A 576716-nucleotide genomic window follows, 5' to 3' on the forward strand; every position below is an offset into this window, starting at 1 on the left:
TACGGGTCTGCAGAGCAGAGCGATTTCTCAGAGTGAATTAGAAAGTTGGCTTTTTGTAATAATTCTATCGTGGATGAGTCTGGGGGAACAGTAGCTCTCTTTTCCAAGACTAGTTAACCCCCTGGATAAGCAGAACATTGAGGCTCTCAACTTCTTATGGGGCGAGTCGTGGTGCTGATGAAAGGTCATGGCACTTGGAGTCAGACAGTCCTGACTTGAGGTCTGGTTCCACCACTAACTAGATTCAGGATCTTGAACACATTGTGTACTCTATCTGCAAAAAGATTTTTATGGAAATTAAAAGTGAGAAAGGTATAAAAAGCCTAATCTAAAAGCCCCTGTGTTATCACAGATAATAGAGAATCATTTCCTTCCTGTCTCAACCAAACAAGGAAACACTATTCTAGAAAATCTTATAGGGAGTACAGAAGCAGATTTTTTCTGAAAAGGGTCAGATGGTAAATATTTTAGGCTTTGTGGGCAATACATTCTCTGTCACAAGTACCCAGCTCTGCTATTGTCCTGCAAAAGTAGCTGTGGACAAGACATAATCGAAAAAGCTTGACTCAGAAACCTTTACTTAGAAAAACTGGCAGCTGGCCAGATTTGCAAGCAATGTTTCTGAAACTTGAATGAATGGGCCTCTGAACTCCTAAGGATCCTGTGAAAATGCAGAGTCTGATTCTGTAGGTCTCCACGGGTACCTGAGACTGTATCCCGAACAGTCTTCCGGGGGCACGGCTGATGCTGCTGTTAATTGGACTCAAGGCAGCACAGGTGAGGACAACCTAGGAAACTTTTCTGATCCTTAAACTATCAGTCAGTTCAGTCGCTCAGTGGTGTCTGACTCTTAGCGACCCCATGAACCACAGCACGCCAGGCCTCCCTGTCCATCACCAACTCCCACAGTTCACTCAAACTCATGTCCACAGAGTCGGTGATGCCATCCAGCCACCTGATTCTCTGTCGTCCCCGTCTCCTCCCACCCCCCAATCCCTCCCAGCATCAGAGTCTTTTCCAGTGAGTCAACTCGTCGCATGAGGTGGCCAAAGTATTGCAGTTTCAGCTTTAGCATAAGTCCTTCCAATGAACACCCAGGATTGATTTCCTCTAGAATGGACTGGTGGGATCTCCTTGCAGTCCAAGGGACTCTCAAGAGTCTTCTGCAATACCACAGTTCAAAAGCATCAATTCTTCGGCGATCAGCTTTCTTCACAGTCCAACTCTCACATCCATACATGACCACGGGAAAAACCATAGCCTTGACTAGACAGACCTTGGTTGGCAAAGTAATGTCTCTGCTTTTTAATATGCTATCTAGGCTGGTCATAACTTTCCTTCCAAGGAGTAAGCATCTTTTAATTTCATGGCTGCAATCAGCATCTGCAGTGATTTCGGAGCCCCAAAAAATAAAGTCTGACACTGTTTCCACTGTTTCCCCATCTATTTTCCATGAAGTGATGGGACCAGATGCCATGATCTTTGTTTTCTGAATGTTGAGCTTCTAGCCAACCTTTTCACTCTCCTCTTTCACTTTCATCAAGAGGCTTTTGAGTTCCTCTTCACTTTCTGCCATAAGGGTGGTGTCATCTTCATATCTGAGGTTATTGATATTTCTCCCGGCAATCTTGATTCCAGCTTGTGCTTCTTCCAGCCCAACGTTCCTCATGATGTACTCTGCATATAAGTTAAATAAGCAGGGTGACAATATACAACCTTGACGTACTCCTTTTCCTATTTGGAACCAGTCTGTTGTTCCATGTCCAGTTCTGACTGTTGCTTCCTGACCTGCATACAGGTTTCTCAAGAGGAAGGTCAGGTGGTCTGGTATTCCCATCTCTTTCAGAATTTTCCACAGTTTACTGTGATCCACACAGTCAAAGGCCTTGGCATAGTCAATGAAGCAGAAATAGGTTTTTCTGAAACTCTCTTGCTTTCTCCATGATCCAGCGGATGTTGGCAATTTGATCTCTGGTGCCTCTGCCTTTTCTAAAACCTGCTTGAACATCTGGGAGTTCACGGTTTACATACTGCTGAAGCCTGGCTTGGAGAATTTTGAGCATGACTTTACTAGCGTGTGAGATGAATGCAATTGTGCGGTAGTTTGAGCATTCTTTGGCATTGCCTTTCTTTGGGATTGGAATGAAGACTGACCTTTCCCAGTCCTGTGGCCACTGCTGAGTTTTCCAAATTTGCTGGCATATTGAGTGCAGCACTTTCACAGCATCATCATTCAGGATTTGAAATAGCTCAATTGGAATTCCATCACCTCCACTAGCTTTGTTCTTAGTGATGCTCTCTAAGGCCCACTTGACTTCACATTCCAAGATGTCTGGTTCCAGGTGAGTGATCACACCATCGTGATTATCTTCTTCGTGAAGATCTTTTTTGTACAGTTCTTCTGTGTATTCTTACCACCTCTTCTTAATATCTTCTGCTTCTGTTAGGTCCATACCATTTCTGTCCTTTATCGAGCCCATCTTTGCATGAAATGTTCCCTTGATATCTCTAATTTTCTTGAAAAGATCTCTTGTTTTTCCTGTTCTGTTGTTTTCCTCTATTTCTTTGCATTGATCGCTGAGGAAGGCTTTCTTATCTCTCCTTGCTATTCTTTGGAACTCTGCATTCAGATGCTTATATTTTTCCTTTCCTCCTTTGCTTTTTGCTTCTCTTCTTTTAACAGCTATTTGTAAGGCCTCCTCAGACAGCCATTTTGCTTTTTTGCATTTCTTTTCCATGGGGATGGTCTTGGTCCCTGTCTCCTGTACAATGTCATGAACCTCCGTCCAGAGTTCATCAGGCACTCTATCTATCAGATCTAGTCCCTTAAATCTATTTCTTACTTCCACTGTGTAATCATAAGGGATTTGATTTAGGTCATATCTGAATGGTCTAGTGGTTTTCCCTACTTTCTTCAATTTAAGTCTGAATTTGGCAATAAAGAGTTCATGATAGTGTTTATTTTATTCGACTGGTTAAGTGGTGTGCTGTTTAAGTCCTTCCAGGAAGCTCTAACAGACATAACATACACTGGTGGCTTAAACAACAAATATTCATTTCTCACGATTCTAGAGATTGAAAAGTCCAAGATCAAGGCACTGGCAAATTGTGTCTGCTGAGAGCTTTCTTCCTGGTTCATAGATGGCTGTCTTCCTGCTGTGTCTTCACATGGTGGAAACGGTGAGGGAGTTTTCTGGGGACTCTTTTATAAAGGCACTAATCCCATTCATGAGGGCTCCACCCTGATGGCCTAACCACCTCTCCAAAGACCCTATCTCCAAATACCATCATGTTGAGGAATAGGTTTCAACATATGAATTGAGGTGGGGAGGAGGGCAGTAAGGGACACAAACATTCAGTCTGTAGCAGCTGACAACTTCTCAAAATTAGTCAACTAGCTCATATTAAGAATATATTTATCAGAATTCCCTGGTGGCCCAGTGGTTAAGAATCCACCTGCCAACACAGGGGACATGGGTGTAATTCCTGATCCAGGAAGATTCAACATGCTGCAGGGCAACCAAGTCTAAGAGCCACAACTACTGAGCTCATGTACCACAATTACTGAAGCCCAGGCACCTAGAGCTGGTGCTCTGCAGCAAAAGAGAAGCCACGGCAGTGAGAAACCTATGCACTGCAGCTAGAGCGTAGCCCCCACTCACGGCAACTGGAAAAAGCCTACAAGCAGCAATGAAGACCCAGCGCAGCTATAAATAAATTCATTTTTTAAAAAAAAGAAAAAGTAAAGGGATCACTTCTCAATACACTAATAAAAGGATTTATTTACCATTTCTTACTCCATGCATCTTTGATGATTTGTGTTTGATCTGGAACTAAAATCTTAGTGAATTTAATGTTAATTTTGCTTAGGCCCAAAGCGGTTCTGCCCCGGTTAGGTTCTGTGTCATTGTCTCTCTCTCGCTTTCATAATAGATGAGATCTTAACTTAATGGGATCATTCTAGAATTATACAAACTGTGAATTGGCCATTGCCTCCCACTTTCCAGGATGAAGTTTAGTAGATACACTGTCCTAGCCTACTCCTGGAGTAATGATTTCCTATAACGGCCTCCTACACCCCCTAAAGATGCTACTCTATAAAACCAGTGAAGGGGGTACCAGTCAACTGGAAGGTGATGGCATGTAGTGGATGTTAATTGGTCTCCCCCAAAGTGGAATTAGGGCTTCCTGGTGACTCAGATGGTAAAAAAAATCTGCCCAAAATGTGGTAGACCTGGGTTTGATCCCTGGGTGGGGAAGATCTCCTGGAGAAGGGTATGGCTACCCATTCCAGTACTCTTGCCTGGGAAATCCCATGGACAGAGGAGCCTGGTGGGCTACAGACCATGGGGTTGCCAAGAGTTGGTCATGACTGAACAACTCACACACACACACACACACACACACACAATGTGGAATCAAACTTACCTGCTCACCCAGGTACTGATTGCCTTATTCTTTGAGTGGAGAATTTCCTTCTCCGAGGGTATGGCAATCATGGCTTTCAAATTCATTTTGGCTTCCTTGGAACAGAAACCCGATCCTTCCCAAAACATACCTGTAATGTTTTAGCATTTCTTATCCCAAATAACTTCAATACAACACTCCACAATTAATCCACCTTCACCCTCAGCTGAAACTGAAGCGGGAAGCACTGTAAATGTGTTCTGTTTATTGAAACATTCTATTCTGCTTTTGCAGCCTGATCTGCTGAGTTTATTTTGGATGTGGTTTAGCTTCTGAGCCTAGGAGAACAACAAGAATAACAACAAACCCAACATCTTCATAAGCTGAGATCTAAACTTGAACTCTCCAGAAAATTAAAGGAATTCATTTTCTGATATTTTTCCCCTAGACCAGGAGATTCCAAAAACCTTGCTAACTTTTTAAGTTTTTCACGTTCTTCTTAGTTAGCAAATTGTCCTTAAATTCTTTTTGCTGCAAAACAAACTCATCTCCCTTTTTCCTCTTATTTTAAACAGCTGCTAAACACTACTTATCCAGCAGCAATTAGCCTGAACTAATCTTGACAGTCTCCTGAGGGACACTCATTTTCCAGAGATTTGGGTGGGGATATTAGGCAGAGTGGAAGGGCCAGAAGGGAGTGTGGCTTGAAAAAAATGCCATTTGTCTTTATTGATGTAAAGATAGAGGGAACTATCACTTAACTGTAAGAAAGACATTTTGAAAAGTCTTTGTTTTGAGAGCAGTCTTTAAAAGCTTACTGTACTACTGTGTTGCTTAACAAAAATAAATTAATGAATAAATGAATCAGGTGGTCCTTTAGAGCTAGATTATCTTGGTCCATCTCGCCTTAGTTTATAGATGAAGGCAACTAGGCAGAGACCGAGGTCAAACGATGAATAGTAAAGGATTTACTTGGGATTGGCCACACTGTGCACACCCCAAGGAAAGTTCTGGGTCTTTTCAGACTCCTGGGAGGTAACCCATAAGCCCTTGGATTATTGTGCCCAGTGAGACTGCCCTCGTGTACCTGGGGACGCTGGGCCATGGCAGATGTGCTATATGCTAACATAGCATCACTAAGCAAACAATTTGATTTATGTTGGTGATCTTGGGCCCTGTGGTATCTGATTGACCTCTGGAGAGGCTGGAGGTCAGCCACATCTATGAAACTGAACCTTAGGAAAGACCCTGGACACCAAGGCTCAAGGGAGCTTCCCTGGTGGTCAATGTGTACTGCCACGTATCGTTACTGGGAAAAATAAGTGCTATCCCTGTGACTCCACTGGGAAAGGACAACTGGAAGCTTGTTCCTGGTGTCATGTGGATACTGATCTATGATCATTTAGGGACAATTTCAAACCAGGGCAGGGGATGTGTCTGTATTTAGAGATAGGAATGTGAAGAGTTGGATGGATTCACCAGCATGTTATAAATACACGTATAATGTATTTAAGTTACACACACATATTTGTATAGAAGCTATCATCTATACTGGTGATAAAGATGTGAACTTTGTCAAATGGTTGGAGGTGCTAGTAGACGGTAATGTTCCCAAGCAGTCATTCAGGTACAAGCATCAGAAAGAACCCTTCACAGATGAAAGAACACTATCCCAAGTATACGAGTTGCGTTGACGTATGTATTCTGCCAGTTATCATTTCATGACATTTCAACTCCCACTTCCTCGCCCAACCTGTAAGCTGTCTGCCTTTGTCAGCTGTCTGATGGGATGTTAGGTGTTGTCAGAAGAGGGTCGTAGGGAGGAAGGGCCTTCCTTCCTGGCTTCATAGGCAGGTTCCTAGAGCGGGGGCTGCTCCTCCAACTTGGGTGACTTCTCCAGCACTGGTTCCTGTGGCCCTCCAGCCTCAGGCTCCCACAGCACATGCAACTTCTTCAGTGCCAGACTCCTATGGTACATGTGGGCTTGTGCCGTGCCCAGTCGTGTCTGACTCTTTATGAACCCAGGGACTGTAGACCACCAGGCTCTTCTGTCCATGGAATTTTCCAGGCAAGAATTCTGCAGTGGGTAGCCACTCCCTCTTCCAGGGAAACTTCCAGACCCAGGGATCAAGCCCACGTCTCTTGTGTCTCCTGGATTGGCAGGCAGATTCTTTACCACTGGCACCACCTGGGAAGCCCCCTGTGCTATGAAGTGAAATGACAGTCGCTCAGTAATGTTTGACTCTTTGTGACTCCATGGAATGTAGCCTGCTAGGCCCCTCTATCCATGGGATTCTCCAGGCGAGAATACTGGAGTGGGTAGCCACTCCCTTCTCCAGGGGAATCTTCCTGACCCAGGATCCCTGACCCAGGTGTCTGACCCAGTGGGTCTCCTGCATTGCGGGAAGGTTCTTTACTGTTTGAGCCGCCTGGAAAGCCCCCTATGGTATAGGTGGCATCTTCAGCATCTGATTCCTGAAGGATGGGCAGTTTGGCCTCAGCAGTATGGGCAGCTTTCTGAGCACCCAGCTGTTGCACCACAATCTTTCCCATGTCTGACCCTTGCAGTGTGTGGCAGCCAGCAGCACTGACAGGAACCGTCACACCCACGGCAGTTTTGCAGTCAGAGCAGCTCCAGAGAGCCACCTCCTGTGAAGAGCTTTCCCCAGCACCCTATAGGGTAGACTTACAGCAACATTCTGCTGGTTCAGAATGCTGAGCCAGAGTCAAGTCCTCCAAAAGCCCCAGCAGGCAGTCTCTCCTCCTTAGATTTAGATTATTAACCATGGGGCTAGTGGCTGCTTTTTTGTCTGTTATTCCTATGTTCTTTAGAGTTCTTTGTACTTCTTTCTGGGCTTCCCAGGTGGCTCAGTGGTAAAGAATCTGCCTTCCAATGCATGAGTCGCAGGAGACACGGGTTTGATCCCTGGCTCAGGAAGATCCCCTGGAGGAGGAAATGGCAACTCACTCCAGTATTCTTGCCTAGAGAATCCCACGGTCAGTGGAATCTGGTGGGGTACAGTCCAGGGGGTTGCAAAGAGTCAGACGTAACTGAGCAACTGAGCACACACACACATGCAAATACTGCTGACTAGCCCACCCTTGGCACTCCAATCTTACATTCAGTTCAGTTTAGTTCAGTTACTCAGTCGTGTCCGACTCTCCGCGACCCCCATGAATCACAGCACGCCAGGCCTCCCTGTCCATCATCAACTCCCAGAGTTCACTCAAACTCATGTCCACAGTCGGTGATGCCATCCAGCCATCTCATTCTCTGTCGTCCCCTTCTCCTCCTGCCCCCAACCTTTCCCAGCATCAGAATCTTACATTATGGTTTCTATTTTTCTATGTTAAACTCACATTCCAATAGCTACATGGTTTTGTATCCTGATTAGACCTTGACTAATACCTTCTGGTGTCTACGAGTCATTGCAAAGTAACTTATATCAGAGGGATTAGGGATTGCATAATTGTTTTTATTTTTCCTGTGAAATAAAGTAGCCATGTAATCTGTAAATTTTGTTTCCCTAGACAAGCCTGCTATTAAAAATGCTCCTCTCAATGATAGGTCAGATTTATTGATGCTTTACCACAGAGCTCTATTCAGAAAGCTCCTTCAAATCCATGGCTTTCACTAAGCATAGCACCAAAGCCAAAATGACTTCACTGTACAAGCCTCTTTGGAGAGCATTATATCAGAGAGCATGTAAAGCTTTGGGAAAGTGATCTCATTCAATCTCCTTTCTCCTTTTAATCACTCTCAGCTTACCAAAGTCTAAAAGAACTTTAAATGCCCTTTTCCATCTTCTGCCTCTGTGGGGCTGTCATCCTGGGCCTTTTTGAGCAAAGACAGGGTGAAAAAAAGGTGTCTAAATTCAACCTCTCAAAACATGACAGGGAGATTAGACATTTGAAAAATCTTCAGATTTCCTTGACAACTGTAATAAAGGTTTGAAGAAGAAGAAACAGCAGGAATGATGTGGTCACATCCCCCAAAGCATCCTAAATATTAGTGAGTTTACAAGACCTCGTACCTTAGAGACTCATAGGGACTGAAAGGTAGTTACATCCCACAGAGGCAGAAACAGACGACCTCTTCTAGACTTTGGGTTATTTGGAAATCTCCTTAAATGGGTTTAAATATTGTTTACTTATAAACTGCTATGTGAATAGACAGCCTGTTTGATCAGATGCTTTAAGTGATCTAAAGCCTTTTTGGAAGATTTATTTAATGAGGAAAAATGAATGCCAGGTTTAGGACATATTCCATAATTTACTACTGTGAATGATTTTGAAGGGAATATGTTTATTGTTAGAGATCCCAGGGTGATAGCTAGTTTTCTCTCTTTCAGTTACCTGCACTGTTGCTAGCTTAGGCTGATAGCTTTAGTCCGCACGCTTTATTATTGGGCTGCATCATAATACTCCATGGGCTTCTCAGGTGGCTCAGTGGTAAAGAATCTGCCGACCAAGGCAGGAGACACAGGAGATACAGGTTCAATCCTTGGGTTAGGAAGATCCCCTGGAGAAGGGAATGGCAACCCACTCCAGTATTCTTGCCTACAGAATCCTGTGGACAGAGGAACTTGGCAGTCCATGGGGTCACAGAGGGTCAGACACAACTTAGCAAATGAACAAAAACACGGAATAACAGTGGTACGTTTGTCAACTTCATGCCTTTGAAGTCATCCGCCCACTCATTCATTCTTGAATGCATTCATTCGGTGATTCGTTTTTTAAAATAGATATATTTTTAAATACTTTATATATTTACATAATGGAGTCCTGTCATGGTCCACTGCTTTCAAATGTTCTCTTAAGGGGATGTGAAAAAAAAAAAAAGTAACTGAGCTTGAGTTACCAAAAATGGTATTTAAATAATGGCTTGACTTGGAATGACTTGGATGAAACCAGCCTGTAGCTTTGGATATTTCCATTCTGCTCTGGGTTGGTTTTACAGTTTGTACCATGGGGACAACATATATTTTTTTCCTAATTCTTGTAGTGAAACACCTCTCTAAGCTCCTTGTCACACTAAGCATATCATTAGATTTACTTTTTAAAGTGAATTTTGGATAATGAAACACCAGTGAACTTAAGAGAAGTTTGAGTCTGCTCCAATTTTTCTGTACCCAAGTAAAAAAATATTCCTGAGACTTAATATGTCATATATGAGTTCTGCTGGATTTATCTGCTGGCAGTTTTAGATGTCTGAGGATAAATGCAAAACCACAATCAAGCAATGGTCATTGGGCCAACCACTTGAGAATATATTCCTGATTCAGTTTTGTGACTCAAAGAATATGGGATATAAATCTGCTCCTTATTTTCAGAATGAACTCACTGCTTCAGTCCTTCCACATTGTTGCCTTTAATTAGAGTTTCTAATCAATCATCTCTGTGTATTGTTCCACGTCCAGAAGTCCATATTAATAACACGTCTGCTTACTTTATAAGAATTTGGTGAGAAGTTTAATTTCAGGATGTGACTCCATCTGGCCTTGCCAACTGTAGAACTAAAGAGGGATGAGTTGGTAGTAAAGGGAACACCATCTGTTTCTGAGAATTTAGTTGATCGCTGGCATGATGAACAGGAACTCAACTGCAAGACTGAAGAGCCAAGATGGAAAACAGAAAAGTGAAGAGTTTATTGGGTCTTCTGTGTTATTAGGAGCACAATTTTCACAAGATGGATCAATATCATAACCAATGAGCAAAAAGTTTACATTATTCAGCAAGTCACTTGGAAGAAATCACATTCCATATATTAGTATTTTTCTTTTCTGTCCTCTTCTTTGCTAACACCCTGTTGTTAAAAGGAACTATATACTTTATATACACACACACATATGTATTTCTTTAAAGTAATAACCTGTTGATCCATTAGCACTGAATCAATCAGGCACGTACAATGCAACTTGAATCAAATGTTTAGCTAGTTATCTCAGTCTATCATGGTGCTATGTTAATAATTCCAAAGTCCTAAACTTTACTTTTTACAATCAAGTAACGTTACATAGGAAGGGATTTCATTTCATAACCAGAACTCCATTCTTATCCTTAACTAAGGAGCTCAGAGATACCATGAAACAGAGATGATGCAACCATCACATTTAGTCAAGAGGACTTCTAAGTTCATGTCCTAATTATGACGACCTAGCTGAATTATGGACTTCCCTGGTAACTCAACTGGTAAAGAATCTGCCTGCAATGCAGGAGACCTGGGTTCGATCACTGGGTTGGGAAGATCTCCTGGAGGAGGGCACGGCAACCCACTCCAGTATTCTTGCCTGGAGAATCCCCATGGACAGAGAAGTCTGGCGGGCGTCAGTCCACGGAATCAAAGAGTCGGACACAACTGAACAACTAAGCACAGCACAGCACAGCTGAATTACAACCATGAACAGAAACAAACTACAAAAATCGGTGAGAATGGTTTGGTTACTGGATGAAACTGGAAGCAATTGAAAGCATCAGTGATAAAGAAAATCAATTCAAATAAGCTTTTTCTCTCTAACCATCTGACATCATCTTCGTGGATAGTGTTTGAAGGTGATGATAAATGCCTCTTTGAACTCTCTTTTCCTCAGACCTCTGTAACAGTCTACATTATTCCACTTTTTTTCCTTTACATTCTCTTCTATGCTCTATTCCTAGGCTTTCTTTTTAACTACTTTGGTGAACTAATTCCCTGGCAGTAATTCAGACTTAATCTATATCTTGATTGATGCCTAAATCTATACTTTTGGTCCTGACTTTCCACCAGAACCACCACTTCATGACTTCACATTCTATAAGACATTTTCACTGAAATATCATATACTCACTTCAAAGTAAATTTATGACAGACTTAATCATCTTCCCGCCTAAACCAGGCCCTTTAGCAGGATTTACATGGTACCAACATTCTTTGAGTCAACAGGACTCTTTATCAAGAGTGCTTACCCATTTTGCCACCAAGGCCTTCTTTCAGGCCAACTATCTCCCTGGAGTATTTTTTTTTTTTTCCACTGGAAGATTTACTTAGGTAATAGTTCTTCCTTTCTTATCAAGCAAAGGCATTTGGGCCATCGTTCTAAGTAAACAGACTCTTGTTATAGTGATTTCTAGCCATAAGCAGAGATGCTTGATGTTTATTTGCTCTGTGCCACCAGCAAGCACATATGGAATATATAGACCAAGTGGGGAGAAATTGAGCACTTTGTTATTGTTTGAAGGCAACCTGACTATTTAAAAAATAAAATAAAACCTAACAAGTTTAACACTGATTTATCACAGACAGGCCCTCTATTTTCACACCCTAACTTATTCTCAGAAACTTATACCCAGAGAAAGAGCCACAAACTTGTATTAATAATTATCCATCCATAAATTGCAAAGGCTTCCTGGTACTGACAGATGGAGAAATATGTACTCTGGGTGGCCTCTCTGAAGTTTGGCAGTAGATGAGCATGATCTCATGCAACAAAGAGAGAACATTCTCCAGTTCTCTTGGCAGAAGGTGACGATGAGTGTAAAAAGAGATTAAGCTTCTAAGCAATATTTTCTTCTAAAAACCTTCTTTTGGTATTTCATAAAGAAATAGCTCTCCTAAATGAAACCTGCTGTGAAAAGAAAGCATATACAGCTGTCAAGGGAGGATATTCTGGATTGTGGGTGTTTGACACAAGCTGGGAAATATATGAACTTGAATAAAAATGAATAGAAACTAATTAATCCTTTCTTAAACTAAGCCAAACAAAAGTTCTGACATAATGTTTACAGACGCCACTCAGTCATTCACTTTTACTGCCTTGTTCTCTTAATAATCTAGCACCGAGATTCTTGCCAAATGTGGGTATTTTGCTTCCAATGATCAGCTCAGAAACAGTTATTTTTAATGGAATCTGCAGCATCAAGGGCACGGTCGACGTCCTATGTAATTCCTTAATTTAATTCGAAGGAAACACTGACATCAACCTTGGACCAGTACCCAAACTAGAGCATGTTCAAATTATTAAAGAGCTTTAGTCCAGTCTCCACCTTCATCTTCACTGAATTTAATCATATTGAAACCAAAATCCCAACAATAACAAATAGGGTTAAATTCATGGTTCAATTCACATTCCAAAGGCTTCCCAGGTCATTCAGTGGTAAAGATTCTGCCTGCCAATGCAGGAGACACGGGTTCAATCCTTGGAGGGGGAAATGGCAACCCACTCCAGTATTCTCGCTGGGATAACCCCATGGACAGAGGAACCTGGAACCTCCTCAGTCCATGGGGTCGCAAAGAGCTGGGCACAGCTGAAGCGACTTAGCACAGAGCACACATCACATTCCAATTCAAATGGAATAGTGGCTGTGTGGGGAACCCCGTGGAGAAGGATGCTGAGCTCTGGTCAGTAGAAATGAAGATTGTGATTAGCAATGTCTGCCATGAAGAGGGAACAGTAGAGACACATTGAGGATGAAGTTCTGGAACCTAAGGATATTTAAGGAGAAAAGAAATCTCAGGTGGGTCATGGTATCTTTCCCAAATGCCTGAAGGACAGTATATGAACAAGAAACTCAATTCATTCTAAAGCACTGAATTAGTACCAATACATGAAGTCTTATACTTAAGATAACAAAGAAATCTTACATAATTTAAAAAGCCCCGAATGGAACATACTCTCCGGAGAAGGAGAGTTATTCTCAAGATTTTGGAATACTCAAGCAGGGATAGGTATATCTTAGAAACAATCCCAGCAGGTGTGAGAAGTTAGAATCAATAATTTTTTAGGAAATTTACCACAGGCCATCAAACCTCAAGCAATGAAAAAAATTACCTTCAAGAGCAGGGTTACTTGTATTGAGCTAAAAATAAAGAAAAACATCTAACAATTTCAGGTAAATATGTTTAGTTCTTCCACTGAAATTTCACTCCAATTTAAGGCAATGTCTGCACCCTGTCATAGTATTTTAAAATATCTTTTTTTAATTTAAAAAAATACATTGAAACTGGACATCTTTTAAAATCTCAGAATTCAAGATTCTGGTACTTCCCTCACGGTCCAGTGGTTACGACTTCACCTTCCAATGCAGGGGTTGTGGGTTCAATCTCTGGTCAAGGAGCTAAGATGCCACATGCCTCAAAGCCAAAACAACAACAACAAAACAGAATATAAAACAGAAGCAATATTGTAACAAATTCAATAAAGACTTTTAAAATGGTCCACATTAAAAAAAATCTTTAAAAAAAGATTCTAATGTGTAAATGTGGATATACCTGAATTAACAGTCCTTGCCAAAATGCAACTTATCAAAGGCCTTGGTACCATAGATTTGAAACCAACTGGTTGCCCTGGAAGGTTAACTATATGATCAGTTAATGTCCCATCAGCAATCAGGGTCTTTGCCGCAGAGTGAGGGAGATGGGGAGAACATCACACAAGACAGAGATGAAAGCTGTGTAGTCGGAAGAAAAAAGCCTTCTTGATTATGCTGTGGACTTTCTGAAGTCTTTAATTCTCCCTCTAGCCCATCTTCAAACTGGCATGTGGGACGTACTGTAGATGGATGGTGATGCTCATCAGGAGAAGCACACACATATATCTTGTGGGTTGATTTTTTTATTTGCCAGCTCAAGAGGAGCAGGGAGATTTATTTGGAAGGATGGTAATGAAGGTGGGGAGGCACTAGTTAGACTGCAGTTTCTGTTCCCAATATGTTATTCTCACTATTTTTTCTCTTCTTGGTACTGAGTTGGTCTCTTTATTTCTGCTTATTTTTCTTTAAAGGGAGGATATTCTGGTATAATAAGCCAGCGACTTGACAAAGAATGGCAGTAAAGTTGTGGGACCATAGAATTCCCATGTGTAATTTTTGTCAAGATACTTCAAGTGTTTTAATTGCATTCTACATTTTTATTCTACATACATGTACTTATACATAATTATGGACTGTTTGAAATGATTGTTTTCTTTATTCCCAAAATGAGATTTCACGTTCCTTTTCTTGCTGTCTTGCTTTTGCCCTGCCTTATAAAAGGAAGTCACTCGCTGCAATGAAAAAACAAAACAAAACACACCACTTTCTTCCTTCATAACAGCAGTACAAGGAAATGGGCTGGTTTTGCTGAACCTTAAAAAGTACAGCAAAAGAGATCACCATCACCACCTTGATCTGCGCCAAAGAGTGGAATTGTTCACTAAAAGGAAGGAGAAGATTGATATATGCTCTCAGTTCCAGGATGCCATTTCCTGCGAAAGAAACGAAGGCATGGTCTCTGGAGGACTATTAGCAACCACCACTGGGGGTGCTGTTCCAAAATAACAGCTAAGAGTCTGAGCTGATGACTTGTACTAGGCCTGAGTCCAATCCCAATTTTGCTATTTTCTGTATGACATTTGTTTAGTTACTTGTTCTGGCTTAATGTCATCTGAATATGGGGATAACAAATCCGACCCTTATGGCTTTGGAAATATTAACTAGAATAATTTGAACATTTGAACTACACCGTGCAAATGATGCTTAATTATTGAACATCACTTATTTTCAATGTAAATATTGAGTCAAACAGCCAGATAGATAAGTACATCCAAACACATCTTGAATACCTGAAATCATCTGTAGATGGTTGAAATTTAATAAAATAAATTTTTTATTATATAGGTGATCATTATTTACTTTCTCATTTACCCTTAAGGTTTACATCTCTCTGTCAAGGCTTGTCTCCTATTTTTCTTATTTTTGCAGTTGAATATTAACAAAATACAGGATCAGGGGTTTTTGAATATAAAATGCTCTGTTTCTCATGTGTGTTTGTAGCTTGAGTAATGAAAGCTAAAATGAAAACGCAATTACATATGGGTTTTCAGTTTACGAGATTACCTTGTACATTTTGTACATGTATGAAATTTAAGTCTTAATAATATGGCATGTCCTTGATCTTGTGAATGCACCTATCTCTGAAAATAACTACATTATTTATTGTGGTAAGGTGTCCAGGGCTAGTCCAAAAAATCCAATCCAACACACATCCCAATTTCTCTAAAACGGGAACAAAATTTTAGAAACAAAGGACCAAGTTTCACAGTGTTTCTATGAGGAAAAATAAATGAGATTGGAGACTCAAAGTTGTGTAACAGAAATAGAAATTGATCTTCCAGCTGTTCTACTCCCATTTTCATTCTAAGCGACTGGTGGTGACTTCTGAGCCTTTTGCAGGGTGATAGCAGGAGAAGATTTAAGATGGGAAGTCAGTTAGAGGGAGAGGAGAAAGATAGGGATGACAGGAAAATATGGGCTTTCCATAAAGCAGTAGCTGTATGTCCTTGTTTCAAGCTGTCACCCTTTTTTCTTTTCAGTTATCCTCAGGGAGTACTCTGGCAACAAAAATAATAATAACAATGATCATTTATTGAGACACTTGCTGAATTAGAGGCATAGTCTTAAGTGATTTTAACATGTAATCAGTCCTCTTAATAACCCTGAGAGGAAAGTGTTATTATTCTAGTTCTCATAGATGAGAAAACTGAGGTTTAGGGAGGTTAAGAAACGATGACAAGATCATGTAGAGCTGAGTGACAGAGCCAACTACAACAGCCATTAGAGTTGCCCAAACTGCCAACAAAGGGAAGAACCCAGGTCTGGTTGCACTTTGTACGATTTTCACAGTGTTTTGATGACTGAAATCTTTGTCAACACCTAAAGTAGAGAATTTTCTTGAAAATATGTCCAGCTTCTCTTGTATTGGGTCTGCCTTCTCATAGGTGGGGCAAGGGAGTAGCTGCCATCTTTGGAGAGGATGGTACTCTCCAGGGTTTTGGTTTGTTTGCCTCCCATTCCTTTCCACTCTTAGAGGGGTTCCCTTGTATGGAACAAATTATTTTTCTCTTGCTGCTTTAAAGATTCTCTGTTTTTAACGTCTGATTGTAAATGTGTCTTGGTGTAGATCTCTTTGGGCTCATCTTATTTGAACTCCCTGGGCTTCCTGGATCTTCTTCCAGAAAGGTCAGGGAAGTTTTCAGCCATTATTTACTCAAATAAGTTTTCTGCCTCTTTCTGTCTCTCTCCTCCTTCCGAGACCCCTATAACGTGAAAGTTGTTCCACTTCATGTTGTCTCATAGGTCCCTTAGGTTATCTTCACTTTTAAAATTATTTTTATCTTTTTTCTACTTTGTCTGTTTAGTTCCATTGCATTGACTTCCAGGTCACTGATTCTTTTTCCGCTTCCTCTGAGCTGCTGTTGAATTCCTCTAGTATTTTTCAATTCAGCTATTATATTCTTTAGTTTTGTGACTTTCATTTGATATTTATTATCCTTTCTATCCCTTTGTTGAAGTTCCCTCCAAGTTCATTCACTCTTTCCCTGAGATTGGTTAGCATCTTTACAACCAGAATTTTGGACTCTTTTATCACGTAGATAACATCTCCATTTCATTAAGGCTTTTCCCCCTCCTAGGTTTTATCTTGTTCATTTGTTTTTTATTGCATATATTCATTGCTAATGAAACATGTAGTGACTCAAGATGTTCTTTAAAAAAAGATTTACTTTGGCTTCTGGACAACGGTTAATAGAAGTGCCAATCACCTTAGCCTATCATGTGATAAAGTTGAAGATAGGTTTCCATCTTTGGGATGATGTTATGGACTGAATGTGACTTCCACCCCCTCCAATTCATATGTTGAAGCCCTATCCTTAATGTGAATGCATTTAAAGAAAGAAACTTTAAGGAGGTAATTAAGTTTAAATGAGGTCTTAAAGATGCAGCCCCAAACCAATAGGACTGGTGTTCTTATTAGGAGAGGAAGAGATTTGGAGTGTGCATGTACAGACAGGAAAGGCCATTCAAGGATACAGCAAGAAAGCAGTCTGCAAGCCAGGAAGAGATGCCTACCGCAAATAACCCATGCTGACACTTTTATCTTGAACTTCCTGCCTCCAGTACCATGAGAAGTTAAATTTCTGTTGAAGACATGCAGTCTGTGCTATACTGTTATGGCTACCTGAGCAAACTAATACAGATGATGATGTATTTTTTGTCTGCTCTCACACTAGGATAGAACTTCATCCCATTCTGAATGCTCTCAAGGTATGTGCCTTTGAAGATCCACAGTGCTCTTGATGTTTTAGTGGTCAATATTCATACAAAGTTAATTTTGGTGAATAAGAAGGGTGGTGGAGTCACCAGTTTTTCATCAAACACTAGGTCTTGTTAATTTCCTTGAGTAGCTCGTATAGGGAATGTAGGAAAGAAAGTATATATAAGTTGATGAATTGAGAGTTAAGTAGTTTTTCAGAAGAAACAGACTGCTTCCCCCAGTTATAGTCTCTAATAAGATGCCAGGTCTCATTCTTCTTTCTCTTCAATGCGAAGTCATATTTGGTTCATCTGGATACTTCTGTAGTTATCAGAATTGTATGTATGGGTAGGCAGGGGTGTGGGATGGTGAAAAACAAATATATTACATAGACTGGCTACAGAGCACTTGAATCATTCAAGAGTTTGGGTATCAGTGAGACAGATAAAACTGGCAATCTGAATCATGAAATACTTTGCAGTTCTCAAGAATATATCAACAGCAGGAATTCTTTTTCTTGGGTGTAGTTTATTGCCTAGAAAATCCCATGGATGGAGGAGCCTGGTAGGCTGCAGTCAGTGGGGTCGCTAAGGGTCAGATGGGTGGTGGAGTCACACTTTTCACTTTCACACATTGGAGAAGGAAATGGCAACCCACTCCAGTGTTCTTGCCTGGAGAATCCCAGGGATGGGGGAGCCTAGTGGGCTTCCGTCTATGGGGTCACACAGAGTCGGACACGACTGAAGTGATGCAGCAGCAGCAGTGTTATAACATGAGAGAGAGAGAGAAAGAGAGAGAGAAGGACAGAGAGGAAGGTAGAAACTTGCAGACTGGAGCAGGCAATTCACAATTTTGTATTACCCACAATTTTGCTTTTGAATTTCCAGGACAGGTAACTTTGGAACACTGCTGCTGCTGCTGTTGCTTCAGTCGTGTCCGACTCTGTGAGACCCCATAGACGGCAGCCCACCAGGCTCCCCCGTCCCTGGGTTTCTCCAGGCAAGAACACTGGAGTGGGTTGCTATTTCCTTCACTTTGGAGCACTAAGGCTATGCAATAGCTCATAATCTAATGCTGAAAGTTAGTTTAAAAGAATAGATTCCCTGAATATTGTGAGTGCGAGTAGCACAATTATAATAAGATTCCAGTCCCCTAAGATTATTATTAGAAAAGAACAGGAATTATTGATTCCATTACAATAAAGTAATACATTCTATTAAAAAAAAGAAGAAAAAATCGGGATAGAGTGAAACTAGGCTTAGTAAAGTTAGAAACCATGACAGCAAGAGGTCAAGTAATATACTCCCCACTCACCAATAACATCCTTTTTTTTTTCTTTCATCAGTCGCTTCTAGAGTAAATGAAATTTGATAGTTGAATCATCTATTTTGTCATCTGGCATAAACTCAATGCAGTCTTCCCAGGCAGCGCTAGTGGTAAAGAACCTCCCTGGCACTGCAGGAGACATAAGAGACGTGACCCTGGGTCAGGAAGCTCCCCTGGAGGAGGGCATGGCAACCCACTCCAGTATTCTTGCCTAGAGAATCCCATGGACAGAGGAGCCTGACAGGCTACAGTCAATAGAGCCCCGAACAGTCAGACACGATGAAGCGACTTAGCATACATGCACGCACAGACTCAATGCATAAAGTGTCAAAGGACTCTGATCTGTTCTGAATCTAGCTACCTCACTCAACTTCTCACACTTCACAGCATGCTGCTGCTGCTAAGTCACTTCAGTCGTGTCTGACTCTGTCTGACCCCACTGACGGCAGCCCACCAGGCTCCCCTGTCCCTGGGATTCTCCAGGCAAGAACATTGGAGTGGGTTGCCATTTCCTTCTCCAATGTGTGAAAGTGAAGTCGCTCAGTCGTGTCCGACCCTTAGCGACGCCACGGACTGCAGCCTACCAGGCTCCTCCATCCATGGGATTTTCTAGGCAAGAGTACTGGAGTGGCTTGCCATTGCCTTCTCCGCTTCACAGCATAAAATAATTCATAACACCCAATAACATATTTTTCTATCCTACTTCTATTTCCTTATCCCCAAATGTAGCAAATCCCTCCTTGCAATAAATGTCTCATTTTTAAAAGTTTGCTATTATTACTTATTTGAGTTCTCTACAAAACTGCACTTATTATAATTCCCAACATATTTACCAAATTTGGCTGTAAATGAATGGTAACTGTTTTTTTAAAAGAAAAGGATTGACAATGTTTTTTTAAAATGAATCTTTTTCAGATGTTGCTGTTGTTTGGTTGCTAAGTCATGTCTGACTCTTTGCAGCCCTATAGACTGCAGCACGCCAGGCTTCCCTGTCCTTCATTATCTCCCAGAATTGTTCAGATTCGTGTCCATTGAGTCACTGATGCTACCTAACCATCTCATCCTCTGCCACTTCCTTCTCCTTTTGCCTTCAATCTTTCCTAGCATCAGGTCATTCCCAATGAGTCAGTTCTTCACACCAGGTGGCCAAAGTACTAGAGCTTCAGCTTCAGCATCAGTCCTTCCAATGAATATTCAGGACTGATCTCCTTTAGGATGGACTGGTTTGCTCTTCTTGCTGTCCAAGTGACTCTCAAGAGTCTTCTCCAGCACAATTTGAAAGCATCAGTTCCTTGGCACTCAGCCTGCTTTACATCCAACTCTCACATCCATACACAACTACTGGAAAAACCATAGCTTTGACTATATGGACCTTTGTTGGAAAGTGATGTCTTTGCTTCTTAATCCTCTTCATATAAAACTTCACAAATTATAAGCTCTTACATAATACCTCATAAAACCAAACAGTTTAAAAAATTCTAGCTGAGACTATCATAATGAGAAGGGCAACGTTATAGACTGAATCATAAGACTTGTCATGTAACTTTGAAGTAGGCAATGTTCAAACATTTTCTAATTCTAGCAATTGTCTTACAAGTTCATGCTAAGGTCAGAATTAACAAATATTGGCCCAGGATCTACAAAATGCCTAGCAGATTGTTAATTGTTATTATAGATTCAAAGGGCTAGGAGGAATACTCTAAAATTTCATAATCTAATGAGTCAGATACTTGTTTTTCAATCAGAAGTCACTTACTAAGTGAAGACAATGAGGCTGGATAGACACAAGCAGATGCTCTCTGTTGAGCAAAGAACTGCAAATGTCTTTTGTATCTGAGGGCGTCTACATATCTGCTCCATGCTCACTGGTCTGTGTCTACGTGTCTCAAGTTCAACGTCCCAGGAGGGTTCTAACTGGTCTGACAAATCACTGTTTCCCTCAGAGCACAGCATTGATACCAATCTACTTTAAACCACTCATTCTTCAAACCATTTATCACTCACTCTTCATTGTAGCTGCCCTTTTTTGGGGGCTCCCAACACTGCCTCCCCACTTGTGACTAGGGCAATGGTGTCAGACCATTTCAGTGGAACCATTTATGGTACTTTTGGTCACCAGGGGTTATGGTTGTGACAGACACTCTCAGAGGTAAAAGACTCACTACACTATATATATATATATTTTTTTTTTTTTTCCCCTCACTGGAATTAATTCATGAGTAGTCAGCTGTAAAATATTACATTTATTGAATCATAATAATTATGGTTTAAGTGTATTTTCTGTAGGATCCTCATGTGTATTTTTCTTTTAGACTTGGAGAGTTTTGAATGAACCAGAGATGGTTCCAATTTCTTCTTTGGACAGATATGGGGAGGAGGAGGGGAGAGAACAGAGAGAGACAGGAGAGAGATAGAGAATGGGAAATACTTCAGAGGCTGATAGGTGTGGGTCAAGGTTATTCAGGCACCATCAAAGTAGAATCCAGGATTCCATGCAGTGGGGTCTTCTATTCAACACACTTCACACCATAATCTCATTTTTGCCTTTTGTCTTGTTGTCTAAAATCGAAACAGCAAAACTGAAAGAAGAAAAGTAACAGGCGTTCTCAAATTCTCTATTTAAATATTCCTCACTTAAGAGTTAAGCTCAGTTAAGGGTCTGAGCTTAACTGATCTGACTCGTTTCTAACCCTGCTAGAATCACCCTTTTCTCTGGTCGCTGTCTACACCTCTGTAGGTCCTGGTCAACAGCATGGATGGTGTACGCCATTAGTCTCAGGGAGCATCCAGCCAGCCTGCCTCAGTCATAAAGGAGCTACAGCAGACTGTCTTCCTAGAGGTAAGTGGTTTGTTACATCATCTTTAGTCAAAGGATAAAAACACTACAGATATTTTGATTTTTGTTTTTTTGCTTATTGCCAGTTCACTATGACTAAACTGAAAAGGCTTATGAATTCACATAGTGCCAACCTGAATGACCAGGTGCAGTAACTTTTCTTGTTGAAATAAAAGTTTAACCCCAACAGGCACATATGCAGCTTCTATACCTGATTCTTACTTTCCCCTCGTGTATCATCCTTTTTCCCTTACACAGCTGCTGAGACCTTATTTCCTTTGGGAAAAAAAAAAAAAAATAGGATTTCACCCTTTTCCCAATTCAGGTACTAAACTTATTTTTCTCAGTGATTTGAGTCAAGTCTATGCCAAATTCTTATGAAAAGAGGAACCAAGTACACTGCTTTCACACATAACAAATAATTCCACTAAAATTCGTCTCATATGGCCTCACAATTGCACTTTTTAGCAGAATGATAGCCTGGGCCAAAGCCATCGCAAAAAAAGACACGAGAAAAGTGAAAAGCTTTTCATGCCAGAAAACTCATACTGATGTTGGACTAATCAATGAGTTCATCTGATGGTGCTAATTTTTTTCCACTCTAACCTTTAAACAGATGCTTCCACCTAGAAAGATGAATCGAGCTTAAAAAACAGCAGAGTGAGCTGATGGGATACAGCACCTTCTGATTTAGACAAAGGTGCCTTTTGGAAACTATCAAAGGTTCCAGAAGTGAGTGGCTACACAGAAAAATTAAAGAAATTAAAAGGAATCATCTTCATCAGGGAGTAGATTTTAAAATATACATGTGATATATGTGTGTTTAAAATCTAACTCAGTCTGAGCAATTTCAGAGGCTGAAGTCTTACTGCATTAATCATAAAAGTTAGGTGTTGGCTCTGCTTATCCTAAACTCAGACATGCTAAAAGGAAAGGAGATTAATCTGATAAAGGCATCAGTACTTTTAATCGGACTGATGGGAAAGTGTAATATGGGTGTGTGAGATGAGACAGTGTTGGGTGAATTATAGCAAAGTGATGAACTACCTTAAAGCTGAAGCAATCAAATAGATAGCTCTCAGAATTACCAAGCCATCTTTATTCAACACTTCGGGACAAGTATTCCCAACTCAGCCTTCTTTACAAAGAGCAGAGGCACTTTGCTGTATTTGGTGAAATGAAATCTTAATAGAAGAGCATCGGCTAAGACTGCTACCCATCACTTAGCAAAATTAAATGCTAGATATTAATTTCTTTTCTAAGAGGAGAAGATGACATTTTGATATTATTTTCAATTCACAAAATAGTTAAAAATCCAAGAGAAGAGTGAATGAACAGTTTTTAAAAAATGTCTCTCACATACTTGTGCATTGTGCACTTTTTTTAATTAAAAGGAATGTGAAATATTTGTTGCTAATCCTTGTCTTATAAATAATTTAGCAAGCCATTATTTTGACCTCAGGAAAAAAAAGATAATTGTCTCTAAATTATTATGATTGAGTAGAATAAAGGCAAGATTTCTTTGTAATTGATAGGGAAGAGCAAGTAGTTCCTACTGGAGTGTTTTGTTTTACAATTTGCTCCTGTCTGATTAGATAAAAATTTCAAAAAATGAGACCATAAAGAAATATCCCCCTAAAAGCTACCCCTAATCTCACTATCGAGAGATAACTACCATTAACATTTTTGCCTTACACAAATACATACATACATATGTAATATATAAATAAGCACATGCAAATATGTTTTATATATATATATACATATGTGTATATGTGTACACATACATGCATGCACATATATATATATATTTAACGAAATCAGACTACACAGTTATCCTTGAATTCAGCTTTCTTAGAAATATATTGTAGGCATTTTTTCAAAATAATGGGGAAATATCTATGTTAACATATTTAACATTGTCACAGTATTACATTTTATGTGTCTATCATTTAACTTAACATATACTAGTAAATGCCTCCCTGGTGGCTCAGATGGTAAAGAATTTGCCTGTAGTGCAGGAGACTTGGGTTCGATCCCTGGGTTGGGAAGATCCCCTAGAGAAGGGAATGGCTACCCACTCCAGTATTCTGGCCTGGAGAATTCCATGGACAGAGGAGAATCCATGGGGTCGCAAAGAGTCGGACATGACTGAGCAACTTCACTCACATACTAGTGATTATTCAAGTTGTTTTCAACCTTGCCACTATGAACAGGATACATCTTTGATTTAAAACCTGAAGTCATACAAATATGAAAATTTTTATTTAGGCTACTTCATGCTGTGAAACATGAATACTAGATAAATACTCCAATGGGTAATGATACTTTATAAACCTTGAAACTGTAATTCCACTTGGCATTATATGTATGTTTTTCTATTAGCTCAGAATATTTCTTATTTCCCCTTGTGTATTCCTTTGGAGGAGTTACAGAGTGGTTATTGCTCTCTGCATTTAACTAGACTTCCAGTTGAAGCATCCAGTTATAAATGGGAGAGAGGCAACGCTAACTAAATCTGAGGAACATAGTTGCTTGTATCTATTTTGCGTTCTTCCCAACAGACCACAACCTTCCCCAGCTGTTATTGGTGTGGGAGGACCCTGGGGAATTAACTAGCCTGATTTCACATTCCTGTCTCTGTGCCTTCAACTGTAATGCTCTATTCTGTCTTCATCCAATATCTCCTTTAACTTTGGCTGAAAATGTCAGTATACCTCTGATTAGGCTTCCTTTGATTGTAATCACTTCTCTAAAACGCCTTAGTAATTAGATGCAGTATTCATTGACAGTTTCTTCTGTGATCCTGAATTTTATGTGGCGATCTCTGTTCTCTAGTCTGCAAACTTTGCTCATCAGAGACCCAAGATGCTATTTACTTGAAATTCCTTAAAGGTACCTCGCAATTTAAATAACACATATTGAATACAGTATTTTAAACAATACTGTACCATACAGTAATGAGAAATATTTTAGGTTGTGGATACCATCAATACTTTTCTCATTATATTATGTAAAACTATTTATCTACTGTTTTAATTAATTTAAAGAGGAAGGTACTTCAGGTGTTAGTTCTACTTTGAGTTTACTTTGAAGAGATCTGAAATACAAAATCCATGATTTTCAAATGTTGAAAACCATTAGACTAGAATGAAAGAAATATATGGAGCTGTATTTCATAAATTATAGTGGCATGGTTTTTTAAACGCTTCATAGTTAAGTCAATCTCATTTGATTTTTTATATTATTTACTATAGTAGTTTTTGAAGTACCTTTTAGCAAAAATGCATACCTTTATACAATTTGTCCAGCTTTTGAATACATTTTTCCATACTTTGAGAAGAGATCAAATGATGGCAATACAGTTTGGAAATCCTAGGAGGAAAAAGATCTACAGTTACCAAACAGGTCTTAACTGATTTACAGTATTTTGTTATCATTTATATTATATTAAATTGCTAGATAGATATCATCTAACTGCACAGCAAACTTCCCATCACATCCTCAAAAAAAAAAATTAGTAGTTAATTTTTATTAGTTGAAAGCCAGATACATGAAGCTTTCTTAAGCACATAGTTTTAAGTTTTTAAGACTGCGTGGATCACAACAAACTGGAAAATTCTTAACAAGATGGGAATACCAGACCACCTTACCTGTCTTCTGAGAAACCTGTGTGCAGGTCAAGAAGCAACAGTTAGAACTGAACACTGAACAAGTGACTGGTAAAAAACTGGGAAAGAAGTATTAGAAGGCAGGATATTGTCACCCTATTTAACTTATATGCAGAGTACATCAGATGAAATGCCGGGCTGGGAGTATCACAAGTTGGAATCAAGATTTCCAGGAGAAACATCAACAACCTCAGATATGCAGATGATACCATTATAATGGAAGGAAGCAAAGAGGAACTAAAGGGCCTCTTGATGAAGGTGAAAGAGGAGAGTGAAAAAGCTGGTTTAAAGCTCAACAGTTATAAAACTAAGAACATGGCATCCAGTGCCATCACCTCATGGCAAACAGAAGGAGAAAAAGTGGAAACAGGGACAGATTTTATTTTCTTGGGCTCCAAAATCACTGTAGATGGTGACTGCACCCATGAAATTAAAAGATGCTAGCTCCTTGGAAGGAAAGCTATGACAAGCCTAGAGAGAGCATTAAAAAGCAGAGATATCACTTTGCCAACAAAGGTCCATATAGTCAAAGCTATGGTTTTTCTAGTAGTCATGTACAGATATGAGAAAAAAAGTGAAAATATTAGTCACTCAATTGTGTCTGACTCTTTGTGACTCCATGAGCTATAGCCCGCCAGGCTTCTCTGTCCATGGAATTCTCCAGGCAAGAATGGAGTGGGTAGCCATTCCCTACTTCAGAGGATCTTTCCAACCCAGGGATCAAACCCCGTCTTCTGCGTTGCAGGCAGATTCTTTACCATCTGAGCCACCAGGGAAGACCATGGATGTGAGCTGGACCATAAAGAAGACTGAGCACTGAAGAATTGATGCTTTCTAACTGTGGTGCTGCAGAAGACTCTTGAGAGCCCCTTGGACAGCAAGGAGATTAAACCAGTCAATCCTAAAGGAAATCAACCTGGAATATTCACTGGAAGGATTGATGCTGAAGCTCCAATACTTTGGCTAGCTGATGTAAAGAGCTGACTTATTGGAAAAGATCCTAATGCTGGGAGAGATTGAGGGCAGAAGGAGAAGGGAGTGACAGGATGAGATGGTTGGACAGCACTACTGACTCAATGGACATAAGTTTGAGTATACTCAGGGAGATAGTGAAGGACAGGGAAGCCTGGCGTGCTGCAGTCCACGGGGTCACAAAGAGCTGGACATGATTTAGAGACTAAACAACAACAGCCAAATAACAATGCTGTGGTGTTGGAAAAGACTCTTGAGAGTCCCTTGTACTCCAAGGAGATCCAACCAGTCCATTCTAAAGGAGATCAGTACTGGGTGTTCATTGGAAGGACTGATGCTAAAGCTGAAACTCCAATACTTTGGCCACCTCATGCGAAGAGTTGACTCACTGGAAAAGACTCTGATGCTGGGAGGGATTGGGGACAGGAGGAAACACGGATGACAGAGAATGAGATGGCTGGATGGCATCACCGACTCGATGGACATGAGTTTGAGTGAACTCTGGGAGTTGGTGATGGACAGGGAGGCCTGGTGTGCTGTGATTCATGGGGTCGCGGAGAGTCGGACACGACTGAGCGACTGAACTGAACTGAACTGAACTGATAGTTTCACAGGCACAGCAAAGTGACTCAGCCATACATATACATGTATCCATTCTCCACCAAATTTCCCTCCCCTTCAGGCTGCCACATGACACTGAGCAGAGTTCCCTGTGCTATACAGTAGGATCGTGTTCATTATCCATTTTAATATAGCAGTGTGTACATGTCGATACCAAACTCCTTAACCATCCCTTCCAGTAACCATAAGTTCATTCTCTAAGCCTGTGAGTCGAATACATAGTTTTTAAGAGTTATAGATGACAACCTGGAGAAGTTCTGAGCAATACAATGGCATGGACCCCTGTCTGCCTAGAGCTCACAGTCTACATGTTTAACCTTGACCTTGACAGTGGTGGATTTAGTTCCTTTGGTGACACAATTTTTCTTCTGCATTTCCCCTCAATGAATTGTCTCTAGCAAAACCTTTGTTTACTGAACATGTTACTTCTCAGTCTTTATACTTAGAGATGCCTCCACCTCAACGGCTTTATCTCTGCATCCCCATGATTCATTCCTCACCTTCATCACATACCTGTTCAAAGAGAACTTTCGTGACTACCTGCACATAAAATGATACCCCTGAAACTTTCTATCATTTTAAATGGTTCTATTTTCTTCATAGCTATTACTGCTCTTTGATATGTGCTTATTTTGTGTCCTGCAGATTATAAGCTTCACGCGGGTAAGTGCCTTGTTTTGTGCAAAAGAGTATTTGCTGACTGAATGAATGAAAAGGGAAAGGTGTTACATCCAAATACTTAAAACAGAGGGACACCTGTGGTAAGTGTCACAGAACTGACTCACACAAATGCTGAAGAAGTGAGGAAGAAAGAGAGGACAAATCATTTTTTGTTGAGTAAGCAGAGAAGCAGCATTTGACTGAGAACAGAAACAAATACTTTTCAAGTATGTTAAACGGGCAGTCATTAGAGAAGTAAAACACTAAATCGACAGTGGATTTTGTAAGTGGTCAGACCATATAAAAGCGTATGTTTCTCCTTTGCAAAGGATGTTTATCCTCAATGGAAATGATTTGGGATAATTTTATTTAAGAAAACCTCCGAAGGAAGGACCTCTGCCCAGGGTCGACCCCTTTAGAGGGTTCCTGCATTACAAACACACAGAAAATAAATGTATTGAAGAATATGCAGGAACCTTTGTCACTAGTGATCTGGCTCTCCCCTCTGGTACAATAGAGCCCCAGCTCTAAGTATCGACTTCTATGAATAACACTATTCAGGCCCCAGGGAAAAGCCCCACATCTGTTGCTTTGTGTTTATGGAACAAAAGCGACTAAGCCCAAGTGACATGAAGGACAAGAGGTTGTAACAGACACTGCTTTAGAGTATGAAAAAAATCTGTGTGACAAAAATGCTTAAGTAAAAGACAAATTCATTAATTTAAGCAAAATCCTTCGTTTGGATAGCAGGAATGCAACAGAACTTTATATAATGAAGTATTATTTTCTTGGGGTGTTGAAATGCATATTCTGGCTTTCTTTTTATTTGATACTGTGATTCTAGGGGCACTTAATCAATGTAGCATTTGCAAGAGTTGCACATGACAGAGAGGGTATATTTTGAGATAGTAATTCATGATACTTTTAAACTTGAATGTTTGAAGGCAGGCACATGTGTGAAGCATTACTGTGATTTTTACTGTTGGCAATGATGAACCCTGAAGACAAGGACAATGAATAGGTTGTTTTATAAATATATATGTGCAACAATAATCTAGGTTTCAAGATAGTAAATGAATATTTAGTCTTGTGCAAATGATCTTAAACTTTTGATAATTTTAGCTAAGTTTTTAATATATATTTTTATAACTGTATTTATATATTTAGCTTTGGCTGTGCTGGGTCTTCATTTGCTGCACAGGCTTTTCTCTGGTTTCGGAGAGTGGGGGCTACTCTCGAGTTGCAGTGATTGGGCTTCACATTGCGGTAGCTTCTGTTGTTGTGGAGCGCAGGCTCTAGGGCGTGTGGGCTTCAGTAGCTGTAGCACATGGGCTCAGTAGCTGCAGTTCCAGGGCACTAGAGCTCAGGCTCCAGAGAAGGCAATGGCAACCCACTCCAGTACTCTTGCCTGGAAAATCCCATGGGAGGAGGAGCCTGGTAGGCTATGGGATCGCTGAGGGTCGGACACGACTGAGTGACTTCACTTTCACTTTTCACTTTCATGCATTGGAGAAGGAAATGGCAACCCATTCCAGTGTTCTTGCCTGGAGAATCCCAGGGATGCGGGAGCCTGGTGGGCTGCTGTCTATGGGGTTGCAAAGAGTCAGACACAACTGAAGCGACTTAGCAGCAGCAGCAGCAGAGCTCAGGCTCAATAACTGTGGTTCACGGGTTTAGTTGCTCTGCGGCATGTGGGATCTTCCAGGACCAGGGATCGAACCCATGTTGCCTTCATTGGCAGGTGGATTCTTTATCACTGAGCCACCAGGGAAGCCACAACTATGTTTTTTTATTTTATTATAATAAACAATTTTTGATATTTAAAATAGTTATTTCTAATTTTCTCCTCTTTTAAAAAAATGAAATATAATTGATTTACAATACTCTATCAGTGTTAGGTGTACAGCATAGTGATTCAGTATTTATACAGATCATACTCCATTAAAAGTTATTATAAGATACTGACTATAATTCCCTGTGCTATACAATATATCCTGTTGCTTATCTGTTTTATAATAGTATTTAGTATCTCTTAGTTCTGTACCCCTAATTTTTCCCCTCTCCTTCCCTCTCCCCTTTGGCAACCAGTAGTTGTTTCCTATATCTGTAAGTCTGCTTTTGTCTTGCATATACTTTTTTTGTATTATTTTTAGTTATGCATATAAATGATACCATATAGTATTTGTCTGATATCCATTAGAAATGTATTTCTCCATGAAATGAGGAACACTAGAGAATAAATAAATGAAGGGAAAGAATTAATCTTACAAATAACAGTCTTGTTCAAAATAATAACAGCAATGTAATCAGTGATTACAGCTTATGGATAAGATAAGTAAATGACAACAGTATTATAAGGAATGGCAGGGAGGAGCTGGGAATAATCTGTTATAAGGTAGTTGAACTGTCCGTGAAATAATATAGTGCTATTTGAAAGTGGACTTGGATTAGTCATAAATTTATACTCCAAACTCTAGAGTAACCACTAAAAGTATTTTTTTAAAGATGTAGAATTGATGTGCTAAGAGGAGAAAAAAATGAGATCATATAAATGCTAAATTAAAACTAGCAAAGCCAGAAAGAGTGGAAGGCAAAACCAAAACAAAAAACCAACAAAGAACAAGGTAATGAATGGAAAACAGATATAAGCATGTAGATATTAATCCAATTATATTAATATCACTTTAAGTGTGATTTTAAATATACTAATAAATAGTATATTTAAATAAACTAATAAAAGGCAGAGACTGTGAATACAAAACAAGACCCAACTATATAGTGGGTACATGAAACCTGTGTGCTGTACTTAGTCACTCAATCATGTCTGACTCTTTGTGACCCTTTGACTGCAGCCCACCAGGCTCTTCTGTCCATGGATTTTTCAGGCAAGAATACTGGAGTGGGTTGCCATTTCCATCTGAGCCATCAGGGAAGCCCATATGAAACCTACTTTAAATTAAAAAAAAAAAAAAAACAAACAGGTTAAAAGTGAAGGGATAGAGAAAGATATACCATTTAACATTAATTAAAAGAAAGTTGAAGTAGACACATTAATTTCAGACAAAACAGACTTCACGATAAGGAGAATTATCTGGAATAAAGACAGACATTACATGATAAAGGGGTCAATTCTGGAAGAAGACATAACTGTCCTTAATGTGTATGTACCTAACAACAGAGCATCAAAATATATGAAGTAAAAACTAATCAAACTGCAAGAAAAGATAAGACAAATTCACTACTGTAATTGGAATCTCCAATACTCCTTTATAAATAACTGACAGATCCCAGCAGGCAGAATGTCAGTAAGGATACAACAAACTGAACAGCACTGTCACTCAACTGGATGTAATTGGCTTTTATAGACTTCTTCATCCAACAGTAACCACGCACTCTTCTCAAGCTCTCATGGAATACTCACCGAGATAGACCACATTCTGAGCCATAAATCATATCTCAACAATTTCAAAACAGTAGACATCATACGAAGTATGCTTTTAGACCATAATGAAATTAAACTGAAAATTAATAACAAAAAGACAGTGTAAAATTTCTGAGTATATTTGGAGATTAAATAACACACTACTAAATAGTGTTGCCAGGAGAAATATCAATAACCTCAGATATGCAGATGACACCACCCTTATGGCAGAAAGTGAAGAGGAACTCAAAAGCTTCTTGATGAAAGTGAAAGAGGAGAGTGAAAAGGTTGGCTTGAAGCTCAACATTCAGAAAACAAAGATCATGGCATATGGTCCCATCACTTCATGGGAAATAGATGGGGAAACAGTGGAAACAGTGTCAGACTTTATTTTTCTGGGCTCCAAAATCACTGCAGATGCTGATTGCAGCTATGAAATTAAAAGACGCTTACTCCTTGGAAGGAAAGTTATGACCAACCTAGACAGCATATTAAAAAGCAGAGACATTACTTTGCCAACCAAGGTCCGTCTAGTCAAGGCTATGGTTTTTCCCGTGGTCATGTATGGATGTGAGAGTTGGACTGTGAAGAAAGCTGATCACTGAAGAATTGATGCTTTTGAACTGTGGTGCTGGAGAAGACTCTTGAGAGTCCCTTGTACTGCAAGGAGATCCAACCAGTCCATTCTAGAGGAGATCAATCCTGGGTGTTCATTGGAAGGATTGATGCTAAAGCTGAAACTCCAATACTGTGGCCACCTCATGTGAAGAGTTGACTCACTGGAAAAGAGTCTGATGCTGGGAGGGATTGGGGGTGGGAGGAGATGGGGACAACAGAGAATGAGATGGCTGGATGGCATCACCGACTCGATGGACATGAGTTTGAGTGAACTCTGGGTGTTGGTGATGGACAGGGAGTCCTGGCGTGCTGTGATTCATGGGGTCGCAAAGAGTCCGACACGACTGAGCGACTGAACTGAACTGAACTGAAATAGTATACAGTCAAAGAAAAAATATGTCAAGAAAAAAATATTTTGAGTTAAAACTAAAAATCAGTTCAGTTCAGTTCAGTTGCTCAGTCGTGTCCGACTCTCCGCGACCCCATGAATCACAGCACGCCAGGCCTCCCTGTCCATCACCAATTCCCGGAGTTCACTCAAACTCATGTCCACAGAGTTGGTGATGCCATCCAGACATCTCATTCTCTGTCGTCCCCTTCTCCTCCCGCCCCCAATCTCTCCCAGCATCAGAGTCTTTTCCAGTGAGTCAACTCGTCGCATGAGGTGGCCAAAGTATTGGAGTTTCAGCTTTAGCATCAGTCCTTCCAATGAACACCCAGGATTGATCACCTTTAGAATGGACTGGTTGGATCTCCTTGCAGTACAAGGGAGTCTCAAGAGTCTTCTCCAACACCACAGTTCAAAAGCATCAATTCTTCGGCGATCAGCTTTCTTCACAGTCCAACTCTCACATCCATACATGACCACGGGAAAAACCATAGCCTTGACTAGACAGACCTTGTTTGGCAAAGTAATGTCTTTGCTTTTTAATATACTCTCAAGGTTGGTCATAACTTTCCTTCCAAGGAGTAAGCGTCTTTTAATTTCATGGCTGCAATCAGCATCTGCAGTGACTTTGGAGCCCAGAAAAATAAAGTCTGACACTGTTTCCACTGTTTCTCCATCTATTTCCCATGAAATGATGGGACCAGATGCCATGATCTTCGTTTTCTGAATGTTGAGCTTCAAGCCAACCTTTTCACTCTCCTCTTTCACTTTCATCAAGAAGCTTTTGAGTTCCTCTTCACTTTCTGCCATAAGGGTGGTGTCATCTGCATATCTGAGGTTATTGATATTTTTCCCGGCAATCTTGATTCCAGCTTGTGCTTCTTCCAGCCCAGCGTTCCTCATGATGTACTCTGCATAGAAGTTAAATACAGCCTTGATGTACTCCTTTTCCTATTTGGAATCAGTCTGTTGTTCCATGTACAGCTCTGACTGTTGCTTCCTGACATGCATACAGGTTTCTCAAGAGGCAGGTCAGGTGGTCTGGGATTCCCATCTCTTTCAGAATTTTCCACAGTTTATTGTGATCCACACAGTCAAAGGCTTTGGCATAGTCAATGAAGCAGAAATAGATATTTTTCTGGAACTCTCTTGCTTTCTCCATGATCCAGCGGATGTTGGCAATTTGATCTCTGGTGCCTCTGCCTTTTCTAAAAGCTTCTTGAACATCTGGGAGTTCACGGTTCACATATTGCTGAAGTCTGGCTTGGAAAATTTTGAGCATGACTTTACTAGTGTGTGAGATGAGTGCAATTGTTCGGTAGTTTGAGCATTCTTTGGCATTGCCTTTCTTTGGGATTGGAATGAAGACTGACCTTTTCCAGTCCTGTGGCCACTGCTGAGTTGTCCAAATTTGCTGGCACTTTCACAGCATCATCTTTCAGGATTTGGTACAGCACTTTCACAGCATCATCTTTCAGGATTTGAAATAGCTCAACTGGAATTCCTTCACCTCCACTAGCTTTGTTCGTAGTGATGCTTTCTAAGGCCCACCTAACTTCACATTCCAAGATGTCTGGCTCTAGGTCACTGATCACGTTATCATGACTATCTTGGTCATGAAGATCTTTTTTGTACAGTTCTTCTGTGTATTCTTGCCACCTCTTCTTAATATCTTCTGCTTCTGTTAGGTCCATACCATTTCTGTCCTTTATCGAGCCCATCTTTGCATGAAATATTCCCTTGGAATCTCTAATTTTCTTGAAGAGATCTCTTGTTTTTCCTAGTCTGTAAAACTAAAATACAACCTGTAAAAATTTGTGGGATGCAGCAAAAGCAGTGTCTAGAGGGAAATTTATAACAATGAAGTCATATAATAGAAAAGATGAAAGATCTAGAGTCATTAATGTAAGCTTCCACTTAGAAACTAGAAACTAGTTTCCAGGAAACAAGAAAAAGTGTACATTAAATCCAAAATAAGCCAAAGAAAATCAAATCAGAGTAGAATTTGAAAACAGGAAGTCAATAGAAAAAAATCAGCAAAACAAAAACTAGTTCTTTCAACAACTGACAAATACCTAGTCAGGTTAAGAAAAAAGAAAGAAGACAGGACTTACAAATATTAGAAATGAAAGCCGAACCATCACTACTGATCCCACAACATTAAAAGGATAAGAAAGGAATTTTATGAACAACTCTGTTCATAAATTTGATAACTTAGGTGAAATGGACCAGTCAAGGAAGTCACAGTCTACCAAAACTCAAACAAGGAGAAATAATCTGAAAAGGTTTATATCTATTTTTAAAAAATGAATAAATAATTAAAAACTTTCTAAAACAAGCCCAGATGATTTCGCTGGTGAATGATACCAAACAAAGAAGAAACTATACCAACTCTTTATAATTCCTTTCAGAATACAGAAGCACGGGAAGCACTTTCTAATTCATTCTGTTTCATCATCTGTAAAATGGAGATATCTTGCAGGATTGGTATGAGGATTAAACAGGATAAAACACCTGGCACTTACCATTAGTTTCTTCCTCTGCCTTTCATTCAAGGGTAAAAATCTATTCATATTCTATCCACCATGTGCTTTTAAAAGTTAAATAAACTCCATTTACACATATGAGAGACTGATTATTGTACAGTAATGTAGTGAAACAGGACTGAAAGGATTCTGATCATATCTTCCATCAGTAAAAATATTTTAAGCATCCTCAATATATTCTGGTTATCTGTTTGAAATGATATATGAATAAATATAATATGAAATAGACATACAAATGTTAAAAATAAATAGAAGTTGTAATATTTTCTTTCCTCATTCCTTTGGATATTTTGTGTACTTAGTTCTGGGTCCCTCTAATATAATGAATGAGGCAATAATGAATTCTGTGTTATACTTTAACCGGTATGTTGCACTAACATTTGAACATCTACAGTGTGTCAGCACCCTTCTACATAGCTTCCAACTAATGGTAAACCGAAGGGCTTCCCTGGTGGCTCAGCAGTAAAGAATCTGCCTGCAATGTAGGAGACCTGGGTTCAATCCCTGAGTCTGGAAGATCCCCTGGCGAAGGAAATGGCAACCCACTCCAGTATTCTCGCCTGGGAAATCCCATGGACAGAGGAGCCTGGCAGGCTAAAGTCCATGGGGTTGCAAAGAGTCGGACATGACTTTGCAACTAAACAATAACAATGGTAACCAAAACTTAGTTGTGTCTCGCCAGGATCCCTCACAGGGAAGTGGGAGAGTCAGACAATAGGCACTGAGAGTTGTATAGATAAACAAGGACTGACTCTTCAAGTACCTGTACTCTACATCCCATACCAGAAAATCTTTCACAAATTCTTTATCATTCTTATTTTATTTGAAATCCTACTTTCTTGTGAAAGTGAAAGCCCTGAGCAGTCCTGTCTGACTCTTTGCGACCCCATGGACTATAGAGTCCATGGAACTCTCCAGGTCAGAATACTGGAGTGGGTAGCCTTTCCCTTCTCCAGGGGATCTTCCCAACCCAGGGATCAAACCCAGGTCTCCGGCATTGCAGGCAGATTCTTTACCAGCTGAGCCACAAGGGAAGCCCACTTTCTTACCTGGCCCTATTGAACCAATGACTGTTACCTCTGATATAGAAAGAGCTGGATTCGCCGTTAAGACAGTTTTGTTCAGTTGCTAAGTCATGTTCAACTCTTTGCGACCCCATGGACTGCAGTATGCCAGGTTTCCCAGTCCTTCACTGTCTCCCGGAGTTTACTCAAACTCATGTCCATTGAGTTGCTGATGCCATCCAACCAGCTTTGGTTCCAGAAAAAAATCAAGTGCTGGTCCTCATTTGTTTATAATATGCCTCAAATATATAAAACAGACCACCCTGCCCTGGGAAACTATTTATTAGTTCAAGAAACCACCAGCACAACACTTGTGCATTGTCACTTCTGAAATGGGGGGTGAGGGACAGCTTTTCTGAAAAATAACCTCATCAAGGAAAAACACTGGGGATGTAATTCTAAATCCTGCCACAGCCCTTGCTTGCCAGAGCAGACAGCTTTTGCCATTAGGATGCCCAGCCAAACACAAATAATCCACTGCCAAAATGAGCTCCTTGGGACAATTTAGGACTCTTTGGAAGTGAACGGCTCTTTGAGCTGGAATGCAGCCCAGGTCCATTTTCAAACCCAAGTCAAAATGACAAAGAGCAAATTTCCTGGGCCACTCACCCTCAAAGTATAAGATTACTTTAGGTTGGCAGCTGTGCTGTTTATCTAGTTATTTAAGGCTTTTCATCAGATACTCACTACCAGCTTCAATGTTGGTAAGCAGGGCAGAGCTGATACACTAAAGTAGAAAAAACCTCCAATGTTAAAAGGGAGGGATGGAAACCAAAGGTTATGCACACATTGGTCAGCTTAAAATATTCTTTTTATATATTCGTATTGCAAAGATTTTCCTTAGAGCTAAACACACAGAAAAAAGGAGAATGGCAAGAACATTCAGCTGACTAGTCAATACAGGAAAATATTTCCTGAAAGAGACTACAGTTAAGTCTGGGTAGTACTTGGGATTTTCCATAGTCTGTAAACAAGAGTTCATTGGCAGATTGAAAGATCACCCAGAATTATTCCTGCATGATCAAACCTTGCTCTCATGACACACAGAGAATTCTGTGATGGCCTGAATATCTCCACTGTTTTGACAAAGAACATACGTACAATGGCTAAGGGTTGTAAGAGTTATTATTTTATTTCTGTTCACTGTGAGTTTTCAGGAAGACATCCCAAAGTAGTCTCTATTATTGTGCTCTTTTCAGCTCCCTAGATTTAGGATTTTTAAGTATTTGTTCAATTAAATCATCTGTATATGTTTCCAAACAGCTTTTAGCTGAGTTGATGATGCAACATCAATCTGAACCTAGAAAGGAAACCAAGTTCATCTATCTGTTACATCATGCTCAGAGTCTCACTGAGGGTATTTGCAAGGGTTCTTTGAGAACTTTAGGAATTCTGTTCTGAGGCAGGGTCACTTTGCAGCCAAGCTGCCAGGGTGCTTGTTTCCTCGTTTGAAAGACAGAGATGAAATGATATAAAAATAATGACAGCTCACTCACAGGGTTGTTATGATTACAAGAGTGCATAGGTAGGTTTAAAGATCCCTCAGTCATATCTGACTCTTTGCGACCCCATAGAACTGTAGGCCGCTAGGTTCCTCTGTCCATGGAATTCTCCAGGCAAGAATACTGGAGTGGGTTGCCATTCTCTTGTTCACTAGGATTACATGAGTTCATATTTACAAAGCAATTAAAACAGTGTCTGGTATATCGAAAGTACTCAGTAGTAGCTATTTTCAGATAAGAAACTCTCAAAAACCCTTTAACTTTTATAAAAAGTAGTTGTGGAAAAATAGCCCTAAACAGTTGCTTATTCAAAGGTCATTTATCTTTGGTTTCAGTGTACATATTCTTATTTTTAAGTAGGTACATCTAAATTCTAAAGTTGTATATTTGAGTTACTTTTAACTCTTTTTCCATTTTTATATGTTTCTTTTCCTTAACAGTTTTATCTTGTTCTTATTTAGTTCACGCTCCTTTCCCACCTTTAGAGTCTGATTATAAGTGCAGAAATGGGAAATGGCAGGTCAATATGTAAACCGAAGGACCAATAATAGGATTTCTTGTTCAACTTTTCCATTGTGTATGGTGTATATGGATTACAGCCATAGTGAAAGAAATACAAGACATAAAGATATATAAGAAGTAATAGGCCTAGATGCAGAAATATGGATATACACATAAAATGTGGCCTTAACTGTTTAATTTCAACTATCAACAATAAGAACATCATCTAAATAAAAGTCACTGAAATGGAACACCCAACTGGAGACAATGTTGTAGTTAGAATCATCTGTAGCCTGTGAGTTGTTTTACTCACAGAGCTAATGAATGATATCAGGGTAGGAGGTTCTAGTAACATAACTTTCAAACACAAAGGTAGCCCATTTTAAATAGTGAAGTGCAAGTAGTGTCCCACTCTTTGCAACCACATGGACTATAGCTTGCCAGGCTCCTCTCTCCATGGAATTCTTGAGGCAAGAATACTAGAGTGGGTAGCCATTCCCTTCTCCAGGGGATCTGAAGTAGAAGGAACCTAAAGTAGAAGGAAGGCTTCCACTTTAAATAGAAGGAATGCTATATGGGACTGGCTCTAAAGGGAATGTTTAGGCTTGCGCCCAGTTAGTGTGCTGGAGAATATGCTGTAAAGACATTCCAAGACAATACCACAATGGCTTAAGGAGAACCCACTTAAGTGGGGAATACAACTGAAGCCAGAATTGTGACATGCCTAAATACTAAGAGCTTCTCTTGTGGCTCAGCTGGTAAAAAATCCGCCTGCAATGTGGGAGACCTGGGTTTGATCCCTGGGTTGGAAAGATCTCCTGGAGAAAGGAACAGGCTAGCCACTCCAGTATTCTGGCCTGGAGAATTCCATGGACTGTATAGTCCTTGGGACTGCAAAGAGTCAGACACGACTGAGGGACTTTCACTTTCTAAATACTACGGTATTTTGTAGGAAAGGAACTGAGTGCCTGTCTCTAAGTAGCTAGATATTCTAAGAAAATTCTCAACAGTGAAAATAATTTCTAAAAGACAGGACACACTGCATTCACAGTTCTACTCCAAAGTTTTGGGGGTTTTTTTGGTCACTAGGTCCTATTTGACCGTTTTGCAACCCAATGGACTGTAGCCTGCCAGGTTCCTCTGTCCTTTGGATCCTCCACGCAAGAATACTGGAGTGGGTTGCCATTCCCTCCTCCAGGGAATCTTCCCAACCCAGGGATCCAAACCAGATCTCCTGCATTGCAGGCAGATTCTTTACCACTAAGCTACCGTGGAAGCCACTCCAAGGGTTTAGCTGGTTCAAAATAGGGGCTTGAAAAATATTACTTGACTGAAGGAATGACTGAATGATGGATAAATAGACTTATCCCTGGGGAAATCAGGCACCATGGCCTGGTTGTATATGAACAGAGCTCTACTAATTCACTTCAGCAGACACTGTCACTTCTCAGTGCTGGAGTCACACAGCGTGAATGGACACCGCCCCGGCTCCCAAGGATCAGGCGTGCAAGAGTCAGCCAGTGAATGGGGCCTCACCCATAACTTCTCATTTCCACTCATGCATTTATACCCCTTGAGAAGCACTGTCCAAGAGACATGTGGAGAAATAAAGAAGACTATTAATAATGATTACCTATTTCTCTCATTGATTCCACAAATGGTGTCTCGTGTCAAAAAAGTAATTAGCTAGGAAATATTCACATAGAAATAATTCTTGATTCATTGTCTGGGAAAGTGGCAGCTGGAAAATTTTTTTAAGATAGCAATAACTAACTTTAGTCAAGGACCAGTGTTTGTTTGTTTGTTTTTCTTTAATTGTGGGATCCAGTGAGAAAACTGTGATCCTCTTCCAAGAGGAGTACTAAGAGAAAATATTTTTTCCTCCACTTTTCTTGAAATTGTTCACATCTAAATTTTTGTGATGGGATTTATTATTATTTCTTGGTTAGCTGGAGGGGGAGGACGTGTGTTGTTCATTTTCTAATTACCTCCTGAAAAAGCAAACATCCTGAAACAGTACAATGGGTAATTTAGAAGGCATAGCTAGCTAAAATGAAGGGTAATTTTCTATTTATTTTAATGACTTTGAAAATAAAAATTGTAGCCTTGAAATCAACTAGTAATCAGATCTTAAAATAAAAAAGTAATATTGCCTTGCCTTCACAAAAGCCAGTTTATCTCCTATATACCATTTTCATCAAACAGTGTTTTCTACTTGTTGGTTTATTCTTTTACTGTGAGAAAGTCTGTGATAATGTGGGGTAGAAAAATCAAGAAATTAGTCTCACAGCAGGCAGTCTGCTAACAACACCATTTTCATCTTATCCTTCAAGGAGTGGCAGAAAACATATTAATTGCAGTTTAATTTATGCAACAAATATTTCATTTTAATTATACTTAATTTTTGTCAAGCTATAAAAATGTCAAGAGTTCTGACACAGTTTTTTTCTTACAAGATTTTTTAAATGAAATAATTAAAACCAAATGCTGTTTCTGAAAGAAATTATGAAAGATTTCTAATTACTGCTTATGTTCTTGAAAAATTGCTAATCTACTAGCCCCAAAATAACATCAGGGAACATGTGAAGTTGACACTTTATTACTCAGTATTTGTAATTCTTAATAATAAACATGCATCATTAAATGGTGGAATTCTCACAGGAAGATTTTTTTTTTTTTGGTAATTATAGGATATATCACTAACTGTCATTGAATGGTGAATTTTCTTCATAGAAATGTTTTTGTGAATTCCTCTCAAGAAAACTAAGATGAGAATAAATGAAACTGATTGCTGCTGATACGCCACATTGAAGTAAAGGATATTTACCATTAACAGAAGTGGAAAGAAAAATGTCAAACCACCAAAGCGGAACAGTATTAATTATATTCAGAAAATATTTATTAAGCTCTTACTAGGTGCAAATCCTACCCAAACATTCAGCCTCATATAGAAATGCTACCTCCTCCTGGAAATCCTTGCCTCTTAAGATGCAAATTACACCTGCCAGGCACTGAATGCTTTCGGTGCATAAATGCATCTTTCTCACAACCCTCTTCCATTCTCTGTTTGTGACAGTAATTCTGCTCTACATTTCATCTACCTACTAGATGATAAGGTTCCTGGGTGTAGGACCCAGGCTGTCTGTGTTTATATCCTCCATGTATCACACCCAGAAACACTTGAAAATGAAAACCTACCAGTATGAATAAAATGTTCTGGGTCTTATGTTACTATTACTTCAAAAGCCTCTCTATAAAATTTGTGTAACCTGTATCATTTGAAATTATTCAGACGACTTCTAGTTTTAAAATGGCAGAGTACCGAATTTCTTGCCTTATTTTATATTTTCAGAAATGGTACCCCAAACACGGAGAATGATACAAATCTACAAAGCTACATCTTTCATGAAATCAGGAGACAACAAAGACCTCAAATTGTAACTTATGTTGAGAAACAGATAAAGGGTGGTGAAAGTGAAGGGTTAGTCAGTCAGTCGTGTCTGACTCTGCAGTTCCATGGACTGTAGCCCTCTGTCCATGGAATTCTCCAGGCAAGAATACTGGAGTGGGTAGCCATTCCCATCTCCAGGGGATCTTCCCAACCCAGGGACTGAACCAGAGTCTCCTGCCTTGCAGCCAGATTCTTTACCATCTGAGTCACCAGGGAAGACCCATGAAGGGTGGTATCAGACCTAAAAGGAATAGAGAACAGACACACTTTCTGTCTGGAGAGAGGGATAGCCTTGCAACGCCATCCTACTCTTCCTTCCTATACCTGGAACCTTCAGGCACTGAAATCATCGGACATCTCAGAAGGCAAAGGGGAAGCACAGGCTTGGCCGGAAGTCTCCATATAGAAGACTTAACTATTATTAAATTTTTTTTCAACAGATATTTATTTAATACTGTATTAATTATTTCTTGATGCATAAAAAATGACCACAAATTCAGATGCTAAAATCAACGCATGTATTATCTCTCCGTTTCTGTGGGCCAAGAATCTGGACATGGCTTAACTCAGTCTCTCTCCCCAAGTTCCCCCTAAGGAACCTCCCTTCCTTTCTCCCCCTGGGTTCAGATGGTTTTTTTTTCTCAGGGAAAACATTGAAAAACAAAAACTGAAGCATTCAGGCATAGTAGAGGACAAGGATTACAGACTGTATTGAGATGTACTGAATGGTGAGAACACCCTTCTACTCCCTAGCCTGTTCCTGGCTCCCAACTCTTGGCAGGGATTAAAGAACTGTTATTGGGAAAACTATATGGCCATAAGTATTGGCCCCTCCACAGATGGTCACCTCTACAGTGAAAGACAATTCAGTGCCTCATTTTAAAATATGAATGAACAGCCAAAGATCAAAAGATGTTTGAGAAAAGCCTCCAGCCTAAAAGACAGAAAGATCAACAACAAGTAAACAATTTAGATGACCTTCAGACCATGGAAGAAGGACCAAATATTGCTAAAATCTAAAACATACATTCTAAAAGACATTAATCAGAAAGGATATTGCATCCATTGAGCAAGTATAGGATGCTGGGTTTTTTTAATTAAAAAGACTAATGAATTAATCATGTGAAAGCAGAAAAAACAAATTGATAGAAAAAATTTTGAATTTAACACCAAGGAACTCTCCCAGAAAGTAAAACAAAAGGACAATAAAATAAAAATGGGAGATACAAGATTTTTTTTATTTTTAAAGTTGAGGGTAAAGGTAGAGCATTTGATCTCTGACTATAGGAGCTACAATAAAAAGAATCTGAGAAAACAAAGCGAAAAGAATTGGAAAAGAATGCAGGAAAAATTCCCCAAAGCAGAAAGACAGATGGCAATGGCTTAAAATAAAGACACCTTTCAACTTAAAAATTCCATATCTAATCAATTTCAATTATGTGTGAGATTAAATTTTCAGAAATAAAAGTTATACTGAGAGGCTGTTACAGGGTATGGGGTAATCTGACAAGAGGTGTGAAGAAAAGTGAAAGGGGAAAAAGACAATGGTTAACGCCAGGAAAAACAAGAGTTGTACAAGTAGGAAATATCTTAGAACACTTCTTAGTTTAATAGGAAACAATCTCTCCATAGTCAAAAAAGTAAAGTTTGATCATTTGCTGACTCAAAACTTATAATTACATTCCAAGAAAACATGGAGATGATAGCATGAAACAGCCAAATTCTCATCTTCTATAGTTGAAGATCAGTGACTATCATCTAAAACTGATAAATCAAGAGATAGTATATATTATTTAGCTAGAAGATTAAAGAATTGAAAGTGGTGATCTCTAGAAAGAAGGACTGACATAAAGAATGGGAGGAGTGGGTCAGGAGTATTCCAGACATTGCATAATAAATGTCTATTTTACTTAAACTATGTACATGTTTTACTTTGATATAAAGTTAAAATAATTAGTGCACCAAAGTGTTTACTCTTCTCTTAGAATTACATTTCCTTTCTACTTGGACATTTATCAATTACATTCTTCTCAGTCATTGCTGCCCCATTATGATCAAATATATACAATACCTAACTATATTTATCTTAAAAACCTAAAAGTATGATTTCTCATATGTTATTTTTTTTTGCCATATTGCCCTTTCTGAGCATTTTAACAATGCTTGCCATAAGCAAGTCTATATAAGAAAGCATACTAAAATGCAAATGAGGTAGTCAATGGAAATTAATGTATTTTATAATGCCAACTCCCTTTACAAGCTTTGGGAAAAATTATATACACATTTACTAGTTTATGTACAATACTTAATGTCTATATTTGAACTAAAATTATTAAAGATTATGATCTATTTAGTGTCCTTTTCCCCAACCTAATCAAATTAAGAAAGCAATGTGAATTTCCTCACAAGTTATTTCATACTCAGATGCCCTTGAACTTTACAGGGTTTGGACAAAAAAATTATGTGCAGGTAAAATACTTTGGTATTCAAAATACTAAGAAATGTTTATTTGCTTTTGCCATACAAAGTACAATTTATTACAGAACACTTACATATAACCCCTAATTTATTTAAAGTTTACAAGTTAAAGATTTTCATTTATAAAATTGACATATAAAACAATTTATTCTCAATATTTAACACATTATTTCATTATTTTTGAACAAGATAAAAATGAAAGACTGAGAAGACATAAAAAGAGAAAATTTTAAATAATTATAGCCTTTGATTATACTGTTGGCATAATCATGCAACAAAAGAAAGTCTTTTGAATAAAGCTAAATTCAACTGTGTATTATTGTTTTGACTTATAGAACCTCTGTTCTGCAAATAAGAATTTATCAGAAACAAAGTGAAATCAAGTATTTCTCACCACGGCCAATATATAATAACTTCTGATTAGTTGATATCTCTTTTGAAATTGTACTTTTAAAACTAAACCATTAATATGTTTTCTATTCACAGTACATAAATTATATAAAGTTGATACTTACAAACTCAGGCCTGTTATGTAGGTAACTATTCTTATGAAAGTGAAAGTCACTTAGCTGTGTCTGACTCTGTGACTCCTGGAATTCTTGAGGCCAGAATCCTGGAGTGGGTAGCCATTCCCTTCTCCAGGGGATCTTCCCAACCCAGGAATTGAACCAGGGTCTCCTGCATTGTAGGCGGGTTTTTTACCAGCTGAGCTACCAGGGCAGCCCACTATTCATATAATGTTGGTCAAATTATTATTCTATTTCACAAATTGTTTTTATAAGAAATATAAAATAGATTCAGCATAAAAAAGGATAAAACAAGTATAAAACTATTAAGCATTCACAACGTTAAGTTTGAAGTAATGCAGGTTTGGTTTTGAATGGAACAGGCTAAATAGTTTACTGGGATATTAAAATGTCTTGCATCCATTAGCAACTTGATGGTTAAAATGAATTATTAATAGAAAACATCTCTGAATTAAGCTTGATAGAGTAAAAGAGTTCCAAACAAATCAAAATCTTCCAGAGGTAATTCATACTGTCTTTTTAACAAATAATAGCCAGAATGCTCTTGACTTTATTCAACGTTATTAAGTAAAATTTTGACAAGTATATATTCACTTTTCTTAGGAAAACAAAGGCAAAGTAAGAATTGTTTTATATTGAAAAGTCACATAATAACTCCACTTTATCATAGATGTAATATTCACAATCTCAAAAATGACAGAATGATCTCTGTTCATTTCCAAGGCAAACAATTCAATATCACAGTAATCCAAGTCTATGCCCTTACCAGTAATGCTGAAGAAGCTGCAGTTGAATGGTTCTATGAAGACCTACAAGACCTTTTAGAACTAACACCCAAAAAAGATGTCCTTTTCATTATAGGGGACTGGAATGCAAAAGTAGGAAGTCAAGAAACACCTGGAGTAACAGGCAAATTTGGCCTTGGATTACAAAACGAAGCAGGTCAAAGGCTAACAGAGTTTTGCCAAGACAATGCACTGGTCATAGCAAACACCCTCTTCCAACAACACAAGAGAAGACTCCACACATGGACATCATGAGATGGTCAACACCAAAATCAGATTGATTATATTCTTTGCAGCCAAAGATGGAGAAGCTCTATAAAGTCAGCAAAAACAAGACTGGGAGCTGACTGTGGCTCAATCACAAACTGCTTATTGCCAAATTCAGACTTAAGTTGAATAAAGCAGGAAAAACCAATAGATCATTCAGGTGTGACCTAAATCAAATCCCTTACAATTATACAGTGGAAATGACAAATAGATTCAAGGGATTAGATCTGATAGAGTACCTGAAGAACTATGAATGGAGGTTCATGACATTGTATAGGAGACAGTGATCAAGACCATCCCCAAGATAAAGGAAATGCAAAAAGGCAAAATGGTGGTCTGAAGAGGCCTTACAAATACTTGAGAAAAGAAGAGAAGCTAAGCTAAAGGCAAAGGAGAAAAGGAAAGATATATTCATTTGAATACAGAGTTTGAAAGAATAGCAAGGAGAGATAAGAAAGTCTTCCTCAGTGATCAGTGCAAAGAAATAGAGGAAAGCAATACAATGGGAAAGACTAGAGCTCTCTTCAAGATAATTAGAGATACCAAGGGAACATCTCATGCAAAGATGGGCACAATAATGTACAGAAATGGTATGGATCTAACAGAAGCAGAAGATATTAAGAAGAGGTGGCAAGAATACACAGAGGAAGTGTACAAAAAAGATCTTCACGACCAAGATAACCATGACGGTGTGATCACTCACCTAGAGCCAGACATCCTGGAATGTGAAGTCAAGTGGGCCTTAGGAAGCATCACTATGAACAAAGCTAGTGGAGGTGATGGAATTCCAGTTCAGTTCAGTTTAGTTTAGTTCAGTTGCTCAGTAGTGTCCGACTCTTTGCGACCCCATGGACTGCAGCACACCAGGCCTCCCTGTGCATTGCCAACTCCTGGAGTTTACTCAAACTCATGGAATTTCAGTTGAGCTATTTCAAATCCTAAAAGATGATGCTGTGAAAGTACTGCACCCAATATGCCAGCAAATCTGGAAATTTCAGAAGTGGCCACAGGACTGGAAAAGGTCAGTTTTCATTCCAATCCCAAAGAAAGGCAAGGCCAAAGAATGCTCAAACTACCACACAATTGCACTCATCTCACACGCTAGTAAAATCATGCTCAAAATTCTCCAAGCCAGACTTCAGCTGTATGTGAACCATGAACTTCCAGATGTTCAAGTTGGATTCAGAAAAGGAAGAGAAACCAGAGATCAAATTGCCAACATCCGCTGGATCACTGAAAAAGCAAGAGAGTTCCAAAAAAAATCTAATTTTGCTTTATTGACTGTGCCAAAGCCTTTGACTGTGTGGATCACAATAAACTGTGGAAAATTCTGAAGGAGATGGGAATACCAGACCACCTAACATACCTCCTGAAAAATCTGTATGTAAGTTAAAAAGCAACAGTTAGAACTGGACATGGAACAACAGACTGGTTCCAAATCTGGAAATGAGTACATCAAAGCTGTATATTGTCACCCTGCTTATTTAACTTCTATGCAGAGTACATCAAGCGAAATGCTGGGCTGGAGGAAGCACAAGCTGGGATCAGTTTGCCGGGAGAAATATCAATAACCTCAGATACACAGATGATACCACCCTTATGGCAAAAAGCAAAGAAGAACAAAAGAGCCTCTTGATGAAAGTGAAAGAGGAGACTGAAAAAGTTGGCTTAAAGCTCAATATTCAGAAAACTAAGATCATGGTACCTGGTCCCATCACTTCATGGCAAATAGATGGAGAAACAGTGGAAACAGTGGCTGACTTTATCTTTTTGGGCTCCAAAATCACTGCAGATGGTGACTGAAGTCATGAAATTAAAAGATGCTTGCTCCTTGGAAGAAAAGCTATGACCAACCTAGACAGCATAATAAAAAGCAGAGACATTACTTTACCAACAAAGGTCCATCTAGTCAAAGCTATGGTTTTTCCAGTAGTCATGTATGGATGTAAGAGTTGGACTATAAAGAAAGCTGAGTGCTGAAGAATTGATGCTTTTGAACTGTGGTATTGGAGAAGACTCTTGAGAGTCCCTTGGACTACAAAGAGATCCAACCAGTCCATCCTAAAGGAGATCAGTCCTGAATACTCATTGGAAGGACTGATACTGAAGCAGAAACTCCAATAGTTTGGCCACCTGATTCAAAGAACAGACTCAATGAAAAAGACTCTGATGCTGGGAAAGATTGAAGGCGTGAGAAGAACAGAGGATGAGATGGTTGTATGGCATCAATGATGCGATGGACAGGAGTTTGAGTAGGCTCCAGGAATTGGTGATGGACAGGGAAGCTTGGAGTGCTGAAGTCCATGGGGTCGCAAAGAGCTGGACACGACTGAGTGACTGAATGGAACTGAATATTAATACGCTAGACTGAAATGATTATGAGTAGGAGCTATCTTTTATGCAAATACTGTTTATTTAGCAATTTAGCTTTGGATATAATGCATGATATTTTATACATTTCTTATACTGACATATGTTTAGCTAATATAGATTATGATATGAATGTTAGTCATCATTAATAATATTTCTAGAAACCTATTAGTTTTCAAGAGCTTGGAAGTTAATGTTTAAGTATTTTAATTCATTTTTTCTGCTTCCAACCATATGTTTAGGGCCTATTCAAATTTTCAAACTGTTATTATTATTTATTAGGTGTTAACCTCACAATGTTCCATTAAGTTCCTATCCATCATGGGGGCTAGTCAATTAGCCTAAAGAAAAAATTTCCACTTCCAAGAAATCTTATGGTTAGAGTCCTAAGAAAAATCCTTTTCATTTCTACCATCTATAGTACATGGAAGAATTGGTTAGTGGCGGGAAGAAAATTGCAGACAAAAACTATAGTACTAATGTCTACATTTGGGGTTGGAAGTGAAAGTCATCATGAAGGGATCTGAAGCTCAGACAGATAGACCAGCCATGTCTGTTGAAGATTTCAAATATCAGATAAAATTCTCAGTCCCAGTAAATTTCTCTAAAACTCCTCCTTACTTATTTTTGATTTTATCTCAAGAATTAAAGTTGGATTGCTTTTCAGATCTTTTTTTTTTTTTAAAAAATCAAAGGATATGTTTCTCTTTTCAAGAGATTTCAGGATAATGAATGGAGGACACAAAATTGCTGAGCTCCAAAAACCAAGGCTAGGCTTTATATGGGTTCTGCAAAGACTCACTGCAGTCAGGACCTCTAGGCTGTGTGCAGACAATGACTAAACCGTAACCTCAGTTACAAAAAAATTTGGAGACCAGAAAGGGGAGCTCTCAGATCCTGCAATTATAGCAGAGTCCAGCAGGATGAAAGAAGACCCTTCCTCTTTTCTGGCAAGGACTCAGTCAATGAAAAGGTATGGGCACTTTGTTTACTACAGCCCTGCCACCTTCCTTTCCCCTCTATAGAAGCATTCTTCTCCCAGGGCAATGGGAGGACTTGCATGTGGCTCACCATTTTTTGTAGACCCTGAATTGCAATTCTTTGCTGATCCCAAATAATCCCATCTTTGCTGGAAAATATCTGGCAGTCTGTTTGTTTCAGGTTAACACATGCAAAGAAGAGTTGTAAGAGGCAATACCAGGTTAGAACTGTAAGTTTTCTTCTCTTCCGTTATTAGTATTAGAGATCTAGGGAATGGGTTCAAGTGAATTGGGCTGTCTTCTAACTGAAACCTGGAATGAGGCCTTGATTCAAAGAGATAAAAGAACCAAATCCACCAGCTCCTTATGTTGATAAACAATGAATGTGTTTAGTGTTCTTCAAACAGGAAAAGGTTCATGTTGATGTTCAGTTGTTAAGTCATGTTTGACTCTTCTGCGATCCCATGAACTATGGACCACCAGGCTCCTCTGTCCATGGGATTTCCCAGACAAGAATACTAGACTGGGTTGCAATTTCCTCCTCCAGGGAATCTTCCCGACCCAGGTGTTGAACTCTCATCTCCTGCATTGCAGGCAGATTTCTTTCTTTTTTCTTTTTAACCATGGAGCCACCTGGGAAGCCCAGGAGAATGAAAAGAGGGGGAAAAAATGACACAAGACTATGGTAAGAAAAACAGAGTTGGATGAAAACCAGGTATCTGAAAGCCATCAATTACAACAACCTGAAGAAAATTTAAGTGTTGGAAAATATTTGCAAACTTCAACCAACTCCTAGAAAATACAGATTCTATAAAATAGAGCCAAAGACAAAAGGATAAAGAGGCTAAAATAACAGGACTAGATATCCATAAAAACAACTAAGTCAGAGATATTAGGTGACGAGAGTAAATAAAAATACACTATTGTCACCTTGCTTATTTAACTTATATGCAGAGTACATCATGAGGAACGCTGGGCTGGAAGAAGCACAAGCTGGAATCAAGATTGCTGGGAGAAATATCAATAACCTCAGATATGCAGATGACACTACCCTTATGGCAGAAAGTGAAGAGGAACTCAAAAGCCTCTTGATGAAAGTGAAAGAGGAGAGTGAAAAGGTTGGCTTGAAGCTCAACATTCAGAAAACAAAGATCATGGCATCTGGTCCCATCACTTCATGGGAAATAGATGGAAAAACAGTGGAAACAGTGTCAGACTTTGTTTTTTTGGGCTCCAAAATCACTGCAGATGCTGATTGCAGCCATGAAATTAAAAGACGCTTGCTCCTTGGAAGGAAAGTTATGACCAACCTTGATAGTATATTACAAAGCAGAGACATTACTTTGCCAACCAAGGTCCGTCTAGTCAAGGCAATGGTTTTTCCCGTGGTCATGTATGGATGTGAGAGTTGGACTGTGAAGAAAGCTGATCGCCGAAGAATCGATGCTTTTGAACTGTGGTGTTGGAGAAGACTCTTGAGAGTTCCTTATACTGCAAGGAGATCCAACCAGTCCATTCTAAAGGAGATCAATCCTGGATGTTCATTGGAGGGACTGATGCTAAAGCTGAAACTCCAATACTTTGGCCACCTCATGTGACGAGTTGACTCACTGGAAAAGACTCTGATGTTGGGAAAGGTTGGGGGCGGGAGGAGAAGGGGACGACAGAGAATGAGATGGCTGGATGGCATCACCGACTCTGTGGACATGAGTTTGAGTGTACTCCGGGAGTTGGTGATGGACAGGGAGGCCTGGCGTGCTGTGATTCATGGGGTCGCGGAGAGTCGGACACGACTGAGCGACTGAACTGAACTGAACTGAAGGTTACAACAGCAGAATTAAAATTCACTTTAGAGGTAATAACTGGCTATTCAATGTTGGAGTGGTAAAAGTTGAATCTTACAATAAAAAAAGAATCTGTTTTTAAAAAAGCACCCCCTCATGGGTGTATACACACACACACAGATAAAGAATCACTCTTGTCTCAGATACTTCTTTTGTAACAGTAATTGATAGAAGATCATAAACTAATATCTATAGAGTTAAGAGAAAAATGCTGTGAGCCCAGTATCTTATATATACACTGTCACTTTATAAATGGAAGAAATAGAAAAGCATTCTTAGATAGTGTGTTAATTAGTATTAGATTTAGCTGTAATTGTTAGAAAGCCCCCAATTAATGATGGCTTAAACAAGAGAGAGTTTTCTTTCTCATTTACACAAAAGTGTATGGTTGGTGTGATACTCCACAGTGAAAGGGTCCCAGCATTCTTTTATATGATGGCTCTATCTTTCATGGCCACATTGATCCAAGGATTACAATATGATTGAAGATGTCAATCAATCTCTAGTTACCAAACCCTCCAGAAGGAAGAAATGAAAAGAATGACACTTTTCTTTAAAAACACAAAGGGAGGCAGTCTACCATGGGACCTACAAATCTTGCCGAATGTGCTGAAATCACGAAGTCTGGATAATTCTTTTACGGTCACTTCTCAGTATTAGGAATATGCAGCTGTCTACCCTGAGAAATTATACCTCAGTACGTACGTGCAGTCCTGCAAAGCACCTGATCTCCCTCTAGATAGAGAAGTCTTGCTTATTGCTTCCCGTGAAAGTGGTGGATTTCACACACATGGGGTTTCCTCCTGTGGCACACTAGACAAGCACGTGCAGGCACCACGGGGCTCTCTTTATCACCTGTGTGACTTCAGGCTCGGAGAACTAGCACAATTATGCTGAACTCCTTCTCTGCGCTTGCTGTGAGGAGCAGTCTGTGACCTAGGAGGCTTGTGTCTTTTACATTTTATGGAGATCAAACCAGTCAATCCTAAAGGCAATCAACCCTAAATATTCACTGGAAGGACTGATGCTGAAGCTGAAGCTCCAATACTTTGGCCACCTGATACGAACAGCTGACTCACTGGAAAAGACCCTAATGCTGGGAAAGATTGAGGGCAGGAGGAAAGGGGACGACAGAGGACAAGATGGTTGGATGGCATCACTGACTCAATGGACATGAGTTTGAGCAAACTCTGGGAGATGGTGAAGGACAGGGGAGCCTGGGAGCTGCAGTCCACGTGGCTGCAAAGAGACAGACATGACTTAACCATTGAACAACAACAAATGGAATTTTATCAGACTAATTTATTAGCTTGCATAGATCTTCTTTGATGAGAGTTCTGCTTTTAGCTATCTTGCATACCATCAGACTTTTTCATGTAGGGAAAGTTCTGAAAAATAAGTCCTAGAGCAGAGCCCGCACTTCTTTCCATTTTCCAGTATCTAGTATCAGAACTATAATTAGCTTTAAGAGGTGACTGATAAATGCAGTTTTAATCTCATGCAATCATGTACCCAGCTATAAATCAGAGGTTCTGTTACTACCTAATAGGGGTCAGCAAACTACAGCCCGTTTTCTGATCCAAACCAGCCTACTTTCTAATTTTTAAATAAAGTTTTATTGGAACGCAGTCAAGCCCATTCTTTTATGTATTGTCTGTGGTTGTTTTGTGTATAACTGCAGACTAGAGCAGTGGTAACACAGACCATGTGACCTTCAAAACCTAAGATAGTTGTCATTTGGCTCTTAAAGTGATATTGATATCAGTAATAGCAATATGATATAGATATCATAAGGACATAGAAGATGACTTGAACAATCTTCAGGAGATTGGTAAATATGTACCACTGTGCCCAACAATTGCAGAAAGTATAGCTTTTTAACGTACATTTACCAAAATTGACCAAATCTTGGACCATAAAGCAACTCTCAATAAATTTCAGAAGATTAAATTCAGAGAATGGTCTTTGACCACAGGGAAGTTATTATATTATTCATATTTGCATAAAGATTATTTATATTTGTATACATAATTATATAATTATTAATTGCAAATTTAAAAAAAACTAGAAAATCTCTAAATGTTAAATAATTCAACTGTATGTAAATAAAGCATGAGTCAAAATAAAGAATATTGTAAAATTTGTGATGAAAACTTGTGAGTTGTCACAAAATCCGCATTTTGAAACTTAAGGCCTTATAGGACTATATTATATATATATATATTTCTTCATGTCATATCAAAGGACATAGCCTATGAACTTTAATGCCTCTGCTTTATTGAACTGTCTTAAATATTGAGGCAGTCTCTGAACATTGTGGGTGCTCAACAGATGCTTTGTTGAACTTTCAACATTAAAACAAGTCTTATTTAGAAATTATAGTCACGCCTGAGAAATAACTGATTCCCTTTTGTAGATAAGGTAAAAGACTTTATGCAAGGTTTTCTGAGTTGAACTGCAGATTTATGCAGAGTTATTTAACTGGGAATATAGATATCTTTGGTTTAATTCTTCAAAATGCTTGGCTCAGTGAAAAATGTAGACATCTTATAAAACAATGCTGGATGATAAACAGAGAATGATCCTCCCCTAGCAATAAACTAACATCTACGTATTAATTTCATAGAAACTCTTGGTGGAATTTTAGTCACATAACCACCAACTATGATTTTCCTACATTGTATTATACATACATTTGGGAAAATGATATACATAGGTATGCTTTATTACTACCTTTAGCAGGATTGGAACAGTATATCAACTTTTATTCTGGTGGTCCTTTTATTAGCTTCTTACCACTTGATCAGCTGATATCACTAATAATAAATTTTTTTTTTTACAAACTAGAGTTTGCAAGTCCTGTCCTGAGACTATAATATTTCAAAAAACAGTCTAAGCTTTAGGGAAAAAACCAATTACAGAAAAGGCATTAAAAATGCCAAGCACCGGGCAGAAGCAATTCTGGATCAGTTTAAAAAAGTGATTGATGAAACCCTAATCCAAGCTGAAGGAACAGTTTCACGACAAGCTGTGACCATTCCACACACTTCATTAGCTGCCATAATTAGCCTGGTGTTTCAATTTGTTAGAACTGGTGGGGACAATTTTCCTCAGAATGCAAACATCAAAAAACAGGGTCCCTCAGACTTCAGAAGAGGCTGATGAGAGGCTTTTCTAGTCTCTGTTAACTAAAAGATTAATTATTGCTGATGGGAGGCTGTGCTGTGATTGTCACTCTGTCTATGCGCATTACTTTTAGCATTAGAAGAAAGATATGGTTGACACCGCACCACTCAATCAAGTAGCTTCACATTAGAGCACAAAGTCGGTTTTAATATCCAGGGTATTTTTGATTGATTTTTCTTCCTGTTTTCTGGGTCCAAGACTCACACCTATTTATTTATACCAGAATTTGAAAATAGCCTCTAAAATATTGAAAATTTTGGTTAATGTACTTTGTCTCAAGCCATGCCTTCTTTTTCGAACCATAAATCAGCTCAAGAAGTGGCTTCATATAGTTCTACAATTGTATAGTGACAACTTTTAAGTGTGTTTATAAATTCTCTAAGACTGCACATGTTTTAACCAACGTATTTTGTTGTTGCTGTTGTTTAGTCACGAAGTCGTGTCGGACTCTTTTGTGTCCCCATCAACTGTAGCCCACTAGGCTTCTCTGTCCATGGGATTTCTTAGGCAAGAGTATTGAAGTGGGTTCCATTTCCTAAACAACTTATAAAGCGATGTTAATTTTACCAATCTTTATAAATATAGCACTATAATCTTATTCCTGGTTTAAAGAAATATACTGATTTCCCACAAAATAAATTCATGAAATCAAATTAAAAGAGTGGTAAGAACAGGACTACTACTTCATTTACGTAGAACAAAAGTGATTTCTTTTGCTTCTTTGGCCATGGGCAAAGCTGATCCAGAGTCAAGAGTCTATACCTGCACTGTCATTAAAAACTTCGCCAAAGCCTTAGTTTAATCCCTTGACTTTATTATTTAATTATTTGCAGTAAGATATATTGATGCTTTTGAACTGTGGTTTGGAGAAGACTCTTGAGAGTCCCTTGGACTGCAAGGAGATCCAACCAGTCCATCTTAAAGGAAATCAGTACTGAATATTCATTGGAAGGACTGATGTTGAAGCTGAAGCTCCAATACTTGGTCACCTGATGCGAAGAACTGAGTTAATTGGAAAAGACCCTGATGCTGGGAAAGACTGAAGGCACGAGGAAAAGGGGATGACAGAGGATGAGATGGTTGGATGGCATCACTTATTCAATGGACATGAGTTTGAGTAAACTCCGGGAGCTGGTGATGGACAGGGAGGCCTGGTGTGTTGCAGTCCATGGGGTTGCAAAGAGTCAGACACGACTGAGCGACTGAACTGAATTATATGTAAAACCCCCAAATTTCCACTTCATGTACCTTTTTTTTTAGATTCACTGCTGCTGCTGCTGCTTCTAAGTCGCTTCAGTCATGTCCGACTCTGTGCAACCCCATAGACGGCAGCCCACCAGGTTCCTCAATCCCTGGCATTCTCCAGGCAAGAATACTGGAGTGGGCTGCCATTTCCTTCTCCAATGCACGCATGCATGCTAAGTCGCTTCAGTCGTGTCCGACTACTTAGACCTAAAATGAGTGAACTGGGAGGAGTAGATTTAGTAGTTTAGTGGAGGGTGGAGGAAGCAACTAACGCCAAAGAACCTAGTGGTATTTGCAAATCCACTACATCGTAATGAAAAAGTTTGAAAGTGAAAAAGCACAACAACATCAGATAAAAATGCTTGCTTGAGTTTCCAGAACCAAATTCTCCACAGGCTCCATTAAAACGAAGTTCCTTGTTAGACTAAATATTTGCTAGCTATGTCATTTAGACCTGCACAGTCCAATAGAAATACAATATGGGCCATGTATGTCATTTTACTTTTCTAGTAGCCATATTAGAAATAATAACAAGATATAGGTTAAATTAATTATATGGCAATAAAAAACTTAAGCTAATATGTCTAAACAGTATACCTATGTCATTAATATAAAAATATGACTATTTTACTCTTTTTGTACTACATCTTTGAAATTCAGAGTCCTTTAGACTTACCTTACCACACATCTCAAATTAGAGAAGCTACATTTCAAATGCTTAACAGCTACACAGCGATCACACCGAACAATATAAATTTACAGCTTGTGGGGCTTACTTTCTCAGAGTAGTTCTGCTCTTTAGTGAACAGAGCAGTTCTGGAGTTCTATGGAATTACACACACAACACGTAGATCCATATGAACAGAAGCAATAGTAGCTGAATCAGTTCTTTACAGTGAAGAGTAAAAGTCCTTCTAACTTAACAAATGCACACTGCTGAAATGCGTATAGATTATAAGAATTCTAACAATCAGTGAAGATAATGTAAGACTTAAGAAATCAACAGGCCATGCACATGACAGAGATCCAGAATAGACACACACAAGGCCATAAAGATAATGCCCATCACTTGGGATGTATAATTATAATAAGATCCACACTGGAATGAGAGCTGAAATTCTGCCAGCATGCATCAGTATGGGTATACTTGTTATTAACACATTTTAGAAGTTCTTTCACTGTTTTCATATCTGTTAGTAAATGGTTACGAACCCAAGCACTACCTCAAACATCCTTCAAAATCCAGCAGTTAAATAGTTACTACATGCCCCAGCAGGAAGCCACAGGATTATTGTCCATTTTGATTGTTGAATGTCTGTGAAGTATAGCTGGGAAATAAATTCATTATTACTCATGCCTATAACACATACACAATTAGCTAAGCATATTGAACACAATTATTTATCCAGTAAATCTGTGGCTAATTTAGCCATATTGTTGTTTTTGATCTTCTCATCAAATTGCTTTAAAAAATTTTTTTAATTGGAGGGAAATTGCTTCTCTTTAAAACCTCAGAAAACATGCTTAGAAACAAAATATCTAAATTTAGTAGCTCTAAACAGTCACAAAAGCCATAAGGAAACTAATCTCAGTAGCGTCTGCCAAACCATTTGCTACTCAAAAGCTATTACAAAGATTATTCCTTTTTGGGTATTGCAGTGTGGAGAAGCTTTTACTTCCATAGTTCTAAATCTCTATTATTTACCCTTGATTTAATTTTTAAACAGTGGAGGATATACCCAAAATAACACCTGTAGTTATACATAATATTCAAAATTGTGTTGAAGCATTCATCTTAATATCGTACCATAAAGAGACAGAGTCTTGAGGTTTAGATTATAAAACAGCACCGTAAATCAACAACCTCTAGAGGAGTGAAGTTGTCACCATTAAAAACATGAAGTAAATACAGCTGAGCACTTCTGCCATTTGTGAAAGTACTTCAGAGAATGAGGCTCTTTGTCACAAAATTGGTTTGATTTGAGAAGTTAGAAATTAACCAAACTGTTATTGGCTCCATCCAAAGACTTTGCCTGGAATCATCTCCTAATGCACACATGAAGCCACATAGTACAGGGGAGAAATCATGTAGCATGAGAATAAGTGCTGTTGATTTATGACTTAGAACATAAAAGAAAAGAAATACTTCATCCTCTCCCAAATAGTTGATATTTTCTAACAAGTCACAGAGTAAACCACTGAGGCAACATTTCCTTTGCATGACCCAAGATGTTTCTGAGAGCAATCAACTGATGAATCTGATCTAATATGTTCCTACTGACATAACGACAGAAAAATTTCTATTCTGTGAGTCCTTTTCAGAAACCAGGCAGACTGTTTCCTGTCTTCAAGATGATTAACATTTCTTTTGTTGAGCATAACTTCAATTGGAAGGAAAATCTAAAGCTTCATGACTAGGTACTGTATCTGCAAGCTTTGGAAACATATCTGGTTTTACTGTTTGATGAAAAGAGTTCCATGTATCACCTCGATCACTTCCTACATGAGCATGAATTACTGCCAAAGATGCTACCTCCAAATCTGGAAATGGAGGCATCTATGCTCCTTTTCAGTAGTCAACTTCAGAGAATTTTCATGAGAAAATGCAAACAGGATAGAAAATAAAGTGTCCTGAAGATAAGGAATCAACTTTAAGTAGATGTTTCAAAATATCTGAGAGAAATAGGAAGCCCTGGTTAGAGCAATATGATAAGGAATACAGTATGTTTGTAACTACTTAGGTAATTGAATTATTATTATTATTCAACACACTACTGCCATAGTATGCATGGTGCTGGAAAGTCATGGCTTCTTTAGAACATGCCTTTTCTCTACAAAATAAGATTAAAGGAAGATAATTATGCCTACTCTCTAATTCCAGATGAAGTACTTTTGCATGCTGAAGTGGAAAATGACAATTTATTTCTGTATAGGGAGAAATCTCTGACTACCCATGAACAATACAAATTTCTGTTGAAGTTCACTTCTGCTTCATTGTCCCTAATGAAGGGATCCATGGCTTTCGGTCGTCGCAGAGTATGTCAATAAGGCAGACTCCAAAACACATAACCTCAATGGTTGAAGGACAAAGGAGTTGAAATGATATGAGTTCAATCTCTAGAATCTCTATAGATTCTTAGAAAGCTTTCATATTCTTTTACTTCAACCTTTGTTCTCTGACAGAGCAAATTATTAGCATTCTGATTCCATTTGATACATATACCTAGGTAAATTATTTTTAACATTTGTTGCCATTAGAACAAAAAGTTTAAATCAAATTAATTTCAAAGATAAAAGCATTGCCATACTAAAAGTCTACCCTAACATTTCAATGTTTTATAGTAGTGTTTTTACTGAAATTTACTTCTATAAAATTTCATTTCTTTACTTAAAAATTTTGTGTTCATTTCCACATTTTTATAAAGTACACATTTGAAAGCAATAGTTGTAAACAAAACTTTAGTTTCACTTATTCTGTGAAGGAAATTAGTTTTCAATGAAACAAAATGATGGCATGCAAGTGTTGTGTACACTGTATATTTGTACTTTCTTCTGGAGAGAATGTCCATAGCTTTAGTTAGATTCTCTGGAGTCAGAGATCAAAGAGGTTACCAATATTAGTTTGAAGCCTTAACATCATTTCTGAATAATGCAGGAGTCTCCAGAATTAAACTAAACGCCTACTTTGCTACTCTGTATTTTATTTATTTTTGATAGAAAGATAGTTGCTGTGCAGTATTAGGTTAGTTTCAGATGTACTACATAGCAATTTGACATTTGGATAAATTATTAAATAATCACCGTGAAAGTCTACTAACCACCTGTCCCCATACAGTTACTGCAACATTACTGAGCATATTCCTTATGATACATTATGTCTCTGTGGCTTATTTATTTTAAAACTGGAGGTTTTTATTTCTTAATCCCCTTCACCTGTTTTGCCCTGGATCAATATGGCAGTTTTATTTTTGATTTTTTGAATTAAAAACAAATTTCCCTAGTGACTGCACCAATTTACAAGCCCACCAAGGTTCTCTTTCCTCCAAGTTCTCGCCAACACTTGTTATCCTGTTGATGACAGTCATTCTGCCAGGTGTGAGGTGGTATCTCAGTGTGATTTTAGTTTTCAAGTGATTTCCCTGATGATCAGCGAGCATCTCATGTGTCTGTGGGCCATCTATACGTTCTCTTTGGAAAAATATCTATTCAGGTCCTTCCACCCATTTTTAAATCTGACTGTTTTTCTGATGTTGAGTTGTATGTGTTCTTTGTATATTTTGGATACTAATCCCTTACTGGATATATCATTTGCAAATATCTTCTTCTATTCAGTAGGCTGTCTTTTTGTTTGGTTGATAATTTCCTTCATTGTGCAAAAACTTTTTTAATTTGATGTAGTGCCATTTGCTTACCTTTTCATTTGTTTCCTTTGTTTGAGGAAACAGATCCAAAAAATATAGCTAAGACTGTACAAAAAGCATACATTAAAAGGATCATAGGCCATGCTCAGGTAGGATTTGTCCCAGGAATGCATGGATGATTCAATATTCACAATTCAATCAATGTGATACATCACATCAACAAATTGAAGAATAAAAATCATATGATCATATCAATAGAAGTGCTTTTATTCAACGTAAGCCATAGCAATCAGAGAAGAAAAAGAAATAAAGGAAACCCAAATTAGAAAGAAAGAAGTAAAACTTTCACTGTTTTCTGGTGACATGATACTACATACAGAAAATGCTACCGAAATATAATAGAACTAATAAATGAATTCAATTTTGTCATAACACAAAATTAACAAAAATCTTGCATATCTATACAGTAATAACAAACGCAGAGAAATTAAGAAAATAATTCCACTTACAATTACATGAAAAAGAATAAAATATTGAGAATAAATCTAACCAAAATGGTAAGAACCTTGCACTCTGAAAACTACAATACACTGATAAAAGATACCGAAGACAACACAAACAAGTGGAAAGATATACTGTGCTTATGGACTGGAAGAATTACTATTGTTCAAATGGTCATACTAACCAAAGGAACTGACAGATTAAATGCAATTCTCCATCAAAATACCAAAGGCATTTTTTCAAAGAACTAGAACAAATAATTTAAAAATTTGCGTGGAAACACAAAAGACCCCGAGTAGCCAAAGCAATCGAGAATGAACAAAACTGGAGGTATCACACTTCCTGACTTCTATACTGAAAGCTACAGTTATCAGAACACTGTGTTATTGTCACAAAAGGAGACATATAGATATAGAGAATAGAGAACTCACAAATAAGCCATGCTCATATGGTAAATTAATCTATGACAAAGAAAGAATATGCAATGGGAAAAAGATAGCTTCTTCAATTAATGGTGTTGGCAAAATTGGACAGCTACATGTGAAAGAATAACACTTGTATCTCACACCACATACAAAAATACAAAATGGATTAAAGAGTTAAATGTAAGACCAAAAACTATAAAATTCCACTCTATATTTTAAATCAAACTTCCCACATGAAATAAGTACAAGAAATGAGATCAGCAAAATTATTTCTTACAAATGAAAATAAAATCAAATGGTTCAGCGGGAAAAAGACGGTGACTTGACTTACCTTAGTCATCTTTGGAGTGTAGGTAATTGGGACTTGAGCACAAATGGCCAAGTCAACAATCATGTAACTTACACTTGTAATGGATTCTTTGCCTTGCATTATTCTTGTTAATTATATTTCCAGAGAGAAAACCATCATAGCATAGAACATCATTATATGTAAGTTTCAATACAAGAGAGCTGGTTCTTCATTTATTGCGCTTTCCCATCTCATCTAATGATGCCTTTCCTGAATGTGGGTACGAGTTCACAGTTGTGAAGAAAAGAACTAGTGAGCTCAACAGGGCAAAGACAAACCTTGAGTACATGCTGCAGACATACTTCAGTTAGTGTGTTCTTAAGGTAGCTGACTCTTTGACTATAACTTTAAAAATAAATAAGTAAATAAAGTAAAATAAAAACAAATATACTGTCATTCTCTATGGTTCATAATATATGATAATGATGAAAATAGTTATTTATCTACCAGAATTTAAACATGTATAAATTTTGTTTATACATATATAAAAGATAGGAGATATTTGAAAAAAAGAGCATCTTTCTCTGTTTTCTAATAATAGATTTTACAAGGGCAGTATTCTAAGCTATACTGCACCCTACAAATACAAAGAAGCTTCCTGGAAAGTGCACTTTATTTTTATGTTAGCATGTCATCAAAAATAAACCCTTCAGTCTACCACTGATTATTTTAATGCTACTTCATACATTTATATGAATATAGTAGTTACATTCTGAGATGATTTTCTTCATAGAACACCAATACTTAACATTTGATATCTGAAAATATTCCAATCTGACAAATTCATACAACTTCAGATCCTTTGTTATTTGGGGCATTTACATCTATTGTAGATCGGTAACATGAGAGTTACAAAGTTGAAGCATGGGAAATGTTATCAGTAATGTTTGGGGATAAAAAGCAAAAGTATATGTGTTAGCTACCAAGATATCTAATATATTTTCTCAACATCTGTTTCTGGGGTATTTTTAGAATTTTTATTTTGAAATTTAAGTAATACATGCCATGAATATGGAAACTTACTTTCAAAACTAAGTACACTAAAATTTTACATATAGCATTTTGAACACTTAATTATGCTATTAGTACTAGAAAGTATATTCATGCTTGCAGATTAGATTGCTTCCACCCTCACACACTATTTATTTGATATCGAAACATAAATGACAGATATTTCTGAATTCAATTAGAAAAACAATATGCAAGAATCAAAGCAAAGCTCAAGAATCAAAGCAAAGTTTCAAAGAAGTACAACTTCAATGCAAATACTTTTTTTAAAAAAATAGAATTCTGAAAAAAATACTTCAAATTTTTCATGGTTTATAGGCTTCCACAATATAAATGAGTTTCTATGGAGTATGCTGACAAAATGGAAGTCATTTTCTTAACATAGTATATACATGACATAAAGTGAAGGAAAAACATATACAGTTAATGCTAGTGCTCCTCATTATTTCTATAAGAAATGCCAACATGGCATTAGGTTAGTGAGCTACAAAGAGACTTGCACAGACATCCTTCCAATCCAGTCTTCTCATGACAAATAATTAGACAAATAACAAAAACACATTCAGAAAGAATATATAATAAAACAAATAAAACACTGACTACATGCACATAAATTGTATTTTATTTACCATAAGAAAACTTTGGACTAGGATGTAATTTTTATGTCATGGCTTAATTCTTAAAATACAAAACTTGCCAGTCATACATAACTTCACTTGCGAAAGGCAATGTCATTGGGGAAAATCTTTCCTAAGGAAGAGACAGAGAAAGCTAGGAATTCTCCCCATTATTTGGCAAAAGTTGAGTGACTGCCTGGGTGAAAGGAATTTAAAAGAAACCAGGTGTCAGGGAGAAGACGAAGAGTTCTGCACTAGCTATAATAAGTGTGAGTTCTCTTTGGATAAGCAGAGAAAACAACTGAAAGAGTAATATAGCAACATTTTTTTCCCTCTAATGCTGCTTACAGACAAGTTACATGATTAAATGAGGAAGGTAGAGAGAGCAAGCCATTTATAATACGACAAATGACAATGCATTGCTAGTTAGACAACATAATAAGTACCATCTAATTTTCTCTTTAAAATCCATTTATTCTTCAGAACCCTAGATCATCATCAAGGGACTACATTTTCCAATTGAGGAATTACAGAGGAGGAAAATTATATTTCATTAAATATCACAATTTTTGTGAGCAAAATCTTTGCAAATAGCTCTTGGAATAGATATAATAAAAAAGTTAAGGTCAACACTTTCATCTTTACAACCACCATGTGAAATATTTTCACTACTTTTGTACCTCAGAGTCTTTCATTGATATCCTTAAAGTCAGTTGCCGCCCAGATTATCAAGTTATCACTTTTCAGTCGATCTGAAATTTTGGTTGTTAATATGTTAACATGCTAACAGAGGTAAAATTTTCCGTAATAGTTTACAACCTTATCATAACCACCTAAAAAGTAACTCACAAATTAATCCAGAGTTAACGATGCAAATATCAATCTGGCACTTTTATAATAGAATTCACAAACTGTATCCTTCTCAAAAGCAGTCTGGGAAAATGGTTTCCAGCATCTTGTTAGGATAAATATGAATCTTTAAATAATTCCATGAAGAATGCTTTTAGGAGAAAATATATTGCATTTAGGTATAATTTGGAAAATATGCAGTTAAGTATGTTGAGAAATTAAATCCACAGCAATAATTTTCACAATGGAACAATTTCTTCAAATGAATTCTCAAGCAGGAAATCTGGTCTGTGAAATGCACGAGTAGAGTTCCATGCACTACTTGGCACACATTACATAAGTGATATGTAGTGATAAGGAAATGCACAATTAAGAGAAGTATTTGACTTCTCCTTTATTTTTATGGTATGTGTTGCTGTTGGTTCCCTTTGCCATTTTATAAGACTTAAAGACATTTTTTAAGCACCAACTTGGAAATTTACCAAACGTTTTTTCAAAATACTATTTTATAGTGATATAAAGTCACTGACTATGCCAAAGCCTTTGACTGTGTGGATCACAATAAACTGTGGAACATTCTGAAAGAGATGGGAATCCCAGACCACCTGACCTGCCTCTTGAGAAACCTGTATGCAGGTCAGGAAGCAACAGTTAGAACCGGTCATGGAACAACAGACTGGTTCCAAATAGGAAAAGGAGTGCGTCAAGGTTGTATATTGTCACCTTGCTTATTTAACTTATATGCAGAGTACATCATGAGGAACGCTGGGCTGGAAGAAGCACAAGCTGGAATCAAGATTGCTGGGAGAAATATCAATAACCTCAGATATGCAGATGACACCACCCTTATGGCAGAAAGTGAAGAGGAACTCAAAAGCCTCTTGATGAAAGTGAAAGAGGAGAGTGAAAAGGTTGGCTTGAAGCTCAACATTCAGAAAACAAAGATCATGGCATCTGGTCCCATCACTTCATGGGAAATGGATGGAAAAACAGTGGAAACAGTGTCAGACTTTGTTTTTTTGGGCTCCAAAATCACTGCAGATGCTGATTGCAGCCATGAAATTAAAAGACGCTTGCTCCTTGGAAGGAAAGTTATGACCAACCTTGATAGTATATTAAAAAGCAGAGACATTACTTTGCCGACCAAGGTCCGTCTAGTCAAGGCAATGGTTTTTCCCGTGGTCATGTATGGATGTGAGAGTTGGACTGTGAAGAAAGCTGATCGCCGAAGAATCGATGCTTTTGAACTGTGGTGTTGGAGAAGACTCTTGAGAGTCCCTTATACTGCAAGGAGATCCAACCAGTCCATTCTAAAGGAGATCAATCCTGGATGTTCATTGGAGGGACTGATGCTAAAGCTGAAACTCCAATACTTTGGCCACCTCATGAGACGAGTTGACTCACTGGAAAAGACTCTGATGCTGGGAAAGGTTGGGGGCGGGAGGAGAAGGGGACGACGGAGAATGAGATGGCTGGATGGCATCACCGACTCTGTGGACATGAGTTTGAGTGTACTCCGGGAGTTGGTGATGGACAGGGCGGCCTGGCGTGCTGTGATTCATGGGGTCGCGGAGAGTCAGACACGACTGAGCGACTGAACTGAACTGAACTGAAAGTCACTTCAAAGATACAAAAGAATATAAAATGTTATCTGTAAGTTTAAAATCATCTTGATGGCAAGCTTTCCCATATTTGTCTTAATGTAACACAAATTAGATGTTTGATATACTTAAACTTCAATATTTAATTTGTATAATATTAAAATGTAGTATCCGTTCCGTTCCGTTCAGTCGCTCAGTCGTGTCTGACTCTTTGCGACCCCATGGACTGTAGCCTACCAGGCTTCTCCGTCCATGGGATTCTCCAGGCAAGAATACTGGAGTGGGTTACCATTTCCTTCTCCAGGGGATCTTCCCGACCCAGGGATCGAACCTGGGTCTCCCGCATTGGAGGCAGATGCTTTAACCTCTGAGCCACCAGGGAAGCCCAAAATGTAGTATAGGAAATGAATTTAAATTAATAAAAACAAATTAATCTTTTAATTATCTAAGACTCAGTCAATTTATTAATGTTAATTTACTATTACTTTCTTCTCTTGGGATTCCCTGGTAGCTCATCTGGTAAAGAATCCACCTGCAATGTAGGAGATCCCGGCTTGATTCCTGGGTTGGGAAAACCCCCCAGAGAAGGAAACAGCTACCCACTCCAGTATTCTGGCCAGAAGGATTCCATGGACTGTATAGAGTCAGACACAAGTGAAGCAACTTTCACTTTCTTTTCTTAACTAATTTTTATTGGAGCATAGTTGCTTTACAATGTTGTGTTACTTTCTACTGTACAGCAAAGTGAATCAGCTATACATATATCCCTTCTTTTTTGGATTTCCTTCCCATTGCAGTCAGCACAGAACACTGAGTAGAGTTCCCTGAGCATTGATACTATACCTGAGCTGTTGGAAAGCATCTTACCCTCAGTAGCACTTCTTTCAAAATTGGAGATAATCCCTTCAAACCCTGCTACTGCTGCATCAACTAAGTTGATGTCACATTCTATTGATACATCCTTAGTCATTTCAATAATTCTACATACCACCTTCATCAGCATTAGTTTTCATCTCAAGAAATCACTTTCTTTACTCAGCCCTTAGAGGAACCTCCTTATTCATTCAAGTTTTATCATAAAATGGCAGCAATTTAGTCTTCAGGCTCCACTTCTTCAGGCTCCACTTCTAAGGCTAGTTCTCTTGCTACCTGAAGTGACTTCCTACACTGAAGTCTTGAACCCCTCAAAGGTATCCACAAGAGCTGGAATCAATTTTTGCCAAACTCCTGTCAATGTTGATATTTAAATTTCTTCCCATGAGTCACAAACGTTCTTAATGGATCCTAGAATGATGAATCCTTTCCAGAATGTTTTCAATTGACAATGCGCAGATCCATCAGAGGAATCACTATCTATGGCAGTGATAGCCATACAAAATATATTTCCTAAATAATAAAACTTGAAAGTCAAAATTACTCAGTTCGTGGGCTGCAGAATGAATGTTGTGTTAGCAGGCAAGAAAATGATATTAATCTCATTGTACATTTCTGTCAGGTCTTTTATATGACCAGGTACATTGTCAATGAGCAGTAATTCTTTTTTCAATATACTGTTAACATTTATTTCTCATCATCCCATGGAATAGAGTCACAACATGGAAACTTCTTGGGGGCTCCTCTGTGTTGACCATGTCATATTTCAGCCAAGAAAGGACCAAGTAGTTTGGTTTATGATCCCCCTGTATAACCACCCTCAACTCGCCACTGACAATTAAACCCCTTCCAACTACTGCAAAACAATAAGACCTTTTCAAAATAAAACCATTACTGATTTTCAAAAAAAAAATTCCACCATTGATATGAAAAGAACATTACCAGGATTTGATTTTCTTTATCGATGGATAAATTTAAGATCATATGAGGTAGGAAAAGCTACTTTTAATAAATCCTCTGGTTATTAGAGTTTGGGTGACACACAAAGTGATGAGTAAAGTATGTTTCTATGTTTCAACGAGTAGCAATATTTTGAAAGGAAATATTTTTTCTGAGCAGTAGGCCTCAAGAGTGAGCTTAAACTACTCAGTAAACCATGCTGTAAACAGATATGCTGTCATCCAGTCTTTGCTGTTCCATCTACAGAGCGTAGGCCGAGTAGACCTAGTGTAACTTTTAATGGTCCTAGGATTTTCAGACTGATAAACCAGCACTGGCTTCAGCTCGGTCACCAACTGCATTAGCCCCTAACCAGTCTACCTGACCTTTGAAACCCTGAAACAGGCACTGACTTCTCCTCTCGAGCTATGAAAGTCCTTGATGGCATTTTCTTCCACTGTAAGTCTGTCTTATTTACACTGAAATTTTGTTGCTTAGTGTAGCCATCTTTATTATTTTAGAGAGATCTTCTTGACAACTTGCTGGAGCTTCTGTTAATACATCAGCACTTGGTGGCTTCACCTTGCACTTTTATGTTAAGGACATGGCTTCTTTCTTTAGACTTCATGAACCAATCTCTGCTACCTACAAACTTTTCTTCTGCAGCTTTCTCACCTCTCTCAGCCTTCATAGAACTGAAGAGAGTTAGGAGATTGCTCTGGATTAGGTTTTGGCTTAAGGGAATGTTGTGACAGTTTGATCCTCTAGCCAGGTTAGTAAAACATTCTTCATATAGGCCATAAGGCTGCTTCTATATGAACTGGAGCAGCACTTTTAATTTCTTTCAAGAACTTTTCCTCTGCATTCACAACTTGGCTAACTGGTTCAAAAGGTCGAGGTTTCAGCCTATCTTGGCTTTAGACATGCTTTCCTCACTAAGCTTAATCATTTCTTGCTTTTGATTCAATGTGAGAAATGTATGATTCTTCCTTTAGAACATTTAGAGACCATTGTAAGGTTATTAATTGGCTTGATTTCAATATTTTTGCCTCTCAAGGAATAGGGACACCAGAGGAGAGGGAGAGAAATAGGGGAATGACCAGTCAGTGGAGCAGTCAGAACACACACAGCATTTATCAGTTAAGTTCACTGTCTTACATGAGCATGGTTTCTGGTGCCCCCAAACAATTAAAATAGTAACACTGAAGATCACTCATCATAGAATAACCATAAATATACGGTAATAGTAATAATAAAGTTTAAAATATGGTGATATTTACCAAAATGTGACACAGAAACATAAAGTGACCAAATGCTGCTGGAAAAATGGAGCTAATAAACTTGCTCAGCAAAGGGTTGCCACAAGCTTTCAATTTGTTTTTTAAAAAATGCAATATCCAAGAAGTGTAATGTGGCAAAGTACAATAAAATGAGCTATGCCTATAGCTTTTACTATAATGTTAATGTGTGAAAATAGGGCTAATAATTGTTAAATTTTAAATGATACAGAGTATTAGAGATTTAGAAGAGCATTATAACATAAGTGGTCAAAATACATGAATGAAATAGAAAATTTAAAAGATCATAAAATAACAGCTAAATGTACAGTATTTACTTTGTTAGGTATTCTTCTAAGTAATTAATATGACTTCCTAATTCAGTCATCATAACAGTGTAAGGAAGGTAACATAATTCCCCTTTACAAGAATGAGAAAACTCAGGTACAGCGAATTTAAATAAACTGCTCAAAATCAGGCACATAAGCAGTCATTTGAAACTAGAAAATCTGACTCCAGAATAATCTGATAGAGCTGGTGTCTTTATTAGAAGAGGGAGGGACACCAACCACAACACTCTCGCTCCCTGGATGCACACAGCAGATGCCATGAGGACGCCATGGGAGGAGAGCCAGCAAGCGAGGCCTCACCAGAAACCAACCTGAGAGCACTGTGACCTTGGACTTCCGGCCCCCTGGATTGTGAAAAACAAATGCAACCCACCCAGTCTGTGGTATTTTGTTATGGCAACCTGAGCAGACTAACATAGTAACAAAAGTACATATGAAGAACACAAAAGACTGTATGACAACAAGAGTGTGTTAGAAAATGAATGGAAAAAAGAGCTTTTCACAATCACAATAAAATATTAGTTTCTTAGGAATACATCTAATAATAAATGTGTAGCATCCATGTGAGAAAACTACAACTTCTATTGAGAAATGTGTGCTCTTGGAAAAGAAAGTTCAACTTCATTAAAATCAAGGAAATGCTAACTAAAACGTAACATCACATCTGTCCAATCGGCAAAAAATTTTAAGGTGGACAATAATAAATAATGGAAGGACTACTGTAATATCACGGTTGTAAACTAAATCTGAACAGTTCTTTGTAAAATATAATCTTATGGAACAAATTTGAAAATGTATTCAATACATATCCTATAATCAGTAATACCTTTCTCTCGTGGGAACCAGGAGATTTATAAAGGAATCAACAGAATAGTCACATCAACATGGTTGATTAGAGCAGCTGCAAATAATGCATATTTTTCTCCAATAAAATGGATAAATTGTGGCAAACTCGTGTGTGGAATACTTTACAACAGTGGAAAAAATTAAATGCAAGTAAAGGGCTTCCCTTGTGGCTCAGCTGGTAAAGAATCTGCGTGCAAGGAGGGAGACCTGGGTTTGATCCGTGGGTTGGGAAGATCCCCTGGAGAAGGGAAAGGCTACCCACTCCACTATTCTGGCCTGGAGAATTCCACAGACTGTATAGTCCATGGGGTTGCAAAGAGTCGGACACAACTGAGTGACTGTTACTTTCACTATACGTGGTAAGAGGGCTTACCAGGTGGTGCTAGTGGTAAAGAACCCATCTGCTAATGCAGGGGACATGAGACATGGGTTCGATCTATGGGTGGAGAAGATTCGCTGGAGGAGGGCATGGCCACCCACTCCAGTGGTATTCTTGCTTGGAGAATCCCATGGACAGGGAAGCCTTCTATAGTCCATAGGGTCACAAAGAATTGGACACGACTGAAGCGACTTAGCAAGCATGCATGCATGCACAGTAAGTGTGTGGTATAGAAAGCTGTTTGAAAAATACAAGTGATTTGATTTAGACATTTATACAAATACATTTATATAAATTTGCCTGTTAGGAGAACTGTACAAAAAATATCTTCACGACCAAGATAATCACGATGGTGTGATCACTCACCTGGAGCCAGACATCCTGAAATATGAAGTCAAGTGGGCCTTAGAAAGCATCACTACGAACAAAGCTAGTGGAGGTGATGGAATTCCAATTGAGCTATTTCAAATCCTGAAAGATGATGCTGTGAAAGTGCTGCAATAAATATGCCAGCAAATTTGGAAAACTCAGCAGTGGCCACAGGACTGGAAAAGGTCAGTCTTCATTCCAATCCCAAAGAAAGGCAATGCCAAAGAATGCTCAAACTACCGCACAATTGCACTCATTTCACATGATAGTAAAGTCATGCTCAAAATTCTCCAAGCCAGGCTTCAGCAATATGTGAACCGTGAACTTCCAGATGTTCAAGCAGGTTTTAGAAAAGGCAGAGGAACCAGAGATCGAATTGCCAACATCCGCTGGATCATGGAGAAAGCAAGAGAGTTCCAGAAAAACATCTATTTCTGCTTCATTGACTATGCCAAAGCCTTTGACTGTGTGGATCACAATAAACTGTGGAACATTCAGAGATGGGAATACCAGACCACCTGACCTTCCTCTTGAGAAACCTGTATGCAGGTCAGGAAGCACCAGTTAGAACTGGACATGGAACAACAGACTGGTTCCAAATAGGAAAAGGAGTATGTCAAGGTTGTATACTGTCACCCTGCTTATTTAACTTCTATGCAGAGTACATCATGAGGAACGCTGGGCTGGAAGAAGCACAAGCTGGAATCAAGATTGCCAGGAGAAATATCAATAACCTCAGATATGCAGCTGACACCACCCTTATGTCAGAAAGTGAAGAGGAACTCAAAAGTCCCTTGATGAAAGTGAAAGAGGATAATGAAAAGGTTGGCTTGAAGCTCAACATTCAGAAAACAAAGATCATTGCATCTGGTCCCATCATTTCATGGGAAATAGATGGGGAAACAGTGTCAGACTTTATTTTTTTGGGCTCCAAAATCACTGCAGATGCTGACTGCAGCCATGAAATTAAAAGACATTTACTCCTTGGAAGGAAAGTTATGACCAACCTAGATAGCATATTAAAAATCAGAGACATTACTTTACCAACCAAGGTCCGTCTAGTCAAGGCTATGGTTTTTCCCGTGGTCATGTATGGATGTGAGAGTTGGACTGTGAAGAAAGCTGATCGCTGAAGAATGGATGCTTTTGAACTGTGGTGCTGGAGAAGACTCTTGAGAGTCCCTTGGACTGCAAGGAGGTCCAACCAGTCCATTCTAAAGGAGATCAATCCTGGGTGTTCATTGGAAGGACTGATGCTAAAGTTGAAACTCCAATACTTTGGCCACCTCATGCGACGAGTTGACTCACTGGAAAAGACTCTGATGCTGGGAGGGATTGGGGGCGGGAGGAGACGGGGATGACAGAGAATGAGATGGCTGGATGGCATCACCGACTCAATGGACATGAGTTTGAGTGAATTCCAGGAGTTGGTGATGGACAGGGAGGCCTGGCGTGCTGTGATTCATGGGGTCGCAAAGAGTCGGCCACGACTGAGCGACTGAACTGAACAGAACTGATTTATATAAAATGCCTAAGCTATGCAAAACTAGCTATTGCTCGTGAATACAAATATGTAATAAAACATAAAAGCAAAGGAAGTATTTAAAATTCAGGATAGCAGATCTCTCTCATTGGAAACAGAAAAGATGGAATCATTGAGAATACCACACAAGACTTCTAAATAACAGGAATGTCCTCTCTCTAAGCCAGGTAAAGATTTCATTCATTTATTATTTTATAAATAATATTCTGGTATTCTGTATCATCTTGACACATAATCAAGATATTTTGAAAATATACAAACTATTATGTATAAAATAAGCTATAAAGTTATACTGTACAACACAGGAAAAATAGCCAATATTCTACAATAACCATAAAAAGAGCACAACCTTTAAAAATTGTGAGTCACTTATGCTGTACACTTGTAACTTATATAATACTGTACATCTACTATACTTCAACTTTTTAAAAAAGCCTTAAAAGCCAAAAATATTTCTATAGAATAAAACAGATATGTAACATACAAAAGTTTGGTGCATTAAAGAAGAGAGTTAATATAAAATTATAAAGATTCTGCAAAAATCTCACAGCAAATTAAAAGCTAACTAAAGAAGTGCATAATAATAGAACCAATCCTCTTTAAAATAATTACACAGAATTAACCATTTGTTATTATATCTAGCAAAAATAGTTCCAATATTTTAGATAAAGTATCAGTACTTTCAGCAAGTTAGAGGTTTCAAGAAGCCTATGACCTAAAAATTCTAGATGAAAGATGTTAAAATCTTTTTAATGCATAAATGACCTGGGGAAAGATTAAAGGGATTTTTTTGGAAGAAAAAATTGACAAGAAAGTGCATTCCAGTGAGGGTGATAGTCAGCTTATGTCATATGGTATACACAGAGTTCCAGAGTCTGGGTGTAATATGGCACATGGTCAAGAAATAGACATCTGGGCTTTGGGTACAGCAAGAGGCTAGATCAGAGAACATATAAAATCCAGCACTCCTGAAAAATAATACTTTCAGTAGGTGAAGTAGAAAAAGAAAAGGATCCTATTAGGGAGACTTTGAGCATATATAACCATCTCACCCTTGGATCTGAGTTGAGTGGAGTAAAGCAAATAATTAAGTTCAGGAATCACACTGAGATTAAAAACTTTCAGAAAGAAAATAAACAGACAAGCTGCAAAACCTCTGGCTGTCAAACAAAGATGGTGCCCTGCAGCACAGTGTACAGCTGCACATCTAGGGCAAGCATCTTACCTGGGTGATGTAAAGTTTACAGACCTCAGAAGGAAACATTTGCCATAGTCTCTCTTGGGCTGTACAGTTATTAATCTAATGGAGCGATCTCTCAATCTCGGACTTTATTGCAGTCACAAAATAAAGTTTTTTTAAAAAAGATAGTTTACCATAGTTCTTATAAAAATGTGTTACATTACATTTGCTCATCACTCAAAGGTAATATTTGAAACTCAAACACAAACTGAGTACTTAGGTGGATGTTGTTATTTAATCGCTAAGTCATGCTTGGCTCTTGCAATGCCATGGACTGTAGCCTGACAGGCTCCTCTATTCATGGAATTTTCCAGGCAAGACTACTAGAGTGGGTTGCCATGCCTTCCTCCAGAGGATCCTCCCAACCCAGGGACTGAATCCACATCTCCTTCATTGGCAGGCAGATTCTTTACGACTGAGTCACCAGGGAAGCCCACTTAGGTTAATAATTATAGACTAATATGGTCAATTCTAATCTACTGAAAATCTTGGAAACATCACTGCACATGTTAATATCATATTTATTCACGAGTTAAAATTAAAATCAGAAACTCCTGAACTCATTTTTAAAACTATAATTGAAAATTTCCACACAATATAACAAACCTATCTGAAAAAAAATATTGATGTAAAAGCTAAGGAAGTGTAAATTTATACATCTCAACACCACACATCGAAACTATTCTATAGGTTAAACTCTATTTTTCAATATAGTATAACGCAATAGTGGTTCTGTCCTAAAGGCATAATAAACTCAAGTATATGCATATTCAAATGCACAATACTTTATAATAAAAAACTGTATAAGCTTATATTTTCTCTGATGGTTGCTGACCTCTGGAATTCAGGTACAAGGATAATCAGAAGGAGAACGCTGAAGAACTTCAGTCCCAGATATATTATCAGAGAGACAGAAAAAGCACTTAAACTGAATATTTGATTATTGAAGACCATCCTCCTAAAGCAAAATATTTTCCCTCAATTACACTTAATTATTTAATTGTTTACATTCACTAATGAAATGAAACAACACAAAACAAACAACTGTCAGGGGCTGTTTTCAGCAGACACATAATCATCCATCAGCGTGTACAGAAAGATTCTTAAAATTATATGAAGCTGGTCTGTTTAAAGAGAAAGGCATATTTTATCCCAATCAATGCATAAGAGTAAAATTATCCATAACTGAGGCATGTTTCTCTGATGTACAGTTCAGCTTTAATGATCCCCACACACTGCTCTTGCACATCAATTATGATAATCATAATCACGGTCGTTGAGCTGGGTGTTCATTATTATCAGGATGCTGGTGACAGCAGATTCAATCACCGGGTGCCATGGGCAAGCAGTCACAGTCCCACCCAAGTTTCTGCAGACAGCGACGTGCCACATTAAATCTATGATGTGTTCCACATCCCACTCCATTCCAAACGCCATCGACGGTAAAGGTCAACTTTATGTTCTGTGCAATATGCTTAGGCTCTCTAAATTAATTCTTTGGAGTACTAGATATTTTTATGCTTTGTAACTTATAAAATTCTGTTTAGGACCAAAATGTATGTGAAAATAACACAAAAGGGCTGATCTACTGCTGTAATTCACCTATAATAAGGCATAGGAGGAGAAGCTCTGTCAACATGAACCATTTTAAAAGTCTCTTCTTGAATTTTGCAAATAAGGGAAAACATGAAGTGGTTCTATTATAGTCAGTTGTCCAAAATGCATATGAAACTCATTCTTATTCAGATAAAGGCCTGAGACTATCATTTCTGCTTCAGTAAATATGAACATGTTTGGATGTTTTGACAATCAAAAGAATGTTTTTAGTAGGTAATTTTTTCTTGGCCAACTCTTTTAGACCTAGTCAGATATATGAAATTAATGGTGACTGATAGATTCTCCTTATTTAATTTAATTTCTCTTTCAGATATTGAGATCAGCACAACAAAGAATTTATAAATACAAAGTCTTTAGGTAAACTTAAAAAAAGTTTGACCATTTAAGACACAGACCTAGAATCTAACAATTAACTTGGAGCATTTTACAGTTAGATAAAAGAAATATGAGTAAGTTATATGATATGTATACATTATTATTGATCTCCATAAATTCAAAAATGATATATATATTATTTTTCATTATTGATTTTCATACTATCAGGAAAAATTATATTATTATATTATAATAATATAATAATAATTATATTATTATATAATCGCTGACTTTGTGATGTCTTTATATACTGTTCATGCTAATAGCATTAAAATAAAACAAAAATATTAAACACTATTTATTAACTGATTTAATGTGAATATGATTAGAGAAAGAAAACATTTTACTTTTCTCTCAGTGTATACCCTTTATCATAGTTGTATAACAAATGGCCTGACAGTTACAACCTCCATGCTTAAAGAAAACAGAAGAGAAAAAAATTCTCCAGCCAGACAAACTTAAAACATGAAGCAAAGGGTGGAGAACAGAAACTAAATATATTTGTTTCTTAATTTCAGTAAATCTAATGCATTCAACTAAATCTTGTGTTTATTTAAATGTTTGTAAATAGTCCATCTTCCAATAGAGGCAGCATAAAACTACACCAGTCTTTTCCCTCTTCAACATTTTGAACTCAACAACTCACTAAAACTATCCTTCATCTACTAATAATGAGTAAGTTGTGGTCTCATGTCTCCAAAATCAATAAACAAAGTTTTATATAAAATAAAGAAAAATTAGTGGGCTTTTAATCATTTATTGGGCACAAGTTCACCCAGATCACTGAGCAGCAAGTCAAAACATAAAATATTTTCATAGAAACAATAGAATGGCTACCCTTGTACTTTGTAGAATCTATTGGCTACACAGGAATAATTTGTCAATCTAATAAGGTTATTTTAAGAGACCAGAGGAAGTGGAAAAGAAGGAAATGAGGAATAAAATTAAATTTGCATTTAATATATTTCTATGTGATTTTGTGCAAGTGGATTAATGATTTATTAAGACATAAGGAATCTCCACACTTTCTTAGCTTTCAGGATCTATAAGAACAATTATTTGTCATTAACTTTTCAAGTATGTGTACTTTCTAAAAGTATACAGAGGCAACAATGATTCCTTCAAAAGAACAAAATAAACTTTTTTTTTTAGTGAATATCCAAGAGTCTCTACAACTTGATTAATCTAATAAGACGAATGCATTGTCTTGGAATATGTCAAACATATGAATAAACCTATGGCATAAAACCCAAAAGAACCATAATATTTTAGGAAAGAAACAGTGGTGCAAGGATTTTTCTTATACTGAAGCAGCGCAGTGTCCTAAGGTAAGTCATTTACATTTTAAAGAAATGAAATGAGAATTTCCTTGAATTAAATAGAATGGTGACAGCTTAACAACAAAAAATAAAATTCACCTCAAATAGAAGAATGAGATGTAGATCACCTTACATACATTCAAAATACAAAATTAAAAGGTTTAAAAATCATAATTACCCTATATTCTGAATGGCTGCATATTAGGTAAAAAACAAATGCCTAGCATAGTCTTGCTATGGAATTTTTATGTAATAATATTGTTATCAACTTTCAGGTTTGTCAGTCAGTGGACCAGATTGAACTACTCATTGTACATATTCCTTATGCCATGGAATTACTATTTAGTGTTCTAGAAGACCATTTAAAAAAAACAAAACAAAAAAAAGACATAGTAGCTACAAAAGAAAAAGGGACTTCCCAAGGAATCCAAGCATGAGTTCCCTTTGACAATGCCACTATTTACAATGTCCTTATAAAAGAACTTTTCTTAGAATTTGGTAAAGAAAGATCTCATTTCCCTTAAAGGTCTAACAAGCTTCTTTCACTTGAATAGTGAGGATGCATTTGAAACTTCTGTTCTCTGCATCTTAGATACCAATGGGTTGTATTTCCTAAGTCTCTGACCACCATAGTCATGTGCATACATGCTCAGTTGCCCAATCATGTCAGACTCTCTGCAACTCCATGTACTGCAGCCCGCCTAGCTGCTTTGTCCTTGGGATTCTCCAGGCAAGTATACTGGAGTGGGTTGCCATGCCCTCTTCCCAGTCCCCCTTTATTTTGTGGGCACAGGTGCTCTTCTCATCTAAAATTGTTTCCCCTTTTTTAAATTTCTAGAATATGGCCTATGTTGTATTTGCCACTTGATAAGGTGCCTTCAGGGTCTTCCCTGGTGGCTCAGCAGTAAAGAATCCACCTGCAATACAGGATACATGGGTTTGATCCCTGGATTGGGAAGAATCCCTGAAGAAGGGCATGGCAACCCACTCCAGTATTCTTGCCTGGAGAATTCCATGGACAGAAGAGCCTGGTGGGCTATAGTCCATAGGGTCGCAGAGTCGGACATGACTGAAGCAACTTAGCACACATGCATGCAAGCAAGGTGTCTTAAATCCTTTTGGTAGGAGACTGTGTGTAAATGAATAAATCCTCATTGACAGACAACTAATAGAAACAATAGGCCTGGTAGTGTATGGAACTCAGTAGCTCTAAGCCCTTTCCAGAATATAATTTCCCGCTCCACTTTATCTGTATAATTTTGATATTAGTAAGTTTGAGTTTCTAACTCCTAGACAATAGGTTAAAAACCTAATAAGAACTTTCCTTGTTACCTCCTATTGTGTAAGAAACGTAGGTATGTGTTTTCCCATTTTAGAAATTTTTATTTAAGTGCTAGCAACTATAACTCTGGAATCCAAAAGTACATATTTATCTGCTTTTTCATTTTCTATGTCAAATATATTGATAGGATATCACATATATGTCACTTCCTTCCTTCCTTCCTCCCTCCTACCCTCCCCCTCCTTCCTTTTTCCCTTCTTCTTCCTTCTTTCCTACATACCTATCTACATATACACGGAGGTTGAAAGAAAGCAAGGAAGCACTAATCTCCATGCCTGAGAGTAAGCTTTACTCTATTCCACAGATCAGACTTGACCCTAATTGGCTTTGCCAAAGCTAATGATCCATGCCACTGACCACAGGGTGGCCGAACCATAAAACACAAGAACACAACCAAAAAAATCCACAAAAAAACTTAAACCTCTTACTGACACAGTAAGCTGTACTATCTTCCTATAAAATAGCTAAAAATAATTCTGTAACCATGAAGGTGTTAGTTGTAATGAGAGTATATTTGCTATAATCAGTGTCCATTTTTAGCCTTTTCAAAGAAACATTATTTTCTTTTTAATGTTGCATCGACTCACCTTGTTACAGATCCATCTCTTAGGATTTTCATCTCGGAAATGTTGAGTTCCATAAGCATCAGGACCATATTTGCTTGATAAATGCATTGTCGGGACGTATTTTTTGTTTTTATGGTAGGAAGAAAATGGCAAAAACCTGAAAGAACGTTCAGGTAATAGTCTTAATATGATTTGTAGAGACATTTGACTAAAAAAAAAAAAAGAATTTAAAGAAGTCATAAATTATAGGGAAAATAACACATGACTTGAATCAGAACACCAGGTCTTCACTTCAATCTTGGCCACTGACTATCTCTGTTACTAACTTCCATGAATCTTCATTTCTTATTCCACAAATGGAGACACTAACATTTTACAGAATTTTGTGGGTCTCAAATATTTGCTAAATATAGAAAATATTAATCAATTAATTAATTGTGCCAAGTAACTCAAAACTCATCACATAAGTAAAAATGCCCTTAATAAGATGGCATTCCCCAAATGTAAAGGATGGCTCCATTGGCAACTCTCATTGAAATGGGCTTTCTTCACATCTTAACTTACCCAAATAATAAAGGCATTCTTGGTACAGAGTATGGATAAAGAAGCTTTTGAGTCAGTCAGACCTATATTTGCATCGTCGCTTTGCCCCTGCTATCTGTGTTCCCTCATGCTATGGAGTAAACTGGAAGGAAAGCGTTAGTTGCTCAGTCACATCTGACTGTTTGAGAATCCATGAACTGTAGCCCACCAGGCTCTTCAATCTATGGGACTTTTTTCCAGCAAAGAATATGGAATGGGTCATCATGACCTAGGGATCAAACCCAGGTCTCCTGCATTGCAGGCAGATTCTTTACCATTTGAGCCGTGAATGAACAACTTAATATACACAAAACTTAACATGGTGCTGAAAACAGTAAGTATTCAATAAATAATGGTATTGCAAAGTAGAAGTAGCTTATTGTTATAGATCTCAGTATCATCACCACTACTATCATCATCACCATCATCATTATCATCATTACTTTTAATGTTATTTTGATCAACATAAAAATAAAAATTTTAAACTCTCACAGAACATCTAAGATTGTGATACATTTATAGTGTAACCTGATGAATTGTTTAATCCCTCATCAAAACCTTCTGAAATAAGAGTAAAGGGATTTTTTAAAAAGTTATAAGTTCATAGGAAAGAGGACAAAAGAGAAAAAACAGAAGAGGAAAATGCTAACAAATGTTTGGCAGGTGGAATGCAGATAGAAAAGCCGAGTTCCAAAAGAGGAAGAGGCCAAAGACAAATTTTGCCATTACTCCTGCAGAATCCTGGAAGATCCTGGAAGTTACTGCAATGGGTGAGAGTGAAGAATAAAGCTGAAAACAGGTGAGAAACCTATGCAAACCCCCAGGTTTCTCTCCCAGCTCATATATTCATAAAAGAGTGTATTCTCAGAAATATTATATCAGAAAGCTCTGGGCTCAGGCAGGCAGGCCAGAGTGAGGCACCAAATGGAATATATGAATTCTAATTCAAAGATTACTCACTGAACTCTTCCCTTGCTCATCGTGAAGTGACCTGGCAGCTTGACTAATAGATTTCAGAAGACTAATTGTTTCTTCTCAAAAGATACTGAGAGTTCCCAGTGCAACAACTTCAAATATCAACATTTGGAAATGTCTTAATTAAAAGGTCATATCCCAGTGTCTATCAGTCAAATAAGCCACTCTCACACAGAAATACACTTTTTAATCCAATGGTCAGAGTTTCCTTTTTAGTATGAATTTATGAATGGATTGTCATTTGGGGAAACTACCAAGATGGAGGGCTTTCCTAGTGGCTCAGATGGTAAAGAATCTGCCTGCAATGCAAGAGACTCGTGTTCAATCCCCAAGTTGGGAAGATCCCTTGGAGAAGGGAATGGCAACCCACTCCAGTGTTCTTGCCTGGAGAATTCCATGGTTTAACTAGGCACTGGCTCACACGGTAAAGAATCTGCCTGCCAGTGCAGGAGAGCTGGGTTTGATCTCTGAGTTGGGAAGATCCCCTGGAGAAGGGAATGGCAAACCAATCCAGTATTCTTGCCTGGAGAATCCCACGGACAGAGGATCCTAGTGTGCTACAGTCCATGGGGTCACAAAGAGTCAGACACGACTGAGTAACTAACACCAAGGTGGAAGAAAAACTCATATCTAAATGTGAGATAATCTAGAAGAAAAATACAATATAGGAAAGAGGAATAACATCAGAAAATTTTAATTAATATAATCAAAGGAGACATGGTATCAATAATATTAGAGCTACATCCTGTTTTAAATACAAGAAACTTTTAGAGGGAAAAAAGCAAGCTCTGAGAAGTAAGTATTTAATTGACAACTAAATTAAATATTCTGCCAAGAAAAATACTTTGAAATTCAGACACAGAAAAAATGAAACTGAGGTTAAACAAATTTTGGGGCAGATGCTGATATTTTCACACATATTATCTTATTTAATTAAGACAAGGAAAGGGCCTTTTTTGAAATCACAATTCAATTGAAATTTCTCCCATTATATTCATTAATTTGTTTAAAAATAATAAGCTTAGGAAATGTGTTATTTCATCAAGTTTCACACCTCTCTACAATTTCATTTTAATGTTTATTAAGAAATTCCATTTAAATATTTTTCCTAAGAAAATACACTCTACATCTATTTAAGATAAAAAATAAACAGAACACAGAGCTCTGAATATACAAAATTACACAAGCATGTATTATATATTCTCTTGGGAAAAGAGCTCTCATGTAAGACAGATTATGGTCCTTCTAGTGCTAATTTGCACATGGGATGGACAACACTCACACAAAAAATTAATGTGGCCCCAATGTCCCTTAGTATACAGAGGGGGTGCTGTGAGCCGGCTGCTGCACTTACACTTTTTATCACTTCTGAATTGCATTTTAATAGTACATTTTTCTTTTGTGTCTGGGCAAAATTTGCTTTCTCAAGAGACTGGATGGCTGAAAAGATAAGGCTGAAAGACTAGGTATTTCCCTGCACATGAATTAATTTTAATTCCATTGAGCCATAATGTTTTATTAGAGAAACATGTAGTGCATATTAAGTGCACATGTGTATGTGTATATCTATATATATAATGAAACTATTTAGATTCATTTTATAAATAATATTTAAAAATCTATCTTCAAATTCAGAAGAAATTATTTAAGTCTCAGATAGATTGCTCTATAAAAGTACAAACAGCTATGAAAACCCTAAAAATAAATTGAGCTTTCAATCAAAAATTTAGACAATGATCAATTTTATTTTTTAAATGGTATCTTTTAACAGTTTTAAATATATATTCAGATGTGCTTTATTCTTACAGAGAGTACTTTTCAATTAACTGAACATTATATTAAAGAAGAAGGTGTTATGGGTTTGCCTATTAATTTTTATAATTTCCTCAAAGACACAGATCTGGCAGAAATTCTTAAATTTAATGTGGAGATACAGTGGCATATACAAATAAGTCATTACTTGAGTGTCTGCAGAGTTAGAAAAGAATTGGTAGAGGCCTCAGGAAACAAAAATTAAAATTAATCAATATATACAAAATATTGGAGAAGGAAACAGCAACCCATTCCAGTACTCTTGCCTGGAGAATTCCATGGACAAAGGAGCCTGGTGGGCTACAGTCCATGGGGTTGCAAAGAGTCGGACACGATTGAGTGACTAACACACACACACATACAAAATACTACAAAATATATGGAAGTGAGTTAGAGAATGAAAACGGAAGCTGAAGAAACTGAAAGGGGCTCAGCATAACTAGAAAATTGAGTTCTTTATGAAGGAAGCAAAGGAGATCATGAATAGCTTTATAGCAGAGATGAGATGGCCCTAGGAGACTACGTATAGAAATATATTACAGATCTTTATAAATTGTGAAACATTTTTCTCCATATATACTGATTGCCCAAAAGAGTAGTTATCCAAGTCATGATGAACCCTGACTTAGGTAAATCATTTCAAACTGGGCATGGAGATAATGATTCATAGATAGCAAGACACATAGCTAAGGAACAAGTCTCAAATACCTGTTCAGGTTTCAAACATGTCCTAGAGAAGCCTTCTCTCTGTTAAAGGGCGACTAATGAAACATATGTATTAAGCTCAAAGCAGTATTAAGGGTACTTTATTACAAGTTAGGAATTTGACTCCAGATAACAATAAATTCTCCAATGAGTTAAGATCACAATAAATTCTCCACTGAGTTATGCAAAGCATGTGAATCAAGTCTTTTCGCCTGGGCTAGAGGCAGGAAAAAAGAGCCAACTAGACCAAGTTTGAATGCAGAGTTCCAAAGAATAGCAAGGAGAGATAAAAAAGCCTTTCTCAGAGATCAATGCAAAGAAACAGAGAAAAAGAATAGAATGGGAACGACTAGAGACCTCTTCAAGAAAATTAGATATATCAAGGGAACATTTCATACAAAGATGGGCACAATAAAGGACAGAAATAGTATGCACCTAACAGAAGCAGAAGATATTAAGAAAAGGAGGCAAGAATACATACAAAAAAGATCTCAATGACCTAGATAACCATGATGGTGTGATCACTAAACTAGAGCCAGACATCCTGGAATGTGAAGTCAAGTGGGCCTTAGGAAGCATCACTACGAACAAAGCTAGTGGAGGTGATAGAATTCCAGTTGAGCTATTTCAAATTCTGACAGATGATGCCGTGAAAGTGCTGCACTCAATATGCCAACAAATTTGGAAAACTCAGCAGTGGCCACAGGACTGGAAAAAGTCCGTTTTCATTCCAATCCCAAAGAAAGGCAATGCCAAAGAATGTTCAAACTACTTCACAATTGTATTCATCTCACACACTAGTAAAGTAATGCTCAAAATTCTCCAAGCCAGGCTTCAACAGTATGTGAACCAAGAACTTCCAGATATTCAAGCTGGATTTAGAAAAGGAAGAGAAACCAGAGATCAAATAGCCAACATCCGTTGGATCATGAAAAAAGCAAGAGAGTTCCAGAAAAACATCTACTTCTGCTTTCTTGACTATGCCAAAGCATTTCACTGTGTGGATCACAACAAACTGTGGAAAAATTCTTCAAGAGATGGGAATACCAGACCACCTGACCTGCCTCCTGAGAAATCTGTATGCAGGTCAAGAAGCAGCAGTTAGAACCAGACATGGAACAACAGACTGGTTCCAAAATGGGAAAGGAGTATGTCGAGGTTGTCACCCTGCTAATTTAACTTATATGCAGAGTATATCAAGCGAAATGCCGGAGTGGACGAAGCACAAGCTGAAATCAAGATTGCCAGGAGGAATATCAACAACCTCAGATACTCAGACGACACTGCTCTTATGGCAGAAAGCAAAGAAGAATGAAAGAGCCTCTTGATGGAAGTGAAAGAGGAGAATGAAAAAGTTGGTTTAAAACTCAACATTCAAGAAACTAAGATCACAGCATACGGTCCCACCACTTCATGGCAAATAGACAGGGAAACAATGGAAACAGTGACAGACTTTATTTGCTTGGTCAAAATCACTGCAGATATTGACTGCAGCCATGAAATTAAAAGATGCTTGCTCCTTGGGAGAAAAGCTATGACTAACCTAAACAGCATATTAAAAACGAGGGACATTACTTTGTTGACAAAGGTCCGTCTAGTCAAAGCTATGGTTTTTCCAGTAGTCATGTACAGATGTGAGAGATAGACCATAAAGAAAGCTGAGCACCAAAGAATTGATGCTTTTGAACTGTGGTGCTAGAGAAGACTCTTGAGAGTCCCTTAGATTGCAAGGAGATCCAACCAGTCCATCCTAAAGGGAATCGATCCTCAATACTCATTGGAAGGACTGACGCTGAAGCTGAAACTCCAAAATATTTTGGCTGATGGGAATAACTGACTCATCTGAAAAGACCCTGATGCTGGGAAAGATTGAAGGCAGGAGGAGAAGGGGACGACAGAGGATGAGATGGTTGATGGCATCATCAACTTGACGGACATGAGTTTGAGCAAGCTCCGTGCATTGGTAATTGACAGGGAAGCCTGGTGTGCTGCAGTCCGTGGGGTCGCAAATAGTCAGACATGACTGAGTGACTGAACTGAACTGAACTGAGAGCAAGTTTGTCCCCACATTTATAACAGCGTTTGTGTAATCTGACTAGTCCTGAGTCTCATCAGCCAGCAAAAGTCAGAGATGTGATGTGAGGTGTGATAAGAGATAGGGCAGATGTTCCCCTGGGGAGAAGAGCCTTTCTCTTTAACCACTTGTCAAAAGGGTAAAGGAAGGGATGGCCAAGGATTCTCCCCACTGAGAGCAACGTCAGGCCAGCACCTGAATAATGGGGTCCACTAATAGGTCAGGAGAAACTCTGGAGAGAGGTAGCCCTCATGAATGTGACCCTGGGTGGCACCCGTCTCCCCAAACAGCAGCATTCGCCCTCCCTGAGCTGAAGGGAATGGAGATGGGGGAGAAGGGGAGGCGAGGAAGCCAAAGAAAGATGTCCACTTTCCCTAGAGGCAGCTCCTTATGACACAGAAATGAATATTCAATTCTGGGTCTGTGTTATCAGATAAGCAAATAATCAATAGTAAATACTGGAGGACTTGATTCATAGTTAATTCAATCCACCATTGTGCCTTGTTCAGTCGTGTCCAACACTTTGTGACCCCATGGACTATAACCCACCCAGCTCCTCTGTCCATGGATCTCCCCAGCGAGAATCCTGGAGTGGGCTGCATTTCCTCCTCTGGGGATCTTCTCGACCCAGCGATTGAACTCATGTCTCCTGTGTCTCCTCCACTGGCAGGCAGAGTCTTTACCTGTTGAGCCATTGAGAAAAAACACCAGACATGTCTTAATCTGTTCAATAGTACTGTGCTTAGACACTGTGAGTATAAAAAGGTGAATAAGCAGAAGCCTCACCCTAAGACCCTTAAAATCTAATGAGGAAAAGAGCAAATAGCTGTATCAGTATACAAGGGGAGAAGTTTCATGATAAAGCAAAAACAAAAGAATATGGGAACAGAAAGCATTGGGGAAATATCTAATCTGTTCTCTAACAAATGGGTCAGAGTTCACTAGGCAGAAATGAAAATCGAAAAAGAGGATGCAAAAGTCATAGACTGGTATGAGTATAGGCGCAGAGGTAAAACTTGGAAGCCACATGTGGGGTCTTGGATGTATGTAGTTCGTTGGCCTTGAAAACAGAAATGATGCTCTTCATAGGGTGCTTATACTGGCTCCTCTCAGAAGAGGCAAAGCTTCTGCAGCCTTATTCATCTTCCTTAATATCCCTGTGGAATACTGTCCTCAGTTACTTTACCCTTTCCTCACAGATTCTATCACCAAACTCTGGAACCATCTCTAGGGCTCTGTGTGGCCCTCTCTATGACGGCAGACTTGCCCACAGCTCATTGAAGGTTGAGCCACACTGGGGACAGAGGAAGCGTGGCTCACTCCTCTCTCTCAAAATCATGCTGCTCATTAATACCAGTTTTCTAGAAGCTATCTTCAGGGAAGGAATGGAGATGCAGATATCGAGAATGGACTTGCGGACACAGTGGAGGAAGGAAAGAGTGGGACGAACAGAGGAAGAAGCATCGACATATACACATTGCCATGTGTAACCAGATAGCTGGAGAGAAGTTACTGTATAGCCAGGGAGCCCAGCTTGACGCCCTGTGATGAGCGAAAGGGTGAGATGGGGGGAGGGGGGAAGGTTCAAGAGGTGGGGACATAGGTATAATTATGAGTGACTCGTGTTGTTGCATGGCAGAAACAAATGCAACATTGCAAAGTAATTTTCCTCCAATTAAAAAATAAATTTATAAAACCCTATGTGGCTAAATTGGAAGCCTTGTGATCTTTTGATATCAAATGTCTGACATTTTCCTTCCTTTTATTGGAGGTTTCTTACTAACAAACTATAAGTTATCTGACAATGAAATCAGAAATGAACTGGCTATAACTCAGCCCTGAAAACATTAAATTTGCTATTTCCTATATTACAATAATGATTAAAATACTAGAGTCTAATAGAATATGTAATATTTGAGCAGGTGTACTTTTATGATAACATGGAAATTTTTGTTTGTTGATTAGTTTATTAGATTAAATTGACTTGCCTTGTTCATATTTTCTCTCCTAATTCTTTCATCAGCTCTTTGCAAACTTTTCTACCTAGGCATTCTTGCTTGTCAAATTAAGTTTTGTAGACCAGAGGGAATTGCCTCTGGAATTAAGGGAATTCCTTTCTGCTAATTAGCCTATAGTGGATTTTTTTTCCCTTTTATTCTCTTTTTTTATACCACACAATTAAATAACTGCTCTATTTTGAACATTACAAAACTCTTAATCCAGCTTCTCCTTTTGCAAGTATTTTAGATAGACGTTTCAGCATAGATCCTGGGGCAGGAGGAGAAGTGGACAACAGAGAATGAGATGGCTGGATGGCATCACTGACTCGATGGACATGAGTTTGAGTGAACTCCGGAAGTTGGTGATGGACAGGGAGGCCTGGCGTGCTGTGATTCATGGGGTCGCAAAGAGACATGACTGAGTGACTGAACTGAACTGAAGATATAAAAAAATGTATTTAAAAGCAGAACAATTTATATTCTATGATACAAAGGTGGGCTTCATTGGATGTTAGTTTCAGCAAGATTCTAAAATGGAGTATTTAAATAAGCTTAAATTCTACAAAAGTGGTGCCAATATATTTATCTATATGACACTAATACTATTTCATCTTAATGAAAATAAAGGAGATCAAACCAGTCAATCTTAAAGGAAATATTCATTAGAAGCACTGATGCTTAAACTGAAGCTCCAATACTTTGGCCACCTGATGTGAAGAGCCAAGTCATTGGAAAAGACCCTGATGCTGGGAAAGATTCAAGGCAGGAGGAGAAGGAGATGACAGAGGATGAGATGGCTGGATGGCAACACCGAGTCAATAGACATGAGTTTGAGCAAGCTCCGGGAGACAGTGAAGGACAGGGAGGCCTGGCGTGCTGCAGTCCATGGGGTCACAAAGAGTTGGATATGACTGAGCGAATGAGCAACAAAACTTCATTTAATATTATGTATTTTGATATTCTAAATTTTAAAATTAAATGTAAATTTAAAATATTTCATATACGTATGCTTGCATCTGACTCTGCAACCCCAACTCTGTAGCCCACCAGACTCCTCTGTCCGTGGAATTTTCCAGACAACAATACTGGGTTCCCATTTCCTCCTCCAGGGGATCTTCCCAATCCAGAGATCAAACTCATGTCTCATCCAGTCCTTGGAGTGAATTCTTTTTACGTTTAATTTGTAAAATATCTCCTGGAATTCTTCTTTGCTTTCACCCAGTTTTCTGACTGACTCATTTTCTGCCATACCTTGAATTAATGACTCTTGAATTCTTGCCTGGAGAATGGACGGAGGAGACTGGTAGGCTGCAGTCCATGGGGTCACTATGAGTCGGACATGACTGAGCAACTTCACTTTCATGCATTGGAGAAGGAAATGGCAACCCACTCCAGTGTTCTTGCCTGGAGAATCCCAGGGACGGAGGAGCCTGGTGGGCCTCCATCTATGGGGTCGCACAGAGTCGGACACGACTGAAGCGACGTAGCAGCAGCAGCAGCAGCAGCAGCAACCTTAACTAGAACTATGCATTAGAATCAGTTGGGCATACATTTCAAACCCATTTGCCTACTGAGTTAAAATATCTGTGACTGAGACTACGGAATGCATATGTATACAATTTTAAGCCTCAAGGTGAGACAGGTAAGCAACCTAATTAAGAATCACTGCCCTAACATTGAAGAAGGCAATGGCAAGCCACTCCAGTACTCTTGCCTAGAAAATCCCATGGACAGAGGAGCCTGGTGGGCTACAGTCCATGGGGTCACTACTAGTCAGACAAGACTGAGCGACTTCACTTTCACTTTTCACTTTCACACATTGGAGAAGGAAATGGCAACCCACTCCAGTGTTCTTGCATGGAGAATCCCAGGGATGGTGGAGCCTGGTGGGCTGCCATCTATGGGGTCGCACAGAGTCGGACACGACTGAAGTGACTTAGCAGCAGCAGCAGCAGCCCTAACATTAAAGCAATTCCCAGGAATCTGTACTAAATCTTTTCTCTCTGTAGTCTCTTCATCCCTAGAAGATGCTTCCCCTACCAAGATTTTAGCTATCACCTCTGATCATTTCTAAATTTTTATCTCTATAGACAGTATTTTTCTTTAACACAAGACCAGTATTTTCAAATGCTCACTAGGAATATCTACCTAGATATAGAATAGGCACCTCAAATAGATCTGCACACAAATTAATCTCATATCCCAAACCTCCACCCTATCAGGCCAACAGAGCTTCTTACATTTTTTTTTTCTTAAGTAAGGACATCACTATCTGACCAGTCACCTCACTCAGAAGCTATCAAGTAAAGGTACTAGAGGACCTCTTGCCTCTGCACTCCTCAACCTGAGAAAATCTTTGCTCATGGCTATACTTTCATAAGACACTGTATTTATACTGTGACACATGGTCCCCATCCACAGTTGTCATCCATTCATAAGTTAATTGAATATGTCCATTAACTTAACATGTATTTTTAAAGCATTAATTGTGTTTTAGGCCTACAACTGGTGTGGGACAGTTTGATGATATGAATTGAGCAGAACAGATTCTCTTTCAGGAAATTTGAACTGAAAAGCTGAATTAGCTGTGGATTCTAGAGCTGAAAGGTTATACTGAATCAGGCCTGGAGTGGCCATGAAAACTAAGGGCAAACTGAACATCTATGAAAACAAACTAAGGCCACAGATAAAGCCAGCCAGTAGAAAGAAGACAGCAAGCAGAAATACAGAGAAAAGTGGAGATGCCATCAGAGAGAGAAAATGATGCCCTTGCAGCCCTAAGGGGTCACCTTAGTCCAGTTTGTCTTTAGTTTCTATGAGACTCTTCAATGCATCTTTTAAACACATCCTTAACTTCTTGAATCATCTTGAATGGATCTTTATTCATTGCACTGAAGAAAGCCCTAAGATGCATCTATGCCCCTGACCACACCATCCACACCATATCATGTTGGCCCCCATTTCTGGTTTAGGGTTTATAGGATTCCACCTATAAATCAGTTTGCCAGCCTTTCTCTTCCCTCCACAATCACTATCCTTGTTCCTGGGCAAGTCTTCTTTATTTCAAAACTAGACTACTGCAGTGGTATCCTAAATGCTAGGACTCCCATTTCTTTACCATGGACATAGCTAGTAGTTATATCTCTTAGAAAACTGACCTTTTCACTCCATTGGTTAAAACAGTGTGATGCTTTTACACCATGTTTTATATAGTAAAGTCCAGATACTTTATCATGGTACATGTGAGCCTTTATACTCTGGCCTCACCTCTACCTTTCCTCTCATCTCTGTCACTTTGCATAAAGTACCAAAGCTCTGAGCTAAGCATCACTAGCTACCTCAGAAGGCAAACTGAAACCCACATGAGCTCTGCGCTTGTTGACAGAGAGATGGCTTTGTCCAGGCCACATCCTTCATGTCACCTTCCTTGCTCTGCCTGGCATACTTCTGTTGAGCCTTCAAGTCTCTTCTGACTCTCAACGCACTTTTGAACCCTAAATTGAACTAGGAAAGTCTGGGATGTATAAATGCCATTCCCATATAAGAATGTGAATATGTCACAGAATGACAGTCTTTCTTTTACAAAAGCAATTCCACATGCTTTGTAAACTGACCGAAAGCTAAAGTGGCAAAACTTTACTTAGTGTATGTTAGCTATTGCAGTAGGGGGAATTCTTACAAAATGATAAAATTTAACTAAAAAGACTAAAAGTGTGTTTTTATGATTTGCCTTATTGCATATATCAAAAGTATATGCAAGATTTTCACAATACCAGTAAAAGTATTCCAAGTTACCACCATTATGTCAATGCCATAAATATTAAAATTCTTAGACTTAGGTGTCTGTAAGAACAGAATTCTAGGATTCTGTGGTCAGTTATTGAAAAAGCCATCTTTATCAAGGAAACAGTGGACATAAAGAGAGCGTATTTCTCACTGTAGAGTTGAAGTAATAAAGGACTTTTTGTAGACAAATTCTAGAACTTCTTAATTATACACAGGCTTATTATCTGTATCCCCAGTGTTATAAAGTACCAGAACTTCATTAGAAAAATTAAGCTGGAAAAATGAAGGCAGCACTTTGTAAATTTCCACTGGAAATTAGCTGGGAGAGGCAGAGGAATACTGGATCAAAAGAGGGTAATCACGCTTAACCATGCCCTAGAGCACCCGCATGTATAATACGATTTGCACAGTAACTACCTCTCCTATTACTGCTTGTTTGGAGTATTCTGTGTTAATGGGGTTAGCTAATTTATTATTTTAACTTAAAAAGGCTCTACTGATTAATAAATGTTGCACACTGTGCTAGTAATTAAAATAAATGGAAGAGTTACAAATAAAAGTTGAATTGTTAAGAAAACATTATCTGAAAATGTATGATAATCCCTATTTATCATAATACAATAACAGTTCAGAAAGTATGCAAATTTTAAAGGTCTAAAGTGTTGCAAAATCACACAAGTCAAAAAAGTTTTGAGATGCGTTAAATTTCTTTATCATCAGTGTTAGTGATAAATAATATAACCAGATCTCATCTATGCATACACCACGGTTTTTAAATGTCCTTTAAAAAAAAAAGTTTAGTTCACTACTGTTTCAGTTCAGTTCAGTCGCTCAGTCGTGTCCGACTCTTTGAGACCCCATGAATCACAGCACGCCAGGCCTCCCTGTCCATCACCAACTCCCGGAGTTCACTCAAACTCATGTCCATTGAGTCGGTGATGCCATCCAGCCATCTCATTCTCTGTCGTCCCCTTCTCCTCCCACCCCCAATCCCTCCCAGCATCAGAGTCTTTTCCAGTGAGTCAACTCTTCACATGAGGTGGCCAAAGTATTGGAGTTTCAGCTTTAGCATCAGTCCCTCCAATGAACACCCAGGATTGATCTCCTTTAGAATGGACTGGTTGGACCTCCTTGCAGTCCAAGGGACTCTCAAGAGTCTTCTCCAGCACCACAATTCAAAAGCATCAATTCTTTGGCGATCAGCTTTCTTCACAGTCCAACTCTCACATCCATATACTACTGTTTACCTACTCTGAATAGTGAAGGTAGCAAAATATGCCACCCCAAAATAGGCCACTTTGGCCAAGGATTATTTTGAGCTAAAACCTCTTAAAAACAATTGGTACAAGAAAAGCAAACTTACTTTCTCTTTTTCCCCTAAAACCAGGAGGTTACACTTCCACATAAAAGATGCCTTTCCTAAACCAAGAGGAAAGAAACATTCCTATCACCAGACATGTGAGGTCACAGCGTAGAGAATTCTGTACAAACAGACCTTGTTAAATAACTCTTATCTTCCTTTGGACTCCCCATATATTTTTGCTATTTTTTACAATTGCTTCTCATTGCTTAACTCAATATGAAAGGACATAAGGTTTACCACTTCTTTGGGTGTTCATTTTCTTTATGAAGGCTATTGTAAAACTTCTATTAAATAAATCTGTATGTTTTTCTCCTTTTAATCTGTTTTACGTCAATTAAATTCTTAGGCCGAACTGAAGATCCTAAGTGGACAGAAGTAAAGTTTTGCCTCTTCTACAAACATTATCAGAAAATTGATACCTTTTATTTTTCATTGGATTGTCTGTACTCAGGCTCTAATGCAAGGCTACACAAGTTTAAAATATAATATTCTGGGAATTCCTTGGTGGTCCAGTGGTTACGACTCTGAGCTTTCACTGTCAAGGGCCTGAGTTCAATCCTAGTCAAGGAACTGAGATCTAACACAATGTGGCCAAAAATATAGATAGATAGATGAATAATTGAGTAGCCATTCCCTTCTCCAGAGGATCTTCCTGACCCAGGGATCAAACTCAGTTCTCCTGCAATGCAGGTAGATTCTTTATCATCTAAGCCATCAGGAAAGCCCAAAATATACATTATCGTTACAATATGATTAAATCTTGAACTTCTCTTCATAGGAAAACTCAAGCCACAGTCATATCTTTTTGTAATCCCTGGAAACAGTATCAAACTTCATTTTGGGGGGCTCCAGAATCACTGCAGATGCTGATTGCAGCCATGAAATTAAAAGACGCTTACTCCTTGGAAGGAAAGTTATGACCAACCTAGATAGCATATGAAAAAGCAGAGACATTACTTTGCTAACAAAGGGCCATCTAGTTAAGGCTATGGCTTTTCCAGTGTTCATGTATGGATGGGAGAGTTGGACTGTGAAGAAAGCTGAGCGCCGAAGAATTGATGCTTTTGAACTGTGGTGTTGGAGAAGACTCTTGAGAGTCCCTTGGACTGCAAGAGATCCAACCAGTCCATCCTAAAGGAGATCAGTCCTGGGTGTTCATTGGAAGGACTGATGCTAAAGCTGAAACTCCAATACTCTGGCCACCTCATGCGACAAGTTGACTCACTGGAAAAGACTCTGATGCTGGGAGGGATTGAGGGCAGGAGGAGAAGGGGACGACAGAGAATGAGATGGCTGGATGGCATCACCGACTCGACGGACGTTGAGTTTGAGTGAACTCCGGGAGTTGGTGATGGACAGGGAGGCCTGGCGTGCTGTGATTCATGGGGTCGCAAAGAGTCGGACACGACTGAGCGACTGAACTGAACTGAAGTGTCTAAAGAAGAACCTTGAATCCTTGGGGATCTAAGGATTTCCCTCAACTTTAGCTCAGGTTTGTAATTAATCTAAACACCAAAGTCTGATCTAGCAAGCTACCTCCTTGATTTGAAGGACACTTGTATCAGTTTTGTATTTCTGCTGTAAGAGTTGCCATCACAGACTGAGTGGCTCTAAGAGTACACATTTACCATCTGAAATCTCTGGAGGCCACAAGTCTGCGGTGGGTCTAACTAAAGCTGAAGTCAAGGCATGGGAGGGCTGCATCCTTTCTGGAGGCGCTAGGGGAGAGGCCGTGTCTCCGCCTTCCCCAGCGTTTAGAGGTCGCCAGCTTGTCTTGGTTGTGGTCTCTCCCTCCATCTTCAAAACTAGGAAAAATGAGTTATCCCTCTCAGATTGCCTCACTCTGATCTTTCTCGTAGTCAAATCTCTACTTTTGAGAACCCTTGTAATGACACTGGGCCCTCTGGATAATCCAGGATAATCTCTCCAACTTTAAATCCTGACTCACATCCACAGTCTCCTTTATCATATAAGGTAGCATATTCACAGGTTCCTGGGATTAGGATGTGGCCTCTTGTGTGGGGTCAATATTCTGTCTACCAGAGCAGAGACTGGCACCAACTTCCACTGCAATGTCTTCACTCCACTCCACGTTGGATATAGTTGTAGTCTGCATAATTACAGTCTCCTGTATTAAGCCAGGATATTTACAATTAATAGAAGGTATTAGCATATGGGACCTTAGCACCACTCATAAGTCTTCAGTGAAGTTGGTATCAGCCTACATCACCTGATTCATGATCACTCCATTCCACCTCTGCTATCTTAGTGGGTAAACTAAACACTGCTCTGGTGCTGTGGCCTTCCATTTCTTCCATCTCTTAATAATGACTTCTTTCCCTGCTTCATCTAGGCAACTTGCATGGTCCCACTTTACATCTGAAAATAATTCTTTAAATGCGCTGTGAAAAACCCTAAGTCAAATATGCATTGCTCTTCCCACTCTTTCTATTATTTTAAAAAATATTTATTTATGTATTATTTTTGGCTGCATTGGGTTTAGTTTAGTTGCAGCATGCAGGATCTTTGCTGTGGTATGTGGGATCTTTCACGAGGGCTCACTTTCTCGTGGCACATGGGCTCAGTAGTTTGATCCCTGACCAGGGATCGAACCCACGCCCCTTTCATTGGAAAGTGGATTCTTACCATTGGACCACAGGCAAGTCCCTGCACTTTTAAAAAAGTAAATAAACAATTCTTTATTATGCTTTTAAGTGGATTTGAACAGATTTAGTAAACCAAGGGAGGTAGGAAACCCCTTCACGGAAGCAGAAGAGGCATGGACATAAAGATGAATGGTAACAGCCCAGTAGCTCTGGACACAGAGTTTCTTAGAGAATGTGGTGGCAGATTAGCTAGAGAAATAAGCCCAGATCCGATCCTGAAGGGCTTTGAGTCTTGCAGTAAAGAATTAAGATTTATCCTGGAGTTGATTTTTTTTTTAAAGCCACAAAAAAGCATTTTGGGGAATAATAACTTGCTGAATTTTCCCTAGTGTGGTTGTGGTAGATGCACTGAATGGGCAGACCAGTTCAGTCTTCTATTAAGACTGAACTGAACTGAAGATGCTCATGTGTTCTTGGCATACTTGTTACCTCATTCAATCCTCATTACAATCCTATGTTTATTGCTAACTTCAATGGCATTTATAAAAAGAAATTACAAGGCCTAAACCAAATCAATAGTGGAAAGGAAAAGAGGGGCTGGATTTGAGAGACACATAAAAGGTAGAACAGACAGGGTTGGGAACCAATAGAATTCTGGAGAGGGATAACGAGGTAACTCACAAGTCTCTACTTGGGTAGAGAGGTGGGGCTGCAATACACTCTAAAGACAAGAAGAAGCAGGCCAACGTGGGGCCTACTGGGTTTGGGACACCTGGAGGAGAGGCAAACAAAGATGGCAGTTGAAAATATAAATCAGGAAGGTAGGAGAAAGATTTTTGAGACTTAAGAGTGGAAACCATGGTCACATGGTTATAGCTGAAGCCTCTCAAACGGAAGCAATCACTCATAGAGGTTATGTACAGAAAGGAGAAGGAGGGAAAGAGAAAGATGACTGCTGAATCCTGCCTTCACCTTAGTTCTACCTCTCACCAGGAGAACTGCAGTATTATCCTAGTGGGTTTCCTTCCCTCCAGCATATTTCTTCTCTGTCTCACAGTCAATAAATTCATATTATTTTCATAACATCCTCTCACTCAGAAGCCTTAAATAGTTCTCCATTATCTACTGATAAACCCTCAAATCCTTGGCCCTAAAGCCTCCTAAATTTTCCTTACTATGCCTCCCATAAAAATGAACTCACAGAAATGAGTTCCTGTCATGAATCAGCCATGGGTATACATGTTGATGTATGGCAAAAACCACTACAATATTGTAAAGTAACTATCCTTTGATTAAATTAATTTTTTAAAAATGAGTTTCTGTCAAATTGGTCTCATTTTTTCCCATACCATCAACCTACTTTTTATCTACTTTCTCACCTTTTCTCTGTCAAAATTTTAACTATCTCTTTACAAAGAACCCAGTCAGTTCCTTTTCTGTGAAGAACACCTTCCTAGATTATCAGAGAATGAGTAAATTCTACATTAAAAAAAAAAAATCATGGCACTTACTGTCTTTAACATATGCTTGACTATTTTCAAGTGCTTACTTCTTTAGAACTTCATTAGGTTTTTCAGTTCAGTTTAAAACTAGAAGCACAGAAGTTTCATGAGAGTAGAGACTTGGTTTATTTAGAGAGCCTAGAACTATTCCTGACATGCAAACATTTGTTGGATCAATAAACACTCCTTTACATGTCTTATGCTATCTGAGAGCTTCTCATGTAAAGGTTACTGAGCAATTATTTACTAATTGCTTATTTAATTTCTTGGCTTCATAAAAATAGATATGTGAATAAGTAAAATCATTTTCTTCTAGAAGGCATGAGAAAAATACAGTTTGTTTAGTAATAAGAACAAATAAGCTTTTTAAATGACTTCCAAAAAAAAAACCCCTCCATACTCTATATGTACAATATTATTATCCCACTTTCTAAGTTTATTTTAAAGAATATGTTAAAGAATGTGACCTTAATTGAAAATACAGTCTTTGTGGGCTTTATAAGATGAGGTCATACTGGAGTTGGGAGGGCCCTTAATTCAGTATGACTGGTGTCCTTACAAAAAGGGGAAATATGGACAGACACATACGTAGGAAGAATATCTATGTGAAGAAGGTGGGAGAGATTGGGGTGCTGTTCCTACTGATACAAGCCAAGGACCACCAAAGATTACCAGCCATCACCAAAAGCTAAGGGAGAGACTGGGACAGAAGAAATCACCTCTGCTGAGAACTGGATCCAGGACGTTAGCGTCCACAACTGTGATACAGTAAATTTTTGTTGTTTAAGCCATCTAGTTTATAGTAGTTCGTTATGGCAGCCCTAGCAAACTAGAAGCTTAATGAGAAATCTTCATGAGATCGATGAAGAACTCTGCTTGTGGTCCTCCTTAACTTCCAGTTCTTAGGGCAAGTAGATGAGATCCAACCTATCTATGCAATCTGTGATTTCCTATCCATATAGTTTGATGTCTTAGGCACAGAACAATTTGGCTTGAAGTAGACACCAAACATGATGATAATTATCTTCTATTAAGACTCTCATGTGTTCTTGGCATACTTGTTTTCTCATTCAAACCTCATTACAATGTTTAAGATCACATTTATCTCCCCATTTTACAAACAGGGAAATAGAGAATCAGACTGGCTAAGTTATTTACCCAAGATTATATACTGCTGTTGTGTAATGGAGTCAAGATTTGAGCTCATACAGATCTAGTTCCAAAGCCCATCTTTCTACTTTTACCACAGTGCAATTTTCACAATGATATGAAAATCAAACAGTTAAATGTATCAAGTCCTCTGATACAATGCTACTTTTTGAATCCCTAAGATTAGAAATGGAAAGTTCCATTTTCCCAGTTTGGATAGAGGGGTCCCAGTTAAGGTCCTTGGATGACAAAGGCATCACTCTTACAGATGAAATTGGTAATATGGAGAGGGGGATAAAAAAGGATTCTCTGCAATAAGAAAAACAAAACAAAAAACTATGCATCCCTGTGATAAAAGTAGACTTTTGGCCTAATTTCTATCACAGAATTATCTTCAAGACATAAAACCTAAATTTCTAACATTTCTTTTGCCTCATAAGATACAATTAAGTTATGCAGAATGTGGAAACCAAAATGGTTTCAAAAGAAGCTACAAAACAATAGTTTCAGTTCTCTGAAATTGAAGTTTGCATGCTCAGTCGTGTCCGACTCTCTGCAACCCCATGTACTGTAGCTCACTAGGCTCCTCCCTCCAGGTTCCTCTTGCTTAGAATTTTCTAAGCAAGAATACCGAAGTTCTCTGAAAAAGTGGATTATTCATAGGCTGGTTGTTAAAACCCATTACTAAAGCTTTTTGCTAAAAATATGATAGCCTCAAATCGATAAGTAATTTCTTTAATATTCCCAACTTAGTTTGTCCTTGATTGGTTGGTAATCCTAAAAGAGTTTTTCAATCTGGAAGTTTCAGAGTAAATGGTCGTTAGCAACCCATGGACAGAGAAGCCTGGTAGGCTGCAGTTCGTGGGGTTGCTAAGAGTCAGACACAACTGAGCGACTTCACTTTCACTTTTCACTTTCCTGCACTGGAGAAGGAAATGGCAACCCACTCCAGTGTTCTTGCCTGGAGAATCCCAGGAACAGGGGAGCCTGGTGGGCTGCCGTCTCTGGGGTCGCACAGAGTCGGACACGACTGAAGCGACTTAGCAGCAGCAGCAGCAACACTACAGAGGTTGAAATGTTTACAAGTATTCCACAGAAAGTACAAGCTGAGCACCTTTCTTTGGGGATGGTGTTGATATCTGCTCTTTCTAGGTTTATCAAGGAAAATACTGAGAAAGGACACTGCAATATGCTGATATACAATGATTTCTGTAGAAATATCAGTATGGTTGGATTTCCCATGTGGCTCAGTGGTAAAGAATCTGCCTACCAGTGCAGGAGATACAGGAGACATCGGTCTGATCTCTAGGTTTATAAGATCCCCCCCTGGAGAAGGAAATGCAACCCACTCCAGTATTCTTGCCTGGGAAATCCCATGGACAGAGGAGCCTGGCAGGCTACGGTTTATGGGGTCACAAAGAGCCAGACAGGACTTAGCAACTAAAACAACAATATGTGTGGTCAGTTATTTGTTTGAGAAGTTAATGTTATTTCATAAACCTCGGCATCACTGAAAATAGGAAATAATTCTGAATAATATAACTCTAGATATTCATCACTAAATTGCATATTTTGCTTGACTGAGTCTGAGCAGCATTAATCTTCTATAATCTCTTTACTAAAAGAAACCTACCACCCCAAAATAATTGGGGGAAAAGTGTTTATTATTTTTTTATTCATTATATGTTGGGTAATAATCAATTATTGAAAGAATCTGCTGAACGCTCTACAGCTAATATCTCGCTTCAAGTAATCACTATAAAATGAAAAACGTTATGAAAATTAGCTGAGATCCTTGCCAATTTTATCTTTCATATGAGTTTATTCAAAATTATTTAGCTTTCAAGAGTCTCTTCAGAAATGCATGATTAAAACAAAGCATATTATATATTCTTTCTGACTGATAAAACTATCCAAAATCCACTGTGCTGGATTAGAGGCAATTCTAGTTTCTTTATAAGCCAAAGCATACTTAGTAATATATTTTGGAATTATTATTATATAACATGTAATATGATTAGTATATATTATTTAAATAAGTAACTGCAGTATGTATTATGTAGTTAACTTATGTGATTATTTGTAATACATTATATTAAGTTATAATAATTAAAATAATTTAATTACAATAATATAATAATTGCCTTTTATTATTTATTATATATGATGGTAAATTATTATTATAAGATATTACAAAGATAATTTCAAGATACTTTAAAGAATAATAATAATAATTTTAAAAAGCTTTTCTAGATTTTAAATTGTCTTTTTATAAATTCCATATAACTATTGATGACAAATGCCTGAAATGAGAGGAAGTACTTTGGAGAAAGATGTATGAATTGAGACACAAATCAATGATGCTAATATAATAATTTAAAATTGCATATGCTTTTAGATCGCCCTTTATCTTTCTCAATCATCTTCCTCAATATAAGGAAACTAAACACTTACAATGCACCTGACTTATTAAAATGACAGTTTCATATCAATGTATCAAAATAAAATTTAGTTCACTTTAAGAAAAATGTTTTTGCTCTGTTGGATCTAACTTTAGAAGCATCAGAAATATGAATATTTTCACTGGATAATGAAGGAAATTATATTCACAGATATATGGAAAGTAATCACTCACCCCCTTAAAATGCCATTCAATCTTTTCTTTTTTCCTCTGAGTAATATATATGTATTTGTGTAATATGCATGTGTATAAAATTAACATCATCATCAATACCAACCTTAACTAAAACACTTGCATATTGAAAAACGGATGTCTCTGAATAGGTCGGGGTGGTTTTACCTTTTAACACAAAGAAAATGTTAGCAAATAGAAAAGATTTAAAAAAACTTAAGGGACCAAATATGGTACAGTTACTTTTTTTAATCTAAGAACTCACATATTGTCATTCACGAGCCGCGCACATTCCTGCTTCTGGAGCTGTGCTCTGGCCTCGGTCAGCCCATCGATGGGTTCTGCCACTCGCAGTGTCGGTTCCAGAGGCTTGTAGCGCTGTTCCAAAACTTCCGAGATGTCGCGGAATGGTCCCTGGCAAGACAGGAGGACATAAATAGTTTATGATTTATAATCAAGCCTACTGAATATCTACAAAGAAAAGCAAGTAGCATTTACTAAATAATGTTTAAACAAGAACTTACTCTTGTCTGAATTAGAAAACACATGAGGTAAGAGCATCGCATCCTCAAGAAACGTTCAAACAAGTTCAAGTGATTATATTAAAAATGTTTGAAATTAGGCAGAATTTCCCTTACTTACAAGTTTTCATACAAGAATTAGTTAACTTGCAGTTATAAAAGTTGCTCTGTTTTCTAATTTTAAAAAGCCCATTTCTTATAATTTAAAAATAATTTGCTCCCTTTTTGAATAAGCAAAAATATTCGGAAAGATTCTTGGCCACAGCTTTCAAACAGAAATATGTTGGCAAGTTTTTTTTTTTTAATTAAAGTTTTTAGGTGAATGTCAAATCTTACATTTGGTGGCCTCCCTCCAAATAGGAAAGGGCCATATTTTAACTAATTTTCAGTTCAGTTCATTTCAGTCGCTCAGTCGTGTCCGACTCTTTGGGACCCCATGAATCACAGCACGCCAGGCCTCCCTGTCCATCACCAACTCCCGGAGTTCACTCAAACTCATGTCCACAGAGTCGGTGATGCCATCCAGCCATCTCATTCTCTGTCGTCCCCTTCTCCTCCTGCCACCAATCCCTCTCAGCATCAGAGTCTTTTCCAGTGAGTCAACTCGTCGCATGAGGTGGCCAAAGTATTGGAATTTCAGCTTTAGCATCAGTCCTTCCAATGAACACCCAGGATTGATCTCCTTTAGAATGGACTGGTTGGATCTCCTGGCAGTCCAAGGGATTCTCAAGAGTCTTCTCCAGCACCACAGTTCAAAAGCATCCATTCTTTGGCGATCAGCTTTCTTCACAGTCCAACTCTCACATCCATACATGACCATGGGAAAAACCATAGCCTTGACTAGACGGACCTTGATTGGCAAAGTAATGTCTCTGCTTTTTAATATGCTATCAAGGTTGGTCATAACTTTCCTTCCAAGGAGTAAGCGTCTTTTAATTTCATGGCTGCAATCAGCATCTGCAGTAATTTTGGAGCCCCCAAAAATGAAGTTGAGTGCAGCACTTTCACGGCATCATCTTTCAAGATTTGAAATAGCTCCACTGGAATTCCATCACCTCCACTAGCTTTGTTCGTAGTGATGTTTTCAAGGTCCACTTGACTTCACATTCCAAGATGTCTGGCTCTAGGTCAGTGATCACACCACTGTGATTATCTTGGTTGTGAAGATCTTTTTTGTACAGTTCTTCTGTGTATTCTTGCCACCTCTTCTTAATATCTTCTGCTTCTGTTAGGTCCATACCATTTCTGTCCTTTATCGAGCCCATCTTTGCATGAAATGTTCCCTTGGAATCTCTAACTTTCTTGAAGAGATCTCTTGTTTTTCCTATTCTGTTGTTTTCCTCTATTTCTTTGCATTGATCGCTGAGGAAGGCTTCTTATCTCTCCTTGCTATTCTTTGGAACTCTGCATTCAGATGCTTGTATCTTTCCTTTTCTCCTTTGCTTTTCGCTTCTCTTCTTTTCACAGCAATTTGTAAGGCCTCTTCAGAGATGCCGCCGGTGGCGCAGACGTGAGAGACGCCAGCTCGGCTCTGGCGGCGCAGAGGTGAGAGACTCTTGCTCCGGTGGCGGTGGAACCGAGACGCAAAGAAGCGCGGCCGAGAGGAGCTACCCCACGTCCAAAGGCGGTGGCTGCATGGGCGCAGGAAGGCTGAGAGGAGTTACTCCACATTCAAGGTCAGGAGGGGCGGCCTTGAGGAGATACCCCTCATCCAAGGTAAGGTGCAGTGGCTGCGCTTTCTTGGAGCAGCTGTGAAGAGATATCCCACGCCCAAGGTAAGAGAAACCCAAATAAGATGGTAGGTATTGCGAGGGGGCATCAGGGGGCAGACACACTGAAATCATAATCACAGAAAACTAGTCGATCTGATCACATGGACCACAGCCGAATGTGGTCCACTGGAGAAGGGAATGGCAAACCACTTCAGTATACTTGCCTTGAGAACCCCATGAACAGTAAATGATAGAAGGGCAAAAGGGCAAAATGATAGAATACTGAATGAGGAATTCCCCAGGTCGGTAGGTGCCCAGTATGCTACTGGAGATCAGTGGAGAAATAACTCCAGAAGGAATGAAGGGATGGAGCCAAAGCAAAACCAATACCCAGTTGTAGATGTGACTGGTGATAGAAGCAAGGTCCGATACTATAAAGAGCAATATTGCATAGGAACCTGGAATGTTAGGTCCATGAATCAAGGCAAACTGGAAGTGGTCAAACAGGAGATGGCAAGAGTGAACATAGACATTCTAGGAATCAGTGAACTAAAATGGACTGGAATGGGTGAATTTAACTCAGATGACCATTATATCTACTACTGTGGGCAGGAATCCCTTAGAAGAAATGGAGTAGCCATCATGGTCAACAAAACAGTCCGAAATGCAGTACTTGGATGCAATCTTAAAAATGACAGAATGATCTCTGTTCATTTCCAAGGCAAACCATTCAATATTACAGTAATCCAGGCCTATGCCCCAACCAGTAATGCTGAAGAAGCCGAAGTTGAACGGTTCTATGAAGACCTACAAGACCTTTTAGTACTAACACCCAAAAAAGATGTCCTTTTCATTCTAGGGGACTGGAATGCAAAAGTAGGAAGTCAAGAAACACCTGGAGTAACAGGCAAATTTGGCCTTGGAGCACGGAATGAAGCAGGGCAAAGGCTAATAGAGTTTTGCCAAGAGAACGCACTGGTCATAGCAAACACCCTCTTCCAACAACACAAGAGAAGACTCTACACATGGACATCACCAGATGGTCAACACCGAAATCAGATTGATTATATTCTTTGCAGCCAAAGATGGAGAAGCTCTATACAGTTAGCAAAAACAAGACCGGGAGCTAACTGTGGCTCAGATCATGAACTCCTTATTGCCAAATTCAGACTTAAAGTGAAGAAAGTAGGGAAAACCACTAGACCATTCAGATATGACCTAAATCAAATCCCTTATGATTATACAGTGGAAGTGAGAAATAGATTTAAGGGACTAGATCTGATAGAGTGCCTGATGAACTCTGGATGGAGGTTCGTGACATTGTACAGGAGACAGGGACCAAGACCATCCTCATGGAAAAGTAAAGCATTTTAAGTGTTTTTATATAAAATTCTGAATTTTATTGCTTAATAATTGTTCTGTTGGATCTAATTTTAGAAGCATCAGAGATATGAATAATATCACTGGATAATGAAGAAAATTATCTTCACAGATGCATGGAAAGTGGTCATTTACCCCCTTAAAATAACCTTAAATAATTTTATTTATTCACAAATAAAATATTTGTGATTTATCATTTAATGGGACAAATATATAGCAAAGTCCTTAAGCTGCAATAGTATGAAGTGGTTTATAGCATATTGCACCTTTAAATTAGCAGTTACTTACAATAGTCACTAGAAACTACTGGTTGTCTAGTTAGTATCATATGAAACACACTACAAAACAGAAGCAGCTCAAGACTGTGCTGTGCAATCAATTACATTTTGTTTTCACTACCATTGTTGTGCGGAAGTGTAATAAAATGGACAAAGATTTCTAATCATATCCCTAATCCTTAAAGATCTCTTCTTTAAATAGGTTATCACTAACAAGACACAGCTGGAGTTACTGCAAGCCCTGAGTGAAGACTGTGGGGCTAATAAAAAGAAATGATTCACGCCTCATTTATGTTCACTTATGTTTTACATTAATAGAAACCAATAATAGGAACCAGTTACCATAAAAGTCATGGACCGTAAATAACACAAATGGCAAATAAGTATCATCTAGTACTTTTCACAGCTGGACAGGAGAATTGCTATATTTGAAAGTAGTTAATGGATTTTTATTGGAACTTTATAGTTTTTAAAGATACAGTAACATGATGACAAGTTCACAATTAAGAACTCAAATCAGGGTATTGTTTAGATTTTTAATCCTCCACTTGACAAATGTGTGATTTGAACAATATTTGGTTGTGCTGTGATTTGAACAATATTTGGTTGTGATTTGAACTGTGATTAGAACAATATTTGATTGTGCTCTCAGGGGCAAATTACTTCTCTAGGCCCTTTCTTTCCAAATGTTGAGATGGAATAATAACTATCTCACAGAATTGCTCTTGACAATATAAGTAACACTCAGCATTGTACTTAGAACATATTAATAATAAATATACTAAAATTGTAATCCTAGCTTAGTTATTATTATTTTACTATTCCTAGTTTTGAGAGAAGTTTGAAAAAGATTTTGAACAATGGTAGCATCTAACATATAAACAAAAAGCCAAGGCTATGACTTTGAAGGAACTGGTGTTCACAAGGGGTAAAGTCTTCTTGGTGGTCACATCCTGCCTTCTGACCTTTGTTGAAATATCAATGAAATACATACCCATTTGTAGGCCTATTCCACTACTTGTTCTGGAACATGCTCTTCCCAACAAGATTAGGAAATGAAAGAGGAGAAATTTTACTTAAGCAGCAAAATTTAGAATAAAAATAGACCCACTCTTCTTTTCTCATTCACTTGAATCTTCAGGACCACAGTCCTTAATAATGTCCATCTTTCTGTGTGTTTTGGTGCCTGGTCCATACATTTATATCTTAGACAATTAATACCTTGCCTTTGAGCTTAACAGAATACCTTCCTGGTTAGCAAACTTGACAGCTACTGTCAAGATTCTCTTGTGCCAAGGCTTCTACTGACTTGTGTTTTTGTTGACAGGCTCTTTTAGACCTCAAGGGATCACGTGTACGAATCATACCTGGAGTGAGATGGCATCCCAAATTTCAGACAAAACTTCAAACGTCAGCTCCTCTCATTGTACTCATTTTCAAATACTCATTCCTAGAATGTGTAGACCATTCAGGGTCAACCTGAAACTGCAAGTCATCTTGAACTCTTAGCTGTAACTCTCCAATATTTGGGAATGTGAGTCCAATTATAAGTCAAGTAAATTCTTCTATATTTTTAATAACCCACATTACTTTATAGTCATCTTATATTTATAAACTTTTCTCAAAGCTTAAATAATAGTGAAAAAAATTTAACTTGTTATTATTGTCTCACACATCTAAGAAATTCACCTCATAGGTACAGACAGACTGTCAGAGTGTAAATATTATTATTTGGATTGTAGCATATATAATCTCATATGTCCCCAGTCATGTGTGTACATTTTTATTATAGGTAAGTACAGGAAATTGGCTTCACATCCTGTGAAAACAGGACAGGAAAGAAGGAGGGTAGGGGGAAGCAAGAAAGGAAGGGAGTAAGAAGAAGTCAAAGATGATAAGAGAGAGGGTGGGAAGAAAGAAAGTGAAAGGAAAATAAGAGAAAGAAGGAAAAGAATGCATGATGGGGGTGGGGCGGAGAATCAGGAGTAAGAAGGAAGGAGATGAGGAAAGAAGGAAAGGGAAAGGAGATTACTAGCAGGGGTAATTATTTTATGTTCAGTTCAGTTCAGTTCATTTCAGTCACTCAGTCGTGGCCGACTCTTTGCGACCCCATGAATCACAGCACGCCAGGCCTCTCTGTCCATCACCAACTCCCGGAGCTCACTCAAACTCATGTCCACAGAGTCGGTGATGCCATCCAGCCATCTCATCCTCTGTCATCCCCTTCTCCTCCCGCCCCCAACCTTTCCCAGCATCAGAGTCTTTTCCAGTGAGTCAACTCGTCACATGAGGTGGCCAAAGTATTGCAGTTTCAGCTTTAGCATCAGTCCATCCAATGAGCACCCAGGACTGATCTCCTTTAGAATGGACTGGTTGGATCTCCTTGCAGTATAAGGGACTCTCAAGAGTCTTCTCCAGCACCACAGTTCAAAAGCATCCATTCTTCGGCGATCAGCTTTCTTCACAGTCCAGCTCTCACATCCATACATGACCACGGGAAAAACCATAGCCTTGACTAGATGGACCTTTGTTGGCAAAGTAATGTCTCTGCTTTGTAATATACTATCAAGGTTGGTCATAACTTTCCTTCCAAGGAGTAAGCGTCTTTTAATTTCATGGCTGCAATCAGCATCAGCAGTGATTTTGGAGCCCAAAAAAATAAAGTCTGACACTGTTTCCACTGTTTTTCCATCTATTTCCCATGAAGTGATGGGACCAGATGCCATGATCTTTGTTTTCTGAATGTTGAGCTTCAAGCCAACCTTTTCACTCTCCTCTTTCACTTTCATCAAGAGGCTTTTGAGTTCCTCTTCACTTTCTGCCATAAGGGTAGTGTCATTTGCATATCTGAGGTTATTGATATTTCTCCCGGCAATCTTGATTCCAGCTTGTGCTTCTTCCAGCCCAGTGTTCCTCATGATGTACTCTGCATATAAGTTAAACAAGCAAGGTGATAATATACAACCTTGACGTACTCCTTTTCCTATTTGGAACCAGTCTGTTGTTCCATGTCCAGTTCTGACTGTTGCTTCCTGACCTGTTGTATGTTAGATAAAAGTATTCTACGATTATGTGCACGTGTGTGTACACCTATATATGTATATGTGTATGTACATACACATATTTAAAATCAAATCTTCCACACAGATGTGTGGGAACACACACATATATATATGAATGTATATCTTTATGTAAATGTATACATATTTTCCATATATCTTCATATATATATACCACTGTGGTACAGTAAGAAATATTTGGTCTTTGTCCCTGGTTCCTGGCACAGAGCTTCTAAAATCTTTGCAATTTCCCAAAGACAGGAGTATCTTTTGTTGCTCATGGCAAGACTACACCTAAGTTTATGCTAAGAAGATGACTTAGGCTACAGCACCTAAGTCTCTGAGCCTCCGGATGAGACCGGTCACCAGAAAGACCGAGTGGCTAGAAGACTGGCACTTCCAGTGCACCCGTGGTTCCCAGGGAAGGGAGCACTGGACAGCCTGAATGAGCAGAGACAGAGACAGAAAAGCAGCCGCCACGTGAGTGGCCTCGGCAGAGGAGCTCCCGCCCTCCTCTCCTTCCACCCGCTGCCGAGCCTGGACGCAGAATTGCAGCCCCGGCTGACACCTTGACTGCAACTTCATGAGACGGCTTCCGTCAGACGCATTCACCTAAGCTGTGCCTGCAACGCTGACCCACAGAAACTGAGAAAAGAAGTGTGTGTTGGTTGATGCCATCAGACTTTGGGGTAACTTGTTATACAGCAAGAGATACACAGGGGCAAGTCTGTGAGCGAAGCTAGTTGGTAGCAGTTCTGGAAGCCTGGCTGCATGCACCAAAGTCAGTCCATTTCCCGGTGGATGCTTCCTGGAGGCAGTCGTCTAGTCCAGTTTAAATAGGGGTGGGGGCAGGGAACAGCAACAGAAGTGCTATTCTCTGGGATTTTCAGGACAGTGACAATCATCAAAACTCCCCACTCCACCCTTTAGCCCTAGAAGGTCATGGATTGATCCTGCTATATCCTAATCCATAGTGAAGATTTTTTTGTCTTTGCTTGAATTTTGCATTTTTGGGGCCCCCTTTTGATTCTCCAAGTTATACTTTTTCTGTGACCCCCATCCAAATTAGGTTGATAATTGTATATGATCCACCTAGAACGCAGAAGAAGCAGGAGACATGGATTCGATTCCTGGGTCAGGAACATCCCCTGGAGGAGGGCATGGCAACCCACTCCAGTGTTCTTGCCTGGAGAAACACATGGACAGAGGAGTTTGGCGGGTTCCAGTCCGTAGCGCCGGCCACAACTGAAGCAACTTGGTACCGGCACAGGTACAAGAACCACCAGATGAGATGCTGATAATATACAGGATTTTTCTAGCAACAACAGTTTATAACAAATGCCATTACCACAATATTGTTATATAAAAAAGATACATCCTAGCCCCAAATTCTATGTGTTATTTTCATAGTCAGAGCAATAAAATTCAGTACCAAGGAAACATTTGAATATTTATTTGGTATATATTTAAAATGCACTTCATTTTTATTATTTAAAATTAGAATTGGGGGAATTATCTGGCAGTCTGGTGGCTAGGACTCAGTGCTATCACTGCCGAGGGCCCAGGTTCAATCCCTGATCAGAGAATAAGATCCCACAAGCTGCACTTCATGGCCAAAAAAAATTAGATTCAGTAAAAAATAATTTTTCTTTCTATTCACAAAGACAAAACAAAAGACAATAACTAAAAAAACAAACAAACAAAAAGCAGAAAGAATACGATCACTGGGACAATTCTGATGTGAGATTAATGTGTACCTGACAGCGTTTCCTGTCAATAGGTGGCAGAATTCCGGACGGAGGAAAGGACCGGGCGCTGGTGCAAGCAAGCCAGTTGCTAAGAGAGACGGAGTGCTTCCGCTTCACTTTAGGGCATCGGTGTGTTAGAGGCTTCGCCTTCTGGAGCCTCAGCTCCCATGGATCAGGATCTTTTCTGAACGGTGAATTATATATTCCTGGAATCTAACGCAGAACAACATCATTTTGGTTTTATCTTTCATTTTCACCTAAAATAAAGGGAAGATAAAGTTGTCCCAGACAAATTTGACTATTTTAAACTATATAAGAGGCGGACTTCAGATTCATCTAAGTGAAAGAAAGAAGTGTTAGTCGCTCAGTAGCTCAGTTGCTCAGTGTTGGACTCGTTGCGACCCCACCACATTTCCCTGTCCACGGGATTCTCCAGGCAAGAATACTGGAGTGGATTGCCAGTCCATTTCCAGGGGATCTTCCTGATCTAGGGATCAAACCCAGGTCTCTTGCATTGCAGGCAGATTCTTTACCCTCTGAACCACAGGGAAGTCCAATTTGTCTAAGGAGATTACAAAAGACCCTTTGTTTCCAGGCCAACAGTTTCGGAACCATTCATGGTTGAAAACTAAATACACTAAGAACTGAGCTATGGTTTCTGCCACACAAGACATATTTGACATAATTGTACCTGAGAAAAAAATAACAGAAGGACCTTAAGGCATTCATGTGTTTTCTAACCATTAACTATGTATATGTATATTTAACCATCTCCAGAAGTCATACATTCACACACAAACTCAAATATATAATGTTTGAACCAGTTTCAGGTACAAAGTATGAACTTAATAAATATTTGACTATTTGAATGGTTATTCATTATACAACCCAACTAATGGTAGTCATTTTAAGTTCTTTAAAATAATAATCTAAATGGTATATGTATAAAAATACATGTGTATGTACATATATGTGTGTGTGTTTATTTATATAATCATTCAAAATAACATCCTATTTTTTTTTATCATTGGAATATAATTGCTTTACAATATTGTGTTAGTTTCTGCTGTACCACAAAGTGGATCAGCTATATGTATACATCCTTTATTTAATGAGTTGTATCCACATGGCTCTGTAATGTGACATTACCCTTGTTGTTTTATGACTGGCCTTGTTACACTCTGCATCAAAATAGTCAAGACTTATTTAATACAGTTCCTATTATGCAATAGTGGTTCCATAGATGTACATGGAATAAAGGTTAAATTCAAGTTTATAGTCCATTTTCTGAAAATTCAATGATGTTTGAATATACAAACCATATAGAACTACAGTGTTTACTCCTTTCATATATACAAATGTATATTCATGAAGAAAACCTATAGTTTAAAGGACAGAATGACTTGTTTGGTTGTTCTGTAGACATTCTATATAAAGAATGTATCCATTTACCCTGTTTTTCCTAAAAATGTGCTTTTCTCTTACACCACTATCAGATTCCTAAATATTTCTAGTTGTTATATTTACCTCTTCAGAATAAGTGAGTCTAAAGTATTGTGATTAACTACAGTAGTTGCCTTTGAAGAGCTATCATGGGGAATAGGATATTTTTATATTTCATAAGATAAAATATATTTTATTTTATATTTCCAGTCTAACTCCTCAGTAAGTATTAACCTCTGTGTGTGTGTGTTCAGTTGTGTCCACATGGACTATAGCCATGCCAGGAGAACCCATGGACTATGGAGTGAGTAGCCTTTCCCTTCTCCAGGGGATCTTCCCAACCCAGGGATCGAACCCAGGTCTCCCACATTGCAGGTGGATTCTTTACCAGCTGAGCCACAAGGGAAGCCCAAGAATACTAGAGTGGGTAGCCTATCCCTTTTCCAGGGGATCTTCCCAACCCAGGAACTGAACTGGGGTTTCCCGCATTGCAGGCAGATTCTTTACCAACTGAGCTATCAGGGAAGACCTATTTCATAAGATAAAATATATTTTATTTTATATTTCCAGGCTAACTCCTCAGTAAGTATTAACTTCTGTGTGTATGTGCTCAGTTTTGTCCACATGGACTATAACCATGCCAGGCGAACCCATGGACTATAGCCTGCCAGACTCCTCTGTCCATGGAGTTTTCCAGGCAAGAATACTGGAGTGGGTTGCCATTTTCTACTCCAGGGGATCTTCCTGATCCAGGGATCAAACCTGTATTTCCTGCATAAACATGAGGATGCTTTACCACCAGGATGCTAGCACCACCTGGAAAGCCCATATTAACCTCTATCTAATTTTGAACTGGAGTGTTGGAGAAGACTCTTGAGAGTCCCCTGGACTGCAAGGAGATCCATACAGTCAATCCTAAAGGAAATCAGTCCGGAATATTCACTGGAAGGACTGATGCTGAAGCTGAAGCTCCAATACTTTGGCCACCTGATGTGAAGAACTGACTCATTGGAAAAGACTCTGATGCTGGGAAAGACGGAAGGCAGGAGGAGAAGGGGACAACAGAGGATGAGATGGTTAGATGGCATCACCGACCCGATGGACATGAGTTTGAGCAAACTCCGGGAGTTGATGATGGACAGAAAAGCCTGGCGTGTTGCAGTCCATGGGGTCACAAAGAGTCGGACATGACTGAGCTGACTAACTAGTACCAAAGGAAGGGAATTATCAAGCCATGACAGGGTCACTTTTTCCACAGATTGACTTGTCAAGGTATCAGCTAGTGTATTCAGAAAAGGACAGAGAGAGCGCCAAGGAGTGGTACATGAATTTGGGCAATCTCTGGCAGATGGTGAAGGACAAGGAAGCCTGGCATGCTGCAGTCCACTGGGTTGCAAAGAGGTCAACATGACTTGGTGACGAACAACAACAACAATATCAACTCAGACTAGATTTCATGTCCTATCCTCAATGCTTCCTTAATTGCTTGGGGATAAGTGTATCATAGTGCCTATCACATTGTTTCATAATTATCTTTGTGTGTGTCGGTCTTTCCTAAGCAAGCAACTGGAGCACAGGGACTCTGTTTTAGGTATTTTTGCATCTCCAGGGCCTACCAAAGTGCTTGACACTCAAAACATGAACGCTAAATGCTTATAGAGAAAAACAATGCACTGTTCAGAAAGGCCCATCAAGTCTATGTTACTTTTACTTTCCCAAGCCACATAAATATCTTAGTAAAATTTGCGTTTATTTCAAAATCTTACTGACTTCTTTTAAAGTTTTAGATTATATCCTTTTTACCTTTCTTAACACTTCAGTTTCAGTTTGCTTTTGAATACACTGTGATCTAGAACCAAATTATTCTGGACCTATTGAGTCACCTCCAACTCAATTTTTCCTGCTGCTGCTGCTGCTGCCAAGTCACTCCAGTTATGCTAAGGAAAAAGTTAATGTAAGTATATTTACCTATTTTTAAAATGTTTTGAATTGACTATTCTTTGAGAATTTTTCCTATATAATTCATACAAGAAAGAAAGTATTGAAAACATTATAAGCATTGCATAAGCCATTTTTAATGCCATGTTAATATATTCTTACTATAATACTTAATACAGAACAAGGTGGACACATAAGCAGATATTTTTAATGATGCTAATATAAGAAAATCTATACACACATGTATTCAAAATAGCTTTCAGTGGATAGTAACTTTTAAGTGGATGGTAATTTTAATATGATTTTTTGGGTGATTTTCTAAGATGAGACTATATATCAATTGTAATGAGAAATAACAATAAATATTATGCTATTATATTTGATAAAATAGTATAAAAAGACTAAATAGACTAAAAAGACTAGACTGACATAAAGCAGAATTAAATCTTCATAGTCTATGAAAGACATACAAGAGAATAGAATTCTGTTTTGTGATGATCCAGCAGCAGTTAAGTGAAGTCTGTTAGCTTATCATTTCCATAATCTTACAGATTAAAATGGTAAAATGCATACAATGTAACTAGATTATAATTTATCATTTAAAAATATCTATCTACCTGAATAACAGCAACCCACTGTTAACTTTACCCCATTAGAAATCTTTGATCTCCTTCACATTTGCATGCACATGTATACATAGGCTAGATGGGAAATGCAAATAGATCGGTAGACATGATAGCTTTCTTAAATTATATTTTGCAACCTATATGGAGACCTCCTCATGTGTATTCTCTTTGCAATTTCAATCATATATAGATGAAAAATATATTTTAATTGAATGGAAAATGTATCATTTAAAATCTTCAACGTGTCAGTATTTTAGAAATTAATACATTTGCCTAACTTTTGTCAATGAAAATGGTCTAACCCCCCAATCCCTATAGCAAGCAGATACCTTATTTATATTAATACAGTATTCATTTAATTATTATTTTCTTTAAGTAAATAAAACAGCCTTAACTACTATCTCGATGGCTGTATTTCATTAATTTGCAAGCCACTTTGTGACTAAGGGTTTGTTGTGGATTTTTTAAAAAAATATTACTATGAGTCACAGTAATAAGTAAAAAGTTAATCCTCAGGGACCATGACATATTTTTCCGTTTTCACATTTTTCACAACTTAGAAGGGCTACTGCCAAGCTTGCTTTGGGGACTTCATTTTCAGCAATAATTTTCTAGAGTGACCAACACTATGGGGAAATCTGTGCTAACTGTTTAAAAAAAAAAGAAGCCTACAACTGAGTTATTTGCAGTACTGTCATGCTAACATTCAACTCAATAAGACCCAAGAAATCTCAGGAGAGTACGCTGCTAATAGCTTCTTACTGACCTCCCTGGATCAGGCCTGGCTGCTGACTGGTGGCCCAGTGGTGAATACAGCAAATGAGGTGTGAAAGCACTGATTTTTTTTTTTTTAAAGGCTATGATTCTGACTCGTCAAAAGGAAAGGAAAAAAAGGCAATGAGTTATATAATAGATATATATTTTTCTTGAATTTCCCCCTTCAGACCCTCCATCATGGGAACTTAAGCATGACCTGGAATATTAATTATGTCAGGTTGAACAACGAGCAAATGTACCATTTGTTACCCAGTCACCCTTAGCATTACATTAATATTTTGAACCATTCCATATTTTTAAAAATCTATCAGTGGGCTCTCCTCAGTTTCTATCCTCACACCAAAGTATTCTAAGGGAAAGTACTTTAAAAATGCAATTGATTTGAAAGCAAATGGATATAGTTGTTATATTTGGCACATCTACTGCTGTATTTCATGAAGAATGTTTTTATGGTCATTTTCCACTCATACACTGACCTTTATTTTGTAATTGCCTGGAGGAAGCCATAGTCTAATTTTTTTCTCTTCTCCTTTTTATTGAGGTTTACTTTTAAAACAAGTTTCTGAAAAATAAAAAGAATTTTAAACCAGGCCACATACACCTATAATTCCCACAGCACAGATACTAGTGCTTCAATTTCAGATTTTATCAGATGAGAAACAGTGATTTCTCATGATTTCAAAAGTGAGTGAAATCGCTCAGTCGTGTCCGACTCTTTGCAACCCCATGAACTATAGCCTGCCAGGCTCCTCCGTCCATGGAATTTTTCAGGCAAGAATACTGGAGTGGGTTGCCATTTCCCTCAAAGTAACTGCTTATTCCAGGAATGAAGTACTCTACAGGGTAGGTGGGCGTATTTAACTTTTACCTCTGCAAATGACAATTACACAGCAAACAGGAGCCACTGATTGCCATAAAAAGAAACAAAATTTAAAAGTATTTTTTCATATATACAATACTATATATAAAATAGGCAAATAATAAGGAGCTACCTTATAGCACAGTATACTCAATTTCTTTTTCTAAAAAAATTTTTTATTGAAGTATAGTTGATATACAATGCTGTGTTAGTTTCAAATATACAGTAAAGCGGTTCAGTTATGCATACATATATATATTCTTTTTCAGATTCTTTTCCCTTATTGGTTATTATAAAATACTGAACGTAGTTCTCCTCAATATCTTGTAATAACCTATAATGGAAAAGTATCTGAAAAAGAATACATATATATATATATGCATAACTGAATCACTTTGCTGTACATCTGATACTAACACAACATTGTAAATTTTATTAAGCTTCAATTTAAAAAAAGATCTTAAAAGAGTATTTTCTTGCCCCATTAGTTAGATTCTGTGAATACCATGAGAGATGAACTGTTCTATTTTTTTTTTTTTTTTCCTTGGTGCAACCTTTTAAATGTAAGTTTTATTCAGGTGCTCAAAGGGACTCAGAAAAGAAAAAAGAAAAAGTCTTCCCTCCAATCCACGCCTTTCATTTTTTTTTTTTTTTTGAACAGAGGAAAATTTATGCGTCGAACCTGGACTGGTCACTTATGATAATATACATGCTACAATTCCATTTTCCCCAATCATTCCACCTTCACCCTCTCCCACAGAGTCCCAAAGACTGTTCTAAATGCCTATGTCTCTTTTGCAGTCTCTTATACAGGGTTCAGGTTACCATTTTTCTAAATTCCATATATATGCGTTAATATACAGTATTGATGTTCTTCTTTCTGGCTTACTTCACTCTGTATAATTGGCTCCAATTTCATCCACCTCATTAAAACTGATTCAAATGCATTCTTTTTGATGGCTGAGAAATACTCCATTGTGTATATGTACCAAAGCTTTCTTATCCATTCGTCTGCAGATGGACATCTAGGTTGCTTCCATGTCCTGGCTATTATAAACAGTGCTGCAATGAACATTGGAGTACATGTGTCTCTTTCAATTCTGGTTTCCTCGGTGTGTATGCCCAGGAGTGCGATCGCTGGATCATATGGCAGTTCTATTTCCAGTTTTCTGAGGAATCTCCACACTGTTCTCCATAGTGGCTGTACTAGTTTGCATTCCCACCAACAGTGTAAGAGGGTTCCCTTCTCTCCACACCCTCTCCAGCATTTATTGCATGTAGACTTTTGGATAGCAGCCATTCTGACTGGTGTGAAATGGTATCTCATTGTGGTTTTGATTTGCATTTCTCTGATGATGAGGGATGTTGAGCATTTTTTCATGTGTTTGTTAGCCATCTTTATGTCTTCTTTGGAGAAATGTCTGTTTAGTTCTTTGGCCCATTTTTTGATTGGGTCACTTAGTTTTCTGGAATTAAGCTGCAGGAGCTGCTTGTATAATTTGGAGATTAATCCTTTATCAGTTGCTTCATTTGCTATTATTTTCTCCCATTCTGAAGGCTGTCTTTTCACCTTGCTTAGAGTTTCCTTTGCTGTGCAGAAGCGTTTGATTTTAATTAGGTGCCATTTGTTTATTTTTGCTTTTATTTCCAATATTCTGGGAGGTGGGTCTTGGAGGATCCTGCTGTGATTCATGTCGGAGAGTGTTTTGCCTACGTTCTCCTCTAGGAGCTTTATAGTTTCTGGTCTTACATTTAGATCTTTAATCCATTTTGAGTTTATTTTGGTGTATGGTGTTAGGAAGTGTTCTAGTTTCATTCTTTTACAAGTGGCTGACCAGTTTTCCCAGCACCACTTGTTAGAGAGACTGTCTTTTCTCCATTTTATATTCTTGCCTCCTTTGTCGAAGATAAGGTGTCCATAGGAGCGTGGGTTTATCTCTGGGCTTTCTATTTTGTTCCATTGATCTATATTTCTGTCTTTATGCCAGTACCATACTGTCTTGATGACTGTGGCTTTGTAATAGAGCCTGAAGTCCGGCAGGTTAATTCCCCCAGTTCCATTCTTCTTCCTCAAGATTGCTTTGGCTATTCGAGGTTTTTTGTATTTCCATACAAATTGTGAGATTATTTGTTCTAGTTCTGTGAAAAATATTGTTGGTAGCTTGATAGGGATTGCATTGAATGTATAAATTACTTTGGGTAGTATACTCATTTTTACAATATTTATTCTTCCAATCCACGAACACGGTATATTTCTCCATCTATTCGTGTCCTCTTTGATTACTTTCACTAGTGTTTTATAGTTTTCTATGTACAAGTCTTTTGTTTCCTTAGGTAGATATATTCCTAAGTATTTAATTGTTTTCGTTGCAACAGTGAATGGAATAGTTTCCTTAATTTCTCTTTCTATTTTCTCATTATTAGTGTATAGGAATGCAAGGGATTTCTGTGTGTTGATTTTATATCCTGCAACTTTACTGTAATCATTGATTAGCTCTAGTAGTTTTCTGGTAGAGTCTTTAGGGTTTTCTGTGTAGAGGATCATGTCATCAGCGAACAGTGAAAGCTTTACTTCTTCTTTTCCAATTTGTATTCCTTTTATGTCTTTTTCTGCTCTGATTGCTGTGGCCAAAACTTCCAGAACTATGTTGAATAGTAGTGGTGAGAGTGGGCACCCTTGTCTTGTTCCTGACTTTAGGGGAAATGCTTTCAGTTTTTCACCATTGAGGATAATGTTTGCTGTGGGTTTGTCATATATAGCATTTATTATGTTGAGGTATGTCCCTTCAATTCCCACTTTCTGGAGGGTTTTTATCAAAAATGGATGTTGAATTTTGTCGAAGGCTTTCTCTGCATCTATTGAGATAATCATATGATTTTTATTTTTCAGTTTGTTAATGTGGTGTATTACATTGATTGATTTGCGGATATTGAAGAATCCTTGCATTCCTGGGATAAAGCCCACTTGGTCATGATGTATGATCTTCTTAATGTGTTGTTGGATTCTGATTGCTAGAATTTTGTTAAGGATTTTTGCATCTATGTTCATCAGTGATATTGGCCTGTAGTTTTCTTTTTTTGTGGGGTCTTTACCAGGTTTTGGGATTAGGGTGATGGTGGCCTCATAGAATGAGTTTGGAAGTTTCCCTTCCTCAGCTATTTTCTGGAAGAGTTTGAGTAGAATAGGTGTTAGCTCTTCTCTAAATTTTTGGTAGAATTCAGCTGTGAAGCCGTCTGGACCTGGGCTTTTGTTTGCTGGGAGATTTTTTATTACAGTTTCAATTTCCGTGCTTGTGATGGGTTTGTTCAGATTTTCTATTTCTTCCTGGTTCAGTTTTGGAAAGTTGTACTTTTCTAGGAATTTGTCCATTTCTTCCAGGTTATTCATTTTATTGCCATATAATTGCTGATAGTATTCTCTAATAATCCTTTGTATTTCTGTGTTGTCGGTTGTGATCTCTCCATTTTCATTTCTAATTTTATTGATTTGGTTCTTCTCCCTTTGTTTCTTGATGAGTCTGGCTAGTGGTTTGTCAATTTTATTCACCTTCTCAAAGAACCAGCTTTTGGCTTTGTTGATTTTTGCTATGGTCTCTTTTGTTTCTTTTGCATTTATCTCTGCCCTAATTTTTATGATTTCTTTCCTTCTACTGACCCTGGGGTTCTTCATTTCTTCCTTTTCTAGTTGCTTTAGATGTAGAGTTAAAGCACTGACACATGCTTCCCTAACCAGGGAACCCGGACAAGTCACCTGTCCAACCCCACACACAGCAAAGAAACTACATAATAAAGAGAACTCCACAAACTGAAAGAAGAGGGAAAGGACACCCCAAGCAAAGCAATATAAGCAAGATGAAGAGGCAGAGAAATACCCAGCAAGTAAAGGAACAAGATAATTGCCCACTAACACAAACAAAAGAAGAAGATATAGGGAATCTACCTGATAAAGAATTTCGAATTTTGATGGTGAAAATGATTCAAAATCTTGAAAGTAAAATGGAGTTACAGATAAATAACCTGGAGAAAAGGATTGAGAAGATGGAAGAAAGATTTAATAAGGACTTAGAAGAAATAAAAAAGAGTCAATATACAATGAATAATGCAATAGATGAGATCAGAAACACTCTGGAGGGAACAAACAGTAGAATAACAGAGGCAGAAGACAGGATAAGCGAACTAGAAGATAGAATTGTAGAAATAAATGAAACAGAGAGGAAAAAAGAAAAACGAATTAAAAGAAATGAGGACAATATTAGAGACCTCTGGGACAATGTTAAACGCGCCAACATTCGAATCATAGGAGTCCCAGAAGAAGAAGACAAAAAGAAAGACCATGAAAGAATACTTGAGGAGATAATAGTTGAAAACTTCCCTAAAATAGGGAAAGAAATAATCACCCAAGTCCAAGAAATCCAGAGAGTCCCCAACAGGATAAACCCAAGGCGAAATACTCCAAGACACATATTAATCAAATTAACAAAGATCAAACACAAAGAACAAATATTAAAAGCAGCAAGGGAAAAGCAGCAAATAACACTCAAGGGGATTCCCATAAGGATAACAGCTGATCTTTCAACAGAAACTCTTCAGGCCAGAAGGGAGTGGCAAGATATACTTAAAGTGATGAAAGAAAATAACCTACAGCCCAGATTACTATACCCAGCAAGGATCTCATTCAAATATGAAGGAGAAATCAAAAGCTTTACAGACAAGCAAAAGCTGAGGGAATTCAGCATCACCAAACCAGCTCTCCAACGAATGCTAAAGGATCTTCTATAGACAGGAATCACAGAAAGAGTGTATAAACTTGAACCCAAAGCAATAAAGAAAATGGCTACGGGATCGTACTTTTCAATAATTACCTTAAACGTAAATGGGTTGAATGCCCCAACCAAAAGACAAAGGCTGGCTGAATGGATACAAAAACAAAACCCCCATATATGTTGTCTACAAGAGACCCACCTCAAAACGAGGGACGCATACAGACTGAAAGTGAAGGGCTGGAAAAAGATAGTCCATGCAAATAGAGACCAAAAGAAAGCAGGAGTAGCAATACTCATATCAGATAAAATAGACTTTAAAACAAAGGCTGTGAAACGAGACAAAGAAGGAAACTACATAATGATCAAAGGATCAATCCAAGAAGAAGATATAACAATTATAAATATTTATGCACCTAACATAGGAGCACCGCAATATGTAAGACAATTACTAACAAGTATGAAAGGGGAAATTAACAATAACACAATAATAGTGGGAGATTTTAACACCCCATTTACATCTATGGATAGATCAACTAAACAGAAAATTAACAAGGAAACACAATCTTTAAATGATATAATAGAACAGTTAGACCTAATAGATATCTATAGGACATTTCACCCCAAAACAATGAATTTCACCTTTTTCTCAAGCGCACACGGAACCTTTTCCAGGATAGATCACATCCTGGGACATAAATCTAGCCTAGGTAAATTCAAAAAAATTGAAATCATTCCAAGCATCTTTTCTGACCACAATGCAGTAAGATTAGATCTCAATTACAGGAGAATAACTATTAAAAGTGCCAACATATGGAGACTGAACAACACGCTGCTGAATAATGAACAAATCATAGAAGAAATCAAAAGAGACATCAAAATATGCATAGAAATGAATGAAAATGAAAACACAACAACCCAAAACCTCTGGGACACTGTAAAAGCAGTACTAAGGGGGAAGTTCATAGCAATACAGGCACACCTCAAGAAACAAGAAAAAAGTCAACTAAATAACCTAACTCTACATCTAAAGATGAACTGTTCTAAATGGAGAACTGTCTAAAATTTGTGTGGGTTCTAAGTTTCTGTAAAATATAATTTTAAAAAATAACACTGGGCAAGCACACAGAAGAGTAGTAAAGGTCTCTAATAACTGGAAAAGTGGAAGTGGGCCAGGGAACTGTGAATGAAATATCTGCCAGGGTGGGGACTACTGAATCAACACTGACCAATGCACTTCATCATAATTATCGGGACATACTAGTGCCAGGGGATTTATAAAACTCCCACTCAGCAAACAATTGCTCTGCCATTAAGAGATAGTCAAGAGTGTTAACACTGTCACAGGTCAGCATTTAGTAAGATATTCTACATTCAATTACTCTTGCTGAGAACGAAAAGGAAACATGGTCATTTCTCAGATACAGACAATAGTCATGTTAACCCTCAATACAGCACTGCAGAAGGAATAACAATTTCATGGAAACATTAGGGATTCACAGAGAATATATTTGGAATAGTTCTTACCTATCCAAGGCAATATTTTTTAAAAAAATTATTACTGACTACAAATGTTTTTTCTCGTCTTTCACTCTATTAAGAAATAAAATGTTTAAATGTCGTCAGTCAAAAGAAAGAGGGCTCATGTCATGTTAAATGCAGATCCCAGGTATAGCTGGCTTTTTTAGTTAACAAATGGTTTTTATGAATCATTAGGATATCCTAGTCATTATTATCACATGTTAAAATATTCTCATGAAATGTTGATTAAAATGAAGAAATTTTAATAAGAAAACATTCTCTATATATTAATTCAGTTCAATAAATATTGAGCGTCTACTAATTTGGAAACACTTTGTTGGATACTCAGGTGGGTACAGAGATGAATAAAAAGTGATCACTCCCATCAAGCTGTTCTTGGGCGGAGGAGGTGGGAGGGATTAGGAAAACAATTTTGTTACTGATAATAACATAACCAGCCTGTGGTAAGTATCCTCTAATAACTTGTATAAGAAGTATACACCAAAGGTTATGGTAAAGGTATGTATCCTTTAGAAAACCCTGTGGAAAGAGGATCTGAATTTGTTCTAAAGATGAGTAGAATTTTCACAATAATAAAAGGAAAAAGAGTAGTCCAGGCTTAGGGAATGGTAAAAATAAAGACATACGGAAAAAACATAGGACACATGTTCAATGAACGTTACTTTGGCCAATTTATGCATGAAGCCATAGTCAGAAATGAGCTCGTGAAGATAAATCAGGACCAAATTCTAGAAGGCTGCAAGACGGCACTTAATTCTACATAGAATGGGAATCTCTTGATTTTTGCATTCTCCTTCAGAAAGCAACCTCAGGGGGAAGTATGATGCAGGACCTACTGGCACACAAAGCCTACAGAAACAGACCCAGTGGGAACAGAGGCAAAAAAACACAGTTTAAAAAGGCAGAGCAAGCATCAAAACCAGGCTCTAACACGGCAAGGATATTGGAATTGTCAGACCAGGAATTTCAAACAATTGTGATTAATAAGTGAAGGCATTGAACACACAAAGTAGGCAGCATGCAGGAACAGATGGGCAATGCTGGCAGAGATAGGGAAATTCTAAGTAGGAATCAAAAGGAAATGCCAGTGATCAAAAACATTGTAACAGAGACAAAGAATACCCTGATGGATTTATTTGTAGACTAGGCAAGGCTGAGGAAAGATTTCTGACCTAGAGCATATTTCAGGAGAAACTTCCAAAGAGCAAAAGAAGAATAAAGGAAGGAAAGAAAGGAACAGAAGAATTATTTGAAGAAACAATGACTGAGGATTTCCCCATATTAATGTCAGACACCAAATCACACATCCAAGAAGCTCAGAGAACACCAAGCAGGATAAATGCCAAGCAAAACGAACAAAAAAACCCTCAAAACCCTACACCTAGGTGGGTGTATCATATTCACATTTCAATAAAATCAAAGATAAAAGACCTTATAAAAGGCAGAGCGGATAAACATCTCACTTAACAGAGGAGCAAAGATAAGAATTACATCCAATTTTTCCTCAGAAACCACACTAGCAAGATGAGAGTGGAGTAGAAGATGCAACAGAGGGTGAACCCTCTTTACGGAGTTTGGGTGGTAACGATGTGACACCACCCTTACGGCAGAAAGTGAAGAAGAACTAAAGAGCCTCTTGATGAAAGTGAAAGAGGAGACTGAAAAAGTTGGCTTAAAACTCAGCATTCAAAAAACTAAGATCAAGGCATCCGGTCCCATCACTTCATGGCAAATAGATGGGGAAACAAAGGAAACAGTGAGAGACTTTATTTTCTTGGGCTCCAAAATTACTGGAGGTGGTGACTCCAGCCATGATATTAAAAGATGCTTGCTCCTTGGAAGAAAAGCTATGATCAACCTAGACAGCATATTAAAAAGCAGAGACATTACTTTACCAACCAAGGTCCATTTAGTCAAAGCTATGGTTTTTCCAGTAGTCATGTATGGATGTGAGAGGTGGACTATAAACAAAGCTGAGCGCCAAAGAACTGATGCTTTTCAAGTGTGTTGTTGGAGAAGACTCTTGAGAGTCCCTTGGACTGCAAGGAGATCCAACCAGTCCATCCTAAAGGAAATCAGTCCTGAATATTTATTGGAAGGACTGATGCTGAAGCTAAAACTCCAATACTTTGGCCACCTGATGCAAAGAATTGACTCACTGGAAAAGATCCTGATGCTGGGAAAGATTGAAGGCGGGAGGAGAAGGGGATGACAGAGGATGAGATGGTTGGATGGCATCAGCAACTCAATGGACATGAGTCTGAGTAGGCTCCGGGGGTTGGTGATGGACAGGGAGGCCTGGAGTGCTGCAGTCCATGGGGTCGCAAAGAGTTGGACAGGACTGAGTGACTGAACTGAACTGATGTGGGAAGGGGTAGAGAGTACAGTCATCCCTTGGTGTCCTTAGAGGACTGGTTCCAAGATCTGCCTCCCCAATCCTGCAGATATCAAAGTCCAAGAATGCTCTAATCCGTTATATAAAATGGTGGAGTAATTGCATGTAAGTGGCACACATACACACTCATATGTCAAATCATCTTTACAGTACCTACTTTGGCCACCTCATGCGACGAGTTGACTCACTGGAAAAGACTCTGATGCCAGGAAGGACTGGGGGCGGGAGGAGAAGGGGATGACAGAGAATGAGATGGCTGGATGGCATCACCGACTCAATGGACACGAGTTTGGGTTAACTCCAGGAGTTGGTGATGGACAGGGAGGCCTGGCGTGCTGTGATTCATGGGGTCGCAAAGAGTCGGACACGACTGAGCGACTGAACTGAACTGAATACCAAGCAAATGCTATGTAAACAGTTGCCTGTGCACAAAATTCAAGTTTTGCTTTTTATGAACTTTCAGGAATTTTGAGTACGTGAATCCACGGTTGGTTGAATCTACAGATGCAGAATCTGAGGATTTGGAGGATTGATTTTATACGGCAACTTCTGGCTCAAATTTGCTATGAACCTAACATTGCTCAAAAAAAAAAGCTTATTTTTAAAAAGTTGAATACATGCTTCACATATAAGACAACAATCCCATTCTTGGGAATCCACACAAGGGATATGAAAATATATGTCCACACAAAACTTGCATGCAAACGTTTATAGTAGCATTATTCATAGATGCCAAAAACTGGATGTAATCCAAATGTTTATCAATAGGTTAATAAATTAACAAAATGTAGTTATCCATTCAATAATAAAAAAAATGAAATACTGATATATGCTGTCACATGGAAGAATCTCAAAAAGATTATGAAAAATAAAGGAAGTTAGATGCAATACCACATATTGTAAATGTGTTTATATAAAACACCCAGAAAAGGCAAAAGTAGATAAAGAAATGTGTAGAGCCATGAGGAACATGAAAATCCTTCTGCTCAATTTTGCTGCAAACCTAAAACTGCCCTAAAGCAAAGCCTATTAGAAAAAAAAAAAAAAAAAAGGTAAATGGCGTCATCAGCTCAATATCTTAAGCCAAAAACCTGAGAATCATCCTTGATGATGAGTGATCTTCCTTCATTGCTTATAGCCCACTCCACCAACAAATTCTATTAATTCTTCTTTCAAAATATATATCCAATCTGTAAACTTCTGTTAATAGCTGTGGCCACCAGCCTTATCCAACTTCAAACTTAAACTTAGTCTCCCTCCATCTGCTCTGTTTTGAACCCCTGTTACCCTCTACAGGGAAACCAGAGCAAAATTACAAATTTAGAAATTGTTTTTGTCTCTAAAATACTATACATGGCTTTTCAATGCACCTAAGAAAACCTAACAAATTCTTAACAAAGTCCTTTTTTTGGTTCCAACCTCATTTAAGCCACTCTTCCCATCCCTCACCACATGCCATCTACGCTGGCTTGCTTTTATTTCCTCAAAGCATGCCAGGCTCTTCCATGACTCAAATTCATCAAAAAAATGTTTTTCTTCTCATCTGCTTACTTGCCTGGTCAAACTATACTTATCCTTAAAATTCACATTAAATATTACTCCTTTGAAAAGATCTGTGGTTTCATACACATTGTCCTACTATATCCTTTCTCTCAAAGTTCCCTGTTCATTTTCTTCATGGCACTTATCACTTTTAATTTTCCACATAATAGAGTTTATAGTTCTCAACTCTGGCTAAATGTCAAATTCATTTGGGGAAGTTTGAAAAATACTAATGTCCAAGCCCCACCCTAGACCAATTCAACTGGAATCTTTGAAGCACATGTCCAGGCGTTCGTTTAATGTTGTTTTAAAAGAAGAGTTGAGAACCCTGACTCATTTCCTTTCTCAATACCTGGCTCAGAGCAGACCATCAAGCCATGTTAATCTGCATAAGTGATATAAGACCAGAAGTCTGTGAAGGAGGTGAAACTTGCTTACCCAGAGGGAAGAACAGAGGCTGGTGGCAACAGAAGAGCGAGATGGACGGAGAGCATTTTATGGAAACAGAGGCAAAAAACATGGATAACAGGTTAATCAAGAAGAATATAAGGGAGTGGAGAGTTGCGGAAAAATCTTGCCTTTAGAACCCGGGCGGAGAATTAGCAAGAAGAGCAGTTATGTGGGAATATTCACCTCTGTTTGGCAGACATTAGGACTGAGCTTCCCACAGAGCATTCAGGTTGAAAGGTCTAATGTGTTGTCATCAGAGTAGGTCTGGAACTTAAGAGAGAGATCAGTGCCAGCAACCAGAATGTTTCCTGAATAAAAAATGGCTGAAGGTGTGAAGATGGATGGAGTTACTGAGGGAGAGCAGAGAGACTGAGGGAATTTTTTCCAAAGAAGAAGTCTTAGTGTGTATTTATAAGAAGTAAAAGGGAGAAGAGCAGCTCATGAAGTGAAGGGCACTGGAAAGAGCGAACGGCGGGGGTTGGAGGGGTTGGGCATGACGTGAGGGAGAAGATGGCTTCGCGGAGGAGGTCACCAGGGTCAGATGCCAGAGAGGGTGGAACACCACACACCTGGAGTGGTAACTGGAAGGTGACAGCTGACCTCTGCAGAAGCAGATTCTGTTCTTGTGGCAGAAACATCGTGACGCATTGAATGTGAGGAGGAAAAAAGAAGTGGAGGCTGGTTTGAGGTTTCCAAAATACAGCATTATCATGATGACTCAGAAAATCTTGGGACTGAAAGAATATCTTCCCCCTCCCCAGTCAGGACTTTCCTTTAACCGTATTGCATTATCAAAGATTTTCTGAGAAAGATATCCTGGGAAATCTTGCCCGTTATACGATTCCTTTCTCGCTTTATCTCTAAATGTTACTGGTCCCTGCAAAAACTGATGAGAGTTCCTTGTTTTCTTCCTTAGGCATTTCTCTAGACCTGTTCCTTCCCCCAATCTGTAGCAAGCCGCACCCACCATCACCCCCACCACCCCTATGACCCCCAGTTTGGCTTCCTTAATGTTTCCTTCTGTCTACTACCTTGGCAGGTTCTCCAGATTTGGCTTTGATTCCTCTCTTTCAATTTGAGTCACAGCCTTGATAGTTTATAAAACAAATATAAAACACTGAAATCACTGTTAACATGGACAGAAGGCCATCCTGGAAAGAGACCGTCGTGGGGGGAGTCGGGGGTGGGAGGATGCCCAGGGTCGAGCAGGATCTTGAAAGAAAAGATGGGATCTGTTTGGTGTGTAAACTGGGGAGAAGTCATTCCCAGCAAACAACACGTACACAACATACAAAGGAAGAGAATCTTAAATAACTTTGATATTAAAAAACTATAAATAGTCCCATATAATAACAGAATAAACAAGATACACAGGAATTACTGAAAAAAAAAGTGAGAAGAAATGATCAAAGAGTGGGAGGAAAAGCTGACCGTATTGTCACCAAGGCCAGAGGAGGCCACAGATCACTGGAGTGATGGGCAGCGTGCAGACCTCTGAGAGGTCCTATGGATTTACAGCTCAGAGATTCCTGGGTGACTAGATCAAGAGTTATTCTCAGTAGAGCAGTGAAAGTGGACACCCCATTCACAGTGATTTGAAAACTGCCTACTGTGAATCCTCTGATACACAATTGCCACACATTCTGAACTGGCTTATTACACACACAAATGAAACCTGAATCCCCTATGGAAAATAGAGGAAACATAGCGAATGATGTTTTTAATCATCACCATCCCTCTAGAAACCTTTCATTATACACCTTTTTTACTCTTTTTGGAAACCCCATGTTTTCTCTTGCTTGGTTCTTCAACAGAGGATTTAGTTTGAAGATGTTTTCATAGTTTGGGGTTAAAAGGTGACTTCCAAAAAATTAGTAGCTAAAAGAAAATTGCTTGGCATTATAGAAACAGGCAAGTAAACAAAAATTTTCTTTTGTTAAAGAAAATGTACCAATGGAATGCAGCATTTGTCAAGCATCATTTCCAGTGGTCTATGGGACTCTGCAAAAAAACTGATATCCCATGAGTCATTGAAGAAGGATTATTTCTTAAGGAAACAAGAGAAGTTCATTTTAAACTTTATCAAAGTCTTATCAAAATTTTTAATTTTATCCATGTTTCTTGGCCATAGAATGCTATGTTGTCTTAATCTGGTTGGCTACAATCCTGTGTCCAGATCCTAAAGGCCACCTCATTTTCAGACCACTGTGTTCTCATGCAGTTTTGTTCTGAAGACCTGTGGCTTCTTGGATGGAAATTATTAACTAGTACCTACCAGATACAAGTTATACCTGCCACTTTGAGACAACTGAGATGGGTGATAATGATTTTTGTACTTTTCTGTAGGGTTCCAATAAATAAAAATTTTATTTTAGCTTTTTAAAGTTATCTTTTTGCTTTCCTATTTTTGCTCTGGTCTCCCCAATGGTAGGGAGCCTAGAAAATTCCATCCCATATGCTTCATGACCCTATTATCTTTTATTACTACTTAAACTATAAATCCCTCTGGTGGTAATATAATTTGATTACATAATTTTTTCAAATGAAGTTGGCCAATTAGTATTTTGATCAAGAAACTGATCTATTCTAAAACAAATAACAGTCTAGTCTCTGTTTTGGGTGATGTACTACTGGGTTGTTTTACAAGTTTGTATGCATTTTGGGGTTTTTTTCCTTCAAAATTCGAGGAAATAGTACTACCCTTGTACATTTTAATCCATAATTCACTTCCACTCTATAATATCACTGTACTAGCTGAAATAAAAAATAGGCACAGCAACTTAAATTTCTCCACAATAGGATATAGTCGGATCAAGCAATTATTTGTCTGTTTTTTGGTGAAACTGAGTTTGCCCAAAGAGTTTTCTGCTAAATTAATCACGACTCCTTTACATCTCTGGTATATCCATCCTCAACTATGTTGTTCCTCTTCCCAACACCCCTCATTCCCTTGCCTAGAATCTCTTCAACTTTGCCCTGTGGAACCCATCTCCTGTCTATGCTAACCCACTTGTCTATGCCCTCAAACTTTTCAATAAGTACATTTTCTACCTTTTTAAAAAATTATAACTGAAGCTGCCTTCTCGTCTAGAGCACCACTTCCCTTGCAGCCCTCCTGAGCAAAACATTCAGATCTAGGACTTCCCTGGATCGCAGTGACCAAGGATAGATTTGCATTATTTCAGTGCCCCAATGTCACTTTCAAAACATGCTGCATCTACCTTCTTGCAGTCTGAATATCTCTTCTTTTGTCCTTCCTTATGGTTATTATATACAGACTCGCTGGGCATTCCTCCATATTCATGAGAGCCTTTGGCATGTCATTCAGGCTTCCCTTCTACTTTGTGTTCTGGCAAAATTTTAAGTGATTTTCATGTATAGATAGGCAACCATTCCAATAGTTATTTTCACAGTTCTTCAACTCCTGCACCTTCACTGACCTTCACCCTGACACAATGTTAGCCATGCCCTACATATCCTCATCATCCAAATCTGCTCTGTGTTAATTATTCAATAAGCTTAGACACAAACATCTCATCCTCTTAACTTCCTAGTCTACTAGATCCCACATTCTTAAGTTAACCATAAGATTGATTCCCGAAAGATCTCAAGTGGAGTGATCTCTCAAGTTTTTCCTAATCTATTACCTCTTTTTGCCCTCACTTTTTTCCCTGGTAATATAAATCACATGGTTGGTTATTTCAATGACTCAGGCTCCTAACATCCACCATCCTGGCCATGCCCCAAACCATAATCCATTCAACTATGCAGTAGAACTTAGTGGTTAATTAATTAAATCTGAATTCCCAACTCTATCTTTTACTTCTTCTGTGATACTAGCCTGTATTACTTAAATTCACAGTAACATGGGTACTGTGCTAAGTCACTTCAGTCATGTCCAACTCTGTAGGACCTCATGAATTGTAGACCACCAGGCTCCTCTGTCCATGAGATTCTCCAGGCAAGAATACTGAAGTGGGCTGCCATTTCCTTCTCCAGGGGATCTTCCTGACCCAGGAATCAAACCCAGGTCTCCTTCACTGCAGGTAGACTCTTTACTGATTGAGCTATGAGAAAAGCCCCATTAGGTCATACGTAGGGAGGCCTGGAGTGCTGTGATTCATGGGGTCGCGGAGAGTCGGACACGACGGAACGACTGAACTGAACTGAAGTTTAAATACATTAATATAGCCAGAGCACTTTGAAAAGTGCCTAGGACATAGAACTTACTCAATGAATGCTAACCTTTTAAAAGACGCACTACCATGTACTCATCGTGAATGTGTGCCCTGGTCTAGACCATCACACACCAACACTGACCGTAGGTCCGGGATTTGTCTGTGCTTCATCAATGAACTGGGGATAACTGTCTACCTTATAGGGTGGTAATGAGAATTAAGAGAAGTAATTCATATAAAAAATTAGAATCCTTAGCTCACAGTAGGCCTCCAATGACTGGTAAGTGTTGTTACTGTTATTCTCCATGCTTATAAATAAGCTCAGGCTGCTGATAACTGCTGGAATAAGTCATATAACCAGGCAGACTGGAGACACTACCTATTCATGGACTTCAAATCTAGCTGGTCCCTCAGAGCCCCTATCTGTCTCTGATTCTTCTCAGGATGATTTTAGAAGATCAACTAGGATTTTTAAGTCCTCTCAAAATGCAAATTTACTTCAACTTTCAATCATCCCTACAAAAGTATCCATATATGATCCTACACTTGTTTATTCTTTCTGACTTACAGGGTAAAATTCTCCTTCTATCTATTTCAGCCTTCAACTTTATGCTTGTCAACACATCCTGTCCCACCTTTACTGGGTCCGTGGTTACTTAGTTATTTCATCTCTCCTTTAAACTTTCAATCCAGCTCTCACTGCTAATAAAACTAATACTATTGATTTCCATCTATTCTTTTCTCAGCTTGTTCTGAACTCAAGCAGGGATAAGTGGGTTTAAATATTGGGTTCTTTATCACCTTTCTTTCCCTTCTCTGCCAATTTTCTGTCCTGACCATTCCATAATGGCTCTTGGCAAATATTGTGCCTCACTTCTACCATTAACTATACTGTTTGTGACCCCATGGACTGTAGCCTGCCAAGTGCCTCTGGAATTCTCTAGGACAGAATACTGGAGTGTGTAGCCGTTCCCTTCTCCAGGGCATCTTCCCAACCCAGGTCTCCCACATTGCAGGTGGATTTTTTACCATATGAGTTACCAGGGAAGCCCAAGAATACTGGAGTGGGTAGCCTATCCCTTCTCCAGTGGATCACCTGAACCCAGCAATAGAACCAAGGTCTCCTGCATTGTAGGAGGATTCTTTACCAGCTTAGCTAAGAGGGAAGACCCTTACTGAACATATCAATAACTATAGCTTCAGTATTATCATTTGGGACATTGTTATGTCCCAGTTCTTTCACTGACATGAGCATTCATCATGAATGAAACATAATGAAAGAAACATAACTAGTCAGATCGACAGTGAGGTATCAAAGACAGTTGTGTTCTTAGAGTTATCTCTTGATCTCAAATAATATGATCACAAACAATGTGTAACTCCATGTAGAATAGGATTTCTGTTGCTTCAGAATTTCAGCTGATGCCTCAGAGATGAAAATACTTAATAGACAAGTGCCCAGACTGACTCTTCTCTTTCCCTAACAAAGCATACACATTGCCTAAAAGCTACCCAGAAGTGCCCCTTGCCTTCTTGTGAAAGGATCTTGCATCTTAGACTTATGCCTTCTACCTCCTGGTGTTTAAAGGAATTGATTAGCTAATTCACAGAGAGGTTAAAGGTAATGATGCTGAATATGTTGTCTACTGTTGTTGCTGTATTTAAGACCCCCATAGCCTGCCAGGATCCTCTGTCCATGGGATTTCCTAGGCAAGAATATCAGAATGGGTTGCATTTCCGTCTCCAGGAGATCTTTCCAACCCAGGGACTGAACCTGCATGTCTTGCATTGGCAGGCAGATTCTTTACCACTGAGCCACCAGGGAAGCCCATGTTGTCTACTGCTGCTGCTACTGCTAAGTCACTTCAGTCATGTCTGACTCTGTGTGACCCCATAGATGGAAGCCGACCAGGCTCCCCTGTCCCTGGGATTCTCCAGGCAAGAACACTGGAGTGGCTTGCCATTGCCTTCTCCGATGTTGTCTACTAGATACCCTCAAATAAATAGAACATCGAAGATATGATTTCAGCCATCATCCAGGAAAATGCTCTTGAAATAGGACCTTTCTCAGTTGCATTCAAACTATAACATAAGGCGTGGTTTTGAAGGCAGCCAGATATGAGTTTGAAATTCATCTCCATGCTATCTAGTTGTAAAATCTGGTTTGATTTGGGACATATGAAGCCTTTAAAATTGTTAGTTTACCCTATGCATTTGCATTGTATATAAAATTTCCCCTTTAAAATATATATATTTCAGCAATATAGAAATCAGTTACTAAAAATTATTACAGCTTTCAAAATAATTGTTTTTAATAGTCTTTTAATGCAAAGAAGAACTAGTGAATAACTGAGCTGGAGATAAAAGTTTCCTTTCTTATTTTAAATCTGAAATTATTATAAATCAGAATTAGGACATGCATATAAGACATTCATTTATTAGTCAATCGACATTACTTATTAACCTATTTTGGTACTGGGGATGTTAAAACAACACAATTGCTCTCTTTTATAAGTTCACCTACTTTAGGCCAAAGTAGATATAACCATAACACCAGTGGTAAATGTTATATTAAAACACAGAGAGGGGAAAAAGGAACAACTCTGCCTTGGAAGGTTAGGGAAAGCTCAACGATAATTCTGACATTATTTCAATAATAGTTGACAGAGAAGTTGATTTGGCTATATAATTAAGAATGCAGGCAAAATAAATTGAGTCATTTAAGTAATGTGAGTTCAAGAGTAATACAGATGATCATAAGGCAACTTATGAACATAAAGCATAAATACAAATAATTAATAGGAGTACAAAAAATTATATTATCTTAATGATCACAGGACTGGAAAAGGTCAGTTTTCATTTCAAGCCCAAAGAAAGGCAATGCCAAAGAATGCTCAAACTACCGCACAATTGCATTCAGTTCACACGCTAGTAAAGTAATACTCAAAATTCTCCAAGCCAGGCTTCAGCAATACGTGAACCGTGAACTTCCAGATGTTCAAGCTGTTTTTAGAAAAGGCAGAGGAACCAGAGATCAAATTGCCAACATCTGCTGGATCATCAAAAAAGCAAGAGAGTTCCAGAAAAACATCTATTTCTGATTTATTGACTATGTCAAAGCCTTTGACTGTGTGGATCACAACAAACTGTGGAAAATTCTGAAAGAGATGGGAATACCAGACCACCTGACCTGCCTCTTGATAAACCTGTATGTAGGTCAGGAAGCAACAGTTAGAACTGGACATGGAACAAAAGACTGGCTCCAAATAGGAAAAGGAGTACGTCAAGGCTGTATATTGTGACCTTGCTTATTTAACTTAAATGCAGAGTACATCATGAGAAACGCTGGGCTGGAGGAAGCACAAGCTGGAATCAAGATTGCCGGGAGAAATATCAATAACCTCAGATATGCAGATGACACCACCCTTATGGCAGAAAGTGAAGAGGAACTAAAGAGCCTCTTGTTGAAAGTGAAAGAGAAGAGTGAAAAAGTTGGCTTAAAGCTCAACATTCAGAAAACTAAGATCATGGCATGCAGTCCCATCACTGTGAAGGGAAACAGTGACTAACTTTATTTTTTTGGGCTCCAAAATCACTGCAGATGGTGATTGCAGCCATGAAATTAAAAGATGCTTACTCCTTGGAAGGAAATTTATGACCAACCTAGACAGCATATTAAAAAGCAGAGATATTACTTTGCCAACAAAGGTCCATCTAGTCAAAGCTATGGTTTTTCCAGTGGTCATGTATGGATGTGAGAGTTGGACTATGAAGAAAGCTGATCGCTGAAGAATTGATGCTTTTGAACTGTGGTGCTGGAGAAGACTCTTGAGAGTCCTTGGACTGCAAGGAGATCCAACCAGTCCATCCTAAAGGAAATCAGTCCTGGGTGTTCATTGGAAGGACTGATGTTGAAGCTGAAGCTCCAATATTTTGGCCACTTGATGCAAAGAGCTGAATCTTTTGAAAAGACCCTGATGTTGGGAAAGATTGAATGTAGGAGGAGAAGGGGATAACAGAGGATGAGATGGTTGGATAGCATCATCAACTCAATGGACATGAGTTTGGGTAGACTCCTGGAGTTAGTGATAGACAGGGAGGCCTGGTGTGCTGTGGTTCATGGGGTCGCAAAGAGTCAGACACGACTGAGTGACTGAACTGAATGGTTTATTTCAATGGGATATTAGAACTGAAATTTGCCTGCAATCCCTGGGACCGGGGTTCGACCCCTGGATTGGGAAGATCCCCTAGAGGAGGGCATGGCAACCCACTCCAGCATTCTTGCCTGGAGAATCCCCATGGACAGAGGAGCCTGGCGGGTTACAGTCCACGGGTTTGCAAACAGTGAGACACAACTGAGAGACTAAGCACAGCACATACATGGTTTAATTTAAAAATAAATGGAAAAATAAATCCAAATAAATTTAAGAAAAAAAAATTGAAATTCAACTCAGTAGTGAGACAAACTAATAAACATCTTGAAAACATAACTTTTTTCAAAACTAAGAAAGATTATATCATTTTGGCAAATCTTTCCGTATAAAAATAGCTAATTAAGACATGTAGTTTATTTATTTTAGGTCCAAAGTCTATTCACAGATTAAGATTTAAAGATAAATTCTTCCCCTTTCCTTCTTTCTCCACACCTTCCTTCCATTTTCTCATCCTTTATTTTACTGTCTTTTGTGATACTGTGTGGATAACATAACTCACTTTTTGACTGAAATACTTCCAACTGTCAAGACTTACAGTAGATAGAAACAGCAATTGACAAGACTCTTGGTTTCACAGGAAACTTGCCACTTTATCCTAAAATTCTTAAAATCAGAGTGAGAGTGAAGTAAGCCAGAAAGAAAAACACCAATACAGGATACTAACACATATATGTGGAATTGAGAAAGTTGCAAACGATAACCCTGTATGCGAGACAGGGTTGTCAATGAGACACCCTGTATAAGAGACACAGATGTGTAGAACAGTCTTTGGGACTCTGTGGGAGAGGGTGAGGGTGGGATGATCTGGGAGAATGGCACTGAAACGTGTATGTTGTCATATGTGAAACGAATCGCCAGTTCAGGGTCGATGCATGTTACAGGATGCTCGGGGCTGGCGTGCGGGGATGACCCAGAGGGAGGATAAGGGGAGGAGGGAGGTGGGAGGGGGGTTCGGGAGGGGGAACTCATGTACACCCGGGGTGGATTCATGTCGATGTATGGCAAAACCAACCAATATAATATTGTAGAATAATTAGCCTCCAATAAAAAAGAGAGAGGAAAAACAAAGTTAATGGAGGTGATGGAGCCCCAGCTGAGATATCTAAATACACAGGAGGGTCCTGCTATAGTGCTGGAGTCAGTATGTCTGCAAATTCGGAAAGCTCAGCAGTGGCCACAGGACCGGGAAAAAATAAAGAAATAAAAAGCCAAGTGATGTGAAATATTGCTTAGCTAAACATGGCTGTTTAATAAGACACGCAAATAAACACTTCTATTATCCCTTGACACACACATACAAATTGTATCTGTAAGTCTAATAAGATCTCCTTTGTTTTACCTAAAAAAAAAAAAACAAAATTCTTAAAATCATGCTCTATACATCAAAATGAAACATTTTATATACATTTTAAAATAAATGATTGCAACTCCTCTTTGTTTTTTGGGACTATAATAAAAACAAAATACTGAGAACACTTTCTGTGTCTTTTAAAATATTTATCTGATTTATTCTGCATAGAATCTTAAGGTCATAGATAATTTCTTGTGTTGGACTATGCATGCTGTGCTCAGTCACTTCAGCACTGTCCAACTGTTTGTGATTCCATGGACTGTAGCTCACCAAGCTCCTCTGTCCATGGGATTTCCCAGTCAAGAATACTGGAGTGGGTTGCCATTTCTTTCTCCAGGGGATCTTCCCAACCCAGGGTTTGAACCCCTATCTCCTGTGTCTCCCACACTGCAGGAGGATTATTTATCACTGAGCCACCAGGGAATATTGGACTATACCATAGCTTAAACTCAAAAGTTTATAAATACTCATGTTCTTAAAAGTGACCTTGACCAAATTAGCTACATTAGACAATGATCATTTTAATGTTCCCTGGAGTCAAAGAACTAAACAGACATTTCTCCAAAGAAGACATAGAGATGGCTAACAAACACATGAAAAAATGCTCAACATCCCTCATAATCAGAGAAATGCAAATCAAAACCACAATGAGATACCATTTCACACCAGTCAGAATGGCTGCTATCCAAAAGTCTACATGCAATAAACGCTGGAGAGGGTGTGGAGAGAAGGGAACCCTCTTACACTGTTGGTGGGAATGCAAACTAGTACAGCCACTATGGAGAACGGTGTGGAGATTCCTTAAAAAACTGGACATAGAACTGCCATATGATCCAGCAATCGCACTCCTTGGCATACACACTGAGGAAACCAGAATTGAAAGAGATACATGTACTCCAATGTTCATCGCAGCACTGTTTATAATAGCCAGGACATGGAAGCAACCTAGATGTCCATCTGCAGACGAATGGATAAGGAAGCTTTGGTACATATACACAATGGAGTATTACTCAGCCATTAAAAAGAATGCATTTGAATCAGTTCTAATGAGGTGGATGAAACTGGAGCCTATTATACAGAGTGAAGTAAGCCAGAAAGAAAAACACCAATACAGTAAACTAACGCATATATATGGAATTTGGAAAGATGGAAATGATAACCCTGTATACGAGACAGCAAAAGAGACACAGGTGTATAGAACAGTCTTTGGGACTCTGTGGGAGAGGGTGAGGGAGGGATGATTCAGGAGAATGGCATTGAAACATGTATATTATCATATGTGAAATGAATCACCAGTTCAGGTTTGACGCATGATACAGGATGCTCGGGGCTGGTGCACAGGGATGACCCAGAGGGAGGATAAGGGGAGGACGGGGGTGGGAGGGGGGTTCAGGAAGGGGAACTCATGTACACCCAGGGCGGATTCATATCAATGTATGGCAAAACCAACCAATATAATATTGTAAAATAAAAATAAATAAATAAAACACTGTGCACTGAAAAAAAAAAAGAGTTCATTTTAAGGAAACATTTGGAAAGTATAATTTCTCTCCCTATGTTCCTACTTTTAATACAAAGTCTGTTTGATTATTTGATAGAAAGGCTGGGGAAAGAGGTATGGAGGAAGAGTAAAGGAGAAAAGAGAAGGGAAGAAAGGAGATGAATTATACCAAAGCCTGAGATTTTAAAATTTGGCCACCAGATACTCAGTTGAAAGATTTCTGAAGTTTTCCAATCCAGAAGAGGGAATTAAATAGGGAGAGCAGGGCTTATCTATATATGGTTATTCTTCTGTTCTTGCAGAAGAGCTAGGATGAATCATGAGCTAACAAATTCCACTTCTTCATTGTGTATCAGTTATAACAGCATCTACCTTAGAACTGGTCTTAATCTAAAGTATCTATCAAAGTGAAGTGACAGTCTACCGCTAAGTCGCATCTGACTCTGTAATCCCATGGACTGCATTCCGCCAGACTCCCTCTATCCACGTGATTTCTCAGACAAGAATACTGGAATGGGTTGCTACTTCCTACTCTAGGGGATCTTCCCTACCCAGGGATCAAACTCATGTCTCCTGCTTGGCAGGCAGATTCTCTACCACTGAGCCACCAGGAAAGCCCATAAAGTATTTATGAAGTATATTAAAAACAGAAGAGTAATCAAAATAAGAGGAATAAATCTTCAAATCTACAATGTATTACAGACCCAATTATTTCATCAGATCCAATTAAAGCAATGGTATTAATTTCCTTGGATTTCTAGATTTTGGGTTTCATTATATTATTAATAAAATTAGTGAGAGCAAAAGGAATGACCCAAAACTCAGTCTTATCTAATCAATGAAGAAATGGATAGGAATGATAGAAATTAACTTACCAGCAACACTAACTTTATACAAAACCAATAGAAATAAGTACATAGTAGTTAGCTGTAAATTATTTTCCATAAAAGATTTATAAACAATGCAATTTAAGCTCTGGTGTGCTGGGGACAAGGATAAGTGGAGGAACATTTTACACTGAGGTAGGAAATGGGAATTAACTTTTGTGACACATTTTGTCCTAATTCTTTCCTGACTTGAATTTTCTATTAAAACTGTATCAGATACCATTTCTAAGTAAAAAACAGATACACATATATGTGCATGTTATATATAGTTATCTATAATATATATCTATCCATGCATATAAAATTACTGGAAGAACATAAACCAAATCTTTAACAGTGGTTATCTTTGGGATGGTGCAATATGAACAAATTTATTCTTCTGCTTTTATCCTTGTATTACCAGGTTTTGGTACTGAATATATTTTAAGATTGTGATTAGAGAATAGTCCCAATAAATATTAGCTAAATGTTATTTTTTAAAAAAACAGTATTGAAAATTTTATATGAGTCTGAATTTGTACGTTTGTATACATACATAGATGGAAAAACAGTGACAACAGTGTCAGACTTTATTTTTTTGGGCTCCAAAATCACTGCAGATGCTGATTGCAGCCATGAAATTAAAAGACGCTTACTCCTTAGAAGGAAAGTTATGACCAACCTTGATAGTATATTAAAAAGCAGAGACATCACTTTGCCAACAAAGGTCCGTCTAGTCAAGGCTATGGTTTTTCCCGTGGTCATGTATGGATGTGAGAGTTGGACTGTGAAGAAAGCTGATCGCCGAAGAATTGATGCTTTTGAACTGTGGTGTTGGAGAAGACTCTTGAGAGTCCCTTGGACTGCAAGGAGATCCAACCAGTCCATTCTAAAGGAGATCAATCCTGGGTGTTCATTGGAAGGACTGATGCTAAAGCTGAAACTCCAATACTTTGGCCACCTCATGCGACGAGTTGACTCACTGGAAAAGACTCTGATGCTGGGAAAGGTTGGGGGTGAGAGGAGAAGGGGACGACAGAGAATGAGATGGCTGGATGGCATCGCCGACTCTGTGGACGTGAGTTTGAGTGAACTCCGGGAGTTGGTGATGGACAGGGAGGCCTGGCGTGCTGTGTGATTCACGGGGTCGCGGAGAGTCGGACAGGACTGAGCGACTGAACTGATACATACATATTGGGCCTCCCAATATGTATGTATATAGCTCAGTTGGTAAATCATCTGCCTGCAATGCAGGAGACCTGGGTTCAATTCCTGGGTCAGGAAGATCCCCTGGTGAAGGAAATGGCAATCCACTCCAGTCTTCTTGCCTGGAGAATCCCATGGACGGAGGAGCCTGGCAGGCTACAGTCCATGGGATCACAGGAGTCAGACATGACTTAGCAACTAAACCACCAAACATATATATATACATATAAATACATAATATACACATGTATATAGTTTATTTTTTAATATCTAATGAGAACTGTCTCTGTTCCATAACCCAACACATTAAAAACTTACCAATGTGCTGGATGGAAGTAAATGGACCCTGAGTTTATAAAATAAAATGTAAAAAAAAAAGAGAGATCCAAAGAAAATCAGGTGCTTCAATTTTAAAGACAGGACTGAAATAATATAATTTATTTAAATGTCTGAATGCTAGATTGGCTATCTGATTAAGCAGATGATTATTTAAAGCACATTAAAATGAAAGTTAAATCTTATGTGAGCAAGATTAACCAGAGCAGCAGGGTTTGCACACAGTACAAAAATGAAGTCCAACCACAGGTGAAATTAGAGTGAAATTGATGAGCATAACCTTTGGGCCCCTTGTTTATGGTAGTCCCTCTCCAAGACAAAGGGAGGGACCCTGGCAGTGTGCTCACAGGGTTGTGTTTTTTGGTAAAATTTGAAAATAATACAACAATCAGTTAATTCCACTGATTCTCTATATTCTGCCTTATCCTTTTTCATGCCTGGGTTGGGTGGCACAAGAGCGGCTGTAGACATGTTCAGGATCAAGCTAGAAGGGAGGCAGTCATATATTTAAGTTCAGTTGGATATATTTGCATATATTGGAGAAGGAAACGGCAATCCACTCCAGTATCATTGCCTGGAGAAGTCCATGGACAGAGGAGACTGGCAGACTACATTCCAAGGGGTTGCAAAGAGTTGGACACGACTTACTGACTAACACTTTCACTTTCATATATTTGTTTAGTTGCATATATTTACATACATATTTGTGGATTATTTTTTTCTGGTACTTCCAAATATACTTAAAATTTGTTAGCAATCCCAATATACGAATAACTTTCAGGAGTGTTCCTGCAACTCACTTTGCAGACTCACCAGGCATCACAAATAAAGATGCAGATCTAGAGACTGCAATGCAACACAAACTTCCTAAGGTGTGTGGCCCTAGAAGTACGTGGGTAGTGGACAAGAAACGCGGTTTGAAAAGGGGTATAAACTGCCAGAAACTGGACCATGGAAAATCATTCTGAAATTCACATGTGTGATAAATGGAGACTTTGATTCTCATCATTTACCTTACAAATGGAAGTTCTCCCTTTTCAAAACTGAGCTCAATAATGCAGCATGAACAAATAGAAATACATCATTTAACTCTTTTTGTAGTAATAAGAAATTTAGGTCAACATTCCTAGAGAAAAAAGTGAATAAAATTTCCCTTCTCACTCTAGAAAATATAACAAAATTACTGTCAAAAGAAGCAATGAAAGAGTATGAGGCCAAAATACAGAGAACACATATTATAGAGCAGTCAGGCAGTTAATAAAACTACTGTTCTGTTTTGAGATTTTGAATTCTGGTATTGTACACAGTAACACCTGAAATGTGTATGAAATGATTTTTGCTCACTAAAAAAAGTATTCTTCTTCTTGTATTTGTAACTGTACACCATCTTTTTTTGCATCTGTAACTACTACTTTTAACTTACATATACTATTGGCCCTGAAGAAGTCTTCATACAAACCCAAGGATTTCCTTAAATGAAACACTTTGCACTCCCTGGTACTTCCCCTGCAGTTACAAACATCATTCACCTTCAGAGACACAACAAATCCATGTATCACAGAAAACACAGGAGAATAAGGCCCACCATCTAAAAACTTTCGTTGCTCCAGAGATGTGGTTGTCATCAACAAATAAATACCTCATGAAATTGTATGAAGTGAAATGAAAGTGTCATCACTTAGTTGTGTCCCACTATTGTGATCCCATGGACCATAGCCTGCCAGGCTCCTCTGTCCATGGAATTCTCCAGGCAAGAATACTGGAACGGGTAGACATTTCCTTCTCCAGGGGATCTTCCCAACCCAGGGATCGCATTCAGGTCTCCTGCATTGCAGGAAGATTCTTTACCATTTGAGCCATACTATCTTAAACGTGGATCCCCAAATTGTATTCAAGCCCCACAACACATAAATCTACCCCAGTTTACATGTACAGAAGAGATTTATAGGATATTTGCTAAAGAGAAAAAAATTAAAATATCTTTTAAAATACAATATTTTGAAAAGAAAAAAAATATAAATAATAAAAGTAGCTAGGCACTTTTCTACTTAAGAAGTCTTTCTTTTAATTTAATTTTATGTTTGCTTCTATCCATATCTTTGCCTCTGTTTCTTAGATGTGGGTGGTTTAATAATGGCAAGGAGACAAGAGTGGAAAAGGGACTCATTTTGGGGACACAACAAGATATTTTCTTTCACTACTTCATCTGTCTCTTCAAAGAGTTCTGATAATGGATAATTTTATCCCTTTCATATATTACAGGATAATAAAAACTATAATGTTAAAGAGGAAGGAAATAAAATGTAAAAGTTAATAGCTAATTCATTCTTCATGGTAGTTCAGTCCTTGGCCTTTTCTGAACAGAGACTGCCAATAGTAACAAATTATATGATGATTTTGTGATGTGGACAGTTCACTTGGGACCAAGAACAAATGACCAAACTTCAAGACTTGCCTCTCAAACTGCAAATCTAAAGATCATAGGTCAAATCTTCATTCACTACATAATCTTCCCAAAAGAATATATCTGCCAAGTGTCCAGGGAAAAATGAATACCAAACAATGGTATTTTGGTCACCAGTAAGATAACTGCTACTTTATAGAACATTGTGAGGATAAATAGAGTAAAAGTGCTTTGTGCTATTCACAGAAAGGCACCATAGAAACGTACACGATGTCTGGCTTGCTTTACCCTTTCATAGGCAGGACCTAGTTTTTCTCTATCTTTGTACGTGAACTCACTTAGAATCAGTTTCTTATAATACTGAGCCATTTCAGAGAGAGGGTAAAAAGAGAGTGCAATGAATTGTGGGTAACTCAAGGAGCAGTACATAATCAGAATCCTGGTGTTTTCAAGGATAACTGGATGGTCATAAACCTACAGAGAGGGGGAGAGAGACAGGATAGAGATCAACCTAGAAACTGGGAAGGAACGAAATTAATGTTTCGAAGTGAAAGAATTGGTTTTATAAGGATGAAGAGGTCTAAAATGAGCCCAAAAGAATTTCTTACAGGGGTATGTTTTAATATCACCCTTGAGTTTCCCAACCATTGCTGTGGTACACCTTTGTCTAAGGACAATGCCTTATGAGATGACTCCCCCAAAGCACTTTCCAAACATATTATGTATGTGAAGACACATCACACACACACACATACACACACAGAGGCAAGTGCACACTGAAACAGTGCAATTCATCTGTTATTTCATCACCTCAAATTAAAAGCAAGCAATCACATTAAAAAAAGGGGTGGGGAGTTGCTCAGTCATGTCTGACTCTTTGAGACCTCATGGACTATACAGTCCATGGAATTCTTCAGGTCAGAATACTGGAGCGGGTAACCATTTGCTTCTTCAGAGGATCTTCGCAACCCAGGGAGTGAACCCAGGTCTCCCGCCCTGCAGGCAGATTTTTTACCATCTGAGCAACCAGGGAAGCGGTCACATATTAAATATTTAATATATGTGAGGCATAGATCTTCTCACTTACGATACTGAAAACATAGAGTTGAAAGCAATAAATGATTTGGAAGCTTTACTATATTTCTTAATTTATGCATTCTTTCATCTTATAAGATTTGTCTTATAAAGATGTTGTACATATCAACAGACTACCACTCAATTTCTGGCATATCAAATTTAATATTTAAAATGAAGATATTTTCCTTCTGTATACAAATAAGATTTCATGCAATTTTAAAGGCAAAGTAGCTGAAACCATTTGTTTCTCTAAAAAATATAGCAATTAAAAGTAAAGTTTTGTCAATATTAATTAGAGTATGGAGTCTTTTTAAAGAATCATAAATAACTGAAAGTCATTATCTCAGCACTGATAAGATAATTTTAACTGCCCATGAAAGGAAAAACATTAAAAATCTACTATACTCCGATGACATGAAAGATATTTCCACAAAACATGTATTTAATTAAGTATCTAATTTTAATTAAGCATATATTTTTTCATTTTAGTTCTAATTTGAAAATGTATAAACTATTAAATTCCATAAATAAAATAAAATGTGGAAAAAGTGAGTGTCAGTGACTCAGTCATGTCTGACTCTTTGTGATGCCATGAAGTATAGCCCACCAGGCTCCTTTGTCCATTGGATTCTCCAGGCAAGAATAATGGAGTGGGTAGCCATTCTCTTCTCCAGGGCATCTTCCCAACCCAGGGATTGAACCCAGGTCTCCTGCGTTGCAGGCAGATTCTTTACTATCTGAGCCACCAGGGAAGCCCAAAATAAAATATTCCTAGTTTTAATATACCGAGTTGTAAATATATTTTGTATTTATTTATCCTTTTATTGGCATATTAAATTTTTTAAAAGGGTAATATTTTCAGGAAACTACTTCAGGAAAGTAATATAATCAGGAAACTATTAGTGTCTATAATTTTATATAATAACCTATATTTCTAAATACTAATTTTTCTGAATAGACCTTGAGTTTTACATTTGTATCTGTAACTTTGCTGACCTCCAGGAAGATACTTAAAAATCTGGCAACACTTCAGAGGCATTATCTTCTAATGACTCCAACAACAGTCCTTTGCATATATCTACCAGTAGGTGGAGCAGACAACATAATTTATTACCCAAGAACAAGGACAAGGGAATGGAAATCTGTTTATTTGGAATAAAACAAATTTGTAAATGAGATTTTCTTCAAAGGAAATATGTCCTATATGTGTTAGATTTAGTTTGACTGGTTACTGAATCAAAATAAATAACTTTATTAAATAATCAATCTTTGCAGAAAGATAAATTAAATTTACAAATGTAAGCAGTGCTTGCATTTTACTTACTCAAATCAACTAAAATTAGCTTTCTTTTCATAAAACTTTTACAGAGAAAGAGATTTTTTGATGTGTTCATTTAATAAGGGCACTAAATCCAATCCTGTGTTACAGGTGATGAGGTGCATAACAAACAGTATTTTCTGGGAAATATAATTGACTAATCCTATTATGTCTGCAGCAATAAATTAACCTTATTACTACTAGTAAATGGTGATTGATTATTTATGCAAATAAGTTACCATGTTCAGTTTTCTCATTGAAATAAACATATACAAAAGGTGCTTTAGTATGACTTGAACTTTTTAATTAATAAAACCCTGAGGGGTCTATTAATTCACTCATTGTAATATTAGTTATTTACCTGAGTAATTCCTATTAGTGTTAATACATTTGCTTGCATAAAGATGCGATAATTATTACCATTAAAAATTAGTAATAGATTTAGGAACTATTTTAAGATGTATATTAAATTTGTACTAGAAATATGCTTAAAATGGACTTTAAAACTATGCTGGCAGTATGAGTACATCAGTATATCAACATAATTATCTTAAAGTTAATATATTAAGTAACACATGACTTCATTTATTATCTATATATGAATTCACAAATACAATTTTAGTTTACAGAATTCTTCACATTTTCTGAAGCATGGTCTGAATGTTTTATTTCAACTCATCTAAATTAAGCTATAGAATTATGAAATTAATATGAAAACAAGTATTCTAGAAATTACATTAATATCATTCCTAAATTATTGAAATCACTAATAAAATATTGTCTTTTTCCTGGCTAAAAATACTATCAGAAGACCTCAACAAAACTTCTCTTATCCTCCTATACTTCTTATAAAATTATTTAGGTTTGAATATTTTTTCAGTAAATTTCAAATATCTGAACAAATTGAGAGTTAAAATTCACACAAGTCTTTCAAAATAATTTATATTTTGCTTTTATTTTGTACTTAAATGTGTATTTGATATAATTTGAAAACAAAACTCTGAAAATAGGCAATGCAATTAATCTATAAACATTTGACTTAGGAATATTTTTATTTCTGCAGCTTCACTTCTTCCCAATAGCCAAGTAATCTTGAAAAACATCATTAACAATACTTGAAAGTGAAATATTATGCCTTTCATTCTCTGAGTCTTGCTTAGGTTTGGAAAAGTATGTAAAGATTTTTATTAAAATAAAATAGTAAATGGAATCAACAAAATCCTAAACATAAGATGTTAATTTCAGTGAGACTACCTACATAAGCTGTATCAGAAAATTGGCAATTCCTTCTACCCCTTCCAAAGAGACTGAAATTGGAGGGAATTCTTGTAGTTAAGGAGTATATACTATACATTTATATGACCTGATCCTAGTCCTAGCATAGATCAGAATGATTGTCGGTATAGAAAAATACATTATTTGGAGTAACTGATGAATTTTAAAGTTAAAATTTATATTCACTTTATTTAGTAAATATCAGTGTTGCATATTTTTTGAAGGTGAAGCTGATTTATAATTGTACCTGTAATATCAATTTTACAATTTAACGTCTTAATTTCATGATGAAAAGCACCTATTTAAAGCTAAGGAAAGCAAATTTGGTGGATATAAGGAATAAAACATTTAAAATTTCCAGTACCACCCTGTTGAAAGTGAAAGGCACTCAGTCACGTCCAACTCTTTGCAACCCCATGGACTATACAGTCCATGGAATTCTCCAGGCCAGAATACTGGAGTGGGTAGCCTTCTCCAATTGGTACAACTGACCAAAGTAAACAGATGAGACCAGGATGATGTCACTATTCTATCAGGGAAGAAAGAAAAGGAAAGAAGGGAGAGAGAAAAGAGAAGGAAAGAAAGGAAGCCAGAAGTGTGCCTTGGGATCAAAAGTGCATTTAACAAAAGAGTGTCTATAGTTTCAAAGGCCTGTCCTTTTATTTTCAGTTACTTGTGATCAAATATTAAAGATCAGTATGACAAAATATATCAACTTGCAAGATTCAAATGAAAATTCCTGACATGTTTACAATATTCCTCTCTTAGGGAGGTGATTTAAAAACATCGTTTCCTTGCATTGCCCTCAGGTCAGTGAAGCCAGGTATGAAATGTAGAGGTAGGCAGTATCATTATGAAGATTTCTAACTAATTTTCTTTAATAATTAAAGGAAAGCAAAGAAGGGAAATGAGAAAATGAGAGTTTCCAAGAGCTAAAACAAATAGAAGAAAATCAAAGTGTAAAGTCTTAGTTTATCCTTGACAGCTTAAATTCTAATAATAAGATTGTTATCATTTACTGAATGCTCTCTAAGGGAATGGAAACATTTTAAACATATTAAATTTAATCCTCACAATGTTCTTTCAAGGTGCAGAGTGAAACAGAGGCTCAGACAATTCTAGGTAATCTCCCAGTGATTGTTCTTTGAGGCTATGGTACAGTAGAAAGAGTGTGGGCATTTATATTAGACAAAGCTGAGCTGGCAGCCAAGCTCTCACTTAGGGTAAGAATCATTTCATTGGATGCCAGGAAGTTCTGGGGACAAGTGATCACTAAACTGAAGTTTATATACACAGATATTACTAGCAGTCAGCATGGGATAAACAAGGAGAAAAATGGGATACAGCATTGTTGGCTTGTATTGTTAACACAAACACAATAGTAATTTGTTTGAAAATTCATAAAGGTCCATGAGTCAAGTTACCTGGTCGAGTTTGTGAAATGATTTGTTAAACCAGGCACTTAATTTAAAACTGAAAAGAAACCAAAACACTTTTAAAAATAATGTGTATAAAATACCTTACCATATTCTCTGACACATGGTAAGCACTCTATGGATATATGCTATTGCCTTATTTTTATTAGTAAAACAGCTAAGGCTTTAAGGTCTTTCTAATTTATTACATTATATACCCAATGACTAAACAACTCTGGATAAAACAGAATTAACAGATGCTTCAATTAAACCCCACTTCATCATTTTTAAAATTGCTCTCTCCATCACATGACTAGTCATAAGTATAAACCACACAGAACTCAGATTAAGAAAGTTTATAAGTATAAAGGGAGTTCAAATTTTTCAAAAGAAAAAAACTGTCACCAAGAATGAGTACTAGGTTTAAAGAATTACAGGATATACTTACAGCTGCCCTTAGTCTCAACAAAATTGAAATTATCATTAATAATTAACATTTGAAAAAAAAGTTTGCTAAAAAGATTTGAAACTGTGTATCTTTAAAATGTAGCCCACTAATCACACAACTAAAATGTTTACATTGCTATGGATTTTATAATAAAAATTGAAAATACTTTTACTTTTTAGTTTTCAAATTATCTTTAAATTAGTATATCTTTAAATTATTACCCTTAAATTAGTATATCTTTAAAATAAAGATACTTAAAAATATCTTTAAATTAGGCATTTAGGGTGGAAAGACCTCAGTTTGAACACCAGAGCTATTACTACTAATTTTGTGTCTATGGCCAATCACATAATTATCTGAATTTCAGTTTCCTTGCCTGTTAAATGAAGACAATTCAGTTCTCCAAATTAAAGTAAATATTAAGATAGTAATCATTACTGAAAGTATTGTTATATAGACTACCAAATAGAAGCCAGAGGTACAAGAGACCTGTGTTCCAAATGCACACAGCCAGCCCAGTATTTACTATGCTTTTGACTTTAGATACCTCTAAGGAAGACATTCAGTCTTAGATTCACTCTCTCCCACTGGGATTGGACTGGCTTTCCGTGTCTGAAGAGATCTGCATATGCAACTCAGCAAGAACCCTAAAATTGGGCTTGAAGTCTAGGAGAAAGAATACAACCCAAGAAATTGCTAGTTTCCAGCCTCAAGCTCCCATTGGGCTTCCCCTATGGCTCAGCAGTAAAGAATCCACCTACAGTGCCGGAGATGCAGGAGACTCGGATTCGATCCCTATCAGGAAGATGCCCAGAAGGAAATGGCAACCCACTCCATTATTCTTGCCTGAAAAATCCCATGGATAGAGGAACCTGGTAGGTTACAATCCATGGGGTTGCAAAAGAGTCAGACATGACTGAATGAGCACAGCTTCAAGCTCAAGTAACAAAACACTTTTCAATCCCTAAATTCATGCTTTTTTAAAAAAAAAAAAAAATCTTATTCTTTGTGAGCAAAATATTCTACATGCAGTGTATATTTTCTTAGTAACCATGAGATCTGAGGCACTGAAACCTACCCAGTATCAGAAAAGAAACATTTTAATATTCCAAATTCCACATGTACATCTCTATACGAAGATGCAACTGCTTATGCAGTTTGGTTAAAAGCTATACCTGAAAACTTGCCTCAGAATTTAGAAAGGATGGTTTTAATCTCAACAATCGCTCAGTTCACAGAGACAACATGAGAGCGACCTCAACTTAATAACTTCTTAGTTCTTGATCAATTCACAACACAACCACAAGCCACTCAGCCTGGGTTTGGAAACGGATGTTATGCCTTTGGTGGTGGACTTGGACCTTTCTACCAGCCTGGCCCAGCTGCCTCCACGAAACTGCTGTCACAGGGCAGCCGGGGTGCCTGCATGCACCTATATAGAGCAGCACAGAATTGAACTCGAAGTAGTGTCTTTGAGGTATCTTTTCAACAAGTCATGTCGCATTCAGCCTGCTAGTTTATCTCTGTCAGGCTGGGGGCCCCAGTGGCTTCCGTGAGCTGTCAGGGACAGGTAGACCAACCTGCTTTGTGCTGAGGAGGTAATGCATCTTTCGAGCCTGGTAATCTCTTTCTTTCTCCTTCCTTTCGAGGTCTGCCTTCTTCTCTTCCCTTTCTTTCATCTCTGCAAACTCCTCCAGGGCCTCCCTGCAGCAAGAGTTTGTGGTTATTTGTGATACGAAAGATACTCTAACCTTTTCATTCTTTCACTGATGAGAATCAAGTCAGTTTTTGAGGGGCAACCTTCCTCCACATTCATCAAAATCAGTGGAGTAATCGATCTTACCAGCACATTCTAGGTGAATCTTTGCAATCCTTGAAAAGCATTTAAGTGATCTTTCAGTGGTGAAATTTTGAAAATAAAATATCTACATATTACAATCAGTTCAGTAGCTAAGGGATGATATTAAATGCAAAGTAAGTTAATTACTGTGCTATCATTTTCCTTGGCTGAAGATTAACCATTTTAGACTTAAATATCCTAAGAAAACATCTAAACTACTGATTTCCTTTAAATTTGGTATTTACAAAGCTCTAGTTGTTTATTTTACATACGTATGGGCTAATTTTAAAAATATGATAGAGTTTTAAACATATACTTAATTTAGTCTTTGAACAGTTCAAATAATATCAACAATATTACATGTACTATCTTGTCTTTGAAAGGCTGACATTTTATTTAGTTATATCAATAATTAGAATAAAAGTCAAACTGTGTACACAAAAGTTCACAGCATTCTAAGTGTAACAAATCCCATTAAAATAATGAAACTTTTCATCATTTATATACGTATATCTAAGAAATTTAAACACAAAACTAGCTCTTAAAATATACTACATGAAAAATACCTACTAAATAGAATAATAATATCAAACTATGGGAGAATAATCCTTTATTTTCAAAGAACAAGTTTAACCACTCACATTAAAATAATGTTTTGAAATTTTACTTTATTTAAAAACAAATATGTAACATAGTGTCTAGTTCTATAAGTAAAATTTTAAGTAAATCTTCTAGGCACACGCCTTAAAGGTAGCAGGGAAAGTAGAGGAGAATTCCAAAAATTAAAAATATTTGACTAGAAATATTTTTGTTGCAATTTTCTGTTAAAGGCTACTAATACAATACTTCATACAAGGTTACTTATGAAACACATTGACGTTTAAAAAATCACCATGCCCTGCTATTGCAGCAGAGCTATTTTTTCCAACATAAGATTAAATTGCAAAATAAATGAATTACTTGGAGTGGCATGGCCCTCATTTTGCCACCCTTCTCTTGAAAATTGCTTATTAATATGAAAAAAGGAGTCAGAAAATAGCCTGTTTTACTTTATGCATAGTATTTTGGGGGCTTCTGTACCCACAGAGCGGGGCTGGCTGCACATTTAGATTGTGCTGGCAAGCTGGTACAATGACCTTTCTGACCTGCATCTCAAGGCTATTATTAATCGCTAAGTAACCTGGTAAAGCCAAACAAATTTGTTTCCATTGAAAGGATCTCTATCTGTGTCTGAGAATTTGTTCTGTACCAAACAAACCTCATTAACTGTGTCCATTTTTGACAAAGAACCAGGAGTTAGAGGGATTGGTGACCTTTCTTTGTCCTTAGGTACACATTTCAAGGCAGTTACATATGAATAAATGAGAATTTTTACCAGGAAAAATAACAATCAGGTGTTACATAAAAAAAGAGCACATCATTAATTTTCATCTTTACTTTTGATATTATGTAAAAAATAAATATCTCTTCTATAATTCCTCTTATAAGTCTCTAAAAGAATTTAAAATAGCCAATGAACTGCCACTCTTAGGATAATTACTCAAATATGCATGATCCAATTTTATGTTACCCCAAAGATAAGCACAGCAATATTGTGAATGATCACAAAAATTAAAAAACATATCTATAAAGAAGTTTGTGTTCTATAAGTAATTTAATGAATATGAAGAGATCTAACATAAGAAGAAAAAAAAAGGCCCAATAAAATTGAACACAAACAGCTAAGGTACAAAGAAGTAAATAGGACTTGGATACAAAATCAGCAGCGGAAATTATTTCAAGAAGTAAAAACAGTTCATCTTTAAGATATGGAAACATAAGATTAAAACAATCTGCGTGTACTCGAGCAGCTTGAAAAGGAGAGTTAAAACTGAGGACTGTAAGAGAATGTTAGTTTCCAGTATATAAACACAGAGTAAATCCAGAAGGAACTGGAAAACCCTACAAAAAAAACCCAAGAAATTTGAAAAACCCTAGAAAAAGTAATCGAGGGTAATCTCAAGTCACAAAATTAATTAATTTAATAAATTCATATAATTACTGAAAAAAATCAATCTTACGCTGATTTATTGCTCTACTTGAACATGTACAGTCGTATCGAACACCTCCATTATATTCACGTTAAATATTCTTTGTTAAATAACTAGTAGGAAGAGCTGAATAAATTATTTATCCTTGATATACAGGTTTTTTGTTATAGCAATAGAGATGAAGATATGGCTCAGTGTAAAGGATGCAGTAGAAGATTATGATCCCATTAAAGATTAAAAGCTGGAAACCACTGTAACTAGGGTTCCTACAAAAATATAAAATTCATCTATTTTTTCAATCCAGCAGTTTTTAAAATGCTTCTTAAACAATTACAAATTTTCCCAAATAGCTTCAGATGAATTATGTTACGAATATGTTTTTACGTTTCAGGTATATAGTCTAGTTTCTATCTGAAAAATAATCCTGTGATATATACAGGATAGGTATAACTAATTGCCCTGTTGCTCAAATATGGAAACACATAAAGAGATGAAATGAGCCAATCTGAATAACAAATCAGTTAATGGCAGAAATGGAATTAGAATGCCTAGATTTGCAGAGCCTCTAACCTTACATTCTACTGCAGTCATCCTAATATAAGAAATACTATACAGGAGATATTTTTATTGAATGAACCACACATATTTTCTTTCATCATATGATCTTGTTTACTACTGTATAGTTAATGAAACTTGGATAAGTCCCAAGACTTTCTGCACCAGTTTTCATATGTACAAACATTTTGAGATATTTGTAAAAATAAAGGCAAAAATTACTGAAACTATCTAAAGCTTTACATATTTGAATACATTTTGCTAATGATATCTATAATGATCATAAAATATTTACATAGTCTAACATGATAATAATAATAAAAATAGTAATAGCCACTTGGAGGCAATATAGTAGAGCAGTTAACCAACACAGACTCTGAAATGACACCTGGTTATAAAATTTCTGCCGGGCTACTTACTAGCTGTTTAATCTTTGAGCCTTAATATCCTCATCTGTAAAATGCAAATATATTATCAGTCTCAGGATCTTCTCCATCAAGCTATTGTGATGATGAAATTGATTAATCTCTGTTAAAGTGCCCAAAGTAACGACTAGCACACAGTAAGGTGTTACATTAGAGAATGTTTCATGTAATCGGGGTACTAGGCTACTTGCTTTATCTACTCCACTGAATAGGAATCTTTTATGCTTTTTCAAATCTCCTCAGTGAGCTCCTCCTTCCTCTCCACACTAGTGGGCACCTTGTGGATAAAATTCCGTGAGGCAGAGCACAGAGTCTGGCTTCCTACAAGGCAGGAAGCATGGGACAAACCTTGACCAGTGGGAAGCGAGCGACAGAGAAGATTCATGCAGATAAATTTCCCCCTTTTTTCTGCCTTACATGTACTGTTTTAAGAGGTCTCCTTGCAAATTGGGAGAAAACCTGTGTGGCTAAAAACAGCAGGCACACCTGCTGTGCTGGGTTGAGTCCCTCTGGGATGTGATGTGAAGCAGTGGTCTAGGACTGCAGGAATCATCCTGTGGTCTTCCCTTTGGTCCTCACTAAAGGACCAAAGCACCCAATACAGCTGCCCTGAGTGTTACTGGCTGACAGCTTGAGCTAAATACATTCCACCGGAGAAAAGCAGCTGTCCCATCCCAGGTTTTGCCACCCTCAACCCCAGCTTGCACCCAATAGCTGGTGACAGAAGGAATACAGAGGCCTCTGTGTCAATCTGGCACTACCCTCAAGGCCCATCTGAATCCCAGAACTTCCTGAGACTGATGGAGACTTCTGATGCCGGTCAGCTTCTCCCTCTGCTTTCCTCTTCCACTCCCTTCAAAATGTTGTTCCCCAAATGCCCCCCAACAACACTCATGAGCCAAATCACTGTCTCACAGTCTGTTTCTGAGACACTATACTCTTTCTAAGACACTTCACTCTCCCTTTTCCTCACCCTCACTGCCCTGGACTAGAATCACTCAAATAAAGGATTGGTAGTTTAATCCTTGACTTACATTTTGTTTCCAAGAGCTTCCTGGCTAAGACATCTGTGTGCTCATTCAGTTGTGTTCAATTATTTTTTTATCCCATGGACTGTACACCACCAGGCTCCTCTGTCCATGGAATTTTCCAGGAAAGCATCCTGGAGTGGGTTGCCATTTCCTCCTCCAGGGGATCTTCCTGACCCAAGAATCAAACCTGTGTCTCTTGCGTCTTCTGTAGTGACAGGTGGATTCTTTACCACCGAGCCACCTGGGAAGCCCTTTAAAACATCTACATAACTCATTTAATCCTTCCACAGTCCTGTGAGGCAGATATCACTGCTCCCATTTTATAGATTAGCAAAGGAGATTCACAGAGATGAGATCTCTGCCCAAATGCTCAAACTAGAAAGGGGCAGAATCAGAATTTGAATCTAGGTCTGAGCAAAATCCACATCTTTAAGCACAATACTATACACATATCATACATTTTGCCCAATCCAATATTTTATTTAGATATTGATAAACTTTTTTTCTGAGATGGTAACCTTGATGGTAGCAAAAAGTCCATATTAGTTTTCCAAAGTCCACAAAAGGGAAAAGCTGATCTGTTTTGGAAAAGTTAAATTAATTGCAACTCTTCATCATCAGATGATCGCATTAATAACTGGGGCGTTAACCCTGAATATTCACTGTAAGGACTGATGCTGAAGCTGACGTTTCAATACTTTGGTCACCTGATGGGAAGAGCTGACTAGTTGGAAAAGACCCTGATGCTGGGAAAGACTGAAGGCAGGAGGAGAAGGAGCAACAGAGGATGAGATGGTTGGATGGCATCACCGACTCAATGGATATGAGTTTGAGCAAGCTCCAGAAGATGGTGAAGGACAGGGAAGTCTGGCATGCTGTAGTCACGGAGTCACAGCTTTGGACACAACTTCGCAACTGAACAGCAACAAAGTGACCATGGAATACACACTTTTGCATTTGCAGCCACACACGTCCTCTCTTAACACACATTTTCCACTTGCTACTCTTTGAGTGTGTTCAGTTCAGTTCAGTTCAGTCACTCAGTCGTGTCCGACTCTCCGCAACCCCATGAATCACAGCACGCCAGGCCTCCCTGTCCATCACCAACTCCCGGAGTTCACTCAAACTCATGTCCACAGAGTCGGTGATGCCATCCAGCCATCTCATTCTCGGTAGTCCCCTTCTCCTCCCGCCCCCAACCTTTCCCATGCTAATGTACATCATTGTTGTTTAGCCGCTAATTTGTATCTGACCTTTTGGCGACCCTTCGACTATTGCCCACTGCCAAGGATACTGGAGTGGTTGCCATTTCCTTCTTCAGGGGATCTTCCCGACCCAGGGATCAAATTCGCATCTCATGCATTGGCAGGTGAATTCTTTACCGCTGAGCCACAAGGGAAGCCCAATGTACATCGTATCAGTGTATAAAAAAAGACTGAAACTGAAAATATGCTTGAGAGCTAATCAGCACAACACAACTAATAGACCAAAAATACCACAAGGCCTTTTGGGAACAGCCCTGCTTATCTCTCCATCTCACTTCATACCACATTCTCCTGTGGCTACTATGCCTTAGTCACCACGGCCTTATTTATTTCCCAGCAAACAATTTACCCAACGGCCCTATTTCATTTCCTAGCCAACAATTTACCTCAGGACTTTCACTTATGGTCTATTTTCTGCTTTGAACTCCTTCTACAGCAAGTCAAATTTTCTCCCATTGGTGTTCTTACGCATAATACCATAATTTAGTTTTTTCCTGTGTAGAACTTAACATTTTAAATTATGTTTTCATGGATAAATTTGCTTATTATCTTTGATCTGAAGAGAAGCCAGAGTATTTGCTAATTTAATGGACCTCACCCACTAGACTGCAGATTTTATAAAGACTATGTCTGTTTTGTCCATGTCTATCTGAATGAATAAATAAATAGATTTTACAAAGATAGTCTTAGACAGTAGAGCCATTATGCTGGATATAATTAATATTGTAAAGAATTTACTCTATTGTCTACATATAAGTATGGAAGTTGTCATCGTATGAATGATGACTTGAAACCTGAGAGAAGTGATTACAAAAACAAGTACATGAGCCGGCTCAATTCTGAGCCCAAATGGAAGCTTCCTGTCAAGTAATCATACATGTTTTCTTGCATTGCATATTCTCTTTCTCTTGTCACAATGACTTTTCCTCTCAAGTGTTTCTTGATTTTTCTCTAAGGTCTGAACCAAAGAAGAAGAAGAACACACTTACATAAACTATTGAAGAAAATAAAGCACTCTGCTCAAAATTGTTTTCAGAACCAAATAATATTTATATAGGATGAAAAATATCCAAACTCATAATTCTAATTATGGGTTCTAATTTGGGAATTGGCCCCTTCTATATACTACTGATTAAATTATTCAATATTTGTTCAGCAGACTCATGTAATACTTTTTTTACCCTAGTAAAAATGATTAAGATGGCCAACTATGCCATTCAGAAGACAGCAAGATATTTTGCTATTCTGCTTCATTGTCCTATTCATTTCAAAATATGTACTAAAAAATTTTGTGTTTACAATTTTTCTCCTCTCTTCTAGTCCAGAAAAACAACAATCCCCCCAAAAAGACCCCCAAAATCTACCCTTTCCTATAAAAGGTCTTCAAGATTCCCTTAATAAGCACTACTCTCTAGCTGCTCCTGATCCCATAATCCCCTGCCTTTCTTTTCAATGTCTACTATGTTCTACAGCATATTATACCTATAAACATGCTTCACTTCTGTATTCCCCCACCACATGCTAAGGTCTGAAGGTTAGGGTTAAGAAGTACTCATTGATGTGCCCCTCCAAAAATAGATGGCCTAATATCTCGTATAAATTAGGTGAGTCTCCTTTTTATTTATTTCTCAGCTGACTACTAGTACATTTCATCACCTCTGATGGTTTAATCAGAAGAAGGCAGAAACCACAATGACAAAGCCTCTCTTAGGGAGGGGAGGGGAGAACCTGGACTCTGGCTCTTTGCCAAAGACAGTGGGTGGTTCTCAGGATGTGATTCCCTAAACAGCAGCATTGACTTCACCAGGGGACTGCTAGCAATGCACCCTCTCAGGCTCCAGCCCAGACTGATTCAGTCAGAAATTCTGCAGGGTGGGACTGTGAGTCAATCTCTTGCCTGTTAAAGTCTGAGAAGCACGAGTGTACAGTGATGACAATGTAAGCTCTGTTAGAAAGTAAGATGATTCGATTCTACTCAGGAAGACATCACGAAGAGATACAATTATATTCAGTTAATGATCTTAATATGAGTATCGCCATATTAGCTAAAGCACTAAGAAGTACTACAAGGGAGACAGGATACATACATCACAGTACTTTCACAGAAATCATAATTTTGACAGAGGAATTTAAAAATTATATGGAGATTTTTTAAAAGCACAGATGTCCCCAATTCCATAATTTCTCAAATAAAAAACAAAAAGCTATCACCTGCACCATCTTTAAAAAGAACAATTATAAGAAAGTGAATTTAAACAAGTCTCTAGTATCCTTACTCTGTTTGATGGCAGACAAAGTCAGTGGTATCTTCTGTTGTATAAAGCCTTCAAAATAAAAATAGCTGAATAGCAGAGTTTCTGCTGTGGTATGTTATGTCATAGAAGCATTTTAGTTAAATGTATTGAATGTACTTATGTTGTATCTCTAAAGAGTGTCTGCTCTCAATCTGTACATATTCATGTAACCAAATAAGTAGGTAATAAAAGAAAAGAGAGAAGGCTAAGTCTAAAATATAAGTAAAATCACTAACCACAAATAAAGCAATTACAAGCTTGAAGTTGGTGTATGACATCCAAAATATTTTGAGACTGATAAAACCTTAGAACAGATGACTTGAAAGTCATTAAGATACCCCATATGTTTTCATTTGAAACAAAAGCTTCACTTTCAGGCAGTCACATCATTTAAATCACTTATGCTATCTACCTGGCTACCTGGGCCCTGGAATGTTGGACAGGTGTTGTAAATCTTATTAGGGTATTATTTCAAAAGGGGAAATACACTTTAAAAGTAAGCATTCCACAGTACATAGTCCTTGACACTCAAGCACTCAGGCTCCTACTGAACACTACATCTTACTCTGAAATCTAGAGTCGAGATTTTCACATTTTGAAAAGATTTAGAAAAGTGCTCTCATAAAACACTTTTCAGTTACTCCTGAAAATCCTTTGTTTGCAATACAGATCAACTTCTCTTCAAAACGTTTAAGCTACTTTAGGAGTTAGTATCATGAAGAGAATTAACACTCATTTGCTTATTCACTCATGCAGTCATAAGTATGTTTACAATAGTAAAAGAAATGAAGATGTAGTAAGTCCAGTCCCTGCCTTCAAGTAGCTTGCAAATAAAATAGCTGACAACTACCTAGCCTATAGACTAAGGCTAAGAAGAAATACATAAGCGATTCTTGAGTTCAGGGAGCTCGCCTCTGATTAGAGGGGTTGGAAAAGGCACTGTGGTTGGGAACTGAACAAGGAGTAGGCTTTCACTAAAAAGAATGAGCTGCGGTGGAGGGGAGTGGTAATGAAATGAGGCTGGATTATGCGCAAGAAACTTCAGCTTTCTTTGGTAGACTTGAGCCATCAACAGCAAGCAGGGGGTGGGATAAGGCACTTTAGAGCAGAAGAAAGGCTTCTTGACCAAGGGAGAATGGGCTCTTGAAGGGTAATGCTAGCAAATTTGTACTCTATAGACTAGATGGCCAAAGTATTGCAGTTTCAGCTTTAGCATCAGTCCTTCCAATGAACACCCAGGATTGATCTCCTTTAGAATGGACTGGTTGAATCTCCTTGCAGTACAAAGGACTCTCAAGAGTCTTCTCCAGCACCACAGTTCAAAAGCATCAATTCTTCGGCAATCAGCTTTCTTCACAGTCCAACTCTCACATCCATACATGACCACGGGAAAAACCATAGCCTTGACTAGACGGACCTTTGGCTCTGATGCTGGGAAAGGTTGGGGGAGGGAGGAGAAGGGGACGACGGAGAATGAGATGGCTGGATGGCATCACCGACTCTGTGGACATGAGTTTGAGTGAACTCCGGGAGTTGGTGATGGACAGGGGGGCCTGGCGTGCTGTGATTCATGGGTTCGCGGAGAGTCGGACACGACTGAGCGACTGAACTGAACTGAACTTATAGACTAGATATTTTGAGGATGAAAAAAACTAAAAGAGAAGATAATGGTCAACGTTATAAAATTACAATATCATGACTTCACTCTGATCATAAAAAAGGAGCATCCAATTGCTCCATTATTTCATTTGCCTACTTTGCATGATTTTAAAAAGCAGTAAGACTCCATTCAAAAATCATTCATGAAAATCAGTTTTTTCTTCTTCTGGCTCTTTTGAATAGACTTAGTTGAAATGACATTTTTGTATAGTATTCTTTCCAAATATGCACATATATCACTGTAAAATTATTTTCTTTTTACTATTCTGAATAACTTCTATAAAAGGAAGTAAATTTTTATGTTATATGATGGCCAATAATTGAGAGTAACATTGAGTTAAGTACAACAATAGGCATAATAATAAGTATATTGACTTAGTGCATCATTTTCAGGAGCTCCAAGTGCTTCACAGGCATTAATTCTTCACAACATCTCACTGAGGTTGGAAAAGGGGCAGGTATCATGAACAAGGTTCCTGCTCTTTGTGAAAGGAAACGACTTTACAGATGGTGTCTTTGAGACACAGCATGGGGACTTTCCTGCAAAAAGGCAGATCGAGGCACAATATATTCTCTGTCCTTTGAGAGTGTATCATCACAATGAATCAGTCAGCCGTGGAGAATGAGGACCAAGCTAGTGAAGTTTTGTTTTGGGTAGAGGTCAGAGTTGAGTAGCTAAAGTTCCCACTTCATATGAGAATACCTGCAAGATCTTATTTACTTTGTGATTACTCCAAAATCACACATTGTCTCTCAATGAAATGTGATAACTTCATTTTAAAGCAAAAATAATTGCAGCCACTTTTGCATGCAATCCACTCAACACAGATGAGGGATGTCTCTAAACTAATCTTGATGCTATCATAAAGCGGATGACGACAACTATTTCAAAGCAGTATATCACATGTAACTTCAGTAAATTATCTAATGAGTTTGAGAAAACTATTTATCGACCAATGAATTTATAACTGATCTTAGATATCACTTTCATATGAATGCTAAACAAAATCTTATCCTATGTACCATTAGGCAGGGTAAGAAAAGATTACAAAATAATAGAAAGAATGGAGATAGAAAGAAACTGGGTAATTTCTCACTCCACTCTCTTCAGTGTCACTCCTGAGAAAGGAAATAGATAGATTAAAAGGGGAACAAGAGGGGGAAAAGCTTAGAAACCTTACAAAGCAGGGACGAAGAAAGTATTTTTTAAAAAGTGATGATTTTTTGATTCACTGCTTTTCTAGTATGATACCAACTGCCTATATTTCTACTTTATCACAAAACTTCTATTCTATATATACACATGTATTATTTATACCTCTCTCTTTATACACACACACTCTTTAGGAATTCCTATTCTACAATAATATTTTAACTAAGATACATATTAACAATTTTTTCAAAGATTCAAGATTTTACGTATTATAACTTTCGGAATACAATGCATAATTTTTAAGCTAAGAATAGACTCTAAAATATAATCCTAGTGTTCATACTTGACATGTTTCTAGGACTTCTAAGTCACCTTTTCCTATGGAACCCTTAAAAGGAAGGTAACACAACAGATTACATTGATGAGATTTGTATTCTATCATTCAGGCAGCAGTGGGAATGAGGAATGAGAACGGAGGGCTTGAAAAATAAGTGAAAGAGCTTGGTCATCAATAGAATGGAGAAAATCATCTTGAGTATGAATCTCATATTTCTGGCTTGGGCACTGAGATGAAAAATGGTCCAATTCACCCTAAGAAGAAGAGATTTGGAAGGGGAATTATTACTTCACATATAAACATGCTTAATTTGAGATGTCTGTGGATCACCAAGTGTGGATGCAGTGTTGGCAGGCATTTGAGTAAATGTTTATGATAATCAGAACATTCTGGGCTGGAGAATATTCATATTTATAAGCATTCATCAGAATACAAGTGGTAACAGAAGTCACTAAAGTGGAGGAGACTGTCCAGAGAATAAAGAGTAAAAAGACAAGTACATCAAAGATAGAATACTGATATTCAAGATCAGGCAAATCAAGGTGGGTACATAAAAGAAGGGCTTTGCCACTCATTCAGTGGTAAAGGATTCACCTGCAGTGCAGGAGCCGCAGGTTCATTCCCTAGGGTGGGAAGATCCCCTGGAGAAGGAAATGGTGATCCACTTCAGTATTTTTACCTGAAAAATCCCATGAACAGAGAAGCCTGGAGGGCTACAGTCCACGGGGTCGCAAACAGTTGAACACAACAACCATACAAAAGAAATTAGACATGAAACAATCAGAAAGATAGCAATGAAGACAGGAGTGAGTGGCATCAAAGAACGCAAGTTATAAGAAGGCTTAGAAAAGAAAGTGATCAACAGTGTCACGTGCTTCAAAGACATCAAATAATGTGAAGGCCAAATAGCCCACTTGATGGTATTTTCAATAAGCTTTTAGCAATAGACCCATTTTCTCGATAGACTTTCACAATAACTTAAACATATCTTCAAGTATGAGTGAAAAAGCATATTAACAAGATATGAAGGACCCAAATCTGATTTTCACTACATAAAGTTACTCTCAGCCAGCAATATGAAAAGCAAAAAAGGAACTGTCCTGCACCTGCCTCCTGTCAAAGGATCAGCTAGGATAAATGAGAGAAAAGAACTGCTAATCCATTCATTCCTCAAAGTGGGACAACCAAGAAGCTAAGGCCATAAACCAGCATATTTGAGTCCCTTGCTTTCAAATGAGTACCGTTTATGGCTACATTCTGGCTTCTTTCCCCCCTTACCCCAACGCCCCCAAGATATCACCACAACAAAAAGACAGACTTGAAATTCAGAGAGCTTTTTTCTGTTTAAAAAAAAAAAAGTTTACAGAAGCCACTGTTCACTACATTACTCAGTGTCTCCTCTTGAAGATTCATATATGAAATTTCCAGAAACTTCTAGAAAAGCTGTTTCTTACATATACAGCATATTTTCTCCATTCTGACAATGGGACATACTTAACTAACTTTATCCTCAGATCAGTCGTACCATTAGAGTTGTCATTCTGTATTTTCCTTTACCATTGTTCTTATTTTTTTACTCATAAAAATCTTTTATACATTGCTTGAAATTCATTGTATAAAGAGTTAAATTTGAAAAATGTTTAAAAATATCTGTATATGTAGATATACACAGCAAAATTATACCCAATAAGCTTTTTCTTTTTATTAAGTCTATCTCAGGAATAAAGTTATTTTTTTCTTTTTATATACTTTGCTCTAAAAATGTTTTGAAATAGCAAATGGTTAAAGATAATGCCTTCTTGTTAACAATAAAAAGGCTGTGATCAAATAGTTGATATCATTTCGCATTTTAAGGTGATTATATGGATTATGTTTTTAATTGCTAATTATGGATAAGTAGTAGTTTTAAAAGGAAAGATTACACATGTATTTTAAGTTAGACACTCTAGTATGTTATCATCTAAATTCTACCAAATTAATTGCTATAATCATTGTATCTTCATATATAAAGTGATTTTACAGAAGAAAACGTCATGTGCATAGTTAACATTACAGACTAATTTTGTCCTTGAAAAGTAAAATGTTATTTTCTTTACATGTTAAGCTTCTGCTGCTGCTGCTGCTAAGTCGCTTCAGTCGTGTCCGACTCTGTGCGACCCCACAGATGACAGCCCACCAGGCTCCCCCGTCCCTGGGATTCTCCAGGCAAGAACATGTTAAGCTAGTCCTTACTAAAAGAACCTGTCATCTAGATACAATTCAATAAAGCCAAACTACTATCAGTTAGTTGGTTAAGATCAGAATATTATATTTTTAAATACAGTTTATTGAAACATTATCTTTTGGTAATTGTATTTATTCTCCTTATTTACACAATATCTATGGTGTGGCACTATGTCCTTGAAATCGGGAACAGGGACACCCTACTATGAAAAAGTGGCCTCACTGCTGGAGTTCATAAATTTTGTTCAGCTTTGGATGAGTTCAAAGGATTGCCATGTAAGAAAAGCCTTACAGAGGGAATTTATCTGATTATGGCAGTAATAATTACCCAGCTGTTTATTGCAGATAGAGAAATAATTCATGTAGGCAATAGGCCGTGGTGGCAATGACACTCTGCATTTAGTAAATATGCAAACTGTTCACTTCTAATTAACCAAGCTAGAGGATGCCCTTATTAAATGTATAAACTAAAAGTGCCTTCCTGACAAGTGATGAATTGTTACATTGCACAAACTCTTGCCACAGAATTATTGGAGTGAACTTGGGGCTTAACTTCATTAAGAGATCTTGTGGGATAGTTAAATGAGGATGGACAGCATAACAAGGCTCACCTGACAGCCAATGATATGTTAGAGTCGAATGGAACTGCACCTTTTCGTCTTACCTACTTAACTGCTCAGATTCATGAGAGATAAATTGTGAGACTGTGTAGTTCATTTGAGTTCAAATAATAAAAATAAATGCAATAACATGACAGCCCATTTGTGGAGGCTGCCTGACAGTTTACCTACCAAATGAATCTATGAGAGAGCCGCATTTGATGATTCAAATAGCTTGCGTTTATCAACAATGGAAAATTTACCACTCCTTTCAATAACTCAAAATAATTTCTTTAATAAAAATAAGTGGTTTTATTTACTATCTTTAATATAAAATATATTTCAAAAAGGAAATCAATTTGACTTAATAATTATGAGATAGTTGAGTGTCTATATTCCACTCTTAGCCTTAGTTTAAAGTAACTATTCATTCTTTAACAAATGTCTATACAAATATTTTCATCCCAATTAAGGATCTTATGAAAAATTATCCTTAGAGGAAAGCTGTAGCAAAACTAAGTTATCTCTAGCTGAAGTACAGAATAGGTGATAATATCTACCTCACTGGTTTATTGTGAAAATGGAAGGAGATAATGAGGATGAAAGGTTTAGCACAGTACTTGGTATACAATAAGTGCTCAATATATCTTGTGCCTGTGTGCATGCTAAGTCACTCAGTTGCGTCTGATTCTTTGTGACCCCATATTTGACGTATACTTGAATTGTGTGCTGTGTGCTCACTCAGTCATGTCCGACTCTTTGCAATCCCATGGACTGTAGCCCACCAGGCTCCTCTGTTCATGGGATTCTCCAGGCAAGAATACTGGAGAGGGTTGCCATTTCCTTCTCCGGGGGATCTTCCCCACCCAGGGATCGATCCCATGTCTCTGGCATCTCCTGTACCAGCAGGCAAATTTTTTACCACTGTGCCATAATGTGCTTGGGTTCATAGGGTTCAAAGAGTTGGAAATGACTGAGCGATTAACATAATGTGCTTGAGTGACAATACTTCTATTTGATTGAAAGATTAATCCCTAGTGTTTTCAACGAGAGGTTCATGCTGAGGTCTAAGACTCTACACTTGCTCTTTCATCTGCATCCCAGAGCCTCTGAGAATATAAAATGTGTGAATTGGCATTTCAGATGATATCAGAATATTATTGTAAATGCTTGCTTAATTATACATTTATTGTAAAACATGAAACAATATATGAAAGAATGAACCAACTTGCAAAGCAGAAATAGAGGCACAAACAGAGAACATGGACGTGGGGCGGGTGGGCGGTGTTGGTCAGGAGTTGGAATTGACATGTATACACTTTTATGTGTGAGATGAGTGGCTGGTGAGAGCCTACTGTATGGCATGGGGTGGGGGGAACGTACAGCCTGTTTGTAGGACATATATTAAGTTAACCTTTAAAATACATTCCAATATACAGTAGGTACAGACAAACACTGTTTGACTCCATTTATACTAGGTACCTGGAATGGCAAAATTCATAGAACTAGAAAGTACATTGGCAGATGACAGGGGCTAGGGGACAGGGAGAGGTAATGGGGACTCAGGGTTTAAGGGACACAGAGTCTCAGTTTAGGAAGGCGAAAAATTTGAGATATGGATAACGGTGAGAGTTAAACAACAATGTGGTGTACTTAGTACCATTGAACTGTACAGTTAAGCATGGTTAAAGTAGTATGTTTTATATTATGTGACTTTTACCACAATAAAAAAAAAGTTTTTAAAAAGAAGCATTATGGACGGTAACAATGACCCTATATGCGAGACAGCAAAAGAGACACAGATGTAAAGAACAGACTTTTGGACTCTGTGGGAGAAGGAAGGGGTGGGATGATTTGAGAGAATAGCACTGAAACATGTATATTACCATATGTGAAACAGATCACCAGTCCAGGTTTGATGCATGAGACAGGGCGCTCAGGGAGGGTGCACTGGGATGATCCTGAGGGATGGGCTAGGGAGGGAGGTAGGAGGGGGATTCAGGATGGGGGACACATGTCTGATTCATGTCAATGCATGGCAAAAACCACTACAATATTGTAAAGTAATTAACCCCCAACTAAAATAGATTAATTTTTAAAAAAATAAGTAAAAAGAAGCATTATGCATTTTAAGAGAATCAGACTTTGCCACTATTGAGAGTCTAATATGGATCCTCCAGACTTATAACACATAACAAATATTTATGTACTATAGTAGAATATATGATCCCATCTTCAAAATATTTATTCATTCACACATTTACTTATACACAGACATATTATTCAATGAATATGTTAAAAACTCCAGGAAATAGAAAAACGGTCAATATTACTATAAAGATAAAACTTTCATATCTTAACAGAGAATACTAGAATCAAGGGTTAAAATCAAACTGCTTTAATTAACAAAGAACCATGTATATGAATAATCAAAAAGGGGTTTATACATGCAAAACAATTAGGTTCCACACCTTGAAGAAAGAATATGATTGAAAAAAAGTAAAGAAATGACAATAAATGCGAGTAGTGAGTGCTTGTTAAAATAATTACATGTGGCTTTCTGGGCCTTCCAGGTGGCTCAGTGGTAAATAATCTGCCTGCCAATGCAGGAGATGTGGGTTCAATCCCTGGGTTGGAAAGATCCCCTAGAGAAGGAGATGGCAACCCACTCCAGTGTTTTGCCTAGAAGATTCCATGGACAGAGAAGCCTGGTCGGATTTAAGGGTTATAAAGAGTCGAACATAACTGAGTAACTGAGCACCCACAAGTACACACATGGCCTTCTAGGAAGACAGTAAATGTATGCTCCTTTGCCTTTCTGAAATCAGCCAAATGAACAAACAGAAACAAAAATATATGGGGGAAAAACAAGGAACAGTCAAATTCCCATTATAAACTCAAGAGAATAACTAGGAATTGAATAAACGGAGAATATCTGTCATATTCAATTGAATTTTAAAGTACAAACTCAGGGTATTTCCTTTAATCACAAAGCAGTATGTGGGAAATAAACGAACAGTGAAGAACCTAGCAACTTTCCCCAGCAAGAGGGATGAAGACAGGGGACTAATCAGTGGGATGCAGGACTGAGAGAGAGAATTTGAGGCCAGTAATTTCCCCTGATGCTGGGAAAGACTGAAGGCAAAAGGAGACGAGGGCGGCAGAGGGTGAGACGGTTAAACAGCATCACTGACTCAGTGGGCATGAATGTGAACAAACTTTTGGAGATAGTGAAGGACAGGGAAGGTGGTGTGCTGCAGTCCATGGGGTCACAAAGAGGTGGAAGAGTTGATAGGAAAGCTGGACTGGAGGAGAACAGGGAAAAGTAGCCCAAGAGCTGCTGAATAAAGTAAGCCGAAGAAAGAAAAGACAGCCCATGAGTGATGGAACTTCACCCTAATCTTGATTCATGACATCAATTTCCACAGGAGGTCAGAAGACTTGGGAGGACAGTGGCAAGAGCACTGCTGCCCAAAGCTCCAGCTCACTCTCCGCCCCTCATTAGATAGTGAGTGAATGAATAAGAAACAAACCATTAATATAACTTAAGTAACTTAAGAATTTGAGATCTAACTACAGTTATCAGTAAGGTATAAAATTACTAGGTCAAAATAAGTGGTTTTTAGTCACTAAGTCATGTCTGACTCTTTGCTACCCCATAGATTATAGCCCACCAGGCCCCTTTGCCCATTGGATTTCCCAAGCCAGAATACTGGAGTGGGTTGCCATTCCCATCTCCAGGGGATCTTCCTGACTCAGGGATACAATCCAGGTCTCCTGCAGTGCAGGCATATTCTTTACCAACTGAGCCAAATATATTGCTTTCCTATATGTAAAAAAGAAATTCTTAGAAAAAGAAAGAAAATATGTCATTTGCAAATAGAACAGAAAAATGTGAAATTCTTAGAAATAAAATTAGCAAAAAGTATGTAGCCTCTGTATAACAAAATTTTATTAATAGACGTTTTTTAAAAAATCCACACAAATGAAGAATGCCTCATTCTTTGGCAGGAAAACTCAAATTATAAAAATATTTTTCCTTACACTACTTAAAAAATATTTTCCCCTATACTACTTACATTTTCCCTATACTACTTAAACACATTTAAGATCCTAATTTGGTATTTTTGAAACATGCCAAAATGACTCAGTATTCAATTGGATAAAAATTCATCAAAAATAGCCACAACTGAAAAATAAAAGTTTATTTACAGCTACTTAAGCCATGTAATACTATACAGGATTATAAAGAGAGACAGAAATCAGATGGCATTGATAGTCAACAAAAATATGTGAGGACTTTTAATACGTGATAAGATGCACTTAAGAGTGAGAGATAAGTGAATTATTGAATAAATGCTACTGGAATAACTGGTTAGTCATTAAAAAAAATCTTAAGCTGGATTTCAAACTGCTTATATCAAGTAGATTCCATATGGATTCAACATTAAAAGGGAAAAAAGAAGCCCTAAAATATCAAAAGAAATATGAGTAACTACTTTTAAAGTCATGCAAACTAGAAATCAAAAACGAAATTATTGAAAAAAAGCAACCAGAAAGAATTAAAAGCCAGCATATTTCAAAATCTCCATAAATATGGAAAGAGCACAGCAAACAAGGTTAGATAATTGCATCACGAATGACAAAGTGTTTGTTTCCCTAGCATTCACAGGGATTTTTCACACCCATATGAATCACAACAATAATAAAATGAAATAGGCAAATGGAACAAATATAAACAGGCAAGTCATCAAAGAATTCGAATGGCCAACATATATTTGAATTCCTAAAAACAAAAAAGTCAAATAAAATTTAAATAGAATTGTTTACTTTATTAAATTGGCAGTGATTAATTTTAAAAAGTCAACCTCCAGTACTGGCAAAAGAAACAGAAACTTCTACGTACTGTTTTAGAAGTATAAACTGATGCTTTTTGCATGGAGAATTAGCTAATATGCATCAAACTATAAAATTTTTAAAATTCGTAAAGTCCCACTTACAGAACCATGTAGAAAAAAAAAGATAACAGTACAAATGCACCAAACACCTATATAGAGGAATGTTCTATTAAATGGCCACCAATAAGGAAATTTTCCTAAAAATATTGTGGTAAAATATCATATACATATACACACACTAAAGGCATTCAAAATTTTGACACAAATTTGTATCTATTGACATAGATGCTACTTGTTATAGTGAGGGGATATTTTCTTGTTTTCTTCACAGGAGAGATGTTTAATCTGATTAGAGGACAGCCCAGCCTACCAGAAGAGCAGGTCCCACCTTAGAATGAGGAAAAGATGAGCTGGGGGAAGACTGGAAGAAGGGCGAGTGACAAGTCTGTCCCTTCCAGCCCAATGGGCTGTGGACAGAAGGGCCTGTAGGAGAGGGGTCAGAACCGAGTGACCCGTGCCTGACCTCTGAACTCCAGGTCAAAGTCTTAGAGGCAGAGAAGAAGGTTTGGCAGATTAAGCAGGATGCCAAACACAAGTGTAGTTTTCCTGCCTCCTGTTTGGGATCCTGGAAGGATCTCAGTTGTGCAAGGCAGCCCAAGAAAATAAGGGGCAGCTCCAGGCCAGGAAAGGGGATCAAATAGTGTGGTCAGGTAGGAAGGGTTTGCTTAGCACTGGTGCTAGTCCTCCTCGGCTCTTATGTTGAGCGGTACCAAACCTTTTTGGCACTAGGGACTCATTTCATGGAAGACAATTTTTCCATGGACTGGGGGAGGGGAGGAATGGTTTAGAGATAATTCAATTGTATAACATTTATCATGCAATTTATTTCTACTATCACATCAGCTCCACCTCAGATCATCAAGCATTAGATCTCAGAGGCTGGGGACCTCTGCAAGGAGAAGGAAGTTCATATATATACTTTGAGGGACAAGAAAGATCTACATTGAGAGCCAGGGGTCAAGTCATAAGGACCACAATGGCAAAAGTACAAACAACCTTGAATCAGAGTCTGCAAGGTACCTAGCCTTGGCCAAGGTGTCATCTGAAGCCTGTGGAAGATCTCAGAGAGACTGAGAGAAACAGATGATGCAGGGTCAGGTCAGCTAAGCAAAACCACCAGAACTAAATCAAGCAGGTTTTAGTTGCACGTACCAGCAGAACAGGCTTCCCTGGTGGCTCAGACTGAAAAGAATCTGCCTTCAGTGCAGGAGACCCGGGTTCCATCCCTGGGTCAGGAGGATCCCCTGGAGAAGGGAATGGTCACCCACCTGAGTATTCTTGTCTGGAAAACCCCATGGACAGAGGAGCCTAGCAGACATGACTGAGAGACTAACACTCACTTTTCTTCACCAGCTAGAACACCGAGCATCAAGACAGATAACTACAGAGCTTCAGACACCCACCATTGCTACCTAAGGATAAGTCAGGTAGGGCCACAAGGTACTACAAGTCCTTTATACGCCGATAAAACACATTGGAGAGGATGAGGAGGAACTCAAGAAATTATGAAAAACTGACATCGTAAAAGATTCTTTACACTATTGGGCCAAATGTGACTTTCAGTTTCTTGCTCTCACCTACCCAAATGCTGGGGCATCCCCAATGACTAAAGGGTACAGAATCCACCTGCAATGCTGGAGATGCAGGTTAGGTCCCTGAGTCAGAAAGAGGCCCTGGAGAAGGAAATGGCCATCCATTCCAATAATCTTGCCTCAGAGAAGCCTCGCAGGCTACAGTCCATTGGGTTGCAAAGAGTCAGACACAACTGAAGCAGCTGAGCATGCACACAATCCAAATGCTAGAAGGATGGAATGGAGTTGAAAAATTCATAGACAATATTAAAGTTAAAGGAATAAAAACTTGTTATATATTATGATATAGTTGAGTATGATTTCATTTAAAATAAAAACAATGGCTAAATTTACAGTTCACAGCATATTATATAGATGAATTTTGTAAATCTAAACATATATCTTTTTAGTAACATTTACACACTTAGACTCAGTGAATATCACTAAGAATATTCTTTTATAACATACAATTTATAAATACATATATATTTAATTATGTTGAGGTATGATCATCATAGTCTTTTTCTATCACTGGTAAGATGGCTGTTGCTGCCTCAGTCATTCTGTGCACATTCCATAGAAAAGGTTAAAAAAAAAAAAATGGAAGGAGAATTAGCTTGTCTCATGGGAAGAACTAAGTCATCTTACCACTCTTAACCCAAAGTTTTAGAAAACCTAAATAATAACAGAAGTTGCCAGTGTTGGACTGCAAGGGTTAGAATGATCAAATCTATGGAATTTTCCATAGGTCACCTCATTGTAAAGTCGACATTTGTGTCCATTATCAGTTTTTTGCCTCTCAGCTTGAAATGTATCATTCTTTGCTTGATTTGTAAAATTGGCTCTTTGGATTCATAAACATTTTCTTTTTGCTGGCTAGCACACCATTAGCCTTAAAATAAAGGGTACTGGAGGGCTGTTTCAAGGCATAGCAGAGGCAGGAGTTTCTCTTCCTGGTTCCAATACACCTGCTTCATTGCCTCCCTGGCATGACTGCCAGCGCCATGCAGGGCATCCAGTGGTGCCCAACCTCTAGTGGGCTTTAGCTTACCTGTCCCTGTCCATGAGCAAAGCAATGGGCAGTGTTCTGTTCATCTGGGCCTGGCCCACCAATTACAAAACAGCTCTGGTTTGTGATATCTCAGTTCAGTTCAGTTCAGTTCAGGTGCTTAGTCATGTCCAACACTTCACAATGCCATGGACTGCAGTACACAAGGCTTCCCTGTCCATCAGCAACTCTCGGAGCTTACTCAAACTCATGTCCATTGAGTCAGTGATGCCATCCAAACATTTCATTCTCTGTCATCCCCTTCTCCTCTCACCTTCAATCATTCCCAGCATCAGGGTCTTTTCAAATGAGTCAGTTCTTTGCATCAGGTGACCAAAGTATTGGAGTTTCAGCATCAGTCCTTCCGACTGATTTCCTTTATACTGGCTGCTGAAAGATTCCTTTATATGGACTGGTTGGATATCCTTGTATTCCAACGGACTCTCAAGAGTCTTCTCCAACACCATAGTTTAAAAGCATCAATTCTTTGGTACTCAGCTTTCTTTATAGTCCAACTCTCACATCCATACATGACTACTGGAAAAACCAAAGCTTTGAGTAGACGGACCTTGGTTGGCAAAGTAATGTCTCTGCTTTTTAATATGCTGCCTAGATTGGTCATAACTTTTCTTCCAAAGAACAAGCATCTTTTAATTTCACAACTGCAGTCACCATCTGCAGTGATTTTGGAGCCCCCCAAAATAAAGTGTGACACTATTTCCATTGTTTCACCTTCTATTTGCCATGAAGTGCTGAGACCAGATACCGTGATCTTAGTTTTCTGAATGTTGAGCTTTAAGCCAACTTTTTCACGCTCCTCTTTTACTTTCCTCAAGAGGCTCTTTAGTTCTTCTTCACTTTCTGCCGTAAAGGTGGTATCTCTGTATATCTGAGGCTATTGATATTTCTCCTGGCAATCTTGATTCCAGCTTGTGCTTCTTCCAGTCCAGCATTTTTCATCATGTACTCTGCATATAAGTTAAATAAGCAGGGTGACAGCCTTGACATACTCCTTTTCCTATTTGGATCCAGTCTATCGTTCCACGTCCAATTCTAACTGTTGCTTCTTGACCTGCATACAGATTTCTCAGGAGGCAGGTCAGGTGGTCTGGTATTCCCATCTCTTGAAGAATTTTCCACAGTTTGTTGTGATCCACACAGCCAAAGGCTTTGGCATAGTCAATAAAGCAGAAGAAGATGTTTTTCTGGAACTCTCTCGCTTTTTTGATGACATCTCAGAAAACTCCACAGTTGAGTAGGCTGCTGCCTCATCTTCTCCAATGAAGTCTGAATCTCATCATTAATGGGGGAGGGTGGCTCTTCCAGAAACATTCCTTCTTACAATACCCTTGTTTAAGCCTAGAGATGGCAACTTCTCTCAATATTTACTATTTTTGTTGTCTTTAGAGTGCTCTTTTACCCGATTAATGTTACTCACCTTTTATCAGTTATTAAGTCTTAATATTAAAAGTATCCACTTACAATACACGCAGCACTCAACAGTGGAGGAGGAAAGGAATAAACCAAACAGAAAGGAAAAAAGGGGAAAAGATAGCAGTTACTGACCCATAGCAAATATCAAATATGCGACACAGCTTCGGTTTGAGGGGTGGATTCTTGAGGAGACAAACAGAGGTCCTGGTCCAGCATCTTCCATGATCACAAGTGAGATGGGCTTTGGACAGGATGACCATTCTACGTAAGTTGAGGCCTTATGATTGCCTGAGGGTAGCTATGCTGCAGCTGGCCAGGCTGAGATTTTTCTAGCAACAAATACTCTTGACAACAGAGTAGGCTTTGGGTTTTTTGCTTCCGGTCATTTCCATGCACAAGTAACCACAACCAAGGATCTTATCTATACATAGTTTTAAAGCCCAGGGACTTACAGTCTTAGATACCGGCTTCTATGGACACACAATCTTTCAGCAGCCAATGTGTTCATTCATCCAAAACAACAGATTTGGGCGGGAAGATGGCAGTTTGCTAATCTGCCAAATTTTTCTAACTTGGGTTTTATTCCTTAAAGGTTTGGTTTGGCTGGTTTAGTCTGATCCTGGCAATTTTGACACACTAATACTTTGTAATTCTGTTTCCTTTTTTCTATTTCTCTCTCATGGTGTCTTGTTTTTTCCTGGTACTTTCACTGTGCATGGCATTGTATTCAAAAAGTGGTTTGTAAGAATAATTTTAGGCCTAGAATTATGGCATCTTCTCTCCAAGAGGCTTTTCATGTGCTTCTGTCTTGGGTCACTATTAGTCTAGGAGCTCCTAAGTTCAAATATAAAACTTGAGGTTTCTTGAATCACTCAGGTAAATGGCAGTTTGACCTCAAATCTCTTATTTAGGCTAGTTTATTTCCATTGTTACTTACTTTAAGATTATGGCTTCTGGGGACTCTGGATGAAAGAACAGGGGGAACTTAATCCGAATTCCTACACTGGGTGGATCTGATTTAGAATTTGGTTTCCTCCTGATCCTGCAAGGCTGCCCAAATGTTGTTCTTTCAAACAGACAGGTGCTTTCAAGGCAAGAGCATCTCTGAGTGTAGACTTACATCTCATCTTCTCCTATTTTTGGCCACTCAGTTATTTTCTATGTTAATAGTTCTTTGATGCTTAGATGTCACCATGAGGATGGTTGGTCTGAATTATCAGCCATTATCAGACAAGATGACATCCTCAATCTGATCTTTGTCTTGAGCTCGCATACTTGCCAAGCCTTAGATTTGTCTCCAGCCATGCCCCTAAACTTCATGTTGCGCTCAGTCGCATATGACTCTTTTGCAGTCCCATGGACTGTAGCCTGCCGGGCTCCTCTGTCCATTGGATTCTCCAGGCAAAAATACTGGAGTTGATTGCTAGCTCCTCCTCCAGAGGATCGTCCTGACCCAGTGATCAAACAGGCATCTCCTGTGTCTCCTGAATTGGCAGGCGGGTTCTTTACCACTGAGCACTTGCAAAGCCCTTAAAATTCACAGTCACTGCCTATAAACACTTCAGTTTGAGATATGGAAGCAGCTGGATTTTTCAGTACCACAAAGTTCCAAATGATAAAACTCTCATTAAATAGACACTGTGCACAAAGAGCACTTCCCTTAGCAAAGCAGTATTACCTTCTATCTCCGCTTACAGGTTGCCTGCTGACTACAAGTCCAAGTTCACCTATTTTTTCTTTTTTCTTTTTTGCTTTTCATATGAATTTGCTGAAAGAGGCTAAGAGGAGGCAGCAGACACCAATATTCTGAAATGCACCTATTTCAGCTAATGTCAAAGACTCAATTGTTAATAATCTATAGCAGGGGTCCCCAATCCCCAGGCCATGGAATGGTACAGGTCCATGGCCTGTTGGCAACCAGGCTGCACAGCAGGGGGTGAGCAGCAGGCAAGTGAGAGAAGCTGCATCTGTATTTACAGTCGCTTCCCAACACTGGCATTACTGCCTGAGCTCTGCCTTCTGTCAAATCAGTGGCAGCATTAGATGCTCATGGAAGCACGACTGTGAACTGTACATGGGAGGGATCTAGGTGGCGTGTTCCTTGTGAGAATCTAATGCCTGATGATCTGACGTGGAGCTGAGGTGGTGCTGCTAGCACTGGGGGGTGGCTGACCCTGTCTCCCATTATCCCCAGATGGGACTGTCTAGTCACAAGAAAACAAGCTCAGGGCTCCCACTGATTCTGCATTATGTTGAGTTGTGTAATTATTTCATTGTATGTCACAATGTAATAATACTAATAGAAATAGAGTGCATAATAAATGTAATGCACTTGAATCATCCCCAAACCACCCTCACCTACCTGGTCCATGGAAAAACTGTTTTCAACGAAACCAGTCCCTGGTGCCAAAAGAGGTTGGGGACCACTGATCTATCGCACACAGTTGATTAGATGGGTTCTGAAAAAATACTTTACACTATATAATAATGGTTTCTAATCTTACACTCAATTACCTCCAATAGTCAAATTCCCATTTTAACTGGTTACTTTTAACACTTCACTTCATTGGTCATGACCAAGTCACATGGTACCTCCACTGCAAGGAAGTCTAAGAAAGTGAGTTCTAAGTCTTTTAGTCTCAAGAGGTGAGAAGGTGCTTTATAAGAAGTTTGGAATACATTTTAAGTGAGCCTAGTTCTGCTATATGGCACAGTTGAAATGTAACTGATATAACTTGTAATAATTCAAAAGAACAAAGAGGCAGTATGTTTTGACTAGGGATTTTGGGACTGACATGTACACACTGCTATATTTAAAATGGATAACCAACAAGGACTTACTATATAGCATAGGAAACTCTGTTCAATACTCTGTAATAACCTAAATAGGAAAAGAATTTGAAAAAGAACAGATTCATGTATATATATATGATTATATATACATATAACATATATAATAGAATCACTTTACTTTATACCTGAAACTAACACAACATTGTTAATCAATTGTACTCCAATAAAATTTCAAAATATTTTTTAAAAGAGTTAAAAAAAATAAGACTGAGTTCAAATTTACAGATCCACACTACTTAGGCATATGAACTTATCCAACCTACTGAACCCCTGAGTTTTAGTGTTCCACCTTTAAAATAGAGTAGCTTAGTTCAGTCACTCAGTCATGTCCAACTCTTTGTGGCCCCACAGACTACAGCACGCCAGGCTTCCCTGTCTATCACCAACTCCCGGAGTTCACTCAAACTCATGTCCATTGAGTTGGTGATGTCACCCAACCATCTCATCCTCTGTCGTCCCCTTCTCCTCCTGTCCTCAATCTTTCCCAGCATCAGGGTCTTTTCCAATGAGTCAGTTCTTCTCATTAGGTGGCCAAAGTATTGGAGGTTCAGCTTCAGTATCAGTCTTTCCAAAAAATATTCAGGAGTGATTTCCTTTAGGATGGACTGGTTGGAGCTCCTTGCTGTCCAAGGGACTCTCAAGAGTCTTCTCCAACAACACAGTTCAAAAGCATCAATTCTTCGGCGCTCAACTTTCTTTAGAGTCCAACTCTCACATCCATACATGAGTAATATACATCCCCAAAGGGGATCTGTGTGGACAAATCACATATAAGACACCACAGACATAACAGGTACTTAGTGGGTTTTCCTGATGGCTCAGTGATAAAGAATCCCCTGCCAAGCAGGAGACTTGGACAGGAAGATCCCTTGGAAAAGGAAACAGCAACCCACTCCAGTATTCTTGCCTGGGAAATCCCACGGACAGAGGAACCTGGTGGGCTACAGTCCACAGGGTCAAAAAAAGGTGGATACAACTGAGCAACAGACTTTCACTTTCAAACAAGATTTACTGTGATTGCAGTCTATTTACTAAGCTGGTTATTGTTTATAATGTCGAAATTTGTCCACATAAAATTTCAGGTTGTTACTTAATTATGACTTTTTTGATTACTACATGCTAGTTCAATTCAGTTCAGTACTCAGTCGTGTCCAACTCGTTGCGACCCCATGAACTGCAGCACGCCAGACCTCCCTATAAATCACCAACTCCCGGAGTCTGCCCAATCCCATGTCCATTGAATCGGTGATGCCATCCAACCATCTCATCCTCTGACATCCCCTTCTCCTCCTGCCCTCAATCTTTCACAGCATCAGGGTCTTTTCAAATGAGTCAGTTCTCCGCATCAGGCGGCCAAAGTACTGGAGTTTCAGCTTCAACATCAGTCCTTCCAATGAACACCCAGGACTGATCTCCTTTAGGATGGACTGGTTGGATCTCCTTGCAGTCCAAGGGACTCTCAAGAGTCTTCTCCAACACCACAGTTCAAAAGCATCAATTCTCTGGTGCTCAGCTTTCTTTATAGTCCAACTCTCACAACCATACATGACTACTGGAAAACCCATAACCTTGACCAGACAGACCTTTGTTGGCAAAGTAATGTCTCTGCTTTTTAATACGCTATCTAGGTTGGTCATAACTTCCCTTCCAAGGAGCAAGTGTCTTTTAATTTCATGGCTGCAATCACCATCTGCAGTGATTTTGGAGCCCAGAAAAATAGTCAGCCACTGTTTCCACTGTTTCCCCATCAATTTGTCATGAAGTGATGGGACCAGATGCCATGATCTTTGTTTTCTGAATGTTGAGCTTCAAGCCAACTTTTTCACTCTCCTCTTTCACTTTCATCAAGAGGCTTTTTAGTTCTTCTTCACTTTCTGCCATAAGGGTGGTGTCATCTGCATATCTGAGGTTATTGATATTTCTCCCAGCAAACTTGATCCCAGCTTGTGCTTCTTCCAGCCCCATTTCTCATGATGTACTCTGCATATAAGTGAAATAAGCAGGGTGACAATACACAGCCTTGACATACTCCTTTTCCTATAATCAGTCTATTGTTCCATGTCCAGTTCTAACTGTTGCTTCCTGACCTGCATATAGGTTTCTCAAGAGGCAGGTCAGGTGGTCTGGTATTCCCATCTCTTGAAGAATTTCCACAGTTTCTTGTGATCCACATAGTCAAATACTTTGGCATAGTCAATAAATCAGAAATAGATGTTTTTCTGGAACTCTCTTGCTTTTTTGATGATCCAGCAGATGTTGGCAATTTGATCTCTGGTTCCTCTGCCTTTTCTAAAACCAACTTGAACATCTGGAAGTTCACGGTTCACGTATTACTGAAGCCTGGCTTGGAGAATTTTGAGTATTACTTTACTAGCGTGTGAGATGAGTGCAATTGTGCGGTAGTTCGAGCATTCTTTGGCATCGCCTTTCTTTGGGATTGGAATGAAAACTGACTGTTTCCAGTCAATCTTATTGTTATTTACTAAATACACATAGATATGGTATACCAACAGCCAGAAATTTTTGATGAGTCTTATAAAGTATTTCTTTCATTTATGTTTGCAACATTTAACCAGCTACTTGGTTATAATGACTCGTCTGCACTGTACATGTCTTTAAAGAGGACGTTATTATTATCAAGCATGTATGGAATATTGATAGAGTAGACAGACTCCAGATTCTTAGTGTGTTCATTAGAATTTTCCCCACTTAATATTAATTCTGACTTTCTAATTAAGTTGATGAAAGTTCTGGAGAATCCATATGTGACAGCAAAAGGGGGGCAAATACTAACACTACCTTAATGGTATTTTCACTCTAGGAGTTCTGGTTTTGATTCTGGGGGCCTGCACTTGTTATTGGTCTGAAAGGACATGCTGATTTTCTTCATGTTTGTATTTCTTTAATAAAGCGCAATTGGAAATGTGCCGCCAGATTAGTTTTGAAAAGTCTTCAACTCCAAAGAAGTAGAAACCTAGTACTGTGCTTCCCTTATGCAGAATGTTAAGCAATCTCAATGTTCTTCATTTTTTTCATTAGCATAATGCATTTGTAGACTCTGTATGATTTCCTGTCAGAGTCAGATCACTTAAAGACAATCAGGATGGCCATACTGAGGTTTACAGATAACCATTATAAGGATGAGAAACTATGTCCAAATCTTTTGAATTCAGTTTCCTAAACACTAGATGCATATTTATAAAAATCACTCAAGGTTTTGTTTTTTGGCTTTATCCTTGAAAACAAATGCAAATCAGCAGATTACAAGGATAATATTTAACACAAATATTGATATAAATATTATGAAACTGCAAGCTGTTAATTCTGGATTGTGACTGTTGTCACTGGGAACAAACCCTGACAGTTTAACAGAAAATATAAAGAGAGAGACGAACTGTCAATTTTAAGATCTAAGAGAATTTCTTAGAGTTCAACAGGAAGTTGTTCACACAAAAAGAATAGCAAAGGACCAAGGACAGAAAGTCAGAGTGTAATAAACTCAGTTAAGCATATGACTGTATGGATTCCAGAATAACCCAGGGGACCGAGAAAACAGGCCAGTTAATGCCAATATGGAAGAGCTACCTAGGGACCTTGGAAGCACTGGAGAGTGTTCTCAACAATGTCTTGTTTCATTAGCCCCACCCAGATCAGAAAAAGCTGATAAGGCATTTAATAGCCTTGGACTTCTCCAATCCGGCATTTTAGTAAGTGTATCAATGAATACCGGACATGATCGAGTGACTGAACTGACTGACTGATCAATGAATATAAGAATCTTAAATATAATATTAAAATTGGATTAATGGTCATATTAATGATAAATATATTAGTCATTCTTCTCCAATACTAGTGATTTGTGGGGGTGTTTCCACTCTGAGACAACCTTTTCTATCTCTGGGAATATAAAACAACCTTTATGCTTCAAGAATATACAAGTTATTTAAAAAGTATCTTTTAGTATTATAAATATTTTTTAAAATTTCATGATAGTTATGTTCAGTTCAGTTCAGTCGCTCAGTCGTGTCCGACTCTTTGCGACCCCATGAATCACAGCACGCCAGGCCTCCCTGTCCATCACCAACTCCCGGAGTTCACTCAAACTCATGTCCATCGAGTCGGTGATGCCATCCAGCCATCTCATCCTCTGTCGTCCCTTTCTCCTCCTGCCCCCAATCCCTCCCAGCATCGGAGTCTTTTCCAGTGAGTCAACTTGTTGCATGAGGTGGCCAAAGTATTGGAATTTCAGCTTTAGCTTGTCATCAAATGCAGAGATTTTTTTCTACACAAATGTGTACCTGACACTTAAGATGAATCCTTCTGTTGGAATATTTTGTATCTAACAAGTCAGTAAGTCAGTCTATTATTGAGCAGTATCTAATTACTGGAAATATCTTTTCCATGTTGAATGCAAATCTACTCATTTTTATTTTTATATAATTTTTATTTATTTATTTATGGCTGCACTGGGTCTTCATTGTTGCACACGGGCTTTCTACCCATTTTTCTTAAATTTTTCCCTTTTGATAAATGTAGTACATGATCGTTCTTTAAAATTTGTAGGCTAACATTATGCCTTCCTTTAGACATAATGTTTTCCAGTCTTAGAACTCCAACTCTTGATGATTTCTAAATCCTTTAAATTCCTGGTTGTTTTCTGTTGGGTGCAGATTTTTGGGTCAACATTCAACATACATAGTGGCATCCAGAATTAAACACTGTGCATCAAACATAGTCCAACTGAGAAACTTTTCTAAGATTTTTCTAATTTTGTTCATTTTGTATATATTCAAATAGTATAACATACTGAAAAGAACACCATTTATGAGGCCCTAAGATCTAGAATCCCATCTCAGTTCTGCTACGATTTAGCAACTGAGACTTGGGGTACACAGCCACAATTGTCACACACTTTTGTGTGTTTTTTTTAACATATATGTGCAGAGAAAATCCCATGGATGGAGGCGCCTGGTAGGCTGCAGTCCATGGGGTCGCTAAGGGTCGGACACGACTGAGCGACTTCACTTTTTCACTTTCACACATTGGAGAAGGAAATGGCAACCCACTCCAGTGTTCTTGCCTGGAGAATCCCAGGGACGGGGGAGCCTGGTGGGCTTCCGTCTGTGGGGGTCAAACAGAGTCGGACACGACTTAAGTGACTTAGCAACAGCAACAACAGCAGAGAATGGTGGCATCCTGGTTTCAGTCACTGAGGTCAAGGGTCCCCACCTCCCAGGCCATGGACTGGTAATGGTGAAGCTTCATCTGTTGCTTCCCATCACTTGCTCCCCATTGCTTGCATTACCACCTGTACTACCCTCCCCTCATCCCTTGCACTTCCATCCCTGGAAAAATTGTCTTCCAAGAAACTGGTCCCTGGTGCCAGAAAGGCTAGACACTGCTCTCCTAGGCAAGGGATCACAAGTGTGCTCTCTGAAGAAATGAGAGAAAAGGCATAGGATTCAGAGTGGTCATTAGCAGGTGTGAAGTACAAGGTCATTCTTCTACAGTTCATTCAAATGCAGCTATAGCTTTGTCTCCCTTGATAGAGTATCAGAAATTTCTTCTTTGGGGAAAGTAACTAGCCTAAAATAAAGACCTCTACACACTGGCATTTGGGTATCACCCCCACCAACCCCACACCACAGTGAAATGGGACAGCTTCCTTGTCCAATCCCTTTAAAAGCAACTGAAGCCTGCCAATCAACAAGATCTGCACATGTATGTCCATAAACTGGCACTCCAGTTTCTCAGGAGCGTGTGTAAACTAATAGAGGAATATCGCCAATTGCATAAGGAAAGGCTCCAACATAGAAGAGAAGATGAAAATAACTAATTAAATGAAAACACCCTGGAGAAAATCAATAACACAGAGACTGAATAAAAGTGAACCTCTGAACTTGAATTATTCTCTGTGCTGATTATTTTTCACTGCTACACCTCCAATCCATTATACATACTTCTATGCCCTGCCCTGGGACCAAGTCCTGCAAACTGTATCACTTTGGCAGGTTTCCAGATGGGTTAAGTTGTTTATTTGTTTCTGGGGTTTTCTTTGGCTGTACCATGCAGCATGTGGAACTTCCCCAACCAAGGATTGAACCGTCACCCTCTGAACTGGAAGCACGGAGTCTTAACCACTGAACAAGCAAGGAAGTCCTTCCAGATGGGTTTAGGCTAACAAAACACTAGTGTTCAGGAGGAAGAAGTTAGTGGTATTTCTTCCTCATTTCTCTCTTTTGGTGAGGAGAGGCAATAGCTGAATTCCTGGAAATAACTGAATTTCTCTACAAGTAATAAAAAGGTCATGGCCAGGGGTAGGAGCTATAAACTTCTCCTTGGCTCTTACTATAACCATTAAAGCTACTCCTTCCTTTAATTCTTCCACCCTGGCAGTAGCAAAGTCTCACTGCGGTTGCACTCTTGAGTCTAAGACTTTTCTGAGCCTTCACCTTGTTCACATCTCTGCACTTTTTCTTCTTCTTTTTTTAGCAGTTTGAGAGATTTACTCTTGCTTTTTGGTTTAGTGGGGTATAGTTGCTTTACAATATTGTGTTAGTTTCTGCTGTACAATGAAGTGAACGAGCTATATTTTTAACACTATGTGAGGAATAAATCCTGAGGTGAATTTTGCCTCCTGCCAAGACCCAGTGTGCCCTATAAGAACTGAGAAATATGAGATATTTTATTACTTAAAACAGAATGCTACAAAAAAGAAATGATCATAATAGTAGAAATATTTCATGAAAGTTAAAAAACTATTGATAAAATATTCATCAAAATTTCATTAGAAGGGTAGGAAGGAAGTCTGTCACAAAAATAGAATCGGCGAGGTAGAGGCCCAGGGTGGAGGAGGGAACAGAGAAGTTTAAGAGACTCAGCACATAACTCTTGTAGGTTCAACATCCAGCCAATAAGAACCACATGAAGAAAGAATGAAAGAAAACAGAAACAAGGAAATGACCACAGAAAAAAGTTAAGAAAATCAACATGCTGAAAAACTAATTTCTTGTGATGTATCACAAACTTATATTTAAAACAGACCTATTGCTACGCACTATTAGCAACGAACAAGTACACTGAAGCATTAAAGTTGGGAAAATATATTATTTTTAGCTTGAATTTCAAAAAAGTCAGCTTCTGCACTTGAAGTTAATAATGTTTTATTAATGCTACCAATCTGTAACTCTGTTGCTAATTTTTAATTTCATTATATAATTTTCTCATTCATAACCTGGGGCAATTTTTGCATATACAGCTAGATATTATAAAGAAACGCGTCTACCAAATGCAAATTCAGCCTTAAATTAATCAATTCCATTTATCTTTGTGATAGGTCCACCTTGGTTATAAAACTATGTTCTTGTATATGTACAAATATATTTATTTTTTTATTATTAACTATAAAATAGTGAAACTTGGTGTTGGAGAAGACTCTTGAGAGTCCCTTGGACTGCAAGGAGATCCAACCAGTCCATTTTAAAGGAGATCAATCCTGGGTGTTCATTGGAAGGACTGATGCTAAAGCTGAAACTCCAATACTTTGGCCACCTCATGTGACGAGCTGACTCACTGGAAAAGACTCTGATGCTGGGAAAGGTTGGGGGCGGGAGGAGAAGGGGACGACGGAGAATGAGATGGCTGGATGGCATCGCCGACTCTGTGGACATGAGTTTGAGTGAACTCTGGGAGTTGGTGATGGACAGGAAGGCCTGGCATGCTGTGATTCATGGGGTCGCGGAGAGTCGGACACGACTGAGCGACTGAACTAAACTGAACTGAACTGAACTAATGAAAGAGCATATGCAGTTAAGCCCAGTGATGTCTGGTCTTGAATTGTGTAACACAATTCAAATGCAAAACATATTTTGATATAGACTATATTTTACTAATTTATTTTCTGTAAATGATTTTATCTTGCCCCAAAACAGAGGAATGCATTTGAAATCCAGAAACTACACATTTTAATGCTTGCTGGTATAAGTAATTGGGCTGTATCATAATTGCTTTGATGCAATAGCAAAGTCTGAAATACAATCTTGAAAACACATCACATAAAAATAAGTAAATTTAAAGTAACTTTTGTCCTAAGCAAATGCTGAAAATCAACATGCTGACTGAACAAATACCATACGTGAGTCACTGTACGTGGAAAGTGTCCTCTAAAGGGCATCCTACAATCCCCATTCTGGAATTCATCCCTTGTGCAGTCCTCCCCCTTGAGCGTGGGATGAACCTAGTCTCTTGGTTTAAATGAACAGGAACACAGCGAAAGTGATGAGATGTCTCTTCTGACATTAGGTTATCAAAAGAGCGTGGCTCTCATCTTGGCTATTTCTCCTGTTCTCTTGTTCACTCGCTCTGAGGGAAGCCAGTTTCCAAGTTATAAGCTGTCCTGTGGAGAGAGAGGTCCACAGAGCAAGAAACAGAGGGATGCCAGTGGCCAGCAGGCAGAGGAATTGAGGCCCATGTGAGTGAACTTAGAGGTGGATCATCCTCCAGTTGAACCTCCATATGAGACCCCAGCTCTGGCTGGGAATAAGAGGGTAACCTCATGAGAGCTGAGGCCTACAGCGAAGTCCCTCTCAGATTCCTGATGGTCAAAATGATGAGGTCATGAATGTGTACTGTTTTAAGTTGCTTTGGGTGGAATTTCTTGTGAAGGAAAGGGTAAAGTTCTGATTCCAATGATTTTCAATGAAAAATAGAATAAAGTTACAATCCCCCCCAAATGTTGCATATTCTTCCGTGAAAAAGAAGAAAACTTTCTCTCAAAAAATTAACATCCTGATTGGTGGTTTTAAAACTTACCAGGCTATTTAAATCTATTATGAACAATGCAATTGAAGTGCATGCCAAAACACAGTTATAATCATGCCACTGCTCTTCTTAAAAAGGAAGTCCATTCCAATCTTAAACGTGACCTAAAATGCCCCGGTGTGGTATGGTCCCTTCTATATTTATCCCTACCCAATTCTTCCATCATGCTCCATGCACTAACCTCAGTCAAATGTCATGTATTAATATCGTAATTTCTACACAAACTTAAGGGCTTAGGTTCATGGCCTCTGAGAAGCAATCTGAATCCCCAGCTTCTACTCCACTGGTGTAGTGACCTACACCAATCACTTCTGCTGTGGGTGTTCCTCTATTCTACGCAGTGCCACATTTTTACTGCATTTATAAAATTATTGATGTAACAGAAAGGAAAATATACTGTGATTTACAATAAAAAGTTAACTATATATTTTCAACTTTGAGATAGAGTAAAATTATCTCTACTCACTTCTCAAACTTCTGTAAAATAAGGAAGGCAATAAGAAATGCAAAATACGATTTTATCATCAATAAAATCAGGAAACACTTGTAATAATACATGTATATGAAGAAGTGCCACCAAGAATAGTGAAAATTCATCTAGGATTGGAAATATCATCGAGATAAGATACTTAAAGATGCAGACATCAGATAGATGTGCCAGGTGCAAAATTCTTAAGACTAGGTGGCATATCCTGATGAGAAAAATAGCACTGCACACCTTTCTCAAGAGAACAAGACGGTGAAGCAAAGTTTCAGTTCAGTTCAGTTCAGTCGCTCAGTCTTGTCCGACTCTGCGGCCCCATGAATCACAGCATGCCAGGCCTCCCAGTCCATCACCAACACCCAGAGTTCACTCAAACTCATGTCCACAGAGTCGGTGATGCCATCCAGCCATCTCATCCTCTGTCGTCCCCTTCTCCTCCCGCCCCCAATCTTTCCCAGCATCAGGGTCTTTTCCAGTGAGTCAACTCGTCGCATGAGGTAGCCAAAGTATTGCAGTTTCAGCTTTAGCATCAGTCCTTCCAATGAACACCCAGGACTGATCTCCTTTACAGTTGACTGGTTGGATCTCCTTGAAGTACAAGGGACTCTCAAGAGTCTTCTCCAACACCACAGTTCAAAAGCATCAATTCTTAGACGATCAGCTTTCTTCACAGCCCAACACTCACATCCATACATGACCACGGGAAAAACCATAGCCTTGACTAGACGGACCTTGGTTGGCAAAGTAATGTCTCTGCTTTTTAATATGCTATCTAGGTTGGTCATAACTTTCCTTCCAAGGAGTAAGCATCTTTTAATTTCATGGCTGCAATCAGCATCTGCAGTGATTTTGGAGCCCAAATAAATAAAGTCTGACACTGTTTCCATTGTTTCCCCATCTATTTTCCATGAAGTGATGGGACCAGATGCCATGATCTTTGTTTTCTGAATGTTGAGCTTCAAGCCAACCTTTTCACTCTCCTCTTTCACTTTCATCAAGAGGCTTTTTAGTTCCTCTTCACTCTCAAAGTTTGGCTATGGCTAATTCCATGAACTACACCAGAGACACGCAGAGGAGGTAGGACTAAGTGATGAGATGCACAGGAATGCCATCTATGCCACAGATCTCTAAGAAAGGAGAGTCTAAAAGCAATCAGCTGGAGAAGGAAATGGCAACCCACTCCAGTGTTCTTGCCTGGAGAATCCCAGGGACGGGGGACCCTGGTGGGTTTCCGTTTATGGGGTCTCACAGAGTCGGACATGACTGAAGTGACTTAGCAGCTGCAGCAGCAAAAGCAATCAGCAGTCCTATAACTCCCAATCACTGTCAGCTTAAAATGAGCAAAAAAGCTAAGCCGGTTTACAGACACAGAGACATACATATATTATCATGTAGGGCTGTACTGTGAGCCACAGGGACCTCTCACCCTTCCTAGAGCACGGCCGTGGCCCTTCCCCTACACTATCTTTTTACAATATCCATTTCCAGAAAAATATAACAATGATGACAGTAACAACAAAGAAACTATAAATATTCTTTCAATAAATACAAGAACAGAGAGGGGGTAAATGATTAGGAAACTGATCACTGATGGAAAATATACACCTGAAAACATGCGGCCTCTAAGGTAGAAATTGTGGGGACAAAGAGGTCTGGGGTGACGCAGTCCATGGGGTCCCAAAGAGTCGGACACGACCTGATAACTGGACAACAATAAGTAAGGGAGAAGTAAAAGAATAAGTCAGTATTATGATGCAGAGTGTGAGGCCAAACTAAATTGCCAGCAGGGATGCACCGGACTCTCTAGTGACGAGAGACACTCTCTGTAAAATGAGGAACGAAACAAGGATAAACGGAAACACCTACTGAACAGAAGAAACAGGCCTTTCTAAAACCACCTTCCACATATTTGTCTCTTTGAGGTTCTTCTCCCATTCAGGGGTAGGACTTCTGTGAAGCAAACAAGACTTGCTTCAAAAATACAACGAGAAGACTCTTGAGAGTCCCTTGGACTGCAAGGAGATCCAACCAGTCCATTCTAGAGGAGACCAATCCTGGATGTTCATTGGAGGGACTGATGCTAAAGCTGAAACTCCAAATCTTTGGCCACCTCATGCGACGAGCTGACTCACTGGAAAAGACTCTGATGCTGGGAAAGGTTGGGGGCGGGAGGAGAAGGGGACGACAGAGAATGAGATGGCTGGATGGCATCACCGACTCTGTGGACATGAGTTTGAGTGAACTCTGGGAGTTGGTGATGGACAGGGGGGCCTGGCGCGCTGTGATTCATGGGGTCGCGGAGAGTCGGACACGACTGAGCGACTGAACTGAACTGAACTGAAGGATACACTTCCAGGGTTGAGAAAGTACGAGGTTGGCACCTCATGACCTTGACAGTAAATGTCTCCTTAATCCTGGTGCCTTAAGAACCTCCCCTTGCCTCAATCAGGCCCAATCCTGCTCGAATTCTCCCTCTTGCATTTTCTACTAGCTCTTTCCTCCTGACAAGCTCAACTATGCCATTTACAGATAGCCAGCTCATCTCCAGAATCTGGATTTCTTAGATAGAAATTAAGGGGCTTCCCTGGTGGCTCAGGCAGTCAAGAATCCACCTGCAGTGTAGGAGACCTGGATTCACTTCCTGCATCGGGAAGATCCCTGGAGAAGGGAATGGCAACCCACTCCAGTATTCTTGTCTGGAGAATTCCATAGACAGAGGAGCCTGGCAGGCTACAGTCAATGGGGTCGCAAAGAGTTGGACATGACTGAGAGACTAACACACACAGGAAGAAATTAAATATCAGTCCCTGTGGCCCACATGTTTTGAGTCTTCCAACATCTTTCATTAACTAAACCCTATTCCAACCTCCCCATATCTTTATTACTGCTTCCAAAGAAATCAATTTTACAAATTCCCTATACTTAATCTTCAAAGACCAGACCCTTTTATATACACACATATGGAAGAAAGTTAAAATTTGGGAAGACAGTTTCCAGATTTTTCTTATGATATATATGATTGTAAGGTATCAGAAAACACCTTTGTCTTAACAACTTAATATTGACTGTTTTCTCTAGTTTAAAAAATATTAAGAGTAAAATGAGATAATGTATGTGAAAACTGAAAGTAAAACTATTACATAAATGCCAACTGTGATTCATCACTATTTCCTTTTTACCTAAATCTATTATAAACGTATGTCACTTCTAAATTACTAGAATGGGGCAATATTATAAGAAGAAAAGACTGGCTATTTTTGAAGAAATGTGAAAACTTACTACACAGAACTTTGGTAAAGCTGATTGAACAGTGTTACAATTATTTAAAATTTATAGAAGACATCGTCCTAAGGCCTAAATTCAGGTGTTTTCTATGTGCTTAAAGAAATGAAAACTGACAGTAAAACAGTCCATTTTAATGTGTTCCATGATATTTTCTTCTTTGAGAGGCAAGTTCTTGACACTGAACATGTTTTGAGGATTGTTGTACATAAGGCTTCATCTGTGTAATTATTTATGGATAAATCCATTTCAAAATGATATAGTTTTACTGAAACTAAGCTATTTTCATAGTGCAAGACAGGCCTGCTATACAATAGACAATGTAATTTACAGTCAAAAGTACAAGATATTTAAAAATACAACTGCCATAAGTGGATAAGGTAAAAAGAAAAAATATCTCTATCTTATCAATAAATTTCTGCCTAAAATATCACTTAGCTTTAAAGAAAGTACTCCTAAGTCTGATAATGATCCACACCCACAGAGTAACCTTTCTAAAACTGTCACTGGTGGACTGGTGATCATACTACTCACCTAATCGCATCATTGGTCTCAGAAACAGCTTTCAGGTACTCCTTCAAATAATAATAATTAAAGCAGTATTTCCGGATCTTATACCCCCGCCATCGCCTCTGAATCTATTGAAGTAAATAAAAAGATAAAATATGCCAGTGAAGATTTTTAGAAAAAAAAATTAATAGTTCTTCGAAATCAGATTAATGATGGATGATGATTAAATCCTATCAAATAAATTCTTAGGCTTTTCTACTATCGTAAAGAATCCACCTGCAATCTGGGAGACCCCGATTCAGATCCTGGGTTGGGAAGATCCCCTGGAGAAGAGATAGGCTCCTCACTCCAGTATTCTTGGGCTTTTTTGGTGGCTCAGACTGTAAAGAATCCGCCTGCAGTGCGGGAAACCTGGGTTCAATCCCTGGGTTGAGAAGATACTGTGGATGAATGCATGACAACCCACTCCAGTATTCTTGGGCTTCCCTGGTGACTCAGATCATAAAGAATCCACCTGCAGTATGGGGAGACCTGGGTTCAATCCCTGGGTTGGGAAGATACCCTGGAGAAGTGCATGACAATTCCCTCCAGTATTCTTGCCTGGAGAATCCCCATGGACAGAGGAGCCTGGCGAGCTGCAGTCATGGAGTCACTAAGAGTCGGACGTGACTGAGAAGCACACACACAAATGTAACAGTTTGTTGTGTAGTTGCTAGCTGTGTTTCTTTTTCGACCCCGTGGACTGTAGACCATCAGACTCCTCTGTCCATGGGATTTCCAGGCAAGAATAATGGAGTGGGTTGCCATTTCCTTTTCCAATAACAGTATATAGTTGCAAATATAGGTTTACTCATAGATTTATAATAAAATATTATAAAGACAAAAACACACTCTAGGTTACTATATTTTATAACATTTATAATGGTTTTAAAAATACTAAGTGTGAAATTAACTATTGAAAAATCAAAAATTTGCTTTACTGATTCCTACCACTTCCACTTCCTGACCAGATGGATTTTTTATTTTTTTAATAACCAACTGGCTGGAAGATTGTATTTGCCTCATTGAAATCAATGTTTTTAATGGACTTTTTAAATACAGTTGTATCAAAATCTTTAAACAAAATGTTTTCTTGTACCTTCATCATGACATTTTATTCTTTTTGAACTAAATCACTGCAGATGGTGAATGCAGTCATGACATTAAAAGATACTTGCTCCTTGGAAGAAAAGCTATGATCAACATAGACAGCATATTAAAAAGCAGAGACATTACTTTGCCAACAAAGATCTGTCTAATCAAAGCTATGGTTTTTCCAGCAGTCATGTATGGATGTGAGAGCTGGACTATTAAGAAAGCTGAGCACAGAAGAATTGATGTTTTTGAACTGTGGTGTTGGAAAAGACTCTTGAGAGTCCCTTGGACTGCCAGGAGATCCAACAGGTCCATCCTAAAGGAAATCAGTCCTGAATATTCATTGGAAGGACTGATGCTAAAGCTGAAACTCCAATACTTTGGCCACCTCATGTGAAGAGTTGACTCACTGGAAAAGACCCAGATGCTGGGGATGATTGAAGGCAGGAGGAGAAAGGGACGACAGAGGTTGAGATGGTTGGATGGCATCACCAACTCAATGGACATGAGTTTGTGTAAACTCTGGGAGTTGGCAATGGACAGGGAGGCCTGGTGTGCAGCAGTCCATTGGGTCGCAAAAAGTTGGACACGACTGAGCAACTGAACTGAACAATCACAATATTTAACATTTATTGGGTTATTATTAAATGTGGGGAACTATTCTAAGGATTTTGCTTGTATTTATGTATTTAATCTTTAGACCATTCCTATGAGATAAATAGAAGAAGGCAATGGCAAGCCACTCCAGTACTCTTGCCTAGAAAATCCCATGGATGGAGGAGCCTGGTAGGCTGCAGTCCATGGGGTCGCTAAGAGTCGGACATGACTGAGCGACTTCACTTTCACTTTCATGCATTAGAGAAGGAAATGGCAACCCACTCCAGTGTTCTTGCCTGGAGAATCCCAGGGACAGGGGAGCCTGGTGGGCTGCCGTCTATGGGGTCGCACAGAGTTGGACACGACTGAAGTGACTTAGCAGCAGCAGCATGAGATAAATAGAGAAGGAAATGGCAACCCACTCCAGTATTCTTGCCTGAAGAATCCCATGGGCAGAGGAGCCTGGCAGGCTACAGTCCATGAGGTTGAAAAGAGTCAGATATGACTGAGCAACTGAACAACAACAATGAGATAAATACTCTCTTCACCTTATTTACAGATGAGAAACTGCTAAAAGGAAAATATTCAGTTTTCCCACAATTATACAGCTATTAGTGATGGATTTAAGAATCAAATTAGAACTTCAGGGGGCCCATTCTCTAAACCATTGCAATACAGAACCGTGAACAAGGTGAACTCTAATTTTCAATGAACAAATATTTCTGTTTAAAGTATTTAGTTTTTTAGATAAGAGGAATGTTGGTGCCTAAAAGAACATACTTATTAAATGGGCTACTAAATGCCTTCAAAGCCCTGATAATCATAAGAAAAATCAATCACTTTAAGCTTTAATTTTTGCTAATATAATCTCTATTAGAAAAACTCAAAACAAAACTTTTAATATGTAGATCCTAATTTTGTGGAAAACTGAAAGTCTATAGTACAAAATACCTCATCTTCTTTAAAGGAGTAGAATAAGAAGAAATAGAAAATATGTTGACTTAGCCTTTCATAAAGACTCAACTTCATTCTTTAAAATTTTCAAGTAGTTTGCGTATATTTATAAATTATTCTCACACAATACTTTGGCTACCTGATACAAAGAGCCAACTAATTGAAAAAGACCCTGTTGCTGGGAAAGATTGAGGGCAGGAGGAGAAGGGGGTGACAGAGGATGAGATGGTTGGATGGCATCACCGACTCCATGGAGATGAGTTTCAGCAAACTCTGGAAGACAATGAAGGACAGGGAAGCCTGGCATGCTGCAGTCCATGGGGTCACAGAGTTGGACATGACTTAGTGACTGAACAACACATACGATGAACAATTTTCTTTTGGATATGAAGTCCTTCCAGTGTTTTGCACAGTTAGCTAGACTAGGAACACATATCTTCTTTAAACATCTTTATTTTTTCCATAAGAAAAAGTGACTAAAAAGAGACTGAACTTTAGTCCACTGAGTTTTATCTGAAAAGCCTAAGATTTTTAAACTAAATAGGTTGAGTTTAAAATCTTTATAACTTGAATGCTGGATCTATATGAATAAACAGGGGAAAAAATGTCTTACTTGAATTGTGATCCCTTAATTTTCTCTGTCTTAAAATATGGTCATTTAAAAGGTAATTTACAATCTGAAATATTAATGTGAAGACTTTGAAGAAATGTTTAGTCAACCGTCTAGTATAAGAATGACTAAAATAATTGAAGAGATGCTAAACCACTTATTGTTCATATTGTAAGAAAATTAAATAGAGAAATTAGTTCTGGAAAGTAAAACTAAGTAGAGTGACAAGCTAGTGTAACAATGCTAGCATAACAGTGCCTTTCTAAATATTTTTCAAATGATCTTATTTTAGAGCTTTATTCTCTAAATTAAGAAAAATTAATTTTTCTAGAGTTCTATTTTACTGTCTGAGCCACCAGGGAAGCCCAGTTTAGAAACTATCTTCCTCTAATTTGACAAACATCATATTATGGCTGGCAAGGAAATGGGAGGGATTGATACAAAAAACATTTTCCTAATGAAAAAGAATCATCTATTGGAATATATATACATATATAAATCATACATGCAAATAATGACTATTTTCCTGGCTTATTTAACTTAATCATTACAGTATCATTCTGAGGTGGAGATTATCATTAGCTTTCTTTGATAGAAGAGGAAATTGATGCTTAGAGAGCTTAAATAAATGCCTGAGGTTATACATTAATAGCTGGTTGGATGGCTTCACATGAATCTCAGCTTACTTTTATTGCATATACAGTAATAATTATATTAAACACAGGAATACTTGCAAACAAAAGCGCTGATAGACTATCCATCATCAGCAATAGAAATGACTCAGGAAGCATGGAAAAATATTAGGATATCAAACAGTGTTGGGGTGGACTACCTACTACATAGAAATACCATTAAATTCTAAATAAGATTAGATGTGTCAGAAAACATAAAAGATGCATGCTGAAGTCCTGAGAAGGAAAGATGGTGGTTTATGTTTAGGTCATGGCAGAGTAGTGGGGATGCCCACTTGGAGAGAAGCTGAAAGGGCAGAGGCTGTAGCTGGCTGAAAAATCTGTGTCAATAGCCAGAGAACTAAAAGAAGCCCATGGGATGGACTCCTTCCCACTCCACAGGGAGCAACCACTAGAAACAGCACCAACCACATCCACAGAGTCCACAAATGCACTTTCAGAGAGTCTCGTAATGCCCTAAGTCCCTAGACATCCACCCAAAATCACGCTACAATTCCTTTCCAGATATTATGCTAATTGCCTTAATTCTCATGGTATCCTTGTGAATAGGGCACGAACTCCATGTTAAAAATAAAGAAAGTGAAGTTAAGTAACTTGATCAAGGTCACAGCATAACCAGTAAAACAGTAAATGGCAGAATTGGGACACAAACTCTGCTCTGTCTTATTCCAGAGACCAGGATCTTTCCACAGAAACATCTGATGAATGCACTGTATAAAGAGAAAGAGTGTGTGCATGTTCTTTCATTTAAAATGCACCTTTTTTTTTTTTTTACATTATAGGGAGTCCAGTTTAACCAATATTTATTTAATGGACATGAATTTGAGCAAACTCCAGGAGATGGTAAAGACAGTGAAGCCTGGCATGCTGCAGTCCATGGGGTCAAAAAGAGTCAGACACAACTTACTGATTGAACAACAACTGATATAAGATCTAATATAGCTGGGGTTCCACTATACTTCTTGCTATAGGAACAAACATTATCGTAAATTTTGCCTAAATCTCCTGCTGATATCCCAGTACTAGTGAATAGACTTTTACTTTTTTAAAAAACAAAATATTTTCAAGAGGCAAGATGATTTTTGATAATGTTCTTCTTAATTTCAAGGTGAGTAGGTTACAGCTTCCCAAGAAAGGGCTAGTGTTCATGTCCTTCAAAGTAATTAGCAACTTTCAGAAGTGATAGGTATAAAACAATTATTGTCATTGATCAGCTCTGAATAGATAATTTTAAACAAAGTCCCTGCATGCTCAGCAGATTACAGCTTGTTAACGGGCAAGTTCTAAATGACCTCTTAAGCTAGTCAAATCAATGATGCATATCCCTCATTAAGTAACATCAAAATGTAAGTGGTCTTATAAATAATGTTTATTTTAAGCACTAAAATAAATGGCAAAACCTTGATATATCAAAAGCCATCTGTTCATAGAAAATATTTTCCCTCCATTGGGTTTATTATTATTCCTCAAAATTCACAGTAATCTTAATGTTGTCAAAAGAGAGAAAAAACATTTTCACACCTAAAATTAAAACCAAAATAGGGAAGACAAGTTCACTGATGATAATCTGCCTAGGACTAAAGCTCTAGTTGTACGTGAGAGCATATAAACAGGACTCTCATTCATAACATTACTTTTACTTATTAGAACGTTGAACATTCTGAAAAGACTATACAGTGAGCACAGAAAAGTGGGTTTACCATATTTTCAAAGATAGGGTGTTTAAAACTAGTAATGTCAAAGTTTCATTCTCAATGTCACCATATTATCATATCAATATGTAGAAAAATAGACACATTTTTAAACTAGAAATATATATATTTTTTAACTAGATGTTTTTAGCTATCTGGAGATTTTGGATAATTATTCCATACTCAGGTTCTTCTCTTTAATATTCTGTTTCCCTACTCTACTGGTCTTTGTACTTCTTTTCTCTACAAATTTCTTTAATCATTTCACAAAGACATTGATACCAGAAGTAGTAGGAGGGAGAAAGAAATAATCTTTTGCATGGGGATGGAACATTTAAATCTGCCTACCATCCAGCAAAAGCTCGGATCTATCTAGAGGATCCCTTCCCCTCTTATTCCTTAGGTTGACATTTTGGGATAGCATCTTCCACGTGAATAACACCGTGTCTTACTTGTTTTGTAGTCTTAGAACCCAACATATAATCTAGTAAGTAAGAAAATATCAGGGCTTCCCTGGTTGCTCAATAATAAAGAATCTTCCTACCAACGCAGGGGTCATAGGTTCTAACCCTAGTCCAGGAAGATATCATATGCTGAAGGACAGCTAAGCCCATGTGCCACAACTATTGAGCCAGTGCTCTAGAGTCTGTGAGTCACAGCAACTGAGCCCATGTACTGCAATCACTGAAGCCCATGTGCCTAGAGCCCATCCTCCACAGCAAGAGACACCATTGCAATGAAAAACTGGCACCCTGCAACTAGCAGTCTCCCCTCACCACAACTGGAAAAGGCCCGTGTGCAGCAACAAAGACCCACTGTAGCTATAAATAAAATAAATAAGTAATTTTTATTTTAAAGAGAGAATCAGTATTTTTTTCCTGAATTATTTTACCTATTTATCTCTATTTGATTTTGGAGTCATTATTCTAAACATAAATACTTCATAGTAGTATAAATATGAAAACAGGGTTATAAATAGTTTAGGAGATTGAGATGGATCCTTATAAATCTGATACATATTTAACCATTTTCTGATTAAAGCTACAGAATATAAACTTTCCTTATATTTTTCCTACTTTATAGACACAAAAAGGAAACAAAAGAAAAAGGTCAATTGATGATTTGAGTTAGATTTTTGTAAACAAAAATTTTTATTACATAAAAGAACCAATAAATTTATGGTTATTTTAAAAATTGATTGTTTTAAGTTATCTTTAAGTCTCGGTTCAGTTCAGTCGCTCAGTTATGTCCGACTCTTCGCGACCCCATGAATCGCAGCATGCCAGGCCTCCCTATCCATCACCAACTCCCAGAGTTCACTCAAACTCATGTCCATCGAGTCGGTGATGCCATCCAGCCATCTCATTCTCTGTCGTCCCCTTCTCCTCCCGCCCCCAATCCCCCCCAGCATCAGAGTCTTTTCCAGTGAGTCAACTCGTCACATGAGGTGGCCAAAGTATTGCAGTTTCAGCTTTAGCATTAGTCCTTCCAATGAACACCCAGGACTGATCTCCTTTAGAATGGACTGGTTGGCTCTCCTTGCAGTCCAAGGGACTCTCAAGAGTCTTCTCCAGCACCACAGTTCAAAAGCATCAATTCTTTGGCACTCAGCTTTCTTCATAGTCCAACTCTCACATCCATACATGACGTGGCCCTCTTATTATTACAACTCTTACTTTCCTTTCACTGAGGATCTCTATCTGAACTAAAATGTATTAGGGCACTAAATTCAAGTGAAACCATGTAAAACAACTGCAACAATAAAGGTTCAGTTCAGATGCCCATGAACATCATTAAGAAAGTATATTTGGCTGATTGAAGACAAGGACAAGATTTCTACAGTAAAGGAAATTCTACCTTAAACAATCAATTACATCTGTAGTTCTTTAAAACTTACTAAGTTTTAGATTATTACAATTTTTCATTCCTCACAGATCTTTGAAAATAAGAGGGAAAAGTCTAATGGAACATACTTTTGAAGAGAGAACTCCAAGATACTACACATTCAGTTCAGTTCAGTTCAGTCGCTCAGTCGTGTCCGACTCTCCACGACCCCACAAATCAAAGCACGCCAGGCCTCCCTGTCCATCACCAACTCCCGGAGTACACTCAAACTCATGTCCACAGAGTCGGTGATGCCATCCAGCCATCTCATTCTCCGTCGTCCCCTTCTCCTCCCGCCCCCAACCTTTCCCAGCATCAGAGTCTTTTCCAGTGAGTCAACTCGTCGCATGAGGTGGCCAAAGTATTGCAGTTTCAGCTTTAGCATCAGTCCCTCCAATGAACACCCAGGATTGATCTCCTTTAGAATGGCCTGGTTGGATCTCCTTGCAGTCCAAGGGACTCTCAAGAGTCTTCTCCAACACCACAGTTCAAAAGCATCAATTCTTCGGTGATCAGCTTTCTTCACAGTCCAACTCTCACATCCATACATGACCACGGGAAAAACCATAGCCTTGACTAGACTCACTTCTTAAAATCTGCGTGCATATGAGATTATTCTGGTTGTCCAAGGACAGACAGACAAAGAAGAACTCATGATGTATCAGACGACCCAAAGGAGACTTTTCAAAGGTATTGCAAGGAATCAATAATGCTCAGTTTGCTTTTGCTAACTTCCAAAGTCTGTGCCAGATTACGGCTCCTCATTAAGTTGAGTTTATTGAAGACCAGTATAGTCTAAGAGTTAATGGATAAGGAGAGAGAGCCGCAGTTGAAGAATAGCAGTCCCAATAACTATTTGGTGGGGCTTCTAAAGTTTTAACAAAGTTGAAATCATTTTTTCCATTAATTTTTCAGGGTCCAAAACAGACATGGTGGAGGTTCAAATACAAACAAATTACAATTTTTGGATCACAAAAATCTATGTGATCTGCATCTTGTAGTCCAAGTAGGAAAGAAAAGACAGATTCGTTTTTATTTTGCTACATCTTATATAGAAATTCATTTAAAATTGTATCAAGAATGGTATTTTATCTGCAGATATGATGGATGTCAAATTCTGTATTAACAATAGCAATATGTGAAGACTATAGCTAAAATATTCATTTATAAGGTAAGGTTTTTCATACTAAGCCATCCAATTCAGCCTACAAGGGGAAGCACGTGACACTGAACGGGGATGTCTCAACTTAGTTTTCTACAAATTATCACTAAATTTAGAATTCCCTGAATGGAATGTGCTACCAATAAAAACACTCATGAATTACCAGGGCAAGGGGTTCAGTTTACCAGAGTGAAAGTAATAAAATCTCCCTAAGAGCTTGATCTAGGGTTCATATAATAGCTCTAATCCAGATTTTTGAAGAAAGGGGAGGAAGACTGGAAGTAAAGGCAAGACTATAAGTGACTAGATATAACAGGAATGTGGGTGCCAAACCTACTGGGTTCAATTCCTAACACTGTCACTAGCTATGTGACATTGGGCAATTTCCGATTTTCCAAAGTAGAATTATAATGATATCCAGAGAGCTGATCAGAAAGTGAAGAGGAACTAAAGAGCATCTTGATGAAGCTGAAACAGGAGAGTGAAAAAGCTGGCTTAAAACTCAACATTAAAAAAAGAAGATCCTGGCATCTAGTTCCATTCAGTTGCTCAGTCACGTCTGACTCTTTGTGACCCAATGGACTGCAGCAGGCCAGGCCTCCCTGTCCATCATCCAATGCCAGAGTTTATTCAAACTCATGTCCATTGAGTTGGTGATGCCATCTAACCACCTCATCCCCTTCTCCTCCTGCCTTCAATCATCTCCAGCATCAGGGTCTTTTCAAATGAGTCAGCTCTTCACATCAGGTGGCCAAAGTACTGGAGTTTTGGCTTCAGCATCAGTCCTTCCAATGAATATTCAGGACTGATTTCCTTTAGGATGGACTGGTTGGATCTCCTTGCAGTCCAAGGGACTCTCAAGAGTCTTTTCCAACACCACAGTTCAAAAGCATCAATTCTTGGAGCTCAAATTTCTTTACAGTCCAACTCTCACATTCATACATGACTACTGGAAAAATCACAGCCTTGAATAGATGGACCTTGGTTGGCAAAGTATATTGTCTCTGCTTTTTAATATGCTGTCTAGGCTGTTCATAACTTTCCTACCAAGAAGTAAGCATCCTTTAATTTCATGGCTGCAGTCACCATCTTCAGTAATTTTGGAGGCCCAAAAAATAAAGTCTGCCACTGTTTCCACTGTTTCCCTATTTTTTTGCCATGAAGTGATGGGACCAGATGCCATGATCTTAGTTTTCTGAATGTTGAGTTTTAAGCCAATTTTTTCACTCTTCTCTTTTACTTTCATCAAGAGACTCTTTAGTTCTTTTTCACTTTCTGCCATAAGGGTGGGGCCATCTGCATATCTGAGGTTATTGATATTTCTCCCGGCAATCTTGATTCCAGCTTAGGCTACATCTACCCAGTGTTTCTCATGATGTACTCTGCATATAAGTTAAATTAGCAGGGTGACAATATACAGCTTCGATGTACTCCTTTTCCTACTTCGAAAGGAAGTTGTTCCATGTCCAGTTCTAACTGTTGCTTCCTGACCTGCATACAGATTTCTCAGGAGGTAGGTAAGATGGTCTGGTATTCTAATCTCTTGAAGAATTTCCCACAGTTTATTGTGATCCACACAGTCAAAGGCTTTGGCATAGTCAATAAAGCAGAAATAGATGTTTTTCTGAGACTCTCTTTCTTTTTCAATGATCTAACAGATATTGGCAATTTGACCTCTGGTTCCTCTGCCTTTTCTAAAACAGCTTGAACCTTTGGAAGTTCACGGTTCATGTATTGTTGAAGCCTGGCTTGGAGACTTTTAAGCATTACTTTACTAGTGTGTGAGATGAATACAATTGTGCAATATTTGAGCATTCTTTGCCATTGCCTTTCTTTGGGACTGGAATGAAAACTGACCTTTTCCAGTCCTGTGGCCACTGCTGAGTTTTCCAAATTTGCTGGCATATTGAGTGCAGCACTTTCATAGCATCATCTTTTAGGATTTGAAATAGCTCAACTGTAATTCCATCACCTCCACTAGCTTTGTTCATAGTGATGCTTCCTAAGGCCCACTTGACCTCACATTCCATAATGTTTGGCTCTAGGTGAGTGATCAAACCACTGTGATTATCTGGGTCATGAAGATCTTTTTTGTACAGTTCTTCTGTGTATTCTTGCCACCTTTTCTTAATATCTTCTGCTTCTGTTAGGTCCATACCATTTTATCCTTTATTGTGTCCATCTTTGCATGAAATGTCCCTGGTATCTCTAATTTTCTTGAAGAGATCTCTTGTCTTTCCCATTCTATTGTTTTCCTCTATTTCTTTGTACTGATCACTGAGGAAGGCTTTCTTATCTCTCCTTGCTATTCTTTCGAACTCTGCATTCAAATGGGTATATCTTTCCTTTTCTCCTTTGCTTTTCACTTCTCTTCTTTTCACAGCTATTTGTAAGGCCTCCTCAGATAGCCATTTTGCTTTTTTGAATTTCTTTTTCTTAGGGATTTTCTTGATCCCTGTCTTCTGTACAGTGTCAAGAACCTCCGTCCATAGTTCATTCAGCACTCTATCAGATGTAGCCCTTTAAATCTATTTCTCACTTCCACTGTATAGTCAGAAGGGATTTGATTTAGGTCATACCTGAATGGTCTAGTGGTTTTCCCTACTTTCTACAATTTACGTCTGAATTTGGCAATAAGGAGTTCATGATCTAAGCCACAGTCAGCTCCCAGTCTTGTTTTAGTTGACTGTATAGAGCTTCTCCATCTTTGGCTGCAAAGAATATAATCAATCTGATTTTGGTGTTGATCATCTGGTGATGTCCATGTGTAGAGTCTTCTCTTGTGTTGTTGGAAGAGGATGTTTGTTATGACCAGTGCGTTCTCTTGGCAAATCTTTATTAGCATTTGCCCTGCTTCATTCTGTACTCCAAGGCCAAATTTGCCTGTTACTCTGGGTAGCTCTTGACTTCCTACTTTTGCATTCCAGCCCCCTATAATGAAAAGGACATCTTTTTGGGGTATTAGTTCTAGAAGGTCTTGTAGGTCTTCATAGAACCGTTCAACTTCAGCTTCTTCAACATTACTGGTCGGGGCATAGACTTGGATTACCATGCTATTGAATGGTTTGCCTTGGAAATGAACAGAGATTATTCTGTCATTTTTGAAACTGCATGCAAGTACTGCATTTTGGACTCTTTTGTTGACTATGACGGCTACTCCACAATAGGGATTCTTGCCCACAATAGTAGATATAAAGGTCATCTGAGTTAAATTCACCCATTCCAGTCCATTTTAGTTCTCTGATTTCTAAAATGTCAATGTTCACTCTTGTCATCTCCTGTTTGACCACTTCCAATTTGCCTCGGTTCATGGACCTAACATTCCATGTTCCTATGCAATATTGCTCTTTACAGCATCGGACCTTGCTTCCCTCACCAGTCTCATCCACAGCTGGGTGTTGTTTTTGCTTTGGCTCCATCTCTTCATTCTTTCTGGAGTTATTTCTCCACTGATCTCCAGTAGCATATCGGGCACATACCAAGCTGGGGAGTTCATCTTTCAGCGTTTATCTACTTGCCTTTTCATACTGTTCATGGGGTTCTCAAGGCAAGAATACTGAAGTGGTTTGCCATTCCCTTCTCCAGCGGACCACATTTGTCAGTGGTCCCATTACTTCATGGCAAATAGATCAGGAAACAATGGAAGCAGTGACAGACTTGATTTTCCTGGGCTCCAAAATCACTGCAGATGGTGACTACAGCCATGATATTAAAAGACACTTGCTCCTTGGAAGAAAAGTTATTACAAACCTAGACAGAATATTAAAAAGTTGAGACATTACTTTGCCAACAAAGGTCCATCTAGTCAAAGTTATGGTTTTTCCAGTAGTCATGTACGGATATGACAGTTGGACCATAAAGAAGGCTAAACGCTGAAGAATTGATGCTTTTGGACTGTGGTATTGGAGAAGACTCTTGAGAGTCCCTTGGACTGCAGGAGATCAAACCAGTCAATCCTAAAGGAAATCAATACTGAATATTCATTGGAAGGACTAATGCTGAAGCTGAAGCTCCAATACACCTGATGTGATGAGGCAACTCATTAGAAAATAAGACCCTGATGCTGGGAAAGACTGAAGGCAGGAGGAGAAGGGGACAACAGAGGATCAGATGGTTGGATGGCATCACTGACTAAATGGACATGAGTTTGAGCAGGCTCCGGGAGTTGATGATGGACAGGGAAGCCTGGTATGCTGCCATGTCCGTGCAAAGAGTTGGACACAATCGAGCAACTGAACATAAGAAAAGAGAGTTGATCATTTCAGGAAATAGGGAAAAATATTTAAAATACTTAGGTGCCTGGAGAGCGCTAACTGCTAGGCAATTGCCAAGTTTTAATGTTGCACAGTGGTAAAGAATCCGCCTGTCAATGCAAAAGCCACAGGAGACATTGGTTCAACCCCTGGGTCAGGAAGATCCCCTGAAAGAGGAAATGGCAACCCATTCCAGTATTCTCGCCTAGAAAATTCCATGGACATGGAGCCCAGTGGGCTACAATCCATAGGTTCACAAAGAGTTGGACAGAACTAAGTGACTGAGCATACATGCACATCGTTATTATTTACCAATGGTTCTCATATACTAAGATTTGGGAATATGTGGTATTGCAATCTCTTTCCTCAGAGACATATAGCCCTCACTGGCAGTTGGTTTGACTAAAGTATACCCAAGTTATCTACCAGCTATATCCATTCATGCTTGGGTAGTAAGTATGAGAATCTGGAACCATTCTATTGCAGAAATGGGGCCTCAAAGACATAGTTGAGGCTGAATGGATGTATCCCTGGAAATGGAAGAATTAGCTCTATGTGCCATTCCATACAATAGGAATCCCTCTAGATAGTTCAGTGAGTAAACTAAAGCCACAGAGAAGCAAAAAATTCTGGATGTCACAAACTGTAAATCAAAGTACTGGAGAAAAGGAACAAGTAAAAGACCTTTAGGACGGATGAAACAATTCCACTAAATAGCAACTTTTTTTTTTTAATTACATGTGGGTATTTTTAAGTGGAGTTTCTACACATAAAGTAATACTGCTGTTCATCTTTATATTAGTTCTATTATTAGAACACTGATTCTCTGAGTCGCCTGTTTGGAGGGTCTGAGGTGACACCCTAATGCTTAAGTCAGTGCTCACTAGCATCTGAATTGGAGGGTCAGTTCTATAGTCTTTAAAAAGATACACTATCATACATCTAGATGAACCAGGGAGAGAAAGAAGTTGAGCAAATAAATCAATTCAGATATCTGCATAAGATACTAAAAACTGTTCAAAGAGCAAGAACTGAAAAAGAAAATATTGGAGGACAAATTTGAATGAGATCCACAATGGAGTAGACAAGATGCTGGAGGAAAAGCAGAACTCTAATCTGGAGTAAATTCAAAGACCAGAAAGGCAATAAAGTGGCGCATGGAGAAACATGAGGAATAGGGCCCTGGGAGCTAAGATAAAAATTTACTGAGCAAGTTATTGCTGTATTAATTGACTGTCACTGGCCGAGCTGCAAATCAGTAGCAGGGGTTTTGTACAGGCACAGTGTGGGTGCTAATAGCAGGTGATATCATAGCAGACCTCCTTCAAGCCTGTAAGTCTTATAACACTTTGGCAAAGGTCCCAACGCTCATGAGACCTTCCATTTATATGTGAATTACATTGACCAAATATTACCTTTCTATGTGCAGTTTACCTACACCACCTAGCCTAATCAAGCACTCAAGAAAGCCTTAAAGATCTCCCAGTAAGGGCTTAAATAATTTCCAACAAGGCCACCAGGGGACTTAGACATGATTTTTTGTCTTTTAAAGAGTACTTGAAGCCAACAGTTTTTGTTTTTACTCCTTGTTTAAAAAAACATGAGCCAATATCCATTGATTTATACAGGCCATTTATTTAAACACCTAGTATAAGCCAGGAACTGTAGATTCAAAGACTAAGAAGATAGGATCCGGGCCCCAAGGGACGTACACTGTGTGGGGAGTGGAAAAAGGCCTGCAAATTAGTAAGGATAATAAACTGTTACAGGTTCTATAACAGAAGTATGTTGATGGTAAAACAGGGACATAAAAAAAAAAAGAGAGTGATCAATTCTACATGGGTAGGGGGATCGTAAAGTCTTTAGAGAAAAGGTGACCCTTTAAAAACTAAATGCAGCAAATTGAGATATGAACAACTGTCATTAAACAAAGACATATATATAATTTATTCTTCATTATACAAAAGTGACATATATTTAAGAATGGATAAGCCACAAATGAAAATTTTGAATTCCTTCTCTTTTCAGAAATGCTCCACTGGCCTCTCACAGTTGAATATAATTTGTCATGCTTGGAGTCAATAGTCAAATACATAATTTGCAATTGACTCAGTATATGAAGCAGAGTAAGACAAAAGTTGTTTTTTTTTAATTTTCTACTATATGATTTAGGTACATATATAAAAATGTACCTGGTTGAATATTATTGGCCATATATATTTTCTGTAGTTATCGGTTACTCTTATAAATTCTTCCTCCTGTACACTTACTGTCATCCATATTTAAATTACTTAAAGGGTAACTCTTTTGAGCAAAATTATTTGGTAGCTTATAAATTGAAAAGGCAGAGTTGTAGAGATTAGAAGGAAAACTTCAGCTGCTGGTATCCAGTTAGGGTTGTAAGCTTCAGATGTGCACAATATAGAAGGTATGTGGACCATGCATTTGTCTCTGTAGCCTCTCACTCCCACAGAGAGCAAAATTTTCAGAGCACCGTCTTGCAAAGAAATCCACTTACAAATAGATGTGCCCATGTCCACTTACAAATAAGTTCAGTTCTGGCCATGTGATTGCCTCATGCTAAAAATTAATCTTTGTTAGGCGGTCACACCAGCCTCTATGCAAGTGAGCCTTATTCCTGATTCCTCATTACCAAGTTACCAAATTAACTCATCCAAATCTCTGAAGGAGGTCTTTGAACGCCTTTGCAGAGAAGTGTTTCTATTTCAAATTTCCCACAGTAGTTTTTAATATGCTATCTAGGTTGGTCATATTAGGAGAAGGCAATGGCAACCCACTCTAGTACTCTTGCTTGGAAAATCCCATGGACGGAGGAGCCTGGTAGGCGACAGTCCATGAGGTCACGGAGTCGGACACGAATGAGCGACTTCACTTTCACTTTTCACTTTCATGCATTGGAGAAGGAAATGGCAACCCACTCCAGTATTCTTGCCTGGTGAATCCCAGGGATGGGGAAGCCTGGTAGGCTGCCGTCTAACGGGTCGCACAGAGTCGGACAGGACTGAAGTGACTTAGCAGCAGCAGCAGTATTTACACAGAGAGTCGCGAGAATTCCACAGAGCCTCGCGAGAATTCCTGTGTCTTCAGTGGATCAGTTCAGTTCAGTTCAGTTCAGTCGCTCAGTCGTGTCCGACTCTCCGCGACCCCATGAATCTCAGCACGCCAGGCCTCCCTGTCCATCACCAACTCCCGGAGTTCACTCAAACTCATGTCCATCGAGTCGGTGATGCCATCCAGCCATCTCACCCTCGGTCGTCCCCTTCTCCTCCCGCCCCCAACCTTTCCCAGCATCAGAGTCTTTTCCATTTCAACCTCGAGGTAATGCTCACGTCTTCCTTCCTTTCACTTAATGACCACTGCATTCCCACCTTTACTCTTGTCTCCTGGAATGTGTCAAATTAAAAAAAAAAAATCTGGACATAGCCAGGAGAGACTTGACTTGAAAGAGTTACTGCAAGAAACTGGGGGTAAATGACTCCGGCAGGAGATGGAGGTGGACTATTGAGACACGGAGAATCTTTGGCCATAACAATTGCGAGCATGGTGGAAATCAGGCAAAAAGAGTTTTTCTTTTATAAGAAGGTGTGAACATGGCTGGGAAGAACCTGATATGGGCAAGTGGGAATGAAAGGGCAGCATAATCAGAGAGCAGATCAGAGAATGCTTTACCCCCAAAGACCATTCTCACGAGGAGGAACTAAGGAGACTCCATGTGCTGAACAAAGTCAGGGGACCTGGGAGAAGGAGAGAAGCTTACCCTCAGCTTGGTTAATGAAACTGTTTTTCTCCAGTTGATCAGTGGGGACAAACAGTTCAGCTAATCAGTTGTGAGGTGAAGGAGGAATTTGGGGGACCGTGTCTAGCTTTGTTATGGGTGAACAAGGGGCATCTGTACCTCTTATCTAAGTCATGTGGGAAAGGGTGGTTTTTTGTTTTTATTTTTGTTATTTTTTGCAGTAAGCTGTTTCTCAAACACAAGAGTTGGGGGGGGTGGAGGCGGGGTGCGTTCAAGTTTGCTGTTTTCTAAGATCACAGGACTAAGGCAGAGTTCAACATCTTCCACTGATATTAATCAAAGAAAAGGTGAGACTGGGCAATGCTATTAGGTGTAATTGAGCAGGATCCTATGGGGCATTCATGGAAAAGAACCCCACCCCACGTCCTCCAACTGCCTTTTATTTGTAGAAAACCTCTAGCTTCCGAGGCCTTCCCTGAATTTCCAAAGAGTATATTTAATCAGAGAAGTGAGAAAATGCAGAAAGAAAGGAAAACAGTCAAGCAAGCAAAATAATAATAATTGTTTAGACATTAAACAAAGTCAAAAAATTTAGCTCCTCCTCAAGGATTATAGCTAATATTCTGAGCCATGCCCTTTGACATGGCTGTTTTGCAGATACTAAAACCCCCACCAGGTGGAAAAAGTGAACTATATACGGCCCACAGCATGGAAACCCCAGACCCCCAGGCCTGCTGGACCTGGAAGGTTTTCTTGACTCCCAATTACCTCACCACTAAACAGAAGAATGTCCAGTCAGAAGAATGTCCATGAACTGACCACCCACCCCATAACTCCCCACCCTCACACTGTCCTTAAAAACCTTTCCCTGAAAGACTTCGGGAAGTTTGGGTCTTTTAAGCACTCGCTGCCTGGACTCCTTGCTTGGTTTCTGTACTAAACACTGCACCTTCCTTCACCCAACCTGGTATCAGTAGACTGGCTTCACTATCTGGGGGCAAGTGGAACCAAGTTTGGTTTGGTAACATTAGGAAATACAGATTTTAGTATGCTGTTGCTGCTGCTGCTAAGTCGCTTCAGCCGTGTCCAACTCCATGCGACCCCATAGACGGCAGCCGACCAGGCTCCCCCGTCCCTGGGATTCTCCAGGCAAGAACACTGGAGTGGGTTGCCATTTCCTTCTCCAATGTGTGAAAGTGAAAAGGGAAAGTGAAGTCGCTCAGTCGTGTGTGACTCATAGCGACCCCATTGACTGCAGCCCACCAGGCTCCTCCGTCCATGCGATTTTCTAGGCAAGAGTACGGGAGTGGCGTGCCATTGCCTTCTCCGAGTATGCTGTTAGAATAACTCAAAAACGCTGCCTTCTGAGTGGTCTGCATTGATGTGGATTTCTTAGACATGCCTGTTGTTATTGTTGTTGTTCAGCTGCTCACTTGTGTCCGACTCATTTGCGACCCCATGGACTGTAGCCCGCCAGACTCCTCTGTCCATGGGAGTTCCCAGGCAAGAGTACTGGAGTGGGTTGCCGTTTCCTTCTCCAGGGGATCTTCCTGACCCAGGGATCGAACCTGCGTCTCCTGAATTTCTGGTAGATTCTTTACCACTGTGCCACCTGGGAGGCCCTAGACATGCCTAGTCAAGGTAAAAGGAATCTTAACGATTCAAACCAGATCTGAATTCAATACAAAATTAGGGGCTAAAAAATAAACGCGATAATGTGTTTTTCTAGCCCTGACTCCTGTGCCTCTGTCTCCCCTGATGACCTCTGGGAACCTTGAACCTCCCATCATCATTTGCTTTAGATTCTCTGTTATCTATTGCTTTTTACTTTACAGGCATATCTAACAGAGGTGCGCAAAAAAGAAAAAAAAAAGTAACATTATTTTAAGCTCAGAAGTTAAGCCTTTAGCAGAACTGTACAGAGAATTAGACTCTCCTAAATTCCCAGACTCAAGCATTCCTGTTAAAAGAGGAAAACCACATTATTTTCTTATATTACTGTATTTCTAAGAGAGGGAAATATAGCCCAGTGCACCTGGAGTTTCTCCTCTGGCTCAGGAAAAGCAACAACAAAAAAATCTGCTTTTTCCTCTTCTTTTTTTCCCTCAAACTACGTATGGAAACACAGAGGTAGACAGATACTGGAGATTGCCCCTGGGCTGGGCTCCTATACAGTCACACTCGCATAAGAAAGCCCTTTCCCAAAACAGTATACGTCATCAAAATAATGCAAATTTAACTGCCTTAGTTAAACACAGGACTTTCAGAGAGTTTTTGCCTATCTTGCTTCACCCAAAATAAAATCCATTATGAGTAGAAACAAGAATTAATAGATCAATGAAAGAGAATATGAGAAGGTAAAATAAAATTAAAACATGGGTTTTAAGGACATTAATTGAATTCACCTAAGTCATTTCCCCATTTATAACAGCTTCACAATTAAACTATTATCATACTGTCTGACACAAAAGAAATAATACTTTTGCTGTGGCTCTTCCCCAAAGCTGTGCAGAAACCAAGGAAGCTTCATAATCACAAAATTCAGTTTCCTATTAGGCAAGTAACACATAAAAATGAACACAGAAATGACAGAAATAAAACGTCCAAGCTGGAAACTTACTGTGAAATCATATGAATAATTTCTAATTGATTTGTATTGGGCAGGAACCTTATACTACAGAACCATGCTCGTCTATTTATCACAATATTCTATATGACATATGGAAACTAATACATTGCTTCATTAATATTTACAGTCTTTCTCTAGTCATGGCTCAGAGATATTTAACATTCTAAAACATAAGCATTGATAATTACATGTTTTACATTTTACTCTAATTTTTAATACTGCCAAGACTATTTAGTATAACTAACTTTTTAACTATGTACTCTTTTCTCTCTTTACCATTAGCATATCAATCAAATTTGCATTATTCTGGTTTGCTCATTTTATTAAAAGTGAATTCAGGGCACAATTGACTTTTCATTTGTTTAACAAGTGAAGAAATATTTACCCTGACAGCCATTGCATTGTAGAGATTCATCTTCATAGTGTAATACGCTAACTGTGAATCAAGAAAAAAAAAGATGGCATATATTTTAGTTTTACACAAAGACAGTACAGCCTATTTTTACATATAAAACATAAGAATCTTTATACATAATACATAATAAGAGTCCTAGGCTTAGAAAAATGAAATCAAACTTTGTATTGAAGAGATAGGCTTCCTAATACATAATGCAGGCTTAACCAGAAAAATCTATGGTAGTCAAACTAGGAGCTAATGGAGATATATGATCATAAAATGCTCTCCGCTGAGTTTGATAATCAATGGTGCTCTACTGAGAATAGAATAACAAAGCAGAAATATTCACAAGTGCTGGTGACACGTAGTATTGTATGATTTATTCACTGGGGTTCTTTTAGCCAAAACTCACAGAAACATAAAAGGAATTCATATTTCAAGACGTCTGGTTTAATGAAAAATTCAAAGAAATGCTGTCTTCAGTCGAAATCGTTCAAGGATATGGATGCAGTGATGGAGCAAAATTGTGCCTTCCAACCATCTGTACAAAATGTTATGTACTTAGCTGCCTCCTGAGTAATCCTTGGGAATTTTCTTTCATTTAATATTCATTTTTAACACTATAAAATCATAAATACAATGATATCATGTTATAGCAAATCCCCTGATATAATGAAGACTTCCTAAAGTCTTGGTTTCTTTCTGGTACAGACACATTTATCTATTCATATACAAATCTCTGTGACAGTAAATATTTAGCAACAGGGCTTATCCAATGAAAATATTGCTTTAAATAAAACTTTCACATCTGTTCTTTCAATTAAAAAGATATAATTAACATAATTCATGACAGTACAATAAACATTGAAATACATATTTTTTCACACAAAATACAACTTTATCCATTTTTATTTAATCAAAACTGATCAGACTAATAGAACTTGAGCCTGGATAATAGTAGTGAGGTTTCAGCAAAAATCAGAGTTAAGTGTCTTAAGCTTTCATATAGGGGTTTTCTCCCCTGCAACAAACAGGAATTCATATAAAAGGGTTTCACTGTAATTAGTATTGTTTGAATTGCCTGATCTGATCCAAAGCAAATTGTCTGTGGAGAGCAGCAGGGCTGGATTATTTATCAACAGTCTGAGCAATTAGGAAACAGTTGGCTGCAATATGTTATTTACAAATGAACACAATGATGTTCATTTTAAATTCTCTTTCTTCCTTATAGCAAGCATGGCATAATTCCTGGTGTTTGAGGTGAATTTAAAATATTTACTTAAATATAGCATTTCCATGGGGCAAACATAACCATTAAATATTTTTATACAGAAGAAACACATTGGAAGCTTTATGTTTGAGAAAGTTGGGTTCAGAAATGATATTATTTATCTTTTTCATGCTCCTTTTCAGTTAGCAGCAGGGAGTTTTCAAGCCACAGCCCTGAGTTCAATTCCTAACCTTGCTCTTACCAGCTGGGTAGCTTGAATATGGTACTTGAAGTCGTCTTGACTTCTATCCTCATAAAATGATACATCACATACTTCACGAAGTTGTTGTGAAGAATAAAATGAGATAAAGTATTTAAGGTGCAAAGCTGATGGTCATTAGGAAAGGGATTGTCACTGTTATACATTTTGTGGCTCAAAGTATATAATTTAACTATAAGTAAAATTCCAAAGAGACTTCCCTGTAGCTCAGTCGGTAAAGAATCTGCCTGCAGTACAGGAGACTCCAGTTCAATCCCTGGGTTGGGAATATTTCCTGGAGAAGGAAATGGCAACCCACTCCAGTATCCTTGCCTGGAAAATCTCATGGACAGAGGAGCCTGGTGGGCTGCAGTCCATAGGGTCGCAAAGAGTCGGGCAGGACTGAGTGACTAACACGTACTTACTTAAAATTCTAAAAGGTATAAGAAGTTAAATTTTATTCTGAATGAAGAAGAGAGAAATATGTTTGAACCTAAACTTTAACTAATTTTATAGTTAAAAGGTAGAAAAGTACTTTGATTCTAAATTATCATTCTTATATGAAGCCCAGATTGATGTTACATTTATTCTCAATCTCTAGCCCAGATGCTTCTGAAAATACCAGCAAAACTTGGCAGAAAACACTGCATGATTCATTTATATGAGGTACCTGGAATAGTCAAATTCACAGAGACAGACAGCCCAATAGTGGTTACCAGGCGCTGGAGGAAGCACAGCAGATACTGTTTATTGGGTACAGAGTTTCCCTTTGAGATGATGGAAGAGTTTTGGAGCTGGGCAGTGGTGGCAGTTGTGTAACAATGTGACTGGACTTAATGTCACTGGATGGTACAGTTAAAAATATCAAAATGATCGATTTTACGCTACATATATTTTATCACAGCTTAAGAAAAAACACTAAAAAATAATTTTTGATTGTGACTTGTACATTTTCATAAGCTATCTATGAGACACTCTGAACACTTCCAAAGTTCTAAAAAATTCATCTTAGTCTCTATATTTCTATTCCGAGCCATGAAGTTTGTTATGCTAATATTTGCCCTTTTGGTTACATGAGTAGTTAAATGATAATTCATACCAAAGCCTATGTTCTTAATATTATTTTTCAGGTTTCTGTCTGTCCTAAAAGTTTTTTTCATTCATTCCATGGAGTTTGATAAGCAAAGCATATCCTAACTACTAAATATTAATAATATATCTAGGAACCACAGACTATAGTAATTCATTAGCAGATATTCTCAAAAGTTTCCTTACTAAAAATTAATCTTATATCTTATTGTTGAGGTACCAAGTCTATTTTTAAAGAATAAAACTAAAGATCTGGGGTGAAGTTCAAGCATAAAATATGATAATTTCAATGTCATGCAAACATTTAGACATTCCCAAAATATTTGTTGAATAAATGAAGAAAGGGAATGAGAGGGAGAGGGAGAAAGAAGAGAGAAAGACAAACAGAATTAATATGTTGCATTTACAACAGATAGAGTAGAAAGAATTCCTGGGATGAAACACAGCATCTGAACACTGAATTAACCACTTGTTCACTATATGGGCTTTGTTATGTCATCTAGCTCAATTTTTAGAAGGCTTTAAAATTATTTTTGGAAGTTGTTTTCCTTTAAAAGCAATTTTCTGAGTGCTTAATATCCATGTGGACCTTTCAGACAGGACTGCTGTTTGATGGGAATGGATCTGTGATATTGATGGGAGCATATTTCATATTTGAGTTTCTTTTTTTTCAATCAGGTGAATTACAGTGTGGAGCGAGGGTGGGGATAAATGAGAAACACTCTCTTACAGGTCAAGTGGTATTCAAAACTCACCATATCAGGTCCCAATTTTGTTCTCCAATTATCTCTCACCATTGTCATTTTTTAGTCGCTAAGTCGTGTCTGACTCTTTGCAACCCCATGGACCGTAGCCCTCCAGGCTCCTCTGTCCTTGGGATTCTCCAGGCAAGAATACTGGAGTGGGTTGCCATGCCCTCCTCCAGGGGATCTTCCTGACTCAGGGATGGTACCCAGGTCTCCTGCACTGGCAGGCAGATTCTTTACCGCTGAGCCACAGGGAAGCCCATCTCTCACCAGGCCACTCCTTTAAACCTCAATCTGATCAAATTATTATCTTTTCTCCACTTCCACACTCACACTATTCCCTTTGCCTGCAACGTCTTATCATTCTTTTCTAACTGATCCAATTCTCTCTCTGTTTTTCTTGCAAGCATTTACAGGAGAAGCTACCTTTTCTCCCCCACTCCAAGAAGCAGCTGGCATTCTCTCAGCTCCAGTGGATACCTGCAAACCAGTTCAGACAGGAGGAAGTACTCCCGGAAAAACCACAACCACAACAAAAACCCAAAGAACAAACAAACAACAACAAAAACCTCACTGTCAGTTCTCAAACTTACTACATTTGTCGCTCTCCCTCCATTTTCGGAGTTGTTAATCCTCCTCAGGTCCACTCTTCTTTCCTCCTTGTCGCCTCCCTGCCCTGCTCCAATAAACCAAGCAACAGATCTTACTCTTTACAACTCCAGCTGTTATCCTGAGACTTGTCAAATCCATGGATCCACAACACACTCAAATACTTGTTCTCACAACTCCCCCGTCTTTCTCAGTCCCAGTGCTGTCAACTTACTTTCATAGTCATGTTCCAGACCCTGGGAACTAGACATGCTCCGCCTCTAAAGTCTTAAACTCAGCAAATTCTCCTCCTTAAATCCCCGATGCCTTAATTTCTAATAAAGGTTTTTCCACCTAGTTTAGACAGACCTAGGACAGGTATTTCCTCTTCCTCAGTTTCAAGTTTCTTTTTCACATATTTTTATATACAACGGCTATATTGATATTTTGTTACATGAACTTATCATAAATTAACCAATCTTTTCTGTTACTGCTGAGCCTTTAGGTTGGAGGCCAAGAAAATCTGAGTTTCAAATGCTTGATCATTTTCAAAAACAGAAGTAATACATATTTATAATAAATTTAAGTGGTGTGTGTGTGTGTGTGTGCTCTGTTGTGCCGACTCTTTTGTGACCCCATGGGCTATAACCCACAAGGCTCCTCTGTCCATGGGATTTCCCAGCCAAAAATACTGGAGTGGGTTGCCTTTTCTTCCTCCAGGCGATTTTTCCGACTCAGGGATTGAACCCACGTCTCCTGTGTCTCCAGCACTGGCAGGCTGGTTCTTTACCTCTGAGTACCCAAGAAGCCTAAATTTGGATGATGCGTCTACATAAACCTGACCAGATCAACTGGCTTTATTTGCTAGGCCAGGCAATACAGAGGAACTATTTGCAGTAAAGTGATGACACTGGAAATTTTAGAAGCCATGCACATATGGATAACAGATCTGGGGAGCCTGTGCCTTTGTTATTTTCCACATCAGTGCCATCCTCATTTTATAATTTTGAGTATGATCATTAAAATGATTTATTATCAAATAATCATGAGTATTTTGTGCATATGCTTTCCCTTGTTCACTGGCCACTGATAGCAATATGGTCATTATCAACAGCTGATTGTTAAAATAACCTTCCTTTTTCCACCACACACAAAAAATTAAAAGCCAATTATATTGCTTCTCAAAGTTAATATATCTTTAAAAGCAAGTAAACTAAACTTATTTTCATATAATTATAATGAAAATGTTAGTAAAGTTTTAAATTAATATTAGGAAGTCAGAGTCTTAAGTTATCTGGTCTTTGATATTTAAAATGCCAGATCCTGAGGGGAAAAAATAGATTATGTTTCAGTTTTTTGCTCTAACATTAAAGAGAGATAAATGTTGCCTTAATGTATAACTGACTTGAAAGCCCTACAAACAGATTTGTAGAATGAGTTAGGCTATATATGGTACATTCATTCATCTAATGAAAAGAAATAAAAATATCTGTACAAGCAACCATGTCAATCTCACTAGTTTTAAAAATAATGACCAAAATTTTATGCATTTTTACAATATATTAAAAACAAACCTGCTGGTATTTATGACATCACATAATGAGAGTCGATAGTAGATGATATCCTTTGTTCCATTTAAAGCTAACAGAATTTTTCTATTTTTACTTTTCTGAATATTAATCAAATACAAAAACTTTGTAAGAAGAACAGTAAAATGATAAGAAGTATATACGTATTGTGAGCCCTTTTGGCAATAACATTATTTTTATAATTTGAAGGATAATCTATTTTTAAATGAGAGTTATTTTTATAAATTAAATGGTTCTATCATAGGCTAGTAATATTACTTTAACAAAAAGTTTTAATCAAATTCTGTTAATATGGTGGCCATATATGTTATTTACTGAATGAGCTCAATTTAAAAACAAACATTGAGCTGTTTAGATCTATAGTTTTATATATATATACATATATTTATCTCATGATAAAAGTATGTAGAATTAATCATGTATATTAGAGTAGCTGCTTTCAGAGTGTATACTTGATATTAAACACAATATAAACTATGTAATGGTTTATACAATATGGTTTATAAAATATGGACTTCCCAGGTGGCACTAGTGGTAAAGAACCCACCTGCCAATGCAGAAGACATGAGATGCGGGTTTGATCCCTGGGTCAGGAAGCTCCCCTGGAGGAGGACACGGCAACCTACTCCATTATTCTTGCCTAAGACTCCCGTGGACAGGGGAACCTGGAGGGCCATGGTCTACAGAGCCACAAACAGTTGGACACAACTGAAGCGACTTAGCATGAATGGTAAAAGGAAATTGAAAAGGATAACAAGATGTATACAGTTGTCCTGTAACACACAAAGTGCTAGTTTTCCAAAAGAGACAGATGATAGATTTCAGCATTATTCTGGTACTATCATCTACAGAAATGACTGTATTCACTTCACCATTTATGAAACAAAACAAGGAGTGGTAAGGACAAGCTACTTAGAACATTATACGGTTGAAAACAAGAAGGGGACCAAAACAGTAGGACCATTTGAGTAACCAAATTGAAGAGCAGGCTGCAGTGAAACCATCACAGGAATCCAGCAGGCCTGCAGTGCTCATGCGCTAAGCACACACCCCGGGTGACTAGAAACCCACTGCTAATGGAAAAGAAGAGTCAGAGCACATCCTCATTAACAGGGAAGATTTTCAAGGTTATGAATCGATACTCCTCAGTTCTTCAGATGGACAAATTTGGGTTATGTTGCCAGATACAGCATTATGAAAGTCAGCAGGAAGACCTGAAATGGAGGTTGAAAATTAAAATAAATAAAAATAGCTGTCATCCAGGAAAAAATAGAGGAATCAAATCACAGTGAGGGAATGCTAGTGGAGAATGCATAACACTTCAGGACTGGATAAGTCAGCTGGTGTTGCTTTGAAAATTATTTAAAAGCTGGATGGAAATATTTTGGTATAGCAGAATTTTAAGGGAGAATTTTAAGGTTCTGTCTAAAAATACAGAACCTATCTAAAATAGAGATCCTAGGACTTCCGACTTTCCACAATTTACTTTCCGTTTGACCTTTGCCACATGTGAGATTGTTGACAACTCAAGATTTCTAACAGTTTCCTCCTTTGGTTGCTGTGATATTGTGTCTCTGCTTTTCTGTTTATTATCTACCTATGATTCCCTTCCTCTCCCTAAATCCTACTAATGCATTCCACAAGCCTTAATTCTTGGCCCTCTGCTCTACTGTTCAGATACTTTTCCATCAGGTAGAAAATCTTACCATCTTAAACTGATGGCTCTAAAACCTTTATCTCCAGTTCTGACTCTTCAGCTCAAAGTTCTCTTTAATAAGCATTTGTTCGGTGCTAATTATAACGTGCCAGCCACTCTGCTGAGAGGTAGCAAAGTCGCCTTACAAGATATCACCACATGGAGGTGTCCTAACATCATCACAGACTCAAAATCTCAGACTCTCATTTCGTAAAAGCTTCACTGAATGTCCAACTCAGAATGTTTTCTTATCAACATCCATGCTTTTGCTGTCATTACAACCATTAATCAGCTTTGCTGAGGGAAAAAATAAAGAATGCAGCTATCTCAGTAGCTTATAAAACAAAATGTTTATTTCTCACTCACATTACCTGTGGGCTAAGCTTCCCTGTGGCTATGGTCCACAACACATGGCTTAGCCCAAAACCAAAGCGATGGGGAGGAATCATTCGTTTACACGGAAGTGGGTAGGGAAGAATTTTTGGCACACATGAATACTAACCACCTATGTTGGCCAAAATGAGGTCTCCAACTTATGTCCCTATGAGTAATTAATTTATCCAGTTAGCAAAAGATTCTGTAGGCTTTCTATGTAACATTTACTGTGATCATTTGAGATATAATAACTAGAACAGTCATTGACTCTCAGGAGGTCCCAGTCAAATAAGAGATGTCAGTAAACAAATGGATCACAGTGACACAAATACCTACAGGAGCAAAGCACGAGGAAGGCACACCTGATGTCTTCCATCTCCTACCATTCCACGCTCAACCTCAGGAGATCAGGGAAGGTCAATCTTTAAGTAAAGTCTTGAGGCATGAGTAGGCATTCAGACCAATGGGAAGCAGGTCAGAGAGAAGAAGGGCATCCAGGCAAAGTAAATAGCATTTGCAAGAAGCCTGTAGGGCACAGCATATCTTAGCAACGGCAAACAGCTTATTTACAATGCTGTGTTAGTTTTAGGTGGGCAGCAAGGTGCATCAGGTATGCATACCCATATATCCACTCTTTGTTTATAGACTGTTTCTCCCATAAATAGGTCATTACAGAGTATTGAGTAGAGTTCTCTGTGCTATACAGTAGGTTATTATTAGTTATCTCTTTTACATACAGTAGTGAATAAAGTATATCTATACAGGTGTAGCAAGAAGTAAGGGTAGATAAGAAGGGATCCTGAGACAATGAAAATCCACCATGTCACATCAAAGAGTGTGAATTTTACACTGTGTGCTATGGCGAGGACTGTAGGCATGGGAGTAAAATTACTCTTGATTCCTAGTTTAGGTTGGAATCAAGAGACTTTTCTGAGGGACAGTGCCAAGTGGTTGATGACTGAAAGGAGATAGAAGGTGGGGAAAAGAGTGTGGCGAGGAGTCGAGAATGAGTTTGGATTTCTGGCTGAATGGTTGTGCCATTTACTTGAATAAAGGTATACAGAAGGAGGAATAGCTTTGGGGTGCCTAAGGGACCTCCAGAAAGAGATTTTTAGAAGGTAGGTAGCACATGGATATACAGGGATCAGAAACTGGGAACCTTGGTTCCATCTTTTAAACTCCTTGAGTCTCCATGTCTTCATCTTTAAAAAAAAGATAGAACACCTGCATTTTCTACTTGACAGACTATGAGTGTAAAACATGTTTTTAAACAAGAAAGGCCCTTAAAGGGCAGGAAATTATTTTATAAAAGTCACATTCAGCTCCTTACCAATGTTCTGCTAGTCCTCCACCTCTCTCCAGCCACCTATATCAACATCCTCAACATTTCCTGTTACACCACGCACATTCCTAGTTTCAAACCTTCATTCACGTGGTTCCTAATTGAAATGTCCTTGCCTCTCCCCAAGCTATAGTCTCCTGATCCCCAGAGGTTCAGCACAAATCTCACCACTTTGACCTTCAGAGATAACATTAACTTCCTACCTGAGCGCTTATTATCTGCCTGTGTGTGTTTGGTGGGGGAGTACCTTTTAAATTGACTTGCCTTTTTAATTAATTTTCTGTATTTAATAGATAATATATTCACATTGTTTAAAATTCAAAACCTACCAAAGGGTTTACAGTAAAAAGTCTATTTCTTAAGCTTAGTCCTCAAGTACTCGGTTCTCTTCTCCTCCAGGCAATTAATATCATTTTCTTGTGATCCTTCCTCAGAAAAGCAAATCAAAATCAGTGGCTTTCAGATCATGCCCTGCTGGCTCAGATGACAACAGAGGCCGCAAGGAAAGAGACCAACCAGTTCTGTTTCCAGTTTCCAAAATAGCTGCACTGTTTGCACCTGTTTTTGGCATACAGGGATTAAAAAGTTTCCTAAATTTTAGTTAAGGGGGAGTTCTATTACAAAAGTTTTAAAATCACTAACTATACCATTCATTTTATAGCCTAATATATACTATATGGCATTATTATTATTGTATGCAGCTGTTAGGCAAAAAAAAATTATGCAGAATAAATTTGGAAATGGTGGTTTAAAGATAGCTACTATAGGACTGCCTGTGGAAAATTCTGAAAGAGATGGGAATACCAGACCACCTGACCTGCCTCTTGAGAAACCTGTATGCAGGTCAGGAAGCAACAGTCAGAACTGGACATGGAACAACAGACTGGTTCCAAACTGGAAAAGGAGTACGTCAAGGCTGTATATTGTCACCTGGCTTATTTAACTTATATGCAGAGTACATCATGAGGAACGCTGGGCTGGAAGAAGCTCAAGCTGAAATCAAGATTGCCAGGAGAAATATCAATAACCTCAGATATGCAGATGATACTACCCTTATTGCAGAAAGTGAAGAGGAACTCAAAAGCCTCTTGATGAAAGTGAAAGAGGAGAGTGAAAAGGTTGGCTTGAAGCTCAACATTCAGAAAACAAAGATCATGGCATCTGGTCCCATCACTTCATGGGAAATACATGGAAAAACAGTGGAAACAGTGTCAGACTTTATTTTTTTGGACTCCAAAATCACTGCAGATGCTGATTGCAGCCATGAAATTAAAAGACGTTTACTCCTTGGAAGGAAAGTTATGACCAGCCTTGATAGTATATTAAAAAGCAGAGAGATTACTTTGCCAACAAAGATCCGTCTAGTCAAGGCTATGGTTTTTCCCGTGGTCATGTATGGATGTGAGAGTTGGACTGTGAAGAAAGCTGATCGCCAAAGAATTGATGCTTTTGAACTGTGGTGTTGGCGAAGACTCTTGAGAGTCCCTTGGACTGCAAGGAGATCCAACCGGTCCATTCTAAAGGAGATCAATCCTGGGTGTTCATTGGAAGGACTGATGCTAAAGCTGAAACTCCAATACTTTGGCCACATCATGCGTCGAGTTGACTCACTGGAAAAGACTCTGATGCTCGGAAAGGTTAGGGGTGGGAGGAGAAGGGGACGACAGAGAATGCGATGGCTGGATGGCATCACCGACTCGATGGACATGAGTTTGAGTGAACTCCGGGAGTTGGTGATGGACAGGGAGGCCTGGCGTGCTGTGATTCACGGGGTCGCGGAGAGTCGGACACGACTGAGCGACGGAACTGAACTATAGGACTATATGTGTGACAATGTGTACTACTGTGCGTGAGAGGGTAATTAACAGAGTCAAACACTATCCTTCATTCATGCCCCACTCCCAGCTCAGGAGAGTAGCAGGTCCTTTTACACATTTTTGCTTCAGTCAGTTAATATGTGACTGTCCCCCCCCCAGCTTTGCTCCCCTAAAACCTGAGCTCTGAGAAATCATACGGAGGGGGTGGGGGACATCAGTGGGAGAAACATGGGCAGAAAAAGAGAAATAACGAAGAAAATATTCCACATGCCTGGGAAAGAGTGGGGCATTAGCTTTTTGTAATATTACAACATTTGGCATTCTTTTTGCTCCTGAAAAAGTGAAAGAAATTGTTAGTCGTTTGGTCATGTCTGACTCTGCGACCCCATGTAGCTTGCCAGGCTCCTCTGTCCATGGGATTATCCAGGCAAGAACTGTGGAGTGGGGTGCCATTCCCTTCTGCAGGAGATCTTCCTGATCCAGGGATCAATCCTGGGTCTCCAGCACGGCAGGCAGATTCTTTACCATCTGAGCCACCAGGGAAGTCTGGGATGTGGCTAAAACTCTAGGGATAAACTTGGCATCTGTGGAGGAAACGGGATTCTGAACACCAGGGAAGATACCAGCTCTGGCAAAAATTCCCCTTCCCTTTATGTGGCGGAATTGTCATGGAGTCCTTGAAGGATGAATCCTGAAGGATTGAATACATGAGCTTGGACAATAGATATCTTGTGAATGAAGACTGGACAAAAGTGAGGAATTCTGCTCTAGTGGCACTACTTAAGTCTCACAGGAACTCTGTATAAACCCGAGAACGGAAATCTCCAATAATGATTGAGACTGAACTGCCTACCTCTCCATGTAAGCGTTTTGGAATCAAATCCAATTGGGTTTGAACTTTTCTCCACTTATCACTAACAATGTATCCTTGGGGAAGTAACCCTCTCTGGGCCTAAAACTATAAAATGGTGATAATATTCACAGGACTGGCATAGACTTTAGTCGGTATTATTGTTGTTGTTTAATTGCTAAGTCATGTCTGACTCTTGGGACCCCATGGACTGTAGCGTGTCAGGTGCCTCGTCCATGGGATTTTGCAGGCAAGAATACCTGAGTGGCTTGCCATTTCCTTCTCCCGGGGTTCTTTCTGATCCAGGGATCGAACCCATGTCTCCTGCTTGGCAGGTGGATTCTTTACCACTGAGCAACCTCGGGAGCCCTTAGATGGTATACACGTTAAGTATATAAAATGCTTAGTACAATATTTTACTCTCACTAGTCAGCCAGTAAATGGCAGCTATTCTAATCTCATTCAGTAATTATATGCCAAGATCAGATTATGTTATTTACTGAGATCTTTGTTAGGGGATTCCCTGGTGGCTCAGAGGATAAAGCGTCTGCCTACAATGCGGGAGACCCTGGTTTGATCCCTGGGTCGGGAAGATCCCCTGGAGAAGGAAATGGCAACCCACTCCAGTACTCTCGCCTGGAAAATCTCATGGACTGAGAAGCCTGGTAGTCGCAAAGAGTCAGACACGACTGAACGACTTCACTTCACTTTATGTTAGGTACTTTGTACACAATGTGTACAGATAAATAAATAAATAAAACAGATGTGTTCAAAAACACCATACAGATGAACAGATTTAAAAACCATCAAGAACTGATTTAACTGAGGAAAATCTCCATTTTTTTTCAAGAACCCCAAGATAATTAGATCCAAATCTGGAAAGTAACTTGGTGATCATGCTGAGTGGCTTTCTTTGTGAGCCAGTTGAGACCCTAAAGTAACAAAACAAATTTTCTTGGGTGGCTCATTACTTGAACTTTTAAAGATATTTTTTTCAGCAACTCCAATATCATTGGAACAAATATAGATTCCAAAGTTGAATATTTTGACAATAGTCATTGAAATGTATACATTTTTCATATGCTTGATTAAAAGGAGGTGTCAATCATTCATAACCATCTGGTTGGTGACTTGTGAGTAGAAATAGCAGCATGAAAGTTAAGTCAGTAATGTTCATGGAATGCCATATGCATAAGTATACTCTACAGTCTTGTCTACACAAAGTCATAGATCTCATGATGAATAATAATAAATAATGTGGCTAAAGATGCTCATTATTCCATAGAAAACAACTTAATTTTTGATCATTCTGTTTACGTAATCTGACTCTATTAAAAATTGACTTGCAGGAGCTCTGACTCACCGAATCTGGGAAAATTTGAGCAGCAAACCAATCAGTGATAATTTATTATAATCCACTAAACAAAATAGAAACTCACGAGTTAAAACTGTTATAAATAAATGAATGGATAAAGAGGAAAAAGGCTCTTTCTTATACAAAAATGCTAACAAGAAAATGCAGAAGAAATGACAAGGTTAGGAAAACCACTATTTGACAAATATAATAATTCTTATCTAGTAAGAATCATAATGACATGGTAAATCTAAAAGAAAAAATTTTGGTGATGAAGGAGATATATACCCAGTTTTAAAACACTGCCTCATAAGATAAAAATAGCAAGTCTAAAAGTGTGAGAGATACCACCTTAGATTATCAAATTTAGCATCAACTGCCATGAGACAAACTGACATCATATGGTTCCTAATATGATGTGCTGACATCATATGGTTCCTAATATGATGTATTGTAATATAAAATGTATAACCTCAATACAGCAATGAATAAACATAAACCAAAACTGAGGAATAATATAAAAAATAATTATTCTATACTCTTCAAGAACAAAGGTCATGAAAAGCATAGACAGACCAAACACATTAAAGGTAACTATGGAGAAACAACAACTAAATACAATGTGAAACACTGGTTTATACCCTGGAGAAAACGTGTTTGCTATAAGTTAAATCACTGGGACAATCCGTGAAATATGATTAGAATCCAAAGAACAGACAATTGATTTGTATAGATGTCAGTTTCCTGATTCTGATCATTTTAATATGGTTATGCAGAAAATATCCACTGATGAATTGAGAGGTAATGGGCACTTCCTATAACTTTGTCTAAGTGATTCAAAATAGCAGTGGAAAAAACCCAAAAATACATATAGACAGGTAAAAGAAAATTATATAGTACATCTGTTCACTTGAATGCAAGAATATAGGAGAATTAAGAATAATTCTTAGGAGATATAGGAGAAATTAAGAATATAGGAGAATTCCTTGTCCTATTTTTGCAAAATTTCTATAAATTTGAAATTATTTCAAAATTTAAAAATCACTTTTTAAGTAGCCTTACAATGATGTAAGAGATTAGTGTTCTAGACAAGAAAACCCATGCTAACAATTCATGAAATTAATGAAATATCCTTTGTTGCAGACATGTAAGTGAGCTATTCAGCCAGGTAAATTAAAAGAATAAAATTTTCCTTGGTATTAGTGGATTTTTAAAATCTGAAGGGACATATATTAATTAACTGGGAACATATAGTATTAAATAGGAACTTAACTCAAGAGAATCATGATATTTAGAGAATCTATCACTAAAATAGGTTCCCCAGTAGGGACATCAGATCTACTCTATAAAAACATTACAGTAATTTTAAATCTAGCTGTGAGAGAGATCCAATACTTGTAAAAATCTGTGCCAGCATCTTTAAAAAAATACTTTATTTCATTAAATCTATTCGGCTCTTCCTCTAAACAGTCCCTTTATTTTATTAACATGTTTTACAATTTCCTCACCAAAGGTGGATACATTATTTTTTTAACTTTTAATTGGAGGATAATTGCTTTACAACGTTTTGTTAGTTTCTACTATACATCAACATGAATCAGCCATAGGTATACATATGCCTGGCATGTGCAGTTCATGGGGTCACAAAGAGATAGACGTGACTCAGTGACTGAACAATAATAATACATATGCTCCCTCCCTCTTATTATTTAGTTGTCTACTTATTTTTCCTTTTCTCCCTCTATATCTTTTAACTTAATTTAAATGCCTCTAATAAAGAATAAATTAAGAATAAATTAAAATTTTTATAGTAGAAAGCATAACAAATCAGAAAATTAGTGAAGTATGAGAATGATTAGAAACCTCCTGATTTTATATCAAAAAATTATTTTTTCCTAATTTCTAAAATCTCTTAACTAAGGTATAAATTGGCAAGTTATCTCATACTTCTGCAAGTCTATTGGTGGATATAGATGACTGTGTTATGCTACATTTATTAAGGTAAATCTTCAAAATCTCCCAAGAGTCAATCAAAGGGAATGATAAGTAGCAGAGAGAGAAACTGCCTTACATTTTTCCTTTGTAGAATTAATTTGGGGCACTTTAACCAATGTTTACTAACTGTTGGTGAGCCAGAGATTAGTCTAAATGTTGGTGGACCAAAAATGAACAAGCTACAATGCTTTCTCTGAAAAATCTCACCATCTAGAAAATGGAAAGAATTTTCAACAAATAAGTACATACAAATACATATGCTGTAAAGAGTACTTTAACAAAAATAAAATACCTGATATAGTTTGGGTACAAAGAAGTTAGTCATCACTTTTTCATGGAAAAATCAGGAAAATCTTCTCATAAGTCTCATTCTCAAAATTAAGCTCAATTTTGTTCTCATATAAATATTATCAATAACTCTAAAACTACTATAAATGTGACTGATGTGAATAAGTTACAATAAATTATATAGGCCAAATGCTAACATATATAAATTTCATAATATTTACCTTCACAATTACTTGATATTGTTGTCTGCCTAAGTAACCTCTCCATTGTTTCTGAATAATTGTTGCTGCTCTGTGTAAATACCTAGGTAGAAAATATGCTTATTAGTATGCTTTCATTGAAACAATGATATATTTTCAATTTTTGCCTAGAACGTTCCTTTCCACATATTCAAGAAATCAAATTCAAAGCCAAGTTTATGCGTACTTTTAAAGACAGTATGGAGGTTCCCCAAGAAACTAATAATATAACTACCATATGATCCAGCAATCCATTCCTGGGTATATATCTGAAGAAAACAACAAGATACATGCACTCTAATATTCATAGCAGTATTATTTACAATTACCAAGATATGGAAGCAATCTACATGTTCATCAAAAGATGAATGGATACAGAAGATACTATATATTTTACATACACACATGCATACACTAGAATATTGTTCAGCTATTAAAAAAGAATGAAATTTTGCCATTTTCAACAACATGGATGGAACTGGAGAGTATTATGCTTAGGGAAATTAGTGAGACAGTGAAAGCCAAATACTATATATTATCACTTATGTGTAGAATCTAAAAAATAAAACAAGCTAGTGAAAATTAAAAATAAAAGCAAAAAAAGAATTTCAGACATAGAGAATGAACTAATCAGTGGCCAGAGGGAAGAGAGGGAAATAGACAGGGGTTGCTCTTCCCATCCATGAAGCCTAATAAGAGAGTAGAAGTGGTCCAACTGAATGACGTGATGGACACTATGCTGGAGAGGGCTGGTGTGGAGAGTCGGGAATACACAGGGCCAACCAAGGTAACTGCAAACATCAATGAGCACTAGTGGTTAAGAGCATTTGCTCTGGAGGTAAAATGCCTGGACTGGAATCCTGACCCTGCCATTTATTAGCTGGTGACCTTGGGCAGGTCATTTAATGTATCTGTGCCTTGATTTCCTCATCTGTAAATGACAGATAATACTAGTTACCTCATAAGGTTGTTGTGGAGATTAAATGACATAACACATGTAAAGTGCTTAGGACAATGCTTGACATGTGGTAAACACTGTGTAATTTTTTATTATTGTTATTGTATTTAATCGAATATAAGGCACCATTGATTATAAAACCCTAATTTTATGTTCCACTAAAAAACACTGCCATTAAACCATGCTTTCTTACCACTTGTACTTTTAATTTTGCACCTAATGAAAGAGCTTTTTCAGTCTTACATAGATATAGATTTTTTTTTTTTTATGGGGCTATTTCTCTTTTGTGAAATTTTATTTTTATAGAATTTGAAATTTATAGACAAGTTCAGTATAAGGCACTCCTAAGGCAATGGCACCCCACTCCAGTACTCTTGCCTGGAGAATCCCATGGACGGAGGAGCCTGGTAGGCTGCAGTCCATGGGGTTGCTAAGAGTCTGACACAGCTGAGCGACTTCACTTTCACTTTTCACTTTCATGCATTGGAGAAGGAAATGGCAACCCACTCCAGTGTTCTTGCCTGGAGAATCCCAGGGACGCGGGAGCCTGGTGGGCTATCGTCTATGGGGTCACACAGAGTCGGACACAACTGAAGCGACTTAGCAGCAGCAGCAGCAGCAGCAGCAGCAGCAGGGAATTAAGAGGTAATACTATGTGAACTCCGGGAGTTGGTGATGGACAGGGAGGCCTGGTGTGCTGTGATTCATGGGGTCGCGGAGAGTCGGACACGACTGAGCGACTGAACTGAACTGAACTATGTATAAAATAAATAACCTACAGAGATATACTACAGCACAGGGAATATACTCAATGTTTTATAACTACGTGCTGTGCTTAGTTGCTCAGTTGTGTATGACTCTTTGCGAACCCATGGACTGAAGCCCACCAGGCTCCTTTGTCCATGGGGATTCTCCAGGCAAGAATACTGGAATGGGATGCCGTGTCCTCCTCCAGGGGATCTTCCCAACCCAGGGATCGAATGCAACTTTCCCGTATTGCAGGCAGATTCTTTACCTTCTGAGCCACCAGGATGATATATAATCTATAAAAATTTTGCATCACTATGAAACTAATTGGGTAAATTTCTTCAAAAAAATCAAAAGTAAATTAAGAAGAAGAATACAATGAAAGACTATAAAACAGGTCATAGTGACATGTTGAGAAATAAGCCAGGCAATATTGATGTGAATCACTACAAGTACTCTGAAATAATTCTTGAAGACAAGAAACACTTTCCTTTTTCATACTCATGTTACTCAGTCTATCCCAAGTAATGTCATTTTAGTCTGTTGAATTAAAAAATACTCTGCTGCCATGTTCCTATTTGGCATAGTGGCCAAAAGAGAAACATCATCTTCCTGCTTTTATTTCCATGTCTGGCTCCTACTAGTTAATATAAGAAAGACTACAGTATAACCCCTAGCTCACCAGCTGACTTATAATGGACTAGTCATATTCTTTGTCTACCTCATCAAGGGCAATATTTTTCAGAATTGATGAGAAAGTGAAGGAAATTTTAGCACTGAAGAAAAAATGGAAACAGTTAAGATAGGGATCAACTTTGGTCTCCCTGTAATCAGAATGGTATTATTTTGGCACCATTTGTCTTTATTTACCAACATATTGGAGAGGATTGGAATAGCTTCTGTTTTGTTTCATTTTGCTATGTTTTTCTTTCTTCAGTTCAGTTCAGTGAGTTCAGTCGCTCAGTCGTGTCCAACTCTTTGCAACCCCATGAATCAGAGCACGCCAGGCCTCCCTGTCCATCACCAACTCCCGGAGTTCACTCAAACTCATGTCCACAGAGTCGGTGATGCCATCCAGCCATCTCATTCTCTGTCGTCCCCTTCTCCTCCCGCCCCCAACCCCTCCCAGCATCAGACTCCTTTCCATTGAGTCAACTCTTCGCGTGAGGTGACCAAAGTATTGCAGTTTCAGCTTTAGCATCAGTCCTTCCAATGAACACCCAGGATTGATCTCCTTTAGAATGGACTGGTTGGATTTCCTTGCAGTCCAAGGGACTCTCAAGAGTCTTCTCCAGCACCACAGTTCAAAAGCATCAATTCTTTGGCGATCAGCTTTCTTCACAGTCCAACTCTCACATCCATACATGACCACAGGAAAAACCATAGCCTTGACTAGACGGACCTTCGTTGGCAAAGTAATATATCTGCTTTTTAATATGCTGTCTAGATTGGTCATAACTTTCCTTCCAAGGAGTAAGCGTCTTTTAATTTCATGGTTCCCATCAGCATCTGCAGTGATTTTGGAGCCCCAAAAAATAAAGTCTGACACTGTTTCCACTGTTTCGCCATCTATTTCCCATGAAGTGATGGGACCAGATGCCATGATCTTCGTTTTCTGAATGTTGAGCTTTAAGCCAAACTTTTCACTCTCCTCTTTCACTTTCATCAAGAGGCTTTTGAGTTCCTCTTCACTTTCTGCCATAAGGGTGGTGTCATCTGCATATCTGAGGTTATTGATATTTCTCCTGGCAATCTTGATTCCAGCCTGTGCTTCTTCCAGCCCAGCGTTCCTCATGATGTACTCTGCATATAAGTTAAATAAGCAGGGTGACAATATACAACCTTGACGTACTCCTTTTCCTGTTTGGAACCAGTCTGTTGTTCCATGTCCAGTTCTAACTGTTGCTTCCTGACCTGCATACAGGTTTCTCAAGAGGCACCAGTCAATAAATTCATTGCTATAAAAATACAGGTTCAGTCATAGATCGATCCTGGGTGTTCACTGGAAGGACTGATGCTAAAGCTGAAACTGCAATACTTTGGCCACCTCATGCGACGAGTTGACTCACTGGAAAAGACTCTGATGCTGGGAAGGGTTGGGGGCGGGAGGAGAAGGGGACGACCGAGAATGAGATGGCTGGATGGCATCACCGACTCTGTGGACATGAGTTTGAGTGAACTCCGGGAGTTGGTGATGGACAGGGAGGCCTGGCGTGCTGTGATTCATGGGGTCGCGGAGAGTCCGACAAGACTGAGCGACTGAACTGAACTGAACTGAACTCAATGGAACCTGCAGAAAATAACCTGATCAAGTATACTTATAACGTTGAGAATTTTCCAGAGATATGGTCAATATCATTTAGTATTGAAATGATACGAAACAAGGAGCAAAAAGAGCTATGTCTTTAAAGGTCATCATATAAGTTATTAACTTCATTACAAGTCAAAAAATATATTTGCAATGAGAACTACATGAATAAATTACATTTTCTAAGGAGTATATTTTTATGGTATATCTGAGGTTTCCATGGCAAAATCAATATACCTGATATATGCTCGAACTTGACATCCTCGAAACCAGCTCTGGATTTTAATTGCTGCATCATTCTCCTTTTTACGAAATATGTCCACAACACTAAAAACAAATTTTTTTAAAGCATTTCATTAGTAATTAATACAATTCTAAAGCAAATCAACATGTTAAACTTAATTTTTAATTTCTTCCAAAAGGATAATTCAAACGTTATTTTAAATGAAATTTAAATGCTAAATTGGAGAAGAAAATGGCAACCCATTCCAGTATTCTTGCCTGGAGAATCCCATGGACAGTGAAGCTTAGTGGCCTACAGTCCATGGAGTCCCAAAGAGTTGGACACAACTGAAGCTACTTAGTACAAAATGCTAAATAAAGAAAATATTTCAGAAACAATGAGCTATGCTTAAAAAATTAACCTTTCTCTGAGAGACCACATGCTGTCAATAGCTTTACTTTTTTAATATTTATAATCATCTCAGTTCAGTTCAGTCACTCAGTCGTGTCCGACTCTTTGCGACCCCATGAATCACAGCACGCCAGGCCTCCCTGTCCATCACCAACTCCTGGAGTTCACTCAAACTCATGTCCATCGAGTCGGTGATGCCATCCAGCCATCTCATCCTCTGTCGTCCCAATCTTCTCCCGCCCCAAATCCCTCCCAGCATCAGAGTCTATTTGCAACTAATTAATTTGCCAGTGGTGTTTATAAGGAAATTTAGAAAGCCATGTGCTATTTTGTCATTATTTTTAAAAATACGGGGACAACAGAGAATGAGATGGCTGGATGGCATCACTGACTCGATGGACATGAGTTTGAGTGAACTCCGGGAGTTGGTGATGGATAGGGAGGCCTGGCGTGCTGTGATTCATGGGGTCGCAAAGAGTCGGACACGACTGAGCGACTGAACTGAATTGAACTGAACACATATCATGCAAGATTAAAATCCTAACATATTTCACTCACTGCATCAGTTAAATGAATTGTCTCTAAAGTAAAATTAATCCATCTTTTTGCCTGTTCTGGATAGTTCTGAGAAGGTCTACTTCAATTAGGGAGCCAGGGGCAGGGTCATAGGCCTCATAAAGAGACAAAAAATTCAGTCTTTAGATTTTACTGACTTACAAGGAAGAAAAAGGTTTACTCAAGACAGATCTCCAACTTAATTTTTTCGGTCATTACAGTTCTCTCCCCATCCCCATTTGATAAAGTCCTATTGCTTATGGAAATTACTATGAAACACAGAGTAATTTCTCTCCTGTAACATCGGCTGGCAAAAAATTAGCAAAAAATTATTCTGTCTACTGAATAAATAAAGAATTGCTAGTCACTTACTTTTCACTTTTTAAAAACAATTCTCTCAAGATTATTTTTTACTTAGATTACTTATTATTACTAGATTAAATATATAGATTTCATTGAAAATGAAAGTGTTAATTGCTCAGTCGTGTATGACTCTTTGCAACTCCGTGGACTGTAGCTCACCAGGCTCCTCTGTCCATGGGATTCTCCAGGCAAGAATACTGGAGTGGGTAGCCATTCCCTTCTCCAGGGGATCTTCCCAACCCAGGGATAGAATATGGGTCTTCTGCATTGCAGGCTGATTCTTTACCATTTGAGCCACCAGAGAAGCCCAATAAATTTAGACAATTAGAACAAAACAGAATGGAAAAAAGAATACTTCAAACAATACTATGAAGTTGACTGAGAAAGAAAATGGCAATTAAACCATCAGTGACAAAGAGTTAAAGAAACAAGCAGAAGGATTATCTGTCTACTAGATAACCAGGAAATAAGAGTTATCTAGAAAGCTAATTGAAAAGGATTTATAAAAGCAGAGAGAGGAACAAAAACTATGCATAAAGTCAGTGACCCAGATGTTGAAAATACTAGTGAAAAATTACACAAATTGATATAAGGGTTAGTAGAAAGTAAAGCATAAACTGTAAAACCTACACAAGAGAATAGTCACTCTACCAGATCAAGAAAGGCACTGAGATAAGACTACTGTTGTTGTTGCTGCTGTAGCTGTTTAGTCACCAAGTCATGTCCAACTCTTTGTGACCCTCATGGACTGTAGCCCTCCAGGCTCCTTGGTCCAAGGGATTTCCCAGGCAAGAATACTAGAGTGGGTTGCCATTTTCTTTTTCAGGGGATCTTCCCAACCCAAGGTTAGAACCTCCATCTCCTTGCAATAAAATTTACTGGATATAATTGTGTGGTGACACACTAGACAATTAGGAGTAGAAGAAAAGAAAGTTTGGCTCCAGAGACATAATGGATATAATTTCCTTTTTTTTTTTTTGGCCACACAGTATGTGGGATCCTAGTTCCCCAACCAGCAATCAAACCTGTGCCCTCCACATCAGAAGCATGGAGTCTTAACCACTGAACCAACAGGGAAGTCCCAAAGAATGTCATTCCTAACACTCAACTTTTGTCTTCACAGAGCTGCTTCCTCTAGGGGACTGCATGCCACCTGCTGCATTCACTCTCTGTGAAGAATGCCACTTGAAAACTCCCTGACTATATCTTTCAGGGTATGGACATCTACCCCTACCCCATTTTAGGATGATGGAGCTGCTGAGGACTCAACAGGAGCCCACATGCTCTTAGAAACTTGAAGCCTGGGGTGATCATGGGTAAAAGACAGGCAGATGTCTCAACAACTCTGTTAAAAAAAAAATAAAGAGAATAATAATATACTGTGCATATCAAGGTTGTATATTGTCACCCTGCTTATTTAACTCATATGCAGTGTACATCATGAGGAACTCTGGGCTGGAAGAAGCACAAGCTGGAATCAAGATTGCTGGGAGAAATATGATAACCTCAGATATGCAGATGACACCACCCTTATGGCAGAAAGTTAAGAGGAACTCAAAAGCCTCTTGATGAAAGAGGAGAGTGAAAAAGTTGGCTTGAAGCTCAACATTCAAAAAACTAAGATCATGGCATCCCATCACTTCACGGGAAATAGATGGGGAAACAATGGAAACAGTGTCAGACTTTATTTTTTGGGGCTCCAAAATCACTGCCAATGCTGACTGCAGCCATGAAATTAAAAGATGCTTACTCCTTGGAAGGAAAGTTATGACCAACCTAGATAGTATATTAAAAAGCAGAGACATTACTTTGGCAACAAAGTAATAGTCAAGGCTATGGTTTTTCCTGTGGTCATGTATGGATGTGAGAGTTGGACTGTGAAGAAAGTTGATCGTCGAAGAATTTATGCTTTTGAACTGTGGTGCTGGAGAAGACTCTTGAGAGTCCCTTGGACTGCAAGGAGATCCAACCAGTCCATTCTAAAGGAGATCAATCCTGGGTGTTCATTGGAAGGACTGATGCTAAAGCTGAAACTGCAATACTTTGGTCACCTCACGCGAAGAGTTGACTCACTGGAAAAGACTCTGATGCTGGGAAGGATTGGGGGCAGGAGGAGAAGGGGATGACAGAGAATGAGATGGCTGGATGGCATCACCGACTCGATGGACATGAGTTTGAGTGAGCTCTGGGCTTTGGTGATGGACAGGGAGGCCTGGCGTGCTGTGATTCATGGGGTCGCAAAGAGTCGGACACGACTGAGCGACTGAACTGACTGACTGACTGACTGATGCTAAGTTGCTTCAGTTGTGTCTGACTCTTTGCAACCCTATGATCTACAGCCCTCCAGGCTCCTCTGTCCATGAGATTCTCCAGGCAAGAATACTGGAGCGGGATGCCATGTCCTCCTCCAAACAATCCTCCAGACCCAGGGATTGAACCTGCATCTTTTGTGTTTCCCACAATGGCAGGCGGGTTATTTACCATTAGCGCCACCTGGGAAGTCCAATAATATATTAATGCTTCATGCGCCAGCAGAATTCCAACCATTTTACATACCACTGAGTTAACGCATGCATAATTCCTTTCAGCACCTCAATGGAGTAAATAACCATGCCCATTTGACCCAGGAAGATACTGTGGCAGAGGTAAGTGCAATGATGTGCCCAAGGTCACATATTGGTTGGTGTCAGAGTCAAGAGTTGATTCTAGGTAATCTGGTTCTTGAGGCTGCATTTCTAACCACCACTTTCCCTAAAGGGGAAGAGGAATGACGAGAACAGGAGAAGGGAGGGAAGTAAAAAGGAATAAAAAGCAAGAAAGAAAAGGCAAGAGGCAAAAATGCATGTAAGCCTTTTCCAAATACAATATTGAAATTTCGTGGCATAAAATAGCACCAATCTCCTTAAAATTATAAAATAAACTAAAAGATGAAGATGTGGGAAAACCCCAACAAAAAACAAAAATTTCTCACTATACTACCATGAGAATGCAGTACAATAGCTTGTTCCTTGGAAGAAAAGCTATGACAAATCTAGACAGCATACTAAAAAGCAGAGACATTACTTTGCTGACAAAGGTCCATATAGTCAAAGCTATGGTTTTCTCAGTAGTCCTGTACAGATGTGAGAGGTGAACCATAAAGAAGTCTGGGCACTGAAGAAGTGATGCTTTCAAACCGTGGTGCTTGAGAGTCCCTTGGACTGCAAGGAGATCAAACCAGTCAAACCTAAAGGAAATCAACCCTAATATTCACTGGAAGGACTAATGCTGAAGCTCCAATACTTTGGTCACCTGATGAGAAGAGCTGACTCATTGGAAAAGACCGATGCTGGGAAAGAATGATGGCAAGAGGAGAAGGGGGTGACAGAGGATAAGATGGTTGAATGGCATCATTGACTCAGTAGACACGAGTCTGAGCAAACGTCGAGACAGAGAAGGACAGGGAAGTCTGGCATGCATGCTGTCCATGGGGTTGCAAAGTGTCAGACATGACTGAGCAACTGAACCACTCCGGTATGTGGCCAAAAAGAAACAATTTGGTCTTTAAACACATACAGAAAACTTTCACCTACACAAGTTCAAAGTCACAAAACTTCAGAAATGTTTGTTACAGCTACACACATATACACCTGCTAGTAAAATTATAATGGAATGATGAAAATACAAATCTCAGGACAGACATGGAGCAATTTCTAAGACCTGTCGTGTCTTCATATACTGGGAATTCCATAATGGGAAAACTAAAGACCTTGTGCTACTGCTACTTCATTTGAAAGAAAGAAAGAAAAAAAAAAAAAAAGAAGAAGAAGAAACTTTGAAAAAAATATCAATGCAATTGAAGAGCAACAAAAGATAGCCAATTTACAGAAAAGAAAAAAAATACAAGCAACTTTCACTTTTAGAAGCCCTTGACCTGGATTCTAGGTATATTTTCACTTTGAGACCTGTATATAACAAACCCATCTTGTAAATGCCAATGTATATTTCCAGAAAAATTATATTGAAACAAACACTTCCTTAGAGTTTTGGAAAATGTTCCTTTAGTCAAAAAGCTGAAGGTAGGCATTGATGGTTTCCAATGTTAAATTTTACTGTGAAATGTCATCACTTTTCCAAAAAACATAAGCACATGATATTTTATTCCGAACACTGAAGTGGTAATGTTACTTCCACAAAATATGTTAATTTTCTGCTCCTTTAAGGCAATGTGAAAGATGAAGTATTACCTTTATATACAAAATTATTTATAGAATTTTGGCACAACATACATAGAAAAGCACGTAAAACGTTGAAGTAACTAACAAATTTCATCGAAGTGTCTTTAATAAAGTGCATTTAGAAAACTGTTTTTTAAAAAGGCACAAGAAGACACTAAAGATGACTCAGGAAATTCATTTTTATGATTTATCATTGTACTATTGAAATTACAGAAACAACCAAAATAAGCAATAGATATAGTATAGTGCATCCATAAAATGGAACACTATTTTGTCCTTGAGCTTTCCAAGTGGCTCAGTGGTAAAGAATCCACCTGCCAATGTAGGAGATGCAAGAGATATGGGTTTGATCCCCTGGAGTAGGAAATGGCAACCCACACCAGTATTTTTGCTTGAAAAATTCCATGGAGTGAGGAGCATGGCAGGCTATAGTCCATGGGGTTGCAAAGAGTTGGAAGCAACTGAGCACACACACATTTTGTCCTGATAAAAATTAAGTGGATCAGTATGTCTTCACATAGACACAACATGTAATGTGAAAACAAAGGAAGATACAGCATAGTGTAATATGATCCCATACTTATAGAAAACAATTTAAACTATATTAATATGGGAATGTATACACAGAAAAAGTCTTACTTTGAACAAAGTTATTAAAAGTGATTGCCTTTAGGGACTAAAATTTGAAAGGAGAAATTTACTTTATTAATTTCTGAATTTAGCAAATAATTTTATGAGTTGTATAATATTTTCAAAATTTAAAAATTTTAATTTGTATTGAAATAAACATAATCCTTTAGAAAAATATAAATACATTTTCAATGTTAAGGAAAGTACTAGACATACCTAGGCATTAAAAGCTAAGGAACTTGATTATTTAATATAACATGAACCACCGTCTAACCTAGTTAAAATGTTAGGATATTTGCCAGCTCTTTAGCTTTGTACAAAGACCTTAGCTTAAACTGTGCCACTTACTGGCTGGGTTTACCTTAAGCAAGCTTTTTAATCCAAATTCAGTTTCTTCTGTAAAATTTCAATAATAGCAATCATGAGTGTGTTTGCAGGCATATCATAAAGAACTTGAAAGACTGATAAATAATGTGTTTTCAATAAGCAATAATGATAATCACTACATTATTACAGAATAGTGGGCATCTATGTAGATTGCAGTAAGAAAAAAATATACCAGTCTGTCAATATCTTATTCATTAATCAAAAAATATTTACTATATGTAAATTATGTGTAAGTTAGTATGGTATTAATTATTATTAAATAAATTTGATGGGTAACATTTTGCTAAGTTTAAGGTTTAAAGCTTATTACATAGATACATTCACATATTGTAATATGATTGATGATATAGCAGTATTTATCACATTACATGATTACAGTACAATATTAGTGTCTATATTTATTATATGCTTTTAACCTGGATGGCTTACTCACTACTCATTTCAAGTTTGTACCCTTAAACATCATCATTCTTAGCCACTGCCTTTTTCTGGTAACCACCGTTTTCACCTCTTTTTTATATATCTGATATTTTTAGATTCCATATATAAGTGATCTAATACAGTACTTGTCCTTCTGTCTGACTTATTTCAAGTAGCATAATGTGCTCAAGGCCCATCCATGTTGTCACAAATGGGAAGATATCTTTCTTTCTTATGACTGAACAACATCCCACTGTGTATAATACCAGATCTTTTTTACCCAATTCATTCATTTATGGATATTTGTATTGTTTCCCTATTTTGGCTACTATGAATAGTGCTGCATCAAGTGTGGAGTTCAAATATACTGTCAAAAATCCTGTAGTCGTTTCTTTCAGCTTACACCCAGAAGGGGAATAGCTGGATCATATGGTAGATCTATTTTTAATTTTTTGAGGAAACTTTACATTGTTTGCCATACTGGTTGGGCCAATTTACATTCCACCAACAACATATAAGGGTTCTCTTCTCACCACAGACTTGATAGCATCTGTTGTCTCTTGCCTTCTTGATGATAGCCATTTTTTTTTAGCAGATGGGAGATGAGAATATCTCATGGTGGTTTTTATTTGCATTTGCCTTATGATTAGCGATGTTAAACATCTTTTTATGTGTCTGTTGGCCACTTCGATGTCTTCTTTAGAGAAATGACTATTTAGTTCTTCTGCCCATTTGTTAATTGGACTGTTTGCTTTCCTGTTATAAGCCCCTGTTGAATACATGATTTGCAAAATTTGTCTCCCATTCTGTAGGTTCTTTCTAATTGTTTATGATGCTGTACAGAAGTTTTTGAATTTGATATAGTTGCATTTGTGGATTTTATTCTTTATTGTTTATGATTTTGGCGTTATGCTCAAAAAAATTATTGCCGAGACCAGTATCAATGAGCTTTATCTCTGTTTTCTTCTGGTTTTACAGTATCAGATCTTGTATTTAAATGTTTAATCCACCTTGAGTTAACTTTTGTGAGTGTTGTGAGATAGGGGTCCAATTTCACTGCTCTTCGCGTGTTTCTCCAGTTTTCCCACTACCATTTATTGAAAAGACTTCCCTTTCCCAACAAGTATTCTTGGCTCACTTTTCAAATATTAGATGACCATATACAATGGGATTTAATTTTAGGGATTCCATTCTGTCCTATTAGTCAATGTGTCTATTTTTGTGCCAGAACCATACTGCTTTTCTTACTATGAATTTCTATTATACTATGAAATCCAGAAGTGTGGTACCTCCAGCTTTGGTTCTTTTTGTCTCATGATTGCTCTGGCTATTCAGAGTCTTTGTGGTTCCTCATAAATTTTAGGATTGTTTCTACTATTTCTGAAAAGAATAGCTTTGGTGTTTGGGTGGGGATACCATTGAATCTGTAGATGGTTTGGCGGTTATATGGGTATTTTAACACATTTGAAAAAGCTCAACTGGAATTCCATCACCTCCACTAGCTTTGTTTGTAGTGATGCTTTCTAAGGCCCGCTTGACTTCACATCCCAAGACATCTGGCTCTAGGTCAGTGATCACATTATCGTGATTATCTTGGTCGTGAAGATCTTTTTTGTACAGTTCTTCTGTGTATTCTTGCCACCTCTTCTTAATATCTTCTGCTTCTGTTAGGTCCATACCATTTCTGTCCTTTATCGAGCCCATCTTTGCATGAAATGTTCCCTTGGAATCTCTAATTTTCTTGAAGACATCTCTTGTCTCTCCTATTCAGTTGTTTTCCTCTATTTCTTTGCATTGATCACTGAGGAAGGCTTTCTTATCTCTCCTTGCTATTCTTTGGAACTCTGCATTCAGATGCTTATATCTTTCCTTTTCCCCTTTGCTTTTCGCTTCTCTTCTTTTCACAGCTGTTTGTAAGTCCTCCTCAGACAGCCATTTTGCTTTTTTGCATTTCTTTTCCATGAGGATGGTCTTGGTCCCTGTCTCCTGTACAATGTCACGAACTTCCATCCAGAGTTCATCAGGCACTCTATCAGATCTAGTCCCTTAAATCTATTTCTCACTTCCACTGTATAGTCAAAAGGGATTTGATTGAGGTCATACTTGAATGGTCCAGTGGTTTTCCCTACTTTCTTCAATTTACGTCTGAATTTGGCAATAAGAAGTTCATGATCTGAGCCACAGTTAGCTCCTGGTTTTGTTTTTGCTAACTGTATACAGCTTCTCCATCTTTGGTTGCAAAGAATATAATCAACCTGATTTCGGTGTTGACCATCTGGTGATGTCCATGTGTAGAGTCTTCTCTTGTGTTGTTGAAAGAGGGTGTTTGCTATGACCAGTGCATTCTATTGGCAAAATTCTATGAGACTTTGCCCTGCTTCATTCCGTGCTCCAAGGTCACATTTGCCTGTTACTACAGGTGTTTCTTGACTTCCTACTTTTGCATTCCAGCCCCTATAATGAAAAGGACATCTTTTTCAGGGTGTTAACTCAAATAAGACAGTAGGTATTGAGAGGGCATCAGAGGGAAGACACAATGAAATCATAATCACAGAAAACTAGTCGATCTGATCACATGGACCACAGCCTTGTCTAACTCAATAAAACTAAGCCACGCCGTGTGGGGCCACCCAAGACAGATGGGTCATGGTGGAGAGGTCTCACAGAATGTGGTCCACTGGGGAACGGAATGGCAAACCACTTCAGTATACTTGCCTTGAGAACCCCATGAACAGTATCAAAAGGCAAAATGATAGGATACTGAATGAGGAATTCCCCAGGTCGGTAGGTGCCCAGTATGCTACTGGAGATCAGTCGAGAAATAACTCCAGAAAGAATGAAGGGATGGAGCCAAAGCAAAAACAATACCCAGTTGTGAATGTGACCGGTGATAGAAGTGAGTTCTGATGCTGTAAAGAGCAATATTGCATAGGAACCTGGACTGTTAGGTCCATGAATCAAGGCAAATTGGAAGTGGTCAAACAAGAGATGGCAAGAGTGAACGTAGACATTCTACGAATCAGTGAACTAAAATGGTCTGAAATGGGTGAATTTAACTCTGCTGCTGTGTCACTTCAGTCGTGTCCGACTCTGTGTGACCCCATAGACGGAAGCCCACCAAGCTCCCCCGCCCCTGGGATTCTCCAGGCAAGAACACTGGAGTGGGTTGCCATTTCCTTCTCCAATGTGTGAAAGTGAAAAGTGAAAGTGAAGTCGCTCAGTCGTGGCCAACCCCTAGCGACCCCACGGACTGCAGCCTACCAGGCTCCTCCATCCATGGGATTCTCCAGGCAAGAGTACTGGAGTGGCTTGCCATTGCCTTCTCCGTCATCTGAATTTAACTCAGATGACCATTATATCTACTACTGTGGGCAGGAATCCCTTAGAAGAAATGGAGTAGCCATCATGGTCTACAGAAGAGTCCAAAATGCAGTACTTGGATGCAATCTCAAAAACGACAGAATGATCTCTGTTCGTTTACAAGGCAAACCATTCAATATTACAGTAATCCAAGCCTATGCCCCAACCAGTAACGCTGAAGAAGCCGAAGTTGAACGGTTCTATGAAGACCTACAAGACCTTTTAGAACTAACACCCCCCCAAAAAAATATAATATACATGCTTCAATGCTATTCTCTCAAATCATCTCACCCTCACCTTCTCCCACAGAGTCCAAAAGTCTGTTCTTTACATCTCTGTCTCTTTTGCTATCTCGCATATAGGGTCATCATTACCATCTTTATAAATTCCATATATATGCATTAATATACTATATTGGTGTTTTTCTTTCTGACTTACTTTGCTCTGTATAATAGGCTCCAGTTTCATCTACCTCATTAGAACTGATTCAAATGCATTCTTTTTAATAGCTGAGTAATATTCCATTGTGTATATGTACCACAGATTTCTTATCCATTCATCTGCCGATGGACATCTAGGTTGCTTCTATGTCCTAGCTATTGTAAACAGTGCTGCAATGAACACTGGGGTACAAGAGTCTCTTTCAATTCTGGTTTCCTCAGTGTGTATGCACAGCAGTGGGATTGCTGTCTCCTGGCAATCTTGATCCAGCTTGTGCTTCATCGAGCCCAGCATTTTGCATGATGTACTCTGCATATAAGTTAAATAAGCAAGGTGACAATATACAGCCTTGACGTACTCCCTTCCTAATCTGGAACCAGTCGGTTGTTCCATATCTGGTTCTAACTATTGCTTTTTAACCTGCATACAGGTTTCATAGGAGTCAGGTAAGGTGACCTGGTAGTCCCATCTCTTTAAGAATTTTCCACAGTTTGTTGTGATCCACATAAAGACTTTAGCATAGTTAATGAAGAAAGTAGGGCAAACCACTAGACCATTCAGATATGACCTAAATCAAATCCTTTATGATTATACAGTGGAAGTGAGAAATAGATTTAAGGGACTAGATCTGATAGATAGAGTGCCTGATGAACTCTGGATGGAGGTTCGTGACATTGTACATGAGACAGGGACCAAGATCATCCCCATGGAAAAGAAATGCAAAAAAGCAAAATGGCTGTCTGAGGAGGCCTAACAAACAGCTGTGAAAAGAAGAGAAGCGAAAAGCAAAGGGGAAAAGGAAAGATATAAGCATCTGAATGCAGAGTTCCAAAGAATAGCAAGGAGAGATAAGAAAGCCTTCCTCAGTGATCAATGCAAAGAAATAGAGGAAAACAACAGAATAGGAAAAACAAGAGATCTTTTCAAGAAAATTAGAGTTTCCAAGGGAACATTTCATGCAAAGATGGGCTCGATAAAGGACAGAAATGGTATGGACCTAACAGAAGCGGAAGATATTAAGAAGAGGTGGAAAGAATACACAGAAGAACTGTACAAAAAAGGTCTTCACGACAAAGATAATGACAATGGCGTGATCACTCACCTGGAGCCAGACATCATGGAATGTGAAGTCAAGTGGGCCTTAGAGAGCATCACTACAAACAAAGCTAGTGGAGGTGATGGAATTGCAATTTAGCTATTTCAAATGCTGAAAGATGATGCTGTGAAAGTGCTGCACTCAATATGCCAGCAAGTTTGGAAAACTCAGCAGTGGCCACAGGACTGGAAAAGGTCAGTCTTCATTCCAATCCCAAAGAAAGGCAATGCCAAAGAATGCTCAAACTACCGCACAATTGCACTCATCTCACACGCTAGTAAAGTCATGCTCAAAATTTTCCAAGCCAGGCTTCAGCAATATGTGAACCGTGAACTTCCAGATGTTCAAGCAGGTTTTATAAAAGGCAGAGGAACCAGAGATCAAATTGCCAACATCCGCTGGATCATGGAGAAAGCAAGAGTGTTCCAGAAAAACATCTATTACTGCTTCATCGATTATGCCAAAGCCTTTGACTGTGTGGATCACAATAAACTGTGGAACATTCTGAAAGAGAAGGGAATACCAGACCACCTGACCTGCCTTTTGAGAAACCTGTATGCAGGTCAGGAAGCAACAGTTAGAACTGGACATGGAACAACAGACTGGTTCCAAATAGGAAAAGGAGTACGTCAAGGCTGTATATTGTCACCCTGCTTATTTAACTTCTATGCAGAGTACATCATGAGGAACGCTGAGCTGGAAGAAGCACAAGATGGAATCAAGATTGCCAGGAGAAATATCAATAACCTCAGATATGCAGATGACACCACCCTTATGGCAGAAAGTGAAGAAGAACTCAAAAGCCTCTTGATGAAAGTGAAAGAGGAGAGTGAAAAGGTTGGCTTGAAGCTCAACATTCAGAAAACAAAGATCATGGCATCTGGTCCCAACACTTCATGGGAAATAGATGGGGAAACAGTGGAAACAGTGTCAGACTTTATTTTAGGGGGCTCCAAAATCACTGCAGATTCTGAATGCAGCCATGAAATTAAAAGACGCTTACTCCTTGGAAGGAAAGTTATGACCAACCTAGATAGCATATTAAAAAGCAGAGACATTACTTTGCCAACAAAGGTCCGTCTAGTCAAGGCTATGGTTTTTTCCGTGGTCATGTATGGATATGAGAGTTGGGCTGTGAAGAAAGCTGATTGCCGAAGAATTGATGCTTTTGAACTGTGGTGCTGGAGAAGACTCTTGAGATTCCCTTGGACTGCAAGGAGATCCAACCAGTCCATTCTAAAGGAGATCAATCCTGGGTGTTCATTGGAAGGACTGATGCTGAAGCTAAAGCTCCAATACTTTGGCCACCTCATGCGACGAGTTGACTCACTGGAAAAGACTCTGATGTTGGGAGTGATTGGGGGTGGGAGGAGATGGGGACGACAGAGAATAAGATGGCTGGATGGCATCACCGACTCGATGGACATGAGTTTGAGTGAACTCCGGGAGTTGGTGATGGACAGGGAGGCCTGGTGTGCTGTGATTCATGGGGTGGCAAAGAGTCGGACACGACTGAGCGACTGAACTGACTGAACTGAACTGACTGAATGAAGCAGATATTTTTCTGGAATTCTCTTGCTCTTCCTATGATCCAGTTGATGTTGGCAGTTTGATCTCTGGTTCATCTCCCTTTTCTAAATTCAGCTTGAACATTTGGAAGTTCACAGTTTATATACTGCTGCACCCTAGCTGGAGAATTTTCAGCATTACTTTGTTAGCCTGTGAAATGAGTGCAGTTTTGTGGAAGTTTGTGCATTCTTTTGCATTGCCTTTCTTTGGGATTAGAATGAAAACTGATTTTTCCAGTGTTGTGGCCACTGCTGAGCATTCCAAGTTTCCTGGCATATTGAGTGCAGCACTTTCACAGCATCATCTTTTAGGATTTGGAATAGCTCAGCTGGAATTATATCACCTCCACTAGCTTTGTTCATCATGATGCTTCCTAGGGCCCACTTGACTTCCAGCATGTCTGGTTTTAGATGAATGATCAAACCATCATGGTTATGTGGGTCAGTAAGTTCATTTTGTATAGTTCTGTTTATTCTTGCACCTCTTCTTAATATCGTCTGCTTCTGTTAGGTCCATGCCATTTCTATCATCAGCAAATATTGACAGTTTTACTTCTTCCTTTACAATTTGGATGTCTTCATTTCTTTGTCTTGCCTAATTACTCCTGCTAGAACTTCCTGTAGTATACTGAGTAGGAGTGGTAAGATCATTTCCTTGATCTTGATCTTAGAGGAAATATTTTCAATTTCTCTACATTAAGAATAATGTTATCTGGGTATGTCATGCATGGCCTATATTCTTTTAATGTATATTCTTTCTATACTCAGGTTAAGGGTTTTTATCATCAAAAGATGCTGTATTCTTTCAAATGCGTTTTCTGAATCTATTGAGATAACCATATGATTTTTGTCTTTCATTTTATCGATGTGATGATATATTATATTTACTAATTTCCATATATCAAACAGTCCTTGTATCCAGTGATAAATCCCATTTGGTCATAGTGTCCAAAGTGTTCTTAAATTCAGTTAACTAATATTTTCTTGAGAACATTTTCATTCATGTTCATGAGGGTTAGTGGTCTATGGTTTTCTTTTCTTGTTGAATCCTTATCTAGTCTTGGTATCAAAATAATGCTTGCAGAATGAGTTTGGACATGTTCTTCAATATTTCGGAAAAATTTGAGAAGTATTGGTGTTCACACTTTCTTTAAATGTTAGGTACAATTCTGAAATGATGCCATCTGATCCTGGAGTTTTCTGTTAGAAGTTTTAAAATTACCAATTCAATCTCTTTACTCATTATTGTCCGTTCAGATTTGTTTTTTGTTGTTGTTCTAATTTAATCTTGGTAGGTTGTTTGCTTCTAGAAATGTATCCATTTCTTCTAGGTTATATAATTTTTGGTATAGATGTTCAATAGTAGTCTCCTTGGATTCTATGTATTTCTGTTGCATCAGTTGTAATATCTCTTCTTTCATTTCTAAATTTATTTGAGTTCCCTTATTGTCTTGGTTTGTCAATTTTGCTTATCTTTTTTGAAGAATCAGCTCGTAATTTTGTTGATCCTTTTTATTGCTCTTGTGGTCTCTAGTTCATTTATTTCCATTGTGATCCTTATTTCCTTCTTTTTGCTAACTGTGAACTTAATTTGTTCTTTTTCTAGCTCCTTGAGGAGTCAAGTTTGGTTACTCAATTAAGATGAAATTTCTTAATATATACATTTCTTGCTATAAACCTTCCTCTCAGAACTACTTTTGCTGAATCTCACAATATTTGATATGCTGTGTTTTAATTTTCATTTGTTTTGAGACAATTTTTTATTTCCCTTTTAATTTTTCTTTTGTCCTAATGGTTGTCTAGAAATATGTTGTTTAGTTTTCACATATTTGCAGATCATCTCACTTTTCTTCTATTTCTAGTTTCATACTATTGCGGTCACAGGAGATAGATATGATTTCAATCTTTTAAATTTGCTAAGATTTTTTTGTGTGGCCTATTATATGATCTATCCTGGAGAACAGTCCATGTGCCCTTGAGACGAATGTACATTCCACTGCTGTTGGATGGAATGTTCAATATATGTCTAATAAATTCATTCCTTATAAAGTGTTGTTCAATTCCAACATTGCTTTATTGATTTTCTCTCTGGACAATCTACCCATTGCTAATAGTGGGGATTTAAAATCTCTCACACTTTTAGTATTATTGTCTATTATATTGCCTTTCTGAATTTCTTGAAGCCAACTGAATTCCTTCATAACACTTCTTTTAAATTCTTATTATGTTTAATTTATAATATTCCGTGCCTTTGGATTTGAATGCTGGAAAACTGTCATTTAATTTTGTAATATCATGCTACCCTTACTATTTATGGTGGCTGATGAAAAGTATCTCTGCTGTTGTGTTTGAGGTAGAAGTGAAAAATAATTTAACAGTAAAGAAAATCCCGTGAAAAGTGAAATACCATATAGGAAAAGGGAAATACCATGTCAGAAGTAAAGATGTGGAAAATATAAGAGTAGAAAAGGGTTTTTTTTTAATGAAATAATCAGTAGGAAAAGATGGGAGTCAAAGGAAGCATTTCAGTAGGTTCTCAGAGGATGCACAGCAATCCTGATCTGTGTATCTAAGATATCTTAACGTCTGAGCTGTGATATTCCTCAGGTACTTTAAGTCAACAGATCTAAATAACTCCTCTCATCCTTCCTCCATACACAGCCACCCTCTGTTCTTCTCTTTTAGAACAGCTCTTTTTTTTTTTTTGCAAGCCATTTCTCATGAATGACAATATTATTCAACAAACTGCTCAGTCAGAAACTGTAAGACCAATTCTCTGCATTAGTTTGTGTCTTCACCTTTTAAAGACTAGTTTATTGCAAAACCACTGTTTCCTAGGCACTAGTCTTCTACTCTATTCCATCCTTCCAGCCACTGTTTGAATGGTCTTTCTACAAAGGTCCATCTAGGCAAGGCTATGGTTTTTCCAGTGGTCATGTATGGATGTGAGAGTTGGACTGTGAAGAAAGCTGAGTGCCGAAGAATTTATGCTTTTGTACTGTGGTGTTGGAGAAGACTCTTGAGAGTCCCTTGGACTGCAAGGAGATCCAACCAGTCCATTCTAAAGGAGATCAATCCTGGGTGTTCATTGGAAGCACTGATGCTAAAGCTGAAACTCCAATACTTTGGCCACCTCAGGAGAAGAGTTGACTCACTGGAAAAGACTCTGATGCTGGGAAGGATTGGGGGCGGGGGAAGGGGACGACAGAGAATGAGATGGCTGGATGGCATCACCGACTCGATGGACATGAGTTTGAGTGAGCTCCGGGAGTTGATGATGGATAGGGAGGCCTGGTGTGCTGTGCTTCATGGGGTCACAAAGAGTCAGACACAACTGAGCAACTGAACTGAGTGAACTGAGAAGTTAGTGGAAGAGCATCAGGAAAGGAGATGATGATTAAACACTGTCAAATGCCATGAATCAGTCATGAAAACAAGGCCACTATTTCATAGGGTTGCAGGGTTGGAAGGAATCTTTCATTTCTCTTTTAACATTTTTATCCTAGTCAATATTCTATTCTAGTACAGGAAATAAAAATGTCATTTAGGGCAAAAATAGAGAAGATAAAGTAACACAATGTCTAGTAGAGCAGGCAATTCAAAGAAGATAGAGGGTAAAGAAGATAAGGAAAGAAACATTTATTCAAAAAGGCTGATAGAAAGTCAAATCCATGATAAGAGATAAAATGGGTTTTCATGGTTATTTAACCCTTTTTACCATTAAAATTTTTTATTGGAAAGAACTGCTTTACATTGTTGTGTTCATTTCTGCTATATGACAACATGAATCAGCTATATGTATACATATATCCCCACCCTCTAGAGCTCCCCAATCCGAATTCTAAGTCATCACAGAGCACCAAGCTGAGCTCCCTATGCTATATCATGGCTACTCACTAGCTATTTATTTTATAGATGGTAATGTATATATGTCAATACTATTCTCTCAATTCACCCCACCCTCTCCTTCCCCTGTTTCCATGTCCCCAAGTCTCTTCTCTACATCTGTGTCTCTATTCCTGCTCTGCAAATAGGTTTATTAGTACCATTTTCCCTAGATTCCGTACCCTTAATATTTAAAATGCCTATAGTAGAACTGGTTGACCCTTGATAATGAGGCTGTTCTCAGTCAAAAATCCTATGCATAATCTTCAGTTCAGTTCAGTTCAGTTCAGTCGTTCAGTCGTGTCCGACTCTCCGCGACCCCATGAATCACAGCATGCCAGGCCTCCCTGTCCATCACCAACTCCCGGAGTTCACTCAAACTCATGTCCACTGAGTCGGTGATGCCATCCAGCCATCTCATTCTCTGTCGTCCCTTCTTCTCCTGCCCCCAATCCCTCCCAGCATCAGAGTCTTTTCCAGTGAGTCAACTCGTCGCATGAGGTGGCCAAAGTATTGCAGTTTCAGCTTTAGCATCAGTCCTTCCAATGAACACCCAGGATTGATCTCCCTTAGAATGGACTGGTTGGATCTCCTTGCGGTACAAGGGACTCTCAAGAGTCTTCTCCATCACCACAGTTCAAAAGCATAAATTCTTCGGCACTCAGCTTTCTTCACAGTCCAACTCTCATATCCATACATGACCACGGAAAAAACCATAGCCTTGACTAGAAGGACCTTTGTTGGCAAAGTAATGTCTCTGCTTTTCAATATATATCAAGGTTGGTCATAACTTTCCTTCCAAGGAGTAAGCATCTTTTAATTTCATGGCTGCAATCAGCATCTGCAGTGATTTTGGAGCCCAAAAAAATAAAGTCTGACACTGTTTCCACTGTTTTTCCATCTATTTCCCATGAAGTGATGGGACCAGATGCCATGATCTTTGTTTTCTGAATGTTGAGCTTCAAGCCAACCTTTTCACTCTCCTCTTTCACTTTCATCAATAGGCCTTTGAGTTCCTCTTCACTTTCTGCCATAAGAGTGGTGTCATCTGCATATCTGAAGGTATTGATATTTCTCCCAACAATCTTGATTCCAGCTTGTGCTTCTTCCAGCCCAGCGTTCCTCATGATGTACTCTGCATAGAAGTTAAATAAGCAGGGTGACAATATACAACCTTGAGATACTCCTTTTCCTATTTGGAACCAGTCTGTTATTCCATGTAAACACCCGCAGTTCTTTTTTTTTTTTAGATTTAATTTTATTTATTGGTGAAATCAGAAATCAGTTAGGAAAAACAAAGACAAAGTAAAAACCAAGGCTGATGATGCTTCAGGGAAACATACACATATTCCTCATGCCATTAAAATGGATGAACTATCAGTTCAGTTCAGTTCAGGTCAGTTGCTCGGTCGTGTCCACCTCTGTGACCCCATGGACTGCAGCAGGCCAAGCTTCTCTATCACCAACTCCCAGAACTTACTGAAACTCATGTCCATTGAGTTGGTGATGCCATCCAACCATCTCATCCTCTGTAGTCCCCTTCTCCTTCCACTTTCAATCATTCCCAGCATTCAAACAATTGGGGATTGTGCATTATTGTAGAACGTATTTGTTGAAAAAAATATCTGAATATAAGTGGGCTTGGGCAGTTCAAACCCATGATGTTCAAAGGTCAACTGTACTCTATTTAAATTAATGAAAACATTATTCTCTTCTTCACCAGCAATAAACAACTGACTACCTTTACAAAGGAGAGAGAAAAAGTATAGGGTATACAGATATGCCTAATACTTTTTTCAACTAATATATTAGTTTGAGCTTACCCCTTACGTGTAATTATCACACAAGATAAGCAATCACATTATCTGTCTTGAGTTTATCCTTTTTAAACTCTCCCAGTAATAATATTAACATATAATACTTAGTCAAAAGGAAGATTAAATAATTTCTTTTTGGAGTTATTAAAAATCTCCGGGTTTTTTAAACAGCCATTTAATTAAAAGTATACATATACTATGGAGAAGAAAATGGCAACCCACTCCAGTGTTCTTGCCCGGAGAATCCCAGGGATGGGGGAGCCTGGTGGGCTATCTATAGGGTCATACAGAGTTGGACACGACTGAAGTGACTTAGCAGCATACATATACTAATAACTACACATTAAATTAAACTAAAGGGATATGCTTTGAAATAAGTAGTAGTTAGTTTAGTGTTAAATTTTAAGTTATGGGCTGAAATTTGACTTCTACACACATTTTTCTGTTGCCATTTTTTAACTGCTTAAAAATGAAATTTACAGATACTTGGGTTACCACTGGGATGCTGCATACTCATACAATATGTCATGAACTGCTAGGCATTTTATGTTTAAAATGAAAAATGTGGGTAACACTTTATTTTAATGGTATAATAATTAGTTCCAAATTACAATGAAAATCCTATAGCTGTGAATAAAATATGACATCTACATGAATTTGAAATAAATTTATTATGATCAGTATTATCACAATGAATACTAAATGAATTAATAATGATGAAAGACCAAAAGTATTAACAGGAATCTAATAAAACACTGAGAAAAAGCTGGAAGTTTCCAGTCACTTCATCATCAACTAGAAATAAGTATTATAACCCTGTATAACACTATGTTCACATATATCATTAGTGGCCAGAAAATAACTGACAATAATTAAAAAATGAAAAAAATGTGTGATTAAATATTTTTCCTTAATATGCAAAAAATCTGCATTTTACACATCAAAATACTGTGCTTAGTCTGACCTTAGCTATTGAATAAATGCTAGACTAAAAACCCAATACCCTTTGCTTCTCACTGTCATTTAACTTGTAGCTATTTCAGACATTAGGAATAAAATTCCAGTATTAGCTGTCAACCCACTCCAGTATTCTTGCCTAGAAAATCCCACGGACAGAGGAGCCTGGTGGGCTACAGTCCATGGGGTCACAAAGAGTCTCACATGACTGAACATAGGCAAGACATGGCATGGTTATAAAACATATTGATGTGCAAAATGATTATTTTTTCCATATCACTTCACTATTAGGTCTTAAGGATTTCAAACTCCTTAAATGCAAGAATTATGCTTATTTTATACTTTGGATTCTGATTATTACCTGTTTCTATTAGAAGGTCAGTTACTACTGGATGATGAGAAATAGGACATTTTAGAAGGTACAAGTTCAATGGAATTATAGTTTGCAAACACATTAGCATTATTTTTTTTTTTTTTTCCGGCTGCATGGCATACAAGATCTTAGTTCCCCAACCAGGGAGGATAGAAATTGTCCCCCCTCCCCCGGCACCCCTCTCCCCTCACAGTGAAAACAGTGGAAACTCGGAGTCCTAACAACTGGACTGACAGGCAGTGTGTTTAACAGTTAGTCACTCAGTCATGTATGACTCTTTGTGATCCCATGGACTGTAGCCCATCAGGCTCCTCTGTCCATGGAATTCTCCAGGCAAGAATACTGGAGAGGGTAACCATTCCCTTCTCCAGAGGATCTTCTTGACTCAGGGATTAAACCTAGGTCTCCTGCATTGCAGTCAGGTTCTTCTCACTTTCATTAGTAGTTTTCATTATCGCTCTTGTTACTATTATTACCTCACAGTCCAATGAATCAGGGGTTTCTAATACATAAGCAATTTTTTTTTCCAGCTGCATGGCATTCAGGATCTTAGTTCCCCAAACAGGGGTCGAATTCGTGGCCCCCTGTAGTGAAAGCAGTGGGAGTTCTAATAACTGGACTGTCAGGAGTGTCCAGCATTAGATCATTGAGTGGGAATTATCATAGCTTGTCAGGTAGATTTATACTGTTAGTGTACTTTTAAAATATTTTATATTTACTTTTCTTCCTCCTCCTTCTCACTTCACTAAAGAAATCAGCAGTGGGCAAGAAAAGCAAAGATATTTGTGTGGTGGGGTGGGAGGTAGGGGAGGACCCCATGGTTCAGCATGGAGTATCAGAGCCTGTGTGGGGTACAGTGGGATCCACACGGAGGGGCAGCCTGGGGTATGATGTCCCATCTGAGTAAGGAGAGTGTTCCCATGGAGAAGAGGCGTGGCTTTAGGGTGTTGAGGAAAGGTGAAAACGGAGTACACACAGAAGGGCATCAGCACAGGAATCAGAGAGCAAGAGTGCTGAAAAGTTATCTGAGTTAGCTGGGAACTGGCAGTCCAGCAGAGAAAGGAAGCCCTCACACAGAGTTAAAGGTGGTATCCCTAAAAGAGGAAGTAGTTACGATGACAGGAGTTTGACTATACACAGAGGGATTGTTCAAATAAGTGAATGTGTTAAAAATAACGAGCCAGGTTTCTCAGTTAGAAAACGGAGGAAAATACTAGAACGAACTCTGTAGTGCTGGATTTGATACAGAATTGTTAACATAAACTCATGGATTTCAATAGCCTCATGGATGGATTAAATGGATAGATAGATCAACAGGTAGATATCTAGATAAAGTATAGATGTAAACTCTGTGCCAATGCACGCATACACATATTTTCTAGCTCTATCTACTTGACAAGGCCTGAGAACAGCAACACCCAACAATACAAGCATCTACTAAAAGAAAGAAGAGGTCTTTGAAGAAATGAGATAACCCCAAGGTTGGGAAGGGAAAAGTAAAGGCTTAGCCTGGATTTTTTTGTGTGTCAGAAAATAGGAGAATATTACCACGATCAGGACACAAAAGGAAGTGGCTCCCGTCAGACAAATCTGGGGTAATGCTAGCATAAAGATAGGTAAGGGTAATGGGGTCTAACCCATGGATTAAAATAGGAACACATGAGTCCATAATGATATAAATAAGAAAATAAGTAAATTGAAAGTTAGAAGAGGAACAGAATACATTTATAGCCTCAAATCAATTGCTTTTAAAAAATACCTATTACAAAAAAAAAAAAAAAAAGAAGAATGTCACAGTGGAGAAGCCTAGCAGACAAAATCTTAATGACATTATCCAAATGTACTCACTCCATCAGTAACTGGATATATCAAGATGATACAGTACCGGGCAGATGTACTAAGAAGGCTAGAGCATCACTTCTGTGATATTTCTGCCATAGGTACATACCCTGAATCTACTGGATGAAAAATTAGACAAACCTAAACTGAGGGAAATTCCACAAAATAACTGACCTGTGATCTTCACAGGTGGCAAGGTCATGAAACTGAAGAAAAACTGAGAAAATATTCTGTATTAAAGATAACTAAAGAGACAAAACAAGAATTATTGCTATAAAAACATTATTGGGAAAATTGGCAAAGCTTGGAGTCTGAAGATTGGACGGCAGAAGTGTACAAATGGTAATATCTTGATTTTGATGGTAGTACTGTGATGATATAGAAAATGTACTTATGTGGAAAAAGTATTTGGAAGGCAACAGGCCATCAGATTGCAACCTACCCCAATTTCAGTCAGTTCAGTTCAGTCACTCAGTCGTGTCTGACTCTTTGGGACCCCATGGACTCAGCATGCCAGGCTTTCCTGTCCATCGCCAGTTCCTGGAGTTTACGCAAACTCATGTCCATTGAGTCGGTGATGCCATCCAGCCATCTCATCCTCTGTCATCCCCTTCTCCTGACTTCAATCCTTCCGAGCATCAGGGTCTTTTCCAATGAGTCAGTACTTCGCATCAGGTGGCCAAAGTATTGGAGCTTCAGCTTCAGCATCAGTCCTTCCAACTAATACTCAGGACTTTAGGATGGACTGGTTGGATCTTCTTGCAGTCCTAGGTACTCTCAGCAGTCTTTCCCAACACCGCAGTTCAAAAGCATCAATTCTTTGGCGCTCAGCTTTCTTTATGGTCCAACTCTCACATCCATACAGGACTAGTGAAAAAATCATAGCTTTGACTAGACGGACCTTTGTTGGCAAAGTGATGTCTCTGCTTTTTAATATGCTATCTAGGTTGGTCATAACTTTTCTTCCAAGGAGCAAGCGTTTTTTAATTTCACGGCTGCAGTTACCATCTGCAGCGATTTTGGAGGCCCCAAAAATAAAGTCTGTCACTGTTTCCCCATCTATTTGCCATGAAGCGATGGGACCAGATGCCATGATCTTAGTTTTCTGAATGTTGAGTTTTAAGCCACCTTTTTCACTCTCCTCTTTCACTTTCATTAAGAGGCTCTTTAGTTCTTCTTCACTTTCTGCCATATTTAGTTTTTTTAAGCGGTCTCTCTGTACCATATTGTAACTTTAATGTAAGTTTGAGATTGTATACACACACACACATAAAAGAAAGGCATCTCAATAATATTGTAAATTCTTCAAATACTTTTCATAGTTTAAAATATATTTTTAATATTTAAAGTAGAATAAGAATAAGGAAAATTATCATGTATAAGGAGAACCATCTTATAATGATAAAAATGCTAATTTATCAAGCAGATTTGATATTTTAAAAGGCATATACAACTAATAATAAAACTTTAAAATACATGAAGTAAAACCTGACAAAACTAAAAGGGGAAATAGACAAATTTAGTTTTGAAATTATAGTGGGGAATTGCAACATGTCTCTCTGAATAATTGTTAAGACAGCTGTCAAAACATGAACATTTATCAGCCAACCTAATCTAATTGACATTTATAGAACACTTTACCCAGTAATATATATTTGGTATATCTTCAAATTCACTGATCTTTCATTTGAAACATTTTAGTCTGATATTGGAGAAGGCAATGGCAAGCCACGCCAGTACTCTTGCCTAGAAAATCCCATGGACGGAGGAGCCTGGTAGGCTGCAGTCTATGGGGTCACTATGAGTCAGACATGACTGAGCAACTTCACGTTCTCTTTTCACTTTCACACATTGGAGAAGGAAATGGCAACCCACTCCAGTGTTCTTGCCTGGAGAATCCCAGGGACGGGGGAGCCTGTTGGGCTACCGTCTATGGGGTCACACAGAGTTGGACACGACTAAAGTGACTTAGCAGCAGCAGTCTGATATTAAGTCTGTTTAGTTACTGCTGGTACCAAGACAAATTACTGATTTTTTAAAAATTTGCTTCCTAATCTGACACTTTACCAAATTCATCTTATTTACTAGACGGTTTTTTAGTAGATTATTTTACATCTTCTCAGTATTATAATTTCATGATCAGTAACCAACTTTTATTCCTTCCCTTTCAATACTTACTCACTTTTTTCTTTTATTATGGTATCGACTACTATTTCCAGAAAAAAAAGTTCCAAATAGTAGAATCAATATGCATTTCTCTCTTGCTTTTGAATGAAATCTATATTGTATTTCATCAACACACAGGATGTTGGCTATCGGTTTTAGAAACATATTCTTTATTACTAAGCACATTTCCTTTTATTTCTCATTTACAAACATTTTTTAAACACTTAAGAACTTTATTTGAGTGATGGTTATACACATATGTAAAGTTATACACATATGTTATACACAGATATACACATATGTAAAAGTTATTGAGCAAAACACTTATAGTTTATGTACTTCATTAAATGTATATATCAAAATGTTAAGAATCTTTATAAAGAAAGAACAAATACTTAGAAATAGATACTAAATTTATCAACTGCCTTTTTTATACCCAATGAATATATCCTTTGATCTACTCTGATCTTAGATCATATGATCCTTTGATCATATATCGTGAGTAGATCATTTTATCCTTTGTCCTCCTATTGTGACTGCCTATAATATTATGAATTTACTGGGTGTTAACTAATCTGCCAAACAATTATTTAGTCTTCTTAGCTGACATGTCAATAGGTATTATTGTCTCTTTCACAGATGAGAAAACTGGTATCGAAAGTGTTTAAGTAAGGTAACAGCATAAATTTAAGGGCTTAAGTTTAAGTCTAAAGTGGCACAGAATTAGGATTTTAACACTTCCTGCATTCTGGCATAAATCATTCTTGTATACTTGGCAGAAGCCTTGCTAAATGTCCCTGGTCAGAATAGAATATAACTGAACAGAAACAACCAGCAATTAATTAGAATCAGAGAAAGGAACTCATGTCGATCTGATTAAGCTATTATCCATTTAGGTTACTAGAACCAAGACAATTGTCCAAAGAAAAGGACACCAAGCCAAGTAATCAGACTAAGAAGGCAGTCAGGAACCTTTGACTATGTTACAGTTGCTGCTGCTGCTGCTAAGTCACTTCAGTCGTGTCCGACTCTGTGTGGACCCATAGACGGAAGCCCACCAGGCTCCCCCGTCCCTGGGATTCTCCAGGCAAGAACACTGGAGTGGGTTGCCATTTCCTTCTCCAATGTGTGAAAGTGAAGTCGCTCAGTCATGTCCGACGCTTAGCGACTCCATGGACTGCAGCCCACCAGGCTCCTCCATCCATGGGATTTTCTAGGCATGAGTACTGGAGTGGCTTGCCATTGAGTTAGGAACAAATTAATTTCATGGGAAGACTGGATTCCAGAATCAGGCCAACTTAAAGAACATTATACTTTACGTTGACACAAGGTAATGAAGTCCACTCTAATCACTGGTCTTGTACTGGTGAGATCAGGTGTTTTCCTTTCCTCAAACTGACCTTAGAAAAAGCAGGTTAGGCTTTATGTATTTGATGTACTTACTTCCATGCTGGGACTTGATTTAAAGTCCCCATACTGCAAGCAAGGCTTCCTTGATGGCTCAACAGTAAAGAATCTGCCTGCAATGCAGGAGACATGAGTTCAATTCCTGGGTTGGGAAGATCCCCTGGAGAAGAAAATGGCAATCCACTCTAGCGTTCTTGCCTGGGAAATTTCATGGACAGAGGAGCCTGGTGGGCTACAATCCATGGGGCCACAAAAGAGTTGGACACAACTGAGCGACTAAACAACAAGCAATCCAATTATAACTTTGGACTGAGGTAGATCAGACTTCATCTTTGTTCTTACTGAACAAGTAATTTACACTTTAAAGATTTCATTGTCGTCTATTGTAGAGTAGGAATAATCAAATCACTTCATATGATTATTGTGAAAATCAACATAATATTTGTGAAAGTATTTTACAGAGTTCTCAGCACATAGCATATATTCAATCCCATTTATTTCTCTTTTTAATCTCTCCTCTCTAGCCTCTTGCACTCCCCATGCCCCATTTAAGAGGGTCAGAGACCTGGAAACTTGACAGTTGATCACTTGGACACTACAATGTCTCTACCAAACTTCCGGCCCTCTTCCTGAGCACCTGCTTTCTCTATATCCCCCTACACACACTTTTCCCTATAGCTAAATTAATTAAAAGATATTTTGACATCTATTAGGTTAATTTCTGCTTATATATCCTTAGAAAACTATATACTGGAGTGGGTAGCCATTCCCTTCTCCAGGGGATCTTCCTGACTCAGAGATCAAATCCGGGTCTCCTGCATTGCAGGCAGATTCTTTCACTGTCTGAGCCACTAGGGAAGCCTACATACAGTTCCAAACTATTTCAAATGTTATTTTTTTTATATAAGGAAATTTGACTGAAATTTCCTAACAAGCAAAAGAGGTCACAAAGAGTTAAACTAATAAATGATGTAATTGTAGAAGGAAAGCAGAGGGGAAAAAAAAAAGAAAACAAATCAAAATGCTGTATCCAATTTAAAAATAAGTCCAAGTTTTCTTTATAGACAGAATCAGATCAAGTCACTCCTCTATCGAAAATCCCCAATGACCTGCTACCTTAATCAGGATAGAATCCAGTATCTTTCAGTTCAGTTCAGTTCAGTTCAGTCGCTCAGTCGTGTCCGACTATCCGCGACCCCATGAATCACAGCACGCCAGGCCTCCCTGTCCATCACCAACTCCCGGAGTTCACTCAAACTCATGTCCACAGAGTCGGTGATGCCATCCAGCCATCTCATTCTCCGTCGTCCCCTTCTCCTCCCGCCCTCAACCTTTCCCAGCATCAGAGTCTTTTCCAGTGAGTCAACTCGTCGCATGAGGTGGCCAAAGTATTGCAGTTTCAGCTTTAGCATCAGTCCCTCCAATGAACATCCAGGATTGATCTCCTCTAGAATGGACTGGTTGGATCTCCTTGCAGTATAAGGGACTCTCAAGAGTCTTCTCCAACACCACAGTTCAAAAGCATCGATTCTTCGGCGGTCAGCCTTCTTCACAGTCCAACTCTCACATCCATACATGACCACGGGAAAAACCATAGCCTTGACTAGACGGACCTTGGTTGGCAATGTCTCTGCTTTTTAATATACTATCAAGGTTGGTCCGCGAGAGACGCCGGCCCCGGCGGCGCAGACGCGACGCGAGAGACGCCGGCCCCGGCGGCGCAGACGCGACGCGAGTGACGCCGGCCCCGGCACAACGAAGCACGCAAAGAGGTGCGGCCGTGAGGAGCTACCCCACGCCTGAGGCCAGGGCCGGCGGCCGAGAGGAGCTACCCCACGTCCAACAGGCGGTGGCTGCGTGGGCGCAGGAGGGCCGAGAGGAGCTACTCCGCGTTCAAGGTCAGGAAGGGCGGCCTCGAGGAGATACCCCTTACCCAAGGTAAGGTACGGCGGCTGCACTTTGCTGGAGCGGCTGTGAAGAGATTTTCCATGACCAAGGTAAGAGAAACCCAAATAAGACGGTAGGTATTGCTAGGGGGCACCAGAGGGCGGACAGACTGAAATCATAATCACAGGAAACTAGCCAATCTGATCACATGGACCACAGCCGAATGTGGTCCACTGGAGAAGGGAATGGCAAACCACTTCAGTATACTTGCCTTGAGAACCCCATGAACAGTAACAAAGGGCAAAATGATAGGATACTGAATGAGGAATTCCCCAGGTCAGTAGGTGCCCAGTATGCTACTGGATTTCAGTGGAGAAATAACTCTAGAAGGAATAAAGGGATGGAGCAAAAGCAAAACCAATACCCAGTTGTGGATGTGACCAGTGATAGAAGCAAGGTCCGGTGCTGTAAAGAGCAGTATTGCATAGGAACCTGGAATGTTAGGTCCATGAATCAAGGCAAATTGGAAGTGGTCAAACAGGAGATGGCAAGAGTGAACGTTGACATTCTAGGAATCAGTGAATTAAAATGGACTGGAATGGGTGAATTTAACTCAGACGACCATTATATCTACTACTGTGGGCAGGAATCCCTTAGAAGAAATGGAGTAGCCATCATGGTCAACAAAAGAGTCCGAAATGCAGTACTTGGATGCAATCTTAAAAATGACAGGATGATTTCTGTTCGTTTCCAAGGGAAACCATTCAATATTACAGTAATCCAGGCCTATGCCCCAACGAGTAATGCTGAAGAAGCCGAAGTTAATCGGTTCTATGAAGACCTACAAGAGCTTTTAGAACTAACACCCAGTATCTTTACTGTGGCTTAAAAGCCCTCCAACGCTGTTGTGCAATACATATATGCAGGCTTCTGACAACAGGGGTATAGCACTCAATGTTACAGCTCCTGAAGACTGCAACATCTCTTAGATCTCTACCTAGTAGGCCTGCTCATCCACCTTTATTAGGACTCTATTCAAATATCTTCTGATCAGAGGAGCCTTATCAGCCCGCTCTATTTAAAACAGGATATTTAGTTCGCTCCTTGCCTACCCTGCTTTATTCTTTGCTGTTATCATCACCCTAAGATAAAATACTATACGTAAGCTTATTTATGTTCTGTTTACCTCATGACTTTTTTGTTCACTGCTATATCCTCAATGCATGGAACAGTCCTTAACACACAGTAGGTGCTGTGTCAGTATTTAATTAATCAGTGAATAGTTAATTCATAAACAGTACTGAGAATCTAAATAGAGTGAGTTAAGTCCTCATAAGAAATGTTCATGTTAAAAAATAAATTTCTTCTGAATAATGTTAAACTCTAAAATAAAATAAAACATAGCTTATACATGAAAACTCATGACAGAGAACAAGAATTACAAAGTAGCTTAACACAGGGTGATGGCTTTATATCAATATGTGTGTATATGGATAGCTGAATCACTTCGCTGTACACCTGAAACTTAACACAACATTGTAAATCAATGATACTCCAACATAAAATGAAAAATTAAATTTAAAAAAAGAAACTAACTTAACCCATCACAAATTTCCTGGATTCTAATTATTTAAAACCTTAAAATGTGCTGCTTATGAAGAGAAATACACAAAACAATATGATTAACTCGTATCCAATTAAGGAGGCTCAATATGATGTTACAAGTTGTATGTTACGGCATTAAATTTGCTTAAAGAAATAATAAAAATAATTTTTTAACAACTGCAAGTGGGATTCAAAGGTGTAACATTCTGCACATTCAAAAAAATAAATATATAGAGCCAATAATCAAGAGAGATGCACTAGAATACACATATAATCTAAATAATATAACATAAAAAGATACCACACAATGGAAATTCAGTGGAATTCAGTGGAAGAGGGACATTTGGAACTCATTTCTTTTAGTATTTGACACATTAAATAAGGATATGGGGGAAACGAACTATGATTAATGAACATATCCCGAACTCTTTTTTCCACAAATAGGACAGTGTAAATGATCAATAAGTCACAAAGAAATCTCAGTAGTTTGGAAGACTAGAAATGAAACTAGGAAGTAATAGTGAAAGTTGAAAAAAAAAAAAAAAAGGCCAATACTTAGACATATAACAACTGGGTATTATCTTCGTGCTGCCCAGTAACATCCTAGACAGGATATTCAGCCTCTTTGATGAGTTAGATCACCAAATATGAACACCCACAAAAATGTTCCTTGTGGAGCAACTTCTTAGAGGGCTTGGGTGGGTCTGATAATGCACAAATCTTTCCATACCCCTAGATTTCTCATTGTATCAGCTACTACCATACTTCTCCCAGGTGGCGCTAGTGGTAAAGAACCAGCCTACCAATGCAGGAAATATAAAAGACACAGTTTGATCCCTGTGTGGGGGAAGATCCCTGGAGGAGGGCATGGCAACCCACTCCAGTATTCTTCCCTGGAGAATCCCTTCGACAGAGGAGCCTGGTGAGCCACAGTCCATACGGTCGCACAGAGTCAGATATGACTGAAGCAACTTAGCATGCACCATACATCTCACTTCTTGGAGTTCCAAATCTTTCCCCTCTGTTAGGCAGAGAAGCTTGTCTCTTCCTCAGTGGACACCCAGGCCCTGGAGGATTTAGGCGGTAATCTAACCACTTAGTCATAGTTTATTTTTCCCAACAAAGTCGTGTTTCAACTTCAGAGGCAATCTGGTGCGAGCTGTTAAACACTTTTGCCACTGTCTTGTAACCAACAGAGAAGGAAGACATTAAAACAAGCCAAGAAGAATTAAAATGGTTTCCTCCCACTCTGTTGCCTATATGATAATAGATTTGGCCAACCATGTGCTTAGGCCGTTTAGACTTCTGGATCTTGGTGCTTCTTGCCCCTTAATTCATCAAAACCAGTGTGGTGCGAAGTAAATCTTGGCTAGGGTGGTAGTGAAGATCATAGGCCTTAGAGCTGGGCTTTTGGTTTTGAGACTTAGCTCTATGACCTCATACAAATTACTAATCTGTCTGATTCTCATTTTCCTTGCCTTGTATAAAGAAGGAATAAATATACAACTTGTACAGATGTTTATGAATTAAATGATAGGCTCATACACCATTCTTTTTTTTTTTTAACAATGTCTCCCTTCTTATGCAAAACGGGGCTTGACAGGAATCTATGGGAGAAATGCAGGCCTGCTGGCCAAAACTGAGACCCAGAGAATCAGAGTCTGCATTTTACCAAGACCCTCGGGCAATTCTGATGCACACAGAAGTTTGCGAAGAACTGCTCTGGTCAATAACATAGGGGAAAAGAAAACGATTTCTTAAGAAAATTACCTGTTGATTTTTTCATATGTTAACATTTTATGTGTTTTTCTTCTATGCTACTCAACACTTCGTTTTTTTTTTCTTTTAACTAGGCAAACTTGGGAATTTCAATTCCTTCTTTAAAGACTTTCATTCATATTGAAAATATTAATATTAATAATCAAGTAGAAGAAAAGCCAGCCTATTCTTATCACGGCCTTTGTACAGCCCTAGTGTTTTACCCAGGCAACCTCGAGTTTCAGGAAAATGTACATATTGTCAAAAGCCAGGAGATGGGGACAAAGACTGACACTGACATCTGTAGAAAAGTCATGTCTGCTCACAGCCTGTGACACTTCACCAGGCTTTTCTAGAACACTCTTCCCAAGCTCTAAAAATACTTATTAATACATTAACTTGTAAATCTGTGAAAACCAAATGATTATTACACAGAAAAGTTCCTAGTGCAATGCCCAGTGTATAAGCAGTGCTTAAAAAATGTTAGTCATTTCCCTTCCTGTTTATGCTTACTCTATTGTATTTATCTTTTAAATGTCTATATTCCACATTAGGTGGTGAATATCAGAGGGATGAAATTTATTCTTTTTAGATATGTATATCATACATACCTTTAACATACATACATACATATGTCATACATACCTTCAACATAATTTACCTATTACAGATAATACAAAATCTCTATGTTTAGCTCTTTTTAGTACATTTAGGTAAACCAGGACCAATGACTGAGTGAAAGATTTATTTATTATTAGACAAATAATTATTATGCAGCAATTAGGTGCCAGAAACTAAAATAGGCACTGGAGACAAAAACAATGATAAACAAAACCCCCACTTCTAGTTAAAAAAAGGGATGATATTTATATCCCTCATATATTATCAATGGGAATGTAAAATTAAGTAGTGGTAAGTGCTGTAAAAGAGGCACATGGTACTCTAAGAATGGACTGAAAGAAAGTGAAAGTCAGGTCCGACTCTGCGACCCCATGGACTATATAGTCCATGGAATTCTCCAGGCCAGAATACTGGAGTGTGTAGCCTTTCCCTTTGCCAAGGGATCTTTCCTACCCAGGGGTCGAACCCAGGTCTCCCGCATTACAGGTGGATTCTTTACCAGCTGAGCCACAAGGGAAGCCCAAGAATGTAGTAGGTGAGATAAATGTTAGAATAAGTACAGCTCAGCAAGATTGTCTTCTTGGCATATTTTCCATTGGGTTGGTCATCACTATATTCTACCAATGTCCTTTTCACCTTTTTGGAACTTCTCTTAGCTTAGAAAATGTCCTGAGGCATTGCTTCCAGAAGACCATTGTTCAAATGAACCTTTTGTAGGGTGTAGAGAGATGGATAGGGCCACCAGTGTCTTCAGCCCTCTTAACAAATTGGTATTGATTATCCCGTCAGAATAGTTTACATACTGCCACTCTGGGAAGACAACTGAGTCACAGAACAGTTGAGTTCAGCGACATTCGTGACATAATGGAGTAGATGGGGGACACTCCGAGCTCACCCAGCTAAGGAGACAGGGTGAGCCCAGTGAGGCCATCAAACTTTCCATAAGAGGACACAGGTTTCATCCCATTGTGGCGTGATGATCTCAAAGGAAAACACTTATCGTACAATTTTATTTCTACTGGAATTTTATTTAAAGTATCTCCGGATGATAACCATGGCCCCCTGCATCGGGAATCCCCCTGTATGCTAACACTACTTTCAAAAATTCGTGATTCTGTTTGCAGTCTACCAACGAGGAAGAGAAGTGAGGGGTACTCAGTGAGTTAGGCAATGAATTCACAGGACGTTCCTGCTGAGGAGTAACGGGCTGGGGATGAAGCCAGGCCTTTTCGCGCTCCCCTAATTGATGCCCTACCTGTTCCTGTAGTAATACTGCTGTGCTATACTCTTCGACCGGGCTTGCAGCCTGGCTAACGCGGCCATAGCCTCCGCTGGCCCGCTGCACCTCCGGAGTTACTCTCGGTCTCCTAGGCAACCGGGCGAAACCATTCCACCGATCCCGGGGATTCAACTTTCGTTGACTTCACATATTTTTCCTCCCATACTCTTTCAGTTTCCGGAACACCAGAAAGAAAAACTAAGAAACCTTGCTTAGTAAAGATTTCAAATTATTGACCCCTCTCCCTTCTATGAGGATAAAAGAGGAGATTTTCAGAGAAAGAAGCAGTGGAGGTGGGGAGGAGAACTAATGGTTGCTCCCAGCTTCCGGTTTCCGCCTGCTGTCGGCTTCCGGAAGCTCAGCTCAAAATGCTGAACTGCTCCTGGAAGTCTCTGGTGGTGCGCTAGTTGGAGTCTGTTCTCGGGCCTGAGCCTCGAGGCCAGGCTCTTGGGTGTCGTTAATGTTCGGGGCCGCCGGGCGCCAACCGATCGGAGCTCCAGCCGCCGGGAACAGCTGGTGAGGCTGGCCGCCCTGGGGATGGGCGATCCGGAAAGGGTGTGATGGCCGGGGGCCGCTGGACCTGGAATGGAAGGGGGAGGGAGTTGTGATGGATGATCTGAAGACCTTTAGGCCTTGCTCTCTTTTCGTTCCTGGGATGGACACAGTTTAAGGAAGGCGTGGAAGTGTGTGCTAAAGGTTTGCGAAGGAATACAGTCAATGCTTGCTGATTGCTTGTCTACTACGCCACTGTAACGTAAGAGGAAAGCTTTCTGTACGCCCGGAGCAATTCATTTCTTCGTTGACTGTTGACAAGACGAGGATTACAAAAAAATCTATCTTACTATAGGCATTATTTCCTCATTTTCCTTTTTAAATTTGCAAGAGTGTACCAGGTGTTTTCGAAGATCAATTCCCAGAAATCTAGACTTCTGGAAGTTTAGAAGTGGAGGAGACTTTGCCTTCCTACCCCATTTTTTTTGGAGCAGGCGTAACCTACCAGTTTGTCTCTTGAAAGTTCCATTCTAGTTCCAATGAGATGTGCATGGGGTGTCCCCTGAGAACTTAAAACGTCAGGGTTAAATTTAGGGTTTGACTGCAGTATTATACCGCTATTTTAGAATAATAAACTGCTTTGACTTGGCAAAGTTCTTTCACAAATTGCTACGTTTTGTCCTTATGAAGGCCCTGTGAGAGGAGATTATCCCAGATACAGAATGGTTAAGGGACTTGTTCAGTGTTGCCGTGCAGCCTTTAGCCCTAGAGCTGGAAGCTGGGTTTTGAATTTCTAGTTGAAAACTATTTCTACTCCTGTTTTTCTCACTAGAGGTTTTCCTCCAAGTATAAGACGAGCAGTGAAACAAACAAAATTTCCACTGAAGATCTCAAACCGTAAAGTTGAACAACAGGTGAAATGCAGCTGAAATGTGTCAGTCCATTCCTAGATTCCGCAGCAAATGAGAATCTGAGGGATTCTAGTAGTCACTGATGTCCAAGAATTTCTTTTGCATCGCCTATCATTGAATAAAGAATATCTTGCTTTTGAATGAGATCAGATCGTTCTGTAGTTCATTTTATAATGAATAGACTTGGTTATGCTGCTTTGAATTTTTTTTTTGGTTGGAATATAGTTAATTTACAATATTGCATTAGTTTTAGGTGTTCAGCACTGTGATTCAATATTTTTACAGATTGTACTCCATTTAACATTATTACAAAATAATGGAGATGGGGCAAATTAGGGATATGAGATTGAGATACAAGCTACTATGTACACAATAGATAACCTACAAGGATACCAGGTATAGCACAGGGAATTATAACCATTATCTTGGTTATGCTCCTTTTAAATACATTTTCCTGTAAGAAAAATAAGGAGCACTTTTTTTTTTAATGAGCATTTTATTTTAATGGTAAAGTAATTAGCATAAAATAAAACACATAGTTATTAAGTGTTTAGTATTTTTAGTTTTGGCAGTTGTATATACTGTGTAACCACAACACAAAGCAAGATATAGGACATTTCCATCATCCCAAGCACGAGTCCCTCTCCAGATGACCTTTCTTAATGTTTCACCATCCGGCATCTTTTTAAGAGGGGGAGACAAAATATGCCCTGTAGTTTGGTCTGCTCTTGCTGTAGTGATACTGATTTGTAGGACAGATGACAATTTAATGGAAAAATATGACTTTTTAAACTCCTCTTCCTCTTTCTATCCAAATCATGGTTAGGTACCTCTTTGTAAGGGAAGATCCTTTGGAATAGGAAATGGCAACCCACTCCAGTATTTTTGCTTGGAAAATTCCATGGACAGAGGAGCCTGGGGGGCTATAGTCCCAAGGTGTCACCAAGAGTCGGACGTGACTGCACACACACGCACACACAACATTTTTGTAATATAAAGAACCTTCTTTCAGTTCTCTATTTTACTTGAGATGGAATACATCCTTTCTTATGGCATCAGAGTATAATACAGTGCCTAGCATGTTATTAGTGTTTTTGAATAAAATTCTTGAATTATGCCTGATTTGACAGAATGAGTGTTCCAGAAATTTGGATCCGGTATTTTCTAGTTTATCTGTGCAACCATCTTGTTATGCAGACTTTCTTAATCGAATTTTCTTTTTTATTCATTCATCACATACTCACTGTACCATACATGTGTGTTTTATCCCAATGACACAATCTCAGTGCCAGTCAGGATGTTACTTAATTGGTGTAGTTAATTGGTGCCAGCTTTTGCATATATATGTCATCTCACGTCCTGGGTTGCCAAGAAGTTTGTTTGGGGGTTTTTCTACAGTGTTATGAAAAACCTGGACAAACTTTTTGGTCAATCCAATAAATCTTTTGAAATAGGTGCTGTTATTCTTTGCATTTTAGAGATGGCAAGACAGGAGCAGATATTGTTTAAATACCCAAGCATCATATTTGCAGTATGATTCTAGTATATCTGGGCTTCCCTTGTGGCTCAGCTGGTAAAGAATCCGCCTACAATGCCGGAGACCTGGGTTCGATCCCTGGGTTAGGAAGATCCCCTGGAGAAGGGACACTTCTAGTATATCTAAAAAAAAAATTTCTTAGTTATCCTAGGGTACTACTGCAATACTTTGGCCACCTCATACGACGAGTTGACTCACTGGAAAAGACTCTGATGCTGGGAAAGGTTGGGGGCGGAAGGAGAAGGGGACGACAGAGAATGAGATGGCTGGATGGCGTCACCGACTCTGTGGACATGAGTTTGAGTGTACTCCGGGAGTTGGTGATGGACAGGGAGGCCTGGCGTGCTGTGATTCATGGGGTCGCGGAGAGTCAGACACGACTGAGCGACTGAACTGAACTGAACTGAACTGCCTATGTGTCTGAATGAGATACCGTATCACAAGGAATGGGAAGTATATGCACAGGTTTGTTAACTAGGCCTGATGTAGTTAACTCCAACCTTGACTTCAACCTTTTCTCCAGTGTCTAGGTTAGTTTTTCAATTTTCAGGCACCACATGGGTAAGTGTAGAGGACTTCTCTCTTCCTTAATCTTTTGTTAAAAAGTAGAACTGATATTTTATAAGTTAAAAGCCTAAGGAAGAAAAGCTTTATACAGTTAAAAAAAATCCTATGATTATTGTGTGTGTCAGGAAATATGTTTTTTGTACAAGTTATTCTTGTAAGTCTTGATAGGTTCATATTTTCATAAAATCTTTATATCTGAAAGTGTCTGTTTCCCCTTCCTGCCACCTCATACACATTTTTGAAAGTAGGGTCGAGGAGTGAAGTAAGTCAGAAAGAGAAAGCCAAATGTTGTATATTAATGCACATATATGGAATCTAGAAAGATGGTACTGATGAACATATTTCAGGGCAGCAGTGGAGACGCAGACATAAAGAACAGACTTGTGGACACAGTGGGGGAAGGAGAGGGTGGGATGAATGGAGAGAATATCATGGAAACATATACATTACCATATATAAAATAGATAGCCAGGGGGAAGTTGCTGTGTGACACAGGGAGCTCAACCCAGTGCTCTGTGATAACCTAGAGGGGTGGAATGGAAAGGGAGATGGGAGGGTTTAGGAGGGAGGGGACAGATGTACACCTGTTGCTGATTCATCTTGTTTTATGGCTGAAATCACAATATTGTAAAGCAATTATCCTCCAATTAAAAAAAAAGAAAGAAAGAAAGTAGGGTCTAAAAAGTATCTCTTTCAGTACTTAAAATGTTAACTTGCCTTTTCAAAATTGATTTATTTAATGAACAAATCACATTTAGAATTTGACATGCTGTTACTACTTTTTACTTTATTAGTAATTTTTATTTAAAGTCATCTTTTGAGTTTTTTGGAACGATTTTAAAGTTTGAACTCAACAAATTTAATTATTGATAATGGAACTATCAAATCATTATTGATGTATCAAACTGTAGTATCTGTTTCACTTTATGTGTCTTTGCTTTAAAAATAGCTATTACAAATAAACTACAATGATTCTGGACCTTTTCTGCTATAATTTCATTTCTGTTTTGTATTTTGATTTTCTTTAGGTCTGGAAAACTGCGTAGTGAAAACTTTAGGTCTGGAAAACTACTTTTCAATAACTGCTTTTTTTTTTATCTGACCATTTGTTTTGGAGTCAGTTTCATACTCTTATGTTTGTCTGAATCAGTTTTCCATTTCAATTTGAAATCTGAATTGTCCACATTTTCAGTGAAGAAATATTTTTCCATTGTTATTTGTTCATTCATTTAGTCCTTGATTGATTTGTTCACCTAGTCGTTGTTTAATTGCTCAGTCTTGTCCGACTATTTGCAACCCCATGGACTGCAGCCTGCCAGACCCCTCTGTCCATGTGATTTCCTAGGCAAGAATTCTGGAGTAGGTTGCCATTTCCTCCTCCAGGGGATCTTCCCAACCCAGGGATCAAACCTAGGTCTCCTGCATAGGCAGGCAGATTCTTTACGTAGATTTTTTTAAAAACAATTGTCAAGCATTATTTTAGGTACTTGTAGTTAATATTCAATGGTCTTCATTCTCATTCCTATTCTAGGACTTCAGAATATGTTATATATTCAAAAGTATTGAGTAGTCACCATGTATAACCAATGCACGAGACTCATTTCCCAAATATTAGAAGGTTGCCTAGATGTGTTTATTATATGCTATGAATATTATTAATATATTATGAATTTTTTTTTAGACTTTGACTTTCTTTCACTTAGGCAGTTTTTTATTCAGTGGTTTACATCTCGAAAGTGAATACAGTGTAAGGAAAAAAGTTTGAATAACTCCTGAAGTCATTAAATGAAAAAGAATCAAAAGAATGGTCTTCAAATTTAAATAATGAAGGAGCGGTCTTATTAAATCACTGTTTGGAAAGTTGAGTTAGAAAATCACTATGTGAAAATAGAATTTGATTCTTCTTTTCTGAAGCCTTCCATGTATGATTGGGTTTTTGTCTTGTTGGCAGTAGGGTAAGGAGGAAGGCAGGGTTTCTGAGGGTTCCCCTGTGACAGAAATGACAAAATAGCAGCTGCCAGCAATGCCTCCAGTTGAGAGCAAGTCAGTAGAACTTTTGCTCCCATCATGGGAAATGAGTTTTTTCTGTTTGATGGCAAATCTTGTGACTCTTTATTTGGAAGGATGATATCCTTTCTTTTCTTTTCTTTTTTTTCCCTTGTATCTGTATATTATTAGGATAAGAATAGGTCAAACACACAGCATTACTTTTTTTTTTTACTAAGAGGTTTTTTTTTTTTTTTAATCAATAATCTTTAAGGAAGTGCGTGGATTTCTTGAAATTCCATTTAAGATTTTTTTCAAGTGTCTATTATCTTCCCTCTCTCCATCATTCAGAGAGGCTCAGGAACTCAGGTTGACAGTCAGCATTTATTGTGGTATACTCAGTGTTCATAGTATAGTTTGTACCTTAAAAGAACAATGATTTGATTTTTTCAGTAACAATTTCCTCTTGTGTGTAGAGGTTGTTAAAAGATGAAATAACTGCTCTCACACTTAAGTACTCATTCTTATCCTCTAAGAATCCTTACAAGGTACTCATTATACCCATTTTTATGGTGAAGAAACAGAATCAAAAGATAAGTAATTTGTCCAAGGTCCTATAACTGATGAATGTAGTATAATTTAGCTTCCAAATTCTTGCTTTGACTCTTAAAGCTCATATTGGTTACAGTTTTCTCCCAGCCTTTTTCTCCCTCTAGAGAATTCTATACCATGTTTATTGCCTACTGTCAATATAACATTATAATTAATTATTTACATGTTTCAGAATAAGGTAGATTCCTCCCACCCCCATGCTATTTTTTTAAAAGAGAGAAAAGGTTACTTATGATTAATGGTTTTATACAGATAGGTCATGGAGAAGGAAATGGCAACCCACTCCAGTGTTCTTGCATGGGAAATCCCATGGACAGAGGAGCCTAGTGGGCTATAGTCCATGGGTTTGCAAGTGTCGGAAACAACTTAGCAACTAAACTACCACCACCACCACATATAGGTCAAGGAATTTCTAAGTTAGCCCAAGTGTTTCCATTTAATGTTAGAATTACTTTTAATTTCTTATCCTAAAATACATGCTGCTAAGTCATTTCAGTCGTGTCCAACTCTGTGCGAACCCATAGACTGCAGCCCACCAGGCTTCCCCTTCCCTGAATTCTCCAGGCAAGAACGCTGGAGTGGGTTGCCGTTTCCTTCCCCAGTGAAAGTGAAAAGTGAAAGTGAAGTCGCTCACTCAAGTCCGACTTAGCGACCCCATGGACTGCAGCCCACCAGGCTCCTCTGTCCATGGGATTTTCCAAGCAAGAGCACTGGAGTGGGGTGCCATTGCCTTCTCCGTGTTAAGGCTTCGATAGGGTCAATTACATCCTCCAACCGCATTGAAGGCACACACACACACAGACACACAAGCTGCTAAGTGGTCATACATACAGATCTTTGACCCATTGGGATCATACCAATGGTAGATTGGTTAGGGTTACCTCTAATTTGTTAACATGCCTGACCTTAAATTCATGGGAATCCCAGGCTACACCTTCATATCCAACCCTGTAGATGTGGAGTCCATAGATTAGTGCCACAAATCCACTGAGTTACATACCAGTAACTCTCTCTAGGGGTAATAACAGACACAGTTCATAAAGCACCCAGCCTTGTCTCATAATTACCAGGTTATCATTTTTAGTATGCTTTAACTGTTCCCAACATAGAGGAGCCTTTAAACCTAAATTACCATAGCCTGGTGTTAACCATGTAGATCCTCTCCATAATTGTGGGAATTTTCCTTTTAATAGATGAAAAGTTAATTTTTTATTGAGACTTAGCTCATCCCTCCAATTGAGTTTAAATGACACTAAGAGAAAACTTAAATCTATGGCTGGCATCAGAGCAGGTATTATTAATTGGCCAGGTGAGAGGATCCCATCTAGTAATGTCATGAATAGATAGAACAGGACTGAACACTCATCTGAAATAAATTTCCTAGGAGGTATCCAATCAGAGCCCCAGAGAACAGAAATCCACCTAGAGAACAGGTAATCCAGAAGTACTAGGCACAGGTAATTGGCCACAACCCAACAATTGGTTTGACTTTTAAACTAGCATAGAATCATGTCCATGATAGAAAACATGTGACTAAAAGGCATAGGTCCAAGGAATCAAGAAAACATTATAAATGATCATAAAAGTCAGATCAGCATCTTGGGCATGCCAGAGAAAATGGAGATATATCTCTTAATAGGTTACTAGACTGAGATTAAGACTTATTTTAACAAATAATATTACCTTTAAGGAAGGAAATCTATAAATCCCTATGAGCAGCAGAAATCTTAGTCAAACTCTAGATAATTCTTAGGAATCATATTTTGTTAAATCAATCATAAAATTTAGCCCTTGATTTATGGACTTCCCAGGTGCCTCAATGTTAAAGAATCTGCCAAGCAGTAGACGTAAGTTCAATCCCTGGGTTGGGAAGATCCCCTGGAGAAAGGTATGCCCTCCCACTTCAGTCCAGTATTCTTGCCTGGAAAATCCAATCAACAGAGAAGCCTGACGGGATATAGTCCATGGGGTTGCACACAGTTGGACACGACTGAGTGACTAACACATTCACTTGTGTTTTTTTTCCGTGCTATATTTTTCTCTCAGGGAATAGTGGTTATTGCTTAATACAAGCTTCAAAAAAGTAATAGCCATTGACAAAATAGTTAGTTGTTGGTTATTGAGGGGCATTTGTTTTCTGGATTTTCTTGGTCTTCAACTCCTGCTATGCTTTCCTCTACATTATGACGCCCTTTGAGGCCCCTGGTTCATTTGTCAACTTGTCAGTTCTTCAAGGACATAGAGGTAATTTAGAACTAGGGCAGCTTCCTCACTTTTCTTCCTTGAACCAAAAACATTTGTAAAAACCCTTAAACTCAGTTGCAGGGTTTTCTACATTATCTGATCTTCCTCACTCCAGATTAGTGGTCCCCAAACTTTGTGGCACCAGAGACTGGTTTTGTGGAAGACAGGTTTTCCATGGACTTGGGGAGGGAGGCCTAGGGAAATTGTTTTGGAATGATTCAAGCACGTTACATTTATTATGTACGTTATTTCTAATTTAATGCTGCCACTGATCTGACTGGAGGTACCGGTCCATGACCAGAGGTTGAGGACCTTTGCTCTAGAACATACTTTATTAGGAAGGCCTTTTTCTGAGTTAATTTGAACTTGATGTTAAAGGAAACCATTGAGAGCAATTGACTCATTTTAGTGGAAGTTTAATGTTGCCTGGAGGTGGACACACAAATAAACAAATTTGACCTTTGGCCAGATATTCTTGTGTAAAATGGGCATATCAGATTCTGGATTGATTATACATTTTAGATTGCTCAGCATAATCTAATATGACCTGAAAAAACAAAATGCTTATCAAGTCATTTCCTCTGATAAAGTCCAACTTTATATAAATAATGGGGCTGTAATTTTATTCTTTTCATTCAGTTCAGTTCAGTCGCTCAGTCGTGTCCGACTCTTTGTGACCCCATGAATCACAGCACACCAGGCCTCCCTGTCCATCACCAAATCCCGGAGTTCACTCAAACTCATGTCTGTCAAGTCGGTGATGCCATCCAGCCATCTCATTCTCTGTCGTCCCCTTCTCCTCCTGCCCCCAATCTTTCCCAGCATCAGACTTTTCCAGTGAGTCATCTCGTCGCATGAGGTGGCCAAAGTATTGCAGTTTCAGCTTTAGCATCAGTCCTTCCAATGAACACCCAGGATTGATCTCCTTTAGAATGGACTGGTTGGATCTCCTTGCGGTACAAGGGACTCTCAAGGGTCTTCTCCAACACCACAGTTCAAAAGCATCAATTCTTCGGCGATGAGCTTTCTTCACAGTCCAACTCTCACATCCATACATGACCACTGGAAAAACCATAGCCTTGACTAGACGGACCTTTGTTGGCAAAGTAATGTCTCTGCTTTTTAATATGCTATCTAGGCTGGTCATAACTTTCCTTCCAAGGAGTAAGCGTCTTTCTTTTCATTAGGACTAGCTTAAGAAAATGGTTAGTGAGCTGTTCTCTTAGACATTACACTCAGTGCAAACTAAGCCCAAAGATTCAGATTTCATTTCCAGTGGGTCCCAAATGAAGAGGAATTGTTTTATAAATGTGATTATAAAACTTTCAAGTTAGCTAAGTGGTGATTCACTGGATTTTTACTATAATTTAACCTTTAAAACTATGGTTGCTTAATAAACAGATTTTTGTACTGGAAAGTTCCATATTTCCAGTGTTCACCTCCATTAGGAAAGGACTTATTTAAGAAAATATCTTTAGGATAGCATGTTTCAGGGTAGTTTTCTTTAATAACTGCCAAGGCAAAGGGAATAAAGGAGCTGCTGATCATGTGATGATTATAATGACTTTATTTCTGTGGATCTTGGTGATACCAGTTTTACCTGAGAGATGTGAGTGAAACAGTTTGTCAAACTGTAATAGTCCTGGCTCATTTACAGAATTTTGGTTGAGATTGACTTGCAAGACTGGTGAGTTGAAACTAAAGGGGAAAGGGTGATTTGAACTCTGAATGTCACTTAAATTTGTTTTTTCATACAAGTTTTTTTTTTTTTTCCTGAAAAGCTTTTTAAAGTAGTTTTTAGTTGATTTGTGTTTGAAAGTTTGCTTTAATTTTTAGTAATGCTGTTGGTTGTATTTTGTTAAATTACATTAGAACAGTGCTAATGAATTAATTTAAATGAAATTGGTTGAATAGTATCAGAGTTTCAGAGGATTAAATCTGATGCGCTCATCTTTCTCTAATGTTAGGACCATTACATTTTCTCTGCTGAAGTGAAGCACTAAATTATCGCTTCCAAAATAACCTGCAGTTTTAGTTGGTAGTTATAGTCATGCATCATGCGTTGAGTTAATTAATTTCATGTTACTGTTTAGAACCAGTCTTTCACCCATGATAAGAAACAATTTCTTTAAAAAGTAAATTCCTCCAGAATCAGGTGATACTGAGTCTTCTTTTAGACAAAGGATCTTTATTGTAGTATATGTTACACTGGCTTGTTCAATGTCAGTCGCTTAGTTTGCAACCCCATGGACTGCAGCACGCCAGGCTTCCCTGTCCTTTACCATCTCCCAGAGCTTGCTCAAACTCATGTTCATTGAGTCAGTGATGCCAATGGACCTCTCTTTAAGAATTTTCCACGGTTTGTTGTGATGCACACAGTCAAGGGCTTTAATGTAGTCAATGAAGAAGTAGATGTTTTTCTGGAATTCTCTTGCCAGCCAGATGTTCAAGCTGGATTTAGAAAAGGCAGAGGAACCAGAGATCAGATTGCCAGCATCCATTGGACCATAGAAAAAGCAAGAGAATTCCAGAAAAACATCTACACTGGCTTACAGTGCAGTATTGTTTTCAAAGATAATAATCCTCAGACAACATTTCCTCCAAAGAAGTAATGTTAAAGGAAAAGAACAAAATACTCTGCAATAAAGGGAAAACAAAAAAGCAGTTATTATAATAACATATAGGTATTAGAAAAAAGATCCTTTTAGCTTATCAGTGTAGTTGGAATTTTAGCCCTTGTATTGGCTTACTACACGTTTCTATGTGATGCATATTTCTCTTCATCAAGTTCAGTCTTCTGAAACCCCAGTACTGTACAGAACGTTTTTAAAGCAAAAAAAAAGGTCTTAGTAGCTTTGCAGAGTTCATTTAAATTGTTGTTGTTGTTCTGTCACTGAGTCATGTCTGACTCTTTGTGACCCAGTGAACTGAAGCACACCAGGCTTCCCTGTCATCCTCTACCTCCTGGAGTTTGCTCAGATTCATGTCCATTGAGTTGGTTATGCTACCTAACCATCTCATCCTTTGCCACCCCCTTCTCCTTTTGCCTTCAATCTTTCTCAGCATCAGGGTCTTTTCCAGTGAGTTGGCTCTTTGCATCAGGTGGCCAAACATTTATTTGAATCACCATGTTTTTGAAAAATGTGTCTCTGTAGACTTTTTGCTTACTCATTCAAAATGTCAAAGGAGATAGATATGGAAAATACAAACCCACATTAACAGGAAGACAATGTCCTGTTACTTAATTGCTCACTGAATACATTTTACTGAGGCATCATTGGTTCTTTGAATTCAACTCACTCTCCCCACCCCAATGCGCTGATTTAAGTTTGTCATCCCCTTTTTGTGTTCAGGAGAATATAATGCCTAACTGTGAGTCATCAGCTTTGTATAGATACATATTAAATCTGTCCCTGTAATAGTATCTTCTGCAACTAAATCAGTCATAAACAAAAATGTAAACTGGATACGAATTATGGAGGTGTTCTTGGGTGTAGTTAGGAGAGCATTCAGGCTCTGGAACCAGATTGTCATAGTTTGAACCCTGCTTTTCCCACTTTCTACATGTGTCACTTCGGGCCAGCTGCCTTAAATCTCTGTCTCTTGAGTATTTCAAGTCCCACCTTCTAGGGTTATTATGTGAAAATGAAATGAGGCCCAGTAAGTTGGCTACATATAAACAAGTTCATTTCTGAGAGTACGTTCATAAGTCCAACAGACTTAGCCTCAGTACCCAACTAACCCAATCGGCTGTATGGTACTGTGCTGTAATAGATTTCCAGTGCATTTCACACAAATAATACACAAAAAATGAAGAAAACATTTTAAAATCTTACAGTACAGTACCTTGAAAAGTGCAGTAGTACCAGCTACATCACTGCTGCTTTTACACTTGCTTCTGAACATCCTGTGCTTAAAACGAAGATACTATAAAATACCATTCAGTAGTGTACACAAAAGCACAACTACTTGTAAAGGATGCATGCACAAGACAGCCATGTGAACTAACTCATGTGATTAGCCAGCCGTGTGAACACACGTTTGCATCTTGGAAAGTTTGCAACTTGAAGGTTCATATGTAGGAGACATACTGTAATGCATATGAAACACTTAGAAATGGGTCTGGCACATAATAAGTACTCAAGTTTTGGAAACCTTATATGTACCTCATATTGTAAGTGTTAAATCCAGTTGAATCACCTGTATGTTCATTTTCAAGTTGTTATTAAAAGGAAAAGACCAAGTTGACAGTTGTTAAAGGGATCTTGTGAGGGCCTGAAATTATGGACTATAAAGACTATGTATAGACCATAGATCAACAAACTACCTGGCCATCACTTGGTTTTATAAATAAAATTTTACTAGAACACAGCTATACCCATTCATTTCTGTATTCCTGATGATTGTTTTGGGCTTACCATGGAAAAAGTTGAGTAGTTGTGACGGAGATCTAATGGCCTGCAGAGCTAAAATATTTTCTACTGGGTCCTTTATGAAAATGTGTCTTGCTCTTCTTGTTGTTCAGTCACTAAGTCATTTCCGACTCTTTGTGACCCCAGGCTTCCCTGTCCACTGTCTTCTAGAGTTTGCTCAAATCCAAGTCCATGGAGTCAGTGATGCTATCTATCCATCTCATCTTTTGCTGCCCTCTTCACCTTTCACCTTCAGTCCTTCCCAGCATCAGGGTCTTTTCTAACAAGTCAGTTCTTGACATCAGGTGACCAAAATACTGGAGCTTCAGCTTCAGCATCAGTCCTTCCAATGAATATTCAGAACTGATGTCCTTTAGGATTGACTGGTTGGATCTCCTTGCTGTCCGAAGGACTCTCAAGAGTTTTCTCCAACACCACAATTTAAAGCATCAATTCTTCGGTGCTCAGTTTTCTTTATAGTCCAACTCTCACATCCATATATGACTATTGGAAAAACATAGGTTTGACTACATAGACCTTTGTTGGCAAGGTGATATCTTTTGCTTTTTAATATGCTGTCTAGATTTGTCATAGCTTTCCTTCCAAGGAGCAAGAGTCTTACTTTCATGGCTGCAGTCACCATACACCGTGATTTTGGAGCCCACAAAAATAAAAGTGACAGATTTCTATTCACCATGAAGTTCTGGGACTGGATGCCATGATCTTAGTATTTTGAATGTTGAGTTTTAAGGCAGTTTTTCACTCTCTTCTTTCACGTTCGTCAAGAGACTCTTTAGTTCCTCTTCACTTTCTGCCGTTAGAGTGGTAACATCTGCATATCAGAGGTTGTTGATGTTTGTCCTGCAAAGCGGAAAGTGAAAAATAAGCCCACCCTGCTATAGACTCCAGAAACTGTATAAACCTCTGTAATGGAGAATATTTTGATCGTAGGTGCTTCTAGAACTCAGTTTAAGAAATAATTGTTAATGATCTTCATAAGAAAGATGCATATTTGAATTACCTCTAATGTTTCAAAGATAAAATCATATGTCTGCTTCCTGTATCTTACCAATTTACTTGGAATCTATGAGAGTTGGGTTTGAAAAGGACTGATATAATTTACAAGGGTTCCTAAAGAATACTGATGTTCATCCTTGCTGACTAGTGTATGATTTTCTCACATAGTTCAGTGTTTTGGTTTTTTAAGGCCTAAGCAACTGCTTCAGATTGATTGTAAACAAATTATGAGCCATAGTAGACCAGTGGGGCTCCAGGTTGAATATGAACATAGTTTCTGCTTCATTGGGTTGTGAGATTAGCCCAGGGCTTCCCTAGTAGCTCAGCTGGTAAAGAATCCACGTGCAGTGCGAGAGACCTGGGTTCAATCCCTGGCTTGGGATGATCTCCTGGAGAAGGGAACAGCTATCCACTCCAGTATTCTAGTCTGGAGATGTCCATGGACTGTATTAGTCCATGGGGTTGCAAAATGTCAGACATGACTCAGCAGCTTTCACTTCACTTCAAATATATGTCCTGTGTTTGGTTAAATTTTCTATTCACATGTATTACAAATCTTGAATCTGCCTGCCTGCCTGCCTGTCTGCCTTGCATATTATGGCAGTGCCTGAGTAGAGCATGTGGTGAGCAGAGGATTGTATGTTTCTTTGTTTCCTTAGAAAGTGTGTGTGTGTATTGTATGTTTCCTTGTTTCCTTAGAAATTGGGGTGTGTGTGTGTGTGTGGATTGTATGTTTCCTTGTTTCCTTAGAAATTGGTGTGTGTGTGTGTGTGCTCTAGAGAAACTGGCTCTAGGAAAAGGACAGGTATAGACTAAAGTGTGGAGAAATTGGGGGTGTGTGTGTGTGTGGATTGTATATTTCCTTGTTTTCTTAGAAATTGGGGTGTGTGTGTGTGTGTGCTGTAGAAAAACTGGCTCTAGGAAAACGACAGGTATAGACTAAAGTGTGGAGATTTAAGGGGAAAGGCTTCCCTGGTGGCTCAGAGGTTAAAGCATCTGCCTCCAATGCGGGAGACCCGGGTTCGATCCCTGGGTTGGGAAGATCCCCTCGAGAAGGAAGTGGTAACCCACTCCAGTATTCTTGCCTGGAGAATCCCATGGACGGAGAAGCCTGGTAGGCTACAGTCCACGGGGTCGCAGAGTCGGACACGACTGAGTGACAGAACGGAACAGAACTTTTCCATAATTAGACAATAAAAATATAAAATTACTGAGATCTTTCATTGTGGATATTACGCTTACTCTATCTTGAAGTAATTCCTATGTTTAATAAAAGAACTTATAGAAGAAAAAGCTTTAAAATGAGTCAGAATATTTGGAACTGTATTTTCTTGAATAGAAAAACTAAGTAGCTTTTAAATATTTCTTTATAGTAACTATTAATTCTAGTCAGATTAAATCTAGTGAATTGTGGTTAACTCTATTTAATTTTTTTTTTCTCTCCTTAAAAAAAATGTAGGCATTTCAGTCGAACCATGGAAGAACTGGTTCATGATCTTGTCTCAGCCTTGGAGGAGAGCTCAGAGCAAGCTCGAGGTGGATTTGCTGAAACGGGAGACCATTCTCGGAGTATCTCTTGCCCTCTGAAACGCCAGGCCAGGAAGCGGAGGGGGAGAAAACGGAGGTCGTATAATGTTCATCACCCTTGGGAGACCGGTCACTGCTTAAGTGAAGGCTCTGATTCTAGTTTAGAAGAACCAAGCAAGGATTATAGAGAGAACCATAATAATAATAAAAAGGATCACAGTGACTCTGACGATCAAATGTTAGTGGCAAAGCGCAGGCCGTCATCCAACTTAAATAATAATGTTCGAGGGAAGAGACCCCTCTGGCATGAGTCTGATTTTGCCGTGGACAGCCTTGGGAATAGGACTCTGCGCAGGAGGCGGAAGGTCAAGCGCATGGCCGTGGACTTCCCGCCAGAGAACCCCAACAAGCGGACAATGACCCAGCCCCTGGAAGGTTGCAGAGATCAGGACATGGACAATGACAACAGAGCTTACCAATATCAAGAGTTTACCAAGAACAAAGTCAAAAAAAGGAAACTGAAAATAGTTAGACAGGGACCAAAAATCCAAGATGAAGGAGTAGTTTTAGAAAGTGAGGAAATAAGCCAGACCAATAAGGACAAAATGGAATATGAAGAGCAAAAAGTCTCAGATGAACTCATGAGTGAAAGGTGACTTTTCTATTCTCTAAATATAAAAATATGTCTCCAGTGTTTGTGGTTGATTGTGTTTTGGATTTTAATTGATTCTATTTGAAAGTGATTATAAGTTATAATAATGGTAGTGATACTACTGTTTAACCACAGTTGTGTTTACTTATAATTTATGATGTTTCACACAAAGCAAAATTGCTTGTTTGATTTATACAAAGTCTTTTGATTGTGTCCTAATGACTTAATTTTCAGCTACAAAGAGAAAAGGAAGTGGATTTTCAATGGAAAAGAATGCTTTTGATTAACAACACATTTATAATTCTTAGAATTGCATTTATAATTATTTATTTGTATAATTATAGAGCTTTAGCCGTGGTGCTTTTTAGTGTCATGATCCATTGGTATATTCTAATTTCTGAGAACCAAACCTTGATACCACTTCATAGTGTGTGACTAGATATTTTAAAAAGTCTGTAGATTGTTTGGAATTCTGATCACTTATGAATTGTAAAACCCAATATATAGTCCAGAAACTCCTGACCTTGTTTTTAGACAAGTGGGAGAAGGATCCTTTGGCAATTAGTCTAATCAATCCATTCTAGAAAGCAGGTGTATCACAATGAGAGTTGTTAAGGACTGTTTTGACACCTTTAAAAGGTAAGTGATCACTTTTCTTTTACACAGAACTAATGTTACCTATAGGAATGAGAAAACAGTGACCCTGTTCATACTTTTAAGTGTATCCTTAAAATCAAATGCAAAACTACGATCAAGAAAAAATTTTCTTTAAAAATGGTCTGGAAAGAGTATTTGATTTTTAGTTGGTAGGATTGGCATCATTTTAATAATGTGCAATGTTTTTTCTCTCTTGTAAATGTTGCAGATATGAGTAAGACCTAGTATAAGTTTGTAGAAATGTACCTTTTATTAGAGGTGGTTTGCTATTTATGTAATTTTTCTAAAGAAGTAAAAATTACTTAAATGTTTTAGGAAGCTTTCGAAAACTTTATCTTACCTGCATTTCTTCCAAAAAAGTTGTCATTTTTCTACTGGAATGAGAATTATTTGTATGCTAGTATTGGACCATTGTGGCTGAGGACCATCCAGCTTGACTTGAAAGTAATTATCTTGCTCAGTTGCTGGGAAAGAGAATGTGTGGCATTTGAGATAAATCCTCAATTCTGGATTATTCACAGGTTACCTGCTTTCTAGATTGATTGTGTAAGCCCCTCCTTTTATCGATGTCTGCCTTTTATTGACAGTATACCCTGGACTAGAAATGAGATGAAACTCTTTTATTTCTTTTCATTGTAAAAAGTATTTGAGTATTAGGTTGTAATCAGGCTACCCAGCAGTCATCAGTCTAACTACAAGTTCCAAAAAAGGATGTTTTCACTCCTGAGTAAATTATTTTTTTTCCTTGTATTTTAAACTTACTCATTCAACTATTTCTATGGTCACTTAAGAATTAGGTATATATTCCTTCTGTGGGAAGATTGCTAAATATTTAAAGTGTCTTCCCAATAAGAATAAATGCCTTTTGAGACAACTTCCAAAACTTTCCAACTGTACAAAGCTGTATATTGCCTTGGAACTAATTTATATATAAGAGTGGAAAACTTTTCTATGTGTGTGTGATTTAGGGCCTCCCTGGTGGCTCAGATGGTAAAGAATCTGCCTGCATTGTGTATATGTACCAAAGCACAATCAACCAATATAATATTGTAAAATAATTAGCCTCCAATTTAAAAAAAAAAAAGAAAAAATATAAATAAGCAAAGAAAATATTAAAAAAAAAAAAGAATCTGCCTGCAGTGCTGGAGACTTGGGTTTGATCTCGGTTGGAAAGATCCCCTGGAGAAGGAAATGGGCAACCTACTCCAGTATTCTTGCCTGGGAAATCTCATGAACAGAGGACCCTGGTAGGCTATAGTCCTTGGGGTAGCAAATGACTTAACACACATTTGAATAACTACTGTGTACTGTCCACTCATCCCAAGACAAACATGATTCTCTCCAGCCTCATAATCTGAGATAGCCACACAAGCACATGGTGATAAAGAAATGTGCTAAGCAGAGGGTACTAGTGATTGGAAGCCTCATTCAGATATTGGTGGATTTAAGGCAGGTCATCCCAGGTATACAGAATAGTTCATCCAGGGGCATGGGCTGTGAGGCAAGTGTGATATATGTGAGCAAGTATAGGTAGTTCCTTATTACTCCAATATGAAATGGGAACAGAGGCTATAGCAGTAAGTATCCTTTGGAGGCCTGTGAGCTCTGGTAGTTTGAATTTCTTCATATAAGTAATGAAAATCAGTGAGGAATTTTTAGCATAATTGGATTTACATTTGATCAGGGATCTTGATCACAGTGTCTTGTTTAGTTTTGGCTGACCTTCAGACTATCCTTAAGAGGATGGTGATGTGATTAGTCACTCAGTCGTGTGACTGCGAACCCATGGAATTGGCCCACCAGGCTCCTCTGTCCACGGGATTCTCCAGGCAAGAATACTGGAGTGGGTTGCCATGCCCTTCTCCGTGGGATCTTCCCAACCCAGGGATTGAACCCAGGTCTCCCCTGTTGCAGGTGGATTCTTTACCATCTGAGCTACCGGGGAAAACCATGGTGATGACAGTAGAGGAATAAAACTATGGGAGCAATTTTAAGAGTTGGAAGTTTGGCTGACTATATTTTGGGGCAGATGAATGAGAAAGAGAACTCTCAGATGATGCCCAGGTTATCAAGAATAGAAAATATAGGCAATGAGCAGACTGGGACAGGATTTTAGAGTTCGTGTACATGTATTAATTCAATAAGCATTCATAAGTCTGTTCTCTAAATACTGTGCTATAAAAGTCATACTAAAAAAAAAAAAGTGGGAAGAGGTATCTTTGGAAATGAGCCATAATGACTATCAGCTGTTGAAAATGAAAAATGCCTTCTATTTAAGTTCTTTTTCTGATTTGTTAACCACACTAACAGCCACATGATATGAGCACTACTAAATACCAGTTAGATGAAATGTAAGTAAGAAAGTGTGTTGTTGAAAACACAGGGAAAAACATCTCAAAGTAGGACAAGGATCGTTAAGGACTAATTGCTGGTCTTAGGGAATTCTGGTTTTCTTGTATGTTTAAGAAGAGCTCCAGGCAGTGAAGGAAGAGACAGGGATACTGCTTGGAGGGAGAACATAAGGATCAGAGATGGGATGGAAAGAATTTAGGTGGGGGCCTATCCATGGAAAGCCTTGAAATCTATGTTTAATCCAGTAAATGTGAGGAAGTAATTTAAGAATTTTAGTAGAATACTTTCTGTTTTGCAGAAAGTTTGCAAAGATAGCACAGAAAGTGTAGTCTGTATGACCTGTTTCCATACATCCCACACCCAGTTTCTCCTATTGTTGGTATGATCCGTTTACTTTGATATCAATGCCTTTTCAGAACTAATGAGCCAATGTCGACACATTATTGAAAGTCGGTACTTTATTAGAACTTCTTTGGTTTTTATTTGCTGCCCTTTTTCTGCTCCAGGATTCTGTCCAGGATATTATAATATTAGTCAACCAGTTGTGTTTTGAAAAGTTGTGCCTGGCTATCTGTAGAATAGATTAGGGGGGATAAATCTGAATTCAGAGAGATTGGAAAACCATTGTACAAAAAGAAAAGCATATAGGTTCACACTCCTTTATCTGTAAATCTAAGTTGTGAAAGCTGTGAAAAACTAATGAATTTGTGGCCAGATGTAACTTGACCTGTATTTAATGTGGACATTCCTTCATTTAATTGGAAAATATATTAGTATATTTGATTACGAAGTGCTATCCCAGTTCTGTTAGGCATTTTAGAATGAACTTTTCTAAAAGTGTAAAAAGTATGAATTTTGAATAATTTTGCCTTGAGGGTTTCAGAAAAAGAATTTAATCCAAGGTATGTATGATAAGGTCCTTTATAAGTCTTTGTGTTGATGGGGGAAGACAAGAAAGCATTACTCAGTCACAGAGGAAAAAAAAAATCTTTAGTAGCTTGAACAACTAAATAGCAGAAAGAGAATGTTTCTGAAGTGTTTTTAATACTCTAATATCACTGTGTATAGAAGAGCATACCTGATTGTAAACAAGAAAATAAGTATGGATGTGATGCTTTTAGCAAGTGTGTGTTTCATTAACACATGTGCAATATACCTTCATACATTCACTTAATTTGAAGAAAGTTAAAGAAAAAGGTACTAAATCAGAAGTCCTTAGAAGAATATGCCACCTAAATTCTTAACCTTTTTGTTCATATTTATCTTTTAAAAAATGAAACAAAAACTGAAATATTTTATATTCAGAATTTGGAATTTCATTTGTAATTTTAATTCTGAACTCTCAATTGAAATATCTTAAAACAGATTAAGATTTTTTTTTTTAACTAAGATTGCAGAGTTCTTCCTGTTGATGAAAAAGACTTTATAATTTAAAAAGCACTTGGGGTGAATTCCTGATTGGTTAGAATTAAGAATTACAGTAAAAAAAGAGTACCTGAGAATTTTTTTAAGAACATCACTCAATATTCTTTAAAGACCAAACCCCTTATCATCTGACCTCGTCCTTGTGATTTTTTTAAACTAACTAGATTCTCATATAAGCACTGCTTCTAGTAAAACAGTGACTGTTTAATTCATGTCAGTGGAATATTTCCTATTGTTTTCATTTATATGTTAAGTTTGACTCTTATCATACGCTCCAACTCTGTTGAAGTAATGAGGACCTGTTATTTTTGTATCCTTCCTCCTTAATAATTGTCAGCATTCATTTTCTCTTCACAAAGACCTTAGCTTTGATTTAATGGATTGTTACCATTGTAAGCTTTTTTCCTCCTTGCCAAGAAATAGAGTTGTTGGGAATTCCTAAGTAATGTCTTTCAGGAGTATTTGCAAATGTGGTTATGAAAAATAATTCCATCCCAGGCCCTTGTATTTATTTTGTGTGCTGAAGAAAGGCTGAGCTTGCTTTTGACTGAGACTTCCCCATTTTATTGAGCAGTGTTGTTCAGGGCTCAAAGCTGAATTGAATGGAATAAGAAAGGAGCAGTAAGCATTTGATGAAAGCAGATAATAAAATGCATCAATTGTGTCAGCACCTCGTAGCAGTCACATCTGGCTTGCTGTCAGAGTCCCATTAGATTCCTGTGGTTTTATGTGCCAAAAATAATATGTTCTGTAGTTAATGGAACTGGGATGTTTGCAGTTTGATTAAAAAAAATCATCTTATTTTCTTGCAGATCTTTGTCAAGCTTAAGTTCCACCTCTGAGCTGCCATGTCTCTTTAAAATTTGATGACTGAAAGATCAATTGTTCTTTTGATCTGTTTTTTTCTTTTCCCTTATTTTAGTGATTCCAGCAGTCTCAGCAGCACTGATGCTGGTTTGTTTACCAATGATGAGGGAAGACAAGGTACTGAGATGCTATTTTTTTTCTTGCTTTGGGAAAAATGCCTTCATTTTAAAGTTGTGCTTATTACTAGTTATTTCATAAGTTGATGACTTCAATCCATTTACCTTCGTGCAGTCCACACACTACTTTAGTGGACTGGGGTTTAGTTCCTTTCCATGCTATGTCTTCACGCTGCTGCTGCTGCTGCTGCTGAGTCGCTTCAGTCGTGTCCAACTCTGTGCGACCCCATAGACAGCAGGCCACCAGGCTCCCTCGTCCCTGGGATTCTCCAGGCAGGAACACTGGAGTGGGTTGCCATTTCCTTCTCCAATGCATGAAAGGGAAAAGGGAAAGTGAAGTTGCTCAGTCGTGTCCGACTCTTCACGACCCCATGGACCGCAGCCTACCAGGCTCCCCCATCCATGGGATTTTCCAGGCAAGAGGACTGGAGTGGGTCACCAGTGCCTTCTCCGCTATGTCTTCATAACCTAAAGTAATTGATTATCTCCAAAAGCTAGTCTGGAGAGCTAATAATGTTAGGGAAGGATTATCTTCCTGAGAAAGCTTTACATACCTCAGTCTTTTCAATTTTGTGTCTTAACAAGTTCACAAGACCCTGGTTCTCATTCTCCACCTGATTCCATATGTATTTGATTATGTTTGAGCATTAATAAAAGTGGATTTGCAAGTCATTTTTCATTTTTATTCAGCTGTGACATTTATGCATCCTATCCAGCTTGTAAGTAATTAGACCATTTTCATGAATTCAGTATTGTACAGTTAAACAGTAGTCTTGCAACTTACATCTTTCCCATCTTTGAAATTTCCTAAAGCTTTTCATACTTCAACATGGCATTATTTTGAAACTACCTGCTCTGGTAAAAATTATGAAAACCTTAATAAGGGAACAGGAGACATACATACAAATACAGATGTTTTCTTCCTTTCTGGAGATCTTTAGAGGAAAGCAGTAACGTCTAAGGGGGGAAAAACCCACAAAATTTATTTTTTAAAAGTCTAAATAGTTTAATGATGTTATGAAACAAAAAATAATAGATACCCCATAGTCTTCTTTCTTAGTCTTTTCCTCCTCTTGGCAATACAGATTAAGTAAATTAAATTATTACTCCTTTCTGCTTACTTATAAGCTATTTGTCCCCATAAGTAGATACATAATTGCTTTCAAGACCGTAGACTTCACAGAAACATCTTAGAACCTTAGGGCTGATAGTAAGCTTCACTACCTTAATATACATGAGTTTTTGTTAAAATACCTTTGTCTGCTCGAAGTTATATTATAAAATTGGTTTTGGCAATGAAATGAAATGGGAAAACTTTTAAAAAAAGAACTCTGACAAGCCTCTCAATCTTTGAGAAGCATTGAATGGCTTCGAATAATCTGCTAGAATTTATTGTGAGCCTCCTATGTTTCACATTACTGTGTTTTGTTTTGTTTTTTTTAACAAGTTCTTATTTTATTCTGAAAACAACCCTACAAGGTCCTTTCCCCACTTCTTTTGTTTTTAGACAATGAAACTCAGCCTAATACATTTGAAGTAGTTTCCCCAGTGTCACAAAACTGTGGAATTCTATTTGGTCTCTCAGACTTTAGAATCCAAGTTCTTAATCTCCAGCTATTCGATTTCTTTATTAAGAATAAAGTGCATCATATCAAAAATAAGATAACCCCATTTTTCTATGATAATGTTGTCTAATTGGAATTAAGATCTAGGGTAAACAGTTAAGTGATTCCCTTTCATTTGTTATGTTTTTCCCTGATCTGTGAACTTTTAGTGTAACTCTCAATGAAAGTACCACTGTATATGTGCTTTGGATTATGCTTGCTTTTTAAAAAATATTTTCTATGAAATCCTCAACTGAAATAAACAGTTTGATTTCCCAAGTGTTTTATATTTTTCATTCCTTCATAATTTCAAATACAGCATTTCCCATAAAATCATTTTCATTTAAAGTTTAAGAGCATTTTTATGTTTAAAAACATTTGTAGTAAGAGATTTTGGAAATCAGAAATGTTCTGTAAAGGGAAAAAATTTACAGCAGTTATGATGACCCTCTTAGGATCTGGAATTAGTAGCTTTCTTAAGAATCATGAAGAAGACTAATGAATCTCAGATCTTATTCAAAATGCTATTTGTCTCTTATTTTTAAAACCATCTGCTTTCTCTCTCTTTTTTCTTTTTTTGACTGCTTGTACATCTTTTTATTATTTCTTTTAAAAAAAAAATCACAAAACACTGCCGATTGACACAGAGGGCATATTTTTCATGCTGAGTTTTAAATTGATCATTACTCCATGATTACACTCAAGGATGTTCCCAAAAGTCAGACTTACTATGAATAGTGTTCTGTTTTAAAAATACTTTGCTTGTAGTAGTTCAGTATAGTTTCTCTGTGAACTCTGTGGTGTTGTCACTTTTCATTTAAAATCAACTTTTTCACAACTATTTCTTAATGAACTTAATCAGATTAATTTCATTTAGTCACATCTGTTCATGATTGTTTCCCCTTTTGCACTCCATACAAATCATGAAATTAAGCTAATTATATAACATTATCAGCTGCAAAGAACAGGTTCTACAATTTTATACCTTTTAATTCCTGGCAGGAGATTAAGGCTTGTTTTTCCTTAATATGGAAAGAGTAGTAACTTAAATGGATTTCCCTACAGTTTTTGCCAAAGAATTAACCAGTGTATTATTGTTTTCACATTTTTAAACTGGTTCTGAAACGTAAGGTTTTATGTTCTTGTTGATGGAAATTCTTATTATAATGTTAAAGAAATGTTTAAGTGAAATTGTCGCATAGAATAAAAAGTCTTCTTTATAGATTATAGATGATTGCCAGTTGAAATACAGGATCCTCAGTTAAATTTGAATTTTAGATAAGTAATTACTTTTCAGTATAAATATGCCCCATTTTGTATTTGGGCTTTTTTCCTGTGGCTCAGTGGTAAAGAATCTGTCTGCCAATCTGCCTGTCATTCGAGACACAAGAGTTCAATTCCTGGGTCAGTAAGATCCCCTGGAGGAGGGCCAGGTAACCCACTCTAGTATTCTTGCCTGGAGAATCCTATGGACAGAGGAGCTTGGCAGGCTACAGTCCATGGGGTCACAAAGAGTCAGACACAACTGAGTGACTGAGCACATTTTGCATTTGGATATATATTAAAAATTTTATGCCACCACTGTATATTTATAGCAAAAATGAGTCATTTATCTGAAATTCTGGTTGAATTACTGTCTCTTATGTTTTAAATCTAAATCTGACAACTCTGTTTCTTGGGATGATAAAACTGAATCTTTGGGGGATTTCTTGTATTTGCACAGGTGATGATGAGCAGAGTGACTGGTTCTACGAAAAGGAATCGGGGGGAGCTTGTGGCATCACTGGAGTCATTCCTTGGTGGGAAAAGGAAGATCCTACTGATCTAGACAAAAACTTACCCGATCCTGTCTTTGAAAGTATCCTAACGGGTTCTTTCCCCCTTATGTCACATCCGGGAAGAAGAGGTCAGTAGCACTGCCTGACTGGTGGAGAAGAGGGGATCTGTAGTCAGTTAGGAATAGTCATGACAGAGGAGATGCTAAATAAAAGTGAAAGACTAGACACAAGATGCTTTGAAGAAACATGGTGACCAGTAATTCAGCTCCCATACTTCTCTGCTTTTGTTAGGAAGGTTAACTTGCTTTCTTGCTAGGTCCATGTTAAAAATGTTGAAATGATAGATAAATTGGGAGGAAAGAGAAGCCCTGGATAATACTCTGACACTTAAGTAATCGATTGTCATGTGCTGGCTGCCTTAGAACCCTACTAGGCATTGCTTTGGATCTTTTAAGTGTGAATTTCACTTTTTCCTCACTACTGTTCAATATATTTCTTGCTCCAACTGACTCTGATTTCTGAATTGATAGGATCGTAGTCTCTGCTCCAGTGATCATAGACTCTCCTTCAACTGAGAACTTTGATTTTCCAGGTTTCCAAGCCAGACTGAGTCGCCTTCATGGAATGCCTTCCAAGAATATTAAAAAATCGGGAGGGACCCCGCCTTCAATGGTAGGCATGCTTTCTTTTTTATTTGTCATGTTTGGAAATGTATCCATTTCTGTGGAATAAAAAGCCACATCCTCATCCTTTATTCATATTCTAATGTTATACTTAAAAATAATCCATTTTTTTGTAGGCTACAAACTGGACCAGTGAGATTCCCCTATAAACCAAATCTTCTAATGCTAATAAATTAGTTACGTTTTGAACATCTGGGGAATGACTTTCGAGGGAACCTGGCTCCTGTCCTCTTCCCCTGGAGGAATATCACTGAAGTGAGAGCCTCTTTGATGAAAGGATGGGGCTGTTTTTGCTGGAGGACTGGTATTCTTCCTTTAGTCAGAAGTGAACCTGATGGGCGAGGCTTTTAGGGATCTAGGTTGGCCCAGGGTGGGTAGAAACTACTGTAAATTTTATATATTTTTCTCTTTTATGATTTTTTTTTTTACATTGAAACCATATATGTATCACTTGCTTTGCCAAATTGCTCACAAAAGCTAGAGAATTAAAAACTTCCAGATTTCACATCAGTATTCCTTAATGTTTATATTGTGACTGGATAAGAACTCATTTTTACATATCTGACTGTTGTAATTTAAAAACATGATGCGTTGACATTTATGGTTCATTTTTAGAGAAATCGTACATAGCCTACATTATTTAAAATATTTGCATTTTACTCAGGGTATTTTAATAAGGGCTAAGATGAGTCATAGGTAAGGTTGATAATCTACTAGAGTTTGTATTTTGTTCAAGTTTGCTTTCTACTTGGATAATCTGCTCTGTATTGCAAACCCATTGTATTTTATAGTATAGTTTTTATTGTACTTGGAAAAAATCATCTTTAGTTTTAAACTAGTCACGGTGATACCTTGTCTGTGCTAGTGGAATCATTTACTCTTACCTTTTAAACTTTCTCCTCTGTCTGATACCTGAAACCAGTTAAAATGATCATTTTGGCTTAGACCATATTGAAATCATGTGAAAGCTGGTATTGCAACAAATACTGTATGACTGAATCATATTGTCATGTTTAAAAGTGAGACCTGCTTGCACATCCTTAGAATGGAAAATGTGTGTGTCACTGTGAGTGTCAAAGATACTTGCTTGCGCTCAGTTTTACCAGGCAGAAGGGAAAATGTAACATTTCTATTGATGGTATAGACACTATGCTACTTTCAGACCATTTCAGTTCTTCAAAATGGTTATATTGAAATGATTACTATTTTTATTAATTTCCAATAATTGATGAAAATTGTGATGCAATACATGTATTTTTATATTATTGTATAGATTCATTGTTAATTCAGCATTTAATGGCTAATTTAAATATGATCATTGGAAAAGAAACTTGAAGTTGACATTTTCTTTCCCTAAAGTTGTTATAGTCTGAAAGATTCCAGCAAATGTATCAAGCAGGAATGTGTGACATCTTTTAGATTACTTGTCTAAACTGGAGAGATTAAAAGTGATAAAGTGCGACTTTGAGTCTCTTTACCTTTGCATATTTAAAGCGATATTTTAAAGGTACAATAATGTGGTATTTGGTCATTGTAAGTAAGTGTTTTTGTGCTATGTCCTTTGGAGTGAAACTTCGTGATTTTTTTTTTTTTTCTGAATTACACAAATGCTTTTATTTTGTATAATGACTGTCTTTTAGATTTGAATAAGTCACTTTAAAACCTTGGCCTATGAACTTTGCCTTACCAATCATGAATCTAGATGAATGCTCTCTAGTTCTTGGTTCAATTTTACCTATTTTTATATTTGGTTCACTGCTTGCTTGAGCATAGCTGGGATTTGTAGCCCATTTTCTAGGCTTATTGCAATCTCACTGTGGTATTTTATAGAAGCTATTACAACTGATAGGCTAGCTTCATGGTATTGATGATACATGGCTTAACCGTAGTAAAAGCTGCCTTTCGTCTCTCAATTGTAAAAAGGTGATTAAGTTTCACTTGATGGAGATATACTATATACGTGTGTTTATTATGAAACTAGTGCATTAGGCCATAAACTGTTTTCCTGGTCCATGTTTTTTGTATTCAAAATTTTATTGAAGACAATGAGCTCCTTCCAGTTTTCTTTCTTTCAATTCTGAATTGTCCTTGTTTGGATTTTTAAGTACTGTAATTTTTTTTTTTTTCAATAAAATATCTGACTTGGGCAAGAAAGGTAAGAGTTCCAATTTGTGCTGATATTTTTAAATTCCTATGCTAAGTTTTCTTTTGTTTCTTTTGTTGTTGTTGCTTGTACTGTCCATATTACATGTAACGATCTAGTGTTAAAAATCATAACCTTACAAAACAGTCATCTTTAAGCAGTAGCAATAGCATCCGGTAGTAAGAAATAAAATTTGATTGCTTAGACTTTCACTTGGAAAGCCAGATTGCCTTACAGAGAAATGAGTTTCCTGAGCAAAGTTAGACACATGTAGCTGCAAACCCATTAAATGGAATGGCAGCAAGGAGTTTCTTAAACAGATGGATGATGACTACACAAATATAATGCTGTTCTCGAAGAGAAATGACAGAAGGAGAATCTCCTACTGAAATATTAATGTAAACATTTTTGGAGAAAAACGTCCAATCAGATTCTATTATTCACCATAGTAATGTTCTATACACTTCACTGATTTAGTGAATGCTGAACCACTGCTCCTCAGGTAAACCGCGGGGTTAGGTTCCTGTGCACTTAGGTCGTGACATCATGCAATCGATACATAACCTTGTGTGTATATTTGTGTTTTAAAACTCCTTACTTGATATGTACTGTTGATCTGTTAACATTGAACTTATGACCACCAGCCTTATAAGTCTTGCCTGAGCAAAGGTTATCTAATACATGTATTTTCTCCATAAGGCACACGACCGCCTTCTTTGCTTAGGAACAGTAGACAGCACTGCAGCAGTATGGTTGGGGACCACTTAAGAGAGGGAATCACCAAAAAAGGCACACAAAGGTGAAAAATGTACCACTAAGTAAACCACAAACAGGACACTTGTTGACAGTATGAGAGCTGAAACAAGAAAGCAGATTGCTGCCTTACTTGACCTCAGTGGGGAATGCACTTGTGCCTCAGATGATTCACGTTTTTTTCACTGCTTTACTCATGCCTGTGAATGACCATGAAAACACTGTGTAAGCATTGACTTAGGGGTTACAAATAACTTTTAGTGAATATACACGTTTGCCTGTGTAGGACCTGTAATTAATTAGGAGTGAGGATCAAATCTCTCTGGTTTTGTAGAAGAGCAGAGTGGTACTGCCGAATATAAAGTTTACAGACTTTGAAGTCAGATGTTGGTAAATCCCCACCCGGGTTCTTCTTTTTGCTTGTAATGACAATTTGAACCTCATTTCCTCTTTCTGTTAGAGACAGTGATTACTTTGCAGAAGTGTTATGAGGATTAAATGAGATTACGTTCCCGTAACGGGCCCAGCACCATCTCTGTTACAGAGTGTTTATGAAATAAATGATCATCATACTTATTAGATGTATGAAACATGGAAGCTCATGATGTAGAGAACATTTGTATCATGGGTTCAAGTATGGAATTTTAGACTTTAAAACTTAGCGGTTCATATTTTATATATAATATCCCTTCATATTTAATATTTAAAATGTTTTAGATTACAGCCTTTTTACGTTTCTTTTATATCTGATTCATATTTGAACGAGTCTTTGTCTTTAATGTGGTCTGTGCAGAATGATTTTGAATGAATTTTAGATTGACAGACACGGCATTAAATCTTAAAACTCAACTGCAAACTAAAAAGCTTGTTTCAAGCTGCTTTTCTCCATTCCCCCCTTCCTCCTACCACAGTTATTAAGCTATTAATATTTATTTGTAGAAAGACCAGTACTGGTCAGGAAATTTTGGTCCAGAGTTATCTGATTCTTAAAAGTAATTCTGTCCATCTGCACGAAGGGAGAATCCAGACAAAGTCCTAAGAATTTAATGCTGAGAGGAATTAACTGTTGCCGTCTTCTGTTCGAATAAGGCACTAATTGATTGGAGTCTAGCTCACCAGCCTCTTATATTCACCTCTTTTAGGAAAATTAAGCAAATAATAATTGATTCCAAGGAATACCCTGTGTCTGTTATCCAAGAGATTCAGTTTGAATCTCTTGTATTTTCAGAATTTGTGCATCAAGTATAATTCAGAATAATAATCTTGAGAGTAATGATCCATTCCAGAATCAGTTTTGGGATACCACTGTACTTGCAAAGAGAATCTGATTAAGTTGAGTTAAGCACAGCGTTTAAGTTAGATAGCATGTGCTATTCCTAAGCATCATAATTAATCAGTGTGTTATGCAGGTGAGAGATCTTTATCTTCTTTTTTTGAAAAGGGATGCTCTTTCTACAGTGTTACATTTATCTAAATTAGTATTCAAATTGAGTCATCTGTTAAAAGATCAGAAAATAAATGGCTCCATTTAAAATATAGTACCTGAAATCCAACATAAATATTACATAAAGAATTGTACATAAGGGTTCTATCTTAAGATTTTGTAATTATTTCAGTCCACTTTTTTGTATGGTTGTAAGGAGAAAAAGTGTGATGGTGGTGGTGGTGGTTCTGTCAAAACGAATCTGATTTTACTGACTTTTTATTTAATATACATTTATCAAGTTTAAATATTTGAAAAAATGTGAACATCAGTCCTTTATCTAAATTGTCATGCTATACAAGTAAGCATACTATTTATAATCAACAATGTAGTAGCTTATATCTGTTCAGACACTTGAGTCAATTCATTCTGTAAGAGAAAAATAATATTATATTTTTTCTTCATTTATGAAGTCATAGATGACAGGATTTCATGAGTGGCATATTGATAATGTTACTGTAATGATTTACTCTATATGTCTTACTCAACTATTGTTTTATTGTTTCTTAGGATACTAGAGTAGGAATATTTAGTCTGATTTATAGCCTTTTGTAACAGGAGGGCCATTTTAAATGAACTTGGTTTGAATAAGGGAACTACATAAACTTTTCTTTTAGCCTAGTCTGAAATTTTATGATAGAAACAGACCTAAAATGATTTTTAAAAACATTCCCAGCATTTGTCCTCGACTGTAATTTGACCATGTGCTAGTTATATATTTTTTTCAATGGAATTTGAAAACTAAATGCTTAATTATAATCTATGAATTGATACTCATTTGTATCCTTAAAGAATTTTTGGATAACTTGCAGAATATAAAAAGAATATATATTTAGAATTTTTTATATTTTAAGTATAAATTATATCATGTATATTCTAATCTATCACTATGTATGATAATAATTTAGTTTTTATCTGACCTTGAATATTTCACACTAGAAACTGATATTTTTATCTTAAAATTTCTTTTGAGATAAAGTAGATTTTGTATGATAGAAAAGTGACTGCTTAATAGATGTATAACAAATATTTCTTTTACAGAAGACTTTTTAACAGTGTCTCTTGTTTGAATTAAAATTCTCTATTTTGATGTGATTATTTTCAACTTTATATTTCATGTCATGTAAATTTAATATCCATAATTGGTATTTGAAAATATGAATTTAACAGTTTTTATTCTTTTCCATTAAAAATAGTGTTCATATTAGTTGATATTTATTTTTATTATATTATACTTTACTGATATATATACACATAAATTCAAATAATGCAGATATATTGTAATGCATTCATTCATTCAACAAATATTTGAATGCTTTTTCTGTTCTCCATATTTAATCTTAAAATTCCTTTAGAAAAAATTGCATAAGCATATGTTCAGTCTTGATATTTTACTGTTATCAAATGTGGCCACTTATACATTTTTCCCCATATATTTAAAGTACTTATGCCTCTTCCTCCAGCAACTTATTACTAGAAATGCCTTGACTTTGTATATTGTGTTTTTGGTTTGTGATGCCCCAGAAGCCTGAAACTCGACAAAGCAAATGTTAGCAGTGAATACAAGCACTTGGGATGATGCTTACTATATGCCAGACATTTTTCCACATTCTGTTTAATTCGTTTAATTCTAAGAAAATCCCTATAATAGGTTAATGTTTACTATTTACACATTTAACTTTTTCATTAGTAAGCCAAATTTAATGCAGTCTGGAAGTTTATTCTTTTGTCATGTTACTAATTGATAAAAATAGATTATCTTCATAAAAAAAAATCTTCCTTTCTAACAAAATCCTGTTGGAAGTGTGAGTTAGTTTGAAATCCTTGCAGTATTCTGTGCTGTCTTGAATAGTGAGCGCAACCAAGGTGTGTGCCGTAGTAAAATTAATAATTGAGATGTTTTACTGCTTCCAGCAGACTAGTCACTGTGGACCCACATCTTCTGTTCTGATCCTTCTCTCCGTTTCTCTGGTAGTTTCTGATACATTCTTCTTGATCTTTTGCATCATCCATTCCAGGTCTACTTTCTTGCTCTTTGTTTCAGGTTGTTCTCCCTATTTGCCTTCCAAGGCTTCTCAGTATCTCTCCAGCCATAAACAGTGTGCCTAGTAGCTCTCACATTTCTTCTTCAGTTCAACAGTGATAATATCCTTTCTATTTCTCTTAATTCTTACCTCCCTCTAATGGAGCTTGGCAAACTTCTGGGTAGACTTCACACAGGAGGAATATCTGCAAGTATGAGTTGGATCTTACTAACTCACTGAGATGGAATTGGCAGACAGAAAAGTGTGGATGGGCAAGGTGTAAGTTTGAAACAGCATGGAATATTGAGGAAATTGAATCCAGAGTTGCTAAAGTACAAGATACACTTGTGTTGAGTATGTCATAGACAGGATTTGGTTAACAAGGTAGACAGGAGTTAGATAATTTCAGACTTTGTGGTCCATGGGAATGCACGTGAACTGATGTAATCTCTGAGGAGTTAAGGCAATCAATTTTGTCCTGTTGCATGGGCAGTGGTGTAGAGTGTACACTGTCTGATTACAGGTTAAGACTATAGTAGGAGTCTAAAGTTATCTGCCTGATTTCCCAGTAGGTGGGATCCACAGTAGGCTAAACCCTTTATCAGACTTGATATTCTAATTGACCTATGGATAGTATCCATTCATTCAACAAACATTTATGGAGCCTCTACTATATGCAAGATACGCTTCTAAGCCTTGGATTTACACTGGTGAACAAGGCAGACAAGGTTCCCCAAAGCTTATATTTTAGTAAGTAAAAATAAACTTGACGGGGGAGGGGGATGAGTAAGTAAAAATGGCTGTGAAGAAAAAGATCCCCTGGAGGAGCAAATGGCAACCCACTCCAGTATTCTTGCCTGGGAAATCCTAGCAACAGAGGAGCCTGGTGGGCCACAGTCCATGGAGTTGCAAAGAACTGGACATGACTTAGTGACTAAACAATAACAATGTCATAGTGAACCACAGGATGTGCAGGCGAGTAGAGAGAATATGATTCGCAGGCTGGAGTAAATGTTCCATTAAGTTCAGTCAGTCAGTCATCTCTGACTCTTTGCGACCCCATGGACTGCAGCACACCAGGCTTCCCTGTCCATCACCAACTCCTGGAGCTTGCTCAAACTCATGTCCATTGAGTGAATGTACAGCCTTGATCAATTAGTGCCTTTCTTCTCGTTGCTTTTATTAACAATGTGGAAAAAGAAGCAGGGAAAGACACTTGTTCATTCAGGAAGTTCGGTTATGTCCTAGACATCTCTCCTGATTCCAGTCCAGATTGACCGCTGGTTTTAAATGTCACTGAAGGTAGGCCTGCACGTAGCAAAAGGACACTTTTATTTATAAAGTACAGTATTAATTCTGATGCTTTTGAATATTTGTTTTGTTTTTTTACTTAAAAAAATTTGCAAGTGTCAAATATTTTTATAGCATTCTGGTCTTCCTGTTTAGATTAAATCATAATGTTTGAATATGTAATATTTTGATATTATGTAGTCATTCTGCCTTTACGGCTACTTGAGTATTGTGCAGGGCAACCAGTCTTTTTATTATATTTCTAAAGATCATGAAATACCATGCTTTCTTCTTTTCATTTTCTTTACTTTGGTGCTTGCAAACAAATTCAGTTTCAGGTCATTCACATTTATTAATAAAGAAATGGCTTATCTTAAGATTGATTTTTTTTTTAAGGAAATTATCTTGGACTTTTTAATGATTCTTCTTAAAAGTATTGGATTGAAAACATTTGAGATTTTTTTAAAATACTTCTTTTAAGATGTTGCTTAACATTTAAAATTTTTTCTCCTCTTTTGTATCCTAAAAAGCCTTTGCAATATGTTGTAAAATGCTCTTTTAAGAAATTAAAACTGCTGATTGGTAACTGTTGGACTCCATAAATGAAGATTAAGGACCCATTTCCTTGTTGCTCTTTTTTTTTTTTTAATATATGGCATGATTTTTATTGAGAAAAATCTTGCACTAAGATACGTGCATAGGTAATATAAATGTATAGTTTACGGAAAAACCAAAATACAAACCTTATTCTCAATACTTGCCTTCAGAAACAGAACTTTCTAACTCCTCTGTGTATCTCAAACTACTAATATTAAAGATTTCCACATGCATATGTATTCCTAAACAATATGTCAGCTTTTCCTGTTTTAGTTCTTTATGTAAGTTGTATCACATTGATTGTCCTTTTGTGAGATATATATTTTTATTGAAGAATAGTTGATTTACAGTATTTGTTTTGTGTGTACAGCAAAGCAATTCAATTATATGTGTACATTTTTAAAGGTTATTTTCCATTATAGGCTATTGCAAGATATTTAATGTAGTTTCCTGTGCTATACAGTAAATCCTTGTTTCTTATCTTTTATGTAAGGTAGTTTGTATCTGTTAATTCTGTACTCTCAATTTATCTCCACCACCTCCCTTTTCCCTTTAGTAAACCATAAATGTGTTTTCTGTGTCTGTTTTTGTATAGAGATCCAAATCGTTTGCATTATTTTTTACATTCCATTCCTTGTTGCTCTTTAAAATTGTGACATTGTCAGAGTTTCCAATTTTTTTCTTGCTTTACTTTTTTTTTGAATAAAAATCAGGGAAACAGAAATGCTGCAAACACTTCACTTTCTTCAAAGCTTCTACTCTGGTTTTCTGCCTTTTATGTTGCTGATAGAATTATTTTGATGGTCTATAAAACTCAGTTTTCTAATTTGCCTTCAGATATGTCAGGTATCTAATAGCAGAAAAGTTCAAAATCAATGATGGGTAGAACACTTCCAAATAATATTTAACAAGTGCTTTCTGTATTGAAGTCACCTGCAAATCCTCCCACTGAAGGTCAATTTGAACAACTGAGAATTCACTAAGAAGTCTTCGAAATAAAAGGGGTCCCTATGTTATAGTTAGCCAATGATAACCAGATATTTTTTACATGTCATCCAGTCTCGTTTGGATTCTGACAAACAAGAGATAACATGCCAACAGGTATATATACTTTAAGCCAATAAAGCTTGTAAAAGTTTTGTTGTTGTTAAATCACAAGTGTCCAAAACATTTACCAGTACCTTAATAGAGGAATAAACTGAAAGTTTGATGATGTCTTTGTGTACCAAGAAGTGATGACTTATGCCACTCACAGTATAGCATCTTCCTCTGAGAACTTCATCTTTAAACCTGATCTTTGTTTATAACAGTTCACCATCATAGTTATATTTAATGGCGTGTACTTGGCCTTTTTGAAGTCCTTCAGATTTGTGTAGATTTTGAAGTATGTAGTATAGATTTTAAAGTGTATAGATCCCTGGGTTGAGAAGATCCGTTGGAGGAGGGCATGGCAGCCCACTCCAGTATTCTTGCCTGGAGAATCCCCTTGGACAGAAGTGCCTGGCAGGTTGTAGTCCATGGGGTTGCAAAGGGTCAGACACAACAGAGAAACTAAGCACAGGACACAGCAGCAGTCTAGAAATGTTTCTTTTAAAGCTACATAATCCCCAAAATAAAATTATTACTTAGATTTTATGTCATCCCTTTTAATTTACATATACCTTTGATACATTTTTCTAATTTTTTGATCCACAAGAATGTTTTAAAGAAGTGTATCATTTATTGGATGAAAAAATAAGTGTATGTTACCTCTGACTCAGAAACTTGATGTCTTGCTAAATTGTGTTTTCAGCCATAGACTTCTTTGTTCAGTTCTATGCACATGTAATGAAGGCATGTGGTATCTTCACTGTGGGAAATAAGATATGTCTCTGTCCCCCAGTAGCTTGCAGTTTGGTTAGTGAAAATTAATTGGAACATGAAAAGAGAGAGAAGAGAGACCTATTTGCTAAGGGACGCGCTGATCCTGTTATTTTTCATTCTTCAGTTGCACCGATCCTAAGTTGTCTTTCACTGTTCAGTTAATATTTTAGTTTTATGTGTTATCTTTGTTTTCCTCCACTCTTTCCACGTCTAATCATGTCTGTATCTCATTCCTTTCCTTATCTATATTTTTAGCCGTTTCTTTCCAGTTTTCATCTATCAGTGCCCTATCATAGTTACTCATAATCTTACATTTTGATAGTACCTTAGTCTCCTTGCTGGTCTTTCTTCCCTCTAATCTGTATGACATGTGACTCCATGTAAACATTTTTAAAACATGGTTATACCCTAGCCAAAAAAATAGTTTTTACCCCCTTTACCATCCAAGTCGGATTTGTTCCTTCTGACTTTCCTGCTCACCTGTGACCTATAGGTAATACTTCACTCTTTTCCAGATGGTACTAGGTCGTAGCATCCCTACCGCTCCCTCAACCTGCCTTTCCTCAGCCATGTTCATTCTTTCTATACTTTCGCTCACAATAGTGCACCCATCTTCTTACTGTTAGGTTCATGTTCTGCAAGGAATAGTTCAGGCTCGATACCTTTTCTTCAGAACCTTCTCCAACTCATCACACTTCAAAGGTCACTCCATCTTCTGAAACGCCATTCTTTCATTCATTCAGGGGTGACCTTTCTATTTTACACTGTTACTCATCTTCCCCGGGCTTCCCTGGTGACTCATTGGTAAAGAATCTGCCTGCCAACGTAGGAGATGCAGGAGACACAGAATGTATTCTTGCCTGGAAAATTCCATGGCTACGGTTCATGAGGTTGCAGAGCCGAGCACGATTTTTCCGCTAAACCACTCATCTTACGTTTGCATTATATCCCCAAGCACGTAGCACTCCAGTGACAGGAGTCCAGCTCCTAGCCCACAGTATGTGCATAATAATATTTTAAATGTTGATAGGATCTACTGGGTATTTCCTTATACTTTTTAGGGAGTTTTCCACCACTACAAACTTTTGTCCAATTGCTAGTACAACCTTAAGTAATATCTTTTCCTACCAATGGACAGGGAGGCCTGGTGTGCTGTGATTCATGGGGTCGCGGAGAGTCGGACACGACTGAGCGACTGAACTGAACTGAACTGAACTGAACCAATGTTAGTATCTAAGTTCCTTATTTTGTTTTGTTTTGTTTTTTTTAAATATTGGCCATGCTGCACAGCTTTTGAGATCTTAGTTCCCAGACTGGGGATTGAATTCAAGCCCTTGGCAGTGAAAGCACCCTGCCCTAACCACTGGACCTCCAGGGAACTCCTTCTTCATTGTTTTTAATTTGTCTTTTTATGTACTTCATGATGTGATGCAGGTAAGATTCCATCCGAGAGGGCACTAAAAAGCTGCTTGGATTCCCCGTGTACAGATGCTCACCTTGTTGTTGGGGGATCCTTAAATGTTGTTATCATAGTGATTTCCTTTGGATGTGCAGTGCTCAGTCACTCAGTAATATCTGACTCTTTGCAGCCCCCTGGACTAGCCCACCAAGCTTCTCTGTCCATGGAATTCTCCAAGCAAGAATACTGAGTGGGTTGCCATTTCCTCCTCCAGGCAATCCTCCTGACACACGGGTCAAACCCGTGTCTCTGGCCTCTCCTGCATTGCAGGCAGATTCTTCAGCACTGCACCATCTGTGAAGCCCAATAATCTCCTAATAAGTAACCTTCTGTCTCAAGCAGGGTAGGATGTCAGGGGCTGGGGAGTGGGGTGGGCTTGTGTTTGACTCCATTCACCAGCATTCTGATTGCAAAGCAGAAGACCGGGCACTCTGTCTGCAGACTTTCACTGAATTCTCTTAATTCTATTAAAGATAACGTCAGTGGCCCTTTCTAGTTTCACATCATCTTACCATACATTTTGTGCTTCAATTGGGATATAGGGAAGGGGTGGTAATGTTCTGTGACTGATTGGCCAAGGATTGGGACCAAGAATCAACGTTAAAAAATAGGTTTTTGAGCAATTCCCTATTTTAAGAGCTATCTGGAGCCTCCAATTTCTGAAACTTGCTGGAACCTGTTGCTTCAGCCATTTACTTTTTATTGCCACCCGCTCCCTACCCCATTGCTGGAGAATGTTGAGCGGCACATTCGTTTTGTTTTCTTCTGCGATGTTGTGAACATAGATTGCCTGGTGGTATCTTCTTTCCTGTCTCCTTGGTCCTCGTGAAGTTACACCTTTTTATTCCTTACTGTCGTTTTAGTGGGGCTTTGAGAGGGAGCTGAAATGTATGATTAGTGGGGGGGTTACATTTATTGGTAAATGCTACCTAGTATTTTCTTTTGACTTTCTTTTTTTTTTTAGAGTAATAGATTCACAGGTTTTAAGAGACAAACATGACAAGAAGTGCCCTATAGCCAATTCTTTCCTTACCCATCTATACAAATACAGCATCAGTTACTCTGCACCCTGGTTGTTAAACTTTAAAAAAAAGTCTAAGAAATTGTAAATTATACCTATTTTTATTCTTTTGCTTGGCTGCATAATGTTTCATTTTAGTATATTATTAAATAATTCTGTTTTTATTTTATGTAACTAATATGAAAGGACAGAGATATTTGATTACTGTTAATTATATTCGCTAACATTTATTGAGTTTTTATTTGCAAGGTGGTATTCCAATCTATGTATGTTAATTTATTTAATGTTCAAAAAAAAAGTCTTTTGAGATAAATATTATTCTCCTCTCCACTTTATAAGCCAAGAACAGGGGCAAATGGCTTAAATGACTTATTCAGGGTCACTGCTTGTAATTGTTTGTGTCAGAATTTAAACTCTGGCCCTGTGACCCACTCCCCAAAGACTTAGCCACCAAGCTATACCTCTTCCCCTTCAAGGGTAAAAATATTTCCAATTAATTTTTAATTTGTAAAAAATTGACAGGCCTAATGGCCCACTGAAATAATACATCTTAGTTATATATAGTTTGGTCAATCTGGTGAATATATTGGGTACATAATTACTCTGTATTTGGTTGATCAAGTTAAATCTGCTGAATTGGATATATGTTGTATTTTTCAATCTAATAATTTTCATCATGTAGCTATGCTGTCCATGTCTCTTATCAACTCTTCTGTTTTTTTCTCCTTTCCTTTGGCACCTGTTGATTTAACTTGCTAGGTCCTTGCTGACATTTACATCTTTTCTTTCTCATCATCAGTTAGGTTCTTCTTATCCAAAAAGGTGAATGACAGCAATACATATTTAAACAGAATGGAATATTTTGTAAAGAGCATCTTTACAAACCCCAACATCATGTGATTTAAGTATTACTGTAATTTCATTGTGTGGACTCAAGTGATTTTCAAAGAATTAGCTTCATCATGAAGGATCAGAGCCAGGTCTTCTGAACTCTGATCTTCTTACACATGAAAATTATCAGAAGTCACACTCTTTTCTGTATTTTTAGCTGGACCTGTAGTGATTTAGTTTTTTTTGAATGTTAGCTTTTGATGCCATGAGACCTGACACTTAAATTTCTTGTCAGCTTGAAAAGATGGTCTATTTCAAAATTTGATTGGATTTCCCTGGTGGCTTGGCTGGTACAGAATCCATCTGCAATATAGGAAACCTGGGTTCAATTCCTGGGTTGAGAAGATCCCCTGGAGAAGGGAACAGCTACCCACTCCAGTATTCCGGCCTGTATAGAATACTGTACAGTCCTGTACAGTCCCTGGGATCGCAAAGAGTCAGACACAGCTGAGAGACTTTAACTCACTTATTTTGAGGAAAGATTTATGAGTTTTTATTGTTAATTCTTAAGTTGTTGCAAATTACGTTGAAGGAAATAATTCATGCAATGAATTTGGCATTAGCTTTCCTCATATTTATTAGCATCACAACTTTCCCCTAATCCTCTTCCTCTGTTAGCATCTTAACGTACTAGTACAGGTCTAATATAGTCTTTGGAATTGTCTGTTTATAGGAAAAACCAATTAATCTGACTCCTTGATTGAACAGCTTGTTTCTTCAGTAAATTGTTTCATATATATTACAGTTCCTTCAGCAAATTGTACATATATGTTATTAACACATTTTAAACACATAATTATATATATTGATCATATGATTGTTCATGAAATGCCTTTACTTTCCATTGTAATATTACTTAGAGGTGCTGGCTGTCTAGCTGACTGGATGAATTTTCTTTCCTCCTATTTTTCTCACTATATAATTCCAAGCTTCACAGTCTGGCACTATGAAACCAAGGGCAAGGCAGACACTTTATATATGAAAAAGGCGCCTTTACAAACACATACATACATACACACACACATTTTCTTTTTAGATTATATTATTTCTGGTAGGTGACTCTCGATTTCATTTAGACACTTTGAGGACATACACTTATTTTCATAACAATCATCATAAACTTAAAAGTGAATTAAGATATGAATATGCATGAAGAAATTAGTTGTTCTAACCATGAATATATGGCATCAGTGTGTCTAGAGTGAATTACAGACTTTGCTCATTTCTGGACCATTTGTTTTATATATAGATTAAATATAGATAATTACTCATTTGACAGGTTACTTTATTACTTTGATATATCTCAGAGTACCACATGCAGTTATAGTGTGATTACTGTAATAATTTGGATTCACTAATAACCAAATGAACATTTCATTAAATTAAAATTTTAAAGTGAAATTTGATTTTGTTTAAAGTCAGTTTTACTTCCAGTAGTTACTTTGATTTCATAGCAGAATTATACTTTTTAATTGAAATTTTTAATTCTTTTTAAGCTCACATGTTAAATGTAAAAGTGTTTGGTTACTAAATTATAGTTATAAACTTCTGTAGGTTAATAATTTCATTTTCATCTTGTGCCTCACTTGTATGAGAAAAAGATTATGAATTTAGTTTAATTTGTTGGGGGCAAATGTGTACCAGATAATGTACTAAATTTAAAATTTATTTTTACATGTATAGAGCACTTAGCCAAATACCTAGCTTTCTATCTAGATGTTTAATAACTGTTTTCCTATATAACTCTAATACTTTGTCTCTCAATAGTATGTGGTTTAGTTGTATATTAAATGGTTAAACTGCTTAGGAATAATTTGCACACACATTAAGATTCATTACCCAAGGGAATAAAATTAAAACATTCTAATCAAGTATCATGTTTTAATCCATATTTTTTTTTGTTTTACTTTACTTTGTTTCTTTTATTAGGGTACTCGTGTTGCTAGTTCAAAGTGATCTTTATATGCTCTTTTTGGTTCACACAGTTCTTCAGAAAAGCAGATCTATTCTGGCTATGTAATACATTTTATTTAATTTTATAGTTTTTATGGTATCGTATATTAGAGATTGCCAAAATATAGAAAAATTTTAGAGAACATTTTTGGATTTGATGGATTACCACTCTTGAAAGGGAAACAAAACACTAAATATTTCTAATCCTGCATTATTTACCGCATGGGTGGTTAAATGCTACTTTAAGCCTCATAAAATTAAAAGGGAGAAACCTGCCAACTGTAGCAGGAATTGGATTTAGGAAGAGTGGTACAGAGCCAAAATATTGCTACAGAATTAAATGTCAAAAATCTTCTTTAATAGTAGATATATAGTTCACAGTGCCTGGTTATGATTAATACATTTAATCTAAATCACTGAAAGTTGCACTCTCCTTTTCCATAAAATACAATAGGACACAAATCAGTTTTACTGTAGATGGATAACAATTGGAAAATAATGCATCTTCCCGCCCAATAAATTGTCAGTTATACCTTTTAACTAAAATCAATTCATCTTTCCAAAATTTATTGCAATTTCTAATAATAAATCTCCTCAAATGTTTATTCATTTGGTTTTTGATACATTTGTGCCACTTTTGCTATGGTCTAATGTTTTCTCTTTTGATTCATTGTAAATTAGAAAATCTATTTTGAGTCAGTTTTCTAGTTAAGAAGTTAAAATCTATAACCTAGCACCTTTTTCACTCTCCACTGTACATTTTAATACCCTTGAACTTGAACTTAAATGCCATCCAGTAATTCTTTTCAGAAAGAGATTAAAAGACTTTTCCATCTTAACTTCTTGAGGAAGGGCCAGATTCATAAAAGAAGCACTTTGGTGATTATTAGATGATTGTTGTCATAGATCCATTTTTTGAATCAAAATGTGGGGAGAAAGAGACACACAGAGTAGCAGCATGATTCCATGTAAGTATCTGGTACAGAGAAAAGGGAATACTCGTTTGGATTAGGATCATATTGGGAGCCTCCTTTTATTTTCCATTGATAGCAGTAACCCAAAAGGAAACATAGCAATCAACTATATTCTGTGTGTCTGACACAGAGGTCTTCCCTTCATTAATCTCCAGGTTTACTTTTAAAATCTCTCTATATACATTTTCAGGTTGTTCTTTTTTAATGTATCCTAAGTGTGAAATCAGATTGGTTTCTCACATGGTATTTTAGAATGTAGTTGTTCTTGTTTTTTAATTTAGTACATGATGCATGAGCATTTCCCATTCTTTATACTCTTCCTATTATCATTAGACTTAAAGTCGGTGTTGAGATCCTAGATGGTGAACACTGACTTTGTCATGTCCATTGTGTGTCTTTCTTTCTTTATTTCACAGTGAAGTCAGACTGGTATCCCCCTTTCGTTTCCACCCACACCTTTACTGTGCTATTACATACAATTTAAAAATGAAAGTGAGAATCAGTCTTCTTTCCCACAAATCTACCAAAATGTGCTTGCAGTCAGCATGTTCTGAGGCTTGGTGTTGACACTTTTTATATCAGTTAAAATTCTAGAATATATTTTTGAAGGTGCTACTATTAGGATTGAAAGTGACATTAATTTGAATCAAACCTGTAACTCACTGGCAAATTTGTATCATCACTAATATATAAGGTGTCATATGATTAATTTAGCGGGTAAAAGAATGTAATTTGTATAGCCAGAATAGCTGAAATAGCATTCATTAATTGAGCTAACTGGTAAAGAAAACACATGCTTTTTAAGGCAAAGATCAGACATGAATTACAGGTTTTGTTCATCTAAAAGTAGTGCTGTGTTTTTTTTTTAACTGTGAACTTATTAATTTTTTGATATATGGATTCTTTAATATAAAGTGTGTTAGTCATTGGTACTTACTGAATTAATTTCTGTGTTAACAAATTAGAGGTTTTAATAAATTTAGCTAGCTGTGAAAACCTTAAAAGTAGTCTCTGACTTATGTGTACCTTCTAATTTGATTTTCACATCACATTAGATATGAAAGTAAATCAAATTAATGTTGTTTTATATAAAAAAAGATCAGCTGAAGCACATGCTTTTCTTTTAAATACCAATAATAGATTTTAGTGGTATTCTCTGGTGGTTTTATAAACATTGGCTAATAATATAGAGCGAATTTATTGCTTAAGTGTTAATAGTTTTTTTCTATTACTCTCATTAATTGAAGATTTTAACTAACTGTAAGAGCACAGTTGTCACCTTTGCATGGTAGCATTCAGTTTTGCAAAGGGTAACAGCATTTTTTTTCAAAAAAGGAAGTTAAGATTCTGAAGAGATAAGTAACTGACTTAACTAATAAGCAGATCAGGGTCAATAGTCTGATTCTTGGTCTAGAATCCTCTTCTGTTTTCCCCACCTGCCTCTCCATAGCCTTTCTAGTTGAATGTGAATTCATCCTGGAGACTGAAATTTTTACCATTTTTAACCATAGTTTTTGGAATTGCCAGGTAAACTGTACCGTTTTCAAGCAAAATGTATGTTTTAAAAGAGGTCAGTTAGTAATTATTTTTCTCCAATTCTCTAGTTCAGTGTCTTTGACCATTGATGTATCCTAACTGCTGCTGCTGCTAAGTCGCTTCAGTGTCCAACTCTTAGCAACCCCATGGACTGCAGCCCACCAGGCTCCTCCATCCATGGGATTTTTCAGGCGAGAGTACTGGAGTGGGGTGCCATTGCCTTCTCCGGTATCCTAACTAGTCTCCTTATTTAGTCTTTCCTTCTCTACTTACCTTCTTGCCATCATCAGCTTTCCTCAAATTCTAACGTGATCTTTGTGCCCCATTTGACTTCTAACATTAAACCTACTAGTGTACCAAACGCATGTTAATTCCTTTTCTTCTTGTTCTAGGTCTTTGCCATTAGGGCTTCCACTGTCTTCCCATCTTCATATCCTAACTCCCCCTCAGTTGATGGATTCTAAATAAGTCTTGAACTTTTGATCTTTCAACGTTTTTGATCTGTCAGTTGGCTCCTGCTGTTTTTACCATTTGAAATATCACCCTTTTCATGTCAGTCTGGGGAAATCTTGCCCATTCATCAAAATACATTTTCATTAAAATCTTACCTGTAAACTTCCCTGCCAGGAGGCGTCTCTCCTCTCATTCAGAGTCCCCACTGCTGTTACTTTATCAGTCAGAGAACCATGTGTTAGCCCCTAATGATATAGTGCAAGCCAAAGCACAGAACCAAAAATCAGAATAACTTCTCTCAGATTTACTGGCTTTATGACCTTGGAGAAAACACTTTTGAGCTTCAGTTTCCTCATCCCTAAATAGGGATAATAAAATAACATGAAATAAGATATGTCATAGGACTTTGTGAACTGTAAAGACACTATTGTTACACATTAACTTCAGGAGTCCAAATTCAAATGCCTTCAAGGGCTAGGCAGATAATATATACATATATGTGGGAAGTAACTTGGTGTCAGGGAGACCTCTGCACACTAACAAAAGATATTCAGATTCAAAACATTTTAAGATTTGATAGCCAACAAAGGAAAAAACCAAAACACGGCACTTGATACTGGCCATGGGAGTACCATAAGGGATTAAAACACTTACCATTTATCCTTGTCTCTTTGATGGCATGCCCAAATCTTTAATTGAAGAAAATATAGTTCATACAAATGAATACCACTTATTTTGACTATATTTAAAATCAAAATCATTAGTGAGTTGAAGAATAGAAAGGTATTGAGATTTTCTATGTTCCAGGTCCCTGAAATCCAGCATAATGAACAACACAATATCCCTACTCTCAAGGGTCCTACAGGCATTTGCGTGTACGCAGAGAAAAGTGTAAGTTCCACTACAGAGATTTAAACCAGTTACACTATTGAGACCAGAAAAAAAGAGAATAGTTGCTTTTACTAGTGGTTATCAAAAGGGTATTTGAGCTGTGACTTTGACTGATCAGGTCTTTCCACAGAAATAGGAAAGGTAGCGTTATATAGCAGCGTGGTTAGGAGATTTGGAGCTAGAGCTCTGTTTGACTCATAGTTACACAGTCTTAGGCAAAGTTACTTTGATCACTTACTTCTCTCCATCTTTTACTTACTTTACTTTATGTGACCTTTTCCCTTTCCTTTATAGCACCTAACTTAATCTGAAATTTTTTTTTTTCTTATCGGCTGTCTCCAACTGCTAGAATTTATGCTTCTAGGGCCTGGGACTCTTGTCTGTCTTGTTGGCCTCTCTCTTTTGTATCTAGAACAATGTTTGACACATTGTAGGAACTCAGTTTATTAGTGAGAGTATTGAATGAATGAACATGGGCTTCTTGTGAGCATCAGCATAGATTTGTTTGTAGGTATCCTTTTGCAGAAACTTAGGTCATCCAGTTCTAAACCTAGTACTTTAGGTCAGCAAACCAAAGATGAAGAGTTGTAAAAATGCCTGGCTGTTTAAGAAATGTTGAGTTCTCAACTGTGTGTTAAATTTAAGGTATGTGGGTAGTAATGTCAGGACTTCTGACAATATAAAGACCATAAAACTAATTTTGATCATACTTCAAGCCGAAACATTCTCTTCCTCTCCAGTTTTTTTAGTTTTATAAATGTATGAATTAGATATTAATATTAATATATAATTTATTTAGATTTTAAAAACCTACCAAATTCTTAGCATTTCTTCTTACATAGTCTTAGATTTTCCTTGCAAGAGCCTTTTCTTCAAGTATGTTCTTAGAAGGTGTCTTAGTGTCTATAACTGGTAAATTTGCTGTTTTAAATCTACAACTGGATTCATTTCACTTTTTTTTATGAACAGTATTTTTTCTACATGCAGAATTCTGGGTTAAATCATTTTTCTCAGCACTGGGAATGTACTCTGTGACGGGTTCCTGGCACTTGTTGTTGCTTTTAAGCAACCTGTTGTCACTCATGTTAGACAATTGTGTTTTGTTTCCTCCCGCTCTGGCTGATTTTTTTTTTCTCTTTGAAATTCTGTAGTTTCACATTATGCACAGATGTTAATTTATTGACCCCGCTTTTATGTTGTCTTTCCTGCAACTAGTAATTTCTGTCTTTAACTAGCTTTTTAAAAATTTCAGCCCTTATCTAAATGTTCTCTTTTGTTTATTATGCATCTTCTATTTCTCAAAGACTCCAGCTAGATGTATGTTGCACTTTCTCATTTTACTCTCAATATCTCATGACCCTTTTCTCCTAGTTTCCATTCCATTGTTTTTCTGTCCCACACTGTAGGTAATTCCTTCAGCCTTGTCTTAGAGGTAACTGTAACTCATCTACTGTTTAATTCATCTGTGCTATTAATGGGGGGAATGGGAGTAATCTAAATACAGTGACTATTCATGAGACATTAGTAGTCTTTCATTTACCCATGTTTTACTGCATCCTATCCAAGGAGTTTAGTCTCAAAAGTTCTAATTTCTATTGCTTTTATAATAAAGTTATCCATATATGGCATTCTTACAATGATTGGTGTATTTCAGTAGTTTATTTCTGTTGTAGTATAAACTCTCGGAGAAGGCAATGGCAAGCCACTCCAGTACTCTTGCCTGGAAAATCCCATGGAGGGAGGAGCCTGGTAGGCTGCAGTCTGTGGGGTCGCTAAGGGTCGGACACGACTTTGCGACTTCACTTTCACTTTTCACTTTCACACATTGGAGAGGGAAATGGCAACCCACTCCAGTGTTCTTGCCTGGAGAATCCCAGGGACGGGGGAGCCTGGTGGGCTTCCGTCTGTGGGGTCACACAGAGTCAGATACAGCTGAAGTGACAGCAGCAGCAGTATAAACTCTACAACCTCTAGGTGTGCCTGTTAATTATAGTTAAGTATACTTTATACTCAAATGTTAGTTGAGAATAAGGCTGAGTAAATAACCAAGGCAAGTATTTAAATCATTAAGGTTTTCTATGTTTAATAATTTGTTGACTGGTTATATACAGTGAGTTGTTTACATTCTGCCACTTTCTTCTAGTCTTTGATAGGACATGATGTAATTCATTGTTTTTAGCCCTATGATATATTGATGTGAAGCATTCTTCTTTTAGCTTCACTATATATGTATATATATATTTTTTTTAAACAGGTATTTTTGCTTTTTTAAAAGTAAAATTTTATAAATGTAGTATTGCCTTTTCTGTTATATTTTTGGTCTTATTGCACAAATATTTTTTCTCTTACAATTTTTCATAGTGTGTTATTCTTTGATTTACCACATCCATAGAATGTCCTTATGTGAAGTCAGTTTTTATATTCACTGTCATTACCAAAAGCATTTTGATATTATGGTATTGTTATAGCTTTAAGAAAATTTTTCTGAAAGTGCTGTATAAACATACTTGGTACAAAATTTAAAATACTATACAATTATAAGTTATGACTTGTAATAATTTGGGTAGTGCTTTTCTTCCCAAGAGTGTCAAGCATTGTGTAAGTTACTTTTTGAACTTTGTCTTTTCTGTGGCAGTTAAAGAAAAGGAGCAAGGGCAATGGAACAAGAAGAGGGTGACAAAGAGGAAGACAAAGAAGGTGACAAAGAAGCAGGAGAGATGACTAGGGACCAGCTCAAGTAATAGTGCCAGTTAAGGGGGCTGCATCTGTCTGCAGTGTACCTCACATGACCTTCTGATTCCCACCTCTCAGCTACCTCAGATATGTTTTGATAGAAGTGAAGCTGATCAAAGACTGTAGAAAAGGAAATTTGACTTTAAGCTGAAAAAATAGATGCCATATTTGTAAAACTTGAATTTTAGGCTTTAAGTGGCTACTAATAAAACTGTTGCTCTGCAAGGCACTCTGGAACTAGGCCTGCATGTGTGTTCCCATGAGTGTCTTCAGGTATGCACATACACCTACTCACAAAAGGCATGCACTCTTACACATCCCAGCAAGGAAGGAGGAGGGCTGGAATCCCTCCGAAACGCTGGCCCTGTCTTGCTAGTAGCCTCTTGTCCTGGAGGGAGCATTGGGCATTGGAATCAGCATGAGACATGGATTGTTGTTTTATCCCTGCAACTAATTAACGATATGAACTTGTGTAAGACCTTAATCCCTTTCAGCTTCAATTTCTCTTCTTGCCTTTGTCTTGCAACTTGACATTTATCAGTGCCCTTTTATGCAAGGTTCTTGTGCTCGGTGTTACTACTTATTTCTGGTGTGCCTATCTGTAACGTGAAAGTTTGAAGTCAGTGATTTCTAAGATGCTTTCTCACCCTATTATCCTGAAGACCAGTCAAGACCTGTAAAGGATAAGAACAAGAGAAACACACTGTGAAGATGGAAATTCTTGCCAGCAAGTCTAAAAAGCAGTACTTCTTAGTCACCCAGCAAATCTTGGAGAATGGGTGTGGTGCACTTCGTTAAAATGTAAATTCTGATTCTGTAAGTCTTGGGTGGGGCTTGAGATTTTTGCATTTTTAAGAAGCTTCTAAAAAATGTTGCTACATCTGGTCTGAGGACCCTTCTTTTAAGTAGCAAAGCTTGAGAGGATGATTGGGGAAGGGGAATTTTTAAAAGAGAAAGATGACAAGCGTAAAGAATGATTACTGAAGGAAAGTTATATACTAGTTATAAAGAGAAATTATAGGCAGGATGTGAGATGCAAATCTTTACTGTGATTTTGAGATAATTGGGAGATTTTGGCTCTGGTCGTACTTTAGTATATATACTCTAGTAAATATAAACGCGTCTTAATCCTTTTTTGTTTGAAACAGAATTTTTAAGGATATAACATTTCCCTATTAACTTTCAGATTTGTTAGTTGAGAGGTTATTTTACCAGTGATCAGAGTTAAGATTATTAGTTTTCATTTATTTATAATATCTGATGGGCAGTATGTGGAAGAGAGGGATTCCCAATCTAAAGATCATTTAGATTTATGATGTGATTGACCAAATTAAACTTGTATACATATGGTAAATTTATTTAAGAAGATAGAGAAACTGTATTCTTATGTTTGTCTAAGTCTAGCTTTCTTGTGTCGGAGAAGGCAATGGCAAGCCACTCCAGTACTCTTGCCTGGAAAATCCCATGGATGGAGGAGCCTGGTGGGCTGCAGTCCGTGGGGTCGCTCAGGGTCGGACACGACTGAGCGACTTCACTTTCACTTTTCACTTTCACACATTGGAGAAGGAAATGGCAACCCACTCCAGTGTTCTTGCCTGGAGAATCCCAGGGATGGGGGAGCCTGGTGGGCTTCCGTCTATGGGGTCACACAGAGTTGGACACGACTGAAGTGACTTAGCAGCAGCAGCAGCTTTCTTGTGTAATACATTTTCCTAAGTGAAACACATGATTATTTCTGGCTTTGTACCCTGAAAATGTGTAAAATTGTACTGGTAAAATTCAGTTCAGTCGCTCAGTCGTGTCCGACTCTCCGCGACCCCATGAATCACAGCACGTCAGGCCTCCCTGTCCATCACCAACTCCCGGAGTTCACAGAGTCGGTGATGCCATTTTAGCGAAAATGATAAGGAGATATTTGACATTTTTTGTACTCAAAAATCTATTGTGTATTTCATATTTTAACCCATCTTAATTTAATTGTTGTTCAGTTGCTAAGTCATGTCCAACTCTTTATGACCCTATGGACTACAGTGTGCCAGGCGCCTCTTCCCTCCACTGTCTCCCAGAGTTTGCTCAAAAATCTTAATCAGCCTACCATATTGAATACCAGTTAAAACTGTGGACTGCATAAAAAATCACTGAGATTAGGGGATGCTTTCATTTCTTTTATTTCCCATTTCATTTGGAAAAATCACAATAGCTTGCTAATTGTATATAAAAATAGGACTTTTTATAAACAGCAGATAGGTGGTGCCCTGGTTTCAGGCTTTGATGGATTCTCAATGAAATTCAGCTTATCTGTTGCTTGTAAATATATTTCAGTAAGTTTTGTGAAGAATGCCTTAACATGCAGTCTAAAAAGTCAAAATTTTAGTTGTAAAAATGGAGCATTTGCATTCACATTTAGGTGTTGTTTAGCCCCAATACTATACCTCAGCATTTAAACTCTTGATGATTTTTATGTACTAAGTGCATAGATTTACTGCTGCAGTCTGAACATTTTTAAATTAAAATATATCTTTCATTCTGAATGTATTGATTTACACATCTCTGTGTCAATATTAAGTCAAGCGAATTTTCCAATAAGTTGAAAAGATCTGGCAGGGCAAGTTAAATTTATTAGATTTGCTAGACTTTTTTTTTTTCTTCTCCTTGTCTGTGTTTAGGCATCTCTTTGCGTTTTTATTCTTGATTACAATTTTATTTTTAAACTAGAGCTAAAGTTTTAGTAACACATTTTCATGCCTCTTAGCATAGTTTGTGACTTTTCTCTTGAGTGAACTTCCATTGGAAACCTTTACATTCCTTACTATGTTTTTGGCCTTCTTTGCAACTGTTTCTTTAAACAGTATATTTTTATTTTTTAATGTTATTGTAAAATTATTTTTGTTTGAATTTTATTTGAATTACAAAATTAACTCATATTCCTTTATATACTGTTTTGTGAATTTTAAGTTTAGGAGAACTTATACTCTTAAAAAGATCAGATTGAGAAATGAAGTTACCTCAGTTTATTAAAAGTAAGAGTTTCGTGAAGATTTTAAATGGGTAGGCATGATACACCCTAATTTTTAAGTGTGAATAAAGTTACTTTCTGATATTATAAGTGTAAACTCTGTTTACGTATTTTAACTAACCTAGAATATCAGTCATCATAGACCTGGGTTGAATGACAGTATCACTCACCTATAATCACTCACTAATTAGACAGATGGGTAGCATGAGATGATGATAGATACAAGTTCAGTGATATATTCATCTGATTACTTTTCACATTGATACTTCAGACTGTCTTAAATACACTCATCTCTTATATACCATCTAAACTTGCCTTTAAAGAACAAAGACTATAATGATTATATTTAATATCAAAATACGTGAATTTTATGTTAAGGGGAAGGTGGCAGTGTTACTCAATCAGTAAAATCAGTATAAATGGATAAAAACTTAGACACAAGGAGAAAATGGCAAAAAAATCGTACCCGAAACTTTAGCCAGAATTTAGTGAACTAATCAAGCCCTGGATGTAATAATTCTATTTTAAGCACCCAATCTTTTTTTGTGTGTGATGGTAATGTTTACAGGTTAGGCCAGTAATTCTTCCCCTGCCTTTAAACTAAATCTGCCCTGTGCTTTGTGATTTCTTCCCCCTCTAGTGGAGTAGGGTGTGTGGTATAGAGTAAAACCAGCCTCTAACATCCTCCGTTGGCAATGATGACCAATACTTTTATGACTTTTTCTTGACTTTGACCACTTAGAGGAAATCCTAACCACCATGTAACCAAACTGAATTTATCTGTAGAAAAAATAACTGGGTGAGTCCATAGAACTATAGCTCTAACTTTTTATAATAGTTTGAGTGAACTCCAAGAGTTGGTGATGGACAGGGAGGCCTGGCGTGCTGTGATTCATGGGGTCGCAGAGAGTCGGACACGACTGAGCGACTGAACTGAACTGAACAATAATTAAATACTATGCCAGACTTTTTTACACAAGCACAGTCGTTTAATCCTCACAGGCCATATGACATGGTATTATATCTCACTTTTACAGGTTGGAAAAGTAAGACATGGGTTAAGTAATTTGCTCAAGATCATATTATAGCAAATGGCAGGGCCCAAGCTTGAAACTAGGTCTCTCTAAAGTCAAAGGTCACTTTCCTAAGTATTATACTCTACTGCCTCCTCATGCAATACAACTGTTTTGGTTTTATAATCAGTTAGGTTGCATTATCCTTACTTTTGCAAAGAAGATTCAGTTTTCAAAATAAAATTGGGGAATTTTCTTCCTTGAAATATTAGCAAATTAAAATAATATTTTATTTAATATTTCCAGGGATCGTTTTATTTGTAGTCTGGTACAGATCTCTAGTAAATCTGTGCTAAGCTATTGAATAAATGCTTGTATAAAGTAGAACCTTATCTCAAAATACTTGTGCATCATCCAGTTAGCAAATATATTATGATTTGTATTTTGTCAGGCATACTAGCAGTAGTTAATCACTTTGCACATTCCTCTTTTAGAAATTTTTTAAAAACTTTGCACAGCAAAAACAAAACAGGGCTAAAAATCCAAACTATGATCACCACTGCTTGTGATATATTCAGTCATCTGCTTAATCCTTTTCCCCTTCGCATTGTCAATACCCATCTAATTCCACTTTAACAACAGTAATTGGCTGATGGAGTAGAAGATATAGATTTGTTTTCTTGATGACTCCTTGACTTTTTTTCCTCTGGTAATACTAATAGAATTCCAAATCCGTACTGGTGTGATCATGTCATGAGTAGGTCACCAGTCATGTCAAGGTCCTATTGGAAACCTCATAGCCAACATCTTAATTTAGACTTAGCTATCTTTTTCACTTGTATGTGCAATTGTAAGCAATTTTTTTCAAGTCTCAACTCTCCATTATAACAGAATTCATTTAGTTCAAAGGGGGATAGTTCTGCACGTGAATTATGTGGCCGGCTACTATTGAGTGCATAGAATATATAAAAATCTAGGAACCCCATTAGCATGGATGTATACATGTGATTCTTTTTTAAGAGTCACATAGGTTGAACAAAGGTAGGAAGTCTTACCCAGTTTCTTTTGCAATCAGTATTTTATAATATTATGTAATTTGCAATACTGAAACATTAGTGATTTAGCAATATTAAGTTCTCAGAACCTATACTTTCACTTTAAATAGATTATTGAATTATTACCAGTCAATTTGTCATCACTATTCCAATTATTTCATTCCACATGACAGGAACAATATGTATTCATAACAAGAAAGTGCATTTTAAAATTATTATACAACTTTGATTTAGCGGGATAGAAGATATATGATCCAAGCAAAAGTATTCCAAATATCGATGTATATAAATGTGTATGTATATATATACACATATATGTATTCATCAGTGTATAGTATATGCCTTTTATGTATTTCCATTTTTTCTGCTTATAACATTGACTATTAAACATATTCCTGTCAGCTTATACTATTTTCTGTGTGTAAAAGGACTCACTGTATTTACCGTGTTTCAGATAGTAATAGAGGATAATAACTTGAAGCTAGGTTTGTATTTTTAAAAGTTGAAATTTTGAAGAAAACATGAACCAGAATAGGAACAATAGGGTAAGCTATCAGCTTTTAAGACATGTAGAAATGGATTTCTGTAAGGCCTTAAAGGAAAGGCAACCTGATTATTCTAAAATTGAAGGAAATCTGCTTATTATAACATTTTCTTAAATTTTGCATTTTATAGTTAGTTCAGATATTCTTTTATTGAAATCTGGTTCAGATCTTTACACTGATTTTTGTTTGTTTGTTTGTTATCCTCCAAGCAAAGAGATTGTACATATCCAGGAGCGAAGCTTTATTATCATACTAATAGGTTTCTGGTACTTCCATGTATTTGTTTGGAAGGCCAAAGCAATCAAATTGGAAGCACATAAAGAATCAGTAACAGTTTTCTCATGTCATGATGCATTGATTTTTTACATCAGTTATGTTTTAAATCTAAGCTACCTGGAATTTTGACCTACAAATCCAAATTTTATTTTAGGTAAGTAAGCTTACCTAGTTTCATCTTTTTCTTAATACCATTTGATTATTAAAAAAAAAAATCAAACAGGTGATTTGTTTTCTTTTTAAGGCAATGATTGAATATACTCATTTTTGAGAGGATTTTTATGACATTTTCATGGTTGTATCATATTCTTATGATCACTAATGGCTACAGCCTTTTCCAGAGCTGAGGGAGAAGCAAAACTAGCATAACAAAACAAAAACAAAAAAAATTCCAGTACATTGTAACTGAAAGAAGCCTTGGCCACGGGTCAGATCTGAGATCTAACCCCAGCTTTGCAAAACTCAAGTGCTGTGATTTTGAGCAAGATGTTTAAGATGTCTTTGTCTCCTCTTGTGTGAGAATCAAGAAGCCTTAAGATTTTCCTTGGTTTTTTTTTTAGCCTGTGAATGTTATGATTCTAAGTGCAAAAGTCACCATAGGCCCAGCCAGTCCTTAGACACCGAAAAAGGCCTGTGTATTAGACTCTCAAACTTGTGTGTAAGTTAGTCAGAAATTAAAGAGGGGGAAAAAATGATCCTTTACACTTCAAGTATGCAATATGAGATTGAATTTTATATTTACCTTATCTCTGAATTGATCTTGATTTTTTGCTTTTCTTTGTACATTGCTAGAGAAAAGCTTGCTCTTTGTAGCCAGGAAAGACCTGGCAGGTTGGACCTACCACTTATTGAGTGAGTGATTTGGGATAATTTACTTAATCTTTCTGCTTTTGCAAATGAGGATAATAATATATATCTTACAATGCTTATGTGAGAAGAGAGGTTGAATGAATATAGTATTCTAGCAACATGGCTAACCCATCATACATGCTAAGAAAAATTCATTTTTTCCCCCTCTCTCTTTTTATGATTACTTCATTTATTGTTTTATTTCACTTTGACACGTTACATGCTAGCTGTTCACAGACAGATAAACCATCCAGAAACTAAATGCAGTCATCGAATGTCATGGTACACCTCAGGCACCACGGGAAGGGCACTTCCTAGATTTAGACAAGTCTTGGAGCTCTGGGGAGTTCCAAGCCAACTCTCAGTTCCAGGCTTTCCCTGGGGCAGTTATGGGCTTATTGGTTTCAATTCAGATTTCTGTGGCTGCTTCTGGGCACTGTCTGGGGTGGGACTTATGGAAATATGGACCACTAAGAAAATAAGACCACTGTAATTGAATATATTTAAAAATGTTTAAAAGGCACATTTTGTAGCACTACCCTTCAGAAGACTTTTTCTTGATCCCTGTGTTTCTGTTATGTGTCTGTTTCTCAATATTTGAGAAACCCCCTAATCTAAGAAATAATATTTCAGTCATGTGTACTTCTAAGAATAATCAGGATTTGTCTTAATATCCAAACTGTGGCTCCTATCCTGTACCTATGTCCAGAAGGTACATATTTCTTTTTTTTTTTTTAACTCATCTCTTCAGGTATCACTTTGGCAAAAAGCAAATCATTCTCATGTTCTCTGCAAAATAATTAAGTAAACATATTTAGCTCAGTCATTAATTGAGCTTTACCTATAACTTGTTCTGTAAGCATTAGAATCAGACCATTAACATTATTTGAACATATTTCTGTAATATAATTAACAGCCAGGATGGGTTGATTCTGAAAAGGACATCGGACAGTTTTGACACTGAGAATTAATTATAAGAGAAGACAAGATTTGTGCTCCAGCTAGAATTAACTAGCAGTACAAAACCTAAGCAGTCACCTTGGGCTCTTATAACAAAAAATGACACTCCTTTTCTTAATATCTAATAAAGTTTGTTTAGACAACTCACCTGCTTGTCAGCTCTGTCTTTTTCTATTTAATTAAATTTAGAAAATAGTTCTTTGCTTTGCTTTTGCCCACACCAAAGTTCGTATTTGTCAAATTAAAAAAAAAAAATCACATTTTATGTGTGTTTGTGTTTGAATGGTTCAGATACTTATCAGAGGTCATTCATTTAGGAGGAAAGGGATGACATTCAAGTTAACATTTCTTCCCAACTTTAAAGAATATCTCTTTAATTAAAGAGCTTGAAAACTGTATTAGTTGTTTGCAAGAAATGGCTTCCATAAAATGCTGCCACTCTATTTTGCTGATTTTTTTTTTCCTACAGGTGAGCACAATTATTTTAATGCTTTTAATGCAACTTTTCTCATTTTGCAACAACAAAGACCCTCTTCAAATATCTTACACTGGTTAATCCAAGAAACACTGTGATAGTGGGGTTAATTTTGAGTGCACAAAGAGCCATTGGAGGGTACAGAGAGGGCATCTGTTGGATAAGCTTTCAATATGATGAGAATGATAACAGATCTGCCACTTGTGCAAAAGACAAGTAATCTTTTACAGTATTTGACTTTAAAAAGTGTCATTTTATTTGTTTAAAAAGCATATTTCAGATGAGTGGGTCCTGAACTTTACTTGTCAGACTGCCTTTCTTCTTGTACTTCTAATATTTTGGATATAGATCTACTATGTTAGATCGAATATAGATCTAATATTTGGATATCCAAAATAATATAATATTTTGAGTCTTAGGTTTGTTTGAATGTATCTTACTTGGGTATGAAATTGCATTGGAATTTTATTTTTGTGAAGATGCCTGAACAGGCTATTTGCTATTTTCTTCTCACACAGAGAAGTATTAATAGCTTTTTTGTCCTGTAGGTATGGCCAAATCTGTACCCAGTTGTCGGGAAGACATATCCATGTCTCAGCAGCTGACCTCAGAACTATTCAGTCAGAACTTCTGGTATTTTTTAAAAAGCATTAGGTGACTTGAACGTGTGGCCAAGGTACCAGAACTCTAGGAGAAAGAATCAAGAAGACTTGTGATTTTAACTGATTCACTGTTTATTTATTCTCTTTTAAGGTATTCTCCTTAAGATCTTGTGGAAGGTATTTTTAGTAGTTAGTAGGATTCTGTTGTTTCACTGGGGTTGTTGGGCAGATTAAGGGATTGTGGAACACCTTACATAACGGTTGTTTATCTTATACAGGTGCCCATGACGTCTAGAAACATAGATGATGTGTTTGTATAGATTGAAGTTGTTCTTGATAACACTATGTAGATTTGCCTTTGTGTCCAGGCTTCATGGAAACTTTGTACATGATGACACAGGTTTGGTTGTTATTTCTTCTTTAGAGTGACCTGAAATCTAGCTTCACAGTATAATTGGTTCTAGTTTCACTCTCTGGCATTACACAGCATAAGGTCACAAGACCTAAATTTAAGTTTCTCTTCTTCTCCTGGATATCTGTCTGTGTGACCTCTCTAAGCCTCAGTTTTTTCACCCATAAGATGGGTGTTCAGGTAACTGAAAGGTACTAAGAATTGCCACATGATAGTCCCACAAATACTTGGGAGAATTTTACATCTTATCTTTTTCATTCTAGATCACCAGTTATTTTTCACAGTTTCCCAAGCCCTTTCACCTTTCTGATTGTTCTCTTTTAAATGTGCTTCTATTTCAAATATGGTATCCAGACGTAAAATACCATTGGATTCATGGATATTTTTCTTTTTTTCCTCTGGAAACTGTGACATGAGTTACTTTCGTGCTGCAGTGCTAAGTGGCTCAGTCGTGTCCAACTCTTTGTGACCCTTTGGACTGTAGCCCACCAGGCTCCTCTGCCCATGGGACATGACTTACCTTAAAACAGCCTAGAAGTGCTTCATTTGGGAATGGAGGTGGAAAGGAGTTTTGCCACATCACATTTAGGCTAATATTTTTGTTGAGCATATCTATGAATTTGCAATTAAAATCTAATTTACATAAACTCCTATCAAGGTAGAAATCTATTTTCTCTAGAGCAGTAAGAAGTGTGTGTGTTGTGTGTGTCTAAGAAAAACATCCATCATCATGTTCCTATTACTTTACTTCGGACACCTGTTGTGATCTTGTACCATTAAGTTTAAGAAACAAGCTTTCTATATTTTTATTCCAGTACTTTGATAATAATGACTAAATAGGAGGAACCAAGGATGTCTGTCATTGGAAGCTTCTTTGCAAATTTATTCCAATCTGTTAATCATTTCAGTTCAGTTCAGTCGCTCAGTCGTGTCCGACTCTTTGCGACCCCGTGAATCACAGCACGCCAGGCCTCCCTGTCCATCACCAACTCCCGGAGTTCACTCAAACTCATGTCCATCGAATCGGTGATGCCATCTAGCCATCTCATTCTCTGTCGTCCCCGTCTCCTCCCACCCCCTATCCCTCCCAGCATCAGACTCTTTTCCAGTGAGTCAACTCGTCGCGTGAGGTGGCCAAAGTATTGGAGTTTCAGCTTTAGCATCAGTCCTTCCAGTGAACACCCAGGACTGATCTCCTTTAGAATGGACTGGTTGGATCTTGCAGTCCAAGGGACTCTCAAGATTCTTCTCCAGCACCACAGTTACCTCTGTATAATTCCACCTAACTCTTCACCAGCCATAGTTTACTCTTAATGCGAAAAATCCTATTAAAGACTTTGTGAGATACCACTCTGAAGCTATAATATACCATATTTTTCCATCTTCCTTTCAGGATAGCAGCCTTGCCAGTGAAATAAATACCATTCTCTTGGCAAGACTTATTCTTAGTGAACCCTTATGAGCTCAGTGATTATTGTCTTCTTTCCAGGGCCTCATAAATTCTTTGTTTAATAGCCTGATACAGAATTTTACCTCCACTCGTCATCACTTTGTTGATTATTGGTTTGTAAATTTCCTGATATTTTATTGATAAAAAGAAAATGCAAATCCAGGATTATTTTTGAAATATTTGAATATTTATATGAGCCTGGTGATTTGAACTAATTTAAAAACAATAAATGTTCTTTTGTCTCTGTCTTGAGCTGCAGTATTTGTAGAGGATTTAGAGTAGAAGTGGCATTTGGGCTGGCAAAGGGAATAAAAAAACCCACTAATTTCACTTTCAAGTACCTGTTCTAAGCTGTATTTGTTATCTCATTTATTGCTTGAAATGCCTTTTCAAGGTAAATATTGTTACCTATCCATTTACTGATGAAAGTGAGGCCTAGAGAGATTACATAATTTACTCAAAAAATCACATTACTGATTAAGTTTGAAACACAGATTTGAACCTAAATCTTTCTGGTTCCAGAGCATATGTTCATTCTCTCATACAGTCCTAACATTAGAACTCAGGATTTTCCATTTGTAGCTTTTCATCTGTCTTCTGATTACCGAAAACCTGTTTTCTTCTCTTCATAACCTCATTACATCATAGAGCTTTCCATGATTCCTTCACTACCTCTTAAATCTTGCTTCACGCATTTGTTCATGTGTGACGGCACCTCTTCAGAGCTAAGTGTTTGTCCTGTGTAGTGACTCTCCTGGTACAGAGCACATTGATCTGGACAGACTGTGTCTGTTAGGATGTGGTACTGAGTAGAGTGTGTGCCTCAGAACTGGGACAGATCGTGGCTCCGATCAGCAAATTGATCTTCAAGTTTTATAACCTTTGTAAGTCTCTCTATCCTTATGTATAAAGTTTGCTGTAAATATTAGATTACATAAGCTGTAATGAAGTACTTAGTACATTTTTACGAAAGGACCTGACACATGGTAGTTACTCATGAAGTTATCCTTCCATTGAAATTGCAAAAGATTATACGGATTTGAGCAATTGTTTTATTATTGCTTCAGTAACCACTGAAAAACCAGATCTTTTGTACTTGATTAATTGTCAAGAATATTCCTCTACACTGTATATCACTGATTCTTATCTAAATGTGACTTTCTTGTTTTGCTATTCAAATGCATATTGTTAATTTTAATAGTAACTGTACTTGCTTAAGGCACAGCCAAGTGTAGGTTACGAGAATCTTTCCTTGAAGTTAGTCTGAGACATCCGTTACTAGTTTTTAGGTAACTCTAAGTATAGTTCCCTGTGCTGTACAGTGGGTCCTTGTTGTTTATCTATTTGTATATATGTCAATCCCAAACTCCTGATTTATCCCCAGTCCCACCCTGCTATCCCCTTTGGTAACCATATGTTTATTTTCTATGTCTGTGAGTCTATTTCTGTTTTGTAAATAAGTTCATTTGTATCATTTTTTAAGATTCCACATATAAGTGGTATCATATGATATTTGTCTTTTTCTGTCTGACTTTCATCTTGTTGCTGATGTAAAAGCTGCTGGCTTTTGCCTTTGCTCTCCAACAGTCTCTTCTCAAAGCAGCAGCTAATGACCAGTTTGATGGAAGTCCCATTACATCATACCTTTTCTCAAAACCCTCTAAAGCCTCCTCCCTCACCAGAATAAAAGCAGAAGGCCTGCAGTAACTTAGAAGGCAAGGCGCTACATCGGCACAACCCCCTTCCCGTCCCTGCCTTTCCCCCAAACCTCTCTGACCTTCTGCTTGTCTCTTTGCTCACTCCTCTCAGCAAGACTGGCCTCCTTGCTTTCATGCTCCCAACCTAGCTGTATTCGCTTCTTGTAATGTTCCTCCATTGAGCACACCCCACGCTCACCGTCTCGCTTGTTTGAGGCATTTTCTGACTAAAAACCACATTCCTCTTGTCCCAGCACTGGATCTCACTTACCTGAATTACCATCTGTATTTGTTTACTATATGTTTCCTCTTGTTAGAATATACGCTCCAACGAGGGCAGATATTCTTGTCTGTTTTGTTTCATTGCTGTGTGCCCATAGCCTGAATTAGACATGCAGTCAATGTTTGAATGAACTAAGAAATGAATGCATGAATGTGCACTGTACATGCAGTTTTGAATCATGCATTTGGCCTTAACATATAAGCGTATATTCATAACCATAGATATTAATAGTATGTAATATTCCATCCCGTAGATATGAAGTGTTTCCTTTGTTTAGGTTCTCATTTTTAAATTGTTATAAGTAATACTCTGATGAGCATCTTTGTACATGAAGGATTCTCCCTTCTAAGCCACACATACATACACACACTATTATTTCCCTAGAATAAATTACTTCAATGGAATTGCTTTGTTGAAGACTACAGGTATTCTTAAATATTTAAAGCCAAAATATTTATACCAATTTATACATAGTGTCTAAATAAATCAGTTTCATCAGTTACTCCTCAACATTGCCCATGGTCATTTCTCCTGAATTATGTTTGTATGTTCACAAAGCCAATTGGATGCAACAGAATATTACTTGAATTAAACCAGCTAAGGTAAGGTATTATTTTTTGGGGCTCCAAAATCACTGCAGATGCTGATTGCAGCCATGAAATTAAAAGACACTTACTCCTTGTTAGGAAAGTTATGACCAACCTAGATAGTATATTAAAAAGCAGAGACATTATTTTGCCAACAAAGGTCCGTCTAGTCAAGGCTATGGTTTTTCCCATGGTCATGTATGGATGTGAGAGTTGGACTGTGAAGAAAGCTGATCGCCAAAGAATTGATGCTTTTGAACTGTGGTGCTGGAAAAGACTCTTGAGAGTCCCTTGGACTGCAAGGAGAGCCAACCAGTCCATTCTAGAGGAGATCATTCCTGGGTGTTCATTGGAAGGACTGATGCTAAAGCTGAAACTCCAATCCTTTGGCCACCTCATGCGACAAGTTGACTCACTGGAAAAGACTCTGATGCTGGGAAGGATTGTGGGCGGGAGGAGAAGGGGACGACAGAGAATGAGATGGCTGGATGGCATCACTGACTCGATAGACATGAGTTTGAGTGAACTCGGGGAGTTGGTGATGGACAGGGAGGCCTGGCGTGCTGTAATTCACGGGTTCGCAAAGAGTCGGACACGACTGAGCGACTGAACTGAACTAAACTGAAGGTAAGGTATCCCGTCCATCACAGCTGCATAGTTTTAATATCTTTGTGATTCATTAGAGATGATTTTTTAAAAATGCATAAAGCACCACATTAATGACAGTGCTGATCATGAATTGGTAAAGAAAGGCCAGTACTGTTATGCTAAAGCGAGATATAATTAAGAACTGTATTTGCCTAATGATAGTTACATTTTATAGTTCTATATTCATACCATAAAAAACCTTTTAGCATTTAACTATTTGTCTGAAAATAACTATGTTATTGTGAGTCTCAAAGTAATCCTCCAACCATATTTCCCAGTGAAACAATTGTTTTAATTATATTTTAAAGATTGTGAAGTTTCTTAGAAGAAAAACTCCTGTACTAACAAAAGTCTGTTTCATATTTTATCTACTTTGTGTTAAATGCAGTTATAGTATATCAGTGTTTTTACTGTATATTTAATTGCATACTTTAAAGATAATTCATATCCATCTTTTAAGTTTTAACTTAAGTACCACCTTTGGATACTTGCCTGTCTTTATCTTTTCTAAAGGCAGGTTTAATGAGTAATGAAGGAGAAGAATGAGTATTTTGTTATATATTTCATTAGTGATTGGATTGATGAATCAATTTTCCATATACTGGATGTAATATCCATTCATATATCTTTGACCAAGTGTTGATTTGTGTTCACTGTGTATAACAAAGATAATATAATTCCTCATTTTTCGTTTTGTTTGTAATTTACTATTTCAGTATACAAAATGGAAGCCTAATGGTATAGTGGTAATACACACTCAGTTTTAGAGCTAATGATAGAAGAATATCTACAGATTAAGCATTTTACCCTCTTCAGAGCAACGGGATGACTGTGTGATTGGTAAGACCAGGAGAGCGCAAAAAGAAAATTTAACTTTCCCTTGTCTTTATTTCGTAACTTTTTCTCTGTATTTGAATTGTTGAAACCAAGGCTGGGTGACTATTAGTCAAGTATATAAAAGATTTTTCTGAATTGAGAAGAAATTTTCACTCCTAAAATGCTTTTGTAAGAACTAGAAAAAAAAATTGGTTCTTTCACCTTCTTCCAGTTACCATCACTTTGACTAGAGATGTGAGACTGGTTCAACCATATAATGAAGCATAGAACATTCTTTTTGATACAGCTTGTCTATATGTTAAGTGTCAAGCCTTAAATCTATTCCGTAGAACAGTTAGTTACTGAAAGTGTGGTAATATTGATGAATTACTTAATGCTTAAAGAATAAAAACAAAAATCTAGTATATCATGGAAACTTATTTGCTAGTTTATAAGGTTAAAGTAACCATTTAGCAGTGAAACTTTCTGTGAAGTATGTATACATATATCTTTTTCTTCCTAATTCCTGACAGTATAAGTACTGTAGTTTTACACAGATATTTTTGCTAATCACTCTTATGTTAAATGAAATAAAACTCTTGAATGTATTGTTTTGCTCCTCAGGAATTTCCCTAAATTTCGTGAGGACTCAGTTCAGTTCAGTCGCTCAGTCGTGACCGACTCTTTGCGCCCCCATGAATCTCAGCACACCAGGCCTCCCTGTCCATCACCAACTCCCGGAATCTACCCAGACTCATGTCCATCGAGTTGGTGATGCCATCCAGCCATCTCATCCTCTGTCGTCCCCTTCTCCTCCTGCCCCCACTCCGTCCCAGCATCAGGGTCTTTTCTAATGAGTCAACTCTTCCCATGAGGTGGCCAAAGTATTGGAGTTTCAGCTTCAGCATCAGTCCTTCCAGTGAACGCCCAGGACTGATCTCCTTTAGGATGGACTGGTTGGATCCTTGCAGTCCAAGGGACTCTCAAGAGTCTTCTCCAACACCACAGTTCAAAAGCATCAATTCTTTGGCTGTCAGCTTTCTTCACAGTCCAACTTTCACATCCATACATGACCACTGGAAAATCCATAGCCCTGACTAGACGGACCTTGGTTGGCAAAGTAATGTCTCTGCTTTTTCATATGCTATCTAGGTTGGACATAACTTTCCTTCCAGGAAGCAAGCATGTTTTAATTTCATGGCTGCAATCAGCATCCGCAGTGATTTTGGAACCCAAAAAAATAAAGTCTGACACTGTTTCCACTGTTTCTCCATCTACTTCCCATGAAGTGATGGGACCCGCTGCCATGATCTTCGTTTTCTGAATGTTGAGCTTCAAGCCAACCTTTTCACTCTCCTCTTCCACTTTCATCAAGAGGCTTTTTAGTTCCTCTTCACTTTCTGCCATAAGGGTGGTGTCATCTGCATATCTGAGGTTATTGATATTTCTCCTGGCAATTTTGATTCTAGCTTGTGCTTCATCCAGCCCAGCGTTCCTCATGATGTATTCTGCAGATAAGTTAAGTAAGCAGGGTGACAATATACAGCCTTGACGCACTCCTTTTCCTATTTGGAACCAGTCTGTTGTTCCATGTCCAGTTCTAACTGTTGCTTCCTGACCTGCTTATAGGTTTCTCAAGAGGCAGGTCAGGTAGTCTGGTATTCCCATCTCTTTCAGAATTTTCCACAGTTTCTTGTGATCCACACAGTCAAAGGCTTTGGCGTAGTCAATAAAGCAGAAATAAATGTTTTTCTGGAACTCTCTTGCTTTTTCGATGATCTAGTGACTGTTTATTTTAAAAATTGAAATCCCCTATTTTGGAATATTTATATATTCACTTACAGAGTTAATTTCCTTCTTTCTCCTACTAACATGCATTATTTATAAATAAATACACTTGATGTATTTGAATGTTTGAAGCTCAGCATTCATTGTATGGGTTTGTCTTCTTGTACTGAAGCAGTTCTAGGTGACTTGAGTCTTGTGAGCACTTTAAGGGCCTCTTATATTGTCAGTAGTGAAATGTTCAGTGTGTAAAATCTCAAATAATAAATCAGTAGTCAAATTAGCAGTACCTATTAAAGATGAACGTGAAAAATAATGACAGGCCCATTCATGACAGTACGATTCTTGGTTTCTGTGCTCATGACCCTTTAAACATTAATGCTCCTCCTTTTAAAAATATTTTCCTCAACTGTTCCTGTTTTTAGGAGCAGAGAGTGGCTTTTAAGTTCACGCTTTTAATGTAAAATGTGGAAAGAAAAATTAAGGAGATGATGGAGTCGGCTATTATATAAACATATCTTCCAGCACATTTAAAAAAAAAAAGGTTTCTCTCCTCAAATGTCTTCTGGAAATATATTAATAACTTAATATATGAGTGTGCCCAGGTTAGAAAGGAGCTTCCCTGGTGGCCCAGATGGTAAAGAATCTGCCTACAATGCAGAGACCTGGGTTCATTCCCTGGGTCGAGAAGATCCCCTGGAGTAGGCAACGGCTATCCATACCGCTATTCTTGCCTGGGAAATCCCATGGACAGAGGAGCCCGGCAGACTACAGTCCATGGAGTTGCAAAGAATTGGACACTACTGAGCGACTAACACTTTGACTTCACTTCCAGGTTAGAACTTGGCAATATTTGTCTTTCCTTATTTTTCTTTCCGCGAAGGGAAAACACCCCTGAAATCAATTGTAGGCATAGGGAATTTCATCTCTTTGACGGCTGAACACAGATCCACCTATTGTATTGTTTGGACATGAACCAGAGAAAAGTGGTAGCTAAAAGAGAAACATGGGAGACTCTATGGCATTGTGAATATGCTTTCAAAGAGTTGCTGGAAGGTAAGCAGAGACGCAGTGATACAATGTGTGGAGTCAAACTGAGTATTTGCTGTGCTAGAGAAAACTAATGGAAACATTCACTTGGGGTAAGACAAATGGTATTAAATGAGAAAACACACCATGAATTGCAAATGGGGCTGAGTTAATTTGTTGCTACAGTCGTGTTGCCCTACTGTTAAATGAAGGCTGGGTAATTATCTTGCTGGCAGAGATAATGTCAAAACCTCATTTCTCCTTACATGCCTCGTTTTTACATGAGGGCTAATTGAGCTGCAAGGTGACAACTGATTATATATGGCTATCGTCGGGTCCTCTTGCTCAATTTGCAAATACCGTTACCCGTCTTTGAAGTGAGGATGTTTATCAGACTTCAAGGAAGGTATTAAAGAAACTTTTTGAACTGTGTGAGTAATTTGCAACATGCTTTTCTATCTGTAAATTATTCTGGAATAAATTACCCTTTTCACATATTCTCCTTTAAAACTTTCTCTTCGCTCCTGTGACATGTGTATGCACTGTGGTGAAGAGTGCCGTACTAATTTACCTTTTATTTTGGAGAATACTGTAGTTAGGTTCAGTCAAAATGGATTTGTTTTCTATTTCTGTGATTTCTGGAAATGTAGGCTTTTTTTAGGTATGGAAAATTCAACGTCAGAAGTTTGAATAATAGCAGAAAGGTACTTTGTTCATCAGCTAGTTGAATTAGAATTATTATTTTTCCCATTGTAAGACTGTATTCATGAGCCTGTATTTTCTGCCTCACTACCACAGTAGGTCTTAGTAGAAAGAAAGATGTTTGTTCACCTTTGAACCAGTCTTATTAACAGCATCTTATTAACATACTAACGAGGCAGCATTTTATACAGTAGAATTTTTTGTTTGTTAAAAATATGAAGAGTTGAACAGTGTAACTAGTTTTTGTGGTGACTGATGTTCCTGAATATAGACATAATTTATTGTCTCCAGGAAAAGGGTTAGTGGCCAAATGGCTATAGTTCAAATAAATGGACAAATTATTGTTCTGTTGGAGAACCCCCTGGCTTAGCGTGAAATTCTGAAAAGAAATTCCAGCTGAGACTATTAAACAAAAGGAGTAGGAAGGAGAGGGAGAGTACGCCTTATCTGTGGGCAGCTTACATTTGACAGTAAAGATTAGACACATGGGGACTCTTTGGAACCTAAGGGTCCACTGGAACTCAGTGGAAATCCCATAACAGCTTAGCAACTGGACCAGGGTCAGTGTCCATAACAGTAACAACAAGAAAATAGTGCATTGCAAAATATTTTATAGTACTTCCATAGCTTTCAAGGTTTACTGCTAGAAACCAGTAGGAGGAATAGCTCATGTTCACTGTTTCCTTGTGTGCCAAGTATCTCAGTTTATCTTGACCATAATTTTGTGGGACAAATTATATTACCCATTTTCAACAGATGAAGAAACTGGAGCACAGAAAGCTTAAGTAGCTTATTCAGGATCACACTGCTAGTAAGTGACGCTTGTATGTCCAACTCTTTTGCAACCTCATGAACTGTAGTCTGCTAGGCTCCTCTGTATGTGGGATTTTCCAGGCAAGAATACTGGAGTGGGTTGCCATTTCCTTCTCCCAGGGATCTTTCCCACCTGGAAATCAAACTCAGATCTCCTGCATCACAGATGGATTCTTTACCACTGAGCCACTGGGGATGCCAGTAAGTGACTGAGTTGATACTAATCAGACTCTGTGATTTGAGCAGATACATCGGCCTAGCTCACGAGTGAGAGAATGGAAGGGCAGTGAGTTGAACCATGTGCTTCAGATTAGACAAAGAGAAGTGCTTCTTGATACGAAAACTATGACAAACCTAGGCAGTGTGTTGTAAAGCAGAAAGATCCGTATAGTCGAGGCTGTGGTCTTCTCAGTGATCTCATGTGGTTGTGAGAGCGGGACCAAAAAGAAGGCAGAGCCCTGAAGAATTGATGCCTTCGAACTGCGGTGCTGGAGAAGACTCTTGAGAGTCCCTTGGACTGCAAGGAGATCAAACCAGTCAATCCTAAAGGAAATCAACCCTGAGTAGTCACTGAAAGGACTGATGCTGAAGCTGAAACTCCAATATTTTGGCCAGTTGATGTGAAGAGCCGACTCACTGGAAAAGACCTTGATGCTGGGAAAGATTGAAGGCAGGAGAAGAGGGCATCAGAGGATGAGATGGCTGGATGGCATCACCGATGCAATGGATAGGAACTTGGGCAAACTCCAGGAGATGGTGAAGGACAGGGAGGCCTGGCGTGCTGCAGTCCAGGGGTCATGAAGAGTTGGACGTGACTCTGAACAACCACCAATATGCAGAACTGTGGTTCACATACCAGTCTTTTGACTCCAACTCTGTTGTTGTTGCTCTTGACTTTGTTATTTTCCACTCGTGTTCTGAAGACCAGGCCTTGCATTTTCTTGATCAGTGTGTTTCAGTCCTAGTAATTTTCCAATTGTGTTCTATGGAGCCCTTGAGTCCCCTAAGTTGCCTCACGTGTGGCTCAGGTGCCAGAAAGTGGTTAAGAATACAGGAATCCAACCTGCTGTCTGTCACAGTCATTCATTCAGCCTGAGGGTTCTGAACAAGAATTTATTAGGAAAATTCCCTCTGCCTGAAAAGTTGTGAAATAAGCTCTACTACATTAAACATTATTACTGGAACTCTGTGTGCAGTTGCTGATGAAGTTAGTATAAAATACACACACGCACACACACATATATGTGTATTTGAAAAGAGGCATCTTTGAATGCCACTTTGCAGTATAATTTGCAAACCTCTTGTTCCCTTCCTCAACACTGGAGCATTCATCAGTCAGTGAATTGCTAGAGTTGAGACTGACTTCTAGGTCGCAGTGTGGCTGTTTTTTCCTGTACCCTGGCACCTGTTGGCAAGGAGAGGAATACATGCATGCACAGGGGTGGGAATCAAAACTGAGCATGCCTGATAGAAGAGGTATATTCCTTTTTGAAATTCCAGTATACTTGCTTAGAGAAACCCAAACCAGAGCAGTTCTCAGAGAGAGGACTCTTCTGTCCTTAAGGGCTTGACATGCCCAGAAAAGATCTTAGGGGTCAGTTCAAAATCAAAGCAAATATGTAGCCAGACCCTGCAGAGGAGGGGTGTCTTTGAGCTGGGCCCCCCAGGGACTGGGCGTAAAGATGAGGATCCAGTTGATGGGTGCTTAGTCTGTGGATGAGTCACTCACCTTCAGTGAACCTTCTGGATAACTGCTGTCATCTCTGAAGAAACGGGAAAAAGAACATTAGCAGAAGAGGAAATAAGTACCAGTCTGGGAAGTTCCAGTTTTGAAAATGAATTTGGCAGAGATCAAAATATGAAGAGTAATAGGATCGTCTTATACAGTTAAAAAAGAGAGAAGGCCCTTCAGCTGAATATGGTAGGCTTTCATGAAGTGCATTTAATACAACACACACACTCGACAAATGTCATCATAAATCTTCCTGCTGCTTGAAGTGCCACAGACTTTTCAGTGTTTTTACCCTCCAAATTTAATTTGATCCCAGTGACTGCTGTGCGTATGTTTTTAAATAAACCTTTTCCTCATTTCTAATGACATCAGAGCTCCTCCTGTCAGCAGAGCAGTGGTGTCAGTGATTATTTTATTAAGTTTGGTAGCAGATGCAGTTATTTACCCCCACGTTGAGTTGTAATTTTAAATGTCTGCTTTGGTTCTGCCCATAAGGAAAAAATCAAGTATATTGCAGAAATGACTTTGAAAACTGCAGCTATCCCCAAAGGTGTCAATAATGCACACAGAGTATCTTTTTTCTTTTTTTTCCAAATGTGAATGGAATTACTCATATTATCAAAACTTCTTTTTTTTTTTTCATTTTTCTTTTTCTTAATTTGAGACAAAATTGAGATATACTATGCCGAAGAATTGATGCTTTTGAACTGTGGTGTTGGAGAAGACTCTTGGGAGTCCCTTGGACTGCAAGCAGATCCAGCCAGTCCATTCTAAAGGAGATCAGTCCTGGGTGTTCATTGGAAGGACTGATGCTGAAGCAGAAACTCCAATACTTTGGCCACCTCATGCGAAGAGTTGACTCATTGGAAAAGACTTTGATGCTGGGAGGGATTGGGGGCAGGAGGAGAAAGGGACAACAGAGAATGAGATGGCTGGATGGCATCACCGACTCGATGGACATGAGTTTGAGTGAGCTCGGGAGTTGGTGATGGACAGGGAGGCCTGGCGTGCTGTGATTCATGGGGTCGCGGAGAGTCGGACACGACTGAGCGACTGAACTGAACTGAACGTTGTGTTAGTCTTCGGTGTATATTTTAAAATGATTACCATAATCAGTTTAGTCAACATCCATCAGCATACACAGTTGCACATTTAAGACTTTATTCTCAAACTTTTGGTATTCCTTTGCCTTGTCAAAGGAAGTTGGGCTAATCAAGGTTTTTTTCCCCTCTACCCTGTCAAATACCCACACCACAGTCTGTGACAAGGTTAAGATGTTAAAATGGAGCTATCCTCTATGGAATGCACAAAATGATACTTTAACTCATTCAGTTCAGTTCAGTCACTCAGTCGTGTCCAACTCTTTGTGACCCCATGGACTGCAGCACGCCAAGCTTCCCTGTCCATCACCAACTCCCAAAGCTTGCTCAAACTCATGTCCATTGAGTCAGTGATGCCATCCAACCGTCTCATCCTCTGTCGTCCCCTTCTCTTCCCGCCTTCAATGTTTCCTAGCATCAGGGTCTTTTCCAAGGAGTCAGTTCTTTGCATCAGGTAGCCAAAATATTGGAGTTTCAGCTTCAGCTTCAGTCCTTCCAGGGAATATTCAGGACTGATTTCCTTTAGGATGGACTGGTTGGATCTGCTTGCAGTCCAAGGGACTCTCAAGAGTCTTCTTCAACACCACAGTTCAAAAGCATCAATTCTTTGGCGCTCAGCTTTATGGTCCAACTCTCACATAGCTTTGACTAGGCAGACCTTTGTTGGCAAAGTAATGTCTCTCCTTTTCAGAATGTTGTCTAGGTTGGTCATAGGTTTTCTTCCAACTTTAACTCACTAGTACCTGAAGAAAACGAAGATTACTGTAAGTCAGTGATTCTTAGGCACAAGCAATTTTGATACCTGTAAGAGACCAGGCAGTTGTGATCAGAACAAGGAGGGGATTGGTGCTACTGGCATCCAGTGGGGAGAGACCAGGGGTGTTGCTAAACATCCTACAGTGCGCAGGACCACCCCACAGCAAAGAGCTGTGCTGTGTGCGCGTGTGCTCAGTCATGTCCGACTCTTTGCCACCCTACAGACCATAATCCGCCAGCCTCCTCTGTCCATGGGATTCTCCAGGCAAGAATACTGAGTGGGTTGCCATTTTCCTCCTCCAGGGGCTCTTCCCAACCCAGGGATGGAACCGACATCTCCTGCATCTCCTGCAGTGATAGGTAAATTCTTCAGTGCTGAGGCACCTGGGAAGCCTAAATGTTCTCAGTCCCCAAATGACATACTTTAGCTCAGGGATTGAGAAACTCTGCTGTAAATGAAGCCCATGCAAAAGCCATGGTTCATAATTACTTGGGCCATTGTATTTAGGATATGTGAGTTATATCATCATGTATTTATTTAAGCTGATCAGGGTGGAGCTTAGCTCCCCAACCAGAGACTAAACGCATGCCCGTTGCGATGGAAGTTCAGAATCATAACCACTGAACCTCCAGGGAATTCCCTCACTTAATGTTTTATTTAATAACATTTCATCTTTTAAAATTAATTATTTTTATTGAAGTATAGTTGATTTGCAATGTTGTTTTTCAGGTATACAGCAAAGTGACTCAGTTATATATACACATGTATCTTTTTTTCAGATTCTTTCCCTTATAGGTTATTACAAAATATAGAGAGTAGTTCTCTGTGCTGTAGATGATGCTCAGTCTTGATGAAAGAAAACATATGTTTGAGAAAGTGTGTTTATTTGTGTATGTGTGTGCTATAACAGATTAAGACAGTATGTTTCTGTATTTTATTTGGAAAACATTTGTTGGAGAAATTGAAATACTAGAGTTTTTCCCTCATTGGGCACTTATTGAACCCCACTATATGCTAGACATTGATGATTAAAAGATGGAAAGGAAATACTCCTGAGAAATTGGCATTTGAATGATGAGGAAAGTCATCGGGGAACTTGCTGAGCCATTTGTGCTTAACCGTAAGGACTTTCCTGGGCATGCAGATCAGACCGGAAGGGCGGTGATCAGCCCTCCTAGGATGGGTGTGGGGAAAACTCCCTTGAAAAGATCTCTGAGCTGAGCTGCAAAAGACAAGTCAGATGTAACCAGGAACAGAAGGAAGGAGGAAGAAGAGCAGGCGAGCCAGGCACAGAACCACCTGGTGAGGGCCCGGGGGGTGTGGGGCTTTCCCTGTCTTTGGATTTTTGTGTCTTTCCATCCCTGTTGCTCTGTGGTGTGTGCGCACAGTTCCACAGCTCTCTGGCTGTCTCTCATCTGGGGCTCCTGCTTGCCGTCTGGTGTCTCTCTTTGGCCGAGCATGATCTCTGGTTTGTCCTTGAATGGTGCTTCCTTGTCATCTCAGTGTTTCAGTCATATACAAGCTTGGGCTCTCTTGGGCCCACATTCCCTCTGGCTTTCAGGCCTGCCTTGTTGTCAGATATTTCTAACCTCCCCTTTTCCCATTCCCTTAATCCAGTATATATGTTTATAACGTGGCAAGATAAAGGTAAGGCAAGTCCTTTATTAAGGGCAGAGGAGTATAAAGTGGGTGATAATGAGAAACAGGACTCCCAGAAGGTAGTGGCCAGCTATCAATCAAGTATTAGGAAAAGGAGTTTGATGTTTCATGTCATAGGTAGAGAGATGCCATTGAAGGCCCTATGTTCAGAATATATCTAGAACCAGTCAGTTCTCACCACCTTGTAAAGAATTCAGAGCTGGGAGGTAATAGAAGCTTACAGTGGAGAATAACAGCTCATGGCATAGCATGGTGGGTGGGAGGTTTATTTTGGCATTAGCTGATCTGGTTCACATTCTGGGTATGAGCCTGACGTATCATTTAACCTCTTCCTGCCTCTGCTTTCTCAGCTCTAAAATAATTGTATTGTTTTCCTAGAATTTTGTTGGAACTTTCAAGATTTGGAGCAGTTTTTAATTCATTGTTTAATTATTTCTTTATACATACTACTATGGCAGTGTGGGTAAGTGAGTCTAGTTGGAGTGGAGGAGGGAGACATTGTTTTTGAGAGAGATTTAGTGGGTTTGATGAGCAAGATTTGATTCCCGCCAAGCATAATTCCCAGGTGGCATGGTGGTCAAGAATCCGCCTGCCTACTCAGGAGACACAGGAGATGTGGGTTCAATCCCTGGGTAGGAAGATCTCCTGGAGAAGGAAATGGCAACCCACTCCACTATTCTTGCCTGGAAAATCCCATGAACAGGGGAGCCTGGCAGGCTGCAGTCCATGGGGTCGCAAAGAGTTGGACACAAATGACAGGACAGCACAGCAGCACAAACAGTTGAATGAAGTGAAGGGAAGCGAGGCTTTGTGAATTGTATTCATTATGTGTTTTCATTTAAAGTTGACCCAGAACTACTTTGGGATTGGATGGGGTGGATATGTGAGCTCTAAACGGCAGATATCAGAGTTCAGTTTTTTTTTTTTTTTTAATGATGCTGAAGAACATGAATTATGTGGCATGATGGCTGATGGAGTTCTTGGGTTCGTTCTTGACTTCTTAATAGTCAGTTGAATGCATTTAGTCAGCTTAAGGGCTTTTATTGTGTATATAAGTTCAGCAGCAGACCATTAAATTTGTCCATTTGCTGTCTGACTTTATTGTTATTTAATGTTATTGTAGATTAAGCCCTATTAGTAAAAGATACCTGATTCACATGTATTCAGTGTTAAAATATACATAATTTATTTAGAGCTTACCCTATGTCAAGAGTAGTGCTGCTTGTTTAAATATATCACCTCCTATGTTCAGAAACCCTTTAATGACAGTAGTGATGAATGCTGTGTAGATCATGTGACTTTCAGCCTCAGGAAGGTGAATGACTTGCCTAAGATTATGGACTCAGTCTCTATAGAGCCCTATTTCTAATCGTTTACTGGTATGACTCTAAAGCCTCTACTTTTTCCACAATAATCTCAAGACATTTTATATAATCCATCATCATTTTAGGTTCAAGATGGTGAGATAACATGAAAATGCTCTGAAAAAAGTCAGTGGATTAGAAAATCATCAGCTGGATGTGAATTGTGATTCAGAAGCATTTTACAGATTATCTTGTATCTTCAGCTTATTAACTTGTTGAAATGGTAATAAAGTTTGAGTTCTGCTTGTTTTACTGCATGAACAGCATGTACTAAAAATTTTTAGAATTCAAAATGATATCTTAGGTATAGTAATGGACAGTTTGAAAATGAGACAGAACAGGGAGCCCAAAAAAAAACCACATAAATAGTTCCATTGGACATATGACAAAGGTGGTATTAATCATCATCAGGGAAAGGATGGACTTGTTAGTCAGTGATGAAGGGACATGAGTTATTCACCGGGGGGAAATAGAACTGGAGTTCCCTATGTCACATTTCGTACGAAAGTCAGTTCCACGTGGATCCAACACTTCAGTGGAAGGGCAGAACTGTAACACTTGTAGAGTAATTGTTGGCACACAGCTTCCTCAAACCAAAAGAAGTTTTAAAACAAGATCAAAAGTAAAGTATAAACGATAAAGGAAAAGGTGGATAGATGTAATCATATTAAAATTATGCACTTTACATTTGTGGGTGAGTAAAAACATACACATGTGCACATAGGCGCCCCATGCCTCAGGCAGAGAAAAGCTTTTAGGGAAACAATTAACCACCACCTTCAGAGTCTAAAGAATATAAAGAATATTAATTAGTGAATAAAAAATAAACACCTGATAGAAAGATGGGCAAACAAAAAGAACAGGGTATTTTACGAAGAGGAAGTATCAGTTCAGTTCAGTTCAGTCGCTCAGTCGTGTCCGACTCTCCGCGACCCCATGAATCACAGCACGCCAGGCCTCCCTGTCCATCAACAGCTCCCGGAGTTCACTCAAACTCATGTCCATCGAGTCGGTGATGCCATCCAGCCATCTCATAGAGGAAGTATAAATGGCCTATAAACGTGAAACATGTTCAACTTCATTAGAATTTAGGTAAATGTCATTGAAATCACACTGAAATATGATTTCTCACTCATCAGATTGACAGAACTTGAAAACAGATGATACAAGTTGTTAGCAAGATAATGACTGAAGGGATCCCAGCAACATGTCTCTAAGTGTACCTTGTTATTATTATTTGGAAAAACGCAATAGCCTTTAAAGAGTACCTGTCTCACGAATTTGCAGTTGCCCTAGATACCCTAGATAAACTTCTGATACCTTAGAGAAACTTTTGCATTTTGTGTTAGGATTCATGTCAAAAATAATAACAGTTCACAATAACAGTCTTTGTAAAATGGAAACTAGACCAAAAAAAAAAAAAACTATAAATGTGTGTTAACGAGAGAGTGGATGAATTGTGGTATATTCATTGAGTAGAATACTATATCAATAATAAAAATGAGTACCTACAGTTATATGCATCAACAACAATAAGTCTTAAATATGGGAAGAAAAAAGCAAGTTGCAGGGTTATACAATCATACAAGTTTGATTCCATTTATATGAAGTTCAAAGATCGGCATAACCAAACCGTGTTGTTTAAGGAAGCGTGTATATGTGTGTTGAGTCACTTCAGTCAGGTCTGACTCTTTGTGACCCTATAGACAATAGCCCCCAAGGGTCCTCTGTCCATGGGATTCTCCAGACAAGAATACTGGAGTGGGTTGCCACGCTCTCCTCCAGGGGATCTTCCTGACCCAGAGATCAAGCCCACACCTCTTATGTCTGTCTCCTGCATTAGCAGGTGGGTTCTTTACCACTAGCCCCACCTGGGGAAACATAAACCAGTAGAAAAACTAATGAATAAAAAAGAACAATTAAATTAGGATTTAGGGTAGTGGTTACCTCAGGAGAAGAGGGATGAGGTAAATGTCAACAGGGTGGACCGAGGCATCTGGAATTTGTTAACCTTCTAGGTCTTGGCCTGGATTATTGTTCCTTAAACCGATCCTGTGTTTTCATACAGCGTTAACTATTTCACAGCTTTCGTCAAATGGGCACGTATGTTATTCTTTATTTTTGTTTCTTTTCTATTAGTAGTTAGACTCATGTTCTGGGCAGTGTGGGGAGTGGGGAGATAAGCTTTCTTGGAGAAAATATAAAGTTGTAAATTCATTCATTACATAATCTCAAAAATCTTTTCAGTTTTAGGAAGGAAAGAGCAGTTGTTCAATAGATTGAACAACTTTTCTTCTGCCTGAGGTTTAGTACCAAGTAAAGAATTTGGAGTAAGATCTGTGATTAAGGTCTAGCTCTATGACTTAGCCAGCTGCATGGCTGCCCTTCCCACTCTGAGCCTCAGTCTTTCCTTATGTAAAACGGATATTAATCCCTACCTTACAAAATTGTTGTGGGAGAACATATGTAAAATGGGTTCATAGTGGTTAAGGTGAAGGACAGATATTAATGTTACTTTAAAACCTGTAAATGTATGAAATCAGAATTCCAGTCACCCTTCTTTGTTGCTGAATGCCCTAGCTAACACCTAACCAAAATACGAGTTTGATTTGCCAAATCTGATTTGAAAATCAAAAGTGTCTCTTTTTTGAACCTCTGGTCAGCAGAGGGGAAAACTGAGGGGCAGAAGGGCTTTCAGCATCCAATTCTCTGCAGCCTTCCAGCAAGTGACAGCCCAGGACAGCTAAATGAGGTGCTTATGGTTACATTACGGTTTGGGAGAAACAGTTTAAGAAGTATCACAAGCATTTGCACTTCTTACCTCACAGTGTTCCTGAGGTGAGTCTGGCTAAGACTCAAAATGGGACTATGAACGTCGAAACCTTCATACCCTAACACAGAAGCAGGAATTGGATGGGAAATATATCCTCTCGAGCTGACCTTATAGTCAGTGTGGCAGAAAGCTACAGTACATACAAAACCACTCATAAAAGAATTTGCAGACGGAAACTTGCCACTTAGAACTTTGATTCCTCCTTAACCTTATAAAATGAAATCAGTGAACATCATTAGACTGTGGGGAATAAAATAAGATATGGACAATCTTTAAAAATAGTTGAGGCTTTATTTTAAATTATGAGTTTAGCTTACCTTTTTTTTTTCTGCATTACTTGCAGTGTTGATTTTTAAAAGAGGATCTGAAACAAAAAAATACCTGTCTCAGTAAATCTTGGTTTTAGAAATCCATTAACAGTGAGAATGTACGCAATGGCATAATACTATGTGTGAAAAGATTCAGCTGTCATAAATTTTCAAGTCACCTATACACTGATGAGTGAATCATACATTTTAGAAGAATGGAAATCATGTAAGTTTCTGCTTGTTTTTAGCACTGGCTGTAAACCTTGAATGCTCATTAGTACAGGGAAAAGCTCTCAGAAGTTTTCCAGCAATTTTGGAAGGGAAATTTTAAAAAAGAAACAGTTTATATCTTTAAATGAATAAAGCTAATAAATACAGGAGAAAATACTTAATTTCAGAATAAAAAAGCTTGCTTTTATTTTATTATTGCCTTTTTTAACTGAATCAAACTCATTTAACTGGCATGGTTACATTCAAAGCCCAACTGTGTGAAGTTTTTTTTTTTTTTTTAATATCTTGAATAGAAGCAATATAATGTCTTTATGTGTAATTTTCGCTTTCTTGCTGATTCTGCCAAAGTGCTGGTTTTTTTAAAAAATTCATATAGGGTTTATATTCTGCCTGCTTTCAAAGCAGATTTGCAGTTAGACTAGTTTGATTTCTGAAGAAGAGAAGATTATATCAGATTAACTGAAAGAAATATGCCTTGTTAATGGGTGTGTATATTCCTGAATCAAAAACATGGTGACTATAGCATTTATAACAATAACAATAATGCTCAGATTGCTACATCTCTAATAGTTTCATGATTTCGTTTCTGTAGCTGTAAGTAACCTTTTAGTGTTTGCCATAGAGCCAGCTGTACTATAGAGAGGATGTAATCAATTGCCAAGCAATGTAGCATTTTTAATGTGATCTCAAGAGATGCTCAAGTGAAGATAAGGCCTGAGTATTTTATCCTGGAGGCTTCTGTGACTTTGGGGGCTCCATGAAGACTAGACTGCCCTAGCTAGTGACCCCATAATTTCCAGAAGCAGGTGGAGGTGGCAATTACAGCTTCGGCCACTGTCTTGAACTTTCTGTAGTAGGTGATGAATTGCAAATGGCTAGCCCCTGTGCACAACAATAAACTCAAATAAATCTTCAATGTGTAATAATGACAAGACCAAAAGACTGGCAGCTATAACAAGGCTTCTGTTGTCACCCACTTCACTGTAGCCTTGATATTCATCATTATCAGCTGGAGCTAGCCCAGGAGCTGGACAAGAAGGTCCGAAGAAGGATGAGTTGTTTGCGCTGAAGCGTCCAGTTGGTCCCATCTGGATGAGAGCAAATGGATTTTTTTTGCCTGTTCACTAGGCCAGAGCTGTCCATCATTTTAGGCAGGTATCTGATCACTTCATGCTGGGGGACAATATGGCTTTACACCGCTCGGTTCTCTCTTGGTAGCGCAATATAACATTTTTACCCTGTTTGAAAGCTTTTGGTTACTTTTCAGTTGCCTTAAAAATGCCATTCTGCCTCACAAAACTGAGCTAATGATATTTTTCATTGTTAACAAATGGCTTCTCAAACAGGAACATAATTTTCATTCAGCCTGAATCACATTTGAAATCTGTCCTGACTCCTATGAGGTTATGTTGAATGATATTTTTATATTTCCTTCAGCATAATATAACTTTTAACACTTATAATTTCAAAAGCAGTAAAATAGAAAATACCAAAAAACTGTTGAAACTTTAAAATTATTGTTTAAAGTGGCACTTAATACTCCTTAAGCAGTTTACTATTGTTGATATAGATAGCATGCAGATTCTTAGTGGTGTGCCCTGTGGCATTACTGTCAAAATTGACAACTGAATACTGTTTGATTTCAAATGAAGCCATATTCACTTGGTTCCTTCAACATTTTAGCTCTGTGATAAGATTAATCAATATAATATTATTCTTAGACTGATTGTTCTACCTCTTAGAGACATATCCAGTTGTTTTTTTTTTAAATAGAGTTGGTTCAGCATTCATTAATGGAGACCGTATAATTATATGTTTTGTATGTTGTCTTTCTTGTGGTTATGATGTTCTCAAAATGAAAATTGGCAAATTTAGTAACTGCAAACTTGGATGATTGATTTCCCTTTCTATTAATCACAGCCATCTTTAATAAAGACTGTGAACATCCTCTTACTCTGTTTTTTTTACCTTTTATTTTTCTGTTTACTTTCCACCTTTTCAAGAAAAAGATCATATAACTGTTTCTTAACATTTTAGATTTGCTGTTGGCCTTTAAGAAAAATGAACTCATTAATAACAGACAGTGGAATCCTTTGAGCTCCTTTGCTTTTGATTTATGATATTCCTGCTATTATCACTTCAGTGTATATTTTTACGTAAACCAATAATTGCATAATTCAAATTCACTTTAACTCCTGAGATGATGAAAAAGCAAGACCTCTGAGGTTTCCGTTTCTCCAAAATGCAGGTTCACTCCCACAGTTCAGGCCAGCTGACATGCCATCGTTCATTTTGTCTTGCCTTCCTAATAAATCTGTAAGCCTTGAGGCGCCAGACTCATGCAGATTTCTTTGCATTTGAGTGTCTTGATGGAATAACAACTTCCAATTTCAAAGCCAAAGCATATTGTATTTCATCTCTGTAGACCTCGCTTCACCCAGTCGTGGCCACATGAAAATATATGTCAAGAACACTGTTTTCTCATATTGGAATTTAGGCCATTTGTTTTCGGACTATGAGCAGTTTCAACCTATTTTTGGAACCCCTTTGTGGCCTGACCATCCGTTCTCACATAATTTATGGTGGCACTGTAGTATATGGACTTTTCATCACTGTCCAGATGAAATTCTCTGTTGAACGTAGACTCTTCTCCCTCTGCCCTCTGGTGGCTCCTTTCTCTACCTTGGCTGTCTCTGGAAGGGGTCCACCAGTAAGGGATTTGTATTAGGCCACATATGCCTTCTGCTAGATAAGTTACTAAATTAAAAGACAAAATATACTTTGAATAGCTTAAGTATGGATATGGATAAGTCATATGAACCTGCTTAGGAATCTCACAAATAGCTGTGTATTTAAGTGTCTCCTGTCTATGAAAAGGGGGTACTTGAGTTCAGGTTGCTTCAGGCAATCGAAAAAGTATGTGAAGTTTCACTCATACATATTAAGTTGGATTATGGGTATGGCAGTCCGTATTTCCTCTAGGCTTTCCCCATCTAGACATACCACTCATGGATATATTAGAATGGGATATTATTTAAGAATTGATTTTAATTTCTTATGAAAACTCTTGGCATTTAATGCTGAGAAATATCACCAATATCATCTAAGACTGGTAACAGAAAGTCTTACATGAAAGCTGGATGATATTAAGTGTTTGTAGTTTTTTTGTGATCTTCAAGCATGCTATTTTATTTTCTAATCATTTGATGCTATACAAGTTACGTAACTCCTCTGACTAGTGCTACTTTTCCCTTTGTAAAATGGGTGAATAATAGTACTTCTCTCATAGCATTTTATTGTGTAAATGGATATAAACTGTCTTGCATGATTTCTGGCACAACATTTTCAAAAGTTATCAGACATAATTGTTCAAAATACAACATAGAATTACATCTGTGTTCCTGTTTCTCAGTGTATGGCTCAAACTGCTAAAATAACTTGGTCCAGGGAACTTTGGGGGCACCGTTTTCAAGGTTAAAATAGGATTCAGTTCAGTTCAGTTCAGTTGCTCAGTCGTGTCCGACTCTTTGCGACCCCATGAATCACAGCACGCCAGGCCTCCCTGTCCATCACCAACTCCCGGAGTTCACTCAAACACATGTCCATCGAGTCAGTCTTGATTCTTTGACTGCATTACCCTAGAGCCCTGTATGCACGTCTCTGTTTATCAGAATCCCCTGGGGACTGGTTATACCAGAGGGTGGACACCACTCCCAGGGATTCTCATCATCCGATCTGGGTTACAGTCTGAGAATACACATTTAAAGCAATTCCCAAGTGATGCTAATGCATCCAGGACCACTGATCTAGAGAAATTCTTTCTTTCACTGATACTGAGATGGAAAGGGACTAATTTGTGAGACTCTATTGCTGCTTAGTGACACTGGCGTCAGGTAGAATACCTGTACAGTCTACAAAGAGCTGCCTTAGTTTCCTGGTCAGACATCTTTTTCTGTATCTGACTTACCAGCCTTGTACTCCTGACTGGTCCAGGTTTCTCTCTCTGTGTTCTATCAGTGATTAATGAAAAATTCTCATTCTCTTAAGAAGTTGGGGGTTCTAAAACAATTTAAATTGAAATACGCTATTATATCAAATTATGAATCTTTATAGAGATTTATGATAACACAGAAGTATGTGAAAAATTATCTGTCCATGTAAGCAAAAATTATCCATAATGTCTCTGATTGTATGCTACATAATTGCACTTACTAATCATGTAATTGCATATTTTAATTATCATGTCTTACTTGCCTTCCTACATGTATTTAAATAATTATATTAGTATAATATATAATTACAAAAATACAGCTCAGTATCACATTTTATTGCTCATAGTGAAAATATTTTTTCATTAAGATTATATAAAGCAGAGAGTCATCTTTGACTGGTCAGTAGAAGTAAATGGTTTTAAAAGATCACATTTTAAAATTAGTTTATTTCCAGTACAAAGTGAGCTATACTTTATTTCTGAAAATAAATTTTGTGAGTTTCTGTTTCTGAAACAAGTTATTAAACACTTTTTGTTTATCAATAGATCTTAGTCATTTTATAAACCAAGAAGGTAGCAAGAAAATTTGACTTTCAGTTGTGAATGAATATCCTTCACTAAAAAAAATTATACTTAATGATGGTAGCATAGTCAGTTTGTATTTAACGCTATCTTAAATGATTTTATTCTTTCATGTGATTATAGTCGATCTCCCTTCATGGGAATGACAGCTTCCAGGACATTGATTGTCTTCTCGAATACACGCTGTGTGCTTAAAGTCCAATCATACCCAGTACTATGAGCAGTGCCTGTAAATATTTGATGTGTAAATAAAATCGTAGAAATTATTATTATTACCTTTTATTGAGCATCAACTAGATGGCAAGTCTTTTGCTAGGTAACTACACATGTCTTCAATCCTCATCACAACCTAGGCTTGGAGAGATTAAAAACCTTCCCCATGTCACAGCTAACAAATGGTAGTTCCTTGTCTTTCTGCTACAGAGCATAAGCTCTTGCCACTAAACTGTGCTGCATCAAAGTTTCATATTCTGAAGGATAAAATCTGAAGATAAAGAGTATTCAGAAAGAAAAGAAAGGAACACTTGAGATGCGCATTTAGGAAGATTGGAAACTGACTGGGGATAGTTATTCCTTGCAGAGCTCTCCCATTAAAGAACTGATCAGAAGGAAATGAGGTTTGATTTTTGTTTGCATATGATTTAAACCAATTGGCATTCAACTAAAGCATGACTCTTTTGCACCCAACTAACCTGTGAAATGGCAACCCACTCCAGTACTCTTGCCTGGAAAATCCCATGGATGGAAGAACCTGGTACGCTGCAGTCCGTGGAGTCCCTAAGGGTCGGACACGACTGAGCGACTTCGCTTTCGCTTTTCACTTTCCTGCATTGGAGAAGGAAATGGCAACCCACTCCAGTATTCTTGCCTGGAGGATCCCAGGGACAGGGGAGCCTGGTGGGCTTCCGTCTATGGGGTCGCGCAGATTCGGACACGACTGAAGCGACTTAGCAGTAGCAGCAACCTGTGAACCTAGTGTCAGACTTTATTTTTTGGGCTCCAAAATCACTGCAAATGCTGATTGCAGCCATGAAATTAAAAGACACTTACTCCTTGGAAGGAAAGTTATGACCAACCTAGATAGCATATTAAAAAGCAGAGACATTACTTTGCCAACCAAGGTCGGTCTAGTCAAGGCTATGGTTTTTCCAGTGGTCATGTATGGATGTGAGAGTTGGACTGTGAAGAAAGCTGATCGCCGAAGAATTGATGCTTTTGAATTGTGGTGCTGGAGAAGACTCTTGAGAGTCCCTTGGACTGCAAGGAGATCCAACCAGTCCATTCTAAAGGAGATCAATCCTGGGTGTTCATTGGAAGGACTGATGCTGAAGCTGAAACTCCAATACTTTGGCCACCTCATGCAAAGAGTTAACTCACTGGAAAAGACTCCGATGCTGGGAGGGATTGAGGGCAGGAGGAGAAGGGGACGACAGAGAATGAGATGGCTGGATGGCATCACCGACTCGATGGACATGAGTTTGAGTGAACTCCGGGAGTTGGTGATGGACAGGAAGGCCTGGCGTGCTGTGATTCATGGGGTCGCAAAGAGTCAGACACGACTGGGCAACTGAACTGAACTGAACTGAACTTGTGAACCTAAAGGCAGTGAAAGATTTCAGATATTAAACTTTTCCCTTTTGCTAACTCCTCTAATTTGCGAAGGACTAGTTAGTTTTTGGATTCACTTGCTGATGATGTCTTGCATGTTTTCTTTACCTAAATTGACTCTTTCCTTGTTTATCCTCATATGTAGTTCTGAAGGGATTTATCTTACCAAGGGATATGCTGCTGCTGCTAAGTCACTTCAGTCGTGTCCGACTCTGTGCGACCCCAAAGACGACAGCCCACCAGGCTCCTCTGTCCCTGGGATTCTCCATGCAAGAATACTGGAGTGGGTTGCCATTAAGTGACCAGTAAATGCTTGTTGAATGATAAGTGATTATTCATTTATTAACAAAGTAGTTAATAAATGACAAGAGGCCATCAGCACTTCATTGTTTCTCTTTTAACAGTCTGAGGTGAGCTGTAACTCAGATGGAGTGAAACCACTCATTTGTATCATAAGATCAAAGATGGAAAAGGAAGATATCAAATCGAGTAAACTTTTCACAGGGGATCCTGACTTTCTATACACTGTAGTACGAATACCTTAAATGCTTCTGGAGCATGCTCACCCCAGAGCAACATTTACCATCTTCATTTCACAATTGTTGGGTATGACTGACAGTCCTGAAACGCATATTCTAATATTTGAGTGAGGATATCTAGGGAAGAAAGTTTCTAGCCTGAAGGGAAATATAAATTTATAACCAGATTGATAAAAACCTTAAAATATGTATCTGAGTTATCATTTATCCTTTGGTCATTACTTGAAATGAATTAATATCTCCCATGGTGCCCAGCTCATAATAGGTGCTCAGGAAATGGTTCTGTAATTGAACTGAGAGACTGTGGCCTGAGATCAGTGCTGCTTGAGAAGACCTAGAGAGACTAAGCCAACGTTTAAATATTTTGAAAGAAGGTGTTTAGATACTATTAGACAAAGCTTGTTTAGAAGGAGAAAAATGAACAAGCAGTTGTATTCAAAGACAAATGCTTATCTGTGCCTGGCAGTTAAACCTCTTCAGGTATTAACTCTTAGCATGATTTTTTGTTTGTTTGTGTTTTTTTTTTTTTTAAAGAATGGAGCACTATCTCCAAACCACAATCCTTGTAATCTCGGCAAAAAAAAAAAAAAAATCCATAAAAAATTGAATTAAATGAACAAGTTCTTGAGTCCATTTTATAAAGCCTGTGAATATGCAAAGTAGTTTTTATTTTGCATAGATACAGAGAAGCAGGTGTCACTGAGTGTTTCTGCAGCACACATTCACCATTCTTTATCATGTAAAAACTCACTGGTAAGAGAGTCTTTATTTCACCAGTAAGACCATAAGAGTTGGCATGTATTCAGACTTACCATTCATTTCACCCATTTGTCGAGCTCTTTAGTCAGAGAAAGATATTGAAATGTCATCATTGGCTTTATAAGATAACAAATGTCTGTTCAACATTTATCATGAACTCGGAAAATATATATTACAATCTAGTGTAACATACTTTTATATTTTTCTGATGCATCAGAGTGTGTAAAAATTCTTATGTACTTTATTTTATTTTTTTAATTTTTTTTTAATTAATTAATTTATTTTTTATTGGAGTCAAATTATTTTACAATATTATATTGGTTGGTTTTGCCATACATTGACATGAATTCGCCCCGGGTGTACATAAGTTCCCCCTCCTGAACCCCCCTCCCACCTCCCTCCTCCCTTTATCCTCCCTCTGGGTCATCCCCGCACGCCAGCTCCGAGCATCTTATAACATGCATCGACCCTGAATCTTATGTACTTTAAACATACTGTAAATATACATCAGGACCCCTCAAAATTCTAATTCAGCCTTGTGATTCTCTGGCTTCTTGTTTTAACCAGTTGTGCTTGGTGCGATGAGCAACACAGAGAAAAATGGTGGATAGTGTACTGCCAAGAAGCCTAAAATCAAGACTGAGGTCTTTACACAACTAGCTATTAAATCAAATTACTGTTTGTTAAATGAATAGCTATTCATTGAAGAACAGATAATTTCTGATTGGGAAAATCTGGTCTGTTTTTTTTTTTTTAGTTAAATCCTTTTGTTTTCCCTTTATGCAAGAAGAGCATAGTAAAGATGCATCATTATGCCCCCAGACTCTGGGTGCTTCCCCAGGGCCCTGCATGATGAGGGCTGCAGAGGCCAAGACCTCTCCCTAAGCTCCCTCCAGCCAGTCCTCTTCCCCAAATCTCCTGTGTACTCCTGGCACTGTCACTGCTGGTGGCAGTCTGGTGTGACCTCAGTGTTGCTGTCCACTCACATGTCTGAGCTGGAGGGTCCCCTGATGACTGGGAAAGACTGAATGCAGGAGGAGAAAGGGCAGCGAGGATGAATGGTTGGATAGCATCACCAACTCAATGGACGTGAGTTGGGGCTTCCCTGATAACTCAGCTGGTAAAGAATCTGCCTGCAATGCAGGAGGCCCCAGTTCGATTCCTGGGTTGGGAAGATCTGCTGGAGAAAGATTAGGCGACCCATTCCAGTATTCTTTGGGCTTCCCTGGTGGTTCAGACAGTGAACAATGTGCCTGCAACATGGGAGACCTGGGTTCAATCCCTGGGTTGGGAAGATCCCCTTGAAGAAGGGAAAGGCTACCCACTCCAGTATTCTGGCCTGGAGAATTCCAGGCTCCAGAGGAGCGTGACAGGCTATAGTCCACTGGGGTCGCAAAGAGTCAGACAGGACTGAGCAACTTTCACTTTCACTTTTGAGCAAACTCCAGGAAATAGTGAAGGACAAACAAGCCTGGTGTGCTGCAGTCCATGGGGTTGCAAAGAGTTGGACATAACATAGCAACTGAACAACAACAACCAATGAAATTGTGCTGAACTGGTCATTTCTTCATATCAGTTCATTTAATATACTTTTGTAGAATATTTCAGTTTCTGTTTAGCATGGCTCAATTTCAGGCTTTGCTATGAGTGGCACACAATATGCCAAATATTGAAGAAAACATGTGATGTAACTCTGTTCCCCTAGGACAGGTTAAAGGTTCTTTCCATCACAAGTGGGAGAAATGAGCCTTCAGTTCAGTTGCTCAGTCATGTCCAACTCTTGTGACCCCATGGACTTCAGCATGCCAGGCTTCCCTGTCCATCACCAACTCCGGGAGTTTGCTCAAACTCGTGTCCATCGAGTCAGTGATGCTGTCCAGCCATCTTATTCTCTGTCATCCCCTTCCCCTCCCACCTTCAGTCTTTCCCAGCATCAGTGTCTTTTCTAATGAGTCAGTTCTTTGCATCAGCTGACCGAAGTATTGGAGTTTCAGCTTTAGCATCAGTCCTTCCAGTGAATATTCAGGACTGATTTTCTTTAGGATGGACTGGCTTGACCTCCTTGCAGTCCAAGGTACTCTCAAGAGTCTTCTCCAATACCACAGTTCAAAAACATCAACTCTTTGGTGCTCAGCTTTCTTTATAGTCCAACTCTCACATCCATACATGACTATTGAAAAAACCATAGTTTTGACTAGATGGACCTTGGTTGGCAAAGTAATGTCTCTGCTTTTTAATATGCTGTCTAGGTTGGTCATAGCTTTTCTTCCGAGGAGCAGGCATCTTTTAATTTCATGGCTGTAGTCACCATCTGCAGTGATTTGGAGCCCAAGAAATTAAAGTCCCTTACTGTTTCCATTATTTCCCCATCTATTTGCCATGAAGTGATGGAACCCAATGCCATGATCTTAGTTTTTTTAGTGTTTAGTTTTAAGCCAGCTTTTTCACTCTCCTCTTTCACTTTCATCAAGATTAAAAACACTTATACGATCATGCTTTGTGGTGATGTTGCCTCTGATGACTCACAGTGGACACACCCAACCATCACTCTGTCCTGAATTTTGATCAGTTGTATTCTTTGACCTCAATATGTGTCTTTCTTCTTCACAAAACTACGGCAGGTAGAAAATAAGGTTACCTAAACTGAGGTAAATAAAACAACCAGAGTGGTGTGTGGCTCATGTCAGGTGCTTGGTAATATTATTAATTCCTTTTCCTGTCCCCAAATGCCACCTGCACCAGCTCTTTCAGTTCGCGAATGGCATTGCGCTTTTAGTGACGTGTGCAGATGGCTGCTTCTCTCAGACATCACTCTTCTGCCCTGTGCTGCCAGTGAGAAAGCAGAGGGAAAAAAAATTTTTAAAACTTGAAGATGAAAGAAATGTGAAAAAGCCTGTGGAAGAAAAGAGCATGTTGGCAAATTTAGGGGAGAATACTAAACCATAGACACCATCAGAAGTTTCCACTTCAGGAGGGTTGTATTAATCTTTAAGGCTTTTTGATTGCAAGAAACACAAACTCAATGTAGCCTGCCTTATACAGTTGAAAAGAGAAGCTTTCTGGCTCAGGTGACTACAGTGTTGGATGCACAGCCAGACTTACATCATGGCATTGGGACCAACTCTGACTCCTTAAGTTTCTGGCTCTGCTTCCCACCCACCGCCCCCTGCCCCAGATTGACTCCATTCTTAAACAGGCCCTCATGGAGGCAAAATGACTGCGAGCCCTAGAAGCTTATAGCTTACGTCTGTAATTCCACCCCTTCCCCTTGGAATGAAGAATCTTCTCTTCACAATACTTCCAAAAATATCCTGGAATTGACTCTTGATGACCTTGCCTAGGTCACATCCACATCTTTGAACCAGATACAGTGGACATGGGATAGAAGTTGTGAATGTCCAGGAGTGAGCTTCGCTGTACCTTGTACTCTAAGGATGGAATAAGGGTATTCCCATGTGGAAAAAGACAGAGTACTATTAGAAGAAGGAAAAAATGATTTTACCCAACCAGCAGGCTTAAAACAAGCAAGTATTCCTTAAGAGACAAAGCTTATGTGTATAAACTAGACCCTCTTGACCTCAGGATATATAGCACATCTTAGAATTCTTTACTGAAAAGGAAATTCATACTTCATTTTTGAGTGTGAATGATATATTTGGACCATAGGACATGCTAAATAAGAAAATCAGGAAGTTTGGTCTTCATATCGGAAACCGCTTTACTCTGCCCAGATGGAACATCTAAAATATAACTTACAAAAGGGGTAAGTTAACATAATGTTAAGGTAGCTTAACATGTTATTCAAATGAAACTTGGATCTTCTCAGCTTCTGCTGTGTCATTCACCTGAAAGGTTTATGTAGTGAACCGACAGATCAGATTATTGTGTGATGTAATGAGTTACGCAATCCATTGTCCTGCACATTGTAGTCATAAATAAATATTGTCAAGGATTAAGAAGAGAATTGGATTTTCTCCGTGTGTGTACATTTAGCTATTGCCAGTTTTTAGGGTATATATGAGGTTGAACAAAAATATGGAAGCTTAAATTTTCTGATTTTGTTTGCTTGTTTTTTTTAATATAGGGTACATTGTAGAAACTTGCTGAAAAAAATGGAATGATCCCTTTTCTCAGATCAAGGACTTTTGGTTTTATCAGACTTTGAGAGACTCAACTTGTCAGACCCCTAGTGACTCACAAGACTGTAGTTTTTAACTGCTATGACAGGACATCTGTACACTGTGAATTTGAAGCTGCAGGGGAAAGAAACAAGAGTCTTGCTGATTTGTCTCAGGAAGTACAGAGACCCAATCTTTTCTTACTGCTGTACTGTGTTGAGTCCAGTGGGATCAGAAATATATGAAATAGCATAGGTTTATTGTGGAAATAAAGTCACAATTTTGAAGAAATTGACAGCATTTTCCCATGTCATGTTTTTCTTCTCTGTCTTAAAAGATCAAATCTTAGAATGTAAATTAAAAATCAAAACTTAGAATGATAGAACTAATGTCAGTATAGTAGTGTTGCAAAAGCTATAATAGACCTTAATCAGATTTGCTTATGAAGGAAAGAACTTATATATTTTCCCCAGGTTTGTATAAGTTCTGCCTTTGTAACCAAACCCTGTGCGGTGTTTAGATCTGTTGGAATCATAACTGTTATCCCCTAAGGACACAGGACACTTTTGCCTCTTAAGTACTGGTATTTTCCTTGAGTCTTCAGAAAACCAGATTACAATAAATCTTTGTGTGAATTCCCTGTTTCATGCTCATTGTTAGAATCACCAACAAGAGTAGATCTGGGGGTAATTACCTCTGAGATAGGTCTGAAGAGAGAGATTGGGGAAGCACAGATAGAAGATGACACTTGGGGCCTTTTTTTTTTTTAATTTTCACCTTCAGCTTCATAGTCCTTCAGGACACCTGCTTCAAATTTTGTAGACAGTCGGTCCCTCACTGCAAGAAATCAGAGTGCTTTTTCATACTATTAAGGGCTTATCTTGAATGTTAAGTCAAGTACTTTTACCACCAGAATGTTTCAAAGTATTCTCATGAACTAGAATCAGAATTGATCAAAGACTTGGTCTGTCGTGCAAGCACTGTGGGCTTTGGTGTAATAACGTTAACAAAATGGGTTTGCTATTTAGAGAAGAATAATCACTGCTATATTACCAAAAAAAACAAAAAGTTAAACAACTTAGCAGGTTATTATTTATCACTGCTAGCAATATAAAAATTCATCTTATTCCACCAATAATTACATAATGTTTTGTTAAAAAGCCAAAAACTCTAATGCTTTAGGGTCAATTGTTATCATAATGTTCTAAGACACTTACAAGGAAGAGGGTAGCCTGAAGCCATATACCCAGTGGCTCCCAGTAGGGCCATGGAGGAGGCACTTGGCTGCAGGTTTTTCTGCTTGCTGTCAACTTATGTGTTTGTCCTGCTTTTCTTTCCCTTCCCCTCTTCCTTCTGCCCTTCTTCCTTCCTTAAATTTCCATTTAAAAGGTACCTGAACCCCATTGTGGAACTTCTTCCTTTTCAGCTGTAAAATTGAAGTCTACTATTTAAGTTTTAAATAGCTTAACCTCCCCCACAAATTTTAATGTTAAAAAAAACAAACCCAAAGAAATGGAAATATCATGTAAATATTGAAACTTTTTAGGTTGAAGCTGATATGCTAATTTTTCTCCTTAGCAATTTTTATGTTCCACATTTTAATTCAAAACTAGGTGCTTGTCATCAAAGTAGTGACTGTTTCAAAACTACAGTAAACATAGTTGTGCATTCATTAAGTTTTTATATAAATACATATACAAATAAATTGTAGAAACAATCAAGAAATCAAGCCTTTCAGGGTTATCTATTGCTATTGTTTCCTATGCATTGAAGCTCTCACCATAGCCATTACTATAAAACGTTCCCTAAGTACATAAAGGCTCTGATCGTTAAGATTTTTATTGCCAGCCACACATACAGAGCTGCAAATTGCCTTGTTTCAGATTTATTATGTATTACTCCAGAAATTCTATAAAGATCAAAAGAACTGATTACAATGTTGACCTTTGCATTAACTCATCTGAATTTAAATTCAAGTGTTTGATTTGGGAAAATAAGTCCATTTATCATAGCTCTGCTACTGAGGGGATTGCCCGGCCCTGATTGGGAGTGCTGAGACCAAATTTATTTATTGAGCCAGGGCTTGAAAATTGTTTGTAGGACAAGAGGAACGAAAGTTTGACCTGCCATTGTTACAGTACTGGGGGAGCAACGTGGACATTGCCCTTTTCAAATTTCAAGTAGTGTGTCAGTTTCGGTCTTGATAGAATCTCCACTATTAAACTGAGCAAATATATATGGTTTAAAAATAAAAACTTTTTTGATTTAAAATTAATGACCCTTTTTTTTTCAACTGAGAAAATAACCATTTCTTCAGCATAGAGGTTACATTTTGGAAGTATATTGGGACACTTCTCATTCTGAAATTAGCCTTTGTGTTACACTTGAACTCTCACTTGTCACGTTTTTTGTTTGTTTTTCTGAATTACTGAGAAAAAACTGTTTGTTAGTAATGTCTTCCTGTGTAGAATTATGGATTTAATTAATTCTCCACTGACTCAAAGGACATGAGTTTGAGTAAACTCTGGGAGTTGGTGATGGACAGGGAGGCCTGGCGTGCTGCAGTCCATGGGGTCGCAAAGAGTCGGACACAACTGAGCAACTGAATGGAACTGAACACCTATTGAACTGTTCACTTTTCACTACACAAAAGTTCTAAATTTTAATCCATGCACTCACTACACCCACATTCACTCCCCAAACTGCTGTGTGTCTTGTCAGCACTGATAAACCATCTAGTCTGCCTTTCGATGGACAGAGTTCTAGAAAGTGACTTGATAAGGGAAAGGATAATGGCAGTCAGCACAAGGCATGGGCTTGAATCTATCCCTGTACCGATGCGTTTCTATAACATATCTTCATAACAGTGTGAAAAATTAGGGTCCAGCACAGTTAACTGTAGCAATGATGGACATGATTTGGCCCATAGTGACCCGAAGAGCCAGTTGGCAAAAAAGCACGCGATGTGGTTTAGGATTTTTGCCCAGCTTAATGCTGAAGGTTCAGCTCTTCTGCTCTTCGTGATGATTAATCCTCCAACCCAAATCACTGTCAAAATGGAAAGGCCAGGGTATCACCATTTGCTCAGTTTCAGTGGGTAGACAGGAAACAATTACGATAGACCCTTGACGGCCACATGAGATTTGTCTTGAGACATTCAGGTACTGCAAATGGGAAAATGTAATATAGCATGCAAGGAGATCCAACCAGTCAATCCGAAAGGAAATCAGTCCTGAATATTCATTGGAAGGACTGATCCTGAAGTTGAAACTCTAATACTCTGGCCACCTGATGTGAAGAACTGACTCATTGGAAAAGACCCTGATGCTGGGAAAGATTGAGGGCAGGAGGAGAAGGGGATGACAGAGGATGAGATGGTTGGATGGCATCACCGATTCTATGGACATGAGTTTGAGCAAGCTCCGGGAGCTGGTGATGGACAGGAAAGCCTGATGTGCTGCATGGGGTCAAAAAGAGTTGGACACAACTGAGCAACTGAACTGAACTGAACTGAACATAGCATGTTATGTTCCCTGTAACATCCATTCCAGTAAAGAAAAACTAAAAATATGAAGTATGCCTTAGGCCATTAATGATTCTGTATACACAAAACCAAAGTATAAAGCTATTAAAGTAAAATTTTCCACCAAAATAAGTTTCACACCACATAAAAATATTATTTTAGTAACATTAATCCCAAATTTATAGAATCTGCCAGTTGTATGATGTGATGGTATTTAGAGAGAACACTGAGATATGAATTCTCAGCTTTCTTGTTATAAACTTGCTCCATGCATGTGATTCACATTAGAACTGCTACAGAATTGAAGTAGGCAATGGTAACCCACTCCAGTATTCTTGCCTGGAGAATCCCATGGACAGAGGAGCCTGGCGGGCTACAGTCCATGGGGTCACAAAGAGTCGGATACGACTGAGCAACTAACACATTCACTTCACTTTCAGCCACCTTTTGGTGGCCACCTTCTGCTCTTCTCCATCAGAGTTCTTCCAGGTGGGATCTGCCTGCAGGATCATTGACTTAGTCCCATTCAGCTTTTGCTAAGAGGGTAATGATCACAGTCCTGTGCTCAGAGAGTAGCAGCCCTCAGTGGTATGTATGGGTGGGAGGGGAGAGGTCCCTGGGATGGCAGGGCCCCTGCCCCCTGCACAGCTGTGTCCCCAGCACAGGGCCTAGTGTGATCAATAAATACTTGTGGAATGCAGAAAAAAAAGAGCTGCTTCAAAATTATGAATGACTATATCACATGTCTTTTGGGACTCTTGAATAAATTCTCTTACAAAACTTCTTAATTTTTTTTCTAAAGGGTGTAGAATCAGTGTGTTTTATGATGAAAAGATAAGGCTGAGATAATGCTTTTATACTTATTTCATCTTTATACAGTCTGAAAACCAGAGGTCCTGGTAAGGAAGAGGTAAAGTCTGTGATTATAATCCAGCGTTTTTCTGAAAGAAAGAAATCTATAAAGTATTCAGATAATATAATCTTATCATTTTTTAAAGTTTTTCATTTTTTAAAGTTTTTTAGGTTTCTTTTTTTTTTAGCATTTTATTTAGGAAGAGTTTCTAGTTAGGGTGAAGTTCTTGAATAAAATTCCTATATCATTGTCAACTTGAAATTCTTGAAATTATCCAAATTATTGAATTAGTGGGAAAGTTGTATTTACCAAATTAATTTATGCATTTCCTTTTTGTTCTTATTTAACTCATATGGACATTGAAGTCCTAAATGATTTAATTGTACTTTAATGAATTTGACTCTTCTGTTTGATGTGGTTTCATGTACAGTAGTGATGATTATTTTATTTCCTATATTTTAATATTTTGAGTAATGTCAAGATATTATAGCTGTGAGAAAGTACTGTGGAGGCAATGAACAGGGTTTTTAAGAGAGCTTACCTGTGTTCAGTACAAGGCAAATAGCCTTATACATTCTTTGCCTTTCTCAAAACTCTTAATTAATTTCAGTTTAGCAGATACACATAAATGCCTACTGTGTGCCAGATAGCATCTTCAGTAATTTCAGGTACAATGATTAACTGAAACAGATTCTACTTACTGTCAAGGGATTTGCTGTCTAGCGACATTGTTGGTGTTCCTTAGCAAAGTCCAACACTTTGTGACCCCATATCCTGTAGCCCACCAGACTCCTCTGTCCTCCACTATCTCCTGTAGTTTGCCCAAATGCATGTCCATTGAGTCTGTGTTGCTATCCAACCGTTTCATCCTCTGCCACCCGCTTCTCCTTTTGCCTTCAGTCTTTCCCAGCATCAGAGTCTTTTCCAGTGAGTTGGCTCTTCGCCTCAGGCAGGCAAAGTAGAGTTTAGCGGGGTGAGCTTATACTTATTCTAATGTCGCCAGGTAAGTTCTTTATTAATGGAGTGAACAAAGGGCTAAAGAAATCCAGAAAGAAGGAAAGAGCCAAAAAAGTCCTGGACTCCTTTTCTTTTATTTCTAATCTTTATGAAAATGATCTGAAAACTCAACTTAGAAATGACAGAATGCTTTTGATGTAAAGGATCAACATTTAGAGAAAATGTTGAATATTTTTTACAGATTAAAAACTGAGGTCCAGGGCTGTAAAGTGACTTATCAAAGCTCATACACCTGAGTTTTGTTGTTTTCTTTTTTAGAGGAGTCACTGATTAAGGATTTAGTGTACTCACAGAGTCTACCATTCAGGCTAAATCTTCCTAATGACTAGAGAGCAAACAGTTGCGTTCAAAATTGTATAGTGTTTTCCATAATTGCTAATTGCCCCACTTCCCGGATAGCTCAGTTGGTAAAGAATACATCTACAATGCAGGAGACCCTAGTTCGATTCCTGGGTCGGGAAGATCTGCTGGAGAAGGGATAGGCTACCCACTCCAGTATTCTTGGGCTTCCCTTGTGGATCAGCTGGTAAAGAATCTGCCTTCAATGCAGGAAACCTGGGTTCGATCCCTGGATTGGGAAGATCCCCTGGAGAAGGGAAAGGCTACCCACTCCAGTATTCTGGTTTATGGGGTCGCAAAGAGTCAGACACACTGAGCAATTTTCACTTTCCATAACTGCAATATGATTTCAAAGAAGAGAAAAACATAGACCGATATCAATAAATAATGCACTGTAGGAATTTAGTCTTATGTGTAAGCAAGATTTGGATTTGCCAGGTTCCTCTGTCCATGGGATTCTCTAGGCAAGAACACTGGAGTGGGTTGCCTTGCCCTTCCCCAGGGGATCTTCCCAACCCAGAAATCGAACCTGTATCTCTTATGTCTTGTGCATTGGCAAGCTGGTTCTTTACCACTAGCAGCCACATGGGGGGTCCAAGATTTGGATAGGTGGAGAGTGTAAGAGGTACCCTGAAAATAAAAGAAAAATGAAATAAGAGGCTGGGGTGAATTTGAAGTATGAATGACAGTTCCTGGCACAAAGTCTTGATGAAATATTCAGTGTTTGTGAGTGCATGTGTGTGTGTGTGTGTGTATGTGTGTGTGTGTGTGTGTGTCTGCTGTGTGCCAGAGTGTTATGCTTCCTTTTCCCCTGTGTTTTCTCTGTTCTGAATCTTTACAGAAAACCTGTGAGATCAGCAGTAGACCCAATTTATGGATGAGACTAGTTGAGGCACAGAGAAATTATTTCCTTAGCTACTTGGTTAATATGTGGTAGAGCCAAGATTACTTCATCTTGCTGCAGAGTACTCATTCTTTCTTTCTTCCACACCATGACCTTAGTTAGATTACTCCTACATTCGCTCATGTGTGAGATTAGAAAAATGCTGTCACTTCCCAGTGCCATAGATAAATGAGTAGACAGTAAAAAATAAGTAAAAATTGAATTTCATGAAGATAAACTGATCTGAGAAGGATGATAATGAATTTTTTATGGATATAATGAGTCTAAGGTGATTCTAGCATTTCCAAGAAGATATATCCAAAGGATTTCTGGAAGAATGGGATTAGTTGTTGGAAGTATGGAACACCAGATGAGAAAAGCAGTATATATGTGTGACCAGTCAATAAAAAGATAATGATTGGAGCTTCCCCAGTGGCTCTGTGGTAAAGAATCCACCTGTCAATGCAGGAGACACGAGTTTGATCCCTGGTCCTGGAAGATCCCACATGCCGCAGAGCAGCTAAGCCCGTGTGTCACAACTATTGAGCCTGTGCCCTCGAGCCTGGGAACCACAACTACTGCAGCCGGTGCACTAGCGCCTGTGCCCTGCAACAGGAGAAGCCATCACAGTAAGAAGCCTGCACACCACAAATACAGAGTAGCCCCCACTCGCCCTAACTATAGAGAAAAGCCCGCACAGCAGCGAAGACCCAGCACAGCCAAAGACAAATAAGTAAAAGATAATGATTGAGGCTAAGAGGTGACACACTTTTCCAGAATATAAGTGTGTACAGAAAAGAAAGAGCAAAAGATACGACTCTGGAAAATTGGAAGAGAGTGTTTCCATTGCAGGAGATGAATAAATGTGTAGGTATGATGGTCTTGTCTTCATGTTTGGCAGGGTTTCCTTTGTTATTTTGGTTTTTGTTGTATGCTGATACATCATTGTTATGAACCACCAGATTTTATTATGCCTTAATTATGTCTGCCTTCTTCTGTAATCCGGAAATTTTCTCATGCCTGATGATACGCATGTGAGTTTGAAATTTGGATAATTGTACAGAGTCATAGTGATTAACCACACAAACAGAAAGTTCTGCATGGTTTGCAGTAAACCATCAAACAAAGAGGAAAGTGGGGAGCGGGTGGCCATAAAGTAATTTTGGGAAGGAAAAGAGGTGGGTGAAATGATAAGGAATAAAACACTTTTTACACATTTTTGAAATCTGAAATCAGTAGACGTGATGAAAGTGAATCAATCTGAGAGTTTGTAGTAGGCTACTTATTCCTTTCTTGTTGGTTTTAGTTATGATTCCGAGTATACTGAATATCCACCTAAAACCTGAGTTAGCTGTGCATCCATTCATTCAACAGATGTTAGAGGTACTGTTTTAGATACACAGATTGCCTTTTGAACACGCTTTTCTGTTTGGCTTTGACTTAATTTTGCCCATTAACCTGAAAAGAAAATAACTTCCTCCTTATTAGATTGTTACCTCAATGTGAAGCACTCGTCTACTCAAGTTGAGTGAGTAGACACTTGAGACTGAGTTAACCATCTGAGAGGAAGTTATTTTTTGGATTAAGTCAGGGGATTAGAATTAAACAGGAAAAACAAAAACTTGACCAGCCCTAACAATGTGGTCTGATGTAAGATGTCAACCCTGTTGGTAAAAGAGATTGAGGCTATAAAATCTGATGTACTGCTATGACTAATAGCATCATCTATTGAGTCCTTGGAGAAGGAAAAGGCAACCCACTCCAGTGTTCTTGCCGAGAGAATCCCAGGGACGGCAGAGCCTGGTGGGCTTCCGTCTATGGGGTCACACAGAGTCGGACACGACTGAAGTGACTTAGCAGCATTGAGTCCTTAGTATGTGCTAATAATAATAATAAGCATTTTTCTAAGCATTTGAGATGCATTAATGCATGTAATTCTCATGAGAGACCTGTGAGGCTGTTATTACTATTGCCCTGTGCCCTCCTGCACAAAAGTATAATGTGAAGTAACTTTTACAGCTAGAAAGTGGCAAAGCATGAATTTGAACAAGACAGTATGACTTTCAAATCCACACTAACCTCCATTATTGAATGCCAAGTTGAGCTGCATAACTGAGCCAGCTGTCTATAATAGCCTAAGCTGAGTGTAGTCAGTACCTTTACAGCTCCTGTTACAGTAAATATTGTGCCCCAGCCAACTGTGTGGTCACATGACATCTGCTCACCCAATGAGAATGGTGAGAGAGCAAAAGCCGTCCAGATTTAAAGAGGACAGCTAAGTGCTGCTTAATTCATGTAGTGGGGGTGCAGAGGGTACCAGTTGTGAGCTTTTATTCTCTCTAGACATCCTGAATTTTTTCACAGGTGATAAATAGTTTAGTAAACAGAAGAAGCAGTTTAAGGCAGAATTTCATTTTGAATATGAAGGGTAGCCTTGTTTCATTTGGACCATCGAGGTCCTGATCACTAGTAAGAACATGAGTAGTTTTTAGGTTAAAAACTAACACTTTACTCAATATTTTTAAATTGCAGTCTAAGGTTTCAGATTTGAGAATTGAATAGTGTTTGCTCATGTTTTTATGGCTGCTCCTACATCTTCAAAATCAAAGTGGTGTAGAATTTTATTTTTTAAAATGGAGAGAGGACAATTAACTGTAAGAGCTATAAGAATCTTTTTGATCTTATTTTGTATTCATTGGAATATTTCTATATGTAATTAAAAGGGCACATTGAATTTTCCCACTAATGATGTTTTATTCCCATTGTCATTTACAAAAGATACATGTCTGTATTCAGTAAGCAAGAGCTTACTGAAAACGTGTACCAAGGATTTTGTTATATGTGATTCAAAGCAATTAAAATATAAACTCAGGCCCTTGTTTGAGATTTTCATGTAGGTGTCCAGGTAGAACATAAATACTTAAATCAGCAAGTGAATATTGTTTCATTTCATATCTAACCATGTACCAAACGTTATGCAGTGTATAGGAGAAACAAAGTTGAATAAGACGTAGTTCCTAGTCCTTAGATGCTTATAGTCTATGGGAGGGTTAGATAAGGGAACAACTAATTAAAATACAATGTAATAAATGATAAAAGTACAGTGTTTACAATACAGAGAGGTTGTGGGGAAGCCAATCATTATGGATATGAGTACATGATAATATTACAGGACTTATGTAAGATACAATGAAAAGAACCAAAATATTATTTGATACAGAGTGACAGTTTTTAATTGCATTAAGATATTAATATGTATCATGTACCAAGCTCATTCATTTGTTCCTTTGTTCTGCCAAAAGGTTTGATGAGTTATTTAGTGTTACTCTCTGTTAAGAAAAATTGTGAGAACTGAGGTATTTCAGTAAAAAGTAGCTTTATCTCTTCATAAATATAACATCTTGGTTAGCACCTTTGATACCATTTACTGTCTGTGGCCATCATATGCCCAGGACCAACACTTCCACCCCAGCACTTCTGGTATCATCTACCCATGAAGATTAACATTTCAGTTTGCTGCCATATGTATTTGCAGAATCAGTCAAGGTTTCCAGTTTTGCCTTTTCAGTTTCCACTTGGTCTGAAACCTTTATTGAAAAAGAAATTTCTCTTCTATTGATTCTCTGTCTTACTTCAGCTTTTTAAAATTTTCTTCCCCTGCATTCGGTTTTAAGCTTCTCCTCTATGCTTACGACAATCAAAGTTTGCATGCTGTAGAAGCATCTCTTACGACTCCCTGCTGGTGTTTTTCTTCCATTGTCCTGCCTTCTTCCGTAAGGTTTATTAGTAGCACAGCGGTGCTCAAACCTCAGTGAGCATCAGAATCACCAGCAGGGCCTGATAAAACCCAGGTGGTGGGGCTTCACCCCAGCCAGAGGGCCTCATGCGGTAGGTTTGAGGCAAAGCCTGAGAATTTTCATTTCTGACAGGTTCCCAGATGATGTTGCACTGGGACAGCCATGGCAGAAAGCAGTGCTTTTCAAAGTGTGGTCTGGGGATTCCTGGGACTCCTTCAGGGAGTCCACAAGGGCAAAACTGTTTTCATAATAATACCAAAATATTATTTGTATTTTTTGCTTCATTTTTTTCACGAGTATATGGTGGTATTTTCCAGAGTCTTCATGAAGTGCGTTATATATTCCTGGGTTTAAAAAAATTAAGGCATTTTTTAAATTCCAGTAGGATCAATATACATAAAACAAAGGCTCTTTGGAGTCCTCGATCATTTCTAAGAATATAGAGGTTGAGAACTGCCAGCATATAGAAATGAGCACAGCTTCTTAAAATTAAGGTCACCAGGACACTGCATTTTCTGGCTCCTTTCTGCTGTTTGTCCGCCCCCAGACCAGCCTGCCCCTGGACACCCTGCCCTCCAAGCTAGTCCATGAGCATTTCTTCCTCGCTTCCCGCTCTTCCCATCTGATACTTCTTCTGACTAAGGATATTACCACCTCTCCTCTCCTTGGCTTGACTGCTCCATCTAGTCCCTTAGAACTCAGCCCAACTGAGTTTCCTTCCCCAGCACTTTCTCCTTCTTTATTTCCTTCCCAGTATTTTCCATCTGTCTGTAGCATTTGTGCATATTGGTTCGTTTCTAATTCACTGTGTCTCTCCATCATATCAGTGCAGGGTTCTCCTCATTGTTTGCTAGTATATCTCCTCCTATTCTTTAACCCAGGGCACACGGTGTAGGCTCCATATTTTCTTTTTCTAATATTTTTATTTTACTGGAGTAGAGTTGATTTACAATGTTGTGTTAGTTTCAGGTGTACGGCAAAGTGATTCAGTTACACGGACACATATATTCATTCTTTCTAAAATTCTTTTCTCATACAGGTTATCACAGAATGTTGAGTAGAGTTCCCTGTGCTGTACAGTAGGTCCCTGTTGATTATCTATCTTATAAATATCTGGTTCCCTTACTCAACAAGAAAATAGTGTAAAGGCTCAGTATTTTCTTGCTTAGTAAAGGAACCAGATATTTTTGGACAAATATTGGCTGGGCTCCTTGTGAAGCAGGAGGTCTTAGGTGGATTGTTTTCATCTCTCTAAGCCTTATTCATGAGCTTGAGATCATAATTAGAATCTTGCCGAAGTGTGAGCATGAGAAATAATGTCTAGGTGGCTTCCGCGAACCTAGGCGACCTAGGAAGTGCTCAATCAGTGTTTGGTGAAATTAGTAATAATAGATACTATTTACTGCATACATGAGTTCATCACAGAGGACAAAAAGAAAAGAATAACACAGTATCCCAGTACTTGTTGGTTTTCACAGTCCAGTGGCGTGTGCTACTTGGCAGGTGTACTGATTGTGCAGCCAGTTCCACGGAGTTGGGTTGTAGTGACATCCTGAAGGTATTTCACAAACTACCCGTGTGAGAAGATACTGTTTGAGATTGCACGATGTGGTTTACTATCTATAGAGCTCATGGTTATCACCATGAGGCAATTCAAGAATACTTTTAGTGATATCTAGTCTCTTAGGTATATTCATGCTTCGATGCTACCATTGCTTTATGGATAGCTTCCTTCTAGAATGAATTTTAGGGGCTTCCCAGGTGACTCAGATGGTAAAAAATCTACTTAGAATACAGGAGACCCAGGTTCAATCCCTGGATTGGGAAGATTCCCAGGAAAAGGGAATGGCTACCCACTCCGGTATTCTTGCCTGGTACTCAATGGACAGAGAAGCCTGGTGGGCTACAGTCGATGGGGTTGCAAAGAGTCAAAGATGATTGAGTGACTGACACTTTTGTTTTTCAGAATGAATTTTAAGAGCATATCCTGCCATACTTTTAGAATGTATGCTAATACTTGATAGCTTCCTTCTGTCTATGAATTCATTTAATAGTGTGCTACTCCAGAACGATAATTGAGCAGCTTTCTTTCTTTTTTCTGGGATTCTTTCTATATTACTTTTGACACTTGAGTGAAAGTGTTCTAGGAATTCATTAAAGATAGTATTAGCATCTTTTTCATTTTCTGTATTTTTGAAAAATTGTGAACTATTCTTTAGGCAGAACACCTAGTAAATTATAAGTCATTTTTCAGATGACTCCACACACTTCCTACTAAGTTTGGGTTTTACACTATTTAATTTTATAAAATGGTGTTAGAATAGTTTTAGTTATACAGAGGGTGACATGGCTTCTAAGACAAATTATCCAGATATTTGAAAGACTATAGTATTTAACCTGTTTGTGAATTCTTCTGAATATATACTAAGTTGTTTTGCAACTATTGCAAAATGCTAATGGGCTCTAGTGTATGTATCCTTCTGGTGAATTCGACACATGTGTCAGTATAGACAAATGTACCAAGTTCTGTTGGTGATACATTGGTAAATTAGACAGTAACCTCTGCTTTCCAGAGATAGTATTTTCACGTAGAGGAGACAAACATATAAATTTTAATATGAAGCAGTCCATTACATGATATAAGAAAGAGGCGATGAAGTATAGGAATTCAAAGTGAAGAGAGAACTTATTTCTGTTGTGTGTGATCAAAGAATCCTAATGTATATCTGTGAGTGTGTGAATGTGTCTGTGTTTCATCTGGGGCATGGGAAGCAGTGCATTCCTTTTATTACTTTAATAGCATGAATTTGAATAGTTTGCCAGTTCAAGTTTCTTTCAGGTCCTTAAAATTGGCCAAGAACAGCAATTCAGCTATAAAACATTCAATTTACAGACCATTATTATAGATAAGATACTTAACTCTATTTTATTTAAACTCATGACCTTTCCACTAATTGAAAAGCATCAGAAAAGCACCAGCTTATGTAGTAACTAATGATGTCTTTGTGGAAATTACTGAATTAAATTTTGTGATTTAGACTGGCTACCTTGTGGTTTTCACTTCATTTGTAAACTAACTCTTCTTTATAATTTGATGTGTTTTGTATATTAAATATGTACCAGCATTTCAGATATGTTCATGGGGAACAATTGCTCAACTGTTTCAAGTAATTCACTGAAAAGAGTGATTGATGGTCCCAGTAAAAAACATCTCAAATTGCACTGTTCCCCTGCATGCCTACTCTCCTTGCTTCTAACTCACAGCAGCCCTACGAAAGCTTATTCTTGCTTACATCTATTGTAATATTTATTGTGTTATCTTATTATTGAGAGTGTACTTTGCATTAGATGCTTTTTAAATTGGAGAATCAGTCAGTTCATTTCAGTTCAGTCGCTCAGTCGTGTCCGACTCTTTGCGACCCCTTGAATCACAGCACACCAGGCCTCCCTGTCCATCACCAACTCCTGGAGTCCACCCAAACCCATGTCTGTCGAATCGGTGATGCCATCCAGCCAACTCATTCTCTGTCGTCCCCTTTTCCTCCTGCCCCCAATCCCTCCCAGCATCAGAGTCTTTTCCAGTGAGTCAACTCTTCGCATGAGGTGGCCAAAGTATTGGAGTTTCAGCTTTAGCATCAGTCCTTCCAATGAACACCCAGGTCTGATCTCCTTTAGAATGGACTGGTTGGATCTCCTTGCAGTGCAAGGGACTCTCAAGAGTCTTCTCCAACACCACAGTTCAAAAGCATCAATTCTTTGGCGCTCAGCCTTCTTTATAGTCCAACTCTCACATCCATACATGACCACTGGAAAAACCATAGCCTTGACTAGACAGACCTTGGTTGGCAAAGTAATGTCTCTGCTTTTTAATATGCTGTCTAGGTTGGTCATAACTTTCCTTCCAAGGAGTAAGCGTCTTTTAATTTCATGGCTCCAATCAGCATCTATTGCTTACAAAATATTGTGTTGGCCTATACCATTCATCCACATGAATCATCCATAGGTATACATATGTCCCTTCCCTCCTGAACCCCGTCCCCTCTCATATCCCACCCCATCCCACCCCTCTAGGCTGTCACAGAGCACTGGGTTGAGCTCCCTGTGTCACCCAGCGAATTCCTACTTGCTGTCTATTTTATATATGGTAATGTATATGTTTCCATGCTGTTCTCTCAATTCGTCCCACCCTGTCCTTACCCCGCTGTGTCCACAAGTCTGTTTTCTGTGTATTCATCTCCATTGCTGCCCTGCAAATAGGTTTATTAATACCACCTTTCTAGATTCCATACATATTACATTAGATTTTGAGACAATTAATACAAATGATAATAATTAAGAGATATGGATCTATGTGTTTCACAGATTATCTCATTTCATTCTCATAGTAGCTCTATAAAATGAGTACTACATTCATCCCCATTTTATGGAAGAAGAAGTTGAGGCAGTCATACTGCTGAAACCTGGAGGAATCAATATTTAGGCCCAGGCCATCTGGCTCGCAAAGCCCACACTTTTAATCGTGAATTTGTTCTCCTCCTAAGAACTGGAGAAAAAGAAAATGAAGGAAATCTATAATTCTAGTTTTTTATTTTAAACCTGGTGAATGATCCTATCCCATTGTGATCACTGCAGTGGACAGCAAGAATTACTAATAGGACTCCATATCACTTTGTTTTCTAATCTTGTTATAAAAGAGATGTTTTGGTCACGGTTGATTTTACCTGCAGATGGAAAAATATGATTTACGTTATGTGGAATTTGGCTATAAAATACTGAGAAAGCTTAAACTTCAGTTAATGCTTTGCTGCTTACTTATAGATCACACAGAAAGATTCCCATCTATTCCAGTGTAAGGATAACTCTTCTATTCTTGAGTATATTGAAAGGTTGGTGTCAATTTGTAATGTAGTGGGGCAAAAGATGAACACTTGGGCAAAAGAAACTATAGATTCTTTATTTATTATATTTGATATTTCTCATGAGTTTCCACTTATTAGTGGGGTCAGTATGGGGAAGGAGTGTGTCAGATAGGATGCAGGAGTCAAGGGAAGTGAAGGAGATTTGCCAATTCCCGTATCTCAGTATTAAGTATTTCTTCCAGCTAGGAAACTTAGTCTCTTTCTAACAGATGCTTGGTCTTGCATTTCTCCTCCCCCTCCCATCTGCTTCTTCCCAAGAGGGCAGTCGGGAATTTCTGTGCCCTGTGGGTGATGGAGATGACTTTCAGCCATGCATCATCCTACTGACCATGCACTAGTCCTTGGTCCCTACTGATCTCTGTCTAGCTGGTCTGATCTGCACCCCAGCACTTCATTCACTTGTGTAAGTCTAGTTCCATTTGGTGTCTGGAGATACTGTGCTGGTACCCATCACTGAAGCCCATATATTCCAGCCATTTGTCTCTGATCTTCAAGTTCCTCTGCTTCTTTGGGTCCCAAGACTGCTCATCCACTGGTTCCCTATTAGGTTACCAAAACACCTGGATTACCCGTCCAGCACCCCCAGGCCATGGGGCGACCACTGGCATTTTCTCAGGCTATCCATCTAGCCCAATGCACCCTCCACCAATGCAACATTTTTACTTCTGTTCCAATTTGGGCAGAGTGCCAACTCCAGCTTGGGACTCTCCTAGAGACTCCCCTCCTCACCTGCTTGCCATAGCTGGGCAGACATTCCTCAGTTCCCCCTCATTTTCCCCCACAGGAGTGGGGACAGCTACCTCTGCTTCAGCCTCTGTTCTCCTTCCCATGCTCTACAGGAGTGGGAAGGCAGGAGCCTCTGGGCCCAGCCGTCATCAGTAGAAGGGCTTGTCTGTTTCTGTTGCAGCGAGAGGAAACTCTTTTGCATCTCCCAGGCTCTTGATAATAGGAACCCTGAAGCAACAGAAGTTGGGATTTACTGAAGATGAAAGTACAATGACCTAAATTATGACAATACCATCTTTTGTGTGTTTCTTTTTGGTGTTGTGATTGAAGGACCCTTTTCTTATTGGAGTCTGACAATACCAACCAGTCAGGATACACTAGCTCAGTGTTTGGAGCTGCAAACATAGACTGTGTTTTATAGAATGAACCAAATTCCCAGATTTCTGAAACTTTATTACCTATCCAACTCTTATTTCTGTCAGACTTCTAGTCTAGTCAGCTTGTAAATTTTCAATTTGTAACATATTAGCTAGCAGAGTTCGTATTATGCAGTTCTTTAGAATCTTCTAGATCAGGGGTCCCAACTCATAGTCTGTGGCCTGTTAGGAACTGGGCTGCACAGCAGGAGGTGAGTGGCAGGCAAACAACTGAAGCCTCATCTGTATTTACTGCTGCTTTCCATCACTCGCATTACCACCTGAGCTCCGCCTCCTATCAGATCAGCGGCAGCAAAATAAATGTAATGTGTTTGAGCCATCCCGAAACCATTGGGCCAAAAAGGTTGGGGACCACTGTTCTGTTCACCCAACGGAATGCTGGGCATATCAAACAGAAGTTCAGTGTCTCCTGTTTTTGTGGATTCCTGACCCACTGGATGACTCTTATTTTTTGTTTTAAGAATAAAGGTAAAACTTGCTGGATACCACTAGCATTATTGCTATTATTATTATTATTAGTTAAAGATTGGGCTTGGAGCATGTAACAAGATGCCCAAATAAATGGTGACTTGAACAAAAGAGGGTTCTGTTTTGTTTCTTCCTATTGTCATGAGAAGATATTTGATGGCTTCGTTATCCAGATAAAGGATGGCAGTGTGGAAGGCTTTGATTCTTCTGATCTTTCACTCCTACTCAAAAAGTGGGTGTTGTTGCCTTCATCCCAGACATCCTGAAGTACAAAGACGGGTACAGGTACATGCCAGCTAGTAAATCCCGCTGAAAGAATCTTCCATAGAAGCTCCACCCAGTGATTGACATACTTCTTATTGGCCAGGCCTTATCTCACATGACCACCTCTGGCTGTCTTACTGATTTTATGATGTAACCAGAGTTACGCTAGATATTTACTTCTTCCAATTTAAAAGAATTTTAGGTTCTTTGAATTTAAAGCTTATTCTACTAACAAATACCCGCAGATATGAGGGTCTAACTCTGTGTTTTTTTTTAACTTAAAATACATATTCAGTTCAGTCGCTCAGTCGTGACCAACTCTTTGCGACCCCATGAATCACAGCACGCCAGGCCTCCCTGTCCATCACCAACTCCCAGAGTTCACTCAAACTCATGTCCATTGAGTCAGTGATGCCATCCAGTCATCTCATTCTCTGTCGTCCCCTTCTCCTCCCGCCCCCAATCCCTTCCAACATCAGAGTCTTTTCCAGTGAGTCAACTCTTCACATGAGGTGCCAGAGTATTGGAGTTTCAGCTTTAGCATCAGTCCTTCCAATGAACACCCAGGACCAATCTCCTTTAGAATGGACTGGTTGGATCTCCTTGCAGTCCAAGGGACTCTCAACAGTCTTCTCCAGCACCACAATTCAAAAGCATCAATTCTTTGGCGATCAGCTTTCTTCACAGTCCAACTCTCACATCCATACATGACCACGGGAAAAACCATAGCCTTGACTAGACGGACCTTTGTTGGCAAAGGTATGTCTCTGCTTTTTAATATGCTATCTAGGTTGGTCATAACTTTCCTTCCAAGGAGTAAGCGTCTTTTAATTTCATGGCTGCAATCAGCATCCTCAGTGATTTTGGAGCCCAAAAAAATAAAATCTGACACTCTTTCCACTGTTTCCCCATCTATTTCCCATGAAGTGATGGGACCAGATGCCATGATCTTTGTTTTCTGAATGTTGAACTTCAAGCCAACCTTTTCACTCTCCTCTTTCACTTTCATCAAGAGGCTTTTGAGTTCCTCTTCACTTTCTGCCGTAAGGGTAGTGTCATCTGCATATCTGAGGTTGTTGATATTTCTCCCAGCAATCTTGATTCCAGCTTGTGCTTCTTCCAGCCCAGTGTTCCTCATGATGTACTCTGCATAGAAGTTAAATAAGCAGGGTGTCAATATACAATCTTGACGTACTCCTTTTCCTATTTGGAACCAGTCTGTTGTTCCATGTCCAGTTCTAACTGTTGCTTCTTGACCTGCATACAGGTTTCTCAAGAGGCAGGTCAGGTGGTCTGATATTCCCGTCTCTTTCAGAATTTTCCACAGTTTATTGTGATCCACACAGTCAAAGGCTTTGGCTTAGTCAAAGGATATTATTGGTCAGAGTTACAGGTTATTATTTGTGTTTTGTATAGCCATTCATTGAGAAAGATAGTTTGTAATGTACTAAGATTATATTGTTATCTATTCACTAATATTTGATTTGTTTTTCATTTATTCATTTATATATACTTTAAAGAATAATTTGCTTATTTGTATTTGTGATCTTTTTCTTTCCCCTCTCAAGTCATAGTTATGTGGTTTTAAATTATAGACATGTTTTAGTGCAACTAACAGGATAATAATCTGATCTTGATCTATATTACACAAGAACTGGGTGGTTGCCTGAATCTTTACTTAAGGAGAACAGCTTGTAGAATGTAATATCTTAACTGTTTTATTTGCTAAATATTGATATTTTCAGAAGCAACCTTTTAAACATCAAAACCAACTATAATTTTTTTCTTTTGATGTAAATTAAAATTTCATACATCACTGTCAAATTATAGTAGGAAGAAATAAGCTAGTTTTAAAAAACAGTTTGAAAATTTTGCATTCTTAAAAGGGCATATGCACAACTGATAATATTATAATAAATTATCAATAATTAATGTGGAAAGAATAATTTTAGCTCCTGAAATGTTGGTCATGTTTTCCAAGATTCAGAATAATTTATTTTAAATAATAAATTTAGTAAAATTTACTATTAAAAATAATAAAATAGGAAAAATATTTACTATATGTTTACTAGATTTACTCAAAAATTTATGGTAATTTTATAACTAAGCACTGAAAAGTTTTCCTAGTCTTCTTATATTCCCAACCTAAATTTTGAATGTATGTGATAGAATTTTTGTCCAAAAAACTGTCTTTGTAACTTTTTTACGTTATCAGTCATGTTAACTGAATATCATTACTATCTTTACTGCCATGTTACCCCCCAGTCTCTTGTACTACCAAAAAAAAAAAGATTTTTTTACGTGTACCAAGTTTTCCAGTGTATTATTCTTGTTAGGAATGAAAATTATTAACTATCCATTTTGTTTTTTGAGTGTGTTCTTTATATAATGTGTAAGCTAAGCTCCAAGGAGGAAACACTATCAGCTTCTATTTCCTGCTACGACTCCTTATTTTATTTTTTAGATTCTGCAGAACTGTGAGAGATGGAAGGAGAAGCTTCAAAACACCCATTTGAATTTTTATATATTGTTTGAAATTCCTTTAAATAGTTGGACATTATTTTTTAAAAGCATTTTGAATGTCCAGAGAGATAAAGGAATTTTTATAAACAAATTCCCTGGCAGGAGCTGCGTTATGTGCTATATATTTCAGGCTAATAATAAGGGCTTACTGTGGGTCAGTATGTCATATCCCAGTGGTGTCTGGTGAGATGGAGGGTTATCTTATATGTCAGCTAGCTAACCCTGTGAACAGTTTTGAGCAGGCAAGATAATGGGACTGAATTCTGAAATGAGGATTGAGATGTACTGGAATATTGTCACACATGAGAACAATAACTTTTTAAAATAAATGTAGTCACCTTCTGACATCATTAGGCATATTTGATAATAATTCTTAATGGGGTGGGTATATTTTAAGTGGATAGATTGGGTCAAGTATGAAGAGAATCAAATATAATGGTATGTTTAAGATAAAAAAAATCACAAACTCTATCATGCACAAAAGATTTTTATTAATAGAAAGCTGCTGAGAAAAAAAAATTGAAACGTTTTTCTTCTCTGTTATGATTACTAAATTAACAGTACCTATTACTAAGTTTTCAGCTTCTTACTTACAATTTTAAGTTTTGAATATAAAATTACTTCTACTCAAGCATAGATACAATAATATAGAAAATTTTTAAATTATTTTGTTTTACTGTGTTTTCTGATTATTATCTTCATAAACCATTACATAAAATGTTAATGTCTTTTTTTTTAGATCACTAATTCTTACAAAGATTTTTATACCCAGTCATCCTTTGCATTTCCCTCAAATATTACACTTAATTTTGAGAAAAAGTTTGTGCGTGTGTGTATATAAAATGAACCTTAGAAAAATATTTTAAATGTAGATGTGAATTGCTTGATTTGAATTGTAAAGATAATCCACATTAATACACTTATGGCTTATAAATTGGAATTTTAGGAGATGTATAGATTTGGTGTGTAATCTAAGTATGTTGAAGTGGGATAAGATGATAAAGATTTTTACACCATCTTATACACCTTTTATTACTTTAGCATTTACTCTTATAAAAGGCAGTTTTGTATGCACAATGGATTTTGTGTAAACATATGTAGATATATCCTTATATTCTTGAAGCCCGTGGTATTGTGAGCATCATAAATGAGTGATTTAAGAAGCCTTTGGTCAGCCAGCAGAGGCCACTCACAGCTTGCTACTAAAGCAGGACAGCAGAGTGAAACTCTTTCTTTAATCACTATTGGCCATCATTCTGAGCTGGTTAATTTTTAGTTCCTTACTCTAAAAAAAAAATAAAAATTACCATGGAGCAGTGTGAAAAACAGTTGTTGCTGTATTTGTTCTTTAATTATATAGTGATTAATCTTTTCTATTAAATCTTTTAGATCATCATTTTGTAGACCAGAAATGAGGATTTATACACTTAATAATTAGAAGCATTATTATTCTAATGGGCCAATAATTCTAAATTCTTAATTATTAATGCTGACTTATTTTAACTAGGAAAAAACTGTTTAAAGTGAAGATTTAAAACAATTATATTGTTTAGTCTTAGAATGAAAATATAAGAATTGCTAATGTTGTCATATATCTATATGTATGTTTGTATATTTCCGCATCTTCATCAGCTTAGCATAACATGCATTTTAAGAATTATTTTAAAGATATATATGTACTGCTGTTACTTGAAAAGGTACCAAGATTACTTCCAGATTACCTGGAGTCTGTTTGCAGTCACTACTTGATGTGACGCTAGCAGCTGAAAGGTTAGCATCTTTCCTTTGACACATGATTTCTGCCAGGATGACTAATCCTCTATTGAAAGCCTTGAGCTTCTCTGTGCTTTATTTCCTGTGATTTTTTTAAATTATTCTTTTTAAAACCTTTCTGATTTGAAGGTGTAATATCACATTTACATTGTTATCTGCTTTTGAAGGAAAAAAATAGCCCAACTTCTCTAATTCTCCAAGTTCCTTCACATATTCTCATCATGAAATGTTTACTCCTCTCCAGTGCAGTTTTTAATTTTTTTCACTACTTTGCCTGTAATGACTTGTGGTGGAGCCATTCATTATTCTTGTTAGTCTATCTAAAACATGGACTGACACCCTTGTTTGAGATGCCATGCTCACACTTGCCTATATTTAAAATAGCCCCATGGGGTACCCCGAAGTCGCAAGTAAAGACCAGAATGTCCTTGGATGTATATTTATAGGCTGAAGAGTTTCCAACAATGTAATCTCCATTCAAGTCAGCATCTCCTGTGGCAAATTCCCCAACACAGGAAACACTTGTTTTGGTTTATTGTCTCTTTTGTGTGGTCCTCTGTGGGGGGCAAATGGGAATAGAGCAACTGAGGTTCAGATCTAGCTCTGTTTAGTTTTTGCAATCTGAGTGTTATGTGCCCTCACCTCAGTGGGTATTACTTTCTTCATCTAGTGTTTGAGAATAATGATGTCTATTCATTTTAGCCATCTTGCCCGTGAAAACTTACCTTATAAACTGGCCAAACTGATAAAAGACTGATGACAATGTAATTGTCATCATTAATCAAAATGGTATTTCTACAGATTCTATTAATTCTTGATGTGTCATCCATGGTCATTATCACACTTTCTTTGTTGGGTTGTTCATGCTTACATCATCCCAAGAAGGGTTAAAAATTGCATAGTAAAAGTATAATGGAACAGTGTGGACCCTTTAACCTTGACAATCAGGTAAAAGTCATCAGATTCACTCACTATGTTACATCTCTACTATGAAAGTGAAAGTCATTCAGTCCTGTCTGACTCTTTGTGACCCCATGGACTATAATAGAGTCCATGGAATTCTCCAGGCCAGAATACTGGAGTGGGTAGCCTTTCCCTTCTCCAGAGGATCTTCCCAATCCAGGGATCAAACCCAGGGCTCCCGCATTGCAGGCAAATTCTTTACCAGCTGAGCCACAAGTGAAGCCCAGGAATGCTGGAGTGGGTATCCTATCCCTTCTCCAGTGGATCTTCCCAGCCCAGGAATCAAACCAGGGTCTCCTGCATTGCAGGCAGATTCTTTACCAACTAAGCTTTCAGGTAAGCCTTATATCTCTACGATAATATAATCTAATTAACACAAAGGTTAAGAAAATAGTTGCTGCTAATAAGATGGTTTTTTTCCTCCTGAAAGTCTTAACCAGTGTGAACTCAGCTGATAAGAGCAAGATTGCTTGTGAATGTCTTATACATAAAGATAGGAATAATGATGAGAACCTAGTACATCTTTCTGTAATGTTACTGCTGCTGCTGCTACTAAGTCACTTCAGTCGTGTCCGACTCTGTGTGACCCCATAGACGGAAGCCCACCAGCCTCCCCCATCCCTGGGATTCTCCAGGCAAGAACACTGGAGTGGGTTGCCATTTCCTTCTCCAATGTGTGAAAGTGAAAAGTGAAAGTGAAGTCGCCCAGTCGTGTCCGACCCTTAGCGACCCCACGGACTGCAGCCTACCAGACTCCTCCATCCATGGGATTCTCTAGGCAGTAGTACTGGAGTGGCTTGCCATTGTAGATTTTATAAAATCCCAAATTCTGAGGCATCTTCTTAATTGGAAAACCAAACTCTAGTGTACAAATTTAATAATTTAGTACACCAGTTTTTGCAATCTCAGGTAATCCAGTTCTCCGAGATGATCTTCCATCGCGTATATTCTTTCCAGAAGGACATTGTCTGAACCTACTGCTTCTGGTGAGCTCAGATCCAGCACCTTATCTGCACACATCAGGCATTCTACTTTCACCTGTTACTTTTTTAGTTTCTTGATGGACATGTGTTTGAGTGAACTACGGGAGTTGGTGATGGACAGGGAGGCCTAGCATGCTGTGATTCATGGGGTCAAAAGAGTCAGATACGACTGAGGGACTGAATTGAACTGAACTGATAGCCAGTGAAGAGGATTTTTTGTTTACTATGTGAATTAACAGGGCTTCCCTGATGGCTCAGTGGTAAAGAATCTGCCTGCCAACGCAGGAGACACAGTTTCGATCCCTGGGTCAGGAAGATCCCACAGAGAAGGAAATGGCAACCCAATCCAATATTCTTGCCTTGAAGATCCCATGGACAGAGGAGCTTGGCAGGCTACAGTCCATGGGGTCACAAAGAGTTGGACACAACTTAGCAACTAAATAACAACAACATATAAATTCACATTTACTTTAATAGTAGTCTAGACAAATGAAAGTAAAATATGGATTAGTGCATGAATTATTTACTGACCTTTCTTAGGAAAAAAAAAAACCTTCAAATTAGAGGAGTCTCTTAAAACAGGACTTTATCATGATATCATAAAGATTAGTGATCTTTGTAACAATATAACTAAATCAATGTAGCAATCAATATAGATCAATGTAACAATATAACTGAAATCACCCAACTGAATGGAAACCACATACCACTCATTATATAGTAAATTTCGGCATGATTTTATGTGCAGGGTAATAACTAGTAAATATCTGTTGAATTGTTTCCAGTAGAGCAGTTTGGGATTTAGAACAGGGAGGAATCAGCTATTGCATCAGAAACTGGAGAGGGATCACAGTGGGAAGCAGAGATGAGATTAGAGAGAGTTTTGAATGCATTTCTTATTAGCTTTAGTTTTGCTTTCAGTGAAGAGCTATGGATGGCTCTGGCACGAGAAAATCAACACATTGAAAAGCAGTGATTTAGAAAGTTGAATTTGGTGAGTTGGTAAGATAAATTGGAGAAGGGAGAAAGAAATTGCATACAACTCCCTTCTCAGAGGTGATTTTCTTCCCCCTTATTCCTCTGAAATCAGATCACTACTTTGTTTCCCTTTAATCTTATAAATGATATCCATTTATGCTACCTGAATCTGTCCCTTTGTTGTATTTACTCTCAAAGTTATCCTAAAGTAATTTCCAATCTTGTATATGTTAAAAGTGATTCTAATGTTATTTTCTTGAATGTTTTCCATCCCCAAATAAATTGCACCTTTTGTGAGTTGTGACCATTTTGTAATCTTATATATGAGAATAGATAACACAGTGAAATATTTTATTCATTCTCCCAACTATCTTGTACCAGTTTTATAGAACACCAATATAAAACTCAATTGCCCTCATGGGAAATACTTTTGGAGAATCTTTCTCTATTCTCCTGTGTGTGATTAAAAGATGGACACTTGACGTTCATTTTAACAACTATGAATTAAAATAAACTATTCCAAAATATTTAGAATATTATTTTCTTCCACTTATTTTTAAATAAAGATGAATGTATAGACTAGCAACTACAGTAAGTTTCCTTCTACCTCTTTGCTTTCGTCTCCTTAACTTCTTGCCCCTAGGTTTTAAAGTTCTATTTTTAAGCTCCTTTTTGTTGAGTTGTTTTCCTTAATATCTGTCACATGTATTTGACTGACACATTTGTTGAATGTACCAGGGGGCCTTCATGCAGAGCCTGCTAAACTTAAAAGGCTTGTTTCTTTCTTCCAAGAAGTTGAGTCAAATTAATAACGGTCCTTCAAGAAGTAGGAAACTTCTGGGCTTTGACAAACTGGCAGGGAGGCTCAGACAATGTCTCCCTGCAGCCTGGAGGCCGGGCAGATTTGATTGAGCAGTCCTCACAAAACTGAAAGGCCTTCTTTTGAATGGCAGCCTGCCAGCCTAACTGTTTGTCAGTGTAGGCACTGAAGCAGAATAACATTTGGAAGGCAAATAAAATATAATTGTAAGTGAGAAAAAAGTTGGAGGAGAATGGCTCTACTAGAGGCAGAAAAAGAAGGCTGGACGGATGGTTTCTTGGGTTTGTGTGGCAATATAGTACGTCGTGAATTTATAGAAGGAATCTTATATTCATGAAGAACATAAGTAATGTATCATCCATATTGAACAAACTCATTATTAATCTCATAAGACCATTGTGTCTCAGGAAGTCTACCTGTTTTGGAAAGTAACTCATTCAGCCATCTTAATTATAGAAGATATGAGATGCAGTGGGTTTGGTAATAGTAACAAAAAGAAAATCAGATACAGTGCCAACTGTTTGTTTATCTTTGAGGGAAAGTCATAATATCCGTGTTAATAAATCAGTGATAGAAAAAATAAGAAATTTCTTTTAACGTCTCTAATAAAATTGAGAAAGATATTTCGTCATTGAAGAAATTTGGCTAAATTTCCCTTATATGGGTTCATATTGACCTTATGAATTTTGATGGTGGTACTTGTACAGCTACTATTACATTTTCATTTAGCACTGCTATATTGTGATCTTCTGAGGTTGATAAGTTGATTGTAAATAACAATAGTAAAAACTGAGACCCCTGTGATCTTTTAATCAAATAAGATCAGAAGTTGACACAAACGCTATGCTACCCAGAGACTATTCATTCCTATCAAACTTTTAATTTTTTTTATAATTTGCATATAAGTATAGGTAATGAAATACACTTTATTTAGGGTTGTAGTCACTATTGATGTAGTAATATTTAACAAATGAATCATAAAATTTCAGAGCATAGAGTGTGGTCTTTAAGGTTATTATCAGTAAATATTGGCTAATTATATAAATGATTGTCTCAAGAGTTTTAACAAATAACAAGAATTGGATTGTGGAGATACTGTTTCTCATGAAGAACAGAACACCTGTTTCCTATCTGGCCTTGTGAATTAAAGTCAACTTTTAGTAACAAACTTTACAACATGAATATCTTATAGGATATTTAAAGAGTTAACGATATTTTTTAATTTGTCATTTCTTTCTAAGACATTTTTGAAATAACTGGAAGGCATAGTTTTTTAGAGAATAAAATAATCACCATACTTGGATGTTTACTAGAAATTAATACTTTGACCTGATATTTTAAATTGCTTCATTTTATTTTTAGAAAGATTAACCCTGCATTATAATTTTTAGGAAGAATTCTATAGGAATGTTTCTTGATATTTTATAATTCTTTGAAATAACTACTAATAATCAATTGTATTAAGCACGTTTTCAAGTTTAAAATACACTGAAACTCTAGGATAGCCCTGATTTTCATAAGCTGAATTCTGTACTAAGATCTTGTTGTCGTTCAGTCACCAAGTCATGTCTGACTGTTTGCAACCCTATAGACTACAGCATTCCAGGCTTCCCTGTCCCTCACCATCTCCTGGAGTTTGCCCAAGTTCATGTCCATTGAATCAGTGATGCCATCCAACCATGTCATCCTGTCACCCTCTTCTCCTTCTGCCTTCAATCTTTCCCAGCATCAGGGTCTTTTCCAGTGAGTTGGCTCTTTGCATGAGGTGGCCAAAGTATCAGAGATTCAGCTTCAGCATCAGTTCTTCCAATGAGTATTCAGGGTTGATTTCCTTTAAAATTGACTGATTTGATCTCCTTGCTGTCCAAGAGACTCAAGAGTCTTCTCCAGCACCACAGTTGGCAAGTATCAATTTTTTGGCACTCAGCCTTCTTTTTGGTGCAACTTTCACATCCATACGTGACTACTGGAAAGACCATAGCCTTGACTATATTGACCTTCGTCAGCAAAGTGTTTTCGTTGCTTTTTAACACACTGTCTAGGTTTGTCATAACTTTTCTTCCAAGGAGCAAGAGTCTTCTAATTTCATAGCTGCAGTCACCATCTGCATGATTTTAGACCCCAAGAAGAGGAAATCTACCACTGCTTCCAATTTTTCCCCACCTATTTGCCATGAAGTGATGGGACCAGATGTCATAATCCTAGTTGTTTTAATTGAGTTTTAAGCCAGTTTTTTCACTCTCCTTTGTCACCCTCATCAAGACGTTCTTTAGTTCCTCTTCGCCTTCTGCCATTAGAGTGGTATTGTCTGCACATCTAAGGTTGTTGATATTTCTCCTGGCAATCTTTATTCCACCTTGTAACTCATCCAGCCCAGCATTTTGCATGATGTGCTCTGTGTATAAGTTAAATAAACAGAGTGACAGTAAACAGCTTTGTTATACTCCTTTCTCAATCCCTCTCACCTTTTTGGTAAAGGTGTCTAATCCCTAAAGTACCAAAAGATTCCCATTATTAGAACATTTTATTCCTGAGGCAGACCAGTGTCACTGACCTGAAAAGATTATCATATATAGATCTCAGTGTTTGTTTCATTTTAAAAAATTCTAATTTATGCCTATTTGAATATCTTTAAAAGTAAAACCAAAATTGACTTGAAATAATGAGATGGGATATTTACATCTTTTTAAAATGGGGGGGGGGGCTATGTACTAGGTAAATATGTAGACTCATTTAAATATCTGCATTTGCTATTATAAATCTTTTGTGAGTTGTTTACAGCAATTGAATTGCGCTCATAGTTTCTACATATGATTTCTGAGAAATACATAGTATGATTATTTCTGACTAGATTGAAAGCTTACATTTGTATTGTGGTATAAATTAGTTATAAATTCTGTTTTATGGTATTCAGTTGCGTTGTTTTTCACTGGGCAATTTATCACATGGGTGTATGTGAAATTCTTTCATTTATTAAATTTCAGATTATGTATCTCAAGCCAGAGCAAGACTTAAACATTTTTCCATAAGTATAGCTGCAGGTAAACAAGCAATTTTAGCCCTGAAAATAGCTTCTGCTTCTGTCAACATGTTGTTTATTTTTTCTCTGAGATAAAAAGTTCAGTTTTCTGATATTTGTACCAAGATAAAGTCAGTAAACAAGATTAATATAGTGTGGAAAAGGTTGTCAGCAGCCCTGGCAAAGGAAATAAGTTGCCTGTACATAGAACATACTGTAAACTGAATAAAAGTGTCAGGTCCACCCTGAGATAATGTGATCATGAACCTCTAACAAAGCATGACATAGGCACAGTCGGCTTTTCTCATAGCCACGGTGTAGAAAATGGATTACTGTATTCCAGGGTTACCCACTGGAGTAGCATGAAAACCTCATTCTGAGATGAATGCAGGATGTAGTCCTGGAGTTGAGCCACATGTTTACCTGTGGTGCTCAAACCGTAGGGTTATTGATGCCATCATCAGTGAACATTTGCAGTATTTGCAATTCCTGGAATTTCAGTGTGTGCTGGCATCCTTGTTCCCCGAGTGAAAGAAGATGAAATACATTTTTGAAAATGTTCGTTTCTTTTCAGAGGCATTTGTTGCCTCATCATGCCTTTCTGGATTCTGCATGTTAAGTGGCACTCCTATAATTATAGAGGTTTTGTGTTTTTTTTAATATAATGAAGCAGAACTTAAATCCTTAAGTTGTAACTTTATCTCTTATCAGTTGTGATTGTGGGTTTATTCTTGCATGATGCCGTGTTTATGTTCCTGTTGAGAACCCTCTATTAGATAGAAAAGTTGTGACATTTTCTTGGAAAATGGGAATAGCTTGCATTATCAAAAATGTTGAACCTTTAATTCTTTATCAGGTTTTTACTTTGATTTAGAAATAAAGGCATAAAATTTTGTCTCTTAAATGAAATTATTGTTCTATGTAAATACCCAGATAATTCTTAACTTTATGGGAAAACTATAAAAAGGACTATTCACTGCTCCCTTGATTTAAGTTTTTGTATGCATTTTTTACATACAGTTGATTTATAATGTTACATTAGTTTCAAGTGTAGAGCAAAGTGATTCAGTTATATATTATATGTATACATTCTTTTTCATTGTAAGTTATTACAAGATAATAAATATATTTTCCTGTGCTATACAACAGATCCTTGTTGCTCATCTATTTTATGTAGAGCAGTATGTATATATTAATTTGTATGCATTTGAGTGTGTGCATTATAATACATGTAATTTACATTTAAGAATTAAATACAAAGATGTTCCTAGGAAATACCATCTTCTCAACACTAATTAAGTAAACCTTTTTTTACACAGAATTAAATATATTTGCATTTGCGTAGTATTTGGAAATGAGACTCAGTGGTCTAGTTCTTCAGAAAGTTGTTTTTTTTTCTATTATAAAGATACTTTTTAAATAGTCTTAAAATTCTAGCAGAGGGACTGTGCTAGACTAAAAGAAGTAGTTCATTCTTACCAGGAATTTAATTACACTTTTGGTCTATGCAGTTGTGTCTTAGATTTTGAGAATTGTTACATTCTGCATTTCAGAGTGGATGTCTTCAAATGAAAACATCCCTATTATTCACTGCCTTTTTACAGACTCACCTGTGACTGGTTTTGGTTTTGAATCTCCTTTCAGGTGACAACTCCTGGCCCAGTCAGTAACAAGAGAATGGTTCACTTTTCTCCAGATTCTCATCACCACGAGTGAGTGTGCACTGTATTTGTATAATCTTGTTGGACTATTCTGCGTCTTTTGGGGGGGAAATTGGTAACTATTGCTAGTAAAGACGGTTTAATTTAAATACACTTTAAAAAAAGATTAAACATCATATGCCAATAACAGTAGTCCAATAGAACAATTTAAATGAAACCTATGGCAGAAATTTAAAGAAAGGTTTTTAAATACTGTCACTCTTTTACTTGTGATAAAATTTGAAATTCATGTGTTATTGAAATTCATATATTATCTTAAAGCATTTACGATTTCATTACATTAAGTAGCATCAGGCTCTCACTTCCTTCCTCCCACAGCCCTTTCTAAAGTATTGAAATGAAGAGTGAGTGATTCTTTTTCTCATTAATTCTCTACCCTCTGCTCCTGTCCAGCATGAGCTGTGAAGGAACCAGAATGTGTTTTCATTTAACAACAAAAAGAAGAGACTAATTTACTAGATAATTCAAAAAACTTAAAGCTTTGGCTTAGTGAGTTTGGACATGAATTTGAGCAAATTCTGGGAGATAGTGGAGCACAAGCAGCCTGATATGCTACAGTCCATGGGGTCTCAAAGAATCGGACTCAACTTAGCGACTGAACAACATCAAATTAGTGAGTTATGGGGTGGCTTTCTAGGTGCTAATTCTATTTCTAAATATATCTTTGTTGGAAAACCTTAAATAAGTTGTGTATTTTGTCCCAATACCCTATGTCTCCCACGAAGCTGGTTGAACTTGAGAAAGGCCATTAAAGTATGGAATGATATGAATGAATTTTTTTCTGGAAAACAATTTTATTAGTACCCACTAGATCCTGTTTTTTTAAATCTACTTTTTAAAAATAGGAGTGTAATTGCTTTATAATATTGTATTAGTTTCTGCTGTACAACAATGTGGATCAGCTACATGTACACATATGTCCCCTCCTTCTTAAATGTATTTACTTCTTATGTAAGACATAAATTATTTGTTCAGATGTAGCTTAATTTATAAATTTTGTTAATATAATTTTTGTGATATTATTTATATAAATTATTTTTATTTTTTATAGCTTATAATATCACCATCTTCCCTTTTAATAGCTTATCTTATTCATTTTTTATTATCCTATAAGACCTTCTCTCTTTTTTTCCATCAAACAGAAAAAAAAGAATGGATAAAAGCATTTTTTAATCTCAGAACGACAACCATTTGTATGTTTTCATCTCAGTCTTTGTTCTGATACAAAACCAATACTCAAGAAAATAGATCTGGAGCTATATTTAAATCAAAAATTACATTTGATAAAAATTTGAAATGCTCTGAGGGCAGACGATCTCTTTATCACCATCATAGCCCAGTTCTCGTTACTGAATGAGGGAAGACATGGAAGTTTGTATTAAAAATAGGACAAACTTGGTAATGTCAGTCGAGTGTTTCTTCTCAAATTAGCAGGTATGACCCTCATTTGTAATATCCTGACATCCTTCCACACCCACCTCCCAGTGGTTCTCAATCAATTAAAAAAGAGTTTCTGGGGATGGAACTTAGATGCCACTGTTTTCAGAGTTTCCCAGGTCATCCCAGTGTGTTTCATTACCATTCTCTCAGCACTCAGGATAATGTCAGTCAATGACTAAAATGGTCTAAAATGGTCATTTTACTACCTTGCACTCTACCTGCTGCTAGTCCCCTTTTTCTAGTAATCTCATTCTGACCTCCTCTTTTCCATATCCAGCTCCATTATTTTAATTAAAGCCCCATTATATTTTATACGTATCTTTCTGCCTCTACTCTCTCACTATTTCAGCACACACTACTTATTTCTGCTACTTAATTTCCGTTCTGATCCTTTTATTCCCCTATGAAAACTTCCAGTATTCTTCTTGACAGTAGAGAAACCTTAGCATAAGATTAAACACCTTCCCCATTATGGCTCCAGTTTCCCTTCAACTTGTTCCCATTGCCTCTCCCTCGGAACACCCCTGTTCCAGCTGTCTGCCTCTGTTCCCTGAATATCACCTCTGCTTCACTGGCTTCTTTAGCCACTGACTTTCTTTGCTCAGTTCATTTCTTCCTACCCAGATCTGTCAAAACCTTATTTGTTATTCAAGGCTGTTTGAAAAACCATTTATTTATAAGATGTACTAGGTGCAAGTAACAGAATATGAAATTAACACTAGCTCAAACCAAAAGGTTTTTTTTTTTCCTCCCTTACATGGAAAGTTAAGAGGAAGAAGGTTCTAGAATTTGCCACTAACCATAAAGATATTATCGGGGGCCAGACTGTTTCTCTTTTTCTGTTTCATCATCTGTATTACTGTACTATTAGGGCTATTGTCACAAAAGGCTGCAAATGGTGGCTTAGAAAACAGATGTATTGACTCATAGTTATTTTCTTTTTCCATACTTTTTATTTCGTGGCAGAATAACATTCCTCTTGTGTTCTTGTACTCTCCCTTTAAGTTTTTATATTTTTAATTTTTTTTTCATTGAAGTATAGGTAACATACAGTGATGTATTTGTTTCAGTGATTGAAGAGGCTGTCTTCTCCCATTGTAAACTCTCACCTCCTTTTGTCATAGATTAATCGCCTGTATAAGTGTGGGTTCATTTCTGAGCTCTCTACTCTGTTCCCTTGATCTCTGTAACTTTTATTGTGCCGGTACTGTACTGTTTTGATTACTATAGCTTTGTAGTATAGTTTGAAATCAGGGAGCGCGAAACCACCAAGGTTTGCTCTTTCTTCCTTACGAGGGCTTTGACTGCCTCACATTTCTGAAGGCTGGAAGTTCACAATCAAAGTGTCAGAGGGGTTGGTTCCTTCCAAGGGAACTGAGGGAGAATCTCTTCCTTGTTCCCGCTTCGCTTGTGGTTGACTGGCAACCTTTGTCATTCTCTGACTTTTGCTGCATCGCCCCAGCCTGTGCCTCCACCTTCCCACAGCCTTTTGCCTGTGCCTGTATCTGTGTCCAACTTTCTGTTTTTTGTAATGACACAGATACAGATATATAATAACATTTTATAAGGTTGTATTGAATTAAGGCCTACCCCTAGTGACCTCATCTTAACTTGATTACCTCTGAAAAGACCTGATCTCAAAATAAGATCATGTGTTTTTGTACTGGGGGGTTAGGACTCCAACATATCTTTCAGGGGGATGCATTTCAACATAGCATCTTCGTGGTCTTTTTCTCTTACATACATATTTACTGCCTCATAGTCTCAAGATGGTTCCACATATCATGTCTGCATTTAAGACAGGAAGAAGAGGAAAGACCAGTGCAAGCAGCTTTCCTCAAGAAGCAAAATTATTTTTCAGAATCACTCGCCCACCTTCCCTTAATTCTCATTGGCCAGAACTGGGTTACTAGGACACCTGTAGTTGCAAGGGAGTTTAGGAATATAGATAACTAGCAGAGGTTTGGAGAAGGCAATGACAACCCACTCCAGTACTCTTGTCTGGAAAATCCCATGGATGGAGGAGCCTGCTAGGCTGTAGTCCATGGGGTCGCTAAGAGTCAGACACGACTGAGCGACTTCATTTTCACTTTCCACTTTCATGCATTGGAGAAGGAAATGGCAACCCACTTCAGTGTTCTTGCCTGGAGAATCCCAGGGACGGCAGAGCCTGGTGGGCTGCCGTCCGTGGGGTCGCACAGAGTCGGACACGACTGAAGCGACTTAGCAGCAGCAGCAGAGGTTTAAATCAGGCATGATAGGTTACTTGATTATGGCACATGAAAAACTGAAAGTGAAAGTCTTAGTTGCTTATTTATGTCCAACTCTTTGGGACCCCATGAACTCTGTACCCCACCAGGCTTCTCTGTCCATAGAATTCTCCAGGCAAGAATACTAGAGTAGGTATCCATTCTCTTCTCCAAGGGACTTTCCTGACCCAGGGATCGAACCCAGGTCTCCTGCATTGCAGGCAGATTCTTTCCCATCTGAGCCACCAGGAAGCCCCCTAACAAAGTAAGGATTAGAAGAGGAAACTGTCTGTTGGGTAGAGCTAACAAAATTTGTCATATTTAGCTCATTGACTTTTTAACACACACTCTTTCTTCCATGCATACATACCGTGTGAAATGCCTTTCTTGCCTTTTACAAAGAAGCCCACTTCAAAGTCTCATCCAGTTACTTATCTATCTCAAAATCTCATTGAAGTCCTCCAAGTGACATGAAATTTCAATCAGATCTGGCTATGGCTCCTTGTAGTATACGGTATATAGTATAAATTAACGATGCCTGCATACAAAATATAGAATTGCAGAAAATACAGGATACTTCACAAAAGCTCTGATTTACTGAAGAAAGCACTTAGTACTCAATTTTTGTCACAACACATACATCCAGTTTGGCAAGCAGTCCTGATTTGCTTTCTTGGAGGACTTCCTTGTATTTATACCGTAAGATCATAGCTAATCTGTCCATTGCAGCAGACACCCTTTAAGGATGCTACACAGTTTTTGCAACACATTTCTCTTTTCCTTTTCAGCTTTAATGAGGTATAATTTACAAATAAAAACTTGTAAAATATTTAAAATGTACATCATGATAATTATACATACACACACATTGGAAAAGAATTCCCACCATCAAACTAATATATCCCAGTTCACATATTTACTTTTTTCTTTTTCCTGGTGAGAACATTTTAGATCTATCTCCTAACTTTCAACCATGCAATATTAATTATAGTTACCATCAGTGTACATTAGCTCCTCAGGCTTTATTCATCAATAACTGAACGTTTGTGCCTTTTTATCAGCCTCTCCCTATTTCCTCCACTCCACTCCTCACCCTAGCCCCTATCCACCACCATTCTAGTCTGTTCCTACAAGTTCAACTTTTTTTTTAAGATTCCATGTATAAAAGATATCATGCACCATTTATGTTTGTCTTTCTGGCTCATTGCACCTAGCACGATGCCCTCCAGGTTCATCCATGTTACCACAAATGGAATTATTTTCTTTGGTTGTTTCCATGTCTTGGCTATTGTAAATAATGCCACAGTGAATATGAAGGTGCTTATATCTTTTCAAGTTAGTGGGGGAAAAAATTTGTCAAACTAATGATTTTGCTTCCTTTGGATAAATACGCAGAAGTGGTACTACTGGATGGTATAGTAGTTCTATTTTTTAATTTTTTGAGGAACATTTATATTATTTATATTATTAAATATATTATATATATTAATAATATATATTATTTATATTATTTTCCATAGTGACAGTGCCAGTTTGCATTACCACTGTTAATATTAAAAGGATCCCCTTCTCTCTACATCATCACCAGCATTTGTTTTTCTTGTCTTTCTGATGTGTGAGATGTTCTTATTATGGTTTTGACGTACAGTCCCCTGATGATTAGTGATGTTGAACACCTTTTTGTGTACCCATTGGTCATTTGTATGCCTTTTTTGGAAAAAACATCTATTCAAATTCTTTGCCCATTTTTTAATTGTGTAATTTGGGTTTTTTTGCTAATAAGTTGTATGACTTCCCTGTGTTGGGTATCTTGGATATTAACCTTTTATCAGATGTGAAAGTGAAGTGGAAGTGTTAGTTGCTCAGTTGTGTTCGACTCTTTGCAATCTCATGGACTGTAGCCTATCAGGCTCGTCTGTCCATGGGATTCTGTAGGCAAGAGTAGTGGTGTGGGTTGCCATTCTCTTCTCCAGGGCATTTTCCCAACCCAGGGATCGAACCTGGGTCTCCTCCATTGCGGGCAGATTCCTCACCGTCTGAACCAGCAGTGAAGCCCATTATCAAATACATGATTGCAAATATTTTCTCCCATTCAGTAGGCTGCCTTTTCGTTTTGCTGATGCTCCCTTTGCTGTAATAGAAGCTTTTTAGTTAGATGGAATCCCACTAGTTTATTTTTACTTTTGTTGCCTTTTCTTTTGGGGTTAAATTTAAAAAATCATTGCTAAGACCAATGTCAAGGAGATTACCCCCCTACATTTTCTTTCAGAAATCTTAGTATTTAAGTTTTATGTTAAAGTCTTTAATCCATTTTGAGTGTTTTTTTGTGTATGGTAAAAGATAGAGGCCCTGTTTCATTCTTTTGCAGACAGCTATCAGTTTTCCTAGCACCACTTATTGTAGAGACAGTCCTTTTTTCATTGCATATTCTTAGCTTCTTGTCATGAATAACTTGACTATATATTCATGAATTTATTTCTAGGCTCTCTATTCTGTTCCATTGATCTATGTGTCTGTTTTTAACCAATATCATACTGTTTTGATTGCTATAATTTTTGTGCGAATATATATATATATATATTCAATTTGTATAGTTTGAAAATAGTTGCAAATCAGGACATGCGATAGCTTCAACTTTGTTCTTCTTTATCAAGATTACTTTGTATATTCAGGGTTTTTCATGGTTCCACAAATATTTTAGGATTTTTTTTTCTTCCTATGAAAAATGCCATTAGAATTTTTCTGATTCCCTTCAATCTGTGGACTGTATGATATCTGTGCATAGTATAGATATTTTAGCAATATTAATTGTTCCTACTCATGAATACAAAATCTCTTTCCATTTATTTGTGTCTTCTTCCATTTCTTCCATCAATGTTTTATGGTTTTGGGTGTATAGAAGTTTCACCTCTGGTTAAATTTATTCCTAAATGTTTTATCTTTTTGATGCTGTTGTATATGGGATTATTTTCATAGCTTCTTTCTCTGATACTTTGTTGTTAGTGTATCCAAACACAACCAATTTATGTATACAGATTTTGTGTCCTATAACTGTACTGAACTTGTTCATTTGTTCTACGAGCTTTTTGGTGGAGTCTTTAGGGTATTCTGTATGTAGTATCAAGTCATCTGCAGAGACAATTTTACTTCTTCTTTTCTGATATGGATGTTTTTACTTTCTTCTTCTTGCCTGATTTCTCTGGCTAGGATCTCCAGAGTGGCAAGAGTAAGTTGGCATTCTTGTCCTTTTCCTAATCTTAGAGGCAAAACTTTCAGCTTTTTACCATTGACTGTGATGTTATTTTTGGACTTATCATATATGGTCTTTACCATGTTGCAGTACATTCTTTCTATTTGTTGAGCATTTTTATCATTAAAAGATGTTGAATTTTATCATATACTTTTTCTGCATCTATTAAGATAATCATGACTTTTATTCATTTTGTTAATTTGATGTATCACATTTATTGATTAGCAGTTGTTAATTTTTTTGGATGGTTTTTGACTACAGTTCAATCTCCTCCCTAATTATTAATCTTTTCTAATCTTCTATTATTTCATGATTTCAGTTTGGTAAATTGTGTGTTTCTAGGAATTTTTTCCATTCTTCTAGGTTATCTGATTTGTTGGAATATAATTGGTTATAGTATTTTCTTATGATCCTTAGTATTTTTTGTGTGATCAGTTCTAATGGCTCCTCTTTGGTTTCTGATTTTACTTATTTGATGCTTATTGATGATAGCTTTCTAATAAAATTTTATTTTTATGTTTAGTATTATCAAAATATATTTACGTTTGTTCAGTTAATTGTGGATGAGACTAGTCTCGTGTAGCAACTGCTCTTGGTTGTCTCACAAATCTTTGTGATTAGCCAAGCCACCATCTTTGTTCTCGGCGGCGCCCAGTAATTGAGGGTGTGCCAAGATCATCAGTGTCCAAAAGGGAAGGATTACAGGCAGCACCTCAGATGCAGGCTGATTATAAGCCAGACTCTCAGTCAGCAACTGGGGAAGTATGTAGCTAAGCCCCTTCCATGGAGAAACAAAAACGGATGTTTTGCCTGCTCCTTCTGCACTGATCTTGAGGGGACACTGTTTTGCCATAAGCGGACATGGTTCCTGTGCCTGTTTAAAAACTGCTTTTTTGCTTGCTGTAGTCCTGTGGACCAGTGAATGCAAGCTCCATTGGCTGACAGAGCCAGGAATTCCAGGGGTCTGTCTCTCGGGCGGCAAATACAAAAGCAGGGCACCAGACCTGTGTACAAGTTCCTTCCAGAGAGGTGCTGGCGGCCTGTTTATACTGTTGCAGCGAGCAGGAGTGAGAAGGCAGAGGAAGTGCCCACCACACCCTGAACTCTGAGGAGGCTCACAGCCAGCCCCTAGATGCATGCTAAATTACACTCTAGAACCTCAGACAGCAGCTTGTAAAATGTGCAGTTTAGAACTATTCCAGGAAAAGACTGGGAGATGGACATTTCTGCTCCCTGTGGGCTAAGCCTTGAGGGATAGCCACAGCGTGTGCTCACGTGACTATTAAGAACTGCTTCTTTCTTTGCTATATACCTTTGACTCTCAGAACTGGATGCTTTGGGTGGGAGTCTTAAAATTGCCTCTCTTCCACTTTAGAAAAAAAAAAAAAGATGCCCTCTCAGTTCTAATTTTATTTTGGCACATTGCCCCGAGGTTTAAAATCCTCTTGGGTTCCAGACAGGGGGTCATTCATATTGTACTGATATTGATGTTGACAGATTAAATCAAATGACTAAGTCACAAAGCTTAATGCAATTTAACTAGATAGTGTCTAATTCTTTGTTTTCAGCATCTGGTAGATGATTTAAAATACCCCCGAATCTTGAAATCATTGTGTGATATTTTTAGGCATAAAACTCTGAAGGAGTTCAATAATCAAGTGATGGTTTTAACCAAATTCTTTTTATTTCCATTTACTAATTTGTGTGAACAAGGTTTCTGAGCACTCAAGGCATTAAAAATACCAATAGAATTGATGCCAAAGTAATATTCATCAATGGGTACATGAATTAATTGGGTAAAAAGCTTGTTAATGATAACTTTCTAATAAAATTTTATTTTTATGTTTAGTATTGTCAAAATACATTTATGTTGGTTTGGTTAATTGTGTACTAATGATTACTTTTTCAGATCTTAGGTAATTAATGGTTATCAACTAATAGCAATTATTATTAGCTTGACTAACTTATAAACTTCTCAAAATTTTTGTTCCAGTATTTTAACCACAAATCTTTAAGAAAATGTTATGGGGGGTGTGTGTGTGTGTGTATGTGTATGTGTGTATATATATATACACACACAAATGTGTGTGTGTGTGTATTCCCTGAAGAAGGGAATGGCTACCCACTCCAGTATTCTTCCTTGGAGAATTCCATTGACAGAGAAGCCTGGCAGGCTACAGTCTGTAGGGTTGCAAAGAGTCGGACACAACTGAGCATGCAAATAGTCGATACGACTTAGAAGTTGAGCACTCAGGCACATATATATGTGTGTGTATGTGTGTGTGTATAGATATACACACAAATTTTTGTTGCAGAAGACTATGATAGGGTAACTAATAAAAAGCTTTCAAGCATAAAATTATATTACATTAGGATACACTTCTGTGAGGAAGTGAATTGGAAATTCAAGGACTTGCAGGAGAAAATTAAACCATGTGAAATTTTCAACTTTTAAAGAAATGCCTGTCCTAGTATCTTTTTTTAATGGATTGATGGCTGGTATAAAAAGCACAGTGATATTTAGATTCCAATGTGTATATTCAAAGAGTAGTGCAATTATTTGACTTTAAAATATCAATATATATATGTAATATAAAATGAATCCTTTACAAATATTTAGATTACAGTGAAAATTTTAGATGTCTGCATAAAATATGCAAGCAGAAGATATTTTCATAACTGTTTCAGGCACTGTGTGCTCAAAAATGGTTGAAGATCACTCTTTTGTAGACCCTTGTCAGGAAAAAATAATGAAATATTCTGCAAACAATGGTTTAAACAGGTAGCTGTTTAGTATACTGACATAATCAGAAATCTGGAATTAGAAAGTTCTAGAGCTATTGAGGAGGCCATAACAGTATCTGCTACAATATCCTTCAAGGAATCTTTGGGTTTTTTCCCCCTCCAATTCCCAACAGCAATTCTCAGCACCTTCTCTTTTCTGCCTTTAGTTCTTTATTTCTACACGATTATAATATTTGTTACATTATTTTCTAGACTGTAGTTATTAGATGCATATAACTCCTTTAATGGACCACGAACTTGCTAAGGATAGAAGCTTTTTCTTTTTCTTAAATTTCTCAAAATATACACCACAACACACACATCAAGCGTCATTGGCTCTGGACTTCCCTGGTGGTCCAGTGGTTAAGAATCCACCTTGCAATGCAGGGGTCACAGGTTCGATCCTTGATCAAGGAACTAAGATCCCATGTGTGGTGGAGCATCTAAGCCTGCATGCCCCAGCTAGAGAGCCCATGTACCACAATGAAAGATCTCACACGATGCAGTGAAGATACCATGTGCACCAACTAGGATCCGGTACAGCCCAGACCCAATGCAGCCAAGTAACTAATAAATCAGTTAAAAAATCATTGGCCCTGCGATCAAGGTTATCAAGTTCCACTGCTGCTGCTGCTAAGTCGCTTCAGTCGTGTCTGACTCTGTGCAACCCCATAGATGGCAGCCAACCAGGCTCCGCTGTCCCTGGGATTCTCCAGGCAAGAACACTGGAGTGGGTTGCCATTTCCTTCTCCAATGTGTGAAAGTGAAAAGTGAAAGTGAAGTCGCTCAGTCGTGTCCAACTAGTAGCGACCCCATGGACTGCAGCCTACCAGGCTCCTCTGTCCATGCGATTTTCTAGGCAAGAGTACTGGAGTGGCTTGCCATTGCCTTCTCCGCAAGTTCCACTACTGCCTAGTAATAAAGAAACAACCCCATTCCCTTCCTGATGCTTGCACAGAGCATAGGGAAAGCATAGATGAACTGTGGTTTTGCATAATCCTACTACACTCTCCTCAGAGTGGTAATAACCACCTGAAAATAGTTAAAATAATCTTTAGAAACTTCCTACTGGATAGTAGGCAACAATTACGACTTTCAGTTGACGACTCCTCTAAGTCTGTTTTGTTTTGGAAGATGAACTACAGAAAACAATCTGATATAGGAATCCTCAAAATTTTACTTCATAAAATTTCAACAATTTTCTTTTTAATAGATGTAGGAAAATATTTTGCAGGTTCTAATGCAGTAACATTTAGGAATTTTTAGTACCAGTGATCGCATACTTAATAAAGTTTGGTGTGGGGGACTTTGGAAATATCAAATCTAAGAAACAGAGCTGCTAAACTAGGGAACAGAAAGGGATAGTTTGTTGTTTTTTTATTTTTACTGGCGTATGTTTGCTTTACAATGTTTTGTTAGTTTCTTCTGTATAGCAAAGTGAGTCAGCTATACGTATACATATGTCCCTTCCTTTTTTGGATTTCTTTCCCATTTAGATCACCACAGAGCATTGAGTAGAGTTCCCTGGTTATGCAGCAGGTTCTCATTAGTTGTCTATTTTATACATAGTAGTGTATGGTTTTAAAGTTAGTGGAACAGTCCCCAGCATGGGACTCAATGTGGAAAAACTCACCTCACTGGAAGTTTTCCGTGCAGTATATGAGAATAGTGGAGGTAAGTCATTAAAATTTGAATAGTTTCCAGAAAGATATTTTACAAAAATTTCGGGTATAAAATAACATTACTTGTAGACATCTGATGAACAGCCAACTTTGCTGCACACATGTTAGATTATGGAGTCTTGGTTTTAAAGGTAAACTCACATGTGCTCTGTACAGATATTAAAAGCCTTGTTGAGTGTCATAATTATGAAAATGTTATTATTTTCACTATACTACTTTTGTGTGCTATGCTTAGTTGCTCAGTCATGTGCAACTCTTTGTGACCCTCTGCCAGGCTCCTCTGTTATGGGGATTCTCCAGGCAAGAATACTAGAGTGGGTTCCCGTGCCCTCCTCCAGGGGATCTTCCCAACCAAAGGATCGAACCCAGGTCTCCCACATTGCAGACAGGTTCTTTACCATCTGAGCCACCAGGGTAGCCCATACTACTTTTTTTATATTCCATCTAATCATTGTTTCTGTGGAACATGTACTTCTGTGATGAAAGTCCAGTTTTTAGTAATGTGCGATGATGTGTGTGTTCATTCTCTCGGTAATGTCTGATTCTCTGCAACCCCATGGACTGTAGTCCACCAGGTTCCTCTGTCCATGGAATTCTTCAGGCAAGAGTTTTGGAGTTGGTTGCCATTTCCTCTTCCAGTTTATCTTCCCGACCCAGGGATCGAACCCATGTCTCCTGAGACTCCTGCACTGCAGGCAGATTCTTCACTGCTGAGCCATCGGGGAAGCCAATAAATATATGATGTTTCTTTTAATTAAAAATATAATGCAGACAAATGAAATATTCATTTAAATAACTATGGAGAGGTACACAAAATGTGACAAGAATCTCAGTCTGACTAAAGGAGAGAAATTAGTATCTAATGTCTGAGTAAAAATAACATGCTAACTTTTGAAATTCACATTTAATTATTGGGTTGACTTTTTGAAGATACAGGTATAAAAATCTGCAAAATAAAAATCAATTTATGACTACCTAGTTTTAAAAAATATTAAAGGTATCAAATGGATTACTTTTTATTCACTCCATTTTCCTTATATACTAACTGTAAGTGGTCCAAAATTTTTTTCTTTCCAATATTTTTCTAATTATTTATGAGATACTTGTTTTTAAATTGAGTAAATATAATTTATTAATTGATTTTTACATTGTTACTTGTATTTTGCATTTATTTCATTTGGAAGTCTAGGAAATTTATGTGAGAAATTGTCTGTTAATCCAAACTTATTTTAAATGCACACAAGTAAGTGCTTACAATCCTATGATAAATTCCTTTATAAAGCAGATATTCACCCTTTATATTATCTTCTGTGTAAATATCGAGTTTGCTTAAAGTAAGATTTGCCCAGATTAAAGGTTAGGGTCATTGGGAACACATTTATATACATTTACAGTTTGTAATTTAGCATCTATGCCTCTATGGTGAAAGTAGCTTCAACTTTAGATTGTGATAAATAGACTGGATCAATTCCTCTTCTGATTTTCTGTGATTCCCTTGGAATCTTGCTTTGTCAAGGACATTCTTAAGTGAAACTGGCTCTTTTTTTTTTTTTGGCCCTTGCAATTTCACGGCAGTGAGGAATGCGAAGACCACTAGTTCAGTATTCTGGGGACCTCCTCTCTCCAAACCAAGACCAGACTTCTCTCTGCTGCCGAGGGCTGCATAGAATACACTTTGAAGACAGCACTTTGAGAATTAGAGGCAGAGACAGAACCAAAAGCACCAAATTTCATGTGTCATCCTAGGTCATGTGCGACGGTCCGGTGGAACTCCTCGTCAGGGTCTTCCACGCTGACACACGTGCCTTGGTCTTTTGGCATCCTCAATTATAGTTGCTATGAAGATGCAGTTCTTGCCTAGCCCTGTGGCTTCTTCTTAATCCTCTCTCTTCTCACCTTTATTTTTACTTCCATTTCTTGACCCATGAAACCCTATTAAAGGATATAGAGTTAGGCGTTTGACTGACATTTCTTCTTCCCCATTCCTGAACACCCCTAAACATGAATAAGTTATACACTTATTCATACTTCAGAGTCTCTTCAGTAAAACAGTGATGGTCCACAGGGAAGATGTTTGGCATAGATTATATACACTTCCAAAGCCAGTTCAAATTTTCAGTGATAACCTATTTATACTAGTGCTATCCCATAGGACTTTTTGCAGTATGGAAATGTTCTATGTCTGCACAGCTGATTATGATAGCCACTAAACATGTGTATCTGGAGCACTTGAAATGTGGCTAGTACAAGTGAGGAACGTAATTTTTCATATTAACTTACATAGCCATATATGGCTAGTATCCATATTGTTGTTGTTTAGTCACTAAATCACGTCCAGCTCTTTTACAACTGCATGAATGGTAGCCCACCAAGATCCTCTGTCCATGGGATTTCCCAGGCAAGGATACTGGAGTGGTTTGCCATTTCCTTCTCCAAGGGAGTCTTCTTGACCCAGGGATTGAACCCAAGTCTCCTGCATTGGCAAGCAGATTCTTTACCACTGAGCCACCTGGGGAGCCCCAGTATCCATATTAGAGAGCACAAATTTAGACCGTGATGTGTAGATGGCACACTAAGCATAAAATTATGCTGCTGGGTCAAAAAATAGAAACTCTATAAAAAATAGAAACTCTAAAAATAAAAATCTGTAATTATAAACTGCTGTAGCTCTTTCCTTCTGAAAAGTACGTTTTTAGGAGAAGACAGAATTTGAAGTTGGTTTTGTCCTTGTGCATAGATGTAATATTATTTGACTTCTCATAAAATCCTGTACATTTCTGCTACTTGTAGTTAAACGCCATAGGTGGGGGCAAGGGATTAAGTGAGAAAGAATTAGTGTGGAACTCTGCATCTGCAGAGATTTTAGTTCAAAAAACTTTGTTCCCTAAAGCTTTATTATCTACTTCTTACTTAAAAGGAAAACAAAAAAATAAAACCCCCTTCTACTCCACAGTTACTGACCACGTTGCTCTACTAAAAAGAAAGCTGTGAAGAGGGCTCTGTAGGTGACGGCTATTCCCATTATCAACAGGGTGGTGATTGTTCAGTCACTTAGTTCTGTCCAACTCTTTGTGACTTTTGTGACCCTGTGGACTGCAGCACGCCAGGCCCCATCTGTCTCTCAGCATGGTAGGTGAGGATTAAATGAAATCACGTTTATCAGGCTTAGTTCTTAGGCATCCCCCAAATGCATCCATGTCCCAGAGGGAGAAGTGAGCCCAGAAACCACAGTTAGCCCCTCGGAATCTTGAGGACAGACAGACCATGCAGCCATGTCTCTCAACCTGACCATCCCTGGCAGTCGATCAGTTTCACTCTTTCGTGCCCCTTCCTCCCAGATGTGTCTTTCACTGTTAACCCCCTCGTAAGTCTCCTTGGGAATCTCGGCTCCAGTAAAATAAGCTCCTCTATAATATCTTCCTCTTTCATGCCCTTCATTTCCTCTGCTTTCTTTATATAAATTTGACTCTTTGGCTTTCAAGGACAGTATTTCTTCTATATTTCCTGTTTTGCTCCTGTTTTCACTAAAAGATTAACTTTTATGTTTCATGAGGACATTAATAAAGAAAAAAAAGGAAACAGAACAAAAGAGAAAGACTCCCCCCCCCAAATTATAATAACTGAAGGCAATGAAGGAGAATGGTGGTTAAGAATATAGGGTGTGCAAGGAAACCAGAATTGAAAGAGACACGTGTACCCCAGTGTTCATCGCAGCACTGTTTACAATAGCTAGGACATGCAAGCAATCTAGATGTCCATCGGCAGACGAATGGATAAGGAAGCTATGGTCCATATACACAGTGGAATATTGCTCAGCTATTAAAAAGTACACATTTGAGTCAGTTCTAATGAGGTGGATGAAACTGGAGCCTATTACACAAAGTGAAGTAAGTCAGAAAGAGAAACACCAAGATAGTCTATTAACACATATATATGGAATTTAGAAAGATGGTAACAACAATCCTATATGCAAGGCAGCAAAAGAGACACAGATGTAAAGAACAGACTTTTGGACGCTGTGGGAAAAGGCGAGGGTGGGATGATTTGAGAGAATAGCATTAAGCATGTATATTACCATATGTGAAACAGATGACCTGTGCAAGTTTGATGCATGAAGCAGGGCCCTCAAAGCCGGTGCTCTGGGACAACCCAGAGAAATGGGGTGGGGAGGATGAGGGGACATGTGTGCACCCGTGGCTGATTCATGTCACTATATGGCAGAAATCATCACAATATTGTAATTACCCTCCTCCAATTAAAATAAAGTAATTAAGAAAAAAAAGAATACAGGGTGTGGAATTGGATAGACTTAGTCCCAATCTTGACTCCAGCCAGCTCTGTGACCTTGAATAGCAATATAACTCTTCCATGAGGTTGTGAGGTTTGAATGAGATAATCTTCGTATGACCATTAGCGTGGTTCCCTATACATATCTGACATTTCTTATGATATTTTCATATCACAGCCTAGTATTCTTCCAACTCTTCTCTTTTCTTATGCTCACTGTCCTCGTACTTTAATAAAGGTTACGTTCCAAAACCCTTCCATTTTCCGCATCATCCTCCTTGAGGCTCCCTATTCTTTCATGTTTATTCTCTGTCCTTTATTATATCATCTCCAGGGTCCTCACTGTGTATTTGCTTTCTGTGCTGCATAACAAATCGCCACCAACTTAGTGACTCAAAGAATACCCATTTACTGGCTCACAGTTCTCTTGACTACTATAATCAAGACTGTGTGTTGACAGAACAGTACACAAATAAATAAATGTAAGAGAATAGAGAACCCAGCAGTAGACCCACTCTTAATAGCAGTATGCTCAACTGATTCTTTAAAAAGTGTAAAATCAATTCAATGGACGAAGAAAAGCTTTTCATCAAAATTAAAACTTTTGTTCTGTAAAACACCCTATTAATAAGATGAAAATATAAGCCATGCACTGGGAGAAAGTATTTGCAAATCACACATCTGAAAAAGGCAGAGCTCAGCTGGGTGCCCTGCTCAGTGTCTGATAAGGCTGAAGGCACAGCATGCATCAGCTATGATGTCATTTAGAGGCTTTTTTGAAAGGAATCCACTTCCAAGTTCTTGAAGGTTGTTGGCAGAAAGCAGTTCCCTGCAGTTGTACTACTGAAGTGCTGGTTTTCTTGCTGACGACACGTCAGCCAGTGATCTCTCTCAGTTCCTAGAGGCTCCTTTCAGGTCCTGAGAAACATGGTCCTTCGACTACAAAGCCAACTATGGAGAATCTTCTTCATGTTGAAACTCTCATATTTTGAATCTTTCACCAGGAAGAATTCATCCCCTTCAAAGAATCACCTGCTTAGCTTAAGCCCACCAAGAATGATCTCCCTTCCTTAAAGCCAGTTGTGTCGTAATACACACCCTAGTTATAACACTGACTATCCCATCGTATGCATGGGTCCTTTCTTCACTCAAAGAGAGCAAGTTGTACGAGGGTATGGATCACTGGGGGTCCTCTTAGAATTCTGTCTGCCATCCTGCTCCGTAAACTCCTAACCTTGGATGAGTCAGTCCCTCTACCCACCGCCATAACTCCTCTACTGAGCACTGCTGAATAAAATCACAAAATTGTATAATTTGTTGCTACACAGATATATGTTAATAATCTTGATCAGTAGACCTTTCAGCAGTGCTTTCACATGACCTTCCATAATATTTCTGTTTCTGTTGTCCCCAAAAAGATATTCTATGTCCTGTCACCAAGTCCCTGTAATAAGCTGCCCATACTCTCTCCCCCGCCCCAAGAACTTGACTTTGTCTTCAACGTTCCAAAGTAAGGCTCTTAGTCCACAAACTTGAATGAACTTATCCAAATCAGGTGGCCAGAGTATTGGAGCTTCAGCATCAGTCCTTCCAATGAAGAAAAGCTGGCTCATCTGAAAAGACCCTAATGCTGGGAAAGACTGAAGGCAAAAGGAGAAGGGGCAGCAGAGGATGAGATGGTTAGATAGCATCACAGACTCAATGGCCGTGAGTGTGAGGAAACTCCAAGAGATAGTGAAGGACAAGGAAGCCTGACGTGCTGCAGTCCATGGAGTTGCAAAGAGTCAGATACGAGTTAGCTACTGAACAACAACAACAATCCAAATATACCTTCTTCGGCTCTGCTTTTTCTTAGTATTAGAGGAAAAGAGCTTTCCTCTGTCCAGGGCTGATTCCAGCATCTCTTTTTTGATTGGAAGAAGTTTGTTTTTTTTTTTTCCTTCCAATAGCTTCTTTGCTTATATACTACATTTTTAAACCTCTTCTTTCCATTTCTTTCTTTCTGATCTCTCTCATACTTTGAAAGCCTAACTTCTAGATAGAGTGAATTATCCTATGCCCACTTCACTTCTTCACATCCCATTTCTTTTACACCCACTTATAACTTTATAGTTCAGATTTTTCTACAGCACTTCCTGGAAACTTTTTTGGGAAAGATCACCAGTACATAGCAAAAATCACCAAAAACTAGCAAAGGAAGAAAAACAGGTTAACTCTCAACTTTGGGAGGGGCAGAAAGGGTTCATGTCGTCGTAGTATCTGTCCTCACTATTGACTAATCAGACGTGGTGTTTATAACTTGAAATAGAGGATTGAGAGCTATGAAAGAGCTAAATATACAGTAAAGAGAAAGTCACTTATTCGTGTCTAAAATTAACCACAGAATGCCAGTATAACCATATTCTGTAGAAACACATCATTAAATACCAAACACAAATGCAGAAAGAGTTGACAGTGGTTTCTCTAAACAGAGCTTAGGGGGTCAGGATAGATGAAACGATGTTGTTGTTCAGACTTTTTTGTTGATTGGTTTCATTTAACTGCATGTATGCATTTGATTTTTTAAAAACATTTTTCTTTAAAGGAAAAAGCCCAATCCAAGCAGAGGGGAAATTTATCAGGCAAGTTTTCAGGGAACTGAACTAAATGATTAGTTTCTAGTTGCCGATTAATCCACACGTCATTTACAAATACCAATAAGTGTCGATTCCCACAACAAAAGTGGAATCTGACCTGCCAAAGCGCATCAGTGTCTATGAGCTTGAGAAATGTTCAGGTAAGAGCATAGCCACATCCTATTGATGTCGAGGCTGTTTATTCCCAGGTTTTAATACCACAGAGGCCAGAGAATACATAGAAGTGTTGGAGGGAACGAGGAAATGTGCTCATTCAATGTAAACCCCTTTGTCCTTTGTAGTATGATACACTGAGCACCTTGGGCGAATAAACTAACAGCTCAGCCTCAGTCTTTCCTGCATCTGGAACATGAGCAAAACCTTATAAGGTTTTCATGAGGATAGAAAATAACACATATATGTCATGAGTCTGTAAAGAGTGCGTGGCACATTCATGTGTTCAGTACAATGATTCATGAAAAAATAAATAGCATTAATAATAATGTTGGGGGCTTCCATGGTGGCTCAGATGGTAAAGAATCTGCCTGCAATGCAGGAGACCCAGAATCAATCCCTGGGTCAGGAAGATCCCCTGCAGAAGGGATGGCAACCCGCTCCAGTTTTCTTGCCTGGAGGATCCCATGGACAGAGAAGCCTGGTGGGTTGCAGTCCATGGGGTCTCAAAGAGTCAGCTAACATACACACACACACAATAATAATGTTAATACCATTCCCTATATTTGTGGGGTTTTACTGGTTTATTTGAGCTTCCCAGGTGGCACTAGTGGTAAAGAACCCACCTGCCAATACAGGAGACTTGAGAGATGCAGGTTCAATCCCTGTGTCGGTAAGGTCCCCTGTAGGAGGGCACGACAGCCCACTCCAGTATACTTTTCCTGGAGAATCCCATGGACCAGGGAACCTGGTGGGCTGCAGTCCATAGGGTCACAGAGATTGAGACACGACAAGTGACTTGCCATATATGCGTGCACACTGGTTTATTCCCCACATTATCTCTCTCAATTTCCTTAATGTTTAGTTAGTTTCTAAGCAGAATACTGGTCAGAGGACTGAGCACACAACTTATGATAACTCCTGTTGAAAAGGTATCATCAGATGCATTAAAAGTCCGAGTTGCCTCTAGAACAAGATGGGATAAGTGAGGCAGGGTGAGGCGTAATTCAAGACCAGAACGCTTCAGATGTGCCATGACTTCCGTATTTTCAGTGTTGTTGGATTTGCTGTGAACCAGAATCCAGGTGTTATGACTATGGAAGGAATGGGTTCAAGGCACCTTCAGCTGATGCTTTAGAATTCACATCAAGGGCTTTACGTGATTGTTCCTGGAGGCATAGGCAGAGGATATAATGTTCTTGTATTTTTACTGTTTTTTTTAAAACTCCAACAATCAAAAGGTCATCATTTGTTGTAATGATGCTGTAATTAAGTTGTGGTAAACGATAGCATTTGTAGATTTTCTCACCAGAATTGATTCATAAAATGAATACAGTCCCAGCAGTTTATGTTAACATAATTAAATGGAAATGTAATTCTAACTGAGTTTGCTTATTTAATTGAAAATTACTGGGTTATGAGCACTCTTATATTTCTGTCAAAATTGGTGTAAACCTAGAATTACATGAACTATCCATTCAGATGCAGCATATGTAAGGCTCTGTTGCTAGGTGGCAGATATGTTTCTTACAGCACATGCAGACTGACCATGTGAGAGCACATGCTTTTAGTGAGTTTCCCGCTAACTGCTTTTCTCTTTCCTCTGCAGCCATTGGTTTAGCCCTGGGGCTAGGACAGAGCATGGCCAGGTAAGGAACATTCTAACCCAAAAGGAAGTTACTCAGTCTTTCAAATACTTAACTATTTCCCTTTAAGATAGTAGATCAACTTTATGAGAAAGGATAACATCCTAGCTTATTTAAAAAGGAATTCACTGTGCCGGTGCTAATATACTGACCAAGGGAATGAGCGTCAGTAAGATCAGAGTTTACCTCGCTTCTCCCTTCCTCAGCACACATGTCACCTCCGTGGAAAGGATCCAGAGGTCACTTTAGAATTTATAGGACTTCCTCATTTCCCTATGTTTTTCACAAAGGTGCGAAAATAGTACATATGCTTTAAACAATTGTTTTATTATTAAACTAGATTACCCAGCAAGAGAATATTTTTATTTTTGAAATTTACAAGATGATAATAGTTTCTTACACTTTATACTGTATTATAGGTGAGATTTTTCCTTTTTTTAATGTCTTGCCAGTTTCATGGCAGCACAATGATTAGATGACTTAGCAAGAACTTAACATTCATTCTGATTAACTCTCCATATAAAATAAGTTGTCTGTTTTCTTTGTCTGTTGAATGCGCTGGTTTTCTCTCTGCAGTGTGGTAAGGTAATTTAGGGCTTAAAATACTGATAGGTTTTAAAGCATATATGTTTTAGGCTTTGCATTCTTGCTAAGCCTTTTTTTCTTTTTTCATTGTGGATTATGAGGTGTTTTTTTTTTTTAATGAGTCAATAATATATGCATAGAAAAGCCTCAAATTCTCAGGGATCATTTCTTCTGAGGGATATGTAGGTAGATAGGTAGAAGAGGATATTGCACTTGATGGTGGTAACTCGTAACATTATTGTATGTATTGGTGATGTCTTATTTCTTAAGTTGGTCAACAGGTTCTAGAGTTGGTTACACATGCCACATTTCTTTTTACGTATAAAAGGAAAGTGCCACATACTTCATTATAAACTATAATGTATTTCTTAATACACATGTACCTAATCAAAGAAAAATATGTCAGTGCAGATTTAATGATTTTTTTATGAACTTGGCTCTTTTCCTTGAGAGTGATGTGCACTTTTAAATATATTTCTCACATTAATAATAGAATATTATACTACTATTTCTGGACTTTACTCGTGGCTCAGTGATAAGGAATCTGCCTGCCAATGCAGGAGACGCAGGTTCGATCCCTGGGTTAGAAAGATCCCCTGGAGAAGAAAACGGCATCCACTCCAATATTCTTGCCTGGGAAATCCTGTGGACACAGGGGCCTGGTGAGCTATACTCCGTCAGGTCGCAAAGAGTCGGATGCGACTTAGTGACTAAATAACAACAACCAGTATATGTTTCTAAAGTTTTCCAAGTTAACTTATCTAAGTTGCTTCTGGGGTGTGTCTATTCAGAATGTAATTATTACATAATTATGTCAATTATTCAGCATTCCCAAATGGTTCATACCGTCTGTGTTTATATAAGATTCTGCCTCTAGGAGTACATCACATCAGGATACAGTTTATCCCCAAATAAGATTTTTTTAAATAAATAATTTTATATTCTCTGTTGTTCTCTAGTCACTCAGTCATGTCCACTCTTTGCAGTCCCAGGGACTGTAGCATGACAAGTCTCCCTGTCCTTCACTGTCTCCAGGAGTTCACTCAAACTCATGTCCACTGAGTCAGTGATGCCATCCAACCATCTCACCCTCTGTTGCCCAGTTGTACTCATGCCATCAGTCTTTCCCAGAATCAAGGTCTTTTCTAGTGAGTCAGCTCTTTGCATCAGGTGGCCAAAATGCTGGAGCTTCAGCACCAGTACTTCCAATTAGTATTCAGGTTGATTTCTTTTAGGATTAACTGGTTTGATCTTGCTGTCCAAGGGACTGTCAAGAGTCTTCTCCAGCACCACAGTTGAAAGTGAAAGAAAGAATCAGTTCTTCAGCATTCAGCCTTCTTTATGGTCCAACTCTTCCATCCACACATGACTAGGGGAAAGCCCATAACTTTGACTACACAGACCTTTGTCAGTGAAGTGATGTCTCTGCTTTTTAAATACACTGTTTCATGTAGGTTTGTCATGGCTTTTTTTCAAGGAGCATTTCATGGTTGCAGTCATCATCTGCAGTGATTTTGGAGCCCAAGAAAATAAAATCTGTCACTATCCACTTTTTCCCCATCGATTTGTCATGAAGTGATGGGACCAGATGCCATGCTCTTTGTTTTTTGAATGTTGAGTTTTAAGCCAGCTTTGTCACGCTCCTCTTTTACCTTCATTAAGAGGCTCTTCAGTTCCTCGTTGCCTGCTGCCATTAGAGTAGTATCATCTTTATATCTTAGGTTGTTGGTGTTTCTCCTGGCAATCTTGAGTCCAACTTGTGATTTATCCAGCCCAACATTTCACATGATGTACTCTGCATATAAGTTAAACAAGCAGGGTGACAATATACAGTATTAACGTGCTCCTTTCTCAATTGTGAACCAGTCCATTGTTCCATGTCTGGTTCTAACTGTTGCTTCTTGACCTGCATACAGATTTCTCAGGAGGCAGGTAAGGTGGTCTGGTATTCCCATCTCTTGACGAATTTTCCATAGTTTGTTATGGTCCACAAAGTCCAAGGCTTTAGTGTTGTCAGTAAAGTAGATGTTTTTCTAGAGTTCTTTTGCTTTTTCTGTGGATGATTCAGTGGATGTTGGCAATTTGATCTCTGATTCCCCTGCCTTTTCTAAATCCAGTTTGTACATCTTCAAGTTCTTGGTTCTTGTACTATTGAAGCCTAGTTTGAAGGATTTTGAGCATTACCTTGCTAACATGTGAAATGAGCACAGTTGTGCGGTATTTGAACATTCTTTGGGATTAGAGTGAAAACTGACATTTTTCAGTCCTGTGGCCATTGCTGAGTTTTCCAAATTTGCTGGCATATTGAGTGCAGTACTTTCACAGCATCATCTGTTAGGATTTTTAAATAATTTGATTGGAATTCTTATCACCTCCAGTAGTTTGTTCATAGTAATGCTTCCTAAGGCCCACTTGACTTCACACTCCAGGATGCCTGGATCTAGGTGAGTGACCACACCATCGTGGTTATTAAGGACATTAAGACCTTTTTTGTGTAGTTCTGCATATTCCTGCTACCTCTTCTTACTCTCTTCTGCTTCTGTTAGGGCTTTGCCATTTCTCTTCTTTATTGTGTCCATCTTTGCATGAAATGTTCCCTTGATAGCTCCAATTTTCTTGAAGAGATCTCTAGTACTTCCCATCTGTTGTTTTCCTCTCTTTCTTTGCATGTTCACGTAAGAAGGCTTTCTTAACTGTCCTTGGTATTCTCTGGAACCCTGCATTCATTTGGGTATATCTTTCCCTTTCTCCTTTGCCTTCCACTTCTATTCTTTTGTTAGCTATTTGTAAGGCCTCCTCAGATAACCACTTTGCTTTCTATTTCTATTTCTTGGGATGGTTTTTGTCTAGAATTTGAGAAATACTAAAATGATGTTATAAATCTGAGCTTTAGGTTATAATCTAACTGCAGTTAAAACTTTTTTCTGCAGTTAAAAATTAGCAAATAGCTAATATGATACAGATGAGAAAGTTGATGCATCATTTTTAAAATTTTTAAGTATTTGAAACAGATTTTTGGATTAGCCTTTGGCTTAGGCTTTGATATACCATTTCAGATTCTAATCCTGTCTAGATAGGTTATTAGTTAAGGAACACAGTTGATTCTTGCTTTTTGTAGTAGCTGTAGTCTATGAGGTTGGTAAGAACCCTAACGTAGCAAATACTAAAAAAACGGCTTCCAGGAAAAATACAGGGTTAGGTTCCTGAGAACCTCTGGCCACATTTTCATTAACTGATCAATACATATCCTTGTTTGATGGGTATTTCTGTTTAAAGACACCATATTTAATACATGTTATTGATTTGTTAGCATTGAACTCATGGCCAGCAGCACTGTAACTTATGCCTGAAGGGAGCTTGTCTAATGAACATATTTTCTCTATAAGGCCCATCACAATTTTCTTGCACTGGGGAAGACTAGACTGCAGGTCAGCCCTGTACTAGAAGGCTATTTTAAACAATGAAGATAAAAACAAGAAGACAGAAATTCAAAAAATAAATAAATAAAAAAATAATGTAACACTGAACAGACCAGGCAAAAGACACTTGTTTGCAGTGTGAAAGCCGAAGCGAGAAGATAGATACCGTCTTGTCTGACCTCAGCTGAGCGCATGCAGTAATTGGAACTTAGATTTCTCCCACTCTGTGCATGTCTGCCAATGACTCCAAAAGCACCAGAAGTACTGATTTGGGCATTACAAGTACAATTTAGCAAAGGGTGAATTTGTGAATACAGAATCTGTGAATAATAAGAAACAGTTTGCACATGTATGTGTGTATATAAAAGCACATGCAAACTACTTATGTTTTGAGGGATTTAAAATGTCTTATTTCAACTTATAACTTGTCCAGTGAAAGTGTTAGTCGTTCAGTCGTGTCCAACTCTTTGCGACCCCATGGGCTGTAGCCCACCAGGCTCCTCCGTCCATGTGGATTCTCCAGGCAAGAACACTGGAATGGGTTGCCATTTCCTTCTCCAGAGAATCTTTCCGACCAAGGGTTCAAATCCAAGTCTCCCACATTGCAGCAGATTCTTTACCATCTAAGCCACCAGGGAATCCTAGTGAACTATTGGCTACATCTTAGGCCCAAGTGATAAAATGCCAGAAACATGATGAAATAAAATCCTTCAATATATTGTTGAATGAATGACTATCGGCATGCATGATCATCCCTTTTTTTCCCCATATCAACTTACCAACATAAAGAAATGATAATATTAACCTCACTTTTGAAATCCCACCCCTCACTGCTTTCCCCCATCTTATGATTCCTTGTTGTTCTCTAATGCAAAGTCCCATTTCATGTACACCATGCTCACTTAACATTTCTTTTTTACACATTTAGTAAATCACTATTGTCCATCAGTCGTTACCTATCAAGTACTCTTTATTTTTACAAAAAGAGATATTTGTTTAAAAAAAATAACTTTAAAGTGGTTAAAATCTGGGTTGGAAAGCAGTAATTATAGCATATTGATAAATGTTGAAGGAAACCACTAAGAGGGCATCTTAGAGACAACAGAAGCGACGTGTGAAAGTTGGTTTAGAAATGGAGGTAAGGAGGCAGAAGCAGCTTTAAGCAGCCTCATTTGTGTGTGTGTATGTGTGCGTTTTAATGGTGAGCACTTTCCTCCTTGAATATCTAATAGTATGACATTTTGAATGAGTTTACTAGTATCATAAGGAGCCATAGGTCATTGTTTAGAGTTCTTCTCTTAAGGTGAGGACCCTGTGAAAGGCCAAGTATGGAGAGATTTGAAATTCTTTTGTAGACATTTGAGAAGGTCCCTGAAAAGTAGCTGCTAACAGAACAGTCTTGAGCTTGAATCCTTTCTGAATATCAGGTGGTTAAGAGATTATTGCTGTGGAGCAGGAATTCTGCTCTTTGCTTCCTTCTTCCTCTTGTGTTAGGAATGTGAAACTTTTAATAATCTTTTTAAAATAATCACGAATAGCCACAGAAATCCTCAGCTCCCTTTCTGCCACAGGAGCAGCCATGATATATGTGGAACATTTCTCTTCCTTGTTTTTGTTCAGCAGTTTTTAAAATTGTGTACCTTTTGTAAGACCTCCCATTGTACTAGGTTTTGTGTTTACGAATGTCTGTGTCATTCTTATGTGAGTCATTTTTTAATATACATCTGCAGGTCACTAATAAGGGACTTGTCTCTCCGCTTGGCCTAAGTCCAGCAATCTGAGAGCTGGAGGTAAGAAGCACTTCGCACCATATTCAGAAGTTCTGTTATTAACTGGAGTTGACATTGTTGAGTCAGAACCCTGAACACTGACCTCACTTGTGACACTGATAGGAGTCCAAAGAAGACAGGAAACGTTAGCAATAAGAGGAATGAAGACTCTCCCCAAACCTGATGAGCTGCTCTTGCTTGTCAGAGCAGAGCTCCAGGCCTCTTGTGTCTTATGATCAATTCCTGATCTGATTCCCCGCTCCCCCACCCCAGCCCTCTGCCTCCCTGTTGTTGTTTGTTTGTTTGCTCTTTGGGGCAGAACAGACACATCTTGGGACTCTTTCAAATACAAATACATGTTTTCTATTTGAATAACACTCTGGATTAATTTTTCATCTTTGCCCCCTTAAAAGATCTAGGTTCCCATATTAACTTGTCAAATTCATGACCCAGAGATCTGAGCCTGTATTTTTTTCTCTGAGCTTCATTTTGTGTGATGACTTTTGAATATAGGTGAATTATATTAAATAATTCCAGTATTTGTCCCTACAAAGCCCATCAAAACTATACATTTGAGAAAGAAATTCTCATGTGACTCTAATAGAAGGATCTCTAACCTCAGAGTTCCATACATAGCCTAACATTTATTTTGGTCATTGTAGTTGCATTTTTTTTAAATTAAATTGTTGAATTCCTTTATTTCAGAAAAGTATGTTTGGGACTTCTTTTTGTGTTCTTTGTTTAAACTGTTTTAACACAAATAACAGGAATAGTGGTCCCATATCTATCTTTTATCTAAAAATTAGAAAACTTAGTTAACTACTACTATTAATTGAAGGCAGTGGTAGAGATTTTATCATGTCACCTCTAGCTATCTGTGTCACAAATGTTGGTTTGAATATGTTTTTTACAAAGGCACTAGAATTAGAAATGCCAAAGTAATTGATTTTTTTTTTATTTTCAGAAGCAATTTAGTTTTCATGGTACGAAGTGTTTCTACATTGAAACACTTTCAGATTAATGGACTTAAGATAAACTGTTGCTATTTTCTATAAGTGGTAATAATGAGATACTGTTTCAGCTACATATCAGATACTAGATTTCATGGCCTATTTCTTTACCTCATTCATTCATTCATTCAACAAATATTTATTAACCACTAAAAATGCCCCAGACACTGTGCTGGACTTTGGAGACACAGACATTGAATAACTGAAGCAAAGGGTCAAAGGTGAGCAAGACTATGGTACACATTCCAAACTAAAACGTTCAGAATGGCTGGAATATGTTATTTAGATGTAAGGAGGTTAGGTTGGGGTAGGAAGAAGCATAATAAATTACAAGTTTAGAAATACAGTCAAATTACGTAGGGCCATGAGAGCCTTGTGTAAGATTTGGGAGGGGGAGTTATCTAAGGAGAATAACGGAATGACATCTAGTTTTAGAATGACTGGCTGAAGGGTAGAGAGTGGACTTCGATGGGAGCAAGGCTGGAGGCAGGGAGGCCACTGGAGAGGCCACTGCAGGTGAGGGAAAATGATGGTCCAGACTGGAATGTGGCTCGTGGGGATGGAAAGAAGCAGATATTTAGGAGAAATTTAAGGTAGATTTATTGAGTTAAGACATTCCTGAAATAATCTAACAATATTCTTTGTGATCTAATTAAGTTCTATTCCTTCTCAAAGATGGCCAAATGTGGCTAGTAATTGACTCTAAATGTTGTCATTAAATAGTTCAAAGCAGTTATATCATTAAAAGTTATTGATACTGGTCAGACAATAGCCACTGACAATCAGGTTCATTAATTATAATTGTAGCATTTGAACCATTTACTCAGCACTTTTTATGTTCTGGTCTTAGTGCTAAGTGGCTTATCTTATTTGACACTCACAGCAGCCTTACAGGTGGATAGTATTGTTATCTCCTTTTTCCAGGTGGAAGCTGTGACTTAGAGATATTACACAGCTTATAAATTGGTGGACCTGTTTTTAAAACCTAGCATCTTGTTACTGGTACAGCTGGGATTCGAACCCAGATCTATCTTCCACTATTACTGTGCTAAGATTTCTATTTTTATTAGGGTTAATTTCTAATATGCTATACAACTTCTCATTAGCCCAGTCTTGCGTATAATCACATTTCTGCATAACCGAGATAAACTACAGTTTGAGTATACACATAGCAAAAAGTATTGACTATTTGCTTTTTTTTTCTTTCCAATTAGAGTAAAGCAAGGGGGGTTGGGTTGTGAAGGGGGGTTGGGTGGTGAGGCATTTTGAGGAGGCAGTCAGATATATATTTTTTTCTAATTATATATTTCCAAGCCAGTAATTTCTTTGATAAGGAATGTTTTTAAGTGTTTCTTTACCATGTTAGGCCACTAAATACAGAGAAGTAAGATTAGATATTTTATGTCATCGGAGGTGACAAAGCCCCAGAAAGCTCACAGCTGAATGCAGTGGTAGAAGCATTGGAGAAGAGAGGTGAAATGACTTTAACCAGGACCACCCAGAAAGCCAGAATTAGAACCGAGTTCTAGACCTCCAGCTCTAGCCTGTATATTAAGTGACTCTGAGAACAGTTCAGCTGTCAAGGAAGCATTGGCGTCTCTTGGTGACATTTTCAGAAGTGTGTCAGTGGCAGCTTTAGCAAAAGTAGTCATCTTCATTTTAAGAAAAAAAAAAACAGTAAAAATAAAAGAAAAATGTAATGCAAGTGAATACAGTCCCTTTGAATGAGAAGCATCCTTTTCTACTTAGGAAATAATATAATGAAAATATTTTTGTTTCTACAACTTTGTTTTAAACACTTTGGATAGCATCAGCTCCTGAGAGACAGCCGAGCTGAAAGAGGACACAGGAAAAACTGTTCTGTGAAAACAGCCAGCAGGTAAGCAGTTTAAAATCACCTTTTCTCCTGATCATTGAATCGTGTAATTTTTTTCTTCTATACCAGTATGAATAGTGGTTTAGTCACTAAGTAGTATCCTACTCTTGCAACCTCATGAACTGTAGCCCACCAGGCTCCTCTGTCCATGGGATTTCCCAGGCGAGAATACTGGAGTGGCTTGCCATTTCCTTCTCCAGGGGATCTTCCCAACCCAGGGATCAAACCCTGGTCTTCTGCATTGCAGGCAGATTCTTTATCCACTGAGCCACCAGGGAATCCAATATGAATATGATGAATTATAGTTAGGGTGTCTTTGGCTCTAAAGTGTCAGCATTATTTTATGTGTCATTTATCAGAATCTGCTTCAGGATTACTAGTAATGAATAGAAACATATCATTTTATTTGTATTTTTTAAAGGTGACGAAAAATAAAGAATGCAACTTTAGAGGAAAATGTCTGTTCATAAACCATATCTTATGAATTTTAGATAAGGATTAGGAATAATTATTTTTAACTATAAAAAGAATTAATCTTTTCCCCAAGACTTAAATGGTTTTGTGAGAGAGCAACATGTATATTTATTCTAATAATATATAAATAGGTATATAGAAAATACACTCTTTTTTAACAGTGCTCAGTGTTATATTGGTTAGCCAATGCTATCTATTTTTTCATATTAGAAAGAAGTACCCCCAGTTTATTGTTTTAGACAGCGCATTCCCAAATTTTGCATGTGGTGTTTCTAAAGACTTCATTTTTACTTTGGTGAAAATAGCTATCAGAATATTGATCAGAACGACTGCCCTGAGATTTACACTAACCCAACTTTTAACAAGATAACTGACCTAGGCAGCCCTCTCTCTGTCTCATTGTTAGAGTGCTCGCCACTGTTTTTAACACTCCCAAGCAAGCTATGTAACTTCGAAGTACCATGTCGTACAAACTAACCCTGACTGAGAACCCACTAGGTATCTGCAGAAGCTAACATAAATCCTATTTAGACAGTCAAAAACTGTCACACATAATAAGTTGACTGTCAGGTCAGTGATAGTCAACATAACACTAATATAGTTACCCCTAAGAAGGTCAGATCCTAAAATTATAAAGTATAGATTAAAGAAATTTTAGACAGATTATAAATAACTGTGGATAACATGTTTATCGAAATCAAATAAGCAAGCAACAGATCACTGTTAGAATTTTTCAAGCAGAATTCAATCAAAAGCATATAATTATTGGAAATGAGACGTATGATTGTGAAATGGAGATACAGCTGAAGAAGTAGGCTAGAATGTAGCATACAAATATTGAATAAGGTGATGGAAAAAGGAAAGAGTCGTTATGAGACACAGAAAAAGTCTAAGATATATTTGATCAGAGGTTTTGATGGAGAGTATAGAAAGGCTGAAAAAAACATGATGTTGAAGAGGTGTTGGCTAAGAATTCCCAAAACAGCTAAAAGTTATAAATCTATACAGAAAGCACAGTGAATACCAACTAGAATAAACAAAAAGAAATCCACACCTAGTGGCATACTGTAGTACTCCAAGAACAAAGAGATCTGAAAAGAATCCAGAGATAAGAAGTGCATTACTACAAAGGAATATACATCATCAAATTTCTGGGTATCAACAATGATACCAGAGACAATGGACAGGTCTTCAGAGTACTGGGTGGAAATACATTGTCAGCATAGAACCATGTACCTAGAAAGAAACATCTTTCACATATGAAGATGAAGTAAAAACAGTTTAGGATTTTCAAAAACTAAGCAAGCTTCCTCCCGACACTTGCTAGAAGACTTTTTTAAAGACGTATTTCAAGAGAATGATCTCCCCAGAAAGTCTTAGATGAAAACATGAATACTAAGCTAATAAACGGTTAAAGATTTCAGTAAATTTAAACAACTATTGTTTATATAAATTGATAATTATAATGTGTAATTTATAAGGCTTTTCAAAAGACAATCTAAGATAATGGAAAATAACAGCATATTAGATTAACAATGCTGATGATGATAAAATCCAACTTAAAGTCCTTGAATTGTTTGGGAATGTTTACTTCATTGGACAGTTAAGCGATAACTTGATAAGATTATATTAAGTATTCATGGCAAAATATCATAAATAACCACTAAATCAAAAAAAATAGAGTATGTAAATTCCAGGCTGGTTGGCAGGGGTGGGGTTGAATGGAATAAAATATTACTCCCCCAAAAAGATCCATTTAAAAAGTCAAGAAGGAAAAAAAAGCATAGCGAAAATGGGACCCCGAGGGAAAAAAAAAATTGAAAACTGAATCAAATCCATGTATTAGTAACTATAATAAATATTTATGGATTAAATTTGTTAAAAGCAAAGCTAAGCAGATTTGTTTTTTCTTTTAAAGTGCAACTAACTATATGTTCTTTATAAGAGACACACCTGAAATAATGCCAAAAGAAAGCTGGAAAACTAAAAAGATGGAAGAGCATGTATCAGATATACTGTAAAATAGAGCTCTCATACCAAACAAACCAACTTGAGAAAAAAACCTTAACAAGCTTAAGAAAATCATTATTTAATGATAAAAGGTTCAACTTACCAAAAAGATTAATGATTTTATTATTTTGTACATTTAAGTAGCTGCAAAAATATATAAAGCAAATATTAATATCCATGAATGGAGAAACTCACTAACCCACCATCTTGGCGCTCCCACTTCAATAGATCATTCATATTACTGATAGCTTAAGCCATCAGAAAATTTGTATAACAAGCGATTAACAAACTTAATGTTATTATATAAGCCCTTTCACCCACATACATTCTTCTCAAAGACACGTGTGATATTTTCAAAAATTTACCACTTACCCGGCCAAAGCTACTACCAACAAATTCTAATGAATATGTATCATAAAGAACTTATTCTTTAACTTGAATATGATTAAAGAAAATCATTTAGAAAAAGATAATTTTTTTCAAGTTTGAAATTAAAAATACATTTTAAAATAACTCATTTCAAAAAAAATCATAATAATACCTTAACTTGTGGGTGCATTAAGATGGTAGTTAGAGGAAACTTGACTACTTGAAAGTTTTATATTAGAAATTTGGTCCCAGTTCCTGTTGCCAGTTCAAGATTCTGAATTATAAGATTACTGATTCTAAACTATAAGATGCCTGCTTCTGTCTTCTAAGATCAACCCAGCAGGTATTTAGAAAGAGAAAATAAGCAGAAATCTACAAGACATTTCCAGTATTAAGGTAACCACGGATGTGTACTAAGTCGCTTCAGTCATGTCTCTTTGCGACCCCATGGACTGTACCCCGCCCAGGCTCCTCGGCCCATGGGATTCTCCAGGCAAGAATATTGGAGTGGGTTGCCATTTCCTCCGCAGGGAATCTTTCCGACCAGGGACCACACCCACGTCTCTTAGGTCTGCCGCACTGGCAGGCAGGCTCCTTGCCACTAGTGCCACCTGGGAAGCCAGAGGGGGGTGCTATTTTGCACTTGTGTTTGTGATCTGAGGATACACAAAATGTGCTTGTGTGCTCTGACCTGAGGCAAGAGGCAGTTCAGCCTGAGTGAGGGAAGAAGATGTGAGCAGAACCTTTGAAGTCCTTTCATATCATGGGCCGTGGCCAAGGGATATATGACATCCGCCCCTTACAGAAAGACTCAGGTCTCTGGTCCAGGTGTTTTCAGGGATACAGTCAGGGCAGCTCACAGAGCTGTTTTTGTGAGGAGCTGGGAAAGCTTGATGGGACCAGATGACAAATTATGGTGTCTTCACTCGGCCCCCTGTGAACCGCAGGGCTAGAGGATCGCAGTCCTCATTTTCCCTGAGAATGAGGAAGGGGAATGTTTTTCTGACAGAGGAATTATTTTGTGGAGAAGACTGTGGTGATTGTGGTTTTCTGGTGCTTGGACCTCTGTACTCTTAAGTCAGGTTCATTCACCTCCAATTCCTGAACTGCTTTGGACTGACACAGAAGACTGGCCTCTGCCTATAGCATTGCCTCATAGAATCAGTTAATAAGACACTGGAGGAGAAAACAACCTTTCAAAAATAACAACAACAACAATATATTGGACTACCGACTCCAACAGAAATCAGAAATGTTAGGACAAGTAAAAAATTTTTGATTAGCGTTATCAACATTAACTAAAGGAGGTACAGGAAGAAAATAACAATATAAAGGAAGAAATACAACACATAATTAAGAACCAAATATTTAAGTCTATTTCTGTTTTCCTCAGCAGTATTTTAGAGTTTTCAAGGTGTTGCACATATTTTATCAGATTTATCCCTAAGCATTTTACCATTTTTTTGGTATATGAAAATGTTGCTCAGAGAAATTTTAAAAGGTCCTCGTAACTGGAGAGATAGGCCTTGTTCATGAGTCAAAAGACTCAATATTTTTAAGATGTCAGTTCTCCAAAAATTTATCTACAGATTCAATATAGCCCAAACAAAAATACCATGAGGCTATTTTGAAGAAATTGACAAGCAAATGCTAAAATTTGTATGAAAATGCAAAGGACTTAAATAGCCAAACTTTAACACTACCTGATGTCAGGACTTAATTACAAAGCTGTAGGAATCAAGAAAATGTGGTATTGGTGCAAAGATAGAAAAACAGATGAAAGAAATATACCCACATATATTACATACAGTTCAGTTCAGTTCAGTCACTCAGTCGTGTCCGACTCTCCGTGACCCCATGAATCACAGCACGCCAGGCCTCCCTGTCCATCACCAACTCCTGGAGTTCACTCAAACTCATGTCCATCGAGTCGGTGATGCCATCCAGCCATCTCATTCTCTGTCGTCCCCTTCTCCTCCCGCCCCCAATCCCTCCCAGCATCAGAGTCTTTTCCAGTGAGTCAATTCGTCGCGTGCTTCTTGACAAAGTACGAAGTTACTTTAGTGGGGGGTAAAAAAATTATTTTCAACAAATGTTATTGGAAAACTGAGTATCCATTTGCAAAGGAAAAAAAATGATGAACTCTAGTCTATACCTGATACCACAGAGCAAACTAATTTATAGTGACTAAAAGTGGGTCAGTTGTGTGGGTCATCTCACAGGCATGAGATGAGGGCCAGGGAGGTACTGGAGGAACGGATTACAAAGGGGTATTAAGAAACTGTTGGAGTGATGGGTATGTCCATTATCTTGATTATGGTGAAGGTGTATATACATATGTCAAAACTTAGGAAATTACACACTTTAAAAGTAGTGCAGGACTTCCCTAGCGGTCCAGAGGTTAGGACTCCGAGCTTTCATTGCAGGGGTCACAGCTTCAATCCCTGGCCAGGGAACTAAGATCCTGCAGGCCTCATAGCATGACCAAAAAACATCGGTTTGTTTTGCTTACGCCAACTACATCTCATAAAGATATAACATATATATACTTAGTAAATGGAGAAGCAAATGGCACCCCACTCCAGTATTCTTGCCTAAAGAATCCTGTGGACAGCGGAGCCTGATGGGCTGCCATCTATGGGGTCGCACAGAGTCGGACACGACTGAAGCAACTTAGCAGCAGCAGCATACTTAGTGAAATCTTAACTGGCTTTCTGTTCCATTCCAAGTAAAAGCCAAAGTCTTAGCCTTGGCCAATGAGGGCATATATGATCTGACCCTGCCCTTCTTTGTTTCCTCCTTGACCTCATCTCCTCCCACTTGAAATATGTTACTCACCTGCTCCAGGTACAGTGGCTTCTTTCCTCTTCTCCAACATCCCAGCCCCACTTGAGTCTCAGGGCCCTTGCATTTCCTTGCACCCCCCACCTAGAACACCCTTCCGTGTGGCTTGCTCCCCGTTTCCTTGAAGTCTGTGCTCAGTGTAAGAAAGGCCCACGCTCTACCAGCTCTGCTTTCTGCGTCTCCCTTCTCGCCTCTACTGCCCCTCATTGTCTCTGTTACCTTTAAGCTTCATGAGGGCAAAATCTTTGGTTTGCTCACTGGTGTATCCCCAGTGTCAGAAACAGTGCCCATCACGTCGACAGTAAACATTGCTGCCTAAAATACCTGCCGAATGAATTTGAAATTGTCTTGGTGTCTCTCTGCAGCCTCTGCAATTCTGACTTCTGATCCCGGCTTCACCACTCACCAGCTGGGCGACCCTGAGATGATACTCAGCCGCTCTGTCACCCAGTTTATTTATCTGTGAAATAAACTAGTTAGTTGTGTTTATCTAATAACATCGTTATAAGGAATCTATGAATTTATGCCCATAAAACATTTAAAATATGAGTTCTTAATGTGAACTGTTATTATAAGTCTGTTTCCATCTGTGTGCTTCCTAAACACTTGTTAAATTTCATTTTATCCTATTTTTCTTATGCATAATTTAGAACATTAAGTCATTCCATAAGACATAACAGAGTACAGTAGGCCCCAGCTCAGATTTTCCCCATTCTCTAACTTCTTACTCCAAAAGAAACTACTTTTACCTGTTAGCTCTTTCTTCCAGTATTGACCTAAATTAATTGCATACTATATTACTATTTTTTGCAGGTTTTAGTTTAGTATTACGTGCTGACTTCCTGCTCTGCCCTATGCACACACACATAACATATTTGCATTTCTTTCCTTCTTTTTCCCTAATGGTTATATCTTAATATTCAGACCAAGTTAATATTCATTGTTTGCATTGGTATGATTATATATGTAGATGTTATTTATAGATGTAAAACTTTTCTGTTGTTACATAATTACCTTGTGTTTCATTTGCTTTGTTTTCTAAGTTTGTGCCAATGGCAGTTTATCAGCCACCTCTACACAGAAGTGTTGTTGCTGTTGCTAAGTCACTTCAGTCGTGTCCGACTCTGTGTTACCCCATAGACGTAAGCCCACCAGGCTCCCCCATCCCTGGGATTCTCCAGGCAAGAACACTGGAGTGGGTTGCCATTTCCTTCTCCAATGTGTGAAAGTGAAAGTGAAGTCGCTCAGTCGTGTCCGACCCTTAGCGACCCCATGGACTACAGCCTACCAGGCTCCTCCGTCCACGGGATTTTCTAGGCAAGAGTACTGGAGTGGCTTGCCATTGCCTTCTCCGACACAGAAGTGTAACTCCCCTCAATTCTCTTTCTTGATGGCACCGTTTTTTTGGAGATGTCCATTTTCAGATGCATTATGAACTGTTTGCTGTCTGGACGAGCTGTACATCTGATGTCCTAGGATCCCTCTTAACTTATCACCCCACGGATTTCCTCATCTCTCTCCTATGTGGAATTTCCTTTTCCCTGGATCTCATGCCATTTTTTTCCAGAGCTTTCTGAGAAAGAGAAACAGGTGTGGTTACATTTGTGAGACTCTGTATCTCTGAAAATGTCTTTATTCTAGTCTCACATTAATTGATTTCACCAGGAATTAAATTCTGGTCCGAGTTGTGGAGATGTTGCTCCAATGCCTTCAATTTCCAGTGGTTGCCATTTTCTCTCTTCTCCTTTTATTTGGCTGTTGAAGCACCCTTAAATGGCCCTCCATTCTTTTTAACTTTTCTACACTGTTGCCTTCAAAGATTCCTGGGCAGTTTTATTAATGATATGTCTCAAATCTTTTATGGATTTTGAAAAACTCTCTAATACATTGCAATTCCAAGAGCTCACCTTGCTTCTTTGAACATGCCTTCTCCACGTCCTCTCAGTCTTGTTTGGCGGAACTTGTCTTTCTGAGGTTATCAGCGGTATTAGGCATGAGGCAACCTGTAAAGGTGAAATAAGCACAAGGAAAGACTCAAGTTTAAATTTTGTTACACATTTATTAATTGCAAGATGAAAAACTTTTGTCTTCTTTATCTGTGTAAATTTTTCTATTCCTCCCTTCATGCCATTTTTTCCTTGGTATTTTTAATATTGTCTTGACTTTTCTTACCCCTTTTGGTTGAGTGACTTCACTTCTCTTTTTCAACTTATGGAAACATATAAAGGTTAGAGAGGAGAACTGTAATGCATTGCATCAATAAATTTTAGGACCATTTACTCCCAAAATGTACCAGGCACGTAAGAAAAGATAAATGCACAAGTGGTCTGCTGTTAATGACTCAAAGCTGAGATTTTGACAGGCAGGACTACAGTACGTGCTTGAGGTAGGCATTCCTCACTGAAGCTCTGCGTGTACAAAGGGCTGTGTGGTTGTGGCTTTAACCTCTGGAATGTAAGCCATCTCATCCTCAGCTCCCAGGGGAATGGTCAAGAGCTCCATAGAAGGGTTTTACCAACATATTTACCAATGCCACACCAATGCCACTAACTATAATGCATTTTGGCAGTTTTCTGGGTTTGCAGTTTATGGCATTTCTCCTTTTGTGGCCAGATCCACTTTAATGTTCATCTAGGCTCTTTAAATCAATTATGGACGCTGGGGAATTGTCCCTTTTCCCACTCCTTGGACTGTTTTATGTCGGACAGTACCAAGGAGGGAACAACCTGAAAGTCTCCTTCAAACATCTAAGCCACTTTCATAGCTTCAGTCCATTATCTCAGGAAGTTCTCATCAGTGAGGGACTTTGTTTTCCAAGGTTTCCTATACCCCCGCCTCCCCAGAGGGCAACGCGCCTTTGAATTTCCTCCTTGTTTCTCATTTGCAAACGTCCACTCACCAGCTTTGTTCACCATCAACATGTGATGGCATGGTCATCACATGCCATTCCATCACATCCAGAGAGTTACTCATGAAATGTTAATGCATTTTGTTTGTTCATATACTGATTGTAAACATAATTAACATTGCCATTTTTTTATGATGTGATACTTCATGGGTCTTATATTCAAAGTTTTGACTGATGCACAAAGGTACCAAAAAAAAAAAAAAAAGGAAAGGTTAAAATAAAAGTAAAAAGGGAAAAAGATAGGTTTATATAATTTAAAACTCATTGTGACTCCCTGGACTGTAGCATGCCAGGCTCCTCTGTCCGTGGGATTCTCCAGGCAAGAAAACTGGAGTGGGTAACCATACCCTTTTCCAGGGGAGCTTCCTGACCCAGGGATCGGACCCAGGTCTCCCACACTGCAGGCAGATTCTTTACCGTCTTAGCCACAAAGGAGCTACATAATTTAAACAATGATCATTGACAGAGGTATGCTGCTGCTGCTCCTGAGTCGCCTCAGTCGTGTCCGACTCTGTGCGACCCCACGGACGGCAGCCCACCAGGCTCCCCCGTCCCTGGGATTCTCCAGGCAAGAACACTGGAGTGGGTTGCCATTTCCTTCTCCAATGCGTGAAAGTGAAAACTGAAAGTGAGGTCGCTCAGTCGTGTCCGACTGAGTGACCCCATGGACTGCAGCCCACCAGGCTCCTCCATCCATGGGATTTTCTAGGCAAGAGTACTGGAGTGGCTTGCCATTGCCTTCTCCGTGACAGAGGTATAATATCATCTAATTGATTCTAGTGGTACTGATCTTAGACATCTTTTAGTTTATTGCTTCATTTTTATTCTCTGTGGGGAGCCCTTATTATAGTGTAGGTGTGTCAGATATTGAGTGGTGTGAACTGTTTTCATCATGACAGTATCCTCATGTATTCAGTAAATGTGTTCTCCCAATATTTTGCATTGCAGTGCTTAAAGTTACATCTTTCCTCTCTTACATTCCTCTTTTGTTTAGATTTCATTGGTTATTCCCATCTAATGTTTCTGTTTGATTAGTCTGTAGGGTTTTATTTTCCGACCATTCTTCCATTTCTTCAGTGTTCTCTGTTCGTTTTCCTACTATGACTTTTCACCTTAGTTTTACTTCCTACTGAATGTTGGGCTTCCCTGGTGGCTCAGTGCTAAAGAATCCACCTGCCAATGCAGGGATGCGGGTTCAATCCCTGGGTCAGGAAGATGCCCTGGAGAAAGCAATAGCAATGCACTCTAGTGTTCTTGCCTAGGACAGAGGAGCCTGGCGGGCTACAATCCATGGGGTTGCAAAAGAGTCAGACATGACTTGGCGACTAAACAACAGTATTGAATACATGATAAGAGTTTGTTCATGCCATTCTGTTGTTTTTTTTTTTCATACCTTTAAGCCTTTGAAAACATAAAACTCAGGGAAACAGAGCTCTTTCAGCATATAAATGCATGAAAGCATATACAACTATTACTTTTAAAAGCTATCATGTATTAACTGTCACTGTCAATATTTAATAAATAACAGACATGGTCTTTGAGTGATCATTGCATGCAACTGCTTATTAGCCAAAGTGGAACACACACACACACACTCAGCTAAACATTTAAACAATGCGCCTGTTTTATGGGTTTCATAGGTAGCTCAGTGATAAAGACTGTGCCTGCCAATGCAGGAGACACAGATTCAATTCCTGGATCAGGAAGACCATCTGGAGAAGAAAATGGCAACCCACTGCAGTTTTCTTGCCTGGGACAGCCCATGGACAGAGGAGCCTGGCAGGCTAAAGTTCATGGGGTCACCGAGAGTTGGACACAACTTAGCGACTGAGCACGCACACACCTAAGTGTTTTATAAAACTGCTGCTGCTGCTAAGTCGCTTTAGTCATGTCCAACTCTGTGCAACCCCATAGACAGCAGCCCACCAGGCTCCCCTGTCCCTGGGAACTGCTAGTAGCGTCTAAAGTTATTCTTTCACCTGTATCTTTCTCTTAAATTCCAGACTTGATATTCAAACCCTTTTTTAAATTTCAGTATTCAAATTTTATGGTTCTCAAAGATACATAGAGCAATGCCTGACACTAACTGAAGTGCCATTCTTGAAAAGATCTTGCTTTTTTAAACCCATTAACCCATTTTTATGTTAGTGATTAGTCTTTATCTTTCTAAGAAAGTGAAAAGTCGCTCAGTTGTGTCTGATTCTTTGTGACCACGTGGACTATATATATATAGTCCATGCAATTTTTCAGGCCACAATACTGGAGTTGGTAGGCTTTCCCCTCTCCAGGGGATCTTCCCTACCTAGGGATTGAACCCAGGTCTCCCACATTGCAGGGGGATTCTTTACCAGCTGAGCCACCAGGGAAGTCCATCATTCTAAGAATCCATTCAAAAAGACTGATAGTAGGTCAAGTCAAGGCTTTAGATCTGGTAACCTTTTTCAAAAATTGTCCTGCTCCCTTACTTACATGATTTTTCCCATTTACATTTATTCTTTTTTTTTTTTAGTTTTCTTTTTTTTAATTTTATTTTTATTTATTTTTTTTATTGGAGGCTAATTATTTTACAATATTATATTGGTTGGTTTTGCCATAAATTGACATGAATCTGCCCCGTGTGTACGTGAGTTCCCCTTCCTGAACCCCCCTCCCACCTCCCTCCTCCCCTTATCCTCCCTCTGGGTCATCCCCGCACACCAGCCCTGAGCATCCTGTAACATGCACCAACCCTGAATTGGCGATTCGTTTCACATATGATAATATACACGTTTCAATGCCATTCTCCCAAATCATCCCACCCTCACCCTCTGCCACAGAGCCCCAAAGACTGTTCTATACATCTGTGTCTCTTTTGCTGTCTCATATACAGGGTTATCATTTGCATCTTTCTAAATTCCATATATATGCGTTAGTATACTGTATTGGTGTTTTTCTTTCTGGCTTACTTCACTCTGTATAATAGGCTCTAGTTTCATCCACCTCATTAGAACTGATTCAAATGCATTCTTTTTAATGGCTGAGTAATACTCCATTGTGTATATGTACCAAAGCTTTCGTATCCATTCTTCTGCAGATGGACATCTAGGTTGCTTCCATGTCCTCGCTATTATAAACAGTGCTGCGATGAACATTGGAGTACATGTGTCTCTTTCAATTCTGGTTTCCTCGGTGTGTATGCCCAAGAGTGCGATTGCTGGATCATATGGCAGTTCTATTTCCAGTTTTTTGAGGAATCTCCACACTGTTCTCCATAGTGGCTGTACTAGTTTGCATTCCCACCAACAGTGTAAGAGGGTTCCCTTTTCTCCACACCCTCTCCAGCATTTATTGCATGTAGACTTTTGGATAGCAGCCATCCTGACTGGTGTGAAATGGTACCTCATTGTGGTTTTGATTTGCATCTCTCTGATTATGAGGGATGTTGAGCATTTTTTCATGTGTTTGTTAGCCATCTGTATGTCTTCTTTGGAGAAATGTCTGTTTAGTTCTTTGGCTCATTTTTTGATTAGGTCATTTTTCTGGAATTGAGCTGCAGGATTCAATGCAATCCCTATCAAGCTACCAACGATATTTTTCACAGAACTAGAACAAATAATCTCACAATTTGTATGGAAATACAAAAAACCTTGAATAGCCAAAGCAATCTTGAGGAAGAAGAATGGAACTGGGGGAATTAACCTGCCGGACTTCAGGCTCTACTACAAAGCCACAGTCATCAAGACAGTATGGTACTGGCATAAAGACAGAAATATAGATCAGTGGAACAAAATAGAAAGCCCAGAGATAAATCCACGCACCTATGGACACATTATCTTTGACAAAGGAGGCAAGAATATAAAATGGAGAAAAGACAGTCTCTTTAACAAGTGGTGCTGGGAAAACTGGTCAGCCACTTGTAAAAGAAGGAAACTAGAACACTTCCTAACACCATACACCAAAATAAACTCAAAATGGATTAGAGAGCTAAATGTAAGACCAGATTCTATAAAACTCCTAGAGGAGAACGTAGGCAAAACACTCTCCGACATAAATCACAGTAGGATCCTCCAAGACCCACCTCCCAGAATATTGGAAATAAAAGCAAAAATAAACAAATGGGACCTAATTAAAATCAAAAGCTTCTGCACAGCAAAGGAAACTCTAAGCAAGGTGAAAAGACAGCCTTCAGAATGGGAGAAAATAATAGCAAATGAAACTGATAAAGGATTAATCTCCAAAATGTACGTTTATTCTTGTAATGCACAAAAGCTGACTTATCTAGTGGTCTGATACATATTTTGAAATCAAGTAAAAACATTTTTATTGCTGATATTATTAAATTTGACCTATATTTTTAAATATCTTTTAGAAACTTCTATTTGTTAATTCACTTTTACTTAGTTCTTAGGAGTATTATATTTGTCATCTGCTTAGTGTTAAATCAGTGCAAAGAAACAGAGGAAAACAAAAGAATGGGAAAAAACTAGGGATCTCTTCAAGAAAATTAGAGATACCAAAGGAATATTTCATGCAAAGATGGGCACAATAAAGGACAAAAATGGTATGGACCTAACAGAAGCTGAAGATACTAAGAAGAGGTGACAAGAATACACAGAAGAACTATACCAAAAAGATCTTAATGACCCAGATAACCACAAAGGTGTGATCACTCACTTAGAGCCAGAAATCCTGGAATGCGAAGTCAAGTGGGCCTTAGGAACCACCACTATGAACAAAGCTGGTGGAGGTGATGGAATTCCAGTTGAGCTGTTTCAATTCCTAAAAGATGATGCTGTGAAAGTGCTCCACTTAATATGCCAGCAAATTTGGAAAACTCAGCAGTGGCCACAGAACTGGAAAAGTCTTTCCAATACCAAAGAAAGGCAGTGCCAAAGAATGTCCAAACTACTGCACAGTTGCACTCATCTCACATGCTAGCAAAGTAATGCTCAAAATTCTCCAAGCCAGGCTTCAACAGTATGTGAACCATAGACTTCCAGGTGTTCAAACTGGATTTAGAAAAGGCAGAGGAATGAGAGATCAAATTGCCAACATACGTTGGATCTTAGAAAAAGCAAGAGAGTTCCAGAAAAACATCTATTTCTGCTTTATTGACTACAACAAAGCCTTTGACTGTGTAGATCACAGCAAACTGTGGAAAATTCTTCAAGAGATGGGAATACCAGACCACCTGACCTACCTCTTGGGAAATCTATGTGCAGGTCAAGAAGCAACAGTTAGAACTGTACATGGAACAACAGACTGGTTCCAAATTGGGAAAGGAATATGTCAAGGCTGTATATTGTCACCCTGCTTATTTAACTTATATGCAGAGTGCATCATGAGAAATGCCAGGCTGGATGAAGCACAAGCTATAATCCAAATTGCCGGGAGAAATATCAATAACCTCAGATATGCAGATGACACCACCCTTATGGCAGAAAGTTAAGAAGAACTAAAGAGCCTCTTGATGAAAGTGAAAGAGGAGAGTGGAAAAGTTGGCTTAAAACTCAACATTCAGAAAACTAAGATCATGGCATCCAGTCCCATCACTTCTTGACAAATAGATGGAGAAATAATGGAAACAGTGAGAGACTTTATTTTGGGGGGCTCCAAAATCACTGCAGATGCTGACTGCAGCCATGAAATTAAAAGACACTTGCTCCTTAGAAGAAAAGCTGTGACAAACCTAGACAGCATATTAAAAAGCAGAGATAGTACTTTGCCAACAAAGGTCCATCTAGTCAAAGCTATGGTTTTTCCAGCAGTCATGTATGGATGTGAGAGTTGGACTATAAAGAAAGCTGAGTGCCAAAGAATTGATGCTTTTAAACTATGGTGTTGGAGAAGACTCTTGAGAGTCCCTTGGACAGCAAGGAGATCAAACTATTCAATCCCAAAGGAAATCAGTCCTGAATATTCATTGGAAGGACTGATGCTGAAGCTGAATCTCTGATATTTTGGCCACCTGATGTGAAGAACTGACTCATTGGAAAAGACCTTGATGCTCAGAAAGATTGAAGGCAGGAGGAGAAGGGGACAACAGGAGATGATTGGATGATATCACCGATTCAATTGACGTGAGTTTGAGTAAGCTTTAGGAGTTGGTGATGGGCAGGGAAGCCGGGCGTGCTGCAGTCCATGAGATCACAAAGAGTAGGACACAGCTGAGCGACTGAACTGTACCGAACTGGTGGTAAAGGACATGAAATTCCCTGGATGCTGTGTATTCTAATTTTTTGTGTTATCAGTTAGTAATGAGGAGGGGCGGAGAGGCAATGGCAAGCCACTCCAGTACTCTTGCCTAGAAAATCCCATGGATGGAGGAGCCTGGTAGGCTGCAGTCTGTGGGGTCGCTAAGGGTCAGACGCGACTGACTGACCTCACTTTCACTTTTCACTTTCACACATTGGAGAAGGAAATGGCAACCCACTCCAGTGTTCTTGCCTGGAGAATCCCAAGGACGGGGGAGCCTGGTGGGCTTCCTTCTATGGGGTCACACAGAGTCGGACACGACTGAAGTGACACAGCAGCAGCAGCAATGAGGAGGGGAAAAATGAACTTTTTTTTTTGCTGTCACCTTCTTACCCAATTAGCAGTGAAAAGAGTCTTCTTAAATGAAAAATGGCAATAGATTTAATCAGAGGATCTAAAATCCCATCACAGACAGACACACAGACACACACACACACATTCAACCTTCTTCCATCAAATTAGAAAAAAAATTCCTATTTACATTAATATAGAGCATATTTGTTTTCACGTCATGATACAAGTCACTGTGTTTTGTTGCAAATGCAACAAATAGAATTACAACTGTTTTTTATTTCATCTTCTAAAGATCCAAAGATGTTCAAGATTGAGTTTGCTCAGCCTTCCCTATAGTGTCATCTGTTATTTGGGAAGGAGACCTAATTTGCAACAGATACAAAACTATTTGTCATTTTGCAGGTTTGCCAAAAATAAATGAAACTATTAATTACTACATTCTTGAGCAGCTGTTAATAAATTGGGATAACTGTTCATTAGAGTACTGGCTAATGACACGGACTATTTTTGGTTAGTGTTGCTTTTCACAGAAATGTATCAACAAAATCAAATGTATCAGCAAACTAAGTGATGCTTTATTTTAATTATTTAAAATGAGAATTACCTATCTTATGGTACGAGAGATTTAATTTAAAACAAATTCTCTTTTGTCATATAAAACTAGTGATTCAACACCATGTTTCAAAACAAGTTATATCAGTCAACATTTTGTGTACTTAACATTTACATTCCTAAATAATGGCTTGAAACTGCTTTTAAATGGTAATTTTAAAAAATTATAATCCTTTATTATTTTTTTCTTTCCAAACCTAAAATTAGCATTAGATTTTATTGTTCTAAAACAGTTTACTCAATTCTCCAGATAGAAAACTATCTTTAAGATTATTTTCATTCATTCATCAGTATGTGTGAATGAACAATTAGGAAGTATTCACATAGTCACTTTAATTAGAATCTATGCATTCTATATTTATTTAATTGAAATACATTTAATAGCAAATGTGTTATAATTTTTTAAAAATTCAATAGCTTATAGGTAGAGGAAGTATTTAAAGTAGAATAACTGGAAACATCCCACATATGCAGCATAAATGATTTCTAAGGAATTTAATCTATTTTTCTTTATATGACCAAATTATTTATTTAAAAATGGCGATATTCTCAGAAAGTCATATCTGCTTCGTGTCCTTTTGGTATCCTAAAACTCTAAGCTACCTTGCCAAAATTTTAAACTAATGATTATAGAGAGTTATTTTAAATTGTGATTACACCTAAAGAAAATTATCAGCAATTAGAATTTTGAGCGATTGCTTTTCAATTTAATGTGAATAACCCACACAGAAAAGAAAAAGGGGGTTGCCATTTGGAATATGTAATACGTTCAGGGCATGGTAAATAAAAAAGCAATCAAATACTCTGGGGAAACATTCATTTTTACTTCCCTGTTTTCTTGGAATCTGATAGATGAGCTAGATATTTTCAAGTGACTAAAAGTATGCACAGCCTCTCACCTCTGGAACAGCAGTTGACTTTGGCCATGGTCACTAATAATGAAGAATAGTTAGCATATGAAAGCTGTTGCAGTGACCTGTAGCTGAAATAAATTTGCCGTCTGAAGTCTGCTTCCTTAAAGACCGGTGTCTGTTTCGTGGTTGGCACTCTCCAAATTGGTCCTGTGATTAAATGGGCATGGACACCGAGCTCACCTTTAACTCCCAGAGATGGTTCCCCCAGGAAGTGGTGCTTGCACACCTGCAGGGCCACATCACAGCAGCTTGTGGCACTCCTGCGGCCTGCATTAGAATTTCATTATAGGGACATTCAAGGATCTGTTCATACAGCGCATATATGTGCCAGAATACTTCCCAGGACAACAGGCATCCCTAACTGATTCGTAAAAGAATTGATAAAAAATTAATGTTTTAAACCAGCAGTACAGTAAGCAAAGCATCTACTTGATAATTTGTACCTTCTAATCTCCAGAATAAACCTAGTAAATCCATCTGCCACGTAGAAAACACTTTCAATGTAAAATACTATTTTATGTCTATAGAACAGAAATTATATCCACTCTTATTTCTGAGGTATGTAACTCTTCATTATATAACAGGAATCTGCAATCTAAAAAATGTAATGCAAATGTAAGTAATTAGAATGTTTCAGTGTTTCACCTAATAATTTATGAACAGGTTCATATATTAAACTCTTAACTATCACTTTTTAGCTAATAGTAATGACCTTTCACTTCTAAGCCAATTTAAAAATAAATTCAAGTATCATAAAATAATGTCCCATAGAGTTAGAACTATGTTTTTAAAAGACTCAATTTCTTTTTAATCAGTGGTGTTATCCTTGCCCTTACTCTTTAGAAATATTTTTCTATCACTCCAGAGTGATTGTTTGTATACTAAGATATTTTTGGGGAATTTACCTTTTGTTTATTTCATATACTTCTGATCAATTCCAACTCATGCCCAATTATATTACACTAAATTAACATAATTCAACAGATGTTGATATTTAAATGTTTTCTGGCATTCAAATCTTGGACAGCTGTCTTCGAGCTTGGGGAAAAGGCAAACATTTAGAGTTAAATGCTGAACATATGCTTAAATTACTAATTAGAAAGATGGAATAAAAACTATGCATTATCCTTTCTAAGGACAATAAACCTCAGAGAGGGATTTCTATAATCCTTTTATATCAAGTTATAGTCCTGGGTGTGTACAGACTAGATAACATGGACTTCATGGATAACTTTATTTGCTTTCAGATTTGATCACTTAAAAATCATGGAGAATCTCACTAATATGTGAAAAAACTATGATGACTTCATACTTGGAGTCTTAAGATCTGAAAAGATGCCTTTGCACTTGCAATATCAAGATGGCAAAAGCAGTTTTTGACAATATTATTATGGAAAATGTCATCATAAGCAGAAATACAGAGAAAAATATAAACTGGCTTAGGTAATTACATGTATCAGCTGGCTTAGGTAATTACATGTGGCCAGCCTTGTTTCATCTTTATCTTATTTCAACTGAAATATGTCAGTATATTTCTCTAAAACATAACAGTCTCAAAGAAATCCCATTGTACCATTATCACATCTATTAAAAAAGCAATAATTCTTTAATATATAAGAATATATATGTTTATGTGTGTTTAATTACAGCTGATATGCAGATGTCTCCAATTATTTTATAATCTCTTGTCTTACACATTGTTTGAACTGGGATCCAGATGAGATCTGTTAAAATTGTTTGATGTATATATATATAAATATAACTTCCCATTGATTTATAAGCCCTCCTCCCCTTTCATTTTTTCCTTGAAATTTTTTGTTTAAAGAAGTCAGCTTGTTTGTCCTATAAAGTTTCCCAGATCTGAGGAATGTTGCTGATTTTATTCACATGGTGTCATTTAACCTATTCCTCTGTCCCTTGAGTTTTCTGCTGTGGGTATTTCGAGCTAGAGAAACGATTTGATTCAGGTTCAGTTTTGTTGTTTTGTTTTGTTTCGGCACAACTGTTCGAGGGATGGTGGCCTAGACTTCCCTCTCTATGCATCTCTCTCTGTGTGATTTATTAGACATAAAGATCGTTGCCCAAATTCATTCACTAAGGGTCATGGGATGGTGATATGTTAATTCTGTCCTCACACTTTGGTTCATCAATTGGATTACTTCTGTTTCAAACTTAGCCCCTTCCAATACTTGATTACTCTGAGGTACAGATCACATAGGAAAAGCAAGATGAATACTCGCTCCTTTCCCTTTAGTTATCAGTTTTCAAAATTAATTGATTCCTTACACTTTCCAGAGGTGACTGGTAAAATTTTATTCTATTTCTTTAATTCATTGATTTAAACAGATTTCATATGTTTAAATACGTTTAACTCCATTTGTTATCATCCTAATTGATATTAAGTTGGCCTATCTTTGGGCGGTGAGAGGTTATTTAAATGGGTTCCTGAGTCTTTCCTTGCTAGGAGATTTTGCTTTCTTCTTTGCTGTCTGGTATGTTTATATTTTCTAGGCTTTCTTGGACCTTTTCCAGCCTAGACCAAGAATCAACCATTTCTTTAAGAATTACTAATTGATTTACTGGGAAATAGTTTTTGAAACCATAGTCTGCATAAGAGGGGTGTCATTATTTCTAGACATTTATAATGAAATAACCACTAATATTACTGAAAATAGTTTAGGTTTTTTCTTTTTTTTATCCTTTTTGTACCTAGTATTATATTTCACTAGAAATGCACAAATTTATGTGTTTTACAGTCACTTGAAATAGTTTCCAAGGATAGACATACTAATCCACAGTTAAGTTTAGAGACTGTTGTTTTTTTTTTATTATTATGGTTTATCTTCCCTTTGGCTTTGTTTTTCTATTTTTAAGATAAACAGACATATCTTCCTTGCCCTACTTTTCCATTTCCTTTTTTCTCTCACTCTTACTCTCACTCCAATATACTGTTTGATTTTTAGGAATGTTTATTTTTTCTAATAATTACCTTTATATTAATATTTTAATATAATAACCACAGGTGCAAAACCTGTGGATACTGAGTGCAAACTATATTTTATTTTAACTCATTTAATTTCCATAGTTATCCTGTGAGATAGAGATTCTTATTATCCCCATTTTGCACATGGGAAAACAGAGGAGTTAAATAACTTTCCCAGGTCAAATTGTAGATAATTTATACAACAGTCTTTACTGTTTTTCCCCCAAGTGTTCTAAGGCATATAAAAATTAACTTGACTATTTTCTCAAATCTAGTATCTTGTTTGTAAGAAAAACCACTGTCTTCTGAAATAGTAATTTTTAGCATTATTTAGATTCAGTTCAGTTCAGTCGCTCAGTCGTGTCCAACTCTTTGCGACCCCATGAATCGCAGCACTCCAGGCCTCCCTGTCCATCACCAACTCCCGGAGTTCACGCAAACTCATGTCCATCAAGTCGGTGATGCCATCCAGCCATCTCATTCTCTGTCGTCCCCTTCTCCTCCCACATCTGCATCTCCTACATTGCAGGTGGAATCCTTACCCACTGAGCCACCTGGGAAGCACAAATGGTAATGTTGTCTGACATATTCCAAAGTAGTACATCTTTCAGAAGTCTGAGACATTCTGACCCATTATTAAAAAATTCAGTCTTTATTACCTCCTGAATCTGGAGATAAAAGTGACAACCATATTTTCCTTTGCTTTTCCATATTGATGCTCAGCCAATGTACATTACAGCATATAGAATTATGACATTACTGTAAGTCGCCTCTCAACAAGCAAAGTCATGGAGCCTTCACAAAATCTAAGCTGCACTCGGTCTTAAGCCTGTATCTGCCAGCTCAATCACACGAGTGAATTGTTGACTCTACTGAAAGAGCAGAACCTCTCAACTTCAGGAGCTGCCTTGGAAAGGGATCTACATTTGATTCCATCTCTTCATTAGCGCGTTAACTTTCTGACTACAGCTGCAATGAAATCCAGAATTATATCTATAAAAAATTATGATCGGGCATTTTCCCACTGAATTTAATCATCAGTTTAGTTGATCAGCTGATTAATTCAGTCAAACAGGCAGCTCCACTCTTTTTCTCTAGATAATTTAAAATAATTGTGAATGGACAGATTAGTTGGATTTATCAACACTCGATGCTACAATGAGACAGCCTCTCCTCCCTCTCCTTCCTAGGGTCCAGCTCCCGCCATGTTGAATTGCTTACAGAACCCCAGATACAGCATCTCACGTGTGCATCTCAAGGCATCTGTGCCTCTTCAGATGTCTTCTCCCAGCAAGGGGCCTGGAATGCCTTACATGCTGGTTTGGAATTCTCTTTGAATATTGAGGGGAAATCATTTTCCCACATGATCAGTAGACTTTAACCCCTAGCAAATGAAAGCCATATCTTTTTTATTTCTCGATCCTGTTTTATGGCATAGGGCATGGCATGCATTACATTTTCAGTAGATGCTTATTAAATGGAGTATAATAAACTAGTTGAATGAGGTACTATGGTATAGGGAAAAAAGTGATTCTTTTGAGGCAAGCATTTCTTGGTTCAAATATGAGGACTTTATTTTTCATTTACGTGTTCTTTGATAAATAACAGTTTCTGTGGATCTCAGATTCTTCAGACCTATATCAGGTTTATGTGACGATTAAACAAGATCAAGTATGTGAAAATATTTGGCATAGCACCCCATATATAACTGAAACAGTCAATAAGCTTGGATGTTCCTGGGAATTTAGATAATAAATTCTGTAAAACTTAAGAAACCAACATGTGCTCAAAATAATTTTTAAGATAATAAAATATATTCTCTGTCCTGCCCTTTTCACTCCATTATTTCCTGAAGCTAGTAAAAGAAAGAAACTCAGCACCTATGTTCCAGAATGCTGCTGAACTAAAAGCTCTGTTTAGAGTCAGAAATCATCAAATAGGACAATAAGTAAAAAGTCACTTCAATAAACAAATTCAAATATTATGTATGGTATTGGATGAAGTAGATCTGAAAATGAAAAGTGCATGGACTTCACTTTTAAAAGTTAAGAATATTATGAATACTCATAATAGTATTAATCACTAAAAATAGCAACTGTCAAATACCATCCTGGGAAGCATTTCATAGTGTCTGATCAGAGAGGGAATGTGGGATTCTATCTGCATCTATAGTCTGATTTGATGGTTCCTTTATGTCAGATGCAAGATGCTATCAAGAATAGACACATATATCATTTCATTTAATGGAGATATCTAAAAGAATTATTTATTTTGAGTAAGTCTCTCTCTCTTGAGTGTCAATACTAGCTTGATCATTTTTTAATGGAATTAGAATAAACTTATTGTTGACTCTATACTAAATATCAGTGCAATTGCAATCAGATTCCAGAAATGTATAGTTATAGCTAGGAATCAAGTAAATCAAATCAGTATCAGTTAACTAAGGGCCTACTATTTCATACATAGCTTCCCTGATAGCTCAGTTGGTAAAGAGTCGGCCTGTAATGCAGAAGACCCCAATTCTATTCCTGGATTGAGAAGATCTGCTGGAGAAGGAATAGGCTACCCACTCCAGTACTCTTGGGCTTCCCTTTTGGATCAGCTGGTATAGAATCCGCCTGCAATGCGGGAGACCTGGGTTTTATCCCTGGGTTGGGAAGATCCCCTGGAGAAGGGAACAGCTACCCACTCCAGTATTCTGGCCTGAAGAATTCCATGGACTGTATAGTCCATGGGGTCACAAAGAATCAGACACAACTGAGCAACTTTCACTTTCGCTGTGGTGTGAAGAATAAAAGAACATTCCAAGGTGCCTCAAATATCTTAGGTTCTGCTTGAAGAGACAGTATCAAAATTTGAACTCAGGTGAAATAAATTTTCCGCCATTTCCCCAAGCAGCGGCCTGCTGCTGTAGCTTTGCGGGTTTACTACATCGTATAGTGCTTTCTCACTCACGTGTGTCTCCTTCATTAGGCTGTGCGCCCCTCCATGGTAGGAGCTGCCTTAGTCTTCGTGTTTCGTCTAGTGTCTTGTGAACTACATGATTCACAGTCAAGTTTTGCTAATTGTTAAAGGAGTGTTTTTGAGTGAATTTAAATAACAGTTCAATAAAGTGTTATCCTAAAAAAAATGCATGATTGATTGCCAAATGAAATGTTGAGGCAACAGTTGTTACCATAGTTTGATTTGTTTTAGTTCAATAAACGTTTGTCCTGTTTCTCAGCGATGACAGAGGCAGAGCTAGGTTCTGCGAATTGGACATGGTGCTTGGCCTCCAGTTGTTTCCAGTGTATATTTAACTGACATCCGCTCTAATCTGAAAGCAACTTGAGGCCACCCCATAGGATAAGTGCAATGACAGAGACACACACAGATGGGTAAGAAATATAAATAAAAAGCACTTGGAAAAATAATGAGCTTAGGAAAGTTTGAAGAAGAGAAAAAACATTTAGATTGAAACGCAGGGAGAACTTTGAAGGGAGAAAGGGTCGGCTCTCAAAGATGGTGGAATTAGGAACCATGAAAAGGAAGCTTTTTCAAGTGGGTAGAGCCCACTGTCTCACGTGTTAGCTCATGTACATAGAGCTGGTGACTGGCACTTCTTAAAATCTGAAGAAATTAAACAAATATGGGAAGGATGATGGCAGTGCCAGGGAAGCTAAGATGTAGCAGCAGTTCTCCCAAACAGAAATTTAGAAACTTTCCTGAATAATATGCTCTCTGAAAAGATTAACTTTCCTCCCAATGTGAGAATGTCCTCATTCACATACACTGAGAACATTCTAATATCTACCTGAATTGCATAAAATAACCCCCACCACCTTTCAGGTACTATTTGTTTAGAGTAATGAAGAGGTAAAAAAAAAAAAAAAAGAATAATAAGAAGAAGCATTTAAATGAGCTGTTTAGGGATATAGAAGTGATATCACCAGAATCACAGACCCTCGAGGCTTTAGCTAAAGCACGGAACACACAGTGGAGAAGCAAGTCATCTTTGAAGTGGGAAGTACCGAGAGATGGCCAAGAGAAAGTCCGTGGCAGTGGGCTGACCTGAGAAAGTCAGTGGGCTTCAGACTCTCGAGAGGCTCATGGGTTTTTAATGAGTTTTTGAAATGAAAATGAGCGCTTTATTCTTACATGCTGTGACACCTTTAAAGCCAGCAGAATCACTCTAAGGAAAAAGTTAGCTTTCCTGTTAACTACCAAAAAAATTCCTACTTGTTATTTAGAAATGACCTTGATTTATATCCTTATTATATTGATATTATCTTTATTATATTGACAGTGTTGAGATGTAACAAGCTTGTACTGTCATGTACTTATTTCATGTCTGTTTCCTGACACTACACTAGGCATTTTCGTGGCTACCTACCATCATGTCCCCTGTGCTGTGAGATCCTGGGTAAATTACTTTATTTCTCTGTGCCCTGGGCTTTTTATCTGTTAAGTGGAGATGATAATAATAGTAAATTGAATAGCTAACATTTATCAGTTGCTTACTGTGGGTAGGCATTGTGCCAAGTGTTTTGCACAAATAATCTTTAAATAAAATCTTCAAAAACCTTTGAGGTAAATACTAATCTAATCAAAATTCTTGAAGGTAAGGGAATTGTGGCCAAGGGAGCTTAAGTAACATGCCAAAGGTTAGGAAAAGTCCTTCTCAGACATTGACAAGATATGGTAATAAGTTGGCTTTTTGAGAGAACTAGTTGGGAAAACAGAAATGGTGGTGTCAGATGTTAAGGTTAGTTGAGGACTCAAGCAGATCAGGCCAACAGAGCCAAAGTTTTATCTAATACTTCAGCTTCCACAGAGGGAAAAGTTCCACCTGCCTTTGGCAAAGAAATACCTTCAGCTGCCAAAACCACTTGCATTGATTAATCCTGTTGTTTGCTGTTTTCTGATTCATCTCATTATAACTTGTATTTTTTTGTTCCATGCTCATTGTAAAAATAAAGTCCAACATAAATGAGAGGCATAGAGAAGACAATTTCCAGCAAATGGGAGATAATTGTCACCAGTATTTGTTGCATGGTTTCCATACTTTTCAGCAAACACCTTTGGGCCTGGTCATTGACTTGGAGATATTAATTTAGTTACCATGAAGATGGAGAAGGAAATGACAACCCATTCCAGTATTCTTACCTGGAGAATTCCATGGACTGTGGAGCCTGATGGGCTCCACAGTCCATGGGGTCACAAAGAGTCGGACATGACTGAGTGACTAACACACACACACACACCATGAAGAAAAATAAAACAGGATGAAAAGTTGGAGAATGAAGGGGGTTGCTTTTCAGATAGAACATATCCATAGATATTTGGATAAAGCTTTTTTTTAAGTTACATTATTAAATTCCATTCTTTGTGATACTGTAAATAGAAAAGGTGGCCTATGTGTTTAGAATATTTTAAACATGCCACAGAAATTTTAAGATAGGTATTTTCTATTTTAGATTATGAATACTAGTTTGGTATCAGTCTATGGTGTTTGGTATTAATGTCTCCATTAATAGTTCAGAATCAGTTAAGATCCATATGGATCCTCTTACTAAAAAAGTACACACATTTTGCATTTGGTTTCTTGAGGCTCCTGGCCCACCTGAATAGTGAAAGTCATTCAGTCGTGTCCGACTCTTTGTGATCCCTGTAACCTTCCAGGCTCCCCTGTTCATGGAATTCTCCAGGCAAGAGTACTGGAGTGGGTTTCCATTCCCTTCTCCAGGGGATCTTCTCAACCCAGGGATCAAACCCAGGTCTCCTGCATTGCAGGCAGACTCTTTACCATCTGAGCCATCAGGGAAGCCCTGAAGGCTCCCACTATCTCCTCCATGTCCCCACCTCCCTTTCTTTCCCCCCCACCCCCAGTTCACTACAGTTCATCCACATTTGCTCTCCTCTGAGGACCTTGGAGGGTCCTTAGCTGGCGGGGCAGTGACATTGGTCCCTGAGTTCCCTGGAAACCCCTGACACACAGCTTCCATCCCTCAAGGAGCTCCAGAGGGGAAGCCTTTCTTGGCCTATAACCTGGCACGGAGGAAACACACAGGAACAGTGCTGGCACAGCCGCCAGTTACCTGGGTATAGCAAGATAAAGCAGATTGGGCAGAAGTAGGTGTGGACTTGACCTCTCAGAAGAGATGGAAGAGGCACAGACAGGACAGATCCTTCAGAAGCTGTTGGGAACTGCACACTGGCAGGCAGGTCACTGTATCCAAGGGCTGGAGCCTTTGACAACAGGTAACCTGAGGTTGATGGATGCAGAGTAAAAGAGCCACCCGAGCAGGTAGGTAGTGGGGTAGCAGGTAGGCATGGGGACCAGGAGTAGCTGATGCTACAGTGTTAGAGAGGGACCCGGTGACTAGATCCATTTTAGCATCTGGGGAAGTCTGGGCAGTGACCTAAGATATGACAAGGTTTATAACAATACAGGGTATGTCCAGGATAAAGCAAGGGTTCGATTCCCAGGACACAAGTATTGCATTCAGTGCCCTGAATTATAACTTAACATCCCCCTCGCTGAAGTCAGGATCGTTCCAAAGGGAGGGGAAATGGGCTTGAGATGGAGTAGGGTGTCACATGACCAAAGAAATGAGAGAGAAGGTGCCAAAACCAAAAACTGATCAGGGTGTGAAGGACATACCGAATGCAAAGGGTTTTCATGCGCGAGATGGGGCTTTGAAAGAAAACCATGAAGAACAAGGGTGTAATGTGATCCTAGAAGCTACAAAATAAATTTATGCTCAACGGTACTTGACATTGTGCATATTGGCCCAGAAGGGAAAGAGCTAGATACTGATGTTTACTTGTTCAGTTAATATGCCGAGACATACTGACACCAAATAAAGGGGAGTAGAGGGTAATTTGGATCTAGCAGGGGGTTCACACAGGGCTGGGTTTGCACTGCTTTCTCCTCCAGTGACACCACAGACCCGCCTCATCTCTGTGCAGCTGATGCCCTGTCCAGCCTTATATTTTTCTAACTGACAGTGAGTGTTCTTGCCAAATGCCAGGGCCCATAGTCACATCTGTTTGTGTCTCTCTGCTGCTTGTCTGAGGCTGCTCGGGAACACATTTTATCCAGGGGGCAGCTTTCAGGAGGCCTGATTCTCTGAAAAGCTCTATTTGTAAATGCGCGTACCGCGAAGGGACAAGTTGTTATTGTCTTTCTTTCAATATTATTGTGTTTGACACTGCCTGTGTCAGCCCTTGTCAGCGCTTGTCAAAAGCCAGGTTCTCAGGTCCTCCCTAAGATTTTTTGTTTCTGCTTTGTGTTTGTTTTTTCCCAGACTTTTGTGTTTTTGTTTTTTTTTTACTTTTTTTTCCTCTGGGTAAAATGCCCCATTTCCTCCCACCACCTCACTTAAAAGGATGATAGCGATCTGCTATATTGAAAATGAATAACCTACAAGGACCTTCTGTACAGCACAGGGACCTCTGCTCAATGTTATGTGGCAGCCTGGATAGGAGGGGAGTTTGGGAGAGAATGGATTCATGTACATGTATGACTGAGTCCCTTCGCTGTGCCCCTGAAGCTATCACAACAGTGTTAATTGGCTATACTCCAGTACAAAATAAAAAGTTTTGAAAAGATTAAAAAGTGTTTAAAAAGAGAGAGAGAAATGATGAGATAAACCAAGTGAAGTCTGTTTCAAAAGCAAAACAAAATGAAAAGATTTCTTTTTGAGCTCTGCTTTTGGATATTCAACAGGAAATTTTTCAGCATGAGTACAATGGGAAATGATGTTTCAAATCATAACTCAGTGACAATGCTTGTTTAATCCATCACAGAAAAGCATTATTTCTTTATCCTTTCCACTTAAAGATACATGTGTGTCTACACCTAGTGTTTTAAGTTGTCATTAGTCATAAAGTGATCAGGTTCTGACTTTTCTCCTCGCTTTTCCACCCATGCCAAGGCTCTAACTGAAACAGACTGATAGAGCTGATTGGTAATTTCCTTACAAAAAGCGCTTAACATTTTTGAACAATTTTGAGTCTGTTCATAGGACAGTGTATGGTCATTTTTCAAAACACCACAGCAGAAAAACAAACAAAACCCCAAAACTGCCGGCTATCACCTTGAATAATAATCTGTGTGTTCTGCTTTGCAAAGACAAATGACTCATTTAGGCTAAAGCAACTAGGCTGCCTTTGAGACGTTCATTGATTTTTAAATTAAAAAATAACTGCTCTGTTTTACATTAAGAGTGACAACTAAATAACAGAGTAGACCTTACTTAGTGTTATTTGTAGCAACTCTATTTCTCCTCTCTGAAGCTGGGCGGGGAGGGGGACATGCTTCAACAAGGTAATCTTAGTGATCAATAATCCCAATCTCTCAATGTGCTGTAGCAGGTAGTCAATTCCTGATAGAATTACTGAAATACAGCTGGCTGTTTTTCTCATGGCTCAGGTCTTTGGGTTCAGTGTACTGACTTTATTAACTTTAACTTTATTATCCTTGAAAGGTTTGTCTCTTTTACTTTATGTAGCTATGTTGGGGGTAGGGGAGAGGAGCTAAACAAAAACAATCTATCCCACTTGTCTGTAAAGACACCCACAAAGGGAACTGGGGGCCCAGCAGACGAGAAAAAGGCTTAGAAGAGGGAGTTGTTCTTGAGATTTGTTTTTCACTCTCTTTGCAAGCAGACCTTCCTAATACATTTGAACAGTGTAAAAAAATTAACAGTTTTAAAGGCAACGTTGTCTTGGGAGAGTGAATTTTTTCAAACAATTAGAAGACTCTGGTTCCATACAGCTAGTACAAGAACACTGTAAGTAGAAGTCAGCCTTCTTAAGAGTGAGGAAGAGCAGCTATTAATACTATGTATCAGACCCTCAAATATTTCTTGTAATGATTTCTAAAGAGGTATTTCTTAAAAAGGACTCCTTTGGCTAATTTTTTTAAGTGCAGTTTGAACTTTAAATCTAAAAATAATCAAAAACAAGCTTAGTTTTACCAATAATCCAGAATAAGGACTTTTCATTGACTGCCTTCCCACCCCTGCCCACCTATTCACTCAGACATGTTCACACAAAGAAGCTTCACTGTATGGTCATTTCATATTCTTCATTATAACAGAGACTAATACCCTGGGAGGAGCTGTGTGTCTGAACTACCCGCAAACCTGGTTACCCTCCCAACCCCAGTTCATTGGCATCCCATCAATCTGACCAGCTTTATTCTGCTCTATGACCTTTCCACTTCAGCTATAAAATTCAGACGGCTTCCCAGGGGATGTGTGACACACACGGCCCATGGTCCAGCCCAGCGTTCTTCTATCATGTGAGACAGTCCCTTCTGCAAACACTGCTCCCCAGACATCCTGAAGTTACTCATAATTCTCAGAGCAGAGCAAACTCTTTACCATTTAGGAATACTTTCAGCAACAGCTATAGAAAACCTGTCCAGCAGTGACTTAATCTAAGAATATTCATTTCGTTTTAACTGGAAGATCAGAAGTAGAGAGTCCATGGGTTGGTTTTTGCAGCTCGCTCAGAGAAGGGCCACACTGCAGAATTCAGATTCCCGCTTTATTCCCAATTCCAGAGTGTTTCTTTCCCTTCCTCCTCAGCTAGTCCTGGTGTCAGAGCCTGTCAGGTACATACTGTGTGCAAGATCAGCTACTCCAGTCTTTTTCTAGGGGGGGAGGTTCCAAGAGGGATCAGAGATGTTGGAGGATAATGTACAAAAAGGTGAAGTCAGGTCTCTCTTACAGATATAAAATGCATAAGCATTTGAGATATTCTTTAACTCATCGATTAATGAGGGAACCAGGCAGATGTTATAATGGTCTCAAAGAGAAATGAAAGAAGCACCAACGTATGTGAAGTAAGGAAGATTGAATGACTGTGCAGATGGATACAAACGCATTTTCCACAGGAGGGAGAGTTGTCCTTCCCTAGGACAGAATTCACCTGTATAACTACAGACAAGAATTATTTTCCGTTGCTTTCAGTTATCTGTTACTTAGATAGCGCCCACAGACTCAGAATCACGTGACTAGAAAAGTGTACCCTATAGTTTTATACTGAAGCACAGATTTTTTTCCCTACAAAGAAAAATGGTATATTCAATAAACATGTTTAGGTTTACTGTAAGGACTAAATACCATAATCTCTAGTAATATTAAGCAAGTTCATTGTGCCTGCCACTACCACTGCTGTTCCTAATTATTTCATATGCTTATGACTTAATCTTCTCACTTGGATTTAAAACTCTTCCAGTAATAAGAACTGAACATTCCATTTCCTTTTGTATCTTCCACCTCTTTTTTCCTACTCTTCTCATTTCACCTCCTCCATAAGGTCTTATGCTAAGTCAGTAGTGGATACTAATAACTGCTTGCCAAATAAGTGAATTCATTAATTTTTTATAAAAATGATGCTGGCTTTATAAAAAGGACATAATTTTCTATTTTTAAAATTTCTATATAGTTTTTTAAAATAGCTATGATTGTAACTATTTTTTTTTCTTGGCAATATGAGCCAAAACCCACACCTCAAAATCCAATAAAATGACTTCCCTGGTGGTCAAGTGGTTAAGACTCTGCCCTGCCAATGCAGGAGGCGTGGATTCAGTCCCTGGTTGGGAAACTAACATCTCACATGCTGTACAGCACAGTCAAGAGATAAAAGATTTTTTTTTAAAAGCAGTAAAAATGCCACAATTATGCATGTTCAGAAACACTTCAACATATATATATATGTGTGTGTATGTATTTCTGCAAAGCTAGTCATTAATTGAGTGAACTAAGTTTTTAAGTATTTTAATAATTATATTTATTCCATAAAAGAGAACCAGTATGTACTCAATACAAAATGGAAGAGAAAACTAGTTAAATATTTACCCACTTGTTTTTACCTATATTGATAGATTATACACCCATTGGATTAGCCAGATCACTAATTGTACTTTGTGTGTTATAGATATACTCTATATATCAAGTAGTTTTACTCTCTAACTCCAATTTTTCATTATATCTAAATACCTGGGTGTAAATTTTTTTTAATTTTTTTTACTTGTATTCATTTTTTCCTTTTACATTTTTCTCTAAAATGTCTAGTTTTCAAATCGGACCCTATAAAATTTCAGGATACTACCACATATTTTTCTGAATTACTAAAATGTCATGTTTCCTAATAAACTTGCTTTATTTCTGCTTCATGACCTCTAGACACCATCCTAACCCCATGTCAGGGATTATAATCCAGGAAATTAACACAAGAGTCTCCTATAGCCTGAAATTTTTGAAAGCTTTTAAATTGTTTCCATCTTATTAGTTTGTCTTCATTTCCAATTGAACCATTTCTAATTGTCCTAAAACTCTTAAATTTAGGAGTCCATGGTTATACGAAAAAATCTAATTCAGACTTGCTCCAAGAATAACAGAAGGTCTGCTTCTTAGTTCTTATAAATCATGTCTTTACAGAGGTAATCCAATATCATGTTAGACTGTCTAGTATCAGTAGACCAGCATGAATGCATTCAAATTATGTTTCCTCACCTAGCTAATAAATAACTAAAGAATTCTAATCATGTGAATTATAAGGAAGAACATCACTGTTTCCTTCTATCTACGTAAAATGTTTTAAGAGAATTCACTGCCATATAATATCCTAAAAGAAATTGATCATACTTTTCCTGTAATAAATGTTGTTCTGACAGTAAAGCATTAGTAACCAATTGATAACCTAGCAACAATATTGTGATCTCTTTAGATAATTAATCTTAGCTATTTTCCTGTCAGAAGCAACAGTGCTTGATTTTATGTTGAGCCAGAAAGATTGCCAGTTTTGAAAATTAAAAAGCATTCCTTTTATATTATTCATTCCAGTAACAATTTATGATGGCGCATTTAGCGGCTGAACGCTTGTCAACAAACGTAATTATGTTTCGATATAAACAAGATTGGTGGTTTGGCTAGGCTGCTCCATCTTTGTTGAGAATGTTTTGATTTAGGTTCAGATTATACAAGCTGTGTATTTATGTGTCATTTTTTTCCTCCTTTGTTAATAGTTTTTTCTGATAATTACTTGTAGGCAAACAAGCATGCATTTAGGATCTCTGTGCACAGGAGATATCAAACGGAGAAGAAAAGCCGCACCTTTGCCTGGACCTACGACAGCAGGTAAAAGAAAGAGGGCTCGGGGCAGAGCACACATGTAAACTTTATACATCATCAGGAGTGAAACACAGGTAATCCTTAACTTGCGCTGAGAAAGAAGCACAGTTGTAAGAAACCAGTAAAGCAAATCATGTGCCTTTGGTGTCAGGATGTATCGAGTATTCCTTGTGTAAGTTTTTCAGGCAGCCAACAACTTGGTGTTTTTGTTTAGTTGCTAAGTCGTGTCCAGATCTTTTACACCGCCATGGACTGCTACACTCCTCTGACCATGGGATTTGTCAAGCAAGAATACTAGAGTGGGTAGCCATTTCCTTCTTCAGAGGCTCTCTCCGACCCAGGGATCAAAGCTGCATCTCCTGCATTGGCAGGCGGATTCTTTACTACTGAGCCCAAGTGCTTCCTACACACTTGCACACTTGGGCTTCTCAGGCGGTACGAGTGCTGAAGAACCCAGCTGCCAGTGCAGGAGGGGCAGGTTCAATCCCTGGGTCGGGAAGATCCCCTGCAGAAGGGCCCAGCATCCCACTCCAGTATTCTTGCCTGGAGAATTCCATGGACAGGAGCCTGGTGGGCTAAAGTCCATGCAGTCACAAAGAGTCAGACATAACTTAAGCAACTTAGCACATACACACACGTACCTGCAAAACTGTTTGAGGTATTACAGAATACAGAAACTTCAAAGGCTGCCTTTGGCTTCAAGAAAATTATAGACTTGGAAAAACAAAGCATAAATAGATGAAAAGGCAGGTAACCCCAGAAGAAATTAATAAAAATTAATTCTAAAGTACTGAAGCACTCTCAAAACACAAGAACTGTGTTTCAGTAGATGGCAGCCTGGCCACGAATGCAGCAGTCTGGTTCCTAGACCCAGCTCTGCCACAATGTTAGATTGACCTTTCCTTACTTAGACAAGTTAGAATTAGAATAAAAAAATCTCTCATCATTTCCACCTCAAAATTCATGTCGTTTGAATGGGTGTAGTATAGGGAAAACCACAAGTGTTGAGCCGAGACAAGACACTAGATCAGAGGGAACAGGAGGCCTTCCTGAAACACAGCAAAGACCTAAGCTTGGTTGGGATGGATATGAACAAGATTAGCATGTATTACAAGGTCTCATTCAAGAGCAGTGGTAAGGGAGGCAGAAATGAAGACCTGTGATAGGAGGGAGCCAACTGGTTATTAAAGTATAGACACCGACATGGGAATAAGGGCTTCCCTAGTGGCTCAGTTGGTAAGGAATCTGTCTATAGTGCAGGAGACCCATGTTTGAACCCTGGGTAGGAAAGATCCCCTGGAAAAGGGAGTGGCTACCCACTCCAGTACTCTTGCCTGGAGAATTCCATGGACAGAGGAGCCTGGCGGGCTACAGTCCATGGGGTCACAAAGAGTTGGACATAACTGTGCAACTAACTTTCACTTTCAGTTCAGTTCAGTTGCTCAGTCGTTTCCGACTCTTTGAGACCCATGAACTACAGCACGCCAGGCTTCCCTGTCCATCATAAACTCCCAGAGTTTACTCAGACATCTCCATTGAGTCAGTGATGCCATCCAACCATCTCATCCTCTGTCGTCCCCTTCTCCTCCTGCCTTCAGTCTTTCCCAGCATCAGGGTCTTTTCTAATGAGCCAGTTCTTTGCATCAGGTGGCCAAAGTTTGGGAGTTTCAGCTTCAGCATCAGTCCTTCCAATGAATATTCAAGACTGATTTCCTTTAGGATGGACTGGTTGGATCTCCTTGCAGTCCAAGGGACTCTCAAGAGTCTTCTCCAACACCACAGTTCAAAAGCATCAATTCTTCAGTGCTCAGCTTTCTTTATAATCCAACTCTCACATCTATACATGACTACTGGAAAAACCATAGCTTTGACTAAACAGACTTTTGTTGGCAAAGTAATATCTCTGCTTTTTAATATGCTGTCTAGTTTGGTCTTAATTTTTCTTCCAAGGAGCAAGCGTCTTTTAATTTCATGACTGCAGTCACCATCTTCAGTGATTTTGGAGCCCAAGAAAATAAAGTCTGTCACTGTTTGCATTGTTTCCCCATCTATTTGCCATGAAGTGATGGGACCAGATGCCATGATCTTAGTTTTCTGAATATTGAGCTTTAAGCCAACTTTTTCACTCTCCTCTTTCATCAAGAGGCTCATTAGTTCTTCTTTGCTTTCTGCCATAAGGGTAGTGTCATCTGCATATCTGAGGTTATTGATATTTCTCCTGGCAATTTTGATTCCAGCTTGTGCTTCATCCAGCCCAGCATTTGGCATGATGTACTTTGCATATAAGTTAAATAAGCAGGGTAACAATTTACAGCTTTGACATACTCCTTTCCCAATTTGGAACCAGTCTGTTGTTCCATATCCAGTTCTAACTTGCTTCTTGACCTGCACACAGATTTCTCAGGAGTCATATCAGGTGGTCTGGTATTCCCATCTCTTGAAGAATTTTCCACAGTTTGTTGTGATCCACAGTCAAAGGCTTTGGCATAGTAAATAAAGCAGAAGTAAGTGCAAAAAAAAATTTTCATTTTCAATATGGAAATAAACTACAGTGAACCATAGTAGGTCTGTGATTCAGCAAAATGACTCTGAGAAAATGTTTTCCATGTAGATACTGAACAGTTGGGCTTCCCTGGTGGCTCAGTGCTAAAGAATCCTCCTGCAGAGCAGATGTGACTTTGACCCCTGGGTCAGGAAGATCCCTTGGAGAAGGAAATGGCTACTCACTTCAGTATTCTTGCCTAGAAAATCTCAAGGACAGAGTAACCTGGCAGGCTACCGTCCTTGAGGTTGTAAAAGATTCAGACACAACTTACCCACTCACTAAACAATAGGAACACAAGATCAATTACAAAGTTGCTATTGTAGCATTGGCCTATTGCCTGGGATCCTTAACCATTCAGATTTATAAACCGTCTCTCTCAGCTTCATTTGGGAATTCTTTCATTGGAAGAGTTATTTTGGCCATGATGAATTATACAATATGAAAATAAGATTTGTATCAACAGGAGAATAAGCAGTGAGAAGGGGAAAATATAGACATAAATACAGATATATATAGATATCTTGACATGATTTCAAAGGAAATGAAAGATATGAAGCTTAAATTCTCTGTTTCAGAGACCTTTTCTATAGTTCAACACTAAAAAAATTGAAGAATAACTTAAAATTGGAGCACCCATAATATAGTTGTTCATTCACATAAAAGGTTACCTTATGAAATTATGCATGTATTTGTAAGTTTAATATCTGACCTTCATCCTCTAGTTTTGTTGAATTTTTGGAATTTGGAAGTAGGAAGCACCTACATGCAGAATATGTTCATATGGATAGAGGTTCATAGCATTGTACAGGAGACGGTAACCAAAACCATCCCAAAGAGAAAGAAATGCAAGAAGACAAGTGGTTGTCTGAGGAGGCCTTACAAATAGCCAAGAAAAGAAAAGGAAAAAGGGAAAGATATACCCAACTGAATGCAGAGTTCCAGAGAATAGCAAGGAGAGGTAAGAAAGCCTGCTTAAGTGAAAAATACAAAGAAATACAGGAAAACAGTAGAATAGGAAAGACTGGAGATCTCTTCAAGAAAATTGCACATATCAAGGGAACATTTCGTGCAAAGATGGGCTCGATAAAGGACAGAAATGGCAAGGACCTAACAGAAGCAGAAGAGATTAAGAAGAGTTGGCACATACAGAAGAACTATACCAAAAAGGTCTTAATGACCCAGCATGATGGTGTGGTCACTCACCTAGAGCCAGACATCCTGGAGTGCGAAGTCAAGTGGGCCTTAGGAAGCATTACTATAAACAAAGCTAGTGGAGGTGGTGGAATTCCAGCAGACCTATTTCAGATCCTAAAAGACAATGCTTCTAAAGGCTGCACTCAGTATTTCAACAAATGGAAAACTCAGCAATGGCCACAGGACTGGAAAGGTCAGTTTTTGTTCCAATCCCAAAGAAGGGTAATGCCAAAGAATGTGCAGACTACCATACAATTGCACTCATTTCAAATGCTAGAAAAATAATACTAAAAATCCTTCAAGATAGGCCTTAACAGTATGAGAACCAAGAACTTCCAGATGTTCAAGCTGGATTTAGAAAAGGCAGAAGAACCAGAGATCAAATTGCCAACATCTGTTGGATATAAAAAATTAAGGGAATTCGAGAAAAACATCTGCTTCATTGACTATGGAGCATATGACTTCATAGTCATCTGCTATGCTAAAGCTTTTGACTGCGTGGATCACAACAAACTGGAAAATTCTTCAAGGGATGGGAATACCAGACCAACTTACCTGCCTCCTGAGAAACGTGTATGCAGATCAAGAAGCAACAGTTAGAACCAGACATGGAACAATGGAACAATTTCAAAATTGGGAAAGGAGTACATCAAGGCTGCATATTGTCACCCTGATTATTTAACTTACATGCAGAATACATCATGGGAAATGCCAGGCTGGATGAAGCACAAGCTGGAATCAAGATGGCCAGGAGAAATGTCAGCAGCCTCACATATGCCAATGATGCCATTCTAATCGCAGAAAGTGAAGAGGAACTAAAGAACATCTTGACAAGGGTAAAAAAGGAGAGTAAAAAAGCTGGCTTAAAACTCAATATTTTGAAAAGCTAAGATCATGGCATCTAGTCCCATCATTTCATAGCAAATAGATGGGGGAAAAGTGGAAACAGTGACAGATTTTATTTTTTTGGTCTCCAAAATCACTGTAGATGGTGGCTGAAGCCATGAAATTAAAACACGCTTGCTCCTTGGAAAGAAAGCTATGACAGACCTAGACAGCATATTGAAAAGCAGAAACATGACTCTTCCAACAAAGGTCTGTATAGTCAAAGCTGTGGTTTTTCAAGTAGTCATGGACAGATGTGAGAATTGAACCATAAAAAAGGCTGAGTGCTGTAAGAATTGATGCTTTTGAATTGTGGTACTGGAGAAGACTCTTGAGCGTCACTTGGACTGCAGGGTGATCAAACCAGTCAATCCGAAAGGAAATCAACCCTGAATATTCATTGAAAGGACTGATGCTGAAGGTGAAGCTCCAGTACTCCTGAATACTTTGGCCACCTGATGCAACGAGCAGACTCACTGGAAAAGACCTAGACGCTGGGGAAGTTGGAGAGCAGGAGAAGAACTAGGCGACAGAGGATGAGATGGTTGGATGGCACCATTGACAAAATGGACATGAATTTGCTCTTCGCTGGGAGATGGTGAAAGATAGGAAAGCTTGGTGTGCTGTAGTCCATGGGGTCACAAGAGACAAGACTTAGAGACTGAACAACCACAACAAATATTTATGTAGATAAATATTTATCAGTTCAGTTCAGTCGCTCAGTCGTGTCCGACTCTTTGCAACCCCATGAATCACAGCACGCCAGGCCTCCCTGTCCATCACCAACTCCCGGAGTTCACCCAAACTCATATGCATCAAGTCAGTGATGCCATCCAGCCATCTCATCCTCTGTCATCCCCTTCTCCTCCAGCCCCCAATCCCTCCCAGCATCAGTCTTTTCCAGTGAGTCAGCTCTTCGCATGAGGTGGCCAAAGTATTGGAGTTTCTGCTTTAGCATCACTCCTTCCAGTGAACACCCAGGACTGATCTCCTTTACAATGGACTGGTTGGATCTCCTTGCAGTCCAAGGGACTCTCAGGAGTCTTCTCCAACACCACAGGGTTCAAAAGCATCAATTCTTCGGCGCTCAGCTTTCTTTACAGTCCAGCTCTCCCATCCATATATGACCACTGGAAAAACCATAGCCTTGACTAGACGGACCTTTGTTGGCAAAGTAATGTCTCTGCTTTTTAATATGCTGTCTAGGTTGGTCATAACTTTCCTTTCAAGGAGTAAACGTCTTTTAATTTCATGGCTGCAATCAGCATCTGCAGTGATTTTGGAGCCCCGAAAAATAAAGTCTGACACTGTTTCCACTGTTTCCCCATCTATTTCCCACGAAGTGATGGGACCAGATGCCATGGTCTTAGTGTTCTGAATGTTGAGCTTTAAGCCAACTTTTTCACTCTCCTCTTTCACTTTCATCAAGAGGCTTTTGAGTTCCTCTTCACTTTCTGCCATAAGGGTGGTGTCATCTGCATATCTGAGGTTATTGATATTTCTCCCGGCAGTCTTGATTCCAGCTTGTGCTTCTTCCAGCCCAGCGTTTCAAAGCAGTGTGGCAATATACAGCCTTGACATACTCCTTTTCCTATTTGGAATCAGTCTGTTATTGAGTCCCTACTATGTACCAGAGTTTTATTATTGTTTTTTATCTTTGCAACAACTTGTTGTTTTACTTGTTATTAGCATTCACTGTGCAGCATAAAATGAAGATTCAGACATGTGTGGGCTTCTTCTTAGCTGTGTGAAGGCAGAATAATTGAAGGGCAAAGGGAGAATTCAAGCCAATGTCTGCATTACTCCTAAACCCATCTTCTTTTAGTGACAACATACTTAGGTCCCTTTATAAGAATATATAGGTAAAGACCAGCATATTTCATGTATTTTATGTAATTATGTATATATATAGAGGGGGATACTATTGTATAGTTTATTTTTTATACAGACTATTATATATCTGAAGTGCCAAAAACATTTATCTAAACTTGCTGTGCAGAAGTACAGAACATTCATTAGTATACTTCCCTGGATGTTCATTGGAGGGAATGATGCTGAAGCTGAAACTGCAATACTTTGGCCACCTCATGCGGCGAGTTGACTCACTGGAAAAGACTCTGATGCTGGGAAAGGATGGGGGCGGGAGGAGAAGGGGACGACGGAGAATGAGATGGCTGGATGGCATCACCGACTCTGTGGACATGAGTTTGAGTGTACTCCGGGAGTTGGTGAGGGACAGGGAGGCCTGGCGTGCTGTGATTCATGGGGTCGCGGAGAGTCGGACACGACTGAGCGACTGAACTGAACTGAACTGAATATGTGTCTTTATATAGGAACATATAGCCACTTTTAGATTAAATACATAAGTTTTTCAATTCAAATCATGCATAAGGCAGGTGTAGGATTCTTTAATACTCCCATTCTGGTTGAATGGTCTCCTGAATTCTCTTATCTTTCAGTGATTCAAACATTTGTGGCAGAAATAGTACAAGAACAATCTTAGGAATGTGACTAAAGCACTTCAGAGCCAGCAATAAGTAAGAGAGACTGTCAGGGTCGGGTCCTAACACTCTGAACATACGTGAAGTGAGAAGGAAAATACATAATGGTTGGGAAGAGGATAGTATAATTATACCTACCGGGTGATTTTGATGTGACAACTCAACAGCATCAGAAGAAATCATTTTTTATAGAGTATGGGTATAAAGATTAAACTTTAGCCTAAAACATTCCTAAAGATCTACCAGCATCTTCCAAATGTTATTTTCAAAATTTTTGTGATTCTCCTTACAACTCAAGATTTTTATTCTGTTACTACATTGTTTTACTTAATAAAACATAATTCATAGAAAGTTAATGCATTTTTATAATTAATCAAATAGTATTGGAGTAAGAGAATTATGTTACTCATGCATTTTTAAAAATCCATGCATAACTGTTCCTCTCAAAGAGGACGAGAATGAGGTTATTTAAAAATCCTTAGTTTTAAAAAGAATATCTTCTAATACTAATGAATCAACTCTAAGGTGAAGATTATTATCCAAATTCACATAAGAAATGCTTTTGCATAAATACACTTTGTTAATGAGGTTATGAATCCTAGATCATCTTGTCGCCAAAAATTATATTTTTCAAGTTCTGGAATATATAAAGTGAAGTTGCTCAGTCATGTCTGACTCTTTGCAACCACATGGACTGTAGCCTACCAGGCTCCTCCGTCCATGGGATTTTCCAGGCAAGTGTACTGGAGTGGGTTGCCATTTCCTTCTCCAGGGGATCTTCCCAGGCCAGGGATCGAACCCGAGTCTACTGCATTGCAAGCAGACGCTTGTCAGTCACATAACAAAGACTCTTTTCTTCATAAGCTTCCAAGGTAGGTTAGAATGTAGAATGATTTGAAGGAAACTATTCCTGCCATTGTCCAGGCCTTTGCAGACTTCCCCTAAAACACACTGAAACTGAGATGTGTTTTCACAGTTCTTTTACCTTTAGTCAACATTCAACCTAAGCTGGAAAAGGGCAGATGAGGGGAACACTTTCTGATTTGCAATCAGGAATAAGAGTTAAAAGGCTGACGGTCTGAATGTTGTTCAGTGATCCCCTCTGGTGTATATATGAAATAGGTTGGAGACAAAACAGCAGGTTTAGGAAAGGTTTAGCAAAAAATTGTCAGAAAACTGTAACTAGGCACTTTAACTTTATAATCCCAAACTATGTTTATACAATAATTTAAGATGCTAAACTGTTACATATTTTGTATTCATAATAAGTCATATTTTTTTGAAGATTTAAAGTCCCCTGTGAAATTAATAACCCCAAATCTGATCATTTTTACCTGCTAATGTATTGAAAATTTTACTCACCCTGTGTAGCAATAACACTGAAGCATAATTTGAGTCGCTTTATAAAGCTATAGACCAGCCAGCAGTGTTACCAGTTGAACATTTATTAATTGTGACAGGAACACTGAATTTATTTCAGTGCTTTAGCTTATTTACTGCTCTTTCACCTTTGTATTTTGTATTGACAAAGTAAAATGAATATTGATAAGGTTAGGTATTGATTTTTAAATGTACAGCTTGTTCTCTGCCTCATTCAAAGTCACACACCAAAAGACAGTGGATGTTTCAGTAGCAGAGGATGTAGCCTTACTGTTATAAAACGGAAAATTGTTGAAGTGAGAAGGTTTGCCAGCAGAGTTCATTTTATAGTTTGAAAAATGTCATCAGTAAAGGTGAAGAAAATAGGAGGGATATTATTAACACGTTTTTAAAGGCCATCAGCAGTGTTGGTTAGGGTCTTGTGTTTGGGATAAAAGTCATAGCTTACTGAGGTTTTGATAGTTAAAAAGATTTCAGTATATTTATTGAGATATTGTGGCTACCGTATTTTTTAGATATTTTTTATTCTATGCATTACTAAATTCATTGTGATCCACAGTTGGTATTTGCTATTTCTGTGTTGTTTTCTATTGAAATATTACCAAAGGGAAAGTATTCACTGTAAGTAGTAGATTTTCTTCTCTACATTTTAAATTATGCAGAGAAATACTGAAGGTCAATATTTCAGTATAGATATTGCTCCAGAATAACTGTGTCTTTGTGGACATGCAAGTTCTTAGCAGGGAGTTACATTACAGCTTTTTGTGGCTTTTCTGTTTTTTCCTCTGCATCCTACTGATACTTCAATAATAAAATAATCTTTATAAATATTGAAGGCAATAAAGGCAGACTGTAAATCATAAGGGGTGAAAATTTTTCAAAGGTATTAAGTCATACTGAACATAATCAGGAATTGTCTGATGTACCCAAGCTCCTTTCCACCGTGCTATAACTCTTCAGTTGCTCAAATTTATCTTGCCAATAATTATATTTTTACTTTCTTTTATCCCTGGATCTGTATGACCACTGTAGATTATCTTATCTCTTCCCGGATTTTAAAACAGGCAGACTTGGCACGGGAAGGGGGGTTGCTGTTATTCATTTTGAAACCAAACTACATCCTCACATATAGCAAAAGCCTAGGAAATACATAACCCTCTCCCTCATGGATATATGAACCACCTTTCAGTTATGTGTCTCAGAAGCATTTTAAACAGCTCTCCATTGTCATATGATATAAGAAACACTTAAGGAAAGAGTAAGCACACGTATTTGATAGAAAGTAATTGCAGTACATGCACCCTGATGTTCACTGCAACACTGTTTACAATAGCCAGGATATGGAAGCAACCTCAGTGTCCATTAACAGAGGAATGGATAAAGAAGATATTTTATAGTGTCAGACTTTATTTTTGGGGGGCTCCAAAATCACTGTGGATGCTGATTGCAGCCATGAAATTAAAAGACGCTTACTCCTTGGAAGGAAAGTTATGACCAACCTAGATATCATATTAAAAAGCAGAGACATTACTTTGCCAACAAAGGTCCGTCTAGTCAAGGCTATGGTTTTTCCCGTGGTCATGTATGGATGTGAGAGTTGGACTGTGAAGAAAGCTGATCGCCGAAGAATTGATGCTTTTGAACTGTGGTGCTGGAGAAGACTCTTGAGAGTCCCTTGGACTGCAAGGAGATCCAACCAGTCCATTCTAAAGGAGATCAATCCTGGGTGTTCATTGGAAGGACTGATGCTAAAGCTGAAACTGCAATCCTTTGGCCACCTCATGCGACAAGTTGACTCACTGGAAAAGACTCTGATGCTGGGAAGGATTGGGGGCGGGAGGAGAAGGGGACGACCGAGAATGAGATGGCTGGATGGCATCACCGACTCTGTGAACATGAGTTTGAGTGAACTCCAGGAGTTGGTGATGGACAGGGAGGCCTGGCGTGCTGTGGTTCATGGGGTCGCAAAGAGTTGGAGAGGACTGAGCGACTGAACTGAACTGAAGAACTGTGAAGAAAGCTGATCCCCGAAGAATTGATGCTTTTGAACTGTGGTGCTGGAGAAGACTCTTGAGAGTCCCTTGGACTGCACGGAGATCCAACCAGTCCATTCTAAAGGAGATCAGTCCTGGGTGTTCTTTGGAAGGAGTGATGCTGAAGCTGAAACTCCAATACTTTGGCCACCTCATGCGATGAGTTAACTCACTGGAAAAGACTGATGCTGGGAGGGATTGGGGGTGGGAGGAGACGAGGATGACAGAGAATGAGATGGCTGGATGGCATCACTGACTCAATGGACATGAGTTTGGGTGGACTCCGGGAGTTGGTGATGGACAGGGAGGCCTGGCGTGCTGTGATCCATGGGGTCGCAAAGAGTCGGACACAACTGGGCGACTGAACTGAACTGTGAAATTATATATATGTATGTGTGTGTATATATATATATATATATATATGTCTGTGTGTGTGTGTATATATATATATATATATAATATTACTCAGCCATGAAAAGGAATGAAATCGTGCCATTTGCAGAGATGTGCCTGGAACTATAGACTATCGTACAGAGTTAAGTAAATCAGAAACAGAAAAATGAATACTGTGTATTAATGCATCCATGCAGAATCTGGAAAAATGGTTTCAGTTCAGTTCAGTTCAGTCATTCAGTCGTGTCCAACTCTTCGCGACCCCATGAGTCACAGCATGCCAGGCCTCCCTGTCCGTCACCAACTCCTGGAGTTCACTCAAACTCACCTCCTTGGAGTTGGTGATACCATCCAGCCATCTCATTCTTTGTCGTCCCCTTCTCCTCCTGCCCCTAATCCCTCCCAGGATCAGAGTCTTTTCCAGTGAGTCATCGGACCTTGCTTCTATCACCAGTCACATCCACAGCTGGGTATTTGTTTTGCTGTGACTCCACCCCTTCATTCTTTCTGGAGTTATTTCTCCACTGATCTCCAGTAGCATACTGGGCACCTACCAACCTGGGGAGTTCCTCATTCAGTATCCTATCATTTTGCCCTTTCATACTGTTCATGGGGTTCTCAAGGCAAGTATGCTGAAGTGGTTTGCCATTCCCTTCTCCAGTGGACCACATTCTGTCAGACCTGTCCACCAACACCCGCCCGTCTTGGGTGGCCCCACATGGCATGGCTTAGTTTCATTGAGTGAGACAAGGCTGTGGTCCATGTGATCAGCTCGACTAGTTTTCTGTGATTATGATTTCAGTGTGTCTGCCCTCTGACGCCCTCTCACAATACCTACCGTCTTACTTGGGTTTCTCTTCCCTTGGTCGTGGGGTATCTCTTCATGGCTGCTCCAGCAATGTGCAGCCGCTGCACCTTACCTTGGACAAGGGGTATCTCCTCACGGCAGCCCCTCCTGATCTCGAACGTGGAGTAGTTCGTCTCGGCCCTCCTGCGCCTGCGCAGCCACCGCCACTTGGACGTGGGGTAGCTCCTCTCAGCCACGCTTCTGTGAACTTATTTACAAAGCAGAATAGAGACACAGACATAGAGAACCAATGCTTGGCCATCAAGGGGAGAAGGGAGGGGGTGGGACGGATTGGAAGATAGAGATTAACATATATGTACACCGCTATGTATGAAACAGACAACCAATAAGAAACAACTGTATTGCACAGGGAACTCTACTCAGTTCTCTGTGGTGAACTAAATGGGAAGCAAATCCCCAAAGAGGGACTGTATGGATATTTATAGCTGATTCACTTTGCTCTACAGCAGAAAATATCACATTGTAAAGCAACTATACTACAATTAAAAAAAAAAAAGAAAATAATGTCTATTCCTGACAGTATGAAAGACTAGTGAGAACATATTCAAACTACAGAATACCTGGACATCCTGAATAAAATGTAAAACCATCTCTTTAGATGCATTACTCAGACTGCGGGAAAGAGAAAACTGGTTCTAAGGAACCAGTCTGGGAAATCTGGAGGCATGTTGGTTCCTTTTGGAAAGAACCAAGCTGGGGAGCAGAATATCTGAAAAGCTCTGTCCTCAGAACAGGGCAAATTAGAAACAAAACTCACTCACAAGGACACGAAAATAAAGAATCTGGTTTCTACCTGGGCTCTAACTGGAAAATTCTGAAGACATGTAACCAAGAGCCTACCTCTACATGAGACTCTATTTTATTTTTTTTATTTTTATTGGAGACTGATTATTTTACAATATTATATTGGTTGCTTTTGCCATACATTGACATGAATCCGCCCCGGGTGTACATGAGTTCCCCCTCCCGAACCCCCTCCCACCTCCCTCCTCCCTTTATCCTCCTTCTGGGTCATCCCCGCACACCAGCCCCGAGCATCCTGTAACATGCATCGACCCTGAACTGGTGATTCGTTTCACATATGATAATATACATGTTTCAATGCCATTCTCCCAAAACATCCCACCCTCACCCTCTCCCACAGAGTCCCAAAGACTGTTTTATACATCTGTGTCTCTTTTGCTGGAGACTCTAGTTTAAAACGACACTATGCCAAAACTTAGCATCAAAACTGGTCGTTGAGGGAAATGCAAAACCACTGCAGAGGTACATGCCTTCAACCCAAGCCTCAAGACTCACCACAAATGAAAACCTACTGAAGATTGTCTCACAATCCAAAACTAACAGAACTAGTTGTAAAAACAGATAAAAAAATGAAAGGGAATAACTGGAAAGAGAAAAGACAGCTGTGGTTAAAAAAAAAAAAAAAAGTAGAAATTTGAGATTATTTTGTTTTGAAAAAATCTTAAAAATCATAACTTCACTTGATGGGTTGAATAGCACATTGCATACAGCCAGACAAACAAACTACAGCACCAAAAAAAAAAAAACCAGTGAATTTGAAAAGTAATCTAAAGAGACTACCTAAAAGAAGTGTGGTCACATGCTCAGTCATGTCTGACTCTTTTTGACCCCATGGACTATAACCTGCCAGGCTGTGCTGGGATTCTCCAGGCAGGAATACTGGAGTCAGTTGCCATTTCCTACTCCAAGAGATCTTCCCAACCCAGGGATCAAACCCACATCTCCTGTGTCTCTTGCATTGGCAGGCAGGTTCTTTACCACTGAGCTACCTGGGAAGCCCAAAAGCACAGAGGGATAAAGCATGGAAAATGTAAAAGAATGGTCAGGGTACTTGGAACATGAAGTTCAGAATATGTCTAATAACAACTTTCAGAAAAAAAATAGAAGAAGGAGTTACACTATTCCAGGAGAATATTTATAGAATTCAATAATAACAGAATTTTTACAACTAAAGAAAACTTAAATCTTCATGTGCAAAAGTACAAGCCTTTATCAGGAAATAGTAAATACAAATGAAGTCATACCTAGACACACCATAATAAAACTTTATAACATCAAACACAAGAAAAGAACTTAAAGGCAGCCAAGGAGAAAAGATATAACTTACACAGGAATGAAATTATACCGGCAACAAACTTAAAAAGAATGATACAATCCAGAAAATAAGAGATAATATTTTCAGAGTGCTGAGATGAGATAGCAATGGCAAGCCACTCCAGTACTATTGCCTAGAAAATCCCATGGATGGAGGAGCCTGGTAGGCTGCAGTCCATGGGGTCGCTAAGGGTCGGACACGACTGAGCGACTTTACTTTCACTTTTCACTTTCACACATTGGAGAAGGAAATGGCAACCCACTCCAGTGTTCTTGCCTGGAGAATCCCAGGGAAGGGGGAGCCTGGTGGGCTTCCATCTATGGGGTCACACAGAGTCGGACACGACTGAAGTGACTTAGCAGCAGAGATGAAATAGCTGAATCAATCTAGAGTTTTCTATCGCAGTTAAATTATTTCCCAAGAAGTGAAACAGACAGTTTCAGATAACGACCCATCATTACTAAATTTAATAACTTTTGTAGGAAAAAAGAATAAAAATCAAGAAGGAATTGGGAGCAAAGTAATCGTTAAATGTGCATAAAGCTAAACTTTACACTGAATGTATAAAAGTGCTAGTGATGATGGTGACAGTGACCATAAGGTGGATTAATTTGGGTGTATAAAGGAAGATGGAGTTGCATTGAAACATATACATTAACCTGTGTAAAATTGGGCTTCCCTGGTGGCTCAGAGGTTAAAGCGTCTGCCTCCAATGCGGGAGACCCGGGTTCGATCCTTGGGTCGGGAAGATCCCCTGGAGAAGGAAACGGTAACCCACTCCAGTATTCTTGCCTGGAGAATCCCATGTACGGAGAAGCCTGGTGGGCTACAGTCCACGGGGTCGCATAGAGTCGGACACGACTGAGCGACGAAACGGAACGGAACGGTGTAAAATTAGATAACCAGTCGAAATTTGCTGTATGACACAGGGAGCTCAAATCTGGTGCTCTGCAACAACCAAGAGGGGTGGGATGGGATTTAAGGTGGGACGGAGGTTCAGGAGGGAGGGGACATACGTATACCTATGGCTGATTCATGCTGATGTATGGCAGAAACCAACACAATATTATAAGCAATTATCCCCCAATCAAAAATAGATACATTTAAATAATAAGAAAGTAAGATGGAACTAAAACTCTGAACAATAAGATGTAAAATGTGAGGGAATAATAAAGCCAGGTATGCATGTTGACGTTAAAAATTAAAGAATAGAGAAATAATATATAATTTTCAAGCTAGTATAAGCAAGCAGTGGATGCCAGGAAAGAGGAAGTAAAAAGTTTAGAGAAAGCAAGGTAAATATCTTTAAGTAACGTCGTAAAAATAACCCAGATATATCAAAGATGACAATAAATGTAAATGGAGTAAATGCATCAGTTAAATTCTGGGATTATTATAATGGATAAAAGAACAAAACTCAGTATATGCTGTTTACAATAAATACAGCTAAAACAAATTTCCATTTAAATACCAGCCAAAGAAAACAGTTCAGTTCAGTTCAGTCGCTCAGTCGTGTCCGACTCTCCGCGACCCCATGAATCACAGGACACCAGGCCTCCCTGTCCATCACCAACTCCCGGAGTACACTCAAACTCATGTCCACAGAGTCAGTGATGCCATCCAGCCATCTCATTCTCCGTCGTCCCCTTCTCCTCCCGCCCCCAACCTTTCCCAGCATCAGAGTCTTTTCCAGTGAGTCAACTCGTTGCATGAGGTGGCCAAAGTATTGCAGTTTCAGCTTTAGCATCAGTCCCTCCAATGAACATCCAGGATTGATCTCCTTTAAAATGGACTGGTTGGATCTCCTTGCAGTATAAGGGACTCTCAAGAGTCTTCTCCAACACCACAGTTCAAAAGCATCAATTCTTCGGCGATCAGCCTTCTTCACAGTCCAACTCTCACATCCATACATGACCACGGGAAAAACCATTGCCTTGACTAGACGGACCTTGGTTGGCAAAGTAATGTCTCTGCTTTTTAATATACTATCAAGGTTGGTCATAACTTTCCTTCCAAGGAGCAAGCGTCTTTTAATTTCATGGCTGCAATCAGCATCTGCAGTGATTTTGGAGCCCAAAAAAACAAAGTCTGACACTGTTTCCACTGTTTTTCCATCTATTTCCCATGAAGTGATGGGACCAGATGCCATGATCTTTGTTTTCTGAATGTTGAGCTTCAAGCCAACCTTTTCACTCTCCTCTTTCACTTTCATCAAGAGGCATTTGAGTTCCTCTTCACTTTCTGCCATAAAGGTAGTGTCATCTGCATATCTGAGGTTATTGATATTTCTCCCAGCAATCTTGATTCCAGCTTGTGCTTCTTCCAGCCCAGCGTTCCTCATGATGTACTCTGCATATAAGTTAAATAAGCAAGGTGACAATATACAACCTTGACGTACACCTTTTCCTATTTGGAACCAGTCTGTTGTTCCATGTCCAGTTCTAACTGTTGCTTCCTGACCTGCATACAGGTTTCTCAAGAGGCAGGTCAGGTGGTCTGGGATTCTCATCTCTTTCAGAATGTTCCACAGTTTATTGTGATCCACACAGTCAAAGGCTTTGGCATAGTCAATGAAGCAGAAATAGATGTTTTTCTGAAACTCTCTTGCTTTCTCCATGATCCAGCGGATGTTGGCAATTTGATCTCTGGTGCCTCTGCCTTTTCTAAAACCTGCTTGAACATCTGGGAGTTCACGGTTTACATATTGCTGAAGCCTGGCTTGGAGAATTTTGAGCATGACTTTGCTAGCGTGTGAGATGAGGGCAATTGTGCGGTAGTTTGAGCATTCTTTGGCATTGCCTTTCTTTGGGATTGGAATGAAGACTGACCTCTTCCAGTCCTGTGGCCACTGCTGAGTTTTCCAAATCTGCTGGCATATTGAGTGCAGCACTAGCTGGGTTAATAACATAGTGAATTTTGAGGTATTTCAGGAGAATTGAAACACTCTTTAAACAGACTTGCTATGTTAATTTAGATGAACAGTTTTTTCCAGAAAATTTGTGAATATATTAAAATCTCTGTCATTTGGGACAATGTGGCAGAAGAAATGACATCATAGAAACTAATGATGATAGATTATTTTAAGAACACTGTTCAGTCAGTGAAAGGGTAACATTAAGAATTGGGTGTCCTAAATTCACAGTCTAACTGGGGCACTTTCTAACTGAGTGACTTTGGGCAGGTGCATTACCTCTTTAAGGGCTTGCCTGGTGGCTCAGTGGTAGAGAACCCACCTGCCAATGCAGGAGACACGGGTTCGATCCCTGGGTCGGGAAGATCCCCTAGAGAAGGTAATGGCGACCCAATCCAGTACTCTTGCCTGGGAAATCTCATGGACAGAGGAGCCTGAGGGGAGGGGAGCTACAATCCATGGGTTCACAAAAGAGTTGAACACGACTTAGCAACTAAACAACAACAATTATTATTACCTCTTTAAACCTTAGTTTGTTCTGTAAGTGGGGCCAATAATAACGTTGCAGGTTGCTGAGGAAGACCAAAAGAAATCACGGCCGCAGAATCCACTGGTAATCTCTGAGAGCCACAGACATTATATTGTAAGTTATCCAACTATATCATTGTGAGTACTATGCTGTGTACTGTCCAAATGCAAACTGAGAGAAGTTGATAGTGCAATTGACATGTAACCCAATTAATTTGTTTTTAATAATTTGGAACATTATCTCCACTGAAGTTGTTCGTTTTCCATTAATTCTTGCAGAAAGGCAGTGTAGGTAATGGAAAGTATGTAGGTTTTTAGAGTAAACTTCACCACGGTTTGAATCTTAGCCTATTATGTGGTAATGGTCAGGCAGTTTATCTCTCCGAGGCCCATTATATCAATACTTCCCCCTCCTCCTTGCACAATTGTTATGAGGAATGGAGATTATGAATGTCGCATGCCTAACAAAGCACAGACCAGGTACGTAGTAGGTAGACCATAAATAGTCCTGATCATATTATAGCAAACAAATATCCCTGTGTGCCTTCAGAACCAATAGTTTTAAGACTTTTTTTTAGTTTTCTGAAAACACTATTCTTTGATATATTAATACAATCATCCCATAAGAAATGTATCTGTATAAGCAGAATGTGTGTGCTCAGTCATGCCCAACTCTTTGCGACCCCATGGACTGTAGCCTGTCAGACTCCTCTGTCCATGGAATTTTTCAGGCAAGAATACTGAAGTAAGTTGCCATTTCCTCCTCCGGGAGATCTTCTGGACCGAGGGGTCGAACACACATAGCTTGTGTCTCCTGCATTGGCAGGTAGATTCTTTACCACTAGGGCCACCTGGGAAGTCCCTATAACCAAAATATCTGTTAATAAAAACTTTCCCTTCTCCAAACATGTCAATATCAACCATGTCTTTCATTCCCTACTATGCAAAGTTTTTTTCACTTAGTTAAAAAGAAACTAGTTCTACATTTCATTGTTTAAAAAGTAAGAGCCTTGTATTTTTAAGCAGTTGGCTATTTGAACGGATTTTATTTCGCAAAATTCACATGAAGAAATCTTCATTATTGCAGATAAGATGTATAATGATCTCAGTGAGGCTTTTCTATATTAAAAAATGAAATAATTAAAACATTTGACAAAAAGTAGTAACCCTCACCACTTTCTCACAGCCCAGTCTGTGCTCAATGCTGTTTCTTAACAGCAATCAAAAACCCATGTCTCTAAATTAGTTACTGAGACCAGAGGACAGCATGAAAACTGGCAATTCTAATAATGTCACAAATAATAATAGCAACAACAATAACCGTGCTTTTCAGCTGACTAGTAAAGTAATGGGGAGAGAGGGTGGGAAGAAAGAATGAGCACAGGCCACTAAAAGCCTCCTGAATACGGGGTCAGGACTGAAGCGATGCACTGTGTTATGTGGGAAGCAGCGTGTGTCACCTCCCCTTCCATTGGCTGTTTATCCAACATCAATACAACACTTTAGGAGCCAAATTACTAAACAAGCTGCCAATTAGGCTTGCAGTCAGCTGGATAGATTAGCAGCTAAGAGAGGCCGATACAAGATTTTCATCTCTTGAGCCAATTACGCAAGTGAATTACTATCCACAATACTCTTTGGAAGATTTGAAGGGAAAGGACCGACTCAGCTGTAATAGATATAAGAGATCCAGAATAAAGGGGGCTGGAGCGGGAGCTTGCAGAAGGGTTAGCAGGCTATGTATTGCTAAAATTGCCCGAGCAGGAGGAGAGCCTCCCAGGAAAGGACTTAAAGGATTTAGCACCGCCAGGAGCAAAAGAAAAGGAAATTATGGTTGTCAGATGCTGTGCTGAGACGGAGTTGTTCCACTCCCATGTCTTAATCTCATAAAAGAAGGATGAGAGACCAACAGTAGATCTCATGCCAGAGTCATTTTCCATGAAATATGAAGTATCTGTTTTTTCTTTTTTAAAGTTATACAGAATAGCCATTGTTTTTTGTTTCAGAAATCTGTGTTGCTATGGGGAAAGATTTAGCATTTAAGAAATCAAATGGTCTTTTTTTTTTACGTGATGATAATGCTTCATTTTAATTAAGAGAAATAAACCAGCATTAAAAAGATAGAATGAATTCTTTTCTGCCTGTATAAAAACTAAGCATGAATTTATGGTTACCAAAAGAGGAAAGGAATGGGGGAGGGATAAAATAGGAGTTTGGGATGAGCAGATTTTGATGTTCAGTCAAGCTGCTATATATAAAACAGATAACAAAGCCCTACTGTATAGCACAGGAACTATATTCAGTATCTTGTGATAAACCATAATTGAAAAGAATATAAAAAAGAATGCAAATATACTATATATGTATGTATAACTGAATCACTTTGCTATACACCAGAAACTAACACAACATTGTAAATCAACTATACATCAATTTAAAATATAAATGAAAAAGCAGGGTGGAGTCGAGTGCCCACTACTGAGCCACCACACTTGAAATGCCAGCATTTTAAAACTACAGTCATGAATCAGTTATTTGCTGTTCATTTCAGAACTTAAAACTAACCTGCAGTTTTTGCAGAGATGGTTTAAATTGACTTTGTATTTTCCCTTAAATATTTAAGTTTAAATTTGAACCTTTGCAATCTCTTGTATCAAAAATATAACAGATGTGTAGTCTGAAGCCTCATTAGACCTCTGATCTGACCTTATCAATGGATTAAATTAATTTGTGGTGATCACAGAAAAATGAGGAATATAAGACAAAATGCTAGTATGCCATGTCACCTGACACACCTGAGAAGTAGCTGTTCAGAAAAAAATTAGATGCCTTGATGTTGCCATTATCATAATTTTAAAGTAAAAGCTTAAAAAAAAACTTTAATTGTCTTTTTGTTATTACACAAGTTTTAACAAAAGGCTTCTCTTTGTTTTGTTTGTTTGGTAATTAAGAAGCCCATTTTTATATTTTATATGTTTATGTATATTTTTGAATAATTAGATAAATATATAAAATCTCTGTGTATTTTTATTTTGCCTTTGTCAACCAGTAAATATTAGTCCAGAGTTTTCCTTTGGTGCCAATCTTTGGCCATTCAAGCTGCTGGCAATTGAAGGTTTTTTTTTCTATTACATGTTAAGATACTTGCTTCAGTGAGCTAAAAACCAATCTGACAAGTCCAAAACCAACTCATTATTGTGGTAATCCAGTTCTCACTCCCTGTAATGAAGTTAGCAATGACAGCAATGTATTCTATTCTCAGTCTGAAGATGCTCTGAAGATTAAGACTATCAAAATGTTCAGTAAAGGTCTTGCAAAAATCCATTGATGATGATTCTATAGTTCATTATAAAACTCACCAGTTTTAGTTATAAACTCATCAGTTATATAACTCATCTCTATCACTTTGCAATTCCCTTCTGTAAGTTAGAATCCTGAAGAACAACCCACTCACTATTCTCCAGAAAACCAGATACAAATTACCAGATTAAATATACTGTTTGTTCAACTCTGACATGTCTTTTATTACTTACTGTTATTTATGTTTTTACTATGAAATACATATACCAGAGACTTCCCAAGTGGTTCAGTGGTAAAGAATCCACCTGCCAATGCTGGAGACTCAGAAGACACGGGTTCAATCCCTGGGTTAGGAAGATCCCCTGCAGGAGGAAATAGCAACCTCGGTAAAGAATCTGCCTGCAATGCAGGAGACCTGGGTTCTATCCTTAGGTTAGGAAGATCCCCTGAGGAAGGGAAAGGCTACCCACTCCAGTATTCTGGCCTGGAGAATTCCATGGACTGTATAGTCCATGGGGTCACAAAGAGTCGGACACAACTGAGCGACTTTCCAGTATTCTTTCCTGGAAAATCCCATGGACAGCGAAACCTGGCAGGCTACAGTCACAAAGAGTCAGATGTGACTTAGCAACTGAGCAGCACATATACAGAGAATGAAATAAAATGCGTAGGTAGAGTTTTATAGAACAGTAATAAATTGGTCGCTACTGTCGCCACTAACTATATCAAGAAACACAACACTATACACTGTGGTCCCATAGGTAGTATTTTTATTATTGTTATTGGTGCATAAAAGGATCCTTGTATACAGTCTTAGAGAAAGAGGAGGATGAAGAATCCCAGTTTGGGGGGTAGAGGTGGGGTAGAAGGTGCTGTTAGAAACCCAAATCAGGGAGGAAAGATGGACAAGATGGGAAAGCAATGGAAGGGGATGAGGGCACAGGAGAGACAGCTGACTCTCAAGCCTTTGACAGCAGTGAGTGATGTCAGCACCTGCGCATTTCAACTCTCAGGCTGTCTCGGAAAACACAGCCCTCATTTCAAAACAGAAACATGCTGGACCCAGGACGGAGCTTGTATGCCACAGGCATCCTGCAGACCTTCGGAAAGTGAGCCACCTTCATCCCTGGAACCCTAGGGATGGAATTATGGGCAAACACTATAGCCCAGAATTCTACAACAGACTTTCGAGGAAGCCCCAATATAAGAGATGGTACTGAATATGTTCTCCCTAAAACCAAGATGGTTTTAAGCTGTTGTTTAATCCTTAAGTCGTGTCCAACACTTTTGCGACCCCACAGACTGTAGCCCTCCAGGCACCTCTGTCCGTGGCATTTTCCAGGCAAGAAAATGGGCAGGTTGCCATTTCCTTCTCCAGGGGATCTTCCCGACCCAGGGATCAAACCTGCGTCTTCTGCGTTGGCAGGCGGATTCTTTACCACTGAGCCACCAGGGAGTCCATACTTTCACCCCTTTTCTTCCTACACAGTCTGCAACATTAGCTTGCTTGATGATCACTCCCTTAATTATCAAGGAAGATAACCTCAAGAAATTATCTGGTAATTTGACTTTTTATTGCTTTGTATCATGCCTGTTTTACAGATCAGAAAAACAGAAACCCAAAGAGGTTAAATAACTTAATCAGCTACTAAATGGAAGAGCTAAAACTAACCTCGGTCTTTTTTCCATCGAGCCTTCTATTACAGCAAGCTCTTTATCCAAAGATGAAAAAAGAACCCTCCCCAGTACTTTGCTGAGAGGAAACCTTCGAAGAATGTGGTTTTCTTAGCCTAAGAGGTCCTTCATCTGTGTTCATACTAATGTGAGATCTTGTTTTGTTTTGTTTTTGTCATTTTCTAATTTCCAGGATTTGTAGGAGAAAATGCCCAGCCAATCCTAGAAAACAACATTGGAAACCGAATGCTCCAGAATATGGGCTGGACACCTGGGACAGGCCTCGGACGAGACGGCAAGGGGATCGCTGAGCCGATTCCAGCCCTGCAGAGGCCAAAAGGATTAGGACTTGGTTTTCCTCTACCAAAAAGCACCCCTGCAACCACTGCCTCCAATTCAGGAAAATCCGCCTAAGAGGAAAAGCAGAGAAGCTGTTTAACAAGTTTTATTCGCTAGCTATAGCCCATTGTTCTAAGATGACAACATAGCTTCTGTGGTTGAAGCTGAAACCTAACATCAAAGCCTCAGACTTGTCCCTCTAGCTTCCTAGCCGCTACAGTTCTGCCAGAGTGATAGAAATGGGATTTCATCACAGTTCATGGTGCTACAGTAAAAACCTTCACCTTTTAAAATTTTTCAGTGACTCGCATTCTAGGTGTAAAGAACCGCTCGTTTCTCTTATTTATTTTGATCTTGTATTGTCAGTAATTTCTCATGTTTTAGCTTGATTCATTCCTGTGTGTGCTTGATGCCCCAGCGACCGAGCACGCCTACGTGTTTCTAAAATAGGATTGGCCGGAAAGGGTTATGTTTCACCTCATCCCTGTCTGTCCTAACCGAAAACACCTGGCATCACATCAGTGAAGTCCTGAGCACATCTTTTTTTGAAAGGCTGCCCAATTTTGTATTCCTTGAATTGGACTTTTTGTTAGGATTCCTCAACCGGGTGACACCCATTCATCTTCTATCCTTGGACACTGTAGTATGAAGTTCACAGCTGACAAACAGCAATTAATGTTGCCCTCTGACATGTCGACAAAAATAAACCTCATCATTGTGATCACCACAGTGCCCTCAGCATGACTTTACTGCAGATCTTATCAATTTTACCTCATTTAGAACATAAAATAATTACAGAAAGAAAAATGTATTTTGTAAATTCACCATGACTGAGTTGTAAACTCTGTTAATAATCTAGACTTCCTTCTACCTCTTTGTTCCCAAAGGTTGATGTTTTTTTTAAGATCAACTCAACTGTAGTAAACTGATTTTAAATTTTAACCATCGGAGTAAGTTAGAATATCGACTCAATTTATTTGAAGATTTTAGTGGCTCTCCCAAGAATTCAGATTTTTGGCAAAGATCCAGCCCGTTTACAAGGTGTACCAAAAAAAAATGAAGGGTACTGTTTGCCCTTTCTAACACCTAAGCAGTTACCTTAAAGCCAAGCAAAACAAGTCATTTTTATTATGTGCCTAGTATTGTTACATCTGAATCCTCTGCTTGATAATGTCCAAGAGTTTGAATTACTCTTAGTTTAGATGTTGGTTTGTTATTGTCTTCATTAGTAAGAACTAATAATGATATTCTCTTTTGTAATGACCTTTATTGGTTGAGTGAAGGCCAAGATAACACATGTGAATCAACCTTCTGATGTTTTTTAAGCTTTGTTTTTCTTTTAGGGCAGTTTTAGATTCGCAGCAAAATTAAGGGAAAGGTACAGAGATTTCTCCAATATCCCCTCCCTGCACATATGCATAGCTTCCCCCACTATGTACATCCTCCCTGCTAGAGTGGTATATTTGTTAACAGTTGTCAAGCCTACCTTGACCCATCAAAGCCACCCAATCGCCACAGTTTATATTACAGTCCACTCTTGGTGTGGAACATTCTATGGGCTTGGACTAATGTATAATGACATGTGTGCACCATTATAGGATTGCACAGAGTAATTTTACTGTGATAAAATTCCTCTTGGCTCCTCTCTAACAGGCTTTTGGGAATTTGACAGTCCCCAAGAGTCTTTCACAGTGGGGAAAGGAGGTTTGTGCATGTAATAGACCTGTCCCACGTGGTCCTCTAAAGGAAAGACTGCTCGTTAGGGAGAGGAAGTTCAGCATGCTATTTGAAAGGCTTAATGGTTTGCCAACTTACAGGTTCCTTTTAAGAATTGTCTTCTTTTCTAGGGTTATCATGGTAAGAGGACAAGTTGGTTAGGGAACCATAAGCTACCAGGTCAGTTGCTTTTCTTATGCCCTTCTTAGCCTACCAGGTGAGCATTCTCATTGGATAAAGTAACTCTGTTTGATGCTTTCCTAAATATTACTTGAAAATTCACCATTTTTTAAAAAATATTTTTTATTGAATACTCATTCTATCTACATAGGATGCAAAAAGCTGGGGGAGATTGTCTATATTTCGATCTAAAACTTCTTTATGTTAGCGTATAGCACTCTAAGGTCTGTTTCTAAGTTTGTTTTCATTCCATTGCCTGAAGATCTTTTAAAATCCTAGAATTTTGAAAAGCCAAATTTGGGGCCACAGGTAAAACACAATGAGGTTTTTGTGAGACTGATCCCAAATTCCCATAGACTTGACCATTCTTTTCACTTCACCATGGTCTGACTCTCACAGTGAGGAGAGCAGACCTTACACGAGCTGGCACGGGGGAACTCCTTAGCTAAATGTTGCAGTTTTATAAATATTTTTACTTGTTCTCCTGGACAGGCATCTATCTTCTGAAGAAACGTTCTAAGATATCACTGAACTCCGGTGTTCTCTAACTCCACCTCCCAAAATAATTCATCTTTCTATTTTCCCTAATAGAAGAAAGGTCTCAATATTGACATCTTGAGCCCTGTCTGTGACTCACAGATTTCAAACATGTCTTATTCAATAGCAGTGTTTATGGAATACATGAATCAATACTCAAAGCAGAGAAGTGGTGACTTCCCAAGCGTTCCCCTGCTCTCACACAGACCTCCCTTCACTTGTCAGTGAAATTTAAGAATGATCATTGCACACCTGAAGTTCTGCTTGGACCTGAACTTAATCAGAGAAAAGAACACAATTGAAAAACGGAATTTTTAATGCACGTCAAATATCTTTAAGATACAAAGTTCACTAATTTACGTTTGTTGTAAAGTTAATTTTTACCAGTTCCTATGCCTATAGAACCCAAAGCCTCCAAAAGAATTCATGTTTTAGAATGTATCAGTTGTATCTCCATAAAAAGGCAGAGTTTTCTCTGTCCTTCATAAAGCCAACACTTCTATAGAATCTAAGCCTCATATCAAATTAATTGTTTGTACTAAAACTTTTAGAGAATGCATAAGTGTCTTCCATTACTACCCAAATTATCTATTCCCTAGCAAGTAGCCAAGGGACTGAGTGCAGCTACATTAGCAATTCAACAGTTTGCCTTTATATGCTTGTTATACTTGATATTAATCAGACTGTGTTGGCGTCATTTACTTCCTCCCTTCTTTCTCCCCAGATGCAATTTTTTAGGCAACGTGACTCCCCTCAAATTTCTTTGCTTTTATTTTTTAATTATATGGTCTCCTTTAAAAGAAAATCCACTGTTAAATAACATTTACCAGTTAATTGGTATCAGCATTTGAAAACAGGCTTTAAACTCATACTGTTGCTATCAAACAGAAGTTAAGACAGTAGGGTTAAAGATATGCCTAATGTATACATACAGGTATGTTTACAGGGCATGACTGTGTGCAATTTACAGACATGATTGCAAAATAATTGCATTTTATTAATATCTTAGCATTGTGAATTGATATTCTTGCAGTTAATTGAACTGACAATTGCTTCTCTTCAATATGTTTTCATTTTGAGCAGATATTTCATGAAAGAGAAAAATCACTGCTGACATGCTTTTTAAAACCATTTCCTCCTGTACTCTGTTTTTCTTTAAAAAAAAAAAAAAAGTGACCTAAATGGTATTGTAAAATGAAGTTGTTTAGCAAAGACTATTTTGAATTTTTTTTCTCTTAGTAGAAAGATACAATAATAGTACAACAAAGAATGAAAAAATAAACATAATGTTTAAGAATGTTATTTATAAGCAGTCATTGTCTTTGTGCTTTAAATGTTTCCCTCTTGAAATAATAAAAAATAAAGTTGAAAGGACTTTAATTTTTTTTTTTTAATTACTGAAAGTCGCTCAGTCGTGTGTGACTCTTTGTGACCCCATGAACTATACAGTCCATGGAATTCTCCAGGCCAGAATACTGGAGTAGGTAACCATTCTCTTCTCCTGGGGATCTTCCCCGCCCAGGGATCGAACCCAGGTCTCCTGCATTGCAGGCAGATTCTTTACCAGCTGAGCCACCAGGGAAGCCCAAGAATACTGGAATGGATAGCCTATCCCTTCTTCAGTGGATCTTCCAGACCCAGGAATTGAACCAGGGTCTCCTGCATGGCAGGATGATTCTTTACCAACCGAGCTACCAGGGAAGCCCTGGTTAATTACTACCCATTGACAATTAAAATTGAACAATGCCATTAAGTGTTAGTTGCTCAGTCATGTCCAACTCTTATTTACCCCATGAACTGTCACCCACCAAGCTCCCTTGTCTATGGAATTCTCCAGGCAAGAATACTAGAGTGAGTTCCCATTTCCTTCTCCAGGGGATCTTCCCAACCTTGGGATTGAACTCAACTCTTCTCCATCACTGGAGAAGGCAATAGCACTCCACTCCAGTACTCCTGGAAAATCCCATGGACGGAGGAGCCTGGTGGGCTGCAGTCCATGGGGTTGCTAAGAGTCAGACAGGACTTCACTTTCACTTTTCACTTTCATGCATTGGAGAAGGAAATGGCAACCCACTCCAGTGTTCTTGCCAGGGACGGGGGAGCCTGGTGGGCTGCCGTCTATGGGGTCGCACAGAGTCAGACACGACTGAAGTGACTTAGCAGCAGCAGCAGCAGCTCCTACATCACAGGCAGATTCTTTACTGTCTAAGCCACTAGGGAAGCCCCAAATTCATTATTCATGTTTCAGTCCTAGAAAATATCAACATTTTCTAAAAAATTTTAGGGGAAAAAAATTGGTAAACATATTTGATTTCATTTATTCACAGCTGATTGTGACCTGTTATACCACATTTCCCTGGTTTTGTTTTCTCTGATGCTGGGCTAGACTGTGTTAAGTTTTCTTTCCACCCAAAGATTCTGATTCTAAAGGAACAAGTTCAAGTTCTCTCTGATAACTTGAAATACGGATCAGAACCATATGTGTTACTCCATTTCCTTCTGGGAAATTGTTTTTCTCAGAAACCTGCTTGGATATTTTAAATATTTTATAATACTCATTAAAGTGTTGAGTTCTATTGCTTATAGGAAGCATTTCATTATGTTAGTAAAATACTCTCTTTTCTCCCCAAAAAATCTGAATTGTGAGTTGTTAGAGTAAGTGGATTTTTTTTTAATCGAATAGGTATTAAATACTCATTTATTTAACAGGCTTGCAGTAATATATACTCAACTGACAAGTGGACCATGAAGGCTCCTTCTGCTGGGTTCCTACTAGGCAAAGACTCATTACTTTACCCACCTGACATTTTAAGTAGATCCAGATTTGTCTCTAGCGAGTCAATGCCATTAACTGCCAGGAGTATGATCTACTATTGCCACTTTTGGTTTTATCTGTACATTAGAGTTGTCTTCTGTCTTTGAATTGTCATGGCGTTTAAATCATTCTCAGATTCACCGACCTCACTCCTGTTGCAGTGTTAGAATGTCCCGTGTTTACTCCATCTTTGAAGGATGAAGTTAGGCAACAATTGAAGGCTATTTTTGTGTTTCTTTAGTTGTTTTTCTTTTTCCCTTAGTTTGAATATTCAAGATACATTAATGGCATTTTAAATCTGTGTATAATTCTTGATCTTTCAGCTATAAAATGGTAAAGACAAGACTGTATTATGATAGCAAAAAGAACACTCAGACCTTTTTCTACCTGTTTTCATCTTCCAATTAAATTTCAAGGAAATGTTTATTCCTTCCTAAAGGTAGCATTCTATAATAAAAGCAGAAAAGATGAGAAATAGTATAGGAGCTCATTACATACTTAAAAAATATGCTTTCCAAACTTACCGAAGTGAATTTCTTCAAATGCCAGAATTTCATAGTTAGGATGAGCAGATGAGTTTTAGGGGGGAGAAAATAAGGCTTCATTAGATACCTGTGTGGCTAATCTAAGTCTAAAGTTCTTTTTGATGGCTATAATTGATTGTGGAAACGACAGATAATCCATGCTGCAGGTAGGGGGAATGGAATTCACAAAACAATTTTTAAGCAAACATGAAGCACTTGGCAGAACACACTGAGATTGTGAAATGTCAAGTTCGAAACCACGGTATTTCTAAAACAATGACCATGGTGTCTTCAGGCTTTCAACAGTCAGCCGGGTGGCCCAGAAACTCTGAAGGCCTGATTCTTGACCCTCCCCCATCTTTATACCCGTTTCCTTTTATCACATCACTCCTGATTCCTTTCCACACATCTTCATCTCCTTCACCTAAGTTTAACATCACAGGACAGCCTTGCAAAATGGAAACCATCGCAAGCACACAGGAAACCTGCCGGATTTGACTCCCGTCCCATTGTGTTTCTCCATTATGTCCCTTAACAACTCAGCTAGAAACAAGCGGCAGATTTTTTCCCCACTCACTGAGTAATTGTCTGCGCCGCAGTGACAGATGTGCAATATAGCAGCTTCTTTAGGAAAAAATTAACAGTTTGTCCAGCATGTCAGCTCGCTCTTTTTAGTGCTTGGGAGGTCTTGGCCCCATTATGGATGATTTAGAAATTGAGGCAAGCAAAAACCAGCTGCCTGCGCTGAAAGCCTTCGTTAGTCGCCCTCATCTGCATTCCAGGACTCACTTACATCTAGAAATTGGTAGAGCCCCTCTGGCCACGCGATGAGGATGGGCTGACAATGCCTTGATTTGTTGAGAGAGAGAATAAATGGGTTTTTCAGAAGATGAGGAAATATCACCATTACTGGCCAATTTACAGCATTTTATCTGTTCTTCAAACATGTCACTTTTGTTATTGTTGCATGGTAATTACATAGTGAAACAGAAAGAAAACAAATTCAGGTTACGTATTCAGATGGATTGCAAAATCATATAATCCTGATAAATGCCCATTTATGATACACATGGATGAAAGGTTTATTTTAATTTTGAATGGCTAGCTCAGCCATAAATAGGATATAGGATTAAATTCCAGAGAATCTGATTACATAAAAGCAAATAGTCTTTTCACGTTTTTCAGATCCAGGAAATTCAGGGAGATACAGTGCGGCATGTTCACAAACAGGATTGTCCTCAGACAAGACAAAAAGTAAATTCAGACTTGCATTCTGAAAAGGATGAGAACTTCCCATGAAGCTGGAGAGCTATCTTGTTCTAGTGATGAGTCAGTCCTAAAGGTGTCTCAAGAGGCAAGGGAGCCTAGGCTAAAATAGTTCCTGTTTAGAGAAACAGCCCTACATTTTAATCTCTACTTTCCTGGTCACTTCTGCATTCTCACCAAACATTGGGATACTAGAAATCCAATGCTTTTTTCTTGTGTTCCTCTTTCTGAGGTTATTTCTCCTTCATCCCCAAATCCTTTTATTGTAAAGGGATGTTGCCTGTAGACGTTTAGCTGAGCACAGATAATGAAGATCATGGAGAGGAAAAGGAACAAAGGGGCAGCACCCCAGGGCTGCTACTGAAAATGTTAGGTTTGTAAAATAGGAGAACGGAACGGCTACCCACTCCAGTATTCTGTCCTGGAGAATTCTATGGACTGTATAGTCCATGGGGTTGAAAAGAGTCAAGACACGACAGCAACTAACACTTTGCTTAGTAGGAACCCAAAAGAAGGACCCATCATCATGCACTTATCACGTGAGTATATATTGCCATAAGTCTGTTACATAAATAAGTTGTTATTCTCACGTCTCAGTATCTCTGGCACCACTGAGTCCAAGCTATCAAGTTTTACCTGGAAAGTTGAAACTTTCCTTTCACCTGACTTGAATCCATTTATCATACTGCAGAACTCAAGTGATCATTTCAAAGTTCAGTTCTAATTTTTAGTTATTCATACCCTTTGTTGCTGTTCAGTTGATCAGTCCTCTCTGACTCTTTGCAACCCCATGGACTGTAGCCTCCCAGGCTCCTCTGTCCACGGGATTCTCCAGGCAAGAATACTGGTGTGGGTTGCCATTTTCCTTCTCCAGGGGAGGCAGATTCTTTACACTAAGCCACCTGGGAAACCCCCAAATAAATAACATCTATTGGCTCCTAAGTTTGCCGTGGTTGGGATAGAGAGATAAAAGAGGCACATCTTAGTACTTAGTTGTCTTAGCCCAGGGGTGACAAGTGTTACCTCTGTTCAGGATTCATTGACCAGAGCTGGTCACACAGGCCCAGCTGATTTCCTGGGAAGCTGCTGGAAGTAGGGGAGCACACATGTCTGTGAGCACTAGTTGTGCCATAGTTATACTATTTCTACATAGTTTCAATATAGCATGTCCAGAATGTTAAATACCCAAGTAACATCTATTTCATTGAGTCTAGGATGCCATCAGGAGAAGGCAATGGCAACCCACTCTAGTTTTCTTGCCTGGAAAATCCCGTGGACAGAGGAGCCTGGTGGGCTGCAGTTCATGGGGTCGCTAAGAGTCGGACATGACTGAACGACTTCACCTTCACTTTTCACTTTCATGCATTGGAGAAGGAAATGGCAATCCACTCCAGTGTTCTTGCCTGGAGAATCCCAGGGATGGGGGAGCCTGTGGGCTGCCGTCTATGGGGTCGCACAGAGTCAGACATGACTGAAGTGACTTAGCACCAGCAGAATGCCATCAAGTTTAAGATGCACCTTAATTTTATGTATCATTATGAAGGAAGAGTAGGAAAAGGCAACCCACTCCAATATTCTTGCCTTGAAATCTACATGGATGGAGGAGCCCAGGGGGGCTACAGTCTACGGGGTCGCAAAGAGTGGGGCACAACTGAGCATGCATGCAAGAAAGAAGGACACAACACAAACCACAATCCTCCAACCCCAGCAAGGTGCCTCCACTCCAATTTCAGGAATACAAAAATGTGAGAAAATGATCAAATACCTTCATGAGTATCGAATGAAGGTGAAGATTAAAAAAAAATCAGGAATGCCAGGGAAGTCTGCATGAACAGATGGGATTGGAGCTGCTCCTTGAAGAAAGATAGGGTTCAGCTAGAAACAAGGAAGGTTCATTATTACCCAGAGATGCTTCTGTTATGTTGACATTATATGACATAAATGGCCCAGGCACTGGAATTATTCAAGTCTATATTCAATGCCCAGCTCTAATGCCTTCTCTGGGCTTCTCTGGTGGCTCAGCAGTAAAGACTCTGCCTGCAAAGAAGGAGACACACGTTTGATCCTTGGGTCAGGAAGATTCCCTGGAGAAGGAAGTGGCAGGCAACTCCAGTATTCTTGCCTGGGAAATCCCATGGACAGGGGAGCCTGGCGGGCTGCAGTGCGTGGGAACACAAGAGTCACATACAACTTGGTGACTAAAGAACAACAATGCCCTCTGTGTATTTTGAGACTAATCTCACAAGTTTCACATTTTTGTCTTTATTTTATTTTGCTGAAGTTAGAAATAATAATATCTACCTCATTGAATTCTGAGGGTTAAATGGAATAATGCACAGAAAATATCCTGTCAGTCCCTAGCACATAGGAGATACTCTGAGTTGGGTACCATTTCTTTTCTAGTTTCTGATGAAGTGATCAACTGTCCTTGTTTGTTTAGTCTTCTGGGTGAAGTGTAACATATACAGAAGTGTTAATGTATTTTTACTTTGCTAACAGTGCCCAAGAAAGACAAGCGATATTAAACAATGATGGGCATACCCTTCCTTAATAATAAACTTCTGCTATGACTCCAAATGGTTTTTTTAAATTCAATACAACTAGAACCTATAATCAGTAAAAATACAGAATTCAACAACCTGCACTCAATCATTTCTTATCAGATGACTGAAGATCATCCAGGAATCACTGGCCACACCCATCAAGGCCTTTGGAAACTGGCATGACTCTAGTCTATGCTACTGATCTTACAGAACTGGTCCTTGGTCCAGGACTGGGGCCAATGCTATGACAAATTCTTTAGATGGGGCTGCTTGCTTGAGAGGTTTAATTTGAAATTCTGTCTTTTCACATATCTTTTTGAGAATGTATTCTAGGACAGTGGAAACTTTAGCATGGGAATCACCAGGAAACGACTTTAAAAGTGAGATTCTCAAACTCCATTCTCAAAAAGGAAGAGCCTTGAGAAAGACTGTCTTGGAAAAGCCAAATCAGGCTATCTCCAAACTGTCTCCAGGCTATCTTTGCAAACATCTGAGCACAGCCTTCTATGGCAGACCCTACTGAGTCATCTGCCCCAGCTCTCTCCTTCTGGGAAATGTTTGCAACACTGCCACCCTTCCACCCTCTCCTTAAGACAATTTGGAATTAGAGCTAATTTGGAATTAGAACTAATAGGTTGCATTCTGGCCTTGGTGTAGCTGGTCTCTTGAATGAAGATGCTATCTGACTGGGCACAGAGGAAGTATGTAAATGAGGTAAAGAGTGGAGGAGAGGAACAAAGAATTAAGATGAAAAGAAGAAATGTATGGGTTCCCTACAGAGCTGGAGCCTGGTGTAAGCTTGCTGAATGTTCTCTTCAAAAAAGACCAGAGGACCATTACTGGGGAGGTGGAGAAAGCAATCCTTTCCTGTACGAGAGGGTGACATCTCTGCGTGGAACTAGCCTCATATGAGGAGAAGGAAATGGCAACCCACTCCAGTATTCTTACCTAGAGAATTCTGTGGACAGAGGAGCCTGGTGGGCTGCTGTCCATGGGGTTGCACAGAGTCGGACACGACTGAAGTGACTTAGCATGCATGCATGCATTGGAGAAGGAAATGGCAACCCATTCCAGTGTTCTTGCCTGGAGAATCCCAGGGACAGAGGAGCCTGGTGGGCTGCCATCTATGCACAGAGTCGGACATGACTGAAGCGACTTAGCTGCAGCAGCAGCAACCTCATATGGGCTTCCCAGGTGGCACTAGTGGTAAAGAACCCACCTGCCAATGCAAGATACATAGAGACATAAGAGACGCAGGAAGGTCAACTGAAAGAGGCCATGGCAACCCGCTACAGTAATCTTGCCTGCAGAATCCCATGGATGGAAGAGGCTGTAGGGCTAGAGTCCATAGTCGCAAAGAGTCAGGCATGACTGAAGTGATTTAACACGCACAGCCTCTTATATTATTGGGAAGATACTTACCACATAGCTCTAAACTATATACCAGAGAGTGAATCATTCACATTACACAAATCTTTACATGTTGTAAGAGAGCACAGGGTCCCTTTAGGTAGCATTTTCTCAAGTACTTATTTACAGATCATTAAATACTTAACAGAGGGAAAAAGTAAAAGCTCAAGTGCTTAAACCAGTATTTGTTAAATATCCATCATAGATTCAGATAAAGTAAATCTAAAGTCATACTGACAGTTAATTGTCCAGTTTTTAGATTCTTATATATTAGGAGGAGGAGCTAAAATAATAGCCTGTCCAGGTGAATACAGTACTCCTGAACATTCTACCATGATTTTGATTACTTTTTGTTAGCTTATCCTCAGTCCCATAGGACACTCCTTTATCTTATAATAAGTATTCTCTTTTTGTACGACTTAAACTTTCTGTTATTTCCATATAGGACTGATTTTCTGCTGGATGTTGGCTAATGTAAATGTATTATAAAATACAGAAAAATATTACTATAACTTGACCAACTGAATTTTCTCTGTGCAATTATCTAAGAATTTACAGTTTTAAAGTAACTAGTACACCTTATAATGCTTTAATAAAGTTCTACCTTGTGGCAGTGGAGTATTCTAAATGACTTGGCCTCATTTTCCTTTTATTCTTTTTTCTTTATAAACTGAGTCCAATTCTACCAAATTCTAACCCAGTAATTCCTATCAACAGAGGAGGCCCATGACTTCAAGGGACTCTCATAAGACTAGAGAAAACCAACCAATATAATATTGTAAAATAATTTGCCTCCAATAAAAAATAAATTAATTACAAAAAATAAAATAAATAAATAAATATTCAAAAAAAAGACTAGAGAAGAATTCTGCATATTACTTTACTTTTCAAATATGCTAATGAAAATTTCACATATGATATTTTTCCCTGAGCTGTTTTACAGTTTCTGTGTCACAGAGTAGAAGAGTGCATGGTAAATCTGTAAATAATAAGAAGCCACTTTCTTCAGTCTTTCTATAACATCTTATGAAAGTGAAAGTGTTAATTGTTTAGTCGTGTCCGACTCTTTGAGACCCCATTGACTGTGGCCCACCAGGCTCCTCTGTCCATGGGGATACTCCAGTCAAGAATACTGGAGTGGGTAGCCATTCCCTTCTTCAGGGGATCTTCCCCACCCAGGGATCGAACCCAGGTCTCCTGTATTGCAGGCAGATTCTTTACCATCTGAGCCACTCAGTTCAGTTCAGTTCAGTCGCTCATTCGTGTCCGACTCTCCGTGACCCCATGAATCACAGCACGCCAGGCCTCCCTGTCCATCACCAACTCCCGGAGTACACTCAAACTCATGTCCACAGAGTCGGTGATGCCATCCAGCCATCTCATTCTCCGTCGTCCCCTTCTCCTCCTGCCCCCAACCTTTCCCAGCATCAGAGCCACTAGGGGAGACCAAAGCCCATTGCATCTTACAGTTGCTTGCTTATCACATTCTCAGGCTACCAAGTTCTGCTGTTGGTTGTTGGGTGGACATAGATGTAACTGTTAGGCTGGTTCCCTTGAAATCAACAGCTACGCTGTTCACCATTCCACCTATCTCCAGCCTTTCAGACAGGAGTCCCAGGGCCTCTGCTATAGAAAGGAAGCAACTAAAAAAGAAAAAAAAAAAAAAAGCAGAAAGCAACTCTTCAGCCCTGGTGGTTTGATTGCCTCTTTTCTAAAAATGCTGATTTAGCTGTTGCAGGTCCTCGTTGTGTCATGTGGGACATGCAGGATTTTTAGTTGCCACACTTGGGATCTAGAGTCCTGACCAGGGATCAAACCCCGGGCCCCCTGCACTGGGAATGTGGAGTCTTAGCCACTGGACCACTAGGGAAGTTCCCATGCTTGTCTTTTACATCTGGGACACAGAAGCAAGTAATACAACAGAAGGAACACTGGACCAAGAGTTAGAAGACTAGCATTCAAGTTTGGTTCATCCCTTAACAATTCAGAGGCTTCCCCTCATAGCTCAGCTGGTAAAGAATCAGCCTGAAATGCAAGAGACCTAGGTTTGGTTCCTGGGTTGGGTAGATCCACTGGAGAAAGGATAGGCTACCCACTCCAGTATTCTTGGGCTTCCCTGGTGGCTCAGCTGGTAAAGAAACCTCCTGCAAAACGGGAGATCTGGGTTTGATCCCTGGGTCAGGAAGATCCCCAGGAGAAGGAAATGGCAACCCACTCCATTATTCTTGCCTGGAGAATTTCATGGACAGGGGAGCCTGGTGGGTTACAGTCCCTGCGATCACAAGGAAGCAGATACAACTGAGCAACTAACACACACACGCACCTTACTGATTCAAGACACTCACCTAACTGTTCTGGTTTTTGTATCCAGATTTATAAAAAGAAGTGGTTGTTGGCGGAAAGGAGTTGATGTTTCTGAGTGCCTACTCTACACTGGGGATTTCTTACATAGTTTTCAGGTGAAGTTCACAGAAAGGTATCCATACCTCTTGTTGGTCTTTTTCAGTTATAAAGATTAGATGACACCTGAGAATCCCAGGGATGGGGGAGCCTGGTGGGCTTCCGTCTATGGGGTCACACAGAGTCGGACACGACTGAAGTGACTTAGCAGCAGCAGCAGCAACACTGATAATCCAGTTTAATGGGTGAAAAAAAATTACTCCTAAATCAGCACAAAGTCCAAATTATCTAATACTTAAAGACATGCAATGTTATTGCTTATAGGTAAATTACTAACAATTTAACAATAAATAAAATTTTACTTAAATGAATATTCAAATCAGTATTTAAATGCAAACAGTATTTATATTGTATCATTTTGAACATTTTAATTTCCTTAAGTACTTTATTTCCCCTTTAACTTCTTTCTGCTGTTAATTTAGTTGATCAAACTATCAGAATAATGCACAAGCATACTAGCTCAAGTCTCAATAACCACAAATTCAAATTTTGTGGGGTCCATATATTAATAACTAACATTTGACAACATCTCCTGGTATATGTCTCATGACATGTCAGGCTCCTAATCAGAGATACAGGATAAAACTAACTTGACAACATGACCTTGGGCAAGAGATTATGCATGACTTCCCAGAACAATGAAGAATAAAGTGATTTTTTTTTCTTTTAAAGAACTGGGGTTCAGTATAGTGACCTTAACTCCATATACAGTTTGAAGAATTGGAATAGGTTCAGAAAAAATCAAGACAAATGATTAAAGGCTAAAAGGATTGACTTTAAGAAAAATACAGACAAGAAATAATGGAGTTTGCTAAATAATAACCAAAGAGAAGGTCTCATCGTCTCAAAAATATTTTAAAGACACAAACATCCAGAAGAAACAAAATGATTTCAAGAAATACCCTATAAGAAAGAGACTCACAGACTTAAAAAATGAACTTATGCTTGCCAGAGCAGGGGCAGCAGGGGCAAGGGGGTGCGGACGATAGGGAGAAGGGGACAGATAGGGAGTTTGGGATGGTCATGAACGTATATTGTATATATATATATATATATATATATATATAAAACATGTACATATATATATAATTGCTATATTTAAAATGGATAACCAATTAGGACCTACTGTATAGTACACGTAACTCTGCTTACTGTTATGTGGCAGCCTGGATGGGAGGGGATTTGGGGGGAAAATAAATACATATATGAGCTTCCCAGGTGGCTCTAGTGGTTTAAAAAAAAAAAAAAAAACCCACCTGCCAATGAAGGAGACATAAGAGCCATGGGTTCAATCTTGTCAAGAAGATCCCCTGGAGGAGGAAATGGAAACCCACTCCAGTATTCTTGCCTGGAGAATCCCATGGACAGAGGAGTCTCGCGGGCTACAGTCCATAGGGTCGCAAAGAGTCGGACACACCTGAAGCAACTTGAGCACCCACGCACAAATACATGTGTATCTATGGCTGAATCCCTTTGATATTCACCTGAAACTATCACAACATTCTTAATCAGATATACCCCAATACAAAATAAAAACTTCAAAACAAAAATTTTTAATTAAAAAAAAATTACTCCAGTTCTAGAATGGGAAAAATATGGATTGGTTGGCTTCAAGTTTTTTTAAAAAAGGAAAATGGTACTTGAGTAAAAGGGAACAGAAAAGCATGTCTTAAAGGAAACCAGTAAATTAATCAAAGGAAGAGCTCGCAGGAAATCTCAGTCTGAAGTAATTGAAGCCCTTTGTGAATCAAATGAAGGCTGCCACTGTTTGGGGGTGATAGGCAGTAATAGTCTACCACTCTGGAGAATCTAATCTCATTCCACGATGTGAAATCGCATTGGCAGTAAGTGTGGCCAGGACAGGTTTTTGGTGCATCTTCACACTGGGCACTGGCCTTCTGTCCACTCTTTTGTTGATTAGCATAAGGTTGGGCTTGTAAGAAATTTTAAAAGTGGTCCATTTTCAAAGATAGTGAGTGACAGCCTACCGATGTAGTAGTAAGGGATATTTGTGGGGGGATAGTCTGGGCAAACAAAGGGAGAGTAGAATGCCTAGGATTTTCATGCAGGCTCATTTTATTGGTGAATTAAAAGTAATAAGAACCGGAATAAGTGCTTGGAGGGTAATAAGTCTAGGCGAGGGGAAGACTATTAACCCCACAGTACTCAGCCAATGAGGAACGGGGGAGGGACTTGAGTGCTAGGATAGCTTGCCCCGGGTAACCACTCTGGGTGTGCCTGCACCTGATATTGCAAGATGGTCATTAAAGCCTTGCTTCCCGCTGCAATTCCAAGTTCATTCTTTGAACTTGGGCCAGTGGGCTTTATTTCCCACAAGCTGGGGCCCTTTCTGGGTCTGTTCTTTAGTCTGATTCTTGCAGCTGTGAAAATAACCAAAGTATCTCACAGGTCATTAGGCTAGGTAAACTGCTCGTTACAGAGCAAAACGAGACCAATGACAGTCATTTCAGCCAAAGCAGACTGTGTCTACTTCCTACCATGTGATTACATGCCACTTGCTAAGTATTTATGGAGCATCTACCATATGCTTATCACTGAGCTGGGTACTGCGAAGATTCATAAGAATTTCACAGTATACTCACTGGCCACAATGGACTTGGAATCTTTTTTGAAGAAATCCAACAAATATTCAGAAATGATATTTAAATATTTCATAATAAGATTGGCACAGGCACTGGCCAATGAGAGTAGATACCCATCTGATTTGAATAGATGCCAGCTATAAAGACTGATATAGTTTAATAGTGCATGTTGGTAAATTCTAGCCCTACTTATTTCTGTGTTTTAAGTTATATCTGGGAGGGGGAAAAAAACCCACTATGTCTAAAATGTTGTGTTGGGTTGTAGAGAAAGGGAATCCTCCTACACTGTTGGTAGGAACATAAATTGGTGCAGCCACTGTGGAGAATAAAGTGAAGTCCCTCAGTCGTGTCCAACTCTTTGCGACGCCATAGACTATAGCCTACCAGGCTCCTCTGTCCATGGGACTTTCCAGGCAAGAGTACTGGAGTGGATTGCCATTTCCTTCTCCAGGGGATCTTCCCAATCCAGGGCTCGAACCCGGGTCTCCCACATTGTGGACAGATGCTTTACCGCCTGAGCCACCAGGGAAGTCCTATAGAGGGTCCTTAAAAACTAAAAACAGAGTTACCATATGACTGTGCACTCCTGGGCATATATCTGAAGAAAACTCTTAATTGGAAAAGACACACGCACAATGCATGTTCATAGCAGCAGTTTTAACAATAGCCAAGACATGGAAACAATCTAAATGTCCATTAAGAGATGAACAGGTAAAGATGTTTTATATATATATATATATATGTATATCTTACTATGGGCTTTCCTGGTAGCTCAGATGGTCAAGAATCTGCCTGCAATGGAGGAAACGCAGCTTCAATCCCTGGGTTGGGAAGATCTTCTGGGGAAGGGAATGGCTACCCACTCCAGATATAAGCATATGTGATAGAATATTACTCAGCCATTAAAAGAATGAAATAATGTCACTTGCAGCAACACAGATGCAAGTAAAGATTATACTAAGTGAAGTAAGTTAGACAAGACAAATATATGACATCATTTACATATGGAATCTAAAGAAAATAAAAACAGTACAAATGAACTTATTTACAGAACAAAAACAGACTCAAACTTATAGAAAACAAACTTATAGTTACCAAAGGGGAAAGGAAGAGAGGAATAACTTGAGAATTTGGGATTAACAGATACAGATTACTATATATAAAACATATAAACAAGGACCTACTGTATAGCACAGGGAACTCTACTCAATACCTTATAATAATCTAGAAGGGAAAATAATCTGACAAAGAACAGATGTGTGTGTGTGTATGTAAAATTGAATCCCTTTGCTGTACATCAAAAGCACTGTAAACCAAGTACACTTCAACTGAGAAAAAAGACAAGAAAAAATGGTTACACTGAATACAAACAAGTATCGATGAATAAGATGGAACATAAACGTGTGTATGCTGCCGGAGAAGGCAATGGCAAGCCACTCCAGTACTCTTGCCTAGAAAATCCCATGGATGGAGGAGCCTGGTAGGCTGTAGTCAGTGGGGTCGCTAAGGGTCAGACACGACTGAGCAACTTCACTTTCACTTTTCACTTTCACACATTGGAGAAGGAAATGGCAACCCACTCCAGTGTTCTTGCCTGGAGAATCCCAGGGACGGGGGAGCCTGGTGTGCTTCCATCTATGGGGTCGTACAGAGTTGGACACGACTGAAGTGACTTAGCAGTAGCAGCATGCTGCTTTACCCTATTGGTGCCAGATATCATCAACCCATCACCATACTCTTTCATGATGAAACCAGGTGCAGAGTCCTTGACAGTGAAAGTTAACTAAAGTTAACTAGTGTAACTATCAAAGTTAACTAGTGTAATGAAATCCATTTATTAATACAATTCCATAATGACACCATAAGTGTTGGTCACAAAAGGCGGATAATATCAAGCCCAACTGGGCTTCCTTGGTCCCTCAGTGGTAAAGAATCCACCTGCTAATGCAGGAGACACAGGTTCGATCCCTGGTCCAAGAGGATCCCACATGTTCGGAGCAATTAAGCCCCTTTGCCACAATTATTGAGCCTGTGCTCTAGAGATGGGAGTCACAACTACGGAAGCTGGCACACCCTAGAGCCTGTGTTCCACAAGAGAAGCCACTGCAATGAGAATCCCATGCACCACAAGTAGAGAAAAGCCCACATGGCAACAAGACCTCGCACAGTCAAAAATAAATAAAATTATAAAAATTTATTAAAAGATACCCTTTGCACAAATTTCTCCAATGATACTTTTTTGATTCTTTTCAGAAATCTCTTCTTGCTTATCTCTTAATCAAATGAATCTCACCTCTTTCAAATGTTCACATACTGGTTTTTTTTCTCATTCCCATTCTTTTGCTTATGACCTTCGTTTTGCCTGGTTAAAAGGATTCCCCAGTTATCTGTGTCCATTTAGAATCAGGTTAAATCTCATCTCTTTCCACAACTCTTACCCTTATAATATTTTTAGGCATCTTTTCTAAGCACTGATTAACAGAATAAAAATAATATAATAAATAATATTAACTTTGTTTAGGTACGGGTCACTTTTTAATCATTCACCCGTGGTATATTTTAGATAGATATCTTAGCTCCCTATTTAAGCTCCATATATACAATGATAACTGATCCATAATTGAAATTTGACTAAATAAATGAATTAAAAAAAAAAAAAAGAAAGTCTACAGGCCTGAAAGCTATGTGCAAAAAATAGGGATGTTTAAAATTGCTTCAGATTTTTTGAGAAGGCCAAAATCAGAATAGCTGTTTGCGCAGTTTTACTTAAGGGAAAACACGTTTTCAAGCAAATACAGTGGAAACGACTGTAACTATTTCACACAGGGCTGCCTCCGGCCAATTTTCTTAACTAAGAGGAAAAGTTCACAGAAATCTGTAAACAAAATGTCTACCAAAGGTGACAAGAAAACATTAACTCACATCCCCTCCGGTGAGTGTAATCTCTTAGGCCAGCTGGCATTTTACAAAGGTTTACCTGATGTCAAGCCTGCTGGTAACTCTGTTATTCTGATTTAGAAATAAAGGATTGACTCAGAGGTGTCTATGAAATCATTCTGCAGGATGGTAAATCCCAACTTTAACACTGGAATAAGCGATGAACCATCAGCTCCAGCTGCTGTTGGGAGCCGTGCTTAAATAGATCTTCAGGTTGTCCGTGCCGCCCAGGGAGCGGGTAGCAAACTCGCTCTCCGCATGACGCTGCCGCCCGCGGATGTTACCCCCATCCGGGGTCTGTGGGAATGAATGGTCCTTAAGTCCGCAAAGTGGTTTTTGAAATCTGAATAAGAGCTCGCTATCATCTACAAAATTGTGGCTCGATGAATAGAAATTATGAAGAGATCCCGTTTTCCACTTTGTTTTATTGGCAAGCATCCTTAGTGAAACTGACTCTTTCCATAATAAGCTGTCATCGGCAGCAATTGTTTTGGAATATGGTCTCCGTGTTTGATTGCAGGGTCTGCCGGCTTCAGACGGCAGGAATGCAATGCTTAAGCTTCTTCACTTATTGCCTGCTGGTGTACAAATATAGGATTTGGCAATTTCGCCTGAAACCTTAGTCTCTTCTGCTACATACACCCACTCTGGGAGGTTCTGAGGATCCAACTTTCCCCAGGCTCTGAGACAAGAGGAGGCGCATCAAGTTGAAATCAGAGCAGAGGTATGGGTCAGCCTCCTGCATAATCAACCCACAAAATACAGTCTGAAGGACCACTTGCTATAGGTGAACTCTAGACTCCCCACCACAGAAATAAAAAAAAAAAATAAGTAACAGCCAAATCCTCATAAAAGCTGAAATGAAGCAGTTGGTAGTCCAAAGACCACTTTAATAACAGGAATAAAAATAAAACCAAAACTGAGTACAAAAAGGTTGTATCTGTTTGGGAGAAAAAGAAAAAAGAATTCACATAAGGAAAAGAATCAAAGCCACTTGTATATCATGCAACCCTGTAGCAAAGGAAGGCTGGAGAAAGGAGGAAATTTCAGAATCTGAAACCCTTCTGATACTCCCCAGATAACAGTGCACAATGTATTTTAAAAATTCCTGTGTTAACATACTCTGTGAGGGTAGATATCGAGTTATTTCAATGTCCTCTGGCAGTAAAAGAATCTCTATATAACAAAAATGCTGATGGAACAGACTTGTTTGTATGGGGGCATCTGTACTGACCCTGCTTAGCAGCCAAGTCCTCAATGAATTTTGTTAACAAAAAAGTTTTGCTTTGGGGACTTCCCTGGTGGTCCAGTGGCTAAGACTCTATGTTCCCAGTACTGGGGACTGGGGTTCGATCCCTGGTCAGAGAAGTAAAGCCCACAGCCTGCAACTAAAGAACTTAAAGATTTTGCATGCTGTAAGGAAGATTGAAGATCCCACATACTGCAAAACTGGTGCAACTAAATAAATTTAAAAAAAATAAAAAGCTTTGCTTTGCTATTAACTGCATTCCCAGGCCCTTTATTATTTAGCAACCATCGGGTGAGGCTAGGGTCCCTTTATGCAGTTTTGATTAACTATGACAGGATTTGAAAGCATATGTGATGTAAACAATGATTGATAAAATTTTCTATGTTTATATATCTGTGTGGGCAACATTTGGGGTTACATGCATCAGTGCAAAACCTGCCAGTATTTGGAAATTTTCAGAAAAATCAGATAATTTTGTTTTCTTTCTGCCCTCACCAGATGTTCAGTCTTATAAGAGAAAGGTTTTGAAATACAGCATGATATACTAGAAAAAGCAGCCATTCATGGTAAGAGAACTTGGCCTCAGCAAACTGGGCTGTCTTGGGAAGCCTGACTCTTTTGAAACTTCAATTTTCTTTTTTTCTGGTACCACTTTCATGGTGGATTGTAAGGAAGATCAAATTAAATAACATCATATAAAAATGAAGTGCTGTGTAACTGTAGGGCTTCCCTGGTGGCTCAGAGGGTAAAGAGTCTGCCTGCAATGCAGGAGATGCGAGTTCAGTCCCTGGGTTGGGAATATCCCCTGGAGAAGGGAATGGCAACCCATTCCAGTATTCTTGTCTGGAGAATTCCATGGACAGAGGAGCCTGGTGAGCTACAGTCTATGGGGTCGCAAAGATTTGGACACAACTGAGCAACTAACACTTTCACTTTCATGTACCTGTACAGATGAGTTTATGCCCAGTACCCTCGAATTTTATAAAAGCTATAGATGTTCAAAAATTAAAGGTATTCTGCGTTTTGTTGTTGTCACTAAGTGGTGTCCGACTCTTTGCAACTGTATGGACTACAGCATACCAAGGTTCTCTGTCCTCACTATCTCCCAATTTGCTCAAACTTGTGTCCATTGAGTTGGTGATGCTATCTAACCATCTCATCCTCTGCCTCCCCCTTCTCCCTTTGCCTTCAATATTTTCTAGCATCAAGGTTTTTTCCAGTGAAAAAACATGAGGTGTCCAAAGCATTGAAGCTTCACCTTCAGCATCAGTCCTTCCAATGAATATTCAGGGTTGATTTCTTTTAGGATTGACTGGTTTGATCTCCTTGCAGTCCAAGTGACTCTCAAGAGTCTTCTCCAGCACCACAATTTGAAAACATCAATTCTTTGTCGCTCAGCTTTCTATATAGTCCATAGAGTTGGACCATGAAAAAAAGTTCTCGATACCTGCTTACCAGGGAGATGAAAGCAAGTTAGTTTTTCTGATTAACCTGAAAGAAAATTAAGACTTTCACACACAGAGATGGAAGTAGATATTATAGGTGGAGGGAACAGAATGTAAACAGAGATGGGAAAACATGTGTATGACTTGTTCAAAATCCAGAAAGCAGTCTCACTTGTAGAAAGCCTGGGATATACAGTATTAAGAAGACTGTTGTTTGGGATGTTTATATTTTAAATGGCAAAATTTCCCATTCTTTCATTTCAAATGTTATTTACAGCAATACCAACAACTCATATACTATATGTCACATCCAAGTGAGTAAATATTTACAGCTCAATCTGTATTTTGGCTTTTTTGCACAATAGTCCCCTCTGTAAATCATGTTAACATCAACCATAAAAAATTCAAAATAGTTTCCCAATTTCCTTTGCTGTTCTTTGCTATAATGGCTGATTTTTTATGTTAATGTTTCTATTGTTTTAATATTCTTGCTTTTCTCATTCATATTCTAAGAGATTGTTGTTAGTGCCAACTCATTTGATTTATCATTTAGAGAAAGCACTTGTTCAAAAAGTCAGCACTGGTTATTAAATGATGATTGCCTGCAATGAATTCCTTCTCAACATCTGCAAAAACAATCTCGCCTTTTCTTCTTCCACTTAACTCTAAATGAGAGATCTTAAATATACATAAATAGGCTGCATATCGGCTTACAGAATATTTTCTTAAAGTCTAGGATGTTAAAGTTTCTGATGCTTATTTTTCTGGTTAAAATACACACGTGTGTACCAAGATAACATTGAAGTATGATACATATAATCTTTCCCTAAAATGCTAGTTAATACTGTACAATTAAAATATTTCTCTTCCTTTTCAAATTATTCTTATTTTATATCTATATAGAACTTCATAATTTATCCAGTGCTATTAATTTCAGAGAATATTCACTTCTTCTTGAACACTGAATCATTAAAATACAAGCAGAAAAAAGTGAAGTTGATATTTTATTTTGTTTTCTTCTTTTGGACCCTTGGCATGTGAGATCTTCGTTCCCTGACCAAGGATGGAACCTGTGACCATTGGAAGGGAAGTCTTAACCACTGGACCAGTAGAGAAGTTCCTAAAGTTGCTATTTTAAAATAAACCTTTAAGTTTGTTAAACTCTTCTCCAAGTGGAAATACTTACATTAGCAATAGTACATGATGGGAATTCCCTGGCAGCTCAGTGGTTAGGACTCACTGTTTTCACTGCCATGGGCCAGGGTACAATCCGTTGTGGGGAAACTAAGATCCTCTAAGCAACAATGGTGCAGCTGGAAAAAAAAGAAAAAGAAATGCTATGTGACAATTTCAGCTGTATTTTTAACATGCTTATTACATTCAGGGTTAATCCTTACAGGCTGGCTACAATTTCATAACATTGAAATTATGGCAAATAGGATAGCCCTAAATTAAAATGACACCTCAAAATAAAATGTGGACTAAACAAAAGATAATTATTTTTTTGTCTTTAGAAATGATATTCTTATGGGCAGCAAATAATTCAAAATGTTATTTTCATTGTTTTTGCCACCCTAGGATAATATCTGTTATTTTCTTGGGTGCCAACAAAACATTGATTCATCCACTCAATAAACATTTTTGAGACTAGATTCATATTAAATTAATTTACTAAGAGTTGCAAAGGGAGAGAATTGAGGTAATGGAAGGGAGAGAAAATTCAAGAAATAAGAGAAAGAAAATTTACCTGCGCTGAAAAACAATAAAAATAAATAAACAGTATAAATCTTCACACAGAAAGAATTCAATGAGTGCCAAGCAAAACAAGTATAGAAAAAACTCTTTTTGAAGGGGTGAGAGAGGTATACGCGTGGAACATACTATCTACAAAGAAACATAAATCAAACGGACACCAGACTTTTCATAACAGCTAATGAGTGCTAGAAAACACTAGGGCAGTGCTTTCAAAGTTATTAGAGAAAAAGTTTTGAACCAAGAGTTCTTCCAACCAGTAAAACCATCAGTGAAAAGTAAAAGCAAAATAAAGATATTTTAAAACATGCCAGAGTTCACAAAACACACGACCTGTGAAACTGATAGGAACAAATCTCTTTTGAATTCTAAAGGAAAAAAAAATTACTTGAGTAAGTTGTCTAGAAAATTGAAAAGGAATCTCTGAAAGGCTACATCATGGGATATGAAAACAGGAAAAGAAGGGTTGGGGTCAGAAAGATTAAAACAGAATCTACACTGAAAGTTGCACCTTAGTGAAGTTTAAATGAGGTAGGATTGCACGATTTTATCTCTTCTGAACAGCTCCATCTCTACCAGTTGGTTCTAAAATTGAAAACATTCGCATAACCATAGACTGAAAACCAAATAGGCTCTATTTCTGTCTCAGTTTTAATATAGAAGCCCAAGTGCAAAGTTGGAGACAAAGGAAAATGAGGGTATTCTTACAGAATCAATTTACCTAATGGGTAACTAAGCTACTCAGACTATCTCTCACTTATGAATCAGAGAATTTATCTTCTCCCTGCTGATATACATATTGAATAAGGCAATGTTTACCTAACAGTTCTGTGTACATATGGACACTTGTGAAAGGAAACACACCAGGAGGTTATCACTAATACTAATACTTTGGAATATTGTATTTTGTCAGAGAAGCAGTTCATGCTGAACAGGATGACTTAAGGATAACAAAAAAATGAATAAGCATGGTGGAATATGATAAACATCTAATATCAGAATACTGCCCACAAGAGATATGAATATACTGAGAATCTGAAAGAAGGAGAATTTTTCTCTAAGGGAGAGATAAGAGGGAAGGAAGTGAAAGAGAATGAGCAGAACTTACTTCAAAATATTTTCTACTGGTAGTCTTAACACAGAGCAGAATAAGCATAGTCTACCACCAGCCACCCTAGTTTTAAGTCCTCACTCTGCCATTTTCCACTTAAAGTTCATTCAGGAGTATCTCTGGGATTCCCAGGTGGTGCAGTGGTAAAGAATCTACCTGCCTATGCAGGAGACTCAGGTTCAATCCCTGGGTCGGAAAGAGCCCCTGGAGTAGGACTACTCCAGTATTCTTGCCTGGAGAACCCCATAGACAGAGAAGCCTGGCAGGCTACAGTCCATGAAGTTGCAAAGACAGATGTGACCGAACACACACAGAGGGAATATCTCCACCTCTTCTAGTCTAATTTAGACCTGCCCTAACTACCAACACAGTGTAAGCAAGAAACAGAAAGGGTTAACCCAAAATAGGGGATGCCAGTGTGTAGAAGATAGAAGCCTCTTAAACAGAGTTCTAAGATCAAGATGGCCTCTCTGGTAGCTGTGGAACCACAAATCAAAACAGGGAGGTATTATTATTCATCCATAAGATTAATGGAAATGGAAAGAACTAGTCATGCCCAGTGCTAGCAAGTATATGGGGAAACAAGCTTCCTCATACATGACAGGTGAATGGCTGCAACATTTTTGGAAGGCAATATGGCAGTATCTTCTAAGATTTAAAACAGGCATTTCCATCCACTCAGGAAGTTTCACATCAGGGATATAAAAGCTAGGGAACATGTTAATGTAAATACAAAGCTGTTTTGCAAAATTGTCTGTAAAAGTATAATCTGGTAGTAACCTCAATATCCACCAGTTGAATAAATTACTCAGATATATCATTTAGTACTAAGTATCTCTTGAAAGTTTTGTAAGGATATACATGTTTGGGTTTGGAAAGTTGTGTGTAGCATACCGTACTGAGTTAGTGAAGAATGACTTTATATATTTAAATATATTTGAATGAACTTTGGGAGAAATGTGAAGTGAAGCTAGTAACCCCCAACATCTCAAATGGATACACCTAGAGTGAAGGTGGGAAACTACTGGTTTGTTCATTCTATCATAGAAGACATTGACTTTATAACCTAAAAAGAACCAGTTAAGTTGCTTCAGTCGTGTCTGACTCTTTGAGACCCTATGGACCATAGCCCACCAGGCTCCTGGGATTCTCCAGGCAAGGACACTGAAGTGGACTCCTGGGACTGAAGTCCTCCTCCAGGGACTCTTCCCAATCCAGGGGTTAAGTCCTGTGTCTCTTGTATCTCCTTCATCGAAGGCAGGTTTTTTACCACTAGTGCCACCTGGGAAGACCTATAACCTAAAACACATACTTGGAAAAGAAAAGAAAATCCATTATAGTTTTTAAATTATAACTAATTTGATGTTTTTAAGGAAAAAACTTGGAGGATTGAAATGGGATTAAAAAAAAAACACTCTCCTAACATAATTATCCAAAATGACCTTTAGTATATATAGCTGGAGTTCTTTTTAAAATATTTATATATCATACAATCAATAAGAAAAATAACAGCAATTTTAGGCTTTTACTTTGTGATGTTTCCTGTTATATTGTTTTCTGCCCATCACAAATATGTAACATGAAATTTAAAAAGAATAGCAACTCTGTCATTTAAATGTGAATCTCTACTGTAGACAGCTTTTTATTTTAATAGCTGCTGCTAAGTCACTTCAGTCGTGTCCGACTCTGTGCAACCCCATAGATGGCAGCCCACTAGGCTCCCCCATCCCTGGGATTCTCCAGGTGAGAATACTGGAGTGGGTTGCCATTTCCTTCTCCATAGCATGTTCCCCCTAATAGAAAAGGTACCACATTGTCATGAAGAAATATTTCAGAAATACAGAAAAGCTCAAAGAAGAGCACAAAAGTATCCTGCATCTTACTTTCTATATCCTTTTTTTTTTTTTTTTAATGTATAATGTAGTATGTATCCTACTGGGCTTCCCAGGTGGCTCAGTGAGAAGCCACCTGCCAAGCAGATGTGGGTTCAATCCCTGGGGCAGGAAGATCCCTTGGAGAAGAAAATGGCAACCCACTCCAGTATTCTTGCCTGGGAAATCCCATGGACAGAGGTGCCTAGCAGACTACAGTCCATGGGGTCACAAAAGAGTCAGACTTAGCGACTAAATAACAACAAACAACAATGTATCCTTCTAGGCACCCAACTATCCACATCTATGCATGTATGCATGCTAGTGCTCAGTCATGTCCAACTCTTTACAACCCCATGGACTGTAGCCCATCAGGCTCCTTTGTCCATGGGATTCTCCAGGCAAGAATACTGGAGTGAGTAGCCATTCCCTTCTCCAGGGAATCTTCCCCACCCAGGGATCCAGCCCAAGTCTCCTGCATCACAGGCAGATTCTTTACAGTCTGAGCCACCTGGGAAGCCCATCTGTATCATCTACACCTATAGCTATATATCTAATTAATAGTTCATAATTTTTTAAAGTCATCACAACTTCACATATAGCTTTGTAAACTGCGTTTTTCACTTGAGAATATCAGGAACATCCTTCCATGTCTCCAAAAATGCCATTTTTAGAGGCCACAGAGCATTCCTCTGTGTCGATGTACAATAATATATTCAACCAGTCATCTAAGACTAAATATTTGGGCTAATTTTTTCAGAAAATAAAATATGTACAACATTTCTACCTGAATGTTTATGAATGCTTTCTAACATAGCTTTCACTACTATCTTTTTTGGCAAAGACAACAAAATAAATGTTCTTAGTCAATTAAATATCATGTTTGGTAAGGTTGCCTCAAACTTAAAAGGATGTTGGCATCTCTTGAGTGTTACACATGGTGAAACAAATGGATATGATGGCAGGTGGAGCCTAGGCCTCCAGGGATGCTGAAGGGCAAAGCCTTCGGAACCTTACCAAGACCTACACCACCCTGTCATGACCCGGAGCAAGGATGCTAGATGACCCCATAGGCAGTTCTTCGTTTTGCAGTGGACTTGAGTGAAATGATGATAATTATTGATCCAACTAACTATAATAGCCTTCCCTAATTCCTTGGGGACTGTTGTGCAAGTGTCTTTAGGGACTCTTAAATACTGCTTATTAATGACTTGACAGTCCTAACAGCTCTGAAAGAGCCATTAAAGATTATGGCATAAATCCTGTAAGGTTCTCACTTTTTAGACCCAAAGTATTGGAGACAGCCACACCAGTACTATAGCACTTCATCAAAGCACTAAGTGATTCTCTGATTTCTGAACAATCATATAGCCATAGCAGGCAGAGCAAATTGGCAATTTCCTCTGGAAATTTTCTCTGAAATTCATTGCTTCTCCTACTTTTCTCGCTTTAATATATTTCATTCCAGTTCTTAGACGTTAAAATCAAGTGTACAATTCTTTAGTAACTATCTGATTTTTTCTGATCCGTTTTGATAGATTTTAGAACTATAGTAAATATTTTTGTATACTTAATAGTCTTTACAATGGCTAAAATAAGGTCTAGTAAATATATTTCTAGAACATCTACATTGCTAAATATTTTATAACTGATTATCAGTGGCTCAACAATTTGACTCCCCAGTGAGAACTTTTAATCCTCACCGCTAGCTTGGGGGCTTTGTGGTTTACATGGTATACTTTCACTAACACATTTTCAACTAGCCCTACACACCCCAAATAACATTCACAAGCAAAAACCAGAGTAGACTTTCAATTCAGTCTCTCTCAGTGCCCAGTGCTTTTTTTTTTTTTTTTTTCATAACCAAGTGTCTACAGAGACACTTATGGAGGCTAAATTACAATGTTTTGCCAGCATACATCTCATTTTGAGTTCTCTTCTTTGTTTTACAAACCTAATCTGGAGGACTGAACTTCCCGGGCCTGTGATATGTTGCCCGAGGAGCCCACAAGGGTTTAAATTGCATCTTTTCAATGCGTTCTGGCACTGCCGCCTGAAGCCAATACTTGCTTTTTAACTGGCAACCTGCCTCCCACGACTGGAGGAAGCAGATTGCCTCTTTGCTGAATACTTAGACAAGGTACTGATATAACAACAGTGGACAAGCAGCTGGGGGAGCGGGGCTGTCAGCCTGTCACACACTGACAAATCTGTTGTTCATATCCAGGCAGGATGTGTGTGTTCCGTCGCCATCAGTATCATCCATCTCGCGCGAGAGGGGCGAGGTGGCCGCTCCCCCGCGCGGCTGTGGACCACACGCTGTCATTACATCCTTCTGAAGAGGCGCGGCTAAGCAACTCATTTGCTTCTTTATGATGGGGCCTGGCAAAGGAGACAAGGAAGAGAGCCTGCTCAATTGTTGCTCCTCTTTCTTCCTTCAACACACCAAGACAGCCTCTATTGCCGTTTCATGTCACATACAGAAAATCAGAACTCTAAATGGCTCCAAACTGCTTTTCTGGAAATCCGCAAGGCGGATGGAAGGCCAAATATGAGAAATATGAGAGTGTTGTTGTTTGGGGGGAGAAAAATCATTTGAACACCGTGTAGGGGTGAGGCTTTGTTTTTGTTTTGGCAGGGGGAGGAGTCTTTCCTCTAGCAGGCAGAGCTGACTTTCAGAACACTGACAAATTTCCCCTGGAGTCACTGAATTTGTGGCACCTAGGCTGCCACTCTCACTGCAGATTTATTTCAGGCTGAATGTGGGGCCCACCTGAGACTAAATTTTTAATTCCCAGGCCAAACCGTATCTAAATTTTATGGGTCCTTGTAAATCAATGAAATATGCTTTCTTAAATGTAGGCATTTGGAGGAATTTAAAGTTGATTGAGACTGTATCCCAGAATACTCGATATGATGCCATTTGCTGTTGGTCCTCACCTGGAAAATTTATAAACAAAATTCAGGCTATGTATTATTGATCTGCATCAGTTAAACTTTGTGTTTACATATCCTGTTGTTTTTTCCCTTTTTTAACCACAGCTCACTCTATTGCACTGGAAAAAAAGAGACTAAACCCATCAGAATGAAGATTGCAGGGTAGTGTTTAGTGGACTGTTTGGTATTTTTTATTTTCAAATTTGATTATTGATTTTACTTCTGTTCCCACAGTCAGCTAAGAACTCTTTCTCCTCGTAAGATACTTCTGTAATATTTCAGGTAGTCTGTTCCATAAGATCCACAAATGTGCATGCTAATCTGAAGAAGCAAAATGATATTGTAAAAAGTGGATAAATAATGCTGAAATGCCATATGACACTTTAGCATTAAGAAATTTCATATTCCCTAAACTATCAATAACATCGTTGCAGTTTGTAATTCAATTAAACAAAATGTTTTGGGCTAAAGATACTTTTGTTAGTAAAAAGTAGGTAAAACTATAGTAATAGTTTAGTATTTATTGAGTTCTAACTCTATATTAGATTGGGTTTTTGGTTTTATTTTTTGCTGTATTGATATTTGTCAAAGGAAAAAATCTATTAATTATGTATTTGGTTAAGTCATAGTATGAAATGGAATATTTCCTGCCATATCAGTAAACCAAAATATAACAGCCATCAGCGATTTGAGGCCTCCAAACGTGAACGGAGGCTCCCAAAAGGGAAAACAATATCTGGAATCCAGCAGATGCTGCCACCCCTCCATGGTGATTGCTAAGGAGCTGGGGGTGGGCGGGGGGCGGCGGTGTGTGTGAGAAATTAAAACAACAAAATGCTGGTCCCAGATAGCTGAGATGCTTATGGAAGGAGTCACTTCAATAATCCCAGACTCTTGCATCTTCCCATACATAGAAGAATGCTAAATTCTTTAACTTGAAAGCTGGTTTTCTTACTTAACAATAGTCTTTGATGTTCAGACTGCAGGCCCTTTGTTGCAAACGTATATACCTTGACTTCTCCGGCTTCTGTGGTGCAATCTCTCAGGGCCACCTGAGATGCTGTCTCTTGGGCCTGAAGTCCTGAGATTTTCTCACAGAATAAAACACTCTCTACTTTCAGGTTGTGAACTAATATTTTTAGTTGACAGTAGGTAAAGGAAGACAGCTAACAGTTTAAATGAAAAAGTCCCCAAAGAAAAGTTTTCGTCTTTTGTTCGCTATCTTCTTTGCATATTACACTGATATAAATATTGTTGTAAAAACAGATAAAATTAAGTAGTTATATTTACTACCAATTTTCCTAAAATTCTTTAAATGACTTTCAAGGATTGTCAAGGAAGCAATATCCAATATTGTTGCAGTAAAACTTATTTAGCCGTAGTGAGTTAAAATTAATTATATGTATCCATGATGCAAAAAAATAATATATATATAATTGTTTGAGCTTCCCTTGTGGCTCAGATGGTAAAGAATCTGCCTGCATTGCAGGAGACTTGGGTTCAATTCCTGGGTTGGGAAGATTCTCTGGAGAAGGGAATGGCTACCCACTCAAGTATTCCTGCCTGGTTCAGGCAAGAATACTGGAAATTCTTGTATTCTTCCAGTACAAGAATGGAGAATTTCGTGGAAAGAGGAGCCTGGTGGGCTACAGTCCATGCGGCCGCAGAGTCAGATATGACTGAGCATATCACTAACACTTCAATGTAATGATCTGTGATTTAGGAAATGCAGCCTCTGGGTCTGTTTCTAGAGTAGCACAATGTGGATGTAATTTTAAAAAAATTTTTATTTTGTATTGAGGTATAGCCAATTAACATAGTGACAGTTCCAGGTGAATAGGGAAGGGACTCAGCCATACGTGTCCATGTAACCATTCTCCCCCAGACTCCCCTCCCATTCAGGCTGCAACCTAATATTGAGCAGAGTTCCCTGTGCTGCACAGTAGGTCCTTGTTAGTTATTTATTTTAAATATAGTAGTGTGGAATGTATTTTTAGCCAGGGGGAATATCTTTGATTCCTGGAAATATTATTATCTCCTCTCTCTACCTTGGTTTAAGGTATAACATAGCTTTAAGCAAAAATTTTACTCTATCTCACATTTTTATGGATCTGAATGAGAAGAAAAGTAAAAATACTCTATGTTTAAGTCAGTAGTGGAGAAAAACTATAAAATATTGATTCATACTTTGGAAACAAATTTGTCTTAATAAAAAATAAACCATAAATATTCAAGAGGGCTGAATAACTCATGTCAACTTTAATAATTCCCATGTTAACTCTTCTATGTACTCTCACATTTTAAGATTGTGTTTATTTTTGAATATAATAATGGCCTAAATTCTCTATCCTTATAAAATTTCTGGGTGCTCTTTATTCTGCTCTGAGACTCAAGTGATTTTTGACTGACAGAAAGATTACCTAATAAACCTTCACTATAAACTAATTAATCACTTTGAATACAACACCAAATTGGCAGGCATAAAAAAACAAATGAGATGGGTGTTGAAGACCATTTTTCAAATGACCTTAGTTAAAAGCCAAGTACAGACTTAATTCTTCTTTTCCATTGCCTTCTTCATATCACAGGAACAGGCTCAAGTAGACCCTTGTACCGGCTTCCCGCCATGCCTGCCTTCTTCTTCCTCACACATATTTAGCTTCTGTGAATGAATGGTCCCAAGAATCAACAAGTATTTGCCCAGCTCTGGAATAAGAATACAACAGTGTTGCCACTTGCAGAATGGAACATCAGTGTCCGCACCTGCCCCAGCTTCTACAGCACTTTGTCCATGTTATTGATACTATAAGAGTATGGTGACTTTTTCTAGGTTTGTGGGTTCCTTGCAGGAACATTTTTTATTCATTTCTGTAGCTTCTGCATGTGGCTTAACATTGGGGTATTTAATATCTGTGTAATAAATGCATGCCTTCTAGAACAAAGGTTGGGGGTTTACAGTCATCCTTTTTACCTGAAATAACCATTCAAGTTGAAAGGTGTACTATCAATTTTGGCTGGAAAAGCAATATTCCTTACTAGTATCAAGATCCCTTGTCCACTGTTTTTAAAAAAAAGAATATTCCTTGGTCAACGTTGACCATGAAGTCTCTTCTCTGTTATGCTCATGATCCAGCCCTATGACTGAAGTTTGAGAAAGTTTGTTACACAGGAGTCCCGTCAATCTCATCTGTGTTCTGATTGGGTGGTGCAGAATCCTCTCCGGCTTTTCCCCTTACTATATACATGCACCGCTACAAATGTATCGCATCACTTTGGTCCCATCAGTCTCTGGGATTAACAGTTTTGTTAAAGGGACAAAGAGGTTTCCGTTTACAGCAAAGGTTTCTTAAATCCATTCACGGTACCTATTTGGCCAAGTACCTGGTGCTCTCTCTTGCTATTTATCTTAAAAAGACTAGACACAGTCCTCCCACAATCTACCTTATTTGCCACCGTCCTCCACTTCTAGCTCACTCCAATACACAAGAATCCTTCCATTTTTCGTGCTATAGGTGTTCTATGATCAAAATACCAAAGGTGGTGGTATAAGACCATTGGGCTTCCCTAGTGGCTCAGTGGTTAAAAAAATTAAAAAAACTGTCTACCAATGCAGGAGAGACAGTTTTGATCCCTGGGTCAGGAAGATCCCCTGGAGAAGGAAATGGCAACCCACTCCAGTATTCTTGCCTGGGAAATCCTATGGACAGAGGAGTCTGACAGGCTACGGTCCATGGGATCACAAGAGTCACGCAGGACTTTTCGACTAAACAATAACAACAGTAATAAGAACCTATAGGAACCCAAAAACATTTATCAATTCTGTTTCCACTTGCAACAGGTAGCCTCTCAAGGATTATATGAGATTCATCTTCTAACCTCAGGCCTAAAAATAAATGAGGACAAAAAATAAACACAGAATAATCTTCTCTGGTATCTCAGATGATGAAGAATCTGCCTGCAATGCAGGGTCGAGAAGATCCCCTGGAGGAAGACATGTTTTACCCACCTCTAGTATTCTTGCCTGGAGAATTCCATGGACTGAGAAGCCTGGGTGGCTATAGTCCTTGGGGTCACAAAGAATTGGACAGAATTGAGGAACTAAGAACTTTCTTTCAAGCTAAAGAAACATAGCCCTGGTCATTGAACACGTTGGAAGGGCTCTGTCCTGGGCTGGCCCCTCTCTGCCTCCCAGAGCTGCCCAGGCCGGTTTTGGTCTGCTGTCCTGGTTCAAGGCTGGTTACCTGTGCTGGAGGAACTGGTCTAGGCATCTATCTGTTGAACTCCAAACACAGATATCACTCCTAGCAGACAAGCTGTGGCTTCCTGGGATGCTAGTGAGCCCCCACTTCTTTCCTGAGTCTCTGATCCCCCTGCGCCCCTTCTCTGCCTCTGGTCTCTCTTCCTGCTTCCGCCCCCACCCCAGCCCTGCTCCTCTCCCTGCTTCTCTTCAAGCCTGCTCAGAGACGAAAGGGAGAGAGGAATTATTTATTGTGCGTCTGTTTAAAATGAAAGGCTTTTACATTTTAATGAGCACTAAATAGGTGCGAGGAAATATTGTTCATTAGCTGTAATCTGCGGAATTGCTTGAGTGAACTTCCTTTGGAGGCTGCTTTAAACGGTTCACTCAAGTAGAGCAGTTTGTATGGTAATTAAGGGAGCATTTTTCTGTCAACATCTGTGCTGCTATTTATAACCAGGGAGGTAGCGCCAGCTCCACCAGAAAAGCGGGAAGGGGTAGGTGCTGAAAGACCAGGTGGGTTGGGGTCCATACTTTGGCTGACAATGGTGCAACTATTTCTTCTTGGCACTTTTACAACCACCACAAGCTCCTTTTTCTTGCTTTCCTTTCACTCAAGGTATAATAATTCTTTTTTTTTAAATTCTTTCTCCACTCTTCCAGCCTAGGAAGAATTATCTCCCTGACATCTCTTCATTAATCACATGCTTCACGTGGCAGCCCAGGCAGGAAGATTCAAGCTGTTTTGGAAAAGCAAGTGGTCTTGAGCTTTGTCAGATGGTTTCTTTCTGTCTGCCATCCATTTTTCTCTCTATCACCCTTTCTACTTGCATACCGTGGCATCAAGATACTGTTGCAGGAAGGGGGTTCCCTTCCAGAGCCTGAGAGTGGGCTCTTGCCTAACACTCGGAAATGAATTGTCTGAGGAGACAAATGTGCTCAAGAGACTTTATGGGGAAGGGGCACCAATAAAGGCAGGGAGCAGCAGGGTCAAGGGAAAGTAGGAGGACTGCTCTGCCACGTGGCTCACAGTCTAGGGTTTTATGGTGATGGGATTAGTTTCTGGGTTTTCTCTGGCCAGTCATTCTGTTGCAGAAACCAGTACTCGAGAAACCAAGCACCACACTCAAAGAGTTGGAGAACTCAGGTTTATTACGCCGGCGGGCCCAGAGGAGTTAACACTCCAAGTTCTGAGTCCCGAACAAATGGATTACAGAGTTTTTATAGACAGACTACAGTGGGCAACACTAGCTGTTAATAGGCTGGTTTAAACTAAGGGGTTTCATGCACAGGAACAGCAGTCAAGACGGGGAGGAGGATGCCTGACCTTTATATGGACAGGCATGATTAAGCAAGTTTCCAAGGCTGGGCAACTGCAAAGAGCAGGACAAGGACGAGTGAGATGAGCTCCAGTTCTTAGTATTGTTAAGTCCCCACTTTTCTGACACGATGTGACCTAAGTGATCCAGACTTTGCAAGGAGTGAGTTGAGTTACAGATGCAGAAGGAGCAGGAGGTTGTGTAAAATTTTAACTTTTCCTCTTCAATTCTGACTTAGGAGCCTTCCTGGTGACATCCACATTGCTCAGCCAAGATGCATTCCAGCAAGTAGGACTCTGGGAGGTTAGTAGGACATGTGACATCTCCTTTTGACCTTTCCTAAATTCTTCTGGTTGGTGGTGGCTTGTTAGTTCTATGTTCCTTACCTAGATCTCCTGTCATAAAATGACTCATGCAAATGGTTACTATAGTTACCTGGCCAGGGTGGGCAGTTTCAGTCTGGGTTTCCCCTAACAATACCAGGATGAGAACCTGGGAATTCGGGGTAGGCAGTGGTTGCTGGGAACTAAATTGGATACTTCAAATTCCTGCTCTTGTAGGGAACTAATCATCTTTCCATAACATGATAGAGCTGTATCCCCAACAAACCTGAGATGATGCTTCTCTGTAAGACTATTTGCATTTTCTCCAACTAAAGGAAGGCCTGACTTTGCACATCCTCAGTCCAGGGAGACCCAGGATTGAATGCTGATCTGGAAAGTTCCAAGGACAGGCAATGAGGGCAAAGGTGATTCATTAGGAAGGTAGCCTGGTTGTGCTGAAGCCCCGACTAGGAAAAACAAGAGCAGACAATCAAGAAAGGCCAAATGCCTGTAGCAGGGCTGGCCATGAGATCTGGTAATCCTGTAGTCAGGACTGGAATTGGGTGATGTTCCAACACTTGGCAGACCATGAGATCTGGTAATCCTGGGGCTGGGATTGGGTGATGTTCCAGCACTTGGTGGACTACAGAGAGGCAAGTGGGAAATACAACCCTGGATGAAGGGGGACTTAGTGAACACAGGGATTAAAGCAGGAATTTTTTGTATGGAGAATAAGACAAGGACTCAGTTTGAGGGTCTAGTGAGTATAAAATCTGAGCAAAAGCAGCAGCCATCTCAATTGGATGTATTTCTCTTGCACAACTGGTAGGTCTTTTAAATTTTTCTCCAGTTAAAGGCAGAACTATTCCAAAATTCTTGAAAGGAGCAGTTATTTTCCCTGGTGGCTCAGACAGTAAAGAATCTGCCTGCAATGCAGGAGACCTGGGTTCTATCCCTGGGTCAGGAAGATCCCCTGGAGAAGGGACTGGCTACCCACTCCAGTATTCTTGCCTGGAGAATTCCACGGACAGAGGAGTCTGGCTGGCTATAGTCAATGGGGTTGTAGACCTGGACTTAACTGAGCAGTAAATGTACCTTTGCACAAAATCTTCTAAATTTGTTTTCCATTTAAAGACAGAAGTATCCCAAAATTCTTGAAAGGAGCAGTTATTTTCCCTAACTGTGAAGATTATGGCTTCCCTGGTGACTCAGCAGTAAAGAATCCACCTGCCAATACAGGAGACTTGGGTTCAATCCCTGGGCTGGGAAGATCCCCTGGAGAAGGAAATGGCAGCCTATTCCAGTATTATTGCCTGGAAAATCCCGTGGACAGAGAAGCCTGGGGGGGCTACAGTCCATATGGTCAGACACAAATGAGCGACTAAACCATAACGTGAAGATTATAGCTATATTGGGACAAGCAGATCTTAACTACTGAAGGAAGACTAAAAATAATTTACAAACTGGACTGGGATGTAGTAGTGTTAGTCACTCAGTCGTCTCTGACTCTTTGCAATCCCCATGGACTCCTGTCCCCATAGGTGGCTCTTTGCAACCCACCAGGCTCCTCTGTCCCTGGAATTCTCCAGTTAAGAATACTGAAATGGGCCCCTGTCAGGTGACGGCCGAGGGCCCCGGGGCGGAAGCCGGGGTCTGGCCGGCTCAGGAGAAGGGCTGGGGAAAGAAGAGTAAGGACCCTTGCGGAGACGGAGAGGTGGGGGCTGGCATGCAGACTCTGTACATGACCGCGGGCCCTGCGCATGCGCCCTGGCACGGCCCGAGTGCCAGGTCCTTTAATGGAGTGGCCAATGTGTCAACAGACCTGGTTTCATCTGATGACTTAAAGACCCCAGCTCTGAAGCTAGTCACACATTCCCTGTGGCCAGGCCCAGAGTAGTTGATTTTCCTCAAGATGGTAGATTTTTTGGCTGAGAATAACCTGTGTGGCCAAGCAATCCTAAGGACTGTTTCCTGTGGCAACACCATCATTGCTGAACTTTTGAGGCTCTCTGAGTTTATTCCTGCTGTATTCAGGTTAAAAGACCGAGCTGATCAACAGAAAAATGGAGATATCATATTTGATTTCAGCTTTTTTTAAGGGTCCAGAATTATGTGAAAGCAAACTGGAATCTAAGCCAGAGCTACAGGATTTAGACAAAGAATTTCGGGAAAACAACATAGAAATTGTGACCAGATTTTATTTAGCATTTCAAAGTGTGCATAAATATATTGTAGACTTAAACAGGTATCTAGATGATCTCAATGAAGGTGTTTATATTCAGCAAACCTTAGAAACAGTGCTTCTCAATGAAGATGGCAAACAACTTCTATGTGAAGCACTGTACTTATACAGAGTTATGCTTTATGCTTCTAGTCATTGACCAAAAGATTGAAGGAGAAACTAGAGAGAGAATGCTGGTTTCTTACTATCGATACAGTGCTGCCCAATCTTCTGCTGATTCAAATATGGATGATATTTGTAAGCTGCTTCGAAGTACAGGTTATTCCAGCCAACCAGGGGTCAAAAGACCACCCAACTATCCTGAGAGTTACTTCCAGAGGGTACCTATCAATGAGACCTTCATCAGCATGGTCATTGGTTGGCTGAGATCTGATGATATTTACAACCAGGTCTCAGTGTACCCATTGCTGGAACATCGCAGCACAGCTCTGGCGAATCAGGCTGCCATGCTGTATGTGATTCTCTACTTTGAACCTTCCATTCTCCATACCCATCAAGCAAAAATGAGAGAGATAGTGGACAAATACTTTCCAGATATTTGGGTAATTAGTATTTACATGGGGATCACGGTTAATCTAGCAGATGCTTGGGAACCTCACAAAGCTGCAAAAACTGCTTTAAACAACACCCTGGACCTTTCAAATGTCAGAGAACAGGCAAGCAGATACGCTTCTGTCAGTGAAAGGGTGCATGCACAAGTGCAGCAATTCCTGAAAGGTTACTTGAGGGAGGAGCTGGTTCTGGACAACATCCCGAGGCTTCTGAACTGCCTGAGAGATGGCAACGTCGCCATCCGATGGCTGATGCTTCATACGGCAGACTCAGCCAGTGACCCAAACAACAAACGCCTTCGTCAAATCAAGGACCAGATTCTAACAGACTCTAGGTACAATCCCAAGATCCTCTTTCAATTGCTGTTGGATACTGCACAATTTGAGTTTATACTCAAAGAGATGTTCAAGCACACGCTTTCAGAAAAGCAGGCCAAATGGGAGCATTACAAGAAGGAGGGCTCAGAGCGGATGACGGAGCTTGCTGATGTCTTTTCAGGAGTCAAACTCCTAACCAGAGTGGAGAAAAATGAAAGTCTTCAAGCTTGGTTCAGAGAGATTTCAAAACAAATATTATTACTAAATTATGATGATTCTACCGCCGCGGGCAGAAAAACTGCCGCTAATTCAGGCTTTGGAAGAGGTTCAAGAATTTCACCAGCTCTAATCAAATCTGCAAGTGTGTCAGTTTCTTGCTGATACTCGCAAGTTTCTCCACCAAATGATTTGAACCATTAACATCAAAGAGGAGGTCCTGATCACAATGCAGATCATTGGGGACCTTTCTTTTGCTTGGCAGTTAATTGACAGTTTCACGTCTATCATGCAGGAGAGCATAAGGGTGAACCCATCCATGGTCACTAAACTCAGAGCTACATTCCTCAAGCTTGTCTCTGCCCTTGACCTGCCCCTTCTCCGTATTAATCAAGCAAATAGCCCTGACCTTCTCAGCGTGTCTCAATATTATTCTGGTGAATTGGTGTCCTATGTGAGAAAGGTGTTGCAGATTATTCCAGAAAGCATGTTTACTTCCCTTCTAAAGATCATAAAGCTTCAGACCCACGATATCATTGAAGTGCCCACCCAGCTGGACAAAGACAAGCTGAGGGACTTCAGCTCGGCCCACGATATGAGGTTGCCAAGCTTAATCATGCTATTTCCATTTTTTCAGAAGGCATCTTAATGATGAAGACAACTTTGGTCAGCATCATCAAGGTGGATCCGAAACAACTGCTGGAGGATGGAATCTGGAAGGAGCTGGTTAAGCGTGTTGCTTTTGCCCTTCATAGGGGTTTGATCTTCAACCTCCGAGCCAAGCCGAGTGAACTGATGCCCAAGCTGAAAGAGCTGGGAGCCACCATGGATGGATTCCATCGTTCTTTTGATATATTCAGGACTATGTCAACATTTATGGGTCTGAAGATCTGGCAGGAAGAAGTATCTCGTATCATAAATTACAATGTGGAACAAGAGTGTAATAACTTCTTAAGAACAAAGATTCAAGATTGGCAAAGTATGTACCAGTCCACTCATATTCCAATACCAAAGTTTACCCCTGTGGACGAGTCTGTAACATTTATTGGTCGACTCTGCAGAGAAATCTTGTGAATCACAGACCCAAAAATGACGTGTCACATTGACCAGCTGAACACTTGGTATGATATGAAAACCCATCAAGAAGTGACCAGCAGCCGCCTTTTCTCAGAAATCCAAAACACCTTGGGGACTTTAGGTCTGAACAGGTTAGATAGGCTTCTGTGCTTTATGATTGTCAAAGAGTTACAGAATTTCCTCAGCATGTTTCAGAAAATTATCTTGCGAGACAGAACTGTGCAGGAGACTTTAAAAACCCTCATGAATGCCGTCAGCCCCCTAAAAAGCATTGTAGCAAATTCGAATAAAATTTATTTTTCCGCCATTGCCAAAACCCAGAAGATTTGGACCGCTTATCTCGAGGCTATCATGAAGGTTGGGCAGATGCAGATTCTGAGACAACAGATCGCCAATGAATTAAATTATTCTTGTCGGTTTTACTCCAAACACCTGGCAGCTGCTCTGGAGAATCTCAATAAGGCTCTCCTAGCAGATATCACGGAGAAGGCAATGGCAAGCCACTCCAGTACTCTTGCCTAGAAAATCCCATGGATGGAGCAGCCTGGTAGGCTGCAGTCCGTGGGGTTGCTAAGGGTCGGATACGACTGAGCGACTTCACTTTCACTTTTCACTTTCACACATTGGAGAAGGAAATGGCAACCCACTCCAGTGTTCTTGCCTGGAGAATCCCAGGGACGTGGGAGCCTGGTGGGCTTCCGTCTATGGGGTCACACAGAGTCGGACACGACTGAAGTGACTTAGCAGCAGCAGCAGCAGCAGCAGCAGCAGCAGATATTGAAGCCCACTATCAGGACCCTTCTCTTTCTTACCCCAAAGAAGATAACACACTCTTATATGAAATCACTGCCTACCTGGAGGCAGCTGGCATCCACAACCCACTGAACAATATATACATAATGACAAAGCGCTTACCCTACTTCCCGGTGGTCAACTTTCTGTTTTTGATCACCCAGCTGCCAAAACTTCAGTACAACAAAAATCTAGGAATGGTCTGCCGAAAGCCCGCCGACCCCGTGGACTGGCCACCCCTGGTGCTGGGGCTCCTCACCCTGCTGAAGCAGTTTCATTCCTGGCATACGGAGCAGTTCCTGGCGCTGATCGTCCAGTTTATCCGCTCCACAGTGGAGCCCTGCACAAGGCTGTGTGCTGAAGATCGGCCAGCAAGATACGGCTCAGTACAGAAGATACTAGAAATGCCTGCCGATGTTGTGGGTGCCCTTCTGTTTCTGGAGAATTATGTTCGGTACACAAAGCTACCCCAGAGGGTTGCTGAAGCACATGTACCTAATTTCATTTTTGATGAGTTCAGAACAGTCCTGTAACTTTTTTTGACTTCTGCCTCTTCAATGAAAGGATTATCCTTAAATTTTCCCACCATCACTAAAATGAACTTGGAAATGAAAAGAAACCCACCTGCTGAGAGAACTGCATTTTTTTCCTTTCTTGTGGGAAACATCAGACATTTTGAGTAAGATGTATCCACTGAAGGAGTTAATATAATTATTGTTTAAATCGTGGTATTATGTACAATTTATATCATGCAGAAGCAGAACACATTTTCGTACTGCCTCTTATAAATGCTGACTATAATTGTTATGTATAAATCCACTTAGTTTTATGTTCTAAAGAACTATTTGTGCAACTCCAGATTTTCAGTAAAATAGTATTGCCAGTAAAAAAAAAAAAAAAAGAATACTGGAATGGGTAGCCATTCCCTTCTCCAGGGGATTCCTCCTGACCCAGGGATTGAACTCCAGTCTCCTGCATTGCCAGCAGATTCTTTACCACGTGAGTCACCAGGGAAGACTTGGACTGGGATCTTAAATGCAAAGAAAATATTCTATTCATTTTTTTGTGTCCTTTCTTTCAAGTAGGTTCTCAAAATAAGTATTTTCTGAATAAACGAATATAAGGATTGAGGATTCTGTCAATAATGGGACCGACATAATAATGGAATCATTGAATTGAAGTGAAAGTGATAATTGCCAACTTTCCTTCTGGGGGATTTTTATTTAATCAGTGAATTAGTAAAGAATCAGCAGCCTTAAAATTGAATACTCTTGTTCATCCCATTCAAAATCTTGATTTGGAAAATACACTGAGCAGTTCACATCAAGTGCCCACTGAAAGGGATTACAGTGCACACAAAAGCTCTACTATTCTGACAAATTTCATCAAAACTCAATTTCATGAACTCTTTCTTTATTAAATATCATCTTCACTGACAGAACTTATTATTAAGCACAGTGTTTTATCTTCATGCTATTTTTGTTTTGACTATATTTGTATTTGATTATCAATTGTTGTTTGGATTCTAAGTTTTGTCCCAAGGCAATTTCATTAAATGACTGATTCTAAAGAGTCAAACAGAGACATAACAAATGTAGTAAAGTTCAAATGACTAAAGATAATTCACACATGGAGATAACAGAAATAACCGGAATCTCCAAGACACCCCCAAATTACTATTAGTTTAAAATAACTGTTTTGCCACACTCCATCAATATAATTAGGCTGGGAAACCCTCTCACCTGTAAGTTATTCTTTTCCTACAGAATACAATTTCTTCTCTAAGGGAAAAGATGGTAGTAAAATACTGAAAAGGAAGCAACAGAGGAAGAGAAGAATGAAAGGAATTAGCATTGAATCATCTTCTAAGTCCTTATTCAAGTGTTATCTATAAACCATTATACGCAGCATACCTTTGTAGGGTATGATCTAAGAGCTAACCTGCTGAGCTAGTGGAACCATAGTGCCATCTCTAAGAGTTTTGATTTTTCCACAAAACACACTACCAGCCTGCATATTTTATGGTAAGCCTGATTCCAGACCTCAAGGGTCTTAAGTGCAGCCATGGAGACAGATTTTTAGATAAATAGGTACAGTGGTGTCTTTTGAATCCTATCACAGTTGTGTGTATTGGATGGAGAAAGAGCTTAAGGAGATAGTTGTCAGTATTATCTGGGAGCAAGGGGTATGAGGAAAGCATAAGCATGAAGATGGCTGGATGCACTGCAAGGGTCAAGGCTGAATCACATAGGCATTCTGAGGAATTTCATTATAATTAGAAGACAATGGAGAATCACTTAAAATTTTAAGTAGGAAACAAATACGATCTCATTTGGATTTTAGACCCCTTGGACAGCAGCACAGATAGGATTGGTTTGAGCTAAGTGACACCAACTAGGAGTCTAATTTTAATGAATGCATTTTTAGTTTCATAATGTCGGGGAAGTTTCTAACTTCCTCGGTTCTGTCTCATCACAACAAAAATTTGAAGCAATGGATGGACCTGCATTACAGCCCTCTGACGGACCAGTGTTACAGCTCCGTGTTACAGCTCAGTTTTATTTAGAAAGTAAAGGAAAATACATCCTTGAGCCTTGAGGGCATGCGGACCCAAAAGACCAAAAGAGAAGAGAGGCCCCCCAGCCCAATTTTGACTCCTCTTTTTATATGTTTTTCCTCCTCCCTCTGGGCCTGCCCTGTGTAAACTGGGCTAGCCAGGAGTGCTGTTTGTTTGACCTGAGGTCCTCACTATGGTCCTCAAGACCTTCCTTTGCTCTATTTTCTCGCATTTTCCCCTTCTATATCTTTTAGCCACCACCATTCTGGACTCCTTTTTCCTATTCTAACTACCTTACAATAATATTACATATTTGGAGAAAAGTGCACAGTGAAAATTAGGATAGTAATCCAGGAAGCAAGGACAAGATGCAGAACTAAGGTAATCACAGCGTGGTGATGATGAAGAGAAAAGTTCGGATTTTCTGCAGACAGGGTGTCTACAGAAGTTGGTGACTAAATATGGAGGGTGAAGAAAAGACTGTCAGTTCAGCATGAACCTTCAGAGTCATTTATTCAAAGAGTTACTGATGGTCTGTTATTACTGTTTGGACTATATTATTACTGCTTTTGTCTTTAGGCATAGAACTAGGCCCTGGGAATAAAATGAAATGTCAAACTTGGAACCCACCCTGTTGCTGGCCAAAATCTTGGCCTTCTCTGCCCACTGAAGCTGAATGAAAAATATGGAGACAGAGTTTGGAGGAAATAAAAAGGTGGCTTTTATCCTCAGCCAGCAAAAAGGGGAACACAGTAGGCTCATGTCTCAAGGACTGTGCCCAACCTCCATAAGGAGTCTAGGGCTTATATAAGGCAAGGGCTGCAGTCAGGAGTTGGTGATGAGGAACAAAGGTGATGGAATCTTGATTTCTTCCTCTCGTATTGTTTCAAAGATTTCTTCCTCTCGTATTGTTTCAAAGACAGCTATATACTGGCATCAGCAACCCAGTAATTAGGGCTTCCCCGGTGGTGCTAATGGTAAAGAACACTCCTGCCAATGCAGGAGATGCAAGAGACTTGGGTTCAATCCCTGGGTCAGGAAGATCTCCTGGAGGAGGGCATAGCAACCCACTCCAGTGTTCTTGCCTGGAGAATCCCCAGGGAGCCTGGAGGGTTACTCTCCATAGGGTCACAAAGAGTCAGACATGACCAAGCGACTAAGCATTCAATCCAGTAACTGAGTCTGGCAGTTCCCCGAATAGGGGAGATATTTAACATAGAGTCAAAGAAGAACATGTGAATTGTAGCTCCTGCATGGTTTTGGGGCAGAAAAGCAAACTTAGTTACAGACATGCAGAGTTAGGAGCTGTTAAAGTCCAAAAACAGCCCCCCCGAACTAGGAATGTTCAGGCCTGCTCACTATTCTCTTTATCTTCTTTGTTCTCAAGAGAGGGAAAGAGAAAAACTCATTCCTCTTTTTCCCTTTTCATTGCAACAACCTTAAGATTTCAGTGTGCATGCATGCTCCTGTGCAGTCGTGTCCAACTCTGTGCGACCCCATGGACTATACCCAGCCAGGCTCCTCTGTTCACAGAATTCTCCAGACAAGAATACTGGAGTGGATAGACATGCCCTCCTCCAGGGGGGAATCTTCATGACTCAGGGATCAAACCCACATCTCCTGACTCTCTTGCATTGGCAGGCAGATTCTTTACCACTGAGTCACCAGTTGTAAAGCCGGAGATTTCAGCATGGGTAGTTAATGGTGCATTATATTATTCCCATGTATGGGCAGAATTCCTAGTCTTATAGTCTTTCATTCAGAAGATGCTTATTTTGAATACCCACTTGAAGAAAAGAAAGAACACAGAAAAATGAATAGAATATTTTATTTGCATTTAAATCTCAGTCTAGTTGGTAAATGATCTTTAGTCTCCCTTCAGTAGTTAAGATCTGCTCAAATCTATGCTGCTATGTAGCTACAACTTTTACAGCTAGGGAAAATAGCTGCTCCTTTCAAGAACATAACAGAAAATTTTTACATAGAAGTAAATTGGGTTATATTTTTCCTTTTTGTGATCAAGATATTTCATATACCACAAAATCTGTTTTTTTTTTAAGTGCAGTTCAGAGACTGTTGATAGTCACAAAGCTGTACAAACATCACTACTAATTCTAGAATATTTTCATCACCCACCAAAGAAAGCCTATACCCTTTAGCAATCACTTCTCTTGCCTCATTCCTTGTGAACCTGATATCTTAAACTGAACCTGTTATTAATTAGACATACCGGTACGGTAGCCAAGTGGAGCCATCTAGGAGGTGTTTGGGTCTGGAGCTCCGCTGAGAAGTCTGTATTGAAAAATGGCAATTTGAGGATCATCAGCAAACAGGGGCTAGTGGAAACCCTGGGATCAAAGGCGATTTCTCAGAAGGACAGACGATTTCTTAAGGATGGGTTCTGAAGAATGCTAACATTCAGGTCTGAGCAGACCAATGGCAGTGTGGTCTGAGTCATCCTAATTCTTTCCACCATCGCAAAACTCGTCTGGCAGTTGAAACACTTTTCTATAGAAAGATAGACGTCTTTGATCATTGTTTTTCCAGACTGATAAAGTGAACCCATCCAAAGGGTAGTCACTATTAATGTACTTCAGGGAATTGCTTTCTGCAAATTATCAACTATACAGCAAGTCTCTTACATATGAGCAAGTTATTTTCTGAGAGTGTGTTCATAAATCCAATTTGTTCTTAAGTCCAAAAATGTTAGCCTAGGTACCCAACTAACACAATGATCTATACAGCACTGTACTGTAGTAGGTTTGGGCTTCCCTGATGGCTCAGACAGTAGAGAATCCGCCTGCAGTGTGGGAGACCTGGGTTTGATCCCTGGGTCGGGAAGATCCCCTGGAGGAGGGCATGTCAACTCACCCCAGTATTCTTGCCTGGAGAATCCCATGGATAGAGGAGCCTGGTGGGCTACAGTGGTCTCAAAGAGTCGGACATGACTGAGTGACTAAGTACAGAAGTAGGTTTATAATACTTTCACACAGACAATACATAAAAGACAAACACAAAAATAAAGAAAGCATTTTTAATCTGATGGTACAGTACCTTAAAGATACACTAATATAGCAAAACAGCTGGCGTTTCTTAGCAGCTACATCACTACTGCTTTTTTGCTTGCTTTCAGACATCCGGCTTGAAATAAAGATGCTATCCTAGTGTACTCTATACTGTACTGTATAGTAAAGTACACAAAAGCACAACTCTTCTAGAGGGGGCATGCACATAACAGTGTACACCAGACACGTGAACTAAGTTACATGATTAGACATGTGAATGCATGCTTGCCTCTTTGAAAGTTGCAACTTGAAGTTTTGTATCTAGTGAACTCCCTGGACTTACTTCAGTTCAGTTCATTTCAGTCGCTCAGTCGTGTCCGACTCTTTGCGACCCCATGAATCACAGCACGCCAGGCCTCCCTGTCCATCACCAACTCCTGGAGTTCACTCAGACTCACGTCCATCGAGTCAGTGATGCCATCCAGCCGTCTCATTCTCTGTCGTCCCCTTCTCCTCCTGCCCCCAATCCCTCCCAGCATCAGAGTCTTTTCCAGTGAGTCAACTCTTCACATGAGGTGGCCAAAGTATTGGAGTTTCAGCTTTAGCATCAGTCCTTCCAGGGAACACCCAGGACTGATCTCCTTTAGAATGGACTGGTACTTACTTGAAGAAATACAAAAAACATCAAATCTTTACATTTTTCCTACAAATGAGAGTCTAAGGTCCTTGAGGAGAGAGACCAGATCCCCACATATCACTCTATTCTCAACTGGACATAACACTTATACAGAGGGAATGAAGAATAAATGCCTAAGGAAAAATTCTATGGGTACTTGTGACTAACAAGACATTTAATCTTCATGGTCTTTCATCTAATCATTTATTCATTCAACAGATATTTACTGAGTGCCTTCTGTGTACTGCTACAATATACCAATGCAGATTAAAATGTAAAAAAATTCTGAGATATTTTCTTATTTTAAATTCATATGTTATATTCACATTCCCATCCTGATTACTAACAAAGCAGTTATAGAATTAATTATAAGAATCACGAATTGGGCGAGTAGCATTGCAATATGTATAGCCATGTTTAAAATAGATAGCTAATGGGAAATTGTTGTATAGTACAGGGAGCTCATCCTGGTGCTCTGTGACAGAGGGGACATATATATACCTATGGCTGATTCATGTTGGTATTTGGCAGAAACCAACACAACATTTAAAGCAATTATCCACCAATTAAAAATAATTTGCAAAAAAGTCATTAACCCAGAAAAAAATTATAAGAATTTTTAAAGATAAGTATGTTGATTTTTAATGAAACCAGTCAGATACCATCTTTTAAAATTATTTTTCTTTCACCCACGGCTGATTCATATCAATGTATGGCAAAAACCACTACAAATATTGTAATTAGCCACCAATTAAAATAAATTAAAAAAAAAGAAAAAAAAGAAAGGATAAATTATTTTTCTTTTCTTTTTTGTGTGAATTTTTAGCCCACTTGGGAAAGATCGAGTCAAATATTTTAAAATAATCTCTTCAAAATGAAGAGAGGCAACTTTCTTTCACAGGCTTTATGTTCAACTGGGTTATTTACTACTTATTAGGAAGGCATTAGATGATAGGTGCTATCAGACTATTTTAAGTCTGAGCCAATTTTTGTTACTATGTATGACAAAATGGATTTTCACAATGGAATTTGATATATGTAATCAACAAACTGCAATGTTTTGCAAACTTTGGCTCTGACCTAATTTACATGTCATCACACACATCATCTCACTACAGTTCAGTGTAAGGGTCCAAAGGGGCATATTTTGAGACTCTACTAACTTTTGTCTTGGAATGAAAACTTGATGTATATAACCACTTGCTGTAGATGTTTTTCTGTTGCTAAGGTGCGTCCAACTCTTTGTGACCCCATGGACTACAGCACACCAGGCTTCCCTGTTCACTATCTCCTGGAGTTTGCTCAAATTCAAGTCCATTGAGTCAGAGATGCTATCTAACCATGTCATCTTCTGCTGCTTTCTTCACCTTTTTGCCTTCAGTCTTTCCCAGCATCAGGGTCTTTTCCAATGAGTCAGGTCTTTGCATCAGGTGGCCAAAGTATTGGAGTTTCAGCTCCTTCATCAGTCCTTCCAATGAATATTCAGCGTTGATTTTCTTTAGGATTGACTGGTTTGATCTTTTTGCAGTCCAAGGGACTCTCAAGAGGCTTCTCCAGCACCCCAAGTGGTGGTGAGACTGTGGTGCTGCAGATATTAAAGGACCCTAAAACACACCCCAGAGTGACTTCTAATACACGTAGAATGGTTCTTTACCTTTCCAGTTTATTTTAATTCTTCTTCCTCCAAATATTTTCTAGAAAATACTTCTCTCAACTTAAAATACAACTGGAGTATAACAATTAGAACACAGTCATTAGGCTGTTCTTCTCTATTATTGGCAAAACATTTAAATGAACATGTAACTGGAGAGATAAAAACCACCACTGGAGAGAAACCAAGAAGGAAAATTTTAAACCCGAGTTAAAGAAAAGGTAAACATTTTCAAAGCTTCAACCAACACTTTCTCTGTGAAATGCTGAGTAGAATTGGGGATAGGAGCTGAAAAGAGCTAAATCACTTTTCGTAAGCAACAAATACAGTGATTAAAAAATAGAGGGGGTCTGAGAAAGGATGGAGAGAATGAGAAGATAAGTCAGAATGCCAAGAATTGCAGGCATCACTAAGAAACTATTCATAGTAAGGACTTGTAATATTCAAGTTCTAGTTGTTTGTTTTGCTGGGTTAATCCCTCCATGTCTTCAAATTTCTGTGGAGTCTGATATACAACAAATGCCCTTGGGACTGCTGTGTTGAATTGAGAATAATTTCTTCAATTCCTGTAATTTTATACTGGAGTCAATGTGATCTGGGAGAGGCACATCCCTGTGGGACTGCAGTTCACTACATGCAACTGTGCTTGGAGCTAGTGGTGATAAGGGAATGAAAGAAAAGTTCCTAAAAGAACTCTTGTTACAAAGCATATCCACCCCCTCCTTCCAGAGGCTAGCCTGGTAATCTTCAGGGAACTGATTATCTATTTTATTTATACCTTGTCTCGATCCACAAAGGAGTTTAGCCAAGGTGAATTGTGGAATCTCCCATAGCCTCAATTTTCTCATTGGTAAAATGGCTGGATGGCATCACCGACTCTGTGGACATGAGTTTGAGTGAACTCCGGGAGTTGGTGACAGACAGGGAGGCCTGGCGTGCTGTGATTCATGGGGTCGCAGAGAGTCGGACACGACTGAGCGACTGAACTGAACTGGACTGAAAATGGCCATAAGAATACCCAGACTAAAGTATTGTTTTGAGAAGTGGTTTTCAAAATTCATTACACTTGTCATTTGATCACCCCCAAGAGAGGGAGTTTGAATCCACCAATTTTAGATATATGATTTAGAAATATTCCAATAGTCGTTTTTGACTTAGGCTGGATTATGGAGAAATATCAGATTTCTGAATGCTTGAATATTACTCTATGGCTGTAACTCAGTTATTCCTAAGATCACCATTGCTTCTGTGATTTAATATTTTTCTGTCTTGTTCACTGGACGTGTCTTTAATTCATAAACCACTTAGTATAGTACTTTCAATTCAGGCTCTATTATTTACTGCTTATTAGCTGTGTGAGGTTATTCAACCACTCTGTGCTTTATTTCCTCATCAGGTTGATATAAGGATTAAATAAATCACCAGATCTTCAGAGTACCTAGAGTCTGTAAAATAGTAAATATTCTGTTCATGAGTTTTTAGAGATTTTTTTTGGAATTGCCACAGGTCTTAGTTTTGGCACGTGGAATCTTCAGTTCTTTAGTTGTGGTATGTGGGATCTTTACTTGTGGCTTGTGGGATCTAGTACCCCAACCAGGGATCAAACCCAGGACCCCTTGCATTGGGAGTGTGGAGCCTTAGTCACTGGGCTGCCAGGGAAGCCCCTGAGTGGGGGAAGGGGACAGAGGGGGAATCCTTAAAAAAACAACAACTAACAGACTTTATTTTTTTAGAACAGTTTTAGGTCACCGCAAAATTGAGTTAAAAATAGTGAGTTCCTACCACTTTTCCCCAACGCCGGCCACATCCTCCTCTACCATCCACACCCTGTGTGCACCATCAATATATTAGTACCAATCAAAGCACGTGGCTTTCACTAGGGTTCATTCTCCATGCTATATGTTCTCTGAGTTTTGACAAAAGTATAATGACATATCCACCACTGTAGTATCATACACATACTCAGAACCTTCTATTCACCACCGTTCATTCTTCCCTTCACCCAAACCTCTGGCATACACTGATCTTCACATTGTCTCCATAGTTTTGCCAACATGTTATCTTTTACTGATAGTCACAAGTCACTATCATGCCCTAATATGGGCTTCCCTGGTTGTTCAGTGGTAAAGAATCTGCTTGCAATGCAGCAGATGTGGGTCTGCAGGTTCAGTTCCTGGGTCGGGAAGATCCCCTGGAGAAGGCAATGGCAACCCACTCCAGTATCCTCACCTGGGAAATCCCTTGGACAGAGGTACCTGGCGGGCTACAGTCCATGGGGTCACAAAGAGTTGGACATGACTGAGCACACACGCACACACACCTGTCATTACTACTGTTTGACGCTATCAGAAACTGTGAATGGATTACAAGCAGCAATACGTGGAGACAGTCTCAATACAACCCAGTACCTGACATCCGAGCTGCATCATGAGTAAGTGTCTGCTAAAAAAGATCCATCAAAAAATTTACCCACGAACTTAGTGAGTAATTAAAACCATTTGAATCCACTTACTCTACCAACATAAGTCTAAAAGTGGTCACAGCAAATTGCTTTGGGGGTAAATGAGCAACAAGAGATGCTGTGCTTTTAGACTTTTCTAGATGTTTGGACTTTTGGTGTATAGAAAATAGAGTCAAGCATTTCTCATTCTTAACTCTGACTCATAAAGCACAGAAAATCAAACACTGAGGAAACAATTTTTATAACATTCTTGTGCCCAGCAAACCATTAGATATGATAGAACGAGTAACAGGAAAAGAATGTAATTTCTGCTTGCAAAGAACTTACAATGTACCTGAGAAGAAATATATACATACATACAGAGCCTACAGGGGAAAGATGATGGAGCAACACAGGTGCCCTTCTGTCCTTTTCCATCACCAATTCAATTTCTACTCATCCTTCAGCTCGTTTCTCACCAGTGAAGTTCATAGAATCTTCACAATAATCTCTTTATTCAGAATTCCTTAAGCACTTAAAGAGAAAGTCTATACCATACTGTATCTTAGCTGCTTATATTACTTTCCAACCATTACAGTTAAATTCCATTAGAAAGCAAAGCAAATTGCAAGTCCTAAGAGACTACACATGATTCCCTCTCCATGAAATGCTCTTCCATGTTGCTTTCTCTGGTTATTTCATCTCCTTCCGCTTAGTGTAGCCTTTTCACCTTCCTGTGTTCCTGTGGGAAAGAGTTGGGTTAGAGGCTTCTCTGTGAAACACACTTTCCCTCACTGTATTGAAATGGATTACTCTAAGTCCAGTAAGACTTCCAGTTGGTGTTTATTTCAATTTGTTGTTGTTGTTATCATTTTGCTTTCTAGTTTTTGGCTTTACTGCACAGCATGCAGGATCGTATTTCCCTGACCAGGGCTCAAACCCAAGCTCCCTTCAGTGGTAGTGTTGTGTCTGAACCACTAGCCCACCAGTGAAGTCCCAACTTGCAATTTTCGAGGACTGGGTCTCTGGTTTGTTTTCTGATTTCTACCCAAGGGTTGGTAAGCTACTGAATACAAAGTTGGTGCTCCATAATTATTTGTTAAATTAACAAATAGAATTTGTGGCAGCATTTTGTTAAAGGCCAAATTGAGATTGTTGTTGAAGAAATGATGGTCAACTATTTTTTTTAAAGTCTTCCATTTCTTTCTTTTTGTCACACCACATATTTGATCTTTCAAAATCCTGTTAACTCTGCCTTGTATCGAGAATCATTTTCTCTAGCATTGTGTGGTTTATTTTCTCTGCTTCTTTCTGCTTATCTGTACCCTTACTTTTTCCACTGACTAATTTCTCCTGTGAAGCTTTAGTTTCTGCTTACTTATCCCACCACGTTCTGGCTTTTTGCAGCTTCACTTGCAACCTCAACTCTAAATGACATTTTTGTTCCAGTTTCTGTGTATCTTACTTGGAGAGAGGCAAAGAGAAGGGAGTGAAAGAGAAAGCAAACAGTAAAATCTTATTGGCTCAGTTGAAGCTAGAGATCTGTTACCCTCAAGGTCATGTATCTACTTCTAGTTCAATTAAGCTGAAGTCACAGAGAGGCATAAATGAGGTTGCCTAAGCCCACCCATAAGGTCTATAGGCTGAGAAGGGCTTTCAAAGAGGGGAACTAAAGGCAATGGTAATCATTTCTACTATGTCTCTTTAGGTCACTTGATAGAACCCTTTATGCATTGTGGATGGTGAGTCTTGAGAAAAATGAAAAAGAAACAGAAAAATCTCTCTCTCTTTAACACACATGTACAAAGACAATGGTTTTAAACAATCTTCTGTCTCCTTTTTCTGTTATCCATATATTTTACCTTCCAGAATAATATCATCCCATATGCTTCTAGTTTTATGGTAATAATGAGGAAAAGGGAAGGGAAAAAGCAGATATGAATTCAGATTATTATTACAGCTGAATGTTGAAAAACCAGCTGGCAAGTTATAATTTACTGCTGTTCATTAATCAGGTACTGCTTAGATCTCAAATATAAGATTTCCTACATGCATATTCTTGTACAAGGTTAGGAGATAAGCATAATAAGGTAAACATTCAATGTTAATATAACTTTTTGCATTGTCTGGTAAATTACTTTGTGAATGTATTTTAAAAGCTCAGAAATTTTTTTGTTTCTTTCTGTGTAGAGCTTTTATTATAAATCTGCGTGGCTACCATGAAAAGCAACCAAATAGTATAAAATAAATAGTATTTTGACCCCATCAACTTCGAAGAGTGGATACAGGGAAAGAAATTTAAATGTCAGGAGTCAGAAGTAAGAAATGAGAAATAGAGTGATTGAATAAAAACTGGCACAGGAATATTTTGGGCTCAGGGAGGGAAGTCATTGTTCAGAGGAGAATCAGGGATCTAGAACCTGGTTACAGAGCACAGTTGGGCAAGTAGCGATGCTGAGGGTTTAGTACCTACAAGCAGGAGCTTGGCAGGCATTTTCTTCTTGAAGCTAGGATACATTCTCAGATCCCATGCAAGCCACAGGTCTGGATGACAGGTAGAAATGTAGCAGAGATCCAGACATCTCCTCAAAGTGAGACGGATAAAAGAGGGATCATGGGACCCAGACAGAGTCTGGCCAGCAAGTAGAGGGCACTAGTGCAAAGGGAAGAATTTCTGTAAAGAAGGTTTCTGAACAATATCTGTAACTGCTCTCGGGGAATAAGAAATCCAAAGAGGATGAGGGTTCCTGGGATGAGGGTATGGGGCGGGGGAGTAAATCCAACACCTGTTTACTAGAAAGAACTTAATCTTGCTTATATCCTGGCATAGATCCTACAGAAACAGAATTATAAGAATATAGTCTGGCCTCTGATCCCAACAAGACACAAATATAGAAATATTCAAAAGATGGCATATATAGTAATAAATGGTAAAGAATTATTATCTTTGACTATACTATATTTTATGGCAATCAACTTTGGCAAACATCTTGTTCATTTTGAAGAAAGTTATGTAAAAGCTTACTAAAGTTATAGTGTTAACATTCTTGAACACAGACTTTCTCCCTTCATATATTCAGAAGTTTAACTTGTGTTAAAATATTGCTGAGAGTTAAAATTCTGAATATATGAAGGAAGAAAGTGTGTTCTTAAGAGTGTTGCACGAGGAGTTCCGCTTGGTGCTCTGTGATGACCTCAGTGAGTGGGATGGTGGGGGTGAAAGCGAGACCCAAGAGGGAGGGGATATATGTATACATATAGCCGATCTCGGCTTCCCTGGTAGCTCAGGTGGTAAAGAATCTGCCTGCATTGCAGAAGACCGTGGTTCAATTCCTGGGTTGAGAAGTTCTCCTGGAGAAGGATAGGCTACCCACTCCAGTATTCTTGGCCTTCCCTGGTGGCTCAGACAGCAAAGAATCTGCCTGCAATGTGGGAGACCTAGGTTTGATCCCTGGGTTGGGAAGATCCCCTGGAGAAGGGCAAGGCAACCCATTTCAATATTCTTGCCTGGAGAATACCCATGGATGGAGGAGCCTTGTGGTCTACAGTCCGTAGTGTCACAAAGAGTCAGACATGACTGATCTACTAAGCTCACACACACATAGCTGATTCATTTCATTGTATAACAGAAGCTAGCACAACACTATAAATCAATTATATTCCAATTAAAAAATGTTGCTCTCTATACTTGGTTAGTAATACATTTTTCCTGCCCTCCAAAAGATTAGAACATAATAAATTAATCTGATTTTGTTTGATATTAAATTATTAATATGTATTTTTACTTAATGGTGAAATTCCATGAAAAAAATTGTATTCTAATTTAAGGAAGAATATTCCTAAGGGAAGAGAACTCTTTCATATTTACCAAGCCATTCATTACAGCTCTTACTAGATCAGGTAAATGCCTACAGTTTAAACATGTTTAAACATCATGTTCTATTATACTAAATGTAAATAACTTTAATAACATAAAGCATATTGATATAAATACATGGATATATTAATTTTAAAGTAATGTCAATGTCATGTTTACAATCTTGGAGTTACAACAAAGATAGTTTTTCAAAGCAAAGTTTTAAAAAAATGTTAACAACTTTATGATTATAGAATGAATGTATCCTCATTAACAAGTACCATAAGCAACCTGTTTATTTTAGTTATGTGTAGGGTCATTTAGATTTAAAACATTCAAAACACCTTAACAGGGTGATAAAATATCTTCACTTTACAGAAGCTTGATTAATTTCCCTCCTTAAACTGCTAAATGGTTATCATCATATCTTGCAAAGGAATTTCATTTTGTTAAAAAAAAAACCTTAGAAAAAATGAGTTTAGGCTATGGAATTAAAAAAAAATTAGGATGTAATAGGGTGTTTACTGAAATATATATATATATATATACATATATATATACAATATGCTCTTTTTCAAATGGTGTGCTCCAAGAACATAAGATTGTGATACAAAACAGATACGAAAGAAATAAAACCTAAAGGAAGCACGATCATCGTGCCTGTTCTAAAGCTCTCTTCAAACACCGTTGCATTGAGAATTATACTGTTAGCATTAACTACTCTGCTAAATGTAATTTCAGAGCAGCTTGGCTATGCTGGGACCAATAATGTTTCAGCAGATGTTAACAGTGAGGGAATTTAAAGATTACAGAGTTTCATGGGTGTAGTAAAGCTGCAGTGGGAACAGAAATATTACGGGAGCTGTTCTGTTCTGAGTGCATCGCATTTACTGACAAGTAATACATGAGTGATAGTGAGAACCAAGGGAATGGAACTTTATACTTACTGGTCAGCAGCATATAAATTCCATAAATTAAACAAAGTTTTATGTATTCTTCATTTCTTTTCAGACTGATCTTCCTCAAAGGGCCTTTGTTTCAAGTTAATTCCATCATCAAAGCTTTGTTCAGCCATACTGTTCTCTTTAGGAATGTATATCCCCATTCAGGGTTTGCTTGCATACATGCATCCCCATTATTTTTAAATCTTGGCATGATGTCCAAAGGAACTGCAGGTAACCTCAGTAGTTCTTATCTTGGGCTCTATCAACCTGCCTTTCCTTGTGTAAATCCCATCTCTGTCCATTTTAAAAAGATGCTGTTCAACTTATTTTTCCCCTTAATGGTCTAAAAGGAGCCATACTGTGATCTCTGAAGACATGAATGGGTGAAAACTTGGTTAAAATAATTAATTTTCCTTACGTATAATCTGGGGTGAGGAGAGTAGAAGAGGGGAGATGTTTCTTCTGTTTGCTCTTCGTTGTGGCATATGGACTTCTCCACTTGCTGTGCATGGGTTCCAGAGCTTGCGGGCTCAGTAGTTTTGCCATGTGGGAATCTTAGTTCTCCGAACAGGGATTGAACCCAGGCCCCTGCATTGGGAGCAAGGAGTCCCATTCACTGGACCAGCAGGGAAATCCCATATTTCTTAACGTCTACGTAAATCTGTGAGTTGAAGAACTGGGAGGGACATTAACTGGTCACCTATTAGATCCATTTCCTTTTTCTTTTTATTGTCAAAAGGCTAAGAATTTTCCCTAGAGATTCAAGAAAAGAAGTTTCCTCCATAACCCTCCCTATCATAATCTTGGATTTTCTTTGGTTTTGGCCAAAGAGAAATTTTACTTAGGTATTGGGGCTTCCCTGGTGGCTCAGAGGTTAAAGCATCTGCCTCCAATGCGGGAGACCCAGGTTCGATCCCTGGGTCGGGAAGATCCCCTGGAGAAGGAAATGGTAACCCACTCCAGTATTCTTGCCTGGAGAATCCCATGGACGGAGAAGCCTGGTAGGCTACAGTCCACGGGGTCGCATAGAGTCAGACACGACTGAGCGACGGAACGGAACGGAACGGATGAAAATATAAGGAATAGTGACATATTATAGTTTAAGGCAGGCGCTAGTCTCCTTCTGATTTAAAACATTAGAAAAATGGCTTTTCTAAGTCCACATTACTGATGATTTTCACAAACTGTGAAGGGTCTGAGATATTCCTTATCTGTAAGCTGAGAAGTTAGCCTGTTCATGGAAACTAGCAGAAGACAAAGGTCCCCGGATCAGAGGCAAAGAGTTGTATTACCTAGAGCATCTGCTCCAGCTAGCACAAAGCAGTATGAAGATGGCATGTGGCCCCAGTGGGTTGTGTTACAGGAGAAGAATCCTGAGTTGCAAACCTGCCCTTTGCTTTCGAGGGAGACCCCATCTCTTTCTTCAAAGGCTGTTCCCTCTATTGTTGTCGTTTAGTTGGTAAGACATGTCTGACACTTTTCGACCCCATGGACTGCAGCACACCAGGCTTCCCTGTTTCCCACTGTCTCCCTGAGTTTGCTCAAACTCTTGTCCATTGAGTCGATGATGTCATCCAACCATCTTGTCTTCTGTCACCCCCTTCTTCTGCTCTCGATCTTCCCCAGTATCACATTCTTTTCCAACGAGTCAGTTCTTCGTATCAGGTGGCCAAAGTATTAGAGCTTCAGCATCTGTTTTTCCAATGAATATTCAGGGTTAATTTCCTTTAGGATTAAGTGGTTTGATCTCTTTGGTGTCCAAGGGGCTCTCAAGAGTCTTCTCTAACACCACAGTTCAAAAGCATCAGTTCTTCAGTGCTCAGTCTTTTTGATGGTCCAACTCTCACATCCAGACACGACTACTGGAAAAACCATAGATTTGACTATATGGACCGTAGTTGGCAAAGTGATGTCTCTGCTTTTTAATTTGCTGTCTAGGTTTGTCATAGCTTTTCTTCCAAGGAGCAAGCATCTTTTAATTCCATGGCTGCAGTCACCATCTGCTGTATATGGAAGGATAGTCTGGAGCAAAAGCAGAGAGTGCCTCAGCTTTCATGATGTGTAGATGTGAGAAAGACCCATGGAGAAGTGTCTCCCAACAGCAATCATCTAGAAGTGTCACGTCGTTCACCTAGGAAGCAATTGGATTGAGACCGCACTTTCAGACTTACATGGGTAGGTCCTTTGTAGTGTTGGGCTGTACACAAGGCAAAATGGCAGCCGAGTTCTCTGGCCTTTCATCACTCTTTCATGGGCTCTAGGAAAGATCTTTCAAACAAATTCTCAGTCCATCAAGGTTTGTATGGATGGTAGAAGTTATGCACAATTGAAATCTAAGTGGTGAAAGCAGTTTTAATTTTCTTGCTGGAGCTATTATCTTTTAAGTCCTAATAATCTCTCTCATGCACAGGACTTGAGCTTATAAATCTGTACAAGTTCAATTAACAGTGCAGTAGAACTTTTCCTCGACAGTGCAAGGCACTGATAAAAGCAAACAATACAATTCTAGCATGCTGCTTTTTAAGAAGGGAGACACCCACACAGCTGACGACAGACTGAAAGCGTTTTTATTTTGATGGTACTCTTTCACTGTCTATCATAAACTTAGCGAAGCAGGCTTCACTATCTTGCTATCCTTTTATTGGATATAAATCACCCTTGACAGAAGTTTTATGCCTAAATCCGTTTACTGTCCTTGATGGTAGTCTTTAACATTTATAAGCTCAAAGGAGCCTAAAAGGATGCAGCAGGAAAATAGCTAAATACTTCAATTGGGTTTGAGCTGATTTCCGTCCTAGACCACTGATAATTTCTTAGACTCTTGATCCAGGCACCCGTTGTCAATGCTATATATCCTTATACCTACAGATCCCTGGCTTTGGTGGAATTGTGGTGGACAAAATGGGAGTTCAGAAGGGTTTTGCCTCTGTGCTCCATGTGATTTTTTAAAAGATTTAGGGGGCAAGGCTAGAGACAGAAGAAAAGAAAATTATAAATGAGTCAAGCAGTGGCTGAAAAACCATGGCTTCAGAGAAATTGTTCAAATTGAAGTTATGTAATGATGGATCTTGTAAAATCCTATAAAAATGCAGTGTACCCCAAAGTTCCTTCCAAGTCAAACATCAAGCTCCATGAATGACTGGATTGAAACATACAGCACTAGCCCCACACTGTGGAGCAGACAATGTTGATTCTATGACACTATTCTTCATAGCTGCTTTGTGTTAACCACTCCTATTACACTATCTCATTGTATCCATTGCTGTTGTGTTCAAGGGGCTACATGACTCTTCTGTTGCCTAACCGTGTGCTGAAGGCAGGCTGGCCCCAGCCCCATTGGGTGACTCCTGAATGGCTTGAGTCAATCATGGTGCAGGTGAAGGAATGTGACACAGTTCTGACCAATGTGATGAGGGAAAATTCAGTAGGAGATGCTGAGAAATGCATCTTCACTTTCAAGAGACAGAATGGGGAAAGAGCTTTTTTTTCTTTTACTATTGTTATATCTGGAACTAATATGGCATTTCTGTCGCTCTGAAAGGGAGCCAGCTGGATGTTAGGTTCAACACATAGAGGAAGACAGGTCCAATGGATCCAAGCAGAGCTGAAGCCGTGACTCACCCCTTCTGGATACCGTCCTATCTACAGACTTCTTGTTTCTAAGGGAATAAAACCTTAGAAAACCTGTGCTGTTTAAGTGAACTAAAGGCAACACATTCTGGCACTTGTATCCATAGTCAGCTACTTTCTTTACATCAGGAAATATGGTATTACCTAGGATATTGAGATGTTTTGTTGTTGAGGTTTAGTCTCTAAGTCATGTCCAACTCTTTGTGCCCCGTGGACCGCAGTCCGCCAAGCCTCTCTGTCCATGGGATTTCTCAGGCAAGAATACCGGAGAGGGTTGCCATTTCCTCCTCCAGAGGATCTTCCCAACCCAAGGATGGAATCCTGTCGCCTGCATTGGCAGCTGGATTCTTTACGCTGAGCCACCAGGGAAGCCCACTGAGATCTTTAGGAAGTTTTGAAACAAAGCATTAAAACAAGATAAGCATCTACATAGTCAGTGCTCTGTGAGTTGTTACTTTTTCCTCCCTAAAACAAATACATTTTCTATGAGTTGCAACTCTTCGGTTCAGTTCAGTTCAGTTCAGTCGCTCAGTCGTGTCCGACTCTTTGTGACCCCATGAATCACAGCACGCCAGGCCTCCCTGTCCATCACCAACTCCTGGAGTTCACTCAAACTCATGCCCATCGAGTCGGTGATGCCATCCAGCCATCTCATTCTCTGTCGTCCCCATCTCCTCCCACCCCCAATCCCTCCTAGCATCAGAGTCTTTTCCAGTGAGTCAACTTGTCGGGAGAAGGCAATGGCACCCCACTCCGGTACTCTTGCCTGGAAAATCCCATGGACAGAGAAGCCTGGTAGGCTGCAGTCCATGGGGTCGCGAGTCGGCCACGACTGAGCGACTTCACTTTCACTTTTCACTTTCAGGCATTGGAGAAGGACATGGCAACCCACTCCAGTGTTCTTCCCTGGAGAATCCCAGGGACGGGGGAGCCTGGTGGACTGCCGTCTATGGGGTCACACAGAGTCGGACACGACTGAAGCGACTTACTAGCAGCAGCAGCAGCAGAAAGGCTTATATCTTCAAATTCTACTCTTCTTCCCCTACAATTCCCTTTGCAGGATTACATCTATTCTTGTGATTACTGATACATGTGCACATCGCTTACAAGTGTCTCTGTTCAGCTCTGTGTCTTGTTATCCTGCAGTCCTGTTTTTCCAGCTGCTCAAAGTGCATTGCACTCAGGCTTCAAACATACCACGGCATTATCTTTCCCAAACAAATCCTGCATCCTTATTTTTCTCATCTCTGCCAATGGCAGTAATCACCTAATTCATACTTTCCCTAGGAGCTGTCCTTGCTGCTTCCTCTCCAGTTACCTAATCTAACCAATTCTTCCTTTCTGGTGTCTTCCAATGTGTCAGTCAGGAATCTGGGCTGCAAGCAAAAGGAATCTGGCAATAATCTTTCAAAGTGGGAATTAGTTGAAAGAATATCAGTGGCTCCAAGAACTGATAGATGGTTTATAGAGCAAGCAAGAGGCTAGGGGGCTGGGAGTCTCAGCAGAAGGAGAGCCAGTTCTCTTCTCCTTCGCCCCACTTCCACTGCAATGCTGTCACCTTCAGCCCACTCTCCATTCAAGATTCAGAGTCCCAGGAGTCAAGGTCACATTTGTCAAACTCAAGTCTCATGCCCCGTCCTGCCCTCCCATTCCTACCATCCAGTGGAAAAAGGGAGAACTTGCCCCCTTATGATTCTACCACGGGAGATGCAGAGATGGACACTGACTTACCGAAGCCACATATACTATGTGGTTCCTTCTAAGGGGAGATCAAAAACCCACAGAAAGAGTGAGCACAGAGAGATGAATTCTCAGCAGCCAAAACCCACCTATTGTCCGCTAGCCATAAATTTCCTCTTTCTCTCAATTTCCCCAACTCAGCTCTAATTCAGATCCCGGACACTTGGCCTTTGTTGCTAAATCAGCCATGCATCTGGTCTCTTCACCAAGTAGAACTGTCTACTTTTCATGTCCATTTTAATCGTCTTCAGCTTCTAGAATCAGTGGCCTCAAACATGGCCCCCATTTGGAGATTGTCTTGCTCAAGGACCTCTCTTTCTGAGTCTGAGTAGCTCATCACTTCTCGAGTCCTCTGTCTTATTTTATCTTTCATGTGACCCTTCAACATTTCCCCAGTTTTTTTTTTTGTTGTTGCTTCCTGTCTGTATTATTATTATGTCTGTATTATTTACTTTTAGTCTATTTTGCTTATGTCTCCATTTGCTCCTGCACTTCTGTTTTCTCTTAAACACAGGCAGAAGTATTCCTCAATCAATCAGTGTCTTTGAGGTTGTTTCTTCCCAAATTGCCACCATCTGTATGTGACTTCCTCATACCCGGTGCCCCTTAATGCTTACATATGAAGTTGACCAGCGAGCAGGTCAGTGAGCTATGTAATGTGAACTAGACAGCAAGCTGTGCAGGAGCAGGAATTGTTCCAAACTTCCTCTTGAAGGCTAAGCATAGGGCAGGACGTGGCAGACAGAGGACATTCAATAAATGCTTGGTACCCTATTTATTTCCATTCCCAGTGCCTGCCTCTTTGAGGCAACCACTTTAATTTTGGTCATTAAGCAAAAGGGAGCTGGAGTTTCAGTGTTCAGCATATTTTCAAGGAATGGCCCATTTTTAGTAAGAACACACATCCTTGCCTTGTGGACTGGTCTTCCAGAATACAGGGTCTCTCTGGATGAGGATTTCAGAGAATGGCCCACACGTCTTCTTGGGTTGGGGAAGGGTTGTTGCCTGGCTAGGGGAGGGGATCTGGGGCTCAAACTGTTCCTTAGAGAAATTGTCAATAAATTCTCTTTTCACCACGCCCACCCACCACTCCTGACTCTGAGTTACTTGTTGCCTCTAATTCCCAAGGCAAGATTTTCAGGTAAAATGAGACACTGTCTTAGCTGTCCTCATGACAGGCTCAGGCTCCAGCTTTCTTGGGTTGTCCAAGTCAATGGCCACTTCTCCATCAATTTTCCATTTTTCCAAACTATTGATTCCCATTTCCTCCTAAATCTTCTCTTTCATTTTCTTTGTCTGCGCAGATTTGTGCATTTTTTCTTTCTTCATTGTCACTTTGGTACAGTTTCAGAGGGAAGCTGAAATAAACAGGTGTGTTTATATAATAGATCTTCTTTTATTACATATTTGACTTGGAAAACATAGGAACTAAATCAGCTAAGTAATATGCATCATCCTTCCGGGGAATGTTGTTTTTTGTCAAATGCAAACTGTGCTGGGAAATAATGAGATTGGCTTTCTGATGTGGTTCATAATCCACCTCCAAAGGCAATTTTTTAAAAATCAGTGTCAAAATATTTTGAGCAACAGCTGCCTGCTCAGGATAAGCACCTAACCTCCAAGGGGACTTCTTGGTAGGGGAAGACACTCCTTTAGATATTTTAATTCTGATTTTGTCTAAAAGTCAAATTTTTCCTTCGCTCAGATAAGGCTTCAAAATTACTCTCCAGTTGTTTCTCTTGGGTGTCTTTTGTCGGTGAAATCATTAATTTCACCTGGGTGCTCCGTTACTCTCCAGGAGCGGCTGTAGCACCACCTCTATCAAAACCACTTGAGACGTTAGTAAAAATGCACTCTTCTGAGTCCCCAGTTCAGGCCAACTGAACCTAAATATATGGAGGGTTTTGCCTGGAATAACTTTAATTCTCACTTATATGTTTATTTTATTTGTGGCTGTCCTGCACATGGGCTTTCTCTAATTGCAGCAAGCAGGGGCTGCTCTCTAGCTGCGGTACACGGGCATCCCTTTGCCATGGTTACTCTTGTCGTGGAGCACAGGCTCTAGGCTCTCAGGCTTCAGTAGTTGTGGTACATGGGCTCAGCAGCTCTGTGGCGTGTGGGACCCTCCCAGACCGGGAAGTGAACCCGTGTCCCCTGCATTGACAGGCAAACTCCTAACCACCGAACCTCCAGAGGAGTCCTGAAATAGGTTTTTAACAAGAATCCCAGGTTAGGCACAGTCAAGTCTGAAAGTCACAGCTTTTCCTCTTTTCAGATTTGTAGTAACCCCTTCCCACCTTGTTGGGCCAAGACTAAGGGTAACAGCCGAAGCTCACATATATCTAAATATTTAAAAATCAATATGATAAAAAGTTTATCAATCAACTTTAAAGATGTTCAAAATAATACATCCCATTCTCTCATTTTCACAAGTATTCCTTCAGAACAACTTGGAAGGACAATTCCAAGTGTAGCATCCTCAGGCTTCTTGGAGTGCCAGCCAGAACGTGGGAAGATGGAAAGAGCTGCTCTGAGTTCCTGGCTCCCAGCCTGTGGCCTGACCCCCTTCTCTTCCCATCCCAGCTCAGAGTCTCTTTGTGAATAAGCAGAGGTAAGTACTTTCAAGCTCCCTGCAGAAACTCCTTCACAAGTAGCACCCTTAGGGCCCAGGGGGGCGTACCCTGGTGGTACACCTTGGTGGTTTAGTGCACCTCATGAGGTTGGACCACAGGAAGAAGTTCGGGCAGGTCCTGAAAATCGACTCAAGACCATTTGGCTGGACAATTCTGGGGTCCTCAGTACCTGGAGCCTGGTGCAGAGGGAGGTGTGTGGATGGGGGTAGGTGGGTGGGGTGTGCGATCAGAGCCAGAAGTAAGCTTTTACCTAATCTGGGGCTGGTTCTGCTCCTCCATAGCTAGAGCAGTGGGTGACAGGACTAAGCATGTCCCTGGATGGTATAAAAACAAGATGCAGTCTGATTTATCTTGCTACATGATTTCAAAGCATTGTAGTGTGATCCTTCATGAAGCAGGTATCGTTTCAGACTTTATATAGAGAGAAACACTGAAAGACCAGAGACTGAGTCCAAGCCACACAGGTGTGTCACCAAGCAACCGCCCTAGCTTTTGGACCTTTATGTGGCAAGCTGAGGTAGCCAGATAGCTTAGGATACTCTGAGAAACAGTTTAGATTCAGATTTCTAAGAAAGGCCCCGCGTGTCTTGAACCTGTGTGAAAAAATTCTGGCAGTAAACACACCTAAAAGTTCTGAAGAATGTGGATAGGTTTCAGAACACCCAGCCTCTGCGAGGGTTTGGAGGTGTTTGGAGACTCAGTTCAGCTTATTTTTACACTTCTGCAGCATATAAATTCTAGTTGGAGGAAGTATTAAGCAAGTCTTGCCTCCTGAGGGAAGAAGGAGTAGCAGAGTCCACTCAGTCCGGGGAATCTAGTTGAAGGACTGTTACTCAACTTCAGGGCAAGAACAGGTAAACTTTTGCTTAACGGTGGCCCACAGGCTACTTGGTCAATAGCCACAGGGCTGTCCTTGGGGGCCCTAGCTCCTGTAGACTCTTCTGGATGGTGGCACAGCCCAAGGGTAAAGACATCCTTTTGTTATTTCCCAACTCATCTCCTGGAGAGGGTCCTCTCCATTGATGTCAGCTCATTTCACATCCGAGTTTTACTCTCAGCTGCAATCTTTCCCCATATTTCTCTAGATATTAGCTAGCAGGTGAGGGGTGGAGGGTGGGGAGAGGACTGAAAACAACAGCAAAACGCCTTTGCAGAGCAGCATGCAGACAGGACAGTGTGGACACAGGTCACGCCCTGGAGAAAGTGTATTTGTGTAACACTAAGACTGGCACTTACTCTGAGACCAGACGTTGTCTGATAGACCATCCTGGATGGGAGCAACCTGGGTGCATTAATTAGGGCTCTGACATCCCAGTCACTAGCATTCCAATCCCAAGTCTTCCCCTCCACTAGCTGATGCCTTAGGAAAAAATACACAGGCTCCCACAAAAATAAAAGCTTCTATTTCCTCTTCTGTAAAATGCTAACTATAAATACCCTTATAGCAGGGTTTTTAAAAAATATAAATTTATTTATTTTAATTGGAGGCTAATTACTTTACAATATTTTATTGGTTTTGCCATACATTGATATGAATCCGCCACAGGTGTACATGTGTTCCCCATCCTGAACCCCCCTCCCACCTCCCTCCCCATCCCATCCCTCAGGTTCATCCCCCTTTTATTTTTCTTTTATTTTTTTGGCCACGCTATGTGGCTTGTGGGGTCTTAGTTCCCTGATTGGGAGTTGAACCTGGACCCTCGACAATGAAAGCTCAGAGTCCTAACCATTGAACTGCCAGGGAGGTCCCACAGGATTCTTGATTATGTGCATGCGTGCTCGGTCTCTTCACTTGTGTCTGACGCTTTCCGACCCTATGGACTGTAGCCCATACTGGAGTGGTTGCTGTACCCTCCAGAGGATCTTACAGACCCAGGGTTCAAACCCGAGTCTCCTGCATCGCAAGTGGATTCTTTGCTGCTGAGGCACCGGGGAAGCCCTCTTGATTACACAACGTAATAAATGAGTTCCCTAAGAGGGGGCAGGGGCTTTCCAGGTGACGCTAGTGGTAAAGAACCTGCCTGCCAATGCAGGAGATGAAAGAGACTCAAGTTTGATCCCTGGGTTGGGAAGATCCCCTGGAGGAGGGCATGGCAACTCACTCCAGTATTCTTGCCTGGAAAATCCCATGGACAGAGAATCCTGGTGGGCTACAGTCCAAAGGGTCGCATATTGTCAGACACAAATGTAGTGACTTAGCACGCAAGAGGAGGCAATTTTTCCTGTTGGTTTACTGCTTATAATCTCAACACTTACAACAGTGACTGGTACAAAGCAACTGCTTGAATATTTTTTCAACCAATGAACACAGAAAAGTAATTAACAGTCACCGGTAAATAATTAAAACATTCTTTTTATCTGAATTTATTTGAAATTTATGATGTCACTATTTTGTGTGTTTATATAACCCCCCAAAATCAGTACCTTGAAAACTTTAAGAAGTCAGTCATTCCTCTTTTCTGCAAATAATGGCATTAAGGTTCAATATAGTTGAATGTCCAGTCAAATTTTAATACAGCACAGTTCTCATTTGCACTGTGATTTTTAAGTCTGTGACAGATATCTCAGAGACCTTTTTGAGCAATTTCATCAGCATTGCTTGTGACTTGTATATTGCAATAAATGAAAGACTGTAAATTAGATTTCAGACTGCGTTGCTGTGAGATGGAAAGGGCTCTGATGACCGGATCCCACAGGCTGTATCACGTGGGGACCATGCGAGCTTAGGAAGTCACTTAGCCTCTCTGAGTCTCATTTTTAAAAACATGTAAAATAGAATAATAGCACTCACCTTACAGAGCTCCCAGAATCACTGGGAAGAAAGAATGGAATATGTGGAATGTAAGCTAATATTCTTATTGTCTCTTCTACTGGATAGGGCTGGTGTGAAGAGTGGATGAAAGTCAGTGTGATCTGTAGCTGAGGAAGGGAAACACCAAGAACGCTTTTGACAAAGAAGCCTGGAGACTGGTATTGAGCCGTGGCTTTGGTGCACAGACCTTTCAAGCAGTAGTCAAACAGGGTGGCAAGATCTGAGGCTGTCCAGAAGGCAAAAGCAAAAGACCGATGAAATGCTATGGAGACAACTGTAAATAGTCTTTGCTGTGTGGGGTGACCTGGACTCCCTGGCTGTGTCCCCCAGGCTCCACACCAATGACTTCATGTAATCACCTCTGACAGCCTCATCTCCAACGGAGCTCCTGGTGACTACCAGCATCTGCATTAGTTTGCTAGGGCTGCAGGAGCCAAGTACCACAGACAGGGTGGCTGAAACAACAATTTGGGACCCTAGAAGTCGAGATCAAGGGGTTGGCAGGATTGGTTTCCTTGGAGGCCTCTCTCCTTGTCTTATACTATAACTCAACTTCCCTACATACAAACCTTACAAAGATGGGAACGTGCATTCCACCAGCATCAGGAGTGAGTGAAGCTGCAGCTTGCCCTCCGTCTCCTATTGCTGACGATCCTTCAGCTCTACCATCTCCTCCAGTCAGTAACTCTTCTTGCCTGCTTGCTCCATGCCAGCCCCTGCATGCCAGCTCTTGTACTGTACTACTTTGTGCTTTTCAAAGTATTGTAAAATTAAAAATGTCTGCTTTATTTTTGGTATTTGTCTCATGTACTATTTTAGAGAAGGAAATGGCAACCCACTCCAGTATTCTTGCCTAAAGAAGCCTGAGGATAGAGGGGCCTGGTGCGCCGCTGTCTACGGGGTCTCACAGAGTCGGACACAACTGAAGCGACTTAGCAGCAGCAACAGCATGTATTACTTGTGTGAGAAGTATTAAAAACCTATTACAGTACAGTGTTATATAGCTGATTGTGTTAGTTGGGTACCTAGGCTGACTTTGTTGGACTTACAAACAAGTTCTGGGAGTGGAACTTGCTCGTGTATAGAGGACTTACTGTCGATGCCTGCGTTCGCTCCCTCCGTTAACACAAAGTCTTCCCTTTGCAAGTGTTTTCATCCTAATTTCCTCTTTTTATCAAGACACTATTTACATTGCATGAGGCCTACCCAAATGACCTCAGTTAAACTTTGTTGTTGTTGCTGTTGAGTCTCTAAGTCATGTCTGACTCTTTACAACCCCATCGACTGTAGTCTGCCAGGCTCTTCTGTCCGTGGGGTTTCCCAGGCAAGAATATTGGAATGGGTTGCCATTTCCTCTTCCGGGAATCTTTCCAACCCAGGGATGGAACCCACATCTCTTATATTGTCAGGCAGATTCTTAATCACTGAGCCATCAGGGAAGCCCCCAGTGACACTTTCGTTGTTGATCAGTAGCTCAGTCATGTCTGACTCTTTGCAACCTTGTGGATTGGAGAATGCCAGGCTTCCCTGTCCTTCACCATTTCCCGGATGCTCAAACTCATGTCCATTGAGTTGGTGATGCCATCCAATGATCTCATCCTCTATCATCCCTTTTTCCTCCGGCCTTCAGTCTTTCCCAGCATCAGGGTCATTTCTAATGACTTGGCTTTTTCCATCAGGTGGCCAAAGTATTGGAGCTTCAGCTTCAGCATCAGTACTTTCAATGAGTATTCAGGATTGATTTCCTTTAGGATGGACTGGTTTGATCTCCTTGCTGTCCAAGGGGTCTCCAAGAGTCTTCTCCAACACCACAGTTCAAAAGCATCAGTTTTTCACTGCTCAGTCCTTTTGATGGTCCAGCTCTCACATCCATACATGACTACTGGAAAAACCATAGCTTTGACTATACAGAGGCAAAGTAATATCTCTGCTTTTTAATATCCTGTCTAGGTTTGTCATAGCTTTTCTTCTCTATACTACCTCTATAAAGACCTTATCTGTAATTACAGTCACATTCTTCAATGTCAGGTGTTAGAACTTCAACATTTGAATTTGGCTAGAGGGGACACAATTCAGGCTGTGATATTGTGATTTACAATGAGAAATATATATTTGCTCTTCATCCCTATTTCTGGGACAGAGCTCCTAAAATAGTAGGAATTTCCTAAATGCTTAGAACAATTAAAATGTCTTCTGTTGTGTTAATGAGGTGGCTAGTGCAATACCCCTAGGTCATCTAAGGAGAGGGAATGATCACTTGGGGAACCAACCAGGTGATCAGAAGTTTACAACTCTCAGCCCTGTGCCCCCTCCAGGGAGGGGAGAGGTGCTGGAGATTGAGTTCAATCCCCACTGGCTGATGATTTTACAATCACACCTTTGTAATGAAGCCTCCCTGAGACCCCAGAGGAACAGGGTTCAGAGAGCTTCTGGGCTGGTGAACATGTGGGACTATGGGGAGAGTGGAGGGCGTGAAAGCTCTGTCCCTTTTCCCATACATTGCCCTCCACCTCTCTTCCATCTGGATGTTCCCAAGTTGCATCCTTTTGTAATAAACTGGTGATCTAGTAAGTAAAATGTTTCTCTGAGTTCTGTGGGCCACTCTGGCAAATTAATCATCCCCTAAGGAGGGGCTCATTGGAACCTCTCATCTATAACCTGTGGGTCAGAAGCACAAGTGATAAACTGGACTTTGCAACTGGTCTCTAAAAGAGAAGAGGGGGAGAAATCAGAGCCCTTAACCTGCGAAATCTGATGCTCTTTCTGGCAAGAAGTGTTAGATTTGAGTTGAATCATTGGCTCTCTAGTTGGTGTCCAAGATTTGCTTGGTGGTACTGAGTTGGGGGGAACACCCCAACGCATTTTTTTCCACATGCAGGAACTGGTGACCAGAAATTTTACAGCCCATATCAAGTGCTTTACTCAATGTTCCAAAATCAACTTTCTTTTTCTCATTTAAGAAATGTAAACATTTGGGAACAGGGAGGATGAATCATTTGCGTAAAGTTGCATACGGCTTCTAAATGCTGAGCTTAAATTCAGGTTGCATGGGCTTCACTGCTTCATGCTGGTAACCAGCTAAGAGAGTCTCCGTTGCACTAACTGGATAGACCGAAGAGCAGTAGATTAAAATAGTGACTCCTTAAACTTCCTGTTTGCTTTTTCAAGCAACTGCTCTGATTTCTGAGCTGAGCAGGATTTAGGATCCTATCTCTACTAGTGATAAAAGTGAAAGTGAAAGTGCAAGTTGCTCAGTCATGTGCGACTCTTTGGGACCCCATGAACTGTAGCCCACCAGGCTCCTCGGTCCATGGAATTCTTCAGGCAAGAATACTAGATTTTCCTGCAAATCTCTGTCATGTTCATTGATATGGTTACTCTATCTTAACCTCTTCCTCTGGCCCCCATCCCTTATCCCAATTTTCCCATTATCTAAGCAAAGACAACTTTGAATCGTTTTTATGGTAAGTGCCTTTGAGGAATGTAGTCAATTTTTCTCCCATGTGATCCCATTATTATTCTTGTTCTTCCTTCATTTTAAGGGATGTGAAAACTGTAATGTCCTCTCTTCTGGTGCAAGTTTGATAACTTTATTTTATTATCATTTATATGCTGTGCATAGCAGGGCTCCAAATGCACAGAGACCGAGGCCAGACTTGGAAACATCCATTAGCATGAATACTAACACTGGATAAATAAGAGAGGCAGTAAATGAGTGTCAGCGAGCTATAAAATACGTGATAGTGAAACAGTCCTTTCAGCCACCTTTTATAGACAGAAGTTGGCCACCAGAAGATGTATAGGCCTAATAAATCAATGAGGAGGAATTTCAAATGGATAAATCAATACTTAAGCAGTCAGGGAATCCTACAGGTGTATGACAGTGACCCACTGGGGACTTTAAACCTCAGCCAGACAGTTTAGTCAAGATAGTCTATAATGATAGATTAACTGAAATGATAAACACCTCTATGGAGGAAGCTTGTGTTGTTTGCCTTTTTCTCCAAAGCACCCTTCACACAACAGCAACATAAAGTGAGTTTTTAAAATATGAGAGTACAGTTGTAAATCCATATACGTGGTGTGGATCATGAAGGAATTAGGTCATTAGCATGAGTACTTTCAGGTGTGACTAGTTCCTACATAATTAGGCCAGTCACTATTTGCATTTTACAGCTGAGCAATCATGCGCTGTCCATTGAGTGTATATTAAACCCTTCTTTCTAGAATATACCATGGCAACATATGTCAAAATACAAACAGAATTTCACTGGTTATTTATCTCTAGGAAGCACACCCAAGAAAGTAACGGGATATTGATAAAGATGTTCACTTCATTGTTATTTATAATTAAAAAAATAGAAATATCTCCTTAAATGTTCATTGCTAAGAGAATACTGACGTTAATAATGAAATGCTCATAGAAAATACTAATATGCATACAATAAAGAGATATTGTCAAGTAAATTTAATCATAGGAGAAAATTCTTACAATTTAAAGAAAGCTTGAAAAACAAACTATGAGATTATTTTATACATGATATGGTCATAATTATGTTTTCAAATTATTTTAAAATTATCAGAAGATATATCAATTAAAATATAATCCTTGAATTGTCTGTCTTCATATTTTACTATATTTTTCCAAGCTTCCTATAAGAACCTATGTTTGTCTGTGCTAGGTTACTTCAGTTCTGTCTGACTCTGCAGCCCTGTAGAGTGTACCCTGCCAGGCACCTCTGTCCACAGAATTCTCCATGCGAGAATACTGGAGTGGGTTGCCATATCCTCCTCCAGGGGATCTTCCTGAACCGGGGACGGAACCCATGTCTCTTATGTCTCCTTTATTGGCAGGTGGGGTCTTTATCACTAGAGACACCTAGGAAGCCCCTATAAGAACCTGAATTATTTTTTAACCAGGAAGAAAACCCTTTAATTAAGTTCTTTTCCACTGATTTCTTAATTCCACCTTACAGAATCTATTAATACCTTAAAGATATACTCAAAAATGGGCTTCCCTAAGTGGCTTAGGGAGGCCTGGCGTGCTGTGATTCATGGGGTCGCGGAGAGTCGGACACGACTGAGCGACTGAACTGAACTGAACTGAACTGAAGTGGCTCAGATGGTAAAGAATCTGCCTGCAATGTGGGAGACCTGGATTCAATCCCTGGGATGGGAAGATATCCTTGAGAAGGGTATGGCAGCCCACACCAATATTCTTGCCTGAAGAATTCCATGGACAGAGAAGCCTGGCAGGCAATAGTCCATAGGGTTGCAAAGAGTTGGACATGACTGAGTGACTAATGCACAAACTCCAAATATTTTTTAAAAACCATTAAATCATAAAACCTGATTACCAATGTGAAAAAATAAAAACTTTCTAAATGTCTGACAGTAGGTTGAGTAAGAAGGTCATAATACAGTGACATGGTAAGATATTAAAAAGCCATTAAACTTACACTTTTGTGAGCTTTTGACAATGTGAACAGTATATATTGTTCATCGTTGTTCTGTAGCCAACTGGTGCCGACTCATCTTGATCCCATAGACTACAGGCTTCCCTGTCCCTCACCATCTCCTTGAATTTGCCCAAGTTCATGTCCATTGCAACGGTGATGCCATCTGACATCTCATCCTTTGTCACCCCCTTCTCCTCCTACCCACAATCTTTTCCAGCATCAGAGTCTTTTCCAATGAGTCAGTTCTTAGCATCAGGTCACCAAAGTATGGAGCTTCAGCTTCAGCATTAGACCTTCCAATGAGTATTCAGGGTTGATTTCCTTTAAGATTGACTGGTTTGATCTCCTTGCTATCCAAGGGACTCTCAAGAGTCTTCTCCAGCACCACAGTTCAAAAGCATCAATTCTTCCATGCTCAGCCTTCTTTATGGTCCACCTCTCACATCCATACATGACTACTAGAAAGACCATAGCCTTGACTATATTGACTTTTGTTGGCAAAGTAAACAATTACTGTATAATATTGTATGTAGTGTATAAATAGTCATAACTATAATAATTTTTTCCAAAATGCTAACAACAGTTTAATCATTGAATAGTAAAACTACCCAGGTATATTTATTATTTTTCAAATGTTCAATCACAAACATATTTAACATTTATAACTGGATACTAATAAATGAACCTTTATCATTTTAAAGCCTTTGTTTGGGTTGAATTCACATTCTTTGATATTCTTTCCTGCATAAATCACACCCATAATGTACTCTCCAAGATTTAACATTCCATTGAAATGCAGTAAAAACTTGACAATTTGTGATGCATTCTGATTATAGAAAACTTCTAGATTTTCATAATTATGTTCATTCTTTTAATGTTACCTTTTCTTCTTTTTAATCTCCTTTTTTTTTCTTGGCTGCACCCTGGGGTATACAGGACCCTAGTTCCCTGACCAGGGATTGAACCCATGCCCCTTGAATTGAAAGCAAACAGTTTTAATCATTAGACTGCCACAGGAGTCCCTTAGTCTACACTTTTAATGACTTGGTTTTGTTAAATCTTCTAAAGAATTAACTTAGTTTTTTTTTTTCTCTTGATAAAGAATTATCTTAGTGTTACAAAGAAAGAACTCTTTTTCTCACTAATATTTAATCCATTTTCATTATACTTAATTTCTTTCTATTTATAATGTCAAGTACAACTTGAATAACCCTGGTTTGAGAACAGACACAAGTAACTCTTGGTATGGATATGGCTCAGCTGGGAAGGTTGATATGCTCCAGCATATTAGAGATGCTTCAGCTCATGTCTTTATGGAGATCAGGTGGAATGGGCGACAGTCAGCATGTTTAGAGGGAAGTAGGGAGCACAAGCAGAGAAGGCAATGGCACCCTACTCCAGTACTCTTGCCTGGAAAATCCCATGGACGGAGGAGCCTGGTGGGCTGCAGTCCATGGGGTCGCTAAGAGTCAGACATGACTGAGCAGCTTCACTTTCACTTTCATGCATTGGAGAAGGAAATGGCAACCTACTCCAGCGTTCTTGCCTGGAGAATCCCAGGGACGGGGGAGCCTGGCGGGCTGCCGTCTATGGGGTCACACAGAGTTGGACACGACTGAAGTGACTTCGCAGCAGCAGCAGCAGCAGCAGGGAGCACAAGGGCTTCCCTGGTAGCTCAGATAGTTAAGAATCTGCCTGCAATGCAAGAGACCTCAGTTCGATCCCTGGGTCGGGAAGATCTCCTGAAGGAGGGCATGGCAACCCACTCCAGTATTCTTGCCTGGAGAATCCCCATGGACAAAGGAGCTTGGCGGGCTACAGTCCATGGGGTTGCAAAGAGTTGGACACGACTGGCAACTAAACACAGCACAGTACACGGGGAGCACAAAGTGATTTGGCCACTGAAGTGGCATACTCATTGAGTGTTTAGCCCCAGTGCTAGATGCTAGGTATATAAGATGGATAAGACACACACACAGTTTAGTCAGCATCCCCAGTTGACACCTGAAGTCAGGCTGAACCCCCTTCCATGGCTTACTCCTAAGGTTGAGCAGTATACTGGAGTCTTCTCTGAGACTATTTTAAATTGAAGAATGAAGTTAAAAATAAATGAAGAGATGCTCACCTCATTAGTCATTGAAAGTGAAAGTTGCTCAGTTGTATCTGACTTTCCGAGTCAGACATAACTGTACAGTCCATAGAATTCTCCAGGCCAGAATACTGGAGTGGGTACCCTTTCCCTTCTCAAGGGGATCTTCCCAACCCAGAGACTGAGCCCAAGTCTCCCGAATTGCGGTTGGTTTCTTTACCAGCTGAGCCACAGAGAAATACAAATTAAAACCCAGTGAGATATCACTATCCACCTGTTAAGATAATTTCAATTTTTTTAAAAACATGAAAAATGCTGTTGAGGATGTGTAACTACTAGAATTCTCATACATTGCTGGTGGGAATGCAAAATACCACAGTTGCTTTGGAAGATAGTCAGCAGTTTTATATAAAATTAAACATATACTTACTATATGACTCAGAAAGTCCACTTCTGGATATTTAACCAAGAGAGAGAGAAATGTAAGTCTACATGATAATGTGTATTTAAATGTTTATAGTGACTTTATTCACTGCATTCTTAAGTCAACACAATTACTCATCATCCGTGAGTAGATATCTATAAAATAGGATACTACTCTGATATATAAAGGAAAGAATTAACTGATACATGAATTTCAATGAAGTATACTAACTTAAGGAAGTCAGACTCAAGTAAGGGCCAATTTATATGACATTCTGGAAGAGGCAAACCATCAGAACAGTGATCTGGTTTCCTGGGGTTTCAACAAGAGATGGAAAGAGAAAGAGAGAGGAAGAGAGAGGGATGGGGGAGGGGGAGAGACATCTGAATTGCTATCCCATTAATCATAGCAATTTTTCTACTTCAGCTTCATCCATCAATAAAATGAAGCTTAAGACTAAACTCTACCTTCCTTTCAGAGTCCTAAATAACCCTCAAGGGGAGATGGGAAGCAAACTCATTTCATAACTAGGGAGGCTGAGTTACCCTTCAGCCAAGAAGCTATGTAGAATATATTAATAGTTTCCATCTCTTTTTTTAGGGAGAAATTAATAGGCCTGGCTCTTTAGAGCATGAATAACTAAGAAGGTTTTGAATTCCTGGGCTTTGTGGAGGATTGGGTCTGATAAGTTAAATATTGACTAAATAAAGGCCAAAAGTGAGGGAGTTACTAACAGGCTAATTTAAGACTTCATGGTTTACTAAAGAAGTTTAATTTTGCCCGGTGAAATTTAGACATATATTTTTAAATATGAGACAAGTATATAATACTAGTACTTTAACTTTTCTCTCTTTTTTTAATTTAAAAGATGTAATTACAAAAGTCATCCAGAATGTATTCACATTGTGAAAAAAATCTGAAGATAAAGATTGGGACTTCCCTGGCAATCCAGAGGCTAAGACTTTGTACTCCCAGTGCAGGGGGCCTGGGTTTGGTACCACATGCAGCAACTAAGAGTTCACATTCTTCAACTAAAGATCCCATATGGCAGAAACAAGACTGAAGATCCCATGTACCACAACTAAGACCCAGTGTGGCCAAATAAATAAAGATTTTTTTTAAAAAAAGATGTAGAGATCATCTTCTCAATCTCACCTCAACAACTGAGTCAGGTTTGCAGAGTGTTAACACTGTTACCATTCTAGATTACCTGATGCATTTTAAAATACATTTGTAATAATGAGTGCATTGTTTATATTTATACCCTTTTACTTAAATTTATACATCTATACAAATATATGCCTAAGTTTGTTTTGTTTAGTCTCAGTATTGATGATATTGAACTGGATGCACTGTTACCCAACACACTTGTAACCTTTGACAATGTACTGTGGATTTATTTCTGTCCCTGTACATAGATTTCTCCAGTTCCTTTAAACTATGTATAGTTTTTTATAGTTATATTATAGTTTTTATGTTACTAGTTTTATCTGAAAAATAAGTACGTGAACATGATACAATAAATTCTAACAGTACAAAAAGTAAGTGACAGAAAATTAGTCTTCCTCTCACTCAGGACCCCAATTGCTTTAGTCTTCATATCATATTTCTGTGTAGACATTTGAAGGCATCCTATGACTATATAATAATATAAATACACACACATAAACACATATATGTAAATGCAGGGTAGAAAGATGCAAAAGATAACCCTGTATACGAGACAGCAAAAGAGACACAAATGTATAGAACAGTCTTTGGGACTCTGTGGGAGAGGGTGAGGGTGGAATGATTTGGGAGAATGGCATTGAAACGCGTATGTTGTCATATGTGAAACGAATCACTAGTTCAGGGTCGATGCATGTTATAGGATGCTGGGGCTGGCGTGCGGGGATGACCCAGAGGGAGGATAGAGGGAGGAGGGAGTTGGGAGAGGGGTTCAGGAGGGGGAACTCATGTAAACCCAGGGCGAATTCATGTCAATGTATGGCAAAACCAACCAATATAATATTGTAAAATAATTTGCCTCCAATAAAAAATAAATTAATTACCAAAATAAATAAATAAATAAATGCAGGGATATGATACGCTTATATATAGCATTCATCCATGTATACTTCCTTTTGTGTTAAAAATACTTGTGTGTGTATATGTATGTGTAGTGTGTAGGTTATCATTTATATTATATATAATATATAGTTTATTGTATAACTATAGCAAAGATTATATATAATCCTTCTGAAAACCAAAGTATACATTATACCCTCTGAACGTTGCCTTCACTAGCAATGTATCTTGCAACTTGTTCAATATTAGCACACATGGCTACTTCTTTCATACATTCTTCATTCACTGAAGAAAGAATTCAAATTCTTTCATACAGCTACATAATATTTTCATACAGAGATATAAACATTTATTCTCTTCCAATGAATGGACATATATGGTGTTTCCCCTATTCTAGAACTTGTAATGGTCCAGTGATTTTTCTGAATAAAACTTACTAGAAGGGCCATAATTCATGCACCAATTCTCCTACTGACATTTAGTTAATTCCAATGTTTTATTACTAAAGTAAACACATCTCCAACATATCTTCCTTCACATAGTTCTTAGTATACTATTGGATGAAATTGCTGGGAAAAATATCAATAACCTCAGGTATGCAGATGACACCACCCTTATGGTAGAAAGCAAAGAGGAACTAAAGACCCTATTGATGAAGGTGAAAGACGAGTGTGAAAAAGTTGGTTTAAAGCTCAACATTCAAAAAACCTAAGATCATGGCATCTGGTCCCATCACTTCATGGCAAATAGATATGGAAACAATGGAAACAGTGACAGATTTTATTTTCTTGGGCTTCAAAAATCATTGCGGATGGTGACTGCAGCCATGAAATTAAAAGACTCTTGTTTCCTGGAAGAAAAGCTATGACCAACCTAGACAGCATATTAAAAAGCAGAGACATTACTTTGCCAACAAAGGTCTGTCTAGTCAAAGCTATGGTTTTTCCAGTAGTCATATATGGATGTGAGAGTTGGACTATAAAGAAAGCTGAGTATGAAAGAGTTGATGCTTTTGAACTGTGGTGCTGGAGAAGACTCTTGAGAGTCCCTCGGACTGCAAGGAGATCCAACCAGTCCATCCTAAAGGAAATCAGTCCTGAATATTCATTGGAAGGACTGATGCTGAAGCTCAAGGTATAATACTTTGGCCACCTGATATGAAGAACTAACTCGTTAGAAAAGACCGTGATGCAGGGAAAGATTGAAGGCAGGAGGAGAAGGGGACAACGGAGGATGAGATGATTGGATGGCATCACTAACTCGATGGACATGAGTTTGAGCAAGCTCTGGGAGTTGGTGATGGACAGGGAAGCCTGGCATGCTGCAGTTCATGGGGTCGCAAAGAGTCGGACATGACTGAGCGACTGAACTGAACTGATAACTGTTGATTTAGGGAAAATATCGGAGTTGGAGTTGTGGAAGGTTTATTAAAATTTAACTTATATACATAGTTTCAACTTGTCTCCAAAAATCCTCTATTGTTTCCACCAATAGGAAATGGACAAATTTACCCATATACTTACCATCACATAAATATTTTATTAGTAACTTGATGAATGGGGAAATAAATGGCTTTTAATGATAGTTTCATATAATCTTCCTGACTCCTGATGAGTGTGAACATGTTTTCATGTGGTTATGTTATTTAGAATTTTATTTTCTGTAAGTCATTTGTTCCTGTACTTAGACTAAGTTTTAGTGAGTTGTTTGCTTTGTATTGCTTCAAGAAATTCTTCACATATTTCACTCTGTATTCTATATACATTTCAAATTTATTTTCTAAGCCTTGCTATGATTTCTTTTAAAACAGAGGTTTTAAAATTTTGATTTAGTCAAATTCACTCATTTTTCCTCTATAGATTTTATATTTTATGCCTTGTTTAAGAATGTCTTCTGTACATACTCCTCTTTTATTTATTTCTAACCCTTTTTAACCATTACACTTTAAAGCATCTATAACTTATTTTTGTGGTCATGTGAAGTTGTGATTTAACTTTTTACTTTTAAAATGGATAGTCAATCTTCCAACACACTTTCCACATTGACCTAAAATCCTACAACCATTATATATTTCCATACACACACATGTCTGTTTCTCAATTCTCTCTGCTATCTCATTGATCTACATTTTCCTGAACCGATACCATGTTTTGGTTTTAATTACTAAGCTTTAAAAAATATTCCAAAATAGGCTGCATTTCTTTACACTAATGAGATATCAGAAAAAGAATGTTTAAAAAAAAAACCCAATACCTTTAAAAGCATACCCCTCAAAACAAAATACTTAGGAATAAACCTGACCAAGGAGGTGAAAGATTTCTATACTGAGAACTATAATATGTTAGTAAAAGAAATTGATAATTCAAAGAAAGGGAAAGCTATCCCATGCTTTGGGATTGGAAGAATTAATATTATTAAAATGGTCATGCTACCCAAAGCAACTATAGATTTAGTATAATCCCTATCAAATTACCCATGACATTTTTCACAGAACTAGAACAGATAGTCCTAAAATTTATCTGGAACCATAAAGGACCCCAAACTGCCAAATCAATCCAAAGGAAAAGAACAAAGCAGGAGGAATAACCCTCTCAGACTTCAGACAATACTGCAAAGCTACAGTAATCAAAATGGCATGGTATTGGCCAAAAAAAAAGAAAGAAAGAAAGAAAACAATCAAATGGATCAATGGAAAAGAATAGAAAGTCTAGAAATAAACGCATACAACTACGGTCAATTAATTTTGAGGCAAGTATATACAATGAGAAAAGAGTCTCTTCAGCAAGTGGTGTTGGGAAAGTTGGACAGCCACATGTAAATCAATGACATTAGAACATAACCTCACACAGTACACAAAAAAATAAACTCAAAATGGCTTGAAGACTTTAAACATAAGACATGACTCCTAGAAGAGATCATAGGCAAAACATTCTCTGACATAAATCATACAGTTTTCTTAGGTCAGTCTCTCAAGGCAATAGAAATAAAAACAAAGATTAACAAATAGGACCTATCAAACTTACAAGCTTTTACACAGAAAAGGAAACCATAAACAAAATGAAAAGACAACCTACAGAATGAGAAAATATTTGCAAACAATATGACTGACAGGGCTTAATTTTCAAAATATACAAACAGCTCATACAATTCAACAACAACAAAAAAACAAGCAACCCAATTGAAAAATGGACAGAATATCTAAATAGATATTTCTGCAAAGAAGAAATACAGATGGTCAATAGGCACATGAAAATATGATCATGTTTAAATTTGTATTCTTCATTTGTACTCCATCTTTCAACACAGATCTACATGCTTCTCAGCCATGGTATCTGCTGAGTAGGAATCAATTTTACTTCAACTTTACCGTCAGTTAGAAATGAGCCTAGGAAAACAGGTATTTGTAACTATCAGTTCAACACTGGTTTACTTTTCTTTGTTGTACCAATGCTTAACAAAATACCTGCATTACCAGTTTACTGGGAGTTGAACTCATAGCCAAGTTTTTCCAGCCTTGTACGGAGGAAAACAAATTAATCTAGACTTCACTGTTTTAGGACTTGGTGGTAATTGAGCTTCAGCTGGACAAAGGATTCACTTTTGCCCTACTTAAGAAGAAAGGTTTACTTAGCAAATTAATAGTATAAATAGGCATTGAGCATGTTTAAGCTACTTTGAACACTATTTTTAAGGGCTTTAGCAAATTAATTTTATGCAAATTGTGTTGCTAATGCTATTGCCGCTAATCTGTTCATTAAAGCCAGAGGGAGTCAACTTTATTTTGGTAATTAGTTGAAGTTACTCTATGTATTAAAAAGCACTAAACTGCATTTCTTTTAAAGTGTACTATAAATTTAGACCTTTCACGATTATAGACGTTCTCCCATGATACAGTATGAAATGATGAGCTCAGAGTTTTGTCTTTGGTGGCTGGGGGGAGGTTGCATGGCTGGGAACTGTTAACATGAAATACTACAAGTCCTTTGACTTCAGGAAAAATGCATTTGGCAAGCTCATACCTGTAATTCAAAGACTTACCTGGTGGGATGAGTATTGCTGTCCCTCTGAGAGAAGCAGGGAGACTGCACTGGTCTTTCAAAAACAGAGAAGAATTGCCATGACTTAATCAGACAATGATGTGCCCTGATCCATTATCAAATGTCAGACTGTTGCAGTCAACTCCTTTCCGTGCTCCAGAAACGCCATGTTGTCTGATAGTGTTTGGAACGAGAGACATAGCAGGTGGCAACTATCGATGTGACCTTTCGGGTTATCTACAGGACACTGAGTGCATTTAAAGGGATAAAGTTGACATTTGTGGTTATGATCATTCTTAGTCTCGTCATCTGTCCATTGATCTAAGACACTAGTCACATCAATGTCTAGAAGCCCAGTGACAAATGTGACATCTGACTGATCGGCCAAAGCTCCAGTGAATTTTGCCATTTATTATTATAATTATTGTTGAGTCAATTTTCCTTTCCCCAATTACAGGGGTGTAGGGTAGTGAGTTGTCAAAAGGAAGGATCCAGCTGCTTAAAGTTTCGGCAAGCTATAGGCAATATTTTGACATAGAAAAAGGTTGTTTCTCAGTACCCATATCTGCTTCTTTTCCTCTTTCCTCCATAACATAATTTTTCAAATGATTAAACTTATGATAATTTTGGTGGGAAGGTCATATTGTGCCAGATGCTTTATATATATAACACCATATGGAAACACCCAAACAGACTTTTTTGGCCAACCCTGTAATTCATCTCTTTTTTGTAACTGTTACCTATTGCCACGTGACAAATTAGCCCAGTTTAGTGACTTGCAATACAAGAGACACAGGAGACTTGAGTTTGATCCCTGGGTCAGGAAGATCCCCTGGAGAAGGAAATGGCAACCTACTCTAGTATACTTGCCTGAAAAATCCCATGGACAAAGGAGCCTGGCAGGCTACAGTCCAAAGGGTCGCAAAGAGTCAGATACGATGGAGCAACTGAGCACAGCACAGCACACACAGTGGCTTTAAACAAGGAACATTTATTATTAACCAGGGTCTGTGGTCAGGAATCCCGATGCAGCTTACTGGACACTGCTGCCCAGGATTTCTCAAAAGAGTGCAATCAAGATGTCAGCCCAGAAGCTCTCACAAGCCTCTACTCCAGGAGACAGCTTGGGGCAGATCTGCTTCCAAGTTCACCCATGCGGCTGCTGGCAGCCTCAGCTCCTTCCCGGCTGTTACTGGAGACACTGGCTCCTCACTGCATGGGCCTCTCCACAGGGCAGCTCACAACATGACAGCTGGTTTCCTTCAGAACGGTGAGCTAGCAAGAGGCTGAGAACAGAGATTTGAATCAGACCATTCTGCTGCCCTCCATGCCTTTCTCTCCATAATACTGTCTTTCCAGACTAGGGCATACTACTCAGCCTCAGGTGTGGCAGAAAACACGTCTTGCTTGTCTCAGGAAAAGGTAAAGTAAACACATTCTGGCTGCTAAGACTTACTCCCAGGACCAAAGTACTAAAGCTTTTAAATCAAGCCTTCGGGAGTTTGGGATTGACACATACACACTACCATATATAAAATAAATAAGTAACAAGGACCTGTATAGCACAAGGAACTCTACTCAACATTCAATAACCTATAGGGGTAAAGCTGGAGAAGGAAACGGCAACCCACTCCAGTGTTCTTGCCTGGAGAATCCCGTGGACAGAGGAGCCTGGCAGGCCGTGGTCTACAAGGTCGCAGAGAGTCGGACACGACTGAAGCGACTAAGCAAAGCATATGGGTAAAGAATCTGAAAAAAGTATATGTATAAGTGAATCACCTTACGGTCTACCTGAAACTAACAAAACTTTGTAAATCAACTATAACCTAATCTAAAATAAAAATTAAATTAAAAAATTAAAAGTCAAACCGTCCGAGTCTGACTTAACCGGCTTTGTTCCACTACTGTCTTTAGCACTCACCAGCTCTATGATTTTATTCATGATTCTTAGTGTCTTTCATCTTCATTTTTTTTCTAATTTATCACACTAAAGTAAAATCACCTAATTCTTAGAACTCTGTAAGATCAAAGGAGATAATATGTGTAATGATACCTAATCTAATATACATACATTTATATATATCTATATATATATGCCTAATGAATGGGCTTCCCAGGTGGCACTAGTGGTAAAGAACCTGCCTGCAAATGCAGGAGACATAAATGACAAGAGTTTGATCCCCAGGTCAGGAAGATCTCCTGAAGGAGAGTGTGGCAACCACTCCAGTATTCTTGCCTGGAGAACACCCGTGGACAGAGAAGCCTGGCGGGCTACAGTCCCCGGGGTCACAAAGAGTTGGACACGACTAAAGCAACTGAGCATGCCTAATGTATAGAAGTGAAAGTCGCTCAGCCGTGTCTGACTCTGTGACCCCATGGACTACACAGTCCATGGAATTCTCCAGGCCAGAATACTGGAGTGGGTAGCGTTCCCTCCTCCAGGGGATCTTCTCAACCCAGGGATTGAACCTAGGTCTCCTGCATTGCAGGTGAATTCTTTACCAGCTGAGCCACCAGTACAATTGTTGCTCAAATAGTTTCCTTGTTCCCCATACTGCACCCAGCTATAATCATTCAGCAGACAGAAACATTAGTATTTTCTTTAAGAAAAGGAGCTTTTCTTGAGCTATAAAAATTCCTTAAGTGGATACCACTGTCTATCACATCTTACCATCAAATCTTTCAAGATATTCACTTCCACTGGTGAGAATTTTAAATTTCTTTACCAAAACTTTCACTCACAGAGATATTTGCTAAGGTATCAGGTTGAGAGAGGGTTGAAGACTATACTAGAATCAGCTGAGTCACATGTAAGGGTTAAAGCCAGTGCAGGAAAAAAGCACTTTGGACAAGAAATTAATTTTAATTTTAGTGTAGCTTTTGTCTCCCTCTCCCCCAGGTATATTTTTGAATTGAATACCATGAACCAAGTACCCCTGCCATTAAGACAGAAATACATGTCCTACCCCATCCCATACTTTCCTCATGTCTACCTTGAAAGTGAGTTAGTTGCTCAATTGTGTCTGACTCTTGTGCGGCTCCATGGATGTAGCCCACTAGGCTCCTCTGTCCATGGTATTTCCCAGGCAAGAATACTGGAGTGGGTTGCTACTTCCTTCTCCAGGGGATCTTTCCGACTCAGGGGTCAAAACCAGGTCTCCTGCATTAAAGTCAGATTCTTTAGCATCTGAGCCACCAGGGAAACCCTTAGTCTATCTTGCTGCTGCTGCTGCTAAGTCACTTCAGTCGTGTCTGACTCTGTGTGACCCCATAGATGGAAGCCCACTAGGCTCCCCCGTCCCTGGGATTCTCCAGGCAAGAACACTGGAGTGGGTTGCCATTTCCTTCTCCAATGCTTAGTCTATTGTTATCCTGAATTCTGCTGATTCTTACTGAACCCATAAAATCCAGCTTTTTCTGATACAATATTGCTGTCTCCAATGTCACAAATCATTCCAAAGGCCATACTCACAAAATACCAAAAAGAGTGGAAGTGAATGGCTACAAGAGGGGCAATTTCTGTATCCTCTTTGTGTATAGCTTTTTTGTGACCACAGACATTTCTTGGAGATAGTTCCTCACAGAAGAATTTCAACTGAACATTTGATAAAATGTGTTTCATTCCGCAGCTTATCTAAAAATGAGAATGTTGTTGGTGCTGGATGGTTTCACACACCTAAGTGTTAAGAGATTAGCTACAATGTTTCCTTGGGCAGCTTATGATCATTGATTTTTTTCTTAAGCCGGTTTTTCAGGGAGAAATGGTGGTTGGCTCCATTGTGCTCACAGACTTATGGACAACGGACACCCTGTGCGTTTTTAAATGGGACTTGAGTATTACCTCATGTCTTCTTCAAACTGTCATGAATGCAACACTAATTCAATCAGATTAACTGACGTTTATAGAGCAACTACTATGTGAAAAACACCAGGCTAAATGTTTTCATCTGTATAGGTTAATATGCATATCAACCCTATAAATTATTATTATCATTATCATTTTTTAAATTCAACGCATAAGTTTAAGGAGATTACATGATTTTTCCAAGGTTACACGGATAGTAATTTACAGAACCAATATTAGAACTTAAAATCTTCTGACTCCAAGTAAAAAAAAGTAAAACGTTCTTTCTATTCTATGTCAAACTTGGAAAGTGTGGCCACATTTTTTATTAAGTTTCCTGCTAAGTACATAAGATAAATTGTATGACACTAATTTGTCATATATATTCCAAGGAAGTCCTTTCAGAGGTCTTACTATTTTGCAGGGGAGCAATAGGAACTTCTATTTTAAGTTTCTAATACTCTGACAATTTCCTTACCCAAATTGCCTGCCATTAGAAACACAAGATTAGCATTCAAGGATGAGGTGTTCTCTAGGATTGGAACCAGTCATGACTGGGAAAAAGAAAACACGGCCAACTCTTGACTGAGATAATGGAGAGTGGGAATTATGTGCATAACCGAGGTCTGTAGTGAATTGTGATCTTTTTAAATGTTAGTTACTAGTTTCAAGCATTTTTTTAAAAAAATCAATTTAATTGTTTTCTCAGTTCTACTAAGTAGAAGCAAAATTAAATATTGTATCAGTTAAAATAAGGTTGTTATGGTGAAAAGTACTCCCGAAATGGTGAGAGAAAACGCTTAATTTCTCTCTTATATAAAATCTTTCTGGAGAGGGCCAGCCCAACATGAAGATGGTGGCGCCAGGTCCTCAGGACTCAGTCTTCCTTTAGAAGCTCTGCTGCAGTGTGGCCTCTGTACTCTTGTCTAAGATGGCTGTGGTCAACAGCCATCACAGACACATGTCAAGCAGCAGGATGGAAGACAGGAGGGATAGAAGGTGACCTTCCTTTTAAAGAGACTTCCCAGAAATCTCACAGAACACTGCTCCCTATAGCAAGGTGAGCAGCATTAACCCTGCTGCTAAGTCGTTTCAGTCATGTCTGACTCTGTGCGACCCCATAGACGGCAGCCCACCAGGCTCCTCCATCCCTGGGATTCTCCAGGCAAGAACACTGCAGTGGGTTGCCATTTCCTTCTCCAGTGCATCCCTGCATGCTAAGTAGCTTCAGTTGTGTCCGACTCTGTGCGACCCTATGGACAGCAACCCACCAGGTTCCTCTGTCCACAGGATTCTCTAGGCAAGAATACTGGAGTGGGTTGCCATTTCCTTCTCCATTAACCCCATGGGAAGCTGCCAAATGTAGTTTTAAGTAAATATGCCAATATGTCGGATTGAAAATAAAAGTCCCATTCATTTGAGACAGAGACTCAGAATACGTCGTTGGTGGCAATGTAGAAAATCTACTTTAAGAATTCAACTACTTTTAATTTCTGGGCTTCCCTGGTGGCTCAGAGGGTAAAGCGTCTGCCTGCAAAGCAGGAGACCTGGATTCGATCTCAAATATATGATGTCTGATGAAGTGGTCAAAAAGCTGGCAATTAGAAGGGAGGTCTCAAACACAATGTGTGCATCATTTCTTGGATAACCAAAAACAGAATGCAAACTCTTCATATTTAATAATAGTTTTTATATTTAACAGCTCTCTTGGAAAGTATGGAGACAAAATTTTGCACAGAATAAGAACACCAGAACAGCCAAACCTATGACTTGATAGACTTTGACTATAGCAATAATAGATCTATGTAAATGAGAGGGATTATTTCTCTGATGAAAACCTCAAGTCTGTCCCCAGACATCTCAGCTTTCAGTACAAGCCTATATGGCCCACACATGCACCAACTTATTGAAGCTAGGTTTCAATCTACTCAATCGTCAATCTATCTTTTGGTATAATGAAAATTTATTATCTGCTATATAAATTAGTACTTGCTTTAGTTGTCCAAAATTTATCTCTAGTCAGCTTGGGGCCCTAAATTTACTATGTAGTCTACACTGCTCAAGAATGAAAAGAAATTATTCCATAGCTGGACTTATACATAGTCAATTCTCAAATAGCTAAACCAGGAAAGTATAATGGAATGGATAAATATGGAATGTTGTTCTTTAGTTACTGGCTCTTTTGTGACCCCATGGACTGTATCCTGCCAGGCTCCTCTGTCCATGCGATTTCCCAGGCAAGAATACTGGAGTGGGTTGCCAATTGCTTCTCCAGAGGACCTTTCTGACCCAGGGATTGAACCCGCATCTCCTGCATTGGCAGACATATATTTTGCCTCTGAGCCACCAGAGAACACCAAAAACGGAATACAGTGAATTAAAAATCACTCACATTTAAATTCAGTAGTGTTTTGCACTTTGTAGAGCATCTATTACTGCATAATTATGTATTCTTCTGTCCAAAAATTATACATCTGCAAATTCTGATGCATCCAGAAAAGAAGTCAAGGTGGAAGAAACCAGCCAAGAAATGGTGTTGTTAATCATCCTGCAGATAATTGAGAATGTAATTTTATCTACCATATTCTATCAGAAAGGACTCAGAGCAGTTGACAAAACTCGTACGACATTACGTATTAGAAAATTTATCTTATCCTGTTCAAACAAAACCTCATGCCAGGGCAAGTGGCACTTTCAATGAGGTGTATTTGTCTTTGGGAAGTCTGCAGCTAGTCAAGATGGACTCTTGGTATGTACAAAACTTTTAGAAATAAGGATAATAATAGCTCCCCTGCTGTATCAATAAATCACCACAGTTCCTATGTGAGGGACTGACAGCAGCTGTCAGATCAGAGTTTCTTTGAAATGCCTTATAAATACGATCTAAAGAGCCAGATTGTTCTTTAACAGCCTTGTTATCCTAATGAAATCACTCTGCTTCCTAATCTTTGCTCCAGACACCACCAAGGTTGGGCCAAGGAAGCCCCATCTCCCCAAATGACTCTAAACACCAAGTTTGGATGACAGATTCATGATTGGATCTGCCTCCCCATTAATTTATTTGCAGGAGACACCTGTGCCAGTAACCTCGTTAGGGCTTGGAGCTTGTCCCTAGAAAGGCATGCCTTTCCTCTCACTGAACCCGCTTCCCATAATTCTTAATTATTCTCTATTGCCTGGTGGGGAAAAGGCACATGACATGGAAAATTTTATAGGGTCTAATCATTAACCAGCTCTGTTCTTGAGTGGAGTTCGAGTATTAGAGAAAATGGCCTGTCTCAATCCCCCTAGCTACTTTCAAAATCATTGGCCAAAGGAATTTTCCACGTGTATTTTCTGCTTGAGAGCCATTCCCTCAAAGAAAGAGCAGACGCTTTCAGAGCACTTAACTTTGTGTCAGGTGCTACTCTAAGCCCGTCATGTAGAATTCATTTGATTCCTTACCAAGTGCAGGAGGGAAATTATTGTTATTATTCCAATTTTACAGATAAGAAAATCGAGTCACAGACACATGGCATTTGCCCTGGTGGTACAGACCGGATTCAAAGATTCAAGGTGTCTGACTCTTATAATCATGCCCTTCTTCCTCTAGAAAAGGGACTTGAAAGAGAAGAACAACTCGTGAACTTAGCCTTTTTGGTTTTTGAATATTTCTCCTAACTGTGATGAGGGTAAATGGAGCTCTGAAATATCCCTCCAGCAGCACAAAAGCAAGTTGATCAACGGCAGAGTAAATATTCCAACTGAATTCTAGCATCTGGATTCTAGCAACCTTTTAGGTATTGGGTTGGCCAAAAAGTTCATTCAAGTTTTTCTATTAGATGTTACTGAAAAACCTAAACAAACTTTTTGACCAACTGTTTATTAGCTCTTGGGCTCCCAAGGTGGCAAAGAATCTGCCTGCCAACACAGGAAATGCAGGAGACTCGGATTCAATTCCTGCATTGGGAAGATCCCCAGGAGGAAGAAATGGAAACCCACTGCAGTATTCTTGCCTGGGAAATCCCATGGACAGAGGAGCCTGGTGGACTACAGTTCATGGGGTTGGAAAGAGACAGAACTGAGCAAGCACACACACACACACACACATATTAGCTTTTGCCCTCCAATCCTGTGATTCCCAGCCTTGGTTGCACAGTGGAATCACCTGGAAAGCTTTAAAGAATCCTGAATCCTAGCCGCACGCTCCCATCCTCCCTTCTGTCTGTTCTTATCTCCGTTTATCTCTATCGCCTATCTGTAGCTCTATCTATTATCTCTCTCTATGCATCGTTCATCTATCTGTCCACCTATTATCTGTCATAACACACCACCAAACCATGGTAATGCTATGAACCAAACTAGAAACAGGAATAAAAATAGGGGTTGATGGATGGAGGTATGTTAGTTAAAGGGAATGTCACTTCTGAGGGGATGACACTTGAGCAGAATGTTGACTGAAGTGAAGGAGCAAGTCTTGCCAGTGTCTGATGGAGTTAGTGTTCCACGCAGAAGAGATTGCAAGTGCAGAGGCCCTGAGATGGGATGCAAGCATATGCCGAGGAACAGCAAGGAGCTCAGGGAGGCTGGAGGGCACTTGAGTGAGGTGGAGATTGATGGGCGATGAGACTGAAGATGTGGCCGGGCACCAGATCATGGTGAGGAGCCTGGATTTCATTCTGAGTGTAGGGAAACCCTGGACAGAGGAGCCTGGCAGGCTACAGTTCATGGGGTCACAAAGAGTCAGACACGACCTATCGACTAAACCACGAAGAGGAACACGTGGAGCAGGAGAATGGTATGACCTTACTTACATTTTAGAAAGATGACTCTGGCCATGCATATGGAAAATGAACTGGGAGGAGCAGACAGAGAAGATGGGGACTAGTGAGGACATGCATGTAGTGGTCCAGAAGAAAGAGATGGATGACTTAGGCAGGGGAGGGGGCATGGGCCATGGAGGAAGGAGAAAGGATACAGGACTTATTGACAGACTAGATGTGAGGTGAAAGGGAATATGGCAGGGTACGGATTGTTCCTAGGAAAACTGGATAATATTATTTACAGAGGTTTAAAAAAAAAAAAAAGACCAGAGAGTAGAATGATTATGGAGTGGAACCAGGAATCAAGAGTTCTATTTAAGACATACTAAGTTTGTTTTTCCTTTTAAACATCCAAGTGGGACTGTCAGGTGGAGAGTTTAATAATCAAGTCTGGAGCTCACAAAAGAAGTCACACATGGAGATAGAAATCTAGAATTCATCAGCATACAAACAGGTGATTTCTGAATGCTTTACAAGCCTCCTAAATCACATTTTAAAAAATACATTCCCTGCTGAACTATTTTACTAATGCATGTGTGTAGCTACTTTAATCACACTTATATGTGACCTAAAATATAACGAATCATTTGTTGGCACCTAGATTCGGAGAAGGCAATGGCACCCCACTTCAGTACTCTTGCTGGAAAATCCCATGGACGGAGGAGCCTGGTAGGCTGCAGTCCATGGGGTCGCTGAGTTGGACACGACTGAGCGGCTTCACTTTCATTTTTCACTTTTAATGCATTGGGGAAGGAAATGGCAACCCACTCCAGTGTTCTTGCCTGGAGAATCCAAGGGATGGGGAAGCCTGGTGGGCTGCCGTCTGTGGGGTCACACAGAGTCGGACACGACTGAAGCGACTTAGCAGCAGCAGTAGCAAATTCTCCTAGTTCCATCCCAACTTTGAAGTAAATATATTTCCCATTCAAGTTCCAACCTGTTTTTTCTAAGTCAACATAAATTCTTTCCTTATCTCCTCTAATCTTTACTAGATCATTCCCACCCCTTCCAAGTGGGTGGAATGATTTCAGAAGAGGATTTTCTTTTACAAAGACACTAAAATCCTTCAGTGTGAGTTGAACTATGAATGCCTAGGGATCAGGGTGGTTCAGTGAACTAATAACTGCCTTCTCACCTCTGGGATCCACGTTCTAATACAGCCTTTGATTAAAGTGGCTGTAAATCATCCAGATTATCATTGCCCTTATTATAAACTGTGCACCACTCTAATTTGTGTCGAGATACTTTAAGAAGTTTTTTATCATTCATGTAACTGCCTGCTCATGAAACACTCATTATATTTGCTCCCTTACATCTTCTCCGTCTGAATGGTCTGATGAGAGAGAGGAATTTTGGCTACAATTTGTGTAATGTAAGGCCTGCAAATGGAAATGTGCCTGCTTCTCAAAATAGTCAGGGACCATCTCATGCTATCTTGCACCCAAACTTCCCTCCCTCTCTGCAGTATGTCTTTCCCTTTTCCTCCACATTGGCACAATGGAAAATTTCAACATATTGACCCAATGTCAAAATCGGCTGAAAGATAGTATAAGTGGTATCGTGACATTAGAACATGACAATATAACATGGGGTTTTCCAGGACAGAAAATAAAACACAAAGTAATATAGACAATTGGTACCATTTTGTAGCAGTTTCTATGCCTAAAATATCCCTATACCCCAGATCCCCAGCTAACCTCAACTTCCACCCCCTAAGTATCTTTTTCAAGCCAAACTCCAGCTTTAATTTCTCTATTTGCCCACTCTTTTGAATTTCCAAGCGTCTTAGTATCTGTTCCCTTCAGAAAAGGATCCTATTCAGTTCAGTTCAGTTGCTCAGTCGTGTCTGATTCTTTGTGAACCCATGGCATGTCAGGCTTCCCTGTCCATCACCAACTCCCAGAGTTTGCTCAGACTCATGTCCATCAAGTCAGTGATGCCATCCAACTATCTCATCCTCTGCTGCCCTCCTTCTCCTCCTACCTTCAATCTTTCCCAGCATCAGGGTCTTTTCCAATGAGTCAGTTCTTCGCATTCTATAGGGTTTACCATTTTTTTACCTTGACCCAGGAGGAAGAGCACAGCACTTTTCAGAATTGGAAAGATTTCCTCACCATCCACCATACCCACCATGTTTATTTCCACTTCTGTGTTTTGTAATTTTCTCCTTTCCCCAAATCCAAATGTCACCCATATTTTATGATTCAACTCAAACTACATTTTCTTCATGGGATTCTCCTGGACATCTCCAGAATTTGCTAATCTCTCCTGTCTCTGAACTATAATATTTATATTCTATTCCAGTCTTCAACTCAATGGACATGAGTTTGAGCAAACTCCAGGGGGTAGTGAAGGACAGGGAAGCCTGGCATACTGCAGTCCATGGGGTTGCAAAGAGTTGGACATGACTGAGCAACTGAACAGTAACAATTTATAGCTTCACCCAACTCCTTTTTAAAAATATTATCTAAGAGAGTTGGCCTCTGAAAGCATAGGCTATATTACATTGGCATTTTCCAGTGTTTTGACCTGGATTGCACACAGCATGTTTCCTCAGGAAATGCATGCTCGTTGATTTCATGTAAGATTAAGTGCATCAATCTCGTTATGCTGAAAAAGCATCTTGACATTTAGATTTTTCTTTCGATAATTTCTACATGAAGAGACCAAAAATCCAACATCCTGAATTATACACTACCTCAGAGAGCTCTGTGTGTGTATGTGTGACTGTGTGTGTGTGTTTGTGTTTATATGTGCCATGGTTATGCCCAGACTCCCCTGCCTTCCAGAAAGTTCTATGTCCAATTCTGACTCATCTCCCTTCTCACCACAGGGCTCACTCTCACCCAGGGCTGCAGAGGATTATGAAGTCCAGCTTGTCAGGATTTGTTATTTGCTAGCTAAATATTCACACCTTTGACAGAGCTGTCAGATTATTGTCTCCAAACCAAATGAGCACACAAACTGATTTTCCTCTCTCCAGACTGGAGGGCAGTCCTCTAAATCAACTCTCAGGAATAGTTCAAGTAAGTGGCTCTGTACCAACCAAAGCCAAAAGAGGGTAACTCTTCATCTAGTGTTCATCAGACTCCTAACAAAGGTTTCACCGCATTTTTCTTCTTTAAATTGTTGACCATGCTTCAGGCATGTGAGACTTTAGTTCCCTGACTAGGGATCAGACCAGCAACCTCGCATTGGAAGGCAGAGTCTTAACCACTGGACCACAGGGGAAGTGCCCTTACATTAAAAAAAAAAAAAAAATTTCATGTCCTTCACTAGAAGGGGGCAATGCAAGCAGTAAAGGGAGGCTGGAGGTCAGACCACGTGAATGCTTAGTGTCTTGACAAATGACATGGAATCAGCTAAGTCTGTGTTTTTACAATGAATGAAGAAGCTAGGTTAAAAATACCCTCAGAGACTTACAGAGACCAATTTGTAAAAGAACAAATAAGAAAATATTGCTAGTAATTAATATTTATAAAGTTAAAATAGACTCTAAATAGGACAATATGAGTTGGAAATACAAACGGTACAAGATCTACCAAAGTAAGGTAGACGAAAGTGGATTTCCAAGTAAATGCAGGCTCAGACTATTTTTTAACATTAGATTTAAAAATCAGAGAATTTTTAAAACATCATATAAAACATTACTTGTAATGATTTTTATTTCTAATAGCTACAAGGTAAATATTAACAGGAAAAATTTGTTTAAGAAAAATTTTTATACAGTACTGATTTTCAGGAGTCTGTTGTAGCTTACCATTTGGATTGATGGTAGAATATTTGCTGTTACTTTTTCAGGGGCCAGGACAAGAAGTAAGGGGGTCAACATACCATAGTTTATTTTATATAAATGTTAAAAGTCAAAAGCTGACATGTTGCTAAGTGGCGGGTATTCTCTTTCTCTCTCTGAATTGAAGTGCATAAATATTTGAGTTTAAATATTTCACAGGTCTTAAAACTTTGCTTTCACTCAGAGTATTTTTTTTAGAAATAATTTTATAAAATAAAAATGTTCAATAAGTGAACAATAAGAAAGAAAGATTTTAGGTGGATCATTCCAGGAATAAACAGAAGCCTCAATATGTTGGCCCTCTGGAGCCATCTTCAAGTGAAAAAGACATCACTCTTGAGCTGGAAGCTCTTGGTGTTCATAGACCAGTAGGGCCTGGAGGGTGGAGAGAAGGTGCAAGACTTTTATCCTGGGTAATGTTTGGCCTGTGGAACATGAATTGGAGAGAAAAGCAATGCTGAGCTGCAAGAGTTTTCTTATAAGAGACACTGAGGTGTTCTGAACAAGTAGACTGAGTCCTATTAACTCTCAAAGCTTGGAGAATACACACTTGAAACTAAAGAACTGGAGAAGTATGTCTTAACAAAGAAATACAGAAATACATATTTGATTACATCTGTTAGGATTGAAAAGTGGAATTATAAAACCTGAAAATAACAGCACTTCTAAATTTAAAAAGCTGGAAACAGGAATGAAGAGCAATTTGGTCAAACCAGAGACAAAGGAAGATAAAGGGATAAAAGAAACAACAAATTGAATAAATATCAAATATAAATATGATAGTACAAATAACATCAAGACTATCAGCTGTAAAATTAAGATGAATGAGTTGAATTCTTCTAGTGAGAGAATATTGAGCCATAATGGGTTAAAAAGAAAAACTCAGTCATATCATTTATAAGAAACACCTTTCCAAAAAGTGACTTTAGAAATCTCAAAGGCAATAGGATAGACAATGAACTATCTAGTATTTATAAAAGAAGAAAGAGGAGAGGAGGAAGAGAGAGCGGAGGGGGAGAAAGTAGAAGTGATGTGAAAGTCAGACAAGGAGAAAAATAAAATCCAAAGAACTAAGCAGAATAAAGAGGGACAGTATGTACAATAATAATAAAAGGCAACTTGCAAAGAAGATATAAAAGTAATAAACATGTGTGTCTCAACAGCATAGCAGCTAAATATATAGAGTGAAATATCTAAAAAAAATAATAGCTAAACATATTGATTGTAGGTAATTTAAATATGTATCTTTTAGAATCGGATAACTATAGACAAAAATAACTAAGGACATACACCAAAGAATTAGAAATTACAACCAATTTAATATACTATGAATAAAGAACATACATTGCTTTTATATTTCCATAAAGTTTTAACAAAGGCTGGTTGTATCTTTGAGCAAAAAGTGACTTTAAAGTTCACATTTTCTAATTATAACCCAACACAATTGTAAATAAATAATAAAAAGATGATCTCCCCGCAATCCTCACTTTACAAAATACACTTTTGGTTGGAAGAAAAGTATTTAGAAAGCAATGAAAAGATGCACTTCACAGAACACAACTGTAAATCTAGGATAGTTTATGGCTCTAATAACATTTATTATTAAAATTCAAAGACTGGAAATCAGTTGACTTAGTCATTTTAAGAGATATTTTTAAAAATCTCTCAAAACAGAGCAACAAAGAGGAAAAAGATAAAAGCTACAAGAAATGAAATAGAAAATAATTAGTAGAATTAAAAAATATTAAATCCTGACTATTTTAGAAAATAAAAAGAGAACTGATCAAATAGATAAATGCCTAGGAACTTAAGGAAAAAGAGAAAAATCAAAAATAATCAAAATTAGTACAAGAAAGGAGTCATAACCACAGAAACAGGAGACTGGACATAAAGTTTAACACTAGATTAAATCTACTGAGAATAAAGACAAAAGAACATGTAGAAAAATAAATGGTTTCCTAGCAAAAAATAATAATAAAAATGATTCCAAGGAGTAGAAAATTTGAAGTAGCATAGAAAATGCTAAGAGGTTATTATTAACGATCTACCCTCAAGAAGGCACTGGAATTTTTTAAAGATGCAAATATAAACACATTTCATATTGTCATATGAAAAAACTTAACATTAAACAGATTCTAATTATCCCAAAACTAATCTGTAAATTTATCACAATCTTAATTAAAATTAAAGTGCAAAAGAAAGCTATATTTTTGAGGAGCTAAAAAAATGCATTCTAAATTCAAATCAATAATTTAAAAATTGTAGAAGGAAAAATAAACTTTAAGTAAAATTAACTAAGCTCTGAAAAAGAAGAGTGAAAAGGGGAGACAACTTATAGGAAATGAAGATTTGCTAAAATAAAAAAAACCATGGTACAGCTCAATAATGGACAAATAATTCAATGAGCAGAATAGAATTTTTAGGTCCAAATACATAATAGCTTAGTTTTTGATAAAACGGTACCACAAATTTGTGTTGATAGAGCAGACAATATAGAGATGGAGTTGACTCACTCTACAGAGAAAAATAAAATATGATCTCTGTTTAACCTCAAATACAGTGACAGACTCAAAATGAATCAGAGAAATAAGTGTGGAAGATAAGGTTATCATTTAAACTGTGGTGCTGGAGAAGACTCTTGAGAGTCCCTTGGACTACAAGGAGATCCAACCAGTCCATTCTAAAGGAGATCAATCCTGGGTGTTCATTGGAAGGAACTGATGCTAAAGCTGAAACTCCAATACTTTGGCCACCTCATGTGACGAATCGACTCACTGGAAAAGACTCTGATGCTGGGAAGGATTGGGGGCAGGAGGAGAAGGGGACGACAGAGAATGAGATGGCTGGATGGCATCACCGACTCGATGGACATGAGTTTGAGTGAACTCCGGGAGTTGGTGTTGGACAGGGAGGCCTGGCGTGCTGTGATTCATGGGGTCGCAAAGAGTCAGTCACGACTGAGCGACTGAACTGAACTGAACTGAACTGAACTGAAGTTAACAGAAGACAATGTAAAGGAAACATTTTTGTTATTTAGAGGTAAACCCTGAATAAATTGGGAACAACAGAGGGTGTATGCCACTGCCATTCTTATTCACCATTGCTTTTAAGGTTTCACTGTATACAAAAAGAAATAAAATGATCGGTATAAATTTTTGAAAAGCAAAAACATATTTTCTTTCATTGTTATGCAACACAAGCTGCTGCAGAGACACACCCTGAAATTTCAGAAAATTTAAGAGATTCAAATTTTAAAAAAGCTGCTAGAGTTAATATTGGAATTCTAGGTAAGGTGGCTTGATGAAAGAAAAATATTTTTAAAGTCAGTAATTTTTCTTTATTTTAGCAATGACTAGGTAAAAGAGGAAATGTTTCACTTGTTAATTGACAGATGATTAACAAATACTTAAAATTATTAAGAAAGCCACAAAACGTCTACTAGAAAAACGAATTTATTTGAAGGACATAAAATGAGATTGAAACAGTAGAAAGATAGTATTAGTTTGGGTAGTGCTATAGACTGTTTGGGGCTTCCCTGGTGGCTCAGATGGTTAAGAATCTGCCTGCAATGCAGGAGACCTGAGTTTGACCCCTGGTTGGGGAAGATCCCCTGGAGCAGGGAATGGCAACCCACTCCAGTATTCTTGCCTGGAGAATTCCATGGACAGAGGAGCCTGGCGGGCTACAGTCCATGGACTCACAACGAATTGGACACTACTGAGCAACTCACACACACGCATACACAGACTGTTTGTGTCCCTTCAAAATTCATATCTTGAAACCTAATCCCCAATGTGATGGTATTTGAGGCAGAGCCTTTGGGAGGTGATAGGGTCATGAGAGCATGAGAGTGTAGCGCTCATGAATGGGATTAATACTCTTATGAAAAAGACACAAGAAGGCTCCCTTGCCTCTTCCTGTGTGTGAGGAAATACTTAAGGATCGCCATCTGTGAACCAGAAGGCAAGTCCTCACCAGCACTGACTCTTCTGGCACCTTGATACTGGACATCCCAGTCTATAAGAACTCTGAAAATAAATTTCAGTTGTTTGTAAGTCACTCAGTCTATGATATTTCATTATAGTAATTGTAACAGACTAAGACAGGTAGGAAGACATAAAATAATAAAATATCAACTTAAAAAACTAATATAGATATAACTAATGAAGATCTACTTAGAATCCCAACAGAAACTTTCCTTGGTTGTCTTTTAAACCAGCAATATTCCAAAGACAAAAATTAGGCTAGAAGAGCCAAGACAAATACGACAGAGAAAAGTGGCAATGAAAAATTGTTATAATTTTTTGATGAAAACAACATGAATTGGAAGAGGACTAGCCAAACGGACCAGTGGGCAATATATAAAGCTCAGAAATAAATCCTGGGAAATAATGAAATTTATTCACAATCAATTTTGATTCATCCCGATTTTTTAAAAAAGAACACAAATTTTCAAGTTAATTTAGGAGACTACATAAATAACCTGGAGAATGTAGGAAAAAAGAAAACTGAGAAGTTAGAAACATTTATGACATAAATATTTATTTATTTTGGTATGGCAAAATATATCATAAAGGAAGTAACACTAATGTTATCTACCGTGTTCTTGAGTATTTGACATGCCAAGCACTGTTCAAATGTTGCTGATTCATATCATAATAATGATAGTTATCACAGGATTGTGAAATTTCAGGTGATTTTGACTTTCTTTTATTGATTGGTTGGCTTAAAAAATTTTTTTAATGAACAGGTGTTATTTATATCATCAGAAAAAAGTGAAACTAGTTGTATTGTGGAGAAAAGATGAATCTCCTTTATGGTATAAGTTTCCCATCCTTCATTTTGGGTTCTTGTTGAGAAAATAGTTAAGGATACTTACACAGTTCATGTCAAATAGCCAGTCAACAAAAATTGTAATCCTGCCATGGATGATTTAATTTTCAGTATATAAACTTATTTCTAGTTTTCTGTTCTGTAATATATGCTTGGAGCTGGGAGTTAATACTATTCATTGAATATTTACTGTATGTCAGATCTCTTAGGCCCATGATCTCATCTCTTTCTCAGGTAAAAATAATTATCTTCAATGTTTAAGATGAGAAAATTAACACACAAGTTAAAATAAATTAAAATGAAAATGAACACACAAGTAAACATCTAGTTAGTATCACAGTCTTCGATCTAGTCCTGAATAATTTCAGAGGTTGTACCCTTTATCATTGTGCTCTGTCACTAAGTTTACAAAAATAAATAGATACAAATCCTTGCCCTTGTGTGCCGGCAGTTTGTCTATTTATCTGCAGAGGAAGCTCATAAGTAGCCATCAGCTCATTTAATCCTCAGAGCATCCCCATGAGGTAGAAATGTCTATTTTTAGAGATGAAGCAATTAAAACCCAGAGAGAAGTTAAGCTCTTCCCAACACTTCATGCGCAGAAGACAAGTGCTGGACCTTCTGTGGAAAATTGTTCCTAACCTCAAATGCATCATTTTATTCTGCCTGGAACTTATGTGTTTTGAGGTTTCTTTTACAGATTTATGCCTTAAAACAATCTCTCCAGGGGTCTACAACTCTAGAGAACTTTGCAACTCATCCCACACTAAAAATGAATAATTAGGCTGCAAAAGGACTGATGAATTCCTTCCAAATTATCAGTGCCACTCTGGACTTCATAAACCATCTTTTTTCTCAAGCGCTTGGGGGCTTTCCTTGTCATCGAAATAAACAGAAACATGATTTTGCCTCTTGTGCAGACAGAAAGAAGTTTAGAAGTACTGAGTCGACCATAATGCGCTTTGCTGTTCAAGTGCAATTGACATTTCTCCATCCAGAGTCAAGCCCGTGCTGAAATAGAATGGACCAAACAGGAGAGTCACACGTGGCCAGTAGATATACCTCGGGTCACGGATGTCCTATCCATCTGAATAGGGTGTCCTAGATTTATTTTCGCTCAAGGAAAACAAATCTATGGGATACTTGGGGAAAGGAAGTAAGGATGGAAGCTCGTTACCACGTTTTTATTTCTGACGACCTCTGTTTAGCTATGGGTTATTTGCGTACAAGCCACTTTGTGTCCACGAGGGGTTGCTCCAGCCCTCACCAGCCCCCAGTCCCCAGCCCCTCCACCAGCTTTGGCCCAGACCCCTCTTGCAGGGTCCGAGGACTGTGTTCATCACCTGGAGTGAAGGCTGACAGCAATGAGCACAGGCAGGGAGCAGCCAGACCCGCACGCATTGTCATGCATGACTGGCCAGCAGCCATCAACCGCAATTAAGCACGGAGAGCGCAGGATCTTTTTCGACAGGTTCAAGTTCCCTGGCACTGCTGTGATTAGATGTTTTGCACTGTTTCCCTGTAGTCAGGATGTGACATATCCCCTCCCTCTTGCTCTTTTCTCCTCTCTTTTGTGTTGTCCTGGTGCGGCCCCATCACCCAACACAGACGTTTCGATAACTTCATTTCCATGGGAGTAGGGTTGAAGCAGATAGAAGAATAAACACATCAGAAGTGGTTCTCATTTCAGGGAAATCAGGGTTTTTTTTAATGCTATATTATTTTCCAGATGCATGAATTTTAGCTTAGTGGGTATCACCTGGCAAGGGAGAATTCCGGCCGCTATTTCCTTTTCTTTGTGGTAATTTGCATCCTGAATTGGATTCTGCAATTTGGTGTCTATAGAATGCTGCTGTTTTTAAGGGAACTACGAGAATTGCTAAGCTGTGCTTTTTAAGTGTCTTTGGTCACTTAATTCTCAGACTGAAATAGTCGGGTTGCTATGGTTCTTAAGATGACTGTGTTACCAACCACAACTCTTCACCTCCTTAATCAACAGAAACTGGTAAGGGGCCAGGTGAGAAATTCAGACAGGGCTTTGCTGGGGCTCGAGCTGCAGCATGAGGAAGTGGAAGCAAGTAATAGGTTCTCTTGCTTGTTCCTGGCAGGGTCAAGACAGGGTAAGCTGGTCCCTTAAATAGGGTGAGAGAAGCGGGGCTGGTCCAGGGCTCAGGCCAAAGAGGGGTAGTCTGTGTGTGGGGATCATGCTCAGTCCCCTGCTTTTGCTCCAGACACCTCAGAAGTAGCAGTTGCTTTTGGTCTTTTTTGTATCTTGTTCATAATTTGCTCCAACTGTTCACATACACAGTTATTTTTAGGCCTTTATAGTTTCTTTGTGTTCTGTTGCTCAAGGAGAATTTTGTCCAGGTGCAAGCCTGCACCAAAGGGTCCCAGGTCCCAGCTTCCCACCCTGTTTCAGCTGGTATGTAAGTTAGCAGGCTTATGTTTATGAAATTGGCCTCATCGGGAAAAGAAACTGGCTTATTTTAACAAGGTTGTGTGTATGTGTATGCACTCAGCTGTGTCCAACTCTTTGCAACCCCATGGTCTATAGCCTGTCAGGCTCCTCTGTCCATGGGATTTTCCAGGCAAGAATACTGGAGTGGGGTCCCATGCCCTCCTCCAGGGGATCTTCCTGACCCAGGAATTGAACCCGCATCTCTGTCTCTCCTGCACTGGCAGGTGAATTCTTTACCAACTGTGCCACATGGGAAGCATCAAGTTTGGAATCTTAGGGCAAAGAAATTGATGAAAGAAAGGAACCCTGCCTCTTCAAAGATAAATAAAAATAGAGGAAGAAAACTGTCATTGGTCTCATGCCCTTAAGAGCTGCTTGCAGTCATGATGAACTTTCCTTACTTTGATCATTCCCATTGTTCCTCCATTAATTCATTCACAATATTTAGAGAATGTCCTGTATGTGCAAAGTAGAAAGTGTGCAGAGTAGGGATACAAAAAGGTATAATACGATGTGACACTGTAAGCTCCTGCGTGTGTCAAGAACTGTCTTAGCCACTGGGATACAATGAAAACTAAAGTCAAGTGCCAGCTGTGGTGGAGGGGACACCAGATCTACACGTGAGTGCAAACACAAGGACCTGGGAAGCGGGGCTCCGGGAAGTGAGATGATAAAATCACAAAATCATAAAGGCCTCTGGCGCAGTGGATAAGGGTCCTCCTACCAATGCTGGGGGTGTGGGTTCAATCCCTGGTCTGGGAAGTTTCCAGATGCTGTGGAGCAACTAAGCCTATGGGCCACAACCACCGAGCCTGTGTGCCTAGAGCCTGTGCTCCACAAGAGACGCGACCATAAGGAGAAGCCTCAGTGCCACAGCAAGGAGCAGCCCCCACTTGCTGCAAGTAGAGAAAGCCCGTGAGCAGTAACAAAGGCCCAGTGCAACCAAAAACAAACCTTGAGGGTCTCTGGATCTGGAGAAGATAGAGAACAAATATTGGGTTGGCCACAAAGTTCATTCGAAGGTTTCTGTAAGATGGCATGCAAAAACCCAAACGAACTTTAGGGCCAACTCCAGTTCTGTCAGATGCGATGAAGTGAACTGAGTTTATTAGCCCGTAACTGAGGGGACGGGTGATGCTAAAAACAGAACTAGCAGGTATGAGATGATCAATTAAATAAAATTAGAAGCACAGTGTTCACTTTTACTCCTTTTGAGAAGTGTGAAATGTCACTAACAGGGAGGCATGTCCTGTGCATTGGTCTCTTATTGGAGCATAAAATGTATTTATAAAAGCTGTTCCTAGCTTCAAGGCTAACCTCCGTAAGTTTTAAATATTGAGCCCTCCTTTGAGGATTCTTTTTTAAGGAATTCAATTCAGAAATCTGGGAAGGTCCTATTGTATTTTATCTGGCTCTGTGTTAGAAAAAAAATGCATCTGGTTCATGGCTTAACGTATTCCCTTCTGCCTCCTCAAAACTCAGGTTGACAAGCAAATGCTGCAGACAAATAGGAGGCTTTTCTAGGGGTATTCCAAGGATAACAGACTTAAGCTGTTTGAAAGTGAAATCACTTACATGTTGATACATGACAGAGACTCTGCTTTCCTGCGAAGGAATAGTCCCTGCAGGTATTCTTGGATGTGGGGTTCATGATCTGCATCCTTAATATGTGGAAGGAAACAGGAATTGCGTTGCATTTGATCCAAGGGAGATAAGTGCTAGATGAGAAAGCTCACCGGCTCACCCTGGCTCGAATTTCAGTTCTCTGCCTTACTAGCTGTGTAGGCTGGGACTAGTTTCTTAATTTCTCCAGGCATTAGCCACTCAGTCGCGGCCAACTCTTTGTGACCCCATGGATTGTAGCCTCCGTCCATTAAATTCTCAAGGCAAGAATACTGGAGTGGGTGGTGATTCCCTTCTCCAGGTGATCTTTCCAACCTAAGAATCGAACCTGGACCTCCCACATTGCTGGCAAATTCTTTACTATCTGAGCCACCAGAGAAGCTCCGCTGTATTAGGTAAGTATACCTATTAGTAGATATAATGGTCATCTGAGTTAAATTCACCCATTCCAGTCCATTTTAGTTCACTGATTCCTAGAATGTCTACGTTCACTCTTGCCATCTCCTGTTTGACCACTTCCAATTTGCCTTGATTCATGGACCTAACGTTCTAGGTTCCTATTCAATATTTCTCTTTACAGCATCAGACCTTGCTTCTATCACCGGTCACATCCACAACTGGGTATTTGTTTTGCTTTGGCTCCATCCTTTCATTCTTTCTGGAGTTATTTCTCCACTGATCTCCAGTAGCATACTGGGCACCTACCGACCTGGGGAATTCCTCATTCAGTATCCTATCATTTTGCCTTTTGATACTGTTCATGGGGTTCTCAAGGCAAGTATACTGAAGTGGTTTGCCATTCCCTTCTCCAGTGGACCACATTCTGTCAGACCCGCCATGACCCATGACCCGCCCGTCTTGGGTGGCCCCACATGGCATGGCTTAGTTTCATTGAGTTAGACAGGGCTGTGGTCCATGTGATCAGATCGACTAGTTTTCTGTGATTATGATTTCAGTCTGTCTGACCTCTAATGCCCCCTCGCAATACCTACCGTCTTATTTGGGTTTCTCTTACCTTGGTCATGGGATATCTCTTCACAGCTGCTCCAGCAAAGTGCAGCCACTGTACCTTACCTTGGACAAGGGGTATCTCCTCAAGGCTGCCCCTCCTGACCTTGAGTAGCTCCTCTCGGCCCTCCTGCACCCGCGCAGCCACCGCCTCTTGGACGTGGGGTAGCTCATGGGTGTTCATTGGAAGGATTGATGCTAAAGCTGAAACTCCAATACTTTGGCCACCTCATGTGACGAGTTGACTCACTGGAAAAGACTCTGAAGCTGGGAGGGATTGGGGGCAGGAGGAGATGGGGACGACAGAGAATGAGATGGCTGGATGGCATCACCGACTCGATGGACATGAGTTTGAGTGAACTCCGGGAGTTGGTGATGGACAGGGAGGCCTGGTGTGCTGTGATTCATGGGGTCCCAAAGAATCGGTCACGACTGAGTGACTGAACTGAACTGAACTGACCTATTAGTAGGGTTATTGCAGCAGCAGAGATATGGATGTGTATAATGCCTAACATTTAGAGATGATCAATAAATACTATCAATAATTAGTGTGATGATTATTGTGTGGTAGTTCTAGTAATTGCAGTCTTGTATCGGTCTAGGCTTTTTGGTGCAAGTTGATAGCTGCTGGTTAGAAAATATGAGGTAAACGAACAAAATTGGAATATTGCTTTATTAATTTTGTAAGCCCTATTTAAGCTCAGGCTTACAGTTTTGAAGTCCAGCTTTCAGGAACTGTCTGTACATCCTTAACTTCCTAATTCCTTCCTAAACATTTTTAGTGGCTGTTCACTTGAAAAATGTCTAAGGAAGATTGATCTCTAATGCATGGGATCTAAAGAATTAAGCCTGTCAGGACATCAATACTAGAAAAGCCTCTTGGCATTGATCTTTCCTCTCTGTGAAATGGGGATAAAAGGATCCTCCACTAATGAAGTACACCTGTGAAGCAGCAAATAAGCCTAGAACGCATCGTGAGTATGTAAGGAGGGTTTTTGCTGTGTAACAAAACATCTCAGAACTTAGTAATTTAAAACAACAGTCATAGCACTCCCTGGTGGTCCAGGGGTTAAGACTTCAACTTCCAGTGGAGGGGGTGCAGGTCCCATCCCTGGTCAGGGAGGTCCCATATGTCTTAGAGCCAAAAATCCCAAACATAAAACAAACAGAAGCAATGTTGTAACAAATTCAATAAAGATTTAAACTAAAACATCACAAAAGTGTTTAAAAATCTTAAAAAAATGGAACAACCATCATTTGTTAGCTCACAATTCTGTGGGTGGGCGATTTGGGCTGGGTTCATTGGGGCAGTTCTTTTGATGGTCTCACCTGAGCTCACTTATAGGTCTGCAGTCATTTGGCAGATAGACTGAGAGCCAGGGTCCTAGGATGGCTCCACTCACACATCTGGCAGTTGGGAGGAAACCAGTTAAGGTGCTCAGGTTTTTCTTTATGTAGCCTTTCCAGACGGAGAAGGCAATGGCAAGCCACTCCAGTCCTCTTGCCTAGAAAATCCCATGGATGAAGCAGCCTGGTAGGCTGCAGTCCATGGGGTCGCTAAGGGTCGGACACGACTGAGCGACTTCACTTTCACTTTTCACTTTCACACATTGGAGAAGGAAATGGCAACCCACTTCAGTGTTCTTGCCTGGAGAATCCCAGGGACAGGGGAGCCTGGTGGGCTTCCGTCTATGGGGTCACACAGAGTTGGACACGACTGAAGTGACTTAGCAGCAGCAACAGCAGCCTTTCCAGAAGGCTAGAGTATGCCTTTCATATGGTGGTCTCAGGATTTCAACTGCAACAAAAGAAAGCAAACCATAATGCCAACAGCAGTTTTTGAGCCCATTTGAAAAATGTTTGGAAATATCCCATTGGCCAAAGCAAGTAGATGGCTAAGCTCAGATTTAAGAATTAGACATGTATATGTATGGCTGAGTCCATTTGCTGTCCATCTGAAACTATCACAGCATTGTTTAACTTGCTATACTCTAATACAAAATAAAAAGTTTTAAAAAAGAAATAGAATCCAATGGAAAAAATGGATTCTACCTCTTTATGGAAGGAGCTGCAAAATAGGATGGCCATTTTTCCAATCAACCTCAGTGAGGAAATGTCAATGACAAAATGAGTTCCATATTTATCATCCAGGCAGGAAAACAAAAGTAGAAAGAGCTCAACAATTAACAGAGAGCCTGATAAGACTAGAGTTGATTGGGATTACAAAAGTAAAACTTGACAAAGAAAAGATTTTTTGAGCAGAACTTCAGTGAATGGGGTGAATGGGGGTAAAGTCTGCTTTGTATAGTAGAGACAGCGAGGATTTGCTATTGCTATTGTCAACAAACAAGCTGTGTGTTGTTGGTTTGGTTTGCTGGAGTGGAGCATTCAAGTTGTGCAATTCTGGGGAAGTTGGACAAGCAAGTTCATAAGTGCCAGAGGGAAGAGGCTCATTGATTGATGCTTACTCCTCTGGAAGTCAAAAGGCTTAGCTTCTACTCGTGACTTTACCAATCATTAAAAACTGAAACCTTGTACAAACTATGTCACTTCTTTGAACACTTGCCTACAAAATGAAAATTATGGAATAAATAATCTTAATTTTATTTGTGCTCTAAGAATGGATTTTCCCTTTCATATAAGTTCACTCAGTTAATGTATTTAGACTCTGCCTCTTAGAGCATACAGAATAATGTAGAAATAGACCATTTATTCCTCCAGTGCATATTTATACGATGGACCCTGGGCTAGGAACTGGGAAACATCAGTGAACAAGATAGGTGTAGTGGGTAGATGTGGGACTGGGGTGGGGTGGTCAGGGAGAGAAAAAACATATGGGGAAGCAAACCAGTCAACAGGTTGAGTACCAACCATGCTAAGTTCCATGAGAGTAATAAATAGGGTGATGAGATCAAGTGTGTGGGTAGGTGGATGGGCATGTATATATCAAAGGCTACTTTAATTATTATAACCATGAAGGTCCTTTCTGAGGATACAGTATTAAAACGAAGTATTAAAATGAGAAAGAGCCTGATATATAAAGAACAGATATAAAAAAAATTCTAGGCAGGGAGATCAGAAAGTTTAAACGTCTTAAGTGATAAGCAGTTAGTAAAAAACAGGGAATTATGGTGGGGGAAGTTCAGTACACTCCTATGAACTTTTGTCATATCAAAGAAGAGCGCCTCAAGCATAGAAAGAGATTTTCTCTATGAGCCAAGCTCTTAAGCACCTAATAGTCCTGTGAACTAAGACTAAAAGAAATCCCAAAAGATACTCAATGCAGTTAAGAGCCAGTATGAGATTAAATTCTACCTTAATTACATGCAATGCCAATTACCAAAATGTGTTGGGAGATTAGATTATAGAAACCAATATAACTGACTAGATAAAGAAAACTCTGATGAACTCAAATATGAAACTGCAAAAAGACAGAATTCCCCAGGTCAGTAGGTGCCCAGTATGCTACTGGAGATCAGTGGAGAAATAACTCCAGAAAGAATGAAGGGATGGAGCCAAAGCAAAACAAATACCCAGTTGTGGATGTGACTGCTGATAGAAGCAAGATTCTATGCTGTAAAGAGCAATATTGAATAGGAACCTGGAACGTTAGGTCCATGAATCAAGGCAAATTGGAAGTGGTCAAACAGGAGATGACAAGAGTGAACGTAGACGTTCTAGGAATCAGTGAACTAAAATGGACTGGAATGGGTGAATTTAACTCAGATGACCATTATATCTACTACTGTGGGCAGGAATCCCTTAGAAGAAATGGAGTAGCCATCATGGTCAACAAAACAGTCCGAAATACAGTACTTGGATGCAATCTTAAAAACGACAGAATGATTTCTGTTCGTTTCCAAGGCAAACCATTCAATATTACAGTAATCCAGGCCTATGCCCCAACCAGTAATGCTGAAGAAGCCGAAGTTAATCGGTTCTATGAAGACCTACAAGACCTTTTAGAACTAACACCCAAAAAAGATGTCCTTTTCATTATAGGGGACTGGAATGCAAAAGTAGGAAGTCAAGAAACACCTGGAGTGACAGGAAAATTTGGCCTCGGAACATGAAATGAAGCAGGGCAAAGGCTAATAGAGTTTTGCCAAGAGAACGCACTGGTCATAGCAAACACCCTCTTCCAACAACACAAGAGAAGACTCTACACATGGACATCACATGGACATCACCAGATGGTCAACACCGAAATCAGATTGATTATATTCTTTGCAGCCAAAGATGGAGAAGCTCTATACAGTTAGCAAAAAGACCAGGAGCTGACTGTGGCTCAGATCATGAACTCCTTATTGCCAAAGTCAGAATGAAATTAAAGAAAGTAGGGAAAACCACTAGACCATTCAGATATGACCTAAATCAAATCCCTTATACAGTGAAAGTGAGAAATAGATTTAAGGGACTAGATCTGATAGGTAGAGTGCCTGATGAACTATGGACAGAGGTTTGTGACATTGTACAAGAGACAGGGACCAAGACCATCCCCATGGAAAAGAAATGCAAAAAAGCAAAATGGCTGTCTGAGGAGGCCTTACAAATAGCTGTGAAAAGAAGAGAAGTGAAAAGCAAAGGAGGAAAGGAAAGATATAAGCATTTGAATGCAGAGTTCCAAGGAATAGCAAGGAGAGATAAGAAAGCCTTCCTCAGTGATCAATGCAAAGAAATAGAGGAAAACAACAGAATAGGAAAAACAAGAGATCTCTTCAAGAAAATTAGAGATAAGAAGGGAACATTTCATGCAAAGATGGGCTCGATAAAGGACAGAAATTGTATGGACCTAAGAGAAGCAGAAGATATTAAGAAGAGGTGGCAAGAATACACGGAAGAACTGTGCAAAAAAGATCTTCATGACCAAGATAATCACGATGGCGTGATCACTCACCTGGAGCCAGTCAAGTGGGCCTTAGAAAGCATCACTACAAACAAAGCTAGTGGAGGTGATGGAATTCCAGTTGAGCTATTTCAAATCTTGAAAGATGATGCTGTGAAAGTGCTGCACTCAATATGCCAGCAAATTTGGAAAACTCAGCTGTGGCCTCAGGACTGGAAAAGGTCAGTCTTCATTCCAATCCCAAAGAAAGGCAATGCCAAAGAATGCTCAAACTACTGCACAATTGCACTCATCTCACACGCTAGTAAAGTCAAGCCCAAAATTCTCCAAGCCAGGCTTCAGCAATATGTGAACCGTGAACTCCCAGATGTTCAAGCAGGTTTTAGAAAAGGCAGAGGCACCAGAGATCAAATTGCCAACATCCGCTGGATCATGGAGAAAGCAAGAGAGTTCCAGAAAAACATCTATTTCTGCTTCATTGATTATGCCAAAGCCTTTGGCTGTGTGGATCACAAGAAACTGGAAAATTCTGAAAGAGATGGGAATACCAGACCACCTGACCTGCCTCTTGAGGAACCTGTATGCAGGTCAGGAAGCAACAGTTAGAACTGGACATGGAACAACACACTGGTTCCAAATAGGAAAAGGAGTATGTGAAGGTTGTATATTGTCACCCTGCTTATTTAACTTCTATGCAGAGTACATCACAAGGAACGCTGGGCTGGAAGAAGCACAAGCTGGAATCAAGATTTCTGGGAGAAATATCAATAACCTCAGATATGCAGATGACACCATCCTTATGGCAGAAAGTAAAGAGGAACTAAAAAGCCTCTTGATGAAAGTGAAAGAAGAGAGTGAAAAAGTTGGCTTGAAGCTCAACATCCAGAAAACTAAGATCATGGCATCTGGTCTGGTCCCATCACTTTATGGGAAATAGATGGGGAAACAGTGGAAACAATGTCAGACTTTGTTTTTTTGGGCTCCAAAATCACTGCAGATGCTGATTGCAGCCATGAAATTAAAAGATGTTTACTCCTTGGAAGGAAAGTTATGACCAACCTAGATAGCATATTAAAAAGCAGAGATATTACTTTGCCATCAAAGATCCGTCTAGTCAAGGCTATGGTTTTTCCTGTGGTCATGTATGGATGTGAGAGTTGGACTGTGAAGAAAGCTGATCGCCGAAGAATTGATGCTTTTTGAACTGTGGTGCTGGAGAAGACTCTTGAGAGTCCCTTGGACTGCAAGGAGATCCAACCAGTCCATTCTAAAGGAGATCAATCCTGGGTGTTCATTGGAAGGACTGATGCTAAAGCTGAAACTGCAATACTTTGGCCACCTCATGCGACGAGTTGACTCACTGGAAAAGACTCTGATGCTGGGAAAGGTTGGGGGCAGGAGGAGAAGGGGCCGACAGAGAATGAGATGGCTGCATGGCATCACCGACTCGATGGACATGAGTTTGAGTGAACTCCGGGAGTTGGTGATGGACAGGGAGGCCTGGTGTCCTGTGATTCATGGGGTCGCAAAGAGTTGGACAGGACTGAGCGACTGAACTGAAATGAACTGAACTGAACTGAGAAAGACTGAGCTCAACAATGGTCAAGTTTATGAAACTGGAGGAACAACAAAAGAAAAATCTAACTATATTTGGAGCCAGCAGGACAAAGACAAAAGTTGCATATTTGAGAAGGTTTGGCATAATACTTAGTGGGTACATTATAGACAGCAAGCCAAGTTATTCAACTCCCATTTGACCTCTATCTTTTATATGAAGTAGAAAGATACTAAAAAACTAAACATGTAGAATAAGAATGTTGAAAAAGACATTGAAGGACCTCCCTGGTGCTCCAATGGTTAAGAATCTGCCTTCTAACGTAAGGGAGTCAGGTTTGATGCCTGGCTAGAGAACTAAAGAGGCAGGTCAGGTGGTCTAGTATTCCCATCTCTTTCAGAATTTTCCACAGTTTCTTGTGATCCACACAGTCAAAGGCTTTGGCATAGTCAATAAAGCAGAAATAGATGTTTTTCTGGAAATCTCTTGCTTTCTCCATGATCCAGCGGATGTTGGCAATTTGATCTCTGGTGCCTCTGCCTTTTCTAAAACCTGCTTGAACATCTGGGAGTTCATGGTTCACATATTGCTGAAGCCTGGCTTGGAGAATTTTGGGCATGACTTTACTAGCATGTGAGGTGAGTGCAATTGTGTGGTAGTTTGAGCATTCTTTGGCATTCGCTTTCTTTGGGATTGGAATGAAGACTGACCTTTTCCAGTCCTGTGGCCTCTGCTGAGTTTTCCAAATTTGCTGGCATATTGAGTGCAGCACTTTCACAGCATCATCTTTCAAGATTTGAAATAGCTCAATTGGAATTCCATCACCTCCACTAGCTTTGTTCGTAGTGATGCTTTCTAAGGCCCACTTGACTTCACATTCCAAGATGTCTGGCTCTAGGTCAGTGATCACGTTATCGTGACAATCTTGGTTGTGAAGATCTTTTTTGTACAGTTCTTGAGAAACCTGTATGCAGGTCAGGAAGCAACAGTCAGAACTGGACATGGAACAACAGACTGGTTCAAAATAGTAAAAGGAGTACGTCAAGGCTGTATATTGTCACCTTGCTTATTTAACTTATATGCAGAGTACATCATGAGGAATGCTGAGCTGGAAGAAGCGCAAGCTGGAATCAAGATTCCTGGGAGAAATATCAATAACCTCAGATATGCAGATGACATCACCCTTATGGCAGAAAGTGAAGAGGAACTCAAGAGCCTCTTGATGAAAGTGAAAGAGGAGAGTGAAAAGGTTGGCTTGAAGCTCAACATTCAGAAAACAAAGATCATGGCATCTGGTCCCATCACTTCATGGGAAATAGATGGAAAAACAGTGGAAACAGTGTCAGACTTTATTTTTTTGGGCTCCAAAATCACTGCAGATGCTGATTGCAGCCAGGAAATTAAAAGACGCTTACTCCTTGGAAGGAAAGTTATGAACAACCTTGATAGTATATTAAAAAGCAGAGACATTACTTTGCCAACCAAGGTCCGTCTAGTCACGGCTATGGTTTTTCCCGTGGTCATGTATGGATGTGAGAGTTGGACTGTGAAGAAAGCTGATCGCTGAAGAATTGATGCTTTTTGAACTGTGGTGCTGGAGAAGACTCTTGAGAGTCCCTTGGACTGCAAGGAGATCCAACCAGTCCATTCTAAAGGAGATCAATCCTGGGTGTTCATTGGAAGGACTGATGCTAAAGCTGAAACTGCAATACTTTGGCCACCTCATGCGACGAGTTGACTCACTGGAAAAGACTCTGAGGATGAGATGGCTGGATGGCATCACCGACTCTGTGGACATGAGTTTGAGTGAACTCCGGGAGTTGGTGATGGACAGGGAGGCCTGGCGTGCTGTGATTCATGGGGTCGTGGAGAGTCGGACATGACTGAGCAACTGAACTGAACTGAACTGAGAGAACTAAAATCCCCCACGCCACAACTAAGAATCTGAATGCTGCAACCAAAGATATCACATGCTGCAAGGAAGATCGAAGATCCCCGATCCTGCTTGCTGCAACTAATACCTGGCACAAATGCATAAATAAATGAAATCTTTTCATTTCTACCACCATTTATCACAAAGCTTAATCATTTTCTTTCAAGACTGACTAAGGTACTTGCTTTGAGCTGATAGCTTATCATCATCACCATCACCATCTTAAAATTCTATGAATGGTATAGTGTTCTGGCATATTTTATTTTACGTGAGTTTTACATCTACTGTACAGGATAGGCAGAGTGGGTCTGATTTTACCCCCTTTTGCAAATGAGAAAGAAAAGGCTCAAGAAGTGCGAGTAATACATCTTGATAGCAGAGCTCATGTAAACTCATATAAATTAAAAATCAAATGTTCACATTCCATGTCCAGTGATTTTTCTACTTTCCCATTTTATGTTCATTAATGTAAATGCATCTCACCCCTCCCTCCAAAAATGTGGAATAAAGAATTCAGAAGTTTTAACTTATGAATGCATTATCTGTGTTCAGAGGATCAGTCTAGGTTACGTGTGAATTACAACATAAAGAAACTAATGTCCCTGATTTTTCTCATTCTTGTGCTCTGAATCTGTATGCTGCTCCTCTGATGAAGATATTAATATCTCTCAGGTCTGGTTTTGCCTCAAAGATGAAAGGTTCACTGGGATCCAACACATAGTTATTAAGATCCTGTGACCATGTGCTTTGTGATGCTATGTGGTTGGGAGGCTTGATACAGTCAATGTCTATGGGTGTCTGCTCACAGGGCTGGAGCTAGGAAGATAAGCATCTTAATAGAACAGGTCTGTCAGATCTCTGTTATCACTCCAGGGGACCCAATTCCTGGGTAATCCTCTGCTTTTTCCTCATCTCACCAAATCCCTCTCTAAAACACAACACTGTTCTCATACGGCCAGATAATCTGTAGGGGGAAACTTAAAATTGAAAAGGGAAATGGAGGAGCGCCTGGCATTTCTTGTTAATTTGCTAGTTCTGTCTTAAACAAACAACTCACAGGCAGTTGAAATGAGTTATTTATTTTGTCTCAGAACAAAAGCAAATGTACTATTAATTCTCATTTGCAACACTAGTTTGATTCTGATTTCCATCTCAATTTACTTTTATGCTTTGTGGTGGAGTGGGTGTGTATTTAGGATTAGGAGATGTTACCATACAAAGATTGGATTGTATGAAAACAAAAGTTTAGGAGGCTTTTTGCTTTGTTTTTATATTCTACCTGTCTTTTGGTAAGTTTCCCACAATCTGCAATATATCATTAATTTGGTAACACCTTTTGAAAAGTGACCCCTCCCTCACTTTCTCTCTTTTTTTTAAAAGAACCTCTGAGTATCCCATTAACTGCTAGATTGGTTCCACAATGTCTTTGTAATGGCTTTTTGCCTCTTGGGAGATTTCTCTCTATCTTATATCCTTAATTAATAAGTTCTTTACCAATTGCCACACAATAATAGAGTGTTCTTTTAAGTTTAGCAAATGTGTTGTTGCTTGTTAACTCATTCTAGGTCTCTGTCTTGGAAAGACTATGTTGATACCATGGATGGAATTTCTGGGCACGTAACAGTCAGTGTTCTAATCTTCAGAGAAAAGGATGACACAATTGATTCCCCAGATTTCAGATGAGCTTGGGAAGGTAACCACTTATGGATGAGAAAGGCCAAGAAGCAAATGACAGCAATAGCTGTAGGAGAACAAAGGTTTAGAAAAACATTTAGCTTAAGAGTTCTCAAGGAAAGAAAAAAAACCAAAGATGCTGTTAACCAGTTTCTTGTCATAAAGCATCTGACCAGAACTTCCCAGTGGCCAAAAAGCTACAATCCAAGGGATGTCTCCCCATCATCAAAGCATTTACTTATTCATTTATTTGTCCCTCGTAGTTGGGAGCAGTTATTCTATGCCAAACTTGTATTGGCAAAGGGGAGTAAGACACAATTCCTATGCATAAAAAAAAAAAAAATCTGTGTCGGGGTCCCCCTAGAAGACCCAATGAATAAGAGAAAAGTAGAAGGAAGACATTGCCAGTTGAGTATCTTCAGATGGCACAGGGAACACGACTCCACCCTGTGCCCTGAGGATCTATACGCTATACTTGAATGAATGTTAGCCTGAAATTCTTCAAAGAATTAAAGGAGTCCAAAGTAGGAAACTGAAATGTCGCTACCAACTGAGGTGGAGGAGGGGGGGCGGAAATGACAAAGTACATTAGAAAAGTCTCTAATGTACTGAGAATTGGATAAGATTAGAGCATTCTAAAATACTAGGAATGAATGGCGCTGAAAGAATAGTTAAGGTCATTTCAGATGTGGAAACAGATGAAGCGGTTAAGTACCCTGGGCTTCCCTGGTCACTTAGATGGTAAATAGTCTGCCTGCAATGCAGGAGACCTGGGTTCGATCCTTGGGTCAGGAAGATCCCTTGGAGAAGGGAATGGCAACCCACTCCAGTATTCTTGCCTGGAGAAACCCATGGACAGAGGAGCCTGGTGGGCTACAGTCCATGGGGTTGCAAACTAACCCGAGCAACTAACACTTTTTCCACTAAGGTGGAATAGCTCATTAGTAATGACATAACTCTTGCCTTGCCTTTTTCAACTCACTCCAGCCATGTCCTACCAAATATTTCTTCACGTCTTTTCTTAACATTCCCCTTCCTATTGGGTTGGCCAAAAAGTTCATTTGTATTTGAAAATTCTGGCCAACCCAGTATTTCAGTTCCTCACTGTCTGCCATCCTGACACTACAAATAGTCACTTTTTTATTTTCTCCTCCTAGGATTTTTCTCTGTTCTTTACATGGCCCCCACCCAGAACTGCCTTTCTTATTAAGAGCTTCCAATCTAAAATTTTTAGTAGATGCCATGCCCTAGTGAATAAAGACCAATTTGGGACAGCATTCAAAAGCATCCTAGATTTGCCTCCAGCCTTTCTCACTCTTCCTACATTTTCTTGTGAATCCTGCACCTCAGTGGCCCCAATCTTGCCTTTCATAGAGGCATGAAAGTGTTTCCCCTTTGCTGCTATTCAACTAAAATCTGTAAAGTACGATCCTCAGTGTTGGGGATACAAAGCTGACCACAAAAGCCAAAGTCTCTGTTCTCTTGGGGAGCATGTTCTTACATAGAGCCTTTGACCAGTGTCCTGTGTAAATATTATTATTTTCTTCATGTTCTCTGATCCAATAAAAATTGGGAAACACGTTTCAGTACGTGATTTTGAGGGCCTTTTACTTCTTTCCTGATCTGTCAAGATCGTATCCATTCCTGAGACTGAATTCAATCATTGAATTCAACCAGAGGATTCAAAGATGAGATGCAAACCTCTGTATGAAGCTGTCCTCAATTCTCCTCAATGGCAATTTACTTCCGTATATTTGTGCTTAAGTCCTTTATATATTCAATAATCCTAATAACAAGCTTTTATTGGTCTCCCACTGTAAATGCCAGGCATGGATCTAGGTATCAGGATGACAGCATTGAAGAAGAATATATGACTCTGGGACTTCCCTGGTGGCCCCGTATAAGAATCCACCTTGCAGTGCAGAGGACGCAGATTCAACCTCTGGTTGGGAAACCAAGATCCCACAGGCCATGGAGCAACTAAGCCCATGTGCCAGGACTACTGAGCCTGAGCACAACTAGAGAGCCCTTGTGCCACAATGAAAGATCCACCATGATGCAACTAAGACCTCACCTGGCCAAATAAATCAATTTGAAAAAAACTATGTTAAAAAATTAAGAGAAAAGGACATTTGACTCCTTCATTAGATCACAAGTGTACTGAGGGCAGGACCATTGCTTAGTTACCTTGGTATCCTCATTTTATTTGAGAGATATTTTGAGTATTTCATTACCTTCTTAGAAGATCAATTCCACAATATATATGTTTGCTTAATATTTAGTGTTTTATAATAAAATGATAACTTGTAATAACAGTAGTAGTAGTGACTTGCTATGCACTCCCAATAAATCATCAAAACAATCTTATAAAGTAGCTATCCTTATCATCCTCAAGCCACAAATAAGAAAGCCAAAGCACGAAACTTTTAGCTAACTTCCTCAAGGTGACTTAGATGGAAGGGAAGGGGACATAGTCATTCAATAAATGATTCATGGGTTGGAATGTATCACATAATTGATCGCAGTTTGATGATCTGGTGATATTTAAAATATAATTACTGAGAAATTGCTGGCATGTTTCAGAGATTTTTGGATGCAAATAACCAAAAACATCTATAGTGCCTTCATCCCAAAGCAAAATCCAAATCATAACGCTGGGAAACCAAACAATGGACTGTCTGTAAATTAAACACAAGAAAGAGAGGGTGGACTGGCAACACCCAAGCTGTAGGGGTTCCATTTAAGGATAAGTTCGAATCGTTTGCCCAAAGAGTAATAAAACTGGCTGTCTCACTGCAGAGGGTCATCGAGACTTTATACCAAGAAGTCAGCGGATAACATCAGAGGTTTGATCACACACCTACCTGAGGGAGGGGTCTCATGAGGGCATCTCCGGAGGCCTCTCATTCTCCAGGGTTCTGTTCTGCTCAGCATGGCTCCGTCACCTTTACTTTGCCCCTGCAATTCTTCTGAAGATAATACACAGAGCCAGTGGGCCCACCCTCTCTGCCCTCTCGCGAAAAGGCAAAATCTCTTCAGAAAACTGCCACATCAATAGCAAAAACACCACAAAAACTAAAAAAAAAAATAAAAAAATAAAAATCACAAGAAGACCTATGAAAGGATTAAGTTTGCCAGGGGGATTTGGGTAAGGGAGAATGTAATTACCTGAGTTGGAATTTAGCCAGAATACAAAGGATTAATGCAGAGACAGGAAAGCTTCCATTTGGTGAGACGTTCCAAGCAAGCCTTTGGGACCAGAGGTGGTCAGGACCTGCGTTTCATGTTTCACTTGATTTCTGCCATCTCTGGGAGCACATCTCTGGCCCTTTGCTGAAATATTCCTTCCACACTGACTGGAGGAACAGCAGTGCTCATTGAAGCACCAATGTTCTCAATTACTCGGGACAATCTAGGCAGCAAAAGGGATTTAAGTGTTGGCAGGATTATGAAAGGCAGTCCAGGGTGTGAGAAGGAGAGAGGACAGGTTGTACTTAGAAACTCCCTGGTGGCTCTCTAATCTTCCTTTCTCTTCCCAAATCCACCAACAATTGAAGCTTTTTGCCTGGTATTTTTGCCTGGATTGTTGCTACACAAGTACTGAACTCCAGGGGGAGCTCACGCTTCCCCCGTGGGTTCTGCGCTCTAGGCTGGGAGGAGAAACTTTTTTTTTTTTTTAATTTATATCGGAGTATAGTTGATTTGGGCTTCCCTGGTGGCTCAGATGGTAAAGAATCTGCCTGAAATGTGGGAGACCTGGGTTCGATCCCTGGGTTGGGAAGCTCCCCTGGAGGAAGGCATGGCAACCCACTCCAGTATACTTGCCTGGAGAATTCCCACGGACAGAGGAGCCTGGTGGGCTACAGTCCATGGGGTCCCAAACAGTCAGACACGACTGAGAGACTAAGCACAGCACATGGTTTATTAGGGCTTCCCTGGTGGCTCAGATAGTAAAGAATCTGCCCACAATGCAGGAGACCCAGGTTCAAACCTTGGTTCGGGAAGATCCCATGAAGAAAGGAATGGCTGTCCACTCCAGGATTTTTGCCTGGAGAATCCCATAGAGAGAGGAGACTGGAAGCCTACGGTCCATGGGGTCGAAAAGAGTCGGACACAACTGAGGGACTAAGCATGCATGGTTTATTTAAAATGTTGTGTTAGTTTCAGGCGGGTGTACAGAAAAGTGAATCATTTATACATATATCCATTATTATTATTTCCGATTCTGTTCCCATACAGACCACTAAAAAATATTAAGGAGAGTTCCCTTTGCTATATAGTACGTTCTTATTAGTTACTTATTCTATATGTAGAGTAGGATGTATACATCAGTCCCGATCCTCTATTTCACCCACCCAATCTCCTGGTAACCATAAGTTTGTTTTCAATATCTGTGACTCTACTTCTGTTTTGTAAATAAGTTCATTTGTATCCTTTTATTTTAGATTCCACATATAAG

General features: G+C 38.7%; 2 protein-coding genes and 1 pseudogene across 4 annotated transcripts; 2 read left to right on the forward strand and 1 right to left on the reverse strand.

The window, feature by feature from the left end:
- Positions 1–21050: 21050 nt before the first annotated feature.
- On the reverse strand, positions 21051–258198 carry SPATA17 (spermatogenesis associated 17). Its single transcript, XM_055419887.2, has 11 exons — positions 258085–258198; positions 225081–225170; positions 220813–220894; positions 205382–205432; positions 185658–185761; positions 146843–146966; positions 107351–107554; positions 98909–99057; positions 77479–77614; positions 24907–24989; positions 21051–21337 (listed from the first exon to the last, which is right to left on the reverse strand). The coding sequence occupies exons 1-10, from the start codon at positions 258150–258152 to the stop codon at positions 24909–24911; spliced, it is 1089 nt and encodes a 362-aa protein (XP_055275862.1). The 5' UTR covers positions 258153–258198; the 3' UTR covers positions 21051–21337; positions 24907–24908.
- A 258-nt stretch (positions 258199–258456) lies between these two features.
- GPATCH2 (G-patch domain containing 2) lies at positions 258457–463556 on the forward strand. Of its 3 annotated transcripts, XM_055419891.2 has the most exons (10): positions 258457–258624; positions 273346–274065; positions 279422–279483; positions 282810–282992; positions 283457–283536; positions 376135–376202; positions 396302–396341; positions 404930–405000; positions 436685–436773; positions 459292–463556. In XM_055419891.2, exons 1-10 carry the CDS (start codon positions 258569–258571, stop codon positions 459510–459512), a joined length of 1590 nt encoding a protein of 529 aa, XP_055275866.1. In that variant the 5' UTR covers positions 258457–258568; the 3' UTR covers positions 459513–463556. The 3 variants fall into 3 exon arrangements, with proteins under 3 accessions (XP_055275866.1, XP_055275867.1, XP_088701670.1); XM_055419892.2 differs by lacking the exons at positions 396302–396341; positions 404930–405000; XM_088845544.1 differs by lacking the exons at positions 376135–376202; positions 396302–396341; positions 404930–405000; positions 436685–436773; positions 459292–463556 and adding an exon at positions 283664–285701.
- Positions 463557–496447: 32891 nt separating this feature from the next.
- LOC129551690 (WASH complex subunit 5-like) lies at positions 496448–500416 on the forward strand (annotated as a pseudogene).
- Positions 500417–576716: the final 76300 nt, after the last annotated feature.

Source organism: Moschus berezovskii, chromosome 17 (assembly GCF_049115385.1).
Source record: "Moschus berezovskii isolate FMDL1 chromosome 17, NW_MosBer_1.0, whole genome shotgun sequence".
Lineage (NCBI taxonomy): Eukaryota > Metazoa > Chordata > Mammalia > Artiodactyla > Moschidae > Moschus > Moschus berezovskii.

Excerpts from the sequence above, each read along its gene's own strand:
- GPATCH2 (XM_055419891.2), top strand. The coding sequence starts at position 258,569 with ATGTTCGGGGCCGCCGGGCGCCAACCGATCGGAGCTCCAGCCGCCGGG. Across the intron at positions 258,625-273,345 it reads CCAGCCGCCGGGAACAGCTG|GCATTTCAGTCGAACCATGG; the intron begins GTGAGGCTGGCC and ends AAAAAAATGTAG. Across the intron at positions 274,066-279,421 it reads GATGAACTCATGAGTGAAAG|TGATTCCAGCAGTCTCAGCA; the intron begins GTGACTTTTCTA and ends CCCTTATTTTAG.
- SPATA17 (XM_055419887.2), bottom strand. The coding sequence starts at position 258,152 with ATGGCCGCGTTAGCCAGGCTGCAAGCCCGGTCGAAGAGTATAGCACAG. Across the intron at positions 225,171-258,084 it reads CAGTATTACTACAGGAACAG|TGTTGTGGACATATTTCGTA; the intron begins GTAGGGCATCAA and ends ATTTGTTTTTAG. Across the intron at positions 99,058-107,350 it reads TTGACAGGAAACGCTGTCAG|GGACCATTCCGCGACATCTC; the intron begins GTACACATTAAT and ends CTGTCTTGCCAG.